Source organism: Carcharodon carcharias, chromosome 12, assembly GCF_017639515.1.
Source record: "Carcharodon carcharias isolate sCarCar2 chromosome 12, sCarCar2.pri, whole genome shotgun sequence".
NCBI lineage: Eukaryota > Metazoa > Chordata > Chondrichthyes > Lamniformes > Lamnidae > Carcharodon > Carcharodon carcharias.
In genome coordinates, this window is record NC_054478.1 from 98,618,851 (window position 1) to 99,195,566 (window position 576,716).

At 42.2% G+C, this 576,716-nt stretch overlaps 6 protein-coding genes and 1 long non-coding RNA gene across 16 annotated transcripts; 3 read left to right on the forward strand and 4 right to left on the reverse strand.

Annotated features, from left to right (window-relative positions):
* Window positions 1–40,349: 40,349 nt before the first annotated feature.
* On the reverse strand, window positions 40,350–48,873 carry mstnb (myostatin b). The gene is made up of 3 exons (XM_041200213.1): window positions 47,139–48,873; window positions 45,135–45,508; window positions 40,350–41,991 (listed from the first exon to the last, which is right to left on the reverse strand). The coding sequence occupies exons 1-3, from the start codon at window positions 47,542–47,544 to the stop codon at window positions 41,611–41,613; spliced, it is 1,161 nt and encodes a 386-aa protein (XP_041056147.1). The 5' UTR covers window positions 47,545–48,873; the 3' UTR covers window positions 40,350–41,610.
* A 17-nt stretch (window positions 48,874–48,890) lies between these two features.
* hibch (3-hydroxyisobutyryl-CoA hydrolase) lies at window positions 48,891–235,995 on the reverse strand. Of its 3 annotated transcripts, none has more exons than XM_041200215.1 (14): window positions 235,855–235,995; window positions 228,776–228,818; window positions 220,244–220,381; window positions 210,511–210,595; window positions 209,751–209,831; window positions 209,107–209,159; window positions 147,785–147,863; window positions 124,436–124,581; window positions 120,949–121,035; window positions 118,366–118,418; window positions 109,880–109,961; window positions 94,940–95,059; window positions 94,364–94,397; window positions 48,891–48,987 (listed from the first exon to the last, which is right to left on the reverse strand). In XM_041200215.1, exons 1-14 carry the CDS (start codon window positions 235,884–235,886, stop codon window positions 48,941–48,943), a joined length of 1,080 nt encoding a protein of 359 aa, XP_041056149.1. In that variant the 5' UTR covers window positions 235,887–235,995; the 3' UTR covers window positions 48,891–48,940. The 3 variants fall into 3 exon arrangements, with proteins under 3 accessions (XP_041056149.1, XP_041056148.1, XP_041056150.1); XM_041200214.1 differs by lacking the exon at window positions 48,891–48,987 and adding an exon at window positions 88,129–89,349; XM_041200216.1 differs by lacking the exons at window positions 48,891–48,987; window positions 220,244–220,381 and adding an exon at window positions 88,129–89,349.
* A 21,313-nt stretch (window positions 235,996–257,308) lies between these two features.
* On the forward strand, window positions 257,309–328,694 carry LOC121284587 (inositol polyphosphate 1-phosphatase-like). Of its 2 annotated transcripts, none has more exons than XM_041200073.1 (6): window positions 257,309–257,534; window positions 285,840–286,073; window positions 291,077–291,137; window positions 297,679–297,879; window positions 319,660–319,834; window positions 324,865–328,694. In XM_041200073.1, exons 2-6 carry the CDS (start codon window positions 285,870–285,872, stop codon window positions 325,412–325,414), a joined length of 1,191 nt encoding a protein of 396 aa, XP_041056007.1. In that variant the 5' UTR covers window positions 257,309–257,534; window positions 285,840–285,869; the 3' UTR covers window positions 325,415–328,694. The 2 variants fall into 2 exon arrangements, with proteins under 2 accessions (XP_041056007.1, XP_041056008.1); XM_041200074.1 differs by lacking the exon at window positions 257,309–257,534 and adding an exon at window positions 277,958–278,085.
* A 14,996-nt stretch (window positions 328,695–343,690) lies between these two features.
* Window positions 343,691–422,196, forward strand: LOC121284752 (major facilitator superfamily domain-containing protein 6-like). Of its 2 annotated transcripts, none has more exons than XM_041200312.1 (7): window positions 343,691–343,947; window positions 378,128–379,689; window positions 393,105–393,202; window positions 393,906–394,067; window positions 408,418–408,516; window positions 412,812–413,092; window positions 419,770–422,196. In XM_041200312.1, exons 2-7 carry the CDS (start codon window positions 378,164–378,166, stop codon window positions 420,058–420,060), a joined length of 2,457 nt encoding a protein of 818 aa, XP_041056246.1. In that variant the 5' UTR covers window positions 343,691–343,947; window positions 378,128–378,163; the 3' UTR covers window positions 420,061–422,196. The 2 variants fall into 2 exon arrangements, with proteins under 2 accessions (XP_041056246.1, XP_041056247.1); XM_041200313.1 differs by having other exon boundaries at window positions 343,707–343,840.
* LOC121284754 lies at window positions 407,959–417,284 on the reverse strand. The gene is made up of 3 exons (XR_005944534.1): window positions 417,120–417,284; window positions 409,940–410,156; window positions 407,959–408,501 (listed from the first exon to the last, which is right to left on the reverse strand). It is a non-coding gene; the product is annotated as an uncharacterized LOC121284754 (long non-coding RNA).
* LOC121284753 (nuclear envelope integral membrane protein 1a-like) lies at window positions 422,195–478,135 on the reverse strand. Of its 4 annotated transcripts, none has more exons than XM_041200314.1 (9): window positions 477,824–478,135; window positions 470,615–470,718; window positions 456,136–456,373; window positions 449,238–449,310; window positions 448,687–448,777; window positions 446,003–446,105; window positions 445,305–445,530; window positions 431,498–431,668; window positions 422,195–425,007 (listed from the first exon to the last, which is right to left on the reverse strand). In XM_041200314.1, the coding sequence occupies exons 1-9, from the start codon at window positions 477,918–477,920 to the stop codon at window positions 424,812–424,814; spliced, it is 1,299 nt and encodes a 432-aa protein (XP_041056248.1). In that variant the 5' UTR covers window positions 477,921–478,135; the 3' UTR covers window positions 422,195–424,811. The 4 variants fall into 4 exon arrangements, with proteins under 4 accessions (XP_041056248.1, XP_041056249.1, XP_041056250.1 ...); XM_041200315.1 differs by lacking the exon at window positions 477,824–478,135 and adding an exon at window positions 477,403–477,793; XM_041200316.1 differs by lacking the exon at window positions 477,824–478,135 and adding an exon at window positions 466,781–467,045 and having other exon boundaries at window positions 470,615–470,715.
* A 21,194-nt stretch (window positions 478,136–499,329) lies between these two features.
* Window positions 499,330–572,874, forward strand: LOC121285298 (NGFI-A-binding protein 1-like). Of its 3 annotated transcripts, none has more exons than XM_041201725.1 (8): window positions 499,330–499,552; window positions 546,362–547,195; window positions 550,071–550,204; window positions 550,321–550,372; window positions 555,321–555,440; window positions 565,859–566,024; window positions 568,963–569,115; window positions 570,691–572,874. In XM_041201725.1, exons 2-8 carry the CDS (start codon window positions 546,377–546,379, stop codon window positions 570,795–570,797), a joined length of 1,551 nt encoding a protein of 516 aa, XP_041057659.1. In that variant the 5' UTR covers window positions 499,330–499,552; window positions 546,362–546,376; the 3' UTR covers window positions 570,798–572,874. The 3 variants fall into 3 exon arrangements, with proteins under 3 accessions (XP_041057659.1, XP_041057658.1, XP_041057661.1); XM_041201724.1 differs by lacking the exon at window positions 499,330–499,552 and adding an exon at window positions 538,182–538,548; XM_041201727.1 differs by lacking the exon at window positions 499,330–499,552 and adding an exon at window positions 543,500–543,614.
* Window positions 572,875–576,716: the final 3,842 nt, after the last annotated feature.

Genomic DNA, 576,716 nt, shown 5'->3' on the forward strand with positions numbered 1-576,716 from the left:
AGTGAGGTCACCATTGTTCTTCCAACAGCCATGGCAGTGCTGAATGTTCAGTCATTGAAGTTTGCCACATGACTTGACCATTACTTATGGAAGGATGAGCGCCTAATGATCCAGGGGACAGGGATGCATATTGACATTGTCTTCATGTTAACTGATCCAATGTCCTTGTTCTTCCTTTCAGCATCAGTGGAGCAGGGCCGGGAGAAGCAGCAGCACAGGCACCCTCACCAGCATCACACCATCTCTGCCAGACAGGCACCAGCACAGATACTAGGGCCTCGATGGGAATTAAAACATTAGCTAGAATCCCAGGGCATAGCAGTGAGGGCACTTCACAGTCGCTGGAGGAGCCGGCAGGCACAGAGTGTGCCCATGGTGCCAGCAGTTGGAGGACTGCAGGGCACCAGGCACATGCTCAGTCGGTGCCTGATGATGTGCCTCCGGAGTCGTTTGTGACCCAGCAAGTGCAGGAAATGTGGCCAGGTGTGCAGGACCTTCTGGTGGAGTTACATGAGTCTATGCTTGGCCTGGTGTCCATGGTGGAGGAATCTACGCAGATTATTGCCAAAGCAATGAGCCTCATGGCCGAGCACCATGCATCATTCATGGAGAGAATGGCAACTGCTGTGCAGAGGCTCCTCCAGGAGACCAATCAGGGCTTCCTGGGGATGCGCTTGGTCCAGCAAGCCCTCACATCGGCATTGACCTCAGCTGGTCATTGCCAATGTGGGAGATGGTCTGGGCACCAAGTTTCCCAGCTTGGTGACCATCCATCCATGATGAGCAGGGAGGTCCGAAGGGACCTTATGTCAGCGCAGCAGCTGCCTGTCATCTCAGGACACTCGGGATGAGGGCGACAGCTCCACCACCCCTCTGCCAGTGACCGTTGCATCCGGTGAGGCTGCGACGACTGAGGAGGTGCTAACTGTGGAACTGGCAGCTTCCTCCCAGGCGGGGCCAGCACAGGCTCCACGGGCCAGAGGACGGCCGCCAAAGTTATCGAGGCCAACAGGACAGCACAGTGAGCAGGCTGTCTCAGACGCTACTCCCAGCAGCAAGACGTAGCACCCGAAAACATAAACATAAGGAATCTTAGGCACACCAGGGGTTTATCACTGGTGCTTTGTGTTGTCCCGCAATGAAGTCTTTATGAGTTGGTGTGATTTTTAACACTTTTGTCAATTTGTTTCCTTAAGTTTCTTTGGTTGTAATATTAAATTCAGACATGCCACCATGGCTGAGGGTGCTCTTTTCTTCTGCAGGTGAATGGTTTCCAAAAATGTTATGAGTGTTTTGTGGGACATTCAGCTTTGTTAACAAGGCCCTTAGTTAAAGTTCCTAACCAGGCAGATTTTTGCACTTAAGTATCAAGTATCGAGCCTACAGCCCAGGCATGTCCCGGAGGTCCATATGTGGTGCGCTAGTTGAAGGTTCATTGGATTAAAGCCTCCCGGGTGTCCCTGCCTCCCTGGAGTATTCCCGGGTCAGCACCTACCCCCCTCAGCATTTCCCTGTGCGTGCTCATCCTCGGACTCACTGCTGGACACATCGTGTGCAGCCGCAGCCACTGTGTCGACTTCTTCATCGTCCACTGCGTCCCCCCTTCCCAACGCAAGACTGTGGAGAGCACAGCATGCTACCACTATCAGTGACACATGATCTGGGGGGTACTGGAGTGCACCCCCTGAGCAGTGCAGGCATCGGAAGCGCATCTTGAGAAGACCAATGGCTCTCTCCACCACAGCCCTTGTGGAGATGTGGCTCCTATTGTACCGCTGCTCAGCTTCTGTTTTTGAATGGCAGAGAGGCGTCTTGAGCCACCTTCTGAGGGGATAGCCCTTGTCACCCAGCAGGCATCCATCCAGCTGGGCTGGAGCACTGAAGAGCCCTGGCACCTGGGAGTGTCTGAGGACGTAGGCATCGTGGGAGCTGCCTGGGTACCTTCCACAGGCTTGTAGAATCAGTATCCTGTGGTCACACACTATCTGCACATTCATGGAGTGGAACCCTTCCTGTTGACAAAGACACCGGGCTCACCTGCTGGCGCCTTGATGGCCACATGTGTGCAGTCTATTGCAGCCTGGACATGGGGGAAGACAGCAATCGCCGCGATGCATCTGGCTCACTGTGGCTCGCTTGCCTGGTCCCAACAGGAGTGGATGAAGGTCAATGCATGCCTGAACAAAGCATCTGTGACCTGCTTGACACAAGTGTGGACAGCTGATTGGGAGATGCCACAAAGATCACCCACCAACCCCAGAAGGAGCCAGAGGCATAGAAGTTGAGGGCAGCTGTGATCTTTAGAGCCACTGGCATGGGGTGTCCACCCACACAGTTCATGGAGATCTCAGGCCCAATCGTCTGACAGATATAGTTGACTGTCTCCCTTGAGAGACGGACCCTCCTTCGGCACTGCACCTCAGACATATTGAGGTAGCTGCTTTGCTGCCTGTATACCCTGGCAACAGGATAGTGGCATCTTCTGCAGCCCCTTCTACCTTGGACTACCTCTTGGCCCTGCACCCCTTGTGCCTGCGCCTGTCCTCCCAAAGGTGGCTCCCCTGGAGTCTGAATGTGCACTCCTGACCTCCTCCCCCTTCTAGCCCTCCCTCTGAGGAGGTGCCTCCAATGGAGAGTTCAGCTCCCATTCCCAGGCTAAGGAAAGGCTTCCTGAAACCTGCAGGCCCAAAAAGGATTCCTCACTGCAGAGTGCTGATCTGAAGGTTCTGAGTCCAGACCAAGCAGCTGGTATGCGTTTTGAAGTATTGCAGATCACACAAGCAAGTATCAGTAACTTTGAAAAATCAATATTTGACAGAGCACACTTGCGATCCCACTGAGCCCTCTTATCCCGCCCATGGATGAGGTTTATATAAATGTGTCCTACCTGCCCATTACACCCATGTGCCAACCAGAAGATTGCATGGGCACCAAAAAATTGCCATCAATTGGCACCTCAAGGGTCTTAAGAGGCCTGTTAATTAATGGTGGGCACGCTTCAGGACGCACATTGGAGATCAATGCAAAACCGTCCAACAAAATATCGCGATGGCGTGCGGTGACATCAGGACACTCGCCTGACATCACCACGTGTCATTTTATGTGGCCTGCCCCGCCCTCGCATGCCAATGGGAAAATTCTGGCCTAAGGCATTCTACAGCCCCAACAAACATTCTGAAATAGTCTAAATAGCCAAAACTGTCATGTTAAATAACCAAATTGTCTCCCAAAATTTTCCATCATTTTACTTGAAAGCAGCTAAGGATCTCTTTAAATATCTTCTGCAAATAGATGGTCCCTGAATTTTACCATCCATGGTTTGTGGATGGGATGAAGAACTGATGTTAGCAACATGGGCAAAAACAAAATTGTCATTAGGCATCCTGACTATGTTATTTGACCCTAATTTGCATTTATTCATTAGGGCCTACTTGACCTGGTTCTGGCAGAAACTCCAGCTTCCTAAATTGATGTTTTCAAAAATTAAAACCAGCAAACTATCAGCTGTAAGTGAAGAATTCTGTTCTCCACATGAGTTTTGTCTTGCTACAGTCTCCTTTCAAAATGGTAGGGAGACAATATATCACCACCTAATGCTTTCTTAAGGGATTTGAAGGGATTGCAGCTTGCAGGATTTTAAAAATGAATTAATTTCATATTTATAATGGTTATGGTGTGTCCATTTAATGTATTTTGCTGGTAATTTTGCTGCTTGCATGTCTTAAATTTCTCTGTGTTCTGTGTGCATGTCCATGACTACTAGGTGCTTCATCAGCCAAGATGAATATGTTTGCTGGGATACACATCCAATTGGTCACCTGTATGATCTAGAGAAGGCCTGCTATTTGTATCCGCAACTAACTTTGATGAAGCTGTATTAGTGCCAGAGGTTTGCAGTCACTGCTTTCAATGGCAATACCTACTGTAACTTGTGCAGAGCTATATGATGACACACAGCCGTTACTGACATAAAGCCAACTGTCTGCTTTTGTAAGTACCCTGTACATTATTGCTGTATTTTCTCACTGCATGCTGTTTGTGCTATGACAGAACAGTGGACATTTATGAAGTCTCAAAATCCCAACCTTGCAGTTGCTCTTAACTGTTGGCCAAGTAAGCTTAAGCTGCCATCATGTAGCCCTGCACAAACCAACATGATTCCATCTTGAAATTTGAACCACATAGCCTCATAACAGCAGTGGGAGATGCTCCAATAGGGACCAGGTCATAACAGAGGCATTTAATTTAGGTACCATTGGAGTGGTCACATCCTCAGTGGGAGACTATGGTGCAATCAATCATTCATCTAAAATTAACCAAACCACTTGCCAATATCTGGTGTTGGAGGCAAACCACTGCTCACCTGAAATATCATGCTGTGTCAGTAGCTTATATACATTGATACAAGGACACTGGTATAATATCCAAAAAAAGTGCATATAAAGCCTTGCCAGAGTAACCAACTGGCTGCCCCAGCAAAACTCCATATATGTCACTGCTGACAAGCATCTCCTTACTATGATGACAGATGGTGGACAACTCACTGCAGTCTTTATACCTCAGGCCCCTCTTTCTGAATAACAACTATTTTCCTCTGAGATGCAGCAAGTTGTTTCTGATCATCTGTTTCATAATGTGTACTGTTACTATGCGTTTATTTTGCCTTTGAACGTAAGAGTGGTGGGGATTGAAACAAGAGTTAAAGAGGTGATATGCTTGTTCACATTAGACTTTTGATGCATGAAGAATTACATGGATTGAGAATCCAGGACTTGCTGTAAGTTTCCACTATGTATTAATTCTGTGATCTGCTTTATTGTTGGGGATAATTTTACCTTTGAGTGATCCTATATATCCTCCCCCAAGAGGAGAAAATTAGGCATGGTGCATAATCATAGAAAGATACAGCACAGAGATAATTTGACCTATTATATAGCGAACTGCTAATTTCATTTCACTTACATTACACCATCACTTAAAGTTAACATTACCTCCCTTGTGCCTTTTTCTGGTCTTAGTCTCATTCATTAAACACCCAGATTTCATGCAAAAATATTTATATAAACATTGAGGACAATTCTGCAGGATTTGTTCTAGGTCTCCATATTTTACCTAGTGAGTCTATTTGGAATGCAAGCAAGGGATGTGACATAGGCAAAGCACTCTTAAAATGGCACAGGCATTCCATGTTTTTTTTTAATGTTTACTTTGCCTTTTAAGCTCATTATTTTTATCACATTTTTTGCATATTTGAATATTTAAAAATATTTTAACCCAATGTTTATTCCACTCTGTGAGGTAAGTTTTGAAAGTATCTTGAATACAGTATATTAAGGTCATAAAAGGACCATGAAAGTAGGCAAACCAGGGAGAAAACATCCAATCATATCTGCAAGCCATAAAATTCTCAATTGGCATGAATCAAGGTTTCAGCCTGCTAATGGTCAGCAGGAGCTAGTTGCAGCAAGGACATAGGAATGACAGCATCTGTGGTTGGTAAGATCACTGCTGCCCTGAACCATTCCGCCTGTAATTCATTTCTGACTATCGCTGCAATGCCAGCCAATATACTGCTCACTGATATCTAGTGGCTGATTCATCAATCAGCACTTTGCCATGCTATTCAGTGGAAAAATAGATTAAAGTGTTCAATGTCCCTATATGCTGTGTTATCCAAAAGGTGTTACTGATATCTCCCACATATCCAACCTGAAATTCTGAGTGCCAGTAACTGGTACAATTGCTTGGCATGCAAAGTTGTTGGAAAATGTGATTATTACCAGACCTTAAAAGTGGCAAGACATTCAATTGTAAATTGCAGCTTTAATATGTGCTGAAGGTGAATATGCATGAAAGTGCGGTGAAAAAGCTGTAAGCTTTGTGAGAGTTTAGTATTATTGAGCAATAAATGTGGAACAAATTGACAGGTTATATGTGGTGCCACAGCAACAGGCCCACAGATCAGCCTCAATGTGATTTGGAGGATGAAATTTCTATCTAAAATACATTCAGTTTTCATTTGCCTTGTATTTTACAATTCTTCCCATTTTCATTTTTACGCTAATAAAATAAAACACTTGCTACAACTTTACTAACAATTACCTATGTCAGTAGGCATTTTCTGTCTATTGACAAGAAACTTAACTCAGTCATATCAACCCTATGACTACAAAAGCAGAGCACTACTCGATGATGAGTGGCTCACGTTCTGACTACTCGATAGCTTACCCACCTTTGAAAAGGCTGAAGTTGTATAATGGAATATTTCGGCACTCACTTGATAATGTAAACTGTAATACTCAAGAAGTTTGACATCATCCAGGCCAGAAGAGTTCACTTGATTGGTATTCTGACACTGAACTCAGCATCCGTGTTCTCCGTAAATGACACAATGGCTGTGGTATGTACAATTCTACAAAGTAAAGATTCCAACCATCTCTCCTTGACATCCAATGCCATTATAATCACTGAAACCTTCACTATCAACATTCTGGAAGTTACCATTGACCAGAAACTGAACTGGACTAGCCATTTAAATACTGGGGCTACAAGAGCAGGTCAGAGGCTGGTAATTCTGAGGAGAGTAATTCACCTCCTGACTCCACAAAGCCTGTCCACCATCTACAGGACATAAATCAGGAGTATGATGGAATACTCTCCACTTGCCTGGATGAGTGTAGCTCTAACAACACTCAAGAAGCTCAACACCATCCAAGACAAAGCAACCTGCTTGATTAGCACTCTATCCACCACCTCCAACTTCCACTCCCTCCACCATACTGCAACACCAAGGGTCCTTCGACAGCACCTTCCAAACCAGCAACCTTGACCAGTAGAAGGACAAGGTCAGAATGTGCATGGGAACACCACCACCTGCAAGTTCCCCTCCAAGTCACACACCATCCTGACGTGGAACTATATTGCTATTCCTTCACTGTCGCTGAGTTAAAATCCTGGAACTCGCTTCCTAACAGCACTGTCGGTGTACCAGCACCACATGTAACAGTTCAAGAAGGCAGCTCACTACAACCTTCTCAAGGACAATTAGGAATGGACAATAAATGCTGGCCTCATCCCATGGAAGAACTTTTTTAAAAATCTACAGCTTACACTGCAATAAATCACCAAGGTTACTTCAATAGCACCTTCCCCCTGCCCCCACAACTTCTGTTCAAGAAGGGTAAAAGCAAAATGTTCTGGGAACATCATAACCTACAAACTTCCCTCCAATTTAGGTGCCACCCTGATTTGTATACATATTGCTGCATATTCATCAGTGCTGGATCAATATCTTGGAATTCTTTGCTTAACATCTTTTTGTGGGAGCATCAGTTGATCACAGCAGTTCAAAGAGAAGGACTCAGGATGAGTAGAGATGGGCAGCCTTGCCAGTTTTGCCTACATGCTAAGAGAAAATGGAACATAAAAGATTTCTTACTTTAAGTTGTGGAACCTCTTCAATACCTTCTGAGATTTGATATGGTATTCATTCTTTCAGTGACAAAGCGTGCTTGCTTGTTGCCTCATTAGGATATTCAAATTGTGTCCTGACCACCAGAAAAATCTGTTTGTCATGCTGCATTCTAGTGGCTACCAGTGCATCCATAACCTGGTCTGAAAATCTTCCTTTCTATCTATATTGCGCAATTCTCCACAAACAGTCAATGTGCAGCTGAATCAATTAACTATCAATGAATCAATCAAGTAGCTTGTAGCTACTTGAGAACTTTTCAAGAGCCATTAATGCAAGGACATAATGATGATTGGCTGTTTTTTTTTATCTTAATAAGATTGTATAAACAGGAATCATTTGTTCCAAGGCTGCATTCTACAAATTCATTAGCAGATAATAAGTTACCAGATAACTCAAGCTATTCACCTGTTTATTCAACAAAAAGAAGAAAATATGGTCCTAACTTCTTTTGTTTTTACTGTCTTAACTGAAATGAGCTTGCTGTCCATAGGAAAATGGTTGCTGTGCAATAGTAGATTAGCCCAAGGCTAAAATAGCCCTAAAGTAAAGAAAAATTGGCTAAGTGATTGTGGAGCAACCTTTATGAAACTGTCTTTGAAAGGACATTGTCAGATCTTTGCCATGCCAAAAGTTCATTAGGATCTGATTGGATAACCTTATGCACTCATTTATCATCCATTTGAAGGGTCATTAATTCAAACTGTAAGAGTTCCAACTTCCCTGTGGTAATACACTGGTTAACATCGTAATGTAAAAAAATGTCTTTTATATGCTATTTTATCATGATTGTTAACCCATTTATTTTAACCTGTGCACTACCAGCGACTAATTTAACTCACTGGAAAAGCAGGAACCTGTGAGTTAACATAAGGGAAAAAATTCTATTTCTTCTAGATCATGTATTTTTAAATTATTATCTTTTAACTTATTTTACAAATTCATTCACATAGGATTGTTCTAATAACTTAATGATTTGCAAATATTCATTTACAAAGTTAATACAGACAATTACAGAAACCCAAACTTCAGGAAGGAATAGCTTTTTAAAAAATGCAATTCTGTATGATATGCCTGGTAATTGCGCCATGCAGAATTTTGGCATTCTCTGCTACTGTAAAGGTAACTAGCTCATTTTGAAGATGAAACAATGACTTCGAAAAGCTGGTCAACCGCATCCAGAGAAGATTCAAATACTCATGAGAATTTTTTAACAAGTCATAAAGCATTTGTTGGAACAGTAGCAAACAGTTAATAAAGGCTAGTTTTGTTTTGAAAGGCTCATGAAATAACTACCCTATTCAGCTCCCCTAAAAACATTTGCACATAATCATCTAAATGCTTGCTCTGGCAGAACCTTTATGAAGCTTAATTGTAGTGTCCTGTTCAACCTTGAACCTACAGTGGTTTCAAACCCCCATACCCAGTCTATTACCAAGATCGACCTTACCCATCTCTGAACACTGCCCGTTCCTGTTCTCATTAACCACCATTATTACTGAGACTCTCATGCATTACTTTGCTGCCTGCATGTTCAACTTTTCCAATGCTCTTTTCATCAAACTCTCAAGTCTATCCTATACAATCTTGTAATTATCTAATGGCTTGCTCCTCACATCTATTCTATAATACTAATTCCAAATTACTTATCCTCCAAGCATTGATTATCACCAATGGCTCTCTGGCCTGCATTGACTTGATAACTCATCAACAGATCCATACATAGTCTTACTGCATTATCTTAGCAACTTCTTCTAGCCCTACATCCAACAGACACCCACCAACCTTCTAAATTTGGACCCCCTCTCATCCCTCTGCTCTGCCATTAATGACAAAGTATTGATCATGCCCTGCACTTGGATTTCTCTCCCTAAGACCCTCCACCTTGCTCACCTTCACGTCCCTACTCAAACCTTACTGTTGCAACCACGTTTTCAGTCACTTCCCCTAACTCTCCTCTCTACATTAGCCCAATCTCTGATATCCCCCACTATGTGGTGCTTGGCTGCATAAAGGTCACTAAGTGCAAATTATTGTGCAATAAGAGGATCCTACTCTTGTTGTAAAACCTTGATAGATGATTATTGTGAGATTATTGTTTTGGCTTTCCCTGTCTTGTTGGTACATTATCTTGTCAGGCAATCTAATGTCCATAAGAAACATTGGAACAAAAATAACTTAAATGGGGTTATGTTAATAATTTTATTATGACAGTTGCTTTTCGTATACAGCTAGCTCCTTATTTTTACTCATCTGAAAAAATTATCTTTGCATTCACTTTCAGATGCACCATTACTTAGAATATTCAACATATATAATGTATATGCACACACACAAATACACATATTCACTGACACTCTATTCACAGAATCCTTTAAACAGTTAGGAATAGGGAAGTATACCAGATGCCAATTTTCAGGTGACATGTTAGACTGTGCCCTTAGACTGTTCCGGTAAATGTAGAAGATTATAATGCACTATTTGAACAGCATAAAGCTTGACTGTCTTGACCAAAAATCCTCCTGTGCTCAAAACAAATTACCTAAATATTTATCTCACTTTTATTTGGAGGACTTTGCTATATGTTGCCACATTTGCCTACAAAACAACAATGACTACACTTCAGATGTCATTCATTGGCTATGGAGTACCTTGGAATGTCTTGAGAAGGTGAGAACCTATACATAAAAACAAATGATTAATTCACAATAAAATATATATTACCTCAATACTGTAGTGAATATTCTGCAAACATTGAATAAGTCACATGTCCTGATGCATTGCAGAAAGTCTGTTAGAAAGTTGTCTTTTGGATCTCCAATTTTTATAAACATAAGTCATAATATCCACTCATCATATGTTTATTTTAACTGAGTTAGTATCCCTTAGCTACTTTTAAAAGTGAGCATCTAAATAACATTGAGATGGCAGAACTCAATACTTAAATTTTCTTCATGATTTTAGAATACATGTTTACTCACCATACTCACCCGTCAAGGTGTTACAACAGTTGGATCCATCTCATCACAATATTTTCAATATCGTGTTTAAAATCAGATCTTCTTTCTGGCGATTTTCAATCTAGTTTTTAAAATGTAGTTTTTTTTTATTCGTTCACGGAATGTGGGCTTGGCTGGCTAGGCCAGCATTTATTGCACTGTGCTGTCCTTTAAATATCCGAAACATCTTATTTATTGTTTTACAAAACAATGGTACAATACAGAAGCAGAATTTAATGTGCAATTAATGCAAATACCTTCAAAGCTTTCAAACAATATATCATACAGTAACATGGCAATTAATAATTAAGAAAGCCTTATGGATTGGAATTGTGCAGTAATGCAATGGGACTAATCCTACTTTTAGTCCCCCTACGTAGCCTAGTTCGAATTCATCCGATCTGGAGAGGTTTTCCATCCAAATAGTCAGAAATCTTCTCCCGGAAATTAATTGTTGAGAAGGCGGGTCACACAACCAAAGTGCAAGAATAATCACCATTTTATTTTGCCGTACTGCCATTTAAAATCAGTGTACATCCACCCTTCGGACTGAATCATTGTCACATGAAGTACTGGATGTAACGAAATAGTCAAATATAAAGAAAACTTACAATGTAATCTAGTTATGTGCCGAGTCGATCTTGCAACCATTATCTAACCCCGCAGCCGAATAACAATAATATTATTATTTGTTCCTCTCTATTCTAAAAACGCTTAAATATCTGTGCAGAATAGAACTATCGTGGTTTATGCAATTTTTGCAGCAGCATTTATAAACAGCTTGTTTCTAATTAGAGCATTATTTTTAAGGTAAACTTTCAACCCACCTAATTAAATCCTATTGGTGGCAATTACCATATGTTAATCACTTTATCTGTGCTCTGGATATTTCAGTCCTATCCACGAGCTAGTTCCTTGTTTACTCTATTAAATCTATAATTATTACATCTTTTTTAATCGATATTTTCATGTCTCCATTATTTTGACTAAATAGCAAACATATCAGGTGAACAATTACAGTATGGCATTTTATCTTTGTATTCGTTTTAACCCATTATATTTTACAAAATGCTGATGCGTGATAAAACAAAAATGGTTAATAGGGAATATGGGCAACATAAACTACTGCATGATGAAATTTTGAGTGTTATATCCAATGCACTGTAGTAGAACTGGAAGGTATGCTGTGTCGATTTCAACAATTTGCCCAACAGTAGTTGGACAGAAATATGCAGTTTTGTAGGGAGTTTTATTTTATTGTGTACCATAATCCGTGGCATGATGTTGCTACGTTTGAATGAAACCAGAATCTGTGCTCTTTTTGATTGTATACCAAGAATTTCTCTATAACAAGGAAGCAGGATATTGGAATGGGCCACGACCGGTTGTCCAAACAGGACACAGAAAATCCTTTATCCTCCGAGGAACATCTATCTGCTTGCCATGTCAAACGTAACAGCCCCATAGGTGCACATATGGTTTACTGCCTTGGACAATATGAATGTTGTTTTTAAAGAAAATATCCATAAAAATAAATAGCCCAGATGCAATAACGAAAATGTCAAGAAGAACTAATGGAACCAGTTCAAGGTTAGAAAAACGAGGGAGGCTCTCTTGAGACATTGCCCCAGGAAATACAGTTAATATATTAGCTAAAATATATTAATATAATCCTAACCATCTACATAAGTGGTATCCGCTACATGTTCGCCAGCTTTTTTAAAAAAAAGCATGAAAACTGCTGCAAACTTTTCAATAAAATGTGGTATCGATAACTGAAGGTTTACCTGTAAACTAATATTTTGAACTAGGCTAGCATAAGATAGTAAACATTGTGACTGTAATAAACTGGCTGTGCTATAAGGGCATTCATGGTATAATGCTGTCTCACTCTAAATATTTTCCTTTCTTTAATTGGTAAATTATAAAATTAACATTGCAGCAGTTATCCATCATGTCACATTTCCGCTTTGGTTTCTGCTTCCATCCAGATATATTAAACTTTAATGAAGTCATCATATCTTTTTTTTTACTAATATTGACTCTACCTATCTTACACTGTGCTTACGTAAATAGAATAGGTAGAGTGCCCAATTTTTATAAATCTAAGTAAAATTCATTTCAAATCTCCCTTTTACACCACCTTTTTACATTTTCCTTAATTACAATGGTGACCATACTGAAAGAATTTCGCAGTAAAGTGCTCTGAACGTTCTGAGGCAGTGAAAGATGCTATATAAATGCAAACGTTTTCTTTATTCTTTGATATTCGGTGTACTTTCCGACCACAAATTTGTAAAGGTAGACAAATACTTTAGGCTAAAAGTGGCGATTAGCATTTATGTACAAAAACATTTTCGTTTCGCTTGTGAACGTAAGCAAACTACTTCCAAAAGGGCAGTTCTGAATAAATCAATATAACCCAGAGTTTGTACACAATAAGTTGCGATGCTATAGGTGCTGCCATCGTATCGATAACTCGCTTCAGGCGAGTGAATGCCAATGATACCTTGGTATCTGCACTTCTGTAAATCAATAGGAAGTTTAACGAACTTGAATCCGCCTATAGCTGGACCCTGCTTACATTGGTGCGGTGACTCGCACAGTAAAATATGAAGCAATGATTTCAGACATCTTTAGAAAAGGCCTGTCATTATTGGAAGTGATTAATACACCAGGAAAGAAATCGCTAAGTTATTTTCCAGGAACATTATAGAGGCCAAGAGACTGTTCTATTTCCACATGACAGCTCACAAGTGATGTTTACGGTACACAGTAAACTGATACATTCCTAAACTCAGGTCATAAAATTACACAAACTTTCACAACGCGGTTTCATGTTTTGATTTAGCTGCTTATTAATTCATTCTAACCAGAGATCTCCCGTGCGTTTGAATTAATTTTAATGGCTGAAAAATGAAATAAGTATACTTAAATTATTATAACCTGGCGGTCAAACCCCTCCCCCCACGCCCCCAACAAAAAAAATAAAACTTTGGAATACATTTTAAATGAAAGGAGTGTATCCTTCGTTGTTGACGTTTTCTCTTGTACTCCCTCCCGACTGGCGCACTTAATCTGCATTATATGCCGGATGTAATAAACTAAAATCGTGAGAGTTATGTGTAAAACTATTCAAGATATGTTATTTGGGAGGAATGTTACTGTAGATCTGAAAAAAAATTCTTGCAGTGTTTGCCTCAACAATGTCCACTACCAAACAATCCGTCTCAAATAATGGCACCTACATATAATTTACCTTTAGATTCTGTGTACATATTTTAGTTTTCAAAATACGCATGTTTTTTTTCGCTTGTTGGAGCTGGTTAACTCACTGGCTGGATGGGTGCTGTGTGGTTCAATATAATGTCAACAGCACCGGTTCGGTTCCAGTTCTGGCTGAGATGGGCCCTACCTTCTCGCCCTCCCCCTGGGAGTGGGAGGCAATGGCATACCACCAGTGACAAAAAAAAACCAAGAAAACGATTCATCAACAGGCAATGAGCCAAGGACCTGCCTTCAGGCGGACCACGAATGAATGAATGTATCTTGGAAGGAACCTACAAAATGGCTTCCTCGCAATAGTGAATGTCAAAGGCAGAAGGGGAAATATGTATGTTCCCTTTGGGTGTCTCAGAATACACAATACTGGAAAAAATTAAAAATAATCACTTTTTAATATATAGGCCAGATATGCGTATTACTATTCCGCTCCTTAATAAGCATGTACTTTGAAGTGAGAACTGATATTCCCTTTTTTAACAGTATGTTTGATCCATAATCAAAGGGGAAATATAATGAATCCTAAACTACTGAATTAATTGCAAAAGGTGAGGACACATTATTACTGCATGGTCCTTCATTATCCCTACGTATCTACTGTTGGCTGATGGCTGGCGTCATAGCGCACTTTGATGGCATTAGAACCGCTTAACAATAGTGAACAAATAATAGTCCCATTCGAATCGCAAGTAATTTTAACTGTTAAATTAAAACCGAAAATGTTTTACATACATTTGCATTAATTATTGCTCAATCTTGATGGAAACACGAATATTCAAAAATAGGGCTAACATGGCAACTGTCCAGCAATACTGGGTGACCATTTATTGCACTTGCTCGAAAAAAGTCTACCACAACATACATTTATTTAGTAAACATACAAGTCTGATTATAAATTGGCACTCGATCATTTCGTATACCAATCAATATACTGGAAGCTCGGACACTGATAAATGAAATGTGAATGAGAGTGAAAATATGAGAAGCATTAAACCAATCATTGGAATGAATACTGGCAAGTATTATTTTTAGTGGCCAACTACAGATGTATAATTCAATTAAATTAGTGACATTATTTCATCTTGCAGTACTACTGAAATTATTAACCCTTCAGTGTTGTCTTTGTTTATCGCCGCATAGAATGTTCTTCATCGGAAAAGCCCCTGGTAAAAATAAACTTTGGTCGAAAATCACAATTTATACTACAGGAGAAAAAGATACATGGATAATTCTTAACAAGTCTGCGCTAGTATATAATTTTGAAGAAAATAATATGTGATATATGCTTTGGTGGTACTTGCTGGCACAAATGGGTGACAATATTTTCTTTCTGAGGAGTCTTGAGATTGAATTCGGCTCACACGTGTGGTGCCTCTGCCAGTTAACTTGAGTTTGAAGTCTTAACTAAGTTCCTAATGGATGCAAGTCTATATTGCTTTTTTTAAAATTCATAATTCAACACGAAATACCAGCCATTCATGCAACTATCATAACGGCGTCTGGTGAGCAAAACAAAGGAAAAATATCACAATGATGCAGAAGAGGCTGCTCTTCTCAATTGAGATTAGGGAGCTTTCCTTTGCGTCTTGGTGCTGTTTTGCCTGGCATGCGAATGCTTGATCCTGACAATAATGGGAGAAGTGGAAAACGCCTATTCTCCAGTATTAATATTTCTCACATCCCTTTCCAAGAAAATAATTTAAAATGTTGAATTCGAATCACATTGGGATCCTCGTTGGTGATCTGAAAGTGATATCACCAAAATAGGGTGATCAGAAGATTTGCCTCTTCATCAACTACATTATTCTAACTCATACGTTTACACAATCTCTAAATAGCGCATAAATTTCCCCGAATGACAATAGTGAATGAGATATACCATAAAAACAGGGTAGCTCGCTATGTACCAACAGTCGAATGAAATGAGGCAGCCTTCTAAACCACAAATGAGAACATTCTAAATTTGTGCGTGTTGCACTTTTCATGTTTGCGTTTACTGCTGTCAATGGATATTTGATTCTTACAAGATTTTACAAAATGAAATACAGACGCATACATTTAAACATTAAGTAATTTATGGTTATCTGAACCACATCTATATAGCTGTCCTCAAGACGATGCCAATATTATACTTTACGTGTCACCATAATTATAAACATTGTACTCGTTAAACTGAAAGTGAATATTTAATAAGTTGATCAAGCATTAGTAATTTTGAATATTTATTTCAAACTAAAATAGGCAAGAATTAAATGAACGTAGCAGGGCAATTCTTAAGTGTAAATAAAGAAACATGCAGCCTGCCGTTTGCACACGAAACCGGTCGACATAATAAAACTGAGAGCACAAATTACTCACTGTCAGTAAAAAAAAGTAGCATTTTAAATGTATCCATTATAAACCATGAACTGCCGATTTAATTCACTCCCCTCTTGGTAATATCAGTTGTATGCATAAATATTAATTTGCTGATCCTGAACATTTGTAGATCGCCAAAAAAGGGCATTTTTCTTATTTCCGCCGCTAATAACAAAACCAATTTAAATTGGTAGGCCAGATATAATTTTTCATTATTCAAATCAAAGCATGCAGCTCCCCGAAGAAATGTGCCACCTTCTTCATAATTTGACCATTTAAGATGTTTATTCTTTATCACAGCTATTGCAGTAGTTCAGGTGATTTACTGTCCTGCAATTTAAGAGGTTAATTATGTCATTCCTGCGATCTAGCCCACACACTACATTAGAATATGGTTTCAATAGCTACCCGTTACGTTTACAGTCGTTTTCCATTTGGTAGATCTTAACAGTTTAGTATTGGCGGTTGATTAGTTAATTATGAACCATGATTCTCACGTACACATTATTGGGTGATCTAGGCAATAACATTTTGAAACTAGCCTCGTAACAAAGGCGAAATGGACAATTGGGACAAGGGATCACAATTAGAATATTGGGATAAAAGTCGTGCACGACTCAAAAAAAACTGGCCAATCCAGATCCCATTAAATCCAAATGAAATAAATGAGTAACTGGTGCTGTATAATAAATCATTTACTATCATTGAATAGGTGTAACTTTATATAAAAAAACATGAATCTATCTGTACTGTACCTAAATGGTTTGCCACGGTTTGTACAGAAAAGGCTTTGTTACTTAATAGTACAGTGTGACCGTGCGCATCCTTTTCCCGTACCACACTTCTAACGTTTTCTTTACCCTTAATACGAAAATATCGCTCCAAAATAGTTACTTTTAAGAATAGAGTCATTTTATTAAGTTGCATTTAAAAATATCTACTATAACTTTGCATCGCAGGAAAAAAACCTTTCAGATCAATTCGATGAGCTTTGACACTGGCTAGTCAAATGTTAAAAATGAAATGACCTCTTAACCCTAAAAAAAAATGCGTTTAACGTCATATAATGTTACTTCCAACATTTAAAGTTTGTTATACACTGATCGCATTACTCATTATGTTTAGACCTTTCTCCAAAGATAGATAAATTGATAGGATTGGGGCGATCGTCGGAAACAGATAAATAAAAACAGAAGCCGTCAGTGCATAAATGGCAGACCTCCCCGGACTAAATGTCGATAGCTTCCAGTCAAGCATCACATTGCTTGCAATTCTAAATGTGTATTAGCAATAGCGATAAGGCTCTGCAAATATTGAAATTCAGGTATACACACCTTCTCTTCAAAACTATTGGGAATAGAATGGTACTAGAATTCTGTACTGTCAAGCTTAATACTGAAACAACACTTTATCATAATTTATCTCCCATAAAAAAGAATACAGCAGAAGCCATCAATTTCTTGCCAGGTGACACAGTGCATGCTTGTATGTAAAGGATAGTGTTCTAGTCTCCAAATAATCCAGGGAATCACATCACATCAAGATGGAATTTCCTCCTGATTTATTTTAATCGCATGGTCAAGACAGAGAGCGGCAGCATTATTAGTTACTCTTTGCTTTGAACTTTTGCACTGGATACATCTAAAGAACACTCCGGTGGGCGTGAAAATGACAGCATACAAACCTTCAAACAAGTTCTTTTATATATATATATGAAATAATAGTGTTCTCAATAACCACGGCATTGCTGTCATTGCTATGTGTATAGCAAACATTTTGTATTCAGAAAAGATGCAGATTAGGCATGTACACGCTCTTCACTTCTTGTATTCGAAATACACAGCCAGAAAATTTCTGTGGTCTGTTTTGACATAAAACACAATAAAGACGGACAACAGCAGCGCTTGGATCGTGCCGCGACTGAGCAAGTGGCTTTACAGTAAAAATAAACTGCCATATTTTGCGAGCTACTTACCAATGTCCCCAGTGTGCCGCGATATCGCCCAATTTCAGCGGTATTATTAGAGTAGCAGCAACGTCATACACCACCGCCACTATGATACAGCAGAAAACAGAGTCAGTCCTGTAGCTGGATGACCCAATGTGAGAATTCTATTGTTCCTTTTTGCATCGACCTTCCCGAGAAGGTTTTACTGCAATACGGTGATTGAAATTTCCAGCATTGCTATTTCATGCAAATAACTCTCCAGCTGACACAGGGGTCGGCTGAAATATTAGTTCAATGTGAGGCAAACGAACACCGACATAATTGTACAAATCTCTGCCCACCGTGACTGATGTTGTAATGTGGGCTAGCAAACCATTTTGAGGAAACTTCTGAAGTCCGCGACTCAGGAGAAATATTTAGACCGGGAGAAAGAATTAGACCGTATATTGCAGTAGGATATAATTACAATGTTATCTGGATTGAAAGTAAGACTAAGTATGCCCTTTGTGACCAACTTTATGATTGACCTAACAAACATAATGGGCAAATTCCATAATACAAATTAATAACAAATTAATAGTTACATTTATATAGCACTTCGCTATAAATAAATACATGCACGCCCAGCCAGCTGCCAGTATTTGAAACCTGTCGGGATTGTCCGCTCTTTGAATGAAAGGAGCTTACCGCGTGATGTTCTCCAACTGCAAAATATTTCACTGAAATCAAGTGGGGCAGTTAGTAGATTTTGCGACAATGTTTGTTTCCCAATTGGGTTCATAGTTGGCAGTTGTTAGTATTTTAACAAATTTTCAGCGTGTAGATGGCTATTCGCTCAATCTATTATTTTAAAGCACTGAATTAAGTACCACATCGTTCTGAATCTAATACTGCAATCATCCTGTTAGAACCCACCTAAAGTTGTATATTCAGCTGGATGCCGGAAGCACTGCGTGCGAGGTATTAGTCAGATATTAGTTCTTTTCTGTGCAACTAGAATTAGTACAGACCCCCACCCCCACACACCTCCCCCCTCCACCCCCCCCCCCCCCGCCCTAACCCCTTTGTATCATTTACAATTACCCCATTTATCTTAAAAACAGAAGTTCTCAACGCCGAACTCTAGAAAAGTGGGAAAACTCTGCTTCATCAGTGAAAGCTCAAAGCTTTTTGGAAATAGCACGGTTTATCCGTGCGTTTATGCTATTAACCTACGATATTTTGAGGGGACTGTAAATGATGTTAAAGGTGCCTCCACACTACCTTGAAAGTAATCAACGGAATGATGCAGAGGTTTCTTTTCTGTGGAGCTCTTAATTTATTTGTTGACTCGTTATCAAAAATATAGAAAATACTGACTGCTCAGAGAACAGGAATATATGGATCTGGAGTCAAGTCAGAAAATAATAGAAATTTTCTTTAAAAAAGTTTCTCTCCAATAGAGTGAAATAAAAACAGAAAATGTTGGAAATACTCAGCAGGTCTGGCAGCATCTGTGGAGAGAGAAACACAACGTTTCAGGTCAAGGACCTTTCTTCAGCACCCTGCTTCTGTAATAACAGAGCCTTTCAGCCTAAATTGCTGAAAGAGCTGGCTCCAGTTATCTTCTCTATTCCACCTCAATGTTCGTTAAGGTTGTTAGTCAGCAACCGTTTTGAAAATCCGCTACAGGAGTGCAAATGATATTCGTGGGCCCTCGCGGTCCAGAAAGAAAATTAGCCGCCCACCCCACCCCAACACCATTCCCGAAAGTTTATAGGTTAACTCTGCGACTTAAAGATGTAAAATATGCTCAGATGAAAAGGTTTTACTATGGGGACAGAATTTAATCAAAATGATAATCTGTGTGAATAACAGAAATGTCGGAATAGTTCATTTTCAGATAACTGTTCTCTACTGGGTGTTAGTCAACTAATCATGGATATTTAGATATTTGCAAATAAGGAAAAGTAAAAACAAAAACGGTTTAGTAACAAGCGGCCTCCTGCCTGCAATTGTGGGTGGAATTTTCCCAGATTTGCACTAAGTGCAGTAGGGGGTGGGTAAAAACACACACACAGGCCAAGCATACTTGCCATCTGGCCTGGCAGGCGTCCTGCTTACATTCTCTCCATCTCTATCTATGCAGGACAAGCTGGCACACAAGAGAGAAAGGGTGCAGACTGGTGGCGGAATGCTCAAAATCAAGGTCCTCATGGACTTTGAAAACAGGGCCATCAGCTGGCTGGTGAGGATCGGGACCGGTCCTCTGCCGACGGTGAAGTGGGCGGTGCTCTATCAAGTGAGGATCCAGCAGTGCGACATCCATCAGATAACCATGCTGTGAGTGACGTGTCCTGTTTCACAGGCCACTGCCATGCACTAACTATCTCCCCTTGCTTTCGCAGGCACATCTGGGAAACAGCCAACAGAGTCCACGACCCAGGGCTACCAGTCAAGCCCCAAAGAAACCTCTGAAGAGGAATCTGGAGGCACCCTTCCTGAAGTCCCTTCACAGCGCTCACCCAAACGCCTCAGAGGCAGGGCTGCTCTTGCCCCATGATTCCGCTATCCACGTCACCCTCTACCTATCTGCCACTTCCCCTACCTAACCACATCCACACCCTCCATTCCCCCATGCATCCCTATATTTCCCCTGCTCCCGCATGTCCTCTTCATACCCTCAGACCCAATATCTTCCCATTTCCCATACCCTTTCCATAACCCTGCCCCTCTATACCCTTTGCCCCTTCATATATCCCCCTGCTTCCCCCATATGTCCACATGAGAAGTCTTTGGGATGCTCATGAAATTGTCAAAATACATAAACATCCATTCAAACTCCACTTGAAAGATATTTAAGCCTTTTTTAGGAGCTCATTAAAATGCCAGTCAAACGCATAAACATTCAAACTCTACTTGAAAAAAATCCCTTAATCCTATTAAGTGGTCATAAAACTGCCAAAATAAACAAACATCCATTCAAAATCACCTTTAGCTGGTCCGATTCCATGAAAATTGTGGGAAGTCTGAAATCACCACCCCACAATGGAGTCGCTGGCATCAGGATTGCTGAGTGCAGGCTCGTGATCTCCACACTTATCCTGCACCCTTAATAATATAATAGGAATGGAGTGGGAATCCCAACATTGAGTCACACCTGCATCTTTTTTCCCCAGCCAAACATGTGTCAGGTTAATAAAATCTAGCCCACAGAGTTATTATGGCACAGAAGGAGGTCATTCAGCCTATTGAGTCCATGCTGGCTTTCTGTAAAGCAATCCAATTGGTTCCATTCCTCTGCTCTATCGCATAGGCTTATAAATTAATTTTCCTAAAGAGCACATCCAATTTCCTGTTAAAATCATTCATTGCCTCTACATCCACCAAACTTGGAAGCTATGAGTTCCAGGTCATTATCACTTACTGTATAGAAAAGTTCTTCCTCACATTTCCTCCTGCATTTCTTGCCCAAACCCTTAAATCTGTGTTCTCTTGTCCTCATACTATCACTTCATAAGAACATAAGAACTAGGAGCAGGAGTAGGCAATTCAGCCCCTCGAGCCTGCCCTGCCATTCAATATGATCATGGATGATCTCATTTTGGCCTCAACTCCAATTTCCCACCCTCTCTCCATAACCTTTCAACGCATTACTAATTAAAAATCTGTCTATCTCCTCCTTAAATTTATTCAGCGTCCTGGCATCCACTGCACTCTGAGGTAGTGAATTCCATAGATTCACGATCCTTTGAGAAAAGTAATTCCTCCTCATCTCTGATTTAAATCTACCATCCCTTAGCCTAAAACTATGGCCTCTCATTCTAGAATTCCCCACAAGGGGAAACATCCACTCCACGTCTACTTTGTCTATCCCCTTTAGCATCGTATATACCTCAATTGGATCTCCTCTCATCCTTCTAGATTCTAGCGAGTATAGGCCTCAACTGCTCAATCACTCCTCATAAGGCAAGCCCCGCATCTCTAGAATCAATCTAGTGAACCTCCTCTGAACCGCCTTCAATGCAACTACATCCTTCCTCAAGTAAGGGGACCAAAAATTTGCACAGTACTCCAGGTGTAGTCTCACCAATGCCTTGTACAGTTGCAACAATACTTCCCTATTTTTATACTTTATTCCTTTAGCAATGAATGACAAAATTCCATTTGCCTTATTACCTGCTGTACCGCATGCTAGCTTTTAGTGATTCATCCACGAGGACACCCAGATCCCTCTGCACTGAAGCATTTTGAAGTTTCTTTCCATTTACATAATAAGTCACCTTTTTATTCGTGCGACTAAAATGGATAACCTCACACTTATCCACATTGAACCCCATCTACCTAATTTTGGCCCATTGACCTAACCTGTCCATATTCATGGGAAGTTTTTTTTTACCTACTCCATCTAAACCTGTCATAATGTTGTACATCTCTATCAAATCTCCTCATGAAATCATTTGCTCCAAAAAAAACAACTTCTCCAACCTAACCTCATAGCTGAAATCCTTTACGATTCCAGTAAATCTCCTCTACACCCTCCCAAGGACCCTCACATCCTTCCTAAAGTGTGGTGACCATAACTGGACATAAAATTCTAGTTGTGGTCTAACGAGAGCTTGACAAAGGTTCAGCATAACTTCCCTGTTTTTGTATTCATTGCCTCTATTTATGAGGCCAATGACTCCATATGCTTTCCTAACTACTCTCTCAATAAGTCTTGCCATCTTCAAACATCTATGCTCATGAACCTTGAGGTTGCCCTGTCCTGTACAGTCTTTAGAATTATGATACTAAGTTTATATTGCCTCTCCCTATACCTTCTGTCAAAATGTATCACCTCACATTTCTGTTTTAAATTCCATCTGCCACTTGTCTGCTCATTCTGCTAGCTTATTTATGTCCTATTGCAAATGACTGGTATCATCCTCACTGTCTGACATGTTTGGTATCATTAGGCAAATTTTGAAATTTTATCTAGCATTGAACTTAGGGAACATACACAACTGTCTTCCATCCTCTATGAAAAACACCCATTTACCCCAAATCACTGTTTGATGTCCCTAAACCAATTTTTTATCCAGTTGACACTGGCCCTCCTATTCCGTGAGCCTCAATTTTGTTCACCAATCTTTTATGTGGTACTTTGTCAAGATTTTCTTAAAATCCATATAGACAACATCCATTGCTTTTCCTTCAACCTTCTCTGTTATTTAAACAAAAAATTCAATCAGATTAGTCAAGCATGATCTGTCTTTTACAAATCTGTGCTGGCTCTCATTAATTAACTCAAACATCTCCAAGTTCCTGTTCATTTTTTCCCTGTTTATTGTTTCCAAGGGGCCGGTTAGCTCAGTCGGTTAGATAGCTATCATATGGTTCAGAATAATGTCATCAGTGCCGGTTCAATTCCTGTTCTGGCTGAGGTCAACTTGGAACCTGCCTCCTTACCCTGCCTCTGAGAGTAGAGAGCAATTGCAAGCCATGACTGACAAACACTGCTAAGAAAATGTTCAGGATGAAGCATCAGCAGGCAATGAGCCAAGGACTTGCGTTCAGGCAGAGCATGAATGAATGAATTGTTTCTAAAACCTTACTCACCACAGATGTTAAATGGCCCATAGTTACTAGGAATGTCCTTATACCCTTTGAATAAGGGTGTCACATTTGACATTCTCCAATTTTGCAGCCCCTCCCTGAATCTAGAGAAGACTGGAAGACAGTGGCAAACCCTTTCATTATCTAGTTTCTCAATTCCTTTAGCAACCTGTGATGCAAACCAACCTGGCCTGGCAACTTAACCACTCTAAGAACAGCCAGAATTTCCAATACATCCTTTCTATCAACTTATCACTTTTTCTATTACCTCCACCATCTCCACATCTACTAATATTTTTGCTAGCATTCTCTTCCTTAATAAACACTAATACAAAACACTCATTGGCCAGGATTTTTAGGATGGCGGGATTTCCCGTCCTGCCATCTGAAGAGTCGGCGAGGAACACATCCCCACCTCCTGCCGACATTGTCTGTCCCGCAGCCAGTTCACACTCCAACAAGTGTTAATTGGCTGTAGGTTGGACTTCCGCCCCTCACTCAGGAGGAAGTCACATCTTAGAAAGCTGCCGGCCAATATGATTGGCTGACAGCCTCTCCGGACCCTGCAGTGCCAGAAGCTGCAGTGGACAGAATTGGGACTGCAAGCAGTCCTCAGAATCTAGGTCCTGGGGTTCCGGGAAAGGTAAGTTTTGGGGGTCTCAAGGCGGGGAGGCTATGAGAGACGTGGGGGATTTGGCAAAGGGGGATTGAGGTGTTGGGGGAGAGGCCAGAGGGAGCTGGGGGGGTGTCCAGCAGTTACCGGACCTAAAGGGGAGGGGGGGCGCCTGAAGTTAAAAGGCAGCTTCTGATGGAGGCATCCTCTGCTTCCTCCCCAAGGCCTGAGCCCAATTATTTTCAGGCCTTCCCCATACCCTGGAACTCCTCCGGCCAGCCTAGGAATTGAGACTGAGTGGGAAACAGCCCTTAAGTGGTCAATAATTGGCCACTTGAGGAGTTCAATTAGGGCAAGGGAGGGCAGCCCATCTGAGGCCTCACCCGCCCCAGCGTAAAATTGCTGAGAGGTCAGGGCAAGCAGGAGCCCAGTGGGAAGCCCATTTGTGTCATTTCACACTCACCTCTTGCTGACAAACTCACCAGTGGGGGAGTGTAAAATTCAGGCCATTAAGTGTTTTAATGAGCCTTGCCCTATGCCTCCAAGCATATATCATCCTCTTTGTCCCTAATAAGCCCCACCTCACCTCATGTGAGTCAAAGATTTTTTGGTCCCCTTCTATGTTAACTGCCATTCTATTCTCATATTCTCTCTTTGCCAGTTTTAGATTCCTCTTCATTCCCTGTCTCAACTTATTGTATTTAGCCTGGCTCTCACTTCAAGAATTCATTTGACATGCAAAATACACCCTCTTATTTTGTTTCATCATATTCTATTTCTCTCATTATTGAAGCAGCCCTGGCTGGGGTTTCCTTATCTTTTACTCTTGATGGAAAGTACCTAGCCTGTACCTGAAAGTCCACTTCCTAAAGATCAGCCACTGCTCCATTACAGTTGTTCCTGTCAATTTTTGGTTCCACTTCTCATCCCATTGAAATTAGCCCTCTTCCAATTTAGAAGTTCTACTTTCAATTATTTCTTGCTCTTCACCATTGCAAAGCTAAACCTTATGACACAATAATCACTTTTACTGAAATGCTCCCCACAGACAATTAGTTCTCTTGGCTCACCTCATTTCCCAGTACCAGATCCAGCAATGTTGCTTTCTAGTTGGACCAAGAGCATACTGGTCAAGGAAGTTCTCCTGAACATATTTCTGAAATTCCTCCTCCTCCTTACCTTTTACTCTAACATTATCCCAATCGATATTTGGGTAATTAGGATTCTCCAATATCACCATTCTATAGTTCTTATTTATCACTGTGGTTTCCTAGAAAATTTGTTCCTCTATCTCTCTCTCACTATTTGGAGACCTGTAGAGTACCCCAGTAGCATAAGCATCCTCTTTTTGCTTCTCAACCCTAACTAAATAGATTCTGTCCTTTCCCCCTCAAGGGCATCCAAACTTTCTAACACCACAATGTCTTCCTGAATCATTACTTCTCCTCTACCTCCCTTTTTTCTTGCCCCATCTTTTCTGAATATTTTGTATCCTTGAGAGCTCATTATTTTTAAGCTACATTTCCAATGCCGTCACTACATTATATTCCGACAAAGCTATTTGTGCTTGTCGCTCACCAGCTTTATTCACCCACGGTGTGCATTTCAATACATGCATTGTAGACCTGTCTTTGTACTCCTCATAGTCTTCTTAATCTGCTGTTAATAGGGTACTGCTTCCTTCTCTAGCATTGTCCAACGCTCTCTCCTCGGTGCACCTTACTCCTTTTTTCTACTTCTATATGCTGATGCCTATCTCCCTGCCAACTTAGTCCCTGTCTAAGAGCCGAGTGCCTCTCCTGCCAGTGCAAAGCCTCTTCATCAGCAAGACCTACATGGTGCCTCCCCCTGGTAACATACATAAACTGGATGCCTCGTGGACACAGGCTAAACTGCAGGGGACTCAGAGAAGGCCTAGCCCCCGGTGTGTGGTTATGCACTGGTGCCCACGGATCAGACTCCCAGCTATGGATAAATAGCCCCACTGCTTTGTGAGTGTCTTAGGTACCAAACAGTACTGGTTTCATCCTTTCCTTTTGAAAATACTAGCGACGTTGAAGGGTGGGAGGCACTGCCTGATGTTTGGGCAACTGAGAGTTTTCATACTAGTTGTCTAGGCCTGTGCCCTTGAGAAGACACTCCAGCTTAGTGGTTCATGTTGGTGCAACACCGGAAGAAACAGTTACCAGTAATAAGATTTTGCTCGATTGGCATAGAGCATGTGTGCTACAGGTTACCTCTGACAGTAGGAGAGATCATCATGCCTCATTGGATAGCAACTGCCAACCTCAAGTTGGGCAGCCTCCAGTCAGTTAGATGCTGTCCTGTCACAGCCTGCTTTCATCAATGGGCACTTGGAGCTTAGTGAGTAATCTCTTATCAGGCAGGTCACTATTCTATGCAGCAGGCAAGACAAACTCAACGAAGAAAATACCAGTTTTTCGCATCACAAGCTGGAACAAAAGGACCATGCGTCCTGGCCTTCCTGATGATCTTCTGCAGGTTGCTGCCACACGCAAGACAGCTGTGATCAGCAAAGAACTTACATGGCTTAATGCGGACAGTGGTGCACTGCAAGAAACTAGGTTCGTTCAAAGTGGATCCTTTAAAGAGAAACACAACGGGCAGAATCTTTCTGTTCGGTGTGTGGGGGTGGGCCCCGCATGCCAGCGCGTAAAATGACACACGGTGACATCGGGCATGCATCCCGACATCACTGCGCGTTATTCTGACCTTCTGTTTGGTGGGTGCGCACCCGCCGAACTGTCAAAGGCCTGTTAAGGCCATTAATAAAACAATTAACCCAAATGAGGAAGCTGCCCATCCAACCTTAAGGCTGACAGTCAGGCAAAAAACCCAGGCGGCCTTCGCATTTTTCATGAAACCTCATCCACGGGCGGGATGAGGTTTCATGAAGGATTTATTAATGAAATAAAAATTATCAAAATTCATAAACATGTCCCAGCTCATGTGACACTGTCACATGAAGGGACATGTCTGAAAAATTTAATTTTTTCTTTTTTTACAACTTTACAACTGCACTTAATCTCCTTGAGGCAGCTCCGTGCCTCAGGGAGATTTCTGCACAAAAGGGTGCAGGCCCCAACTCTTCCTTCTCCCGTCGCCCACACAGGTAGCGCTGAGCACTACCAGGCGTATGTCATGCTGGGCAAGCCTTAATTGCCCACGCAAAATAGTGGCGCACAGCCGATCGCGGGCAGCAATCATCTCCGCACCTATCTGTGTCCACTCCCGACGGGGAGAAAATTCTCCCCTACATGTTCTTCTGGTAGGGGAAAACTCAAGAGGCAACATATGAGCATGGAGTGGGTTTTGCAGTAAAAATTACTCCACTCACAATGATTTAACCCTGCACAGAAGGATCAGAGTGACTTCTGACTCTTTGTTTGTCAATGAGTGCGGGCCCTGTTAACCTCATGTGCATCTATGTCCCGACACAACCACCACAGATGTCAAGGATCAATTCAATGAGGTATTTGATGTTTGTGCCTCAAGGCATGTGTGATGCAAAAATCCTTGTTCAAAAACAAGGGCACAGTGATTGCAACAATTACCGAGACATCTCCTTGTTAAGTATAGCGGAGGAAGATCTTTGCTAGCGTTGCTCTGACCAGATTGCAGATCCTGGAAACACGCATCTACCCTGAGTCTCAGTGTGGCTTCAGAGCTGGCAAATCAATAGGTGACGTGATTTTCCCACTTTAGCAGCTAAGGAGAAGTGCTGCGAACAGCGCAGACCACTCTATGTTGCCTTAATGGCTCTCGCTAAGGCCTTTGACATAGTCAGCAGAGACGGACTCTTTAAACTGCTGCGGTAAACAGGCTGCCCACCTGGACTCCTGGGTGTCATTTCTTCTTTCCATGAGAATGTGCACAATTTTTTAAGTTACAATGGAGCAACACTGGATGGTCCACTTGGCAGCGGAGTAAAGCAGGGCTGCATCCTGGCTCCAACTCTCTTTAGCATATTTTTCTCCATGCTGCTATTGTACGTTTTCAGTGACTCTCATGAAGGTGTCTACCTGCATGCCAGAGCTGATGGCAAGCTGTTCAACTTGGAATATTGTGCATCAAGACCAAAGTGTGTAACTGTCCTAGCGTTATGACCACAGCTGACGTGTTATGTGCTCAGCAAGCCAAGTCCCAGAGGGAAACATATCCTACTGATTATAACTTTTTCTGTGTTTTGAAAATGAGAGAACCTACTAATCCCAGAAGTGTAGAATCCCAGTAACACTTCTAGGATTTTAAAATTAAAAGATTTATTAACAAGAAGAAAAACAAACTTAAACACAAGAGATTAAAATTACAGTTAAACACTCTCACAAAATATTCCCTCAAAAAACCCACTTGATCAGAAAACATAAGTAAACTACTTTCCTGAATCTGTAAGCTCCCTTGCAGATTTTTAACCATAAAAATCCAGTAATATTACTCAAGGCAAAACTGCTGTAATTTTAGAAAAGGTACACCACACGACTTCTCACTCTCTTCCACTCTGCTATGGAATTTCAAAAGGAAAGGAACAAACTGCTTTCTGAAGATAAAGACTTTTCTGGCTTGAAACTAGATAACTGTTCAAATTCTCAACACAGAGCTGCTCTCAGGACATCTCCCTCACATAGCCAACCCAACTCAACTAAACATCTTTCCTTAACTATCCTTTTCCCCTTTGATCTTAGACTCCAATGTTCCCAGCACCTCTTTGAACTCAATTTTTCCAAAATATAAAGATCTTCTATGTTTTCAGATTTCTTCCACTTACGGGTAATAAAAAATTTAATAATCTTCCTTTGTTTACCTATGAAACCTTTGCCATTTATAAAATTCTTCTGTCACTTCGAAACTCCTTTTGAAATTTAACAGCTGAAAAGTCAAGTCCTTACCTATAATATAATGCAAATTTTAAAATCCAAACTATTTACTTCTACATTCAACTTCACCATAGCCTCTCATTACAAATGCATACATCTAGTGTTTTTACCTTTCATCTCTCTGCTCCCACAGACAAGCTGTCTTTACTAACCTTCCCCCCAGTTTAATTACACACACACACACACTTTCTCACTCACAGCCTTCTTTACAGAATTCAATCATATTCCCAAAAATATTTTTAAAAATAACATCTATTTTCACACTAATCTGTGAGTTGCTGTTTGCTGATGATGCCGAGCTGCCATCCCAAACTGAAGTTCACTTGCAACAGCTTGTAGATCAGTTCTCCCGGGCCTGCAAGGATTTTGGACTGATAATCAGCTTCAGGAAGACCAAAGTTATGGGTCAGGATGTAGAAGCTCTACCTTCCATCAACACTGACAACCTTACTCTGGCGGTCATTGACAGCTTCACACACCTTGGATCAGCAATCTGTCCCTTGAAGCCAAAATCAGCACCAGAATTGCCATGACAGCTGTCATGTCAAAGTTGAGAAATGAAGTGTGGACCAACAACAAATGAACGAAAAATACAAAGCTCCGTATGTACTATGCTTGTGTTCTCATCACGTTCCTTTACCAGGAGCAAGGCATGGGCAACCAATGCAAGCCAAGAGAGTGGCTCAGTGGCTTTCACCTTAGCTGCCTCAGACAAAATTGGGTATCTCCTGGCAAGGCAGAATGCTGAATATGGAAGTACATCAGCATGCAGGGATCCCCAGCATATTTGCCTTCTTGCATCAGTGGCAATTCAGTTGGCTGGGTCATGTGAGCAGAATGGATGACAGCTGGATCCTCAAAGACATGCTCTATGGTGAGCTTGCTATCAATACGAGACCAACAGATCGCCCACATCTGCAATGCAAGGATGTCTGCAAACTTCAAGTTGACTGGGATCGGAGGTCATGCATGGGAAGGCCTCGTTGCTGACCAGAGTGCCTGAAGACAAGTCAGGAAGGGCATGGAAAAAGCAGAGAGCAGAAGAAATGACCAGATGACAGAAAAGAGAGGCTGCCAGAGGGAAAAAACATCAGTACACCTCAGGCCAACGTTATTCATCTGTGCCAGCTGCGAAAGGGACTGCCACTCACGAATCAGCCTCTACAGCCACAACAGATGATGTTCAATATAGAAGTGACATACACCTATGCACAGTTCATCATCTCCCAAGATGGACGGATGCCATCACCATCAGTCCTCACATTTCTGATTTGCCTATCCAAACCCCTTTACTTCTTTGCTTCCCTTTTATTTTTTTCAAACCCTCATTAAAACCCACTTCTTTGTCCACCCCTTTAATCATCCTTCTTAATCTCATTTTTTGGATTGGTATCCCTTTTTGTCTGATTATATCCCTATGAAAAGTCTTGGGTGGAAGGTGAGGATAAGGGATACTCTATCATGGTTTTGGGTGGGACAGGAAAGGGTGAGAGCAGAAGCATATGAAATAGCATGGATATCTTCAAGGGCCCTCCATCACCACCACATCTATTCAGAGGATGCAATCTTCCATACTACCACTTCTGATATATCTTCCTTTTCCTCAACCAAGGACTCTCTCCTAGTGTGGTTGACAGGGTCCTTGGGATAATGTTGTATTTTAAAAGCATTATATAAATGCAAGGCAAAAATATTGCAGATTCTGGAAATCTGAAATATAAACAGAAAATACTGGAAACACTCAGCATCTGTGAAGACAGAAACAAAGCTGACATTTTAAGTCCAAGACCTGTCACCAAATGTTAGAAATATAACTGGCTTTCAGCAAGTGAAAGATGTTTGCAGGGGCGGGGTGGGGGGTGGTGTGTTGCAGTGTGTTAGGAAGAAGAACAAAGGGAAGGCCTGTGACAGGGTGGAGGACAGAGGAGATTAATGACAAAGTGTTTCATGTGCAAGGCCAATGGCACAAACAAAGAAACAAAAGATTTGTCTAGAGGAGGTATGGATGGCAGGATAACTACTATCCAATGCAAAATATAGGAAATGAAAAAGAAAAATGAAAGGAAAAAAAAACAGCAGACAAGCACAAAACCCTTCTCCCACCTTCACACAGTCCATCTCCAGCTCTTCCCTTCCCTAGTTTGACTTCTCTGACTCTATTTCTGGGGATAGGCTATCAACCAATATTTAATGTAAGCCTACTGACTCTCACAGCTACCACAACTACACTTCCTCGCACCCATTTTCCTATAAGGACACAATTCCATTCTCACAGTTCCTCTGTCACCCCCACATTTGTTCAGAGGGTGCAACCATCCATACTAGCACTTCCAAAAATGTCTTCCTTTTCCTCAACCAAGGATTCTCCCCTAGCATGGTTGACAGGGTCCTTGACCATGTCCATGCTTTTTCATGCCCTTCTGCTCTCACTCTTTCTCTCCCTCCCAGAACCACAATAGAGTTTTCCTTCATATTCCACCCCACCAGCCTCACTATTCAATGGATCATCCTTCTCCACCTCCAGCATGATGCCACTACTGAACAGACCGTCCCCTCCCCTTTCAGCATTTAGCATTCCCTCTGCGACACCCTTGTTCACCCCTCAGTTACTCCAACACACCCTCCCTTTCATAAGGCAAATTTCCATGCAAGCACAGGAGATGTAACACCTGTCCTTTCACCTCCTCCTCTCTTCTCACCATCCAAAGCCCCAAACACTCCTTCCAAATGAAACAATAATCTGATTGTACTTCTTTCAATTTGGTATACTGTATTCACTGGCCACAAAATGTGGTGTCCTCTACCTTAGGGAGACCTAATGTAGACTGGGTAACCTCTTTGTGGACCACCTCCCTGCAGTCTGCAAGCGTGATCTTAAACTACTTATCATTTTAAATCAGCACCTTGCTCCCAATCTGATTTTTTTTTGTCTGGTATAGCGTTCTAATTACACTCAAGCAAACTCAAGGAACAGCATCTTATCTTATGATCAGGCACTTGACAACATTCTGGATTTGACATTTAGATCATAACCTCTGCCCTCACTTTGTTGTGAACAAAGTTTACTTTAAGTGGACAAAGTCCACTCAGTTCATTCTTGTTTCCTTCATTTTACATTCAGATGGCAGATATCCTGACATTCACACCTCTTCTAAACACATCTTTTGTGTCTTTACTTGTTCCATTTGTCCCACTCTCCTTGGCTTTGTATCATGAAACCTTTTCTCATTTAATCTCTCCTGCCATCCACCCTATCACAGACCTTCCCTTTTGTTTTTCCCACCTTCTCCCCCTTTCACTTGCTCAATTTCTAAGTCTTCCCAGTTCTGATGAAAGGTCAGAGGCCTGAAACGTTAACTCTGTTTCTGTCTCCACAGATGCTGCCAGATCTGCCGAGTATTTCCAGCATTTTCTGTTTTATATAAATGATAGATGTTGGTTAAATTTTAGCTACATAATGTCCCTGTCAAACTTTCTGTTTTATTCCCTTCCCAACATTTTAAAATGCGTATTCTCCCAATTACTTGGCACTTCTTAAACCTGGTTTGACAATGCATTGGAATTATACTCCATGAGGTATTTTACTAAAGCAGTATGACATAGCTTCTTCAGGGGTTCTCAATCTACTGCATTCCAGAGGCAAATCAGAGTATCTTACTTTGCCCTTCACAGTGACTTAAGAGTGAGAGTAAATCATACCAAAGGCTGTACGAATTGGTACCCTATAGAATATGTAGTTGCTTCAAAGTGTCTGTAAACGAGCATATTACTTTTATTGTATGTTAATATTTTACCTGTTGTCTGGTTTCCAGTACAATTGTTTTTTAAAAAATAAAAACCAAACTTGTAGCCAATTATATGTGAAATTAAAGCTCAATACACAACTATATGGAATAGCTAATTAGTTTGAAATATATCAAAAAAATATTAACCCCTAGGATTAGTAATGAAGAGTATACTAGAACATCTGAAGGTAGATAATGTTATGGTGTGCTATAAGTCATTTCTGAAACCCAGGGGCATCTTAGCCCTGATGCACAGGTAACTGCAGGCAGTAAGTGTTTTATTGTAACCTCTAGCTATTATCAATTCCTGTGTAAAAAGGAAAACATTGTAGTCAACGTGCTTCTTGAATTGAGCTCTCTTACATTTTTGAGATAGATTTCACTTCTGATTGGGTTTCTCTAAGATTAAAAATGAATTGGTTACATTTCCATTACCAACATATTGTAATATATTATATTTAATTGTAAGTCCTGTTTCAGTTTAAGATTTAACTCTCTGATGACATTTTCTATGCTAACAATTTTAGAAATGTTTGAGAGTTATGTTTCTGTTCAGAAAAAAAAATTCACATTGATAGCTCATTAAATTCTATGTGCTTAGTATTTATTCAGATGATCATTTTTATTTAAAAATTATGAGTGCATTAGGTGAATAGTTTTCTCATGTTTACGTGCTGTAGCTATATTGAAAATACAGCTGTTAATAAAATTACTGATTTTTTTTGCTTCAACTTGACAACCATTTCAACTGTTAAGTCTATGAACAATGTCCTAAGTAAATTTCCATCTTATTTCACAAAATATGCTAAAAGACCACCGGAATCTTCAGTTCTCACTGAACTATTTGAGCATTACCTATTTTGGGGAGTGGGGGTGGAGGGGTGGGGGGTGGAATGAGTGGCTGTAGGGATTTTTTGTGGTTGGTTGCACTATCTTATCAGATCCAATGGGCTTAATTCCAGTTTGGCTGCATACGCTGTGGGAACCAAATTGACTGCTGAACTTGGTTAAAAAAATACTTCAGCAGGAGATCCAACACAGAAGTTTCTTATGGAGGAAGAAAAAAACTGAAGGATGTACATAAGGCAGGGCAGTAAATTAACAAATTGAAAGTAAACTGGTAGTCAGTTATTGCTTTCACAAAACTGATGCAGAATGTCTGGAACCATAATATTATGGCATGCTAAAAGTCATTCCTAAAACCTAAGGCTATCAGCTCTGATACGTAGGTCAATGCAGACAATAATTGTTTTATTATAACCTCCAGCTACTGTCAATTATTGAGCTGTGCCTGATCTAGAGAATTAGTGCTATATAGTATCAGTGCAAAATTCCACACAAAATTTGTTGTATTGCACTGCCAAACTGTAACATTATGATAACTCTAGGGCAGGCAGAGCTGCACATTTTCCTACAAATGATGTCTTTATTAGAGCACATTGAACCTCATTAGAACTTAAGCATGTAACCAAGTGATAGCATTTCTCTTGCAGCTGCTAGAGTGAGAAGATCATGTCAATTATGGATCTTCCAGTTCCAAAACCACACCGGGATTCGGGGTAGATGCGTTCAGTCAGGATCAGCAGTCTGACCAGAGCAACATGGGCAAATACTTTCCCAATGCTCCTAAGCAGGGAGATGCCTTGATAGTTGTTGCAATTGTTGTGGTCACCCTTGTTCTTGTACAGTCACTACCTTTGCATCATGCATATCCTGGGGCACTGCCCCCTCCCTACAGCAGAGGCAGAGAAATTCATGCGGTGCTGCATGAGTGCTGATTTCCCATGCGTGACAAGTTCGAGTGCTATTGCAATCACACCTGGAGCTTTGACCATGACAAAATGACGCAATAGTTTTGCTCAACTCCTCCACCCTGGTTTCAATATCCAACTCTGCCATGACAGGCAGGCTCGTCTCATTATCAAGAGCTTCTTTAGTGACAGTATTCTTCCTAGAGTTCGACTCAGGGTGGTGTTACATCTCTCCAACTATGTATTGCAGTCAGTGATGACCTCCCCTGCCTTTGTTTTGAATGTAGCTGATGGACTGTTGTCTTTTTGATCCCACATTCTCTGTGTTGAAGGACATCTGGAGAGTCTCGCAAAGTTGTAACCTGTAGTCATTGGTACAATTCCTAGCAGTCTATTGGACTTCAAACTCTTAGTACATTCAGAATCTTTTCACTTGGATCTCTCTTGTAATTAATGAGCGTGAACCACTTGGCTTCATTGACAGATGCAATAACAGTGATGCTAGCCTCAAACCAGAGGAGACCAAAATAAATTGCCTTCATCAATCTCACCAAGACATTTGACTATGTGAGCAGAGACAGCCTATTTAAGCTGCTGGAGAAATTTGGCTGCCTGCCAAAGCTGCTCAATGAGATCTCCTCTTTCCATGACAACATGATGGGTAAAGTCAGCAATGGTGGGGCAACATCGGGACTCTTTTGAGATCTGCAGTGGAATCACACAGGGTTGTGTTCTGGCACTGACCCTCTGTGACATAATGTTCTTTTTGCTGCTGTCATATGCCTTCAGGTCATTTACAGAGGATGTCCCCTTACATACCAAAACTGAAGAGAAGCTGTTCGGCCTTACTTAACTGAGATCGAAAACAAATGTGTGTCAAGTCTTCATCAGCAAATTGCTCTACGCTTATGATGCCTCACTAATCTTCCAAACTAAGAAACACCTGCAGCAGAAAATGGACAGACTCTTTCACAACTGTAAAGAGTTTGGTTTGACCATCAGCATCAGGAAGACAAACTTCATGCTCCAGGATGTTGCCATACTGCCATCTATCAGCATTGACAATGTGGCGCTGAAGGTTATTCAGAGTTTCACATAGATTGATCAATCGCCAGCAATCAGTCATTTGATGCTGAAATCAACACACACATCACAAAACCGGAAGCTGCTATGTCTAAGCTGAGTATGAGAGTGTGAAACAACAGCAACCTGATTGAGTACACCAAGCTCAAGTCTACCAAGGCTGTGTTCTCAGCACAATTCTCTACAGTGGTGAGACCTGGATAACATATGCTAGGCAGCAGAAAAGGTTGAACAGTTTCAACATTTGCTGTCTCAGTCGTATCCTCTTGGCAGGACAGGGCTTGTTGTTGCTGTAATGGACAGGTGCCACCTTATCATTCCATACGCTGTTCAATGTACTTTAATCACACCAGTACCAACAGGTGCTGAAGAGTATGCCATCAGGAATAATGGCCCAGTGGGTTAGCACATTGTCAATTTAATTCTGAGCGTTAGATTCGAATCCAGTTGAAATTGATGCATGAATGTCTCCTCTCCTTGCTGGCTGAAATGACTTATGTGATGAGCATTCGGCACTCCGAACCCAATTCTTAGTGCTGGGGGTCCACAGCACAAGATTATCTATAATTTAGCACAAGTTAGCAATCTCACTTAGAAAGTTGTGTAAGAATGATTAGTCTAAGAGACTGAATTATTCACATAGTTTCAATATTAAGTTTTTTTTCTGAGGTTGGAATAAAGATACAATCTGGAAATTAAGTAGTATGAGTTTTACTCAGCATCTAGGTCTGTGCTGCATCTGGTCTGGAATCATTTGATACTGCCATAAAGTTCCAAAGTTAGAAATGTGTTTCATTTTTTGACTTAATTAGCACATTCAGAAAATTAAAGAGTGAATAAAAAAGCAGTTGTAAAAGCATGAAACCTCCAGTGTACTGTGGCCTGGATAACTTTTCCTGCCTCATGAATGAAACACCAGAATGCTCTCTGTACTCTATCTACATGTGCATATTTTGTCAGTGCGTGCATAGACAGATGCATATACTTTTGAAAGGCTAATTATCTGCACAACCTTTTTTTAAATAAAATTAATTTTGTCTTTGTTCTGCAGAGTCCTCCAAAACTGAGAGACCAGGCGAATGGCTTGTTTCAAGGCAGTGCCAATGTTTTGCTGTAACCAGTCACCACACATCATATGAGGATGCTCTCCAAGTTTGTTTGGACATCTCCTCAAACTGTCCAGTTGAGGCCAGGAACTCAGTATCTAAGACAGAATTACCTGGAAAAACTCAGCAGGTCTGGCAGCATCGGCGGAGAAGAAAAGAGTTGACGTTTCGAGTCCTCATGACCCTTCGACAGAACTTGGAGTTCTGTCGAAGGGTCATGAGGACTCGAAACGTCAACTCTTTTCTTCTCCGCCGATGCTGCCAGACCTGCTGAGTTTTTCCAGGTAATTCTGTTTTTGTTTTGGATTTCCAGCATCCGCAGTTTTTTTGTTTTTAACTCAGTATCTAAGTATTGGAAGAGTAATCAAGCTGTTCTTAGAATCAATAACTAATTCACAATAGAGCTGATCTCTTATTAACTTTAATACAAGCTACAACAGTGACAAAAAAACATCTATTATTAAAATGTATCTACATGGCATTTTCTGATATGAATTCTAGCTCACGAATTTTGAGATTTAAAATGGTTCTCTTAATCTAAATTCTTTTAATCTAAAGCTTGAATTTTAAAAAGTAATGAGTATGGCAAACTTATAATAGGCCAGAACAGACTTGAACAAATCAATTAGTGATACATTTCATTTCTAAGAGTAAAAGCAATTGAATACTACCTAAGGAACTGACTCAATCATCCAAACAAACTGAAAAACTCATACCGTCTATGTGTTCCATTTTTTGAAACGTTTATTCTAAAATCAGACCTTTAATGAGGATTTTCCAAGTTTACTAACTTAGGAAGGCAGAAAAAGTGAATGCTATTGCTACACTACTGTAATGGCATAGTGTAAATTGTTTTTCTTGTGACCTTCTGGACAGCTTCAACGTGGTTCTCTTTTCATTGCTATCTTTAGTAAACGTTTCCAAAGCGCTCAAGAATACATTAACTGTATCAGAATGCACTTGGACTACTCTTTCTTAAACAAAAATCAAGGATTCAAGAGACATGTTTTCGTGTAAATGGTGTCCCCTTTAAGGCCGAAGAAAAAAACAAAACTGCATTAACTATCTCGCAAGGTCCTTCAACATATATCTAAACTTAGTAACCGTATTGCTTGCTCTCTTCACTAATGCTAGCAATGCACTAGGGAATGCTAAACACCAAACCTGATAACCCTTGGATGCCTTTCCTTTTGAGGGCAACACGTGAGGGCAGCCGATGGACAGAAAGGCGTGCAGAAGGGAGGAGGAAGGGCAGGTGCCAGATGGTGCCATTTAGGCCTGACATCACCCTTTGTGCACACGTGTCGCCAATTGCTCATCTGGGAGGCGCCACGTGCTGGTCCCACTTGTCAGTAAGCGGCAGCCGCGCGCTGCCGGAGGAAACCTTCCCTTGCTCGGTCAGGAACGAGCGCGAGCGGAAGCGCGCTTGGGTGTGCGAAGGCGCGAGTGAGCGACCAAGCGCCGTGGCGAGAGCGCGCGCACTGGGCTGTCACCTGCAGGTTGGCGGGGAAGCTGGCCAGAAGCGCCGGGGGGCGGGAGGAGGTGTTTGCCTCAGATTGGGGGAAGCAGTCGCATTGTGAAAGGAAAGGGTGTGTGATGTTTGCACGAAATTCCCTATGCCAAACTTCACTCACGCGAAGAGGATAGCGAGGGATTATTCTATTAGCTCTATGTGAGTATATTTCACGGATTTATTTTTAGTTACCAGATCATTTCGAGTTGTGGCTCGACTCGCGCAGTGTGACGATGGGTGAGGATAGACTTTAAAATGTCCTAACGGGCAGACACAGGACAAAAGATTGTGCACAAATCATTTTTAGAGAGATGTGATATTAGGCATGAAGTATTTTATGTAACATTGCTAATACAAACGGTACAGTCAGAAAGGTATTTGATGTATGTTTAAAGTATTAGAAACTATTAATGTTTATGAAAAGTGAGATGAACAATGTAACCTGAAACATGGATATTCTTGCAAAAGAGACAGAGGACACCACGATTATGTGGCTAGGACGTGTACAGGTAATACTGCCTTGTAAAGTTGAAGTGGCAGCAGTGTCTCCAAACCTGGATAACTCGTGATAGAACTACTAAAGAACTGGTACCCTGTTATTTACTTATTGTAGCGTACTCAACGCAATGTGCGGATATGTTTGAAATAGTATTTATTTCTTTAAAAGTGTAATGTTGAGAATATAGAAAATTGCTATTGACATTTTTTTATTTTAGCTAGGTTCAGCGAACATCTTCAAACCCTGCAATGTCTTTGTTTAATGGAAAATGTTGCGTTTTAGGTTAACCCACCAGAAGCAAATAATTGTCGAAAGCCTGTTGACCCACTGCCCCTGTCAATGAGCGGTTAGTTGCCAAACTTTTCTAAGTATGGGAGAAGGAGATGGGGTTAGGTATATTGATATTATTATTATGGAGCTGAATGAGTTACTGTTATGGATATTACGTATCTATGGGGATCACTCTTTGCATCCAGAGTATTAAATTACCTAGTTTCTGAATTAGCGTACCGATTTAACTATTTATTTAAAGTTGTATTAAATCTGAGTAGGGTTGCCAATTCTGGTCGGACATATTCCTGGGGGTTTCATCATACGTCCTAGCCTTTCCAACAATGGCCTTTTCCCCAATCACTAAAACTTTTAGAACTAAAGAAAGTGTTTAACGAAATTGAAAAAATAAGTTTTTATAATTTGTTTCCCCTGTTCTGCTGACAACAGTATCCAGGGCAGATTTAATCCCTGGAAACTCTAAAACAAATTTGGAGAGTTGGCAGACCTGTGAGTGCAAGGTACAAGCGATGTATGCAAGGATATGTTTGAATCAGTTTAGTTTTGTTGTCTGCTGGTTTACGTGACCAATTCTGAGGTGATCGCCTGTAATTTCCATTGAATGCGTTTCTGATTTTACTGCAAATATTAATTTACGATTTTACTGTTAATTTTGTCATAACTTATATAAAAGGGTTAAGTCAGTTGGCAAATCAATGATCGTTTGTTATGTATTTAACGCAATCGTTTTATAAACCTAGGATTGCAATTGCCAGTCTACGATATCGCTGCCTTAAGTAAATGGTTGGATTCATGCCCCTATTGTATAACGTAAACGATCTCTCTTTCTTTCTGCTCTATATATGCATGAAACCAGGAAGTATGCGAATTTTATGTTCCCGTTATTTAATTTAGCTGTGGATCTGATTTGTTTGTGCCAATGAGCCCGTGTTTTGTCTGAGTCGATGGAAAATGTATTAGCAGATTGAGGGGACCAGTTAATTTAAACAGGTGTTATGACCAAGAAAGAGTGAAAAGAAAGGGGTGGGAATGTTTTAGTGTCTATATATTTGACCAATTTGTTGAGCAACACCCTCATTATTGATACAATTGATTGTGCATGCAGTATATGGAAAGACCTTCAGAGGATCTTTTACAGCATATATTTCAAATTAAAATCAAAATGTCTTGCAAAATAGTAAGTTTTAAAATTGTATATTTAATAAAATAATTGCTTTTAACGTGAATGATATAATGACCCGAGCCGAAAAATGTACAAGAATGATTCTGTACAATATCTTATTCTACAAGAGACTCTATACTGTCATCAACCACTGTTACTTTTCTTGGACTTGAAGAAAAAGACCACCACGATAGTGCCCCCAGTGCAATACCACATATTGCTCACAACCGGACACAACTCATCAGTTCTTTTCCTTCATAGTGTTTTCTCTAGCGTGTTTCCTGTTGTGTATTTTACTTGAGATACAGCAAAAGCAAGCACCTTTATTCATTGAGCACATAATGTAAGTTGTATCAAATCTTGCTCTTGGTAGACCTGTTAAATCATACCAACCATGGAAAAAGATGAAAAGGAAAAAAAAGAAAAACATTTACAAAATGAATGCCATGTACACATTATTCAACGAACATACGCAGTCATATCAAATTCAGTTTTTACAACTTTGTAGCAACCAATTCAGTTCTCTCTATTGGCTTGCCGTAGTGCAAACTGTAATGTTGCCAAGGCAGAATTCAAACAGGGTCTTAACACTTATCAGACTTGTGGTTTTCCTGTGCATTTTGCCTTAAACATTGTCCACAGACATAGTGCTTCTGTTAGCTTCGAAAGACAGTCCTTCTGTCCCTTAATGCCAATGCATAAAATTCAAGTTTAGAGTAGTTCAGACCACTTGATAATGTAAATGCTCCTGTTTATCTGAACCAAGAGTTAAATATTGTAGTCAAACGTTAATATCTGTTGTAAATACACGAATACAGTTTATATATCTGGCTGATGACCGAGTAATTCTCTGATCTGAGAAATGAAGTGTCAAGTCTATGTCAGAAAGCTTCTGAGCTCATTTTAAACACATGCAATGGCATTTTTCTATTATCGAATTCGTCATATACTTTTAAGCAATTCGTCAAAATTGGGATTGGAATTGCTCGCACATACTTAGATTTGGATGAATTTGTATGGGATGCTCTGTCTTGCTAGAAATGTATACTGGCTCCTCTTGTTTGAAATGGAACAATGGGCTGGACCGTTGAATTGGTTTATGTGTTTTGGAATCTTGCTGTTCTCGTTCGGCCCGTGTTATTAGTTTTTTTGGGGAGCAATACAAATACAATCTCTTCTTTGCCTATTGCACAGTACTGGGTGATGCAGAAAATCGTTGACACGACCGTATTTCGCACGTCCAGTTGGCGGGACGTATCATGTCTTTTTGGTCGTTCTCAGGAGCAGCCACAACGATCCACTACCATTGCTGGGATTTTTCCATAGATGATTTGTTCTCTTCCGTTAAAATATAACATATTTATAGGGGACATCTTCGTGGGGGTGCAGCAGGGTCCAGCCGAACCCCTAGGATTGGCTTGCTGTACGAGGTGGGTATGTGGGAATTTTTGCAGGAACATGTACTCGCATTGCCCTGAGCAGTAATTGGCTTTGTATCTCTTGGGCGCTATTATCCAGTCCCAACCGAAAGCCTCAAAGTCTACAGTGAGGGGATAACGACAACAGCGAGATTCAGTTGAGTGTTCGTCACAGTCAAGACCAAGATTTCTTCTGGATCGCTTTGATGTTTCCGTCACCTTTACTTCGAGAAACGGTTGCTGTTGAGATAAATCGAAATGTTAAAGCAAACTCGTATTCTCCAACACTTGCATGCTACTTCCATCCTTTAAGAACTGTTTTCCCCTATAAATCAGAGGTGCTTTAGTATTCATTTACAGCATAAAATCCCGCACTAAAACTAATAGAAGTCTTCAGAAAGACTGAGGAATTCGGGAATGATGGGCAGAAATTTAACGCCCTCGCAGGAGATCCCATCAAAAGTTTCATCAATCGGGCAGTATGGGAACAAATGCCTGGCCCCTACGCACTCACACCAACGTAATTTGTGCTTTAATACTGGTTGAGATGCGATTTTATGTATCTGTGGTTAACGATTATCCAAGGCTTAATGCAAAGTACATTGACTTTTGATAATATCGTCACATTTGATATCCCAATTTGGGAAACACTTATGGTTTCTAAGGGTTCTGCTTAATCTGAATTTTGCAATCTGGGTGGCTAATTTTTAAATCTGTGGAACTGAATGATCTTTCCCTACTTCTAAGAAATGAATATAGTGAGCATTATTATACATTTCTTCATATATTCTACAAAAATGCATAAAGGCTAAGAACGAAGAATAGAGCAAAGACATCTCTCCATTTGGACTTGATCGCTGGTTAAAGGGAACTGGGGATTTGCAAAAATGTAATGTCATTTTCTAAAAATGTGAAATACGTAGAAAAGTATATTAGAATTAAACATGCTGGATATAATTTTCCAAATGAGAATAAGCGTTATTCGAAGTAGAATATTTACTTTCTTTAATTAATGGATGGGCATTAATAGCTTTTGGTTATAATTATGAGTTTCCATGTTCCTATATTTTCTAGAGTAACCTGTATTTATCAAGTTTAATTCTGAAATGGTCTTTTCATTTTCCTGTAAATATAGTGCAAGGAATTACCTTTATATGCCGTTATTTATTAATGATGGTAGAGTTCAAAAATACATTATCCACCATTCACATTACAGCATCATCATTAGTGTATCAAGAAGATTAATGGAAAACTGACAAAAAAAACTGATTTAAAAACTATTTTTAAAATGTGGTGGATACCATATTAGGAAAAGTCAATTCTATAAGAAAGATGTGATGTACGAAATTATGCCCTAACCTTCTCTCAAAATGTTTTTTTTTAACAAAAACAGTTTGCAACCACATGAATTTAGGTGAAGACCATTTCTGATTGAGACATGCTCTTGGTCACCATGCCTAATTCTTAGTATTTTCATTATTTTGCTCTTAAGAAATCTCAAATTATCTTACAAGACAGATCCTTTGGCTACGAGGCACTAGCTATTCAATAAAGCAGTAGTCATCTCAAAGTTCAATTTTGTGCCCTAAATTGGAGAATTTCCTACCCAGATGATCTTACTAAACATCCACATGTCCCAGAGAAGTCACAATTTGTAATGTCATCATAATCCCTTTTTCTGTGAAAGATTTATACAAGATTCCACCCATCTGGTAGAGCAGAAGACATAATGTAGGGGTATAAATGTGAATCTTTCAGATGTTTCCTCTAAATGTGTATTTTAATACTAATATCCTGTACGTTTTGCTGTCTGCTGTTGAAGAGGAGTAGGAGTGGGGTTGGGATGGGGAGGAGGAGACTAAATTCCCACCAATTAACGCTAAATTTTATAAATTATGCACACTTATTCTTTTAAAAACACCTATTGCCTTCAAGTTAACATTTTCCCCGAAGGTTCTCTTTTCGGCTCTGCTATGCTGTTTTGCCATTTATTTTAGTTATTTTCTTTCCTGTGTGTGTTTTGCTGGCAGACTGTTCTGCGGTCAGAGTAAATTATTGTGCCATTGCAGTGGAACAGTTAAAACCCAGCCCATAATTGTGTTTGCAAACTTCAGTAAGAAAAGGGGGAAGTGAAATAATACATCAATGCTATATAACTGTAGTTGTTGTAATAAATCAAAACTAAACAGAATAAAGTACAATAAATCAGAACTATACAGGTTAAAAGCATATTTACTACTCTTTTCAACTGTTAACCTCCAAACACCTAGTGTGAATGTTTAAAATAAGTACCAAATGGCACTAATAAAGTAATTTTTGTGGCGTAGATGGATTTAAATATGCTATATCGTTAAAATATTTAAGGTTTTGCTATGCCATTTATAAATTTTGAAAATAATGTTAATCAGATATATTTGGGCAGATTAAAATGTATTCGTGTTCAACCCTGCAAAATATGTACTCCAACTCCTGTGGTGTCCTGGTTTATGTTATTTTCAAAGTATGAAATATTCCATGTTTGCAACAATGTGTATCTTTTTGTTGGGTGGGAAAGTATCGTTTTCACAAACAGGAAATGGCGAAAAACTCATTTCGTTTTCATCACAATTCAGTTATTTCGAATTACTTCTTGGGGTATGCCCTGGATTTCATAAGATTTAAAATGTAGATCACCGTGGAAGGTTGAATATTATTCAATATGATGTTTATATCTTCTGTTGTCTATTACTATCTAAAGGATTGATGTGAAAGAAAGGATTGCTTTGCACATTAGCTTTCTTTAAAATATTTCTTTAGTTTACTTTCTTAGGAGTTCCTTAGATAAAGTCACATACATCGTCTTCTAATTGTCAAGTCGTTTTGGGCCATTAGGATCAGAAAGCTATTACACTGCGTGTTTTTCCATATCTGTCACTTTTTAAACGTTGCAATAAATCACGATGCCAAATATGATTGTTTAATAAATGATTGATGACAGTATTCTAAGACAATTGCTTTATCTGATTTTATTTAACTAAATTTAACATTAAATCCAAACGTTTTAGGTATGATAAAAAAAATCTGGAAAACAGATAACCTGGAATGAAGTTTGGGAATGTCTAATAGCTTGCGACTTTGTGGGCCAAAGAAAGCCCATTACTCTTCCAGTATGAACGTGTACGGAAACATTTAGCATCAGGGCGCTTTGTGACGGCCTAAATTCAGGAACTTTCAAAATACTTAAACAAAAATTAAGTTTTTATTTCTTATAAAATAGGCATTGTTTTCATAATTTTCATTATATCGGCGTGCTGTTAAATATTTTGTGGTCAAGTAATATGTGGCCTTTATTAATTGATATTGTAAAAGTTACTAACGTATTGTTGAGTTAGAGTGCCACTTACCAATCCTTCCTCCCCCACTCCCGGGGAGGTGACAGCCAGGTCGATGCCGTTGATATCAGACGCATTGATTTGGATTCCCCAGTTCGATTCAGGTTGCTTGAGCCAGTTCTGTAGTACGCGTTTGAAGTCTATACTTTGCCAATGGCCAGTGCCGGAGTTAATGTCGAATTTTAAAGAGCGAATCGGTGTATGATTCGTCCATTCTTGTCCCACAGGCTTTAGTCGCAGAATCTGCATGAAGACTGTTGTGGTTTGCTTCACTGGTCGCAGGTATATCCAGAGATGGGCTTTGACTACTTTATTGAACTGCATTTTGGGGCTGATCTTGAAGGAACAACATTTCGGTTTGTCATCGACTTGGACACTAGGTTCAGCTTGAACAAAGAGGTTTAAAAATATACGCACGTGAATGATGTTACTTCAATCCTTTCAAGCGTTAAAATAATATAAAATAAACTAAGCATTATTTCAAGCTCATATAGCAAATTGCACACACTTAAAATCAACATAGTATTTTGTGGTCATTTTGGAAGGAATTAAAGGAGTAAAGGCTAAATGCATATGCAGATTTAACAGGAAACCCTATTTAGAGGATGCGTCTGTTGGAAACAAGCAATTTTGACTTTAAAAAAACATGAATGATTGCATGAGCAGAAAATTATTGTCTGTTTATATTGTAAGATTTGTTCCTCATTTACACCCAGCCTGTGTTGAATAGCTAATTGGAATTACATTTTTCACTTGCAACATACTAGATATTAATTGTTGCTTAATGCAAGAGTACACAGCAAAATATAGACATTGATAATACATAGGTAATGTGTTAAACGTGCATTTGGCAATAGTTAATAAAACAAACACATATTAGAGAAGACCCGTTGACCCTTTTGCTCATCCTTCCTTTAATAGAAATAATTTGAGAGTGTTTCACTGTAAATTGGTCTCAATCTTATCTTTCTGACTGCATATTAATCCCCCATTTTTGCAGATGTAGCATTTAGTATCCAACGCGGGCTGACAGAGCACTTAGGCAGCTGCAGTTACCCGTCACATGCTTTGCAGTTAAAATGACCCTAATGACACACTAAGGTCATGACACCATTTGCTCGTAGCTATTAAGTTATTCCTCTACAATGAACACTAATATGCCTTTGGGACAATAGAATCTTTCTTCCCAACTATCTCAGCAAGAAGAAAACCAGTTAACTATATTGAAAAAAAGATAAAGTATTGTTTTGGAAACAGTGATGGAAAGCTGCAGAGTCTTAAGTTGGAACATAAACTGCTCAAACGCGTAATTAAAACTCTTTCTGAAGGGCTCACGTAATCCTCATTAGTTACATTCATTTGTTTCACTGCAGTAGCTTGAGGAACCGTTTGCAAGGGCCTAACTCGGTTAAGGTTCATAGGGTCACCTAGAGTGAATAATAATTTCTCCTCAGCTAAATGGCTATCTAAAATATAATTTGATAGGACAAATTAAGTTTTGCATTGTCAGCTCTTAAAAATGGTGCTTTTATAGTCCTAGGTTATAAACATGGTTTCCTAAGTTTCAGGTGTACAGGAAATATAAACGGTTGCTAGTTAAGATCTCCCTGCTTAACTCCAACAGAGCGTGTTTGTGAGTTCTTCTGAATAGCTATAACGTGGACAAATAAAGATTCTTTTTTCCTTAAAGTTTACACTTCTCGTTAAGTGAGTTACGACCTTAGTATGTTGGTGCGTATTGTAAAGGAAAGGGAAGCCTTTTGAAACAGAATAGATGAAAAGATCACAATGAGGTCGCGATTTCCATGGCTAATAAAATCTTTGTCGAGCCGTTTGCTTTAAGTGCAACGCACATAATAACCGACAACCAGCGATATTAGTCTATCAATTGAGAGCAAAGGTGTAAACATTATGGCATCACACAAGATGAAATGTTGTATTACCATCAGTCGTTATTTAGAGAGAAAAGTTAGTTTACTGCTGATATGTTACTTGTAGTTATACTGGCCTACTTACGCTCCGTGGCCATGGTGATGAGAGTTTCAGTTGTAGCATGATAATCGTCCTCTTCTAATAAGGCGTCATTATTGTCATCCCCTTGGATATCATATTGATCAAGTAGTTGTTGCAAAGGAGGAGCTTTCGGTAAAAGTTGGTTCACTGTATCCCGGCTAATATTGGGCGCTTCTTTGAGACGCAGTTTGCTCAGAATTTGCGATTTGATAGACTCCAGTCTCAAGGCTTTATTCTCCTTCCTCCACCTACAAGCTGAGCACTGGGACACGTTATAGTCACTATCTGGCCCTTTTTCTAGCGATTCCGCTTTAATATCTGTCAAATTCGCTTGAGCACCGTCTCTGCCACCTACTCGACCAAGTGCACCAAAGAGAGTCAGGTAAATGAGTACTTGTGATGTTTGCATGTTCCCAGGTCTTGAGGCGGATCCTCTTCTGCTTCCAGTTAAAAGTTTGTTAGAGGCTGGTGGGCTGGGATATGGCCAAGCACACTGGTAAATCTCATATATTCCAACACGGCTTTTTATACCACAACTTTGGCTTCACTATTGTGTCGTAAAAATCAACGATTGGCTGCTGTGCCAACAAAGAATCTAGCTGTCAGAAATGAGACCCTTCTCTGTCACTCACAGCCAACGCAGCGTCATTATTTTCAACTTCGCTCGTGTGTTTATATCGTCTGTTTATTCCAATGAACGTTAACCGAAACAATTCACACAAAGCGTACTGTGGCGATCCCCTGTTCTCGCATTCAGGAAGTTGTTTCGTTTCAGAAAGCCAAATCTCACGATTCCCCGCTGCTAGGCGTAATATGCAGTCTTTGTTTCCAATTTTCTACAGCTTTCACTGAACATCTTTTCCCAATTGTGACCGATTCTCTCTCATACGCACTCTCACTCTCTCTCTCTCCGAGTAATTATGAAATGGTTCAGTCTTCCGAAAGTTCGACCTCATTCACTCGGTAACAATTCCTCCACGCTTTCGACAAGCGGCCGGGCATTCTCCAAGCGCTCCCTCAATTTTTGCCGTCATCTTTTTTCTTCAATATGCTAAAATCGACTCAAAACACAATAATACAAACACAACAACTATTAGCCATTTCTAAGCGCATGATTTGTTAATCGTCACTGACCGGTCTGGTTTGGCGCGCTTTAACGCAGTCGCACTGGAGAGTAGCGCTAAACCTCCAGATACTTTTTTCTTAAAGAAAAGTAGCTATTAGTTATTCCACACTTACAGCTCGTTAAAAACATAGTTGGTCGCTTTTGCTTACAAAAATAATCACCGTATAATACATAAAATGCAACTAATGTTGTAATGGGCACTATGGCGAAACAACAAGCCCTGCAGAAGCCCAAGTGAAGTTCCTGTGATAAATTTGTGTTTAGGCAAATCTTGAAGTATCATGAAATCTTACTACCTGTTATCTTTTTATCTGAAATGTAGACGAATGACAGCTAGTGTTGACATGCATTATTCCCACATACATTCAGCATGGAAATTATAACATGAGGAGTAGAAGCAAATTCTCAGTAATGCTCCTTAATATTTATATATTAGTAAGAAAACCGTGCAAGAGTGGAGTCAACCATTTAGCGTTGTCAAATACTCATGCTGCTATAGTTTTAGTTGCGAACAAATAGGTAGGGACTATTAAGCGCCACAAAATGCTGCATCGGCCTCCTCATCTGGTAATATACTTACACCTCCATTAAAGTCTGAACACTACACGAAACGCCTCGATTATTATAAAATTTTCAATTAAACAGGCAGTAAAATAGCCTGAAAATCTGACGTCCTTCTCTATCGTTCACAGCAGTGTCCTTCTTTACTGTCAACTTCGAAGGTTACTGCAAAAGGAACAATAAAGAATACATACTATAAAAGGCAGAAGTTTTAAGAAATCAAATAAAAAGACATGCCATTAAAAAAAAACAAGATTGGTTAATACCATGTGTTTTTTTAAAAGGCTGTTTAATTGCAGGAATTGCGCACACTTTGTACACTTTCGTGGTTTCAAACGTTTTGTTCATTTCCGCACGTAAATGCAATTAGTCCAAACTAGAGTGTGTAACAAACAAAGTTATTAATTTAATCAGATTTGTTGGCACTGCAGCGCCGAGTTTGTTGAAGAAATCCGAAAAGGGTGGATGCAATAGGAATACAGACGTATATTACTTTCTCACACAGAATTAAAAGAAGGTAGCATGGTTCGAAGGAATTAGCACACAATAATTGATGGTTATTTCTCCACAGGCTTCTCTTTTCCGCTGAAAAAAATACCACGTGCTCCAATGTAAGAATGGACGGAAAGATTACGTCGGTATTTGTTCTACCTCATTGAACGTATCTACGCAGATTACCGAAAAATTATTTAGAGTATAACCCAATATGCATATTCAGGCGTTTCTATAATCTTCCCTTTTTAAATGTTTTCGGGTTAAGACAACATTTCAGGTGTTAGTAAATCCAGGCAATAAATGACGTCTGATTCAGGAAGTATAAATTATACGTGTATCTAGGTATGTAACTGAAGGCAAGGCGAAAATCCGAAACTTGATGTATTTCTTATAATTATTCATCGTTCAGTTTTTCTTTTGCCTCATAGAATATGCGATGTAATATGACTAATGTTTAAAATTAAGGCGGAATGCGGGTAGTACATTGTTATGGTCGCCCCCGGCTATTAGCGATGATTATTTTGCACATCATTTAATCTGAAAAACTACATTTTATTTCAGAAATCAAAGTTTATACATTGTGCGGAATTATAGAGCTATGTGTGAGATTGGACCGTGGATAACATGTCCATCTGCTGGCACTCGGGCGAACTACACATTTATGACAAAAGCAAAATACTGTGGATGCTGGAAATCTAGAATAAAAACAGAAAATGCTGGAAACACTCTACTGGTCTGGCAGCATCTGTGGAGAGAGAAAGCTGCAAGTTGATCTGAAACTCTGTGAACTCTGTTTCTCTGTCCACAGACGCTGCCGGACTAGCGGATCGTTTCCAGCATTTTCTGTTTTTACATCATTTATCTTCAAATCGCTATGAGAGTTTTGATTTCTGCACAAATCGTGAGCAAGATCTTTCAGAGCAGAACCAGCACAAAATTGAGACGCTAACATCAGTTGCCTGTAGAATCGTTTCAAACTTGAGAGGCACACTCAACTCCAATACAAAGCAAAGTAGCAAAACGAATACATTGGGATGCCATCATTGATGTCTGTCTGTGGTGATCAGGAGAATCCAACTTCATCGTGCTGCTAATGCTGGTTTAAAAAAAATACTGTAAATTTACAATAAATAGGCAAGGTGCTAGGATAAATCATTATTGAAATCCAGTCTAATTACGTTCCCGGTGTCAAAGGTGTAGCATCCTTTACATTAATTCAACAGAAAGCATTTATAGTGAGATATCGTGATCTTTTCTGGGTATAGTTAAGTGATGAATAGATTGAATTTCTCGAGACATCACTAAAATATCTATGTTGCTGTTACTGAACGGCCCCACTTGCGCATGAAAACTCCATTTCCAATCAGATATAATAGAATAGCATTTTTGGGAAATCCAATTTGATCGTAATATCAAAGGATTCATTAAACATTTGTTTTCTTTCATGGGATGCACTTGTCCATTCCTAATTGCCATTAAATGGCTTGGGAAGCCATTTCACAGAGCAGTAAACCACATTGCTTTGGGTCTGGAGTCACATATAAGCCAGGCCAGGCAAGGACAGCAGATTTCCTCCGGTAAAGGACATTAGTGAACCATATACATTTTTACCGCAATTGATGATAGTCTCATGGTCAACATTTCTAATACTAGATTGACTTGAACCCGCGTCCCCAGAGCATTAGTTTGGGCCTCTGGATTACTAGTCTACCATATGCTCTTATAATTTCATCATACAGTTGCTGCAGCACCATAGATCTTTCTGGCTTTGGTGTAAATGAGCGAGCCAATGCTTGGTGTATGTAATTTATGTCTGACGGACAGGAGAGTAATGATATACTCTCCAAAGGAGTTTAACTTTAGAAAAGACAGAATTAAACAATCACTTACAGAATGAACAAAAATGTTCTTTATGGTTTTTTTCAGTGGATGTGGTTTCCACTGGCAAAGCCAGCATTTGTTGCTCATCCCTAAATGTCTTTGAGCTGAACATTTCAGAGGGCAGTTAAGAATCAACCCCATTGCTTTGGGTCTGGAGTCACATGTAGGTCAGACCGGGTGAGGGTGGCAGATTTCCTTCTCTAAAGGACAGTAATGAACCAAATGGGCTTTAATGTGATGGCAGTGCCAAGCACAACTGCTGAAACGTACATTTCAGCGCCTTTCCGTGATACTGCTAACATTTTGACTGTTTAATGTTGGCATTGGAATCATGTTCACATGCAAGCAGTTCATCATAAATGCTGACTGTGCATAGTATCTCCTCTATATCATAGTCGTTTTTAAATACACCTATGTAGACAATCAGTTCACCTTGTTAAAACATTGCTATAGTTAAATTTACTTGGCATATCTATCTAATGTTAATAACAGTGAAATAATTATATAATAAACACGTGTTTTGCTGCAGCGATTTTATTCGAATCAATTGATATATGAAGCCATTTGAAAAGGTTCGGCCATTCTGTGTTCGAAAAAACCTGCAGTTCTACCGATACTCCCTCTTGACCCCACCGCCTTATCAGAGTGTTAACACAGCAATAGTATAAATAAACCAGGTCCTCCCCCGTTTGTGTAGCCTTATACTTATTAAGATCATTTGATTGGAATATGAAAAGGAAAACTACTTAATTAATTAATTAACATCTGCCGTGGGCAGGCTTTTAAATCCCTTATCTCTTCATTTCAACAAAGACTTCGAAGAGCCCTCTGTTCTTCCAAAACTGTGATGGGACCCCAACAATATCTTTCCTACCCTCTGCAAAAATATCACCAACCAGTATGACGGAAAGGAGCCGAAATGTATATGATCAGTATTTCCGCAGTTGTGAGGGATCGATATTTTCGACTTTGTTATTACATTTTTAAGATTTCTAACAGAAAACATGGTAAAGTATCTATGCTGTTTATTTCGACATCGATACCAACAACGTGCATGCTGTGCAATCTCCCAGGGGTGATCAGTAAACGATGATTATTACAAACAATATTTCAGTTATGTGTGGCGTTTGGACAACAGGAAACCTAAAAGATTATCCTGGATATCATTAATATACAAAAATTAATACACAAATACATTCCTATTCAGTGCGTGTAAGGGTGTTAATTGTTATCTTTTAACAATTATTTTAGTAGTACAACAAATTATGATAAATCAACCAATAGTTGTACTGTCTTTAGATAACTTAACAGGAACAATCTGCAGTATAAATAATATTGATGGTTAAAGAGTCCAAATGAAGCCAGTCTAGGACCTGTTACATTTATCAGTTACATTAAATTGATTCCATGGAAGTCTCAACAGAAATAAAATTTCAGAGACCTAGATTATCCAAAGCTTTATTCACATCAAGTAGAAGAAAACTCTATTTTATGATATAAGACTAATAAGTCATGATAGCAACCATCCTCCTGTTTGCGGCAGGCTCCAAAATGGCCCACTAGAACAAGGCTTATTTATTTTCTCCATTACTATTCCCCCACCTCAACATGGTTTCCCTCCCTTCACTCACTGTCTTTTCGTCACCACAAGCATTTTTCCAAAACTTCAAATGCCAACAATGTCCCTGCTCCTCTGAGTTGCATTCCCTTTCTCTTTCCCATTTACTTATCACCCCCATGTTGTTTCTCACCTTTCCTCTCTCTCCTCGCCTTATTTCCCAGGTCACAGCACTAAATAATAAAGTCAAGAGTTCATTCATCAGAGATAAGCTGCTAAATTGTGCTCATCTAGTATGGAAGAAGGGTGGGCATATCTGGCAGCTCAATTGTTTTCCACAGAGAACAAACCTACAACCCTAGAAACTTACAAAACTATTATGTTCACTTGAAGCATTTGAATACTATTTGTCTATTTAATAAAAATTGCATGTACATAGTACCTTTAAGGGGCGAAATCATCCTAAAGGAATTTAACAAGTGTTGAGATTCAATGCAATTAATTTTGTATGGATCAACTGTTTTGAGATTTTTGGAGAAACGTGATAAGGTGTTACATAAATGTAAGTCTTTCTTCCTTGTAAGGTCTTGTAAGTTTGCTAAACTTAAGAGTGTGTCCTAAGGTTTGGAAACTGCTTAACATAAATTTGAAAAAAATGGTTGAAGTATATACCGATACTACTAACCTAGAAATTTCACATCAATCTTAGGGAAAATAGAATTTAGTACATGAATGCTTGGAAAAGAATAACTTGCTAAATTGAACCAGCATAGACTCAGAAATGTGAGAACAACCTGAGCTGAGGGTTTTATAAAACATCACTGAAATAGTGCACAAAGGAAACACAATTGATAATATTTGTGGCTAAAATAAGGAAACAGAAGTGGCTGAAGTTTGATACTGCATCGATAATGGGCTTGAAAAGACAAACAAACGATAGCCATTGATAAAAGCTTTATAAACTGGAAAGAGGCTACAAAAGTTTTTATGGTGTCAATCTTAGGACTTTTGTTCTACAAAAGCATAATATTTATGGATTGGTTGTGGATATTGCAAGTAAACTAAATCTGAAAATTAAAGCTAAATAGGAAACTATGCAAATAATAAGAAACTGTGCAATGAGATTCAGAATGACTTGGATCTTTTCAATAACAGGGCATTACATGGTAAATGCAGCCCCATGTGGATACATATAATTTGTGTCAGCATTGTGGCTCAGTGTCATCTCTGAGTTAAGCAGATTTCAAGCAGGATTTGAATACATGATCTAGACTTAGAACTCGGCACAGTACTGAGGGCATGTTGGACTCTTAGAGGCGCTATATGTTTTGGATGAAATGTAAACCAAGGCCAGGGTTTTGCATTCGGTGTGCGGGAGCGGGCCCAACATACTGGAACATAAAACATTGGGCGTGCATCACTACGTCATCGCCCTGTCTCACAATATTTCATTCAGCAGGCACAGACCGATAATTGAAAGGCCTATTAAGGCCATTAACTAAGTAATTAATTTAAAGTTTACTCTGCCTGTCCAATCTTATGGATGGTGGGCAGGCGAAAAGGGCAAGTTTTAGCAGGATGAGGTTTCCTAAAGCTTTTACGAATTAAATAAAAACTTTTTCTGAAAAATAAAAATATGTCCCATCTCATGTGATACAGTCACATGAGGGGACATGTTTCATTAAATTTTTATTGCATTTATTTATCTTTTTAAAAAGCGCTTCAATCTCCCTGAAGCAGCGCCATGCCTCAGGGAGATTGAAGTGCTCTTTCGCATGTATGCAAAAAAGAGCACGGGACCTGACTCTCCCTCCTTGCGCGACCGCACAGGTAGCGCTCAGCTCTACCACTTGCGTATTACATTGGGCGGGCCTTACTTGGCCTGCCCACATAAAATGGTGGTGCAGAGCCGATCGTGGGTAGCAGTCAGCTCCATAACCACCCCCGCCGTTCCCACCGAGCAGGAAAAGTCCAGGCCCAAGTATGAGAACAAAGAGCCAAAATAATGTGTGTTAAATAGAACACTCATACAATATGCTGATTGGCAAACAGATTCGGGGAACATTGTGGATAGATCTATGAAGTCACCAACCTAATACTTGACTGCGGTACAAAGGCAAATAAGATACTGGGTTGTGTCAGCTGAAGGACATAGTATAAATCAGAAAAGTTTATGGTGTTACTGTTTTAAAGCACTGATTCCATTCTATCTGGTGCTCTCTTAAGTTCTGAAGTCCGTTAGGATACAAATGTAAGAAACAAAGTCCCTAAGCAGCAGCAATTTAAGTTGAAACAGGTTTGGCTCATGTACCCTTTGGAAGTGAGACGGAGAAATGTATAATTGCAGTTACAAAATTATGGAAAAGGTAAACAAAATTGATCAAAATGAATTGCTTAGAATTGCAATGGCTTCAAATAAATATCTGGGAAACAAGCTGAAAATAGAAATAATCAAAAAAATAGCAATTCATAACCAGGGAAGACTATTGGATGAAATACTAAAAAAGAGTTCAAGAGGCAACCGAATATATTTTTGAAGAAAGAATTAGAAGACATGATGACAAGATAGGAAACAGCTGAAATATATAAAAAATATATGGCTTAATGCCTACAGTGCATTAAAAATGACCTCAAGCTACTCATTTGTTTGCATTTCCAGTAAACTGAATATTTATTGCAAGTAGGAACATTGTCCTTTTTTCTCTTTTGCAATCTAGGGCCTATGATCCCAATTCCAATAAAAGCAGCAGGTGTGATAGCTAATTCAGCAAAGGCTGTACTTCAAATCTGGAATCTTCCTGATCTGTGTGGTTTTCTCCATGTTTACATTCTGTTTGGGATTAGACTGCTAAAAAACTGAAAACTATGGATTGGCACAGTAAAAAATAGGTATTGGCAATTGTAAAAAGTCATCTGTTTACATTTGATAGCACTGACGATTTGGAAAGGTCTGCTCTTGGTGCCACCTATTCATAGATAGATAAATCCTAAATTTGTAAGTTGCATAACACATTAACTCAGGATTTGTCCATCTGTTACAATGGTTCAGGTAGGGTAAGATACCACAGCACTATTTTGAGGAAGAATAGAGTGTCATTCATTTAATTTTGTTACTGTTTATATGACCTTGCAATGCACAACAACAGTGACTACGTCAAAGTAATTAATAGTATATGAAACACTTTGGGACAGTTCTCAGATAATTTTTTATATTATTTTTATATTATCCTTTTAAAAAAGTGCAGAGAATAGTCCCATCCAAACCACACTCAACCCATTAAATTTAATGAGCGAGCACAGCCAAATGTGAATTTTATTGAAATGATGTAGAATGTGGCTGCATTACACCCCCCAAAAAATGAATTCAGTTGCTCCTCTGCTTTTCTTAAATTGACAGCCATGGTGCCTGGTGTAGTACCAAGCCCAGGTTGGTGATGGGCCCAGGTTGTGAGCACAGGATTTTCAAATTGCTATGTATTAAGACCTATAGTAAGCAGCACAATCAAAGACATTGATGCCCCAACATTCTGTGGTTTTGACCAAAAGGATGACAATTCATACCCACAGTTCTTCACACTCTGAACTTCTGATCAAGGAGAACATTCTTGATGAGTATGTCCTCAGCCCAAATAGAGAGAAGGCATTACTGGATCTGGTGCTGGGAAATTGGGTAGGGCCAAGTGGACCATGTGGCTGGGGTAGAACACTTGGGAAGAGTAATCATCGTATCATAAGGTTTAGACTAGTAATGCTGAAGAGCAAGGAGTAATACAAAGTAAAACACCTTAATTGGAAGAGGGCTAATTTCAATGTGATGTAAAGGGATCTAGCCAGGGTAAAATGGAAAAATTGTAATAGAACAATGGGTGATCTTCAGCTACAGGTCAGGTACAGTCCAAAAGGGATGAAAGGTAGAGAAACCAAAAATGGGGCTCCTTGAATGCCAATGGACAGGAGATTATGATGAAATAAAAAAAAGAGGATGTATGATGAATGACAGGTGAATTCTTCAAGTGAGATACAAAAGGTTGAGAGAGGAAGTGAAGGAGAAAATAAGACTGGCAAAGACAGAATATGAGAATAGAATGGCTGTCAACATAAAAGGAAACCCAAAAATCTTCTACAGGCATGTAAATAGTAAGTAGGTACTAAGTAGTGGAGAAGATGCTATTAGAGGCAGAGACAGTGATTGATATATGTTTAGAGGCGGAGGTAAGACTAGAATGCTTAATGAGTACTTTGTACCCATAGTTACTAAGGAAGAGGAAACTGACAAAATATCAATAGAAGCGGAGATAGTAAAGGCAATGGATAGGTGAAAATTAAGAGGGAGGAGGTACTGGGAAAGCTGGAAATGCTTGGAATAGATAAATCACCTGGTCCAGATGGCTTCCATCCCATGGTGTTGAGATACAAGAAGGGTTTGCCATGATCTTCCAGTCCTCCTTACGTATGGTAGAGATGCCAGAGGATTGGAGACTATAAATGTGACACTCTTATTCAAGAAAGGTGTAAGGATAGTCCTATCAATTTCAGGCCAGTTGGTTTAACATCAGCAGTGGGTAAGGTTTTAGGAACAAATCAGGGAAAAAAAATCACCAGGCATTTGAAGAGGTTGAGTTACTTAAGGATACCCAACATGGATTTGTAAAAGACAGATCATGCTTGACCAGTCTAATTGAATTTTTTAATGAAGTAATAGAGAAGGTTGGAAAAACTCAGCAGGTCTGGCAACATCGGCGGAGAAGAAAAGAGTTGACGTTTCGAGTCCTCATGACCCTTCAACAGTTCTTCCAGGTAATTCTGTTTTTGTTTTGGATTTCCAGCATCCGTAGTTTTTTGTTTTTATCTATGTTTTTATAATAGAGAAGGTTGATGAAGGAAATGCAATGGATGTTGTCTACATGGATTTTAAGAAAGCATTTGTTAATTTAAACATAAAAGGCTGGTTAACAAAACTGAGGCTCATGGAATGGGAGGTTTAGTGTTCAGCGGATAAAAAAAAAAGGCTTAAAGACAGAAAACAGCCTCACGGTAAATGGTTTTTCAGACTGGAGGATGGTAGACAGTGATGTTTCCCAAGGGTCAGTACTAGGACCACTGTTCTTTTTGCTATCTATCAGTGACTTGGATCTTGGAATACAGAATAACATTTCAAAATTTGGCAATGACACCAAACAGTGAGGATGATACGAATCACCTGCAAAGGAAACAGAAAAGCTAGCAGAATGGGCAGACAACTGGCAGATGGAATTTAACACAGAGAAATGTGAGGTGATGCATTAGCAGAAGGAATAGGGAGAGGCAATACAGGCTTAATGGCCCAGTTCTGAAGAGTATTCAGGAACTGAGGGACCTGGAGGTGCATGTGCATCGATCTTTGAAGGTGGCAGGACATATTGAGAGAGTGGTTAGCACAACATATGGGACATTGGGCATATATATATAGAGATAGAGTACAAAAGCATAGATGTTATGCTGAACCTGTATAAAGCTCTGGTTAGGCCACAACTTGAGTATTGTGCCCAGTTCTGGTCACCACAATTTAGGAAGGATGTGCAGGCCCTTGAGAGGGTGCAGAGGAGCTTTACCAGAATAGTTTCAGGGATGAGAGATTACAGTTACAAGGTTAGGTTGGAAAAATTGGGGTTGCTCTCCTTGGAGCAAAGGAAATTGAGAGGAGATTTAATAAAGGTGTCCAAGATTATGACAAGCTTAGATAAGGTAGACAAGGAAAAACTGTTGATGATACAAGAACTAGGAGACATAGATTATGTGGGCTTGGCAAGAGAGGCAGGGGAAATATGAGGAATAACTTTTTTACACAGCAAGTGGTAATGACCCGGAACTAATTGCCCAAGGGTTCGTGGAAGCAGAAACAATCAATGATTTCAAAAGGAAATTGGGTGGGCACTTGGAGGGCTATGGGGATCAGGTGGCAGAATGGGACTGAGTGAGTTGCTCCATGGAGAGCCGGCATAGACTCTATGATCCATATAGTCTCCTTCTGGACTGTAAATAAATCTATGACTCTATAATATAGAAAGTCCCAAATGAAAACCGCACAACTATTTCATTTTGGTATTTACCTGGGGATAGAACATGACATTGAGTGATGGGATAAGCAATGAATAGTGCATTTAAAATAAAAGAAAGGGGATATATTGAACAAACTAAACAAACTCAAAGAGGATTAAGCCCTTGATCCTTGATCTGGATGGATTGCATCCATGTATTTTAATAGAATCTAGCGAAGAGATAGCAGAGGCATTACTACACACATTTAATAATTCATTAGAAAAAGATGTAGTGCTGGAGAATTAGAGGATAGCTAACGTAATTCATATATTTCAGAAGAGGGACAGAACATGTCCAGAGAATTATAGATCAGTCAGCTTAATAAAACTGGTAGGTAAAATAATGGAATCCCTTACTATAGATGAAAATAGAAGAACATCTAGAAATGAAAAATATAATAATGAATAGTCAGCATGGATTTCAAAATGGAAAATCTTGCTTTACCAAGCTTATTGATTTTTTTGAGGAGGTAACAATAAGAGCAGGCAATGGTAATGGAGTAGATTTATCTAAATTTTTGAAACGCCTTTGATAAGATGTCTCATGGTAAACAAATGAATAAAGTCAGAGAATGTGGAGACAAAGAACAAGTGGCAGAATGGATTGCTAGCTGGCTTCAGGACAGAACACGGAGATTGGGAGTAAGAGGGTGACAGAAGATGTTCCACAAGGATCAGTGCTGAAACCACTGTTGTTCACAATTTAAATTAACGATTTGAACATTGGAACCAAAAACACAATTTCTAAATCTGCAGATGACACCAAATTGGGGAGGCGGGTGGGAGGTGGGGGTTAGGGATAGTCAATACTGAGGAGGACTCAAACAAATTACAGGAGGACGTTTAATAAACTTGCTGAATGGGCAAATATTTGGCAAATGAAGTTCAACACAGATAAATGTGAGGTGGTACATCTTGATAGGAAGAATAAGGAGGCCATTTATCACTTGAAGGTGCATGTCTAGGTGGGGTAGAGGAACAAAAGGATCTCAGAATACAAATACATCAATCACTAAAAGTTGTGCCACAGGTTAATACGGCCATAATATAAGCAAGATAAGCACTTGGCTTTATTTTTAGAGGGACAAAAAAGGGATTGAAAAGTAGGGAACTTATGCCAAACCTCTATCGAACCTTGATTAGACCACACTTAGTGTTCCGGTTACCTTATTATAAAAAGACACTGGAGAGGGTGTAGAGAAGATTTACAAGGGTGATACCAGAAATGCGTGGGTATACATATCAGAAAAGGATTGACAGGCAGGGTCTCTTTTCTTTTGGTAAAAAAGAAGGCTGAGGGGTTACCTAATAGAAGTATTTAAAATTATGGAAGGTTCTGATAGAACAGATACGGAGAGACTGTTTCCTTCTGCGGCTAAGAGCATAAGTAGAGGCCATTAATATAAGATATTCACTAAGAAATCCAGTAGGGAATTCAGAAGAAACTTCTTTACCCAAAGAGTGGTGAGAATGTTAAACTTGCTATCTCAGGGAGTGGTTGAAGCAAATAGTATGGATGCAATGTATAGGAAATAATGGGTTATGATGACAGATTTAGATGAGGAAAAAATATGAGGAGGCTCAAGTGCAGCATAATCTGGTCTAATCAAGGTTCGATAGAGGTTTGGCATAAGTTCCCTACTTTTCAATCCCTTTTTTGTCCCTCTAAAAATAAAGCCAAGTGCTTATCTTGCTTATATTATGGCCGTATTAACCTGTGGCACAACTTTTAGTGATTGATGTATTTGTATTCTGAGATCCCTTTGTTCCTCTACCCCACCTAGACATGCACCTTCAAGTAATCAAGTAATAAATGGCCTCCTTATTCTTCCTCTCAAGATGTACCACCTCAACATGGATGGCTGGGTTGAATGGCCTGTTTCTGAGCCATACATACTGGCCAGGATTCTCCTGTCAGTGCTTTTGTGGGGGGGCCCACTCGCCGATGGGAAAATGCCATGGGATGACGTCAGGAGGAACCCCTGACATCATCCCGGTCCCTTTAAATTTTCAGGAAGGCAGGCAGACAGCGAAATCAGCTGTCCGCCCGCCGACCTGTCAATGGCCAATTAAGATTGTTAAAGACCCTGCCTGTCCAACCTTAAGGCTGTCAGGCAAGCCAGGAGCCCCAGCGGGCTTCTGATAATACATGAAACCTCATCCACTGGTGGGATGAGGTTTCATGTCCGTTTTTTAAAAGTTTCATAAAGTTTCTGTGTTTCTTATTAACATGTCCCATCTCATGTGGCATTGTCACATGAGGGGGACATGTTAATAATTTTAATACTTTTCTATCTTGGGAGTTTTTTCACCTGGCAGTAATTTCCCTGAGACAGCACTTGGTCTCAGGGAGCAGTGCGCTCTTTCATGCGCATGCGTGAAAGAGCACACTTTGACAGATGAGGATTCCCTCCATGCCCCCTCCCCACCGTCAGGCAGGCCGCTGGATGGGCCTTAATTGGCCTGCCCATTCAAAATGGTGGCGGGTCCCGTTTCGGTGGCAGAGGTTGGCTATCCGCCCGCCCCCGAGCCAGTGGGGCTCGCATGCCCACCAAGGGCAAAATTCTGCCCACTGTGTCAATTAAGGGAAATGTTATGATACGGTCGAAAGAAGCAGCTTTACATTTGCAGATTATTTTCTCTTCCTTTCCTACGCATCTTCAGATGCTCGCTTGGTGAATAATGTCGGCATTAATGAAAGCAGGTTATTTTTGCAACTTTGTGTTTGTTTAAAATCAAACAGGACACTGCAGAGAATGTGGGCTTGAACCTGTGGGGGAGACTTTATGGAGCCCACTAGGAATGTGGCATGCAGGGTGACTGAATTAGGTGGGATGCGAAATTTTGATTTCCTATCCATGGATTGAGATGTAGAGATAAAGTCAGCGATGTGTTTGTGGCATTCATGTCAGAATATGGCAGGCTTGTACTTGTTATATATTTACATGTCATAAATGCTCATTAGTGTAAAACTTTTTAATACGTTCCTCCTTAACAGCACTGTGGATGCACCTATACCACAGGGACTGCAACGGTTCAAGAAGGCGGCTCACCACCACCTTCTCAAGGGCAATTAGTGATGGGCAATAAAAGCTTCCCTAGCTAGTGACGCCCACATCCTGTCTATTAATAAAAAAAATTCAAGCTTCAGCTAACTATGCAAAAGAATCTTATCACACCCAGTTCACATTTTTAAAGGTGGCATGCATCAGTCAGCTTTGTGCAGTTGTGTCTGAGGTCAATAGTTTTCCTTGTTGAACTTTATGGCACAAGTGAGGGGAGCAGTAGAATGGCAGCTTGTATGGAGGCTCAGGGCTGGCAAGGGTAGTCACTTGTGGGATGGGGTTGTGGAGTGGGGCTGGGGGCATGAAGGAATGGAATAGGGATCCAGGGAAGGACAAAAGTGGGGTCAGGGGCATGGAGGAATGAAGTGGGAAGGGCCTGGCATCTTGGGTGTGTTTGGGGGTGGTGGGAATAGTCAGTCAAGGTAAGAAAAGGGGCCTAAATGGTGATGTTAGTGTTGTCCACATTAGGTCCATCTCAGGGCGTTGGTTGGCAGAATCGTTAGAGGGCTTTGAGTTCACCTACAACAGTTCAATTATCCCTGTTAAGAGTGATCTTGGACAATGTCCCTTACAATTCATAGAAAGGGAGGTGTCAGCTGAGCCTGCAAGTTCAGCCACGTCCCATAGAGTGGCAAGTACAATACTGGACACTAACAAGAACATTCAATGAAGAGTGAACAAAAAAAAATGACATTGTTTCTTCCACAATGAAAGAAAAGTCCCTAACTTCCCTGTAACATTCAATGCCTACCAACCATGAGGCATGCCAGTACATTTAGCTCTCTGACTAAGCTAATCTCAACAAATAATGATGATATGCACATGAATAAAGTGAAACCAATGTAATGTGAAACATTTACAAGTGAAATTTAATTTTGAAAAATACCCTCTGTGCTATGAAGCCTTATGTTAATGGTAATGGAGTTGGGCAAGAAAGTTTTTGCTGTGATGAATCCACTTTTATAGCCCATCCATAACTGCAGCATTGTCAGGTGATGGCGGGTTTCACCACTGAAAGGCTTCCCCGCCGCCTGATCATGTGTGTTTCTCTTGCACGCTGCCGGCACTTTAAATTTTAATTGTACTCACGTGGGGAGCCAGAAAAAGCAAGAGAGCAGGAGTAGCGCATACTTCCGATTCTTCCATCAGGATCAGTGTACCACTGACAAAATTCTACCCTTGGTTTACAGGATGGAATCTCTTTTCTCTGCCTTTTGTAAGTTCAATCCATTATACTCCATTATTATTGTATCACCAGGATGGTAGACAGCGAACAAGTTGGGCCTTTGTCATTTTTATAAATAAATCCCTATGGTCCTAAATGAATCTAGGAATAACAGAGTGTGTATACATTATAAATTTAGTGATGTTGCAACCAATTTCAGCTTTGCATCAACACTAAATTTTGGCCTGAGAGTCACCACAGGTGGTAGTCCCATATCACTCCAGTTTGACTCCATTAGGTGTGTGGTATTGTTAGGAAGTCTGTTGAACTTCTCTCCTAAGCACTTGAAGCACAAACCAGGCAGGGACCAGGCAACCTATCTGCCTCCCTGGAACTAGAACTGCAGCTATTGACCTGAGATTAGGAGCAGTAATGGAAAGCATACTGAATTAAGTTCTTATAGGACAAAACTCTCCTCAATGAAGCACAAGTTGGACTCATTAGGTAATTTCATCCAGATAAGTCATAATGATGTTTGGTGCCAGATTTTGTACTGCTGCAAATAAGTGCTTTTTCTGAGTTTTCCATTAAACTCATTGAGGCAGAGAATAGGGAGATTTTTGCTCTGGACATGTTGATATTATGTTTATTAACAGTGCTTGATATGGACATCCACATCATTGAAATCTGTCAAGTAGGGTGCATAAACTATTACAGAATGGTAAACACGAGACATGATATAATATATATGAAAGGTAGACCAGGGAATTGGGTTCAAAATCAAAACATTTTTGATGCAGGAAATCTGAAATAGCAGTATAACTTGATGTAAACTCTGTGAGTGCATTGCAAACATCCTCCTGACTACAGCCTGTATCTTATTCTATCAAACAGTGATTCAAACAGTTGGAGGCATGCATCTTCAGCAGCATTTTACTTTCCACTTTGCAAGCCAAACAATTTTTAAAAAAGCATGGTCAAATAGAATGTGAAACATAAGTTTGCTGAATACATAATGTACAAACTCTAGGGACAAAAAGAGCAGCTTATAAAATAGATAAGGAATCTTTCAGAAGGAAGATTGGAAGTAAAAAGACCATTGAGAAAAGGATTTTTAGAATATATTGCAATAATAATTGATTTTTTGGAATGTTTATGTAATTAAAAAAGGTACAAAATATATTGGTTCTTATAAACTTATAGCTGGAAGTGGAATCCAGGGCAATGAAATTAGGTTAGTTACCTTTCATCCATTTTCACATAGGGAGTGTGGGGTAAGTTGCTTGCTAGAAATCCAATTTTCAGGAAGTGCGAAGCGGTAAATGCAATTAATAATTAAAAGGTTATAAATAGCTTATGGAGAAATTAGATGGTCTTAGAATAGGCAAATTGGACCCATAAATTACTGAAGCTGAAGGTAGCATGACAATCCAGGCCTCCAAAATCCTGAGGTGTAATTGGTATAGATTTGATTTGACTTCCACAATTTATACAGAACTGGATTGGTATAGCCTGAAAATTAATGATTGAGAAAAACAAAATAATTTCTTCTTCTGTATTATACAGAATATATAGAACAAACTCACAGTAAATGCATTTGATCCTTCAGCACTTTCTAAAGACAGTTGAATAAAAACCGCATCAGACAACAAATTGCATTTTCAGTTTTAAATACTGAAATATACTTTCTATTACTATTGACTTTCTGCGCTGTGACTATAAGCCAATATTGCTGCTATAAATTTGACGTGTGCTGCATTAACATTCCAAGCTTAGTGTTAGTCTGAAGCAGTTTCAGTGTTGTCTAATATGGGCGTTATGGCCTGAATTAACTCAGAAGTGAAGTGGGGTCTCACTCTACTTTGCTTCACTTCAGTGTCAGGTCGGGCTTTGACTCCAGATTCAGGATGCATTTACATTATAACTGCAGTATTTGTGTAAAGTGAAACTGAGCAAATGTTACAGTTAGAGTGTGAATGCACTCGAAGCAACGCAACCATTCAGAGGTCAACGTTATAGTGAAAACTGTCTAAATTCTGGAATGATCAGAAATTACATGAATACAGAGAACTTTAAAAAGCATCATCAACATGGAATAGAATCAGCACCACATACAACTAAATCTATAACGGGATCCACGTAAACTCCGAGACACGCCTTGTTGTTCGGATGAATATAATCTTATAAACATTTCACAACATCGAAAGGCACTTCAGTGACTTCACACTGATAACATTCAAGGTTTCTGGGCAAAGTTCATCTCGAGTATTGGAGGCCCACACAGAGCTTTTGTGTGCGTTGATGAGTTCAGTTAAATCAAGCAGAGACATTGAAGAACGGCAGTTGTATTCAGTTTTGAAATGGCATGAAAGGTTTATCTTCACGAAACCTAGCAGGTATGCGAGGATTCAACGTAATTGTTTGTGATAGTGGTCACAGTAAAAGTTTTCTTTTTGACTTAGCTACTTGCCAGTACTAAAAACCACAACGATGGACTAAAGCGCTAATTAGAATGGCAATGCCGTTATGCATGGGTTGCACAATAGAATAGCAGTGCAGCTGACGTTACTTTTCTGTGCTCCAGTTTCTGCTTAGGGCTAATTTGTATGTTGTGAGCGTCATCTCGGCAGACGCGATTAGGCACAGTCATGAAGGTGCAGCAAAAAGGCCTATGGCTGCTTAAATGGGCTGGAGCATCTTGACGTTTTGGAAAGGCTGTGAAGGGAATAGAGAATCTTGGTACTGCGTTATTAGTGTGGAAGTCTACAAATACCTTGGAGTGCTTCTGAGAAATATTTTTCTGTCAGAAGATAATCTTTAAAGTGGGGAATGCAAAGGAGCCAGGTTTCACAGAAACTGGAGAACAATCAGCATGCCAATGAAGAGGGATGGTTGCATACGCGATTTAATGATAATGCCGTTGAATAGCTGTTTCAAGAAGTGGAACAGAAGAGGGTTGCCCCATTCCCTGCCATTGAAGGAAGGTCATGAAGGCCATGGCATATAAGGCTGCAGCCTAATTTCTAAAGGAGCACTTACTTCATCGAGCACTCAGTCACAATTCTGAAATGTGGCGTGCAGCTCATTTGTGGCACTATAGACAGAACGAGGGGGCACAGGAATGGAAGCATTGAGCACTGGAGAGCTGGAACCAGAAGTGTAGGAAAAGGAAGTATCAGAAGATGATGTGGATTACATTAAAAATGTATATCGCTTCCTTCATGGCCCAAAATGCTTCTTAACATTGAAGTGAAGTCACTGTTGTAATATAAGAAAATAATCCTGTCAATTTCTAATGTAATTAATGATCAGATAATCAGTTTTAGTTGCGCTGGTTGTTGGCTAGAGGTTGCCAGGGCACTTGCCATTGAATTTTAATGGTAGAGAGACTGGGAGAAGGGAATCAACAGGATTATACAGGATTTGTGGCACAGAAACAGGCCAGTCATCCCAACCAACCCATGCCAATGTTGGTGCTCCACTCAAGCCTCCTCCCATCTTTCCTCATCTAAATCTAACATCATAACTCTCTATTCCTTTCTCACTCATTTGTTTGACTAGCTTCTCCTTAGATGCTACTGTATTATTGCCTCATCCACTCCACCCCCACTCCACCCAACCCCCCACAAGTTCCATATTCTCACCACTCTTTGGATAAAGAAGTTTCTTTTGAATTTCCTTTTCGATATCTTGGTGACCATCTTAAATTGATGACCTCTAGTTATGCTCTTCTCTCTTTCTCTGTATCCACTCTATCAAAACCCTTCATAATTTTAAATACCTGTATTAGATCACCCCTCAGGTGTCTTTTTCCAGAGAAAAGAGATGCAGCCTGTGAATCCTTTCCTGCTAAGAACAGCCATGGTTTTCTGGTATCATTCTTGTAAATCTCTGCACCCTCTCCAGTGCCTCCATATCTCTTCTATAATATGCAGTATTCAAACTGTGGTCTAACCAAGATTTGAAGTGGGTTTGGTATAACTTCTCTGCTTTTCAATTCTGTCCCTCTAAAAATAAAGTCCAGTGTTTGGTTTGCCATTTTATGGCCTTGTTAACCTGTGGCACAATTAGAGATTTCTGTATTTGTATTCCAAGATCCCTTTGTTCCTCTACCCCATCATACCTACACCTTCCAAGCAATAAGTGGCCCCCCTATTCTTCCTCATTAAATGGACTACCACACATTTATCTGTGCTGAACTCTCTTTGCTAATTATTTGCCCATTCTGCAAGCTTATTAATGTTATTAATTCGATGCAATCCTCTCCAGTATTAACTACACCCCCCATCCTGGCTCAATTTGGTGTCATCTGAAAATTTCAAAATTGTGCTTTTGATTTCAAAGTCCAAATTGCTAATGTAAATTATGAACAGCAGTGGTCCCAGCACTGATCCTTATGGAACACAACTTCCCACTTCCTGCCACTCTGAATAACAACCCTTGCATCATTTGCATTCTATCCTGAAGCCAGCTAGCTATCCATTCTGCCATTTGTTCCCTGACTCCACAATCTGTGACCTTATTCATTAGTTTATTATGGGGCACTTTATTGAAGGCTTTTTGAAAATCCAGATTAATTACATCTACTGTGTTACAATTGTCTACACTCAGTTACCTACCCAAAAGGAAATTCAATAAGGTTTGTTATGCATGATTTTCCCTTTTGAAATCCATGCTGACTATTTGCTATTATATTTTTGATTTCTTGATGTTCTTCTATTCTCTCCATTCAGGATTCCATTATTTTCCCTACAACCAACGTTAATATGATTGATCTATAGTTCCCTGGACATGTTCTGTCCCCCTTCTTAAATACAGGAATTACATGAGCTAATGCCAATCTTCTGGCACTACAGCTTTTTCTAATGAATTATTAAAAATCTGCAGTAATGCCTCTGCTATCTCTTCCCTAGATTCTTTTAAAATACATGTTTGTAATCCATCGGGACTAGGGGCTATATCCTCCTTGAGTTTATTTAGTTTATTCAATAGATTCTCTTTTTAATGTTTTTAGAACTTAACTGCACTTATCTCATTGCTCATGTCATCATTTAATGTTATGTCGATCTGTTCTATCTCCCTAGTAAATACAAAGTGAAATAATGCCATCTCTCTACTGTTACCTTTGTTATTATCCTGTCTGTCTACTAATGGCCCTATTCCTATTTCACAGCCTTCCTTTTTTATTGATATGCCTATAAAATATTTTACTATTTTGCTTTATGTTCCTTGATAATTTTATAGTTCCTCTTTGCCTTCCTAATTGTTTTCTTGATTTCTCTCTTATTCTCTTCATATTCTCTCTTATTATGTACTCATCTGCTGTCTATGTACTTAATGTATGCCTCTCTCCAACCCTCAATTGTTCCTTTATGTCTTTATTCATCCATGGAGTCTGACTAGTAATTAGCTTATTCTTTGCTTTTAGCAGTCCTGTCCAATTAATATCAGGATAGTTGAAATCCCCCATGATTATTATTTTATGCTTTTTACAATTCCCTAATTTGTCTGTATATTTCTTTCTCTACCTTGTTCCACTATTAAGTGGTCTGTAGATTACACCTATTAGTGCAATTGATCTTTTATTACCTTTTATCTCTATCCAAATGGATTCTAGTTTTGTCTTTTTTTCTACTGCCATTAGGTTATCCCTAATAAGTACAGCTACTCCATCTCCCCTTTTTCCCTCTGCCATTTGTAAGTTTGTTATACCTTACAATGTTACATTCCCAGTCCTTATTTTTCTGTAGCCATGTCTCAGTAATCCCTATTTTGTCTGGTTCTTCCCTATGTATTATTTCCTCCAGGTCCCCTGTTTTAATACGGACAATGTGTTCATTGCTGTATGGATATTTTAACTTCTTTTAATAAGTTTTCTCCCATTTTATGTTTAACCACCTTTTTAGACTTCTGATCTATAACTCTATTTATTCCCTAGCCATCAATGTCCTCCCTTACTTTATTCTTTCCTATCTTCTCCTTTGCTGTTTTGTTTACATTTAGGCTGATTATGTTTCTTGTAGTTCCCTCTCACCTCCTTAATTAGTTTAAAGCCTGTGCCAATTCAGCACATGTAAGTACCTGATTTTAAATTACTGAAAATGAACTTTAAAATATACAAAATTATTTTCCAGTTAGATTGGTGTACAATAAGGAGTTCCTTAGTAAATGTTCAAAAAAATTCATAACCTTTCAAATCATACTTATTAGTGTCCTTACACTCAAAGGTCCAATTTAATTTTTAGAACTTCCTGAAATGCCTGCAAATGAGCACAATTAGCAGAAACTCCCAATGGTGATTAATTCACCCTGGCCAGTTTTGTTGGTGGGGCCTGCTGCTATCATGATGTTTATAAACTAGCACATAAGACTGCAGAAGCTCAATTTGTCTTGAGTGTAATTTGCACTTAAAATTCCACAATCTTCTGCTCCGGTTACCCCAATTGTGAGTGAATTTTGTTGAAACAGTGCAATCGAGCTGAAACTCCAGACCTGCATAATCTTGAGATGTTGATTACATACTGGGCAGGACTTAATGTCCTCTAGGAGATGAGTTCAGAGGTGGGGTTGGGGGGGTGGGGGGGGGGGGGGGGGGTGGGGTGGGGGGGGTGTGTGTTATTGTGTTAAGGGCAGGAGGTCATAGCATGGAGATGCTGCCACTTTCCCACCTCTCTCTGATTAAGTGCAGGGCAGGAAGCCTTGCAGGTGGCCTTGCTGCCTATAGGCCAACCAGCAGCAGGTGAGGGACTCACCATCTGGGGAGGACACTCAGCAAATTCTGTCAGGGGATGTCCCTTGTTCAAAGGTATTCTGTGCCTTATTAAGAGATCTGGCATCAACAAGATGGGGAGGAGAGTACGCAGGAAGCCTTTGCTGTTGACCTTCCTTGCCCACCTTGGTTGGCACTCTCCTCCCTGGGAACCCCATGCCGCCCACTTATCTGAATCCAGAGGACCCATCTCTGAATGGCTGGCAGATCTCCTGGGTGGGATTTCCACCTGACTCAGACCTTAATTCAGTGGGAGATCACATGCTGTCCAGATAAGTGCATGCTTACCTCGTAATTGTGTTGGACCTCCTGTGGAGAGGTGACATAGGGCTCCAACCAATGGGCAGGACCCATGTAACTACCACTAAATTCCACCCACTATCTACATATTTATTGTGTAGTACACCTTGTGATTCATTTAAGGGCTTTTCTATCTGTTAGAACTTGCAGACCCAAATAGGTACCATTAATTAGACCCTGAACCTTGAGCAAACCAGGGAGATGATTAAGAACTGGAGGCCGTGCTTGTTGCTTCTTGGCAGCCAGCAAAACAAATTATGTGTGCATTTCGTAGAATCACAGAATGGTTATTGGTGCAGGAGGAGGCCATTCAGTCAGTCATGTCCATGACAGCTCTCAGCAAGAGCAACTCACCTAGTCCCAGTCCCCTGCTGCTTTCCCAAAGCCCTGTCAATTTTTTCTCCTCAGATAATTATTCAATTCTCTTTTGAAGGCCTAGTGTAAATCTCCTTGACCACACTCTCAGGCAGTGCATTCAAGATCCGGACCACTTGATGCATTAGAAAGTTTTTTCTCATGTTGCCATTAATTATTTTGCCAATTGCCTTAAATTGGTATCCTCTAGTTCTGGATCCTTCTGTCAAAGATTCTCCTAATCTATTTGTCTTGGTGTCAGTGCCCTGGTGGATGCAACACCCTGAAAGCATCCAATGGGAAAAAGATTTGGTGCAATTGTTATTTTTAGAGGCACTGAAAGAGCTCTGGAGTCTCCAAACTGCAGCTTCAGGTCCTATTCTAGTGCTTGGTAAGGTTCCCATAAAACTACCTACTAAAACATAACCTCCAGAAGACTTCTGAAGGATCTGGCAATGCCAACCTGGCTCTGTAAACCCACTCAGCTGATAGCTTGGAGTCTGCATCCTCCTGCCCTGGTGTCATCACACTGCCATTGGATCCAGAGTTGTTCCCTCCTTCCACTTCCTCCACATAATAAATATCCCAAAGGGCAGCTCCATCTTGCACCCTGCACTGATGTCCTTCCAGCAGTCACAAATAGTGAAAACAATGTCAGGTAATTTACTTCACCTTGCACAATCTGTTGACTCAGAATTTAAAACACCCCAACAACTCCAGAAAATTTCACAGCAACTCCTTTTTAATGGGGGCAGTTTGGCACAACCTATAACATTACTGGTCTGGACAATTGCGTTATAGCATCTAATGTTGTCATGAATACAATGAAAACAATAAGTTTGTATGCCAATGCCTTTCTGAGCCACTGTGCTACTGAGGCCTTCATGTATCATGTCAGTAAAGTGATGGAAGGTGTTGAGGACAGTGCTATCAGCAGCACTTACTCAGCAATAACCTGCTTGCTCACTGATGCTCAGTTTGGGTTCTGCCAGTGCCACTCAGCTCTAGATTTCATTACAGCCTTAGTCCAAATATGAATGAAAGAGCTGATTTCAAGAGTTGAGATGAGAGTGACTGACTGATCTTGACATTAAGGCAACATTTGACCGATAGTGGCATCAAGGAGCCCTAGCAAAATTGAAGTCAATAAGAACCGGGAGAAAACACTACCCTGTTGGAGTTGTATCTGGCGTAAAGATGGTTATGTTTGTTGGAGCCCAATTATCTCAGGCCCAAGACATCGCTGCAGGAATTCCTCAGGTCTGCTGTCCTAGGCCCAATTATCTTCAGCTCACCTCCCGACTCCCCAAAGCTTGTCCAGCATCTACAAGGGAAAAGTCAGGAGTGTGATACTTCCCTAGATGAATGCAGCTCCAGCAACACTTAGGAATCTTGACACCATGCAGGACAAAGCAGTCTGCTTGATCAGCACCTCATCCACCACCTCAAACATTTACTCCCTCCACCGCCGGTGATGGTGGATGTAATATGTACCACCTACAAGATGACTCATCAAGTTTCCTTCGACAGATGCTTCCAAATCCATGATTTCTGCCACATCGAAGGACAAGGGCAGCAGATGCATGGGAACACCACTACCTATGAGTTCCCCTCCAAGTCACACACCATCCTGGCGTGGAACTGCATCACTCTTTCTCTGCCGTAGCTGGGCCCAACAATCTAGAACTCCTTTCCTAACAGCACTGTGGCTGTACCTGCACCACATTGCCTGCAGCAGTTCAAGAAGGCAGCTCACCACCACCTTCTCAAAGGCAATTAGGGATGGGCAATAAATGCTGGCCTTATCAGTGATGCCCAAACCCCATAAATTAATTTTTAAAAAGTTTGTGCATTTTGCTATTTTAGTGGCGACCTGACACAATGGGTCTGCCACCTATATTTTTACCTCACTGCACTTCTGCTAAAGGTATTCCTAGAGCTGGTTTCTCTAAAATTGTCCTAGGCATTTAGCAGTTTCACGCAGGGCATCTTCTGTGTACTTGGCATGAATTAACTGCCACAATTGAAAAAGGCTGTAATAACAGCATTGATTTATATAGCATCTTTATCGTATTAAGACTCCCCAAGGTGCCTCGCAGACGGGTAATCAAACAAAAAATGACACTGTGCCAAAGAAAGACACATTAGGATAAGTGACTGAAAACATGGCCAAAGAGATGGGTTTTAAGGGGCATCTTAAAGGAGGAGAGCGAGGTACAGAGGAGGACAAGGTAATGGAGGGAATTCCAGAGGTTAGGGTATAGACAACTAAAGGCACAGCCACCAAAGCTGGAGTGGAGGAGGGCAAGAATGGACAAGATGCCAGAGTTTGAGGGGCACAAAGAGTTTTAAAGTTGAGGCCTTGGTGGATCAGGAGCCACTATAAGTCAGTGAGCACAGGGTGATTGCATTGGGGTTAGAATACTGGCAGAGAGTTTTGGAAGAGTTCAAGTTTTGCGTTGGTGGAAGATGGCAGAACATTGGAATAGTTGACTTTGGAAATGATATATCAACGGATAAAGGTTTCAGGAGCTGATGCACTATTCCGCTTCCAAGTTCTTCATCCTGAACTTACCTGCTTTATGGGTTTACTACCTTTCACTCTCCCTCAGCTGATAAGAAGCAGAATTGAGAGCAGCTGGGGCACAGAATATAATTTGGGTGGAGGACTTTAATGCCCATCACCAAGAGTGAATTGGTAGCATCCCTGCTGACTGAGATGATCAAGTCCTGCAGGACACAACAGCCTTACTGGACATAGGAGAGAACCAACATGAGGAAAAAAGCTACTTGACCTCGTCTTCACCAATCCACCTGTTGCAGATGCACTATAGGAGAGACAACTGCACAGTCCATTTGGAGACTAAGCCCCAATTTAATAGAGAAGACACGCTCCATCATGTAAGGGAGTATCACTGTGCTAAATGGGATAGACTAAGAACAGATCAAAACTGGGTGCTGTGGGTATCAGCAGCAGCAGAATTGCAATCTGCCAAAATTTGTAACATGGTCCACTATATCCCTCATTCTACAATTACCATCAAGCCAACCAACCAACCCTTGTTCAATGAGGAGTGTAGAAGGACATCCCAGAAGTAACACCAGGCATAAGTGAAAATGAGCTGCCAACTTGGAGAAGCTACAGCAAAGGGCTACGTGCATGCCAAACAGTGGAAGCAGCCTGCCGTAGACAGGGCTAAGTAATCCCAGAACCATCAGGTCAGATCAAAACTCTGCAGTCCTGCCACATTCAATCATTAATGGTGGTGGATGATTAAACAGCTAACAGGAGAAGAAGGTTCCATGAACATCCCCATCCACAACAATAGTGGTTCCCAACAAATGAGGGCAAAAGACAAAGCTGAAATGTTCACAACTATAGTCAACCAGAACTGCTAAGTGGATGAGCCATCACAGCCTCCTCCTGAGGACCCCACCATCACAGATACAGTCTTTAGCCAATTTGATTCACACTATGTGATATCAAGAAACAGCTTGAGCGCACTGAATATAGCTAAGGCTAAGGGCTGACAACATCGCAGAATTAGCGTGCCTCTAGCCAAGCTGTTCAATATAGCTACAACATTGGCATCTATTTGGCAAAATGAAAACTTGCCTAGGTATGTCCTCTGGGTTCTTCTGTGTCCTAGGCTCAACCATCTTCTGCTGCGTCATCAATGACCTTCCATCATAAGGTCAGAAGTGAGGATGTTCGCTGATGATTGAAGAGTGTTCAGATTTTTAAACTTCATTTACAGGATTTGGGCATCACTGCCTAAGCCAGCATTTATTACCCGTCCATAATTGCTCTTGAGAAGGTGGTGGTGAGCAGCCTTCTTGAACTGCTGCAGTCCACGTGTGTAGGTACACCTACGGTGCTGTTAGGGAGGGAGTTCCAGGATTTTGACCCAGCAACAGTGAAGGAACAGAGATATACTTCCAGGTCAGGATGGTGAGTGGTTTGAAGAGGAACTTCCACGTGGTGGTGTTTCCATCTATCTGATGCCTTTGCCCTTTTAGATGGTAGTGATTGTGGATTTGGAAGGTGCTGCCTAAGGGGTCTTAGGGAGTTCCTGCAGTACATCTTGTAGATGGTACATGCTGCTGCCGCTGTGCGTCGGTGGTGGAGGGAGTGAATGTTTGTTGAAGAGGTATCAAACAAGCAGGCTGCTTTGCCCTGCATGATGTCAAGCTTCTTGAGTGTTGTTGGAGCTGCACTCATCCAAGCAAGTGGAGAGTATTCCGGCACACTCCTGACTTGTGCCTTGTAGATGGTGGACAGGGTTTAGGAAGTCAGGAGGTAAGTCACTCGATGCAGAATTCCTAACCTCTGACCTGCTGTTTAGCCACAGTATTTATATGGCTAGTCAAGTTCAGTTTCTGGTCAATGGTAACTCCCAAGATGTTGATACTGGGGGATTCAGCGATGGTAATGCCATTGAATGTCAAGGGGCGATGGTTAGATTCTCTCTTTTTGGGAGATGGTCATTGCCTAGTACTTGTGTGGTGCGAATAATACTTGCCACTTGTCAGCCCAAACCTGTATATTGTCCAGGTCTTGCTGCATTTGGACATGGACTGCTTCAGTATCTGAGGAGTCGTAAATGGTGCTGAACATTGTGCAATCATCAGCGAACATCCCCACTTCTGATCTGATGAAGCAACTGAAGGTGATTGGGCCAAGGGCACGACCCTGAGGAGCTGCAGTGATGTCCTGGAGCTGAGATGATTGGCCTCCAACAACCACAACCATATTCCTTTGTGCTAGGTATGACTTCAACCAGCAGAGAGTTTTCCTGCTGACTCCCATTGACTCCAGTTTTACTAGGGCTCCTTGATGCCACACTCAGTCAAAAACAGCCTTGATATTAAGGGCAGTCACCCTCACCTCACCTCAGGATTTTAGCTCTTTTGTCCATGTTTAAACCAAAGCTGTAATGAGGTTGGGAGCAGAGTGGCCCTGGCGGAACCCAAACTAAGTGTCAGTAAGCAGGTTATTGCTAAGCATGTGCCATTTGATAACGCTGTTGATGACCCCTTCCATCACTTTACTGATGATGGAGAGTAGACTAATGGGGCATAATTGGCCGGGTTGGATTTGTCCTGCTTTTTGTGTACAGGACATGCCTGGACAATTTTCCACATGGCCGGGTAGATGCCAGTGGTGTAGCTGTACTGGAACAATTTGGCTAGGGGCACGGTAAGTTTTGGAGCACATCTTCAGTACTATTGCCAGAATATCATCAGGTCCCATAGCCTTTGTAATATCCAGTGCCTTCCATATGTATCAAATTGGCTAAAGACTGGCATCTGTGATGCCGGGGACCTCCGGAGGAGGCCAAGATGGATAATCCGCTTGGCACATCTTGCTGAAGATTGTAACAAATGCTTCAGCCTTGTATTCTGCACTGATGTGCTGGGTTCCCCTATCATTGAGGATGGGGATATTTGTGGTGCCTCCTCCAGTGACTTGTTTAATTATCCACAACTGTTCATGACTGGATGTTCCATTTGCAACTCCTCGTGTAATGAGGTAAGCTGTTTCTCACATACATCAAGACCTGACAACCATCAGGCTTGGATGATTAAGTGATAAGTAACATCTTTGCCAAAAAAGTGTCAGGCAAAGACCATTTCCAACAAAAAAGCTTCTAGTCACCCCTCCTGATATTTAATGGAATTGCCATTGTCAAATACCTTAACCATCAACATCCTGGGAATCATCACTGACCAGAAATTTGAATGGACCAGCCACATTAATACTGTGGCTACAAGAACATGGAAAACGCTGAGTATTCTGAGATGAGTGACTCATTTCCTGACTCTCTAAAGCTTTCCTACCATCCATGAGGCACAGGTCAGAAGTGTGATGAAATACTCCCCACTTGCTTGGAAGAGTGCAGCTCCAGCAACATTTAATGACCTCAATGCCCCATTCAGGACAAAGTAATCCCTTTGATCAGCACCCCATCCACCCCTTTAACATTCACTCCCTCCACCAGTGGCACACCGCACCTGCATCTACAAAATACACTGCAACAGCTCATTGACAGCGCTTCCCAAACACACAACCTGTACTAACTAAAAAGACAAGGCAGCAGGGGAATGGGAACAACCCCACCTGCGTTTCCATCCCCATCATGACTTGGACAAGCATCGCAGATCCTTTATGATCACTGAGTCACAATCCTGGAGCTCCCTACCCAAAAGCTCTGTGGATGTGCTTAGACCACTCGGACTGTAGCAGTTGAAGAAGGCGGTGCAGCACACAAGGGCAACTAGGAATGGGCAATAAATGTTGGCCTTGCTGGTGATGCCAAAACACCGTGAATGAATATAAAGAAACGGATGGGTCATCTGCCCGTTCTAAGTTGCGGCCAAGAGGCGGCGCTCTCTAGCTACAAACCACTAACAGTCTTTTAAGAGCACCTACCTATACTTGTTTATCTTTAAAAAAATTGTAACATTTCTCGGGTAAACGGAGCAATGCAAATCTGAATTTAAACCAGTGCAGAAGCATTTCTTGACATTAGAGACTGCGGATGTGTTTTTTCCCCCCGAATAGGAAATGCCCCCAAACAACAACCGAAAACCAGTGGACAGAACAAACATTAGCAGTTTCATTTCTATCAGTAATCTTCAGAAATTCCCAACTCGGGGCTGCAAGTCGGCTCGCAGATAAGCTGGTGGGCAAATAATGAACAGCTTTGGGTAGTCTTTTCAAAGGCGGACGGTCGTGCGGCTTTAGGGTTTGTGAACTGCTCCCGAGACTGGGAGTTTGAAGATTTGTCTGAGCAAAATATCGATACGTCTGGCACTAGAAAGTACCGCCGCCTCTGACAGCGGGGTTGGGGCGGGTGGGTCGGAAACTACATTCGGCATACACAACATAAATCATGAGCAGTGTGAGGAAAATGGGACATTTAAAGCGCCCGTGAAGATGAATGTGAAGCAATAATCTTTGTGATTAGGGAAGACCGTCATAAACTGTTCTTTCCAGTTTGCAGGGTGAGTGATGACTGTTTACTTTGATATCAACCGTTTTTGTGAATTTTGTGGACGTTTGCCCCAGTTCGTTATTTTGAATCTACGTGTTTTGTTGCCATTAGTGCATCGCTGTTACAAAGTCATGCTATTGACACCGTGACAATATTAATTGAGTTGCCATCCTCGCCTTTAAATCACTGCGAAAATGTAGTAATTTTGCAGGGATGGGCTAAGCTGGTCTGTGAACGTGTCTGGATAGATTCTGGCCCCTGTACACGATGTAATAGTTACTGGATTGCTGTGTAAAATTACATTGCAATTCTGCTTCATATATATATATATATTTCTGCGGAATAATATATTTGTTCACGTGTTTTCTCCACAGATGAATTGGTCATCGTAACAATTAACTTGGGGAATTTCACAGGAGGGTAAAAGCATATGATAGATCAGAATTTTCAAATATCTGAGATGCTGCGCGAATGATCTGCATTGCTGTAAACAGGACAGGCAGCTTTCCCGCTGGACAAACAACGGAGAGTGAGTGCTGAGGACTAACTGAGGTACTGAAAAAAAGAGACAAATTGGGAATTTTTCAACATTCCGTTTTATGTTGATTGCACTATGGGCTGTTTTAAGTCAAAACACAAGTACGCGGTGCAGAATGTCAGCACGGCAGAGCAAACGAACGGTAAGCAGTGTGATGGGGCTGAGACTGTGATGGTCGAACCCAGTTCAGTGGAGATACGCGAGGACGCGCTGCTGGTGAACGCTGCGCTCCTGGATTACGCACAGCGCCTCTCCGAGGACATAGTCAACACAGCAGTGAAACAGTGGCTAGAAATCGAAAGTCGATACAGTGACATTCCTTACATTGAAAGTGATGCGCCCTGAATCTCCAGCGCTAGCAGCTCCTACCTGTGTGGGTGTGTGTGTGTGTGTGTGGGGGGGGGTGGGAAACAAGGAAATCCAGCATTCGACGCTGTGATTCTGATGGCGACCTGTGCAGGGACTTGTCTTCGCCTCCCTGTCTTTTGAACTGTTAAATCGTGGCCGGGGTACATATTTGAAAAGTAGTTGGGAACCTAACTCAAATAATAAACGAAAACATTTTTAGCGCAACATGTTTCTTTGGACCATTTGGATTGGCTTTTTGCCAAGTGTATTAGACCATTCTCCCTCCCGCTCCAAGACAGTCATTCTTTCAAACTTGGAGCAAACTCACTTCAAATACATAATTAACTTATTCAAGGACAAAATCTTCTGCCAAGTCTTCTAAACCGATTGCTTTTGACATTGGAGAGGACGGAAGATTGTAATTCTTTATAAAAGGCTAGCTGGAACAAATCAAATTATATGGCCAAAACCTCTGTGTAAAGCTTCAGAATGCAACCAGAGTCAAGTTTATCACAACCATATAATCCTTTCATTAACGCAGTGCATAAAGGTGGAAAAACACTCCAATCCAAACACAGTAACACGTTTTAATTACTTCTCAGAACATTATGCCCTTGAGCAGAAAACCACTCCTGCTCAGTTCTCAAACTTTGATGCAAATTTCCGTTGTGTTCAGTTCTCAAACTTTGATGTTTATCTTCTATACATCATGGGGAAAAATCATGCAACTGACCCACCTCAGACACAATGATCTCATTTTTTTAAATGTCAAAGCAAAAGTAACATCCGCCATTGTACTTCAGTGTTGTCTTATTGTCGGACCATTTTGGCTTTTGCAAAAAACGGACCTACAAAGTTGAACCTACTACTTATTTCCTGTATGCATTCCTTTCGGGGATGGCATTGACACGTCGTGCTTAACAAGAAAACACTTAAGAAAAGGGAAGAATTTTGATTTATATTGCGCCATTCACATTCTCAAGTGTATTATTTTTGAAAGTCATCATTGTTTTGTGGACAAAAGCAGCAGCAAAATCTCAGAAATGGCAATAGAATACATAGTTGAATCTACATTGAGAATGAATACAACTAAAATCAATTAGTTTTTCTTGAGTTATCTGACTTTATTTCAGTCAGTATTCGCGCTCTAAAATCCAGCTTAGAATTCATTAGAAGCAAAAGCAGTCTTGCCGAAGTGCATATTTCCTTAACTGATTAAACTATTTGGTGAAGGAATGAGATCCATTTTTAGTTAACCCTTTTTGATGTTCATGTTTAAACATTTGAAACTAGCTCATAATTGAGTTAAAGTGCTATTATTCTGCAAAATGTTATTAATCTCTTAAGGAATCCCCAGTGAACTTGTGGCTATTCACAAATCAAGCATCAGGAATCTGAACTGAATTCCTAACTGGTCATATTTAGTATTTAAATTCCAGTCCGCTGATGAATCAATTGAACTGATAACATGTAGGGAACTTTATTGCCTCGGTTGGCTAGATAGCTTACTTAAAGACAGACAAGACGACAGTAGTAGTAACTACCTACCATTTATCACAAAGAGGTTTCTGCAGAGGCAGAGTTTACTATTATTACATAATTTAAGGCAAAGTGTTTAGATGGCTATTGCACCAATAGATTGAAATATTAGAGTGTAATTAAAAAATGACCAGTGACAGAAGTTATCCTTGTTCTCAAGGAAAAGCTGTCTACTGAGTTAGAATTATTCCATACCCTTGGTGTCTGATTTGGATATCCTTAATTGCTTTAAGATATTCAGGAAATTATCTTTAAGCAGTAAGATGTCATTGTATAGAGTTTGCTTTGAATTTGGTAGAAAATCATGGCCACTAGTAGAGTCAGAACAAAGGACTGATTCTAGTGTGTGTATAACAAATAGCATTGAGACATTTGTAGAAGTACATTCTGTATCATTATTTCAGTAATATATTTTTTCAAAGAAGATCTGCTTAGCCTGAGGAAACTCTACAATTTCTGAGAATTTGGATTGCCAAGTCTCTCTCAAAAACGCTTCCTGGAAATGCTAACTTTGTTTACTTTAGCAATGCCCTTTCTGCAACCATAGGACATTGTGACCAGTAAACCATGCAAGGAACACTAATCAAAAGGCACAAAATGAATCTTTAACCTTTTCACCATACTGGTCAGGTTTATTGTCCATGTTTATTAGGCGCACCTAAAATTAAGGTGGCTTAAACAGTCTTAAATAAACCAGCACAAAATATGTTAACAGCTACATAGACCAACAGATTTTAGGTGCAGTACACTACAGAGTGAATGAGTTAACTCTCTTGCCAAAGTCAAAATCACAATTATGAATATTTATTTATGAACACACTTGATAACATGATTAACTAATAACTAAATATTAAAAAGTACATATTATAAAGGTGGGTATTCTTTAGCTTTTGTTACAACCCATCGAGGAGGTACTCCAAAAGTTAAAAAAAACTTTGAAAAGGGCAATGGGAAACTATATTAGCTACTCTTCTCTAATGCATGGCTCAAGGAACTTTAATGTGACACTTGAGTCAAGACGGGTATACAGGGTGGTATACAGCAGATACCTGAGCATATGATACTAATTAACAAAATTGCAAGTCCTATGAATCCAAAAGCATTTTAAGTGCATCACAATAATTCAGCATCTGCTGAGTTCTACTGGTGCAAAATAAAATATGTTGTAAGATTAACAAAGTAAGCCAGGCTCTTTAAGGTTGGACCCTTTGTACAGTTGTCAATTTAACATCTTTTAAAAACAATTCCAACCTATTGTAAGTTCATAGTTACAACAATTTTATTCTTTGATCTCAACCTCAGATTCCCAAATCCACAGGAATGGAACTGGCTGTCTTATCTCCCTCTGGATTGCTTGCAATACTTCCAAGGGTGTCAGGAATCTCCACCAAGAGATGTGGTATTCTTTCTCTCCTATATTTTCTGTCATTTAGGGAAAGCTGTGGCATAGTGGTATTGTCACTGGACTAGTAATCCAGAGACTCAGGTTAATGCTTTGGGGACCTGGGTTTGAATCCCACCACAACAGGCAGTGAAATTTGAATTCAAAAGAAATCTAGACCATGACCATGAAACCATTGTCGACTGTCATAAAAACCTATCTGGTGACATGTGACTCCAGATTCACAGTAATGTGGTTGGCTCTTAAATGCACTCTGAAATGGCCTAGCAGCCACTCACCACCACCTTCTCAAGAGCAATTATGGATGGTCAATAAATACTGGCCTAGCCAGTGACACCCACATCCATGAATGAATAAAAAAATCAATCCGTAAAGGAGAATCAACAAATGTGTGATTAGGGTTTGGGCTGTGAAGAATCTGATGCTTTGTTATAGTCTAATAAGATCTTGGATAAGCAGTCACAAACATTTAGTATATAGTGCCATAGTAAAAATTGTTACTCTTCTATAGCAGTATTTAAGTTTTCTGGAGGTTTCACAAATGACAAAAGGAACTTGAGAGGAAGAATATATCTGCACAAATCTGCAGATTCTTGGTTGAGTTCTCCCATTTTGGGGAGGGGGGGGGGGGTGCATTTTTGTTTTGCAACGTAATCCATTCCCTAACTAAGACAGCAAGTAGGCAAAAGTTAGATTTCTCACAATGATGCTCCCAAACCAGTGATCTATTCAAAATTGTTTAAGAGCACCATGAGTCAAACTCACCTTCCAATTGCACATGCCTTTCACTCGATTTCTCAGCCAACATTTGAATGTCCCCAAATGGAAATGTGAAGTATCAACTTGAAATTTAAAATCATAGTATTGACTATCTTACCTCCAAAAGTCTTATAAAAAAGTTAATTTCCTTCTATCTTTATTGTATCCTATTAAGTGAAGTGATTTAAAGACACAATGCAGAGGCAGTATTCATAGTTTTTTTTAACAGGAAAAACATTTCCTGAAATTCAAATTTTGAATGCAAGAGCTTGTATATTAAAACTATTCAATAAAATAAAACCAGAACTCAACAAAACCTAATTCTTGAACCCAGTGAGTAAAAATGGACGGAGAATTGCAATGGAAAATACTTTCTCTGGTGAAAGAGTAGGAGAAAAAGAATGGACAATATTGATATACGCATGTGGGTTAAGGAAGGTTCTACCCATAAACATGTAGTGTACTGGCAATTATTTATATCTTAACTAACATCACAAAAAAAACAAAAGCAGAAAACCGTAGATGCTGCAAATCTGAAATAAAAGCAGAAAATGCTGCAAAGACTCAGTTCAGGTAGCATGTTAATGTTTCAGGTCTATGTCCTTTCACCAGACCTGAAACATTAACATGCTACCTGAACTGAGTCTTTGCAGCATTTTCTGCTTTTATTTCAGATTTGCAGCATCTACGGTTTTCTGCTTTTGTTTTTTTTGTGATGTTAGTTTAGTTAAGATATAAATAATTGCCAGTACACTAAAACACATTGTCTGGTCATTATCAAATTGTTGTTTGTAAACTGGTTTCCTACAAGTGACTACACTTTAAAGGCATTTTATTTGTGATAAAGTGTTTTGGAACACCTTAAGGTCTTGATGGATGCTGTAAATAAGAAAGAAATCCTTGCTTTTATAAAGGAACAGTCACTCTGGTTTTGGTCAGAGAATCTCTTTAGGCATAGATATTATGACTTAGCAGCTACATGGATGATGTAATACAAAATATGGGTCTGTGGAAGATAAATATTTTTTACGTGCATGCCAGATCACTTTTTTTTTTTAAGAACCATGTCACTTTGTTCTAGACAAACGGTGCTATTTATCTAAAAATAAAACTATCATGCCTATTCTCTTGCTATTTGGGATATTATTGGACACTTATGAAAGGCAATTTTCATGTTTTAAATCCACACTGACTCGATAATTTCATGATCAGCAAATCTAATACTTTCAGATTATCCAAAAATAATTTTAGTCAAAGCAGAAGAGTTGACTTTACCCCAATTTTGACTTTTTTGGGCCTGTCCTCTTTACAATTTATACATTCATCTACACCTATTTTTGATAAAGTTGATGTCAATAAATTGTATATTAGAACTCAGTCAAATAAATTAAATAGTTTGTAGAAAGTTAAAACCAAAAATGATTGCATTACTTGAATTACTCTCCAAAGAATTCAGTTATTGCCAAAAATATGGCAAATTAGTTGGATAAGTAATGATCAATTTGAAACAGATGTGTACAATTATTTTTACTGTATTTTTTATAGTTGCTAATGTAGCATTTTTAACAGTAAGTGAATTTTTAATTAGCTTGTATAAAATTTAGAGATGTGTCAAAATTGAAATAATCAATTACAGTGAAAAGTTATTTGCACTCTTTCAAACGGGTTAAAAGTCTAAATTCTAAAAAAAAAATCAAACTCAATGTAATAAAATAATAAATAATTGCAGAAAGCAGTGGCTAAGTCTAGGTTAGAGATCCTGCTCTCAACAGGTGTTTAGCCTTAGGTATAAATCAAAGCCTAAAGAGGTGTTGTTTAAAGATGCATTCCAGTTTTAGTGACATCGATGATTAATGTAATAGTGATTAAACTGTTTTTGGATTAAAATATACAAATTGATAATCATTTCCGGCAGAAAAATTGTTTTATTTTCAATACATTCATGCATTAAATGTAAAGCTGGAAAGATAATTTAAAAACAAAAAAACTGCGGATGCTGGAAATCCAAAACAAAAACAGAATTACCTGGAAAAACTCAGCAGGTCTGGCAGCATCGGCGGAGAAGAAAAGAGTTGACGTTTCGAGTCCTCATGACCCTTTGACAGAACTAGTTCTGTCGAAGGGTCATGAGGACTCGAAACGTCAACTCTTTTCTTCTCCGCCGATGCTACCAGACCTGCTGAGTTTTTCCAGGTAATTCTGTTTTTGTTTAATATAATTTAAATGTTAGCTTTATTCCAGAAGCACAAATTAGACAATATTTCAAGTAGAAAGATAAATTAAAATGTGTTAATCAATTCATAGTTTAGGAATTGAAAACATTTTAGCTACATATCTTGTGCTGATCGCTAGATGTGTAGCAAAAATGTTTTACTTGCTAAGACAATTCTGTAGCTATGATAGATTACAAATTGAAGTATTGATTAAGTTTATCAAAAATTACATGTGAAAATATTCCATATCTCCAGATTCCTGTTTATTAATATTTCAACTCCTTTTACTCTCATCGATGGCTCTTAGAAGTCTGTGTTAGAATAGTTTATTAAAGTTTTATTGTTTGTGTTTTTTGTAACTGCATTCCATGCAATGATTCACATTTCTAATTTCATGTGTTTGTGTGGTGAAACAAATTGCTACACACAAAAAAAATGATTTTGTTTGAACATTCTATGGTTGGATTTTCTTTGCTTTTAAAATGAAGAAATGGTAACTGGCAAGATCTTGTTTTAATTTTTTAAAAAACATGAATTCTACTTAAGCATTATTGTTTCAAAAGTGCAAATTGCTTCATAGATTGAAGATTTTTTTTATTTTCGCCATGTAATTTATTCACTGTTTTGGTTTTGTACTATAGCAATTCTAGCCAAACAAGTCATTGCCAAAGTTATTAAAATATTTGGCATGTATTTTATGGTTTCGTTTACTCATCATTTAAGCAACTTATAAATTCCAATTTTTTCCACTAGAGCAAATACAGCACAAAGTTATTTCCAAAGTCTGACTAACTGTAACACCTATAGCTATCACTACTGAGTTTACTTTCATTTACTGTACAGATCACGGCCTTCTTATTAATGCCAACTATTACAAACACATTCCACTGAATAGCCAGAATAATAAATATAAGAAGTTAAAAATTGGGGAATTCAACACTTCTGAACAGGGACAGTCATTTATAATGCCCAAATTCTTACTTTTGAGATATGGGAAACTGGAATTTTCACCATTGCTTTTGGCACATGCATTTGACAGCATCATTCAAGTTTTAAAATAAAAGCTGTAAAACTTTGGTTTGATTTTTGATGCATGAAAGACCTCTTGTATTATCTGGACTTGGCCTCAGGATCTATTCTTATGGGGGGGGTGGGGGTGGTGGGGGACGGAGCAAGGTTTAAAAATAGCTTGACAAAAACTCACCTCAAATCTCTATTAGAATAAACTATCTGCTTAAGATGGATTTCCTGAGCAGATGCCAGTGTTAGTAAGTCTGCATGACATCATATCACACTAATTAATCACACTAGTCTAGTTGGACTTCTGCAAGGCTTTTGATAAGGCCCCGCATGGGAGACTGATAATGAAGGTAAGACCCCATGGGATTCAAGGCAATTTGGCAAATTGGATCCAGAATTGGCTGAGTGGCAGGAAGCAGACGGTGATGGTTGAGGGGTGCTTTTGTGACTGGATGCCTGTGTCCAGTGGGATTCCACAGGGATCGGTGTTGGGTCCCTTGCTGTTTGTGGTATATATAAATGATTTACACTTGAATATAGGCGGGTTGATCAGTAAGTTTGCGGATGACATGAAAATTGGTGGGGTGGTAAATAGTGAGGAGGATAGCCTCAGATTACAGGAGGATATAGATGGGCTGATCAGAGTCAAATGGAATTTAATCCGGATAAGTGTGAGGTGATGTACTTGGGCAGGACAAACAAGGCACGGGAATACACGATGAATGGTAGGACCCTGGGAAGTACAGGGAATCAGAGGGATCTTGGTGTACATGTCCACCGGTCCCTTAAGGTAGCAGGACAGTTAGATAAGGTGGTTAGGGCATATGGGATACTTGCCTTTATTAGCCAAAGCATTGGAATATAAGAGCAGGGAGGTTATGCTGGAACTGTATAAAACACTTGTTAGGCCACAGCTGGAGTATTGCGTGCAGCCCTGGAATCCGCATTATAGGAAGGATGTGCTTGCACTGGAGAGTGTGCAGAGGAGATTTACCAGTATGTTGCCTGGGCTGGAGAATTTTAGTTATGAGGAGATTGGATAGACTGGGGTTATTTTCACTCGAACAGAGGAGATTGAGGTGTATAAAATTATGAGGAGCACAGATAGGGTAGACAGTAAGGAACTTTTCCCCTTGGTGGAGGGATCAATAACCAAGGGGCATAGATTTAAGGTAAGGGGCAGGAGGTTTAGAGGGGGTGTGAGGAAGAATTTTTTCACTCAGAGGGTGGTGCGAATCTGGAACTCACTGCCTGAAAGAGTGGTAGAGGCAGAAACCCTCATAACATTTAAGAAGTATTTGGATATGCACTTGCGATGCCATGACATACAAGGCTATGGGCCTAGCAATAGAAAATGGGATTAAAATAGTTGGATACTTGTTTGACTGGTGTAGACTCGATGGGCCGAAGGACCTTTTTCTGTGCTGTAGACCTCTATGACTATTTTTGTTGCAAACCATCCTCAATTGAGAATTACAATAGTTGGCAAAATTTCCCATGTAAATATCTGTACATAAACATTTTCTTCCCAATGTATGTCAAATTTAAAGAGAATTGTTTTATGTATATGTATTTATACTATAAATGTTGCTTATTTAAACATTACTTATTTTAATCTTAAGTTTAAAGAATCATTACTGAAAATGATTCATTCACTTTACACCTGAGCGAGACAATCTTTGCCAACCTGAGATTCTGACTCTACCCTTCTCCCTGGAAACTTACTATTTTAGGGCTTCCCTTACAGATCAGGAAATGCTCAATTGAGGAAACCTAGAAATAGACATTATGATAGCTTGAAGGCTGATTAGATGGTATTCCAATCAGAAAAAGAGTTGCTACCAGCTGAGAACACAGCAGGAAAAATCAATGCTGTATGTTTGTATATTTCTTTTTGGTCGATGGTGTCTTAAATATACAATTTTCATCATATGGAGTCAACAACTACATTATCATTGTGTCATGTGACTAACAGGATGAGAGAAGGCAGACTAGATGGATCATGGCCCTTCAATCATCTAGCAATATTTTCCTACATACTGAAGATATTTTCCCCCTCCTCTCTGCCATCTTCAACAGCTGGAAATCAGAACCAACAGAAAACCACAGAAATAGTCAAATACACTATAAATTATAATTTGAGGTGAGTAAAGGGAAAAAAATCAAATTCAACACAAGATAAATGATAGAAAGAATAAAAAAGGGGTTGGGTACTTAAGAACTTAAATTCACACTCTTGCTCTCAATGCATTTTCTTATCATTGCTACTAAGGATACTTTCGCATAATGTTTGATCTGTATATGGTTTCTCCCTTTATAGTATAGTGATATGTTTGTTCTAGTTCTGGACAATTCTTAGCTAATGCTGTACTGACTGTATATTTGACTTCCCATGACAATTCCTTGTGTTTGTGAAGGTGCTATCAATGAATTTAAAAATCCCAGTGGTGTATCTACTTGATATCCTCTAAACAAGAACCTCATTTGCATGCTGTGACCCTGTCACATACTCACATTACCTCATATCCACACAAGATATTATAAACCATATCTTTTCGGAGTCAATTTGGCACAGGGTACCTGGCAAAGGGAACCACTTATAAAGTTTCTAATGTTCTAATACCAATTGAGAAGCCTGTTTCCATGATGACCTATTCAATCTACTTCATTAGCTCAAAAAGTATGGCAGAAGGCAGAAATTCTATATTTATAGGATCTCTGCTTTGGTATATGCATTGACTGGATGCCAGTACCATCAAGATATAGGTGAAAAGCTACTCATATGTTTTACTCTCTCTCTAGCCATGTTAAGCTTGACACTGGGCTTTTACTAGTGCATCAGTAAATTTTATTGATGATGACATGGTTTCACACCTCATAACAGATACAAATTCATCATTACAAATGTTACATAAATAACCCCATCTTCTTTGATAGCTTCTTCACTGAATCTCATTTTTAGCGAATATTTGCTTACCAGTTTTTTCCTATAAAAATCTGTATCAGTTTCTTTAAAACTCAAAATTATAAACAGGTTCAAGCAACATGAAATGCTTACACCTAAATCTGTCCACCCAAATAGTTTGAAGAAGACTTGACTATTACAATGCTCTCCAGGTTGGCCTTCCATTCTCTGTAAATTTCAGTCCATCCAGAGCACTGTCACCTGCATCCTATCCTGTCTCAATCCCCATTTACCCATTATCCACTCCCCATGCTAACATATGCTGCTTCCAGATCCCCAAAAGTGTTGTTTAAAAATGTCACGATCTTGTCCTCCCCATCTCTGCTACCAATTCCAGTCCTACAGAAACGACCCCTCCCAAACATTCCATTCCTCTGACTTCAACCTCTCTGAGCACTCTGCTGCACCACCACTGTGCACCCTCACCTTCCTCTCCCTAAGTTTTGTCTACGCACCATTGGCAGCTATACTTTCGGCCGCATGAAACTGCATGTTCTGAAATTCCCTCCCTAAATCCTTCTCATACTCCAACACCCTCATTAAAACTTCTCTCTCTCTGACCAAGCTTTTAGTCAATCCATCTAATATCTACGTTTTTGCAGTCATTTTCTTTTTAACTCTGTGAAGTGACTTGGTATGTTTTCTAAATTAATGGCACCACATAAATACAAGCTGTTGTTAAAAATTGGTAGCTGATACCTGTGCCCAACCAAAAGAACAATAGTGTTTTGGTATATTTATTATACTTGTAATACAAAAGTGTCATTTGTCAACGTCAAACGCCAATAAGTATGGTAATTTAATGAAGAGAAAGTAAACAGATTTGAAGCCCATTCATAATTTTCTTTTTCAATTCTTAATTCATTCATCCATTTCATCATGACGTTCTCAAGGGCAATTAGAGAAGGGCAACAAATGCTGGCCTTGCCAACGATGCCCACATCCCATGAAACAATTTTAAAAAATTACAATTTGAGTTCTTTGTTTCCAAGTGACTTAAAACAACTCTTCAGATACTCCTCCGTCACTTCTTCTAGGGTTGCTGGTTTCCACTTTGGGCTCTGATCCTTGTCAATCAGAACTGTTAGGACACAAACCAGATATTATACCCATAAAAGAGTAAAATGATAATCAGTGAACTACAAATACCTTTAAAACAATAGTATAGATGCAGTGTGAAAAATTAGGAGCAGGAATATAAAAGTGCACTTTTCATTACATTTTAATCTACTGACACTTCTAGTTAGTTGATGCCATACCACTCCTTCAGCCACCTTTAGTTATACTCAGTCAACTCATTAACCACAATACTGGTTACAAAGTGACCACTTGGTAGCTCTAACCAATAGTGGTGATCACCAATGGTTCAGTAGCTGTGAGAAAACTGTAGCCTCATTGACACTTTTCAAATATCTCAATGATTCTTGATCCTGTACCTCTGACATATTGTTATGAACACATTAGTGCTTTCCCTGATATACATCAATAGCACACTACTTACAATATAAAATATGCAGTAAACATCTGCTCTCACACAGAAATGTGCCATTTCAGTGGTTGAATAGGATGCAAACCAAAAATGACTTAATACTGAAAAAGGTTGCATTGATAAAAGTACCCTGTTCTCTGGAATATTCCTATCTCATATCTCTTCATCAGAGGTCTGATGCTGGCAATTTACATTGCTCATTTTCACTCATCTTTTCCTGTTTCAACTGAATCAGAATTAGTAAAACACAGTGATGGATTGACTGAATTTCTTTCCTTTACATTTACGGAGTTATGTATTAAACTTAACAGTATTGGTTTCTGTCTTTTAATTAAATTGATTTTAATGTGATCTCCCCAGGAATGTTAATTTATCACAAAGGTACAATTTCCTTTGCTTTAATGTAAAATAGCGATGTAATCTGTTGCACCTTCCAGAACTTATTTAGTATAAATTAAACCCATTTGCATTGGACACACATCTATGGACATTCTGCACTAAAACATGAGAACAGAACTGAGAATTGCTCAACAATACCACTGCTCTGTGTCCCTGATATATGGCCACAAGGGAGCTGTCTGAATCAGTCTCAAGACTTATCAATGCTTCTAGCTTTAAAATTGTTTGATTGAAAGCTCTTGGTTAAGACTTACAATTTTGGTGAAAAGTATGTAATACAATGTTCTTTCCTAGTAATACACTGTAGATTAGATTAGATTAGATACCATCATATTGAATTCTTCTGTGAGGAAGTCATCACTCAGGTTTGCATTTTTGCACAGTACAATATCCTGCAACCAATGCTGTGAACTTATACACTTTCAGTGTGCAGTGTGATTTACTTCAGCACTGAAACTTTGCACAAGAAGTCCAGGAAACAATGCAAATGCTGGCTTCTGAGCAGGCCTTGATGTTGACAAATCACATAACCAATAAAACACAGAAGCATAGAATATGGCCCTAAAGCCTGTTTCACCATTCAATTAGATCATAACTGATCTTTATCTTAACTCCATTTACCTGCCTTTGTTCCGTAATCCTTAACATGGTTGCCTAACAAAAATCTCTCAATCTGTTTTGAAATTTTCAATTGATCTAGCCTCAGAGCCCCAGATTTCCACTCCCTTTCTGACATCATCCTTGGGTAGCCTAGCTCTAGTTTTAAGGTTATGCCCCCATGCTCTGGACTTTTCCCATCAAAGGAAATAGTTTCTATCTACCCCATCATCTTCTCTAAGTATCCTAAACATCTCAAGGAAATAATCTCTTAATCTTTTACACCCATGGGAATACAAAACTAGTCCATGAAACCTGCCCTCATAATTCAACTCTTTTAGCTCTGATATCATTCTGCTGCATCTGAACTGTACCCACTATGAGGCAAACATATCCTTTGAATTGAAGTGCCCAGAACTGAATACCATGCTCCAGATATGCTCTATGGCTTTTTATGACTATAACACAACTTTCACCCTGTGTATTCCAGCCTCCTTGGAACAAAGGTCAACATCCATTAGCCTTTTAAAATAATTTTTATACTTGTCCATTGGTTTAAGGTGATTGCTGTATATTGTTCCTTGAATCTCTCTGTACCTAGACAGTTCCTAGCTTCTTGCTATTTAGAAAACTTTCGGAGTCTTTTTTTAGGTCTAAGATTGATGACCTCAGACTTTCTCACAGAGAACACCACCTGCTACAGTTTTGCCCATTCACTTCATCTATTAATGCCCTTTGAAACTTTCTGCTCCCTTCTACCCTATTTACTGTCACCCAACTTAGTGTTGTCAGCAAACTTAGATATATGGCTCTCCATTGCTTCAACAAAGTCACTTATAAATAAAGTAAAAGGCTGTGCCCCTAGTGGTCATATTTGGCCAATTTGAGGACAACCCATTATCCCCTATTTTAAACAATTCCCTATCCAAGCCAACAGGTTGCTCCAATTCCATGTGCTTTCACTTTTGTTAACAGTCTCTTATGTCGATAGTATCTTGGTTAAAGATGGCCACGATAATTCTGATGCTGCAGCAAAGGAAATGCCCACAAACAGCCTGTCAAATACTTATTCTTCAAAATAACAGCACAACCATGAAACACTAATGAGCCAAACCTTTCTGGAGCAGGCCATCTTGCTCAAACCCAGTTAGGCCTTTTTCTGCACTCTTCAGCTCAAAATGGTATATGTCATAAGGGTACCTGAAGCCTTAGTGAACATCAGGAGTAACAGTGCATCTATTTAACCAATGAGATTTAAGGATTGAGAAAGAAGCAAAGGAACAGAGGAGGAGGGTGAATTAGAGTCAAATCAAGAACAGAAAGAGGAGTAGAATGCATTAAGAGCAAGTGAAAAAAAAAAGAAAACATTTAAAAATTGACAATATAAATATCTCCAACAATTCGCTACATCAAGGAAAGAGACTCGACAGTTTAAATAGCTCAATTTCTGTGCCAGAGAGGTTGATTGGCACAACCTTAATAATTATTATGTTGTTAAGCTACTAACATTCTTAATTACCAGGCTTAACTTTCTGTGGTATGTTAACAGGGAGGCTAAGGGCACAATGAACTTTGTGCAAAACAAATAGCCTGGTGGCAGATATTGAACAGCAAGTTCTGGAGATTCACAACTCATGCAATACCTCTTAAACTCTTGAATTTGCTGGCTGATTTACATATTAATAATGATGTTCATCAATATCAGCCATTATTTTTCCAAAGAAATCTGGGTCTGGCACAATATGTTTATGATAGAACATAAGAATTGGGAGTTTACAGGAAAATAACTATTTCAGGCTTTAGAAAAAAATTACTTAGAAATTATTCACGTTAACTTGTTAGGTCATCCAAACTCTTTGATCAAATTTTCTTGTAATAATGCCTGCCCTTTCAGTTGAAATTCTCCACTGATTGATAGCCCCTGCATCTATTCTGTTTTGGACTGTAATGAAATACTAATAGAGTAGAATTTCATGCTTTCCTTATGCCACATCCAAATAGCAGCTGTTTTGTGAAGTAAACTTGTAATGTTGATAATCACAGCTGTACAAATATATGTCTATGAGAGAGTAAAGGTTAAAAGGGACAAGTGTAGCACAATGAAAAAATAACTCCAGGGAACACCAGTGAGATTATTTTTGGAACATGACTCATCAGATTTGAGTATTGTAAATTATCAATCGATGCTTGGTGTAATGCTCAGCAGAGTTTCGCTTTTGAAGTATTCAATTGTTCCAAATAATTAATTATTGAGTCTCAAGTGGGCCACAAATTCAAGGGACTCAAAGGATATGCTTGACATGATAATAGATAAGTGTTATTGTTAAGTATCAATAAATAATATAAATAACTAGATCATGAACACATTGGCAATATTTTTATCAATTGTGAACTTCAAGTTTCCAAAAATTTGTATTTAATAGTGCCACAATTTGAGCTGTCTGATCAATCACAGTGGCATTACGCAAACTCCAATGGACAACATCTTGGTAGAAATTAGATAGGGGGAAGTCGGGCAAAAACCATACCAGGATATGATCATTCACCAAGGAGGATGGAAATATTAATAATGAATCCAGGTAATATGCTGCACAGCTTTTCATTAAGGGCATCTAGCTATTGCTCTCATTAATGATTGCATATAGGAATTGTTTATTTTAAATAAAGTTAAGCTCCTTTTGAGTTCCAAACCCAGAAAGGTGTACGGTTTTCCCCTCCTCCAATATCTTTTAGATTCTACAAGTGTCAATGGCTCTGACATATTTGTCCTAAGTGAGAAGTCTTTCCATTTAAATATTACTAGGCTATTTCAGCATGGCTGTTGATTGGTGATCCTATCCTCACTTAGTATCTGCATCTCAAAAAGACTATTTGAATAGCAACCAGGACTGCAAATGCTGGTTAACCTTTTCCCCAAGCTCCCTGGTGTCAGCTGTAGCTTAGCTGGTTGCACTCTCACCTGAATCAGAAGATTGTGGGTTCCTACTTCAAGACTTGAACATAAAATTGAAAGCTGACACTCCAGTACATTACTAAGGGACTGCTGCACTGTCAGAAAGGTGTCTTTTAGATGAAACGTTAAAACCGAGTCCCATCTGCTCTCTCAGGTGGACGCAAGAGATCCCGTGGCATCATTTCGAAGAGCAGCAGGGAAGTTATCCTTGTTGTTGTGGTCAATATTTTAATCAACAGCACAAAATCAGATTATCTGATTATCACAATGTTACTTCTGGGAGATAGTGGTGTGCCGCATTTCTTACATTATACAGTGACTACATCTCAAATGTACTTCATTGGCAGTGAAGTGTTTTAGGATATCCTATGATAGAAACATAGAAAGTACGATCATGAAGAGTGCTATATGGGTGCAATTCTTTCTTTTTGCCTTTCTAAGCCAGAGAGGTAGAGGGCAATTGTGGTGTCCTAATGCTGTCAGCTGAGTCACTACAGAGCAGGGACTGAACCTGGGATCTTTCTGATTTGTTTAACCTAGTAAATACCAAGCAGCACATTTGGGTACTTAGCCAACAGAGATCTAGCTTAACCACAGATTTAACTTCTACTTTAAAAGTTAGAGTACTGTGAACAGGATTCACTGGCAATGGCTTACCTGCACGCACACCTTCATAGAAATCATGGCCTCTCTGGAAGGGATAAATTGCAAAGAATAAATGGCACAATAAACTTGCAAATAATATGGTATCTTAGTACAACATGAAAACTTTATCTTTCTTCAACTAATTTTATGCTTACACAGCAACATTTTAAAGCTTCTATACTAATAAATGTCTAAGGAAACAGCTACTGTCAATGTGACAAACATCCATGGCATCAAGGGCACCTATGTCTTATTCTAATATAGCATATTTTAACCCTCAAAACTACCCTTACTAGCTCAAGTACAGAATGAATTGCCTGCAAAGTAATATATATTGTACTTTATAAGGAACACAATCCTTAACTATGTTTCAATGTTAATAAGTTGGTACAGTTCCTACAAAGATGTCTTGTTTCCATTTATTATGAAAACTGAACATGAACTAAAAGCTTGTCAATTAAGCAGATTCTGACTCAAAAATTTAGTAATTGCAATTTATCAGCATGTGTCATGCAATAAAACAAACAAATTTGTTGCTTAATTGTCCTTTAAGAAGACAGCCTGTCTGCATCTCTGACATCATCTTACCATACAAGCTTGGCTAAGTCTGTATTCCATAACTAAAACTTCTGACAGGTTCTTTGTGGCCCCCTCTTCAAGCTGTTGAAAAGTAATCTTCATGGATGTGGGAGACATTTTCTTCAGTGTCTGTACAGTAAATCATAAATGCGTGAAGCTATTGGGTGTCTGCTGAAATATGAGCAAATCATTGAATATGCAGTTTTCTCTTTTGGAGAAAACTTTAGTAAATGGTAATGGTAAATATATTTTAGCACAAGTTACATTACATTATACGTTTCCTGCCACCTCCCCCCGCACCAACCCGGTCCTGAAGAAAGGCAAGATACTGGGCAGCGACAAGCACCTGTAGAACCAAACCCATCCTAACTAGCCATTATAATCCATGCACAAGCCTAGTAAGTGAGTACCAGCAGTGTTTTGGAGATTATCAGCAGCTGAGCCCCATCCTGTCCATTAGGGGAAAGCAGATAGCAACTGAAACAATCCTACCCAATTTGATCCTTTACTTGTCCTGGGATGCTGAGGTGAATTATAGCACCTACCTCCATCTTTCTGCTATCATTTGACCACTGACCAAGGATCAAGCCTGCGACCAGACCGAACTATAGCACAATTCCAACTAAGCTTTGTCAAAGCATGCAGAGGTTACTTATGCAGGTATAGGCAGCCTTAATTAGGAAACCACCTTTCTTGCTTTGGAGTGGAACACATTGGACTTTTTATTTCCAAGAAAAGTTTGCCCATTAGTATTTCAGTTAAAGTTCAAACCACTTCAAATAATTGCTTCAATGGCTTTTTACTATTTTTGTAATGTATGGGTTTTGATGACAGCATTAGAATCACTAGTTTAGAGAAATTGCTGTGTTTCTACATATGAGGAACCTGACTTATCATGATCAGTAAAGCCAGAGGTTAAATTCGTAAAGAGATTGAATTGCCAATCATATTTGTCAATTTTGGCTTCAATTTTCAGTGGTTTTGCCTGGTTTTCATATCCCTTCGTGACCCTTCCCTATGTCGAACCTCCTTCAGCCCACAACCTTTTGAGATATCTGCGCTCTTCCAATTGTGGTTTCTTGTGTATCCCCAATTTTAGTTGTTGCACCATTATCAGCCTTGCCTTAAATTGCCAAGCTCTGGAATTCCCTCCCTGAAATGCTCTACCTTTCTTTTCACCTTTGAGACACTCCATAAAACCTCTCTCTCTCTCTGACCAAACCTTGTCACCTGCTCTAATATTTCTTTATGTCAAATTGTCAAATTTTATTTGATAATGCTCCTGAGAAGATATTTTACTACATTAAAGGTGCAATATAAATGTAAGCTGTAGTTGTTGTTGTTCTCCTGTAGACTTTTTGTAGCAGTATGCTACAATGACTGGAGAAAATGCAGATGGCAGCTTGCCTTTTGAGTACACACAATTGCTGTCTGTAACTTTACATGTCTGAGCAATGACACAATGTCTAGTTCAGAAAAGCCATCACATCCAGCTCTAACAGAGACGTGGGAGCTGTTGGGAAGAAACTTAAAAACAAAAGTGGTTCTCAGAAACACTGACATTTGTTCTGGAAAACACTGACCAGATCACATTTATTGCCTATCCAAACCTCCCCCTGGGTGGTAGTGAGCCAAGCAATAGTCTGCACAATTGAGTTGCTTGAGTAGACTAAAATCAGAGGGCAGACTGATCACAGGTGGCAGATTGTCTTCCCTGAAGAACATAAATGAACTATTTTTTACAAAACTCCAACATCTTTTGTGGTTTTTTTTCTGGTGCTAGCCTGCAAATCATCAGATTTATTAAATTTAGTGTCATGACTTGACATGATAGCATATTAACTAATGAACTATTGAGTTGCTAGACCAGTACAACAATCACGATGCTGGCTAGAATCATTTGATTGTTGAGGAATACTGTTGATTCCAGGTCAACAGGTATTTCTCTCTCAAATATTTTTTTTAAAATTACATACCTTTATTTAGCCAGGGTCATGGGGAAGATGATTTTATAGAAGGTTGTGCTTGGTCACATACATACAGAATGATATGCTGTCATCACCATTATTGGCTGTACAAAGTTAGTAACGTCAGCAACTATGTAATGCTTTAAGTACACCATTAAGATGCTAACACCATTACAGTATCAATGTTTTGTTGAAAGTTGACAAACACACATCAGTTAAGAGTAGATCTTGTTAGTGAAGACATTGTGCATCACAGTGCTCGGTCATCCCATTGCTTCTGGCAATGCAATTGGATTCATCAAATAAGCATGTTATTTTGGCAGCAGATCAGGTAGTTTATATTACACTGCTTTGGAATAGGTCCAAAGACTATCTGCTTTGGAAAGAAGTTCCTTTACAGTGCACCGATCTAGAGCATAGATGTAAGGTGATATAGATATGTACTAAAGTCAGGCTAGCAGCAAATTCACATTTGCTCTTGCCTCTAATGGATAATGCAAACATACATTGTCATTAACCCAGGCGTTTCAGTGATATCACTTCAACCGTACTTTAAATCAGCCATCGCCCCGAGTCAGGTATATTTATTTCTCCAATGGCCTCATCAAATTTCCTGGCAAACTTCCTTAAAACTAACATATTGTAATACATTGGCTTACAGAACCAACATTAACCCTTGTTTCATGGGATGTGGGCATCACTGGCAAGGCCAGCATTTGTTGCCCATCCCTAATTACCCTTAAACTGAGTGGCTTGCTAGCCCATTTTGCTTTTTTTATTCGTTCACAGGGTGTGGGCTTCACTGGCTGGGCCAGTATTTATTGCCCATCCCTAGTTACTCTTGGGAAGGTGGTGGTGAGCTGCCTTCTTGAACTGCTGCAGTCCATGTGGTGTAGGTACACCCACAGCGCTGTTAGGAAGGGAGTTCCAGGATGTTGACCCAGCAACAGTGAAGGAACGACGATATATTTCCAAGGCAGAATGGTGAGTGGCTTGGAGAGGAACTTCCAGGTGGTGATGTTCCCATCTATCCGCTGCCCTTGTCTTTTTAGATGGTAATGATTGTGGGTTTGGAAGATGCTGTCTAAGGAGCCTTGGTGAGTTCCTGCAGTGCATCTTGTAGATGGGACACACTGCTGCTACTGTGCGACGGTGGAGGGAGTGAATGTTTGTGGACGTGGTGCCAATCAAGCAGACTGATCTGTCCTGGATGGTGTCAAGCTTCTTGAGTGTTGTGGGAGTTGCACTCATCTAGGCAAGTGAGGAGTATTCCATCACAATCCTGACTTGTGTCTTGTAGATGGTGGACAGGCTTTGGGTAGTCAGGTGGTGAGTTACTTGTCGCAGGATTCCTAGCCTCTGACCTGCTCTTGTAGCCACAGTATTTATATGGCTAGTCTAGTTCAGTTTCTGGGCAATGGTAAATCCCCCCCAGGATGTTGATAATGGGGGATTCAGTGATGGTAATGCCATTGAACATCAAGGTGGGATGTTAGATTCTCTCTTATTGGAGGTGGTCATTGCCTGGCACTTGTGTGGCACGAATGTCACTTGCCACTTGTCAGCCCAAGTCTGGATATTATCCAGGTCTAGCTGCATTTGGACATGGACTGCTTCAGTATCTGAGGAGTTGTGAATGGTGCTGAACATTGTGCAAGCATCAGCGAACATCCCCATTTCTGACCATATTATGGAAGGAAAGTCATTAATGAAGCAGCTGAAGATGGTTGGGCTGAGGACACTACCCTGAAGAACTCCTGCAGCGATGTCCTGGAGCTGAGATGACTGACCTCCAACAATCACAACTATTTTCCTTTGTGCTAGGTATGACTCCAACTAGTGGAGCATTTTCCCCCGATTCCCATTGACTCCAGTTTTGCTAGGCTCCTTGATGCCACACTCAGTAAAATGCAGCCTTGATATCAAGGGCAGTCATTCTCACTTCACCTCGGGAGTTCAGCTCTTTTGTCAATGTTTGAACCAAGATTGCAATGAGGTCAGGAACTTAGTGGCCCTGGCAGAACCCAAACTGGGTGTCAGTGAGCAGGTTATTGCTAAGCAAGTGCCACCTGATAGCACTGCTCATGACCCCTTCCATTACTTTACTGATGATTGAGAGTAGACTGATGGGGCGGTAACTGGCCGGGTTAGATTTGTCCTGCTTTTTATGTACAGGATGCACCTGGGCAATTTTCCACATAGCCGGGTAGGTGCCAGTGTTGTAGCTGTACTGGAACAGCTTGGCTAGGGGTGCAGCAAGTTCTGCAGCACGTCTTCAGTACATTGCCGGAATCTTGTCAGGGCCCATAGGCTTTGCAGTATCCAGTGCCTCCAGCCACTTCTTGATATCACATGGAGCAAATCGAATTGGCTGAAGACTGGCATCTGTGATGCTGGGGACCTCCAGAGGAGGCAGAGATGGATCATCCACTTGGCATTTCTGGCTGAAGATTGTAGCAATGCTTCAGCTTTATCTTTTGCGCTGACATGCTGGGCTCCCAATGAGTTGTTTAATTGTCCACCACAATTCATGACTGGATGTGGCAGGACTGCAGAGCTTGGATCTGATCCGTTGGTTGTGGGATCTCTTAGCTCTGTCTATCACTTGCTGCTTATGCTGTTTGGCATGCAAATAGCCCTGTGTTATAGCTTCACCAGGCTGACATCTCATTTTCAGGTGTGCCTAGTGCTGCTCCTGTCATGCCCTCCTGCACATTTCATTGAACCCGGGTTGATCCCCTGGCTTGATGGTAATGGTAGAGTTGGGGATGTGCCGGGCCATGAGGTTACAGATTGTGTTTGAATACAATTCTGCTGCTGCTGATGGCCCACAGCGCCTCATGGATGCCCAGTCTTGAGTTGCTAGATCTGCTCGAAATCTATCCCATTCAGCATGACGGTAGTGCCACACAACACGATGGAGGGTATCTTCAATGTGAAGGTGGGACTTTGTCTCCACAACGACTGTGCGGAGGAGAGATGTTCAACATGGAGGAGCATTGATTCATCAGCTGAGGGAAGGCGGTACGTGGTAATCAGCAGGAAATTTCCTTGCCCATGTTTGATCTGATACCATGAGGCTTCATGGGGTCTGGAGTTGATGTTGAGGACTCCCAGGGCAACTCCCTCCCAACTGTATGCCACTATACCACCACCTCTGTTGGGTACATCCAGCTGGCGGGAGAGGACATACCCAGGTGTCTGGGACATTATCTGTAAAGAGGGCTGTTAAAAGTCAACTGCGTTGTTGTGGGTCTGTAGTCACATGTAGGCCAGACCAAGTAAGGATGGCAGATTTCCTTCCCTAAAGGACATTAGTGAGTCAGATGGGTTTTTACAACAATGAAAGATAGTTGTCTTGGTCATCATTACTGAGACGAGCTTTTAATTCCAGATTTATTAATTGAATTTAAATTCCACTAGCTGCCATGGTGAGATTTGAACCCATATCCCCAGAGCATTAACCTAGGCCTTTGGATTACTAGTTGAGTGACATTATCATTACATCACCATCTTTCCTACTTTGCAGCGAGTAAGTTTATTTTTATATCCAAACATTGTGCTATACAAATTGTGCTACCAAATTTTATACTAAAAAAAGATTCAAAGAATAGGTTAACATTTCTACATTAACTACTAGTGTCAGGTTGGCTTTACATTGTATTGCTGTCACTTCTGAGTCAGAAGTTTCAAGCCCTACTGTGAATTTCAGTACGCAACCTATGCTTACACTTCAGTGTTGGATTGAGACTGCACTGTATGGTCACAAGTGCTGCCTTTTGGATGCAATATTAAACCAGAGCCTCATCATCTTACTCAGAGAGACATATAAGATCCTATGGCACTAGTCAAAGAACAGTAATGTGACCCACATTCTGCCTTTCATCAATATCATCAAAAAGAGATTCTCTGGTCTTTAATTTATTGTTATCTGTGAAACTTCACCATGTGTAGGGCAAATTGCCATGTTTGCCCATGTAACAACAGTGACTGCCCTTCAAAATTACTCAATTGGGTGAAATACACCTGGAAAATTTTTCTTTGTTAGCCACAACACTGCAAGTTGACTTCTTCCTCGTAACAGTAACTCGGTATAACTATTGTCTTTATGGTGACATATGCTGGACTTCACATAATATTTCCCAGTTTGTGTCCACAGGCCAGTATCTGTGTATAAAAATCAGCTCTGGATTAAGAAGTTGCATCAGGAAATATCTTCTGCACATCTGCAGCCACATGCCTGATTCATGCTTGGTGTTTGAGTTGGGAGAATTGACTAACAGTGGTGTACAGTCGAGAGGGCTTGGCCCTGGCAATCCTCAAACTGACTCTGAAGCCCATGAAATCTCTTACCACTTCCCCTCAAATTAATTGAGGTTATTTTATTGTATTAAAGGTGCTACATAAATGTAAATTGTTGAATCAGTACTTCTTGATGTTGGACATGACTGGAGGAATCTTGAAAGGGCATAGAAAGGTTCAGTAATCCCATCATAATTAAGGTAACTGAGTCTAAAAAGATATAGGGGTAGAGTTTTTGCTTTGGGTACAATCGGCGATTCCAGTATAAATTGCACCCATTTTGAAAAGTGCTTCCCATCCCATCCAAGATCCTGGGCAGGAATTTACCCACTGGGGTGGGAAATGGAAGTTGGGACAGATCCTGGGTCCTGAATCTGCCCGGCGGTAAACAGTCATCAGCTCCAACCTTCATGGGGGCACCCTTTTACTTGGCATAGAGAATGGTTTGGCAGCCAATTAGAGGTCACAGGGACGGGAATGGAGGCAGGTCTACTCAAGTGGAAGTCGGGTTTAAACAGACTACAGCAACCATTTGGGGCTGATGTTTGAGTACTGTAGCTTCAGTTTAGAAATGATTAAATTGAGAGTATGTTTCAGGAGAGCCAAAGGACTAGAACCCGGGGCAGGGCAGCCCCTTGATTCTCAGATGTGGGCCTGTAGGGAGAGGAGAGAGGTCTTCTTTCTGAAGGGCAGCAGAAGGAGGCCACCCATCCAGACTAAACAGGCCTGGACGGACACAGCTGACACAGTCAGTAGAAGAAGTGTCAGAAAGAGTTCGATGACTTGCAGCAAGGTGTATGCAACCCACAACCCTCAGGACAGGCCTCTGGTTATTCACCCTCCATCAGACAGACCTATTAAGCACCTTCAGGGCACAAACCGCTCCTGAACATGACAGGAGTGTATGCCAAGCACACCTATTGACCCCTCAGAATGGCTCAAAGTGATAGTCACTTTATAGTGATGCCGAGAGCTTGCCAGTACTGAAACATGCAACTTTTAATTAACAGAAGCATCTGGAATCGGCCATACAGGACAGCAATACTTTATCATGCTCTGTTTTGTCCTTACAGGAGAAATGGGCACTTAATGCCCTGAAGAGGACACAGACTGAGGAGGGCTTCCCTGTCTTTATGTGATTACAACTATGGAGAGGGCAATGAGCATCACCAAGGTGACGGGCCATCAGGAAGTATGGTGAAATGGGCATCCGCAGTGGAGATGGAGATTATAGAGGGCAAGGCATTCATTAAGGGATGTGCATTGTGCTTCAGCCCATCCGACAGCATGCCCTAGCACTGAGTTCCATTGGAAATCCTCAGCACTGCTGATGCTTCTGTTGTGCAAGACTAGTTCTCATAATCTCTTTTCGTATCTTCCACAGGTGCAGATCTCGAACCAAGGAGACCAACATCCTCACCGCCAGTGGGCCAACAGCAGCCACAACAGAGCTCTGAAGAAGCATCATCATACTTTATAAGTGTACCCTTCACTAGTGCAGATATGTTCATGTCAGTGGGTCCTTGCACACGGTTGAATAGGGTGAAACTGGATGTTGAGCATGAAACTAGTAAGCAAAAGGAGATGCCAGAGGTAGAGGCAGCTGTGGGCAGAGGCCCTCGGAGGATGGAGAACAGGCACAGCTTTGTTCACCTGGGTACAGATGCAGGGTCTCAGGAGTCACTGGAAAGGAGGCTATACTTAGACCAGCAGGAACAGATGAGCTCCAATGTTGGGAGTTCCCTGAGGAAGTGTAGGGTCATAGGCAGAGAATGGAGTCATCCATGTGGCCCATGTGCATTACTTTGGTTTTTGAGCATATCAGCTCTTCCATTGAGAAAGTGACCAGTCTCATGGAGAGTCATATGCAGAAGCACTTGGAGGGCATGCAAGGGGTGCATACTGACATGCCCTGGATGCATGTCATACAATGTAGCTTGGACTAGTCAGTGGCATTGATGGTGCAGAGATGTCTGGAGGGGATTCCAGTTGCACCCCAGCTGGTGCCCCCTCCAGTTACCTGGTGCGCAGCCAAGGCAGTCACCGAGGAGGATGCGGGTTCCACCCTACATGGGGTGTCATCATCTTTGGCCTCCTTAGCCCCTTTGACAAAAGGAGCATTTGTACAGCACGGTCCAGTGACAGAGGCTGCTCCTGCAGATGCAGCAGCCTCTGAAGATATCCTCACAGCTACCTCCACAACAAGGATGACTGCTACAAGTATTTCAGCTGCAGGCGGAGGCAAGCGAGCAGGCTGCATTCATTCACCTTCTCTGAGATCATAAGGACAGCATCGTATAAGCAGTCGAATTTGGAGGCCCAAAGTGTTGCACAGAGCACTGAATGGGTCACTGGTGTGTCTTTTTCCTGTAAACGTGCACTGTTTTCCTTTATGAGTGCCAGGTAAAAACTGACACTTCAAGTCCCACATGTGAGCCTTGCTGCTGGAAGCCGGTTCAGGAATACTCAAAAATCTGAATGGATCGACTTTCAGAGGATACTGGAAGACATGTGCTGGTGTGGCAGGGAACCTGCTGGAAAGCCGGTGGAGCATGGGACTTAATCATCAAGGCTACATATTTGCTGGGAATGGGGCGTAACCTACAAATGGGTCCGAAAGTATTTTGCTTGTTTCAGTTAGTGGGGAAGTACCATCTATGTAGTTTGGTGTATTGGTTGCCGATTAAGTAATGTTTAGTGTGTTTGATTTTAGTTTGTTTGTTACAGTAAAAGTCTTAAAATGTGAAATCCTGTCATGCGATTCTTTTTGGTTGGTTGCTGGGGAATTCATATAATTGTTTTGAAAATATTCAGGTGCCTATAGGGATCGTAACATACACACCTGGGAGAATCCAGTGAGGGGAGACGAAAACTACTGTCCTTTGTGCCTGCAGGGCCTCATCTGTCAGGGACAGAATGAACTGTCCAGGCTCTGACAAATAGGGCTTAAAATGACCTGCAAGATGCAGTGGTGTGTAGCCATTTGCGAGATGTCACCAAGGTCTGCAGTTGATCCTTGGAAGGAGCCTGGACCGAAGAAGTTTAGGGACATAGTGACTATGACATCTACTGGCCGGGCATGGTGAGCAGTGCTGCAAGGTGCGAGGTCTTTAGCGATAAGGACATGGATCTCTGTGGAGAGTCGCAGTCTTCTGTGGTACTGATTCTTTGTCATCTCAAGGTAGCACCTTCTTCTCTGCTAAGTATTTGGCCTCCATGTCCTTCTTGTCCTTATCTCTGCTGATGCCTGGGGCTCTGCCCTTCCTATAGAGGATGCTGCTCCACATTGCCACTGGACCCAAAATCTGACAGTCATGCCACCATTACCAGCTGCAGCCTTCTTGTGCTCAGGTGCCCCCACTAATTGTGTTTGGCAGCCTTGACCCTTCCTCATATGCTCCTGAAATGCCAGGAGGGCGACGACCCACTGCAATGCCTTATTGATACTGCCCACTGTCCCTACCAGCTGCGATGAGCTGATGGTACCTGTCTCCCAATGGCTGAGTTTCCCTCTGCTTTATTCACCCTTTCATGGGATCCAGCTAATTCCTTGGGCTAGCCATGATGGGCTTCCCAGTGTGTGTCTACCTCCATTTACCTGGTCTGCTCTGGACAACGCCTGAGGCGCCTGTGACCCCATGAAAATCAGAACATGCCCCTTAACAAGCTCGCAATGAGCTCTTTAACAATGTGAATTGGCCTTCTTAAATTGACTGGGAGGATCTCATGGCTGCCCTCTCCGCCCCTGCCCTGATGAAACAACTCAGCACTGGAACAGCATCAGGAAACTGGCACATTGACTGGTGCCAGAGTTTTCGTTCACCACCTCAGCCCCCGCCTCACTACCATCTCCTGGTCCCCAAAATTCAACCCCGAGCCTCCACTCACACTTATTTGTGTAAATGCCAAATACAAATGTGCCATGAACCAGTGCAATCAGATAGCGCTTTTAAAATTTTGTTTCAAAAATACTCCTTGATTATATTTAAGAGCGATAATTTGATGCAGTTTGATTAATACAGCAGAAAATGCATTTACCATAAAAACTAAGCATTTAATAGTGCCAATCTACCAGTTGTGAGTCACACAGTTTTAAATTACTGAAAGTGACTTTTAAAAAATATACAAAACTAGCTCCTAGCTAGATTAGGATAGAGTAGGGAGTTCCTTAGTAAATTGAAAACAGAATCAGGAAAAACATTTTAGATGTATTTATTAGTGTTTTTTGGTCCAAAAGATTCCAGCTTAATTTTTGGAGCCTCTTTGAAGGCCTTCAAAGGAGCATAATCAGTGGAAACTCCCAGTGGTGATCAATGAACTGGGGCCATGCCAAGTTTGTGGGCAGGGCCTGCTTCTAGCATGGAAGCTAAACACCATATCAACCTCGTTGCCCTCATCTAACTTCTGTTACTTCATCAAAAAAACTCAAGCATGTTAGTTAAACATGATTTGCCCTTAAGAGATCCATGCTGTCTTTCCATAATAAATCTGCGTTTGCCCAAGTGACTGTTAATTTTGATCTGAATTATCATTTCTAAAAGCTCCCCACCATTGAGGTTAAGCTGACTGGCAGTAGGTTGCAAGAATGGAGGGATCAAACATTGTTTTTTTTTGTGCAGTCTTCAATTTAACATTTAATTCAAATCTTTATATCATTCATCCCTGAAACAATGTTTAATCATGCTATACTAGCTTCAACAAAAAGAGTGGTAAGTATATGGAACTCGGAATAGCTGAGTAGCTCAGAATAGATGCATTTCAGGGAGGCAGTGAATGAGAGAGTTGGGGAGTGGGCGAGAGTCAGTGAGCGGGAGAGTGGTAGTAAGTGGGAGAGAGTTGGCAAGTGGGAGAGGTTGCAAACTGGAAGGTTGGTGAGAGGCAGAGGGGCCATTTTTAAGTGGGGCTTTTCCTTGGTGAGGTGGGGGGAGCCAGGACCTAGCATGATGTATGGCCTGTGTGGGGGGCTGGCTGGAAGCCACAGGAAGTGGGGGTTTGGATTGGCCTTAGGAGCTGATCTTTAGAGTCGGGGAGGGGACCCTTCCCTCCAGCCATTCAGGGAGCTGTTCTCCCGGCCTCGCAGGTCCAGCTGGGGTCGTGCAAGACCTTGTGCGTCTGGGGGAAGCTTCAGTGATTAACCAGCGGCTACATATTTTCTGGCCTGGTTTTAGTGCTGAGTGAAGGGCTAATTGGGGGTCTCTAAGGCTATTCATGTTGGCTGACTTCAATGCACGTGTTGGGGCAGACAGTGATTCATATCCAGTGTGCCTTGGTTCGACAATGGTTAATGCCTTCTTGAGCTTTGTGCCCTGAATGAACTCTGTGTCACAAACATACGAACATATGGAGTAGGAGAATTAGGTCATTCAGCTTCTCGGGCCTGCTCCGCCATTCATTAAGATCATGGCTGATCTGTTTATGTTTCGAATTCCACATTCCTATCTACCCCCGATAACCTTTGATTCCATTGTCTAACAAGGATCTATCGACCTCTGCCTTAAAAATGTTCAATGATCCTGCCTCCACCGCCTTCTGAGAGAAAAGAGAGCTCCAAAGTCACACAACTCTCTGAGAGAAAAAAATTCTCCTCATCTCTGTCCTAAATGGGCACTCCCTAATTTTAAAACAGTACCCCCTAGGTCTGGACTCACCCACAAGAGGAAACATTCTTTCTACTTTACCTTGTCAATGCTGTTCAGGATCTAATATACTTCAATCAAGTCACCCCTCACTCTTCTAAACTCCAGTAGAAGCATGCCCAGTCTGTCTAACCTTTCCTCATAAGACAATCCACTCATTCCAGGTATCAATCTAGTAAACCTCCTCTGAATCGCCTCCAACGCATTTACATCCTTCCTTAAATAAGGAGACCAAAACTGCGCAAAGTATTCAGGATGTGGTCTCACTAATGCCCTGTATAACTGAAAAATAACATCCCTACTTTTATGCTCAATTCCTCTTGTAATAGAATTCCATTAGCCTTCTTAATTACTTGCTATACATGCATTAACTTTTGTGACTCATGCACTGGAAAACCTAGATCTCTCTGCACCTTGGAATTCTGCAGCCGTTCTCCATTTAAGTAATACTCTGTTTTTTTATTCTTTCTGCCAAAGTGAACAACTTCACATTTTCCTACCAACATCTTCTTCTAGTGCAGACATCACTGAAAGGTATCATGGCATAACCAAAGGTCTGAACATTGGTACCAACTAGACCTGGTCATCACAAGAAAGTGCAATCTACCCAGCATTCTCCACAACCACACCTACAACACCACAGATTGCGACATCAACCACTCTCAGCAGCAGAGTGAAAGTGCATCTTTGAAAGTTCCACAGTTCCAAACATGATAGCCCTCCATGCATCAACATCCCTTGCACAGCAACAATGCTAGATACCAGCACATCACACTGTCACTATAATGACTGCTACTAAACAAAGGTTTACCAGGGAGTGCCAATGCTGACATTGATAAAGCCTGGAAGCCACTAAGCTCAATCAGCAGCAAAGCATCATTTGGTAAAGGCGGAGCCTGCAAGGAGGTCTGGTTAGAGATCTGTTCAACTGAGATGACATCGATTATTAATGCAAAAAACAAAGCCAACATGATGCACAGCATAAAACCAACAGCTAAAGCATTGCATAACCTGGAAATAACCAAGACAACTATGCAAATGAAGGGGAGGTAGAGGTATTACACAAGTAAACAATGAATCAACTTATGTCAAGAAAACCAAACTGCTTGTGAGAATGGAAACCTACAAGCTGAAGGGGTCAAGAGAAGGACTCTACTTGCATACTAGGTCAGATGGTAAGCTGTACAATCTATAAAGACTGAAAGCAAAGTCAAAAACACTGCCTCCTTATCTGAGAGTTTCCTCTATGCTGATAATGCTGCGCTAGTCGCCCACATGGCAACTTGGCTACAAAGATTCATGGATTAGCTCTCCCATGCCTGTAACTTATTCTCCTTGATTATTAAGTGTCAAGAAAATCGTGGTCAAGGGAGAAGGGACAAGGTGTCACGTCTCCATCCCTGATCACATTAAATAACACTACTGCTACTTTGGGTCCATGGTGGCAGATAATCCATCCCTTGGTTCAGAACTTTTTTATTCATTCATGGGATGTGGGCATGGCTGGCTAGGCCAGCATTTATTTCCCATCCCTAATTGCCCTTGTTCAGAGGGCATTTAAGAGCCAACCTCACTGCTGTGGATCTGGAGTCATATGTAGGCCAGGCCAGGTAAAGAAGGCAGGTTTCCTTCCCTAAAGGGCATTAGTGAACCAAGTGGGTTTTCACAACAATAGACAATGGTTTCATGGTCATCATTAAACTTTTAATTCCAGATTTTTACTGAATTCAAATTTTACCATCTGTGGCAGGATTCAAACCCAGGGTCTCTGGATTACTAGTCCAGTGACAATACCAGTATGCCATTGCATCCCACCTTTGGCCAAACCATGAAATGTGTATGGAATATCATCAAGCTGACTCTTAGGACCAAGCTGATGGTTTATAAGGCTTGTGTTCTCAGCATTTTGCTGTATGTTTGTGAAACATGGATAACTTACAGCTATTGAGAAAAGGAACTCAACAGTTTCCATCTTTGCTGTCTGTGGCGCATTATGGGTATATCTTGGCAGGACAAAAATCACAAATGCAGCAGTCCTCTCAAAGGCAGAGCTCCCAAGTTTGTTAGCACTCATCAAACTGAGGCAGCTTCATCTGCAGGTGGGAAGACAGTCACAAACCCAAGAACTCTCTGTCTGGTGAGGGAGGCAGAGCTGGACGACCAGTAGGTCGCCCAAAGCTCTGCATCAAGGATGCTTACAATCACTACATGAAGGACCTAACATCGATTATCGTACCTGAAGGTCAATTCTCAGTTTCTCCTATAATAATGATACAGGAGGAGGCCTTTCGCCCCATTGTATTTGTGCTGATTCTTTGAAAGAGCTATCCATTTGGTCCCATACACCTGCTCTTTCCCAATAGCACAGCAAACCTTTCCTTTCAAGAACTTATACAATTCCCCTTTGAAAGTTATCATTGAATCTGCTCCACCACACTTCCAGGCAATGTACTCCAGGTCACAATACACAATGTATTTTTTTCCCCTGCTGATTTCACCTCCTGAACTATTTAAGCAGCTGGTCAGCACAGATATGGGCATCACTGTTCCTAGGTAGGTGGGGAGGTTGGCACATAAGAGGGTTGCCACATGCAAGGTTCCCATTTTTGACAAGATCTGATTTAGCTATTATTCTGCCCGATAACTAGACTCGCAGTAACTGTCTGGGATCATGCATATAGGACTGGTTACTTGGAAAGTGCTGGAGAGTTGGATATATACTTCAGCATAATTTAGGTTAGTTTGATGGCAAGAGAAGAATTAATACTGAGCTCTCTATAAAGTCAGTAATTCTTAGATTTTAATTTCACGATACACAATGAAGCAATTATTGAATGCTATAGAGTTACATTTTTGTTGTGTACGGTTCCTATACACTATGACTATCTTCAGAAGTCTGTCCACTGTAACAGTAGGCCTTCCAATTGACTACATTATGGCTCAGCATTAGTGTTAAGTTACTGGAGGATCAGTATGCATCTCTGGCTTTAACTAATGGTGTAACATTGCTCCAAATCTTTCTGTTGTTATCTGAAGTGCCTTACCTCCAGGTGTTGAAGTGCAAATCGACTACCATCTTGCTTCAGGTTTTGTAGTATTTCTTCTACACTGTTGGTTTTAAATAGTCTGCAGAACAGAAGCAGATAAAAAATTGTTTTGTAATAGACTGATAGCTTGTAAAATAGAGCAATACACAGTGCAACACTGAGCTGTTATGATCCCCAAACTTTAGTTTAGGTTACTGCAGATTAATCTTTGGAAGCTATGAAGCCCTATTTCTATGTGATTAATTAAAATGTATTAGCTGTGAATCTGAATGAATGTGACAATATTTCTTTATTAAATCAGGGAATACTTCAGAAATAGTTTGCAGCAACAGTTAAAATAGAACAAAAAAGAATTGGAGCTCAAATAACATTTAGACGTAAATCATCCAATGAGCAGTTTAGGACAACAGTAGGAAAATAAAGCTTTCAAAATATGAATTCAATATTGTGCATCAAGTTGCTGCAAGCAATTTAAAAATGCTTTAGCAACAAAGGGTGAGACATAGAGTTTGAGCACCCGTTTTTAGATGTTGGGAGTGACCTTAGGGCTTGAAAACAATGTCTGCAATGAATGCACTACCAGTGCAGTGAATACTGCCAGATGCTATAGTGATGAGGGTGTAAGCATGCATGCAGTGAATGTCCACCGGAAGTATGCAGCACAAGCAGAACGTGATAGCAATCAGTGTACACGTTAATTTGATGCCAGTGGCACCAATTTGGAGCTCAGCACTCAGCAAATGCCTTCTCTTAACCTCACACAGCTAAACACTCGTTAAGCACCATGAAGAATCCCTCCACCAGTGCTTTTTAAAGTGATCATCATCAATACTTACAGGTTGCTGGATTATTTATTCTAAAGTTGCTACTAATCTGCAAGTGTTTGATGCTTTCTATATTTGTTTCAAACTGCAAAAGTCTACAGAGAGTGATGTGACAGGTGCTAAGGGATTTTTGCTGACTTCACAGCTTCTATGCAAACCAGTTGCTCTCAGATATGGATGCACTTGTAGACATTCCCCTTAGGCTACATATGATTTGAAGAACAAACAGGTCTGGACAAGGTACTGGAAGAGAGGGAGGAGATGGGGAAATGGGCTCTTACCAAGAAGCTATATCTGTCCAGCGTGTTCAAGGAATAAGTCGAACCTCAGATAGAAAAATATATGATGTGTCCGCACTGAAATTTGCCACCCGCTGCAGCCACATCTGCAACCTCAGAGTATGATGAGAACAGCATTGTCAGTGACTGTGGCTGTGAACTTTCAATGCACCTGGCTCCTTCCAACCTGCAATTGGAGATGTTTGCAACGCCTTTCGGTTTGCCATCCACTGTTGCTTAGAGGTCCCTAAGGTCCTCCCCTCTATGACAGTCAACTACATCTCATTCTCTCTGCCAGTGACAAGCAGGTATGTGAGCAGGCAATTTTACTAGGAATGCAGTCTCTCCATGGTGCAGGGTGTCATTAACTACGTGCATATTATTTTGTGGGCATTACCGGTCAACTCTGCCCTATACCAGAAATAAAAGGGTTTCCGCTCCCTCACTGTTCAACTCGTGTGTGGCTATATGCAGTGAATCATGCAGGTCAATGCCCAGTGTCCTGGTATCAGTCATGATGCCTTCATTCTGCAGTAGTCCACTGTGGCAACTACGTATACACCACAGAAAATAAATGGATGATCATTGGGTGACAAGGGCTATCTGCTGATGACATGGTTGATGACTCCAATGTGCACCCAACATACAGGTGTGCAGTATGCATACAATGAAAGCCATGCTGCTACATGAAATCTGATACAGCAGATCATTAACGTGACAAGACTATAGTGGAATGGGGAAATTGGTTAAAAGGTATGGTAGATAAGCAGTGGCAAACATTTAAAACAATAATTTATAACTCTCAGTAAAGTCATTGAGAAAGAAACACTGCAAAAAGGATAGGCTATCCATGGCTAATTAAGTTAAGGATATCAAATTGAAAGAAAAGGCATTCAATAATGTAAAGATTAATGGTAGGCCAGAAGATTGGGAAAAGTTTATAAACCAGCTAAGGATGACTAAATAAAAGAGGAAATTAGAATATGAAAGTAAACTAGCAAGAAATATAAAACTCAGACAGTAAAAGTTTCTACAAGTGTATAAAAAGGAAGAGAGCAGCTAAAGAGAATGTTGTCCCTTCGAGGATGAAACTGGGGAATTAATATTGGGAAACAAGGAATTGGCAGAGGCTTTGAACAGGTCTTTTGTATCTGCTTTCATGGTAGGAGACACAAAAAGCATCCCAATAATAGTAGAATGAAATCAATGGGCAAAAGGGACCAAGGAACTTAAAACAATCACTATCACTAAAGAAAATGTATTAGGGGAACTATTGGGACTAAATGCTAAAATGTCATGGTTTGCTTTTCAGGCTCCCTCTACTTGACTGCCCCAGTTGAAAAGTAGCAGTGACAAGATGAGCCTTACTGCCTGGGACTTAATTGGGTCAGAGGTGGGAAGTCCTCAGATCCCCTTCCACCAACCTCCCACCAGCCTCCTACCTGATTAAATGTCTCCTGCCTATAAATATGCCTCAGGAGAGGACATTAAATTCCACCCAAAGTCTGCACAAAGGAAATAGATAAAGTGAGCATACATAAGTTGGCAGATAGAATATAATGTGGGAACATGTGAGGTTGTCTACTTTTGTGGGAAAAATAGAAAAGCAGAATATTATTTAAATGGAGAGACACTGCAGAATGCTGCAGCACGGCGAGATCTGGGTGTCCTTGTACATGAATCACAAAAAGTTAGCAACAGGAAGTAATTAGGAAGACAAACGAAATGTTAGCCTTTATTGCAAAAAGGATGGAGTATAACAGTAAGGAAGTCTTACTACAGCTGTAAAGGGCTTTGGTGAGACTATTCCTAGAGTATTGTGTACAGCTTTGCTCTCTTTACTTAAGAAAGGATATACTTGCAATGGGGGCTGTTCAGAGAAGGTTCTCTAGGTTGATTTCTGGAATGAAGGGGTTGCTTTAAGAGGAAAGGTACTGCAGATTGAGCCTATTATCAATGGAGTTTATAAGAACGAGAGGTGATATTATTGAAACATAAGGTTGTGAGGGACTTAGAGTTGGTGTCGGACTCCTCCTTGTTCCATGACATTGGCTGTAAGTTTTCTGGAAAACTTCCCAATGTGCCAAGCATCATCTTGTGCATACCTATCAGCATTCTCTACCTCACCACCACCTTTCTCAATCTCTCCACTGACTCTAAATTATCGGACTGCTTGTCCAGAAACTTCCTTCAATTAAATATTAGGAAGACTGAAGCCATTGCCTTTGATCCCACCACAAATTCCATCCCTCTCCCTGGCAGCTGTCTAAGACTGAATCAGACCATCTGCAAACTTGGTCTCATATTTGACCCTGAAATGAGCTTCCAGCCACATATCCATATCATCGCTAAAACTGCCTATTCCCTGTAGCATTGCCCGACTCCACCTTTGCTTCAGCTCATCTGCTGCTCAAACCTCATCCATGTCTTCGATACCTCTAGATTTGACTATTCTAATGCACTCCAGCCTCACGCAATCTACCTCCATAAGACATCATGGAAAGCTCTGCTGCACATGTCCCAACTCGCATCAAGTTTTGCTGACTAAGACCTGTGTCCTCACTGACCTAAACTGGCTCAAAAACAAAAATAGCTGGAAAAACTCAGAAGGTCTAACAGCATCTGTGGAGAGGAAGACAGAGTTAATGTTTCGAGTCCATTTGGCTCTTCATCAGAACTAAAGAAAAATAGAGCTTTTTGCTTTGATCTAAAGTGGCTGCTGGTTAAGCAAGTTCATCATCTGTGTTTTTAAATTCCTCTAAGGCCTTGCACCCTCCCCATCTCTGTAATCTCCTCCAGATCCAAACCCTCCAGGATACCTGCACTCTTCTAATTCTGACCCCTTGAGTATCTCTGATTTTAATCACTTCATCAGCCCCAAACTCTGGAATTCCCCCTTAAAACTCTCTGTCCTATAATGCCCTGTGAAGCGCCTTGAGATGTTTCATTATGTTAAATGAGCTATACAAGTACAAGTAGTTGTTGTTCTGTAGGCTGCTCTATCAAAGTACTTATCTGAATTCTCTGTGGCAGAAACCTCAAAGAAGCTAGAACCTGTTCTATCCTTGTCTCCCACCCATACCCAGGGAATCTCACCACTTGAAGATCCTGCTTATAAACTGTCCTCTTAAGATACACAAAGTCTCAGTATCTGAACTGGTGGTTTTGAATGCGAGATCAAGTTAAGATGTTGTGTCTTCATTATCACCGTCTTCTTCGTGCTCCTCCATTGTCTAACCAGTTTGTACTTCTTGTGTATCTTGTGGGTAGGGTTGTGGGCAGGTGAATGTAACAGATACATGCTTATACCACCTGCAGCTTGCAACTCAAAAGAGAGTGAGAGATAAGAGTGAGGTGGGATGTAAGGAGGAGGATTAGGTATGAGATACCGTCATTCTTAATAGTTTCAGCCTGATTGCTGGCATGGCCTCTGCAATGGATGTCCCAATAATGGCCAGTACCATCCCCTCCATGGGGGTTAGGACATGCAGGTGTGCCTGTCCTCCTCCGGTTTGCTTCTGTTGCCACTAATTGTACATCACCATATCCTGGAAGAGAGAGGAAAGTATGCTAGTGGGTGTGATGCAATCAGTTTGGCTGATGTAGCTGTCATGGTTGAATAGCTGGCAATGTGTGAACCTGTGGGATGTGGACCTGAGACATGTAGCAGTGCTAAGTGTGATAGGGTGAGGTATAGAATGTGACTTGGGTACGAGTCCTGATTGACAGAGAATGTTGATAAATGAGTGATGAGTTTCATATGGTGTGGTGATGTGAGCAGTAGCTGAGGCTGTGCAGATTTTAGGATATATTTGAAGATGTATTCACGGACCTTGTCCACTCATGCTTTAACTTCGTCCAGTCCTACATCGAGGCTTGTCTCCTGGCATTGACCTCTACACCTATCTGTTTCCACTGCCTTCTGCGCATGCTCCTGGCATGCTGTAGACACAATGTATCTCTCCTGCTTTCCATCTCCTCCACCAAGGCTGCCAGTGCAGTGTCCGCAAGCCTTGGAGCATGATGCGCTTCTGCATCATGCCATTCTTCATCATTTCCCAGATCTTCCTGAACAATCGACAGCACATGCTCCAGCCAAAATGCACCTCCCTTTTAAGCAGTGTAAGCTGGCTTTAAGTCTTGCTAGCAAGTTACCATTTTAGGATCCTGCTGCTGCATGCAGCCATTGAAGAGTGTGGATAGGGGTGGTTGCAAGCAGCAATTATTCAAATAAGCAGTCAATACGGAGTTAGCATGTTATCTACATTATATTGAACAGGCATAATTTAATCAGGCATTGTGATCGCCATGCCTGTTTTTGGGGGCTATCCAAATTAGCACTCAAAATGTTTACTTACATTGTAGCCATCCACAAAGTGCTGTGCATAAATACTGTCTCTCCAAAGTTAAGAAAATGCCACCATCCATTTGGACTCTGACCCATATTTGCTAAAAGCTATTGTGTTAAACTAACATGCTGTGGTCATTGCAATAGTCTTTACTGATGGTTTTAACTGGGCAATTTATTTTAAAGAAAATCACTTAGTTCAGCATTGCATACATTCAGGAAAAGTTAACCGGATACTGTTAGCCGTCAATGGCTTTGTAAAAAACAAATTCGTCTTCCCCTTAAGGATCTTGATTGATTTTTCCCGCCCTAGCATCAAGGCCAAATGTAAAAACCTCCATGATTGCTCCAACCAAAATCTGCAAATTGGATTGAGGACTTTCTGAAACAAAAACAAAAATAGCTGGAAAAACTCAGCAGGTCTGACAGCATCTGTAGAGAGGAAAACAGAGTTAACGTTTCAAGTCCATATGACTCTTCATCAGAACTGAAGAGAAATAGAAATTGGTGAAATATAAGGTGTTTGAGAGGGTGGGACAGGTGAGGCTGGATAGAGGGCCAGTGATAGGTGGAGGCAAAGGAGAGATTGCCAAAGATGTCATAAACAAAAGGTCAAAGGGGTGTTGACAGTGGTGATATTAGCTAAAGGATGTGCTAATGGTGACATCAAGGGGCGAAAGCAGGATGAGCAAGTGACAGCTGGCCCTAGTGGGGGTGGGGTGGGGGGAAGGGATCGAAATAAGTTGAAGGGTGGAGATAAAACAATGGATGGAAATAAATTTTAAAAATAATAATAGAAATAGGTCGGAAAAGAAAAAATATATAAAAATATATAATAATTATTAGAAAAAAGGGGATCAAAAATGAGGTGATGATGGAGGAGAGAGTTCATGATCTGAAGTTGTTGAACTCAATGTTAAGTCCGAAGGCTGTAAAGTGCCTAATCGGAAGATGAGGTGCTGTTCCTCCAGTTTGCATTGAGCTTCACTGGAACATTGCAGCAGGCCAAGGACAGACATGTGGGCATGAGAGCAGGATGGTGTGTTGAAATGGCAAGCGACAGGAAGGTCTGGGTCATGCTTGGGGACAGACCAAAGGTTTTCCGCAAAGCGGTCACCCAGTCTGCGTTTGGTCTCTCCAATGTAGAGGAGACCGCATTGGGAGCAGCAAATGCAGTAGACTAAATTGAGGGAAGTGCAAGTGAAGCGCTGCTTCACCTGAAAGGGGTGTTTGGGCCCTTGGACCGTGAGGAGGGGGGAAGTAAAAGGGCAGGTGTTGCACCTTCTGCGATTGTATGGAAGGTGCTGTGAGAGGGGGTTGAGGTGTAGGGGGTGATGGAGGAGTGGACCAGGGCGTCCCCGAGGGAACGGTCCCTTCGGAATGCTGACAGGGGGGAGTGAAGGGAAGATGTGTTTGGTGGTGGCATCATGCTGGAGTTGGCAGAGGGTGATCCTTTGAATGCGGAGGCTGGTGGGGTGATAAGTGAGGACAAGGGGGACCCTATCATAGTTCTGGGAGGGAGAGCAAGGTGTGAGGGCAGATGCATGGGAGGTGGGCCGGACACGGCTGAGGGCCTTGTCAACCACCGTGGGTGGAAAACCTCAGTTAAGGAAGAAGGAAGACATGTTAGAATAACTTTTGGAAAGTAGCATCATTGGAATAGATGCGACGGAGGTGAAGGAACTGAGAGAATGGAATGGAGTCCTTACAGGAAGCGGGGCATGAGTAGCTGTAGTCGAGGTAGCTGTGGGAGTCCGTGGGCTTGTAATGATATCAGTGGATGCTCTATCACCAGAAAGTGAGACTGAGAGGTCAGGGAGGACTTTCTGGTTTGGACATCTTCCTGTAACAATTTGTAACGCCTTTATCATAACTTGGTTAGCAATACAGCTTTGTTACACTGAAGCTTTAAATCACTGCTCGTCCTAGCTCTGAAATCAGGCTACCGCAGGGAGCTCTGAGTTTACTGGAAAGCTTTATCCTTCCAGGGAAGGTAGAACATTTCCATGATCAGCCCAGCCATACAAAAGAACATTTATCATTAGCATTTTTTCATTTTGTTGAGATCACCCTAGATCAGATGATAATTACCTACATTAAGGCCCTTCATAAATCCCTGTATCGGACCACTATACCCAGACAGTCAGACAGATGAAGCTCTAATTACCCATTGCAAAAGACGACAAGAAAGCATCGTGTTAAGCAGGCAGCTTTCTGACTTCCTTTCCTGTACATTTAAAATTCACATACCGGCTGAAAATTAGTTATTTTTGGAACATTCTCAAACAATACTGATATTAAGTATGGAAAAGTCTACATTACACTATTAAGCAAACCCGTCAGAGATGCAAAAGTACTTCGTGGAGTAAAAAAAAGTCGACAAATGTGTGCAGTGGACCAAAAATGCTAGAAAAACTCAGCAGGACTTACAGCATCTGTGGAGAGAGAAACAGAGTTGACGTTTCAAGTCCACATGACCCTTCTTCAGACCCTTCTTCCAACCCTCATGTGCAGTGGACCAACTCGCTAAGCTCTATTGTGTGATACTCTACTTCCATATCATCAGGAAGAAAAGAACAGTTGGGTACTTTCATTCCAAGCTATACAATTCTTACATTCACCTGCACTTGAATGAAATAAATAAGCTGTGTGTTTCACTTCTCCCCTACTCCAGTAGAAGGCTGGAATGGGGCGCAAGAGGGAAACTATGGTGGTAATTTAATTTTTAAAAAACTACAACTACAACTCCTTGCATGTAGGTACACAAATCAATAACTAAATAATGCCCATTTGTCACTGAAAGTTAACATTTATCAGGAAAACACAGCACTTGTATAGAGCATTGGAATTACTTATATTACAATGTATATAGTATAGCTATTTGGCTACATTCGGCATAAAATGTTAAACATACCAAAATTAAATTTATATTTAACAAGGTCTTTGAAGAGTTAGAGTAATATATGTAATACACAGTAGCTGTGACACTCAGTTACATCCAAAGACAAGAATAGCATCCCCATTGTAATGTACCTATTAATCTTGTCCACATGCTCTGCCAGGACAAATTTATCATCAGCTTTGCACTGTTGGAAGAAAAAGACAAAATAAACAACTCTGCTTTTCTCAGTTTTCCAGTTCTTCAACAACTATGTTTGTAAAAATTCATTGTTAATTTTTTTATGGGAAAAAATCCTTGTGGCAAAAGGGTCCTTGAATCATTTCCTCAATGAGGTAGTACAATGAAAGATTGAATCAGGGGAGTAGAATGAGACACCATCCGCACAATTCGGATGCTAGCATTTCCCATTATTCTCTGGCATACAAGTTTTCAAATAGTTATTTTTTCCAAAGGTCATATTTTCAGGACTTTTATTTGCAACATCACACAATTCCCATTTTATGACTTACTTTGCCATCAGAACCAGGATCACAACATTGTTCATATCAGTGGGGGGAGGTTACTAACAGGCTGTCACAGTGATTTGATGAAACATCTTGACCTCAATAATTATTCCTTTAACCAGAGCAAATGTTTCTCCAGTTCCTCTGACACAAGGATACAATGCTTACTTTACAAACCCTGTGACTATCAGAGAACGCGTACACTTTCATCATGATCCACAGCAGACAGCAGGCATTTCAGAATGACAACAGAGACATTTGACTCAGAAATCTATGCACTTTGAAGCACCAGTCAATATTTGAACTGAGCTCTCATTCTATCGATTAACATACTAATATGCAGACAGCTGCGGTTCTCTGACAATCCACATTGCTTCTACTCTTCAAATTCTTTGGATAACTTGAATTTTTTTAGGCCAATTAACGAGCTTTGAATTATCAGGAATAAACTACTTTTTATTAAACTCTGGTAATCTTGCAGTGGTTACATCACAAAGAACAAATTGTGCAAAACCAGAACTATTTGGAATCTTTAGTTTTTATGAAAAATGACAACGAACTGTATTCCTGTAGTACTTAAGCATTATTCGCAATTTTTTATCCCATGTCCATAATTCCAATTAGTTTATTTTACAAACACTACATTAAATTGCTGTACAGTAAACATTAACCACAAATAATTACTGGCTTACAGTTTCACCATTGCCGTAATAATTGTTCTAACAGCTTCATGCTTTGAAGATTAACAGCTTTACTGCAGCATTTTTGTTATAAAATGCTACTACCTATTCATTTTTAGCACAATCATGCCAATTTATATGTTACAATCTTCATAACCCAATGCAGAAAATGAGCACAGTATGTGGGTGGCAAAACTCAGGCCTACAGTAAAGTTCCAGTTCAAAAGATTTATTTTGCAGTATATAAATAGATATTGCGTTTTGAATAAATGACCTTTAAGATATTTTTATGATGCCAACCACAGAAAATATTCTACTTCTGAGAAAAATGTAAATATGAATATATTAATAGTTAAACAAAAACTTGGAAAGCACCACCCAATTAAGTCAACATGATGTAAATGTCAGAAAATATTTGAAGTTCAGGTGTGGTACCAGTGCATTGTTATTCAGAGGTAAAAGGGGCACATTCATAATCTACAGGAACACTAAGTGTTTAATCAAAAAAGCAATTTATGTTATTCAGCCCCAACACTATCAATAGGTCTGCAGATCAGAACACATCAGTGCATAACACCATAGTTTCTAACTGCAATTAGAAGGGGTGATTTTGCCACTTCATTCCTGGGGCTAGATTTTCACCTCAAATAGCCCTGCTGGCTGATGTACTAATTGCCCAGCTCCATCACACCACAAGCCACTTTTGAAAGGTGGGATTGGGGCTGTTGGGGGGGTGGTTGGCAGGTCTATCTGCCCGCACAGGGTAGGTGACACTGCTCATTCAGAACTTATTGAAGCCAATTATAGTGGTTAGACTGGAGCTTTCCAATCAGCATCCAGGTTTCTACAAGTGGGCTGGGGCCAGTTTAGGTGCCTGGAGGTGGCCTCCTGGTGGCAGGTCAGGGGGCCAACATTCCAGGCAGGCCTAGATGCCCTCTCTGCCCACATGTCTACAGGCCATCCACCCCATCTCCCACCCCTCAGGCTGCAAGATCCATTTTAGTTTAACTTTAAAAACGCTGGATATAGGGTGCCTCCATTTTGAAACGCCCTCTCACTTAATTACCTCTACTGCAGCCTAATGCTCCTTTCAAGCTGGAAGGGCTCTGATTTGCCTTCCAGCTACAAGAGTTTGGCTGGATGTCAAGCCCATCTCCAGGCCAATTAAGGGTGCACCCCCATGAAAATCACAATGAGCGATTGCTTCCCCCCCAGGGCAGGTTTAGGACCAGGAAACAGACCTCAGTTTCCCACCCCTGGAGAGAAAAGCCTGACCTGGTGTTGAGGCACACACTTCAGACTTCCCAATTTTAGCCATGCAGGGCACTGTCATATGCTGCATGGCATTTGACTAAGAGTGGCAATTGTAGCAGCCAAGAGCAGGGTAGATACCCTGCCATCATGGCCACAGAAATGAGAGTCCCAAAATGACCCACTGGGAGAGAAAACAGGACATGAAAATAAGGGCAAAAGCAGAGTCAGGTATTACATATACATATATATATATATATATATATAAAAACTACTGTACCTTGAAGTGATATGAATTTAACAGATCTGCAACGTCTTCCTCAGAAGGAGATTTTAAAGACACCAAATCTCTCTCCAGATCTGGGATCTAAAAAAGAAATTGAATACCAATAAATTAAGAGAAATATGAAGAAATCTGATTCAGGTAATAGTTCAAGTTTCTGTAACTAATTTTCATTCAAACTTCAAAACACAATTCAAATTGTATTAAGCACACACACAGGATAGTCTTGTTTAATCAAAGCATCATTTAATGGTTCTGAAGCATGAAAGAAAAAGATTTAACAGCAAATTTGATCAGTTCCAACCACCTATTGATTTTTTCCCTTCTTAAAGGAAAGATTTAAAACTACAAAAATTCACAAGCTCTATACCAAATCCAACTAGTTGCTGAACATTAAGCTGTTGCTTAATACAATTTCTACTGTTCAGACATTGACATTTACCTGCCAGAATAATCAGGTTTTACCTATCCAGGGAAAAAATGTTCCTTTCTATAAATGAAGTATAAATCACTGCTGTGGTTGTGCAAAACGTATCTAAAATGTATCTAAAAGCTTTGTTTTCTCCATGCATCTCTGATATACAAAGTTCCATAAGATTGGTTTTGACAAATTTGATGATGAAGCATTGATTATGACTTGGCAAACGTTAGTATTCCTAATGCAGCATTATAAAGCATTTTGACAGGTTAATCATCACATCCGTCCATTCAGTAGCTCCTACAATGTATCCTAAAGTGAAAATATACTGTACGTTATCTCATGCAGTCAATAACAGCAATACAGGTTTCTGTAGGCCTCTCGACATGGATAAACTGTTAGAAAAATTATAGTTAATAAGAATTTGGAGAATTCCCTACCTTTTTCTTGAAAAACTATTTGAATTTTTATTCTCTATTTCTAGGCCATTCCCTAGTTAATAGAATGGATAAAAGCAGCTAGCTCTTGAATATTTACCAATGCTGTTCTGTAACTGGTTATTTAAAGATGAATGGGAATAGGTTGTATTGACTTGAGTTACAATCTCTGCTTGGCACTGCTTCTAACAAGTTTCCCCAAATAGAAACCAATTATTTAAGAAACTATATTGTTATCCTTAGGCTCAGGATGGAAGCAAATTAAAGCATAATTCTACTAGCAAGTTGTGTTAATTCTTTGTGTCTGTGAATTAGGAGTCAGCTATGGCCCAACTGTAGCACTCTTGTGTCTGAGTCACAGGGTTAAGAGTTCAAATCCCACTACGTTGACCTAGGCAGACAATTCTGTGCAGTACTGAGGAAGCGCTGCACTTTTGGAAGTGCTGTTTTTATAGATGAAACTTTATAATCTATAGTCTTATTTAATTGTAGCCAAGGCCCCATCTGTCTTCTCAGGAGGATGCAAAAGCTCCCAGGGTACTATTCAAAGAGCAAGGAAGTTTTCCTCAGTGCTCTGGCCTTTACTTATCCCTCACCCAACACCTAAAATCAAAGTTGTTACTAATTTGGAGAATTCCCTAAAATCAGATTATCTGGTCATTATCACCATTGTTTAAAAAAGGAGAAAAAGAGATAACTACAGGCCAGTCAGCTTAACCTCGGTAAATTATTAGACAAAATGCTGAGGGACAGTATAAATTCTCACTTGGAAAGGCACGGATAAACTAAGGAGAGTCAGCATGGATTTGTCAAAGGAATGTCATCTCAGACTAACAATTTAACTTTTTAAGGAGATAACAAGGAAAGTCAATGAGGGCAGTGTGTTTGAAATGTGTTTCACTTTAGTAAGGTGTTTGACAAGGTACCACATGGCAGATTGACCAGAAAAGTCAAAGCCTATAGGATCCAAAATCGGTTCAGTGGCAGGAAGCAAAGGGTAATAGTTGGGTGTTTTTGTTTCAAGTGGGGTTCTACAGGGCTCAGTATTAGGTTCCTTGCTTTTTGCAGTACATATTAATAATTTAGACTTAAATGCAAATGGTACAAAAATTGACTGTATGGTTAATAGTGAGGAAGAAGGATGTAGAATGCAGAAAGAAAACAATAGTCTAGCCAGGTGGGCAGAAAAGTGGTAAATGGAATTCAATCTAGAACATTGTAAGGAGGGCAAGGGGATACACAATAAATGGTAGTATATTGAGAAGTGTAGAGGAACAGAGGGACCTTGGTGTGCATGCCCACACATTCCCTGAAGGTAGTAGAACAGGTAGGTAAAGTGATCAAGATAATGTGCGGCATACTTGACTTTATTAACCAAAGCACAAAATAAGAGCAGGGAGGTTAATCTAAAACTGTAAAAAAAAATATTTGTTAGCTTGCAGCCAGGATACTGCATACAGTTCTGACCATCACATTGCAGGAAGGATATGCTAGTATTAGAGAGGGTACAGAGGAGATTTGTGAGGATGCTGCCAGATCTGGCGAATTTTTGCTATGAGGAAAGACCGGATAGGCTAGAGCTGCTTTCTTTGGAACAGACATGGCTGAGGAGAGATTGACTGGAGCTGTATAAAACTATGAAGGGCCTGGATAGAGTGGATAAGAATGACCTATTTTCCTTAGCAGAGAGGTCAATAACCAGGGACATTGATTTAAAGTAAATGCTGAAGGATTATAAGTGAGTTGAGGAGAAATCATTTCACCCAGGGGGCAGTGGGGTCTGGAACTCAATGCATGAAAGGATGGCAGAGGTAGAAATCCTCATCACTTTAAAAAGTACTTGAATGTCCAACTGATGTACTTTAACCTACAAGATTATGGACCAAAAATGGAACATGGGATGAGGTTGGACGGCTGCTTTTCCTGGCTGGCACATACAAAATGAGCCAAAGCCTCCTACTGTGCTCTAAATTTCTTTGATTCTATGCTTCTATATGATTAAAGGGATCTTGCTATGCACAAATTGGTAACTGCGTTTCCTAAATTACAACATTTCAAGTGTGTACTCCATTGGCACATTCTAAGGTCACATTCTTTCCTTCATTTCATTAATTTTGTAAGAATGACCCCAGGTTTTTAAAGTAAGGATTGCACATTTTATTTTCCTCCCAAAGTGTTTAAAAGCTGTTGTTCGGTTTGTATTAGTAAAAAAAATGTCAAAGTCATGTGTTGGATAAAAATATTACATTGACGTGCTCTGTTAACTGAATATACAACACAGTCAAGGACAAGTAAATCCAGGGAATTGCTTCAACGTTTACAAATTTAAAAAAAACCCAAAGATGACTAAACCATAGATTTTGAGACAAAAGCTGTGGGTGTTTTATTTTTGTAAAATTTAGTGTGTTGAGTGAACTCCTCTTCAACATAATGCTTACTGCAGAAGCCGAGTCAAATCTGCTTAGTTTTCCTTAAGCAATGTATGGATTGCCAAACTTGATGATTGAACAGCCATTACTAGCCTAATTTCCAAAAGAAAATAAGGCAGCTACATACGTTATAGTCTTATTTAATTGTGGCGAGTTATGATTGTGAGCATTAATCTGTGGATGCAAAGAAATAAGAGTACCTTTTCAGAGTTCACAAAATGAGTAGCAATTCCAGCTTGATGCACATTTCTTCCTTTAATTCTAAATCCTGTTAAGGCAAGGTACAAGCCAAGTTTCCCTTCCAGTCTTGGCAAGAAAAAACCACCTCCTACATCTGGAAACAGACCTGTGTACAAACACATTTTAGTTGAACTTGTGTTCAATCTGGCATTCATACAATTAAAGAAAATTCCAGAGTTACTTTGGAAGTTTTGATGTTTTATGCAACTGCAACACATCTAAACTTGTATGGCTCATTAATCTTAAAAAGATTCAGGGATTCAACTTCCAAATTCTGATCTTTGTCATCCAGTTTCGATCCTTTGTATATTGTTTTTTGATTGAGTCTATCCATTTAACTGCCTATGCTGCTTGCCCCCACCTTCCCTTCCTCACCATGCTATAACCTCTCCTCAGTCTCGCCCTTTCCCTTGCACTGAACTCAAGCGTCTCTCTAACTTCTCTCCCATTTACCCCATGCCAACTCGAAGCTCATCACATTCATCAGACCCACCTCCTGCTCCCTTAACCCTATTTCCATTAAATTGCTGATCGACCAGCTTGCATTCCTGGTCTTTTTAGTTACCTTCGAAAGTGATTCCCTCTCCTCAGGTACTATCCCAGTTTCTTTTAAAGCTGCCATCATTAACTCTCCCTCGACTGTTCCATTTTTACAAAATACCACTTCACCTCTAACATCCTCATCTTCTCTACAGTCCCTGAATGTGTTGTCAGCTCTTAAATCCATGCCTATCCTATCCATTGTTCTAATTAGATGCCCTAGCATCAAAATGGCTCTAAACAAAGTCACAAATGATGACTGTGACTGAGATGACGATGAATTATCCTTCTTAGTCTTCTATGCAGCCTTTGACACAACTGATCATACCATCCTCCTTCAATGCCACTCCTCCATTGTGAAGTTCAGTGAGAGTACCCTCACTTGGTTCCACTCAGAGCCAGAACATCCCTAGCAATAATATTGGATCCTGTTCCTGTGTCAGTACCTCCAGGGGCCACACAGATCCTTGGCCTCTTCCTTGTAATGATTTACAAGCTTGGTGATACATCACATAGATAGGGTTAATGTACTGTGGTATCACTCATTTTACTTCCACTTCTGCACCAGCTCTTTTGATCTCTTCCAATGCTTCTATGTGGTTAAATGCCCAACTGATGCCCAGCTTTGCATCAGCTGCAATTTCCTCCAGCTAAACACTGAAAAGAGTGAAACCAGCATCTTTGTCCTCCTGGTCTTACCATCTCCCTCCTCAGCCATCATCTCAGAATGGCCCCAACTGTTCTCAGCCTCGGAATCCTATTCAGCCCATTCTTGGCCACTGACATTAGATACTCGTCACAAATATTTCCTATTTCTAGCCCTTTAGCATCACTTGCCTCTGCCTATTTGTCACTGAACCCCTCATCCATGCATTCAGCATCTCCAAACCTGACTATTGCAATGCTTTTTTAATTAATCTGCCAACTTTCATCCTCTGAAAACTTCAGTTCCTCCCAAGCTCTGCTACCTGTATCATCCTATCCTGCAGCAAGTCCCACTCGCCCATCACTTGTCCTCACTGGCTCCCAGTTGCCCAATGCTTCAAACATAAAATGGTAATCCTCGTGTTTAAATGCCTTCATGGCTTCAACAGTCCCACTCCCACCCATCTCTGTTTGCTCCTCCAGCCTTACAATTCCCCACCCTCAACTCTGCGTTCATCTGAATGCGCTCTGTTGTACATCCCCACCTCCGCCTCTCCACCTACTCCCTTTATCCCACAATTGGTGGCTCTGCCTTCAGCTGCTTAATCTCCAGATCTGAAATTGCTTCTGCCTCTCCACCTCTCTCTCCTACTTTAAGACTCTGCTTAAAACCCATCTTCTTGACAAAGCTTTTGGTCACCTTCAATATTTTTTTCTTCGGCTTAACGTTTTTTTTTTAATTATGAAGTGCATTGGAATTTTTTTTTAGTTAAAATCACTATATAAATGCAAGTTTTAATTTGTATAACAGCCAAATCATTGTTGCAAATTGATGGGGTTTTTTTTTGAAGGAAAATGAACATTCTCTTACATTTACCAATTAAATTAGATAAAAAGTTGACAATCCTAACTACACGAATGCCATTTTGGTGAATCTTTTCCCACCACTTCCAGAGAAGACATGGCAGATCAACCACAAGGGAGATATTAAAGTAAGATAAACCTACCGGCAAAATATGTATTAAATGTTCTTTACAACGAGGACCCAAAGCAGGACATTGTTGCAAAGGGGAGTGAAATGATCAAGGGCCTCTTAAGTCAGGCCAGTTTATTGATGTGACTAAGTCCACTTAACCTTTTGCTGCCACAATTAAAAAAAAATGAAAAAATTAATTGCAGATAAGGGTAATGGAGAAAATTCCTAAACGAACAGGTTCAACCGGCCTGGTGACAAATTTAGGCAAGGACTTTTCATGTTCTTGGCTATTTTTGTGGTATATATAGGGTTAAATGCTCAGTGTGCTCGCAGAAAATGGCCTACCTTGCTGATGCACAATCAAATCAAGAACTACCAGAATATAGAGATTAATCATATAGATAAAAACAAAAAACTGCGCATGCTGGAAATCCAAAACAAAAACAAGATTACCTGGAAAAACTCAGCAGGTCTGGCAGCATCGGCGGAGAAGAAAAGAGTTGACGTTTCAAGTCCTCATGACCCTTCAGCAGAACTGGGTGAATCCAAGAAGAGGGGTGAAATATAAGCTGGTTTAAGGTGGTTTTGGGGGGGCGGGTGGGGGGGGTGTGGGGAGAAGTGGAGGGGGGTGGTGTGGTTGTAGGGACAAGCGAGCAGTGATAGGAGCAGATAATCAAAAGATGTCACAGACAAAAGAACACAGGGGTGTTGAAGTTGGTGATATTATCTAAACGAATGTGCTAATTAAGAATGAATGGTAGGACACTCAAGGTACAGCTCTAGTGGGGGTGGGGGGCATAAAAGATTTAAAAATAATGGAAATAGGTGGGAAAAGAAAAATCTATATAAATTATTGGAAAAAACAAAAGGAAGGGGGAAGAAACAGAAAGGGGGTGGGGAAGGAGGAGGGAGTTCAAGATCTGAAGTTGTTGAAATCAATATTCAGTCCGGAAGGCTGTAAAGTGCCTAGTCGGAAGATGAGGTGCTGTTCCTCCAGCTTGCGTTAGGCTTCACTGGAACAATGCAGCAAGCCAAGGACAGACATGTGGGCAAGAGAGCGGGGTGGAGTGTTAAAATTGCAAGCGACAGGGAAGTTTGGGTCATTCTTGCGGGCAGACCGCAGGTGTTCTGCAAAGCGGTCACCCAGTTTGCATTTGGTTTCTCCAATGTAGAGCAGACCGCATCGGGAGCAACGAATGCAGTAGACTAAGTTGGAGGAAATGCAAGTGAAATGCTGCTTCACTTGAAAGGAGTGTTTGGGCCCTTGGACGGTGAGGAGAGAGGAAGTGAAGGGGCAGGTGTTGCATCTTTTGCATGGGCATTGGGAGGTGCCATAGGTGGGGGTTGAGGAGTAGGGGGTGATGGAGGAGTGGACCAGGGTGTCTCAGAGGGAACGATCCCTACGGAATGCCGCCGGGGAGGGTGTGAAGGAAAGATGTGTTAGGTGGTGGCATCATGCTGGAGTTGGTGGAAATGGCGGAGGATGATCCTTTGAATGCGGAGGCTGGTGGGGTGATAAGTGAGGACAAGGGGGACCCTATCACGTTTCTGGGAGGGAGGAGAAAGCGTGAGGGCGGATGCGCGGGAGATATGCCGGACACGGTTGATGGCCCTGTCAACGACCGTGAGTGGAAAACCTCGGTTAAGGAAGGAGGACATGTCAGAGGAACTGTTTTTGAAGGTAGCATCATCAGAACAGATGCGACGGAGGCAAAGGAACTGAGAGAATGGGATGGAGTCCTTACAGGAAGCGGGGTGTGAGGAGCTGTAGTCGAGGTAGCTGTGGGAGTCGGTAGGCTTGTAATGGATATTGGTGGACAGTCTATCACCAGAGATTGAGACAGAGAGGTCAAGGAAGGGAAGGGAAGTGTCAGAGATGGACCACGTGAAAATGATGGCGGGATGGAGATTGGAAGCAAAATTAATAAATTTTTCCAAGTCCCGCCGAGAACATGAAGCAGCACCGAAGTAATCATCGAAGTACCGGAGAAAGAGTTGTGGAAGGGGGCCGGAGTAGGACTGGAACAAGGAATGTTCCACATACCCCATACCAGGCATAGCTGGGGCCCATGCGGGTACCCATAGCCACACCTTTTATTTGGAGGAAATGAGAGGAGTTGAAGGAGAAATTGTTCAGTGTGAGAACAAGTTCAGCCAGACAGAGGAGAGTAGCGGTGGATGGGGATTGTTCGGGCCTCTGTTTGAGGATGAAGCTAAGGGCCCTCAGACCATCCTGGGGTGGGATGGAGGTGTAGAGGGATTGGACGTCCATGGTGAAGAGGAAGCGGTTGGGGCCAGGGAACTGGAAATTGTTGATGTGACGTAAGGTGTCAGAGGAATCACGGATGTAGGTGGGAAGGGATTGGACAAGGGGAGAGAGAAGGGAGTCAAGATAGCGAGAAATGAGTTCCGTGGGGCAGGAACAGGCTGACACGATCGGTCTGCCAGGACAGTTCTGTTTGTGGAATTTGGGTAGGAGGTAGAAGCGGGCCGTCTGAGGTTGGGTGACTATCAGGTTGGAAGCTGTGGGAGGAAGATCTCCAGAGGAGATGAGGTCAGTGACAGTCCTGGAAATAATGGTTTGATGTTCAGTGGTGGGGTCATGGTCCAGGGAGAGTTAGGAGGAAGTGTCTGCGAGTTGACGCTCAGCCTCAGCGAGGTAGAGGTCAGTGTGCCAGACAACAACAGCACCACCCTTGTCAGCGGGTTTGATGACAATGTTGGGGCTGGACCCAAGAGAACGGAGTGCAGTAAGTTCAGAGAGAGACAGATTAGAATGGGTGAGAGGAGCAGAGAAATTGAGACGACTAATGTTTCCAGGACTGTCACTGACCTCATCTCCTCTGGAGATCTTCCTCCCACAGCTTCCAACCTGATAGTCGCCCAACCTCGGACGGCCTGCTTCTACCTCCTTTACAAAATCCACAAACAGAACTGTCCCGGCAGACCGACTGTGTCAGCTTGCTCCTGCCCCATGGAACTCATTTCTCGTTATCTTGACTCCCTTCTCCCTCCCCTTGTCCAGTCCCTTCCCACCTACATCCGTGATTCCTCTGACACCTTACGTCACATCAACAATTTCCAGTTCCCTGGCCCCAACCGCTTCCTCGTCACCATGGACGTTCAATACCTCTACACCTCCATCCCCCACCAGGATGGTCTGAGGGCCCTTAGCTTCTTCCTCGAACAGAGGCCCGAACAATCCCCATCCACCACTACTCTCCTCCGTCTGGCTGAACTTGTTCTCACACTGAACAATTTCTCCTTCAACTCCTCTCACTTCCTCCAAATAAAAGGTGTGGCTATGGGTACCCGCATGGGCCCCAGCTATGCCTGTCTCTTTATGGGGTATGTGGAACATTCCTTGTTCCAGTCCTACTCTGGCCCCCTTCCACAACTCTTTCTCCGGTACATCGATGATTACTTCGGTGCTGCTTCATGCTCTCATCGGGACTTGGAAAAATTTATTAATTTTGCTTCCAATCTCCACCCCTCCATCATTTTCACGTGGTCCATCTCTGACACTTCCCTTCCCTTCCTTGATCTCTCTGTCTCAATCTCTGGTGATAGACTGTCCACCAATATCCATTACAAGCCTACCGACTCCCACAGCTACCTCGACTACAGCTCCTCACACCCCGCTTCCTGTAAGGACTCCATCCCATTCTCTCAGTTCCTTTGCCTCCGTCGCATCTGTTCTGATGATGCTACCTTCAAAAACAGTTCCTCTGACATGTCCTCCTTCCTTAACCGAGGTTTTCCACTCACGGTCGTTGACAGGGCCATCAACCGTGTCAGGCCCATCTCCCGCGCATCCGCCCTCACGCCTTCTCCTCCCTCCCAGAAACATGATAGGGTCCCCCTTGTCCTCACTTATCACCTCACCAGCCTCCGCATTCAAAGGATCATCCTCCGCCATTTCCGTCAACTCCAGCATGATGCCACCACCAAACACATCTTCCCTTCACCCTCTCCGGCGGCATTCCATAGGGATCGTTCCCTCCGGGACACCCTGGTCCACTCCTCCATCACCCCCTACTCCTCAACCCCCACCTATGGCACTTCCCCATGCCCACGCAAAAGATGCAACACCTGCCCCTTCACTTCCTCTCTCCTCACCGTCCAAGGGCCCAAACACTCCTTTCAAGTAAAGCAGCATTTCACTTGCATTTCCCCCAACTTAGTCTACTGCATTCGTTGCTCCCAATGTGGTCTCCTCTACATTGGAGAGACCAAACGTAAACTGGGCGACCGCTTTGCAGAACACCTGCGGTCTGTCCGCAAGAATGACCCAAACCTCCCTGTCGCTTGCCATTTTAACGCTCCACCCTCCTCTCTTGCCCACATGTCTGTCCTTGGCTTGCTGCATTGTTCCAGTGAAGCCCAACGCAAACTGGAGGAACAGCACCTCATCTTCCGACTAGGCACTTTACAGCCTTCTGGACTGAATATTGAATTCAACAACTTTAGATCGTGAACTCCCTCCTCCTTCCCCACCCCGTTTCTGTTTCTTTCCCCTTCCTTTTGTTTTTTTCCAATAATTTACATAGATTTTTCTTTTCCCACCTATTTCCATTATTTTTAAATCTTTTATGCCCCCACACCCCCACTAGAGCTATACCTTGAGTGCCCTACCATCCATTCTTAATTAGCACATTCCTTTAGATAATATCACCAACTTCAACACCTCTGTGTTCTTTTGTCTGTGACATCTTTTGATGATCTGCTCCTACCACTGCTGGCTTGTCCCTACAACCCACCCCCCTCACCACACACACACACACACACACACACACACACACACACACACACACCTTAAACCAGCTTATATTTCACCCCTCTCCTTGGATTCACCCAGTTCTGAAGGGTCATGAGGACTCGAAACGTCAACTCTTTTCTTCTCCACCGATGCTGCCAGACCCGCTGAGTTTTTCCAGGTAATTCTGTTTTTGTAGAGGTTAATCATGTCTGGTCTGAGGATATGCCCAAACCATTCAATTTAAATCTTGTGGGTTACATTGTGTGCAAATAGGTTTCATTTGCAGTTCTTTTGATGTTTAAGAGAATCCTCTTTAAATAGCATTCATTCTGTACATTCTTTCGCCACCTGCTTGATTCAAAATGAAGTAATATATAGGCCAGCAAGATTCCATGGTTTGTCAACAACAAGCAATCAGGCAAAGGTTAATATTCAGTGATCAATTCAATTTGCAGTAGATGCAGATTTTCTGTTTTACAAAGAGAGATTATCAAGCCTGCACCTACTATAATTCCACTGTGTGTAATTAGTGCTTTTATATTTGCTGCTTAATTTAACAGTTCTTAGCTTGGATGAAGGGACCAAATGTATTGTAGCCAAATATGCTGACAATACAAAGAAAGATGGGACAGCAAATTGTGAGGAGGGTACAAAGGGTGATATTCAATCAAGGCAATGGGAGCTTTGCTCAACAGCTGGAGAGCTAGCAGGAACCTTCTGTGGGGAAGACCCACCAAATTAAGTTCTCCCCAAGATGGCTTTCCCAAGAATTAAGGGCTGAGTAGAAACGCTACCCTCACCTCCACAAGAGCTGCCAGCCAATCAGAGGTCAGCAGAAGTGGTGGCAGCTGCCAACAATGCACCCAGGGAGAGGCCTAGGGTTGCCAAGGGTCTCAGGCCAAAGATGAGTTATGGTGGGATGGGGGTCACGGGGTGGGGGTTAGCAATAAGGGAAGGGGGCTGGTTCTTATCAAGCCCCCAACTTTCTGATGCCGGGTGCCTCAATCAGACACTGATTACCCTGGGATCCTGCAAGCAGCGCCAACACAGTTTGCTTTTCAGTCTTGCTCAGAGACAACTGGCTCACCTGCTGCTGGTTACATACCAGAGGTAGCAGGATGAGGCCCTTAAGTAGACATTAATGGCTCACTTAAGGGCCTCAATTGATATCTGGGTGAGAAGGCTGTCCATGAGTATCCCCCACCACCAGACTTAATCAGGGAAGAGGCAGGAAGGCAGCTCCACCTGGCATCCTTCTGCTCAAATAAGTGCTCCCCCAACCTCCAAACTCATCCTGGGGGAGGGCATTAAGTTCTGCCCAAAGCAGTTGCAAAGGAATATAGATAGGTTAAGTGAGTGGACAAAAATTTGGCAGATGGGGTGCAGTGTGATAAAATTGAGGTTATTCCATTTGGTAGGGAAAATGGGAAAACAAAATATTATTTAAACAAGAGACTTCAGAATGCAATGGTACAGAGGGATTTGGGTGTCCTTGTACATGAAACACAAAAGGTTAACATACAAGTATAGCCTAGCCAAATGGTTATGGTACTGGGTTTGTAACCCCAAGATCAAGAGTTCAAATCTCTCAGTGGCGAAACAATGTAACTTCATCTGAAACAGATGGAAACGGGTTTGTACTCGAAAGAGTTACAAGTATAGCAAGTAATTAGGAAGGTGATTGGCAGGTAGGCCTTTATTGCAAGGGGGATGGAGTCCAGAATTACTACAACTGTACAGGATGTTGGTGAGACCACACCTAGAGTACTACATACAGTTTTATTTCTGGTATGAAGGGGTTGTCTTAAGAGGAAAGGTTGAGCAGGTTGGGTCTACACTCATTGGAGTTTAGAAGGATGAGAGGTAATCTTATTGAAACATATCAGATACTGATGGGGGTTGACAGGGTGGATGCAATGGGGATGTTGCCCTGCATGGGGGGAATCTAGATAGATTTAGGAGTGTTAGGAACTAGAGATAGTTTAAGTAAGTTATATTTGTAGTTTGTGAGTTTTAGGAATGAGTTTTAGCTTTAATGTTTAAATTTGATTTGTATTTCTGTATCTGTGTGTTAAGAAAAGGTCAAGTTGAGTTTTAGTTTCACTGAAAAAGGTGCCTACGTTTCTAATGAGAGTTTACAACTGTAAGAGAAGTTAAACAGACACGCTTATATTTCAACTCTTTCTTGGACTCGAACTCAAGTTCTGTCGAAGGGTCATGAGGACTCGAAACGTCAACTCTTTTCTTCTCCGCCGATGCTGCCAGACCTGCTGAGTTTTTCCAGGTAATTCTGTTTTTGACAAGAATAGAAAACCTGGGCTGTTGCCTAGCAACAGGGGTCGAGAGAGGCAGGTCCCTCCCACAGACAATCAGAACAAACCAGAAACAGCAGTTTGATTTGGAATTTGTTTGAGCTAAAGCTGGTTGAAAGTAGCTGGTTGAAAGTAGCTGCCAGAAGACTGGAGCAAAGGGACAGGTTCCAAGCTAAAGAAGGAAGTCCCCAGTCCAGGGGAGTGGAACAGGAGAAAGTCCCATGACCACCTTCCAGTCAAAGGAAGGACAGGAACCTGGAAAAGGTCTTGAAAGTGGGGTTAAGAGTGAGGAGCAGAGAAAGGCTCCAAACTTAAAGAGATAAAGGCTTTTGAGAAGCCAGAAGTTCCAAAGAGATGGCTAAAGTTCTGTAGCTTCACATGCCCATAGCAAAGAGTTGAGGTGTACTGTTAATGGCTGAGTCGGTGAGAGAGAGTGCGTGAAGAGAGCTTAAATACATGTAGTGACCCCAGCTAAGAGGAACATTAGAAGGAGAATTCAAAACCCTGGAGGTGGACCCTTGCAGATGGGGTCTGTGGGAAAGCGTCGTGTGGGAGAAGATTCCAAGGCAAGTCCTTCGAGGGTGGAGATTGGACGGCCTCGTGTGAAAGACGGAGTTCAGTGAGACTGGTTGGCTCACGGTGTGGCAAGCGTCTAAGGGAAGTTGAGGAGAGATCTGTTTGGGATGACATCTGTCATTTGGTTTCAGTATGTGGTGTGTCTGACCACAGGTTGCCTATTGGTACATGGACTGTGTACTTACTGTAAACATTAGAGTATAAGATAGCTTTTGTGACTTGTGTTATCTTTACAAATCTATGGGTATAGCTGTGAGTGATGGTGTATTGCAATTTAATTCATCTTTTCTTGTTTAATAAATGTTTTATTCTTTTGGTGAAAGTTCCTTAGCTGACTCCGGTGACTCTGTTCAGTAGCCACTCTCCACATATCTAAGCAAACAAATAAAAGTTAAGATCCATCAAGTCGGGTTCCACCCTGAGATCAGGCATGTCCAGTTGTAACATCAGCTGGGATCATAACAGGGGGCATAGTTTCAGAATAAGAGGTCTCTAATTTAAGATGGAGATGAGGAAGAATTTCTTCTCTCAGAGGATCATGAATCTTTGGAGTTGTCTATGCCGGAGAGCAGTGGATGCTGAGAAACACAGGTTTTTGAACAATAGGGGTGTCAAGAGTTATGGGTAACAGGCAGGAAAGTGGAGTTAAGGCTAAGGTCAGATCAGCCATAATCTTCTTGAATGGCTGAGCAGGCTTGAGGGGAGGTATGGCCTACTCCTGCTCCTATTTCTTATGTTCTTAGGAAATGAAGGTCTGGGATGCAGAACCAGTGAAAAATATAGACAAAGGTGATGACTAACAAAATTATTGCAGTTATATAATCGACTTTAACAAAGAAAAGCCTTCCAACAGATCTTACAGAAGCATAATAAAAAGATAAACACCATTTCAAAGAAGATATTAGGATAGATGATCAAAAGCTTAGACAGAGGTAGATTATAAGGAAGGTCTTGAAATGAATAGAAAGAGGTGAAGAGCCATAGGGGTTTAAGAAGTGAATTCTGGATCATGGCCATTCCCAGTGCCAATAGAGGTGCCAATGACACTGAAATGGACAGTTCCAGAATTTAACACTTCCTATGATCCACATCATTATTGGAACTGAAACAAAATATTATGGTGGCACTGGCTTTGTTTTGGAATAATTACATTAACTTGGAAATTAAAAGCACCAACTAAATTTGGAATGTAATAAATAGGTCAGCTCAACAAACATTCTCTATTTAATCATGAAAATAGTTCTGAAAATGTGCTTTCCAAGAAAAAGTGTAACAATATTTTGCTTTCGTTATATATTTGCTCAGTGCGGTAGTGAATCGGAAATATTACAAATTGAGCTACCTGTTCTCAGCATAGCACCATTAAAAATACAACATTTAATCTCACACAGCTTTTAGTTTGTTTTAAAAAATATTGTATTTTTTGTCTTATAAATTCTGTAACTGGCGAAACGTTAGAGAATGTACACTGAACTGGAAGATCAGACTTGCACAATATTCTACAAACCCTCATCACTATAATATGTTAATATTAAAAATATTTTAGATCTTCATTGTTATCACAGGAATACCATGTTTTAAGTCTGCAACAAAAAGTACTGGAGCTAGCCGTTCTGTGAAATTGTTGATATTCTATGTAAGCTTTTCCATTTCATAACACATCAATCTCTATGCTGGAGTTATTGCCAACAAACATGCCTCAATCTCAAATATCTATACCAGCTGATTTTGTAAGCTTACCTATCAAGACAAGGAAAGACTTAACAATTGACAATTAAAATGGTGGTGCCCAGCATGGCTATGTTATGTACAGAAAGTGTGAGACTGGATATTTTTTTAAAATTTTGGGAGAATATTTTATTGTGTAAAGAAGGCTGGATGTCTGTGTGTGTGTGTGTAATTTAAATAAGTTGGGCAGAGTTTGATAGGAGCCAGGTTGTCTGGGGGTTTGGAAACGTGAAAAGGATAGAGGTGTTCAGTTGAGGTACAAGTAAATAGGTTAGATCTAACCATTTGAATTTTTAGATAAGTTGAGAGTTTGTTTGAATATCAATAGAGAGTCAGAAGTGCCAAGGAAAGTGTTTGCATCTTGCAGGAGTTCATAGATAAACAAGTAATGGGGATATGATATTTTATTGACCCAAAAGCAAAGGCAAGATGGAAACATGAAATGTCTTATATTTGGAAGGATCTGAGTTTCAAAGAGGAGTGTGAGAACAATGGGACTGAGATGAAAGGGGAAAATGTATATTAGAGTTACTGTGGATAGCTGTTGAGCTGGAAAGAGAGCTAGAGATGGCTGGAGATAGCTGGAACTGTTTGAGCTGTTGAGATAGCTGGAGCACTGGGCTGGAGGAGGATGCAGTTTGAATCACCCATCCAATCAAGCCAGAAAAGTCTTGAGCTGCAGCAAGCAGTTTTATTCTGAAGTGAGTTATATCACCGAGTGGAAGAGGGAAAGGAAAGGTCATGTGGTACACCTGTATTGAAGCTACAGCAGTTCTCCTTGTGCAATATTACTGGATTTCATATTTAAACATCTATAAGTGAGTGTTGCCTAGGTGTTTACTTTTGGGTTTGACCAGGTAGGGTGTTTTTAGGGGAATGTTTTGTAAGATTAATTTTAATTGTATAATTGTAATCTTGTGTGCTTAAGTTCTCTTTTATTTTTGTTAATAAAACTTTTCCTTTTAATTTTTTAAACCCCAAAAATGTTACTGGACCTCTTAATGCCGAGATCAGTATATCTTTCTCTCAGTTTCAGGTTACAAAAAAAAGTTACGGCCCAAGAGTGAAGTTTCCCTCTTGGGTTTGGTTTGCGCAGCAATTAACACCAGCTGTGGCCACAACAAAGGTTAGGGGTAAGTGCCCATTCATTACCCTAACATGACCACTCCCCCAATGCTTTCTTTTTCGAATGCTAATAGTTTACATTCAACTACTATTACGTACAGGAGGATTACAGAATACATTCCACTGTTCTATATTCTTCCATGCCTTAAAAGGCAAGTTTGTATTAATGTTAATCCTAGTTTGATGCATTTAGTCCATCTCCAGGTGCATATCAGGACTTTGCTCCTGGGAAATGTGCTGCACATTTAAAGTGAGGAATGTTTTGGCTTCACTTTTCTTTGTTCTTCATTCCCTGGCAATTCTTTTCAAAATTCTTTCCCGGTGCTTTCAGATTCTTTTCTCAGTAACATCTGGAGTCCATTCTTTCAGATTTTAAAATGTATAGCTCTGACAAGATTTTGCTGTGTCCGCTATCATGGTTATCCACAGCAAAAGAAAAGGAAATCCAAATAAATACAATAACAAATAAAATGCTTCATAAAACAGAAATTAAGAAAGATATATCACTGCTAAAGCTTTTCCAAAACAAATAAAGACGATGATGAAGAAGTTGGAATTTAATTCAGAATTTTAGTAAATTCACTTTTTTCTTCACTTTATCCCCTCCTCCTCCCTGGATGGATTTGGAGCTCCTTCTAATTAATGCAGAGGGTGGCAATGAGGATTTAGAAATTATATTTTACTTGATAAATTATTAGGTATAGAGATCTGCATTGCATGTCATAATGAAAGGTTATTGACCTGAAATGTTAACTCCATTTCTCTCTCCACAGATACTGCCACACCTGAGTATTTCCAGCATTTTGTTTTTACTTTATGGGTGGAATTTTTCGCTTGGCGTGCGGGCCTGCACCTGACAGACTCGAGCGTGAAATAGCGTGTGGTGATGTCGGGCGAGCATCCCAATATCATCGCGCATTTGTGCGATATTTTGGTCGGCGGGCGTGCATGAGTGTCGGCAGCGCGCCCACCAACAATTAAGAGGCCTGTTAAATACTAATCAACAGTGATTTCCGCTGCTTGTCTAATATAACGGTTGGCGGGCAGGCGAATCGGCCAGGCAGCCTTTGCCTTTTTGAGGAAACCTCATCCAAGGGCAGGATGAGGTTCCCAATATTAATTTTTTAAAAATTTTAAAGTTTGCACAGAATTTTCATCTGACATATATTCCAGTGACTGATTCTGAATCATGGGCATTTTTTCCTGCTTTTCAAAATCTTTATTTTCGGCATTTAAATTCTTCAGCTCCCTGAGGCAGCTCTCTTGTCTTCAGGGAGCTTTCATTTTGCGCTCTCCCATGCCTGCGCTGACTTCAACGCTCGCCCTCCTCCTGACCCCACCCCAGCAGCGCTGTGCCTTTCACGCTGGCCATTAATTGGCCAGCTAGCATGAAATCATGGTCGGGGAACGATTGTGGTCAGGGGTCTGTTCCCTAGCCGTTTCCCGGCCCACCAATTGCGGGCACCCACCGAACTAAAAATCCTGCCCTATTTTACAAAACTTCACCATTGCATACTAATTCTAACAATTAAAAAAGATACCTAGAAAGGACATCTTCAAATATGTTTAGAAAACTAAAACCACACAGGAACTGTCATACTGTAACTGAGGGCAGTTGTTAAAATTATGAAATTCACGCTTTGGATTAACTCTCTAATTACTGAAAATTTGTTAGTTATTAAGAAATAGAATGTATTACAAATACATTAAACCCTGACTATAGTCAAACATAGGCTAATAATAGACATTATTAATCCTGCCATTTATAACATGTGCATATAGCATAGCTATCAGTGGGAATTTCAATAACTTCCATTTTGAAAAGACCAATCGCCTGCAGTGACATGGGGAGGATTGGAAACAAAAACAGAATTACCTGGAAAAACTCAGCAGGTCAGGCAGCATCGGCGGAGAAGAAAAAGAGTTGACGTTTCGAGTCCTCATGACCCTTGACCCAAGGGTCATGAGGACTTGAAACGTCAACTCTTTTCTTCTCCGCCGATGCTGCCAGACCTGCTGAGTTTTTCCAGGTAATTCTGTTTTTGTTTTGGATTTCCAGCATCCGCAGTTTTTTGTTTTTATATCTGGGGAGGATAAAGTGACTTTTGAGTTAAAGTGACTTTTTTGATAATTGCTAAAGCGCAAAAGTGTTCAGATGATCTAATGGTTTCACAATGTGTGCTCTATAACGCAGGTGCTCTAACGGATGCCTTTTAAACAGCACAATTTAAGAGTTCATTTCTGGGTTGAGTCTAAATACCGAAGCTGTACCTAAATATAGAATATAGATTTTTAACAGAAGCCTGCAGCCTGTGCTGTGATACAGACTGGCTCCCCATATCCTAGGGTGTCTTTTAATGGGGTGGAACAGCATCATTAAACATTTGGCATTATAGACTCCTCTGTTAACAACGGAAGAGAAGCTGAAGTATATTCATGTAGTTGAATTCAACAATCTTGTGGAGCAGTAAAACTATTTAACTAGGTAGAACTTTAGATTATGCTTCATTTTACACATTGGTATTAACTGGTTTAGCAAAGTCCTAGTTGGAACAGCAGCTTTGCCTACTAAAATACAGAAACCCTTCCTCTATGTTATTTGAGACTAAAATTCCAAAGAGCTGCAAGACCCCACACATTATTTCATAATCTTGACTTTTTGACCTTAACACAAGACTCCTCATTTAAAAATGCACATCACTTAAGACATCACATTTTAAATGGGCAGTCACTTATTTCATAAAATAAAAACAAAGTGCTAGAAGTACTCAGCAGGTCTGGCAGCATCGGTGGAGAAAGAAACAGGTAATGTTGAGTCAAACATGGCCTAATCAGAACTGAAGGAGGGTAGAAATGTAATGGGTTCTATGCTGTTGAAAGGAGGAAGGGGGAAGAAGAGCAAGAGGAAAGGTCTAGATTGGTGTGGAGAGGGGGGAAAAGATTAAATGGCAAGGATGTCATGGAACAAACGGCTAAGGGAGTGGTAGTGGTTTAGTAAAGAGACAAAACATTTGTCCAGAGCAAGTGTAAATGCCAGCATCATGAACAGTTGTGAGCGAAAGCAAAAACATGATTCAGACCAGCACATGGCAAAAAAAAATCAAAATGGGGGCAAGAGTTCATGGTCTGAAATTTTTGAGCTCAGTGTTGAGTCCAGAAGGCCGTAATCTGAAGAGAAGTTGCTGTTCCTCGAGCTTGAGTTGGGCTTCCCTGGAACTTTGCAGGAAGTCAAGGATAGAAATGTTAGCGTGAGAGCAAGGTGGTGAATTAAAATGGCAAGCCACTGGAAACTCAGGATCATGCTTGCAGACTAAGTGGAGATGTTCCTCAAAGAAATCAACCAAACTGCATTTGGTCTCCCCAATATAGAGGAGACTGCATTGTGAATATAGCATACTAATTTGAAAAAAGTACACGTAAATCGCTGCTTCACCTGGAAGGAGTGTTTGGGGCCTTGGACGTTGAGGAGCGAGGAGGTAAAAGGACAGGTGTTACTCTTCCTGCAATTGCATGAGAATATGCTGTGGGAAAGGGATGAAGTGTTGAGGCTGATTGAGGAGTGGACCAGGGTGTTGCAGAGGGAACAGTCCCTTCGGATTGCTGACAGGAGAATGGGGGAAGATGTGTTTGGCGGTGGCATCATGCTGGGAGCGATGGAAATGGCAGAGGATAATCCTTTAAATGGGAAGGCTGGTGGGATGGAAATTGAGGACAATGAGATTCCTAGCATGTTTCTGGAAGGGAGAGGAAGGAATGAGAGCAGAAGTGCAGGAAATAGATCAGACATGGCGGAGTGCCCTGTCAACCATGCTGGATGGGAATCCTCGGTTGAAGAAAAAGAAAGACACATCAGAAACACTGTTGTGGAAGGTAGCATTATCGGAAGAGATGCGACAGAGATGGAAAAAACTCCTTATAGGAGGCATGAGGAAGTGTAGACAAGGTAGCTGTGTGACGCGGTGGGATTGTAATGAATTATTTTTTCTTTTTTCTTTCATGGAATGTGAGCATCACTGGCAAGGGCAGAATTTATTGACAGCCCTATTTGTTCTTGAAATGAGTGGCTTGCTGGGCCAGAGGGAAGTTAAGAGTCACATTGTGTTGGGTCTGGAGTCACATGTAGGTCAGACCAGGTAAGGATGGCAGATTTCCTTCCGTAAAGGATATTAGTGAACCAGATGGTTTTTACAACAATCGATGATAGCATTATTGGGATTAGCTTTCAAGTCCTGATTTTTATTAACTGAATTCAAATTCCATCAGCTGCCATGGCAGGAGTTGAACCAGTGTCCCAGATCATTAACCTGGGTTTCTAGATTACTAGTCCAGTGACATTACCACAATGCCACCATCTCCACTGAAAACTGTCTATCCCCAGAAATGCAGACAGAGAAGTTGAGAAAGGGAAGGGAAGTGTCGGGAATGGACGATGTGAAGGTGAGAGATGAAGGTGAGAGAGGTGAAAATTGGAAGCAACGTTGATCACATTTTCCATTTCTGGGCAAGAGCAAGAAACGGCACTGATAAAGTCATCAATGTACCGGAAAAAGAGTTGGAGGAGAGGGCTTGAGTAGGACTGGAACAAGGAAAGTTCCATATATCCCACAGAAAGACTAGGACCCATGTAAGTGCCTATGTATAGAGCTCTTGCTGTTGTTGCAGATCAGCTGAATGTTGAGGGAGTGGAACCCCTTCCTGTTGATGAATCTCAGCGGGCACTCAGTTGGTGCTTTGATGGCTACATTGGTGCAAATTGATAATGTCACGCACCTGGGGAATCCATCCATGGAGGCGGAACCCAAAGCCCTTTTTGCTTGCAAGACACCATCTGTCTCAAATTGAATGTACTGCCCAGTTTTTGCAAAAAGGACATCAGTAGCCTGCAAGATGCAGTGTGCATCCATTTCAGTCACCACCAAGATCTCCAGCTGATCCTTGGAAGGAGCATGAGGCCAAGAAGTTCAAAGCCACAATGACTTTGAAGGCTACTAGCAGGGCAAGGTGAACAGGTCTGTGAGGTGCTAAGTCTTCCTCAATGAAGGTACAAATTTCTGTGATCATCTGGCTGGAGAGCCACAGTCTCTAGTTCTCAGTCATCTCAAGGTAGTTGTGTCTTCAGCACTAGAGCCTATGTTGAGGATGTAGCCTCCATGTCCTTCCTGCCATTTCCTCTGCCCTCCTGATGCCAGGGCTGTGCCCTTCCTGTGGAGGATGTTGCTTCTCATCGTCACTGGGCCAAAAATCTGAGAATCTCACTCCTATTCCCAGCTGCAGCCTTCCTTGAGTTCAGGTGACCTGCCAATTATTCTTGGAAGCCATGCCCCCTACCTCTTTTGCCACCACAATGCCAGCAGGGTGATGATCCCACGTGCTTCCTGAGTGTTTACTGACCACTTTGTCCACAACCCAGTGGCACCTTTGCATAATAATCCCCTCTGCACCGTTCTACCTTTCATGAGGCCTATCTATTTCCCTGGGCTGGTCATTGTTGCATCCCTGCAGTGTATACGCCTCCCATGTGCCTGTTCTACCACACACCCATGTGCAGGCCATGCGCTTCCATCAAAATCTGAACATGGTGGTTTTCTTTGAAATTGTGCCATGGATTCGTTTATGTCCACGTGAGGGGACAAGCGAGGCCTCAGTTTAACTTCTCATTGAAAAATGTTACCTTTGACAGGGCAGCATTCGCTCATTCAGCCTTGATTTTTGTAGTCAGGTCTTGGGGTGGGGCTTGAACCCACAGCTTTCTGACTCAGAGGCAAAAGTACTATCAACTGAGCCAGGGCTGACACAATAAGTATAACTGCAAACATATGATACCCGAGATGACGACATACAGAAGATTCACCTCCAATTTCTGGTTCTATACGTCAAACTTTATCTGCCTGGGTACAACACTGAAAAATAGAAAGATTACTAAAGATAGGTAGAGTTAAGAAAAACACACAAACCATCAGTGATGAGAAGTGAAGTACTAACATTTGTCTTGCCAGTGTCAATGTATTTGCTGAAATCACTGGAGAGACAATGACTAATGACTCAACATCTGAATCTCAGCCTGTGATGCAAAATGTTGACACCAGGCGCAAAACAGGATTTATATCAAAGAGGTGGAAATATGGAATAAAGTATATCAAAATAGGACATATTAGACTGGAGTCAGTGAGTATTCTCAGCCGCAGTGCATGTTATATGGTGAAGGCTGCCATTTAACAGCCTAAATTCATTTTTTCTGCACAGCACTTGGAAACAAAACATGAATAACACCAATTTTTTTCAAGTAGACACGTGTGCAGCTAACAGCGAGCAATACAGTTTGTGCTCTATTGCTGCTGATTGTAACACTGAGACCCTTGAACATCATACTTAGTGAGTTTTTTATTGTATCTGCAGTACATTTATGTAGGTGCAGTGGAGGAGGACATTTTGTTTCGTCATTCATTGCCTACCAGAATATCAAAGGAGATTTTTCAGTTGCTCAACAGTTTAATGATTCAGCATGACATGTCTGGTCATAATGTATTGCTATCTGCCCCGCTGGAGCAAAATCAATGACTGCAAGGCATGGTGGAACAGTGATGCACATTTGAATGCACTGCATTATAAGTAGATAAACAAACACTTTTGTCTACTGCATTCATTGCTCCCAATGCGATTTCCTCTACATTGGAGAGACCAAATGCAGACTGGGTGACCGCTTTGCAGAACACCTTTGGTCTGTCCGCAAGCATTACCCTGACCTCCCTGTCGCTTACCATTTCAACACTCCACCCTGCTCTCACGCCCACATGTCTGTCCTTGGCTTGCTGCATTGTTCCAGTGAAGCTCAACGCAAACTGGAGGAACAGCACCTCATCTTCCGACTAGGCACTTTACAGCCTTCCGGACTGAATATCGAGTTCAACAATTGTAGATCATGAACTCTCTCCTCCATCCCCACCCCCTTTCCGATTTCCCCCCACTTTTTTTCCAATAATTTATATAGATTTTTCTTTTCCCACCTACTTCCATTATTTTAAATGTATTTCCATCCATTGTTTTATCTCTACCTTTTAGCCTTTTTTGATTCCTTCACCCAACCCTCACTAGGGCTATCTGCACCTTGCTTGTCCTGCTTTCTACCCTTAATTAGCACATTCCTCAGATAATATCACCACCTTCAACACCTCTTTGTCCTTTGTCTGTGACATCTTTTGGTTATCTCCATCTATCACTGGCCCTCCATCCAGCTCTATTGTCCCACCCCCCCCTTAAACCAGCTTATATTTCACCTCTCTTCTATTTTTACTTTGTTCAGTTGAAGGGTCATTCAGACTCGAAACGTTAACCGTGCACCTCTCCATAGATGCTGCCAGACCTGCTGAGTTTTTCCAGGTATTTTTGTTTTTGTAAAACAAAAACAGAATTACCTGGAAAAACTCAGGTCTGGCAGCATCAGCGGAGAAGAAAAGAGTTGACGTTTCGAGTCCTCATGACTCTTCGACTTTGTTTTTGTTTTGGATTTCCAGCATCCGTAGTTTTTTGCTTTTAACTTCCAAAAGCATGTCCATCAACTTGAAGGAGAATTCCAGTTTTTTTTAATCATTGACTCAATTTTGTCTTGAACATTGAAGATGGTTGTTCTGAGCCCTTGAAGGCCAGTGAACATATCTGACAAGTAGCCCAGCCGTCAGAGCAAGGCCATACCATAGTCAGTGAGAGAGTGGGAATGGCAGACAAGACTATGAGGATAGTAAACTTTACAAAAGTCCAAAATTCTCCACTCTGCCTAGGAAATGGGGAGCAAGCACACTAATTAATTGCTCCACACGGAGGTTCAATGGCTGTCAATGGCTTTGAATTTCACTCCGAGATCAAGTTATACTTTACAGGCTAGCCATTCCCACTCTCTCACTGACTATGGCATGGCCTTGCTCTCACGGCTGGGCTACTTGTCAGATATATTCACTGGCCTTCAAGGGCTCAGAGCAACCATCTTCAATGTTCAAGACAAAATTGAGTCAATGATAAAAAAACTGGAATTCTGGGTATGCTTTGTGAAGGAAAACAACAATGAAATTTTCCCAAATGTGCATCAATTCCTGATAACGAATGAACTATGGTTGCAGGACAGTGTTAAAAGGAGACATCAAGCAACATCTCACTGAACTGATGAGGCAATTATGTGAGAACTTTCCCTCAATGGGAAATACTAAGAGCTGGGTCTGCTACCCTTTTGTAAATTTTTCTGCAGTACCTATACAGAAAGACTTGTCAATAAAAGAACAAAGGAACATTCTGGAAGTCTCAACAGATGGGGCCCTCAAGATTGAGTTCCAACAAAAGTAACTGGGAGTGTTTTTAGTCCAAATGCGAACAGAGTTCCCTGAATTGTCAGTCTGGCCCATCAAGGTTTCGATAAAGTTTGTTGGAAGTTACCTTTGTGAAAGTGTATTTTCACTCAGTGGAATGATACCAAAGTGTTGTCAGTGTCTTTGCGCAGAAAACATCTCAAACTATCACCAAACACTCCTAACATCATGCACCCATGCTCTAACAAGCAACCTCATCCATCAAATTAATGCTGAATAGCACTACTAGAGCATTGTTTAAGTTGTATATGTGTATTAGAATATGTAAAGTTTACACAATCTTTGGGCACCTAAAGGGTTAAAATATTAAACCTGTATGCTGAAATTGGATACACAATAAATTAAGTTGGGAAGCCCTGACCTATGAGGTTAATGGTATTATATAATATTTGGAATTCAAATGCCAAATGAAAGATTCCCAGTTACAAGTAGCTTTCTAGTTGAAGCACCAAAGACTGCCAAGCTTGTATTAGGAGAAACAACGTTGTAAAACAAAAGCATTAAGCTGTATATGCTAAAACTTTTGATTTCATATTTTGAGGAAAACTCTCCAGCAAGTTCAAACCAGGACAGCCAATGTTATAAAGTCAAAGAACCATTGAAAACTGTAGTTGAGGAAGGGTCAGAACCAAGAAGAAGCTGACAACTTGATTAAAATGAGTCATGCAGCAAAATCAAATGAGCTTTTGTTAATGCTCGAGTCCATAAATGCAGAGAAATCATACGTATAATGAACCAAAAGCTGCTCGATACCCATTTCCATTCACAACTGGAAAAATTGTCAGACATAAGCATTTATTTATGAGGCTTGTAGAATTCTTCTTTGTTGATAATGATTAAGAGATAGAATTAAATATATTGCATATTGCATTGCAGAAATTTTGGCTTATTTTAATGAGCATAGTTTTTATGAAAGAATGTGAAATAAAATGGGGTGTGCTCAGATTCTAATACTGGATGTTTTAAACTTTAGAGAAAAATATGAAACCACAAAACACAAGTCATCATTCACAGGTTTCTCGAGTGTACCTTACATATGTGATAGTGGTATGCTGTGTGGGTTGTGTGGCATGACTGTTTTGGAGAGGTGGAGCACTTCACTATCACATTTAAATTAGGTTCCCACAGTGCGGTTGGGAGCCTGATTAAATTTAACAGCTGACGGCCTGACTTCCCAGGGCTCAGGAAACTGGCCAGCAACACAGAGGCAAAAGTAACGAGCTCCAGAAAGTTAGCACTTCTAAAATCACTCGTGGGCCAGGAGGAGCAGGAATGCCATTGGCCTCCCTCTCCTGATCACAGCCTATGTTTGCTGTCGCAATTAGCCAACTCCCTTGCGCATCAATTTTCCTCTCAGCATTGCCAGGGTCTCTTCATCCTCACCATTAAATGGTTCTCCCCATCCCACACCAAGCCCCAATCCCTCCCTCCCTTCCTTACCATGGACAGGCTCTCCCAGCCTCCAGCTGCTGCTTTTCCCACTGGAAGATGGCCGGCTGCCAAATCTGGCTGGCTTCCAGACAGAAAAGGAAAGAAGAAAATTATGATATGCTCCTAGGTTAAAACTGACAAGGCCTCCACCTCACCAGATCTTTCCCCCTACCCCATTCTGCACTACCCCCCACCACCCCCTCCCACCCCCAATACCACGCTCACTCACACCTTCTCACTAAGTATCAGGGACATTTGTCTCTATAAGTCAAGGATTCCATATGCTCTTATAACAATCTTCTCAACTCATCCTGTGCCCTTCAAACATTTACATAGGTACAACCAAGACTGCAGCTGGTGTGTTATACAAAGGATCTATCCAGTGTCGATAGACCATGTATGGTGAGCCTATTTGATAATTTAGCTCAAAATTTTGTGACTGATTCACAAGGGTGCAGTCATGAGGAATCACAGGCAAATCACAATGTTGAGCAACTGACATCCAGAGGAAACGTTCCACCCTAGGTGAAGCTACCCTAAATGCCCATGTATTTAGAGGTTTATATAGCAATGTCCCTTCTACCAATTTCTCATAGTACTCCTCACTGTACCCATGAACAAAACACAAGAGTTCAACTAGCACTTTACAGAACAGGCTTATCCTGGATGAATAAATACAACACATTTACAAAAGAATACACCTGCATGAACTATAAGTGACAAATAAACACTTCTGAAGTTTTCAAATTTCATTCAATTTGGTAAAATGTACATAAAAAATTATATAAAAATATCAAAATACATGTATGAACATTCAGAAAGCTTTAACATATTAAACTTGGTGAACAGATTCCCAATTTTACCTATTCCTGTTTCTGGCATAGCAAATAGTGTTTTCTCTGTTGCAACCCGGAAATGCCCATGCACTGACAAGCCAACACCCTGGAAAGAAAGTGAAAATAGTAATTAATGGTGACCATAAGTACAATGCAATACCAAACTGCGGCCTTGAATGAAGAATGTTACTGTACTACATCAAACATTTATTTAATCTGCAGTCAACATATTAACTGTTTTTGCAACTTTAACCTTCCCCTCCTGAAGGCAGCAACTACAGCTTTGATACATTTCAAGGAAGGCAATCTAAGAGATCTCCAGCAGGTTGACCAAGTGATCAATTTTTCATTGGAACCTGAAAACTAGGACCACGAGAATCATTCCAGCCAAGCATGATTGCATCATCACTCAGTGTTCAGATCCACACTTCCACAAGCTCAAACAAGTGAGAGCAAAAGTTAGAATTGATGTAAGGAAATTCTTGCAGAGAGTGATCAACCCTTGTAATGGATTGTCATTTAGAGGTCAACTCCCTGCAATCACTTAGATGATGAAACAACTTAATGCGGCATAGAGTTTGGGAGGGGATGGCAGAAGCAGAGGGAGAATCTCTAGAGTCTTTCTGGAACAACAAAATAAGGGCAAGACTTTCCGGCCCCGCCTGCCGCCAGGATCGCCCAACTTTTGGCTAGCCTCCCGCATCCCCCCGGCAGGTCCCGCCACAGTGGGGCTGGAAAATCGCAGCCTAAGGTGAGCCCAAGTGTCCTCCTTATACACAAGTATCCTGTAGAGCTGTGAACCCTGTTTCATCCTTCTACTTCTTTGTGCAAGGACATGAAGACCAAAACCAATGCCCACAACTTCACACAGAGATAAAAGCAAAGAACTGCGGATGCTGGAAATAAATTTCACGACAGCTGAAAGCTAATGACTAAAGAAGTACCTTATATCAGAGATAAAAACAAAAAAACTGCGGATGCTGGAAATCCAAAACAAAAACAGAATTACCTGGAAAAACTCAGCAGGTCTGGCAGCATCGGCGGAGAAGAAAAGAGTTGACGTTTCGAGTCCTTTGTACCTTATATCCTCAGAACATATCAAAGAACTTTGCAAATGGTGATATACTTTTGAAGTGGAATCACATTTGTTGTCTGGACAAAGACAGCAGCCAATTTGCATACATCAAGGTTCCACAAACAACAAATGAATAAACGACCAGTTAATCTGATTGCAGTCATGTTAATTAAGGGATGAATATCAATGAAAACACAGGCAGAACACTGCTCTTCTTTGAATGATGCTGTGACACCTTTTACTTTGGTAACATCTCAACACCTCTAACAATGCAACACCCCCTCAGTAACACATATTTGCATCACAATTTGACTTGGCTCTGATGTAGATTCAGACGTTTACAGCACAGAAGGAGGCCATTTGACCTATCATGTCTGCGCCGGTCAGCAAAGATCTGACCACACTAATCCCATTTTCCAGCACTTGGCCCATAGCCCTGTAGGCTATGGCAACATAAGTGAATATCTAAATACTTATTAAATGTTAAGAGAGTTTCTGACTCAACCACCCTTTCAGGCAATGAGTTCCAGACTCCCATCACCCTCTGGGTGAAAGAATTTCTCCTCAACTCTCCTCTTAGCCTTCTACCTCTTACCTTAAATCTATGCCCCCTAGTTATTGACCCCTCTACTAATGGAAAAAGTGCCTTCCTATCCACCCTATCTACGCCCCTCATAATCTTATACACCTCTAACAGGTCCCCTCTCAACCTTAACAAAAACAGAATTACCTGGAAAAACTCAGCAGGTCTGGCAGCATCGGCGGAGAAGAAAAGAGTTGACGTTTCGAGTCCTCATGACCCTTCGACAGAACTCTCTCAACCTTTGCGGCTCCAAGGAAAACAACCCCAGCCTAACCAATCTTTCCTCATAGCACAGACCCTCCAGCTCAGGCAGCACCCTGGTAAATCTCCTCTGCACCCTCTCCAGTGCAATCACATCCTTCCTATAATGTGATGACCAGAACATCATGTAGTACTCCAGGTGTAGCCCAAGCAGCATTTTATACAGTTCCAGCAAAACCTCCAGGCTCTTGCATTCTACGCCTTGGCTAATAAAGGCAAGTATCCTCTTATTTCTTCTTAACCACCTTATATACCTGCCCTGTTACCTTCAGGGATCTGTTGATATGCACACCAGGGTCCCATGGATCTTCAGTACTTTCCAGGGTCCTACCATTCATAGTGTAATCCATTGTCTTATTAGCCCGCCCTAAGTGCATTACCTCACGCTTTTCCAGGTGGAATTCCATTTGCCACTGCTCTGCCCACCTCAACAATCCATTGATTTCTTCCTGCAGTTTACGGCTATCCTCCTCACTATTTACCACCCTGCCAATTTTCGTGTCATCTGTGAACTTCTTGATCATATCCCTACATTTAAGTCCCAATCATATATGCAAACAGCAAAGGCCCCAGCAATAAGCCCTGCAGAACCCCATTGGGAACAGACTTTCAATCACAGAAACATCCTTCTACCATCACCTCTGTTTCCTGCCTCTCTGCTAATTTTGGATCCAACATGCCACTTTGCCTTGGATCCCATGGACCCTTACTTCCTTGACCAGTCTGCCATGAGGGACCTTATCAAAAGTTTTGCTGAAGTCCATGTAGACCACATCAAATGCATTACCCTCATCGACACTCCTGGTTACCTCCTCAAAGATTCGATCAAATTTGTCAAACACAATATTCCCTTAACAAATCCATGCTGACTATCCCTGATTAATCCATGTCTCTCCAAGTACAGATATATTCTGTCCCTCAGAATTCTTTCTGGTAATTTCTCCTTAACCAAGGTTAGACTGACTAGCCTATAATTTCCTGGTCTATTCCTTCCGCCCGTTTTAATAATGGGGCAACATTAGCAGTCCTCCAGTCCTCTGGCACCTTACCAGTGGCCAGAGAAGATTTGAAAATTACTGCCAGGGCCCCTGATATCTCTTCCCTTGCCTCCCTCAACAGCCTGGGATACATCTCACCCGGGCCTGCGGATTTATCCACTTTTAAGGCCGCTAATCCTGCTAGTACCTCCTCTCCCTCTATGTTAATTTCCTCTAGTACTTCACAGTCCTCCACCCTGATGTCTATACCTGCATCGTCCTTTTCCATTGTAAAGACTGGCACAAAGTTGAGGACTGTACCTACGTCTTCCGGGTCCACACACAGATTGCTTCTATGGTCCCTAATTGGCCCTACTCTTTTCTTGGTTATTCTCTTACTCTTTATACATTTAAAAAAAAAACCTTTGTGTTTCCTTTATTCTACCCACCAATGCTTTCTCATGCACTGTCTTAGCTTTTCTAATTTCCCCCTGCACTTTTTATACCCCTCTAGGGACTCTGCCATATTGAACACTCGGTAACTGCCATAAGCTTCTCTTTTTTCTTAATCCTAAACTTTATGTCCCTTGACATCCAGGGTAATCCGGACTTGGTCTCCTCCTTTGCCCTGTACTCTCGCTTTCCTCCTTGAATACCTCCCACTGCTCTGGCACAGTTTTATCTACAAATAGCTGCTTCCAGTTCACTTGGGCCAAATTGTATCTCATCTTAGTAAAATTAGTCTATCCCCAGTTTAGGACTTTTATTCCTGGCCCAACCTTATCCTTTTCCATAACTATCCTAAATCTAATTCAATTATGGTTGCTATCTCCAAAATGCTCCTCTACTGATATGCCTTCCAGCTGCCTTGGCTCATTTCCGAATATTAGGTCCAGAACTGCCTCCTCCCTTGTTGGGCTTTTATGTACTGGCTAAAGTGTGCTCCTGGATGCAACTTAAGAATTTTGCTCCCTCCCTACCTTGCACACTAAAAGTATCCCAGTTAATATTTGGGTAGTTAAAATCTGCAACTATCACTGCCTTATTATTCTTACACTTCTGAAATTTGATTGCATATTTGATCCTCTATCTCTCCCTGACTGTTTCAGGGTGTTTAGTACACACCCAACAGCGTGTTTGCCCCTTTTGTGTTTCTTACTTCTACCCAAATTGCCTCATTTGATGGTCCTTCCAAGATATCATCCCCCCTCACTCCTATAATTGACTCCTTGATCAATATCGCGACCCCCCCCCCCCCCACTCTTCTATCCTCCTCTCTATCTCAGCTAAATACTCTATAACCTGGAATAGCCAGTAATCCTGCCCTTCTTTTAGCCACGTCTCGGTCATAGCTATGATATCATACTCTCACGTACCTATCTGTGCCCTCAGCTCATCTGTCTTATTCCGCAGGTTCCTTGCTTTAAAATAAATTCCATTTAGCCTTGCTAAACTCACTTCTTTCTTATCTAGTTTATGTTTCCTCTGCCTTCCAAACTCACCAGCATTTTAACTTCTAATTCCGTTTCAGCTTCTCGCCCCTCTGAACTATTTTGTGAGATCCCATCCCCCTGTCAATTTAGTTTAAATTAGCCCCCTTGTTTTCTCATGTTTTTAAGCCTGGGAGGAATTTTTTTTACACAGTATGGTCTCATCAAGTTTTATCAGATGCTTTATTTCTTCAATCTGGGGAGATTTATGGTGATTTTTAATGGCATCACTTCCAAATTCAGTGGCAGCTAAGTCAGGACACCTTGCTTAACCCGTCATCCTGACGAACTGAGGTGACATAGTTGACATATCCATAGTTTTTCCAACCCAGCAGCAATTCCAGCAGTGGTGAGACTCAGCTGTTGAGTGCTGGTAGAGCAGCCATGTCTCACAACTGACTGAATTTCTGGTCCACTGAGGAGATTGTTAAGCAGCAGAAGCATGAAACAAAATGTACAGCTGCAAAACTACAACACTCAGTTGCCCTATCGACATGCAAACAGAGCAAAATCGCACAGCTGATGGAAATGTCAGCCAATTGTATCAGTTTACCAGGTGGAAGGGATTCCATTATCCCAATAAATCAGCAGTCAGCTTACAGGAAATTGAGAGGGGAAGGACAAAACTAGTTCCCAGTGGGTGTTCCTGCTTGCTTTTATCCCATCAAATGTTTTCTGATGCAGACGGTTGGCAACCACATTTGATCTTGGAGAAACTGATGTGACTTAATAAAATAGGTGACATCACTACAAAAAATAGTGGACGATGGCAGTAGTTTGTGATCAGGCGAAGTGACGGCGCTTGTCAATTACCTTAAAGAAAACTGTGTTGAAAGATCTAGCCATCTCTGTAGTGAGAGCTTTACATCCGCCGACATGGAACTGATTGTAATGTTATTTAATGGAGATTCACAGCATCGAGTTGCCATGATGTCATAATGCCACCCAAACAACCAATCACATTAAAGAATTTCTACAGAAAGCCAACCAGAAAATGTAAAGCTATATTAACCGATCTTTTTTTAAAAAAGCTTTCAGAGTGCAAAATAAAGGACATTAAGGTAGAAAATGAAATATCAAAACTTATAAAAAATCTTTTTAATTATTTTAAATGATCTAGTTTAACAGACTAGTAATTAATCATAATGGAGAAATTTAACAACATTCCACTATTCTTTTAGGGAGCAATGATTATTCGGTGATAGTTTTTGCTCAGATTGGCATTAAAAAACAATTACACCTCACTGAGCAAGGCTCAACTATTATTGTGGTTTCTAAGGCTGATATAAGTTCTAATCAGATCAATTGATTTCACTGATTGCCAGCTCTGGACTTGACCATGGTTGACGATAAAAAGGCGGGGGGGGAGGATCCACAGAGCAATGAATAGCAGAAAGTAGCTTGATATTCACATTAATCTGCACTTGTGCTACATTCTGACATTGCAGAAAAATCCAGAGGGCTAATGATAGTGAAAGCTGACAGTTCATTGCAAAAAAAAAACCATTAATCTGGGCCATTATTTCTGCTGTTGATACAATCTGGTTATCAGCTACCTTTAAAAGTAGGGTTGACTTGGTTGGATTTTGTAGAGCTTCATTACATTGCTTTACCTGATAGGAATCCTGAACACAGTTGAGAAAATCAGAACTTACTGAGTGAGTGCTGCACTGTCAGAGATGTCATTAAAACATGGCCCCTTTTTCTCTTTCAGACAAGCACAAAAGATCCCATGGCACTATTGTGAAGAAGGGCAGGGGAGTTATCCCTGGTGTCCTGGCCAATATTAACCCTCAAGCTACATCAGTAAAACAGATTATCTGGTCATTATCAATTTGAGGATTATGGCCTTGCTTTGTGAAAATTGGTTTTCATGTTTTGTACAATGATAACTACACTTGAAAAGCACTTCATTGGTTGTAAAGTGCTTTGGAACTCCAGAGGTCATGAAAGGCACTATATAACAAACCATAACCATAAGACCATAAAACGTAGGAGCAGAAGTTGGCCATTCGGCCCATCAAGTCTGCTCTGCCATTCAATGAGATCATGGGTGATCTGATAATCCTCAACTCCACTTTGCTGCATTTTCCCCATAACCCTTGATTCCCTTATTGATTAAAAAACTGTCTATCTCCGCCTTGAATATACTTAACGACTCAGCTTCTATAGCCCTCTGTGGTGAAGAATTCCACAGATTGACTACCCTCTGAGAGAAGAAATTCCTCCTTATCTCTGTTTTAAATGGGCGACACCTTACTCTGAGATTATGCCCTCTGGTCCAAGACTCTCCCACAAGGGGAAACAACCTCTCAGCATCTACTCTGTCAAGCCCCCCTAAGAATCTTATATGTTCCAATAAGGTCACCTCTCATTCTTCTAAATTCCAATGAGTACAGGCCCAACCTACTCAACCTCTCCTCATAAGAAAATCCCTCTATCCCCTGGATCAACCGCGTGAACCTTCTCTGGACTGTCTCCAATACCAATACATCTCTCCTTAGATAAGGGGACCAAAACTGTTCACAGTATTCTCAGTGTAGTCTAACTAGTGCTTTGTATAGTTTTAGCAAGATTTCCCTTTTTTAATACTCCATTCCCTTTGAAATAAAGGCCAACATTCCATTTGCCTTCCCTATTCCCTGTTGAACTTGTATGTTAGCTTTTTGGAAATCACGCACTAGGACTCCCAAATCCATCTGTGCTGCAGCCTTCTGCAGTCTTTCTCCATTTAAATAATATTCAGGTCCTCTACTCTTCCTGCCAAAGTACATAACCTCACATTTTCCCACATTATATTCTATCTTTTTTGCCCATTCACTTATCTTGTCAATGTCCCTTTGTAGACTCCTTGTGTCATCCTCACCACTTGCCTTCCCACCTATTTTTGTATCATCTGCAAATTTGGCGATAGTACATTCACTTCCCTTACCTAAATCATTTATATTGTAAGTAATTGAGGCCCCAGCAATCATCCCTGGGGCACTCCATGAGTTACTGGTTGCCATCCTGAAAATGGCAACTCTATCTTCTATTAATTGGGCAAAATCCCAACTCTCTGTCTTCTATTAGTTAGCCAAACCTCCATTCATGCTGATATACTACCCCCGACACCATGGGTGCTTATCTGATTAAGTAGCCTTACTTGCAGTACTCTATTAAAGACCTTTTGGAAATCCAAATATATTACATCTATTGGTTGCCCTTTATCTATTCTGCTAGTTACCTCCTCAAAGAATTCTAATAAATTTGTGAGGCATGACTTCCCCTTCATGAAGCCATGCTGACTCTGCTTGATTAGATTATGTAATTCTGAATGCTCTGCTATTACATCCTTTATAATAGACTCTAACATTTTCCCAATGACAGATGTTAAGCTAACTGGCCTATAGTTACCTGTTTCTTGTCTCCCCCACTTTTTGATTAAGGGTGTTACATTGGCAGTTTTCCACTCCTCTTGGACTGTTCCAGAATCTAAGGATTCTTGGAAGATTACTACCAGTACATCCACTTTCTCTGTCGCTACTTCCTTTAATATCCTAGGATGCAACCCATCAGGCCCAGGGAACTTATCGGCCTTTGGCCTGATTACTTTCCCTAGCACTTTTTCTCTAGTTATAGTTATTGTATTTATTTCCTCCCCCTCTTTTGCGCCTTGATTATTTAGCATTGGAATGCCATTAGCATGTTTGTTCTTTCTTTAAATTACTAAAACTGGAACACCTTGCACCACCCCCACCCCAGTTTGCTCCTGTGAATATATGGGTCTGCTGGGTGGCAGTTCCACAAACATAGGAGATCTCCACTACCTCACCCAGGGGTTACTTTTCACTTGTAAGCCTAGGTCGTGATTACAAGTCATTCACTCAGTGGATTATGATGGAGGGAGGTGAATAGAGGTAGGAAAGAATGAAGGAGGCAAGAAAAAGGAAGGGAAGCAACATGAAAACTTAGCCTGATTCTGCAATATGGATCACAGGATAATAACCTCCCCAATTCTTCCAGAGTCCAGTTAAAGTTTTTTGCAACCCATTGAAGTACCTCCACTACCCTAACTGTGCAAATTAAGGATTAAATCTGGTCCATCAAATTCATTACCTCACCAGGCAATGTATTTGCCCACTGGTAACTGTAGCAAAAACACTTTGAAATGACCTTTCATTATTTTGAAAAATAAATATTCATAAATGGTCATGTGGGAATCTAAGAATGGAATAGGACAAAATGCCAACTGATCATAAATTCCACAGTTATAGTAATAATTCAGATGCAAAAGCCAAGGAAGCCTGATGTTGCTGGAAAAAAACAAGCTAAGAAATTGTGCAATTTTGTAGAACTCAACTCATAATCCTCAAATCAACTAAAATGTTGCATTCATAATATAAACACAGTCTATAGATGTGTTTAATCCAACAACAATAGCCAGAAGACAGCAAAGATAAATCACAAGGAAATGGCAGAAACATTTTTTCTGCTGCTCACTCCTAAATATCCTCCTCCTTTCCAAATAAGCACATTTAGCTTATGAGTTCACATGAATTTCAAGTTGGGCTACTAGTCATTACTTCTGAAAGTTTGACAGATTGCTTAAGAGCAATTATAACATGCTCAGGTCTGCATATCAAGAAGTGCAAATGAATTACTTTTAAGCATTTAGATTGTTAGAAGACAAATGTTGTGAAAACAAAACCATTTCTTTGTTTGATCACAGATTATGGTTTAATGGTATTCTGTAGACGGCAGATTATATTTGGTGTATATTTTGTATAGCTGGGGAAACAGTTATAGTTCAATGTCGAGGTTAACAATCCATTCAACGGCTTCAGTTGATGCAGTGTGAATGGGTGAGATGTCACCAGAAATGGATCTCTTAGGGTGGGAGTTCAGTATGTGGTCTGACTTGAATGGTCAGTCACAATTTGAGCTGTTCCTCATATTCCACTTGCGGAGCAAGTGGTCACTTCTTCCCTGTCCCGTCCTCAAGTGGTTGACATTAGAACTGTTTCTGACCAGCAAAGCAAAACATCAATCTATTGTGCCAAATGTGCACTGTTGGCTCTTCATGCAACATGATACATGCTTTGTGCACTTAGTTGCATTCAGGATTGGCCATTTGAGTCAATTACCAGATTGCAACTGGTGATGTTCGCAGTAAACCAGGAGGTGCACCTTCGAGAGTTGGGGCTGTTATCAGTTTGTATGGCGTAGAGCGTATTCCAAAAGGGGCTACGGAATAGCAACCTTCAGGTGGTCCTCCTGTTAAAGCAAGTTTTCTAAACTGGAACTAATGCTGTCAATAAGGTTACCAATTCCCAGCCACTGGGCTCCCAGTCCAAGCAGTAAAAGCCTAATGGAAAAATCAATTACATTTGGTACCATGCAGCAAGTGAGCATTACACTGGACAACTGCAAAGCAGGCATTGCAGAAATATTCCTGTAGAGCTTAAGCAGTAATATTGCTGGTAACAGAAGTAAAGCAAACCACCCATTCCAGTACAATGATTGATCACAGTGACTTTTACTGTAGGAAGGGAAAGGAAACCAGTGTGTAACAAGCAAACATCATGGTGGTTCAACTCAGAAAGATTAAAGCCAACAGCAGCTGACACTTTAATTTCAACAGCAAAGTCCAACATGAATAAGAGAGCAAACTGCAATTTTCCTGAAGCTGTTTTTAAAATCAATTGAAATGTAGTATGGACTCTAATTGTTTCTGCTGTCAAGTTTAATATATCCGCTGTCCAGATTGGCATAAAAAGAGAAGCTGCAGAAAAGTGCAAGGACGTAGGCAAATTAGAAATTGCTGGTCACTGAAAAGGTATAATTCTTTTTATAAGTATTTATAGAACACGTTATAGGATTCAACATAAAAGCGACTGTATAACATTAATTTTTGTTGCATTGTGAAGCCATAAAGCTTATTGCAAATCACGTCAAGTCTTTTTAAAGCTTCAAGACCATTTCATATCATTAATATTAATGAAGAGCGCTCGCTAACTATATCCTGCACAATCCTGAATGCAAATAAGTGCATGTATGCACAGATACATGCACAAAGCATGGCATGTATCACTTTGCCTGAAGAGCCAACAGTGCACATTTGGCAAAATCGATGTTTTGCTTTGCTGGTCAAAAACTGTTCTATTGTTAAATTGCTAACTTGGTATAAAAGGAGGCATAAGAAATCAGGGCAATAAAGATGGCCTATTAAAACTGGTCTTTAATTCGCTGTCGGCATGTATCCACATTAAGACCAAGGATTCTTATCCTTTTGAAGAAGAATGATCATTTGGATGATTAGTCAAACATGGATCTCCTGGTTAGGAGCCCGCTACAGTGTAGTTGTTACTAGGACAGTAACACCCACATTCAAGCTCTTTGATTGTTTACTAACTGGATTATCATGGCCAATGTGAGCTTCATTTCCAAAACAAAAACAAAAATACCTGGAAAAACTCAGCAGGTCTGACAGCATCTGCAGAGAGGAATACAGTTAACGTTTCGGGTAACACTTCCAGTTTATTTTCTCAGATGTATTCTTCACTTACAGGAATAACAGCAAAGAAAAATGTATGCTAACATATGGTCAATTATACAAATTAGAATGTGCCACATTGGATACATCCATGCTATGCAAAATTTCTGCTTAGCCATTAGACACCAAGCACCTGCCTCACTAAGCCATGCAGGGTCTAAACCAGGAATATAAATTAGAATGTTTAATTCAATGTAAAATCAGGTACCGAAAGCTAAAGAGAGGAAAAGAAACATGGGATTAAGAAAGAGATAAAAGATACAGAAAGAAAAACTAAAAAAAAATTTAATTTTAAAAACTCTCCAACAATAATTTAAACCTAAAGTAACAACACTCCACACTTCTAAAATTAAGTTTTCAGTGCCAAAGAGATTGTTTGACGGCAATAAAGAAAAAACACACCATAAAACTTCACTTAAACCTGAATATACCAGCCTTAACTTTTTCTGATGTGTTTAGTGGGTAAATATTTTTAAAAGTTATTCTTTCATGGGATGTGGGCATCACTGGCTAGACCAGCATTTATTGCCCATCCTTAATTGCCCCTGAGAAGATGATGGTGAGCCACCTTCTTGAACCATTGCAGTCCATGTGGTATAGGTACACCCACAGTGCTATTGGGAAGGGTGTTCCAGGATTTTGACCCAGCAACAGTGAAAGAATGGCGATATAGTTCCAAGTCAGGATGGTGTTTTGCTTGGAGGGGAACTTGTCGGTGGTGGTGTTCCCATGCGTTTGCTGCCCTTGTCCTTCTAGGTGGTAGAGGTTGGTGGTTTGGAAGGTGCTGTCAAAGAAGCCATGGGGAGTTGCTGCATTGTGTCTTATAGATAGAACACACTGCTGCTCCTGTGCTCCAGTGGTGGATGGAGTGCCAATTAAGCAGGCTGCTTTTCCTGGATGGTGTCAAGCTTCTTGAATGTTGTTAGAGCTGCACTCATCCAGGCAAGTTGGGAGTATTCCAACACACTCCTGACTTGTGCCTTGCAGATAGTGGACAGGCTTTGGCAGGGGGTCAGGAGGTGAGTTATTCACTGCAGAATTCCCAGCCTCTGACGTGCTCTTGTAGCACAGTATTTATATGGCTGGTCCAGTTCAGTTTCTGGTCAATGGTAAACCTCAGGATACTGATACTGATTATAATATCATGCTCTTCATATGTTTTATTGCAAAATCTCTCAATGAATTACTGGTGTAGTTCAACTTGTAGAAGGAGCAGAGCAAAAAGGGCACCAACCTCCTAAATTCCATTTTTAACTGTATGTATGTGGACAAGTGAGGTTGTTGTCTGATTTGCTCCTTAATAATAGTGAATGCTGATAGCCTCACTAAGGCAAAATTGGGCAATTTATAAGTCAGTTACTCTGTTTAAAGGCAAGAAATTTCATTCGCCGAGGAAAAGTGCTAAAAGTGGACACCATAGATATTTTGACAAATCTCATGTCACAAAGAATCATTCGCTACCAGCAGAAACTGTCAAGAAGTCACTTTGAGATTACTATTTTGGTTGAACTTTTAAATTTAGAGTTTGGAACCAAAGGCTGACAGCTGCACTATTACTTTTGTACCCTTGAGACAAAGAAATAGCTTTTTTTCTTTATTTTTTGTTCATAACAATTTAGCAATTGAGAAATGACATTTTTCTTGAAAAAAGTGTTTTTTGCTTCTGACATCAGTGGTAAAGGGCCTTGTTGCAATAACATGTCCAGTGATAGTTTTACCTGGACAAGGACTTTGTCGATTCTAAAACGTTCCAATAAAATGACCGTAACAATATCAGGGCCTTCGTGCTCTTTATGTATAACTATCACAAATGTTTCAGATCTAACTACATAACAACTAGTTCTGACTGTGCTCCTCCTATCACCAAATTAGTTCCACTGGTTCTTGCAACAGGCTGGTAAATAAATTTTTGTATACGTTGCTTCACACTGAAAAATACTGACCTTCCCAATGATATCTACACCCTTGGGATGTGGGCATCACTGGCAAGGCCAACATTTATTGCCCATCCTTAAGTGCCCTTGAGAATGTGGCAGTAAGTTGCTTCCTTGAACTGCTGCAGTCTATGCGATGAAGGATTTCCACAGTTTTTTTGGGGAGATGTTCCTGGATTTTGACTCAGCGACAACGCAGGGACAGTGATGCGTTTTTAAGAGAGAATGGGATGTGACTAAGGGCAACTTGTATCTGTTTACTGCCCTTGTCCTTCGAGGTGGAAGATGCTGTTGAACAAGGGTTGACAAGTTGCTGCAGTCCATCTTGTATACGGTACACCCCCACAGCCACCATGTGCCAGTGGAGGGAGTGAATTTTTTAAAGGTGGTGAATGGTGTGCCGATCAAGCACACTGCTTTTGTCTGGATGGTGTTGAGCTTCTTGTGTGTTATTGGAGCTGCACACATCCAGGCAAGTGGAGAGTATTCCAGTTCTCTCCTGACTTTACCTTGTAGATAACGGACAGGATTTGGGAAGTTAGGAGGTGAGTCACTCACTGCAGAATTCCTAACATCTGACCTGGTCTTGTAGCCACAGTATTTATATGGCTGGTTCAGTTAAGATTCTATCAATGGCAACCCGCAGGGTGTTAATGGTGAAGGATTTAGTGATTGTAAGGCCAATGAACATCAAAGGAGAGGTGGTTAGGCTCTCTCTTCTTGGATACAGTCATTGCCTGGCACTTATGGAACACGAACGTAACCTGTCACTCATCATCCCTAGCCAGAATGTTGTCCAGGTCTTGCTGCAAGTGAGCATGGACTGCTTCTTTATCAGCGGAGTTGCAAATGGAATTGAACCCTGTGCAATTGTCAGTGAACATCTCCAATTCTGACCTTATGATGAAGTGAAAACCATTGATGAAGCAGCTGATATGGTTGGGTCTAAGGTACTGACAAACTCATGCAGCTGAGATGTCCTGCGGCTGACCTCCAATAATTGCAAACAGCTTTTGTTGTGCTAGGTATGACCCTAGCCAGTGAAGAATTTTCCCTCAATTCCCATTGACTTCAATGTTACAAGAGCTCCTTGATCTCACACTTGTTCAAATGCCCTGTTGTCAAGGGTAGTCACTCTCACCTCACCTCTTGAATTCTGCTCTTTTGTTCATGTTTGGGCAAGGTTTCAATGAGGTCTGGAGTCAGATGTTCCTGGTTAAATCCAAACTAAGCATCGGTGTGGACATTAATGGTGAGTAGGTAACATTTCATAGCACTGTTGATAACGCCTTCTAATATTTTGCTGATGACTAAGAGTGGACTGATGGGGCGGTAATTGATCAGATCAGATTTACCCTGCTTTTTGAGCACAGGATATACCTGGGCAATTTTGCTGATATATTATATGCTAACATTATAAATGTTAGTTAGATGTAGAGGAAAGACTGTTTCAGCCTAATTCTAGGAAATTGTGTCAATTACCAAACACCAGGACTTACATCACAAAAAAGGAAACTTTATTTTGGAAAATGAGCTATGTAAAAGCAACAAATTATTTGCCTTCAGTGATGCCTATATGAGACACATCACTTTTTAAATTACACAGAACAGATATTGTACAGGCAAGTGGAAAATTAAATGTTCTTGCATTTAAAATAAAGTCAGAAGGTGAAAAAGAACTGAATAAAAAACAACTTGCATTTATATTTACTATAGCATAGTAAAATGTCCCAAGGTGCTTGATAAGAGTATTATCAGACAAAATTTGACTCCTCATAATGAGGCAGTGAGTCAGAATTTCCTGGTGCAACAATGAGTTTAATGTGCACACCATTAGTGTGCAAATAATCCAGCAATTTGAGGCAAGGAAGAGATCTCCTGAGTTGCGAGTCAGTGAGAGCTGCTGGATGGTTTGTGCCCCTCTGTGTTAGCCTCATGAAAGTGGCAACCCGCTGTCAACTTCCCCCCATAGGAGTCAGGAGCATTAATTATGAATTAAATTCACTGAAGAAATTTAGGATTGATACTTAACAGTCTAAGTACCCTTTTTAATGATTAGAAATGTGTCCCTGCAATGCCATTCAGCATCCCCATCCCAGAAAAGAAACAATTAAAAATGTGGAAATTCTTGGAAATTTAAAAAAAAAATGCTCTTACTTTTCCTTTGTCATCTTTCTTTCCCTCTATTTCTCTTTCCATACCAGATTGGACTCTATCTCTACTTCTCTATCTCTCATTCTTCTGTTTCTGTCTTGTCATGAACAGTTTAACCACAGAAAATGGTTCATCTTAAGCACTAAGGACATTCTGGAAGTATGTGTGTTTTAAAAGACACTGTCCCTAAAGGGTTTATGCAAGACTCCGATTGCTATTCCTGGAAAAAGCATCCTTTTACAAGAAAGGGCAATTAAGCAGTTGTAAAGACTGTCAACCTTTTGACCCTGGTGGATTGTGTACAAAGGGGGTCACATGGTTTTTATGGCTCTGGAAAAAACACATGCCTGGAAGACTGTTTTAAAATTGGTTTTGGTTTTGTTTTGGAAAGAGAAGGACCAACTGCTTGACAAGGAAGACAGCAGCCTTTTTGCAGTTCAGAGCTAGTCCACAGCCAGAAGTGAACATAAGCTGTTCCTAAGTTGTTACATGCTGGGATAGAGTACCTGGGGATGTTCCTCGAGCCCCCCTGAAAATCACTACCAGAGTCATTGATGGTTTCGTGGATCAGTGCTAAGAGATCAACCGTGTAACCTGGACGCCATTTCAAGGATTCCACCATCTATCCTTTGGCTTTGAACAATTGGCTTTTAACCTTTGGCAGAGTTCCTTCATTTCTATTTTTTATTTCATTGTTTTTGTGTGCGCGCGTGTGCACATGTGTACGGTAGATACTGAGGGTATCTCAAAAGAGTAATTAGTATAATTTCATATTCCATACTGTATGCTGATAAGCTTTGCCTTTCTATTTGACAAGGCTGGTTTTATAATAAACTAGTAAGTTTGTTATTTATTGAAAGAAGCCTGGTTAAAGTCTCTTATATTCTGAGTAACAGTAGTGAAGGCAAATAATTGGCCATTCTGGTGAGTGAATTGAACATTCAAACTAATGTTGCGACCTGTGGAGTAGTGGGGCTAGATTAATTGCGCACTCCTTTCAATCCAGTTGTAGCAATTTCAATCTTCAGCTTCATTGGTTAAGGAGCTGGATTGTTGGTCCTGTCATTCACCAAGTTCCCAGGTGCCCCACTGATCTTGATTTTCACCTCACACTTCCAGTAAATCGCAGTGCAAAACGCTGAATTGAAGGGCGAGGGAAAACGTGTAACCAATGGGATGCATTGTCAATTGCCTGCTCTGGCAAATTCTAGGTCATTAGGACTAGTGATCAAAAACTTGCTTAAAGAGGTAGGTTATAAGGAGGGTCTTAATGGAAGAAAGAGGCTAGAGCAGTTTAAGAAGGGAATTCCAGAGCTTAGAGTTCTAGGCTGCTGATGGTGGGGTGAAAGAAATTGGGATGTCAAAGAGGCAGAAATCTTAGATGGTTCGAAGTGTGAAAGAAATTACAGAGATAGTGAGTGGGGAAGGTCATGGAAGGGGCTTGAACAGAAGAATGAAAATTTTAAATTCAAGGCATTGCTTCAATGGAAACCAATGCAGGTAGCTAGCATGGGGTTGATGCTGATGACACTTCGTGAGTAAAAACAAAAAATGCTAGAAAAATTCAGCAGGTCTGACAGCATCTGTGGAGAGAGAAACAGAGTTAGCATTTCGAGTCTTTTCCAAGATGGACTCGAAGCATTAACTTTCTCTCTCCACAGATGCTGAGCTTTTCCAGCATTTTCTGTTTTTATTTCAGATTTCCAGCATCCACGGTATTTCGCTTTTGACTTTGAGAGTGTTAGGATACAAGCAGATGGATTTTAGATGAGTTCAAGTTTGTGAAGAGTAGGAGACGGGAGGCCAGCCTGCAGAGCATTAGAAAAATTGACATCTGGACTGATGCTCCACCACTCTCCGATTATCTTTTCGAAGTATTGTTTAGTCTGCTTAATGAAGCAATCTGAAACACTGCAGTCAAAAAATTGTAATGGATCAATAGTGAGGGCGCATCAGTCAGGAACAAAGGTACAGGTACAGTTCCATTGTTTGTAATGATGCCACATATCATCAGTAAAAGTCACTGGATCACCCAACCCACCAGAAAGAATATGCTACAATCTATCCTTTAATACAGCTGTCTTGTTACTATTGTTTCTGGATTTGTTAAGAACACATATGGTTATGGTATTGAACAAAAATAAGTGTAGCAATTTATATTTCATTCACACCCAGGTATATACAAAACTGTTGACTCTGAAGTTTCTCCTTCAATGATCGTTATGTAGGATGTCAGCCATTCTTGAAAACAGCAAGATCCCATTAATAGGAATGCGATGAATGGTCAGTTAATCTGTGTTTTTGTCAGTCCTGATTGAGTAAAGAAATTTTGCTACCACAACTGAACTCCACATCCTTATTCAAATTATGCCACAAGTTAGTTTTATATCCACCTATACTCCTGGTACAGTCAGTAGGTCTAAAATCTCTGATGCACAGCCCCACTAACTATGCAACGTTTCCTTAGTACCGCACTGGACTGTCAGCATAGATTATGTGGTTAAATCCTGGAGTGGAGCTTGAACTCAACACCATTAAAAGAATCAGATAACCCGGTTGAGAGTTTCTGCACTATACTCTCAATATTAGAAAGGCAAAATACAAATTTACTGATGTAATGTTGCAGGGCATATTTGAAAAGGCAAAGGTCAATTTTACATAAAGGCACAGACACCAAATATGGCTATATAAATCACATTCACATCTTACGAAAATTCTTGAAATGCCCATCAGGTTGACCAGCATTAGAAAGAGAGAAAATTAGCTTAACGTTTGTGGTGAAGAGGTGTTTTTGGTATTTGACTTGAATCTTGGTGAATGAGTGAAATGTCAGCCTATCTTTCCCTTTCAGACTGTAGCCTTATGCTGTGTGCACCGCAAACAACAGTTCAAAGAAATGATGCCGCTTAGATGTACTACAATCAATAGAATTTACATAGCTTATGATAAAGCAACTGAAGATGGTTAGGCCTAGGACACTGCCTTGAGGAACTCCCACAGCAATGTCCTGGGGCTGAGATGATTGGTCTCTACAACCGCAACATCTTGCGTTGTGCTAAGTACGACTCCAAACAGTGGAGACTTTTCCTCGATTCCCATTGACTTCAATTTTGCTAGGGTTCCACATTCATTCAAATGCTGCCTTTAAGTCAAGGGCAGTCACTCTCACCTCACCTCTTGTCCATGTTTGGACCAAGGCTGTAATAAGGTCAGGAGTCAAGTTACCCTGATAGAACCAAGCTAAGCAGCAGTGAAGCAGGTTATTGTTGTGTAAGTGTCACTTGATGACATCAGTGACATCTTCCATCACTTTGCTGATGATTGAGAGTAGACTAATGGGTGTTAAATGTTCAGATTGGATTTGTTCTGCTTTTTTGTAGACAGGACCCAGCGGCCAATTTTCCACATTGTTGGGTAAATGCAAATGCTGTGCTGGAACAACTTGGCTTTAGGTACAGATCATTCTGGAGCACAAGTCTTCAGTACAACAATGGAATGTGTCAGAGCCCATAGCCTTTGCTGCATCCAGTGCCTTCAGCCATTTCATAATATTATTTGGAGTGAATCTGATCGACTGCGGACTGGCATCTGTGATGTTGTGGTCCTCAGGAGGAGGTCAAGATGGATCATTTACCCAACACTTTTGGCTGAAAATGAATGCAATTACTTCAGCCTTGTCCTTTGCACTGATGTACTGACTCCCCATTATTGAGCATGGGGATATTTGCGGAGCCTCCTCCAGCTAATTGTTGAATTATCCGCCACCATTCACGACTATATGTGGCAGGGCTGTAGAGCTTTGATCTGATCCACTGATTGAGACACCACTTAACTTTGTCTATTGCATGCTGCTTCTGCTGTTTGCCATGCATGCAGTCCTGTGTTGTAGCTTTATCAGGTTGGCACCTCAGTTTTTAAGTATGCCATGTCCTCCTGCACTCTTCATTGAACCAGAATTGATCCCTTGCTTGATGGTAATGGTAGAGTGGGGGATATGCCAGGCCATGACATCACAAATTGTGGCTGAATACAGTTTACTGCTGCTGATGGCCCAAAATGCCTCATGGTTGCCCAGTTTTGAGCTGCTAGGTCTGTTCTGAATCAGTCCCATTTAGCACGGTGATAGTGCCACACATGACAGATTGTACCTGTGGTGTGGAAACTGATCTCGACAAGGACTGTGCAGGGATCATTCTCACCAATATTGCCATGGACAGATGGATTTGCAACAGGTAGATTGGTGAGGGCAAGGTACAATTTGGCACATATGTCTTTCAGGATTCAGCCAGCTCAGTCAGGGGTAATGCAATGAGTCACTCGATAATGGGCATTGAGTCTGCCACGCAGAGGGCCTTCTGCGCCTTTATTTCTTCCAAGTGATGTTCAACATGGAGGAGTACTAATTTATCAGCTGACAGAGGGTGGTCAGTGGTAATCAGCAGAATGTTTCCTCATCCACGTTTGACCTGATGCCATAAGACTTCATGGGGTCCAGAGGCAAGGTTGAGGCAACTGCCTCCCAACTTTACACCATTTTGCCACCACACCTGGTGGGTCTGCACTGTTGGTATGACAAGGCCTACCCAGGGACGGTGATGGAGTTTAGGACATTGTAGGGTATGGTTCGATGAATATGACTGTGTCAATTTGTTCCTTGACTAGTCTTTGGGACAGCACACCCAATTTTGGCACAAGCCCCAAGATGTTAGTAAGGAGAGCTTTACAGGGCCACTTGGACAGGGTATGCCGTTGTTGCTTCCAGTACCTGGATCAATACCAGGTGGTCCATCCAGTTTATTGTTTTTCAACTTTTCTGCAGAGATTCGGTACGACTTAGTGACAGCTAAGGACACCAAAGAATTATGAGCAGGAGTCGGAGTAGGCCATTCAGTCCCTCGAGTCTGCTCCGCCATTTGATAAGATCATGACTGATCTGATTGTGGCCTCAAATCCACTTTCCTGTCTGCACCCCATAGCCCTTGGCTCCCTTGTCGATCAAAATTCTATCTAACTCGGCCTTGAATATATTCAATGGTCCAGCCTCCACTGCTCCCTGGGGAAGAGAATTCCACAGACTAACAATCGTTCAAGAGAAAAAAAAATTCTCCTCATCTCAGTCTTAAATGGGAAACCCTGAGTTTTTAACAGTGTACCCTAATTCTAGAATCCCCCATAATGGGGAAAACCCCCTCAGCATCCACCTGTCAAGTCCTCTCAGGATCTTATATGTTTCAATAAGATTACCTCTCATTCTCCTAAACTCCAATGGGTATAGGCCCAACCTGTTCAATCTTTCTTCATAAGATAACTCCTTCACCCCAGGAATGAGTCAAGTGAACCTTGTCTGAACTATTTCTAAAGCAATTATATCCTTTCTTAGGTAAGGAGACTAAAACTGTACACAGTACTCCAGATGAATTCTCACCAAGGCCCTGTACAGCTGTAGCAACCCTTCCTTACTTTCATACTCGATTCCCCTTGGGATCATTCCATTTACCTTCCTAATTCCTTGCTATACCTGCATATTAACTTTTTGTGATTCATATACAGGACACCCAGATCCCTAGAGTCCTGTACCATAGGGTTCTGCAACCTCTCTCCATTTAAATGATATAATGCTTTTCTATTCTTCTTCTTGCCAAAGTGGACAAGTTCACATTTTCTCATATTATACTCCATCTGTTGAGTTTTTGCCCGCTCACTTAACCTATCTAAATTCCTTTGTAGACTCTTTAAGTCCAATTAACAACTTACTTTTCTACCTATTTTTGAATCATCAGCAAATTTAGATACCATATATTTGGTCTCCTCATCCAAGTCATTGATAAAGATTGTAAATAGTTGAGGATCCAGCACTGATGCCTGTGTCACTCCACTAGTTAGAGCTTGCCGGCCCGAAAATGACCCATTTATCCCTACTCCGCTTCCTGTTAGCTAACCAATTTCCTATCCACGTCTATATGTTACTCCCTACTCCATGAGCTCTTATTTTGTAAAGTAACTTTTGATGTGGCACCTTATTGAACGCCTTATGAAAATTCAAATACACCACATCTACAGGTAACCCATTATCCATCTTGTTTGTTACTTCTTCAAAAAACTTTAATAAATTAGACAAACACAATTTCCCTTTCACAAATGCATGATGACTCTGCCTTATTTTTATTATGATTTTCTAAATGTCATATTACTACTCCCTTAAAATGGATTCTAGCATTTTTTCATTGACCAATGTAAGGCTAACTGGCCTATAGATTCCTGCCTTCTGACTGCCTCCTTTCTTGAAATTAGGTGTCACTTTTACGATTTTCCAATGTGTTGGGACCTTTCCAGAACCCAGGAGATTTTGGAAGGTTACAACCAATGCATCTCCAATTTTGTAGCCACTTCTTTTAAGACTCTAGGGTGAAAGTCATCAGGTCTTTTTACCTAGCGACTGCTTTAAGGTCCTCCCTCTCTTTTTCAACTATTCTTGGGATTTTTATTTTGGTGTCATCTACAGTAAAGACAGACATGATATAACTGCTTGATGCTTCTGCCATTTTCTGGTTTCCCACTATTAACTCTCCAGTCTCACCCTCTAATGGACCAATGTTCACTTTAGTTACTCTTTTCCTTTTTAAATATTTGTAGAAATTATCATTTGTTGTTTTTTTTGCTAGCTTTCTCTCATACTCCAATTTCTCCCTCATTATTTGTTAGTAATTTTTTGCTGATTTCTAAAATCTGACCAATCTTCTGACTTACTATTAATTTTTGCAGTATTGTACACTTTTTCTTTCAATATAATACTATCCTTAACTTGCTCAGTTAGCCGTGGATGGTGCATCCTTCTCGTGGAGTCTTTCTTTCTTAATGGAGAATAATCTTATGAGAATCATGAAAAAATGCTTAAATACCCACCGCTGCTCCTCCACTGTCCTAGCTTTTAACCTATTTCCCCAGTTCACTTCAGCCACTGTCTTCATACCCTTGTAATTACCTTTATTTAATTTTAAGACACTAGTCTTAGACCCACACTTCTCACTCCCAAGCCGAATGTGAAATTCTATCATGCTACAATCATGGTTGCCAGAGGCTCCTTTATTACTTTATTAATTAATCCTGTTTCATTTCACATTACCAGGTCTAAAATAGCCTGCTCCCTGGTTGGCACTAAAACATACTGCTCTAAGAAATTGACCTAAATATACTCTATGAACTCATCATGGATAGCCTATCCATGCTAATCTGATTCATCCAATCTGTAGGAAGATTAAAATCACCTATGACCATTGCAATACCTTCCCTACAAGCCCTTCCTTACATTTTCTCTTCCCATGTACTCTCTTCTACAGCATAGGTAACCGTTAGGGTCTATGGACTACTTAAGTGGTTTCTTACATTTGCTATTTATTTTCTCTGCCCAAACTGATTCGACATCTTGATCTTCTGAACTAAAGTCATCTCTCATACTGTGCCAATGTCACCCTTAATTAATGGAGCTCCCTCACCACCTCTTGCTAGCTTTCTGTCCTACCAAAATGTGAAATACCATTGAATATTTAGGCCCTAGCCTTGGTCACCTTGCAAACACATCTCTCAAACGGCTATCAGATCATATGTATTTATTTCTATTTATGCGATCAATTTAGCAATTTTGTTCTGAATGTTGCATGTATTAAATTCTGTCTTTTTACCAATCTTGCAAACTCTGGCCTTATCTGCTGGTGCAATCTTAGATTTCTATGCTCTGTCCCTTCCTGGTTATCATTACCCCTATCGCTACCCTACATTATTGTTTTGTCCATTCTCTTCAATTTACCACAACTCCCCTCACACGCTCCCTTCCACCCCACTATTTACTTTAAAGGCCTCTCTACCACCCTAGTTATTTGAATCACCAGAACACTGGTTCCAGCACGGTCCAGGTGAAGATTGTCCCAACTGTACAGCTCCACTTTCCCCACTACTGGTGCCATCGCCTCATGGATCGAAACCCATTCCTTTCATACCAGTCTTTCACTCACACATTCAACTTTCCAATCTTACTTACCTTGCACCAATTTGCTCATGGCTCAGGTAGTTAGAGTCAACCACATTGGAGTCACATTTAGTCCAGACTGGTTAAGGACAGCAAAATTCCTTCCCTAAAGGTCATTAGTGAACCAGATGGGTTTTTACGACAATCCAGTAGCTTCTTGGTCACCAGTAATGAGGTTAGCTTTTAATTCCAAATATATTAATTAAATTGAATTTAAATTCCACAGGCTACTATGGTGGAATTTTAAGTCTGTTTCCTCAAGTTCTACAATGTTTCAGTCATTACTTACTAATACAGAAAGTCAAATGAAAAGAACTTTCACCTGCTCTCATTACAGCCATTCATTCTTCCATATTGTCATAATTACTAAAGCATTCACAATTTCAGAATTGCTACAAGGGAGCTGTTCTAACATGGCAAAACAAATTGAGGAGACACAATCATGCAAATAAAATTGCCTGAATGAGGTAACAATTTTCTCAATATCTGATCCGGTGAGATTTCAATGGTGATGATTCTTTCTCTCAGCTCTGTATCCTTAGAGAGAGAGAGAGATGCCAATGTCTATCACTCTAATCTACAGCCTCCTGTCTGTCACAATTATGAGGTTAATAAGATTGTCATGTTTTGGAACAGTGTCTTAAATTTAAGGTAAGATGGAGAGGATCATGTGACCTTCTGAAGTCTGCTTGATAAAGGTCAAAGAGGCCCACATTGCTCAGGGGTGATGATGTAAGGTGGTCATGGTTAGAGAGAATGGCAGCAGTCTCTGCATTCACAATGGGTAGTCTTCCTAAGTCCCAGAAAGGTGTTGAAAGTATCATGTGGTAAACAGTTGTGCAGTGAACCTTCTATTCACCTCTAAGATGAAAGAGAGTTGGGTTCAAGAATCAGCTTTTCTACCTGGAGGCAAGGCTAAGCTATTTCATATTGCTATGGGGAAGAGTGCAAAGGAAGCCCTTTTTGAGATCAGGTTGCAGGCTTCTCTACAAATTAATGAATATCACAGACAGACAGCAGTTTTGTGTGGTCAGCAGAGAGAAGAGGCTGCTTGGCTTTGTGAACGACCACAGATGGATGCGGGATTCTGGAAGATCTGTCCTGGTGTGGCCAGAGGGGAAGAATCATCGGAACAGTATGAGGTGGATTTTATGGAGTGGGGGGAAGGAGGCAGTTACCCGCACCACCAACCCCCACCCCCCTCAAACAAACAACCTAAAAGTCAGTCAGCACCTTGCCAACTGGTTATCGCTCTCTACACAGATCATAACATTTGGAATACTGCAAAGGCGTTTTCTCCTTTATGCCTGTCTTCTAAAATATTGACACCATTTTTTCAAAGAAAGGCGTCTTTTAAAGTGATACAAAGAAAGCTAAATTGTCAAATAGATTACTCAGTGTAAAACTGAGCCAGAGAGTACATGAAGGTCTCCATTAGGTCCCTGTCTGTTCCAAATTAGTGGAAAACAGACTTGCACAAGTTCAAGTGGAGGGTTAGGGGAGAATCATTTAGTGAGGGTTGCCATTCCTGACTGCGGCTGGTGACAAATGCTGGAAATTCCACTAGCATCAGGTAAGGACAGGACTGGTGCAAATGTGATTGGATTTGAGATCCAGTTTCAGAAATAAGGATGAAATGGCCACTTTAGTGAGGAAATAGCGCTGATCAGAAAACATAATCCACACCAGTGCCTTCAGGAGGAAGCAACTTGGAGTGAGCAACAGAAACATAGTAAACAAAGGTCTTTAATCCCCAAAGAGTTAATACAACTTAATATTGTTTAGTTTGACACCTTTTTAAGGAGTGATGAACCTCTCATCAGCAAAGTTTGAGGAATAACTGGATTATAGTACCAGTTTAGTTGTAGAATTATACTTGTATATTATGTTGAACTTAACGGTACATTTATTCCGAGGTCATAATTTTCAGGTAAGACACGTGTACGTACCTCCCTTATCGCTGTAGTTCATTGTTTCTTGAAATGTTCACAATAGAACTCACCCTTGATGTGCAAGACCACAAAAGTGCTTAAGTAACACTTAATATAAATGTTATGTTTGAAAAACTGCCTTCAGTCAATGATGAAACAGAAGTGCTGAAATAAAGAATTAGCTTCCCTGAACAGTGTTACTGCGGAAAACATGTTGAAAATGACCCAACCACGTTTCTCTTCATTTGAATTCTACATATTGGGTTGTAACTTCCAGTGGACTGGCAACTGAGTCGGATTGCCATTCCGCTCATAATTGCTTACCTTGAAATCCAGCTGCTCCTACTTCACCAGACCCCAGACCTTCCATCTCAGGCTGGATGAGGTCGGTGTAATACAGCGGGCTCCAGAGGCCTACAGTCAAGGCAGCTCAGCTGAAGGTAAGTAAGCATGCACCTTTCTTTACGGCACTAGCTGCTGTAAGTTTAAAGGTACTTTGATAAGCCAAGGAGTAGGTAAGCGTGTATGATTTAGAGGCAGGGCAGGGGGTGGGTCATCAGGCCTGGAGGCAGAGGGTGGAGAGCCGTGGGTGCGGGTAGATGGGGGGTGGAGTAGTTGGGGAGGAGGCAGGGGAGTGAATCCTGGGGGGGGGGGGGGGGGGGGGGGGGGGGGCGGCTCGGCAGGGTCGGGGGGGCCGGGTCAGGGGGGAGCCAGTGCTATAGTTACCCAGAAGCTAAAAGTGATTTTAATTCTCCTGACTTTTTCTGGGTAACTACTACTGTAAGACAGTTGGAAGAATCCAAGGGTTGTCATTTAAATTGCATTTTTGGATAGTAACTAGTGCAGGGCAATTGCCCAAAGCAAGTTTGAACTTCCCAGGCAATTGCCATGCAATCCTTACTTGGAAACTTCTGGGGGGTTCCCCAGCACAAGCACAATCTTTGGGAATCCTACTCCAGGATTCTCTTAAGGTTAACTTGCAGGTTGAGTTGGTAGTTAGGAAGGCAAATGCAATGTTGACATTTACTTCGAAAGGACTAGAATATAAAAGCAGGGATGTGCTGCTGAGACTTTATAAGGCTCTGGTCAGACCACATTTAGAATATTGTGAGCAATTTTGGGCCCCGTATCTCAGGAAGGATGTGCTGGCCCTGGAGAAGATCCAGAGGAGGTTCACGAGAACGATCCTAGGAATGAAAGATTTAACATATGAGGAACGTTCGAAGACTCTGGGTCTATAAGCGATGAGGGGGGGGATCTGATTGAAACTTACAGAATACTGAAAGGCCTGGATAGAGAGGACGTGGGGAAGATGTTTCCATTAGTAGGAGAGACTAGGACCTGAGAGCACAGCCTCAGAGTAAAGGGAAGACTTTTAGAACAGAGATGAGGAGAAACTTCTTTAGCCAGAGAGTGGTGAATCTGTGGAATTCATTGCCACAGAAGGCTGTGGAGGCCAGGTCACTGAGTGTATTTAAGACCGAGATAGATAAGTTCTTGATTGGTAAGGGGGTCAAAGGTTACGGGGAGAAGGCAGGAGAATGGGGTTGAGAAACTTATCAGCCATGAATGAATAGTGGAGCAGACTCGATGGGCCAAATGGCCTAATTTCTGCTCCTATGTCTTATGGTCTCATGGTACCCACCACCCCCAGATACACAGCCCTGGAGCTTGGAAGTTACAGCCCATTATCTTTTTGTTAAATTCACATGTTGGCTAGCAACAATTATAGGTACATTTCAAAATCAATTTAGTGATGTTCTGAGATTTTACTTTCCCTATTGTGATTATTGCATGGATAAGACGCAATATCCATGATATTGTTCATAATCAAATCTGCTGCATTTTAGAAAGTGCAGCAACATCCAATTTCTTTCATTTGAGCTTAGTTTCTTATTTTTATGCTGATTCCATGGTCTTCATTTAACCAACTCAGTTGTCTTCCTCCAAAGTTGTACCAATGAGCGATCTTGAAGCTGGTGCTATGTGTAATCCTTGCTCTCTACAATAGTTTCTGTCTTAGTATATCTTTGACATGTCAGAACGAGTGTTCACTGGAATGCACTATGTCCCTGTGTGTACAATTCCAGTTAATTACTGTGTTTCCTCAGGTTGAGCAAGTGTGGAAACAAAGTAATTATCAGGGATCTTCCAACCACCCCACCATAACACAGGAGTGTAATTATGTACAAAGATACTAGGGAATGCTCCAAATTTCAATTATTTTTCAAATAATGTCAATGGTGTTTCTATTCAAAATTATAAATAATTTGTAAAGCAGCCATCTATCAAATATAAATTATTCCCCAATATACACAAGCTTTATCATGTTGATCAGCACAACATAACTTAAGACATACATCTACAAATACCGTTCTAGCTAATGCCTTTAAGAAGTTTGAGCAGGTGGTAGCATAGTGGCAATGTCACAGGACTAGTAATCCATTGACCTAGGCTAGTGCTCTGGGTACATGGGTTCAAATCCCACCATGACATCTAGTGGAATTTGAATTCAATTGATAAGTCTGGAATTAAAAACCAGTTTCAGTAATGGTGGCCTTGAAACCATGTCAATTATTGTAAAAACCCATCTGGTTCACTAATGCCCTTTAGAGAAGGAAACCTACCATCTGTACCCAGTCTGGCCTACATGTGGCTCCAGACCCACAGCAATGTGGTTAAATGCCTCCTGAAATGGCCTAGCAAACAACTCAGCTGTATCAAGCGTCTACAGAAAAGTTAATAAGGAAATTAAATCAGGCACATCAACCAGCATTGACCTAAATACAGGAAACGACAATGACATGCCCAGCCCTATCAACCCTGCAAAGTCCTCCTTACTAACATCTGGGGACTTGTGCCAAAATTGGGAGAGCTGTCCCAAAGGCTTTTCAAGCAACAGCCTGACATTGTCTGCGAGGTACGATTCCGTGAGGATGACTATGTTTTGGAGAACACCATCACCATCCCAAGGTGTGTCCTGTCCCACTAGCAGGCCAGGTCCACCAGAAATGGCGGCACAGTGATATACAGTTGGAAGGGAGTTTCCCTGGGAGTCAACATTGACTTCGGACCCCATAAAATCTTATGGCATCAGGTCAAACACGGGCAATAATACATCCTGATTATCACCTACTGCCCCTACTCAGCTGATGAATCAGTACTTCTCCATGTTGAACATCACTTTGAAGAAGCACTGAGCGTGGCAATGGCACAGAATGTACTCTGGATGGAGAATTTCAATGTCCATCACCAAGAATAGCTTGGTAGCACTATTAATGACCGAGCTGGCCAAGTTCTAAAGGACAGAGCTGCAAGGCTGGGTCTGCATCAGGTGGTGAGGGAACTAATGAGAGGAAAAATCTACTTGACCTCATCCTCATCAATCTACCCTGTTGCAGATGCATCAGATGACAGTATTGGTAGGAGTGACCACCTCACAGTCCTTGTGGAGACAAAGTCCTGTCTTCAATTTGAAGGTACCCACCATCGTAGGATAAATGGGATAGATTTCAAACAGACCCAGCAATTCAAAATCTGGCATCCATAAGGCGCTGTGGGCCATCAGCAGCAACAATGTACTCAACCACAATCTGTAGCTCATGGCCCGGCATACTCCCACTCTACCATTGCCATCAAGCAGGGGGATCAACCCTGGTTCAATGAATCTAAGCTCTGCAATCCTGCCACATCCAGTCATGAATGGTGGTGGACAATTAAACAACTAACTAGAGAAGGAGGCTCCACAAATATCCCCATCCTCAATGATGGGGCAGCCTATTACATCAGTGTAAAAGATAAGGCTGAAACATTTGCAGCCATCTTCAGCCAAAAGTCCCAGGTAGATGATCCATCTTGGCCTCCTCCTAAGTTCCCCAACATCACAGGTGTCAGCTCTCGGCCAATTTGATTCACTCCATGCGAGACAAGAAACAGCTGAAGGCACTGGATACTGCAAAGTCATGGGCCCTGAAAACGGCTTAATAGAGGATAAATCTCCAGGCCCAAATGAAATATGTCCCAGGCTGCTATGTGAGGCAGGGGAGGAGATTGCAGGGGCTCTGACACTAATTTTCAAATCCTCTCTGGCCACACAGGAGGTGCCAGAGGACTGGAGGACAGCTAATGTACCATTATTCAAGAAGGATAGTAGGGATAAATCAGGTAATTACAGGCCAGTGAGTCTAACATCAGTGGTAGGGAAACTATTGGAAAAAATTCTGAGGGACAGGATTAACATCCACTTGGAGAGGCAGGGATTAATCAGGGATAGTCAGTATGGCTTTGTCAGGAGGAGATCACATCTAATAAATTTGACTGAATTTTTCGAGGTGGTGAATAGCTGTGTAGATGAGGGTAGTGTAGTCGATGTAGTCTACATGGACTTCAGTAAGGCTTTTGACAAGGTCTCGCATGGGAGAATGGTCAAGAAGATAAGCACCCATGGGATCCAGGGCAATTTGGCAAATTGGATCCAAAATTGGCAGGAGGCAGAGGGTGATGGTCGAAGGTTGTTTTTGCGATTGGAAGTCTGTGATGAGTGGTGTACTGCAGGGATCGATGCTGGGACCCTAGCTGTTTGTAGTGTACTTTAATGATTTAGACTTGAATATAGGAGGTATGATCAGTAATTTTGCAGATGACACAAAAATTACTGGTGTCTTAAATAGTGAAGAGGAAAGCCTTAGATTACAGGACAACATAGGTGGGCTGATAAGATGGGCAGAGCAGTGACAAATGGAATTTAATCCTGAGAAGTATGAGGCGATGCATGTTGGGAGGACTAACACGGCAAGGGAATACACAATGAATGGTAGGACCCTAGAAAATACAGAGAATCAGAGGGACCTTGGTGTACATGTCCATAGATCCCTGAAGGCAGCAGCACAGGTAGATAAGGTAGTTAAGAAGGAATATGGGATATTTGCCTTTATTAGCCGAGGCAAAGAATATAAGAGCAGGGAGCTCATGTTCGAGCTGTATAAAACGCTAGTTAGGCCACAAATGGAGTACTGTGTGCAGTTCTGGTTGCCACAATATAGGAAGGGTGTGATTGCACTGGAGGGTGCAGAGGAGATTCACCAGGATGTTGCCTGGACTGGAGCATTTTAGCTATGAAGAGAGACTGGATAGGCTAGGGTTGTTTTCCTTACAGCAGAGTAGGCTGAGGGGGGGGGGATCTGATAGAGGTATATAAAATTATGAGGAGCATAGATAGGGTAGATAGGAAGAAACTTTTCCCCTTAGCGCAGGTGTCATTAACCAGGGGGCATAGATTTAAGGTAAGGAGCAGGAGGTTTAGAGGGGATTGAGGAAAAATTTTTCACCCGGAGGGTAATTGGAATCTGGAACACACTGCCTGAGGGGGTGACCATAAGACATAGGAGTGGAAATTAGGCCATTTGGCCCATCAAGTCTGCTCCACCATTCAATAATGGCTGATAAGTTTCTCAACCCCATTCTCCTGCCTTCTCCCCATAACCTTTGATCCCCTTACCAATCAAGAACCTATCTATCTCAGTCTTAAATACACTCAATAACCTGGCCTCCACAGCCTTCTGTGGCAATGAATTCCATAGATTCACCACTCTCTGGCTAAAGAAGTTTCTCCTCATCTCTGTTCTAAAGGGTCTTCCCTTTACTCTGAGACTGTGCTCTCAGGTCCTAGTCTCTACTACTAATGGAAACATCTTCCCCACGTCCTCTCTATCCAGGTCTTTCAGTATTCTGTAATGGGTGGTAGAGACAGGAACACTCACAACATTTAAAAAGTATTTAGACGAGCACTTGAAACGCCATAGCATCCAGGGCTACGGGCCAAGTGCTGGAAACTGGGATTAGAATAGGTGCTTGATGGCCGGCATGGACACAATGGGCCAAAGGACCTCTTTCTGTGCTGTATAACTCTATTCTGGCACTAGTACTGAAGACTTGTGCTCCAGAACTAGCCACACCCCTAGCCAAGCTGTTTCAGTACAGCTACCCACTTTACTGCTCTATTAGTCTACCCTCAATCAGCAAAATGATGGAAGGTATTTTTGACCACGCTATCAAGCAGCACAGGCTCAGCAAAAACCTCTTCACTGACGCTCAGTTTGGGTTCCACCAGGGCCACTCAGGTACCTACTCTGCTCTAAGGAAAACAACCCTAGCCTATCCAGTCTCTCTTCATAGCTAAAATGCTCCAGTCCAGGCAACATCCTGGTGAATCTCCTCTGCACCCTCCAGTGCAATCACACCCTTCCTATATTGTGGCAACCAGAACTGCACACAGTACTCCATCTGTGGCATAACTAGCGTTTTATACAGCTCGAACATGAGCTCCCTGCTCTTATATTCTTTGCCTCGGCTAATAAAGGCAAATATCCCATATTACTTCTTAACTACCTTATCTACCTGTGCTGCTGCCTTCAGGGATCTATGGACATGTACATCAAGGTACCAAAGGCCAAAAGAACTAACCTCAAGAGATTGGAGTGACTGCCCTTGACATCAAGGCAGCATTTGTCCGAGTGTGGCATCAAGGAGTCATAGCAAAACTGGAGTCAATAGGAATCGGGGGGAAACTTTCTGCTGGTTGGAGTCATACCTAGCACAAAGGAAGAAGGTTGTGGCTGTTGGAGGTCAGTCATCTCAGTTCCAGGACATCACTGCAATAGATCCTCAGGGTAGTGTCCTAGGCCCAATCATCTTCAGCATCTTCATCAATGACCTTCCTTCCATCATAAGGTCAGAAATGGGAATATTTACTGAAGATTGCACAATGTTCAACACCATTTGCAACTGCCAACATTCAGGTTTGATCTGATAAGTGGCAGTAACGTTCGCATAACACAAGTGCCAGGCAATGACCATCTCAATCAAGTGAAAATCCAACCATCTCCCCTTGACCTTCATTGGCATTACTATCACTGAATCCCCCACTATCAACATCCTGAGGGGGTGACCATTGACTAGAAACTGAACTGGAACAGCCATATAAATGCCGTGGCTATAAGAGCAGGTCAGAGGCTGGGAATTCTGTGGCGAGTAACTCACCTCCTGACTCCCAAAGCCTGCCCACCATCTACAACGTACAAATGAGGATTGTGATGGAATAGTCTCCAATTGCCTAGACGACTGCAGCTCCAACAACACACAAGGCATTTGACACCATCCAGGACAAAGCAGACCACGTCACTGGCACCCTATCCACCACCTTCAACATTCACTGCCTCCACCACCGACACACAGTGGCAGCAGTGAGTACCATTTAAAAGGTGCACTGCAGCAACTCTCCAAGGCTCCTTTGACAGCACCTTCCAAATTCGTTACCTCCAGTACCTAGAAACATGAGGGCAGCAGGCACATACAACCACCACTTACTTGCAAGTTCCCCTCCAAGTCACAATTATCCTAACTATATCGTTGTTTCTTCAATGTTACTGGGTCAAAATCCTGGAGCTCCCTTCCTATCAGCACTGTGGTGGATCTACATTACATGGATTGCAGCAGTTCAAGCAGGCTCTTCACCACCACCTTCTCAAGGGCAATGTGGGATGAGAAATAAATGCTGGCCTAGTTCCCAACACTAACATCCCGTGAAAGAATAAATTCATAAAGCATTTTTGCCGTAAATGGAAAAAAAACTAAAATAGTTTTTGTCCCAATCAACAAACCCAAATGTGCAGTATGAATTAACAACAATATTCATTTATTAAATTTAAACTAACTTGATGTATTTACATTTACCTTTGTTTGCTTTATCATTAAATTACAAACCAATCAGTTTAACTTTGGTGGTGGGGAAAGCTTATACAAACAATTATTTGAGATAGAATTAATTCTGACATGGAAAAATGTGGGTTGATTAGAGCCAGCATGGGTTTCTTAAAGGAAAATGGTGTTCATCTAACCTGGAGTTTTTTTGAAGAGGTAACAGAGAAGGTTGGTGAGGGCAATGCTGTTGATGTGATATACATGGGCTTCCAAAAGGCATTCGATACAGTGTTGCACAACAGACATGAAAGAAAAGTTATAGCTCATGGAATAAAAGGGGAAGTAACAACACGGATACAAAATTGGCTGAGTAATAATAGGAAACCTCAAGTAATAGCTAATGGATATTTTTCAAGCTGGAGGAAGGTGGAGTTCCCAGGGGTTAATATTGGGGCCCTTGCTTTTCCTATTAATGATTTAGGTCTTGGTGTGCAGGGGACAATTTCAAAGTTTGCGGATCATACAAAACTTGAAAGCATTGTAAGCTGCGAGAAGGACAGTGTAGAACTTCAAAAGGACGTAGACAAGTTGGCAGAGTGGGCAGGTAGCTAGCAGATGAAGTTCAATGCAGAGAAATGTGAGGTGATTCATTTTGGTACGATAAACACGGATACAACATAATTGCTCACCTTCAGTGCTTTCCATTTCCCTCCTGGTGTTTGACAAGGTATTTACTAAAACCCGCTTTCACAGCCATATCTCCTTTCTCAGTGACTGTCTCCGTCTCCGACTTACCCCATGTGGATTTCAACTGAAATTCCACCCCTCATGTTTTGAACCCACCCAGGATTACAGGTATCTCCGGGACATAAAACATTTCTTGGACTGGTGTTCCCGTCACATTCTGAAATCCACACTCAGTGCCATGCGCCGCCATATGAACACACTCGACCTCTCCCTCCAGCAGCACCGCCATACCCTTTTTCAAAGCTGCACGTGCCCCCAGTTTCATTTTATTCTTCGGCTCATCCGACGCCTCAACAAGAAACTTTTTCTCTTTCTCTCAAGTGCTAAGGAACACAGGCTCCAACAACTCATCGACACCAACACCCATCTAGGACCCTCCACCCCGCCTGTCCCTCCGTCCCCACCCCATCTTCCAATCCCAACCCCAGCCGTGTATTCACTATACCCCCTGACCTTCCCCTCTCCGATGCTGAACGTTCAGTGCTCAGCAAAGGACTTAGTTTCATACCCTTACGCCCTCACCTCAATGAATTTCAGGCTCGGCATGATGCTGAACTCTTCTTCCGCCGTCTTCATCTCCGGGCTCACTTCTTTGGGCAGGAGTCCTCTCCCCATTCAACGGGTCCTTTCACCCACCTCCAATATTCTCCCTCCACCTGGACCCCTCCCTCTGGATTCTTACCTTCTCTTGATCTTTTCATTGAGAACTGTCGGCACGACATTAGTCGTCTCAATTTCTCTGCTCCTCTCACCCATTCTAATCTGTCTCTCTCTGAACTTACTGCACTCCATTCTCTCAGGTCCAACCCTGACATTGTCATCAAACCCGCTGACAAGGGTGGTGCAGTTGTTGTCTGGTGCACTGACCTCTACCTCGCGGAGGCTGAGCGTCAACTCGCAGACACTTCCTCCTACCTCTCCCTGGACCATGACCCCACCAATGAACATCAAGCCATTGTTTCCAGGACTGTCACTGACCTCATCTCCTCTGGGGATCTTCCTCCCACAGCTTCCAACCTGATGGTTGTCCAACCTCAGACGGCCCGCTTCTATCTCCTACCCAAAATCCACAAACAGAACTACCCCGGTAGACCGATCGTCTCAGCTTGCTCCTGCCCCACAGAACTCATTTCTCATTATCTTGACTCCCTTCTCTCTCCCCTTGTCCAGTCCCTTCCCACCTACATCCGTGATTCCTCTAACACCTTACGTCACATCAACAATTTCCAGTTCCTTGACCCCAACCGCTTCCTCTTCACCATGGACGTCCAATCCCTCTACACCTCCATCCCCCACCAGGATGGTCTGAGGGCCCTTAGCTTCTTCCTCGAACAGAGGCCCGAACAATCCCCATCCACCACTACTCTCCTCCATCTGGCTGAACTTGTTCTCACACTGAACAATTTCTCCTTCAATTCCACTCACTTCCTCCAAATAAAAGGTGTGGCTATGGGTACCCGCATGGGCCCCAGCTATGCCTGTCTCTTTATGGGGTATGTGGAACATTCCTTGTCCCAGTCCTACTCCGGCCCCCTTCCACAACTCTTTCTCCGGTACATCGATGATTACTTCGGTGCTGCTTCATGCTCTCGTCGGGACTTGGAAAAATTTATTAATTTTGCTTCCAATCTCCACCCCTCCATCATTTTCACGTGGTCCATCTCTGACACTTCCCTTCCCTTCCTTGACCTCTCTGTCTCAATCTCTGGTGATAGTCTGTCCACCAATATCCATTACAAACCCACCGACTCCCACAGCTACCTCGACTACAGCTCCTCACACCCCGCTTCCTGTAAGGACTCCATCCCATTCTCTCAGTTCCTTCGCCTCCGTCGCATCTGTTCTGATGATGCTACCTTCAAAAACAGTTCCTCTGACATGTCCTCCTTCCTTAACCGAGGTTTTCCACTCACGGTCGTTGACAGGGCCATCAACCATGTCCGGCATATCTCCCGCGCATCCGCCCTCATGCCTTCTCCTCCCTCCCAGAAACATGATAGGGTCCCCCTTGTCCTCACTTATCACCCCCAGCCTCCGCATTCAAAGGATCATCCTCCGCCATTTCCGCCAACTCCAGCATGATGCCACCACCAAACACATCTTCCCTTCACCCACCCTATCGGCATTCCGTAGGGATCGCTCCCTCCGGGACACCCTGGTCCACTCCTCCATCACCCCCTACTCCTCAACCCCCTCCTATGGCACCACCCCATGCCCACGCAAAAGATGCAACACCTGCCCCTTCACTTCCTCTCTCCTCACCGTCCAAGGGCCCAAACACTCCTTTCAAGTGAAGCAGCATTTCACTTGCATTTCCCCCAACTTAGTCTACTGCATTCGTTGCTCCCAATGTGGAGAGACCAAATGTAAACTGGGCGACCGCTTTGCAGAACATCTGCGGTCTGTCCGCAAGAATGACCCAAATCTCCCTGTCGCTTGCCATTTCAACACTCCACCCTGCTCTCTTGCCCACATGTCTGTCCTTGGCTTGCTGCATTGTTCCAGTGAAGCCCAACGCAAACTGGAGGAACAACACCTCATCTTCCGACTAGGCACTTTACAGCCTTCAAATTCAATTATTGAATTCAACAACTTTAGGTCTTGAGCTCCCTCCTCCATCCCCACCCCCTTTCTGTTTCCCCCTTCCTTTTGTTTTGTTCCAATAAATTATATAGATTTTTCTTTTCCCACCTATTTCCATTATTTTTAAATATTTTTAAATCTTTTATGCTCTCCCCACCCCCACTAGAGCTATACCTTGAGTGCCCTACCATCTATTCTTAATTAGCACATAATGTCACCAACTTTAACACCTATGTGTTCTTTTGTTGTTTGTGACATCTTTTGATGATCTGCTTCTATCACTGCTTGTTTGTCCCTACAATCACACCAACCCCTTCCACTTCTCTCCCCCCACACCCCCCCACCCACCCCCCACCCACCCACCCACCCACACCTTAAACCAGCTTATATTTCAACTCTTTCTTGGACTCGAACTCAAGTTCTGTTGAAGGGTAATGAGGACTCGAAACGTCAACTGTTTTCTTCTCCGCAGATGCTGCCAGACCTGAGTTTTTCCAGGTAATTCTGTTTTTGTTTTGGATTTCCAGCATCTGCAGTTTTTTTGTTTTTATTTATAAAATAAGGGGTACTAGGTTAAAGGGTGTGAAGGAGCACAAGGACTTGGGTGTATATGTGCATATGTCATTAGAGGTGACAGGACAGATGGAGAGAGCAGTTAATAAAGCGTACAGTATCTTAGGATTTATTACTAGAGGCACAGTGTACAAGAGCGGGAAGGTTACGCTGAATTTGTATGCAACACTAGTTACACTCAGTTGGAGTATAGTGTACAGTTCTGGGCACCACACTTTAGAAAGGATGTGAATGCATTGGAGAGAGTGCAGAGGAGGTTTAATAAAATGGTTCCAGGGATGAGAAACTTCAGTTATGAAGACAGATTGGAGAAGTTGGGACTCTTCTCCTTGGAGAGGAGAAGGTCAAGAGGAGATTTGATAGAGGTGTTCAGAGGGGGCTGGGCAGAGTAGATAGGGAGAAACTATTCCTGCTCGTAAAAGGATCGAGAACAAGAGGGCACAGATTTAAAGTGATTTGCAAAAGAAGCAAATGCGATGTGAGAAAAAACTTTCACACAGCAAGTGGCTCAAGTCTGGAAAGCACTGTCTGGATGTGTGGTGGAGGCAGGTTCAATCAAGACATTCAAGAGAGCGTTAGATTATCATTTAAATAGAAACAATATACAGGGTTACAGGGGAAAGGCACAAGAACAGCACTGAGTCATAATGCTCATTCTGAGAGCTGGTATAGACACGAGGGCTGAATGGCCTTCTGCACCATAACAATTCCGGTGATTTACTACCACATTAATCTTGCACCAACAGTGACGTGGGAGAGGGAAATTATAATCTATTCAACCCAATTCCAATTTCCCACTATTCAGCATGTATTTAATCATAAACCGCATGTTAGTGCAGTTATGAAGTACATACAAAGATCTTGAAAATGCCAGTAAGAAACAATGGGAAAGGTTATTTGAATAATTTAATAAAAATTATAGGGTGCCTTTTACTTGATAACATTATGAGCTTGGCAGGATTTCTTTTAAATATAAATTAGGAATAAAATGCACTATGAATGAAGCTAGGGTAATAATGCTTTGAAATGTTTACATCAGAAGCCAGAGTAACTAGATTAAGCGAGCTTCTAATAGACCCTTTGTGATAACTAAGTATCACTATACAGCATGCAGAATCGTCTGTGCCATTAACTTATTACAACACCATCTTCATAATGTTTTGGATGTTTGGGATACTGCCTACAAAAACAATGGATCCATTTGTTGCTCAAGCAGTGGAATATTAATGCATTTCCATATGATTGGAGATCTTAACTATTTTACCACAGTAGAAAGGCTTTTAACAACATTTTATTCATCATCTGGATTACCTTTAGACAATCAATATTAGACGTAGATTAATGGATGAAGGTACTTTTCATCATCATCATCACTAATTCTCCTGCATTCGTATACATGAGCACATATCTCATCTACCAACCAGCTGCTCACATTTAAAAAAAACACACCGGATTGTTGGGTGTTTGCAGAAAGATTACAGATAGAGGCACAATCATCACATCTGACTGCAAAGATCAGTTAGCTGGGGGAAATCTTTAAAACATAAAAATAAAACATGATGGGAGACACAAAAAGCAATTGTTCAATATGAGCAAGATGTACAATTTTATTCTATCCTATACCCTCCAAACAGCACAGGAATGTACCCTAGATTTTGGGGGATCCAGATGATCAAATCAGCACGCATAAGAAATTGTTATGACATTGCTGTTAGGAGATGCCACAAACAATTCCTGTATCAGCATCATTTAAAGCTCCAGGAGATGTGTAATTTCACCAGTTTGTTTACCCTTCCTGATCGCTTTTTGCTACTGATAAAGAATGCCTCATCGGTAAAATTGGGAAAACAATCTCCAGCCTCTACAATAGTAGGTGGAATCAGAGAGACATCAGGACATCATACATTGGGTTTATTGAAATCTCAGATTTTTATTTTTCATTTTCAGGTTTCCCTGGAGCTCAAAGTTTCCATGGCTACCACCATACTGGACCGTCCACTTTAGGACAAGCACTGGCTGCATAATTTAATGGTACCAGGAATGAAGGGCTTCAGTTATGTGGAGAGGCTGGAGAAGCTGTGGCTGTTCTCCACAGGGCAGAGAAGGTTAAGAAGAGATTTGATAGTGGTATTAAAAATCATGAGCAGCTTTGATACAGTAAATAAGGATTAACTGTTTCCAGTGGCAGAAGGATTGGTAACCAGATGGCACAGATTTAAGATGAAAGGCAAAAGAACCAGAGATAACATGAGGGGAAAATATTTAGGTAGCAAGTTGTTGTGATAGGGAATGCATGAAGGAATAGTGGAAGCAGACTTAAGAGTTATTTCCAAAAGGGAATTGGATAAATACTTGAAGGGAAAGAATCCACAGAGCACTGGGGAAAGAGCAGACAGTGGGAAAAATTCAACAGTGCTTTCAAAGAGCTGGCACAGGTACAAAGAGCCAAAAGGCCATCTTCTGTGCTATATCATTTTCTGATAACATTAGCAATCAATCCTTCATTCACTAGGTGACCCCAGTAGAAAGTAAAGCTAAACAATGGTATTGCAGAAGGGCTAAGAGGCAACTTAGAATTTTACATAGTATAGAACATTGTTACAATCCCTGTAAAGTCCGACAACTTTTAAAAAGAGATATGAATTCCCAGTAACCTACGCAAGGAATCACATGACAAGATGTCAAGTTTTAGGATGTTAACTGTAACAAACCAACTAAAATCAACTCGACTAAACATTCCTTAGTAGGCAACTAGCGCACTAAAATACAGAAAAGGTGTCCCTGTTGCAATATGCCTTTAAAGGATAGCAGGGTGGCATCACTAGAAGGGAAGTATGTCATGCGATCCGGTTTTAGTTTCACTTTTGCATGTGAGCAGAACACAGCACAGCTCTGATGCCTTCAAGCATTCCATCCACGTATATCTATTCTCATGTGCTTAGTCTCAATAAATGAACCCAAAATGGGTTAACCCAACCTTTACATATGATTGGTGCCTTTATATTATTATAACATGGTGTTCAAACCATCAGTTTGATTGCGATTGTCAAACATCATGGCAGCAAGATTAAGTACAGGTACAGCATGGTGAACAGCCTTAGTTTGTGCTACATGGCAGGAGATGATGCTCAACCTTTTGGTCAGACCACTACAAAGTCGAAGCATTGGAGAATGTTGAGAACACAGCGTGCCAACTGTGCAGAAAAGCTCTGTAAACACAGTGCTCAAATAAAGAGTTGGTGAGCCTGTCAGTTCACAGAGTGGGATAGCACAGAGAGGACCAGCACCGGTTAGCTTAGTCAGGCTGTGGACCAGATCAATAGCTAGTGAGGGGAAGTCAAAAAAACCAAACAAACCATCATAAAAATCAGGCCAGAGGAGGAAGGCAGAGCTTTGAAAAAGTGTGCAAAAGCAGCTACAGCAACACTCATCCCAGGTGCTATAGGAGAAGGAAGGTCAAAGGGATATAGTCAAAATGTCCACAAAATATTCCAGTTTGAATTGGGATGCAGCTGACCCACTGTACGAATTCAAAATGTTTAAACAGCATATAGAGCTATGATTTCTTGATTCAAGTGTATCTGAACCAGACAAGAAAGCCATTTAAATTTACCTAGCAATTGGGAATGAAGGTTGACACAGGCTGAACATATCAGGATTAATAGCAGGAGAGCTAAAGGACCCCCAAATGATACGGACTACATTAGAAGACTGGTTCAGAATCAGGTTAAACTTCCATATTCATCGACTATAGTTCATATCATTTCGACAACTGCCTACAGAATTCAGAGGCTGGTTCATTAGCAGATGCAGAAAAAAAAGTACAAGCTGTGATTTTTTGGATGCAGAGCTGGCAGACATAATTCTTGAATTGGTGACTGCATCCATTCCCATGGAAGCATTCCGGAAAGATCTGCTAGACAAACCCAAATCATATAGCATTGAGGAGCTACTCAAGGATGGACATAAATATGAATCGATCCTTGTAGGTCAACAAAGCTTACAGGTCCTAAGCACAGCCCCAATTGCTGATGCACTTACTAGAACACCTAAACCTAGCAAGACATGTGGAAGGTGTGGCCTTCTGCATGTACCAAGGACATGCCCAACTCTCTATCAACTCTGCAAGGCATGTGGCAGAAAAGGCCATTGGCAGTGGCGGTGTACTAGAGCAAAGGCTGATGCAGCTACAAAAAGCCATGCACCAAACCAAACAGGCCGTAAACAACGGGTACCTTTAGGCAAGAAGTATGACCATTCGGTATCCCCTCAGAAGCACATACATGAGGTGATCAACAAACCAGAAAATGAGGATGATGAGCACGACAAGGCAAAGAGCGATGAACACATTTCACACTGTCAATCTTGTGGAAAACATGGATGCCATTTCACCATCTGAAGTGTTTGCAAAGATTCGAATTGTTTGCCCCAAGAAAGTTGGTAACTATTCATTATTGGCCAAGATTGACATGGGGTAAGTGTCAACATACTACCTCAGCAAATTTAAAAGGCATGCATACACAGACATGGATGGCGATGGCGAAACCTACTGCTATGAAACTTTCAAAGTACAAAGGTTCACTATTTCCATGCGTGGGATCCATAGCCCAGGAGTGCAAGTACAATCAACCCTCTTAGGTGTTACAGATGTTTTACATCATAGAGACTAAAGGCCCAATGATTGTAGGTCTACCAGCATGCCGTGATCTCAGGCAAGTACAATCCATGTAATTCGTCAGACATCACAAGGCAGATCAACCTCAGAAATTACTCTGATTGCCTCAGTTCATGACCTAACATTGGAATATCCAGAATATTTCAACAAAATTAGAAGTTTCAAGGGAGCTGCAATGTTACGCTTGCAGGAGAATGCAGGTCCATCAACTGATCTGGCACATTTGCACAATGCAAACGCTAGCAGTTACACGAAGCAACAGCAAAAGATTCCACACTATAGAGGTGGTGGAAAACCATCACTGAAGGTTGGACTGATTCAATTCAGCACATCCACAAACATGTGAGACCATTTTGGCCTTACTGGGATGAGCTTGGCAAATCTAATTTCCTTACTCTTACCCATTATGCACTCTCAGAAATTAGAGGACAACTTTTAAAACTGCAAGATGACCAATGAGCACGATAAAAACGTGGGTACAGAATTGCCAAGTTCACAGTTGGAACAACAAGTTCGCATCCAGGATCCCACAGAAGGTATGTGGCAACCAGTCGAAGTGGTGAGGATTTGTTCGGAACCAAGATCCTTTGAAGTCATTACACACAAAGGCACAACGATGAGGCGTAGCCAAGGGTAAATTAGATTCAGTCCAGCTCCTCAACCACCATGCAATCCTATTGCAACTAGGACAAGAACTCGAATGAAAACAGGAACAACATCCAAGAATTACAACCCCACAGTTCACTGAACAATTAAAGAAACCTCCAGGCAAGGTTACTGTTACAAGATCTGGGCATACCAGCAGATTAGGTCTATGCTTTAGAAACTCAGATTGCCCAGTTCACTACACTTATGTAATAGTAACCAAACATGAACATGTATTGTAAATAGTTATACTTCTTTAGAAGGGGACAGGAAGTATCTTTAAAAAGAAAGGGGGATTTTGTAATATGTCTTTAAGAGATAGCAAGATGACATCACTGGAAGGAAAGTGTGTCATGAGATCCAGTTTTAGTTTCTATTTTGCCTGGGCGCAGAATAAAGCACAGCTAAATGCCTTCAAGCTTTCTATCCATGTATATCTGTTCTCATGTTCCTAGTCTCAATAAATGAACTCACATGTTTATCCAATCCCATATATGTAATTGGTGCCTTTCTATCATTAGAAAAGCACAACAGGATATCAGTGCCCTATCCTGTTGTGATGCATCTATTACCAATAGCAAGTACGAGTGATACTATTTAAGGCTCTATAATATATTGCCCTTTGGAATGGACGCAAGGAAAATCCTTAACTCTATTTGGCAGGCAAACCATATTGACATTGGCTGAGATAAAAAGCAAAATACGGCGGATGCTGGAAATCTGAAACAAAAACAGGAAATGCTGGAAAAACTCAGCAGGTCTGACAGCATCTGTGGAGAGAGAAACAGAGTTGACGTTTCAAGTCCATCACTTGCTCTGAAGAAAGGTCATACAGACTCGAAATGTCAACTCTGTTTCTCTCTCCACAGATCAGCTGAGCTTTTCCAGCATTTTCTGTTTTTGTTTAACATTGGCTGAGTAGCTTCCACTGACATGGTCTATGGAAAATCTAAATTAAGGCTTGCACTCAGAAGCAGTCCAGCTGAAGGATTTGGGAAAAAGAGAACCCACAGCACATCTATGCCAAGCAGAAGGAAATGACTGTTTTTCAGGTTAATCACCAAGTGAAGGGCTGGTGAGGACGGAACCCTTATTCAAGGAAGCAAGGACTGTGAAAAATTAGAGACCACAGAATCACCAGATGGAATCTAACCATGGGAAGTCCATTCAATTATGTTCAAAGGGTTAAGTGAACCCTTTTAAAAAGACACCGGAAGACTCACCTTTGCCAAACAAAGAGAAGGGATCCTGATAATACTGGGAGGAGTTGCACTTTAATATTAAAATTACATGATTATGGCAAGTCAGTGTAATGTATAAATGCAGCATGGGATTTTCAGTTGTGTTAAGAAGTTGAGGAGGCAGGGGAATGTTGTGTTGTTTTAATGATATAAAGGGACCAATTACATATGAGGGATTGAATAAACACATTGTGAGTTAATTTATTGAGACTAGGCACATGAGAACAGATATGCATGGATAGAAAGCTTGAAGACATTTGAGCTGTGGTTTATTCTACTCACAGGGAAAAGTGAAACTAAAACTGGATTACATGACACACTTCCCTTCTGGTGATGTCATCCTGCTATCCCTTAAAGACAAATTACAACATTCCCCCTTCTTTTTAAGATACTTTCCTAACCCTTCTAAAGTAGTATAACTATTTACAATACATGTTCATGTTTAGTTACCATTACATAGGCAAGTGGGCAATACAGCAGTCCCTTTTACGCTACTAGCTATCTATTATAAACAAGTTCATTACAGCTAGCTTTGGAATGCTCCCCTAGCATTGCATAGGCCAAATGAACATGGGGCCAGAGAACACCACAGTGGCTTGCATCATTAACAAGCAAGGAACTCACTCCAACTTATACTGACAAGATGCAATTTTATTAATTACTGCATTGCTGTCTGGATCACAAGATTACAGGTACACTCAATACTTAAATAGAAAGATCATATAGTCAGTCATCTTTCATATCACCCGAGGTAACTTGGTTGCCTTACTGAACCATCAGTTGCTGTATTCCTAATCAAGAACAGAGGCCATGTCAGTTTGGACATGGCTGTCCTCTCTTTACCTCTTACTCAAACATTTCTGGTTAACTGTTTGGCCTCAAATCAAGGAAAATTCTATTATAGTCATTGGAAGAGAAAATTGGGCAGAGTGTAAAATAAGCTTTACCCCATAACTTCCTTCATTCCATTTTTCCCACAGCCAAAAGGTCCATGGTATGAGGACATGAATGCTTAAAGAAGCCACACACATAGTGAATTGAGCTTTCTACTCTTTTCGACAAAAGGTTCCAGCATCTTAAAAATTGAGTGTTACGGCACAATGTCAAATCATTTACACGTAACACCCATGTTTAAAAATCATTGCTGGCAAATATTGACACAAAATGTTCCTGGGGCTGCTGAGCTCTTAAAGTCACAATTTCATTGCTCTTGTGGTTTTAGTTGCTTAACCTCTGTTGGCTTGTTTTGATCAGAACTGGCACATATTTTGTGAGCTAAAATGGCTCGCCAACAGCAGTGATTGTTATTCCTTAGGCTGGATATTGTGCAATCATTATCCTCCTTCATTAACTATTTTGCTAGAATGCAAATTCGCAGATTGCTCAGCCAACAATGTGCTAAAGCACAGTTTGTTATAGCTGATGTTTGAAAGAACTCTTGCATTGAAAATATTGATTCAAGTTAATTTTACTCTTTTGCCCCTAATAATTAGAAAAGGATCACTGACAGAAGCAAAAGAATATCACTTAGGCCAGAAGGATAAAATAAAATAACAGGTTAGGGTTTGAAACTGGAAAACCATATGCAATCGTTATCTGTGAAAATACATGAAGCATTTGCTGGTACCAGGTCTGCAAATGATCAAAGCAGTAGCTTGATTATAAATAATGATAAAATACTTTTGGGACATGCATCATTAATCAGAATTACAGTCATGATCAATTTAAACTAGAAACATAAGTAATTCCATCATCCTTTCTCTCTGCATTGTTTCCATGTATTCAGAGTCTCTATTTTCACTCAGTTTTAATTTATCCGTTTGTAGGGCTTTAAACACAGTGATTACTTCTGAATAATCAGTGTGACACCAAGAGTCACTTCCTCACATTAGCTAAAATTTGAGACAGTTAAGAGTCCTGCTCACTTACATCTCATTTTCCCCCCTCTTTTCCCCTTTGTATCAAGCTCCTAAGACACTATTTTTTTTTACAATAAATGTGCTATTTAAATGCATGCTTATTGTGATGCAGAATGGTAACAGCTGAGTCCAAACAGCAGCTCATCCATTCATCATCTTGGCTAGAACATTTATTTCTTAAACTATACTTGTACAAGAGCTACATATTTTATTGGTATGGGTATTTTTCCTCAAAGTTTAGGTGGGTAATCATCACACAATTGACAACCATAATTATAAAAAGGATACTAGATATGAAGTTCTTGAACACAACAAATGAACAAAAATCAAATAACTTATATATAGTATAGTCTGGTCAAAATGTAAATGACTAACAGTAACTGAAGGCCTTTATATTAAGAAACACAAAAAAAACCATGAATAGGGAATATGAAGAAAAATGTGATTTCTCTCCATACTCTAAGTCACAATTGTTTAAACTAATGTCTGGTAACAAACCAAGCAAGAACCACCCAAAGACAAAAATATTTATACTACTTTCTTCAGTGGATTTCTGACAAACTCCTTACTTACTTTCCCGAAGCTACATTATTTAGCTCTTGGTTCAAGTTATGATTTGCTCCTGTAATGCACATTTGAAAATTAATAGCAACCACTGTAATTACTCAAAACAATTTACTGAATCCCAGCAGTCTAAAATATAACATGAATCACAATTTGGTTTCTTCCAATTTCTGTAAATGATCTTGCATTGATTAAAGCAACAGCATCCCAAAGCCTATGTTATGAAAGCATCAACATCTAAAATGTATGAGTGCTGTTGAATACTTCAGCTGCCAAATATTTTTATCAAGTCTCCCACAATGAGCTACAAGTTAACATGACATTTGCAAATAATTCAAGAGTCCAATAAAAATTTGGAAACTAAGTTTCTTATCCTGAAGCATGTGACATGACTGCCCACACACACGCAGGTATGTTAGTATGGTTCTGTTGGTAGCACTTTCACTTGTGGATTCAAGTCCCACATTTAGGTTTAGGTACCTAACCTAGGATAGCACACAGTGCAAAGAACGGCGCGTTGTCAGAGGCAATGTCCTTTTGATGAGACACTGTGCTGGGTTTTTACGGTTGAAGTGGGAATTGGGAGTCAGGCCCTTTCCTGATGTTGCAATCCTACATCCTGAGAGGCCATGCCTGCCCACCGTATTTTTCATGCCCTGACTCAGCGACAAGCTGGAATTTGGGCCACAGCCTTCTGCGCTAGCATGGAGGCACAATCAGAGACAGAAATGGTGTTGGGCAAGGGAGAGGGTCCATTTGGTCTGGGGACCAATAAAAGGCCTGCCTCCGGTGTCATCTTGGTGTCGCAAGAAGCACAGGAAGCCACTGGAGAAGATCATATGTACATACGAATTAGGAGCAGGAGTACGCCACTTGACACTTCAAGCCTGCTTCATCATTCAATAAGATCATGGCTGATCTGATTGTAACCTCAACTCCATATGCCCACCTATCTCCAATAACCTTTCACCCCTTTGCTTATCAAAAATGCTGCAAGTTGACTGAACTTTGACCTGTGAATACTTACTGTCTTATCTGATATCATTGCTGACTAATAGATTGTTATCCCATAAAAGTTGGCCCACTATGAAAAGACCCTCTTGTGAGCTCCCAACCCATTACACAATCGATTGCTATCATGATTTGCTGCCTGTGAAGATCCAACATTGAGGGACCTGCTAGCCCAGCCTTTTGCTTTTCTCCTCTGCAAGTGGCTGCTCTCAGACATCTGAACATGTAGCAGGTCATAGCAATGCTTTCCAAATGTGCACTGCAGCCCAGCAGAGGTGCTACACTCACACTCAGATCTCAACCTGCAGCCCCTCATTGCTCCTCTCTGCCTGCAACGTCAAGCGAGGAGGCCAGGCACTGAGCACTTCCCTGGCTACTCCCAGCCTTACTTCAGACCAAGTTATGTGTGTCCAAGTTATCAAGCAGCTCCAGCACCTTACAAATTGCTGCAGTGTCAGCAATGCCATCTTGGCATTTGTACAGCAACACTGACGCCACTAGACCTCTATGTGTACACATTACTGATGTGTCAGGCCGCAAAACACCAACTCTTCACTATGTCATCCTGCCAAGCTAATGATGCACCAAGTATATGGACAAGACACATCCTGACCCATGTACCTTATCTACCCCAATGTCAAGATGGCTGAAAGTGGATATCCAGATGGGTGCAGTCCACAACGTAGTGGACCTAGGGGAAGCCGGCTATAGAACTAAAACCAGTAGCCCTCTACGTTTGAGAGGCCGCATCTGTTGAGAAGTTCACTAGGTCAACCACTTTTGCAAAGAGGGCATCTGTAACAACATGGAGGCTTCAGTGATCAGCTGGCTGGGATATCCCACAGAGGTTAGCAGCAGAACCCATGAGAAGAAACCATGGGTGAGAACTGAGGGCCACAATGATCTTCAGTTCTGATGGCACAGCTACTGCTGGGAGGTACTGGGGGCCAAAACTTCATTCAGGATGGCACAGAGGTCAGTCACTATCTCCCTGGACAGATGAAGTCTCCTCCAGTTCTGGCACTCCGATATCTCCAGAAGGTGAATCTGTTGTGGTACACACTGTGCTCAGGGTATTCTCTGCTTCTTCTCCTCCTCGGTGCTGGCTGCTGAGATTGTGTCTCTTGCTGCTTATGCAGCCTTGTCATAAACACTTTAGAAAATGGTTCATCTTTAAGGACTAAGAAGATTCTGGCAGAACATGTGCTTTTTTAAAAAGACATTGTCCCTTAAAGGGTTAATGCAAGGACTCTTTGCTTGCTGCTGTTCCTGGGGAAGGTAATTACAAGAAAAGATAATTAAGCAGTTGTAAAGAAGCTGGAAGCCTCTTGACCCCGGTGGACTGTTTACAAAAAAGTCACATGATCATTTATGACTTTGAAAATAAACCATGCCTTGAAAACAGTGTTTAAAAGCTGGTAACAAAAACAGAATTACCTGGAAAAACTCAGTAGGTCTGGCAGCATCAGTGGAGAATAAAAGAGTTGACATTTCGAGTCCTCATGACCCTTCAACAGAACTGAGTGAATATTAGGAGAGGGGTGAAATATAAGCTGGTTTAAGGTGGAGGGGCATGGGGGGAGAGAAGTGTGTGGGGGGGGGGTGGTGTGGTTGTAGGGACAAGCAAGCAGTGATAGGAGCAGATAATCAAAAGATGTCACAAAGGAACAAAGAGGTGTTGAAGGTGGTGATATTATCTAAATGAATATGCTAATTAAGAACGGATGGTAGGGCACTCAAGGTACAGCCCTACTGGGGGTGGGGTGGAAAGACTAGCAGGGTATAAAAGATTTAAAAATAATGGAAATAGGTGGGAAAAGAAAAATCTATATAAATTATTGGAAAAAACAAAAGGAAGGGGGAAGAAACGGAAAGGGGATGGGGATAGAGGAGGGAGTTCAAGATCTAAAGTTGTTGAATTCAATATTCAGTCCGGAAGGCTGTAAAGTGCCTTGTTGGAAGATGAGGTGCTGTTCCTCCAGTTTGCGTTGGGCTTCACTGGAACAATGCAGCAAGAACAGACATGTGGGCAAGAGAGCAGGGTGGAGTGTTAAAATGGCAAGGACAGGGAGGTTTTGGTCATTCTTACGGACAGATCGCAGATGTTCTGCAAAGCGGTCACCCAGTTTACGTTTGGTCTCTCCAATGTAGAGAAGACCGCATTGGGAGCAATGAATGCAGTAGACTAAGTTGGGGAAAATGCAAGTGAAATGCTGCTTCACTTGGGCCCTTGGATGGTGAGGAGAGACGAAGTGAAGGGGCAGGTATTGCATCTTTTGCGACTGCTTTGCAGTACACCTGCGGTCTGTCCGCAAGAAAGACCCAAACCTCTCTGTCGCTTGCTTTTGTTTGTCACGAGTGCACGTAATGAGTCGACCGGTGTTAGTCCTTTTGAGTTAGTTTATGGGCATGAGATGAGAGGTCCTCTGAAATTCATCAAGGAAAGGTTTTTAGAATGGAGGGTGAACATTCCATGGTAGATTATGTACATGAGCTCAAGTAGCAGCTTGCAAGCGCCTGCAATGTGGCTCAGGGACACCTTAACGCTTCCCAGTCAACCATGAAGAAATGGACAGACAAAGCATGCCAAGATCTGAACTTTTCAACCAGGGGACGATGTGTTAGTATTACGCCTTTACAGAGTGAACCACTAAAAGCACAATTCAGTGGTCCTTATGAAGCAGTGTAAAGGATTGGTACAGTTACTATTTGATTGACACCCAAGATCGCAGGAAAAAGAACCAGCTGTGTCACATCAATACATTGAAGCAATATCAGCGCCAGGAGGAGTATAAGCAAGTACAGGTATCTTAGGTGGCATGGACAGTGGAGGATAAAAGAGATAGTGAGTATGAGGCAGAAGGAGGCCTAATGAACCTCCTACTATCTGGTTAGTTAACACTGAAATATTAGGGAGATTGGACACCATGGGCAGAATTTTCTGCCTGTCAGGCGGTGAGCCCGACCTAATCTCCGGCGGGCGGGGAGCCGATCCCCACCGCCATTTTACGTGGGCGGGCCAATTGAGGCCTGCTCAGCATGACGTCCACCAGGAAGCGCTATGTGCTCCCTGTGCGGGGTGGGGTCCCTAAAAGCGAGTGTGCTCTTTCACGCATGCGCATAAAAGAACGCACATCTCCCTGCGGCTAAATGCTGCCTCAGGGAGATCGCTGACAGTTTTAAAAACGTTAAAAATAGAAAAGAAATCCTTAACATGTCCCCCTCATGTGACAATGAGATGGGACATGTTCATAAATAACACAAACTTTTTAAATCCCTACACGAAGCCTCATCCCGCCAGTGGGTGAGGTTTCATGTTTTTTCAGAAGCCCGCCGGGGGTCTTGGCCTGCCCGCCAGCCTTAAGATTGGACAGGACATTAATTGTTTCAATGATCCTGTTAATAGCCTCAATTGGCCATTCCCCCCGAAGTCATCCCATGTCATTTTATGCGTCGGCGAGCGGGCCCCGCCCCCAGCTCGCCGACGGCAAAATTCAGCCCCATGTTTTCATATTTAGATGCAGAACAGCAAGATCATCTAACAAGGCTTCTCACAGCAACTTTCCAGAGATGAATGAACCAAGTGGCAGCCAGTGTTCTTAATTGTGTGATTTAACTTGATGACGTACTGATATGTAGTGGAAGGACCACTTAAAACAATTAGAAGCTCTGTTTAGAAAACTACAGTCAACTGATTTGGTAATAAACCTTGACAAAAGTGAAAGCACGAGTAACATACCTAGGGCATATAGTAGGGCAAGGACAAGTGTTGCCAAGAACAGCAGAAGTACAGGCATCCGTGGAATTCCCTGCCTCTAAAACTAAGGAAAAGATCAGGAGGTATTTGGGGATTTGCGGGTTTTACCACAAATTTGTACCAAAATTCAGCACTTTAGCTGCTCCACTGACAGGTTTGCTACTAAAGAAAGCCAAGGTAGTGTGGTCAGGGGAGCGCCAAGCAGCATTTGAAAGGCTGAAAGCAATTTTGATCAATAAGCCTGTGTTGCCGGCTCCAAATTTCTCTAAACCCTTCAAAGCAACAATTGATGTTAGTAACCTGGGGATAGGTGCGGTCCTTTTACAAGACAATGAATCGGGCACAGAAAGGCCAATGGGATACTTTTCCAAAAAGTTAAATCGACACCAAAAAGATACTCCAAGGTGGAAAAGGAAACCCTGGGCTTGCCATTAACTCTTAAACATTTTGACTTGTATGTCCGCCATGGATACAGGAGACATTGGTATATACTGATCACAACCCCTTAGCCTTTATGGAAAAATTTAAAAACCAGAATGCCAGAGTATTTCAATGGAGTTCGTTATTACAATCTTCTCACTTAAAGGTTGTCCACAGTGGGGGGAAAAAACATTCAGTGCTTTGCTAGAATTTAACTTTGCTTCAAACTGTCTAAATGCCAAAATGATATAGAGAATAACTATTAGTTTTGCATGAAAAGTGAATGAGTGTGTGGAAGTGGTTTAATAATTATGTTTATTTTTTTACACTGTAATGAAACGCATATAAATATGATGTTTCATTTTTCCAAGGCATGGTCATGCACTTTAATCATGGAAAATGGTTCATCTTCAAGGGCTAATAACTTTCTGGAAGAATTTGTGTTTTTTAAAAATATGCTACCCTTTAAAGGGTTAATGCAAGGACTCTCTGGTTACTGTTGTTCCTGGAAAACACAGCATTTTACAAGAAAAGGTAATTAAGCAGTTGTAAAGAAGCTGGAAATCTCTTGATCCCAGAGGGCTATTTACAAAAGAGTCACATGATGGTTTATGACTTTGAAAATAAACAATGCCTTGAAAACTGTGTTTAAAAGCTGGCAGACTGTTTGCTTTGGAGAAGATAAGAAGGATCAACTGCTTGGGGAAAGAAGACAACAACTCTTGACACCAGTTCAAAGCAAAAAGTGAATGGAAGTTACTCTGAGTCATTCTACGTCCTGAAATAGACTGAGTGCAAGTTTCCTTGAAGTCCTCCTGAAAAGTAGTGCAAGAGTCAGATTGTTTCATGGACCAGTATTGAGAAACCAACCATATAACCCAAACACCATTTCAAGGACTCCATCTTTTATCCTTTTCCTTTGAACCTTTTGGCAGAATTCCTCTTTTTTGATGTTTGTATGTGCGCGTGAGAAAGAGTTCGAGGATTTATAAAGAGTAATTATTATGCTTTCATATTTCATACTGTATGTTAATAAGCTTTGCCTTTCTACTCAACAAGTCTGGTTTTATAATAAACTAATAATTTTGTTTTTATTGAAGAAACCTGGGCATTGAGTGGTTCTGAAATCAATTCTGAAATTGATAGCTCATGCTTGGCCGTATAGCGAGCTGGAAAAATCATTTAAAAATACATTGTGACCCATGGAGTAGTGGATCTAGAGACAGACAATGCATTCCTCCCATCTCGGTCCCAACGCCCTTCCCCATGGAATGAGGCTGCTGCTGAAACTGCTCTGCCTGAATGATCTGCAGGTGTGAGGGAACTGCACCTATATCCAGTGGCAGATTTCTGCTTGGAGGATAGGTTATTCATGCTTGCCTCAATGGGCTGATGCCCCATTGGTGGCAGATTTTTGGCCTGACTCTGTGTGTTCAGGGACCATCCCCTTCCTCCTCCAACTTCCCTTTAGCCTTTGCAGGATCTTCCGGGTCAAGGCAATGCAAAAGTGTTCTTACCTGCAAAGTCTTCTTACCTGCAAACTCTTCAAAGTTTACCCGCACTTCCAAGGGGCCTCCAGCCATGTTCCCGACTGCACTGAGCTGGCATGGTTCACACAAGCTTCCAAATCCCATGCGGCTCCATCAAAATACCAGATAACTGCTTCAGCAGTCCTTACAATGGAATTCCCGATGTCCACATTGTGTACATCAGGTGGCGACCCACCTTGTTTCCTCCACTGGTGAAAATGGCCAGCACCAAAAAGGGGAGTCGAATTTGTACACATGGGATCCCACCCATCTCTTTCTTTTGCCCGACTGACACAGTTCAGCCTCACATCTCAACAGGAAAATCCAGCTCATTAAGTCAAACACTTGCCTGTTTTGGTCTTTGGCTCTATTAATGCAGCGAGGTGTACTGCGTCCTTACCAATATTCCTCCCTCAGATATTGTTGCAGTTTATGGGATCTTGCTTTGTGCAGGTTTGGGAGGTGCTGCTGAAGAAACCCGGGACAGGATATTCCCCAAAGATGTAAGAACCTAACTGTCAGGGTCAAATGGGGGTCAGAAGCCCACACGATTGGGGGATCAGTCACCTGGCTGTGATTTTCCACGAATAAATCAATTGAAGGACAGAGGGTTATCTCTTAAGCCTGGAGATTCAATGGGAGGTTCTCCAGCTCGTAAGTAGTAAAAGCCTGCCTTTTCAGGCGAGAGAGAGAGGGCACCCAAAGATGGAGACACCCCCTCTCCAACTTCGTTAACATAAGGAATGTCTTATGAAGCCAGGGCTACCATCATGTAAGGGGGAGAATCCCTCCGCAGGGCGGTCTGTGGCTACAGCTGAAGCCAGGAATGTGGGGAGGGTCTCTAAGTATGCCTGGACCACTTTCCCTCTGGTCTGCTGCCAGAAGGCAGCCTCCAGGCAGCTTCAATATTCTCTGACATCTTCAGTGAACTGGGGGGCTGACTTGAAAATTTCAGTTAGCTTCTGACAATCAGAACTTTAATCGGCCTTTAACAGTGTGCAGCTCTGCTGCTACTCCCTCCCCGAAACTGACTCGGGAAATGGCCTAGGAATGTGACGCAGCTGGCATACCCACCCACTGCCATGGTGCCCCCCCAGATTGAGGCTTAAATGTTTAGACACCTGGCGAGTTGCTGTCGTGCATTCCTGTGGATAGCACACACTGAAGACATGGTGGAGGAAGTGGATTTCTAATATGGTGGATAGGTTGTCAATCAAGTGGGATGTTTTGTCCTGGATGGTGCTGAGCTTCTTAAGTCTTCTTGGAACTGCACCAATCCAGAAAAGTGCAGCATATTCCATCACATTCCTGTTTCATGCCTTGCAGATGGTGGGAAGGTTGTAGGGGCCAAAGGTGACTCTCACGCCACAGAATTCCTAGCCTTTGATCTAGACTTGTAACCACTGTATTGTGTGGCTGGTCCAGTTATGTTTCTGGTCAATGGCGTCCTCCCAAACGTTGATGATGGAAGATTAGGTGATGGCAATGCCACTGATTGGCAAGGAGAGGTGAGTTTTGTTGGAGTTGGTCATTGCCTGGCACTTGTTACTTGCCGCTAATCAGCCCAAGCCAGAATGTTGTCTGGATCATGCTGCATGTGGGCATGGAATGAGGAGTTGCAATTGGAACCAAATATTGTGCAATCTTTAGTGAATATCTCAACGGCTGACCTTTATGATGGATGCAAGTTCATCAATGAAACAGCTGGAGAAGGTTGCGCCTAGGACACTACCCAGAGGAACTCTTCCAGTGATGTCCTGGGGTTCAGATGGTTGTGGGGTGGTTGGAGGTCAATTATCTTCCTTATGCTAGGTCTGAGTCCAGTCAGTGAAGAGCTTTTCCCCGCCAATTCCCACTGACTTCAGTTTTACTAGAGGTCCTTGGTGCTTCACACAGTTAAACGCCACTTTGATGTCAAGGACAGTCATTCTCACCTCAGCCCTGGTATTCAGCTCATTTGTACATATTTGATTGAAGATCGTAATGAACTCTGGAACTGAGTGACCCTGATGGAACCCAAACTGAGCAGTGAGCAGTCCATTTGTGAGTAAATGCCATTTGATTGATGTTAGAATGCCTCACTTACCAGATTAATCAGACCTTTATACATTTTTAGAACTGAATGTAATGTGTATGAGTTTGTTGTTTTCTTTAATTTTCTTACAGACTGATGGTGAGAATTTAAAAGATTTATCCACATTGGCTATGCATTTTTTATATTTTTTAAATTGAGCTTAAGATTACTTCTTTAGATGCCACTATTTATTTATTCTATTTATCTGAGCATTTATGTTAATTTCTATAATTGGTTTTTGTCACTTTGATATTATGTGCATATATATATATATATATATATATTGAAGGGTAAATGATCAGCCACAGGTTTCTGTGAGACAATGCAAGGCAGAACTTGGTGTGGTTCCTGAATCTCAGCTGTTTCACCCAATTCTAATGGAAACGGCAATACATGGAGCAGAAAAACAGCAATTTAAAAATCAATCAAATGTTAGCTATGACATCTTGGGCCCAATTTTAATTCTGTGCAAGTGGGTAGGTTTTGAGTTCGCTAAAATCTCACTTCTTGTATCTAATGAAAAAGGATTATACTATTTAACTGGAGATGAATCTAACTTTCTATTCTAGTTACTAAAGCCACCCTACAGAAATCTTAATTTGAAAAAAGGTGCTCTTACTGGGAAAGCAATTGCCACTTGTTAACTAATCTAAAAATTACTAGTAATGAGTGCCCTTCTCTTTATAGTAGTTATATTCTGTAACCCACAGTTTTTGCAATATGGACACTCCCTACTGTTTAAACTGAATTATCTTCCTAACAGTGTTATACAAATTGAACCAACCAACAAGGTTAACAGGGGTTTAAGATATGCATTCGGAATGGAATTCTGCGTGGATAAGCCATGCACTTATGAGTGTTCTAATGCGACAAAATTCCTATGGCAGCTTAAGTGAGATATAAAGCAAAGTAGCACCTGTGCACTTAAGCAAAAATTGCTGAACCGCTGAAAACTACAAACAGCTAGTGATATCAAGGGTTACATTTATACACAACATTTTGTTTTACTCATAATCCATCATTCTGACAGTTCAGCTACATTAACTACCTAAACAGGTGTTACCATAAATATTCAGTGACCCCCACCCTTCTGGTCAACTTGATTAATAGATATTTGTCTTCAATACTTTTGTCCAAGCCTTGCAACTTCATTTACTGAAACTTGCACCTGGATTAAGCAATTTATGCTGAGATGGCCTGTTAAGTTTTTTTTTCTAGTTTTCATTTCTGCTCTTCTCATCAAAAGGCATTTACTGGACTCCAAAGGTACCAAGCACTCTCCAGTACCTTACTGACATGCCATTCTTTATCTGTGTTTTGACAGTGTGTCAGTCGACACTGCAACTGAGGTGAGGGGCGGGGAGGGGGGTTTGTGGTGGTGGTGTTAATAAGACAAAGGGAACAAACTAAAAAAAAAATAAACATCACAGCTGTTACCAATTTTGCCTCTAGCTATCATAGGCAGGGATCAAACCTGTGACCTTACTCGTATTCGTAGCTCAGCTATTCTGTGAATATCTATTGAACCACTAGGAAAGCCCTGTTGGTATTATCTAAACAAAATGGATTAACCCCTCCCTCCATGGCTCTGTATTATGAAACTGTGTCAAATTCAATGAAATAAATTGGGATAAGAGTTGTTGCCAGAAGTTTGTAATAATGTAATTTGATTGTTACACTTAGTGAAATCAGCATCCACTGGCCAATTTAAACATCTTAAATCTCAATAAAATTACTCAAAGATGATATTAATCTACATTTAATTTTCCACCACACTCTCTTGCTTTTAACAATCACAGAAGTCAATAAATAGCCTTGTAGAAATCAGTAAACTGAATAAAGTTGGTGTTATTCAATAAGAACGTTCTTGGAATTGAATCATAAACAATAATTAGAACCTACTTTCTTGGTCAACACAATGTGCAATTAAAAGAGAATAAATACAGTTATATTTAATAGAGCTGTTCTCATATTATTGAAGGCTCCTGGCTGTTCTCCCACATTCTACCCTCCGTAAACTTGACATCATCCAAAACTCTGCTGCCTGTGTCTTAACTCACAATCAGATCCTATTCACCTACCATCCCTGTGCTCACTGATCTACTCTGCCTCCCAGTCAAGCAACATCTTGATTTTAAAATTCTAATCCTTGTTTTCAAACCCTTCTATGGCCTCAACCCTCCCTATCTCCTCCAGCCCCACGATCCTGAGATATCTGTGCTTCTCAACTAGAGTCTATTGAGCATCCCCAATTTTAATCACCCACCATTGGTGGCCCTGCTTTCAGTTACCAAGGACCTAAGCTCTGGAGCTCCCTTCCTACACTTCTCCACCTCACCTTCCTCCTTTAAGGAACTCCACAATGCCCATTTCTCGGCCAAGCTGTGGATCATCTGACCTAATATCTCCTCACTTGGTTCTGTCATATTTTGTTGATAATGATCCTGCGAAACGCATTGGGGCATTTTATGTTAAAAGCATGGTATGAATGTAAATTGTTGCTGTTGTTTATAGGTTTCCTTTATTTAAGTCAGTAGATTTAAATCTTTTTGGCATGACTTCTGAGTCTCAGTTACTCAAAACAAAGAATGTTTTCATTGCAAAAAATGTTATTATGGCAACAGAAACAGTTTGTTAGTTCAATACAAATACAGAAAATGAGATAAATCTGATGACCTAATGGTAGAGCCACTTAGAAAACGTATGTCTTAAGTGAGATACGTTTACGTACTTGAAAGCTAGATACAATGGTGAGAAGAGATTTTTTTAAAATGTGAAAGGAGATGCTTCCTGATATTTCTTCTCCATGAAAACAATGCAAATTATCTGGGACATTTAAGGATATGGCTATGTAAAAGAATCTCTAATCTATAGTCAAGGATAACATTTTCGATCACATATTATAAATTCTTTCATAAGTTATTTAGTAAAGTGATGGTGCTTCCGCATTTCAGGTGATTTAGAAACCAACAATAGAGTCTAATTTTCGTTACCTACAAGCCTGTAGCACCCATTATAATTGAAAGTAATAACAAATGTAGTTATGAATGGAACTGCCAATATTTTACTACCAAGTTCCTGTTCTCTCAAACATATGTTATTGCACTGTCCTTTTCTGAAGCTTGTACTCAAAATAGGTTTCTTGGGGAAAAAAATCCCCTCTTTAGATCCTCAAGCACATCATGCACAATTAACCTAAGGAGGTATGCAGGCTATATCCCAGCATTAGACAATGTCACTCTCAGAGATTAGGCTGAGCCATTCACCTATTTCCTTTTCATCTTCCCTCAATTCTTCAACTCTATTAGCAAAATTGAGACTGAGAGATCACTATGTGAGGGATTATGGATACAGGTTGCATTCTGGAGCACAGAATGTAACACCATACATTTTTTTCACCACCATGCCTATTTCATTTTAGAGTCCAATTTCTCTTACAATTTTGACTCAAATCTGCTCATATCCTTCAAAAAAGATAAGAATTCATGATTTTTTTCCTGCCGTTGCAAATGATGTACCTAAACATAGGATTAAAATTTCAAAAAGGTCATATATGCTCAGAGGTTTTCTTTGGCGTGGAAATCCTCATTCGTACTCATCAGTAATTTTCTGAAACTTAGTATCCTTATAAAACCAAGTCTTAGCTCTCGCTCTGATATTTCTGGCTGGTGGATAAATTTGAGATAGTAATAGTCAAGTGTGTAAAGTGCTTTCTGGGCACTTAGTGATGCAAGGCGTTAGCACGCTGCCTTTCCAACTCTGGGAATTGGCTCAACCTCAAATCTAATGAGTTTGCAACCTACATGGGTTCCAACCCTGAATGACTAGATGCTACTCACGGACTAATAAAAGCAGGACCAAGAATTTTCCTGTAATTAAATGAAAATTGATAATCTCACTCAGACAGGTAATGAGTATAGCTGGTGTGGGAATGGAAACTGTCACACTGGTGAAGTGAAAATAGTTTATGGAGTTTAGGTTAATTCACATTGCTAGAGCAAAGTACAGAGAATATCACTGTGACATGGATACATCCAATACAGGCACTAGACATCAAAAATGGAACAGGAATTCCAAAATGGATATCAAATACTAATATCATCTTGAGGAAAATTATAAAAGTTTAAAAAATCCAGAAACTACTGGCTTGGTCCTGAGATCTGTTGCAGATTCTTAAGCTGCCACAAAATTAAAATGGTGTTTATTTTTTAAGACGCCATGTTGGGATGAGCAAATAAAGCTCAATGAAATAAAAGACAGTGCCACCTCCATTCCAAGAATTCAGGATGAATGGTGAGGAAATGGAATTCCACCCCCCCACCCCCCCACTCGAAATCCTGTGAAACCATTTCAGTATTGTAAAAAGCGGGAATTCAGAATTGCATGTATCGTCTGTTACTGCTTCCACGTGTCGTTGAGCATCACTATATAATTTTTCATCTTTTGAAACCTTTGACCCTTAGTTAACAATGTCTAACCTGCAATGTTATTGATTTGCATGGCACAGGAATACATGCAATAAAAGATAAAATAAAAAACCTTTCCCATTCAAACTAATTTAAAGCTTATTTTAACATCCTTGATAACTTATCCCTAGATGTTCTTCATTCCTGCACCAATACAGTAATTCCTCGTTGAATGTTATAGATGCATTCCTGAAAAGTGCAACTTGAAACGAAACTAATCAGATTTTCCCATTGCAGCCAATGCAAAACTTTAGCTAGATTCTGTAGGACCTTTCCAGTTAGAAAAAAAACAGTAAAAAATTATACCCTGCCTGTTTAAATACTGTACATTGCTGAATTGCTATATCTGTAAACAAGATAACTTGGAAAATAAAATAAATTTAAAAACAGAAAAGAAATATGGTAGCTCTTTCTACTTATCGCCCGCTCGCTGCTTCTTTGTTCCTCACCTCTCCTGCTCCCCAACACTCCCACTTGCCACTGATTGTACTCCCCAAGCTTCCCACTGGTCAACCCTCCCACTCCCCAAACTTCTCACTCACCGCCGATCACCCCCTTCCACCCTTCGGGAGGAGGGTTGGCTGGCTGGAGAAACCAGTCCAAAATAGATCACGCGGTCCAATGTCACACCCGGTTCTAAATGACATTAATGCAAATCTACACGCTAAACGTGAATACTGGCCCCATTAAAAGCACAAAATAAAATTGAAACAACTTAAAACGGGGCAATTTAAAGCAAAGACTTACTGTATTTCTAGATTTTTTTGATGATCAGTCAAACGTGTGAAATAATTTTGCGAGTAAACAATCTTCACCCTGATAGCCCCAAACTTAACAGTGTAGAATATGTTGACTAGTACTGGTGTGTATTATTGTATGCAATTTTGGTTCCACTTCTAAGATAATAACGCCCATGTTTATGGACAAACTAAATGATGCATATCCACCAGAATTGCTCAATGTCTCCATCTGTTAGCTATATAAGGCATATCACTGTAGCAGATTTACAATAACAGTAGCAACTTTTATTTATAATTCACCTTCAACATAGTAACACGTCCCAAGGTGTTGCACGTAAGTAGTATCAAACAATATTTGACATTGAACTATGTAAAGAAACGTCAGGGCTAATGACCAAAGGCTTGATAAAAGAGGTAAGTTTTAAAGAGCATTTAGAAAGATGAAAGAGAAGCGAGGTGAAGAGGTTTATGGAGTGAACTTCAGAGATTAGGGCCTGGGCAGCTGAAGGCAGTGATCTTACTGAATGGCACAGGAGGCTCCATGGGCCAAATGGCCTACTCTTGCTCTTATCTTCTATGATCTTATGAAAATCACAGATGCCCATGAGGCCAGAATTACATGAGCGCCAATATCTCGGAATGTTGTGGGGCTGTAGGAGATTCCTGAGATGGAAAGAATGAGACCATGGAGGGATTTGAAACTAAGGATGTGAATTTTAAAACCAAGGTGCTGCATGACAGTGCTCCAATGTGCATCAGCAAGCACAGGGGTGAGGGGTGAACGGAGCTTGGTGTGGTTTGGGACGTAGGAGGTCATCGTTTGGGTGACCTCAAGCTTATGAGGGTAGAATGAAAGAGACCAGCCAGGAGTACATTGGAACAGCCAAGTCTAGAGGTAACAAAGGAATGAATAACGAACGAGGGTTGCAACAGCAGAGGAGAAATTGGGCGATATTACCGACATGGAATTAGGTGGTTTTTGTGATGGCACGAATTTGTAATCAGAAGCTTACCTCAGGGCCAAATATGACACCGAAGTTGAGGATGGTATCGTTCAGCCTCAGACAGTTGCCAAGGAGGGGTAGAGTCGGTAGCTAGAGAATCAAATTTGGAGCAGGGACTGAAAACAATTTTTTCAATATTTAATTGAGGGAAATTTCCACTCATCCAGAATTTGGTGTCGGACAAACTACCTGATAATTTTGTAACGGTGGAGGAATCGAGAAAGGTGGTGGTGGTGAGCTAGAGCTGGATGTTGTCAGCGTAGATGTGAAAAGTAACATGGTGCTTTTGGATGATGTCACCAAGGGGCTGCCTGTAGATGAGAGCAAAAGGAGGGGGCCAAGGATAGATCCTTGGGGGACATCAGAGGCAACGGTGCGGGAGTAGGGAGAGAATTGTGAAAAACTCCTGAACACATTTTCTTTCTACAATGCCAAATTAACCAAACCTTAAGTTAGAGAAACAAAGACACTTAGATGTGGGGAAGAAGGTGAGTGATGCAAGGATGCTATATAATGTATTTATATATAGAAGGCATATGGAAACACATGGATAAATACGATTTAGGCTATTTGCTTACATGAAGGGTAAAGGCCAGCAGAGATTGGTTTTGGACAAATAGCTTGTTTCCGTGTTTCAACATCAATGTATTTAGATTCCTGTCCATATGACAAAGAGATGACATGCCTAAAGTGTAGAACTAAATTATTAACTCAACCAAGAGAGGAGAAAACATACTTACCCCACCCATTGTTATTCCATCAATAAGGGCTACGTATGGAATCTGGCAGTTTCCTAAAGGAAATATTGAGTTATTTTTTCAAATCTTTGATCAAGTCTTTTTTTTAGACTATTAACAGCAAGCTTCTCACATTATTTCATTTGGACTTAAAACATGAAACTAACCATAGATATGCATCAACCATTCCCATATTGCGCTCAAGAAGTTGTGATCAAGTACAATCTTCAAGTGAAACAGCGTAAGAGAGTAGGGGTGAGGGAGGATATTGCACCGGAACAAGCAGGCAGATTAGATAGTTTAAAGAAACAGACCTAATCTTTGTTCTTTGTGTTCATGCTACATAAAACTGTTGGGTTGAAGCTGTAATAAATCCACCTGAGAACATGAAGATACAGGCACCTTCCTACCTCTGGACAAAGGAGGAGAATAAAAAAAAAGATTTCTAGCAATTAGCTACCTCCCAGAGCTCAGCAGAAAAGAGATAGAAAGCCCAGAGAAAGGTTAATTTGTCTCAGCTCAGGAATAACATAAGAATGGTCAAAGTAGCAAAGAACCAGGAGAATAGTGATGGAGAAAATGCATAAATAATAGTCCTTTCAGACTATTTTAGCAGGAGACTAATTATCGTGTTCTGGTTTACATACCAATTGCATTATTTAGAATATACTCTTCCTTGAAGAAATCTTCTGCCAATCTGTCTCCAACTTTTCCTGCCTCCGTAACAGCTAAATAGGAAACAGTGAAAGAAGCCAGGAAGTCAAGGACTTAATAAATAGAGACACAAAATACACACTTAGCCTTCATTCAGTCAAGGAGTTCTGGTCCTGTCTTCTAGTACAAAATACAAATTATAGAGGAGATCTAATCCCCAACAATTGTAGCTGAATACAAAGCCATTGACTGTTGGATCAATTTACATTTTTATTAATCTCTGTAATGCCACTAATGTAGAAGCTGTACAGAAGCTATGCTTTATTGAACAAGAATATACACATAAAAAATTCTGCTGTTTCAGTGATATAACTGGAGATGAGTGGCTTGGGATAAGCGCTTTCTGGATGATGGGAACAAAAATGCTTCCAGCAGCAGCTACACAACATTGGAATCAAATACATTAGCGCAGTCTGCAATGCTTTTTTAAAATAGGACAGCCAGCTATGGCACCATAAGTGTGTGGCCACAGTTGGATCTCATAGGGAGTTGCTAATAGGGCTTGGTACAATAAAGTCAATAGAGAATTAGTCAGCTGTGATTTTGCAGTTATAACTGACTGATGATCATTAACATAGACCACTACTATAAATACATTGCACTCAACCTTGCTTGCACATTAAACATGGCACTGTACAAAAATTCTAACAATGCTATGTAAAAAATACAAAATAAGTTTAGGCCTACACTTACCTCTAATATCACCACCAGCACAGAAAGCCTTTTCTCCAGCTCCTTTAATGATCACTAATGAGGTTTCATTGTCTTGCTCCCATTTCTGCCACAAAAAAAATCAAGATGAATTCGGAAAGGTGGAATATTAATTTGACCCATTAAACAAACTGCTCGAAGACCAGTCTATAATTGGTTCAATACAGGTCACACTCATTATTACATCCCATCTCTTGAACACAAATCATTGATCCCCATCCCCAGGCTTTGCATGCAATCTGCAAGTGAACTGGCAGTAAATGACAAAATCAATCAAGTGCTGACACACATTCATTAACCATCTCTGCTGCTCTGATCAGTGGCTGTGGACCCCATCACCGTTACAGAGCCACCCACATTCAAAGATGAAACAACAGGTTTAGCACTACAGCACCGTGAAGCACAAATATACAACAATGCCCATGTACCCATACACAACACCTTTACGATTTTTGGAGATATCTTTGTAGTTAGACCCATAGCCCGTTTGGACCTCCACTGTTTGTAGATTTGCACCATTTAAAAAGTACCCTGTTCTATCTTTTTTAGGTCCAAAGTGAATGCTGTTACATTTACCTATGATTTTTGCCATGCCAGTAGGCGAAGGTGCGAAGGTGGAGTCCAGATACTTTCAGAGAATGGTTAGGAGTGAGGTGCAAATTATTCACGACACTTGTAGCATCTGACTCAAGAATTAGACCATTGAAGGCTATATGCAGATCACTTGCTTTATCCAATGATAAAGAAGTAGTACATGGAATTAAATATTGGGAAGATTGAAGCCATTGTTTTCGGTCACTGATCCAAAATCCGTTCCTTAACTACTGACTACATCTTTCTCACTGGTAACAGTCTGAGATTAAGCCAGTCTGGGAATTAAAGCAAGTAAGGGAGGTGGAAAAGTAGAGGAGTCATAGAGAAAATTCTGAGCCTTCAGATGAAAATGCACAGGAAACCAGAATCAGAGGGATAAAAAGAAAGGAGAGACCGGTTGTAGTACTGGAGAAAGTTAAGATGAAGGTGCTCAATGCTACAAAGGGGTTTAAACACAGAATGCAGATTTCACATTTCAACTTAGGAACAAATGTAGGTCATTTAGCCCCGCTGCTTGTTCCGCCATTCAATAAGATTATGTCTGATCTGCATCCTAATGCCATACCCTTTAAAAGCTTGAGATAACAAAAATCTTTCAATATCAGAAATAAACATTCGCTTGGTAGTATAGAACTTGAATATTATTGAAAAGAGAAACACATTGCAGAAGCTTTTCATTTTGCACGCATCAAGGCGAACGAAAAAATACCAAATTTCAAACAATCGCAACAATTTATACTACACAAGAAAAGGGTGCGGACTGGTTGGCAAATCGACTCGTGTTTGTCCTGATGCATGCAAAACACAAAACATTGTTAATACATCTCCCTTTTCAGCAGCATTCAATGTCAGATATAAAAATTACAATTGATCAAGCATGAAGAAGTGCTCCAAACTTCTACCACCCATTTTATGTTGAAGCATTTCCTAATTTCACTCCTGAAAGGGAGACTATGCCCTGCATTCTTACACTCCCCAACCTGCCAAAATAGGTTCTCTCCATCGAACCTTTTTGTTTCCCATAAAATCTTGAAAACTCAATCACTGCTTAACCTAAATTCTGGTGAAATCAACCCTAGTCAACTTGTAATTCAATCCCGCAGTCCAGGCATCATTCAGGTAAATCTATGCTATACTCCCTCCAAGGCCAATATATCCTTCCTAAGGTATGGTGTCCAGAACTGCTTTCAGTACTCCAGATATGGTCTAATTAGGGCTTTGTGTAGCTGCAGCATAAATTCTACCCCCTTGTATTCTCGTATGCAGATACAAAGGCCAGTACTCCATTAGCCTTGTTGATTATTTTCTGTACCTGTTCATGACATTTTAATGATCTTTGTAGTTAGACCCATAGCCCGTTTGGACCTCCACTGTTTGTAGATTCGCACCATTTAAAAAGTACCCTGTTCTGTATTTTTTAGGTCCAAAGTGAATGCTGTTACATTTACCTACCCTAAAATTCATTTGCTACAGTTTTGTCCATTCATTCAATCTATCAATATCACTTTGTAATTTTATGTTTCCCATATACACTGCTTACAATACCACCTACCTTGCTGTCATTAAATTTAGATATGGGGATTTCTATCCCATCGTCTAATAAAAACTGTGGAGTCGGGGCCGAGATGGTGACATAGTGGGACCTGTGCAGGACAGAATACTGGCAGCAGAGCTTTCGAACTAACTGAACTTTACAGACAGTTGGACTGAAGAGGTCAGGGACGTTATGCATGTGGAACTGATGGTCTGGTTCAGCCTGTGACAGGGAGCCGAAGGGGCATGAAATCGGTGGCGAGGGTACGAAGCTTGAAGACCAAGACTAGATGCTTCAATTTAAATTGTCATGAAATATGTAAACTTTATACATTGTCAAAAACAAGAGATTCAAACTGATAACAGATCAAAATGGCAGGTTTTCTGAAGTGATTTGTATTTGCTAACTTTGACATCCCCATATCTGTCAGGTAGATGTGTACTGTAACTGACTAACCAATCATATCATGTCACCACTAACTAAAGCTATTAGACAGAGCCAGGTAAATTTAGCATTACATTCCCATTATTTCTCAATTACTTCTGCCCAATTTAGAAATGAATTACAATATGTGGCTACTGTACAATTGATATCTACATCACCGTTAGACTGTCTTTTTAATACGAAATAATATACAACTGGGCAGTACGGTACTGCAGTGGTCAGCACTGCTGCCTCACAGCTCCAGCGACCCAGGTTTGATCCTGACCTTGGGTGCCCGTCTGCGTGCTGCTTGCACATTCTCCCCATGTCAGTGTGGGTTTCCGCCAGGTGCTCTGGTTTCCTCCCACCGTCCAAAGACATACTGGTTGGGTGGATTGGCTACGGTAAATTGTCCCTCAATGTGTGTGTCTGTGTGTGCCCTGTGATGGGCTGGTATCCTATCCTGGGTATAGCCCGCCTAGCGCCTGTTGCCTGCCCGGATAGGCTCCAACTCCCCGTGACTCTTGATTGGATGAAGCGGTTCTGCAAAAGTGAGTGAGTGATAGTACACAACTTCTCTTTCTTCCAATTTAATCCCTAACACTATGTGTCATCCAAAGGCTGAAGTTTTATGCTTGGGTCTACTAACAAAGTTACCTTCACATTTGAAAATGATATAAAATTAGAATTTTCCCATTTTGCTCAAATTTTGACACAGACTTTCTCAACATGAATATTATAGATCACAGTGTGAAGAAATCGCAACACTGCGTCTTAAACAAGCTTGTTTTTTTAAAAAAAATGTATTCTCTCATAGGGTGTTGATGCCACTGGCTAGGCCAGCATTTGTTGCCCATCCCTAATTGCCCTTGAGAAGGTGATGGTGAGCTGCCTTCTTGAACCACTGCAGTCCATGTGGTGTAAGTACACCCACAGTGCTGTTAGGGAGGGAATTCCAGGATTTTGATCAAGTGACAGTGAAGAAAACATGATATAGTTCCAAGGATGGTGTGTGGTGTGGAGAGGAACGTGGTGCTCCCATTCATCTGCTGCCCTTGTCCTTCTAGATGGTAGAGGCAGGGCACAGGAGAGACATCATGGGCCCTTGTGCTCTCTTGTTTCTCAGTCACTTATCCATGCCCCCCTTGAACTCCCCCTCAATCATGCATGTTACTTCATCCCCCCACTTTCAAGATTCACCAATCACAGAAAGGTCCGGGTAAAATAATAATGCCCATTGTTGGCATCCAGTTACAAATATCGTCTGATATATGCAGCATAGGTCATTAATATTAAGAGCAGCAACAATATAATAGTGTTAGTTTGTGTGCGCTCTATAGGTGACTGCACTGTGTCTATTAAAGAAAAGAGAGTACCAATTTTATCTTATAGCATCGTGCAATATTATTAACTTGACAGGAAGATATCCCATTTGCTATTTGCAACACTGTGCAGATGATAACATTGATTTTGATGACTGCCTCATTAAAATGTTCTGCACATTGCAAAATATCTATATGGTGAAAGTGAATTCATATTTGGGAAAAAGATTCAATATTTGCAACCCAGATTGCAAGAAAACCTTTCAGGTTTAGTTTATACATTTTGACTACCTGTCCTGCAGAGAAAAGACCAACCATCTCTGCGCTGCAGCTCAGATTATTTTACTGTAGAAGGGAAAGATGGAGGAGGGAAGAAGAGAGGGGACAGTCCCATTCATTTACTGCTGCCTGAGCTCCCTCGTCCCTGGACAGAAGTGGCCAATGAGGTGGCTCACCACTAAAGAACTTCCCATTATATTAAGCATTGGACTTGCCTGACAATTGAGAAAATTAGTTCAATTCCCAATTAGTTGTGAAGTTGTGTGTCACAAAAGTATACCATCAGTGACTTCCTTTACATGCCCAACAAAGAATAAGGCTGCATTACTGCTTTTTTAAAAAAGATTTCTACACATGCTGTGACTCTTGAGGCACACCATTAATATATTAAACGTCACCACTTACACCCCAAATTGTCCATACATTACACAGTGACAACATGCAAATTTGCTCTATCCATCTGCTCACAGCTTCCCCCTCCCACTGGGACCAGAAGACAAAGGGAGTGAGGGGAATCCGCAACCCTAGGATTGGCTCCCAAGGACCGGTCACTGCCTCAGGTTCAGGGTCCGGCCCAAACAGATTCTCCTGCGCTGCTTCAAGCCCACTCCAGCTTTTCCTCTCTTGTCTCTTTCTCTTACCTCCTCTCCTCCTCCACCAATGCCCCCTATACACCTGTCTCCCTACACCCTCCCCTCTGCTTTTGTTTGATTCTTTCCTGCTTCTCTCAGGCTCAGCTTTTCTTCTCTATCTCTCTCTCTCTCTCTCCCCCTCTCCTTACAATACTGATCTCACTATATGGAGTGGAAACCTGGCAGTAGCAGCAATAAAAACAACGGAGGAGGAGGAGCAGGCGGCTGTGCTGGATGTCCAAAATGTGTTGCAGATCGACCAGGATCAGCTCCTGCTGCTCAGTCTGGACAATAACGAGAACTCCATTTAGAAAAGTGAGCTAAGGAAGAAGAGTATCAACATGACCAAGTGCCCGTGCCGAGCTAAGATTATGTAGCAGAGATCATGGGTCTGGGAAACCTCCCCGCCACCACCACCTGCCCAACCCTAACAAGGGCATGGGTCCCGGTACACCTTATGCACCCCCTCTTCCCTAGACCCTGGGTAGAAGTCATGAGTTTGGAAGGTGCTTTGGTGATATCCTGCAGTGCATCTTATAAATGGTACGTGCAGCTACCACTGTTCGTCGGTGGTGGAGGGAGTGAATGCTTGTGGATGGGGTGCGAATAAAACAGGCTGCTTTGTCCTGGATGGTGTTGAGCTTCTTGAGTATTGTTGGAGCTGCACTTATCCTGGCCAGTGGAGACTTTCCATCGCACTCCTGACTTGTGCCTTATAGATGGTGGACAGGCTTTCATGTGATGAGTTATTCACCACATGATTCCTAACTTCTGACCTGCTCTTGTAGCCACAGTATTTATATGGCTCATCCAGTTAAATTTCTGGTCAGTGGTAAACCCCAAGATGTTGATAGTGGGGGATTCAGCAATGGTAATGCCATTGAATGTCAAGGGGAGCTGGTTAGATTCTCTCTTCTTGGAAATGGTCATTGCCTGGCACTTGTGTGGTCTGAATGTTGACCAGTTCTTGCTGCACATGGAAACAGATTGCTTCAACATCTGAAGAGTCACAAATGGTACTGCACATTGTGAAATGATCAGCAAACATTCCCACTTCTGACTTTCTGATTTAAGAAAGGTGATGGAGCAGATGACAATGGTTGGGCCTAGGATACCACCCTGAGGAACTCCTGCAGCAATGGCTGAAATGACTGACTTCCAACAACCACAGCCATCTTCCATTTGCTAGGTATGACTCCAATCAGTGGAGAGTTTTCCCCCTGATTCCCACTGACTTCAATTTTGCTAGGGCTCCTTGAGGCCACACTCAGTCAAATGCTGCCTTAGCAAAGGGCAGTCACTCGCACCTCACTTCTGGAGTTCAGCCCTTTTGCCCATTGTTATTGCATGCCAAACAGCGGAAGCAGCATGTGATAGACAGAGCTAGGCGATCCTACAACCAATGGATCAGATCTACAGTCCTGCCACATCAACTGGTGAATGGTTATGGACAATTAAACAACTAACTGAAGGAGTCAGCTCTACAAATACTGAATGATAGTGGAACCCAGCACATCAGTGCAAAAGACAAAGTTGAAACATTTGCAACAATCATCAGCCAGAAGTGCCAAGTGGATGATCCATCTCAGCCTCCTTCTGTAGTCCCCAGCATCACAAATGGCAGTTGGCAGCCAACTGGTTTCACTCCACGTTATATGAAGAATTAGCTGAAGGCACTGGATGTGGCAAAAGCTATGGGTCCTAACAACATTCTGGCAGTGGTACCAGAGACTTGAATGCTCCAGAACTAACCACATATGTAACCAAACTGTTCCAGTACAGCTTCATTACTGGCATTTACTCGGCAATGTGGAAAATTGCTCAACTATGTCCCATCCATTATCGACATCCTGGGGATTACCAATGACCAGAAACTGAATTAGACATGTAAATACTGTGGCTACAAGAGCAGATCAAAGGCTAGGAAGTATATGGTGAGTAACTCATCTCCTGTCTCCCCAGAGCCTGTCCACCATGTACAAGGCACAATAAGGAGTGTGATCAAACACTCTCCACTTGCCTGGATGAGTGCAACACTCAAGAAGCTCGACACCATCCAGGACAAAACAACTCGCTTGATTGGCATCCCATCCACCACCTTCACCATCCAATCTCTCCACCACCGACGTACAGTGGCAGCAGTGTGTACAAGATGCACTGCAGCAACTCACCAAGGCTGCAGATGGGACAGGTGGTGATGATGGTGCCTGGGACATTGGTATGATTCGGTGAGTATGACTATGCCAGGCTTTTGCTTGAATACCTTGCAGGGCAGCTCACCCCATTTTGGGGCAAGCCCCCGGATGTTCATAAGGAGGGCTTCGCAGTGTTGACAGGGCTGGGCTTGCCCTTGTCATCTCTGGGGCCTGGGTCAAAATTGTGTGTCCTGTCCAGTTTCATTCCTTTTTGACTTTTTAGCAGCTTGATATAACTGAGTAGCTTGCTAGGCCACTTCAGAGGGCATTTAAGAGCAAACCACATTGCTGTGAGCCAGGCCAGGTAAGGATGGCAGATTTCCTTTCCTATATTACACCAGTGAACCAGGTGGGTTTTTACAATAAACTACAATGGTTTCACGGTCACCATTACTGATTTTAATTCGAGATTTTTATGAATGAAATTTAAATTCAACCAGCTGCTGTGGTGTGATTTGAACCTGTGTCCCCAGAGCGTTAGCCTGGGCCTCTGGATTACTAGTCCACTGATATCACTGCTGCACCACCATCCCGCCTGCACCACCACGCCGCCTGCACCACCATCCCGCCTGCACCACCATCCCGCCTGCACCACCATCCCGCCTGCACCACCACGCCGCCTGCACCACCATCCCGCCTGCACCACCATCCCGCCTGCACCACCACGCCGCCTGCACCACCATCCCGCCTGCACCACCATCCCGCCTGCACCACCACGCCGCCTACACCACCACCCCGCCTGCACCACCATCCCGCCTGCACCACCACGCTGCCTACACCACCATCCCGCCTGCACCACCACGCCGCCTACACCACCACGCTGCCTACACCACCACGCTGCCTACACCACCATCCCGCCTGCACCACCATCCCGCCTGCACCACCACGCCGCCTGCACCACCATCCCGCCTGCACCACCATCCCGCCTGCACCACCATCCCGCCTGCACCACCATCCCGCCTGCACCACCATCCCGCCTGCACCACCATCCCGCCTGCACCACCATCCCGCCTGCACCACCATCCCGCCTGCACCACCATCCCGCCTGCACCACCATCCCGCCTGCACCACCATCCCGCCTGCACCACCACGCCGCCTGCACCACCACGCCGCCTACACCACCATCCCGCCTGCACCACCACGCCACCTGCACCACCACGCTGCCTACACCACCATCCCGCCTGCACCACCACGCTGCCTACACCACCATCCCGCCTGCACCACCACGCCGCCTGCACCACCACGCTGCCTACACCACCATCCCGCCTGCACCACCACGCTGCCTGCACCACCACGCCGCCTGCACCACCACGCTGCCTACACCACCATCCCGCCTGCACCACCACGCTGCCTACACCACCATCCCGCCTGCACCACTACGCCGCCTACACCACCACGCCGCCTACACCACCACGCCGCCTACACCACCACGCCGCCTACACCACCATGCTATCATGCTGTGGAAAATAATTGCATAGCTAAACATTTGTTTCACGAATGCAAATAACATAGTAGGACACTACAATTTTTCCTTATGCTCCCAAATTACTAAGGTAAAAGAAAATACAGCTGGGGATCTTGTTCCTGATCATATGCACAGACTGGATATAACCAAACGGGACTAAACAGTGATGCCCTCACCACTACTGAGCATCTTTTTTATTAATATTCTTTCATAGGATCTGGATGTCATTGGCTAAGCCAGCGTTTATAGCCCATGCCTAAATGCCCTTGAGAAGGTGGTGGTGAGCTACCTTCTTGAACCACTGCAGTCCCTGTGGTGTAGGTACACTCACAGTGCTGTTAGGGAAGGAGTTCCAGGTTTTGATCCAGCGACAGTGAAGGAACAGCAATATATTTCCAAGTCAGGATGGTGTAGGGCTTGGAGGGGAGCTTGCAGGCGGTGGTTTTCCCATGCATTTGCTGGTAGAGTTTGCAGGTTATCTTGCCAATATACATAGTTACTAAGCCCCCCACGTGGGTATTGTACCAGAGTGCTGTCAACAGTCATATCTCAATACAAGAGAAAATTGGGGGTGGCAAGGGAAGCACAAGATGTCTAGGGAGAGCAAAGAAAGTTGAAAAGGGGCCACAGAATCAGTCTGCAGTGATGCCATATTACAATGGTTCCAGCCAACACATTTCCTTGACACAACATCTCAGGGAATTGACTGTAAAAGATTGCCATAGGACATCTAGAGAGGAAGGTAGATTGAAGGAGAGTATCTTTATTCCTAAATCCTTCTTCATCTTATGCATGGAAAGAAGATAGAACTTGCAGTGATACAGCACCTCTCCATACTTGTGTTCCCCTTTAAGAGGGCTAGAAATTAAATCAAGTAACACTCAACCCAATTCCCTAAGAAACCAGAAACAGCCAACTTTACTTAAACAGTGTTGGCAAAGCCGTTTATATAATAATGTGAGACAGCTGTTTGAAGGCAGTATTGCTTGTACAAAATCAACAATTTTTTCTGTATGTTTCCACTGCCTATTTGGGCTTGGGGCAGAGGTTGATGTATTCAACACATTTATAAGAAGAAAAGGCTACTAAAGAAATGAATATATTGGTAAGCCACCTATTCCAAGACACAGTGACAAATACTGTACACCCTCCATTTTAAAACCAGATACTGTACACCCTCCATTTTAAAACCAGATACTGTACACCCTCCATTTTAAAACCAGATACTATACACCCCCAATTTTAAAATCAGACAAAACAATGGCACAAACCTTAAGCTGAGGATAGATCTGTCTAATCATAGAAAGATTCAGAGCATTAAGGGCCTTTGGCCGATTTAGTGTGATTATTCCAGCACATCCAGACTTTGTCAAGTGCACTTCCTTTTCCAGATTGGCATTTGTAGACATCTAAGACACACAGTACAAAACTTCAATGGCATTTGAATGGCAGACACTGAAAACAACTTTAGCAAAGGTATTTCTACATAATAGCTCACTGTTGTTCAGAACTTGGCAGAAGGATGTCAATTATCTTTTTCAGCCATCCTCCCATTTTCATTTGAATTCACCTCTACGTGTTCTAGAAAATGACTAGATGTACAGAAACTGGTACATCTATGCAGGGGAGAGAAAGAGAAGAACTTGTTTTTGATGTTCTGAGGAGATCCTCAGACCAATCGACCACTTTTAATGTGCAAACACTTACTATGTGGGGAAAACATAGCCAATTTGCACACAGCGAGGCCTTTTAAAAAGAAAATTAATGATGACCTGTTTCTAGGATTGTATAGGTTGAGGGACTAATATTGGCCAGGAGACTAGGAAAACTCCCTGCTCTTCTTTGCATTGTGTCATGGGATCTTTTACATATATATGAGCAGGTGGACAGCGCCATGCTGTATTTTCTTATACAAACATGGTCTCTTGGACAATGTAGCACCAGCTCAGTTCTCTAATGAAGATTTTGTGTTGGCATCTAAAGCAGGGCAGTTTGCAGTAATTCTCAAATTAATGGATCAACGCTGTATTGGCTGCATGAAGACCACACCTTTTATATTTGCAAGTGTTGTCAATGACACAAAAACCATATCACATCCATCGATAAGATCTATGTAAGGTTATGTATCAATAACATAGTAAGAATAAAAAAGGCCAGATGTGATAAAGTGGCCCACAGATAAAGTCACAGGGCAACAATTGCAATAACTACGATTCTGCCACATGGGGACAACTGCAGTAATATCATCTCAAATAAAACAGTAAATCAATTGTTCTGTGGTTCACTCACTGTGTAACTTTAAATGGCATAAAACTATGTTTGCATTTGTATCATATTTTCACTATGTAAATTAAATGTTAAGGCAAGCATTGTCTTTTGCTTTGAGATTGCAAGATAGTCAAGAGATGCCAGGTTATCAATGCAGTTTGTTCCTGATCCTCAGAATAGTTTGGTGTGGTCATCAAGTCAGAAGGAAAAAGTAAAATATTTTGAAATTGAAATGTGCTTTTGTTTTTCAAAATTGTTGTTCGTAACCCAATTTGGAGTCTGTAATTAACTCAAGTATAGTGTGTTACCATTTTCATGACTCCAAGTTTGAGTGCAAGGACTGCAGCAAGGCCGTTGAAAGTGTAAGTAGCTAATTAAAGATAGCCTTGATCCTGTCAAATTCAGAGCATCTGATGTACAGACAATATGGATAATAAAATAAAAGCAGAAAATGCTGGAAAAACTCAGCAAGTCTGGCAGCAGGAGAGAGAAACAGAGTTATTGTTTCAAGTCTATATGATTCTTCAGAGTTAAAGAGAAGTAAAAATGTAATGGATTGTATATTGTTTAAGAGGGGGTAGAGCAGATGGAGCAAAATAGAAGCTCAGGGATAGGTGGGAACTAAGGAGAAATTTGACAAAGATGTCATGGACACAGGACAAAGGGAGTGTTAATGGTAGTGTTAAAGACTAAAGAAGGTGCTGATAGTGGCAGAAAGTTAAGATAGCTGAATGTGTTAATAGCAGAACAAGGGTCAGCGCTTTGTGGTTGGGGGAAAAGGATGAAAAAAATTAAATTAATAAATAAATAAAAATAAATAAATTATTTGATTTAAAAAGGAGTAAAGATGGAGGAGAGTGTTCATGGTCTGAAGTTGTTGAACTTAATGTTAATCCAGAAGACTGTAAATCGGAAGATGTGGTGCTGTTCCTCCAGTTTGTGTTGGGCTTCACTGGAATGTTGCAGCAGGCCAAGGATGGACATATGGGCATGAGAGCAGGGTGGAGTGTTGAAATGGCGAGCGACAGGAAGGTCTGGGTCATGCTTGCTGGCTGAGCAAAGGTGTTCCACAAAGCGGTCACCTAGTCTGTGTTTAGTCTCTGCAATATAGATGAGACCGCATTGGGAGCAGCAAATACAGTAGACCAAATTGAAGGAGGTGCGAGTGAAGCGCTGCTTCACCTGAAAGGAGTGTTTGGGGCCTTAAACATTGAGGAGGGAGGAGGCAAAGGGGCAGGTGTTGCACCTTCTGTGACTGCATGGGAAGGTGCTGTGGGAAGGGGATGAGGAGTTGGGGGTGATGTAGGAGTGGGCCAGTATGTCACAGAGGAACAGTCCCTAAAGAATGCTGACAGGGGCAGGGGAATGAGGGGAAGATGTGTTTGGTGCTGCCATCATGCTGGAGTTGGCAAAGGATGACCCCCCTGAATGTGGAGGCTGGTGGGGTGAAAAGTGAGGACAAGGGGGACCCTATCATGGTTCTGGGAGGGAGAGGTGAGGCAGAGATCAGGGAGATGGGTTGGACATGGTTGAGGGCCCTGTCAACCACAGTGGTGGGAAGCCCTCGTTTAAACATTAGGAACTGGAGAAAATTTAAGCAAGTTTTATGTGTATTTGTGTGCATTAGGAATAAGATATCTTTAAGTTTTAATATGTATTTCTGTATTTGTGTTTTAAGAACGGGGGTGGGGGGGGTGAAATTGAGTTTTGGTTTCACTTTAAAATATGCCTGCATTCTATTCAGGTTTTATGACTCTTGAAGGGAAGTTAAAACAAACACAAGGTAGAAATACTGTGTTGTTGCCTAGCAACAGGGGTCCAGAGAGGGGGGCCCACAGAGACAGGGACAACAGAAAAGTAGTTTCAGTTCAGTTGAAAGGAGTTGCCAACAGAAGCAGCATATGTGAGAGACAGATAGCAAATCCCAAACTAAAGATGAAGCCAAATCAGGGAGTGGAACAGGAGAAAGATCCCAAGACAACCTTCTAGTCAAAGGAAGAACAGGAATCTAGAACAAGATCCTGTTCAGTGGAAGTGAAAATAAAAAGCAGAGAGGAAGGCTCCAAGCTTAAAGGGAGAAAGCTGCAAGATGCAGACTTAAAGCAAAATAGGCTTGCGAGAAGCCAGAAGATCCGAGGAGACAGTCAAGGTTGGTGACTCCTTACTATGGGCAAGGTGCAGCAGTGGTGTTCTGTTGGTATGGCTGAGTACCTGAGAGAGAACATGCATGGAAGGCAAAGCTTGAATGCACGTGGCGATCCAGGGGAGAGAAACATTGGAAGGAGGTCAAACCATGGAGGTGGACCTATGTGAAAGTCGTCTGAGAGAAAGCTTCGTTTGGGAGAAGATTTCAAAGCAAGTTTCTCGAGAGTGGAGATTGGAAAGCCTCGTGTGAAAGACAGAGTTCAGTGAGACCGGTTGGCTCATAGTGTGACAAGCATCTGGGGGGAGTTGATCAGAGATTCATAGCATCTTTTTGGGGTGGCATCTGTCACTTGGTTTCAGAGTCTGGTATGCCTGGCCACAGGTCACCTATTGGTTTACATGGACTGTGTATTTACTGTGAATATTAGAGTATAAGATAGGTTCTTTAACTTGTGTTATACTTTCAAATTTGTAAGGTATAGTTGTGAATGAAGGAGATTGAAATATAGTTCATCTTGTTTAATTAAAGTTCTATTCTTTTGTTAAAAGTTCATCAGCTGACTCCTGTGATTCTGTTCAGTAGCTACTCTCCATGTATCTAAACAAAAAATAAAAGTTAGGATCTAACAAGCTGGGTTTCACCTTGGGATCTGGCTCGAAGAATAGTAACATCAGCTGGGATCATAACATAAGGAAAAAGGAAGACGTCAGAAGCACGGTTTTGGAAGGTAGCATCATCGGAACAGATGCAATGGAGGCGGAGCAACAGGAGAATGGGATGGAGTCCTTACAGTAAGCAGGCTGTGAGGAGCTCTAGTCGAGGTAGCTGTGCGAGTCAGTGGGCTTGTAACGAATATTGGTAGACAGTCTATCACCAGAAATGGGGATAGAGAACTCAAGGAAGGGAAGTTTCAAAGATGGACCATGTGAAGGTGAGAGAGGGGTAGAAATTGGAAGCAAAATCGATAAATTTTTCCATGTCCAGATGAGAGCATGAGGCATCACCGATACAGTCATTGATGTACTGAGAAAGGAATTGTGGGAGGGGGCCTGAGTAGGGCAGGTACAAGGAATGTTCTATATACCTCACAAAAAGACAGGCATAACTGGGGCCCATGTGGGTACCCATAGTCACACCTTTTATTTGGAGGTAGTGAAACAAGTTAAAGGAGAAATTGGACAGCAAGGGAACAAATTCAGCCAGGTGGCAGAGGGTGGTGGTGGATGGGGATTGTTCAGGCCTCTGTTCAAGAAAGAAGCGGAGAACCCTCAGACTGTCTGGGTCGTGGGGATGGAGGTGTGGAGGGACTGGACGTCCATAGTGAAGAGGAGGTGGTTAGGGCCAAGAAACTGGAAATTGGTGATATGGTGTAGGACATCAGAGGAATCGCAAATGTAGGTGGGAAGAGACTGGACAAGGGGAGAGAGAATGGAATCAAGGTAAGAAGAAATAAGTTCCATGGGGTAGGAACAGGCTGACATGATGGGTCTACCAGGTCAGTCCTGTTTGTGGATTTTGGAAAGGAGGGAGAAGCAGGCTGTGTAGGGTTTGAGACTATGGGGTTAGAAGCTGTAGAGGGAAGATCTCCAGAGGAGATAAGGTCAGTGACGGTCCTGGTAACAATGGCTTGATGTTCAGTGGTGCGGGCATCGCCCTTGTCTGCAGGTTTGATAACAAAGTCAGGGTTGGACCTGAGAGAACGGAGTGCAGCAGGTGTGTGTGTGTGCGTGCGTGCGTGCGTGCGTGTGGTGTAAAGGGGAGGACTGCTCCCCAAAGCAGCGAGCATGGAGACGAAGGCGACGGAAGAAGAGTTCAGCATCCTGCCGAAGCCAAAATTCATTGAGGCGATGGTGTAAGGGGGTGAAACTGAGCCCTTTGCTGAGTACAGAACATTCAGCATCAGAGTGTGGAAGGTCAGAGGGTATAATGAATACACAGCAAGGGCTTATATTAGAAGAAGGGATGGGGTCAGAGGGACGAGAAGAGTTAGGGGGCCCCAGATGGGTATTGATATCAATAAATGGTTGGAGCTTGCCTTCCTTAACACCTGAAAGGAACAGAAAAGGTTTCTTGTTAAGGTATCAGATGAAATGAAGAATAAAGTGAAACTGGGTACAAGGTCAACTTTGAGATAGAGTGAGCTGGAGAGAGAGGCCGAATATGCACATGTGGCAGTGCATGGCACTAAGTGTGGGTCTCAGGTTGCAGCAAGAACAGCAGTCTGAGGAATGCCGTATATCCTGCAGGTACCTATAATCCTGGGTGGATTAGAAGCATGAGAGATGGAACTTCACTTGGAATCCAAAACAAAAACAGAAGTACCTGGAAAAACTCAGCAGGTCTGGCAGCATCGGCGGAGAAGAAAAGAGTTGACGTTTCGAGTCCTCATGACCCTTCAACAGAACTTGGAATCCATGTGGGGCAAGTCAGAGATGGAGATAGTCACTGAATGTTGGAAATAGGGCGGTGAAAGCGAGTTTTGGTAAGCACCTTGTCAAATACCGGGGGTGGGGGGGTCGAAATGGAAAGCAAAGAAGGTGAACAGAGTGAAAGAGACAAACTGAAATCCAATCAGAAGGGAGCAGAACTTCTGCAAGATAGGCATTCCTGGAAGAGAAGTGGCAGTGAATTACGCACGAAAATAAAAGTAAAATACTGCAGATGCTGGTAATCAGAGATAATTTTTTTAAAAAAAATTTAATATCCTTTTTTCCCAATCCCCACACACCTACAAGGCCTTCTGTCACCTGTTTTATTGTGCTTTCACAAAGCGCTGACCCTTGTTCCGCTATTAATGCATTCTGCAATCTTACCTTTATGCCACTGTCAGTGCCTTCCTGAATCTTTAACACTACCATTAACACTCCCTTTGTCCTATGTCCATGACATCTTTGTCAAATTTCTCCTTAGTTCCCGCCTTCTATTTTGCTCCACTTGCTCCACCCCCTCTTAAACAGTATAAAATCCATCACAGTTCTACTTCTCTTTAGCTCTGAAGAGTCATACGGACTCGAAACGTTAACTCTGTTTCTCTCTCCACAGATGCTGCCAGGCCTGCTGAGCTTTTCCAGCATTTTCTGTTTTTCTTTCCGATTTCCAGCATCTGTAGTATTTTGCTTTTACCTTAATGCATAATAAAATGACTGGGTATGATCACATAACCCAAGTTATATGATCACAATTGCATTCCCAGATTAGTCTGTTAACTCAAAATGTGATAAAAAGTTTAATAGTAGCATTAGCACAAGGTAAAATGCAAAATTAAATTGTAATATTTACCACATTTGCCGCTGGGCAAGAAATTGCAAAGCACTCTAATTAATTAAAATCAACATTTTATTTATGCAATGGTTTCCAGTCCTCAAATAATCATGGGAGGCAGGTATTTTGGACAACCAGTATCAGAATAATGTGAGGGGACTAAGACCTCAGTGTATATTTTTATAAAATATATTATATATATCCTCATGGCTATTTCTAAAATTTTTAAAACTGCACAAAGACTTATTAAAATGGCTGAAGTTATGCCTATCTGAGAACCTCAAACAAAAGCAGCTTTCTGGCAGTATCAGGGAAACTCTCACCTTGTTATCTCTGAAGAGACACTGACAACACCTCTGTAGACAGCACAAAACAAATTCAGACAGAACTTTACAAAGGCTATCTGCATTTCCTAACCCAGATCGGCCAAGCAGATTCTATTTGTTTGCTAGAACAAAGGACCCCGTAACCTTCCTTTCAATCCTTAATGGTTGAGACATTTAAACATCTGGGATCCTAGACAAGGGATACACATACCTTGTCAAAGACAATGTGGAGAGGTGAGAATCATGTGACCATAAACCTCTTGTTGGTGGAACCAGTTATATTGTCTTGCTGTACTGCAAACTCAGTCTGTAATTTTTCCATCTAATAGCAGCACCACAGAAAAGGGGTTCTGCCCAGATTAAAATCCTGGTCCCATCTACGCTGCTTTTACTGGAAAGCTTGTACCATCGCTTACAAGGCTGTATCATACCTGCATGCCTATCTCATCCTGTGAAGTCAACACCAACAGAAAAGTGAATTAACCAGTATCAGTTTTCAGCTCACAGACCTCCGCAAAGGAATACCTCAGTGGACTTTGATTCTGGACTCTGGAACCCACATGAAACACCATTGTCTTTCTCCATGGTCTCTGTCCTGTAAATCTCTCTTTTCTCTATATCGTTCTTGCTGTATGAATGCAAAGGGGGCAACATTGCGACACGCCTCCCATGTTTGAGTGCGTGCAAATTAAACTAACCCTTTGAGTTCACCCTATCTCAAGTTTGCTGTGGGGTTATTAATAGAAATTGGATCACACCAAAACTAAGGGGTTGAGAAACATAGAACTGCTTCTAAAGAGGGGAGTAAACCAAAACACCTTTCCGTATACGGATGGGTGGTGAAAGGAAGAATTAGCACTGTTTAAATTAAATCCCCACCTGTCCGTAACAATGACAACAGGTTTCTCCTCAGAGGTTCTTTGGAATTTGATCAGTAATATGCCAGTTGAATAAGGAGAATGAGAGACTAATATTGTTCTCATTGCTGGCAGAAACAATTTTCCAGCACTGGAAGAATGCTCATGGGCTACAACAGTGGTGTAATATGATACCAGAATCAGCAGGGCTTAAAATGGGAATGTACAGTTTACTTGGTAAACACTGCACTTACAAAAAGGTAGCGACGGTAACCCTACAAAGCAATGCATTGGCATGGGTGCAGGTAGATTGCATGAGCACAAAGCAAAAGATGATAGGTGACAAACTTCTGAAGCCTTAAACAACAGAAGCTCATTTAGTGTTTCAATATCTATACATGTAAAGCAGAATATTGTTCTTAATTTTTAACACCAGTAAAAATCTGAACCAAAATAAACTAGTTGGGTGGGAATATCATTTGTACAGGGCTCCCCCTGGTGTAACATCATGAAATACAATCAATTCTCAAACTTAACATGTATCATCACAGAATCTTGACTTCTATTTGAGGAAAACATCTGAATTATTAAAAAGAATGATTTTCTACTCTACATAATGGCTTACAACCACAATATAATTGCAGTGCAGAGAAGAAGCATAAAATGGTCACCTCCTGTGCTAACATGTCTATGTCTCTGTAACTAATAGAGTATTGTAATTTGTCCAGTGTAGTTTTAATCATTATATTTTTTGCAGATATGCTCATCAAGAATAAGGGATGGCGTTAAGTGTAGGCACCCAACATCATTGTCCAGTATTTCCCAGTTCATCTAAATTAACCTGGAGCCCCTGCTCAAATCTACCTTTTCAATTGATCAATTTAATTTCTCAAACACTATTACAAATCCAGGAGGATTAAATGACAAACATCAATGTGCACTTACCATATGTTTTTGTACAATCTGTGACCTAGAGAGTGCCCGCACCCTGAAATAAAGACAACAAATAATTACAGTTAATGACTGAACTTGAACCAGGTTTTCAGATTATAAACTATTACTAGTTGACAATTGAAGCTTTCAAGGCTGAGATGGATAGATTTTTGTTAGTCCAATGCATCAATGGATATGGAACAAAGGGGGTAAATAGAGTTGAAATACAAATCAGCTGTGGTCTAAATGAATGATGGAAAAAGCCCAAGAGGCTGAATGGCCTCCTGCTCCTCTCTCTGTTCCTAATCTTCCTTTGATCCCACAGTGCTCATGGATTAAAATAAATGTGTCCCTTTCTTCCTGTAACTGCACATCCCAAGGGGAGGCGATGGTGCAGTAATATTGTCGCTGCACTAGTAATCCAAAGACCCAGGGGAATGCTCTGAGGGGTTCGAATCCCACCACAGCAGACGATGGAATTTGAATTCAATAAAAATCTGTCAATTGTTGTAAAAGCCCATCTAGTTCACTAATGTCCTTTAGGGAAGGAAATCTGCTGTCCTTATCTGATCTGGCCTATATGTCACTCAGGACTCAGTTGTATCAAACTGCTACAAAGTCTCAAAAAAAGGAATGAAACCGGACGGACCGCCCGGCATCAACCTAGGCACCAGAAATGACAACAGCAATCTCAGCCCTGTCAATCCTGCAAAGTCCTCCTTACTAACATTTGGAGGCTAGTGCCCAAAATTGGGAGAGCTGTCTCACAAATTAGTCAAGCAACAACCTGAGATAGATATGATCCTGTGAGGATGACTTACAGATAATGTCCCAGACACCACCATCACCATCCCTGGGTACGTTCTGTCCCACTGGCAGGACAGACCCAGCAGAGGTGCAGGCATAGTATACAGTTGGGAGGGAGTTGCCCTGAGAGTCCTCAACATCAGCTCCATACCCCATGAAGTCTCATGGCATCAGGTCAAACATGGGCAAGGAAACCTCTTGATTACCAGGTACTGACCTCCCTCAGCTATAAATCAGTACTCCTCCATTTTGAAGACCACTTGGAGGAAGCAACGTGTGTGCAGAATGTACTCTAGGTGGGGGATTTCAATCTCTATCATCAAGAGTGGCTCAGTAGCACCACTACTGACCGAGCTGGCTAAGTCCAAAATTACATAGCTGCTAGATTGGGTCTGAGGCAGCTGGTGAAGGAACCAACAAAAGGGAAAAACATACTTGACCTCATCCTCACCAACCTACCTGCCGCAAATGCATCTGTCCACGACAGTATTGGTAGCACCAGCCACCACACAGTCATTGTGGAGACAAGGTCTTGGCTTCACATTGCGGATACCCTCCATCGTGTTGTGTGACACTACCACCGTGCTAAATGGGATAGATTTCGAACTGATCTAGCAACTCAAGACTGGGCATGCATGAGGCACTGTGGGCCATCAGCAACAGCAGAATTGTACTTCAACATAACCTCTCACTTCATGGCCTGACATATCCCCCAGTTTATCATTACCATCAAGCCAGGCGATCAACCCTGGTTCAATGAAGACTGCAGGAGGGCATGCCAGGAGCAGCACCAGGCATACCTAAAAATGAGGTGTTAACCTGGTGAAGCTATAACACAGGTCTACTTGCATGCCAAAAAACATAAGCAGCAATTGATAGTCAGAGCTAAGCGATCCCACAACCAACGGATCAGATCTAAGCTCTGCAGTCCTGCCACATCCAGTTATGAATGGTGGTGGACAATTAAACAATTCACTTGAGGAGGCTGCTCCAAAAATATCCCCATCCTCAATGACGGAGGAGCCCAGCACATCAGTGCAAAAGATACGGCTGAAGCATTTGCAATAAACTTCAGTCAGAAGTGCCGAGTTGATGATCCATCTTGGCCTCCGCTGGAGGACCCCAGCATCACGGATGCCAGTCTTCAGCCAATTCGATTCACTCCATGTGATATCAAGAAACAGCTGAAGGTACTGGATACTGCAAAGGCTATGGGCCTGACAATATTCCAGCAATAGTACTGAAGACTTGTGCTCCAGAACTTGCCATGCCCCTAGCTAAGCTGTTTCAGTACAGCTACAATACTGGCATCTACCCGGCTATGTGGAAAATTGCCCAGGTATGTCCTGTGCACAAAAAGTAGGACAAGTCCAACACGGCCAATTACCGCCCCATCAGTCTACTCTCCATCATCAGTAAAGTAATGGAAGAGGTCATCAACAGTGTTATCAAGCAGCACTTGCTTGGTAATAACCTGCTCACTGATGCCCAGTTTGGGTTCTGCCGGTGCCACTCAGCTCCTGACCTCATTGCAGCCTTGGTCTAAACATGGACAAAAGAGCTGAACACCCAAGATGAGGTGAGTGTGACTGCCTTTGACAACAAGGCAGCATTTGACTGAGTGTAGCATCAAGGACTCTTAGCAAAACTGGAGTCAATGGGAATCAGGGGGAAACTCTCCACTGATTGGAGTCATACTTAGCACAAAGGGAGGTGGTTGTGGTTGCTGGAGGTCAGTTATCTTAACTCCAGGGCATCACTGCAGGAGTTCCTCAGGGTAGTGTCCCTGACCCAATCATCCTCAGCTGCTTCTTCAATGACCTTCCTTCCATCGTAAGGTCATAAGTGAGCACGTTCACTAATGATTGCACAATGTTCAGCACCTTTCACAACTCCTCAAATACTGAAACAGTCCATGTCCAAATGCAGCAAGCTGGTCAATGTCCAGGCTTGGGCTGACAAGTGACAAGTAACATTCGTGCCATACAAATGCCAAGCAATGACCACCTCCAACAAGAGAGAATCTATCATTGCCCCTTAACATTTAATGACATTACCGTCACTGAATCCCCCACTATCAACATCCCAGGGGTTACCATTGACCAGAAACTGAACTGGACTAGCCATATAAATACTGTGGCTACAAGAGCAGGTCAGCAGTTAGGAATCCTGGGACGAGTAACTCGCCTCCTGATTCCCCAAAGCCTGTCCACCATCTACAAGGCACAAGTCAGGCATGCGATGGAATACTCCACACTCACCTGGATGAGTGCAGCTCCCACATTTCTCAAGAAGCTCGACACCATCCAGGACAAAGCAGCCCACTTGATTGGCACCCCATCCATAAACATTCACTCCCTCTACCACCAATGTACAATAGCAGCAATGCGTTCCAATCTACAAGATGCAATGCAGGAATTCACCAAGGATCCTGAGACAGCACCTTCCAAACCCATCTAGAAGGACAAGGGCTGCAGATAGATGGGAACACCACTGCCTGGAAGTTCCCCTCCAAGTCACTCACCATCCTGACTTGGAAATATTTCACCATTCCTTCACAGTCGTTGGGTCAAAATCCTGGAACTCCCTCCCTAATAGCACTGTGGGTGTACCTACAACACATGGACTGCAGTAGTTCAAGAAGGTAGCTCACCATCACCTTCTCAAGGGCAACAAATGCTGGCCCAGCCAACGAATGAATAAAAAAAATTCTCTCTCCATTTATGTGAGTAAAACACAGAAAGTAGGAGATACTTTCACATTGTGATTTCTGGCTCTCATTTATGCCCATGCTCTGAAAAACAGATGTTCTCTGTTGCTTAAAAAAAGGCTTGCATTTATACAGCACCTTTCACAGCCTCAGCACATCCCAAAGCACTTTACAGCCAACAAAATACTTGTGAACAGCAGTCACTGTAGTAATTTAGAAAATATGACAGCCAATTTGTGCACAGCAAGGCCCCACAAACAGCAATGTGATAACAACCGGATAATTTGTTTGGCTGATAGATAAATATCGGCCAATATTTTTTCAAAATAGCACCACAGAATTTTTTTATGCCCACCTCAGGGGGCAGGCAGAACTTTGGTTTAACATCTCATCTGGAAGATGCCAACTCCCACAATTGTAGTACCCCCTCTGTACAATAGACTGTCAGCCTAAATTTTGTGCTTAGGTCTCATGAGTGGGATATGAACCTCTAACCTTCTGACTCAGAGACAAGAGTGCTACCACTGAGCCACAGCTGACACCATGACCCAATGTATATGATCCCCCTGTAATTTGGTTGGAAAGCTATATGGTAATACTTGAAACTGCAATTTTCCCAGTAAATAGGTACAGATAATGGCAAATGTTATTTTATCTGATGTCCTTCTTGGATATTTTTCATACCAATCACAATAGACAATGAGCTAACAAGTGAGCTCTAGAAATGCTTGTTTTTTTTGCTTTATTGTGGCAAATAAATTTTCTGAGGCACGGGCTAAAGCTCTGAGGCATTCACAAACGTTCAGTGCCTCAAAGTTGGCCGGCAACAGCTTTCGAGTCAAATTTGCTTATACACTCTCCATTCCTTACAGTTATTAAAAGTGGTGGCACTTTAGAGCTCACCTTAAAGCCTGCGAAACCTTAAACTGTCCAAGTCATATAGTGGGCAAATCACATTGGAACAAACACACCCAGTATAAACAGTGCAGATTGTAATATAAAATGGTGGCAGGGCTGTCTAATATTATCCAAAAAAAGTCCTTGAAGTTGCTCACAAACTGGATAGAAAGCCACCAACTGGCCAGATTATGTAATTACAGTAGGTTGAGAAGAGCAACATCATGGAAACACCATCACCTTCAGGTTCTCTCCACCTCCCCCCCCACCCCCCCTCCAAGTCACACACCACCCTGATTTGGATATATAATCCCATTCCTTCTTCAACGCTAATCAAATCCCAGAACTTTTTTCTTAACACCAACATGGGAGTACCAACATTACAGGAGCTGCAGCTGATCAAGAAACCCCACCACCACCTTTTCAACATGACCAGAGATGGGAACAAATCAACGTTGCCAGTGTTGGTCACATGCCAAAAACAAATAAACAAATTTACTTAGCCAAAACGCATTATAAATACAGACATAGAAAACTGTAATGGGTTAAAGTTGACAAAAAAAATTGTCAAAAATATGGTAACAGTAAGTTACCTATTGCAGGTAGGAAGCATGCACAAATGCAAGATTAAAATATATATAACATAATGCTAACGGGGTCTAATGCTATGTTTGTTTCCTTAATTTGCACTACTTAAGTGACCATAAACTAAATTGTCCATTCTATTTCTATACTTTGTTTTCTCTTAAACAGAATAAAATCCATCACATTTCTACTTCTCTTTAGCTCTGACGAGTCATACAGATTCAAAACGTTAACTCTGTTTCTCTCTCCACAGATGCTGCTAGACCTATTTATTATAGTTTAAAGCATGCACCTGTCCAACCTCAAGGAATCAGAATTTCCTTCAACTCAACTGTAGAACACCAAAGCCAATTGATTTCTACTCCCTCACACCAATTTCATGCCCCAGCCCAGCTACTCGCATAGGCTGAAGCTGAATCCTGAGAATACCGTGTGACTTAAGAACTTTCACCTTCACAGCATTATCACCCTCCACTTCAATTGCCACTGAAACCATTATCAACATTTTTGGAGCCTTCAGACTAACTTTTTGCTATGTCCTCTTCCACCCTCCCACCCTTCATCTGCCAGAAAGATCTTATTTATCAAGTCACTATCATGCAACACGGCAAACCTTCAACCATCAGGTTCCTACTTCTCTAAAATCCTCAGTCTCTCACTCCCAAGTTAAATATTCTGAAAACCCCTTTTTCCAACCAAGCTTTCAGTACCTCTCACACCACAGCTCAACATCTGATCTCTTTCCTTCTCGTTCTGTTAAGTGCTTTGAGCCGTTTTCTATTTTAGCGGGGCTACACAAGTGTAACTTGCTTTTGCTATTAATCACAATGGTCTTTAGCCCTCAATCACACACAAAATTAGTTGTAAAATCATTTCCTTCAATGCTTTTATTACAGTCATACTGTTTTGTGCTATTGACATACTATACATAATGAACACCATTATTAGTTTTTAAAAATTCATTTATGGGATGTGGGCATCGCTGGCTAGGCCAGCATTTATTGCCCATCCCTAATTGCCCTTGAGAAGATGGTGGTGAGCTGCCTTCTTGAACCGCTGTAATCCATGTGGTGTGGGCACACCCACAGCGCTGCTAGGGAAGGAGTTCCAGGATTTTGACCCAGTGACAGTGAAGGTATAACGACATATTTCCAAGTCAGGATGGCGAGTGGCTTGGAAGGGGAATTCCAGGTGGTGGTGTTCCCATGTGTCCGCTGCCCTTGTCCTTCCAGTTGGTAGCAGTCGTGGGTTTGGAAGGTACTGTCTAAGGAGCCTTGGTGAATTCCTGCAGTGCATTTTGTAAATGGTACACACTGCTGCTACTGTGCTTCGGTGGTGGGGAGAAGTTTGTGGGTGGGGTTCCAATAAAGCGGACTGTTTTGTCCTGGATGATTCTAGATGCTTGTTGCAGCTGCACTCATCCAGGCAAGTGGAGAGTATTCCATCACGCTCCTGACTTGTGGACAGGCTTAGTGTTTGTAATTTCGTTTATTCACAGTATTATGAAAGTAGTAGCAGTGTTTTATATTTACCTATAAATTCAGTTTTTAAAATCTCTATACATCTGCAGAGGAAGATATTCTAATGCCAGTAGCTAGGAAGTATGTAGAAGAGAGTTAGAAGAATAATAGTCCAGAGATCCGGGGGCAGCAGCGTACTGCAAGATGCACGGAAGTGTAGAGATCTGGGAGTATTGGAATGGGAGCATTTGGATCCAGGTGCACTAAGGAGTAACAGGAATTACTGTGGGAGTGTGCTAATGGTGGACCAGTCTTGGACTATAGGACCACTGGAGGAGATGGGTTTTAAATACATAAAAGATTTGGACTAGATTATACGTAGTTGTTTTAAAAATACATTTTTGATCAAGGGAATGCGTTACCGCCAAAAAGACGTCTGTAGAGCAAAAGGTCACAATAACAATACTAACATTACCCAATGTGATAATGAAAAGTTGTCACTGCATTTGCGGTACAGCTTAAATGTTCACGCAAAGCAGCCTGAAATGTGACCTTGCATTTGGGACAAGTTGCAGTGGAGCACCGTGAGTCTGTAGTACCGACACGGGTCTTTCGAGAGACGAGTCACCCACCTGAGCTGAGCAGTGAAAACCCAGAGACTCATCCCGAAATTGTTACAATGAGTTCCAGATTCGGCCCAGAGATTCCAGTAACAGCTGTTCACCTCATCACACCGCAGCAACACCAACACTGCCAAGAGCTTCTTCCCCCTTTACCCTCACCCTTTCCCACTACAGCGCCTCCAAGAGCTCGGAGGAACTACAATCACAGCTGTGGCTTTAACATTGTCCAGCATTGTCTGGGTCAAATAACAGGAACATAAACAGAAATACCTGGAAAAACTTAGCAGGTCTGGCAGCATCGGCGGAGAAATAACTGGAAACCGGGAGATTGAGGTAAAGCAGTGACGTTACCTTCAAAACTGTAAAAAAAAATAAAGTATTTTAAACATCCTGAGACATAATGAAATAGGTTATTTTGCCACACATTACAGAGATTGGCGAGGGATATTTGAGACTTTGCAGGCTTATTGCATGCTAATGATTTTGGAAGTAACCAAAGCTAATTCTGTAAATTCAATCTTCAATGAATAGGGGCAACGATTTTCACCACCAGCCTTAGCATATACACAAATCAGCCTGAGACAGTCTTTTTGCTGATGGGGGAGATGAATACCGCCTACACATACTTCACACTCTTTTAAGGAGTAGATTATATAAAAAAGGATGCGCTACCTACCACGTCTTGTGCTTTGCCTGAAGAGGTGTAGTGAAAAAAGATACTAGAATAAATGCAGGTAATAATATATAAACTAATAGAAGATTTCATTATAAAGTTACAAATAACATGCCAGTGCTTAAATGCATCATAACTCTCATTTATATTTACCATGCAAGTCGTGATGCTGGTTTTTTGTTCTCAACCTTTTTATTTTACAGTTGCAGCTGTCATGGGGAAGATGTCAACATCCTTTGCACCGAATGTAAGTAAAGCATCAGTAAGTTCACTTTGATAGATTAAAGCCAGTTATAAATAATTTATTACTTGTAATCTGCACATGATTATTACAAAAAAGCACAGTAATTTAATGAAAACAACAATTTATATTTAGAATTTTACCATTATGAAACAACCCAAGGTGCTTCACAGGAGCAGTATAAAAGAAAATATGACGTCAAGTTAGATGAGATATTAGATCAGCTGATCAAAAGCTTGGGCAAAGAGCTGGTGGGCTTTAAGGTAGAGGTAGAGAGGCAGAGAGATGTAGGGAGGGTATTCCACAGCTTGGGACATAGGCGACTGGAGGACTGGCCAGCAAGAATAGAGCACGTAAACAAGGGGATACACACAAGTCCAGAATTAGAGGTATGCAGGTATCTTAGCGGATTGTGGATTTGGAGGGGATTACAGAGTTAGGGAGGAGTGAGGCCAGTAAAGAATTTGAAAACAAGAATGAGAATTTTAAATGCAAAACTTTTCTTGACCACAAGCCAATGTTGGTTAACAAGCACAGAGGTGATAGGAGAATGGGATTTAATACTATTGTTAGTTTCCTGGTATTCAGCTGCACATTAAAGATTAGTAATTTTTTCATGATTAAATATAATTTTAATTCTCTAATGAAGTTGGCCCCATGCATCAAGCTAACCATCAGGTAGACTGCAGTTCAAGTAGGCAGCCCATCATCACCTTCTGAAGAGCAATTAGAAGTGGACAACAAATACTAGCCTTGCCAGCAATGCTCACATCCTATGAACTCAGTATTCTGATCTATGATATCTTCTAAAATCCTCGGTAGAATTACAGCTTAATAATCATTCAAAAGACACTCATTGTTCAGCATTTAATCTATAATTTTGTTAACATTTTTTAATTCACCCACCAAAATTCCCCGTATATTGGTATTCTTGCTAAGTGTGCTGAGGAGTGCAAGACAAAAAGCTTCTACGTGTCTCTTTTTTCAGCAAAATGGGATTTATTTAGAAATTTATAAATGTTGACTTTCATTTGTAATTACATAAGCTAACAATATAGTGTAATGTGTCACTGATTTTTAATAAAACATTCTGGAATGTTTAATGGAAACTTCATGAAGATCTATGCAATATGACTTCATTCCTAAAAGGGAGATGATTGATAAGTTATGGGTGTTTTTCACGAATGTTAATTCAAGTCATATTACACATACCATTTAGTGTACTGTCTATGAATCAAGTGTTTTGCTGAAACATAATAATTTCCAATAATTTTACGTTCCCTTTGCTTTCTGAAGTTGGGAAATCAAAGTAAGTTAATTGATGATGCCCCTCATTTATTGCGATATTTTAAATATGGAAACATGACTCTTATTTCAGTACCAGTATTTTTGGCAAGTAATAAAATAGATTTACAAACGTCTCTAGGAATTTAGATATATATTGATCTCAATTTTGTCGATGTAATTGATGACATGGTGGATAGTTTACTATGATCAAAACATTTTTAAATCGCTGCATTACCAAATGATCATTGACTGCATATAATATGCTCCCTGCAATTTGTTGATCTACCAGAGGATTATTAAGATTCTTTGTGGCTAGCATTACGAAAAGCTGTTTCAGTTGTTTGTGAAGGAGGAAGACAAGGCTGTAGAATTTTTTAAAAAACCTTAATCATGAATTTGAGAAGTTTTTTTTCATATGTATCACAGCACTTATGTTTGGGAACCACATATGCACAACTCATAAACCAGAGGCTAAATTTGTTGATAAAGGTCCCCAAAAATCTGAATTACCAGATGGATTGGTGATGTTTAAAGCTTAAGTCTTTATGATGCTTTTTGGATTCATCTGAAAGTTCAACACCAGTTCTCAAGGACTAAATGAATAAAAGGAAACCCAGAAAAGATGTTTTAACAGCTAAACAATGAAAATTGACCCAGGACCAGTAAAACCGCATTTTTCATGCTGATCACAAAGAATCTTAAAAATCCTGATTAATAATGGCAGGCATCCAGTTCCAGCATAGGTACTGAGCTATGGAAATGGATATGCAGAATAGAGATTTTGTTTTATCCAATAAAAGCTAGAATTTGTCAGCACTTTCATTCTAGGGACAGTGTATTCTTGCATAGTATAATACTTAATCAACTCATATGAGTACTAGGTTTAACATACTTATGACTTTTTTTGTAAAGGGGTGAACCTTGTAAATGCTGATGTTCAGTGAGACTTGAGTGCACTCGTAGAAAGAACACAGAAAGTTAGTATGCAGGTACAACAAGCAATTAGGAAGGCACTTATTACAAGGGGGCTTGGGGTACAACGATAAAGAGGCCTTGCTGCAATGTACAGGACTTTGTTGAGAACACAACTGGAGTACTGAGCACAGTTTTGGTTTCCACATTTAAGGAAGGATGTGCTTGCATTGGAGATGGTACAGCAAATGTTCACTGAATGGGATGAGAGGGTCGTCCTATGATGAAAGGCAGTGTAAATTGGGCCTATACACTCTGGAATTTAGAAGAATGAGAGGTTATCTCTTTCCATGACAACATGATGGGTAAGGTCAGCAATGGCAGTGCAACATTGGAACACTTTGAGATCTGCAGTGGGGTCAAACACGGTTGCGTTCTAACACTGATGCTCTTTGGCATATTCCTCTCTTTACTGCTGTCATAGGTGTCTACTCACATACCAGAACAGCCTTACTTGCCTGAGGTCCAAGACAAATGTGCGCCAAGTCTTCACAAGAGAGTTGCTTTAGGCTCACAATGCCTCACTAATATTCCATACTGAGAAATACCTGCAGCAGCAAATGGGCAGACTTTCTTATGTCGGTAAAGAGTTTGGTTTGACCATCAGCATGAGGAAGACAAGTGTCATGGTCCATACTGCCATCTATCAGCATTGACAATGTGATGCTGGAGGTTGTTAACAGCTTCACATATCTGGACTCCACAATCATCAGTAATCGGTCATTTGATGTTGGAATCAATAAATGCATTGCAAAGCTGCAGCTGTTATGTCCAAGCTGATAAAGAAAATGTGGATCAACAGCAACTTGTCTGAGAAGACCAAACTACAAGTCTACCAAGCCTGCATCCTCAGTGCACTCTTCTACAATGGTGAGACCTGGACAACATATGCTAAGTAGAAGGAAAAGCTGAATAGTTTCCATCTTTGCTGTCTCAGGCATATTCTCAGCATCTCTTGGCAGGACAAGGTCACCAACTCAGAGATCCTGGACCAGACTAATTCCATCAGCATACATTCGTTGCTAAGCTAAAGACACTTGCGCTTGTTTGGCCACATTCATCAGATGGATGACAGCCAGAGACATTTTGTATGGTGAAGTGGCCACTGGGTCACAACCTTTTGTGACAAGGACACGTGCAAAGAGAGATGAAGATGACAGACATTGGCACTGACAACTGGGAGTCGGTCACTGATAGCTGTGACCTCAGGAGGCTGACTGTTTGGAAGGGCATTGGAAAAGGTGAGCAGAATCAAAAAGCTCAGCTGGCCAAGAAGAGGGCCCAGAGAAAACGGAGGCCAGCAAATAGTGAACCTTCTCAGCTCACTGCCTTCCTCTGCAGCAAATGCAGCAGATACTGCCATGCCAGAGTGGGGCTCATGAGCCACACTGTTTTTGGTCTTTCAACCATCTTCTCTCCAAGGGTTGGCCACACTATGAACAACCTTTCTCCTATTCTCTGCTGCCCTCACTGCCTGTCCCATAGAGATGCCAGTCCATGTTCTTATATTATCCACACATGCCATCTTGAGTCTACCTTGTGCATGTTTTCCAGGTGTTTTGCTTTGTGTTATCTCATATTCCAAACACTCCCCCCCGCTTGCATCACATGTCCAAAATATGTGAGCTTCCTTGATATCGCTGCCTCGAACGAGTTCCTCTTAACACCAGCTTTCTTGAGCACCCATTCATTTGTTCGCTTGGCCGTCCATGACACAGATAATATCCGTCTGAGTCCTTTAATTTCAAATGCTCTAATTTGAGCCTCGTCAGTCTTCTTGATGGTCCAGCTTTCACAGCCATACATTGTCACTGACCACACAAGGGCATTCAGAAGATGAATTTTCATTGTAATCAAGGTGCTGTGGCTCCTCCATACTCTATTAAGTGAGTTCACAATGCGATGATCCTTGTTAAGTCCAGCCTGAATTTCTTTGGTAGACTCTGCATCTTCCATGATGAGTGACCCAGGATAGCAGAAGATATCAAACTATTCAAACTGAACTCCGGTAACCAGAATCTTTGAGATCTTTCCGCCCATCCCCATCATCTTTGTCTTGTCCACATTGATCAGGAGATTGTATTTCCAGTTAACCTGATCAAGATGATCCACCAACTCCTGTAGCTCCTCCATTGAGATAGCGAGCAGAATAATGTCATCAGCATATTGAAGATTGAAAACTCACCACCCGCCAATTAGTATCCCACCTTTGTATCCATCAAGTGTCTTTCTCATAACCATTTCTGCCAGGATTTTGAATAAATATGGTGAGAGGACACACCCCTGCCTAACACCCTTTTTGACTTTGAACCATTCTGAGAAGGCGCCGGCAACTCTGATCCTAGTTTGTTGCTTACGATAAAGTTTGGCTAGCTAATCAATTAAATGTGGTGCGTATCCCATGTCTAACATTGTCAGCCAGAATTTCTCATGTGAGATCGAATCAAATACCTTCTCAAAATCAATGAAACACATGTATACTAGCTGCTGAAGTTCTTCGACTTTGCGCATTATCAATCTAAGATTAGTGACTTGATCTCTGGTTCCGCTTCCACATTGAAATCCAGCTTGTTCATCAGCAATCCATCTCACTGTCTTTTTATAGATCTGTTCCAGAATGATCCTGACCAAGATTTTACTAGCAATGGAAGGTCAGAACAATTGTTCCATAATTGTTCTGTTTCAGGTCACCTTAATTTGGAAGAGGGATAAAGGTAGAGTCAGTCCAGTCCTCCAGCCAAATGCTGGTCTCCCACAGTGCCACACATATTCTGTACATCCTGTCCACTACAGATTCTCCTCCTATTTTCTGCATTGCATTCAGTCAGCCTCTGACAAGAATGAATCGGAAGCAAAGAAAATTGCTGCACAATGACCGCAAATTTTGTGAGTACCTTTACGAGGACGACAGTGAATAGGAATCTAAAGGCCAAGTTGAATGTAAGCCTCCCCTACTTTGAGCTGAGGTCCACCAAGTCATTCATCAGACAGCCAGCTGTAAGGCCACAGGCCCAGATTATATACCTGAGCCACACTAGGCGATGCTAAACACAGATTTGACCACCACAGTACCAACGATGGTCTTTCGAGACGGAAGGCAATCACAATTGATCTCTTTGAAACATACAAGATTCTGAAGGACCTCGACAGGATAGAGCTTGTTTCTTCTGAATGGGGAATCTAGAACACGGGGGCACAGTATCAGGATAAGGGGCTGATCATTTAGGACTGCATTGAGAAATCTCTTCACTCAAAAGGTTGTGAATCTTTGGAATTCTCGACCCCAGAGGGGTATGGATGCTCCATCTTTGAATATAGTTAAGGCAAGAAAGATAAATTTTTGTTCTCTCAGGGAATTAAGGGTCATGGCAAGTGGTTGGGAAAGTGGATTTGAAGCCATAGATAAGCCATGATTGCATTGCATGGCAGAGCAGGCTCATTGGGTTGTATGGTCTACTCGTTCCCCTATTTCTTATGTTCTTATGACTTCATGCTCTATGGTTAATTTGACTTATCATATAAATATATAAATAGTCGTTTGATAGTACAGAACTTGAGTATTGCTGGAAAACTACATTTTGTCGAAGCTTTTCACCTTGCACTCATCAGGACATTCACAAGAATACCAATGACAGCAGAAGCATCAACTTTATACTTTATGAGAAGAGGAATCTTGATTGGTTGGCAAATGGACCTATTGGTAGAGGGGTTGCCATGGAGAATGCATCAGTTAATGGTGACTGACAGTTTACTGCCAAGAATTGTTTGAAATTTAAACCAGGCAACTTGACTCTGATTAGTCAAGGCATTGCCCTGAAGAATGAGCCAGCGAATGGCTATCACTTATTTTGTATAGCTGAAGCAGGTGCAATGTGTGGACACGTTCTTTCTGTCTGCAAAGAACAGGGCCCTGTTTATGAACATATATAGCTTCCAGTACATGCAAATGCGCCACACTGCAAGCCTGACTGACAATCTTAAATTGGTTGTCGACTTAATTTTTAGTGCATTGAAGATTATTTAGCAAATGTTGTTCAATGGCAGAATCACATCTAATGTTGGACACTATGTTTTGAATTTTGCAAACAGGAACTAGTGGTTGGGTACAGTCTGCACCTTGCACATTAGAAACAGTGGAAGGGATATGCTGTTTGATACGATCCACCAGTCTTTGGGACGTATGGACTGCATACCTAGCATCACACTGGCACTGAAATTCATATACCACATTACTTGTTTGTGTAATAGGCAGAATGTCTTTTTGACTTGATGGCAGCATCTTGTTAGTGGCAAATACCACTCATGTTGCTATTTCATAGTAGCAGAAGCAAAACAGCTAGCTTCACCTATTGCTCAAATTTTTCAGATACCTTGCCCTTCCAGGGCAAACTGAGGTCAACTGGGCACTTTTCAGGACTGAAAGTGACAGCCTTAGGCCCGTTCATGAGTTTGCATGATTTATAGCGTGAAATGATCTGATCAGGGTAGCCATTGTCCCGTAGAATGTCTTTGATGCACCCTATTTCAGCATCAAGCTTTCATAGTGAGCAAATGGCTTGTGCCCTCTTTACAAGGTTACCGATAAGGCCAATCTTACAGCACATGAAACTGTAAGAATCCTAACATGTATATTGACCAGTGAAGATAGGCTTGCAGTAGATTGTGGCAGAGAACCTCCTGGCAGATTTTTCAATTAGTACATCAAGGAAAGGGAGTTCATTTGGTTGCTCCATTTCAAAGGTGAAATTGAATGCAGGATGGAGCCCATTAAGACATGCAGGGAAATTATTAAATGCTGCTACAGATTTAAATATAGCAACTGTATCATCCACATATCGGAAATATGCAAGGGTTAGGAGGTTAGGTGTCATTCTATTGAAGACACATTTCTCATGGAAACCAACAAAGATGTTTGCAAGAGCTGGGCCTAGAGGGGATCCCCATGATCCCCAACACCATCTATTTGGCCATTCATTGTGTCATTAAAGCAGAACTCAACTGTGCGAATTGCCAAGTTCATAAGCTCACTGAATACTGATTCATGCAATGGTGTTGGGTCTAGATTGCCATGATATAGTGCTGCAGTGCAAATATCTATGATTACCTTAAGTGGTGAATAGGCTAGCAATGTCAAATGAGTGCAAGGACAAAGCATTGCTATCGACATGCAAGTCCTATATGGTATTCACAAATGTGAAGGAATCTTTCACCGTGTGTCTGGAAAACTTATTCAAAACTGGTTGTAACAATTTGCCCAACCATTTGGCTTATTCATGTTGTGCAGAACCGGTCCTAGATAAGATAGCGCATAAAGGGACATCACTTTTGTGTGTCATGGGCAGTCCATATTTATGCGGATGCAGCGAGCCGTGAGGATGAACCTGTCTTATATATCATGTGGCAGCTCATCACTCTTACACAAGTCCATCAAGAGTTTTTCTTAGCTTACTTTTGAGCAAGACTGTCCAGTCATGTTGAGTGACAGGTCCAATGGTTACAAATTTGAATCCATCATTAAGAATGGCATGCATTTTGTTGATGTAGTCATGCTTGTTAAGGATTCCTGTCCTTTTGTCAGATTTACTGATTTGTATGTCGGGGTTGGTCTTAAGGCCTCATAACATTCACGTTGCATGTGAAAATCTTTTGGAATCTTTTGGAATCCTGTAATGTGCGTGTGCTAGATCAGCACGGCGTGCTTTCAACAATTCAGCATCTTCAGTGGATGCTGGCTTGTGGTGGAATAGTTGGGAGCAGAGGAGTTCAAACTCAGCAAATACTTCTTCCCTTTTGATTTGGGATGAAGGCACATCACAATTGAAACCATGCACAAGAACAAACTCCACTTTCTGAGAGTAGATGGTCAGAGAGATTTGTGATCACACTGTATATCACGCAAATCCATGAATGGGCCTAACGTCATCACTTTCAGCACTGAAAAGTGCTCAGTCTACCTGAGATTATCCTGGAAGGGAAAGGTATCTCAAAAATTTGAGCAACAGGTGAACTTAGCTGTTTTACGCTAATACTATACAGTAGCACCACAAGTGGTGTTCGCCACTAACAGGATGCTGTCAAGCCAAAAAGATGTTTGCCTATCACACAAGTAAATAATGTGGTATATGGATTTCAGTGCCAGTGTGAGGCTAGGTATGTAGGCTAGATGTCCCAAAGACTGGCGGATCGTATCAAACAGCATGTCCATTCCACTGTTCGGAACAGGCAAGGTATAGACCGTAATCAACCAGCCCATGCTTGCAAAACTCAAAACATAGCATCCAACATTCTAAAATTGGGCAACATATGCTAAAAAATTCTCAGTGTGCTAAAAATTACACCGACAACCAAATTAAGATTATCAGTCAGGCTCGCAGTGTGGCACATTTGCGTGCAATGGAAGCTACATATACTAATGCACAGGGCCCTGTTCTTTGCAAACAGAAAGAACATATACACACATTGCACCTGTTTCAGCCAAACAAAATAAGTGATAGCCATTCACTGGTTCATTCCTCAGGACAATGTCTTGACCAGAGTCAAGCTGCCTGGTTTAAATTTCAAAAAATGCTTGGTAGTTAACTGCCAGTCACCATTAACTGGTGCATTCTTCATAGCAATGCCTCTACCAATCAGAGTCCACTCATCAACCAATCAGCACTCTCTTCTCATACAGTAGAAAGTTGATGCTTCTCCTGACATTGGTATTCTTGCGATTGTCCTGATGAGTGCAGGACAAAAAGCTTGAACAAGATATCTTTTTTCAGCAATATAAATATATCACATCCAGGAGATGTCCATTATCCCTCATCTATGAGAAAGACCTTTCAAACTCAAATGGGTCCTAGGGTTCTGCAGAACGATTAGTGCTGTATGCTGATGAAAAGTTCAGAGAATTTACTTTACTGTTCTTATGCTTTTGCAGTAACTGTGGAAGTACAGTGGATTGTATATCAGAACAATGACAATGCAGTGGATAGGTGATCTTCCAGATTTTTCATACACTTATCAGGAACCTATTTTGCAGTGAAAACATAATTGATTTTAGAAAACACTGTTGGATATGCAATGATAGCTTATGACAAATAGCTAACCAATATGCAAGGAATATTTTTGAAAACTCAAAATTTTATTCTTTTTGTAATTATCTTAAGTTTGTGCTATATAGTCTTTTTCCTATCTTGCTTATCGATGGGAAACAACCTGTTACTTAATGCTTTTTAGCTCTCCATAATTTTGAAAACCCCTGTTAAGTCACCCCTTCATCTTTTTTATCTAGTCAAAGAAATCTTAACTTCTCAAATCTCTTCCTAACTGTAACTCATTATCCCTGGTACGTGGTTCCATAATGTTATATCCTTCCCATGTACACAACAGTTTAACCAAAATGGAGGAGAAGGCAAAGCATACAAAGAGTAAGATCTAGATGTAACATCCTGCTAACTTAAGGCTCAACATAAATAAAAACAAGGAAGGCCATCCAAACCCATTTTAGGTCATTCATTCGGAAAAGCCCTATCCTTTATGGCATCCAATTGTTCTTTTCAGGCACTTATCACCTCTGAGCTCACTGACCTATATTGGATCTCAGTCAAGCAATGCCTTAATTTTAAATTTGCAAGGTTTTTACTTGCACTGTGCTACCCGAAAGTTATTTCGATATTTATATAATTCCTTATGTAATAATCTATCTGATATCAGTACTAAATTACCCTTTACATTGGAACATAGGAACAGGAGAAGACTATTCAACCCCTCACAGCTGATCTGCCATTCAATTATGTTACGGTTAACCTGCACCTCGACTCCAATTGCATAATAAAAATCAATTGACCTCACCTTGAAAATTTCAATTAATCCAGCATGCGCAGGCTTTTGGGGAAGAGAATTCCAGATTTCCATTACGATGTGTGAAAATGTGATTTTTAATTTTACTCCTGAATGGCCTCGCTCTAATTTTTGATTTGAGCTCCTTTGATCTGGGTTTCCCCACCTGAGGAAACAATTACTTTGTATCTACTTTATTGCACCTTAACACCTCAATTAGCTACCCCTTCAACCTTCTAAATGCAAAGGAATACAAACCAGGTTTGTGCCACCTGGCCTTATTTTTGAACCCTTTAAACAATGCTATGATTCTGGTGAACTAGCACTGTACCTCCCTCCACCTCCACTACTTGAAATTCCGTTCTATGTTTATATCATTCCGGAGGTGCGGTGCCCAAAACTGAACTGAACATAGGGTTTTTCCAAGGCTCTGTAAACCTGAAGCATCAATTCTTCCCCTTTATATTCTATCCTCCTTGAGATAAAGGCCAACATTCAGTTAGTGTTTATGATTACTTTTTGTACCTGTGCACTAGTTTTTAAGGAATCCTTTTGCTCCTCTATTCTATTACCACTAAGACAACAGTGAGAGATGAGTAACTGTTTCATTAGTTGCATTTCTCCTGTTCTTGATATTCAACTTGATATCATTTACCTGATTTAACATTTCCATAAGGGGAACTTGCTTTTGGGGCATAGTCATGGGCGAGCCTGTGTGGGCTACAACCCACCCGTGTCTGAGCCTTGGTCAAATTCTGGCAAAGCAAAGCAGTGGAATATGGATTTCTCCAAGATAGCAGTTGGACATGAAAATGAGCAGCTTTAGAACATACACCAGATGGGAGATTGGTTATCAGAAAAGGGATTAGTAAAATGGTAAAAGATGGGTAACATGAACAGATTTAGAAGCTCTAAATGTACCATTATGTGCACCATCTGCAAAATGTTCCAATATTGCATATAGTGGGATGATTCAAAGAGAGCAGTATTTAAAACAACTTAACAGCATGAAGAGGTAAGGAAAGAAAACAAGCCGGCAAAAAAAAGAGAACAAGATGGAGGCAGAGGTTATGACCTAAAGTTGTTGAACTCAATATTGAATGCAGAAGGTTGTAGGGTACCAAGGTGAAAGATGCGATGCTGTTCCTTGAACTCGTGTTGTGCTTCATTGGAACACTGTAAAGCCATGGAAAGAAAGGTTAGAGTGGGAGTAAGGTGGAGAATTAAAATGACAAGCAATCAGAAGCTTGGGGTCATGCTTGCAGACTGAATGGACGTGTTTTGCAATGCGGTCTCCCAGTCTATGTTTGGTCTCCCCAATGAGAAGGCCACATCATGAACAGCGAATACAGTATACTAAATTGAAAGAAGGACAAGTAAATTGCTGTTTCACTTGGAGGAGAGTTTGGGGCTTTGAATGGTGAGAAGAGAGGAGGTTAAAGGACAGGTATTGCATCTCCTGTGCTTGCACAGTTAAGTGTTGTTGGGAAAGGAGGCTAAGGGTGAGGGTCACCTGGTGTTGCCCCACATCTATAACCAGAATCATGTAGGTTGAGACAAATGTCCATCTGTTATTTTCTTTAACCCCAGAGCTTACATTCCATTGTGAACAAATGATACATTTTTAGAAGTAGAATGTAGCTAAACAACAATGTCACATCCTCTTACCTATAATTCAAACTGATGTAAACAATTCACGTAAAAATGCTAACCTATTCCCATTAATACTAAAGGAATTAAGAACAGATGTTAGTAGTAATTCCTAGCAGAAAATCAGGAAAGTATGTTTTTTTTAAGTATAGGTGTTTTGTCCTACAGATATGGTTAATAGGTCAAAAGAATTAGTAAGCTAAAACCTTATTTATATATGTGGGCCTGGATATTCATCCTCGAGGTGGGGCACGGGAGTTGGGAAAATTCCTGACTTGTCCTGTCTTTCTTAGGAGAAAGTGCCCACAAAGGCTGGATCTTCATTGCTGGCTGGTGAGTGTAGGCTGGAGTCTGGCCAGCTAACCCAATAGGGACTGCTAGGTGCAGGGGCAGGCTGTTTAAAGGTCTGCCTTTGTACAGTGGGCCTTCCATTAGGCTTGTTGTAACACCTGTGCCCCAGAGAAAACATTGTTTGATTGACAGCTCAGGCTCCCTGATCTCTGCTGTCAACTTCACAATGTTTATTTACACAATGTTAAGTAGTTTCAAGGGCTTATGGTTTTTGTTATTGATACCTTAAAGGGCCTGGATTATTGACACTTTTATTGCCTTTTAAGTGAAATGACTTTTTTTAACATAGTAGTAAGTTATGAATGAAGTACTTTTTAAATGCTTCTTTTGTTACATATCCTACTGTCACTATATGGTTAATTGGTTCTATACAGTGTATAGTGAGTCAATGGGCATTGAAATGCCATAGCTTGGTATGGAGGGCATGAGGGGCCCTGAAGGGGATACAGGGGCAGAACTTGTCATGGGGGTATGATAGACCATAGGGGGGTAAGTGGAAGGATGGAGCTTGGCATAGGAGGTATAAGGAGGACTTTTTGAACTTACCTTTTAAACGGTCCCCTCATGCAGACTCGGATTCACAATTACTTGAGGGGCCATGAACCACAACTCATTAAAAATCTAGCTCCATGAAAATTGCAGAGGAGTAGGAGATACCTATCTCCTCAATGGAGACAGCCAGGCCAGGGGTGCTGGATGTGGGCTTTCTTTAGGAACCAGCATGGGAATGGGGTCGGGAATCCCAGAATCAGGACCTCCCGCCATCTTTAAAGGGCTCCCAAGTCATCTCAACTTGATAAAAATCTAGGCCGTGATTCTTGTTTAAAGATAAGGGGCAGAATTTTACATCCTGCGGGCAGACGGGTGGGCGCCCGACCCAATCAGGCATAAAACTGTGCGCAGTAACGTCGGATGAGCGTCCCAATGTCATGGTGCACTCGCTCGATATTTCAATTGGCGGGCGTGCGCGGGTGCCGGAGCATTAAATAACAGGCCACACAAGGGCCTTAACAGTCCAATTGATGGCAGTATTTCATTGCCCGCATGATTTCGCGCTCATCGCATGGGCAAGACAGGCAGGCAGCCAGCCGATATTTTTAAAAACCTCATCCATGGGTGGGATAAAAATGGTCAACAGCATTGCCAGTGTGAGTCATGAGGAGTTTTGGAGATAGTTTGCTGCTGGTTGCTTATTGGTACTTGGCAGCTTCATCTCTGTTCGGGGCTTCATTCTTAGCATTTCCAGGCTTCATTTCAGGACTTATTGGTGTCTGCAATCCCAGAGGATTCAAACCATGTGGATCATTCCAGGCATCAGACAGCCATCCATTACCCTAGTAATGGGAATTGTGGTTTCCGCTGGAGGCACCTCCTCAGAGGAGAAAGAGAGGAGAAGAAGGGAGAAGAGGCCTGGTCACCCAATGCAGCTTCCAGGGAAGCCACCTGTGGGAGGAGAGGCTTATACAGAAGGGGCGCAGGGCCAGCAGGAAGTCCAAGGCGGAAGGGGCCGCAGAAGATGCCATTATCCTGCTGACAGGGTTCACAGGCGGCAATGCAGCTAACAATATGTCTGAGGTGTAATGCTGAAGGAGGCTCTGCCTCTCAAGGGAGACTGTGACCTCCATTTGTCAGATGATTGGGCCTGAGATCAGCTCCGACTGTGTGGATGGACACCCCATGCTAGTGGTTCTGAAGGTCACAGTAGCCGTCAACTTATATGCCTCTGGCTTTTCCAGGGGTCATTGGGGGATCTGTGTGGAGTCTCCCAATCGGCTGTCCACTGTTGTGTCAAGCTGGTGACAGAGGCTCTGTTCAGGCAGGTCTTGGCCTTTATTCTTTACCGTATGGACGAGGCCAGCCAGGCTGAGTGAGCCAGAGGCTTTGCAACTATTGCTGGGTGCTCCCGCATCCAGGGTGCAATAGGCTGCACACATGTGGCCATCAAGACGCCAGCGGGTCAGCCGGGTGCCATTGTCAACAGGAAGGGCTTCCACTTCATGAACGTGTAGATAGTGTGTGATCACAGGATGCTGATTTTACAAGTCTGTGCAAGGTAGCTTGGCAACTCCCATGATGCTTACATCCTCGGACACTCCCAGGTGTAGAGGCTCTTCACTGCTCCAGCCCAACTAGATGGATGGCTGCTGGGTGACAAGGACTATCTGTTGGAGAGGTGGCTCATGACACCTCTCCGCCACCCAAGAACAGAGACAGAGAAGTGTTACAATAAGAGTCATGCCTCCACAAGGGCAGTGGTAGAGAGGATCATAGGTCTTCTCAAGATGCGCTTCTGATGCCTGGACTGTTCAGGGGGAACACAACAATACCCTCCAGAGCGGGTGTCATTGATAGCATGCTGTGCTCTCCGCAATCTGGCACTGGCAGGGGGGGGGGGGGGGGGGGGGGGGGCGGGGGGGGGCGCACTGGAGGAAAAGGATCTTGGGACAGCTGCACAGGCCACAGATGATGAGTCCAGTAGACAGTCCAGAGATGAGAATGGTGAGGAGAATGCTGAAGGCATAGAGCCAGACCTCAGTAACCTGCAGGGAGGCTGGTACACCTTGATCCAATGCTCCTTCAGCCAGGCTACCAAAAATCAGCTTCAACCGCATGCTAAGGCTGCTGCCTCCATCCCGGATGTCTGAAATGATCCTTTCATTTGAACACAAAGAACACCAAGTGTTTATGCAATAACGCTCAGAACCACCTACATCCAGCATTAACTACTGGTGTTCCCCGCAGCAATGAAATAAAAAGGTGAAGCATACTGAGGACATGACAAAAAAACCACAACTTATCTCATTCTTACAGTTCAATAATATTTACATAAATGTTTCTGGTCTTCAACCCCAGACTAGTACACATAAAGTCAACATAAGTGAACATAAAATCACCCGTGACCTGTCCCTCTTGTATTCATGGTGCCTTTAACTTACATTTGTGGGTGCTACATCTTGGTGCTCCCCCTTGCTGGTACCGGCATAGGAGACAGCCTGCTGACTGTACAGTCTCATTGGCCTTGATGACCTTGGCGGGCGACCTCTAGCCAGTGGAGCCTGTGTTGGCCCTGCCTGGGAGGGAACAGCCAATGCCACGGCTGGCATCTCTCCAGTCACCGTAGCCTCATCAGATGCCACAGTCAGTGGCAGAGGAGCTGCTGCCGTCATCCAGAGCACCCTGAGAGGAGCCTGCAAAGAAGACAGGCAGCTCATGCGCCATCATGAGGTCACTCTAGATCTCCCTGCTCACCACTGATGGACGGACAGCTAGCTGGGATATTGGGTGCCTCATCTATCTCCCACACTGACACTGACCACTTGAAGTCAGTGCCTGTGTGAGGGCTTGCAGGTCCGACACAACCCCGATTCTGTTCCTGGAGTTGCCTCTCCATGAGAGTCGCCACCCTCTCAATGGAGGAAGCAGTGCACTCAGCCAAGACAGTCAATGCAATGCTGATGCTCTGCACGGACTCCTCCATCTCGTGGATGTCCAGCATCTGCCACCTAATGGACAACTGCAGAGGCTCATCATCAGCCTTCGACTGAGCATTGTCCTGGTCTCCAGCAGTCCTCTGACTGCCGGCACCCTGTCTCCGCCTGCACTTCAAGCGAGTGTGAAGTGCTGTCACCAATGTGCACCAAGATACTAGTCGCCGATCTAATGCCCACTGAGGTGCTGGTATCTGCGCTGGTGCCTGCTTTAGAAAGCGGGTGTGACGCAGATGCAACAGATGCTTGGTGGTCCTCCAGTGTCAGGCTTGGCCCTTCAGGGTCCCCAGAGCACACAGCTGCTGGCAAACCTAAAAGAGAGAAAAAGGACATATCATTAGGTAAAGTCATCACACTGTCACTGTGCATGCCAGGTACTCTGGTGAGACAATGGAGATCTGCATCACGGTGCCATCATCTTCCAATGATCAATGGGGTCTCCAGGTTTGAGGCTCACATCAATGAAGAGACTACATTAGAATGGTTGCACAATCTGTAAGTCTCACCTCTGTGCACTGCATTCTTACCTTCGTCTGGCACCCCACATCTCCATGCCCAGTTGCATGGGGCACGTGCCGGCTCTCAAGCTCCAGGGCAGCTTGCTGGTATCTGGACTGGATTAGGAGGCTAGCAAGGCCTCCACTGGTCCGCAACCTTTCAATATTGTTGTGAACCGTCTTCTCCTGAAACAACAGAGGAGCACTGATTAGTCCACTCTGTAACTGCAGCGCCATTGCAACCTGGCCAACCCCAACTGAGGAGCATCTAGCAGGGCACATCCAAGTCATGGGCCTTGAGCCGGAAGGGTCTCAGTCCAAGCAGCCAGGGCTCACTCCCTTGGCCAGCTTTAGCGTCATTGACTCTAGCACTCAGACTCTAGCACTCCTGAGGTCCATGGGGGTACAGCTACATCTTAACACTTCTACACACTGACCCATGCCAACATAGTACTCACCCTTTCTGAGCACAGCAGGTCATTGAAGCGCTTCCAGATGTGCTGCACCACATCCTGGTTGCTCACCATTGCTGCAACCTCCTCCCATGCCCTCTTTGTGAGGTTTGGTGGCCTCTTCCTCCTCCCATCCCTCTGGTCTCCCTCTCGGCAGCCACCTCCTCCAGGGGGATGGTGAGGCACAGCAGAAAAGTCGGGGGTTGAGTGCCCACCCAACCTGCCCTCTAGCCGCACTCGAATCCATAGCGACAGTACAGGAGATGTCCTTCCCTGGCAGCCTTCCAGGGGCTGCCTGGGCTGCTTTTAAGCTGTCCGCCGGATCGCCATTGGACCCGGCAGCTGACAGGTGCCTGCCCTCACTCGGCCCTTTACGACCCGCACGGAGCTGCATTTCATGCTGGGCGGGCCATAATTGGCCCATCAGCATGAAATCATTGTTGGGGTCCGATCCCGGGCTGCGGACCGTTTCCTGGCCGCTCCCTAGCCCGCCTGCCCAATGACCTCAAAATTCTGGCCAAGGTGTCATACTAAGTTCAAGATGCTGAGATTCAAACCTTTTGCTTATTTCTTTAAAGCTGACAAAGAAACCCTGAATTGCCCATGGTGTGATTAAGACAGATACAACTGCTCGAACCCAAAATTTCTTAGTACCTTTAAGGTCATTTAGTCCATCAAGAAGAGTTTTTTTGTAAGGAGCTGCCTTCCTGCTGTCAGGCTGCTTTAACTGTTAATTCCCATTGGCAGAAATTCAGACTGAAATATTTTTTAAAGTGGTTAAGATAAAATCCATAAATATGAGTACAAACCAATATAAACCCCTAAGAATATGATATTATTATTAAAATCTTACACTCTGGCCCCTTACCCTCTCTAGATCTTTTCATTGAGAATGACCAGACTGACATCAGTCATCTCAATTTCTCTGCTCCTCTTAAACACTCTAACCTATCTCCCTCTGAATTTGCTACACTCCATTCTCTCAGATCCAACCCTAACATCATCATCAAACCTCATGACAAAGGTGGCACTGTTGTTGCTGGCATACTGACCGTTACCAAGCAGAGGTCGAACACCAATTTTCTGACACTTTCTCCTATCTCCATGACCCCACGACTGAACATCAAGCTGTTGTATCCAGGACTATCACTGATCTCATCTTCTCTGGAGATCTTCCCTCCACAGCCTCCAAAATCATAGTCCATCAACACTGAACACCATGCTTCTATCTCCTCCTCAAAATCCATAACAAGACTGGCCAAGTCAACCCACTGTTTCAGTCTGTTCCTGCTCCACTGAACTTGTTTCTTCCTATCTAGATTCCATTTTTTCCCCCTTGTACAGTCCCTTCCTACTTACATCAGTGACTCTTCAGATGCCCTCTGTCACTTCAACAATTTCCAGTTTCTTGACACTGTCTCCTCTTCACTATGGATATCCAATTCCTCTACACTCCCATCGCCCACCAGGATGGTCTTAGAACTCTTCGCTTCTTCCTCAAATGAAGGCCCAACCAGTCCCCCACCACCATCTCCACCTGGCTGAACTTCTCACTCTGAACAAATTCTCCTTCAATTCCACATACTTCCTCCAAATAAAAGGTGTTGCAATGAGTACCTGCATGGGTCCTAGCTATGCCTGCCCTTTCATGGGATATGTGGAACATTCATTATCCAAGTCCTACTCAGGCCTCCTCCCTCATTTCTTTTTCCAGTACATGGGTATTGGTGCCACCTCCTGCTCTTGCCTGGAACTGGAGAATTTCATTGACTTGGTTTCCAATTTCCACCCTTCTGTCATCTTCACCTGCTCCATCCCTGACCCTTCCCTTCCTCAATTTTTTTATTCATTCATGGGGTGTGGGAATTGCTAGCTAGGCCAACATTTATTGCCTATCCCTAATTGCCCTTGAGAAGTTGGTGGCGAGCTGTCTTCTTGAACTGCTGCAGTCTATCACAGTGCTGTTAGGAACAGTGACAATGAAGGAATGGTGATATATTTCCAAGTCAGGATGGTGTGTGGCTTGGAGGGGAACTTCCAGATGATGGTGTTCTATGCATCTGCTGCCTGTGTCTTTCTAGATGATAGTGGTCGTGGGTTTGGAAGGTGCTGTGTAAGGAGCCTTGGTGAGTTTCTGCAGTGCATCTTACAGATGGTACACACTGTGCGTCGGTGGTGGACGGAGTGAATGTTTGTGGATGGGGTGCCAATCAAGCAGGCTGCTTTGTCCTGAATGGTCTCTGTCTTTATTTGTGGGCCAGGGCTATCAACCAATATTAACACATACAAACATACGAATTAGGAGCAGGAGTAGGCCACTCAGGGCCTCGAGCCTGCTCCACCATTTATTAAGATCATGGCTGATCTGATTCATTACAAGCCCACTGACTCTTAAAGCTACCTCGACTACACTTTGTCACACTCTACTTCCTGTAAGGTTTCTGTTCCATTCTCACAGTTTCTCCATCTCTGTTGCATCAATTCTGATGATACAACCTTCTGCACCAGTATTTCTGATATGTCTTCCTTTTTGCTCAACCGAGGATTCCCACCCAGCGTATTTGAGAGGGCCCTAAACCATGTCTGACCCATGTCGTGCCTTTCCTCTCCGACACAGGACCATGAAAGGATTCCTCTTGTTCTCACCTTCCAGTCCACCAGCCTCAACACATCATCCTCTGCCATTTTCAGTAGCTCCAGTGTGATGCCACCACCAAACACATCTTCCCCTGTCCTCCCCTTTCCAAGGGACTGTTCCCTCTGCGACACCTTGGTCCACAATTCAATCATCCCTAACACCTCTCCCTTCCAGATGGCACCTTTCGATGCAAGTGCAGGAGATGTAACACCTGTCCTTTCACCTCCTCCCTTCGCATCATTCAAGGCCCCAAACACTACTTCCAAGTGAAACAACGATTTACTTGTACTTCATTCAGTTTAGTATAATGTGTTTGCTGTTCCCAATGGCTGCCTCTACATTGGGGAGACCAAACGCAGACTGGGTGACCACTTTGCGGAACACCTCCATTCAGTCCGCAAGCGTGACCCTGAGCTTCCTGTCGCTTGTCATTTTAATTCTCCACCTTGCTCCCACTCTGACCTTTCTGTCCTTGGCCTTCCACAGTGTTTCAAAGAAGCTCAACACAAGCTCGAGGAACAGCACCTCGTCTTTTCTCTCAGTACTCTACAGCCTTCTGGGCTCAATATTGAGTTCAACAACTTTAGGTCACGACCTCTGCCTCCATTTTGCTTTTTTCTTTTGTTTTTCTTTTTGCTGGCTTGTTTTTTTCTTTACCACTTCATGTTGCATTCAGATAGCTGCTATCTAGCCATTTGTGCCTCATCTGGACACAACCTCTGAAGAAGAGTCATACAAGCTCAAAGTGTTGGCGCTGTTACTCTCACAGATGCTGTCTGACTTGCTGAGATATTCCAACATCTTCTGTTTTTTATTATTATTAGGCACAACCTTTGTTTCTTTACTGTATCCATCAACACTCTCTGGCTGTTGCATCATGAAATCCTTAGTTAATCTCTCCTGCCCTCCACCCTATCACAAACCTTCATTTTGTTTTCTTGCCCCGCCCTCTTCTACTAGCCTGAAAACACTGACATTTCTATCTTCCTTCTGTACTGATGAAAGGTCATCGATCTGAAAGTTAACTCTGTTTCTCTCCACAGATGCTGCGTGACCTGCTGAGTATTTCCAGCATTATTTTTTTGTTTGTTTTATGTTTCAGACTTGCAGCATCTTAAGTATTTTGCTTTTGTATTCGGATTTTATTTCATTTACGTTGCTGGGTAAAGTATGTAGTAAAACTGCACAGAGAGCCGAGTAGACTAAAATTAAAAGCTGCTATTTTTTATGGAGGTTACTGGTGGGATGATTTTGATGCAATTTACTAAGTGAGGGGATGATATTCCCACCCCACCCTCTGGGTGGCAGTTTTGCTGCGCTAGATTCTCGATACTTGCACTCGAGCAGCCTGTGGTTTCGCAAAGCGACAGTGCCCATCCATCATCACAAACTATTGACGTGAGTGTGACTGTGGTTGTCAGCGAGACCTATCACTCCTTCTGTCCCCCTCTCCCCACCCCTTACCGCAGATCAGGTCATTTCAACCGCTGGTCTTTTGCATGCCGCCGCTGACTGTGCAGCCACCACCCCGGATTCAGGGAATGGCCTCCTGAGCTGCTGTCCCACCGAGCGTCTGAGCACTGTCGTGTTGGGCGGACCAGCACCAACCAGTCAAGGTAATGTGATCCGGCAGCTTGCATGCGGGCACTGGTGTTATTCGCTCGGAGACCCGAGAATCTAGGAGGAAACGAGGGCTGATTGTGCTTGGCCTTTATATACTAGAATGGATATTTTGGAGATTCGGACCTGATAGCATGCAGAGAACTACCATTGCAAAAGGCGAGCTTTTGCTTTGCACCAGCTTTTTTCTCCCTGCCCAGGGTACATTTTTGGGTGATTCGTGTTGGGGATTGGCGAGGGTGGGGTCCGAACAAGGAGGCAGATAACCTCCGAAACCTCGCCCGCAAGGAAATAACCTGTAGGGCAGCTTTCGTCTTATCGGGGTTTTTAGCTCCATACAATAGACTCCCTTTACCCGCTCTCTCCCGGGCTACTTATTGATAAGTATAGCCCAGCACAGTTTGCACATCCTCCCTGCTGCAGTGCAGGGAAGCGAAGGAGGGTTTCGTCGCCGCCTTCACAGCAGATAGAAAGTCGCTGTGTCCTAACCACTCACACTGTGTGGTTACGGAATGCTTCACATGCCCTCAAATTATAATTTTATTCGATGCATATGTTAAACGTGCTTGTCTCCTTGGGTGGGGGAGAATAGGCAGGAGAGACATGTTTTGTTTTCGCAAGAACAACAGTTGACACACCAACATCCTTATCCCCGCCGTTAATTTCCTCTGCTGCCCTTCCCTGACTCCTTGGAGCACAGTGATACCCTTTGCCCAAGTGACAGTCATTTATGTGTGGCTTTGACAGTGAGTGTTAGCAAGATATTCAACTTAAAGGACAATCACAATTGGGCCCACTCCTGCCACCTGGCAAGTGTATCTCCGGTAGTGATTACTGGATAATGATAAAAAACATAAAATCCTGCCTGATTTCCCCTCCTTAACACCAATCGTAATGCCTGTACCACATCCAAGGTCAGCACAGGGCAGGAAAGTAACAGATTTATAAACAAAACCATTTCATAATCTACTTCATTCCTTCATGGTACTCTCCAGTGCCTCGGGGTGGACAATTAGCTGCCTGGCTGATTCTATGAAGTCAAGTGGAGGTCAACTAAATGAATAAGACCATAAGACATAGGAGCAGAAGTAGGCCATTCGGCCCATCAACTCTGCTCTGCCATTCAATAAGATCATGGCTGATCTTATAATCCTCAAATCCACTTTCCTGCCTTTTACTGTGCACTGTTCTGATCTCCATGTTACAAAAAGGACATAGAGATAATGGAGAAGGTCCAAAGGAAGGATTGTCAAGGATAATACCAGAACAGAGGGTTTTAATAATCAGGAAAATCTGAACAGGCTGGGAATCTTTTCTCTAGAGAAGAGAAGACTACAAGATGACCCGACAGAGCTTTTTAAAATTATGGAAGAGTCTGATTGGATAGACAACAACTTTTATTTGTATGACATCTTTAATGCAATGAAACATGCCAAAGGAGCATTGTAAGACAAATTATGACACCGAGCAACATAAGGAGACATTAGGTCAGATGACCAGAAGCTCAGTCAAAGGGGTGGTTTTAAGGAGGAAGACATCTAGGGGAGATATTCCAGAGCCTGGGGCCTGGGCAACTGGAGGGACAGCTACCAATGGTGGAGTGATTAAAACAGGGGACACACAGAAGGTCAGAATTAAAGGAATGCAGATATCTTGGAGGGTCGTGGGGCTGGAGGAGAGTACGTAGATGGGGAGGGGTGAGTCCAGGGAGGAATTTGAAAACAAGCATAAGAATTTTAAAATTATGATGCTGCTTGAATGGGAGCCAATGTGGGTCAGTGAGCACAGGGGTAATAGTGGAACTGCACTTGCTACAAGTTAAGACATGGGAACAATGTTTTGAATGACCTCAATTTTACTGAGGATAGAATGTGGCGGTGTATTGGAGTTGTCGAGTTTAAAGGTGTTGAAGGCATGAATGAGAGTTCAACAGCAGATAAGCTGGGACAGAGATGAATTTGGGCAATATTATGAAGTGGAAATAAGTAATTTTAGTGATGGCATGAATACGAGGATGGAGACTTATCTTGGGATCAAATGTAACACCAAGTTTGCAAACCAACTGGCTTAATCTCAGATTGTTGCTAAGGAGAGGGATGGAGTCTGTAGCTAAGGAATGGAATTTGGAGTGGGGACCAAAAGTGGCTTCAGTCTTCCCAATATTTAATTGGAGGAAATTCCTGCTCATCAAGAACTGGATGTTGGTAAGCAGCCTGATTATTTAGCAACAGTAGAGGAGTTGAGAGAAAATGTTTCCACTTGTGGAGGAGATCAGAATTGATGTGTGTTATAGTTCATTTGGAGTCCAAGTTGCTGTGGCATCATGCACTTAAATTACATGAATGTTGTAGTTCAAGTTATGAATATTCTTTCTATCTATACTTTTTAGGCTTTTGCCTCTAGTTGTATAGAACTTACAGCAAGGAGCAGGCCATTCAGCCAACTCTTCTCTTTTCTCCTTAATGTGCTTATAGGCTTTCCTTTCAACGCATCCACGCCACTTGCCTTAACTATTCCATATGGTAATAAGTTCCAGATTCTAACCACTCTATGGGTAAATTAGTTTCTACTGAATTCCCCATTGAACTTCTTGACAATTATCTTATATTTATTGCCCTTACTTTTGATCTAAAAGTTGTTGTCTACCTGATCAAACTCTTTCATAATTTTAAAAAGCTCTGTAGTCTTCTTGTAGTCTTTTCTTTTCTAGAGAAAAAAAGTCCCAGCCTGTTCAGATTTTCCTGATTATTAGAACCCCCTGTTCTGGTATTATCCTTGACAATCCTTCCTTTGGACCTTCTCCATTACCTCTATATCCTTTTTGTAACATGGAGATCAGAACAGTACACAGTAAAAGGCAGGAAAGTGGATTTGAGGATTATCAGATCAGCCATGATCTTATTGAATGGCAGAGCAGAGTTGATGGGCCGAATGGCCTACTTCTGCTCCTATGTCTTATGGTCTTATTCATTTAGTTGACCTCCACTTGACTTCATAGAATCAGCCAGGCAGCTAATTGTCCACCCCGAGGCACTGGAGAGTACAATGAAGGAATGAAGTAGATTATGAAATGGTTTTGTTTATAAATCTGTTACTTTCCTGCCCTGTGCTGACCTTGGATGTGGTACAGGCATTACGATTGGTGTTAAGGAGGGGAAATCAGGCAGGATTTTATGTTTTTTATCATTATCCAGTAATCACTACCGGAGATACACTTGCCAGGTGGCAGGAGTGGGCCCAATTGTGATTGCCCTTTAAGTTGAATATCTTGCTAACACTCACTGTCAAGGCCACACATAAATGACTGTCACTTGGGGAAATGGTATCACTGTGCTCCAAGGAGTCAGAACCTACAGGAGAGAAGGACAGTGGAGGAAATTAACACTGGGGTTAAGGATGTTAGTGTGTCAACTGCTGTTCTTGCGAAAATAAAATGTTTCTCCTGCCTATTCTCCCACACTCTCGGAGGTCTTGTTGAGCAGTGGGTAGCGTTGCTGCCTCTGAGCTAGAAGTTCTGGGTTTGAGCCCCACCCCAGGATGGCCAAGGAAGGTGCATTCATTACGCAGTCAAACAGGTTTTGTATCAATCTGCAGATCCTTCCAATGCATGTCAGTGGCAGGTGGTAAGAACGGGAGGTCAGCCATTTGATGGAAAGAATGGTGGCTGAGATGCCTTATCAATTAAGGGCTGCTGTTCAATGAGATTGAGCCAACGTGTCTCTGTGCCTGCAAAAGTTTTGTTTGAAATGTGGAGCAAGAGGCGAAAAAAAATTCCAATTCACACATGAGGTAGTGGTGGTAGTGTTTAGACACAGTGTGTAGAGGAGGACAACAAAAGGGTGAGTAGGGCACTATTATGACACAGCTGATGGTAAAGGCTGAGTTGTTCAAATCCCAGAGGGAAGCTTGAAACAACTGTCATAACTCATTTCTGCAATTTGTATGTTTTGAGATGCAGGCTTTGAGTTCAGTAGTAATCAGACCTCCGAGTCTCAAGAGGTCTTTTGTAAAACTAAATTTAAACATTTATTAATACAAGAAAGATTCTAAACACATACATATGTCTACAAAATTACTACTATAAAGCTACAAAAATCTCCTAATTAATCTGACTCTCAGTTAGACCCCCAGTAAGGCAACAGTAAAACACAGATTTAAACACAAAGCACATCCTTGACAGTCGCATTCAAAATGAATATCATTCAGCTGTGGGTCCATGCAGACAGGCTGGAGGCTTTAGTTCATAGAATCGCTCCTCCTTTTACCAACGACCTTCTTTTCCTTTATACATATTTTCCTCTTTGAATGCAAATTCTCATTGTCACCAGGTTTTTTTTAACTTAAAATCTTCAGACAATAAAACCCTTTCATAATACCCACTTTACTAGTAAGCTTTAAAAAAAAAACACAATGGTTGTGAGCTTCACCTGGTTAAGTATAATATTTCACTCGTTCTTTTAATGGTCTGTTAAAAAATGCAATTTTCCCCCTTTACACCTCACCTCTATATCCCTATGTTCATCTAATTACCATTTCAAACTTAGTTCTATTCTATACATCAAAGCCTCTAGACCAGCTGGCTTTAATCCAATTAAGTCATACACACATGTAGACACAGACACCATTAAACTCTATTTAAAAATAATTTCCAATAACATTATAGACATTATTGTATCTTCTTGACAGGCACTAAATAAATCTTGCCCTTGTTTGTAAAATAGTTATTTTTATTTTGTCCAAGGACAGCAGATTCATAGGAACACCATCACCTCCTAGTTCTTATCATCATCATAACTGAGTCAAATTGGACCAGGTTTTCATCTCCCAATGGAGGTGGGAATGGTGTTGGGAATGTAAAAAAAAAATAGGAATTTTGACTGCAAATTGCATTTTGAGGTGTTTTTCTGACCTTGTGCTATCTTTGTGTGGCCCTTTTGTGGTTCGAGCAGGCCTTGAGTGTAAACCCCACATGCATCTCTTATGATGATGGGGGCACCACTGTGAGGGCCATAGGAAATGTGAATTTCCTTCCCCATTCTATTTTCAAGTGCTGGTGTAGATTATGGAAGCTTTTAAAAAAAAAAACAGGCTTGAGAGTTTGTGACCACTGGGGGAAGCCTGCTGAAGAGTCTGGAATATTCTGACAGGTAGCTGTTAAATTTTTTGACACGTTCAAATGTCTTTATTAGATGCTGTGTTGTAATGTAGATGTGATTTTAATGCAATGATTGATCATGGGAAACAAAAACAGAATTACCTGGAAAAACTCAGCAGGTCTGGCAGCAGCGGCGGAGAAGAAAAGAGTTGACGTTTCGAGTCCTCATGACCCTTCGACAGAACTAGGTGAATAAGGAAGGGGTGAAATATAAGCTGGTTTAATGTGGGTGATGGGGTGGGGGGAGAGAAGTGGAGGGGGGTGGTGTGGTTGTAGGGACAAACAAGCAGTGATAGAAGCAGATCATCAAAAGATGTCACAGACAACAGAACAAAAGAACACATATGTGTCGAAGTTGGTGATATTATCCAAACGAATGTGCTAATTAAGAATGGATGGTAGGGCACTCAAGATATAGCTCTAGTGGGGGTGGGGGGAGCATAAAAGATTTAAAAATATTTTAAAATAATGGAAATAGATGGGAAAAAGAAAAATCTATATAATTTATTGGGAAAAAAAAACAAAAGGAAGGGGGAAGAAACAGAAAGGGGGTGAGGATGGAGGAGGGAGGTCAAGACCTAAAGTTGTTGAATTCAATATTCAGTCCGGAAGGCTGTAAAGTGGCTAGTCGGAAGATGAGGTGTTGTTCCTCCAGTTTGCGTTGGGCTTCACTGGAACAATGCAGCAAGCCAAGGACAGACATGTGGGCAAGAGAGCAGGGTGGAGTGTTGAAATGGCAAGCGACAGGGAGGTTTGGGTCATTCTTGCGGACAGACCGCAGGTGTTCTGCAAAGCGGTTGCCCAGTTTACGTTTGGTCTCTCCAATGTAGAGGAGACCGCATTGGGAGCAACGAATGCAGTAGACTAAGTTGGGGGAAATGCAAGTGAAATGCTGCTTCACTTGAAAGGAGTGTTTGGGCCCTTGAACGCTGAGGAGAGAGGAAGTGAAGGGGCAGGTGTTACATCTTTTGCGTGGGTATGGGGTGGTGCCATAGGTGGGGGTTGAGGAGTAGGGGGTGATGGAGGAGTGGACCAGGGTGTCCCAGGATCGTGGGACTCTGTCCTGCAAAGGTAAGTTCACCCATTACATTGACCATCTTTGTGTAGGTGTTGAAGTGCATTGTAGTACTTTTCCCAATGGAGAAATTGTCATAATACATTCAAAACTATAACATCTGCTGGGAAATGCTCCGCTCATGTTTTGCACTGAGAAATAAATGGCCAGTGATCTTTAGCTTTGAAAGAAATGGCCCTGCTGTTGAACTTTAAAAAAAATCTAAGCACCTGCTACACTCCATTAATTAACAGGCAATCTGCTTTGTAATGGAAAAGAAGCATCACCTGGAGCTTAAACAAAAAGGCCTTCTGGTGTTTTTTTCAATTATATTAGCGCATTAGAGAGAGATGACATACGTTCAGGAAATCCGGATGTAGAAGCAGTTTGGGTTGAGATAAGGAAGGCAAGAAGTCAGTTGTGGGAGTGGTATACAGGCCCCCTAATTGTAACTACACAGTAGGACAGAGTATAAAAGAAGAGAAAATGGGAGCTCGCCAGTAGGGTACAGTAATAATCATGGAGGAGTTTAATCTACAGACAAACTGGAAAAATCAGATGGGCAAAGGTAATGTAAATGATGAGTTCATAGAATGTTTTCAAGATAGTTTCTTAGAACAGCACATTCTGGAACCAACCAGAGAGCAGGCTATACCTGACCTGGTATTGAGCAATAAGATAGGATTAATTGATAACCTCCTAGTGAAGGCACCCCTAGGTAGCAGCGATCATAATATGATTAAGTTTTACATTCATTTTGAGGGAGAAACGAGTGCGTCCAAGACTTGTATTCTAAACTTAAATGAGGGCAATTATGAGGGCATGAAAGCAGAGCTAGCTAAAACAAATAAGGTTAAAGGATATGTCAATAGAAGTTCAATGGCAGACATTTAAAGGGATGTTTCAGAATATATAGATTCCAATGAGAGAAAAATCCCAAAAGGAGGGCCCACCATCGATGCTTAACTAAAATAGTTAAATATAGAATCAAACTTAAAGAAAAAGCATATAATTATGCAAAAAACAGATGGCAGGTCAGAAGATTGGAAAAAATATAAAGAACAGCAAAGAGTGACAAGAAAGATTAATGAGGAGGGAAAAATTAGAATATGAGAGAAAGCTAGCTAGTAGTATAAAGACGGATAGTAAGAGTTTCTATAGATATTTGAATAAGAAAAGAGTTATCAAAGTGAGCATTGGTCCTACAGAGAGTGCGCCTGGGGAATTGATAATGGAAAGTAGGCAGATGGCGGATGAATTAAACAGGTATTTTGCTTTGGTCTTCACTATAGAGAAATACAACTAACATCCTGGAAATAGCTGTAAATTGGGAAATGGAAGGGAGGGAGGAACTCAGAGAAAATTACAATCACCAGGGAACTGGTATTGAGCAAATTGTTAGGGCTGTGGGTTGACAAATCTCCATGTCCGGATGGACTTCACCCTAAGGGCTTGAAAGAAGTGGCTAGTGAGATAGTTGATGCACTAGTTTTAATTTTCCAAAATTCTCTAGGTTTGGGAAAGGTTTCATTAGATTGGAAAATAGCAAATATAACTCCTTTATTCAAAAAGGGAAGGAGACAGAAATCAGGAAACTATAGGCCAGTTAGCCTAACATCTGTCACAGGAAAAAATTTAGAAGCTATTATTAAAGAGGTTATAGCAGGGTACTTAGAAAAATCCAAAGCAATCAGGCAGAGTCAACATAGTTTTGTAAAAGGGAAATCATGTTTAACCAATTTATTGGAGTTCTTTGAAGGAGTCACCTGTGCTATGGATAAATGGGAACCAGTGGATGCACTGCATTTAGATTTCCAGAAAGCATTTGATGAAGTGCCACATCAAAGATTATTGCAGAAAATAAAAGCTTGTGGTGTGGGGGATAACATATTGGCATGAATAGAAGATTGACTAGCTAACAGGAAGCAGAGAGATGGCATAAATGGTTCTTTTTCTGGTTGGCAGAATGTGACAAGTGGTGCACCACAGGGATTAGTGCTGGGACCTCAAATTTTTACAACTTATGTAAATGACTTGGATGAAGGTACTGAAGGAATGGTTGCTAAATTTGCTGATGACAAAGATAGGTAGGAAAGTAAATTGTGAAGAGGATGTAAGGAGGCTACAAAGTTTCATATGTTAAGTGAGTGGGCAAAGATCTGGCAAATAGAGTATCATGTGGGCAAATGTGAAATCATTCACTTTGGCAGGAAGAATAAAAAAGCTTATCACCTAATTGTTGAGAAATTGAGGAGCTCTGAGATTCAGAGGGATCTGGGTGTCCTAGTGCATGAATCATAAAAGACTAATATGCAGTACAGCAGGTAATTAGGAAAGCTAATAGATTGTCATCATTTATTGTGAGGGGAATTGATTACAAAAGTAGGGAGGTTATGCTTCAGTTGTACAGGGCATTGGTGAGACCACAGCTGGAGTATTGTGTACAGTACTGGTCTCCTTATTTAAAGAAAGATGTAACTGCATTAGAAGCAGTTCAGTAAAAGCTTACTAGCCTAATACCAGGAATGGGCGGGTTGTCCTCTGAGGAAAGGCTGGACAGGTTAGGCTTGTATCCACTGGAACTTAGAAGAGGTAACTTAATTGAAACCTTTAAGATCACGAAGGGTCTTGACGAGGTGGATATGGAGAGAATGTTTCTTCTTGTGGGAGAAACTAGAACTAGGGGTCACTGTTTAAAAATCAGGGGTCACTTATTTAAGACAGAGATGAGGAGAAATTTTTTTAAGGGTAGTGAGCCTTTGGAACTCTCCCTCAAAAGGCAGTGGAAGCAGAGTCTTCGAATATTTTTAAGGCAGAGCTAGATAGATTCTTGATTAACAAAGGGTGAAAGGTTATCAGGGGTAGACAGGAATGTGGGGTCGAGGTTACATTTAGATCAGCCATGATCTTATTGAATGGTGGAGCAGGCTCGGAGGGCTGAGTGGCCCTCCTGCTCCTAATTTATATATTCCATATGATGCCATTGTTGACATTTCCCAGGACTTGTTTAATAGCTGTGGCTATTATGAATGCTTGGCTGAGTTTCAAAGGGTCCAGATGCTCTTATCTCAATAGGGGGAATCTGTCTTCACATTTTGATTGACAATTTTAAGAGGTTGTTAAAGGATTGACTCTCTTTGGTGTAGTAAGTGGATAAATGTTTGTTTTCTTTTTACAACAGATTAACCACTTGGATTTACACTTTTTGAATGGGTCTTATGAAAGAGGGTTTATTTTCAATTTGAAGTACCTTTGAATTTGACAGCTCTATGAGATCATTAGAAGTTTTTTAAATGTCCATTTCAAAGATATCCTATGGCCTGCCCATAGTAGATACTGATGAGTGGCTATGGAAGATACCTGGGAGGGTTATGAGAAGGCATTGTGATGGAGGGGCCAAGGGGAATATTAGGGGGCATGCAGGTGGCATAGAGTGTATGAGGTGGCATGAAAGGGGTTTGAAAGTATAAGAGGGCATGGAGGCGAATGGGGGTTGACTGCTTATAAGGCAAATCTGTTTTACATGCTGACCAATTACTCAGCAAGATTATTTCAATGTTTGTTTTTAATTCAGTCTTGGGAGATGGGGATCTCTGGCATGGCCAACAGATATTGCTCATCCCTTGTTGTCCTTGAGAAGGTGGTGATGGGGCTTCTTCATGAGCTGCTGCAGACGATAAGGTGAAGGTGCTTATACAATTCTGTTAGGAGGGGAGTATGATGAAGTATGGTGATTGTAGTCTGGGTGATCATGTTGGGTTTGTAAAATGCAATTCGGGCCATTTCCACGGTTAGGGGTTGTAGGAATTATGCTGGAGTGCTGGGCCAATGTCTCGATAAACCAAGGCAGGCCATCTAACCAGCCCACCTTGGTATCTGCACCCCTCCGACGCTGCCTCAGGATTTGGAAAACCCAAATGCTGCCTGCCCATGTCTCCAGGAGATGAAAAAATGGTAGGTATGGGCAGAGGAGATGAGCTCAGGTTCCTGAACTCAGGGAAATGGCCCGAATTGCATTTTCTAAACCCAACATGAACATCCAGCCTACAATCACCATACTTCATCATTGGTGGGTCAATATCATGGACTCTCCTACCTAACAGAATTGTATAAGCACCTTCACCTTATCGTCGGCAGCAGTTCATGAAGAAGACCCATCACCACCTTCTCAAGGGCAACAAAGGGATGAGCAATATCTGTTGGCCATGCTAGAGGCCCCCACATCCCCAGATTGAATTAAAAATAAACATTGAAATAATCTTGCAGAGTAATTGGCCAGCATGTAAAAAAGATTTGCCTGACAAGTTTGCATAAAGTGAAATGTCATGGGTTGACACATAGGTAGTTCATAGTGATGGGTGCTATTTTTAATTATTTAATATAAACAGTATGCGTAAATTGTACTAGACTAGTCAAGAGTCCTTATTGAGATGAATCACAGAAAACGCAAACTTGCAACAAATTAAATTACAATTGGTGGCATTTTTCCTGCATACTTTCTCAATGATTTCACATTCAAACTTGCCGAATATTTTTAAAAACAGGGACTTGCAAGAGTGAGTTTTATTTTAAACCACTGTCTGTAGTGAGAATTATACCCAAGTTACTGCAGCAAATTTGAGCTGATTGGCAATGGAGACTGCATTTTATTTTACAATGTAAGTTAACACAGACGATAAAACTGAAAAGGACATTTATTTTTTTCTGTGTTTCTGAAAGTTGGAGGTGATAGTTGTGAGGTGATTTCCCATCAGCATACACAGCATGGGCATTAAATGCTGCCACCAAGATGTCTACCCTAAGTCTTCCTGTTACTTTTGGAATACAATGATCTTACTACAGTGCCTCTGTGATAGACATGCAAATTTATGTGAAGGAAAATGCTTGGCATTTCCTCTTTGGGTGCAATTGGAGACCCAAGAGCAAACTGTGCCCAAAAATTGTGCTAGTTTGAGGTATGTTTTCTCTTTTGCAAGTTTGTGCTCAAATTCATTTCAGTATCATTAAATGTAGAGGCTGCAGTTAACCAACACAATCTGGCAGTGCTTTAGAATGTAATTTTAAAAATAGATTTGCTTTAAAATATATTCCTTGATATATTTAAAGAGTGGCTACTCAGTGAAGTTTGACTCATATAGCTGAAAATGGGTTTAATCACCAAATATTAGGTTTTTTAATCAGCACCTGATTAAACCTGATTTTAAATAACTGAAAATGATTTTTAAAAGACTGTACAGAATCATTTACTAGTCATACTGGTGTACAGTAGTCAGTATCATAGTAAACTTAAAAAAAATCAAAAGCTTGTAGAGCATACCAGATAGTATCCTTACACCTAAAAAGATAAGTTTAATTTTAAGAAGGCCTGCAATCGGGCGCAATTAGCAGAAACACATTTAGATCTGGTGGCGTGACTAGATTAGTGGGACTGGCTTCTAGCACGACGCTTTTTAGATTAGCACAGGAGATTGAGACAACTTGATTTGCATTGGATGTAGCATGCATTTGAAATTCGGTGATCTGCTGCACTCGTTTGGCAGATTTCGGACAAATTGTGGTTAAAAAAAAACAACACAACCTAAAGAAAGCTCCAGGTCAAAGTATTTAAAAACTCACACAAGGACAGATGCAGCCTGGCGCATGAGCTGTTCTTTAAAACAAAATCCCACAGATGATACCAGAATATTAAGAATGGGGGAGCACCTTGCTGTTTGCATTAGTGGTTCACAGCAGGGAGTATAAATCTGCCAGACCTCCTCAGAATATCAATTCTAGCATATAATGTACAGTTCAGTGATCAATCAGAATTATCTTTCACACTAAAAAATTACCTAGTTCATACTAACTTCTTCCTGTCTTGATCATCTATGGAGATTCATCAGTGTTTATTAGATTGCAGCATAGGATTGTTTTGAGGTTGACGACAAGGGTAACAAAATTAGTCTATTATCCTGGAAACATCAATCTGATTCTCAGTTGGACAAATGTTTGACTGCAGAAGTTTGAGAAGACCCACCTATCATCTTCTCAAAAGGGCAAATTGGGATGGACAGTAAATGATGATCTTGCTAGCGACGCCCACATCCCAAGAACACAAAAAAAATGGCATCTGCTGAAAGAATAATGAGCCAGCCTATCGAGGTACAATCAGAACTTTCCATAGACCTAGAAAATTTGAACATTGTCAAGAATTCCATCAGAGCATGCTAGCAAACTGCAAAACTTTTTAATAGAATTTGGCTTCCTTCTCCTCCCATCACCTGATTCAGCCTAAAAAATGATAATTCTTCAGTATTTTCTGCCTTTTTCCTTTTGCCTTTCATATAACTTGCCCATGATCAAGATCATTCTGCATGTTATTACTGCCTTGCTTTATAAGTTCTGTATCTTGATGTTTTCAGAATTGGCCTTTTTTAAACATTGCTATTTGATGTTATTGCTATTCATTGTGTTGTACATTAGTTTGTATTTTATTTTTCCATGTATTTTGTATTGCAGAAGTAACAGAAACTTTTGAGGCAAAATATAAAGCTGAGATAGATAAGATGTAATTATCCACCAAATAATTATTTCATTGAATAGTTTAACACACAATATGAATTAAGACACTAATATCAAAGAAATCAAAAGTTTCTTGTGAAAACCGCTGAGGAAAGTGGTTTCTGATGTGCACAAAATGCTTTGTTCTGGTTGATCCAAGATTGAGGATGCTCTTCAAAAAAAAAACCTAAACTGCTGACAACACCCTTGCAAAGGTTGTGCTTGTGTAAAGATGAAGCTACTTATCTCAAGCAGCTGAAAACTGTGTCAAATGTATTGGTGGCCACTTGCTGATTTGTGAGCTTCAATAATTCCACAACAAATCTCAATGGGTTACCGTTTAAGGTGCCTGTTTGTAGATTGTTAAAATACCTCCTGTTGGCTGAACTACTGGGTGACATTGTAGCCAAAAGGTCCAAAGGAGTGTATTCTCCATTTTTCTCATCGCCACAGCTGACAACTGAGAGAGGGATGGGGGAGAAAAAAAATCAAAAACCAAAAATGGTAACAGCAGTTTAAAAAATCATCCAAAATGGTCTAAAACGGATGAAAAATATGAGTAACAGATCTTGTGGGTGGCCTTAGTAATTATTAGTTTGACACTCTGACATTTTGAACATAACAGAGAATCAGATAAAATGCCTGTTTCTATTTGGTGCAGTTTTATGTTGACATTTAAAGACTGGCAGCATTTTTAAGAGGAGTCAGATTGATTTAAAGAAAACAACTAAGATCTAATACAAATCACTGAAGCTGGAATAGTTGAAAAGTGAGTCTAAGAATTGTGCCCTTTAAGAATGCCCTTAGATTCATTTTTACTTGGTGCACATGAGAATGTGGTTGGCTGAATGGAATTAAAACATTCAATATTTATTGACAGATTAAGAATCTGTAATTGATTGAGAACATGTCAAACATAGATAGTCAGAAGCTTTTTCCCAGGGTGGAAGAGTCAATTACTAGGGGACATAGATTTAAGGTGAGAGGAAAAAACTTTAGAGGAGATGTGCGGGGCAAGTTTTTATGCAGAGGGTAGTGAGTGTCTGGAATTCGCTGCCAGAGGAGGTGGTGGAAGAAGCTAAGATAGTGGTGTAGCTTGACAAATACATGAATAGGATGGGAATAAAGGGATATGGACCCCAGAAGTGCAAAATGTTTTAGTTTGACAGGCAATATGATCAGTGCAGGCTTGGAGGGCCGAAGGGCCTGTTCTTGTGCTGTACTTTTCTTTGTTCTTTGTACTTTGTACAAAGCACATTAAGAAACACCCTTTTATTAAATGTTGTTTAAAAGCTTTTGCTTGATTAGTAGTCACCTGCTGTAGTGCAAATCAGACAGCTGTTGGATAGATTGGTAGATATCAATGCTGAAATTCATTGTGCTGTCAACATTTTATTACTGAGGTTAATTAAAGATTAATTTGAAGCAATTATGCCATCATTGTTTTGCTTGGCTCTCACTGTGGTAAAGGAGAATTGTATTCATTTAAAAGGTTGTTATGAAGTCTTATTCCCGTTTCCACCAATACATGATTTACATCATACTAACATGTGTCAGATGTCATGTGACAACATGACGCAAATGATGCAGTTATTCTTGTTTTTTTCCGAAATGACGGAAGTGGCCAAAAACGTTTGTGCTGGCAGCAGTGCCTCTTTAATTATATCAAGATCAATATTTTGGCATTGCTACAAAATCCTGCAGTCTATTGGGTAAACTGCTTTTTCAGTAGAAGTTATTCATTGGAAGGTATTGCTGTTAAAAACAAAATGGATTTCGCCTGTATGTCAGCTTCTATGTTGCAAAATATCTTCAATTGTGTTACGTAATTGTTGAGCCCACCAATTGTTGAAAGAAAAGCGAAAGATTTTTTGGGTACTTTGAAAGTTAGGGAGTTACATATGTTGACTGGACTGTAAAGCCAGGACAAGTCATTCAGTTGCTGCAAAAGAAATGTGTAAGGTTGCAGTTTATTTGAAATGACTATTGAGGGGCATTCATCTTGTGATCTGGATGCTGGGTTTTCTTTTATTTATTGTATTCTTTGGCAGCTGATGAAGCATTTTGCTTTATCTGAAATGTTAATCTAAATTGTCAGTGGATGTAACTTTTCCCCTCAGGCATTAGGGAAGAAGTACAAATTCTGGGGAAGTATGTTCTTAGCGTGGACACGCCAAGCTGTACGTGTTTTAAATAATTCAACCTGGGCCGTAGTGTGCAATGTTGAAGTTTGTTTCCGAAGGAGCTCAAGATAAAAAGGAGCAGGTTTTATGAACATTGTAGCAATTGTAAAACTTTGTTCTGAATGACCATAATTACAACCAAAAAAATTCTTGCCCTTTAATTGTCTTCTGTATAATGTCTGCTGACTAATTCACGGAACATTTATATCATTTTGTGAGGCGGAACTCTCTGCAGTCTAGTTGCTTCCCCTAATTTCACCTAGGGTTATGGTTACTTACTCTAAGGAATTCCATTTCTGACAAACGCTTATCTTAAAAGGAAGCAAAGGGTGAGAATTAAAAGCACAGACCAGGTATTTTGTTGACACTGATGTATCAGTTGCTGGTGTAAAATGGGAGACTTGGCATTCAACATAGCAGGCAAGAGCTGCTGCACCCACCATTCTGGTGAAAAGCGTCCCGGCTTAAGGGCCCAGGGCTCGCGCCTGAAGCAAGCATTAGGCCTTTTGCATCTTCAACTAAGAAACCTGGGACAGAATCTCCTGCTTTCTCTGGTGGCGTGTTTGGAGGCAGGAAGGACATATAATTAGGCAGGATGGTGGCACACCTGAACCCTGCCACCTTCCTGCCTCAGCCAGAGTTAAGTTCTGGGTGGGAAGACCACAAATTGGGGCCCTTAAGTGGCCAGTTAATGGCCACTTAAGGGCCTCATCTCACCACCGCCGGTATCAACCCAGCTGCAGGCAGGCTTGTCGCCATGCGGTCTGCACAGCAGAAAAAACCATGCAGCCAGCTTGTCACTGCCTGGAGGGAGCAGAGTGCAGCTTGTCACTTGCTGGGTGGGCAGGAGGGAGTCGATAGGCCCCCAATCAAAGGCACTCAGTGCCTGATCAAGGGACTAGACATCTGGAAAGGGGGGGGGGGGGGGGCATGCTACAGGCACCCCTGCCCTTGTTCCCAAACCCCTGTGCACCCCTTCCCCTACAACTCCCCACCCCTCAACCTCTCGCTCCTCATATTACTTACCTATGGCCTGGGTCATTCCGTGATCCTGGGACTCTGGTGCCTGTGTTTCTGGCAGGGGCCTTGGCCTTTCCAGTGGTACCGCTGAGCACAAGCGCTGCCAGCCTCTGATTGGCCAGCAGCACTCAGTAAGTGAGACTTCCGCACCCAGGGTCATGATTCCAGGGGAAGGCCTGCACCTGGCTCACCACTGCCTGATTGGCTTGTGGTTTGGCAGGCCTTCCTGAAAAGTGACAGTGCGGGTCTCTCCCGGCTCTCCAGCCAGCAGACCAGACCCCCAATGCTTCATCAAGCTTGCACCCTCGATGTCTATTTCAAGCCCACTTTTATGAAATTTATGAATGAATGACTGCAGCGCACAGTTTGCACACTGCAGTCCTTATTCTCAGGTGTTTTGAAGCCAAACTCTAAAGGAACCAATGGAGACTGCCTCACGAAAGGTAGGTTTTTATTTCTTTACCTCATCATGGAACCAGCAGCAGCATGACTGCATCTCCCAAGTCCACATTCAATTCATGGGCTGCTGTTGGGCACCACTCTATCCCCTCCTAACTACCTTCTCCACCTTTACTCATTATCACTTCAGGCAGTGCCTAAAACATATTTATTTTACTTCATGCAAGATGATTTTCTTGTGATCAGTGAGTAGAGTGAGTACAAGTAGAGCTCCAGGCTGTCTGGACATTGTTACAATCCCAGCTGAGGTTACCACTGGACAAGCCAGATCCCAGGTTGGAATCCGGCTTGATAGATCCTAACCTTTATTTTTTTGTTTAGATATGTAGAGAGTGGCAACTGAACAGAGTCACAGGAGTCAGCTGATGCACTTTTAACAAAAGAACAAAACATTTATTTAACAAGAAAAGATGAACTATATTACAATACTCCTCGTACGATACCCACAATTATACCTTTATAGATATATACAGATTTGTAAGGATAACAAAAGTTACAAAAGCTAACTTCTACTCTAATGTTCATAGTAAATACACAGTCCATGTAAACCACTAAGCAGTCTGTGGTTAGATACACCACGCTCTGAAACCAAGTGACAGATGCCACCCCAAACAGATGCTATTGTTATGATCCCAGCTGAGGTTACCCCAGGACAAGCCTAATCCCAGAGTGGAACCCAGCTTGATAGACCCTAACTTTTATTTGTTTGTTTAGATATGTGGAGATTAGCTACTGAACAGAGTCACAGGGGTCAGCTGATGAACTTTTAGCAAAAGAATAAAATGTTTATTCAACAAGATAAGATTAACTATATTACAATACTCCTTCACCCACAACTATACCTTTACAGATATATACTGATTTGAAAGGATAACACAAGTTACAAAAGCTATCTTATACCTTAACATTCACAGTAAGTGCAAAGTTCATGTAAACCAATAAGCACCCTGCAGTCAGACACATCACACTCTGAAACCAAGTGTCAGATGCCACATCAACCAGATGCTATGGATCTCTCCTCAACTCCCCCCAGAAGCTTGTCACACTGTGAGCCAACCAGTCTCACTGCACCCTGTCTTTAGCATGAGGGTTTTCAATCTCGACTCTCCAAGACCTCGCCTTGGAATCTTCTCCCAAACCAACACTTTCTCTCAGATACCTTCCGCAAGGGTTCTCCTCCAGGGTTTCGAATTCTCCTTCTGATATTCTTCTTCCATGGGTCACCGCATGCATTCAAGCTTTCTTCCACACCCACTCTCTCACCAACTCAGCTATCAACAGTGCACAACTGCTTCACATGCCCATAGCAAACTGTTATAGACTTCAGCCATCTCTTTGGACCTTCTTGCCTCATGTAAACTGTTCTCACTTTAAATCTGCTTTCTGCAGCTTTTGTCTCTTTAAATCTGAACCTTGGAGCCTTTCTCTCTGTACCTCATACTTAACTTCACTTAACAGGACCATTTCCATGTTCCTGTCCTTCCTTTGACTAGAAGGTCTGCTTTGGACTTTCCCCTCTTGCACTCCGCTGAATTTTAGGGTTTTTCCTTAGCTTGGGACTGTCTATCTGTCCCTTTGCTCCAATCTCCCCCTGGCAGTGGCTTCAAAACCTGCTGAACTCCACAGCTTCCAAATCAAAAACTGTTGTTTCTTTTCTTCTATGTGGGTGTCTATGGGAGGGACCTGCCTCTCTGGCTCCGTGTTGCTGGGCAACAGTGCAATTCCTCCGTCCTTGTTTGTTTACCTGTTCTTTAGGAGTCATAAAACTCATTAGAAATGCAGGCACCTTTTTAAAGTGAAACTCAAAACTCAATTTGACTTTACCACCCAGATACAAAAATACAAATCAAACTTAAACTTGAAAGCTAAAACTCATTCCTAACCCCCACAAATACAATTAAACTTATGTAAACTATCTCTATTTCCTAACACTATGGACCTCTCCTCAACTCCCCTCGGATGCTTGTCACACCATGAGCCAACCGGTCTCACTGAACTCCATCTTTCACGCAAGGGTTTCCAATCTTCACTCTTGAAGAGCCTGCTTTGGAATCTTCTCCCAAACAACGTTTTCTCTCAGACACCTTCCACAAGGGTCCACCTCTAGGGTTTCAAACTCTCCTTTGATGTTCCTTTCTCCTGGGTCACCACATGCATTCAAGCTGTCTTCCACGCACTGTCTCTCACCAACTCAGTCGTCAACAGTGCACCACTGCTTCACATGCCCATAGCAAAGAGTTATAGACCTTCAACTGTCTCCTTGGACCTTCTGGCTCCTCACTCTTAACTTCACGTAACAGGACCTTTTCTGGGTTCCTGTCCTTCCTTTGACTAGAAGGTCTTCTTGGGACTTTCTTCTGTTTCTGTCTCACTCCTTGGTCTTGGGACTTTACAGTTCTTTTGGGAAATCTGCTCTTACTCTGCAGCTCCCTCTCCCAGTGTCCAGTATCTCTGGAGTGCTGTATTCAATTCAGTTTGGGACTAGCTATCTGCCCCTCTTCAGTCTTGCCTGTTCTGGCACCTTCTTCCAACTGAACTAAAACTACTTTTTCTAGTTTTTTTCTGTCTCTGTCTGTGTGTGTTTGTGTGTGTGGGTCGGTGTCCCTATCTGGACCTCTGGTGCTAGGCAACAGCACAGTTTTCATTCTTGTGTTTGCTTTAACTTCTCTTCAACAGTCGTAAAAATCTCATTCGAAATGCAGGTATACAAACAGAGCTTTAGACCTGCTGTCTCCACTCAAAAAATGAAACTAGATCCCAGGTCTCACCTTTTAATCCACAAATAGAAAAAATATAAATTAAACTTAAAGATATATCTTATTCCTAACACCCCCATATACACACACAACTTATATAAACTATCTCTATTTCCTAACAATATGAATAAGAAGACTGTAGAAACACTGGGCAGGATTTTCCCCTTATCGGGTGGGTGCAGCGGGTGGGTCTAGGAAGACCAACCGCCGCCCGTGACCCAGCTCAGATCGCGATTGCATGCTGGCTGGCTAATTAACGGCCAGCCAGTGTGAAATGTGCGCGAAGAGCCTCAGCACTGCTATGATGGAGGCAGGAGGAGCTGAAGTGTGCGCATGCGCCAGGGAGCACATACTGAAAGCCCCCTAAAGGCATAAAGCTCCCTTGGAGGGGCTGAAGATTCTCAAATACAAAAATAAACTTATTACAAATGATATAAACATGTCCCCACATGTGACCCAGTCACCTGAAGAGGGACATGTAAAAAAGGATGTTAAAACATTTTAATTTTTTTTTAGCAACCATAGGAAACCTCACCCTGCCTGTGGATGAGGTTTTGTGAAAAATACAAAGGCCACCTGGCCTATTCGCCTGCTCGCCAACTGAATGGTTGAGCAGGCAGTGAAAAATGCAATTTAATTAATTGCTTAAGGGCCTTAATAGGCCTCGTAATTGTTGGCGGGTGCACTGTCGCCTGTCACGCGTGCCCGCCAACTGAAAGATCACGCGAGTGCGCGATGACATTGGGATGCTTGGTTGATGTCATCGCGCACATTTTCACTCCTTTTTGGATTGGGCATGCGCCCGCCTGCAGGGCAAAAAGTTCTGCCCTCTGGCTCAGAACACTGGTACAAAAGAATTTGGAAAAAATGTACCAGTTTGAAGCTGGCCAGCTAATTAATTTAACAATGGAATTGCATATGCACAACTTCTGCTTCAGTTTCTATTTGTGAGAAATGATGTGCCTTTTACAAATCCATGCTATCTTTGATCCATATTTTACTAAACGAGTACTGTATTAATTTTAACATGTATTATGGCCTCTAGAAACTTTCCAATGTTTTGCTGACTGGACTATAATTGTGTTTTATTTTCATTTCTCCCTCCTTAAACAGAGATGTTACTTTGGCAACTTTCCGATCTCTGGCACAATTTCTGTATCTGAGGATGTTTGATAGATTGTGATCAGAGCATTTGCTATTCCCTCTGACTTCCCTCAGCATTCATCATCAGGACTTCAAAAGGTGCTTCCAAAAGCAAGAACATAAGCACAGCAGTGGTGATGTTGTGGTATCACCACTCCACTAAGTGTTTCCAGAGTTTCAGCTGCAACAGTCCTGCCTGACTTCGAGCCCCTCCCCTGGGGGAGCATGAACACTAGGGTAAGCAGTACCCACTGGTGTATAGAAGTATAGTTCATGGATGGCTAGGAAGACATGTTGAAGAAATTTTATGGTGGTTAAAGGCCACATGCATATAGACACCTCTATACATGGAGAAGATGACTTAAAAAAAAGTTCTATCATTACAAACTGCAATTTTGTTATTTTATTACAAAGAAAGAGGAGTCAACCTTGGCTAGTTCAAAAGGATGAAAACACAACGTCCTTAAGAAATAGAGTAAAATGGTGTTAACCTGATTGATGATGAAAGGGGTAAAAGTCCTTCCAGGCTTCCCTTAGAAACAAGTGGGTTACAATTGCCTCCTGTAACTCACTTCCAGCTTACTTTGCAATTTGCTATTTAACATCATCTTCCTTACCCTGTTAAAGAAAGAACGAACTTGCATTTATACAATGTTTTTCACAACTCTGTGATGTGCCAAAACGCTGTGGAGCCAATGAAGTATTTTTGCAGTATAGTCACTTGAACCTGCAGTCCCAGATCTCTGATATTCATAATATAAAGGCAAACTATCCAGCTTCACCTGTTCCACCCCCTTAAACAGTATATATTTCACCACATTTCCACTTCCCTTTAGCTCTGAAGAAGTCATACGGACTCGAAACGTTAACTCTGTCTTTCTCTCCACAGATGCTGTTAGACCTGCTGAGTTTTTCCAGCAATTTTTGTTTTTGTCTCTGATATCCATGTTGTGGACATGGGGAACATTGACAGTTTTTCCAACTTTCACAGGAAAATTTAGCAGTTGTCCAGTTCAAGGATCAGAAGTAACAATTGAGCACCCCAAAAGCTTGCTGAATAAGCTTCCAAATGTTGTTTGTGTATATTTATAAATTTGCAGATGTTGAGTTTATCAGAGGGGATTTGAGGTACAGTGCAGATCCCTTGCCTTTCCGGCGTCAGCCAAGCCCTCTGGATTACTTGTCCAGTAACATAGCTGCTATGGTACTGTTCACTTGTTCATTTGGGAAAGTGAAATAATGCCAGGCTTGCTTTGCTTTTGCTGTCTTGGTTCATGTGGTGAAATAAATTGATTTGGCTTTTAGTGAGAGCTGCTGTCACATCTTGAATGCAGAATTCACCACAAAGCAGTTAATTCCTATGAAGTATTCGGTGGTGTCTGGGTGAGTGTAGGGATCAGCTTAAAAATGACAGGGAGATGGTCATTCCTTGTAAACTAGGCATCTTGCTTCACACAGTTTGACCTGCTGTGTCTTGGGACATACTTTTCCCTGCATATGTTTGGATAAATAAAAACTGTTTCACCTGTCGTTGGTTTATCATGGCCTTTTTATTTAGCACACTTGGCAAAGTACCCCCTGTATAGCTTAACCTCTGTTTGTAAATTAACATCAGATCTGGCAGAAAGTAATATCACTTTTTTGATATGTTTCTAAATTGAGGAAAACACCATGTTTGCAAAAAGATTCTTTCTTAAAATAAATGCAAAACAAGATTTTCTTCTGTGCACTTTTACTATGCATATAAGCAGCACTTGGCCATCATGAAGACACACCTTCAGATAATACTGTAAGCATTTACGAAAAAAAATGCTTGAATTTACAATAAGTACCATTTTATATGATTTACACCATGGATAAAATAGATCCTAGTTTCTTTATTGTAAAATAGTAGTTCAAATCCATAAGGACTTCATCACTGATATATTTAGAAAATCTCCCTGCTCATTGAACTGTAAGGGTTTGTATAATTAGCGAAGGGGTAATGAGTTTATTCAGGTATTACATGATCATTACATGATCAATTATTTTTAGGGAACTCTTTAACATTCAATCAGAACTCAGAATATAATCAGCTTAAATAGTTTCAAATGAAAAATATAATTAATTTTTATGTTAGCAACCATCACTATCTCCTTATACACAGCAGGCAACGTCTGTGTTTAGCAACTTCTTTCTGAAGGCGCTTAATGATCCCCTACTTTATTTTTTATCTATCTCAGAGATTCGCGTAATAATGTGGCTGAAGTTCAAAGATTTCAATGAAGCTGCTAACTTTTGCACATTAGACAATGACAACACGTTGATACAACTTATAATTTATTTGCCTTGTGTAAACATCAGGCCAGTCAGTTTAACTTCAATGGTGGTGAAGCTTTTAGAAGAAAATAATCAGATAAAATTAATAGTCACTTGGACAAATGTGGGTTGATTAAGGAAAGCTAGCAGGGATTTGTGAAGGGAGAATTGTGTTGAACTAACTTGCTGGAGTTTTTTGATGAGGTAACAGAGAGGGTTGATGAGGATAATGCTATTGGTGTGTACATGGATTTACAAAAAGCATTAGAGAAAGTGTTGCACCACAGACTTGTGAGCAAAGTTATAGCTCATGAAATAATTGGGACAATAGCAACATGAATACAAGGTTGGCTGGGTGAAAGGAAACAGAGTAGTGGTTAATGGATATTTTCAGACTGGAAGAAGGTTTGTGGCTGAGTACCCCGGGACTGGTGTAGGGACCCTTGCTTTTCCTGATAGATATTAATGATCCAGCCCAGGTTTGTCCAGCCTTTTTGCATTTGGGAGGGTGGCATGTTTCAATTTTTCTGACATGTGAGGGGACTGATGAGCAAATTTCGGAAAGATAAGGTTTGGCACAATATTAAGCATGAATTTCAAAAAAAAAATTGACATATGAAAAGAACTTGCTGAGCACAAAAAAGTCAAAACAAGTTGATAATTTATATAATGAATAACAAATAAAGATGGCATTAGAGAGTGTGAAAGGGTGACAGTGTGTGTCCAGCTCACTCCCAGTCTCAGGGTGCTCACTTAATCACCCTCATTCACTGTGAGAGTGATCGTTTTTGTGCGGAGTGAGAGTGAATGACAACTCTGAGACTGGAGTGAGCCAGATACAGACTCCTACCCATCGCTCTCACACAAACACACACACTCGTCCTGTATCTGACATGTGCACACTCGCCCTGTATCTCACACACACGCTCACCTTCTCTCTTTCACACTGGCCCTCTCGCTCCCCTTGTCATGCCCACGCTCGCCCGCCCTCTCGCTCCCCCTGTCACGCTCGCCCACCCTCGACCTCGCGCCCGCGCTCACACATACACACACACACACGCATATTCACCCTCTCTCCCTCTTTCTCTCTCACCCTCTCTCGCACACACACACACACTCTCGTACACATATACACACGTTCACCCTCTCTCTCACACACATACACGTTCACCCACTCTCTCTCACACACATACACGTTCACCCTCTCACACACATACACGTTCACCCTCTCTCTCACACACATACATGTTCACCCTCTCTCTCACACACATACATGTTCACCCTCTCTCTCACACACATACACGTTCACCCTCTCTCTCACACACATACACGTTCACCCTCTCTCTCACACACATACATGTTCACCCTCTCTCTCTCACACATACACGTTCACCCTCTCTCTCTCACACATACACGTTCACCCTCTCTCCCTCTCACATACACGTTCACCCTCTCACACATACACGTTCACCCTCTCTCTCTCACACATACACGTTCACCCTCTCTCACACATACACGTTCACCCTCTCTCTCTCACACATACACGTTCACCCTCTCTCTCTCACACACATACACGTTCACCCTCTCTCTCTCTCACACATACACGTTCACCCTCTCTCTCTCTCACACATACACGTTCACCCTCTCTCTCTCTCACACATACACGTTCACCCTCTCTCTCTCTCATACATACACGTTCACCCTCTCTCTCACACATACACGTTCACCCTCTCTCTCTCTCACACATACACGTTCACCCTCTCTCTCACACATACACGTTCACCCTCTCTCTCACACATACATGTTCACCCTCTCTCTCTCACACATACAAGTTCAACCTCTCTCTCACACACATACACGTTCACCCTTTCTCACACACATACACGTCCACCCTCCCTCTCACACACATACATGTTCACCCTCTCACACACATACACGTTCACCCTCTCTCTCACACACATACACGTTCACCCTCTCTCTCACACACATACACGTCCACCTTCTCTCTCACACACATACACGTCCACCCTCTCTCTCACACACGTACACGTCCACCCTCTCTCTCACACACGTACACGTCCACCCTCTCTCTCACACACGTACACGTCCACCCTCTCTCTCACACACGTACACGTCCACCCTCTCTCTCACACACGTACACGTCCACCCTCTCTCTCACACACGTACACGTTCACCCTCTCTCTCACACACGTACACGTTCACCCTCTCTCTCACACACGTACACGTTCACCCTCTCTCTCACACACGTACACGTTCACCCTCTCTCTCACACACGTACACGTTCACCCTCTCTCTCACACACGTACACGTTCACCCTCTCTCTCACACACGTACACGTTCACCCTCTCTCTCACACACGTACACGTTCACCCTCTCTCTCCACACACGTACACGTTCACCTTCTCACACACGTACACATTCACCCTCTCTCTCACACACGTACATGTTCACCCTCTCTCTCACACACGTACACGTTCACCCTCTCTCTCACACACGTACACGTTCACCCTCTCTCTCACACATGTACACGTTCACCCTCTCTCTCACACGTACACGTTCACCCCCTCTCTCACACACGTACACGTTCACCCCCTCTTTCACACACGTACACGTTCACCCCCTCTCTTACACATATACATGTTCACCCTCTCTCTCACACACTCACCCTATCTTCCCCACACACACGCACACACACACAATCTCCCCCTCTCTCAGACACCCTCACATATGCGCACGCACACACACACACTCACCCTCTATCTCTCACACACACTGTCTCACTCTCACTTTCTCTCGCACACACACACTCACCCCCTCTCCCTCTGTTGTTCACACACGCACACACTCACCCTCTCTCTCACATGCACACACGTACCCTTTCTCACATGCGCACACGCACACACACACATCCTCTCTCTCTCACTCATACGCACACACACCCCCATCTCTCTCTCACAGGTGCACATGCACTCTCTCTCTCTCACACACACACACATACACACACTCTCTCTCTCTCCCGCACATTCACTCACTCACTGTCACACACACACACTTTTTCATTCTCCCACACACTCTCTTACTCACTCACTCACTCACTTGCCCTCTCTCTCTCTCTCACTCACACTGTTGTGGTATCTTTGACAAATGAGCCACAGGAGGTTACAATCGTTCATTTGAGCAATTGCAGGGAGAGAACGGCCTCAAAGCAGCTTGAGGTAGCATTCTGCTAAATTACAAGTGTTCAGAATATTTATACATTACTGGTCACGCACAAGGTCATTGTTCAAATTCCAATCATCAGCATATAGGTTTACATTAAACAGATATCTCTGGTACCAGAAACATACATCCCCTTTCACCCAGGCAGAGCCTTCTCCCACTATCTGACCTGGTACCAGCTGTCCTTTCCTTATCCGTTGAAGAGCACACTTAACCTATCATGTTTTTTTCTCTGTCTCCAGTCTGGCTCCCAGGGCCTTACTGGCGATTGCAGACCCTAAGGATGTACAAAGTTCATCTGGTAACCTTTAACTGTTAATGTACTTGATGGCACTGACTGGCTGGGTTTTTAAGAAATTCTCTCTCAATTAATCCTTCCTGCATTCCCATAAAACACGCGAGCACGCTCTCTCACTCACTCGCGCGTGCTCTCTCACTCACTCGCGCGCGCTCTCGCACGCACGCTTTCGCATTCACTCACTCACTCGCGTCCGCATTCTCACTCACTCACTCGCGCCCGCACTCTCTCTCACTCGCGCCCGCACTCTCTCTCTCTCCCCCTCCCTCATGCCAGCTCCCCCTCCTCCCCTCCCTCACGCCCGATCCCCCTCTTCCCCTCCCTCACACCCGATCCCCCTCTCTGCCCCTCTCTCGCACCTGCTTCCCCTCTCTGCCCCTCCCTCGCGCCCGCTCCACCTCTCTCCCCCTCCCTCGCGCCCGTTCCGCCTCTCTCCCCCTCCCTCACGCCCGCTCTGCCTCTCTCCCCCTCCTTCGCGCCCGCTCCCCCTCTCTCCCCCTCCCTCGCGCCCACTCACTCTCCCTCCCCCTCCCTCGCGCCCGCTCGCCCTCTCTCTCTCACACTGGTGAGCCTATCAGCAGCCATTGCATGGAGAAATCAACCTGTGATTGGATGAGCAGGCTCTCAGCATTTTTCACAATTCTGTCCATGAACTCTTACAAAGTTGAGTCCAACAACCTGGCAGGCCAGATGAAAATGCCTCGAGGGCCGCATCCGGCCTACAGGCCGTACCTTGGACAAGCCTGATCTAGACTTTGGTGTACAGGACATAATATCAAAATTTGTGGATGATAAAACTTGGATGCATGGTGAACTGAGGGGGATAGTGTAGAACTTCAAAAGGACATGGACAAGTTGGTGGAATGGGAGAACAAATGGCAGATGAAATTCAATGCAGAGGAGTGTGAAGTGATCCATTTTGGTAGGAAGAACACTGAGAGACAATATAAATAAAAGGTACAATTCTAAAGGGGATGCAAGAGCAGAGGGACCTGGATATATATATGTGCATATGTCATTGAAGATGGCTGGACAGGTTGAGAGAGCAGTTAATAAAGCCTACGGTATCTTAAGTTTTATGAATAGGGGCATGGAGTATAAGAGCAAGGGGGTTATCTTAAACTTGTATAAAACACTGGTTCAGCCTCAATTGGAGTATTGCATGCAGTCTGAGTGCCACACCTTAGGAAAGATGAGAAGGCATTAGAGAGAGTGTGGAAAAAGTTCATGAGAATGGTTCCAAGAATAAGGGATTTCAGTTATGTAGATAGATTGGAAAGCTTTTGACTGTTTTCCTTGGAAAAGAGAAGATTGAGAGGAGATTTAACAGATATCCAAAATCATGAGGAGTGTGGACAGAGTAGATAGGGAAAAACTGTTCCCATTGGTGGAAGCATCAAGAACAAGAGCACACAGATTTAGGGTACTTGGTAAAAGAAGCAATGGAGACATGAGGAGAAACTTGATCGCACAGTGAGTAGTTAGGATCTGGAATGCACTGCCTGAGAGTGGTGGAGGCAGATTCAATCAAAGCATCCAAGAGGGATTTGGATTATTAATTGAAAAAGGAAGGTACAGGGCTATGGGGAGAAGGAAGGGAAAATGGCACTTGGTGAATTGCTTGTTCAGAGAGCCAGAGAAGACACGATGGGCTGAATGGCCTCCTTCTGTGCTCTAATTATTCTGTAATTCCATGCTTATCATTTTAGCTTCTGTGAAAACCTCATTTTGGTATTTAAACAAGTCTTTTCCAACTGTGTTATTGATTTATGACAAATGTTTTCTACAGTAATGCCTTAGTCATAACCATAGTAATAGCACCCCCAGAGCAAGTAAATACAAACACCTTGGTTCAATTATTCCCATAATCATCTATAATGTACCATGCTAATGAAAGCATACATTATGTTGATGTTGCCATTGGATCTAAAGACATACGAGTTTTCATAGTTTACACCAAAGAATTCAGCTGCCTTCCAGGAATCAGTCTTAATATTGCAAACTTCTTCAAACAATTCAACCACATGTGACAGCTTCAAAATGAGTGAATTCTATATTTTCTGAGTAATGTGTACAGATGAGCATGCCTCTACACGTAGACAAGCTATGCTTTGTCTGTAAGTAATGGCAGTTTTTGCATTTCTTTTCATTCTAGGTGATCACTCATTGACATCCGGGTTTCAAAATGTCTGAGTTTTTGACTGCCCTCGTCTATGCCTCAGAAAAGTCTGCAAACATTGCTCGTGCCTGCAAGCAAGAGGAGGCACTCTTCCAGCTGTTGGTACAGGAAAAGAAAGGGAACGAAAAAAATAAGAAATTTGTTAGTGATTTCAAAACACTAGCAGATGTATTGGTTCAAGAAGTAATCAAACATGACATTGGAAAAAAAGTAAGTGCCATGAACTAAAAAAGCGAATAAGAGCATATTTGTTCACAATGCTGCCTTCCCTTTCTCAAAATAGTTAGTCTGAATCTGGACAGTTGTGATGTCGCCACTATTCTATTGCTCAGTTAGTTCACTGACTATTTGTATTTTTTCTTATGAAAACAGAACGAGTATAAGTTTGGGTAGGAAGCCTCATATACTGATTAATTGCTACAGAATATTAAAAACATCATAGCTTTGAAATAAATGCATCAGGTCTCCCTCAGCCATGGTGATTGGCACTGAAATTTTGGGATTTACTAGGATTAATCTTCTTCATACCATTTTACGCTAGAACAATGGACCACCTTCTGGATTTGGCTGTTTATAAAGGCAGTGCTCAATTTGAAGTGCTTCCATTCCCATTAAATCTGATGCCATTAGCAGGAATACTATTTGAGGAGATGGGCAGGCAGAAGGAATACCCGAACAATGTGGGGTGGCTTCATTTTTTTCTTTCCTTTTATTATAGAAATTATCTCTCCACCATGGCATGACATCTTGTGGGAATTTGTGATATGAACCCTATCATAGTGTGCACAGAGCATTAGCAGCTAATGCGCTGTGAATATGTGCCAGCAGCCACACACTGCACTATTAACTGAACAATGGCCTTCAGGCATTATCAGTATATTCCAGAAAATAAACTCAAGATTCTAGTGGACAAACTCTTGCCATTTCAACAGTTGTTTTTATACGCTGGAATAGGCAAGCATTGTAATATTGATAGACCCAATACGTTTATCGAGCACAATTTTCCTGTACGTTTTCAGAGTGCAGTGGTGGGATGAAGGTCTACATCCATAAACACAATGGCACTGGAAACCTGTGGCCCAGTAGCCCTGGTACCTGTATTGCAGTTGCACCTAACTGTGAACTCTGCTGCAGAGAAGGTTATTGGGGGATGAGGTTGGGAGGGAGGGCTGGGCGGGGTCACACAATTTCAGTTCCCTTCAGTGAAGGCCCAGCCAATAGGGCTACATCTAGGGCATCCACCATTAGAGAAGGCTGAATATTGCTTGTGTTGGGAGGGAAGCGGGTTTACAGCCTCCCTGCTCCCACTAAAATTGGCAGCTCCCTTGGAGAAGGGAAAGTTACATTTGTATTCTCTTCAGAAATTCAGGCCTCAGTCCTGGCCTAGACTCTCCCAGTTGACCCAAGAACCACCATTAGGCCAACCAGTTTCACCAAATGTATTTGTGCTCACCCTACTCCAGATCTCTCTGAAGTTCAAGGTTTTGGGAGCTCTAACTTAGGAGCCCCTGCCTCTCCAGATCCCGCTTTAAGTAAATGACAATGTTTGGGGTCAGTGGATTTGTTTTCCCTAACAAGCCTAAACTGGCTCTCAACTCCAGCAAATTTCCATTCTTGGCTGGCCTGGCTCAAACAAGACTGATTTTCAAGTTGCAGGCTAAATTATTAGTAAATAAAAATTAGCGCAGTCGTAAAGATGAAAAATGTACCCAATAGGGCAGAACATAACATTAACATGTACTTGTGTGTTTTGTTAGTGAGTTGAAAGGTGTGAATTCAGTTACTGAACCCTTTAAAACTGGACACCATTATTTGATTAATTCCTGAGTTCATGTAAGCAAGACTGTTCGCTTCGAGGAATGGAGGAATTTTCACTATAGGCAGTGTGCATCAGTGTCAATCATGGACAGGTCAAGGGTTGCAGCAATTGCCAAATGAGGCTCCCATTGTTTTATTTCAAAATTTACTTCAGCCCAACCTTGGGAAGCTTATATTTCCTACACCAAAAGGCACCTGGGACAGAATTTTTGATTCCTGTCGAAGGCGGGACCCGAGATGGAACATGGCCAGGGGAATGAAGTGATCTCTTGGTGACAGACTGGGAGTGGTGGGGGAGCAGTGTTCCATGCCACTAAGGAACCCCTTGTTCCCAGCATGGCTATTGGACCACAGATACGGCCACTGGCCATCCAATACAGGATGGTCTTTTTAATGTAAAGATTTTTAACTGCTTTTCAGAGAGAACCCCCATTGCACAGTGCCTTCTCTTACCTGCTTCCACTTTGGATGGTGGAGCTGCTGATGTATCATTGCTGGAGGGTCACTTATTGGCTCTTAATGATATATCAACTATATCAAAGTAAGGTGATCTCATTCCAAGTCAGGATGGTGTGTGGCTTGGAGGGCAACTTGCAAGTAGTGCTGTTCCCATGCACCTTCTGCCCATGTTTAATTACATGCTGGTGGGGGACATTAATTAGGGTTTCACCTAAGCACATATAAAGAGATACTTACTGAAACTGTGGTGTGGTTGATTCAGAAATACATATTGGTAATGCTCCACTCTACAACTAACTGTATGAATCAGTAAAGATTGGCTGCAGTATCATCCTTTACCAAATGGCTTTCTGGAATAGAACATTGGCCCTCCAGCATTGGGAGCCCAACCATTGATCCTAATTAGACAGCTAGCTCACCACTGGCCATTAATTGACCATTTCTACAGAAATCACATAGGATGTCTGACGCTGCTGCGATTCGGGGTAGGACATAGAAATTTCCGCAATGCCGGGGCCCTGATCCAGGAAACATCCAATGCGATTTTGGCCTCGGACTATTTTCAGGCTCTAGGGTGGCTACCTTAAACAGGTATTAGGCACCTGGGATATGCTGATGAGGGGCATAACGTGAGTTTAAAAACTCCTTCAGCAAAATCCATCAGCTGTGAGCTCTGTGCAGGTTTTGGTGTGATTCTTGCTGCCTAACTCTTGGCCACCACTGTACTATTTTTATTATCTGCATGTGAAATCTTTGTATTATTCTTTTCACGGTATGCGAGCATCGCTGGCTGGGCCAATATCCATTGCCTACCCTAATTGCCCTTGAAAAGGTGGTGGTGAGCCGCCTTCTTGAACCGCTACAGTCCATGTGGTGTAGGTACACCCACAGTGCGCGGAGTTCCAGGATTTTGACCAGTGACAGTGAAGGAACAGCAATATAGTTCCAAGTCAGGATAGTGAGTGGCTTGGAGGGAAACTTACAGGTGGTGGTGTTCCCATGCACCTGCTGCCCACGTCCTTCTCGGTGTTAGAGATCACAGGTTTGGAAGGAGCTGTCAAAGGAGCTTTGGTGAGTTGCTGCAGTGTATCTTGTAGATGGTACATACTGCTGCCACTGTGTGGCGGTGATGGAGGGAACGAATATTTAAGGTTACAAAAGGGCTACCAATCAAGCAGGCTGCTTAAATCTGGATGGTGTCAAGCTCCTTGAGTGTTATTGGAGTGGTACTCATCCAGGTAATTGGATAACTCCTTACTTGTGCCTTGTAGATGGTGAATAAGCTTTGAGAAGGGAAATCATGTTTAACCAACTTACTGGAGTTCTTTAAGGAAGTAACATGTGCTGTGGATAAAGGGGAACCAGTAGATGTGCTGTACTTAGATTTCCAGAAGACATTTGATAAAGGTTATTGTGGAAAATAAAAGTTCATGGTATAAGGGATAACATATTGGCACAGATATAAGATTGGCTGACTAACAGGAAGCAGAGAATAGGCATAAATGGTTCTTTTTCAGTTTGGCAAGATGTAACAAGTGGTGTGCCATGGAGATCAGTGCTGGGACCTCAACTATTTACATTTAATATAAATGACTAGGATGAAGGGGTAGATGAAGGGATGGTTGCCAAATTTGCTGCTGACACAAAGATAGGTAGGAAAGTAAGTTGTGAAGAGGACATAAGGAGGCTACAACAAGATATAGATAGGTTAAGTGACTGAAGAAAGATCTGGCAAATAATGTGGGAAGATATGAAATCCTCCATTTTGGCAGGAAGCATAAAAGAGAAGCATATTATCTAAATGGTGAGAGATTACAGAGCTCTGAGATGCAGAGGGATCTGGGTGTCTTAGTGCACGAATCACAAAAGCCTAGTATGCAGGTACAGCAAGTAATTAGGAAAGCTAATAGAATGTTATCATTTATTGTGAGGGGAATTGAATACAAAAGTAGGGAGGTTATGCTTCAGTTATACAGAGCACTAGTGAGACTATATCTGGAGTACTGTGTACAGTATTGGTCATCTTATTTAAGGAAGGATGTACACGTGTTGGGGGCAGCTCTGAGAAGGTTTCCCAGACTAATACCTGGAATGGATGAGGTGTCTTATGAGGAAAGGTTGGACAGACTAGGCTTGTAGCATTGAGTTTAGAAGAGTAAGAGGCGGCTTGATTGAAACATATAAGATCCTGAGGGGTCTTGACAGGGTGGAGGTAGAGACGACGTTTCCTCTTGTGGAAGAATCTAGAATTAGGGTCACTGTTTAAAAAAAGGGGTTACCCACTTAAAACTGAGATGAGGTGAAGCTTTTTCTCTCAAGAGGGTTGTGAGTCTTTGGAGCTCTCTTCCTGAAAAGGCAGTGGAAATAGAGTCTTTGACTATTATTAAGGCAGAAGTGGATAGATTCTTAGTAAGCAAGGGGGTGATAGATTATTGGGGGTAGGTGAGATGCAGATTTGAGGTTACTATCAGATCTGCCAAGGTCGTATTAAATGGTGGAGCAGACACAAAGGGCTGAATGGCCTACTCCTTTTCCTTGTTCGTATCTGATATGTAAGTCAGGAGGTGAGTTTCTTGCTGCAGAATTGTAATGCACAAGATATTATTTTGCTGGCAGGATCCCTTACCTGTCCCTTTAAAGCTACAAGCTCGAATTGCTGTAAATAGCATACACTGAGATTAGTTAAAAAATAATTCTGTTTAGTTAGATATTAATATTTGAATGCTTGCCAAGGTGAGAAAAACAATCTTCTCTTTTTATATATGTTCGACACTTTCAACAGTGGAATTGAAAATGTGATGAGCACACATCAGCATTCAAGACAATTTTGGATATATAGGGATGTCATTTTCTTTTATTCCCACCGAAGTTGTATGTTATTCGTATCTCTTTAACATGTTGCCAAAAAAAATTGCCTTTAACAATCAATTATTCAGTTTCCAGGGCTAGAAGATTATATCTTTGGTGAAGAATCAAATCAATTCACTAACAGTCTTGGTAAGTATAATTATAAGATCAAACACAAAAAATCAAAATCTTTAGTGACAGTATCAAACTAGGTAGGTTACTCCATCAGCTTGTGGAATTTGGCTGTGTGCAGTGTGACTAATAAGCATGTTGATGTATGCTTGTCAACAGTTTTACATGACCTTTCATTTAAAATTGCAAAATTAAATAGAGTGGAATTCACTGCAAGATTAACGATAAGTGAATGACAGAATCTCTTTTGATGTGTAAATCAGTCAGAAAACTGGTGAACAGGAGAGATCCCATTAATTGCAAATTACCACAAGTTGCTGGCTAGTTTGCACCTGTCTGAAGTTCACACCACAAAAACAGCTTTTCGCCCTTATGTTGTTGCATTTGCTCCTTAATTGTCCACTAAATTTGGCATAGAAAGTTAAGTTCATTAACTAATTGCTTAAGTACCCTATTAACAACCTCTCTTGTCCAGAAAGCAACAATTCAAAGTGTGGACTCTCATCCCTTCAGATAGTGAATTGTTGTTGAAAAGTTTAAAAATGTCAAATTTTCAAATGATTTTTTTTTCTTTTCTCCCTCTCTTAATCCAGTTTTTTCTTTTCCTCTCTTTAATTTTCTATCTATATCTGATTTGACATTAAATTCCCCCTCCTTCCCAGTATCCCCTCTGTTTTTTCTCAATCCTTAAACCACATTGTTTAAGGAAATACACTGTTTGTCCCATTGTTCACCAAGGGCTCAGTGCCCTTGTGAGGAGAATTCCTGTACCCCACCCTGGGTAACACATTCCAGACCTATGGCCAAATCCCCTGGATTACATGCCCCTGACATGTAGCTGTTCAAGTCCCCTCTTTTAGTTCTTAAACATTGGAATTACAAGATGACACACCAACACCAGAATTTAGCTGCAAACCTGTTCTCAATGTTCTTTATTGAGTAAAACCACAAGAGACAAAATTTACTTACAGTGCTCAGGTACGCTCACTATCACCCACCCAGTCAGTCTTCCATTGGTGAAGCAGATTCCGTGGAGACAGTGACCTGCCAAACTCCTCTTTCTGCGCCTGTCTGCAGATCAACTGTCTTCTTTCTTTTCCTTTCTTCTTCTGTTCTCTCTCTCTCCTGTCCTTCACCTTCCCTGGCTTTAAACTGACAGGTTTTTATGCTCTGCACCTGGGTTCCTTTCTTCATGTAGGCAGGGTTTCGAGTGGCCACAGTGATCTAATCAATTGGTGGGTGACCTTGTCCGTTGTGACCACAATTTACTGTGGTCTAATTAGTTCAGCAACTTATGCCCTTGGCTTTGTTGATTATTTATTATAATAGGGCACAATAATGAGGTGGAACAGTATAAATGTCTGTATTTGATTATGCTAAATGGTTTAGCAATGCCCCTTTGTTCTGGGGGTCAAAGATCCTTCTGCAGTTTGCTAAGGTCAGCTAAATTATCCCCAGGTCAATGACCTCTTACAATCCTCCCTTTAATATCTTTTCTCTCATAGAGAAGGAAATATTATCTTCGGTCTCTCCATCAGTCCTTCTGCCAATCGTTTGAGCAATTAGTGAGCATACCTTTCCACCTACAATTAAACAAAATTTACGTTTTCCCCTTTGCAAAGCTTTTACTTGTTTATGCAGTTTAGCTTTGGCAATCATATTTATGGCATCATTGTAGTATTAATAAATACATAACTATAAACAACTGACTGACAACCAATATATGCAAAATTATCCAATCCATGGTAGAACTTCAACATTTAAGCCAATATCCCTCCATGGAGGTACATAAATATAATCAATTCCATTTAGCAGATCCCGAGACTTCTGTTCCAATTCATAGTAATGTTGTTTTGATGATTTAAAACTGTCCATCAATTCAGTATAATGTTCACGTAATAGAGGTACTTTGTAACCAAACTGTGGTACATAACTCTGCCGTTCTGATTCTGAGATCGGATTATTTACAGTGATGTTAACAGTTCCATGGTAATGTAACAAAGTGATGACCATAGGCCCAATTTGAGCACTATATTGGGGATGCATACAGAAGGTTGGGTTGTTAATGGCACAAATGGTTTTTCCAATGTGCTTGAACGCCATTTCCTGAGTTGTTAAAACAATAGATGCCATTTCCAAGATAGGAGGCCTGTGGCCTCACATGGTTATCAGGGGTAACTTCCAATGAGCAATTAATAGGTACAGTCCCGTTAAACCCACATGATCCTGTGATGTTTGGATCAAGGTGGAATGGACACGTTATCATACTACTTTCTGCCTGATGACACCCCTCTATACTGATGGTCATAATTTCCACCTTTATCTCCTCTGCATAATTTACTGTGTGTAGGTATTTCATAAAATACCCATTGTTTTTAATCATCCCTATATTTTACAATCAGTACAAGTCCAGGTGTGCATGCTCTTTGGGTACCACAGGCATCCTTAACACGATTCCAAAAATCTTAGTTCGTGCCTTCCTACACTTTATGGGAAAGGGGTAAGCTTCCATGGTGGCTCACAACTGGCATGGGTTCAGCTCCTGATTATAGAAACTCAAGGCTCTCAAATGATTATCTATCCATTCTGCAACTTGCCCCATCCTTTAACAGCTGCAAGTTTTCCCATGCCTGCTCAACCAGCCATGATCCATACATCACACATACACCATTCTGTGCTGCCTCAGCAGACATATTTTTATCTTCGCTGTTTTCCCGATTAATTATTTGTGACATCGTTTTCAATTTTCTAACTACTTCCTGCATTTGGATAGTTATTATCTAATTCCCCCTTAACCCATCTGTTTCAGTTGGAACACATTGCTTTAATATTTCCTGGTCTGCATGAGTTCCAAGTTTGCCTCTTTCAACAGTACCTAGTGATTAAGAAGTTCTCATCAATCATATGGTTACTTGAACACAAGGTTCCACTGTACAGACAAAGGAGCCTTGTAAGCTTTGTGATCTGATTCCAGTGTCTATGACTAAGTGTTTTGAACAGTGTCTGTCAACACTGTCCACTATTTTTTGGAGTCTTAACAAGTTCTCTAACAAGGATCCCTGTTGGCAATAGCTGAGGTATTGAGTTTTGCTAGAGCTCAGGCACAGGTCAAGGGCAAGACTGGTGCAAGCTTAATATTCTAGCAGTTCTCATGACAACCCAATGACATAATGCTCCACAATAAGTATATCTACTGAGTGGCTGAGCCATGCTAACAATACTGAGTTAGCTGATTCATGGCCAGGAGGGCATAGGGACTCTGGAATTAGCCTTAACGGCCTTGGGTAGTGACCCCCAGGATCACTATGATGAATGCTTGGCTGAAACCCCTAGAGCTGTGTGTGCATGTGATTGTTGGGCAAACGCAAGACCAGAGTTAACTGGGATGCCCTCTGTAGTTGAATAGCACCTTAATGCTTACAGTAAAGGCTCACTCTTGACTCGTAGTCATTTGATTCAGGCACCAATTTAGAGCACAACCTCTGGCTTTTCACCTCCCCACTCAAAATGTACTGCAGCCTCTCAGTTGCATCTGGACCCTGGCACCAGAGGGGCAATATACCATCCTAGAATCATGTCTGCAGGCATAGGAACATCTTTATGCACCCCTGACTATGGAATCCCCTATTACTTATGCTTTTCCAATCTTCTTCTTCTCATCAACCACCACCGTCCTCCCAACCCCTGCCCACACAGCTAAGCCATCTATGATACCTTGGACTTAGCACTGGCTGCACTCCCCAGAGGAACTATCACCCTTATCAGTACTCAGAACTGATTACCAGTTAGAAAGTGAGATGCACTCAAGATTCCTGCAGTGCCCGCCTGGTCCTCCTTGACTGATTGTCACCAATTCCCTCTCTGCCTGTTCACTCTAAAGCTGCAGGGTGACCACCTCCAGAAATGTGCTATGCAAGCAGTTCTTAGCTTCCTGCATGCACCAGTGATACCAGCTGCTGTTCAAGCTCGAGCTCCGCTAGCTGAAGACTCTTCCTCTACGTGTGGTTGTCCAGGATACTAGAAATATGCTAGAGTTCCTACATGGAACAGGATGTGCATTTCACAGGACTAGATGCCTTGCCACACCTATATTTACTAAACTATTAAACAAAATTAAGAGAAATTAACTTAAGATTTCAATAAACACTCATCAACTACTTACCAGTCAGCTACTTCCCTTGTGCTGACACCACTTTATTTTGCTGGTAAGTTAACTTAAATGTTTTACTTAACTATTATTATCTATATATCTCATATTTATTTGATAAATTAGGAACTCTTTAATATTACTTCAACTTTAGTCTCCTAGATCTGATTAATAAGTTAAATGTATGACAAATTATACAATGTATAAAATATGATAAATGTATGTATTTTTTCAAATTGGCTTACTTTTACTGGCTTACATGGTCAGCCTCACTTTTTAAAGCCCCCCACTCCTAGACTGTGCGACCACTCTGCTCTTGGCTTCACACTTTCTACCTCTCTGCTTTTCACCCTTTATTGAAGTATAGTTTTAACAAACTACCCTTAGTACAACACACAGTATTTCAAAAGCAATATTCTGTGGGCGCTGTAAATCTGAAATAAAAGCAGAAAATGCTGAAAATGCTCCAAAGTGAATAAGTATCTCTGGAGATAAAAGTTGGTGTTCCAGGTTGATGACCTTTCATCAGAACTGGGAAAAGTTATAAATATAATAGGCTTTAAGCAAGGGAAAGGGGTGAGAGTGGGTTGGAAAAGAGCAAAAGGGAAGGTTTGCGGTAGAGTGGAAAACAGCAGATATTAAGTGACAAAAAGGTTTATGGTACTAGGTCAAAGGGTTGATAATGGGACAAATAAAGAAGCAAAAGACATGTATAGATGAAGTGTGAATGACAGAAAGATGAACAGCTGCTGCCCGAAAGCAAAGAAAGAGAAAAAAAACAAGATGGTAAAACCAAAACCTGCAAAGAAAAAGGAAACAAAATGAGAGCAGGGGTTACAGCCTGAAACTGTTGATTCAATATTGCGTCCAGAAGACTGTAAAATACCCAATCAAAAGTTGAGGCACTGTTCCTGGAGCTTACATTCAGTTTCAGTGGAACACTGCCGGAGGCTGAGGACAGAGAGGTCAGTATGAGAGCAAGTTGGAACATTAAAATGACAGGAAATCTATAGTACATCAACATTCCTTTGATGCATTTTGCTTTTACTCCCATTATGGAAATATTAATGGACAGTGTCAGCAGTGGTTTAGTTGGCAACATTCTTACCTCTTTGTTAGAAAGCTGTGGGTTCAAGTCCCTCCTTCCTTTGTTAATGCTTTTTAAATTATGGAACCTTTGCACTTGATTCACAAAATAAAGATAATCTGGTTTTAAAAAGGTATAACTTGATTTCCCCAGCATTTTTCATGGCCTGATAACACCCCAAAACACTTCATTATGAAATAGTTATGAAAATTGGTTCGTAGTTGCATGGCAGCCAGTTTTGCATAGCAAGTGCCCACAATGACAAATGAGATAAATGAGCTTTCAGTCTGTTTTGGTGGTGTTGGGGGATACATGTTGCTTTGGACAGCAGAGGAACACCCTGTTGTGCTGTAAAAATTGCGTGGGATCTTTAACAACTGTTTAGATAGGCAGAAGGGACCACCCCATTCAAAGAACTGTACCTTTTATTAGAATACATGTAAACACAGTGCTCCCTTTTTGCTCCACTGAAGAGTTGGCTTAGATTGGTGTACCCAAGTCATGAAATGGTGCTTGAGGCCAAAGCTTTATGACTCAGAGGCAAGAGCGCTACCATTGAGCCAAATGAATACATGGTACACTACATAAGTAAAAGATTGTCCTGTGATTTACACCATGATGTAAAAAACACTGCTGTTCTACCATTCCCCTACCAAGAATCAGCAATCTTTAAGCTGGTGAAAATATTGTTGTCGCACCACCTTGAAACAGTGGAAGTCAGCTTGATTCAATGTGAATCACAGGAACATCTACAGGGCTTGCATGTTCTAAAGATGCAAACTCAGGGAGCTGTTCAGGAAACCAGAATTTGGCAGTAGGATTTGTCATCAATATGGAAAAGAATAAGGTCTACCCGCCCTTTCCGATGCCCGGGAAGGACAGTTCATTCGCACATCACCACCATCGCGCCGCGACCCCCCCCCCAAACCAGTAACCTAATTAACTTCTGGTTCATATTCAGGGATTATTATTGCATTTGATTTGCTGCTAACATTGTCACTTCTGCACTGAGTGATTACCATTGCTCCCTGTGAGTTGGTAAGCTCTGATGTGCTGTTTCTTTGATGGAATGTCATTTAATTACCACTTCTTTTCCCAATTAAGGATGATTACAGAGGTATTTTTAATTTGTCATCTGTTTTATCATGATGAAGTTTCATTCACATGATGAAAGGACTTGTGCCCTGGTGCTGTTTCTTTCACTGCATCACGTGACTTCTGTGTTTAGCACATTTCAACCTAAATAGAATTCAAAATAGAATAAAAATAATTAGCTGAAGATTCCTGCTGTACTGAATACTAATTAGATTTTACTTCTATTAAAGGAGAGAAGATCAAAGTCAAAGTCTGTGCAACAGAGAGAGAAACCACAGAGCTGCTGAGCAAAGTGCTGGATGGTAATATGACAGCAGCCAAACAATTGGCCAGGATCGTTCATCATGATGTCTCCATTAAGGACCTTGCATTGGAGAAGGTGAAAGTAGATATTCCCCAGGATACCTTGGCAGTTTGGGTAGATCCAATAGGTACGTCTGCTAATGCAATAAAATATAGATAAACTGACGAGAAAAATAACATGCAAGACCCTTAAGTAAATGTATCGATTTAATATATTTGAACTCCGCTTTGGACTGAGAGTTATTTTAATTTAATATTAAGGAACAATGCGATGTTTCATTTTTATTAGAATACTTATGATAATAAATCAGGATTTCAATTGGCTAAGTGTTGTAGCATAGCCACGCTAATGAATTTAGTCTGAGAAACTTTCAGAACTACATACAAGTCACAGGCAGAGCTAACGTTAAGGCAGCTCAGCCACCTGTCTTGGTTTTATTTCTGTCCTGGGATTGGAAATGTTGGCCTGTAAATTTGCTAAAATAAGTATATGATATTGCAATTGCTATGATGCCTCTGGAGACCAATAACTTTTAAAAAGAAATTCGATCTTCCAGTTAATAACTGAAAAAAAAGTCAAGATTTCATGTTTTAAGACATTTATTGTAACAAAAAACTAAAAGCACAATTGGATAAACACTAGTTTTGGAGGCAACTTATACTTTAAATCACAGAATGGAATTCCCCACATCTTATCTTTCGCCCAACCAGAAAAATACCCTTCACAGGTTTAACTAACATTATCCTTTACGTAGACATTCAATTTTCTCAGAATCAATCCAAAGTGATTCCCAAGGCTTTACTCCTGTCTTTTCTCAACCTGGTAACTTGCCCAAGTGCAACTCCCACCCTCGTTCATGCACAACAAACCATAGGAAATTTTTTGTTTCTCGCTGCTCCCTCTCCTGGATCCAGGCGGACTTAAAAAAACTGCCTGTGATATTCAGAGATACTCTAAGAAAGCCTGTAACCTGATCTTTACAATGACTTCCTGTGCATCCTTCTCTATGCCAACATAAATCGCATGGGCCTTGTCTCTAGGTAGAAATAAAAATTAGCTATCCTAGAGAGCCTAACTCTCTATCATCTTTGAACTAAATGGACAGTTTAGAACACAACAGTTTGCAAACTGACATTCTAAACATTCTTATGGGACTTTAGAGGCTCAGGGTGGAATTTTCTGTGCCTGCTGGCATCGGGTGCCATGGCGAGTGTGAGCAGACAATATGGCTGGAAGGCCAAAAATTGGTTTCATGACACTGTAAAAGCAGTTTGCAATTGTCCTCTCATCCTGTCAGTGGCGGGCCACGGTTCCCGCACCACATGTCGGGTACTTCATTGTCATACATCTGCAAGTCATTATAAGCCCAGCTCACCGGAATCATCCTCCCACGTCAAAATTTACCACCCATATCAGCGGGAAGACGCGGCAGTGCAGAACACACCTTGACAAGTGTGACATGCCTAAGTCGGGACTTCCCATCAGGGTCTTTCCCATATCGCGGACATCCAAGGAGTAGAAGACACTGGAGCCTGAAAGCAATGGGACACTGGAGGAATGTGCATCGCATGCTGAATGGATTCTCATTGACTTGTCTCCACCGTAAAGAAGCCCATGGAAGGTGTCGGTCACTGGTGAGTGTTGGCTTCGGGACTTCACTGTCTTGGCCATGGTCTGCAACAGCTGATCGTCAAGGGGGTGGAAAGGAAGATGTAAGTTTGACTGGAAGAGGAAGGGTACCAATAAGGTGGTGGGAGAGTAAGGTCTAGATTTGACTAGGAGACGAAGTTGTTTCAGGGGATGAGGTTGGATGGGGCTGAATGAAGGGGTGACGAGGTTGGGAGGGGGGAGGGAGTATGAGGAGGGTGTAACAGAGAGAATATAGCAATGGGGGAGGTACATGTAAGGCGGGGAAAGGTGTAGGGGAAGGACTTCTGGGGGAGGAAGGAGTTCGGTGGGGGTGGAACTTTGGGGTGAGGAAGGAGACTGGAGGAAGGAGTCCAGCGAAAGGAGTAAGGGTGGAGGAAGGAGTCGGGGGTGGGGGATGGGGGGGAGTCCAGAGGGGCAATGAACAAGGGGGGAGGGATGTCCAGATGAACATGCAGGGTAGGGGGTCTGTGGAATCGATGACTGCCACCTGGGGAGCGAAATAAGGGTGGTGTGGTAGGAGGGAATGGTGAGAATGAGAGAGGGCGGAGTTAGCCGGTGGGGTGGGAGGGTGAGGATCAATGGTATCAGTAGAAGAGACATCGAGGGTGATTGGTGGGGACTCAGAGGCAGACACAGACCCTGGCGGTGGGAAGGAGGAAGTTGGGGAGGTCAATTTGGATAGTGGGTGAGGTTTTCGGGAAGGTTCTGTGGAAGGTGATGCCGGGGGTCAACAGTGATGGGGTTAAGGATGGGGGAGCTAAAGGCAAATGTTACATGCAGCCTGCTTCTAAAACTGAAAGTGAAAGGAGACTTGTGTGGGGTGGGAAGAGGTGCTGATGGGGGTGTGATCAGTAGGTGGTGGAGATGCAGGTCAGCTCAGATGGACAACTGAAAGTGAACCCCAGCAGGCGCCATTGAAAATGCTCAGGACATTGAGTTGAGTGTGATGAAGGAAGGATCAGCGTTCGTGAGACAGTGCTTGCATAAATCTCTGAAAGGTCCTGCCACACACACACGCTTCTAGAATCACTTGTGGGCCAGCTGCGTACAGCTGAACAGCTAGTGTGGGGGGATGCAGTGGGAGGACTCGTGAAGCCTGTCAACGAAGCTTGAAGACACATTGCACATTATTCAGTGAAAGAGAATATATTTTCAGATTATATAGTGACATAATGTGTTTACCCATGCAACTAATTGTGATCAGAATTTCTTAACTTTGCTAGGTGTAACAATTCTTGGGGCTGCCTAGACATCCGCAGCAGGGGTGGAGACAGCCTGTTCAGTAGTTGGCCCTGTTGTCTCTGATGACTTCAGCATGGGTCTTCTGGAGAGCCAAGGCCTGAGGGGCCCTGGCTTGCTTTGGCTGTCCTCCTGGGGGCCAGCTACCCCCTCTGCAGTGACAGAGGACGAGGTTGAGGGGGTCACAGGTAAAGGGGGCTTGGAGCGAGAGGACAGCCTCTGAGATTCCTGAGTGGATGACCCAGGGGTGTCCAGCAGCTGCTGCCCCTCCCTTCAGGTGCCCGAGGGCCCTGGCCTGACACCTTGAGGGGAAGGAGCACCTGGAGGGACATCGAGGTGCCTTGTTTCCCTCTCACGTTGCCACTGTAGGAAGCCATCTGTGGCTACCACGATGAAGTGTAGGTCTGTGTGCACCTCCACCTGCTGCTGGACCAGGGTCTCCATGGCGTCCACCATCCTTCCCATGGTTCACATGGAGACCTCTATGTGCACACATGTGGGCAGGGAGCAGGCAGACGCACTCCTCCGATTCACGTGTCATTCGGTTGGGGCTTCCAGCAGCCCTGCGTGATGTTCCCTCACCTGCTGACATCCACAATGATGGAGACTGCTACTACACTTAGTGCAAATCTAGAGGCTCGTCATCAGACTCAGATCTCACAGATACTTCTTCCCCAGCAGTCCTCCAAGTGCCAGGGAGTTCAGCTGAACCTGCCTCCTCCTGCTGTGGACACATGTGTATGCAGTGACTACCAGATTGTGAACCCGAGCCTGCTCTAGATCTAGGTCCCACCGAGGTGTGTGTCTCTGCGCTGGTGGAGGGTGTGGCTAAGTGCTATGATGGGCCTACCAGGCTGCTTATTTCTAGCTCTTCAATGGAGGAGGTGTCCTCTTCACTGGAGATGAGGACCTGGAGGGACTGGCTGGCTGAGGTTGCTTGACAGAGCTCCCTGTGAACCAAAGTAAAGATAATTAATGCATGGCAGCCGAATCAAAAACAGGAGAGAGAGCATTCGTTGAGAGGGGAATGATGTGGTGACCGCACCGTCACCGCAGGCGCAGCCCCACATCCTCATCAGCCAATGCGATGGCATACTTCTCAAAGTGAGTGAGGGGCCTGATGTGGACCACTCCACCCCCGGCCTAGGACCTTTCCCTGCTGTTGTCAGCCAGATCTTCCTGCATGAAAACAGATGGAGAGAGTGTGAGCAGGACACATGACACTGTGTGGAATGTTTGTGTGGTGAGTGGAGCTATGGATGGGATGAGGATGCGAGCTCCAGAGGATATGAGCCTGATGGAGATGTGAGGGTGTGTGTGAGAATTAGTCGTGTTGTCCCTTGAGGTGTGATATCCCTGTGGATGTGTGATGGGTTTGTGAGTGTGAGAGTTGAGAGCAATGAGAAGAGTGACTTGCCCTTGTGGAACGGAGGAGTTCATTCATCCTCTTTCAGCACTGGGTGGCTGTCCTATTTTACAGGGCATTGGCGCTGACCACCGCTGTCAATGCCCCCCATGCTGTATTTGTCACCTTGCTTACTGGCCTACTCCCAGAGCGGGGGTAGAGGACATCATGGCGGGCCTCCACAGCGTCCAGAAGGCATCCCAGGGACACGTCACTGAATCGGGGGGTTGCAGTCTTCTTGCCTTTCAGGGCCATGTTTTCTATGCAGCAGTCCTGGGCTGGAAGCACTGAGAGGTGTGCACATGGCTGCACTTTAAATATGGCACATGGCATGAGGTAGTGGCGAAGTGAATTGGAGGCTGCCCAACAGCGAAACGGCATGTTTCCCGGGAATGCATGATTAATGTGGCGGGATTGGGACAATACAGCATGAAAAGTCACCATTGCAGCTGGTGGGTAAAATGTTCTTTTTCCTGCCTGCGACCACACTTAGTGCAAATCTGAGACAATTCCTCCCTCAATCTCCACTGTTAACACACAGGCTGCTGCTATTGTATACAAGCATTATTATCTTGCACCCTCTTCCAGTAAAACAATTTAAGCCTTCTTTTGATCTCTCATAATCAATCCACCCTGACTTATTGTCAGGTAGACTTCAGAACTGGTCACATGACACCCTCTCAATTTATTTTAAATTTAACAGAACAATCCCAAAACGTAACCATTTTATAAACCTCGTAGTTGCAACATAGTGCAATAATGAAATGCCAAGAAGTGAGGGGCCTTAATTTTTGCACAGAGAGGCTTTCTGTCTTTGTGAAAATTACCCCAGAGGCCTGAATCCAAAAGTCCCGTCCCCTGACCCAGCCCCCACCATTTTTGCAAGGAGGGGTGGGTGCCAAGGGTGGTTTGAACTTTGGACATCCATGGTTCACGGCGGTAGTCTGATCTGATTTTCACAAGGAAGAAGTGGGCAATACAACTTGGGCAAATCAGACTTGGTAGGAAAAGGTCTAAACTTACCAAAGTTCTTTGGAGAAATAGACTACCCTTTTGGAGAGGTGAGATATCCTTTTGGGTATAATCCCGGAACACCTATGGGAGAGGTAAAGTGTCTTTTGGGAGAGGTCAGGTGCCCTTTAGGATTTTTAAAGGTAGATATGAATGTGTGTTTTTAACAAGTGGATAAACTCATGGAACTGTCAAGCTGTTGAGGAATTTAAATCTCCTGCCCTTTAAATATATGAAAAACTGTCTGCAGTATTTTTTTAAAGTGCTTGCTATTTCACTCTATCTGTTGACATAAGCCTGAGCGCTACCGTTGCAGGAATCATGATGCTTGACTGATTTCACAACCTATCATTTTCACAGTGGGGTGCCTGTAGTTCATAGTTTGATTGGCAGCTCCAAGTGCTTTCAAATTCTTTGAAGTGCTTTGAAATGGTTGTTCTTATAAGGGATTAAAAGAAGTTAAATGTAGTGAATTGGCTTTTATCAATGAGAGTCTTTTTTAAAATAGTAAATGCATCAATAGATACTTAAGATATTTATTTAATCTCAGTATGAGTCCATAAGGTCTGCCCATGGAGGATACTGGGTGTGTTAGCATGGAGGGTGTAAGAGCAAAGGGTGGTGGGTGGGGTCATGAGTTGGCACTAAGTTGGTATTAAGGGCTATAAAGGGCCAGGGGGGCTGGGCGGAGGGACGTAGGATGGTCTAGAGGGTGTAAGGGCAAAGGGTGGTGGGTGGGGGAATGGGCTGGCACGCATTGGTACAAAGTTAGTATAGGAGCTATAAAGGGCCATGGGTGTGGGTGAGAGTGCATAGCTTGGCATGGAGCGTATGAGGGGCCATGGGGGGCTGGGTGGGGTCAGGTTAGCATGGAGGGTATGAGAAGCCATGGGGAGTGGGAGGTATCAGGTGGCGTGGGTTGGCATAGATGAGGTATGGGGAGTGAATGAGGGTGTGAGAGAGAGAGGGCATTTTTGTTTCATCCTCTTTACAGCTGGGACAAAGCGCCGGATGACTGAGGCTCCCCTTACACCCAGCCCATCTCTGCACCCCACAGCCCCTGCGCTGCCTCCAAACTGTTTCTTGGGTTGGCGGGCATGAGTCTCATTGCACCTCGTCCGCAGAATGAAAATCGGAGCATCTGGGCAGTTTCTCCTGAGTTGGGTTTACAGAGCTGGGAATTCTCCTGGTTGGGAGTGAAAATTCAGGCCTAGGGTGATTGTGCTGTCTAGTGGCACATAGCCTCATTAATAAAGTGAGCTCAGCTTTAACCCTTCTAGTGAAGCCTTTCAAGTTAGCATCATGACATTGGTTGACATTATGTAAATGCAACCTCTTTCTTTATAATAGTGCCTTTGATGACCTCAAGGCATCCTGAAATGCTTAAAGCCAATGAAGTGACTTGAAGTGTAGTCACAGTTGTAATGTTATGTCAAATAAGTGTAATGCATGTATGTCCTTGAAAAGTTTATTTGATTTCCAAGTTGAAAAAGTTAAAGATGCAAAATACTTTAACCTTTGCAGATTTTTTTTGTATCATATACATTCAGCTGAAGCATGAAAAGACATGAGGAATGCATAATTACTTAAAGCACACAGTATACTGGCCGTAGAATAATTAACTGCGAATTATTTCTTGATAAATTTGCAGTGCATAACGGTTGATATAGTTCTACCCCTTTCACTGGTAGGCTTGGCGTTAATTTTAAAGTTTTCAAAAGGATCTTCGATAACAGCCCCCACGCCTCGCTAACCACTACAGGATCCTGTATGTACAAGTAAATGTCAAGCACAACCTGTTTGGTTTTGCTTATAGTTTACCATTGTGGTTGATTTTTTTTTTTGTTCTGCAGCATAAATTTTTGCAATTTAGAAATCAGCTTAACTTTGGAAAAAAAAAGATGTTCTTCCACATACTCCATTGACTCCACCTACCCTTCTCAATATCTTCAATTGGCTCAGCATCTATTTTTCTCTGATTGCACCTCTGTGAAGCACGTCTGGATATTTTTCAATAATGAAGGTGCTATATTAATGCAAGTTGTTCTACCAACAATACCTCCTTCCCAACTCCCATCCACCCCTGGAACATGTTGGTGCTACAGTGTGTGGACCTTTTGATCATATATATCATCCTAGTGTGGATTGTGAAATGCCCACTCCCCATTCAATATAGCTTCAAAGCAGATTCACTTCAAACAGATATCACGGATATAATTTTGACTTTGGGCAATAGTGTAAAACAGCTGTTTAATAGCTGTTCAACTGACTACGATACATCTCTTCCAATTTTCATTTCCATTGAAGTCTCTTCACAGCTCATCTGGTGAAACATGCTTGAAGATCGGCTGCTTGCATTGCAGTGGCAGGAAATTGGGGTTGGTGGAGGTGGGCTGGGGGTGGTGTGACAGTCAGCAGGTTGTGGTGGTCCCCATTCCTTTAATGTGCAGTCAACCTGATCATTGTTCGGCTGCCTGGTTTTCCTGAGTGCAGCAAGCATGTTTGCCTCGTGGCAGACCAATCTTGTTGTTGGGGCCTGAAACAGGCGTTAGAAACTTTGCACATAAAAACAGAGGAACTAATATCTGGAAAATGTCAATTTTCTAGGCCCACATTTCAAAGCCATATGGCTGTGATATCATCAACTGATTGTAACTTAGGGCTGGATTTTAAGGGGTGCTGTGGTCCCTGTCCCCCTCTATCTAAAAGCCTGTGTGGTGTCCTCTCAAGGGAAGAATGGCTGCCCTGCTGTCATTTAATAGTCAATTGGCTGTTAATAGGCTGGAGGGATTTCTGCCTCCTCAGGGGCAGGGGCTCTCCTCCGGCCCTAGAGAGATGCCAGCCGGTCGGTTGGCTGGCAGATTTGTGGTCCCAGCAGTGCCAGGCAGGATCGGGGGCCCCTGCTGGGATTACAGGCAGTCCCCAGTGGAAGTAATCATTGGAGCCAGAGACCAGGATTAGTTTGGCAGAGGAGGAGAGAGTGGGTGGCGAGGGGATTTCACTGGTTTCAGGCCAGTAGGCCCCAGTGAAGGGGTCGAGAGGAGTGGAAGGGCTGGGTTTGAGAGGCCAGTGGGGAGAGAGTAAAATGGGAAGTATGATTTGGAGGGTGGTGGGGTGGGGCATCCCTCCAATGGGCACATGAGACCAGCAAATGAGATCCCCTCACCTTGCCCAACAACAGCCTGTAGAGCTAAATCTGCTGGGCTTCCCTTGTAGGATGCACCTCCTCCTGCCATGGGTAAAATAGCGACAGGGTGGGAGTTGATGAGGCTATTAAGTGCCTATTAATTGCCCACTTAAAAGTCTTGATAGGTCCAAGGGTGGGCAGGCTGTCCAGTGGCTCCATCACCCCTGGGACATTTCATACCGGTCCAGAATGGGTGGATAGGAGGCAGGAAGGCCACCTCCTGGATCTTATGAGCCCCGGACCTTCAAAACCTTTGGTGGGGCCTTATGAAGAAAAATGTGCGTTTCTTTTGCTTTTCTTTATACACAGGATTATTTATTGTTCAAAAACTACAAACCATTTAAATGAATGACTGTTGTTATGGAGTTGATTTTCCAGGCAGCTTTTCTTGGTGGAAACATTGAACTTTATTTACAAGACAACAACATGTGTGCATCTATCTCTATAACTAAAGAAGAACTCCTTCCTAGAGATTCTTCATGCTGCTAACTCATTGGTTTACTCAGATCATGTGATCTTACAACACAGGTTTATTCTTAAAGCTACAGTCCTACGTTTATCAGAATTTAATTACTACATTCCTCTCTCTTGAACTTTTCTGTACATTTTGTATTTACAAGAATATTTATCTCATGACATAACAATATTTTTGCACAGGTCATGAATTTACGAGTTCAATCTTTCGGGTGGTTTCCTGCTCCGTGTGGAACGTCGTAACTCCACGACTTCCGATTCTTTTGCAGGAACCACATTCTCTGGAACCGCATTAACATCAGGTACCTCTTTAGACACAGGCAATTCAGTGTTGTCTACTCCGACAGAGACACCGGGCATGTCTATTCTTGGTTGAGCAACTTCAACGTGAACATAGATTCAGCAATCGTTACAGGTGGAACATCATTTCCTTAGGGTATCTCCCTTCTTCTTAAATGATCCATATGCTTACGGGTGACCCGGCCCTCCAATTCCATGTGGTATGACAATGGTCCGGTCACAGAGCTTACTTTACCAGGTAACCACTTCGATCCTCCACTGAAGTTCCTTATATATACTGCTTCTCCAACAGTAAATTGTCACTCATGACTATGCAAATCATGAGTCGCTTTTTGACTTTTCTCCACCTTCCCCTCCAAATTGGGAAGTATCAGGCTTGGTTGTTTGAAAACAGCACCTTATTAGTAATTCTGCATCTTCTATCTACGTGTCTTCTTTCTACCACAGAATTTAGTCTCGGCCTTCTTTTTGACTTCATTGTTGGCTAGACTTCTTTCAGGCGAAATCTCAAATTGTCTTAGTTCAGTAGTTGAGCTACCCATGATTTCATTAACTGCTCGCATCTCAGAAAGTTCTATGACACTTGCTTTCAAAGCCTCTTTGGCTTCATTTAGATGATTCTTCAGCTCTTCTGTCTCCTTGTATCTGTTGGCTTCCTCCTGGAACCTTGAACGTTGCTGTCTTTTCTGCCAACTGGTTCTTTAGTTTGTTCAAAGTGACGTTAAATTCTTCCTGCTCTCTTCGTAATTTTCCAGAGGCACAAATTTTGACCTGAGGGATCCTTGTGGTGTGTAAAGGTCTTTCAACAGGTTTTCCTTTTCTTTGCGAAGCTCACTCGCTTCATCTTGAATTCTGTCACTTAGCAGAGCTTCCTTGAGTTTCTTCTGTTCTTTCATGTCATTGCTTAAGACAGTCTTCATTTCTCCAGGGTGCTGAATGGCTATCACACTCCTTTTTCATCCTGTTGGAGTCCTTGGACTCTCCAGGCCCTTTCTGAAGTACCTTACCTTGTTCCTTTTTCAACTCAGGAACTTTTCCTGTTTCTTTTTGAAATCTCACTAGCCAATCAAGGTTAATTTCCATCAACCAATTTTGACCTAGAAACGTCTACCTTCTAATCCCCTCACTGGTAGCTCTGCTGTTTGGTGTCTATAGTAAACAGTTACTGTGGTGATACTTTTTACTTGGATTTCTTTGCCTGTGTACGTTTTCAACTTGGCAGAGGTTTGTTCCAAATTTAATTGTTGATCACCTTTATTTAAATATCTGAAAGTGTGTTCTCTTACTATAATGATAGAAATAGCTGTATCTGCTTCCATTTTTAAGGGTTTACCATTCACTTGCAATGTGACAGTAATTGGCTCTGTCGTCCCAACTTTCATGTTGATTAAGGAATAAATGCCAGAATTGGTTGTCTCTGGCTCTTCCACACTATATACTTCATTGGACTTCGTTTGTTGCCTGGAAGCCTATTTTAATCCTGCTTTGCGATGTTTCAATATGTGTCCTCTTTTGTGACAAAATAACACTCCACCTTTTTAAATTGCCAATCGTTAGAAGTATGATTGTTTCCACGTTGATGAAAATTAGTTTTCGAATTTGCTGTAAAGCTGTTTCCTCTAATTTTTCGATTAGCGGGGACTGTTTCCCACTTCTTGGTGGAGTTCCGGCTTTTTGCCCAACCTTCAGCTGACCATTCCTGTCCAACTAGGAAAACAGCGCCATTTTGCGCACTTTGAATCGCTTGCGAATCTCTTGCAGTGCTTTCCATTGCAAGTGCTATTTCTAATGCTTTCTTAAAATCAAGATCCACTTCAGCCAGCAATCTTCACTGAATAGCATCCTCTTGCATGCTACAGACCAAACGATCCCTGAACATACCATTCAGGGTTTTACCAAAATCGCAATATTCCGTTATTGTTTAAATTTCATCATGTAGGTTGCAATGGTCTCCCCTGGGTCTCTATTCCATGAATTGAACCTGAACCTCTGCATTGTGGCTGAGGGCTTGTGTTGAAAATGTCACTTAATGAGACCTACTAATTAACAGAAGGTCTTTGAATTGGGAGCACTGGGGGCCAACAAGCTTTGAATTAAACTGTGGGTTTTGCTCCCACAAATACTCAGAAGAATCACTCTCCTCTTTTCCTCCCCATGATTTTGTTGGCTTGAAAGTAGAACATACAACATTCTGTATATTGAGACCAGTTGTCTGTGGCTGGTTCAAAGGGATCGATCCTGCCAAACTGCGGCATCTCAGATGAGTATATCTTCCTTTCTTTGTAGTTATCTTAGATACTCACAATTGCTGGGAAAGGGACAGCACTGGATCTGATCCCATCCTTGCCACCCAGTTTGCTAGAGTTAATTTTCCAGGTAACTTTTCTTGGCAGAAACATTGAACTTTATTTACAAGACAACAGCAGCAGCTACATGTGTGCATCTAACTCTGTAACTAAAGAAGAACTCTCTCCTTGAGATTCTCTGTGCTGCTAACTGGTTGGTTTACACAGATCATATGACCTTACAACACTGGATTATTCTTAAAGCTACAGTCCTATGTTTATCAGAACTATAATTACTACAACTGTATTGTAATAAATATAAGCACTTGCATTCTAATTTTTCATGTGAGTTTTATCTCAACTTTATAATACACAAGCAATTTTATCCTGATACCCAAGAAATTACAATAAACAGAAAGTAAAATATATTTCACAGGCGATATTTGTTTCAATATTGGTCTTGGTGTCTGACTGCAGTGATGACCTCTATTGGAGACTTCCTGTCTTGCGCTGCTGGGACCACAGAGCTGCCAGCCGTCTGATTGGCTAGCAGCTCCCTGAGGCGAGACTTCCTGTCCCTGAGGGGTGGAAATCCCACCTCCAGGCTATTAATGGACAATTGACAGTTAAGTGACAGCACTGCAGCCTTTCTTCCCTTGGGCTGGTTCCCCTCTGACTTATTAACCGGTGGGGTGGTGGTGTCAGGGGGAGCCACAGTGCCCCTCAGAACCAAGCCCTAAGTTACAATCTGCTAATGATACACAGAACCACACAGCTTTGAAATATGGACCTAGAAATTTGACTGCATGCTGTCTGTTTTTTCAGCCACGAAACAGCCTTGTAATCTTCTGACATGATGGTAGAAATTGCAAGTTCTTTTTGAGTCAGTACTGCGGCACCTGCCTTATTGATAAAGGCCAAAAAAATCAGCCTAAACCAGACATATTAGAATCCTTCATGCAGATATCTTCGTCACAAGTGTCATCCTTCGAAAGCCTGGACTATATAATCTGGCAACGAGATCAAATCCCAGCACAGCAGCTAGGAAACTTAAATTTGGTTAATTAAATAAATCAGAAAGAAAAAGTAGTTCAGTAGCCGTGATGACGACCATAAAACTAGCAGATTGTGTAACAATCCATTTGGTTCATTAATGCCAGTTAAGGTAGGAAATTTGCCAATCTGGCCTAAATGTGACTCCAGACTCTCAGTTGCCCTCTGAAATGGAATGAGAAGTTATTCAGTTGTATCAAAGGACTGCAGCAGTTCAAGAAGCTGGCTCACCATCAGTTTCTCAAGGCTTTCAATAAAACTGAATGCCTTGGAATTCTGATCACACACATAATTAGCTAATTCTTACTCTTTTATTTTGTAATTTGGGTACTTGTATACAAGAACAAATATTAATGACATGTTATGATACCACAGTTTTACTGAATTTTCTCTAAATTTAACTTGGAGAAATTGTGTTAAAGGCAAAAATTTCATTTATTTTCTATGTATTTTCCAAACCTGAAGGAATTGTTAATTCTATACTTATTTTATTTTTTAAACACATGCCTATTATTACTGTGAAGAAGCAGCCCATACCTGCCCCTTATCATTATAGTTTGATCCATATTTCCTGGCATACTCAGCCGTGGAATGTCTTGAGTGATAAATATTATAATGGCTTTTGGCAGCCCACTGCAAATGTTCAAAGCGATTCTCTCTTCCTGCTCATTAGCTTTAAACTAAGATAACTTTGGTGCAGACAATATGACTGACTCGGTGATGGTTATCATGTGGTGCAGCTTCCATTGCCTTAAAACATTGTGTTGAAAATAGACTCTACTGGGTGCCGCAACTCAACACAATTCCAAATTTAGAATGAAATACTCTCCAAATGTAGGAAATAATGAATATCATCAGAGCAATTTTTACTATCTAGCCTCTGTGTATAAACATCATAATTCATGCCATCAGAATTCAAAACATTTAAAACCATTATCACAATATGGAAATTAGTTTAATGACTTAACTCCGGAATGTTTGTTATTTGTATTATAATGCTTTGTTTAAAAATTTACCAGGTAGCTTCGTAGAAAGATAGAACTGAATCTTAGGCTTTCCAGGAGTGGGTCAGCAGGGCGGGGGGGTGGGCTGTAAAATTGGGTATAATGCCAGCTGCTTTAGTCTCGCCCTAGGTGAATTAAACCCCTTTGAGCATTAACTGCCTGAGAGGCAATCCACCAGAGTGGGACAGGCTCTCCACTGACATTTTCGCTGGGTGGCGGGAACCTTCACGAAATGTAAAATCCTACCCATAGAAAATTTACAGCACTGAAGGAGGCCATTCAGCCCATCGTGTTTGTACCAGCTGAAAAAAATCGAGAGCGCCTAATTCCAGTTTGTGGCTCCTTGTCTGTGGTTCTGTAAATTATGGAACTTCCAAGTGCATAGTCAAGTATTTTTTAAATGTGATGAACGTTTTTGCCTCTAGCGCCCTTTCAGCCAATTAGTTCCAGATCCCCACCACTCTCTGGTTGAAAAAAATTCTCCTCAACTCCCCTCTAATCTTTCTGTCAATTGCTTTTCGCCTGTCCTCCCTAGTTATTGACCTATCTGCTGAGGCTAATAGTTCTTTCCTATCCACTCTATCTAGGCCCCTCATAATTTTATGCATTTCAATTACGCCTCCCCTCAGCCTCTGTTCCAAAGAAATCAACGCCATCCTATTCAAATAATCCTTGTAGCTAAATTTCTCCAGTCCTGGTAACATCCTTGTAAATCTCCTCTGTACTATCTCTAGTGCGATCACATCCTTCCTGTAACATGCTGACCAGAAATATATGCAGTGCTCTAATTTTGGCCTCACTGGTGTTTCATACAGCTCCATCATGTCCTGTGCTTTTATACTCTGCGCCTTGGCTAATGAAAGAAAGTATCCTACAAGCATTCTTAATTACATTATCTACCTGTTCTGAAACCTTCAAGGCTCTGTGGACATGAATGCCAAGGACCCTCTGTTCCCTTACACTTGTCAATATTGTACCTATGATTGTGTATTCCTTTGCTGTGTTTGCTTTCTCCAAATGCATTATCTCACACTTCTGATTGAATTCAATTTGCCACTTTTTCCACAGTAGCACTGATGCAATATTGTTCTCATATTTTTGTTCTTGTTGAGAATTGATAATATGTAAATATCAGCAGAGAATCATGCCTCCAGTCTCCATTCAAACAATGAGAATTGACATTGAATTTGCAGTTTTATTTTCATAGCGACTTCTATTAAATTAAAATCTGTAATTGCAACCTTGCATTAAGGTTAAATTTTCTGCTAATTTAAATCACCAACTTTCAAATAGCAACTTAATTTAAATATTATCATTAAATTTAAAACCACTAAACTGGAGCCATATGCAGTTTCCTGTGTTTCAAGCCAGGATGTAATGCAACTTCATCAAATGCATGTAAAATGGGCGTTACTTAAACTGGTAACATGGTCTCCAGTGGGAATCCCTCTTTAAGTATGTTTCTTGGCAGAAGAAGAATAAAGGAAGATTGCCAGCAGCTGAGACTACCAGAGCCAGAATTGCTGCATTCATTGTTACCCTCCAACTTTCACCTATTGACAGAGACATGTTTTCATGGATTTGTCTGAGGAACTGTGTCTTTATAGGCTGTGTTTCGCCAGGAGACTGCAATGATAATCTCATTATTGATCCTTCTGAGATAAAAGAGATAAAATCATTCAATAAAAGCATGCCAGAAATTGTAAGTACTTCACCTCTAATTAAACACAAAAGCAACAGCCCAACAGGAGGTTACTTTCCAAACATTTGCGGAAAGCAAAATCCCTGGAGATGAAAAGAAGAAAAACTCCTGGCCCTTGTTCCTCTAAGTGGTAGAGGTTGTGGGTTTGGAAGGTGCTGTCAAGGGAGTCTGAGCTCAATTTGGAGTCGATTAGTCTCATGCAACCTTATGGAGAGGCCAAGGAGGGCCCATGAAATTTATTTGGGGGCTGGAGATGATGGGCAGAATTTTCTGCTGTTACTAGCAGTGGGCATTGTAGTGGGTGGGGCACAAAATTTGGGATGATTGCAAAAGTCTGTTTCCTGCCATCAGGAAATCAGTTTGGAATTTTGCTCCCCTGACTTTGATGGCAGGTTAAAGGTGGCTTAACTTTCCCCATGATCTATGTTGTGATCCACATTCGCATTCGTTTCCACCATTAAAAGGCCACCTCACCGAAATCACGTTCCCCCACCAAATTAAATGCCCTGCCAGCAGATAATTAGAATGGCCTGTTTTGTGACTCTGCATGACTGGCATGCACCTGGCGAGCTTCTCTTCATCAACAATTTCGACACATGTAGATGCTGCTTTCACCTGCCTTCAAGAGGGTCACAATTTGGATGTGTGTTTCACAGGCAGCCCCAAGGCTGGACAGGAGAGGCAAGCTTATGGGGAGAGGTGAGGGAGTTATCCAGGGATGGCAGGCAGGGGATTGTCTGGGAAAGGGGGATAGTGTCTTAAAGGGTATGGTCGGTGGAGTTGATGATGGGGTCCTGGGGGGGTTGGGGGGGCAAACCTAGGGTACCAGTGGTAGGAGGGAACAGTCATAGTCAGAGGGGGAAGTGGGATGTGGTAGGGTGGCAGGTCTAGGGTGTGAGTTTGGCAGGTGAAGTTATCATGGAGTGGGTCACGGAGGGGCACAAGACAGGTAGCTCGGATAACAGGAAGGGTGGGGTCTGGATGGGCATGGGGATGGTAACAGGTGTCAGCTCTGATGGGAGGAATAGCATGTGGAGGGGGAAGCTCAAGGGTAACAGATGAGAGACAAAAGGTGATTTTGGGTGTGTCTGTGATGATGGATGAAAGTTGGTGGGTGACAGAGAGGGAAGAAAGCGTTGGAGTGTGTCTGGAAGGTTATACATACCATCTTTCCATTTGATGTAAAACTGCAATGCCTTAAAGTAGGAGGAGGGTTTTTCAGGTGGGTGGAGTTGAAGGTCAGAACAATTAACTGACTCTAATAATCATGAGGAAACTGGATGACAACAATGCTCAATTGTGATCTTTACGCTATGGTGAAGCCCACCTGGCAGCAGGTTTGTTCCTGAGTCATGGGTCTCATAACCTCGAGATCCCAACAAGGAGTGGAGCTACCATTCATTCTGTGCCATTTGCCATTGGCTGCAGCCAGAGGTAGGGATGAAGGAAGGGAGGGAGGTGGAATGCTTCCAAGGGGCATGGCTGGTAGAGGGCAGCCAACTCGTGACTCCAAACCCCCATCTTCCCAGGTGAATGGTTACACCTGACAAGGAATCATGTGGTTGGTCTCCTATGCTGCCAAGGCGATTGTCTCTCCATAAAGTTCCAAGGGTAGTGGAGTCAAGCGGGAAAGTGTCCATGTGAGGCTTCTTGCACATGCCTCTCATCATCCTAGTCAAAGAGCAATGTCTCCATATGCTTTAATGTAAGAATGGGAGGAACACCCATCTCTGGTCCTCCAGAACGTCCTTTACCTAGGAGGGGTGGGCATGGGGGTGCTTGTCTAGATGAGGTCAGGTGAAGGATTTAGCACTTGCCTGCTGGCTTTGAGATGAAGGGAAACCTGTAAAGGGCATGCTCACTAAATGCATCACTTCAATTCATTCACACGTACACTGAGGCATTGATGATGCAGTCTGCAGACAACCCTGCCTTGGTAATGGCTCTCATCCAGATGAGGAAATGAAGGGCCCATCACCAGTTGCCTCAGGACCATGACGAGCAAGGGCCTGAGCAGGAAGAGGCAGTGGGCCTCTATAAGGTCAGGAGGCTGGCAAATATGGGCCACTGCAATGGTGAGCACTGGCCCAACCATGGGTGTTTCACTGGCGGTGCTGTTGTCTAGGGATAAGCGAAAGACAATGCCTGGGGTGTGGTTGCTCACTTCTGCAAGCTTCTTCTGTACAAGCTTTCGTCGCAAGGACTCAAGGAGTAATGCAGAGCTCCTGGCCTACATTGAGTGAATGTGTGTCTGGGTGCCCTTTGAAGATAGCAGCAGGACCTTTGACCCCTATAAGGTAACGGTGGAGCAGGCGACTTCTTGCCCACCCCGCCACAAAATTTGATGAGCTCCTTGTTTATGCATGACTAATGAGCTGAAAAGCGGAAGGTCATGCATGTTTGCCTGCCACTACTTAGTCTCCAGAAAGAAAAATTCTGCCCAATGGCATTAGTCTTCGCAATGTTCAGCTGAAGGGAGTTATCCAGAACTGGACCTCTGACAAAAATTCTGACCATACATGGGCAACTGAAGGGTAGATAAACATGATAAAGAGGGAGAGCTGCGTGTTATCACCATATATGTGGAAACAGATGCTGTATCTTCAAATTATGTCACCAAGCAGTGAGATAGAACAGGGAGCCAAGGAAAAACTTTTGGGGGCTCCAGCTATTGCTGGAGATATTCTGGATACAATCAGATAGATAAGAGTGGAACCAAGTGAGGGCAATCCCACTGGACAACAGAGGACAAGTTTTAGATGAGTATAGAATGACCCAATAGCACTTGATGTGGCCCAGTTAGATATGGTGTGGGATGGCTGAGCCAGTTGTGCACCAGTTATGCTTTCAAGTCTACACATCTTAAATGAGGAAGTGGAAATGGGAGCCATACCAAAGGGAACAACCAGGGTGTGAGAGGGTAAGGGCTTTATTGGACATAAGAGCATGACGTGTGAAGTTGAAAGCTAACTAAGATAATTTTGTTTAATGGCACGAAGTTTGCAAATGAAGAGAGCCAGAAACATGCTTCCAGCATAACAATTTTCTGAGCTGGTAGCACTTACCTAAATCCTCTCAGTGGATCTTCAAAGTTCTAGTTAATCAATAACTTTACTGTAATTTTTTTAAAAATTATTGATATGAATGAGTTTTCCCACAATTACTGACATAGCTTCTTTGTATTTTGTTTATGGCATGTCTCACAGTTGTTAAATGTTCGAACTGAAAGTGACTATGAAAGCTGACAATAGCAAATTCAGCCTCGTATCTTATGGTGCATGTTGTTCAAACTTAAATTTGAGGATTTAACAAAATTCTGTTAGTTAGCTTTCCCTGCAGCACACTAGCTTCATATCTGACCCATATTCACAGCCTCCCCTTTAAAATGGCCATTTCACCAGTGAATGCTTGCATTGAGATACTGATTGCATTGATCATCACTGACTTTATGCTTCTAAGCATCATATTTATGTCTTTGTGACGCTAACTTTACAATAAAATTTTATTTTTTATGCTTTTGTGAAGCTAATTTTATGATAAAGTTTTCATATGTAAAATTGTTAGCCATGGACTGTGAGTGGTAAATAGCTAAATCCTGTCTCTGATAGATTGTTTGAACTTTGGCCTCAGCTGACATTTGAAGTCTGGAATCCCTAAAGGTCAGCTTTTCCTGTTCTGTTGAAGGGTCATTCGGACTCGAAACATTAACTGTGCTCCTCTCTGCAGATGCTGCCAGACCTGCTGAGTTTTTCCAGGTATTTTTGTTTTTGTTTTGGATTTCCAGCATGTGCAGTTTTTTGCTTTTAACTTTTCCTGTGTTTGCTCAGCTGAGCTGTCAGATCAAGTGGACAATAGCGTGAGAGGATTCCAGTCTGTGATGTGGAAAATTCAGTACAGGAAACTTGCTGTGCACACTTCAGTTTAGATTAAATGATGTGTGGACGACATTGATCATAGAAAAGTCCTTGGCTTAATAATAGCACTGATAGTATCCAAAGGAAGCTAGCTCTCATCCTAGAAGCAGCGGAATAAGGGACTGAATTTTTGCCAGTAGGAAACAGGAATCAGGCCTGTTTTGGGTCAGAAACCAGCCTCCGGTGGAAATGGATTAAAGTTCAGATTTTCGAGAGGCGAGCCTTTAATTGGGATGACGATGGGTTTCTTGTCCACTTAGAGCTGGTGGGGGCAGGAATGGAGGTGGGTCAGATGGAGTGTGGGACTCATTTTCGACCCCTCGCGGCTGCCGTCACTGAGGCTGCTCATTATCCTGAGGGGGAGATCTGCAGTTTGTGCCGAAGACATCCACAGCAGCAGAAGAAAGCGAGATGCCACTAGGGAGCCAGAGGCCTGGTTACGGGCAGGACTACCCTTTACTTCATTAATGCCAACCTCGAGGTACTGCTGAAGGCTGTGAGGGAGAGGAGGAGGTTCGCTTCCCTGAGGGCGGCAGGAAGAGGCAATCTTGTTGTGCAGCAGCGATACTTCTCTGTTCAGCGCCATTTCTCTCCAGTTGCTCTTGCCACTCCTCTCTTACTTCCTGCTTGTTCCCCAGTGAGTTGCCTCCCTCCAGGGTCTCATTGAACTCAAGGTCCACACCTCTCTGGAGGACCATGTTACAGAGAACACAGCAGAACACCACAATGAATAAGCCCCTTGCACTAGGGTGTTGGAGGATACCACTCGGCTGGTCCAGACACCATAACTGCATCTTCAGAAGCCCAATAGCCTACTCGGTGCTTGTTTTACTGAGCAAGTGGCATTGGGTGTATCAGCTCTGTGTGGGGCTCCAGTAGAGGGGTGAGTAACCATGACTTTAAGGGGTATCCTATTTTTCCCTAGGATGTGTCTATATACTTTGTGGGTTGGAATGAAGATCTGAGGCAGCCTGGGCTGGCAGAGGATGAAGCATTCATGGCAGTTGTCAGGAAATTGAGGGCACTCATAGAGGTAGCTCTTGTGGGCTCAGGGCAGTTGGATGTTGATGGAATGGAAGCCCTTCCTGTTGATGAATCTCAGTGGGTGGTCACTGGGTGCCTTGATGGCCACATGGGTACAATCGATGATGCCTTGCACCTAGAGGAATCCAGTGCAGGAGGTGAAACCAGTGCCCACTCCACCTGAGAAGCCTGTCCTTCATGAGATGAATGTGTTGTCCAGTTCTGGCAAAGAGAGCATCATTGTCTAATGAGTTGCAGTGGTGTACAACCATTTGTAAGATGCCACTAAGATTCACCGCTGATCCTTGGAAGGAACCAAAAATGAAGAACTTGAAGGCCACAGTGACTTTGGAAGCCATTGGCAGGACATGGCAAGCAGTGCTCCTCTCTCTCACAGCTCTTTAGTGATGAAGGCACGGATGTCAGTAACAATCTGCCTGGAGAGTCGCAGTCTCCAGTGGCACTGGGTGTCAGTCATTTCCAAGGGAGACTCTGTGTTGGGAGTATAGCCTCCCTTGCCTTTCAGCCCCTCTTTCACCTCCTGTGCCCTCCTGATGCTCGAGGTTCCACCCTTCCAGCGGAAGGTGTTGCTCGTCGTCATCTTTGGCCCCAAAATGTGACTGTAGTGCTCCCATTGCCAGCTGCAGCCTTCCTTTTAGACCAGTGGCCATCCTATTGTGATTGGGAGCCTTGTCATCTCCTCTTCTGCCCCCACAATGCCTGGTGAGTGATGACCCCGTTCGATGTCTTTGCACTGCGCCCATTATCTCTGCCACCTGCTCAGCGCTAAGGGTACCTACTTATCAAGTACCTAGCGCTGCCCTCCCTGCAAACATTGCCCTGCCAGGGGCGGCCATGACTGACACTACACTGCATGCGCACGTCCTCTCAGTTGATCAGAAACTGTCAGCTTCCGAAACCCGTGCAATTCTTTAAATAATCCACCCTCTCCCTCCAACAAACTCTTAAGGTCCCACTGTCCCCTTGCTGTGCTGATTATTGCCAGCACCAGGATCGATGCCTTGAAATTGACACCCTGTCCGGCACTGATATTTTCAGCTCCCACCCCCACCTTCGAGTTGCCCCAAAATTCAGCCCCAGTAATCGGAAAGCTAAATTACAAAAATCAAATAAAATGTGCATATTTTTAGCAATTTATTTTCAACTGTTTTTATATGTGTTTCTCTGCATCCCTTTTCAGTCTTCTTGTGAAATATTTTATTCTCTGGGTGATATAGTGGTACAAGGCTGCAATTAAGGGCCTGGAGTTAACCAACCTTCGACTTCCCTTACTTTTCAGTGTAGAAGTGTATCACTTCCATCTGTGGCCTCACCTTCCTGTCAATAAAGAATTTTCCAGATAGGAAATCATGATTATGAACCTGCCACTCCATGACAAAGAGTAAAAGGGCTTTCCAGTTCATATGAAAGCATGAAATGAGTGAAGGCCATTCTGGAGGTATTAACAACTCCTGTCATCCTGCCAAAGGAAATTTCTGTGTAAATACCACTCATTTTTTAAGAACAATATAATAGTTGTTAAATGCTGTATCCCATTTTTCCTTATGCAATAGACTATCTTTCATTGTCAGTTTTACTTCCAACGTGTGTGACAACAAAGTTTCTTGTTTCTTTTACACAAATGTTCTTATCTCTTCAGATTCAACATTTCAGTACATCCAAGGATATGCTGATGAAAAGCCTAAAGATGGAATTTACGCCAAAGGACTCCAGTGTGTAACCATTCTGATCGGAGTGTATAACAGAAGTTCTGGGCTCCCCATAATGGGTGTCATCAACCAGCCATTTGTAACCCGAGACCCAGATAGTCTCAGGTAAAAATATAACAGATGGAGTCTACCATTATATGTTAACTGTGTACTGGTACTGGCATACCAACCTCAAAGTCTGATATTGAGCATAGAAGCTTTTCAATGAGACACCTAAGTTAATAGTGAAGTTCTCATGTAGGAAAATGCTCCCAAAAAATCTGCTTACCAAATGATGACAGAAAGAATGAACAAATGTGTTTTTTTTAGGTTTCTAAGTAAGTTGCCAAGAGGCACAAGGGTAATTTTAACTTAACCAGCTCAGTGAAAAACTGACATCAGATTGGCCGCTTGTTTTACTTTCCATTAACTTCAAATTGGGATGGGGGTGATCTGATCATATCAGTTGCCTACTGAGGTCCCTTCAAACCTGAAGGTTGTAACACCAGATACTCAGCCAATCTTGTCCTTAAACATTAGATCTGGCTTGACCACATCAATCACCCTGCTATTTCCCACTCTACAGCCAAATTCATGATCGTTCTGGAGGGTAGGGAAAAATCCATTAATTTACACCCCCTCCAACCCCCTTGTTTCACCCCTCCACTCTCACTTACAACAGCAAGAGCGAGGAGATGAATCTCATCTCAAAGATTGAGACCATCAGTGCTCAGTCACAACCAGCTTCTGCCTTGCCCTGACAACCCTCCAGCCCCTCACTCACACTGGTCTGCTCCCCCTGCCATTCCAACTTTTGACCTTTCAATTAAAATAATGTTCAACAACACCCTTTGGCACTCTTTCAAAAACCACCATCGTCACCCCACTTCTCAAAAGTTCGACCTGATTACTCTTATGTTCTAATGCAGCCAGCGCATCACTAAAAATGGCTTTTCTTCCTAATCATGCATAGTCACCTCCAATGTTCTACAATGATCCAACCCTTCCCTCCTCTTCCCTATTTATGTACTGACCTCTACATGCCCAGCTTTCCTGTGTATCACTGACGGAACCCAGATTTACCTCCGTACCATTTATCCGATCTCCAGGACCACTCTGGACTGGCTGCCAGACACAAAGTCAAAATGGAGATCTGGAAAACTGATCAATTTCTCAGATGCTTCCCTCAACAGCATCCCAACATGTCCACAACTCCACCATCCACGTCTGTATGCACTAAGTTGCACTCTCCCATCATCTCTCGCCCATACCCCCAATTCCCACCACCAACCTATTAAATTTAAGATCCTTATCCTTATCTACAAATTCTTCCAAGACCTCGCCTCATTCTACCACCAATACTTCAGCCTTACAACCTCTTTTGCACCCTCCGGTACCCTGGTTCTGGTTTGTTTTTCATCTTCTCCTCCCTTCTCTCAACCATTCATTGGAGAATCTTTCAGTGCCTCAGACCAGAATGTCCTCTGTAAATCCTTTCCTCTATTTCCTACTCTGCCTTAAACAGTTCCTTACAGGTTAGATCCATGTGAAATCGAAAAAAAGTTAAGAAGTGGGTAAATGGAGACATGCAAAATTCAAAGGCAAGGTATAGTGGAGAGAATAAAATTACATTCTGAAAAGGGATGTTGAGCACCATATGAAATATGTACTGCTTAAGAGATGTAAGTGACAGAATAAATCCAAAGTCCGACACATGCTGGCAGCCTGTTCTGTGGACCTAAGGACTGTAGATGGTGCTCTTGTAAAATAATTAGGTATCATCTAGCGCATAACCCATCATTGTAGGTTAACTGAGCAGAGATAATAACTGACTCGGCAACAGCAGTAGCACCTGTATCAGGAGGTCATTACTAACTACAGCAGTTTGTATTTCCTTCATGTTATTTTTAGCAAGCTGGACATCTGACTCCATTGCCGTTCCTAAATTTTAAACTACTCAAGAAGTAGTGTTGGGCATAATCTTTAATATAGTTTGTCAATATATACACACGTGCACACACTCATGTATGCACTCCCACAGTTACACCCTCCCCTCATCCCCACACACATTCATGTTATTCATAACAGGCCCAAGTGTTTTTATGAAGCCAATACTAATATATAACAGTGGTGATTTTTGGGTAGGAAACATCACAATATATTTAAAGCTTTCTTGATTTCCACCCCCTTCCCCCTGACTGCTTCCAATGCATCTACCCACCCAAGATGATGGCTGGAGTACAGCTCTCTGAGCTCGGTCGATGCTACTGCATTATGACATATGAGCTATTGTAGGAGAGATTCACTGAGTGACTAAATTCTGACTCTCCCTTCCTTTACTTCCTCTTCTAAATCCAAGGAATTAATTAGTTAATTTATTAATTAAGTGGTAGTGGACAAAAGAAGCAGCATTGGATGTTTTTGCCAGAGCAAAGTGAGGCCTGATAGCACATGATGTGGTCCAGTCAGACCATTGTTAAACCCGGGAGAACATTAGAAGCAGCATTAGGCTATTTAGCCCTTCAAGCCTACTCTGCCATTCAACAAGATCATGGCTGATCTTCTACCTCAACTCCACCTTCCTGCACTATCCCCACAACCCTTAATTCTCTTGGTGCCCAAAAATCTGTGAACCTCTGACATAAACGCTGAAGATGCTGGAAATACTCAACAGGTCTGACAGCATCTGTGGGGACAGAATCAGAGTTAACTCTTCAGGTCTGTAACCTCAGTGGAATTGGCACTTAACTTAAAGGCTTAACAGGGTGGATGCTACGAAAGTGTTTCCCATGGATTGGGAATCCAGAACACTGTGCCACAGTCCTAGAATAAGGGGTCATCCATTTAGAGCTAAGGTGAGGAGAAACTTCTTCTCTCAAAAGCTTGTGAATCTTTGGAATTCCCTACACCAGAGACCTGTGGATACTCATGGAGGATGTTCAAGTCAGAGGTCAATAGACTCAAAAGCAAAAAGGTACAGATGTTGGAAATCTGAAATGAAAGCAGAAAATACCGGAAATATTCAGCAGGTTTGGCTGTATATGTAGAAAGAGAACTTGTTCTGCTTTTCTAATACTCCAGGATCATTCTGTAATGTAAAGTTAACTCTTGTATCTTCAACTACCAACTGTCTCCTTAACTCCTCTCTTCTGCCTTCTCTACCTTTGCCTTCAACAGCAGTTACAAGCAACTGTCAGATGATCCATTCATCTAACTCTGCTGCTTTCCCCCATTCCCCTTGCCATTCTAGCCTTGAACTCACATCTGTCTCTACTTTCAATGCTGTCTCCCATCATACTTTCTCGAAGCTCATCTCATGCATAAAATCCATCTCCCTTGACCCTATTCTCCCCAAACTGCTGACACAAAACTTCATGTCCTGACTCCCATGCCAGCTGGCATTGAAAATAGTCCCCTTTCCTCAGGTAAAGCCACTCTTATCAAAAATCACCATTATCATCCCACTCTCAAAAAGACACACTCCGTCTGTCCTTACAGATTACCCCATCATCTCCACTTTCTCTTTCTTCTTCAAGGCCCTTGGACATATTGTAGCCTCGCAATTTGATGACAATCTTTCCGTCATCTCTGTCTGTGAATCTCTCCAATCAAGTTTCCACTCTTACCACTGCACCAAATGGTGCTGAGCATTGACATAAATAAAATCCTCTCAAGCTGTGGTGCATTATCCCTCCTTGGCCTGATTGATGGCCCTGCAGCCTTTAACTCCACCTTCCTTGATCGTCCCCCCTCCACTGGTCCAGCTCATGAGCCTGCCTTTAATTGGTTCCATCTTACCTATCAGATCATAGCCACATCAACTCCAAAAGTAACTTACCTTCCTGCCCCTGTCCCATTACCTCTGGAGTTAAATGAGGGTCCACATTTCCTGCTTCCTCTTCCTCATCTACAGTTAAGCACTAGGAAGACCAAATCTTCAACCCAACCACAGATTTCATACACTCACCACCAGTCGTATCTCCAGCCATTGCCTCAGGCTGAACCAGACTGTTTGCAATGTTAGAATCATATTTGACCCTGAGCCATACTTGTGCCCCATAAATTCTTCATCACAAAGACTACTTAGTTCCATTTCTGTAATATCAGCTGTCTCTGCCCTGTCTCATCTGCAGCTGAACACCTCAAGCATGCTTTATCACACGCAGACTCGACTTTGTAATGTTTTACGTCCTCTCACAAAACTACCCCAACTCTCCACACACTGGCCAAATCTTATCCCATATCAAGTCATCAATCACGCCTCTCATTATTGGCTCCAAGTTCTCCAATGGCTCAAGCTTAAAATTTTCATTCTTGCATATTAACCTCATCACTGTTTTGCCACTCCCAAATTCTGTAACCTCCGCCAGCCCTACAAACTCACCAACCACCTTTCCCCTTCCCATCACCTCACCCACCCACCCCTTTGGCTTTGGTTGCCTAGGTTTCATGCTCTGACGTTTCCTATCAAAACCCTTTCACTTCTCTCCTTTTTCAAGACACTCTACCTACCTCTTTGACACGTTTTTGGGCACCTCTTCTGATTCTTTTTTGACTAAATGTATAACCTTCTTGATTGTGCTTCTGTGAAGCAACTTGGGATGTTAGCCCACATTCAAAGTTTTACATAAATGCAAGTTTTTATTGTAAGCTCAGTAAAAGGAGAACCTCCTGACTGCAAAGTGCTAATTATCTTTTATTATTTGCCAAATATTATAAGACATGATGCAATTTGTGTGAAATTACATTATTAGATAGTGTTGTGGAGTCAATAATGTATGTTATCAAATTGGAAATAATGGGTGTCTGGTCTCTCTCCACACAGAAAAGTTAATGCCATACAGACTGAAATACTTCTGCAAAGTTTATATAACATATCTAAGTAGTTGCAAAAGCTACTGTGAAAAACATTCAAAACAAATGCTTCATCTGGTAATTTTGGACACTTGGTACTACTATTTTTGTTAGGCAAGTGTGTTAAGGGATACAGAACCAAGGAGGATAAATAATGTTAAGATAGAGATCAGCCGTGATCTAATTAAATGGCAGAACAGGCTCAAGGGACTGAATGGTGCTCTCCTGTTCCTATGTACTTTTTCTATATAAATGGGTAAAAATGACAAATCTTCATTTAATATTATCACCTTTCTTCTCAGATGGAGAGGACAGTATTTCTGGGGGCTTTCTTATAAAGATATCAACATATGTTCACTGCAAAATCAGGATGTAAATGCTACTTCTGGACCAACTGATGAGGTGTGCAAAGATCCAAGGCAGGATGAAGACCTGCAACCTGGAGACGATAATTTGTCAGCTGTCATTAGTACAAGTGAAAATGAAAGTATCAAAGTGGCATTGTCCGTGCTGCGGTTATATTATGCAGCTGGTGCTGGCTATAAGAGCCTCTGTGCTGTGCAAGGCTTTGTCAGTGTCTATCTTTTATCTGAGGACACCACTTTCAAATGGGACTGCTGTGCACCTCATGCTATATTGAGGTCTTTGGGAGGAGGTATGGTAGACTTTAGAGAATGCCTGAAAAGAAGGAAAGATGGTAATTTAGATGAACTTCCTGAGCTGATCTATAATATACCAGTGAACGGGGCCACTGGGGTTGACAGATGGGCCAATAAAGGGGGCTTGGTAGCTTACAGGTGTCCCAAGCATTTGAATACCATTATGAGCATCATTTCTAAAGTAAACCTCTGATAACAGTTACATTTTTAAATTGCCTTTCCATTTAAAAGGTTAGTTAATGTGTTAAAATGCATTACAAATACAGTACAGTACATGCATCATGTTTGGACCTCATGCTTCAGTCAGCAATAGAATAAAACCAAAGGTAATCCTGCATTATAGAGTCTGGTTCACAGTATGAAATTTAAAGAGACATTATAAAGTGTTAAGCAAAAATCAAGAACACTGGCATGGAGACTAAACTTTAAGATCATAAGATGACATATTTAACTACTGTGCAGCCATGAACACTATAAATGTATTATATATATATTCCAGTGAAACTCAGACACTGAGTGGAATTCTAACCATGGCGCACTTCCCAATGGCGGAATGGGTGCCACTTCCAATCTCTCACTTTTTGCTGGTCTCTGTGCAATTACAATTAAAGTGTAGGCGGTGTGCACAGGAGAGATGTAATCATACAGTGAGGGAAGCTTTTCAATGGTGAAACCCGCTGTCAGTTGACAATGCTGCAGCTACGGGTGAGTTATAAAAGAGCCTCCTGGTCAAACAAGGAGACTCTGCATCATGGCCAAGACTTTACTGCCCAACTCCATTGCCATTAATATAAGGCTAATTGAGATAACAAAGATGTTTTTCAAATTTAAATTTCACTTGTAAATATTTCACGTTACATTGGTTTCATTTTATTCATGTTGACATAATTGTTATTTGTTGAGATTAGCTTAGTCAGAGAATTAAATACACTGGCATACCTCATTGTTGGAATACATTGATGGTTACAGGGGAGTTAGGGACATTTCTTTATAGTGGAAGAAACAATGATGTGTTTTTGCATTCACTCTTCATTGAATGTTCATGTTAGTGTGCAGTGTTGTACTCGCCACTCTGTGGGACATGGTTGAACTTGCAGGCTCAGATGACCCCCCCTTTCTATGAATTGTAAAGGACATTGCCTGAGATCACTCTCAGCGGAGACAATTGAAATATTGTAGGTGAACTCAAAGCCCTGTTAGGATTCTGCCAGTCAACGTCCTTTCACATGTGACAATACTGACATCGGCCTTTAGGCCCCTCATTTTCTTACCTTGACTGACCTTTCTCATACCTCCTAGGCACCAGGTCCTTCCCTCTTCTACTCTTCCATGCCGCACCCTATGTCCTCCCTTTGACCTCTCTTCCACTGCACCATGCCCTTGACACCACTCCACACCACTCCCCTCCTCATTACTGGCTCACCCTTGCCAGTACTGAGTTCCCATGCAAGCTGCCACTTTCCTGCTCCCCTCCCTTATGTTGCAGAGATCAACAAGAAAAACTGCTGACCTCCGACACAACTGCACAAAGCCGACAGCTGCACACCACCTTTAAATTAATGTGAATTGGGTCCCATGAGCCACTGACTTTATTTTGAAGGTAGGATGTAATTGTTAAAAGTTTTACCCTATTGAGTATTCATAGCATGTAAATATATTGCAATTGAGAAAGCGCCACGAGATGGCATGAGGCTCAACACACCACAAAGAAGCCATTGACTTGACCTCTGCGTCTCAGCCAGCCATCAGGAAATCAAAAATTCGGCTCCCACCTAATTCAATCACCCCGCATGGCACATTTCCCGCTCTTGCAGGCTCTATAAAATCACCCCACACTGGATGTAAATCAAAAACAGTCTAGAGGGCTAGACCACTTCATTATTTATGGTAAAAAAAAATACTGTCAATATTTTATTTTCAAATTCACACTCAGGTCAGTAAGCTCACAGGCTATATATAAACTATACCTGACGATTCAGATTAATTCCGAATTAAAAAGTGCCAATTAAATAGATCAAATTAAAGTATGCCAACGTCCATTCAACTTAAAAGCTGTCTGAATCAGACCTTTCCTCACTTCCAGCCTGGAACACCTTGACATATGGACTGAACTACTCCCCTTTAATACATATCTTGTCCTATGAATATATTGTGCTTCAGAATATTTTCATCAATTTATGCATTTTAATTTCACTTTAGTGTAAGCATAAAATAATAATGCTTGGATTTTATATAGAATCTTACCATGTTAAAATAATTGAAAGCAGTTCACATGAGGAATTGCCTTTTGAAATGAAATCACTGCTTTGTAGGCAAACAATCTCCACCTTGGGGGCAAGACTCATGCTGTGCAAATTGAAACATGTTTCCTACAGGTGGAGAACAATTGGGATCAGAGGCCTGGCTGATTTTTGGTTCACTCCTCCTTAGACATGAGACACTTCCCAATTGCAGCATCCCCATACCTACCCTGACTGAGACCAACTCACTCAGCACAGGCCAGGGATTGAACTTGGGATCTGCCTGGTCTGTGTAGCTCAGTGCTGCACCATTCAGTGCACTTTCCCACTGAACTAAAAGAGAATTATTTTAACTATTACCCTTTTAAGATATTACTTGCACTTGTAGCTAAAGGAATTGTATAAATACCTTGTTGAGATTATGCAGTATAACTGGGACAACCTGCAGATTCAGACTTTGATCCCACGTTAGGCTTCTAAGATAAAATGCAGTAGCTGCTGTGTTTGTTTCTTCACATTTTTTCTTTGGAGAATAGTGTGAAGCATTGGAAGGATTTGCAGGCTGATTAAGAGATAGGCCAAAGCGAAACCATGTTTATATCAGCCATAGGGTAGTCCTATATGGCGAGAAGCTTTTATAGACTCCTATAATTTATACAATGAATAGGGGCCACCGTCACACACCAGGCACAAATATTCCCTCCGGTTTTCAAACCAGAGTTCAGAGCCAGAGTTCCAATCTGCACTCATCAAGACTGTCTGGAACCTTCTATTTGGAACTCAGGAATACTAGCACTAAGCCAAAGGCTTGCTGACATAAGATGCAGTGTAAACAGCAAATAAGGAAGAATAAGTTCAATTAAAGCAAATCATAAGTATTAATTGGTGCTAATAATGAAGTGCAATAGATTTAAGGGACCAAATTTTTCCTCTACATTGTCAATCAACTAACTAGACTGTCCACTAACTCTCCAAAATGATTTTAATATGCACAAAACAATAGAAAAGGATCTGTTACCTCTTTTATGTTCTTCGATTCTTATGCATTTATGTTTTACAGTGAGCTCATACGGTGTATAGTTAAACTGCAACCTTTACTGAGAGCGAATGCTGTTTTACTGAACGTTGTGGGCCAAGTGGGTAAAGAAAAGCTTGTTAATTGTTTGTGGCAGCTTAAATGAGCTTTTTGCTAAAAATATACATACGTGTATAATGATATAATTAAATAGTGATGTTACCAATATTGATGTGCAATTTATGTGTAAGATACATCTAAATTATATCAGTACTTTTACTGAGTGTTCATGGTGTTGTTGGACAAATGCCACTCTTGAGCCCAGAGTTGGTTAAATTTAGGGAATCTTTATTACTAGCATGCAGGGGAATGCTTCAGTGAACCAAAGTATCACAAAGAGCAGTTATAATAACATACATTTATACACAAATAAAGCTTCAGCTGGCCACATGCCCGAGCATGTTTTGTCTGCTCATGGCTTTCATGTGTCCCTTGTAAACACATACCACCATATTCTCGCAGACAAGCAGGCTAGAGAAACAGAAAGCAGCTTGGGCTTATCAGCTACAGTAACTTCATCTGTGTACACATATAGAAAAACAACAGCAGATGTCTAGGCCAAGGGTTGTGGTGGAAAAATAGAGCAAGAGAGACAGCTTTCATGAATATAACTCACTTAATAACTTATGCTAATCGTATTAACTCTTTATTCCCCACATCAATGGGAAAAAGTGTATTGTGAAATACATATATAAATCAAGGATGCAGAGGGCAGTAAATTCTGCACACTGCCTCCTGTGTACTTACTCCTATGTGTTATAGGCACGTGATTATATAGAGACTTTCTCATGACTGAACGCTTATGCATTCTACTCTATAGCTATTCTATTCATTGTATATTCAATGCGATCAAGTTTCTACCCTCTAGTCCTCTAACAATTTATTCCTCTGACCCCTGCTTTCCTGATTTGAGGAAGTTACTTATGTTGCTTTGTTGCTTTATAGGTGCTCCCTCCCAAGCAGACATTCCCCATTTGCAATTCTAGATCTGATCTTGCTTCTGCTTCAACTGACATACTTAGATGTACTTTTCTTGAAAATTCCCCACATTATAGACAGGAACTAAAGGATTGGATGTGTTTATGACTGCCTACACACAGTGTACTGGGATCATATGCCACCATGTATAAAATCCATTAAAATCGCACGGATCAGGGGCTGAACTTGAGGCCTTTCTGTGATGACACTTTTAATGCATTTTACATATGGGACTGTATCTATCAATGAACAAGTTTATTTTTGTCAAATATAGCCTGAGATCGGACTCGTAGGTTATACTGTCATTGTGAAGGCTTCTGTTGACTCCTGGGGGGAATTTTCTCGTGGGTGAGGATGTGAGTTTGGCTTGGGTTTTGGGGCGGAGTGTGGGGGTTTGGGTTAACTCTTGGAGACATGTGAGCTTGTTGAGAAGCTGACTCAAACCAGCTGACTTCTGCATTTAACTCCAGAATGTTGGGCTGGGTGTGAGAAATCCCCTCAGTAGAAGCAAGTTGTCAATTTCAGTATGTTTATCACTCAATTACAGTGATATCAATATACCTTTTGCAATTTAACTGTGGGTCTGCGTGTTTCCAAGCTTCCTAAAACTTGCCACTGAAAACAAGGCAAGAACACAGCAGCAGTTATGGGGGTTGAATGCATGACGGGGAGATATGCCAAGAACTACTGAAACCTCACAGCTGCTTTCTTGCCTATTTGTGAAAAAAGCTTTGCTCACAGTAACTGCAGTGAGAGATTTTACAATTTTGTAAGTTACTTGTACAATTTTGAAGGTGTCACCTACGATTCGGAGGTTTGTGCGATTGATCTGCACTTTGGAGCACTGATTTATCAGATCAGGATGGGTGCCTCTTATGCTATGTTACTTTGGACCTCAGATGAGGGCCAAGATAATCAATATCAGCAACATTATCACCACCAGCAGCAACACCAGTGACAGCCTGCTGCTCACAGACCTGCAGACAGGGGGTCAGCAGAGAGGTGCAGCTCACAGGAGGCCGTGCCTGTACACAGGGGCTACAGGCAAAGGATAAAGTTCCTCGACATGTCTAAACACCAGTATCTAAGGAGGCTCAGGGTGTCAGTGGTGGCAGACATTTGCAGCCTTCTGGAAGGATTTCTGCAGCCAAGTGGACTTCGGTAGTCACATTTTACCAGCAACTGTCAAAATTACCACCACCCTCAACTTCTTTGTCTCTGGACCCTTCCAGGGCTCTGATGGAGACATTTGCAGGAACCCGCAGACGGTGGCTCACAAATACATGAAATAGTTGTTTGCCAGGTATGGGAAATTACATTCACTCAATTGCAATGTTTCCAGTCAGAATGAGTGGGCCCTCGTGTTTGCAGCTCTGTTCGGCTTCCCATAGGTGAAGGGCATCATCGACTGCACAGATGCAGCAATTAAAGCACTTGTAGATCACTCGGGAACATTCATCAACTTCAAGGGCTTCCACTCCAACAAGGTGCAGCTTGAGTGCAAGAACAAAAAAACTTTATGCACATGTGCACAAGATTTCTGAGCAGATATCATGAAGCTTTCACACTGTGGCAGTGCACCCTCCCTGATCTCTTCACAGCTTAAGAAACACAGGACATCCACTTGAAAAGTGGCTGATAAGACCTGTGAGGAACCTGACCAACGAGGCCCAGGAGTGATACAATGAAAGCCATGAGACATACAGATGTGTCAGGGAGTAAACAATGTTTATGCTCATGATGCACTCCCAGTGCCTGGATAGATCTGAAAATGCCTTTCAATACACACCAGTAGGAATCCCCAGAATAGTTGTAGTTTTTGCACAGCTGTGAGGTTTTGATCAGCAGGAGTAACAAAGTACAGAGCACAGAACCTCTTCAGTCAACTCCAGGGAGAAGGAGTGGGCTCAAAGTGATGTGGGCAATACACCAGCAGCGGTGCTCAATGCTGCTTGGGATACTGGGATCAATGTTCCCTTTAATTTTTTCCATCCATGTACGGAATGAATTTTGTTACGTGCGCCACTATCAAGGTAATGTGGGGATGTGCCACTAGCCTAAACAAAAAACCTATCTATATTTCCCAGTCTGACCTATATGTGATACCAGACCCAAAGCAATGTGGTTGACTCTTAACTGCCATCTGAAATAGTCTAGTAAGCCACTCGTCAAGAAGGTGGCTCACTACTATCGTTTCTAGGGCAAATAGGGATGGGCATTAAATGCTGGCTTTTTACGAGCAACACCTACACCCCATGAATAAAAAGTACTTCATTGTCTTTGGGAAGTGCTGAGGTCATGAAAATTCCTTCTGCATAAAAAAAATTCTGAAGTTGTCATTGGTTCTTTTGCCAAATCAAATCAGTGTCCTCTGGTTCCTGGCCCTTCCTCCAACGGGAATAGTTTCTCCCTATCTACTCCCTCCAGACCTCTCCTCGTTTTGAACAGTTCTATCAAAACACCTCTTAATCTTCTCTAAGGAGATCAGCTCCCAGCTTTTCCAGCCTGTCCATGGAAATGAAATCCCTCAACCCAGGAATGGTTCTTGTAAATTATTTCTGAACTCTCTCTAATGCCTACATACAGCCTAATCTGCAGTGGGACACCTGCTATTGACTTGCCAGGATTTTTGCAGGTCACCAAATTGTGCAAGAAATCACCTTGTTTCCCTGTTATACCTTTTGAGGATTAATTATTAAAGATTCTCGACTATCTGCGTTAGAGGAGAAGGATGCCCCATATTGCTGAACTGAAATAATGAAATACTGTTTATAGAACCACACCCCACCCCCACCACCACCAATGCCCCAGCCTCATAAAGGAAAACAAAGCAAAAGCACCATCAGAACAATCAGAAGAGAACATGAACAAAAACAGAATTACCTGGAAAAACTCAGCAGGTCTGGCAGCATCGGCGGAGAAGAAAAGAGTTGACGTTTCGAGTCCTCATGACCCTTCGACAGAACTTGAGTTCGAGTCCAAGAAAGAGTTGAAATATAAGCTGGTTTAAGGTGTGTGTGTGGGGGGCGGAGAGAGAGAGAGGTGGAGTGGGGGTGTGGTTGTAGGGACAAACAAGCAGTGATAGAAGCAGATCATCAAAAGATGTCAACAACAATAATACAAAAGAGCACATAGGTGTTAAAGTTAAAGTTGGTGATATTATCTAAATGAATGTGCTAATTAAGAATGGATGGTAGGGCACTCGAGAACATGTCTCACTCAATTTGACAACTCTTACTTGTGAAGCTTATTGTCTTCAGTTGTCAGGCATAAAAAGTAACAAGTAAATAAATGGACAGTGATTTCTGGCATCCATTTGGTTCTGTAGTCCAATGCTTGAGAGCTAACTGGAACAATGCATGGAGAAACATAAATTCATCTTCTGGATTTTATTGTTTCTGTTGGGTTCTTCACACAGAGCTTGAAGTTGTTCCTCTTTTTGGATAAAGCCATTTGTTTTTGCGAAGGGAACATTAAGCTGAACACCCCCCCCACCCCCCCCAAAACCACTCAACTGTTAAGAAGGTTGCACAACAAAAGTAGGCCAGCAAAGCTCCAACACTGTCACCAGTCTGGACTGAGTTATCTGGATCTCAGCCACTGCAGTTTGCTGGGCAATACAACTATACTGATAGGGTAGAAAGAAGGAAAATCAATCAAATTCCCCATTTGTGTTTGGTGTAGAAACAGAATTAGGCTGAGCTGAGTACTTCCAAATCACGGATCCAATCACTTTCATTCAGCTCCAGCCTGCCTCACCCTTTCCTCACAGGCTGACTGACTAGCAGCACACTCGAAACTCCTCCAATCACAGCTGTATTTTTTCCTGCTCCCTCTTTCCAGCTGCTTGAGCTTTTGAGGTTGGTGGTTTAACAACCAGCGTGGCCTATTTGTTGCAACGCACAGGACATTCCAAATAGCTGTGCACCTTAGAGTCAGCATAGACCGGGATACTCATTATTGTAAAGTTCACTTAGGTCCCACAAGTCCAGCCATCTGATAACCAACCACATGCACAAGCCTCTTCCCCACCTCTCCCCTCCGCCCCCCTGCCTCACTGATGTAGGGGCAGATTCATCATCAGGACAGGAGGCAGACTATGGGGTACTGACTTGGTTGGGGCGTGGAGGGGAGGGAGAAAGAAGTGTACTAAGTGGAGGAAGGCTTTGAAATAAGTCTCCTCTTCCATGTCCCCTTTCACCATTATCCCTCTCATGTCCCGCCTGAATTTCCCGTTGAGCTAGACAGCACTTTGCTGCAGAGCAGTAGGGTAATGATGGCCAAGGCTAAGGTATTATGAACCCTATTTAAGTTGAAATTCATAATGCGCAAGCCATTGGCGAAGGCCTGCGTCCATTCACATGATTGCTTGTTTTATGCTCCAAGCAGTTGGCCACTCTTTCTATGGTCAACGGTACCATCACAAAGTAGGAATCCTGCTTTGGATGCTATGAAGTAAGCTTCGTAGTCTTGAGTATTTTAACAGCAAACCTTTATTAACAACTTATAGCTATATACATATATACAGTAGAGGGTACAGGTACAGAGCTGACTCCATCCTAGGTCTTTATTCATCTCTAGACTGACCCTAGCTCTGGATCATGTGCCTTCTTACATCACTGTGTGGGCGATATACATCAGTCCCACATTAACCCTGTATGTATCAGACCCTACTACGACAGCAAAGGTGTGCCAATTCATGCTTGAGTCGGTTCCTCCAAATGCACAGATTGCAGCTGGAACACCTGCCAATATATTGCACAACCCTTGCTGCTGCTCCAAAAGTATCCTGTTTGTCCATGTCTTTTGAGATATAGCATCTACATCCAGCTGAGCAGAGCCTGCAGTGACCTGTAATTCCGACACAGACTCTCCCCTGCTGTCCCTGATTCCATCATCTGCTGAGGGTTTGTTTCCTCTGGCTGGGAATCTAGAACATGGTCTTAGGATAAGGGTGAACCATTTAGGACTGAGATGAGGAGAAACTTCTTCACTCAAAGGGTTGGGAATCTTTGGAATACTCTACCACAGAGGATTATGGATGCTCTTTCGTTATATTTAAGGCTGAGATAGACAGATTTCTTGGCTCTCAGAGAATCAAGGGATATGGGGAGCAGGCAGGAAGTTGGAGTTGATTCAGAAGTTTGGCCATGATGGTGTTGAATGGCGGAGCAGGTTCGACAGACTGTATGGGTTACTCCTGCTCCTATTTCTCATGCTTTTATGTTTTTATGCTCTTGTGCACTTTATGATGTGTGAGTCATCAGTTGAGAATATCTGAGTTGGTATAAGACCTGCATGAATTCTGTAATTGTGTACCCTCAGAGGAAGATGACTCTTGAAGGCCTTGTTGGAGATTAAAGGCATGAAGTAGAACTGTCAAGTTAAGAATGTTTTAAGTGATCATTTCAGAGATGATCTTCATTGGACAATGAAATGTTAGTCCTGAAATTATTTTGTGCATTACGAGCATATGAAATCTTAAATTCATTTATTTGAAATTCCCCTCTATTGCTTAATGGTGGTATTAACCTATTTATTGTAAATGGGATAGTGCCCCCATTAAAATAGTAGATGAAGAAACTTCAGGCAAATGTTTTAAGTGTTCTTATGGCGGTGTGCCATGCCATAATTTCAAGAAACTTTTTCAATTCTTGAAAAAACAATTTTTAGATATCTTTTAAAAATCTAACTGACAGCTACCACCTCATCTTTCATTGTTGCAATCATGCCATTTCTTCATCGTTTAATATTTTCTTTCTCACTAACCTTTCTGACATCAAGTTCCTTTATTTGCTCCATTTCTAAATTGTCCTCCCAGGAAGCTTGGTTTCCTCTTTCAAGCCAAACATTTATTTTCCATCAACTATTCTTGAACTTCAAATCTACCAAAGGCTTGAATACTGCTTCCACATCTTAGGGTTGCTTTTGCGGCACCTGCTGTTTTATAGGTGTTTTTATGCTTGCTTGTAGTTGTGCCTCCAGTTTCATTAGAGTGCCGTCTGTGCATTGCTCTCCTTTTCACATTTAGATTGGAAAACCAACCTCACTATAGGAGGATTGTGCTTTGCTTTTATATATGCAGTTCCACGGAGATTGAATGTCTGACCTTGGCTCCCATTGTTTACCTTCTCAAGGTCAGCTACCAAAAGCAGAACTTTAGATTATATATTCTCAATTCTATGGGTACCCATGGAATAAGAAGCCTGGCTTGTTTCACATGTTGAAATGCAGCTGATAGAGGCTGTGGCTCCCTCCTCCCAATTTGCTCAAGTGACCTGAAATTTCCTGGAAAGTTTCAGTATAACTAAGGTGTAAGAGCACAGTTAGATTGTTAATTTTTTTCCTAGGGAATTCATGTGGAACTGATTCACACTGCAACACTGCTAAACATGAATGTTGTTTGCATTCCTTTCGAAATACTCTCACACTTATTTACATATTTCTGCCCCCATGTAAGTTTTCTGGGTTTATGCAAATAAGGCACTGGTATAGATTGTAATGAAAAGCCAACTACTGCCACGAGTTATTAATGGGCATATTGAACTTATTAAGGAAGACTTGTGTTTTTTTAAAGAAACACAAACAGGACACTGAGCAAAAGATGGCTGATAATGAAAAGTGACCACTTTTTGGAAAATTCCTATGTGGATTATACTGACACCTTGCTCTGAGAGAATATAGAATGTCACACCTGAAAAGGTGTCATGGTCTTCTTCAAACAGAGACACTTGAAAGAGAGATGGGAAAGATGCAAAAGACTGAACTTTAATCACCTGTGGTTGCAGAGACAAAAGACTGATTTGCACATCTCAGCAGTCACCCGAAAATTCATCTCCTTTTGATTTATATCTCAGAATGTGTAAATAGTTCAGATATGAATGCAGGATGACTATTTCCTCTTCTGGAATACATAGGGAAAGAAAGGGTTAAAAAGCTAACTGCGGAGCAGTGCAGTGTGTGCTGGTGTGCTGTGAGAGTGAGAAGACCAGCTAGTCACCCCTGCAGTTGTAGGCGAAGTCTCTCTCTCTCTATTGCTGGAGGCAAGGCTCAGCAGAAGCCACAATCAAAAAGGAAATAAGACAGTCTCTTCAGCTACCCTGCAGAACCAAGTTTCTCCAGCGAAACTGCCAAAGTCAGCTCTACCAGAATCACCCAACTTAACAGCTGCAACGTACCGCCATCTATGCCACACAAACAAGCCAAGGACTAATTTGTGTATTTTGGGCCCCTAACTTCTCATTTCTGATCTGTGTATATGTGTGCTGCATTTTTATTATTTTTCTTGGGTTTTAGTAACTAATAAACTTACTCTTTCTTTGACTCAAGAAAGCCTGGTTGAATTGGCTCCCTCTAAAAAGTTTTTTTATTCATTGGATGTGGGTGTCACTGGCTAGGCAAACATTTATTGCCCATCCCAAATTGCCCTTCTTCAGAGGGTATTTAAGAGTCAACCACATTGCTGTGGGTGTGGAGTCACATGATGGCCAAACCAGGTAAGGACAGCAGATTTCCTTCCCTAAAGGACATTAGCGAACCAGATGGTGGGGTGGGGAGGGAGGGATCCCTTCCAAATTAACCTTGCTGTGACCAACTGAGGGGGTTAAATAAAGAATGGAGTCAGCTCATTCTTCCTCACCCGCAAGCATAACAAAATTGGGGTCCCGTTCAGGAAGTTAACAAATTGGGGGACCTCACCCAGGGACCGGTCTTAATAAATTGGGGGCTAGGTGCCGGAATAGTCCCCACAGACAACACAAAAGAATTAGAGTGGGGAAAGTAAATTTTCCCTTTGAAACCAATTTTTAAAAACCGCAAAAAGGTTTTCTTGAGCCTGCTCTGTTAAAGTGTAAAAATGTTCACATTTGATGCCAGTGATTTTAGAGATGGAAGGGACGTTGGTTATGAAAATTTAACAGTTCTGTCCCTCAAAGAGTCAAAAGAGCTAGTGAGACACTTAGGATTAGAAGTTTTCCCAAAGCCAGAAAACCCAAAATTTAAAACAGGTGGCCAACTGTGGACAGATGGAAATTGAGGATGATGAAATGGATAGAGTAGCGATAGATTAAAATTAGAGTGGTGACAATTAGAATTTCAGGAAAGAGAGAAAGGAAGGAAAAGAGGAAAGATAGGAAAGGGCCTGGAGAGAAGAGAGAGCATTTCAGGACAGAGAGAAGGAAAGGGAATTTAAACTAAAACAGCTTGAGCTGAGGGACAGGAATCCCACTGTGTCCCATGAAGACACCACTAGCTCAGACTTAAGGACTGAGGCAATCAATTTTGCTCATTTAGTCCCTAAGTTTGATGAAGCAGAGGTGGAAGCCTTCTTTATCTTTTTCGAGCGGTTATCACAGCCAGTCCAACATTACGTCCAACGTACTACTGCAAAGAAAACTTTCAGGAAGAGTTCACAAGCTTTACTTCCTCTTGCCTGTGGGAAGTACCACTGACTATGAGGCAGCAAAAAGGACTATTTTAAGTGCACACCAATTAGTGCTGTAGGCATGCCATCAGAAATTCCATATCCTCAGGAAACGGCCTGACCAGACGACCTGGAATTTGAAAGGCTTAAGCAACTTGCTTTTGACCAGTGGGTGTGGGCCCTTAAAACAGAAGCCACTTATGAAAACCTTTGTAAAATAAATCTTCCTGAGGTGTTTAAAAACTCCATACCCTTCCCAATAAGAACACATCATGAGGAACAGAGGATAAAGGGCCAGGCAGGCAGCCACGTTGGCTGATAATTATGAGCTGATCCACAAACCCCTATTCCAGAAAAGACCCTCTCCTTCTCACCCCCAACCAACTGGAAAGGATAGAGGTGGGGCGGGTGATAGAAAATTGAGCACCCATGGGAAAGAAAGAGGTGCTGGGGGTCCTCCTCAGGACAGGAAGGGTGGTGCTGAGATGAAAAGTGAGGCCAAGAAGCCTATGTGTTTTAACTGCCAAAAGGTAAGGCATGTCCGGGCCAACTGCTGGAGGTTACGGGAAAAAGCCGTGGCATCTATCAGGGCATATACGTCCCATGCAGAGAATGGGAGTCAGTCAGAGAGCATAGAGACCAGGGTATGGCCCTGACTGCGGCTGTTAATCCCTGCACTGGCACTTCTGAGAGTGCAGATGAGGTTAAACAAATCCCTGAGAGTTACAAGCATTTTGTATCTGAAGAAAGAATGGCCACACTTCTCCAGGGAGAGGTGAGTAAGCCTGTAGTAATAATGAGGGATACAGGGGGCAGCCAAACTCTACTGCTAGAAAAAGGCATGATCTTTCCACCAGAGAGTGCAGTATGTGCCAAGATATTGGTAAAGGGGATTGAAGGAGGATACATGCCCATCCCCTTATACCGGGTGCATCTGGAGTGCAACCTTGTGTCAGGACCAGTGACCATGGGAGTCAGTTTGCCTGTGGATGGGGTCAACCTGCTCCTCAGCAATGAACTCGTGGGCTCAAAGGTAATAGTATCCCCAGTGGTCTCAGAGGAGCCAACTGAAATCAGGGAGACAGAACAGCTGCAGGAGAAAGTGTCTGGCATTTCCCTGACTGTGTGGTAATGCGGTCTCTGGCCAGACAAGCTCTGTCAGTGGAGGCTAAAGTGGCATTGCAGACAGAAGATAATACAGTCTTGTATCTGAAACCTTTTTCAGAAGTCCCTAAGGAGGTAATAAATAGATCTTCCTTGAGTGGCCCAGTAAGCTGACCCACTGTTAAAAACATTGGCTCAGACTGCACCCACTGAAGCTGAGGCAGAAGCAGTCTCTGAATGCCATTACATAAAAAAATGAAGTGCTAATGAGGAAATGGAGACCCCCTCACTGACCTGCAAACAAAGAGTGGACAGTGACCCACCAGGTAGTGGTGCCGCCAAGGTAAAGCAGGGAAATATTATGGCTAGCTCACAAAATTCCGATGGCTGGGAATGTTGGTATGCACAAAACCCATGCCAGCATCAGCCAGCATTTTACTGGCCATACCAGCACAGGGATGTAAAAAGGTTTTGCAGAACCTGCCACACCTGCCAGGTCATGGGAAAACATCAGCCTGCAATAAGAGCTACACCCAAGATTCCCATGCTGGCTTTTGGGGAATCATCCAGCAAGGTGTTAGTGGACTGTGTAGGGCCCTTGCCCAAAACAAAAGGGGGCTACCAGTATGTCCTTATCATTATGGACATGGCTACTCATTTCCTGGAGCCTGTTCCCCTGAGAATCATATCTGCCAAAACAGTGGTGAGGGAATTGACCTAATTCTTTACCAGGTATAGTCTGCCCACTGAAACCCAGTTGGATCAGGTTCAAATTTCAAGTTTGAAATATTCCAGGAAGTCATGGGTAACCTGGGCGTGACCCACTCAAAGTCTCCAGCATATCACCCACAGTCACAGGGGGCACTAGAATGGTATCACCAGACCCTAAAAACAACGACCAGGGCATTCTGCCATGAGTACACCCATGTCTAGGATAAAGGACTAGGCTTTCTCTTATTTGCTACCAGGGACTCACCTAATGAATCCGCTGGTTCTACTGCATTTGAACTAATTTATGGGCACCATGTGCAAGGGCCTCTGAAACTAATCAAGGAGAGGTTTTTAGCTTGATGAGGCTGTTCATTACATTTAAAGGCTTATGCAGAGACAAGCCAGGCTGCATCACACTAGCTATACATGATGTGGACGTGGGAGATGCCCCTCCCATAAAGCAACATCCCTATCATCTAGGGCCAGGAAAGCTGGCCCAGGTTTGGGAGGAGATTAACAACATGCTGGAGCCCCAACTAATAGAGCCTAGCAGCAATACTGGAGCTCCCCAGTTGCACTCATGCCCAAGACAGATGGTTCCACAAGGTTCTGCGTTGACTACCAAAAAGTTAATGCAGTGACCAGAGCCGACCCCTAGCCAATATCCCACCTGGAAGGCTGCATAGAAAGCTGCCTACTTTACAGAGATAGATTTACTCAAGGGATACTGGCAGGTTCCCCTTACTGGCCATGTGAAGGAAATCTCCACCTTTGTAACTCCGGATGGGTTATATCAGTGTTGAGTCATGCTATTTGGACTCTGAAATGCCCCAGCCACTTTTCAAAGGCTGATGAACCAGTAGTGGCAGGCTTATCCAATTGTGTAGTGTACCTAAATGACCTGTTGTGCACAGTGACGCCTGAGAAACTCACTTAGAGCTAATGGAAGCCCCCTTTCAAAAGTACAATCAGCTGACATAGTGGTCAATCTCATAAAGAGCAAGTTCACTAAGGCTTAAATGACCTATCTCAGACACGTAGTGAGTCAAGGACAAGTACTTCCCAGGGCTGCAAAGGTACATGCAGTAGCACAGTTCCCCACTCCCACAACGAAACGGAAAATCATGAGGTTCTTGTGGATGGGTGGGTTCATTCCAAACTTCAGCACTGTAGTCACCCCGCTGACAGGCCTACTACAGAAAAAAGCAAAGATAGTATGGACTGAAAAATGCCAGACAGCTTTTGAAAAGCTGAAAGCAATTTTGATAGGTGAGCCTGTTCTTGCAGCTCTGAACTTTAACCAAGCATTTTAAAAAGCCATCAATGTGAGTGGCATTGGGGTAGGGACTGTCCTTCTCCAGGAAGACGAATCAGGGATAGAGAGACCAATTGGGTACTTCTCCAAAAAACTAAACAAGCATCAGAAATGGTCCTCCACAGTGGAGAAGGAAACACTTGGTTTATTACTCGGTCTCAAACACTTTGAGGCATATGTCTGAAATGGATACACAGAGACCACAGCCTATATTGCCCACAACATTTTAACATTTGTGGAAAAGTTTAAGGCACAGAGTGCCAAATGTGACACTTAAAAATCACCCACATTGCCTGGAAATCAAACGTGATTGCAGACACCCTGTCCAGAACTTAAAGAGACCCAGTTAGAAACTGAAGGGATAATATTGACCAAGGCTAGGAAAATGAGTGTATGTGTGTGCGTTTGTTGCTTTATATTTTTCCCCTTGCAATGAAATGAGGATGAATCGCATTTCATTCATGGTGTGGGGGAAGTGCCATGAAAAGCCAATTATCGCCACAGATTACTTATGGGCATATTGAACTTTTTAAGGAAGACTTGTTTGTTTTTAAAGAAATACAAGCAAGGACACTGAGCAAAAGATGGCTGATAATGTAAAGTGACCACTTTCTGGAAAATTCCTATATGGATTATACTGACAGACCTGCCCTGAGAGAGCATGGAATGTCACACCTGAAAAGGTGTCATGGCCTTCTTCAAGTAGAGACACTTGAAAGGAAGATAGGAAAGATGCAGAAGACTGAACTTTAATCTCCTGAGTTTGCAGAGACAAAATACTAATTTGCATGTCTCGGCGGTCATCCAAAAATCCACCTCCTGTTGATTTATAACTCAGAATGTATAAATAGCTCTGATATTAATACAAGATGACTATTTCCTGTCCTGGAATACACAGGGAAAAAAGAGCTAAATAACTAGCTGCAGAGCAGCGCAGTGTGTGCTAGTATACTGTGAGAGTGACATCACAAGAACAACTAATCACCCCTGCAGCTGCAGGCATAGTCTCTCATTCTCTCTTTGGTGGAGACAAGGCTCAGCAGAAGCCACAATCAAAAAGGAAATAAGACAGCCCCTTCAGCTACCCTGCAGAACCAAGTGTCTCTAAACCAACTGTGAAACTGCCAAAGTCAGTTCTACCAGAATCACCCAACTTAATGACCGCAACATACCAAGCCAAAGAATTATTCATATTTTAAATTTTTTTTATTTGGAGTCTCAATTTCTCAATTCTAATCTATGTGTATGTGTGGTGCAGTTTTATTATTTTTCCTGTGTTTTAGTAACTATTAAACTTACTCTTTCTTTGACTCAGGAAAACCCGGTTAAATTGGCTCCTTCTAAAAAATAAATACATTTGGACTGGGAAAAGGTATCCATGGGGTGGGAGGGATCCATTTTAAATTAACCTTGTTGCGACCAACCAAGGGGATTGGATTTAGAAGGGGAGCCAGCTGGTTCCTCCTCACCAGGGAGCATGTCAAAATTGGGGTCCTGTTTGGAAAGTTAATAAATTGGGGGACCTCACCTGGAAAGCAATCATAACAAGATTTACACCCAAAAAAGTAAGCACAAAACAGCTGGATATCGCCTGTTATTGGCATGACTGAAATAGCTGGAGCTTTAAAGTGATTTTCTTGTGATTTCAATTTTTTTCTTACTGAGACCTGAAATAGACTAAAGGGCTGTCAGCCTTGGTGCAATCATGATTTTTCAGCTCCCCTTCACTCAGCATTCAGAAGCACAACACTACAACTGTAAATACACCTCAAAAAATACATATCAGCCACAAAGCTCTTTGGGGCATCCCTAGGTTGTGATGGGCTCTATATTGCAATATCAACGAAAGTCTTTTTTTCACAGAGCAATGAGAACTTTCCAGTGGGAACAACCCTGTTTTCCATAATAATAGAACAGGATGAGGAGCATATTTTTTGCAAGCCGTTCTGAACATGAGGCACCATAGAAGACAGCAGCAAATGTACAACTCATCTCTTGTATCAATCTATCTGAGATTGTTTGATGCTACTTTATACATTGTGGCATAGATAACCAAGTTCAACAGGAAATTTGGGCATTACGTTCATCTTTAAAAATTAGTGCAAAAGCCCATGCAAATTTTTTTGCAATTTCTGCATACGCCTGATTCAGGACATTACAATCCATTTTTGTTAAACTACGTGAGAAAGGATGTGAGATTTATGCATAGGTTTCAGATATTTTATAGGGCAGAACATGTTTTGCAGTGTGTTATTGAAGGCAGTAGGTGTGTGATGTGGTACATAGCCAGTACATGGAGGTGGGGGGGGAGGGCAATGCTTTATGTTGGGCTTTGTGCACGAAAAGCACTGCATTATGCAGCACATCTGGCTTTCTCTCCTTACTGTTTTTTTGATACTTTGACGGCCGCTGGTTATCACTTTATTTTAAATTTGCAAATCTCTCATGGTGCATCGAGCTATGTGGGGAGCTGTAGGCGGCGTGTGTATCCTGTGCTCTGCTGGAGGGCATGGGTTGCATTGTGTTCTGGTGCACCGTGTTGTTGTGGCTTGCGATGCATTGTTTTGCAGTGAGTCTGCTTCGCTGGCACACAGTGCGCAAGGATGCAGTGCTCAGTTCCTGCCGCTACAGCTCACTGTTACAGGTGGGCCCTGACGCCGGTGCTGACGTCTTGGTGCTCAGGTCGCGCCCAAGGCACCCACCACCCAGCATTGATATCAGCAACGAAAAGCCACGATTCCCAGTCAAATGGGCTGACCCGCCGACATGGATAGGTTAAGTGCTGCGCCTTTCTGTCAGATCGTAAACGGGTAGCCTGAAAGTGACTGGTGGGCACAGTATCAGGTTTGAGGGACTCGGCTCTCTTTACCTTTCCCGTAAGGTGAGATCTGTCAGTCCTCTTGGTTTGTGCCGGGTGTTGTTTTGAGAATTAGAGCGATTAGCTAAATAACATAGGGTTATTTTTTTTTGGGGGGGGGGGTGTGCGGATGTTAATTGCGATTAAAGTAAATCCAATGTATACAGACCTTGTTCAGTTAAGAATGTTAATGGTGCATGTTAATGAAATATGACCTGTGAACAAACCTGCGTAGAAATTAGAAGCCATCACTTTTTGAAATAGCACTATTTAAAATAGACTTTTAATATTTTAGGAGGGTTTATTACATTCTTAAAATATTTTAAAAGCGTGGCTTCTGAGGTATATGGTTATAGAGCTTCAATCCTTATCTTTTTTTGTTGGAAAGCTTGCTTTTATTTCTTGTTAAGATTTGCTTTAATCAAGTGTAATGTTAAGAGGAATAGCTGGATCATGAAACCTTTGTGCAGTTCCGATGGTCCCAAAAATGGGACCGGGTTCCAAACTCCCAACGGGTCAACACAGCTGCAGGTTGAAAGTAGGTGTATCCGGTTAGAAATATAACATTTTAGACTATTTTCTTTCTAATGCTGCATATGGGCGCGTTAATGCAATTGCCATAACTCTCTGAAGGAAATTTGGGTGGGTTTAAAATAAAGACAATTTTTCTTTGTTTTGCTGGAGGGTGGTTTGTAATTAAGTAACACGCCTAGAATGTAAACCTCAATCCGGACTTCCGCAAACGTAAGAGCAGCAAGATGAAAGTAAGATAAACAGTAAGCGGTCTTTGCAATGTTTAAGGAAGAGAAACAAATGGAAGGAACCAATAATCTCGCTTGCTCTCCTTGCAAGCAGGGTCAAAGTGAAGTACCTGTACACTGGTGCCCGGATTCTTTCACATCGAATGTTGAACTCTAATTAATCGTGGGTAGCTCAAAGGATTTTTAATGCAGTTGGATAATGATTCCCTAGTAAGTTTATAGAAATTAGGTAGTGTTAAAGGTAAGTTTTTATATTTATTTTCAGGATATGGGCGTCGCTGGCAGGGCCAGCATTTGTTACCCTTCCAGGTTGCCCTTGAGAAGTTGGTGGTGAGCTTTCTTCTTGAGCCACTTCTGCCTTTGTGGTGAAAGATATGGTCCCAAAATGCTGTTCAGTGGAGAGTTCCAGGAATTTGAACCAGTGACAGTGAGGGAGTACAATAAATCCAGTCAGGCTGATGCGTGATTTGGAGGGGAACTTGCAGATAGTGGTGGTGTTCCCATAACACCCACTGCACTTGTCCTTCTAGGAGGTGAGGTCACAGATTTGCAAAGCGCTGTTGAAGGAGCCTCTCCCAAGGCCTGCCTGATCCAGAAGCTGGTATTGATACACACAAGTATTCTATAAATAGTGTAGAATCACATGGAATTAATAGCACAGAAACAGGCCATTCAGCCCAATTAGTCTGTGCCTCATTCATGCTCTACACAAACCTCCTATCCCTCTCCAGCTAACCCTATTAACAATCCTTTTAGTCATTCTCCTTCATGTGCTTATTTGACTTCCCTGGACATGTTGAGAAAGTTACAATAGCCTGTCAAGCTGTATTTTTTGAGGGGCTCGGGTAAATGTAGTAAACTTAAGCTCAGGGCCTGTAGTTTAGAGCAGCTCAAAATATAGATGATATTTCAAATCATCTCCACCAGCACAGCTCATTTGGACTGATTCCTGCTGGTCTCCCCACACTTTTGATTGCATTTTTTGATTGGTGATGCACAATATGGGGATATAAATTGTGTGCAACGGATCAGGAAGATGAGTGGAGAACACTTAAATTCAAATCTCCTCTATTTGATGCCCCTTAATTTCCAATCAAATCTTCAAAGGCGGCCAGAAGTACACATCAGTTTGCCAGTTGCAACCTTTAACTGCAGCTCGGATGATGTAATTCGGACATCTACATAATTTGGCAAAGTTTGGGCCTACGTAATGCTGAGTCATAAACCAATTTATACAAAATGGACATCCAGGGTTGCTAAGGCTTTATTAAACTGCCCTATAAAATGATTTATGGCTTTATTTCCAGCTGTTTTCCAGCTTTAGTGTTTTTTTTCTCTTTTTCCTCTGAGTACTTAGTTGCTAAGGAGAGTTTGTTTTAAATATTTTGGCCTTTTCATTTTTTTGAATGCCCAAACTATTGGCCCAATGGGCTGTCTCATGGGAATTTCCTTTATTTATATTATTTTGGAGGAAAAAGCAGAGTAGCAATAGGTAGATACCAGGCAGCTCAACTTGCACCAAAAGGCAGGCTATGTTCACTCAGCATTACCCCAACACCCACATTTATAAGCAGAGGGGCACACCTACCTTGATTTGTCAGAAGACTTATGCCTCTCAGAATGTATGAATCACCAGGGATCCAGTTAAAGAATAGTGCCATATGCTGCAAGGATACCTATGGCTAACATGCACACTACTGAGGATAGTAACAATTTATTGTGTTCTTGTGGCTTCCATGTCAGCATCTGCTCCGTCTAGGCATGTGGCAATGCTGTCATAAGGGGAAGTATGCTGTATTGTTAAACAGGACTACCGTCCTTTATCATGAGCACCACCTCCATCAGCCATCAAACAAGGGATTCAAGTGTTATGACATTACTTCCTGTGACCGAAGATTCAGTTTCCTGTCTTCATATTTCTTTGCATCAGTCACACGATTTCGATCCCTCCCCCATTTTTGTCATCAAAACATATCTTTTGCAATTGTGGAAATATACAACAAGAATACTAGAAGCCATTACAAAATCTATCAGCATTTTATGTGAGCGCTAAATATGCGCTGCTCAACTATACTATTAAAATCAATGTATAGACAATGATGGGCAAGTCACCCCTGCATTCCCCATGGCATTATTCGAGGAGAACAGGGCAGACCTTCTTGCTAGACCCCATCACTAAAACAGGTTATCTGGCTATTATCTCATTGCTGTTTGTGGCAAATTTGCTGCCTTATTTGTTTACTTTACAACAGTGACTACACCTTAAAAATATTTAATTGGCTATAAAGCACTCTGGGACATCCAGAGATCATGTAAAGCACTTTAAAATTCAAGATTCTTTATACATATCGTGATTGAACAGAGTTGAGTACTAGATATCATGGAACTTATATGAGCACGCCACTAAAATCATAAAGCACTTGGGCATATACCTCCTGAACTCAGTAGTAAGGTGTCAAACATACACAGCATATCTATGAAAGGTGAGGAGGTGAGATGCTGTCTCCACTGGGCAGCTGGTTTCACGTTAACATACCCCGAGGGCCATCTACTGTGGTGACAAAGAGGAAAAGAAAGCCCCAAATGAATGTGGCATTACAATTGCAGGAATTGAACTATCAGATTACCAATGATGTCTCCTGTGAAGTGCCACATTTCCATTCATACAAAGTTCTAAAATGTTTAAAAGAGTGATGCTGAAGATCCAAGCAGCCTTTATGCTAATCTGAGGATTTACAAGTTTGATATTTTCTGTGTCAAAGTAATGGTTGCTTGGTCTTCCAGTATTGTGTGCACATTCTTTTCTATTTGTACTTGACATTTAAACATTTGTCCACTGTCAGTGATGTGAAAGAATGCAGAAGAATGCTCCTAAATTTTAAATGCAACACAAAATGATGCTTGATGTCTGAATGACAGTTTTAAAAAAACTTATATGATGTTTTAAGTATATTTTTTGGTTTTGATTTGGCTCATTATTTCTTATTCTTCCAGGGTTCTAAAGATCCCAAATTTAAATCACTTTGTTTGATCCAGTGCTAATGTTTGCTGTCATTCTTAACAACTGTAATACTGAGCCCATGTCACAGTCATTTAGCATGATGTGTTCCTAGATGTGTTCCTAGTACAATAAATTAAATATGAAAGCAGCTGGTTGAATTGCAGAGCCTGTTAGATCAGTTTAAGTAACATGATGGTTCATTCACAAGTAAACGGACTATTTGTGGCATTTGTTGTCACTTCTTGAACTCCTGTGAAATGCATTGCACCAGTTCTAATGAATTGTGCAATGATCAATGTTGTGTGTATGTACCCAAGAATTTCAAATGATAGCTCAAATTGCTTTTGGGAAGAAATAATTCCAGGTTTGCAGTAAGGTGTCGAAAGCATATTATGTATATGTGCCTACAAGTTGAATATAATTTGGTTAGCAGAATGACAATTCTTGGTGCCAGGTGTCTTTTGCAGCTTTTGTTGCTGTTTTTATTAAGGTTGGAAGTGGCAACTAATTTGTAGTATCCAGAAAAATTAGTTTAGGCGTTCTTGGACCAGCTTTTGCGGTCATTAATGAAGCAAAAGCGCTTGCAGCTGACCGCGAAGAAAGCTTCTTACAAAGATCTAGCAGTCTCTGGCATGGATTTCTCCTTTCCTGACTTTAGTTTGAATCTGCCACCAAGGAATTAGGATCTCCAGGCATCTAGCAACAGTGATGTCATCAAGCAGGGTAACGAGTCAATGTCATTTAAGTATTCTCACAGACAGCAAACCACAAAGTAAGATGCACTGATTATCTTCCTTTTTTTCAAACCATTTTATTGAGAGCAAAATAAAAAAAATGGAGCATATATGTGGGATTAAGTTAGAAGCTGAAATATCATGAACAAACTTTTAAGAATCATTTATTATTTTAAAAATAAATGAATCATTATAGAAAACTTTGACATTCCACAAATACAAAATTAGTTTTTAGGCCAGTGAGGCTGTTTAACACTCCTTATTCAACAAGGTACAACTTTATCAAGGATTTTCAAGGATTTAGTCATGAGGCTGGTAGCATAAATGGGCAACTTCTCATTAGTTCAGTGCTTTACAATTGATTGCAGTTTGCAGGGACTTCAACAGCACAACCTATGGGATAACATAGAATTACTGATAGCAACTTATGAATTTCTACATTTAATTGTGCATGTGCAAACTCCAGAAGTTGCTGTCAGTTTCAGAGGAATAGTGACAACAAATGGTGCCAATGTTGTCATCATTACTACTGCAAAATGCAGGCCAAGGTGTCAATTGGTAACAGGATCAGGTTTATTTTAAAATGTTTCTAAAGTGAGAGGAACATTATGATCTAGTGTTAATGCTATACAGTAGTATGTCACAAGTTACTGTCCATCATTCACTGTATTGTGTTCCTAAATTCAACAAAGTATATTATTACCTTTACTCGTGGATGTGTTACCTCTCAATTAAATAACTTAGTGAAAATTGGAAGCATCTCAGAGTCCGTTTTTTAAGTTGTCTACTTAAACTTGCTTATATTGCAAGTTTGAGAATTATATCAAGGAGCACATTACTAATCTTTCTACTTTGGTATCTTCTGTTATCTGTAAATAAATATGAATGCTAGATTTAGCCTGTAGGTCAAAGTCCAGCGATGTGTGCTCTCTGCCTAATAAGATGACAAAACAAGTTGAATGGCATGGCACATGTTCATTAACAAGTGACTTTGGACAGTTGAGCTTTGCTGGTGTTGGGCTGTGCTAACACGTACAAAGAAGGGAATAACAATACAAACTTTGATTCATAAAAAACTTATAAATTGTTATCAAACCTAAAGATCCATATAGGTGACAGGAAAAAGATGAACTATATAAGTTCCATCCAAAGAAGCCATCTCCTTAGTGACATTTTTCCCAACATCTACATTTTGTCAATTTTACCACTACAAATATGAAATTGCTCCGTGATTATCATGTTAATCCAAAAACTCCCCATTTCAGTGACAGTGCACCTTCTGGTCGAAACAGTATTGGAGAGCAATTAATCTTTTGACACTTTAAAGTGGCTGATTTGTTAATGCCTCATCACAGAATTGCTCTGGGAGGTAACCTCAACTGAAAAGCATTCAGAAAATCAGAGCATTATATTTTCAAACACTATGAGCAAGTTTAACATTAGAAATATTATGCACATTCAACTTTGCAGCAGAAGTAAGTGGATAACAAGTAATTGCAGGAATATCTGTTTATTTTTCCCATCCTAGCTCATAGATGCTGAAGCCAATGTTTTATTTTTCTTTTTGGGACGTGGGCATTGCCAGCAAGGCCAGCATTTGTTACCATCCCTAATTGCCATTGAGAAGGTGGTGGTGAGCTGCCGCCTTGCATTTGGTGCAGGTACACTCAGAATGCTGTTGGGAAGGAAGTTTCAGGATTTTGATTCAGCAACAGTGAAGGAACGGAGATATAGTTCCAAGTCAGGATGGTGTGTGGCTTGGAGGGGTGCTTGCAGGAGTGGTGCTCCCATGCACCTGCTGCCCTTGTGTGGCTTGGAGGGGTGCTTGCAGGAGTGGTGCTCCCATGCACCTGCTACCCCTAGGGGGGTAGAGGTCATGGGTTTTGAAGGTGCAGTCGAAGGAGGTCTGGTGAGTTGCTGCAGTATATCTTGTAACTGGTGCACACTGCTGCCATTTGCATTGATGGAGGAGGGAGGAATGTTTAAATTGGAGGATGGGGTGCTGATTAAGCAAGCTGCTTTGTCCTGGATGGTGTTGAGCTTCTTGAGTGTTGTTGGAGCTGCACTCATCCAGGCAAGTAATCCATCAGGTTTTGGGAGTTAGGAAGTGAGTTACTTGATGCAGAATTCCCAGCCTCTGATCTGGTCTTGTTGCCACAGTATTTATATGGCTGGTTCAGTTCAGCTTCTGGTCAATGGTAACCCCGCAGGATGTTGATAATGGGGATTCAGCAAAGGTAATGCCATTGAATGTCAAGGAGAGATGATTGGCTTCTCTCTTGTTGACCTGGCAGTTGTGTGGCATGAATGTTACTTGCTATCTATCAGCCCTAGCCTGAATGTTGTCCAGACCTTGCTGCATTTGGACACGGACTGCTTCAGTTTTGAAGAGTTGTGAACGGTACTGAATATTATGAAATGATCAGCAAACATCCCCACTTCTGATCTTATGATGAAGGGAAGGTCATTGATGAACCAGCTGAAGGTGGTTGGTCCTAGGACATTACCCTGAGGAACTTCTGCAGCAATGTCCTAGGACTGACATGACTGTCCTCCAACAACCACAACAATCTTCCTTTGTTTTTTAATTCTTTCATGGGATGTGGGTGTCACTGGTAAGGCTAGAATTTGTTGCCCATCCCTAATTACTCTTGAACTGAGTGGCTTGTTCAGCCATATCAGTGGGCAGTTAAGAGTCAACCATATTGTTGTGGGTCTGGAGTCATATGTAGGCCAGACCAGGTAAGGATAGCAGATATCCTTCTGTAAAGGACATTAGTGAACAAGATGGGTTTTTACAACAATCAATGACAGTTGTCATGGCTATCATTGCCAAGACTAGCTTTATATTCCAGATTTATTAATTGAATTTAAATTCCACCAGCTGCCATGGTGGGATTTGAACCCATGTCTCCAGCACTTATAACCTGAGCCTCTGGATTACCAGTCTGGTGACATTACCACCATAACACCATCCTCCCCACCATCATACGCCTTTGTGCTAGGTATGACTTCAACCAATAGAGAGTTTCTCCGATTCCCAATGACTTCAAATTTGCCAGGGCTCCTTGATGCCACACTTGGTCAAATGCTGCCTTGATGTGAAAGGCAGTCACTCTCACCTCCCATCTTGCATGCAGCTTTTTTGTGCATGTTTGGACCAAGGCTGTAATGAAATTAGGAGCCGAGTGGCCCTAGTGTAGCCCAAACTGAGCGTAAGTGTGTAGGTGATTGCTGAATAAGCGCTGCTTGTTAGCACTGTCAACGACACTTTGCATCATTTTGCTGATGATCAAGAGCAAATTCACAGGTAATTTGCTGGATTGAATTTGTCTTGCTAATTGTAGACATGACATGCCCAGGCAATTTTCCACAAGTGTTGGGTAGATGCCAGTGTTGTAGATGTATTGGAACAGCTTGGCTAGGGGCTTGGCTAGTTTTGGAGCTGTCAGGGCCCAAAGCCTTTGCCCTATCCAGTGCCTTCAGCTGTTCCTTGATATCATGTGGAATGTATCAAATTGGCTGAAGACTGGCTTCTATGATGTTGGGGACCTCAGGAGGAGGCTGGGATGGATCATCCACTCGGCACTTCGGGCTGGAGATGTTTGCAAATGCTTCAGCCTTGTTATTAGCACTATTATAGAGTCATACAGCACAGAAAAAGGCCCTTCGGTCCATCTAGTCTGCATCAGTCAAACAAGTACCTAACTATTCTAATCCCATTTGCCAGCACTAGGCCCATAGCCTTGTATGCCAAGGCATCGCAAGTGCACAGCCAAATACGTCTTAAATATTATGAGGGTTTCTGCATGTACCACCCTTTCAGGCAGTGAGTTCCAGATTCCCGCCACCCTCTGGGTGAAAATAGTCTTCCTCACATCCCCTCTAAATCTCCTGCCCCTTACCTTAAATCTATGCCCCCTGGTTATTGATCCCTCCACCAAGGATCCTTCCTCTCTACCCTATCTATGCCCCTCATAATTTTATACACCTCAATCATGTTCCCCCCTCAATCTCCTCTGCTCCTTGGAAAATAACCCCAGTCTATCCAATCTCTCCTCATAAATAAAACTCTCCAGCCCAGGCAACATCCTGGTAAATCTCCTCTGCACTCTCTCTAGTGCAGTCACATCCTTCCTATAATGCTGGTTCCAGAGCTGCATGCAATACTCCAGCGTTTTATATCGTTCCAGCATCACCTCCCTGCTCTTATATTGTGTTGGGCTCCCCCATCATTGAAGATGGGAATATTTGTGGATCCTCCTCCTCCGGTCAGTTGTTTAATTACCCATCACTGTTCATGGCTGGATGCGGTAGGACTGCAGAGCTTTGATCTGATCCATTGGTTGTTGGATCAATTAGCTCTGTCTATTGCATGCTGCATCTGCTGTTTGGCGTGCAAGCGTTTTGGAGCTTCACCAGGTTGACACCTCAGCTTTTGGTATGCCAGGCGCTGCTCCTGGCATGCCCTGCTGCACTCTTCATTGAACCAGGGCTGATCCCGACTTGATGGTAATGGTAGAGTGGGGGATATGCCGGGCCATGAGGTTACAGTTTGTGGTTGAATACAATACTGCTACTGCTGAGGGCCCACAGCGCCTCACAGATGCCCAGTTTTGACTTACTAGATCTGTTTGAAATCTATCCCATTTAGCATGGTGGTAGTGCCACATAACACGATGGAGGGCATCCTCAGCTGAAAGCGGGATTCCTTCTTCACAAGGATTGTGTGGTGGGCACTCCTAACGAAACTGTCATGGACAGATGCATCTGCGACAAGTAGATTAGTGAGGACAAGGTTTAGAAGGTTTTTCCCTCTTGTTCATTCCCATACAACCCACCACAGGGGCAGTTTGGCAGATATGTCCTTCAGGACTTGGCCAGCTCGGTCAGTGGTAGTGCTCCTGAGCTACTCTTGGTGAAGGACATTGAAGACCCCACCCAGAGTACATTCTGTGCCCTTGCCACCCTCTGTGTTTCCTCCAAGTGATGTTCAACATGGTGGAGTACTGATTCAAGAGCTGAGGGAGGGTGGTAGGTGGCAACCAGCAGTAGATTTCCTTGCCCACGTTTGACCCAATGCCACGAGACTTCATGGGTTCAGGATCTGTGTTGAGGACTCCCAAGGCAACTCCATCCACTGTACTGCCACCTCAACTGGGTCAGATCTGCCAGTGGGTCAGGATGTACCCGGGGATGGTGATGGCATCTGGGACATTGTCCGTAAGGTATGATTCCATGAGGATGGCTATGTCAGGCTGTTGCTTGACTAGTCTGTGAGACAGCTGCCCCAATTTTGGCACAAGCCCCCAGAAATTAGTAAGGAGGAATTTGCAGGGTCGACAGGGCTGGGTTTGCCATTGTCGTTTCCAGTGCCTATGTCAATGCCAGATGGTCCATCTGGTTTTCTTCCTTTTTGACTTGTCTGTAATGGTTTTGTACACCTGAGTGGCTTGCTAGGCTATTTCAGAGGGTATTTAAGAGTATATCACAATTCTGTGGGTCTGCAGTCACATGTAGGTCAGACCAGGTAAGGACGACAGATTTCCTTCTCTAAAGTCATGAACCAGATATGTTAGTATCCCAACAACTGGGTTGGCTGAGATTATATAATTCAGCAAAGCCTGGGGATCACCACGACTGCTAGAAAATGTCCAAACACCAATCCAACCTCCAAGTCAGAGCCAAGAGCAAGCAACACCAGAGCCTACCACTCTCCCGACAGAATGACAAACAAGATGTGGAAGGCCGCCAGACTGCCTGAACCTCTAGCTTCAAGTACTTGAAGGGGGCAGGTGGGGTATTGAATACGTTGTAACAATAATGTTAATACACAAGACTTATAACAATGTAAGACATGAAGTAAACTGAAGTAACTCTATATCCATGGGATAAAGACTCGTGGGGAGGTGTAGTAGCATGTTCTGGTACATACAGGGTGAATGTGGGACTAAGTACAGTACCGCCCACACAGTGTTGTAAGAAAACACATGGCCCAGAGCCAGGGCCAGTTTAGAGATTGACAGAGATGGGTAAAGACCTAGACTGGAGTCAGCTCCATACCTGTAACCTCCACTGTAAATATGTACATAGTTATGAGTTAATAAAGACTTGCTGTTAATATACTCAAAACTGAGGCCTACTTCATAGTGTCCAAAGCTGGATTCTTCACCAGTAAGAAAGCAAAGACACAGGCATTTGCGTGGCTTTGAGCTGCTCTTCCCGTTTCAGCAATGAAGAATTCTTCCCCCAGTGATTTACCATCATTGTGCAGCATACATTATAACCATTGAACCATGAATCATAGCCAGCTTATTGAGAGTTGAGTGCTTATGTGCTATAAATGTCTATGAGTTAATCTCAGTGGTACCACAATACTACAATCACTTTGGATAATAGGGAACATTTTGACCCATAATTGTCAGTTGAAATAATGGCAAGGCTAATAGCGCTAACCGTTATTTATGTGAAAATGGTACAGCAACTTCTAGCGTAGGCAGATGTGTGATTCAATATGGAAATCCAGAAGTTGCTGCCTGTATCATGCTGTTCCACGGGAAATGACATCTTGCTGTATTTGTGCAGCAGATCTGAACTGAACTTGTTATAGAAAGTTAAGTCTCATCCATTTCAGTCTAAGTACCTTTTTAGTAATATGGTAAGTTTTACTTACTGTCGATAAACCTGCCTGGCACTGAAAATTATCCGTTACAAGTATAGAGTCTCATTCCTTCAGTTTTTAATCGTTGTTAGAGATACGAAAATGTATATTAAAAATTATTTTTTAAAAACTTTTTTCTTTCTCTCAATTTTTCCCCTCTCTCTCTCAATGAACTCTGTCATTTTCTTTAGTTCTGTTTCTGTAGCTAAATTGATACTGAATTCGCTCACTCTAATTTACATTTCCTCTCAGTCCTTGTGCTTTTAGTTTCACAGTCCGTCAAGATAATTGGGTAAGGTGATACACAGTCATTTGCCCTGTTCACTTGGGCTCCACTTGCCTTGTTTCTGTTGCTGTGATGCTATCAGCTCACGTTTTCAGCAGCATACCTCGCAAAAAATTTAAAACCTAAATGTGCAAGGGAAGAATTAATTAATAGAAGACACAACTAGATGCCTTACCACAGCAAATTAAGGGCCATTTCAGTACAGGATTTTCAGATTCACAAGTTATTCTCTTCCAAAGGCTTCCTTGCTTCTGTTTATACATTTGAAATCGATTTGCCTCTAAATTTGCGTAAAGTCCATTTCAGCTGCAGTTTCAACCTCCCGGGATGAACTGATTGACCTGGCATCATCAGAGGTTGCAACATTACTAACAATAGAATGTGTTTCCGCAGTTGGACAACACTTGCTAAATAATCCTCAATGCGCTAAGGATTACGCTGACAACAAATTTAAGATTGTCAATCAGGCTCGCAGTGTGGTGCATTTGCATACACTGGAAGCTAGATATATTAATACACAGGACCCTGTTCTTTGCAGACAGAAAGAACATGTACACACATTGCGCATGTTTCAGCTAAATATTATAAGTGACAGCCATTCACTGACTATTCCTCAGGACAATACCTTGACCAATCAGGGTCAAGCTGCCTGGTTTAAATTTCAGCAATGCTTGGCAGTTAACTGTCAGCCACCATCACTAGTGCATTCTCCATTGCAATGCCTCTACCAATCAGAGTCAACTTGGCAACCAAAATTGTTGTTTTTCCCTTATAGTGGTATCCTTGTGAAGTGTCCTGATGAGTATGAGACAAAAAGCTTCAACATGTCTTGTTTTTCAGCAATAAACATTAGAATTGTAACAGAAATTCAAACTCTTGTCCTGACCTTAAATGTCCAAGGTAGCTCACTTATTCTATTTCTTCTAAAATATGTGAACTATTTTTTATTAGAACCTAACTTTGTTTTCTAAATTTTAATTATGCTTTGTATAGTTTATTTATATTTAACATGCCACTTTGTCACCCTGTACTTATTTTCCGTAACATTTATGATTTAGTAGTAAAATTGTTTCAGTGTAATAGAAACATTATATATTCTGGTCTGGAAAGGTAAATAAAGTTAACAGGGTCATTAAGAAACAATGTAGTGAATTTTTGATGGAGACTACATTACACACGAGTCCTTTAGTTTGGACTAGGGGGACAGAGTTCTGTTTAATGCACTACATGTTTTTTTTAATTGCAGATAATTGGGTAAACTAGTCAGTGAGGATATCACATGATTTCCTTTTTACACTGCTGAGCCTTATTTTAAGCTTTCGGGTGGAAATAAACTGTACTTAGATATCCAGTTTAAGTGCAATGTATCAACTGCATTTGAATATCTGTTTATAGCTGAGCTCGAGTGTGATAAAAGTTGGTCACAAGCAAGCTGCTGTCCCCACACAGAAACCAGTAAAAGACTATTAAATATTAAAACATGATAAACAGAGGTCAAATATATTTTTGTTTTTTTTTGTCAAATTTACTTGGGAATGAATCTCTCTCCATTTCAGTCAAGGTTTCTTCTTTGCAGATCCACCCTTCAAGAGGAGTCAATGTTGACTGTAAGGCATGGTAGCATTATGGTTATGTTATTGGGCTAGTAATCCAGAGGCCTAGACTCATGATTGGGAGACATAAATTCATAATCCCACCACAGTAGCTGGAGAATTTAAGATCAGATAATTAATTGAATAAATCTAGAATTAAAAAGCTAATATCAGTAATAGTGAGCATGAAACTACTTCTTGGAGAGTGGACTGACCAAAGAAGAAACTTTGACTGAAATGGAGAGGGCTTCATTCTCCAGTGAATTTGACAAAAAAAAAACCCTGTCTGTGTTCATTTTGGGGGATTAACTAATACCAGGATGGCCATAAAGATTGATGATCTTATTTAAGTACTTCTATTTTTTTGTTAGTTAGACTATTGAATACTTGCCAATCACATTAATCATGTAGTTCCCCTGCTGAAGGCAGGGTAAACAGGATTTATCAAGTGAGGTCTCTGCTTGTTTATGAAGCAGTGGAAAACTATTGAGATGGTTATGAGTGATGTATTATCTTTATTGTGTTTCACATGCATTGGCTCTGTCTGTGTTGTTATCGAAACCCTAGGAGAAATTATTCTAATAGTGTATTGTCATTCTCTGCCTTGTACTGGTCATTAGATCCCTGAAAATTTTTCTGAAGTTGCCATTCAGGAATGTGACCATAAACAGCAGTAAAGTGTTAGTGACAAAAATTTTATCTAATGATCATGCATATCCAAACTATTTGTAAAATATAAAATGGCAAAATCCAGTGAATGATCTGCCATAAAAGTTCCAAAACCAATAAAATCATGCAAAATATTTTAAAAACATACATCTTGCTTCTGTTGTATTTAAATGTCTAATTAAAAATATGAATATGTTCTACATATTTTGCGTTTTATTTAGAGTGTAGTGTTGGTCAAAATGTATTTGGAGTCAACATATGCTATAGTTTGAACTGTTTGCTGTTTGAAATGTTTCCACAGTTAAAATTTTCACCCTTGTCCCTTTGCCATTAACAAAATAAATTTTCAAGGACTATTATTTTCCATGTTGCCATCATTTGCTTGGTTTCAAATGCCGCTGCTGCTTGTAATGTGAAGCAGACCCACTTGGTTGATTTAATGAAGGACAAAAGATTTTCAGTCATAATATAAAACCCCCACATCAACAAATCACACATAGCTGACATTTAAGTAAGAGTATTGCTCACCATAAAAAGGAGGCTATGATTAAAATGATTACATAATTATGAATTACTTTCAAGGATTTCAAAAATTGTTAGTCACAATTTTTACTTTTTGTCCACCAATTTTCATTTCTCCCATTCTAAGGGCATTCGCTACTTACTGGGATTCCATGAGCCTGAGGTTCCATCCTTGTTCAATTGACCAAAAGATTGGTAGTGAATGTTGAAATGCTATTCCAATGTAGGTACATTTACAGCAGTAGCTTCTGGATATTAATCAGGAGCAGGAACCCAGGCTGATTTTACATTCCATAATTACAAGGCTAATGGACCAATTGTGGCCCTTTTGCCATCCATCGGAGATGAGCTAGGAGACACATATACTAAATCAAAGACATTCCTGGTTTATATGATTTACATAATCATTGGATAAGTTCACATAGCCGACAGGAGAGCTCTCAAATGCCATTGGAAAAACATTGTAAAAGTAAGGACTTAATGTTTTTCATTATTATAAAATGGAGAATTTCTTTTTCTTTCGGACAATGATGGAACATCAAAAGTGAACGTATTAACCTCTTAGTCTGTTTCCGCCTGGAGTATATTCTGGGGCATTCTGAAGTTCCACTTCAGCGCCCTCCTTAAGGGGTGTGCTGATGTGGGAAAGCTCCACAAGTTAGGTTGATCTAGTCATGTATGGGATTTGATCGTCGCCGCAGTGGCAATAACTATATTTTACTGATGACGGTGATATCTGCTACTTATACCACGCACTTTTTCTCCAGAGGAATAAAACAATGTTAATCAGCACTTTTGAAATTTTAGTCCAGGAACTTAGATGAAGCTGCTCTATGATATTATTTTGCCAGTAATCCTGCCAATGCTTCTTTGTGGCACCTTTTATGACTTTTCCCTTAATTACAATTACTGTTATCACTTCCATGCAAGAATTTTACAAAAGCTGGGCTAATGGGCTGCACAGTCTATTCATGATGTCACTGGAGTAGAACTTCATGATGTCACTAAAGGGGGTGGAGCATTCTAAACCAAATATCTTTTTCTAGGATGTCTCTGAGCAACCAGTTTCACAACCTTTAAAGCACATAAACTGATAGTTTGTTTAGAAATACCAGTAAGTGTGGTTATTTTCATTTATTTTGTTTAGGATCATGAGGCAATTGAGAAGACAACGCTTCCCTTTAACTACTTTAGGTTTTAAGCTGTTCTAATCTATTTTGTAACACTTAAATCCCAATCTCATGACCTTATTCACCCGAATAGACGTTTTTTCTGAAAATAGTCATCCCAGGTTCTTTATAATTCATTGTAAACATAACGAGAAAGTAGCCTTTGTGCCAGACGTCCTTTTGTTTCAGTGGAGCATAATCACTTTGTCACCAAGGCAGTGCCAGTATCAGAAGGACCTGATTTGTGTGACACTGAATCAACTTTGATGTTTATCCAATGCTTAGCGAATATACTGATGCGGCAGATGTCATTTTTATTGCAAATGAAGAGCAACCGGATAACAGCTGGTATTAGTTGTCATGGCTGGTAATGCAGGCAGCGATAATGGACAAACAAGTTTGATATGAACTGACAGTGACAGCCACAGTGAGGTCATGATTTATGTAAATGTATTTGCACCCTGTTTCATGATTTGCCAAAACATTTTAAACTGTTAATAAGTACTGAACATCACAGCTATCACTTTGGAAAATAAGCAACTATCTGGTAGAAGACATTTTTTCTATTCTATTTGTTTTACAATCGGATTGTTTGATCTACTTAATTTCTCGCAATGTTTTATTGTTTATTTTCCAACTCCGTTCTCTTGGGCTTTGAAATTTGAAGCAGGATGACATGGCAAAAGCCTGTTCGATATGAAATGTCGCAATTATGTGAAATACTTGAAGAAAAGTTATTATTATTAGTTGGTACAGTCAAATGATGATTGGGTTCTATTGATCAAAGCAAATCCACCTGTTTGCATCCCTGGCAATTATCAGGCAATCTACTGTTAAAGGCAACTTATGGAGAGCTGGTCATGTTGCAGTACAAAATCCAAAGTGGTGCTGTCCAAGTGCAGCTCTAGGTTTGTATGCACTGATTGATCTTATTTACAGTAAGCCGGCAAACCCAGGATGTGAATTTGTTTTATATTCTAGTCAGTTTTTTTTAAGTTTGCTTAATTGTGTTTTCTCCATAAACCAGATTTAACCTTGAGTTGTAAAAGTTTCACGGCTTTTGCCAATCAAGGTAAGTGATGACATAAAGCAAAGCTATTCCAAATCCAGTTTGAATTTGACTCAAGATTTTGGTAATTTGAGACTAACTTTTAGCAGCAGTCGATGTTCCTCACTGCTGAGAAATGACTGCACAATTTATAAATAGTTATGAAAGTAATAAGATTCTGAGGAGCTACAAATACTGTTAAATGAAAAGGTGGCATAAATCAATAACAGCTGTGAGATTCAAACTTATGGGCATCTTGGTTAGCATAAGATTTGAAGTGTGCTTTGCCTTCTGCAGCCACCTAAGCCCAGCAATGACTGATTGGGGTTGGCCAAAGGCATATTGTATCTTTATTTTAAATATTTGACACACTGCAAAAGTGCATATCTTTATCGGTTTGCTGCTTACTTTAAAAAAATAAAATAGTTCTACCCTGTCACTACCTTAGGTAGAATTAAAAAAAATACTTCCCTCTAAGTTATACCATATCATGTTGAAATACCTCAAAATGTTAACACAATCAATTACTTTTAAACTGCAATAACTATTCTTATATAGGTAAGCAGAGCAACTACTGCACAAAGGGCCGTGAGATGAATGAGCATTGAAAGAGGGAAATGTTAGCCAAGACACTGGCAGAGTTTCCTGCTTCTGTGCTTTGAATATGGAAAATTAACATCCATAGTGTTACAAACCCCATAGAGACTATCAATGTTTAAAAAAGAGATGAATTTCCCAGCAACCGACAGAATGAATAGCAGAACAAGATTTCACACTTTAAGGATTTTACTGTAACCAACTGTTGGATCCCAGTCATTAGTTTGACTGGACTTACAGACCCAGGTTGCATGCTTGTTTTGTGATGGCCAAGTTGGTACCACAGACAGAGTAGGTCAGTAGACAGTTCTTAGGTAGAACACTATTTATTTACAAAGGAACTCAGCAACTACACTTGTGTGCTTTCAACTCAAACCTTGTCTCCACATTACAGGACTCTAACTATAGACTACTGACTACTGAGGTAGCCTGCGCTGCTCTGCTATTGGATACTAAGATCTTCCATTATAACATTCTTCTTAAAGATATATTACATATCAGATTACTGCACAGACTGAAGTCAATATAGATTAAACATCACTTAACAGGCAACTAATACCCCAAACTAAAGAAAATTAAAGTACTTTTGCATTAACTAACTAATGCAACCAAAGAATGCAGTATGAAACGTTTTTACTTGAAGCCACATTTCTGGCAGATATGCAACAATACAAGAAGTAAGTCCAAAGTTAACCCCAGTAGGCTCACCTGTCCCTACTGCAACAGGTTGAATCTTCTGGTGTCCTTTGAAAATCATTTCACTCAGACTGAGTATTCAGGAACAGGCTTCCACCAGCAAGACCCACCTTGGTGAATCATTGTGCCATAAATCTTAAAAAGTCCCATCAGACCCGTTCCCTTCCAATAAAAACAGAATTCAAACATTTACAATCATTTGGCTTAGTTGTTAACACAAAAACAGTTCACCCTGCTCTTCACAGCAGAAGTTACTGTTTCACCCCACAGCAGTAAAACTTTGTCTCTCTCTCTATCTTTCCGTGTATCTCTGCCTAAGAAACAGTTGTCTCTCGTTCTCTGTCAAGATGTGAAACCTGGCACTTGATTTTCAAAAGGTTTTGGTTTGGATCACATGGACCTGTCTCTGGGGCAGAGTTAGAATGATCACCATCCTACTATCCAGGACATTTTTTTTACCTTAAGTTAAAGAGACATTTTAAAACATAACCATCTTGTAAGGTCCCATATTTGTATAATAAGCAAATTTAATATCAAATCTTCAACATTTCATTGGACTGTTAGCCTAGATGATGAGCCCAAAGCTTATTATTATTCTCTATCTCACAAGTGTCTAGCCTAGAGGCAAAACTGTTACAAACTGAATAGTGTTTTGTCTGTCGTTATACTATAAGCTGTTTTGGAAATGAGGTCAGACTGGTGGATTTGTGCAGTCATAGTTAACCAAGCATGTTAAATTCAACCAATGACCTTAGCCAAGCATCAAACAATTTGTTCTTTTCATTCTATAGTTTTGGAAATGTTAACATTTTTTTTTTGTACTCGTTAAAGTAAGGTTTGTCTGTGCTGGGAATGAAATATCCACGCACACTGCGGACCAGTGTTGACATGAGGCTCAAATATAAAAACAAAAAACTGCGGATGCTGGAAATCCAAAACAAAAACAGAATTACCCGGAAAAACTCAGCAGGTCTGGCAGCATCAGCGGAGAAGAAAAGAGTTGACGTTTCGAGTCCTCATGACCCTTCAAGAGAACTGTGAACACACTCGACCTCACGCCATCTCCTCCATCCCTTGTCCTCACTTATCACCCCACCAGTCTCCACATTCAAAGGATCATCCTCCGCCATTTCCGCCAACTCCAGCATGATGCCACCACCAAACACATCTTCCCTTCACCCCCCCGTCGGCATTCCGTAGGGATCGTTCCCTCCGGGACACCCTGGTCCACTTCTCCATCACTCCCTACTCCTCAACCCCCACCTATGGCACCACCCCATGCCCACGCAAAAGATGTAACACCTGCCCCTTCACTTTCTCTCTCCTCACCGTCCAAGGGCCCAAACACTCCTTTCAAGTGAAGCAGCATTTCACTTGCATTTCCCCCAACTTAGTCTACTGTATTTGTTGCTCCCAATGTGGTCTCCTCTATATTGGAGAGACCAAACGTAAACTGGGCGACCGCTTTGCAGAACACCTGCGTTCTGTCCGCAAGAATGACCCAAACCACCCTGTCGCTTGCCATTTTAACACTCCACCCTGCTCTCTTGCCCACATGTCTGTCCTTGGCTTGCTGCATTGTTCCAGTGAAGCCCAACGCAAACTGGAGGAACAACACCTCATCTTCCGACTACGCACTTTACAGCCTTCTGGACTGAATATTGAATTCAACAACTTTAGGTCCTGAACTCCCTCCTGCATCCCCACCCCCTTTCTGTTTCTTCCCCCTTCCTTTTGTTTTTTTCCAATAAATTATATAGATTTTTCTTTTCCTGCCTATTTCCATTATTGTTAAATATTTTTAAATCTTTTATGCTCCCCCCACCCCCACTAGAGCTATACCTTAATTCCCCAATCATCCGTTCTTAATTAGCACATTCGTTTAGATATATATCACCAACTTCAACACCTATGTGTTCTTTTGTTCTGTTGTCTGTGACATCTTTTGATGATCTGCTTCTATTACTCTATTACTGCTTGCTTGTCCCTACAACCACATCCCCCCTCCATTTCTCTCCCCCCATCCCCCCTCCCCTCACACACCTTAAACCAGCTTATATTTCACCCCTTCCTTGGATTCACCTAGTTCTGTTGAAGGGTCATAAGGACTCGAAACGTCAACTCTTTTCTTCTCCGCCGATGCTGCCAGACCTGCTGAGTTTTTCCAGGTAATTCTGTTTTTGTTTTGGATTTCCAGCATCCGGAGTTTTTTTGTTTTTATCTGCTGAGTTTTTCCAGGTAATTCTGTTTTTGACATGAAGTTCTTCCAGGTTAGCTATATCATGGTTCAGAAGTAAAGCCATCTCTTTACTCTGCTCCAACAGCATGCCTTACCTTTAATTTCTTAAACAAATCTCCCTAGTACACTGATGGGAATTTAAAAAATTTTTAGGCCAGTAAGGCTTAGGACCTGAATAAGAATAGTAGTTTTGAACAACAACAATTTATATTTGTAAACTTGTTCCAGCATCCTTCCATGTAAAAAAGATGACAAACATGCAGCAAACAAATCCAGTTCAGATGGGTTGTCTTCATAAGGCGCACCTTTGCTAAGCGGTTTCAACATATTGAAACATCATAGGACCATTTGAAAGCAAAGTATGACACAAAATCACATAGGAGGTGTTAGATCAGATGGCCAAAAGACTGACCAAAGAAGAAGGTTTTAAGGAGTGCCTTAAAGGAGGAAAGTGAGGTAGAGAGGTGGAGAGGTGTAGGAAGTGAATTGCAGAGCTTGGAGCCTAGACAACTGAAGGCATGACCACCAATGTTGGAGCAATTATAATTGGGGATGCACACAAGGCCAGAATTAGAGAAGCTCAGATACTCGGAGGGTGGGGCTGGAGGAGATTATAGAAATAGGGAGGGGCAAGGTCATGGTGGGATTTGAAAACAAAGATGAGAATTTCAAAGTCAAGATGCTTGTTGACTGGGAGCCAATGTAGGTCAACGAGCAGAGAAGTGATAGGGGAAAGGGACTTGCTGCGAGATAAGACATGAGCAGCAGAATTTTGGGTGACCTTAATTTTATGGAGGTTGATTGTAGTAGATTGCCCAGGAATGCATTGGAATAATCGAGTCTAAGGTAACAAAGGCATGAATGAGGGTGGCAACAGCAGATGTGCTGAGACAGGGGAAAAGTTGGGCAATGTCACGGAGGTGGAAATGGGCAATTTTAGTGATGGTATGAATAAGAGGTCAGAAACTCATCTCGGGATCAAATGTGACGCCAGGGTTGTGAACAGATTGGCTTAATCTAAGACTGTTAGGGAGAGGATTGGAGTCAGTAGCTAGGGAGCAGAGTTTGGTGTGGGTACCAAAAACAGTGGCTTCAGTCTTCCCAACATTGAATTGGAGGAAATTTCTGCTCATCCAGGACGGGATGTCAGATAAACAGTCTGAGAATTTAGCAATAATGGAGGAGTTGAGAGGTGGTAGTGAGGTAGAGCTGGGTTGTCATCAACATACTTGTGAGAACTAAACAAAAACAAAAATACCTGGAAAAACTCAGCAGGTCTGACAGCATCTGCGGAGAGGAATACAGTTAATGTTTCGAGTCCGTATGACTCTTCACCAGAACTGTGAGACTAATGCTGTGCCTTTGGACAATGTCTCTAAGGGGCAGTGAGTAGATGGGAAATAGGAGGGGCTATGGATAGATCCTTGGGGTACATCAGAGGTAAGTGTGTGGGAGCAGGAAGAGAGGCATTGCAAGTGATTCTCTGGCTACAATTAGATAAGAATGGAACCACATGAGACTAGTCCCGCTCAGCTGGATGACAGTGAAGAGATGTTGGAAGAAGGTGGTGTGGCCAACAATGTTAATTGTTGGAGAAAGGTGAAGGAGCATGAGAAGGGAAAGCTTACCTTTGTCACAGTCACAAAGGATGTAATTTGTGACTTTGATAAGAGCTGTTTCATTACTGTGGTGGGGCAGAAACCTGATTGGAGAGTTCAAGCATAGAGTTCCAGGAAACATGGGGACGGATTTGGGAGGTGACAGTGCATTCAAGAACTTTTGGCAAGGAAAGGGAGGTCGGAAATGGGATGGTAGTTTGCAAAGATGGTGTGGACAAGGGTTTTTTATTTCAGGAGAGGGGTGATGACAGCAGATTTGAAGGAGAGATGGGACAGAACCTGAATAGAGAGCACCTTTACAATATTGGCTAACATGTGGGCTAGGAAAGGAATTTGGGCGATCAACAGTTTAGTGGGAGTAGGATCAAGAGAACAAGAAGTGGGTCTCATGACATGATGAACTCAGAGTGGACATAAGGGGAGATAAGAGACAAACTAGAGAAAAATGTGAGTTCAGGACTATGGCAGGAGGGATAATTAAAGAAAGTGTAGCCAGGCGAGCTAGTTGAATGCAGAGACATGGTTGAGGCCACTGATTGGATTGTCTCAATCTCAGTGACAAAGAAATCCATGGTTCTCGCACTTGTTGTTGGAGGTGTGGGTGGAGGGGAGAGGGGTTTAAGAAGACAGTTTTCAGTGGAGAAAAGAAGCCGGGGGTTATCTTTACATTCCAGGATGTTCCTGGAATAGTGAGCAGTTTTAGCAGGCGAGAATAGGAATTAACAGTGTTTTCAGTGGTCCAGACAGATCTGGCAGTGGATGGCTAAAGCAGTTGTCCACCATATCCTCTCTAGTCTCCCTCCCTTGGACTTAAGGAAGTGGAGATGAGGGCTATACCGGGGAAATGGCCAGGGTGAGAGAGAGTTAGGGTTTTATTGGGGACTAGAACATCAAAGGTGGAGGTGAGGGTGCAGCTGAGTAAATCATTAGCTGCAAAAATATTCTGGCAAATGGAGGGGCAAAGCATAGATAGTTGGGATTTAGAAATCGTAACTTAATGTGATTTGGGGGCTTTTTTTGCCAGGGATAGATACAGAAAGAAGTTGGGTTGGGGTATGGAAGGAGGATGTGGGTGGAGAATGATACAAGGAAGTGATCAGAGATGGCCTTTTTGTGTAACTAATACAGATAGGATTAACAAGACAATTTGAGATGGCAAAGTTAAGGGGGTGGATGTGAATTTGGCTTGGGGAGTTAACTTGGAGGAGGAGATTTAAGGAAGATAAGAGGGCAGTGAACTCAGAGGAGGGAGAGAATGTGATGAATTGAGATGGAGTTGTGATCACCGAGAATGAGAGACCATTGGGTGCAGAGCCTGAGTGAGCAAAGCAGTGAAGATATCACAGTGATAACGTTTTCATTGTACTTGGGAGGGCAGTATAGAATGATGGTTTTGAAATAGAGCTGTTGGCTTATTTATGAGGATTTTATAATCCGATAGTCCGCAGTTTTCCCTGGTTATCTCACCTCTGTTTAAGTTGACAACTTATATTGGACCATAGTTGCATGGGAGTCAGCAGCTCCCAGCTAAGTTGTCCAACTGGTAATGCTTCATACATGAAACCAAACACTGAGCATTGGTGTGTTGGTCAATATGAGAGCATCAAAGCTAAACCTAATCTTGTCCTCATTCATGTTCACTTTGCAACAAAAATTATTGTTTGTGGCCATGACCTGGCTTTAGTTTTGCCTGTTCAGTCCAGGGTTACTGACCCCAACTGTAAAACTCTACACCCACTTATTTCTGTTTGCTGCCACCCTTTTGCTGTAGCCCTGCCAATCTTTTCTCTTCAGGTGTTTATCCAATTCAGAACACAAAAAAGCATACAAGAAATAGGAACAGGAGGAAACTATTAGGCCCCTTGAGCCTGCTCCGCCACTTAATGCGATCTTAGCTGATCTTCTACCTCAAATCCGCTTTCCTGCCTGCACCCCATATTCTTTGATTTCCTGAGAGACTGAAGTCTATCCATCTCAGTCTTGAATCTACTCAACGATGGAGCATGCACAACCCTCTGGCATAGACAATTCCGAAGATTCACACCCCTCTGAGTGAAAAACCTCTCCGCTTTTGTATTCTATGCCTCTATTTATAAAGCCCAGGATCCTGTTTGCCTTTTTAACCATGTTTGCAACTTGCCCTTCAGCCTTCAATGATTTGTTCACATATGGTTTTTCCATTCTTGAACCCCCTTTAGAATTGTACCCTTTATTTTGTATTGCCTCTCCTCACTTTTCCTCCCAAAATGTATCATTTAACACTTCTTGGCATCAAATATCATCTGCAACATGTCCATCCAGTCCACCAGCCTGTCAATGACCTTTATATCTATCCTCCTCACAGTTCACAACACATCCAAGTTTTGAGCAATCTAAAAAATGTTGAAATTGTACCCTATAGCCCAAGGCCTAGGACATTAATGTATAGCAAGAAAAATAGTATTCCCAGTACCGATACCTGGGGAACACCATTGCATACGTTCCTCCAGTTCAAAAAATAAACGTTCACCATTATATTCCGTAAACTGTTTATCCATGCTGCTACTGTCTCTTTTATTCTCTGGGCTTACTCTTTCCTGGCAAGCCAATTATATGGCACTTTATCAAATGCCTTCTGGCAGCTATGTACACACATCAACCTCATCAGCCCCATCTGTTACCTTATCAAAAAACTCAAATCAAATTCCTTAAACACAATTTTCCTTTAACAAATCCATGCTGGCCTTCCTTAATTAATCCACACTTCTCTGTTAAGTGACTGTTAATTTTGTCCTGCATTATTGTTTTTAAAAGTTCTCCTCTACCAAGGTTAAGATGACTGGCTTATAGTTGCTGGGTTTATCCTTACACTTTTTTGAATAAGGGTCTAACGTTTGAAATTCTGTAAATCGCTGCACCTTCTATGTATCAACGGAGGATTGGAAGATGATGGTTCGTACCTTGCAATTTCTACCCTTTCTCTCCTCAGTCTCCCTTACTCTGCTCAAATGCATCCTTTCTGGTCCTGGTGATTTATCAGCTTTAAGGCTAGCCAACCTTTCTAATATCTCCTCTTTATCATCTTTCAGTCCATCCAGTATTTGAACTCCTCTTTCAGCATGACTTTGGCAAGATAGTTCGTTGGTAAAGACGGTACTTATTTAATCATCAGCCACGCCCTTTGCCCCTATGCCTGTATTTCTTTTTTGGTCCCTAACAGACCAAATTATCTCTCCCCTTACTACCCTTTCACTATTTGTATGCCTGTAGAAGACTTTGGATTCCCTTTTATATTAGCTGCCAGCCTCTTCTCATATTCTTTGTTTGTCTCTTATTTTCTTTTTCACTTCCCCTCTGAACTTTCTATATTCAGCCTTGGTCTCACTTGTATTATCAACCTGACAACTGTCATAGGTACCCTTTTCCTGCTTAATCTTACTCTCTAATCCTTTTGACATCCAGGGAGCTCTGGATTTGGTTGCCCCACCTTCCCTCCTTCTGGGAATGTACCTTAATAGTACCTGAATCATCTCCTCTTTAAAGGTAGCTCATTGTTCCTTTACAGTTTGCCTGTCAATCTTTGATTCCAGTTTACTTGTTGCAGCTCCGTTCTCAGCCCACTGAAATTGTCCTCCTCCAGTTAAGTACTTTTACTTTTAATTGATCCTTGTCCTTTTCTATAGATAACATAAACCTTATGATACTATGATCACTGTTTCCTAAATGTCGTTCTATTGACTCTTGATTCACTTGACTCACCTCATTGCCCAGAACCAGATCCAGCAATGCGTCCTTTCTCATTGGGCCAGAACAATACTGATCAGGAAAATTGTCCTTGAGAAGGTGGTGCAATTAGGAATGGACAAGACATGCTAGCCTAGCCAGCGACACCCACATCCCATGAATGAATAAACAAAAGTAAGTTCCCTCCAAGCCTCTCACCATCCTGAATATATCGCCGTTCCTTCACTGTCGCTGGGTCAAAATCCTGGAACTCCTTCCCTAACAGCACTATGGGTGTACCTACACCACAGGGACTGCAGCAGTTCAAGAAGGCAGCTCACCACTACTTTCTCAAGGGCAGTTAGGGATGGGCAATGAATGATGGCCTAGCAAGTGACACCTACACCCTGTAAATGAATTTTTTAAAGTTAGCAGTTTAATAAATAGAAACATGACAGAGCATTTCAGTCCTGTGGATTGCAAATCCTGCTCCTTGTGGGAATTTAAACAAATGCTTACCATCTGCTCACCAATCAGCTCTTCTTTTGCGCTGACGTCACTTTATTTTATAGTAAGGTTAACTTGAAAGTTTTACTTAACTCTTAGTATCCATCTATCTCAGCTTTTTAACTTGCTGACAAATTAGAAACGGTTTAGTGTTGCTATCTTTCTTTATTTAATTTTATCTTTATTCCTCTAGACCCAATTAATTAAACACTCTTTATAATTATGAAAAATTATACAATACACAAAATACGTTAATGGTTATGTATTTATCAAATTGGCTACTTTTAAATTTTACACCAACTAATTGCTCTAGCTAACTTTATAGGCTAATCAAATTAAATTTAATATTTATCTGTGGACTAATCCATGTTTCTCATTGTGCTAATGACACCACTATGATTTGTTTTCCTCCTGTTTATTTCTCAGACTCACAGAGTCAAACCTGTGCTCTGTGACCACTTTACTCACAAACTTGCCCTCTCGGATCACTCCTCTCACAACCTCACCTTGTCCAACCACTCTGCTTAAACTCACCCTCACTGACCATTCCACCCTCTCTGCCTGCTGTACTCATAGCCTAGCTTTTCCTGACTATTCTGATCACAGCCTTGTCCTTTATGATGATGGGTAGGCAGGTCGACACCTTAGATGGTCCATTTTTCAGTGGCATCATAGTTTTTACACCTTTTGGAAAATATTATGGAACTGGAACATTCTTTTTTTTATAGAGGGTCTCAAAGGAATTCCATAGATCCTAAGAACATAGGGAATACTTAGGAGCAGGAGTAGATCATTCAGTCCTCCGAGTCTGTTCCATCATACAATTATGGCTGATCTATACCTCAATTTCATTTATTCGTCTTAGCTCAATATCCATCAATACCAGTACCTAACAAAAATCTATCAATCTCAGTCTTAAAAGTTCCAATTGTTCTAGCTTTCACAGCCATTTGGCGGAGAGAATTCCAGTCTTCTACAACTTTTTGTGTGAAAAAATGCTTGCAAATTTTTTTCCTAAATTAACCTAGCTCTAATTTTAAGATTATTTCTCCTCACTCTTAATTCCCCATTAGAAGAAATAGTTTCTCTGTATCTACCCAATTGAAGTATTTTAGCATTTTTTAGATCATCCCTCAATCGTCAATATTTGAGGGAATGCAAGATAAATTTATGCAACCTAGCTTCAAACAGTAAGTTCAACCAGTTATTCCTTGAATGAAGTAGGAGACTTGTGTATCCTTATAGTGAATCAATGCAAACCCATGTTAATATTTTGTACAGATATGACTTATGCTTAGAAATGTGTTTTAATGAATGTGTTTTTATTGTTAATACATCAAAATTGCAGTATTTATCTGTAAGGTAATTCTGAATTTGTTAGAGGGGAAATTTTATTTTTGGAGTTGCAAAGCAGATTTCCCAGTCCATAGCTTGCTGTTTGAATAATGGTGAGGCTCAAAGTGCACCAATATTTATACAGAAATGTCACAGTAACTTTAGGTGAGGGCAGATGCACAGTTGAACATGGAATCCAATACTTGCTGTCCAAGATACGCTGCTCCACTGTTTGCTTTGCAAAAAAGACATCTTATCTGCCTCACGTTGAAGTGCAATGAATGGTGTGAAGTTCCTGTATTTGTGCATAGATACAAGCAATTCTTTGCTGGGATCTTTCCCATGGATGCTAGCTGTCCACTACTGTGTCCCGTAAGTTTACACGATTGTGTCTAAGTATCAGTGGCACGTTTAATTGGAGGCCATCACAGCAGAGCCTGATCCCATTCTCATTCATTTTCTACACATTCAAGCAGTTTACCCCAGGAATCACTGAATGTTGATCTGAGCAGGCACTTTGGTTGATTTTATTTCTAAAATGTACCTCACAGGTGCTCATGATAATGGCGCCATTTGTTTTACCAGCCCAGTTAAGATCAGCTAACTCGGCGTGAACTGGGAATGGAAGCTGGAATTATACCACCAGCAGGAAAAATGGAAAAGGCTGGAGCCCCTTTTCTAGAAAAGCGAGAGCTTGCATTTGCGGCGGGGTGGGGGTGGAGCGTGGTGGTGTCAGTGACCTGTTAAAGGTTTTTAAAATTGTGATAGAATAGATAAGGTAGAGATGTTTCCTCTTGAGGGTGGAGTCTAAAACTTGAGGCTATGAATATAAGACAGTTAATAATAAATCCAGTTAGGAATTCAGGAGAAACATCTTTACTCATAGGCCAGGATTTTTCCTTTGTTGGGTGGGCTCGGTGGGGACAGGCAGGAGCGATCAGGAAGCCGACTGCAGCCAGTAATTGGGGCTAGACCCAATTCTAATTAAGGCCCGCCCAGCGTGAAACGCACGCGGCAGCGCTCAGCGCTGACTGTGTGTGGGGGGAGGAGGGCGAGTGCACAACTTGCATGCACGGGGGTGTGTGCTGGAAAAGCTCCCTAAGGCACAGACCTGCCTTTTCTGTTTTTCCTGCTGGTGGTATAATTCCAGCTTCCATTCCCAGTTCACGCTGAGTTAGCTGATCTTAACTGGGCTGGTAAAACAGACGGCGCCATTATCATGAGCGCCTGTGAGGTACATTTTAGAAATAAAATCAACCAAAGTGTCTGCTCAGATCAATATTCAGTGATTCCTGGGGTAAACTGCACAGAGTTGCCTCAGGGAGATGAAGGGTTTAAGACTTAAAAATAAACCATTTTAAATTGTTAAAAAACATGACCCCTCATGTGACTCTGTCGCATGAGCAGGGACATGTTCTTAATGAAATGTTAAAATTTTTATTTTATTTTTAATAGCTGTTGGAAATCTCATCCCGCCCATGGATGAGGTTTCCTAAAAAGTGACCTTTTTGCCTGCCCGCCAACTGTAAGGTTGGACGACCAGCGAAAATTTTCATTTAATTACATTGTTAATGGCCTTAATAGGCCATTTAATTGTCAGTGGGCGCACTGCTGACCAAAATATTGCGTGAGTGCGTGATGATGCTGGGACGCTCGTCTGACGTTATTGCGCGTCATTTTACACTCAAGCGGGTTGGGCGCGCACCTGCTCACTCAGCGAAAAGCCCTGGAATAATTAAGTCTAATAGCATAGACATATTTAAGAAGAAATTAAATAACTGCATGACGGAAGCAGGAATAGGAGGATATGGTGATAGGATTAGATGAAGGGTGGGAGAAGTATAAACGTCATCATTTTCTGCTTAGCCTGTTTCTGTACTGTAGGCTCTAGGGGTGGAATTTTCCCTGAACTGCACTAAGTGCGCTGGCGGGTGTGAAAAAAGGCATTTTTCTTGCCAGCCGCAGTGGCGCGTTTTTGCACCATTTCGTCCGCTTCCCAGTGCGTCCCGCCTCATTAAAAATGCATGAACGGGAAACATGCTGGATCGCTGGCGGGTGGGCTCGGGTTTACCCGCCACGCTGTGACCTCAGCGCTTCCTTGCTCTGGGCACCATATTTAAAGTGCACCAGATGACAGATGGCCCCAGAAGCAAAGAAGAATGGCAGCCCCCAAATTCAGTCACGCTTCTCTGCTGGACTCAGCCACAAACTCCTCTACACTTGTTCTGGGCGAAGACCAGCCACCAAGCTCACCAGCCAGCTTGGGAGGTGCTGGCAATGATGATGAGCGCCAACGCCCTCCAAAATAGGGCAGCCACCCAGTGCTGCAAGAGGATGAATAATCTCCTCCATTCTGTCAGGGTATGTCATTCGTCTCAGCGCTTTCAACTCACACATTCACAAACCCATTACACTTCCATTGGGTTCACACTCACTGCCACCTCAAAGGACATCACCACTTATTCTCTCACAAACACCGTCATCTCCCCTGCCCATTGAGTCCTCATGCCACCCATGGCACCACTCACACTCCAGACATGCCAGGCATCCTTCTCATCTGGCCCGGCAGGCATCTTGCTTACACTCTCTCTATCTGTCTCCATGCAGGATAAACTAGCCCACAAAAACAGAGAGACGGCCCAGACTGGTGGAGGAATGCCCAACATCAAGATCCTCACAGCTATTGAAAATAGAGCCATCCAGCTGGCTGGCGAGGATGTGGCCCATTCCTGTCCTGACGGTGAGGTTGGCAGCGCTCAACCAGATGAGGATTCTGCACTACAACATCCATCAGACAACTATACTGTGAGAGGTGTCTCCTGTTTCACAATCCCCTGTCATGCACTAATTATCTTTATCTCTCTTTTCTCTCGCATGTACGTCTGAGGAGCAGCCAAAGGCGGCCACGAGCCAGGTCATCGACTCCAGCCCTGAGGACACCATGGAAGAGGAATCTACAGACACCGACATTAAAGTCCTGTCACAGCACTCACCCACACCCTCCGCCAGCGCAGAGACACAGACCTCAGTGGGACCTAGTTCTAGATTAGCCTCACGGTCACAATCTGGTGTGCACACTGCACTATCTGATCCATAGCAGGCAGAGGCAGGGAAATCCAAGGGTGCCTGCACTCGGAGGACAGCTGGATGCCAGGAATCTGCTGTGTCCAAGTCAGATGATGGGCCTCTGGACCTGGTTCTACCTCAGTTGCTGGAGCTGCAAAGACAAGTTCAGGAACACAGGGGAAGGATGTCTGCTGTATTCCTCAGATTGCAAGACCCAATGGAGGAGTGTGCCTGCCTTTGGTCTGAGGTGTTAGCACCACCATTCCAGTGCACCAAGGTCAAACTGGTAGGATGGGGGCTGCCATGGAGGCCTCAGTCCAGGAACTGGTCCGGCACTGCTGCAGGAGCTGCACTCCATCGCTGAGGCACCTGCTGGCATCCATCAGTATCAATGCGAGACGGGGAGCGGGGCATCTTGAACTCATTCCAGCTGTCCGTCCCTCTCAAGGAGTCAGCCAAGGGACCTCGGGCACCCATAGGGAGGAGGATCAGCAGTGCATACCCCAGAGCCAGCCACCCAGGTGACTCTGGGAGTCTCCGGCCGATCCGAATCCCTGCTTCCTGTGACTCCAGCAACTCCAGCTCCACAGGTCGGGCAGGGTATCACTACCACACCACAGTACCCAGAAAGAAGGCTGGAGCCTTCCAGGTCTCGGTCCTCCAGAGGATGCCCACCAAGGTCATCACAGACAGGGTGTAGCAGTCAGCAGGCTGCCTCCACCTCTGCTGTGGATGTGGGGAGAGCACCAAGATGTAGTGGTAGGGTTAGGAAGGTTAAGAAGATGGAACTCTTTCGAGTTAAAACCAATTAAACCAAATTAACAAAATTGAGATAAATCAGGCACAGCCCCTAATTCAGGTCAGCTGTAAAACCAAGAGCAAAGTTTAAAGGAAACTTACAAACTTGAAACCAAAATGTGATTAAGGGTGTCGATAAAGCACCCCAGTCCCCGCGGTGCCCACCGGGCACGGAGTTAAGAAGATGTAACTCTTTCAAGTTAAAACCAATTAAACCAAATTAACAAAATTGGGATAAATCAGGCACAGCCCTTAGTTCAGGTCAGCTGTAAAACCAAGAACAAAGTTTAAAGGAAACTTACAAACTTTAAACCAAAATGTGATTAAAGGGGTCGATAAAGCACCCCAGTCCCCACGGTGCCCACCGGGCACGGAGTTAAGAAGATGTAGTTGCACAGCCTGGGCATGGATTGTACACATTGTTCATGATTGTAAATAAACTCCCAAGAATGTCTCCTTCTCTGTGGCTCCTTGTTAAGTTGAGCGGTGTTCGTGTCATTCGGTTGTGAAACCTTGGTTCCTGCACAAGATAAAGGCGGGTATCTCAGTCCAGGGCCTCTTTGCTGTGCAGTATGTAAGTTCAGAGCAAAGCGATTTTCCGGCTTCACAGTTACTCGATGCTTCAGTGATGCCTGCACCTCCTTGTGGCTTGTCGTTGCTGCCAGGATGTTGCCAGCAGACGTCACAGAGTTCTGTGCTTTTTTCTGTGTGCTCTTCGTGCCTTTGAGGTGGAGCTGGCTGCCCCATCTCTTCAGCATCTGTGTCCGGTGAAAGTGTGCTCCTGAAGGGGACAGGTGCTGTTAAACTATCACCGCTCCACCTCTATGATTATGAACCTTTTCACGGAGTGCTGCCCTCAGCCGGACATGAGTCAGATGTTCACAAATGCAATGTGAAGATCTATGGAGCGTCCTCATTGCATGTCATCTTTATCCTCCACGATTCTTGCAATTAGGGTTTCACGGGCATACCTGCCACATCTGGCTGGTGTGATGACCACATCCTCATCTTCCAGGACTTCTTCACCCTCATGCCCTTCGACGTCCCCCTCATTGGGGGAGACGTGCAGCTCCTCCATCTCCTCCTCAGCCAGCTCAAGGTTGTGTGCACTGCACTCTGAGTTCCCCTCAAAGTCCAGCTCGCCAGGTGCATGCCTTTTAAAGGCAGTTGTAAATCACACCATTCTGAATTCATGCCGGCACGGGAATTAAATTTGATGTGCAGGGATGATTCCAGGGTGCAGGCATAATAATGAGATTCAAATGCATTAAAATTAAGTTCCCGATTTTGGGCGGCAGGAAATGCAGCTTGCCACTGATGATGGCAGTGAACAATCGCGTTGTGGATTTACGCTGCTGCAAATGCCACTAGGGACATCTCGTGATATTTTCCGCTCACACCACCAAACATGCCCATCGCAAAATGGGAGCAGAGAGCTTATATAATTCTACGTAAACTTTGTATAGGAAGTTAGGTTTTGGCCTTTTCAGTCCTACCTTTTTACAATGCATTAAGTGTTAAGGACTGCCAAACAACCTCTTTGACATTGAAAATTACTAGCGTGGAATCTCCTTTCTTCAGATTTTAATTGTTGTTGGAGAATTCAAAAATGTCAAATTTAATTTTTTTGTCTCTTCCTTTCAGACTCATTTTCTCTCTCTCTTAATTCATTCTTTCCCTCTGTTTATTTCTGTTTCTGTACCTGATCCGATATAAAATTCTCCCTCTCCAACTTATATGTCCTTCTCAGTCCATGCACAGTTAATTTCACAATCTTTCAAACTGATTGGAAAAGGAGAACAGTTGCTTGCCCTGTTCACTCAAGGCCCAGATGTGCCATTTCCTTGCTGCAATGTACATGTTATCAGCACCGGCTTGCAGCGCAAACAATCATTGTAAGTAAATGGGCAAGGTCAATTCTAACCAATCGTGGATGCTGCTTGTTGCCCTGATACAGCAAATTGAGGCTCCTCATTTAAGATTTTTCATTTAGAAAAAATCTTCCTCCACCATCTTCCCTCCTCTTATCCTCCTTTCTTTAAGTTAAATGGACATTGCATGTTCTTTGACCCTTACTGCAGCAGTTATTCTTCATCTGTGTTCAGATGGTGAATTTTAGCAGGCTGTTTGACCATGGAAGACATCATGTCCAGCCCTGATTCTGATCTCACATTCTGTACACATACACGTGCCTTCAACAGGAATTGCTGAACATTGTTCAAGAACAGAAATCTTGGTTAACTCCCTGCACTACCCCAGGGTGACCGAGGCCAATTGTAAGATTAATTCACTCAGGACAGACTGGGGATCCAGCCAAGGACCTTACTGGACTTGTAAGGCTTAGCCACTCACTGCATTTGCCAGCTAAACCTTAGGCACAAAACCATTTTCTTCCAAAACACGTTGCAAAGTTGTATTTCTGAAATTTAATTAGTGCATCGTTAATTATTGAGAAAGGCAGGCAGCCTCCTGTTTATTATGAAAAGAGGCATTTCATCTAGGCCTCCAACTCAAGATGAATTATTTGATTTTCCTGCTTCTGATGATCAGTTATAAGCAATGTTCCCTCTACGCTCCGGAACTGTGCAGCAACCCAGATATTTCTGCACATCAGGCTGAGCACAAGTAGGCCCCTTTAATTCACTAAGCATGTGCAGACTCCCAAAAAATTGAAAGGTTCTGTGCATGTCAATGAATGGGTGGTGCACAACAACAGTAATAGAGAGAACATTGGTTACAAGCATAGTCTTTGATTTCTAAAACTGATAGAAAAGGTAATGTGACTATATTTAAATTTTATGTTATAATTAAAGGAGGAATTCCAACTCTAATTGGGGCAATTTAAAGTATTAAATGAGTTTCCCCCTATGGCTCAGCTGACTAGGACAGTGAGAATCCGAGTAATGTTGCCTGCCAGACAGGTCCCATGTTACATTTGCAGCTTGCACTGAGTACATTTAAGACAAAGCATTTTTAATTTAAATAGCAATGAAACAAATAGCAGAATGACCTCTGTTTGAGAAATGGAATAAGTTACGCCATTTATTGAGCTACTCGACTAATTTAGTCCATCCTATTTGGTGCTGCAAATTGAAAATAAGGCAGTTTTCCTTGAAATATAGTGGTAGTACGAAGTGGAATTTAAGACTTTATTTTTATATTCACCTGAAGAATATTCTAAATGTTTCCTTCTCCTTTGTAGGCCAGTATAGGAATCTGAACACTACACCAATTAACTATGGCGAGTGATGACAAAGTTGCCATTCTTTCTGATGATGAAGAGGACCAGAAGAGAAAATATATTCTTGCCGAACCTTTCAACACTCTGTCAATGGAAGCAGGGGATGAACCACCTCCTAATCCTATCAATTCAGGAACAGAAGCAACAGAAACAGAGGAACAGGACTGGTTAGAGAGACGTTGTATAAAAATACGTAATGATCTTCTTATTTCCAAAGTGTTTTACTTCTTCTTTTACTCTGGGTATGGATCATTGTGCCCATTGCTACCTGTGTATTACAAGCAACTTGGCATGTTGGCCAGCCAAGGTGGACTTCTGGTGGGGATAAGATATTTTATAGAGTTCTGCAGTGCACCGTTCTGGGGTGTTATAGCAGATCGATTTAGAAAAGGGAAGATTGTCCTTCTCTTTTCAGTTATGTGTTGGATTGTCTTCAACCTGGGAATCGGTTTTGTGAAACCTGCCACCATGAGATGTGAATCAAGGAATCCAATACCTACCACTTTGGCTTCAAATTTCTCTACCCTTTCAGTGTTACCCACCACTCTAGCTACAAATCACTCTACCCCAAACAAATCCAATAAGAGTCGGATACAGAGAGACATTTTCAAAAGCCAGCCTTTTGGATATGTGGAAGATCTTGGCTTTTCTTTTCCCTTGGTCAGTGCAGAACGAGGCCATATTTTACAGGAAAGAGCTGTTCCAGGTGCTGACAATTCAACAGCAACCATACCTCCAAACAGGACATTACATTCCACCACTGCCAGCAGCACATCTGCCACAACCTTACAGCCTGACAAATCAATCACTTTTGACTTGGCAGAAGTTGAAAATATTTTCCTACTGATTTTGTTGGTTGTTATCATTGGAGAGTTCTTCAGTGCACCAGCAGTTACTATCGTAGACACCGTTACCCTACAATACCTTGGCAAACACAGAGACCGCTATGGATTGCAGCGAATGTGGGGCTCCTTAGGATGGGGCATTACCATGTTGGCAGTCGGCATCTCAATTGACCACACGCATATTGAAGTTTCTATTCAAGGTCAGGGCTGTCAAAAGCCTGACTACAAGAATTACAGGTTAACCTTTATTGTTTTTGGAGTTTTGATGTCAATAGCACTAATTGTGTCAACCCAATTCAGATTTGACTACAGTCATTTAAAAACTGAGGAAAATACAAGGGAAGAATTTATTGAAATTCAACAAGTGGCTCAGAATCCTTCAGTGGAAGAATCTGGAGTCACAAACAATGCTGAAGAATCCAAGAGCACGGGAACGAGAACATTTGAATTTATGCAGCTACTTAGGATAATCTGCAGTGTGCAATATGGTTCTGTGCTATTTGTGGCCTGGTTCATGGGCTTTGGCTATGGCTTTGTGTTTACATTCCTCTACTGGCATCTGGAAGACTTGAATGGGACAACCACGCTCTTCGGAATCTGCTCAGTCCTAAGTCACATATCGGAACTGACAGCTTACTTCTTTAGTCATAAGTTGATCGAACTGGTGGGCCATATCAGGTAAGCTGCAATACTGACTTCCCTTTGCCTGACACAGCACACACTTAAAAACAAGATTGGTGGATTTGGTAGACAAGTGGCAGATGAAGTTCAATGCAGAAAAGTGTGAGGTGATTTGTTTTGGCAGGAAAAATATGGTGAGACAGTATAAAATAAAGGGAGAGCCTCTAAAGGAGGTGCAGGAACAGAGGGACCTCAGTGTATACGTACATAGGTCATTGACAATGGCAGGGCATGTTGAGAGAGCAGTTAATAAAGCATATGATATTTTAGGCTTTATTAATAGGAGCATTGAGTACAAGAGCAAGGAGGTCATGTTGAACTTGTATATGACACTGGTTGGGCCTCATCTGGAGTACTGCGTCCAGTCCTGGGCACCATACTTGAGGAAGGATGTGAAGGCATTAGGGAGAGTACAGAGGAGATTCACAAGAATGATTCCTGGGATGAAGAACTGTAGCCATAAGGACAGAGTGGAGAGGTTGGAACTGTTTTCTTTGGAGAAAAGAAGGCTGAGAGGAGACTTGATAGAGGTATTCAAGATCCTGAGGGGAATTGACAGGGTAAATAGTGAGAAAATGCTCCCACTCAAGTGAACAACAAGAACTAGAGGGCACAGATTGAAAATAAATGGCAAAAGGAGTGAATGTGATGTGAGGAAAAAAATCTTTCACCCAGAGGGGTGGTGGGAGCCTGGAACAAACTTCCTGAAAGGGTGGTGGAGGCAAGCTTGATGAAGGCATTCTAAAGGGAATTGAATTACTACCTGAAAAGAGAGAAAGTGTAAGGTTATGTGGATAAAGTAAGGGAATGGGACTAAGTAGAATGCTCTTTCAGAGAGCCAGTGCAGACTCGTTGGGCCAAAGGACCTCCTGCACTATAAAGATACTGTGATACAAGGGAGGCTACAAGTTTCCACCTATTTTTAGGCAATCTTTTTGTACTGAGAGAAAGCTATGCTAAGGAAAGGTAAATTCTAGATTATTGAGAAATTTTTTTGCCTGAGGGCTCACTGAAGCATAGTTTTTCAAGCAAAATACAAGAAGTACATAAACTGAATATTAATGGAAATAGTATTTATGGCTGAAAACACCAGGACCTTTGTTAACAATTGAGTCACCCTCATATCAGGAAGAACATGTCTCTCAGAATTTACAGCACAGAGGAGGCCATTTGGCCCATCATTTGTTGTTCAACTGGAGTTGTCTGCTCTAATTGCATTTCTCTGTTCATTCCCTAGATCCTTTAACAGTCCTTTTAAAGCATTATAAGGGGTAATTTTAACTGCCGAAAATGGGTGGGTTTGGTTGGGATGGGAGGATAAAAAGTTTAAAATTGAAACCGTCCACTTTCCATTTTGATGAAATCAGGATGAGGGGTAGGTGAACAGTCTCCTATCAAGGGATAGTTGTTCATGTAAGTGTTTGTATGACGCTGTGTGCTTTAATTCTAAGAGTGCTTCTAATTTTAACCAGCTGGGTTTTCCTGGCCTCGGGAATTCCAGCTGTTAAAAAGAGGCAGGAAGAGCTGAATCCATTGGGTATGGGCCTTTATTGTGCTGCTTAGGATCCAGGAGGAGCAGGAGTGTTTCCGCCAGGTCAAACAAGTTACCTTGTAAATCGCCCCCAGCCCCCACCTTACCACTGTATTGCTCCCCACAGTCAGCATCAAACCCCACTGCGATCAAACCCGACTCCCTCAACCGTCATCTGCCCTCAGCCTGTGGTCGGATGTCGCTGAACTAGACCCCACACCTCACATTCGGGGCCACAGTGGACAATATTTATTTACCTGACTCGCAAGAAATGGCTCAGTCAGAGAGTCCTGAGGAACCTGATATCTGGGATTCCACCAGGTGCTGTGGAATTCTAACATCACCAATCACTTCCTCACCCAGGATCCAGCCTGATTGGCTCACTGGGCCTCTAGTCAGGTGGGGAGGCGGTAAGTCCATGCTGGAGAGTCAGGGTGAAGTTGATTGGGGATAGGGAGGAGGAAGGGATTTGGGGGGGGTGAAAGTGTGGAGGAGAGGGATAATTAGAGGAAGAAGGAGGATGAGGGTCAATTAGGGAGAGGGAGGGTTTCCATTGGAGGGAAGGGGAGGAGGGGAGGTCAGTTGGAGGAATTTCGATCGGGGGAAGACAGGGTGTCGGTCAAGGTGGGAGTTGGTCAGGTGGGTTGGAACGGGAGGAGTGGGGTTCGATCATTTGGGAAGGAGGGGGCTTGATCAGGTGGATTGTTGATCCTGTGTGGGGGGAGGTTAGGGGTGGGAAGGCCTAAGGCCTTGTGGCTGAGGGATTGAAGGTCTCAGGAAGGGGGATTGGAGACGTTGAGGGGTGGGAGAGGTTTGGTTCCTTTGAGGAGAAATCAGAGTTTGGAGACATGGGTGAGGGATCAGGTGCCTTGAGGTGAGGCATTCGAGGCCTTGGGAGAATCAGAAGACTGGGGGTGGGAGGCGGTGTTGGGAGAGAAATCTGGAAACCTAGGGCAGAATTTTCCAGTTTGGAGACTAACTGGAGGGAAGGTTGATGTGGTTCCTGCTGGGCAGCGGGCTGGATTTCCACACCTGATCTTCCACTTTCCAGCTCGTTAGTTATGCATCAGGGAGGAACTCGTCGAATTTTGTGGCTGGATGGGCAGGGATTCATCCGCCCAGTCGTTACCTCATGGGGTTGAAGACTCTGGTGCCATATTTCAATGGCACCCGCACAGACATTTACTCACTGCAGGCCAAGTGTTGTGGCAAAAAGGCCTAGAAGCGAACCAAACCTTCTGCTCCATGTTTCAGCGAGGCCTCCCTAGATATTCTCCTCCAGGCCATCCAGGAAAGGTTGGATGTCCCCCTTCCTCAGGATGGGAGCTGATGGTCCTCCCACCTGACCGCATTGGCCTGGGAGAAGGTCGCCAGGGAGGTAAGCGCCAGTGGAAAATGAAGAAGGGCCACCATGCAGTGCAGGAAAAGGATGAATGATCTGATGTGTTCTGCCAGTGTAAGTGAACCTTCTTCTCACTCTAAACTCACACTCTCATGGGGGCATCAGGCAGTTTAAGGGTTAGAGTCCACAGGGATGTCACACACTACCAGATGATGGGACATCAGCACTGGATCTCTACCAGCCACTTTAAGATCAAATCTCATGTAAAACCCTGCATAAACAAGCATCTTAATCCCTTGCTTGGGGAGGGCTCAGCACACACAGCAGGTACGCATGCTTCTGAAGTGCTCTTTCAACCGTAGTGCTCACAGTCAATCTAACTGTCTTTATATAGGGCAAGCTCGCCCATAATCAGCCGGTGAGATCACAGGCCTGAGGGGTTCTTCCCCCAGAGCTGAGGATACTCTCCTCGCACAAGGAGCAGGCAGTAGAGCTCACCAGACAGGACAGAGATCGTTCCTGCACGGAAGGTGAGATTGGAATTCCCCAACAAGCCTGTGAGGCTCCATGCAGTATACATTGACCGCATGTGGACAATGACTGTGAGTGACCTATAGTGTAGGAGCCTGCCTAGTCAATCACTAATTATCTGTTCTCTGTATTCCAGCTAACAGCATGAAAAGGCAAAGGCTATCCTCAAGCAAGCGGCCCAGCCCAAGACCCCAGACCACCTCCGATATGGAGGTAGAGGATCCATTGGATGAAGATCGTCACTGTGTTCAACTGCATCCTCCACCAGCATAGATACACGTATCTCGGTGGGTCCTAGTTCTAAAGTAGGCTCGGGTTCACAATGTGATCACTGCACGGGCACATGTCCAAAGCAGGCAGAAGTGGTGACAGCTGACGTTTCTGACACTCGGAGAACTGCTGGAGACCAGGCCCTTGCAGAGTGTGAGTCTGATTATGAGCTTCTGCAATTGGCCCTGAGAGAAATGTTGGAGATGCGGAGACTGGCAGGGGGACATCAGCCAGAGTTGTCAGAGGCTATCACCAGACTGGAACGAAGGATGGAGGAGTCCATCCAGTTCTGTCTGATGATGTGGCTCCACATGCAAGGTCATTGAAGTTTCCATGGGAAGGCTGGCGGCCACCTTGGAGTCCCAGGTCCAATAGAACACACAGTTTCTGCTGGATTTGCATTCGTACTCCATCGTTCTAGTCATGGGTGTGTTCCAGCAGTACTGAGATGTGGACGGGGCACCTTAACCTCCCTCCAGGAGTCAGAGAGGGTGCCTGACACCCCGGGGCATCCAACCAGGAGTCTCGAAGGGTGTCCTGTCACTCCAAATCTCCTCTGCCTGTGACCCCATCAACTTGAGCAGGTCAGGTGGAGGAGAATGCACAAGCCCCAGAACAGGAGACCTTTAGCAGACGGGGCTCCTCCAGGTCTCGGGCCTCCAGAGGACGCTGCCAAAGTCATCTCAGACAACAGGGCATAGCTGTCAACAGGATGCCTCCACCTCTGCTGTGATGTCAGGGCTGCACTAGATGTAGCGATAGAGTAAGGAAAATTAGGAAGTCTTGAATGCACAATGGTGGCACAGGTGTCCATTCACTGTATATAATGTGTACTGTTGTAAATACATTTTGCTTTTATCCCTCTCCAAGTCTCAAGTATTGAATGGCTAATTGATGTGAGGCAAGTGTACATTCATTCAAGTGTAGAAAATGCCGCCCACTGCCCCCTGTCCACCACTCAGTTCTCTTCTGTCTTGTCTCTCAGTTCCAAGAAGTCTCAGTCAGTCTCCTGACAATGAATCACCCTTAGTTCCACATGAACAAAAGCGCTTCGTACATGACAATGATGGCTGGACAATAGACACGTAACTGTTGCATCTGAGGCAGACATTATGTGACCTCATGAGAATTGTTCATTGAGGTTCGTGATTATCCTGATGCTGTTGCACTGAAGTCTGCAGTTTGTGGATGTTATAAGTATTTATCGTGACCAATGTTGGAGTCTTTTCACCCAAGTGCATTTTGCAATGGCCTTTATTTTATGACCGTGAGGTTTTGGTAAAAGTGTTATTCATTATAGAGCACCATAGCCTTTCATGCCTCCCTGTAGCGTTATTTCGTCTCAGGGTTTGAGGCTGAACATTATTCATTTATTCATTCCCACTCTCCCCATGTACGACACTGAGTGATGGAAGTTGATCCACTCTGTTACATTTGAAATGTCTGCTAGGCGGGAATGAGTGTGCGATGTCAGCGGTGTGTGCTCATCCTGATTAAGCTGTCCAATTACCTGTGAGGAAGTTACTTTGCTCTTGAGCGGCTGCCTAGCATTGCTTGATGGAATCCCACTGTGAGGTCATGCACAGAGCCCTAATCAACATGGGATTCATTACATGACTGTGCACACAGTGACTTAGGGTTCATATCAAGGATTGACCTTTGTGAGATGGACAATATCGAGGACTGTAATGGTATAAAAGTGATGCTCTGGCACACCTCCTGAGTGCTCACCAGTATTAATGAAGGGAATAAGTTAGCATTGACTGCTGTGTGAGAACTGACTGGGCCATGTTCCTTGCAGATGCCAATGCAATGCAGGACATAGACTTGACAGGTTTCTGACAAATGTAGGGTTATGTGTGTTTGTAAATAATCAAACGATGGTCCTGCTGAGCCACTCTCTGTGAGTACAATGCTAACATAACTCGCAGCTTTGTGTCCATGCTGTCATGTGACAGATCACTGTGTCCTGATGTCCAAAGGCATCCTGGGGCTCTGTATCAGTCTGAGGCCTCTGCATTAAACATGCATGAGAGCTGATGTTTGGAGAGATACTGTTGTCTGGATGTAGCTCCATTTTCAGACGGTCAAGCGCTAACCATTGACAAATTGGCCTTTATAATAACTATGCATACCTAGTCCGTGAACTTATGTTCTGACTGCAAACATGGCGCCTTGAATGCCATGTCCAAATCATTGCGAAACTGGAGGCTTGTAGGGTCCATGCTGTCTCTACGCAGCAGATGTGGCCATTGATTCTTGGAGCCTGCATCCATTCTGACATGCCTCTGTAACGATCAGATGTCACTTAAGACCATATGCACTGCAGCACCTAAACTTAATGGATTCTTGTCTGAATGCACACCAAGGAACCAAGTTCATTCATTGTGCATTAGACCCTCGAGTCCAGCACTCAGCTGAGATATGCTTCTCATGGTTTGAGCAGGACAGTTATAGGGTACCCCTTCAATCAGCCAAGATTTGCTGTGCTGAACTCCTCCCACACGCCCCAAGACCTCTCCCTGCCTGACTGTTTTCAAGCTTGACTTTCAAACTGCATCATTGTAAGGTGAACTCAAAAATGGTGCTGCTAACATTCGTCTGGGAGACCAGCTTCCAACCTCCCCCTATCATCCCCTCCAAGTCCTTCCCATCCTCTTCCATCCTCACCACCTCTTAATTCCCATTCCTCCTGTCACTATCCATTACCCTGGAACCCATCATTATCTGTGTTGATATTCCTGTCCTCTCCACTGAACCATTTAATGATGATATCCACATGTTCTTTGTCAACCTGACCCCTCCTTTTCTCAAGGCGACATGCACCCTGACTTTCCGGGAAACCCCCCCAACAATGAGACCATCTAATACCTTCCTCGCTCCATCACTTTTCAGCTCCCGACTTACGGGGTGCAGATACCTCGCCAAGCCATGATTTGCCATCTGCCTCACAGTACCATACATTTAACCCCCAAATTCTTTAGGATATTGACAATGCCCTGCACAGCATACAGTGCATGACCATCATTGTCCCGAGATGCCCTTCCCCACTCTAGACTGGCATCAAGACATGTGTGCCATGCATAGCCCTCTAACATGCCCTCACAACCCCAGAACAGTCTGTTCAATATGCCCCTGACAACATGGCCTCAGCCCCATGAGTCTCTGATTTATTCTTGGACGGGCTTATAACTCTTACCCCACTTCTATTACTCCACTCTGTTCCTTGGCCATCACTCCCTCCTCTGCCTCTGTCTTCACCCTTCCCTCCCATGCTCCATTGCAACCACCCCCCCCCCCCTCAAGTCCTACCTCTGTTTTCCACTTTCCCGCTGCCATTGCCCCCTGTACACAGCTTTGGTGCAGTTTCTGATATAAGCACGTGAAATCTTGCAGAAACGTTCTTAGAGTTAGGCAAAAGTAGGGTCTTTATACCTCGAAGTTGATGAAGTCAAGCTCGTCAGATGCAGGTCGCTTCTGTACAGTCGAGAAACAGACTTCTAATTATCTGCTGACGGGAAACTTAATTTGGAGGGAGAGCATAATTCTGGTGAGTTGGCCTTTTAATGAGCATTCATGAGATGCAAATGAATGCAAATATGGTTCCTGACATAGATCAATGGGAAACGTTTTTAACCCGCCATCAGAGTCTGGAGAACAAATTCCAATATGATTTCCTGTCAGTGGAAACTGGCTCCTTCCATCATACCAAATTTTGAGTCCCCACCCACCACACTTCCCAACCCTGGCGGAAGTGGAAAATTCTGCCCTTATGTGGGGAGATAAGATGCTGTGTGCTAGGTGGGGTGTCCCGATCATGGAGGCAACTCAGGCTGACATTGGATTCAAGAGGTAGGTGTAAAGGTACTTCCAGTTGAGGTACTGCTGTCTGGATCCACCAAGCCCTCACTTTCAGGAAGCTGCCTGGTTGTTGGAAAACACAGCCAATGACAGTTACAGTCAAAAACCTAAATAACAATGAGGTTAGCGGCATCATTATCGTACCTAAATTTCCAATTTGCCTCTTTGGAGTGGATCGGTCACCTGTCCACCTGCTGGGCCCTGTTAAAGTTGGAAAAATGGATGTGTTGGAGGTGTGTTTGGGTCTGGAAACAGATTTCCCAGACATTAACCCTCCCACCTGACTCAAAGCCGCTCATTTACTAGGTTAAAACTCCCCCCATAGTGTCTGGGTCAATACCATTACTACAGATATACACAGCACCTGATGTTCAGTTCCATCTCAGTCAATGAAATTAAATATCGGGTTCTGCATATAATGGGCAGCTGATCCAATACCATCTATTTTGTGCCATTGTCCCATTCTAACCTGTTGTTCTTATCCATCAAAGTGATGAAAGTTAGTGCTGGGACTGGAACGCTTCCTATTTCAGCTATTCATTATCAGCATCAAGCACTTCCAGTTGAGGTATAGCACAACTGGATGCAGAATAAAGCTTCCTCCACTATGCTGCAAAATCAGAAGCACATTTCTATTGAATCAGTGTGGTAACTTCTCCCCACACCAGCTATCCTGTATTCTCTGTTATTGACATTGTCAATTAGTGCCAAATTTAGGGGCAGTCTTGTGCCAAATCCACTAGGAGCTGAGTCACTTGGGACTAGCCAAAGTCATTTCACATTGCATCCTTGCAACCAGATGAATCTGGGCTTGAAATGAACCTAAAGGTCACTATTTACACCACTACTATACCCAGCAAACCCGGAGTCAGTGGGAATCAGGGGGAAACTCTCCGCTGACTAGAGTCATATCTAGCACAGAGGAAGATGGTTGTGGTTATTGGAGGTCAGTCATCTCAGCTTCAGGACATAACTGCAGAAGTTCCTCAGGGTAGTGTTCTCGGCCTTACCGTCTTCAGCTACTCTATTAATGAACTTCCTTCCATTATAAGGTCAGAAGTGGGGATGTTTACTGATGATTGTACAATGTTTAGCACCATTTGCAACTCCTTAGATACTGAAGCAGAATATGTCCAAATGCAGCAAGACCTGGACAATATCCAGGCTTGAGCTGACAAGTGGCAAGTAACATTCATTCCACACAATTGTCAGCCAATTATCATCTCCAACAAGAGGGAATCTAACCATCACCACTTGACGTTCAATGGCATTAGCATCACTGAATCCCCCACTATCAACACCTTGGGGATTACCATTAACCAGAAACTGAACTGGACTAGCCATATAAATACTGTGGCTACAGGAGCAGGTCAGAGGCTAGGAATCTTGCGGTGTGTAACTCATATCCTGACTCCCCAAAATCTGGCCACCATCTACAAGGCACAAGTCAGGAGTGTGATGGAATACTCTCCACTTGCCTGAATGAGTGCAGCTCCAACAGCACTCAAGAAGCTTGACACCATCCAGGACAAAGCAGCCCACTTGATTAACACCCCTTCCACAAACATTCACTCCCTCCACCACTGATGCAAAGTAGCAGCAGTGTGTACCAGCTACAAGATGCAGGAACTCACCAAGGCTCCTTAGACAGCACCTTCCAAACCCACAACCACTACCATCTAGAAGGACAAGGGCAGCAGATAGATAGGAACACCACCACCTGGAAGTTCCCCTCCAAGTCACTCACCGTCCTGACTTGGAACTATATCACTGTTCCTTCACTGCTTCTGGGTCAAAAGCCTGGAATTCCCTTCCTAACAGCACTGAGGGTGTACCTACACCACATGGACCGCAGTGGTTCAAGAAGGCGGCTCACCACCACCTTCTCAAGGGCAATTAGGGTTGGGCAATAAATGCTGGCCTAGCCAGTGATGCCCACATCCCATAAATGAATTAAAAGAATCCCTCTGTGTACACCACCTCTCACAGAACAATTTTTCCTTGCATTATCTATTATGCCTTTTATACCTGGACAAGCCAGATAAGAGATCAGCCCACCTGTGGCCAGATTTTGGGGAGTCAGGATGTTTGAGGGATGAAATCTATCTGCTAGTGGCTGCTGCTTAGATTTACCATCACCAGCTCTTGGAGGAAGGCACCAAGAAAATATGTCTCAAAGACACACTTACTCCCTCTGTTGGCATTAGCATTGTTAATATAGGGTTAGACATGGGCTTGCACTTGTCGACTGTCGATGTACCAGAACTGAGAGCTGTAGACTCAGCAGGAGTGAAACACTTGCAGGTTTACTAAGGGTTAAAGAAACATAAACACAGACAACACCCCATAACCCATAGCAGTTGCATTGCTGTGGACAACACCTTACAGCCATTGAGCTTAACTTTCTGCTTCCCTTCCTTCTGTTTCATCTTCTAATCTTTCATTACAATCTTTTTTTAATCTTACTAACTATATTACTGCATGCAGTTAGCACCAGTTTATACCAGTCAATATCAAGAAATTCCAGATTCTCTCAACTTTGGTCATCTGTAGTCCACAGACCTATCAGGAGCTGCTCGTATTTAGGTTATGCAATGCATGGAATGTACTGGTTGTGGCTACACTACAGATGACTTCTTCTCTAAGCATGCAGGAATCTTTAGAATATTCAGATCTAATTGAATTCTTCGCTTTCCTTTAATTGTTATGCCTTCATTCTATTTCAAGCAACCTTATGAATAGGATGCCAGTTGCACTTTTGAAAATGTTCATTCCATTTCAGCTGATGGAAACTTTGTGCTGCTTTTGATTTTAAAAATGTAGCTTCTACATGAGTTGAAATGAAATGTCTAGCACTTTCTTTACAACTCTTAAATCAGTGCCCACGATGCAAAAGGTTCAAGTCAGGTTGTTCAGCAAAGCTATGCTTGATTTTTTCTGCTTTCTGATTTCCTCAGACAGGATCACAGAATCTTTGCCATGCTGAAGGAGGCCATTCGGCCCATCGAGTCTGCACTGACTCTCTGAAAGTGCATTCCAGCTAGTCCCACTCTCCTGCCTCATCCCCGTAACCTTGCACATTATGTCTCAGACTAAGTAATGTTTAACCTGACATAGTAAGTTTGTTACGTTTTTGCACAAGGTTTGCTTTGCTGTAACATAAAGGACAGAATTTTACAGTTGGCGTGCGGGCTCGGCGGGAGCAGGCAGGTGCAGTCGGGAAGCCGACTGTCGCCCGTGATCGGCTCCGCACTGCCAGTGTCTCAGGGAGATTGAAGTGCTTTTTAAAAAAATTAACAGTAAAAATTGAATGAAACATGTTCCCTCGTGTGATAATGTCACATGAGATGGGGCATGTTTTTAATGTCTAAAGGTTTTATTTAATTGATATTAGCTTCAGGAAACCTCATCCCGCTCGTGGATGAGGTTTCCTAAAAAATGTAAAGGCCGCTTGGCTTTTTCGCCTACCCTCCAAACATTAGGTTGGACGGGCAGCATAAATTTCAAGTTAATTAGGTCCTTAATGACCTAAATAGGGCTTTCAATTATCGGCAGACGAGCAGCTGACTCCAGTGCATGCCCACAAAACGAAATATCGCGCGAGTGCGCTATGATGCCAGGATGCACGCCCGATGTCATCACCCGTCATATTACGTTCCGATATGTCAAACGTGCACCTGCCTGCCAAAGGTACAATTCTGGCAATAATGAAATGGGAAGTGCATGCACGGCCATTTAACTCTTAAGGCTAGGGTCACTAATTTTCAGTATCTGCCACATGTATGCTGTGTAGCTGCCTTAGTTAAAAGCTTTTCATTAAAACATGAAAACTAGCTGTTTTTTTTAGAAAATCAGTGGTTAAACATAACTCAAATAATCATATTGGTGCAAACGACATCAGTCCTGGGTATGATCCAGGATTATGATTTGTTGACCTAGGGTATAAAATATCTAAATTAATCTACATCAGGAGATAAGCTGAGTGTCATGATACTTGGAAGAAATCTACTATATTGTTTGAAGTTGCCTCTGTTTGAGCCTTGCACCTACTTCCTGTCAATATTTAGGCTTTAAAGTGACATTTCTGCTGCAGCTTGAACTGCTGTGCCTGTCTGCCGTTTTCTTCACTTTCATTGAAGTATTTTATCCTTCTGTAATTTGTTATTTTATATTTTCATTATTCACCATTCATATTATGCAAAACCTTGCTCTCATTTCAATTTTCTCCCCAATTACATTCTACTAAAAAAATTCAAACCGACCACCAAGATACAAACACTGTGACAATTTCTAACTCGCAAAAAAATTAGCCTGCATCACACATTAAAAAAATCTTACAGAAATATCGCAAAACTACCCATGAACTTGGCTCCAACAGCTTTTAACCCTTCTTGCAAAAGCATGTGACACATACCTCCAGGCCTCTATGTTCTGGACTCTATGTATATCCTCCTGCATATTTCATAACTTCCATTTGGCCCCATGTTCATAGGCCCAATGTAAAGGTAAAATATCATTGTTCTGTAGCCTCTCTCTAGAGCAGGTTCAATGACTCTTTGGGGTTGTTCTTTCAGGGTATGTTTGCTAAGGAGATTTTAAAACAATGATAAATTACGAGAATAATCTGAAATGGCTTCCCTTCCAGCTCTTCACCGTTCCCCCTTGCGCACCCATGAGTCTAAGCTTGGCCTCCTCTTATTTCTCTTCTCATTCTGCCCCTCGGCAACAACTACCGAAAACATAACATTGGTTTTCACATATACCCTGATGACATCCAGCTCTACCACACCTTCAACTCTCAACTTCTCCACCTTCTCTAGTATGTCAGATTGCTTGTCTTGACACCTGGTACTAGACGAGTAGAAATTTCCTCCAACTAAGTATTCAGAAGGCCTAATTTATTGCCTGTGGTCCTAGCCAGAATCCCCACCCTGCCCCCTGGCAACTGTCTGAGGCTGAACCAAACTGTTGGCAACCACAGTGTCATATATGACCCCAAGGTGAACTTCTGACCACATATTCTAGCCATCACAAAGACCATCTATTTCCACCTCTGTGGCATTGCCTGACCTCGTTCTTGTCTCAGCTCATCTGCCGATTAAAACCTCTAAACTTAACTATTCCAATGTACTCCTGGCTGGCTTCCCAGGCTCTTTCCTCCATGAACTTGAGGTCATTCAAACCCTCTGCTGCCAGTGACCTACGTTCCACCAAGTCCCATTCACCCATCGCACCTGTAATCGTTGACCTATACTGGATTCCAGTTAATGCCCTGATGTTAAAATTCTCATCCTTGGTTTGAGATCCTCCCCTCCTGTGTCTGTAATCAACTGCAGCCCTGCAGCCCTCCAAGATATCTGCGTTCCATTAATTCTCGTTTCTTGAGCATCCACGATTTTAATTGCTTCCCTGTTGGTGGCCAAGCCTTCAGCTGCCAAGGCTCTTAACTCTGGAATTCCCTCCCTAAACTTCTTTACCTCCCTACCTCTCTTTCCTTCTTTAATCTAGCAGTTAAACCTAACTCTTTAACCAAGTTATTGGTCATCCACCCTACTGCCTCCTTTTGTGGGTCTATGACATATATTGTTTCATAACACTCCTGTGAAATGCCTTTGTTAAAGGCACTAAAGATGTTGTTGTTGAAGAGAGTAAGTAAATGAGAATGAAAAAGGGACAAACAGGAAGGGAGGAAAAAATAATTAAAACAGAAGAGTAATAAAGGGAATGAGAAACTAAAGGGCTTAGTGGGCAATATGCCCTTTGACTTACTAGGATCAATGCTACGGGATATTGATTAGTCTTTTGGATTTTATAAAAATTGGGGTTAACAAGAGAAGCCCTGTCTTTGTACTTAACTGTGCTTTGTTTGTGTCCCAGGGTACTGTATATTGGCCTGGCCTGTAATACAGCTCGGTATTTATATATCTCTTATTTGGAAAATGCATGGTACGTACTCCCCATGGAGGTGTTGCAAGGTAAGGATAAAGTCAAGAATATTTTGAAATTTTAATATGGCAAAAGGAAATATTTATAATGTTCTTCCCTGAAATATCAGCACAAAAACTATTCAGTAAAATAGTTCCTCCACTTGCTATTTATAAGGTGAGCGGGAATCAGTAAATTGAGCCTTCATCCTCATTTGCTGGATAAAAAAGCATTCTCCTTACTCACCTCTTACTGACTGAGTATCTTTTGTTTACACAGTGTATTGTTGTGATCTGGAATTTCCTGCCTGAAAGGGTGGTGGAAGCAGATTCAGTAATAATGTGCAAAGAGGAATCAGATAAATACTTGAAAGGGAAAAAAAATTACAGGGCTGTAGGGAAAGGGCGGAGGATTGAGACTAATTGGATAGTTCTTTCAAAGAGCTGGCACAGGCACAACTGACTGAATGGCCTCCTGTGCTGTATCATTCTATGATTCTCTGCATGAAGTCGAGAAAAGATCTTGGACAAATTTTAAGCATCCCAAAGAAAGATGTAATTAATTCAATTGAAAAAGTCAAATCTGACTTCCTTTGTCTTGGTTTTCTTGATGCCTTAGGAAATTATGCATTTTCTTTTAACTGTGGAAGTAGTGCCTTTCTGATCAACTAAATAATGCATTTCATTATGTAAACATTGTATATTCCAAATATAAAATAAATCAAATGTTGAAAAGATTTTTACTTGTATGCAGGCGTTACCCATGCAGCTGTATGGGCTGCATGCATCTCCTATCTCAGTGCTGCCGTACCTCCTGCATTAAGGACTTCTACCCAGGGAATTCTACAAGGGCTCCATCTGGGTTTGGGCCGAGGCTGCGGTGCCATGATGGGAGGGGTAATGGTAAATGCCTTTGGTAAGTAGTGATATGATGGCTTTTTTCCATATTTCCTGCCTTGGCATATCAATAATTGGGAGAGAGCAGCTCTTTATTTATCTGGCAGCAGCAGCTTTTTACCCTCATTATCTCGCTTTCAAGCTGTGTTGAACACTAATGAATTTGATGTGATTCAGCTAATTTAGAGTTAGGCATATCATTTACAATAATAAAAATTTATAGCTACGCTCACAAATAGAGAGTTTAATAAATATAACGTTCAGAGCACTAACGATTATCAGGTTATCTTGGAAAAACCATTCCTCATTTACATTCTGTTTCACTGCAGCATATTAACATTGAGAGCTGAATTGTCTTTTCTGATCTTTAAAAATTCTCTTTCTATCTCTCCATGCAGTTCATTTGGCTTTTGGACACTCTAGATGTTAATGTTATAGAATAGAACTGTTGTTTTGCAGGATGATCGAATGGATCATTAATGTTTCAATGTTTAAAAGAATGAATCTTGTCATTTTCTTTCAATGACCATATCCAGTCAGCCATTACTCAGCTGATCGGAAAGAGGGTAGAGGGCAACACGAGGCTATTAAACCATGAATATTCCATGCCACCAGAACAGAATCTATTTTCAAAAAAGGAAGCAAAAATGACCAGGATCACTGGGTAAATGCACTGACTGGTGAAATACTGAGCCAGATGCACAGGGAAAATCCCAGGCTCCATAACCAGTTCATGCTCAGTTGGTTGCTCTCCGTCTGGGTAGATTTTAGGGTGTTATGATCAACCTCAGTGCCCACTGGGTTGGCAGTTATTGTTTCACAGAATCATTTGGCCCATCATGCCTATGGCAGCTCTTCGATAGATTTTTAAAGAATAGATCATTCCTTGGGTATTAATTTGAATAGGTGACTAAAGTAGCACAGAGGGTAATGTTAATAGATGGTTTTTTCCTATGGTCTTTCAGAAGATATTTTATAAAGCCCTGCATAAGTGACTGCTATCTACAATTGAAGCTCATGGAATTGAACCCAAGTTATTGACCTAGTTAGGAACTTGGTTGAACAGCAGGAGACAGAGAGTAAGGATAATGGGCTGGTACTCGAATTGGCAGGTTGTGACAAGTGGCATCCAGCAAAGGTCTGCTTTGGGTCCTCAACTTCTTTTTCTTCTTCAGTCCTCTGCCCGAAGGCAGGTCCAACCCACAGCATCATGACCTCCACCATAAGTAGGGCAAGGAGGCAGGTCCTGAATCCACCCCAGCCAGAACAGGGATTGAACCCCATGCTGTTGGCACCAATCTAATCCACACCAGCTGTCCAGTCAACTGGCCCTCAAGAAGTCCCACTTTTCTCTGCATGTTGTATTCTGGGACTGTGAATAGTAATGGTGGAGGCTCCAATTTTCTTCCCATTTGATGTCTGACCAGGATTCTCTCCCGCTGTTAAGCGATGGTCATTGGCGTATGTTAGAAGGATTTACAGGTTAATATTCAACCTGTTTGGCTGCGTTATGAATGTATCTTTCATCAAGTCCTTAAGTGAGGCTCAAACCTGGAGCTTCTGGCTTAGAGGCAGGGACACTACCACTGTGCCTCAAGATCTCCTGGGCCTCAACTACTCACTATTTATTAATGACTTACGTGATGGGATAGTGAGTCATATATCCATGTTGATGCTGTCACAAAGAAAGGATAATAAAAGTTTTGAATGCTATTCCCACAATGGAAATTCATGCTAGATAAATTGTTACTTTAGATCTTAGATTGATAGATTTATGTTAACCAAAGAGATTAAATGATAGGGGACAAAGGCAGGTTGGTAAAGTTAGTTTGCTGTTCAGCCATGATCTCATTGAATGGCAGAGCAGACTTGGTGAGTTAAATGGCCTGCTCCTGTTCCTATGTTCCTATCCATTTAGCTTTTCTATCTAATTCCATTGTAATATACAGTACAGCAGCAAGGTTCTGCCCCATTTTACAGTTTTTTCGTCATGAGATAATTAAATCATGAAGAGATATTAATGTGTATAATGTTACTGAAAATTATTTTCAAATTGGACTTGTAGTAGGGACTGTGTCTATGTGTGTCTGTGTGTGTGTCTGTGTGTGGCTTAATTGGATTAAAGCCAGCTAGTCTGGGTGCTTTGATGTAGTCTAGCTTGAGATGTTAACTAGATTAACGTAAGGATAGAAGGTAAAGAGAACATCTGCATTTGATGAATAAACCATTCAAAAGAATGGGTAAAATCTTGCACTTAGCTAGGAGACACCAAGCAATGTATATATATATTACTAATAAAATTGGTAGAATGAAAAGATTATTGTTAGGAGAGGTAGAATTAAAAAAACTAGTAATACAATGGAAAATTTACATTCAAAAGGAAAGCTAGGTATAAACCGAGAGGAGTTTGTGTGTGAGAGTCAGAGGTATGTAATATCTAACTAGCCAACAACTCTGCAAAGGAACCAAATTGAAAGGAACCTCATTTTGAATTTGTAAGGTCCAATGTGCTTTGTCTGGTATCTGTTTAAAGTCTATGGGTTACTGTTGCCTGAGTGGAGATTTACCTGGGGGTGATTAATTTGGGGATTTGTTATGTTATTATAGTAGTAATTTGTAGCCATGGCCAGAATTTTACATTCAGCGTGCAGGGGTGCGCCCAACACACCGGAATGTAAAATGATGCACAATGACATCGGTCATGTGCCCCGATGACACCGCGTGCCATCACGATATTTCACTAGGTGGGTGCGTGATGAAGATGTAGGCGCGCCCACCACTAATTAATGGGACAGTTAAAGTCCTTGAGGCACCAACTGTCTGTGATTTTACGCAGCTGGTACAATTTTCAGGGCGTCACAAGGGCACAATAGGCAGGCGGGTAGGCCACATTTTCAAAAACTTCATCCACGGGTGGGATAAGAGGGGCAAGTGGGTTTGCTAATGCGAGTTGTTTGTACTTTTGCTTATAAGTTGCTGCTGCTTGCTTGTGTGAACAGGACAACTTCATTTCACTTCAGAGCTGCTTTAACCACTTGGGGCCTTCCAGGTATCAGACAGCCTTCCCTTAGCCTGGGAATGGGGGTTGTGGTCTCTGCTGGAGGCACCTCCTCTGAGGAGGAAGAAAGGGCCAGAAGGCGGAGGAGGCCAGGTGTCCCTTTTCAGCCTCCAGGGGAGCAACCTGTCGGAGGACAGGCGCAGGCAAAAGGGGCACAGGGCCAGCAGGGAGTGCAAGGTGGAAGGGGCCGCAGAAGATGCCACTATCCTGCTGCCAGGGTTTACAGGCGGCGATGCAGCTACCCCAATATGTCTGAGGTGCAATGCCAAAGAAGGCTCCATCTCTCAAGGGAGAGCGTGACCTCCATCTGTCAGATGATCGGCCCTGAGATCAGCTCTGACTGTGTGGGTGGACACCCCATGCCAGTGGCGCTGAAGGTCACAGTGGCTCTTTCTAGAGGTCGATGGATGATCTTTGTGGAGTCCCCCAATCAGCTGTCCACAGTTGTGTCAAGCTGGTGACAGAAACTCTGTTCAGGCGTGCATTGGCTTTCATTCACTGCCATATGGACGAGGCCAACCAGACAGAGTGAGCCAGAGGCTTTGCAGTGATTTCTGGGTTTCCACGCATTCCACACATGTGGCGATCAAGGCGCCAACGGGCGAGCTGGGTGCCTTCATCAACAGGAAGGGCTTCCACTCCATCAACGGGCAGATAGTGTGTGATCACAGGATGCAGATTCTGCAAGTCTGTGCAAGGTACCCAGGCAGCTCCCATGACGCTTACATCTGAGACACTCCCAGGTGCCGAGGCTCTTCAGTGCTCCAACCTGGCTGGATGGATGGCTGCTGGGTGACAAGGGCTATCCCCTCAAAAGGAGGCTCATGACGCCTCTCCGCCATCCAAGAACAGAAGCTGAGCAGCAGTACAATAGGAGCCACACCTCCAAAAGGGCTGTGGTGGAGAGAGCCATCGGTCTCCTCGAGATGTGCTTCAGGGGGCACACTCCAATACCCCCCTGATCATGTGTCACTGATAGTGGTTGTATGCTGCTCTCTCCACAATCTGGCACTGGAAAGGGGGGGTCCCAGTGGAGGAAGAAGATGTTGACGCAGCTGCTCCGGCTGCAGACGATGAGTCAAGTAGTGAGTCCGAGGACAAGCACGCTCAGGAGAACACTGAGGGGATAGACATTGACCTCCAAGGAGGCAGGGACATCCGGGAGGCTTTGATCCAACGCTCCTTCAGCTAGCCCACCAAAGATAAATCATCACCACGTACCAGGGCTGCAGGCTCCATACTCGATACCTGAGAGCAACATTTGCTTGGTCAACATATGATCTATGTGCCATTTCAATAAAGCTCAAAGACAAACAAGTCACTCAAAACATCATGGGTTCCCCTGCACCTACAGAATGAAGTACCCAAAGGTTTGTTGAACACAAACACATTTAATGCTGTGGTGCCTGGCATACATAATACAAATTAAATTGAAAGATGTTATTTGTCACACCTAATAATATTTAACATAAAAATGGGGGAAAAAATATCACCACTGTTAAGCCCGTGTTATGCTTAAGGTGCTTTAAGTTTTTGCTTGAGGGTGCTACATCTAGGTTCTCCCCCCTCACTGGCACCAGCATTGGAGACAGTCTGCTCACTCTGCTGTCCTGTTGGCCCATGGAGCCAGTGCTGGCCCCGTCTGGGAGGGAGCGGTCAGTGCCACAGCTGGCATCTCCCCAGTCATTGCAGCCTCTTCGGATGCCATGGTCACTAGCAGAGGGGTGGCGGAGCTGCTGCCATCATCCAGAGTGCTCTGAGAGGAGACCGCAGAGACAACAAGCAGCTCGTACGCCAACATCAGGTTGCTTTGGACCTCCCTGCTCACCTTTGATGGACAGGCACCTAGCTGGGATACTGGGCGCTCAATCCATCTCCCAAACTGACAGTCACCACCTGAGGTCACTGCCGGTGTGAGGGCTTGCAGGTCTGAGCGCATCCCCAGGAACTTGAGATTCAATTCCTGGAGGAGCATCTCCATGAGAGTCGCCACTCTCTCCACGGAGGAGGCATTGCGCTCGGCCATGAGGGTCATTGCATTGCTCATGCTCTGTATGGACCCCTCCACAATGGAGACCATGGCACACATTCCCTCATGTATCGCCACCAGATCCTCTCGCACATCCTACTGGACTTCCAGCATCTGCTGCTTTAGGGATGACTCCAGTGACACATCATCAGCCACCGAATGAGCATGTTCCTGATTCCCAGCAGTCCTCCGACTGCCACGGCCCTGGGCACTCTCTGCCTCTACCTACACCTCAAGCAAGTGTGAAGTGCCCTCACCGCTGTTCACGGGGATGCTATCCGCTGATCCGATGCCCACCGAGGTGCTAGTATCTGCGCTGGTGACTTCCTGGCTGAGAGGGTGTGACGCTGGTTCGTTTCTATGGTCACTGTCCTCTGGTGTCAGCGGTGGGCCTTCAGGCTCCTCACCCTGATGGGAAGCTGGTGAGCCTGAAAGGAAGAATAAGGACATGTCATTAGTTGAAGTCATTACTGTGCATGCCTCGCACCCGGATCAGGGTGCCCTCGTCTTTCCATTATCAATGGGGATTCCATGTTCAAGGCTCACATCAATATGGAGATAACAGTGGAATGGTTGCTTTTACAGATATTCTGACCTCAGTGCACTCTTACCTCCCTCTGGCACCCCAACCTCACCATAGCCGGTTGACCCAGGCGCATGGCGCCTCTCCAGCTCCAGGGCCTCCTGCTCATAGCTACTCAGGATTAGAAGGTGGGGTGGTTCTCCACCAGTCCACAACATCTCTGCATTGTTATGGGATGTCTTTTCCTGAAAGGACAGAGGAGCATTGATTAGTCCCCCTTGTACCTGCATTGTCATTGCAGCCTGGCCAACCCCACCTTAGGAAAACCTCGTAGGGCTCAGCTGATTCGTAACCCTGGAGCCATAAGACACTCAGTTCAAGCAGCCAGGGCTCACCCCCTGCTCAGATGCTGCCTCATTGAGATTTGCCACTCACACTCTAAGAACTCTGAGGTCCGGGGGGGTGGGGGGGGTGCCGTTTCTAACTGCTGTGCTAAGTAACCCATGCCAACACGGTGCTCACCCTTCCTGATTGCAGGAAATCATTGAACTGCTTATGGCACTGCACCCATGTGCGCCTCACCTTATCATAGGAGCTCACCCTGGATGCTACCTCCACCCAGGCATTTTTGGTGAGATGGTGGGGCCTCCTCCCCCCCATCCATGGGGACAAGTGTATCACTGCATGCTGCCACCTCCTCCAGGAGGGCAGCGAGACACTCATCGGAAGAACGCGGGGCCCTCTGCCCTGCCGACCTGCACCCCGCTTGCCGTGTTCAGCATTTAACTGCTCCATGACAAGCTTCCTCCAAGTCAGTGGCAGCCTTTGCATGGCTGCTGCGGCTGCTGCATCACCGTTGGACCCGGCAGACATTGAGCTCCCGCCCCTGCCCACCCCTTCTCCCTTTTGCTGCTGATGTATCTCATGCTGGGTGGGCCTTAATTGGCCCGCCCGCATAAGATGGTGGTGTGGAGCCGATCGCAGGCAGTGGTTGGGTTCCCGACCGCCCCCGCCTGCTCCCGCCAAATGTAATATTCTGGCATGTGTATGTGTTTAATTTGTTGTTAAATTAATAAATGTTTAATTTAATTTTATATAAAAACCACGAGACTCGGTGGTCTTATTCCTACTGAAATCCAAAGTCTGCATCTCGAAATTACAAATTGCCAAAATAGGTCATGACAGTTGTTTCAAGTTTCCCCTCTGGGATTTGAACAACTCAGCCTTTACCATCGGCTGTGTCATAATGAAGCTCTGATGGATCACTGGATAAACTGCAGGGTCCCATGTGGAGCTTAATGTATTGAAACAAATTGAATTTGGCTGTCCCCTCTGAATCAAGCTGCTCCTTACATGTTTGCAGGCAACCTGCTTTTACATATCTATAAAGTGGCACAAAGCCAGTGTCAAGGAGGTTAGGCTTTGTATCAGGTTTGTATGTAAGCCAACCTACAAAGTTTAGAAAAGTTGACCATCAGCATCAAGAAATTAAACACCTCCCAAAAAGGCTGACAATTCACCTGAAATGAAACCCTAAGTTCTATGACCTGGGCTGAAGTGAGTGAATAAATGAATTCCTTTTCATTATGTTGGATTTTGAGTTTGTCATTAGTATTTTAGGAACACATTCTACAATTCAATGTGCCTTTCTATGGAAACTAAAACTCAGGAGCCTCTTGGTATTTCATGACTTCAAAATTCTTGTTATGAAGTTATTAAGTAACTAAAAATGCAATTTTTACATTAGTGGAATTAAAAAATATTTGAAAGGAGAAGACTGATGTGAAGCGCTCTCCCCATAAAATTTAGTATTTTCACTCACTTTTAGTACTTTTTCCAGCATTTTGAAATCTTCTGTGATTTCAGCATTTGAAGATATATATAGATAGATGTTTACCATATCGTAGATGTGTGTATGTTGTTATTGGTCACAATTGACTTTTGATTTTAGCACTATCAGATGGTAATATTTAGTCAGGCTGTAAATGCATGGTGGGGGCAGAGGATGGTACATCTACCCTAGAACCTACTGCTGACCCTACCAAAGATTGGTGTTGAGGGGTACGTCTGCAGTTTTAATGAAAATGGTGAGTGCCCAAACCATTCCAGATGCATCCAAGGTACCTGCCATAGGAGAGAGCCTAGGATCTCAATAAAACTTGCCAGTTCCAGAGGTGTGTTGCCCAGCTTCCTCACTCACTGCTCCTACCCACCCCCCCCAACCCCCCCAACCTTCCCCCCCACCCCCCCAAACCCGGAAAGAAGATTACATGTGTTGGAAAGCATACCACCATTAATCTTACAGCAGGTTCTGCTGACAGCCATGGAGACAGAAGCTGACAATGTTGGGAGTCCCTAACTTCCCTTATGTTGCTGCCCTTGTAAAAGGTGGGAAGAGGCTCCGTCCCTTACTGAACAGTATGAGATTCCCTTACTAGGCCAAATTTCAGCCTACTTTCCAGTTCTGCCAGCACATTATCACTAGAATTTAGGTGGAAGAGTATATGAGGTCAGTGGATTTTCCGTTCCACTGAGCATAACATGAGGCCTGTATGTATGCAGGTGCCATTGAACAAGACCAACAACTTGTATTTACATAGCACTTTTAATCTAGTAAAATGTCCCATGACACTTCACAGGAGCATTATCAAACAAAATCTGATACTAACCTGCATTAGGCGATATTAGCATAAGGGACCAAAAGCTTGGACGAAGAGGTAGGTTTTAAGGAGTCCCTAAAAGGAGGAGAGGCAGAGAGAAGGAGAGGTTTAGGGAGAGGATTCCAGAGCTTGGTGTTTAAGCAGCTGAAGGCATGTCTGCCAGTGGTGCAATGAAAATTACAGATGTGTAAGAGGCTAGAATTGGAGAACTGTGAATATCCCAGAGTGTTATAGGAAAGGAGGAGGGGTGAGGTCAGGAGGGATTTAAAAACAAGAATGAGAATTTTTAGATTTTTATGATCCACAGCTGAATGAAATAATAATATGAACAGTAATGGTCCTTAGGCTTACTTGTAATGTTTGTAAAATTACAAGACACCTCTTGATGCGAGATATTTGTATGCAAAGGTTGCGTTTCTGTTGTGTCCTCAGATACAGGCAGAAGTCTCATTTGATGTTAAATTAAGGAAGAAAATATGTCACAATTAATCAGTAAAAATGGCATGAGATCTGTCATGAAAATATAATTTTCATAATGTTATTGGGATTTAATATAATATAGGAATAGTGGGGTCTGGATAGTCTGTGTCTGTGTGTGTGTGTGTGGGACTTAATTAAATTAAAGACAGTTGGTCTGAAGGTTTTGATGTACTAGAAGAGAAACTAGGTTTGAAATGCTAAATGAATAAACATGGTTGAAGTTTAGAATGTGAGGTATAAAGGAAAATTTGCATTTTTAGATAAACCAGAGTAGTTTGAATTTCAAAAGAGGGGACCAAATGTTACACTTCGGCAGAAGAAGCCAAACAGTGTGTTTATTTTTCCCAAGGCTTGCTGATAAAATTGCCACTATGAAAGATTTTTATTATTAGAAAGGCAAAACCCAAAGACATATTGAAACAATGAAATTTGCATTCAAAGGGGAAAATATGTACAAAGGAGAGAAGGCTATGTGTAAGAGGAAGGAATTCTAAGATCTAACAAGCGTGAAAAGCCTCCAGCCTCTATGTACCAGGCTGCTGCCTGTAGGAACCAAAGCTAAGAGAATTCACTGTGAATATCCCTGTCCAGGGTATTGTGTGCTTTGCCTGGGTCTGTTAAAATACTTTTTTTTATTACTGTTGTCTTAACGGGAGTGTAACTGGGAGTCAGATTAATTAGAGGAGCTAGGAGTTATTATAGTAGTAAGCATAGATCTATGTATATGCTTAAAATTATTTATTTTATTAATAAATGTTTAATTCAGTTTTGTAAAGAAACCTCTAAGACTCGGATTTATTACGCCTGAATTCAAGGCACGCATCTGGAAATAAAAGTACAAATTGCAAAACAGTTGTGGCAGTTGTTTCAAGTTTCCCTCAGGGATTTGAGCAGCTCAGCATTTACCATCCACTGTACCATAACAAAATACCAAGCAAACTTTTGAACTTTTCCAAGTCACTCTCCATTAACCAAACCTTCACTATCCTCATTTACAAGGATACTTTATTCCCTCTCTTCAAAACTGCACCCCATCTAACTCCCCATCCTTTCACTATCTTTTCAAATCTTCCTGGTTCATAGTGAGACACTTTGCTTCTGTCAGCTGTGTTCATGCTCATGCCCTGTCATTCAGAGACGCATGCAGCAGCAATGATCAGTAATGGTCCAATTTGATGTTTCTAGTCTCATTTGCCTGATTTTCTGACCTCCTCCTTGACATGTGCACACACCTGATTAAATTTATAGATATGGTTTGTATCATTTGCTGCTTAGCTATTTTCAAGATTTCGACTCCGACTGTTATTATTGGAGATGAAAAACTAAACTAGAGACTGACTAACAGAAAATGGCAGGTTTAAAAATGTAAGTAACTCCATGTAACAAAAAGCCTTAAAGAAAGGGAGGAGTGCAATTAATCCTTTCTTGGATTTATCTCAAAACTTGAAAGTAAGGATGAACTGTCAGTGACAGCACATTGATCATGAAGAGATTGCAATTGTTTTGCCTCCAATTCCCCATTTATGAGATTTGCGATCTCATTTCTGCTACAGAAAAATGCCAAGCAGAATTGGGACTACTCTTTGCATGGAGGTGAATATTCTAGGACACAATTCTCTGAGCAATTCTTTGAAGCATTTACAGAGCCTTGTCAGCGGAGGCTGGGTGCCAGGTTTGGCTGCCTCATCTCATCAGGGAAATGATGGTTGACCAGAAGAAACATAGAAAATAGGAGCAGGAGTAGGTCATTCGGCCATTCAATGCGATCATGGCTGATCCTCTTTCTCAACGTTGTACTCCTGCACTCTCCCCATATCCCTTGACGCCTTTAGAGTCCAGAAATCTATCTATTTCCTTCTTAAATATATTCAGTGACTTGGCCTCTACAGTCCTTTGTGGTAAAGAATTCCCATCTCAGACCTAAATGGTCTACCCTGTATCCTGAGACTGTGACCCATTGTTCTAGACCCCCTAGCTAGAGGAAATATCATCCCTGCATCCAGTCTGTTCATCCCTGTCAGAATTTTATGGGCAGAATTTTCCATTCGGTGTGTGGCTGCGCAGATGACATGCTGGAACGTTAAATGACGTGCATCACATCGAGCGGCGTCCCGACGTCATTGCCAAGTTGCACAATGTTTCATTGGGCGGGCGCGTGCCGGAGTCAGCTGCGCGCCCGCCGATAATTGATAGGCCCATTGAGGCCATTAATCAGGTCATTAACCTTACGGTTGGCGGGCAGGCAAAAAGGTCAAGTGGTTTTTATGTTTTTTAGGAAGCCTCATACACAAGCGGGATGTCCTAAAGCTTTTACAAATTAATGAAAACTTTCTTTGAAAAGCAAAAACATGTCCCATCACATGTGACACAGTCACATGAGGGGACATGTTTCATTAAATTTTTAATGTATTTATTTTTTTAAAAAGCGCTTCAATCTCCCTGAGGCAGCTCCGTGCCTTGGGGAAATTGAAGCGCTCTTTAGTGCACATGAGCGCTGGATCCGACTCTCCTTCCTCCCCCTGCCCGCACTAGTAACACTTAGCGCTACCACTCACAATCCACTTTGGGTGGGCCTTAATTGGCCTGTCCGCATGAAACCGCAATGCGGAGCTGACCGCCCCCACCTGCTCCCACTGAGCCCACCCAACGAATGGAAAATCCTGGCCTATATGTTTCAATGAGATCTCCTCTCATTCTTCTAAACTCCAGTGAATAAAGACCTAGTCGGCCCAATCTCTCCTCATACAACCATCCTGCCACCCCAGGAATCAGTCTGGTGAACCTTCACTGCACATCCTCTAAGGTAAATATATCCTTCTTTAGGTAAGGAGACCAAAACTGCACACAATATTCCAGGTATGGTCTCATCAGGGCCCTGTACAGCTGCAATAAGACATCCTTGCTCCTGTACTCAAGTCCTCTTGCAATGAAGTCCAACATACCATTTGTCTTCTTAACTGCTTGCTGCACCTGCATGCTTGCTTTCAGTGATTGGTGTACAAGGACATCCAGGTCCCTTTGTGCATCAACATTTCCCAATCTATCACAATTTAACTTATACTCTGCCATTCTGTTTTTCCTACCGAAGTGGATAACTTCACACTTATCCACGTTATACTGCATCTGCCATGTATTTGCCCACTCACTCAACTTGTCTATCACCTTGAAGCCTCTTAATACCCTTCTCATCGCTCACATTCCCACAAAATTTCGTCGTTAGCTAATTTGGAAATATTACATTTGATTCCCTCATCCAAATCATTGATATATATTGTAAATAGCTGGGGCCCAAACACTGAACGCTGTGATACCCCACTAGTCATCACCTGCCACTTTGAAAAAGACCCATTTATTCCTACTCTCTGTTTCCTGTCTGCTAACCAATTCGCAATCCAGGCAATATATTACCCCCTATTCCATGTGCTTTGATTTTGCACACTAACCTCTTATGTACGGGACTTTATTAAAAGCTTTCTGGAAATCCAAAAGCACCACATCCACTCGTTCTCCCTTATCTATTCTGCTAGTCACGTCCTCAAAAAACTCCATGGGCAAAATTTTTCCCAGGCGGGGGTAGGAGTGCAAGCCGGGCGAGCAAGTGTACGTGCTACATAATCTTCCTGAGGCAGAGAGCTGCCTCAGGGGGATGAGATATAAGAAAAAATAATCTTAAAAATTAAAAAGTTAATGAAACATGTCCCCTCATGTAACTCGTCATATGAGCAGGAACATGTTAATAATAAAAAAAATAAAGTTTTTATTAGATTTTTATTTGCTTTTGGAAACCTCATTCCCCCCGTGAATGAGGTTTCCAAAAAAATGCAAAGGCCGCTTGGCCTCTTTGCCAGCCCGCCAGCCATAAGGTTGGATGGGCAGAGAAAACTTTCTTTTAATTAACTTGTTAATGGCCTTAATAGGCCTTTTAATTGTCGGCGGGTGCGTTGCTGACTCCAGCATGCGTCCACCGATCAAAGTATTGCACGAGTGTGGGCATGTCATCGCGCGTCATTTTACACTCGGTCCTGTCAGGCGTGCACCCATCTGCCGAGCTAAAAGGTTTACCCCATATTATGACACAGCCGATGGTAAAGGCTGAGTTGTTCAATTCCCAGAGGGAAACTTGAAACAACTGTCATTACCCATTTTTGCAATTTATATGTTTCCAGATGCAGGCTTTGAATTCAGTAGTAATAAGACCATCGAGTGTCAAGAGGGTTTTTATAAAACTAAACATTTATTAATATAAGAAAGATTGTAAACTCATACATACATCTATAAAATTACTATGAGAGTAACTACAAAAGTCCCCTAATTAATCTGACTCTCAGTTACACCCCCATTAAGGCAACAGTAAATCTCAGATTTAAACAGACACCTGGCAAAGCGCAACCTGGGCAGTCGCATTCGAAATGAGTTTCTTTCAGCTCCGGGTCCTTGCAGATAGCAGCTTGAAGCTTACAGGCTGGAGGCTTCTCACACTTGTTGGATCTTAAAATGCCTCTACCTTATACACAATCTCCTTTCTCCTTTATACATATCTTTCTCTTTGAATATAAATTTCCATTGTATCATTAGGCTTTTATTTTTACTCTTCTAAAAATAACATCCTTTGTTTCCACCAATTTTATTAGTAAGTGGAAAAAAAATAAGCACATTGCTTGGCATCTTCTAGCTAGATGCAAGATTTCACCCATTCTTTTGAATGGTTTATTTAAAAATGCAATTTTCCCCCTTGACATCTGTGTTTCTAAACTTCCCCATGTTTATCTAATTACCATTTCAAACTTACTTCTTTCTATACATCAAAGCCTTTAGACCAGCTGGCTTTAATCCAAATAAGACACACACACATAGACACAGACACCACTAAACACTATTTTAAAAAATAATTTTCAAAAACATTATGGACATTAATCTCTTCATGACACTCTAATAGGTTTGTCAAACATGATTTCCCTTTCATAAATCCATGTTGACTTTGTCTAATCCCATTTATATTGTCTAAGTGTCCTGTTATCACATCCTTTATAATAGATTCTAGCATTTTCCGTACGACTGATGTAAAGCTAACCGGTCTGTAATTCGCTCTTTTTTTCCTCCTTTTTTAAATGTAACAATGGGGTTACATTTGCCACCTGCCAATCTGCTGGGACTGCTCCAGAATCTACAGAACTTTGGAAGATGACAACCAATGCATCCACTATTTCCATGGCCACCTCCTTTAGTACCCTGGGATGTAGATTATCGGGCCCTGGGGATTTATTGGCTCTCGGAGGGGGAGAAGAATCAATGATCAAAATTGCGGAGAGCAATGGGTGATTTAGAATGCCCAGAGCTAGTTTCTTTTATTGCTGCCCGGCTCTTGGGTCTGTTAGTTGTGTTCTGTTTTGCAAATGGCGGGTGCTACAGTGAATAGTAATAGAAGGCAAGCTACCATGCTAACCATTGAATTAAAATGCTGTTATACTGTGTGGTTTGAATTGCAGTAAACCAGGTTTTATTGCATCATCTATTGTCACGCCTTTTATTGCAATTATCTCTTGTAGATATTAAATTGCTAGTGATTCATAAGTGAGCTGGGCATGACCGTAGAGTAATATTGTGTGATGTGGATTTCAGGTGCTCCAGAAACATTCCGTGGGATTGGTATGGCCTCTCTCGTGATTCTGCTCCTTTTTGCCTTGATCCAATGGTTGGCAGTGCCTGATGAAGACAAAGGTATTTCTCAACATCACATGTTCACAGGAATTGTGCGAATCTTGACTCGCAGTTCATTGAAACGTTATTACATAATATAATATACACTCAAGACACATTTGGACTTTAACTCCCTTCCAAAGTTAAACTGAAAAGCAGATAGCCTCCCTCCCGGCCTCTTCTAATTGTCTTCCTGTGAATAGGTATTGGGAGATAGTTTTACTTCCCTCTCCCTTCGTTCCCAATCCACTACCCTCTATGCAGATAAAAGCAAAGGCTTGCAAGTTCCTGAGACCTAAACTTCTGAGCCAGGATTTTACGGCCCCAGAGCGGTGTGTCTCCCCTCCTCCCCGGTGAGCCACTTAAATCTCCATTCAGTTCGGTGGGGGCATAGTATCCCACTGGGTGGGAGGACCGTAAAGTCCTGGCCCTGGTGTATGTGTGGCAGAGTGGAACCCATTTCCCAACCTCACGCAAAGCCAAAGACTCCATCCCAAATCCCAAGGGAGGGTTATTTTTAGAAGGTGCAAGACACCAGTGCTTGTCGGGGTGCATCAGTGGCATCTGCCCTAGCCTAAGCTGAACCACCCTTGTAAGGCAGACATCAAAATGGATTGAAGAAAAGTTTATTTGAATAAACCTTTAGGTTCCCACTGGAGCCACTCTGACCACCGGAGATATTTAATCTAAAGAAGGCTTGGGTCCATTAGAAGGTCTTAAAGGGATTCATGTTAGCTCTCTGCAAAGCTCCACTGAGGATTTTTTAGACAAGGGAAGGAATTTCTTAGGAGAGGTCACCCTGGCAAAGGGGAATGGGGGAAAAAAAAATCAACCATAACTTCCTAACCAGAACTTTAAATTCCAGTCCAAATGAGTATTAATTCCTGCAGAATTGGGATCCAACCCATTTTCCATCACCCACCACCAGCCCCCCCACCCCCAACTCCCACGCAGATATAAAGTTACATTCTCTCCATGGACTGAAATTTAGGACCCAATGTAACTGATAATAATGCAGTATACTGCATGATCAGAAAGACAGTCAAATAAAACAGAAAGTGCTGGAAAAACTCAGCAGGTCTGGCAGCCTATGTGGAGAAAGAAAGAGAGTTAATGGGCTGGATTTTCATGGGCCAGATTTTTTTCCCTCGTTGGGCCTAGGAGCAGTTGAGAAACGGGCCCCTGACCACGATCGGCCCTCGAGCGTAATTTCATGCTGGCTGGCCAATTAACGGTCAGCCAGTGTGAAACACGTGCTGAATAGCTCAGCACTGCTGGGGTGGGGGCGGGCGACTACGTCACCGCGGGCACAGGTGAGCGCTTCCACTGAGCTCCTGAAGGCGGACAGCTGCCTCAGGGAGCTGCAGACCTCCAAATAATAAAATAAAGCACAAAAACACTAAAAAAATGTTCATGCAGCACAATCAAGCACCTGAAAGCTTACCTCATAAAAAAACAATCCCCAGGTATCTCTTTTTATCTTATTGCCTAGTAGAGATTTCATCCTGCCCTTGGATGAGGTTTCATCAAAAATATAAAGGCCACCTGGACGACTGGCCAGTTCGGCAACCATAAGGTTGGACGAGCCACAAAAAATCGCTGACAATCGCGCTGTAATGAGCTTAATTGTCAGGGAATGCACTTCTGACTGCCGCATGCACCTGCCATGAGAAATATCGCGTGAGTGTTTAATGATGTCGGGACGCTTGCCATCTCGCGCAATTTTACACGTGTTCAGTTCGGGCGCGCACCCACTCATGGAACATAAAATTCTGCCCATTGAGTCTGGGAGAATTCGTGGAGGTGTAAAAATGGTGACCGGGAGCAAATCCTGAGATTCCCAATCCAGTTTTCATCAGTGTGGCTTAAGGGCGTGGGCTGCTGCACTCCTGACCTGGACAGCTCCATAGTGGGGATAGGCATCTCCTAGTCCTCTGCATTTTCATGGAGTTGGACCAGCTTTTAAAAGACTCATGGTTCACAGCCCCTCAGAGGTGGAGTGGAGGTAAATTTGAAATGCTCCCCATGCCAAGTTATGTCCCTCCACCCACTGCCCCATGCTCTTCATAGGCCCATGCAAAGCTATACCCCTCCACTGACCTCTCCATGTCCCCTCATGGGCCCATGCCAAGTTATGCTCCTCCACCCACACCTACATGTCCCCTCATACCCTCCATGTCAAGCTATGGCATTTTCAGGCCCATTTACTTATTATACACTCCGTAAAGAACCAATGAACCCTATAGTAATAATAGGATGTGTGAAAAAGTTTAAAAAAATCATTCATTAATAATTTGCTACTTTCTTAAAAAGCCTTATACAAGTGTCAATCATCCAGACCCTTTAAGGTATCAACAGGAGAAACTGAAACACTTGTACCTCTATCTTGTGTAAACAAACATTGTGCAATTGACAGAATATTTCAAAGCGCAAGAACTGTCAATCAAGCAATGTTTTCCCAGGGTGTAGCTTTTTTAACAGACTAATGAATGTCTGGGCTCTCAGCCAAGAATGCATAATGGGGCTGGGCTGAGAGAGCACACATCCATAAGGTGCTACCAGATCTGCTGAGTTTTTCCAGAACATTATTGCCCATAACTTCCCATCTTTGGGGTGTCATACCCAGGGGAAGGGGTGCTACCCCAAAGATGCACTGGCAATTGCCCTGCATTGGAAACCATCTGATACTCAGATCTAAATCACAGTCTTTGGATGGTTCTGATTGTCTCACAGGAATAGTTGCCCAGGAAAGATTAGAAGAATTAATACCACTTCTAACTCCTGGGTAACTATAATACTTACCCCTGACCACCACATGGGACCCCCCTGCCTACCTTCCCCACCCCCCCCCCCCCCCCCCCCCCCCCCCACCCCCAATGGGATCCCTAATGAGCCTCCCCACAGAAACCCCTGACTAACCCCCCAGCTGCCCTCACCAGCCACCCTACTGATCTTTCTAACGCCACCCCCACAAACCCCCCACTGACCACCCGACTCCCTAACCTGACACAACCCCAACACATTGCCCTCAACCCCCACACCTCCTACTCACTTACCTTACACATTTAACTTCTCCCCAGCTTCTCAAAGTGACTAGATCTTTAAACCTACCCTTTTTTAAAGGCAGCTAGCGCCATAAAAAAAGGGGAGCATGTCTTCCTTACCCTCGACTCTCTTGCACTCAATTCAAGGCATCGAGAACCTGCTGCACTGCATTGTTCTCACTGGCCTGAGTTGGAAGGTCGGGTGAGAAAGGTGGGGCTGCATTTCAGTGTAAGTAACTAACAGCAGAGTGGCAGTCCAACTGTTTGCCACTCCATGGAAGTTATGGCCCAAAGTTTTTAATTTTAGATTTCGAGCACCAGCAGTATTTTGTCTTTATTTTACTGTCAAGTAGTACCGAGGTCTATTCAAATTCAGAGGTATATTTACAACGCTTAAAAGTCTAATGTCGTGGGAAGCGGTAGAGTTATTGGGGTAAAAACAAAAGCAAAATACTGTGAATGCTGGAAATCTGAAATAAAAACAGAAAATGCTGCAACTACTCAGCAGATCTCTCAATATTTGTGGAGGGAGAAACAGAGTTAACTCATCAACCTGAAATATTAACTCTATTTCTCTCTCCACAGTTGCTGCCTTTTGCTATTTCTAGCATTTTCTCTTGTTATTAAGGTAAACAGTTGGCTGATGATATTTGCAGAAGTGTAACTGTGGTTAACCTGCTGCTGAAGCATGCACCATGTGTACAGACAGCAAACCTACTAATAGAATGTTTTTGCGCACTTCATCCAATGGGTACTTAACTTTAAAAATAATGCACTTAACCAGAGTAGTCAATCTGAATATGTGACAAAGGGTAAGAATTTTTGAGCAACGAGTTCAGCTACTGCAAATTACATCGAATCTACACTGCAGAAACAGGCCATTTGGTCCAACTGATCCATGCCAGTGTTTATGTTCAACCAAGTCCTCTTCCACTGGAATTATCTTTCCTCTTTGTCCCCATTTTCCTCCATTCCCTTCACCCTCACGTATACATCAAACCTCCCCTTAAATGCCTAATTTGGATCTGTTTCAAGCATTCCAGGTATAACAAAATTCCTCCTCGATTCTTAATTTGATCTGTTACTGTTATATTTATCTTATATTAAAAGAATTAAAGTAATGAAAATATTGTTTAATTATTTTATTCACAGTTGATGCACTTACTTCTATACCATGTTGCTCATAAAGTGAAAAGTTCACGTTTCTGCCCCCTCTTCTTGTATTTAATTATTGGTGGAGTCTTTTTATTTTGTCTCCTTTCGACTATTTAGAAAAGAAGATGCTGGCAGAACGGATTCCAGTTCCATCCAGCCCTGTTCCCATAGCAACCATTGATCTTGTGCAACATCACTCAGATAGTATGATGCCCCACCTTGAAACCAAACTTCCTCTTAAAAAAACCAAGTACCAAGAGGAACAGGAAGATGTTACAAAGCCAGCCTGGGCCATCAGTTCATCACCTTGGGTCACTATTGCATTTGCCTTTTATCAAGTTGTGGAGATGGTGAAGTTAGCGAAGACAAATGCAACTATTCAGCATCAAATACTACAGGTCAATTGACACTTTTATATTACAAATCTCACTCTGTTTAACAACATGATATACATAGGTCTTATGATTTTCTAGTTTATATTTTGATAAATCTGAGTCAAAACATTGAATGAACTTAGCTGTGAGAAAACATACTCTACAAAAATAAAAGTTTTAGTCAGGAAACATTGTGTTTAGTTGGTAGCAATTAATATTTTAATTGTGACTGTCTTCATAAACTATAATCCTAAAGAATGGCAGGCATCAGAAACTGCATCTTCAGTACCTCTTCCACACTTCATTCACCCATTTCCACATGATGAAGGTAACTGAAGATGGGCTTGATACTGATGCCGCCATTAATATGGAAAGAAAATAAATGGCTGCCTGCTTTCAAATGAGGCAAGTGGCCATTTTAACTACAGCGTGGAGACATTGATATTTCTACAATTTCAGGTTTAGCTTCAATATTAAGACCATAAGACATAGGAGCAGAAATTAGGCCATTCGGCCCATCGAGTCTGCTCCACCATTCAATCATGGCTGATAAGTTTCTCAACCCCATTCTCCCGCCTTCTCCCCATAAGCTTTGATCCCCTTACCAATCAAGAACCTATCTATCTCGGTCTTAAATACACTCAATGACCTGGCCTCCACAGCCTTCTGTGGCAATGAATTCCGTAGATTCACCACTCTCTGGCTAAAGAAGTTTCTCCTCATCTCTGTTCTAAAAGGTCTACCCTTTACTCTGAGGCTGTGCCCTCGGGTCCTAGTCTCTCCTACTAATGGAAACATCTTCCCCACGTCCACTCTATCCAGGCCTTTCAGTATTTTGTAAGTTTCAATCAGATCCCCCCACATCCTTCTAAACTCCATCGAGTATAGACCCAGAGTCCTCAAACGTTCCTCATATGTTAAGCCTTTCACTCCTGGGATCATTCTCGTGAACCTCCTCTGGACCCTCTCCAGGGCCAGCACATCCTTCCTGAGATACGGGGCCCAAAATTGCTCACAATATTCTAAATGTGGTCTGACCAGAGCCTTATAAAGCCTCAGCAGCACATCCCTGCTTTTATATTCTAGTCCTCTCGAAATAAATGCCAACATTGCATTTGCCTTCCTAATTACCGACTCAACCTGCAAGTTAACTTTAAGAGAATCCTGGACTAGGACTCCCAAGTCCCTTTGCACTCCAGACTTCTGAATTCTACCCCCATTTAGAAAATAGTCTATGCCTCTATTCTTCCCCACGTTGTATTCCATCTGCCACTTCTTTGCCCATTCTCCTAACCTATCCAAATCCTTCTGCAGCCTCCCCACCTCCTCAATACTACCTGTGCCTCCACCTATCTTTGTATCAACTGCAAACTTAGCCAGGATGCCTTCAGTTCCTTCATCTAGATCATCAATATATAAAGTGAAAAGTTGTGGTCCCAGCACTGACCCCAGCGGAACTCCACTAGTCACCAGCTGCCATTCTGGGAAGGACCCCCCTATCCCCACTTTTTGCCTCCTGCCAGACAGCCAATTTTCTATCCATGCTAGTACCTTGCCTCTAACACCATGGGCTCTTATCTTACTGGGCAGCCTCTTATGCGGCACCTTGTCAAAGGCCTTCTGGAAGTCCAAGTAGATAACATCCATTGGCTCTCCTTTGTCTAACCTACTCATTACCTTCTCAAAGAATTCTAACAGATTTGTCAGGCATGACCACCCCTTGATGAAACCATGCTGACTTTGCCCTATTTTAACATGAACTTCCACGTATTCTGAAATCTCATCCTTAATAATGGACTCTAAAATCTTACCAACAACCAAGGTCAGGCTAATCGGCCTGTAATTTCCCATCTTTTGCCTCACTTCCTTCTTAAACAGGGGGGTTACATTAGTGATTTTCCAGTCCTCTGGGACCCTCCCTGACTCCAGTGATTCCTGAAAGATCGCTACTAGCACCTCCACTATCTCTTCAACTATCTCCTTCAGAACCCTGGGGTGTAATCCATCTGGTCCAGGTGATTTATCCATCTTCAGACCTTTCAGTTTTCCTAGCACCTTCTCCTTGGTAATGGCCACCATACTCACCTCTGCCCCCCGACTCTCTTGCACTTGGGGGATGTCACTTGTGTCTTCCTCTGTGAAGACTGATGCAAAGTACCTCAGTTCCTCCGCCATTTCTTTGTTCCCCACTACTACTACTCCAGTGTCATTTTCCAGTGGCCCAATGTCCAATTTTGCCTCTCTTACCCTTTATATATCTAAAAAAAACTCTTGCAATCTTCTTTTATATTACTGGCTAGTTTACCCTCATATTTAATCTTCTCCCTCCTTATTTCTTTTTTAGTTGTCCTCTGTTGGTCTTTGTAGGCTTCCCAATCTCTTGGTTTCCCACTACTCTTCGCCACATTGTATGCTTTCTCTTTAGTTTTTATGCTGTCCCTGACTTACCTTGTCAGCCATGGTTGCCTTGTCCTCCCTTTAGTATGCTTCTTCTTCCTAGGGATGAATTTCTGCTGTGTCTCCCAGATTACTCCCAGAAACTCCTGCCATTGTTGTTCCACTATCTTTCCTGCTAGGCTCATCTCCCAGTCAATTCTGGCTAGCTCCTCCCTCATGCCTCTGTAGTTGCCTTTATTCAACTGTAATACCGTTACATCTGATTCCAGTTTTTCCCTCTCAAATTGCAGGGTAAATTCTATCATATTATGGTCACTTCCTCTTAAGGGTTCCTTCACCTTAAGCTCCCTTATCAAATCTGCCTCATTACACATCACTAAATCTAGAATTGCCTGTTCCCTAGTGGGCTCCACCACAAGCTGCTCCAAATAGCCATCTCGTAGACATTCCACAAATTCCTTTTCTTGGGATCCACTACCAACCTGATTTTCCCAGTCTACCTGCATATTGAAATCCCCCATGATCACTGTAACCGTACCTTTCTTACATGCCTTTTCTGGTGTATCTTGTGCCACACATCCTGACTACTGTTCGGAGGCCTGTACATAACTCCCATTATGTTTTTTTTTACCTTTGTGGTTCCTCAACTCTACCCACACAGATTTGAGATCATCTGACCCTACATCATTTCTTGCTATCGATTTAATTTAATTTCTTACTAACAAAGCAACCCCACCCCCTTTGCCAACCTGCCTTTCTCGATAGGATATATATCCTTGGATATTTAGCTTCCAGTCCTGATCCCCTTGCAGTCATGTCTCCGTAGTGCCCACCACATCATACCTGCCAATTTCAATCTGCGCCACAAGCTCATTTACCTTATTTTGTATACTGCGTGCATTCAGATACAACACCTTCAGTCCTGTATTTCCCATCCCCTTTCTCATTGTCGTCCCTTTATCTGATGTGCTTGAAGTTAGATTTCTAGCCCTTTCCAAACACACTGTCCTGTTTTGTGTTCTGGAGACTTTAATAGCCTCTCCTGGGCTCTCCTTTCTTTTCAGTTTTTTCATAATTTTCCATGAAGTTAAATCCACCCCCTACATGCTAACCTGTTGCTTTGTTTCCCATTAGTCATATTTCTTGCAGTTTTACCCTTATCTCCCTCCCCCTACTTTCTAGTTTAAAGTCCTGTTGACCACCCTGTTTACCCTTTTCACTAGAACATTGGTCCCAGATCGGTTCAGGTGGAGACTGTCCCAACAGTACAAATCCCTCCTGTTCCAATACTGATGCCAGTGCCCCACAAAATGGAACCCCTCTTTCCCACACCACTCCTTTAGCCACGTGTTTACTTCCCTTACTCTCGCGTCCTTATGCCAATTTGCACGTGGCTCAGGTAGTAATCTGGAGATTATAACTCTTGAGGACCTGTTCTTTAATTTAGTTCCTAGTTCCTGATAACCCCTGATATTAAAAAGCTTCACAATAATAAATATGTATCTCATGTTCTATGTGCTTTAGGTTTCACCATGAACTTTGTTTGGACAGGATGGTGGGGTGGGGGGAGTGTAAGGGGAAGTCACCGATTCTAGAGAGTGGGCATCATTCCAAATAAAAAAGGAGGATCCTGTCATAAATTCAGGCTACTTACTTGAAGTTGCATTCATCTCATTTTGGTAAAGTTAGACTCAACCATCGTAGGCATCGAAAGGAATCACGCCTCAAAACAGTTGGGACTTGATTTAACTTGACTTATGAGTCTCGCCTCCAGCTGCTTAATGAGTTGGGTGAATATGGAAAGCAGCCCAGCAACTCACTCCTGTGCATCCTCACCTCTTTGCCTTTCTCCATCAGTTAGTTTTGTTGGGAAACTGTGCCCTGCCATGTGTCAGCACGTTTATGGTACATAATGCAAATTAGGCTCTGGTGCAAACAGTCTGAGGCCAGTGGATGGTGTGCCAATTTGAAAAGAAGCTGTGTAAGCACTCCCAAAACCCTGTGAATGAAATGAAAAACTCTTAGACAATATATATATGTACATATGTTTTTTAAACTAGGTAGCTGGTTAGATACCTCATTCCCAATGTGGCAGGCCCTGGGGCCTTCTGCAGTGAATCTGTCCCCAAAATATTGCACCTCCCTGATACAAGCCAGGAATGCATCTCCTGCATGTAAGTGAACCATGTAATGATAACACATTCCATCAGTAATGTGACCAAACCAAGGGGGAGGTGGGAAGCCTAAGTTCTTAGTTCTCACATAAAAAGCAAGCTTCAGATGCTTATTCTATCACTGGAATGGATGCCCAAAGAATTTTTCATATTTGTGGGGATAGCAGCTTTAAATTGTTTAAACACCTGTTTGACCTCACAGTGTTAGATGTTACAGAGGCAAATAACTTGGTCTGGTGAAAAGGAAAAAGTAAGGAACAATCACAAGGTGACCATGCAGCAAATGCTGTAATATACATACATTCTTAATGACACAAGTTGTATGGAGGAATTATGTTTTGGTAAATTAAATAGTTAAGTGTTATAAGAAATCCAGAAGAAATTTTGCACTTTGTGCCAATGTAAAATTCCTTTTGTCCTTTTAGCAAATGTGACTGGGGAGTGCCTTAAAAACTCCCTTGGTGAAGTTGCATGGGAGTAGTCATAATAATTCATCATTTAATTACAGAGCCAACAGAAACATTTTCTCCATGACTCACCATAAAGCCAAAAATTATAACAATACTCACTCAGCTGCTATAATGCAATGTAGCCCTCATGCCACATCCAGTTCCATAGAGGATATAGCTGTAGCAGTACTGCCATATAATTTCTAAATCTTGTGGCCATTGTGAAAGGCTTTCCAAGAGAGAGATCTTCAATTGTCATGATGTAAGTTTCACATAGCAGTGGGGTGTACTAAATTTTCAGACAAATGAAGGATATCAAACACCAGCTTATAGAGTCATTTTGGCATAGAAGGAGGCCATTCAGCCCATTGAGCCTTTACCAGCTCCGTATAGAGCGACACAATCAGTCACATTTCCTGTTCTATCCTCAGCCTTGTAAGTTTATTTCCAGTCTATCCAGTTCCCTTTTGAAATCATTTAATGTCCCCGCTTCCACCACCCTTATAGACAGTGAGTTCCAGGGCATTACCATTTGATGCATAAAAAAAATGCTCTTCCTACATTGCCCCTGCAGCTCTTCCTCAAAACCTTAAATCTGTGCCCCCAGTCCTTAAACCATCAGCTACCGGGAACAGCTTTTGGCTGCATGATCTAAACCTGCCATAATATTGTACACCTGTATCAAATCTTCCCTCAACCTCCTTTGTTCCAAGGAGAACAATCCCAGCTTCTCCAACTTAATCTCCTGGCTAACATCCCCCATCCCTGGAACCATTCTGGTAAATTTCCTGTTCACCCTCTCAAGGGCCCTACATCCTTCCTAAAGAATGGCAACCAGAACTGGAGGCAATACTCCAGTTGGGATCTAACCAGAGCTTTATAAAGGTTCAGCATAACTTCCCTGCTTCTGTACCCCAGCTCTATTTATGAAACCCAACATCCCATATGCTTTGCTCTTGCTCACTCAATATATCCTACCATCTTCAAAGATTTATGCACATGAACTCCCAGGTCCCTCTGTCCCTGTATGCTTTTAAGAACTGTGCCATTTAAGTTTGGAAATGCCGAGCTCAAACTGAAGCAGCTAGAGATGCACATGGTCCCCCAAGACACGTGAAATGCTCTGAAGTTCCCATATGGTGCAGGAATTCAAGGAACAGGTATCAGCTGTCCATCCATGATATTCCTTCCCACTTTTAGAATCTGGTTAGTACCTGATTAAACTATTGTTTTCAATTAATACCTCCAGACCTGCTCTGTGCTGAAACTTATTAATGCAGTATTATACTTGAAAATGTTACATTTTCCATTTCCTGGTTTAAATGACTGCCCTAAGTTTAGAGAGAGAAGGGAAATATCAACAAATCATTTACCCACTTTCCCACACTTTTGATTTTTTTTCTCCCTTGCTGACTGCTTCCCTCTGTCTCTTCTAACTGTGGGTCTCCGGCACTGTTCTCTCTCTCAGCCTCGCTCGACTCCCGCTGCCTTCCCCCATCCTGCCACGTTTAACTGTGAGTCTCTGGCACTGTTCTCTCTCAGCGTCGCTCACTCTGGCTCCAGCATTTTAAATTTTATAATGACTACTCATTCATTTTGGAAGAAGTCCTTAGTCCTCATCTTTTATCTGGATTTAGCAATCATCAGCTATGCTTTAAATGTGTTTTTATGTTCACTTTAGGAGGAAAATGATTGCCCAGTATCTGCAGACACTTTGCCAATTAGGTGTCCTCCACACTTTAAACCATCACCCAGTCCCATCAAGCAAGCAAAGGCAGAAGACCCTGTCGCTACCTCTGAACCAGATGAGCAAATCAGCATAGGCTCCACACAATCCACTGAGAATGGATTCAGCCAGTCAAATTTGCCTAGGAACTTAATACCATTGCCAGGAAATGGAAACCGGAATGTCGATCCAGACTTGTCTCAGCAAACCAGCATTACTCAACCAAGTCAAAAAGACATCTCCTGATGATCAAATTTAAAGATTATGAAGCACGTGAATGTGTGGGAAACTGTATTCATGACTTTCCATGATGGATTTTTAAAAAACACAGGAATGTTTTTGAAGGATAGTTCTGCAATATGCCCAGGTCATCAATAAGACAGATGGCTAATAATGTAAATTTCAAAAATTATAAGGTTCTACAGCACATTTCAGTGTATTTAGAGCATCAATAGCAGAATTTAAGTGCCTGTTCATTTATGAAGGACGTATTCTAACATAAATGTCTGTCCATCCAAAACATTCATAATTTATATCAATTCTTAAAACCATGCATTGAAACTATTAAAAATAGCTAAACTGTTTAATTGTTAGGATTGTAGTATCAAACTGAAGTGACATTGCAATGCACCAAAATTCAACCAGGAGACAAGTCAGGTGACTAAAGTGAGTGTGGTTTTATTGCAGTGCAGTCAGCTCAGTATCAGAATTTCTGGGGTCTAGATTAATTACTTGTGATCTTGGATTTGGATTATCAAGCAGAATAATCACAGGTGTCTATTGTAGCTGGTGTGTTTGTCAAAATTAGCCTGTAGCATTTTTCGAGGAAGACATCACCAGAGGTGCTCCTGTAGAAAGCCATTTTCTTTCAACGAGTTGTTTTTCTAGGTAGAATACATGCTGTGACATGAATGATGAGGATTAGAACTAAATAAGAAAGCTAAATTTTGGGTTACTAGTTTTCTGATGTTCAACAAGTAACCACTATTTATACCAGGATTCCAGCACTGGCCCAGTTTTCATTTAAAACGTGTAACTTAATATTTCTATACTTCTGCAAAATTCTGGATGCACAAATCCCAATTTCCTGTATTTAAATAATGTGTGAGGCAATTTTTCTCCTAACTCCAGTGATGAACTTGGTTTTGGGATTTTCTCAGGCTATTAATGAACAGCTTGCTATGTATTTTAATAGAGATATCTGTATTTTTGAAGGTTATCAGTAGGGTATACGAAAGGCAGCATATTTGACATTTAAATGGTTGTAGCAAGCTGGCTGAAACTAAACCATGAAACCTAAACTGCTTCACTCATGTTAGAACACAAAATAGAGTAATTCACAAGTTAAGCAGTACATCAGATTCACTTATTTTTTCCCCCATTTCCTTCTCCAAAGACGTTATCTAGTTGTAAGCTGTCTACAGGTTATTTATTCACAAGCATACCACTGGATAATATGCTTCCAAATTTGCATATTATCTTTGCTTAAGTGCAAACTTAAATTTCTTGATGTGTACCTTTACAGTGAAAACTCAGCAATATTTTGTGTATTGCTGAAGGTCAGGTAGTTCTTTTAATCTACAAAAACATAAATATGGAATATCAATACATATAAAGCTCTTGAAGCATTTAAAAAGCTGAAGCGTTACATTGCTGATTCAGTCTGATTAAATAGAATACAGAATTTGAATTACATAAGTTCAAATGAAGGTTTCTACTTTGAAATAAATGAGGCTCCCAAAAATGAACTCTACAGTTAATCCTTGTCTTTAAAATGAATAATTAGAGACCTACTATGAAATGAGCAACAGGTCAGAGGCCAAAAAGCCTAGTTTTGGCAGGGGTTGTAGGGGGTGATGCCAGAATGGGGTCAGAACTGAAAGAGAGGGAATTGGACTACAAGGGAACTCAAGCAGTGCTCACTCATTTCTTGATAGCTGGCAGGCAAGCACCCCAAGAGACCTGGGCCATTAGTGGCAGTATGGGAAACCAAAAGTATAATTTAAAAAAATATATTTTCAAGATTTACAATTTTATCCTGGTTCCATCTGAATCTCTTAGTTATTAAAGGGTCTCAAAGTACAACAAATTGCACCTCTGTCATTATGAATTTGCAATAATGAGGATTTACCCATTTTGGTTCAGTTGTAAGGTACTTCATTGTGTTGTCTATACAATTAGTGCCTTCAATGTATTACAAATAACACTGTACAAAATATATAGATTTTGTAGTGGGCTCTTGGATGTTGAAATTGTTAGATTGTTTCAGTGGCGATGTAAACTATGTTACTAAATTATGCAATGTGATTTATGTTAGTGCTGAAAGAACTGCTTATGTTAAATTTATGACAATTTTATTAATAAAACTCTATACAAAATGGATTTTTATTGCATTTTACTAAGCAATTCAAATGAACTCGATTGTCATTTTTAAATAAAAATACATATTTTGCAAGAAATGAGAAAACACCAATCTTAAACCACTAAGACTGCATTGATAAATGGCTGTATTTTAAAACTCATTCAGTTGTCCAGTCCATTGAAATCGATGGGAAATGCTGTAATGGAAGTACCCATTTATAGTCCCTCCACATGAGGGGGCTGTTAGCTATAAAATGTTTTTTTGAAACAATGCCTGCTCATCTTGCTCACTCCAGAACTTGTGTTGTAACCCCTCTTAGCCAGTTGGAACAAACACAAACTATCATTTCATCTACCATGAGCTATGCCATGGAATGATATGCATATTTTGGTTATACGTGGAAATCACTTGATAGTACCTGAACAAGTTTTAATAAAATTGTTTTTTTTAAAAAAGCAAACCACATTCTCTAACAGCCTCACATAAATTAAACCCGTATAATGATTACTGCATATTCTTCAAAGTCAGATACTTATGAAGCGTGTAGTACAATTAAGAATCAATTCTTCTCACAAGCAATATCAATAATCTTTTCAGATCAGCTAACATTACTAGGTAGGCTAACTATAGTCTTAATTTGAAACAAGAGGAAAAGCAGTTCCATTTTTTGTAATAAACTGTATACCACTTGGGAGTGAAATTCTGACTTAGACTTCACTTATAAGAACAACTAAGGGAAGGAGGGAGACAGTGGACTGAAATCTAAACTTAAAATATGCTTGAAGGAACCGGACAATGATTAAAATATTATTTCTCCCATATGCATAAGCTCTACTCATGAAATGAATAATGGGATTTCACATCTTTATATTTACGTAGGAGTGCAAACTTGAGCTTTAATTTAACAGGATGAACACTGTGAGGTAAAAGCAGGTGAACTTCCCAAACAGGAAATAAAATGGGCAAATGGTCAGAGCATCTACTCTAAACCGATTGTAATTTGAATTTCAACTTCACATTTGAGTTTAAGTTGATATTTTGAGCAGCATTTGCTCAAGGAAGTTCCTGGTGAGATTCCAATTTTGCACATATATCTTCAATCTTTTGAATGAAGAATTCCTTATTGAAAAGTACAAGATTGATTTTTTTGTTAGTTTCCACCCCCACCACCAAAAAGTTCAACGTGCTTGAATGTGCACAATCACAAAACACTTATGCACATTTCTCCACTGCAGGCTTCCAGTCAACACAAGACAAGGTGCTTGTCCACAGGGAGAGAATCAAAAATCAAAAAGCAAGCTTCCCCTGCCTACAGGAAAGTACATTTAAATAATATTAATTTAAGACTACTGTAAAGCACTCTTTTAGTCCAATTTTACTCAGAGCACTGTGACCTAGAACAAGTCCCATCTCAGACTGGTTTTCCCTTAAATCTTCAAATAAAAACAAACCTTTTTTCAAACCTGATTTGGATGTAGAATTAACAAAATAACATTGTACTGCTTAATTAAAATTCATTTTGTTAAAATGTGCATATTGAAGTCAGTTACATGGTTAATGCTACATGTTTAAATACAATAATTATCTCACATATTAATCTAATCTTTGTTTTCACAATTTAAAAAATGTCTATCCTGAACAAGGAAACAATATTTATATTACTATGTTGTGTTCCCCTTAAATATCACAATTAACCTAACCTGCAGTTTCCACCTCAGTTCCATGCTACTTGCTTTCTATATCTGTCATGTGGAGCTGCTTGTTACACAAACTGAGGACAGGATGGTCTGAACTGCTGATTATAACTAACCCATCAATGCAGCCCTGCAATTAACCGGCTGGGTGTTGGTAGCAAGAACATCAGATGCCTAGTTTTCCTTGTTTCTTCATCTTCCATGCTTAAAGACTGAAACTCTCACTAAAGGGAAGAAATCCAACTAGGCACTATAAAAAGACTACAATCTTTGGGACTTTAGTCTGCAGCCATTTATGTCAAAGCTTGTCTTCTTTGTGCTTGTAGTGTAGATGGCCTCATTGTCTCAGCTTCAACTGAAAGTCTTTCAATAATGAATTGGAATGATGTGTAATCAAAGACTACCAAAACTGCCCCAAATTGGATTTTCCAAGATGTTAAAATTCATCTCTAAGCCCTTTTAGCAAACAATCTGAAAAACAAGCCACTACTCCTGAATGTGGCTGGAGAGGGGCCATCTAGGTTTTCCACTTCTGCAGCTACTTTATCATAGGTGCATGGGTCACAATGAACTATTTCATTAGGAATGGAACAAAGATTATAGGCACTAGTGCTTAGAAAAATTGCTAAGCCTGGCAGAGGGCTAGAATTGTTGCTCTAATTACCAGCCAAGTCACATAAAAAATTAGCTACTCACTAGGATTACTATACTCATTTAGCACAAACTTTCCTTTAAAAAAGTACAAACTCAATGAGTTCTAAGTATTCATTATGCAGCATAATTCACGGGTTCCTTGGTCTCCTTTTGTGCATCCACTTCTCAGAGATATCGAGGTCAGCAATGACAGTACTCAAACATTTCTCGCATTGTATTTTGCTGTATTAGTCTGTTCCCAATCATAGTAAAGCTCAGAATATGAAGTGAGATGTAAGTGAGGCAAATTAATTAATTATCTCATCAACTTCATGTTCTTCATCTGCAGCCATCACTACCCCATTCTCCAAGGCTGAATCATTAATCTCCTCTGTGGCAAAGAGTTGGGCCTCCAAAAAGGAACCTCCAATTCCATACTGTTCCTCATGGTTCTGCACTTCCTCTTGTGTAAGATGATGAGCTCCTAGGATGAAGTCTGCAAGTCTGCAAATTAGAATGAGAAGGTGAACAGAGATATGCTTTGACTTATCAGATGCAACAGCAGATTGCTACATTTTGGAGCCAGAGGGCTGTGAATTTAAACTCAGCTTTCACTCGATAGTGAAACATCTTAAAACTAGTTATGTGGGGAAAGGTAGCAAAGAAGCTAACAGTTATCCAGTTCTTCCAAATCCCCAGTGAACTATAGATTGATACTAGTAATTGTTGTGGTGAAATTTGTGACAGAAATGGGCTCTCCCTGCTGGTTGATTTTACAGGAGGTGGGAGGTTGGAGAAAGGAGGCCTGAAATTATGTAAACGAACAAAAATGACATGCAATATTTTGCATGGTTTATATCTAGTTTTTAGTGCCAATTTTGCAGAAGTAGTCATCCACATACATAACAATTTTGCTTTTGACAAATTACTTTAATCCTCTTCACAAGTTTCAAATAAATGGCTAAATATTGGAATGGAACTGAGTTGTATACAAATTCATGATGTACAGTGGAGCTAATGCCAGTATCTGGGGCAAGGAATTCTAAGTGTGCATACTTCTGCAAATGCCTGCCTGTTCTGAATATGCAAATATTACCAGAATTACTTCAGAGTTAACAACAGGTAATCTTAAAGTAAACTAAAGGATTACTGGACTACAAGTACCAGTTACAGAAAATTACATCTCCAGGTCTAAAATCTTTCAGAAACGATATTAAGAGAAAGAACCAGCATTTATTATGACAACTTTCCCTTTTGGCATCAGCATAACCCAAAGTGTTTCACAAATAAACAATTAGTTTTGAAGTGTTGCCACTGTTTCGCAGTTAAATGCAGCAGCCAACGTGTGCAGTTAGGTTCCTACAAACTGTAATTACATGAATAGCCAGCTACTTTGTTTCTTGTACTTTTGATTGAGGGATAAACATGGCCAGGAGAATGCAATGCTTCTCTTTGATAAAATGCCTTTTACAGCCACATGAACAGACAGACAGGACTTCAGTTTAGTAATCATCTAAAAGAACAAAGACAACACAGCACTTGCTCCATCTTAGCACATTACTTTTTATCTCACTTATTTTGTTCCTTCTTTTGCTAAAAGCATGGAGTTCATTTCAACTGTATCAAACACCCTTCAGTATCTCAGCCATGTGCCCATGCTTCATGTATGAGCCTCAATGAAAGTTGACAAACTATTCAGAAACATCGGGCATCACAATCAGGCCCAATCCTGTCCTCAGTAGATGCCTCAAAAGTAAGCATCTTTGGATTACTTCCAGTGTCACACGCTAGCTGAGTGCAGAAATAGAAAGACAGTGTAGCTGAATACATGGCTGGAGATGGTGCCATGTTTAATCCTGGGATCAAATTTTGGGGGAGCTGGGACCTGTACAAGCCAGATGGGTTGCACCTCAACAAGGCTGGTACCAATAGCTTGGTGGAGAGGTTTGCCAGTGATGTTGGGGATAGTTTAAACTAGTTTGGCAGGGGGATGGGAACCTGAGCATCTTTTCAAAAGAGAAACAAAACTGTATAATAGAAGGCAGAAAATTAAGTGAGTATGGCAAGTTGAGGAGACAACGGCTAGAAAATAGACAACAAAGGAGTTGCTTGGTGATAAGTGGTATATATTGCGATGCAAGGAGTCTAGTGAATAAAGGCAGATGAGCTGAGGGCACACAAAGACACTTGGAAGAACGATGTCATAGCCATTAGTAAAACGCGAGTTAAAGGGTGGGAAAGGCAGCTCATCACTCCAGGTTACAGGTTTTCAAGTGGAATGGAGAGAAATATAAAAGGTGGGGAGAGGTCTCATTATTGGTTGAAGAAACAATCACAGCTGCAAGGAGGAAAGATAGGCTAAAAGGAGCATCAGATGAAACTATATGGATTGAACTGAGAGACAACAAAAGGGGTAATCACACCTTGGGAGCACGCTATAGACCAGGCTTGTCCAACGTGTGGCCCGCACACTGGATGTGGCCGGTGAAGCCTCCCAATGTGGTCCCTGGGGGTGGTTTTGAAAATGCTGGTAACTGGAGTGGAAAATTCTGAAAAAAACTGCTCCTCCAATCACAAGCTGCTCTGCTCCCATGTTTGCTGCTGATAGGCTCACACTGGAGGAGCAGCAACACTGGCAGCACAAATGTGCTCCAGAAAAAGAGATGGAGGGGGAAGACAGAGGGAGACCGGGGGTGGGAGGGAGGGAGGGAGGGAGAGCGGGAGGGAGGGAGGGAGGGAGAGCGGGAGGGAGGGAAAGCGGGAGGGAGGAAGAGCGGGAGGGAGGGAGGGAGGGAAAGCGGGAGGGAGGGCGGAGGCGGGTGGGAGAGAGGGGGGGGGGGGGGGGGGGGGCGGGAGAGAGGGGGGGGGGGGGGGGGGGGGGCGGGAGAGAGGGGGGGGGCGGGAGAGAGGGGGGGGGGGGAGAGAGGGGGGGGGGGGCGGGAGAGAGGGGGGGGGGGGGGGGGGGGGGGGGGGGGGGCGGGAGAGAGGGGGGGGGGGGGGGAGAGAGGGGGGGGGGGCGGGAGAGGAGGGGGCGGAGCGGGGGGGCGGGAGCGGGGGGGGGGGCGGGAAGAGGGGGGGGCGGAGAGAGGGGGGGGGCGGGGAGAGGGGGGGGGGCGGGAGAGGGGGGGGGGGGGGGCAGGAGAGGGGGGGGGGCGGGAGAGGGGGGGGGGGGGCGGGAGAGGGGGGGGGGGGGGCGGGGAGGGGGGGGGCGGAGAGAGGGGGGGGCGGGAGAGAGGGGGGGGGGGGCGGGGGGGGGGGGGGGTGGGGGGGGGGGGGGGGGGGGGGGGGGGGGGGGGGGGGGAGGGGGGGGGGGGGGTGGGGGGGGGGGGGGGGGGGGCGGGGGGGTGGCGGGGGGGGGGGGCGGGGGGGGGGGGGGGGGGGGGGGGGGGGGGGGGGGGGGGTGGGGGGGGGGGGGGGGGGGCGGGAGAGAGGGGGGGGGGGGGGGGGGGGGGGGGGGGGGGCGGGGGGGGGGTGGGGGGGGGGGGGGGGGTGGGTGGGGGGGGGGGTGTCGGGGAGAGGGGGGGGGGGCGGGGGGGGGGGGGGGGGGGGTGGGGGGGGGGGGGGGGGGGCGGAGAGAGGGGGGGGCAGGAGAGAGGGGGGGGGCGGGGTGGGAGAGAGGGGGGGGCGGGAGAGGGGGGGGCGGGAGAGAGGGGGGGGGGGAGGGGGGGGGGGGGGGGGTGGGGGGGGGGGGGGGGGGGGGGTGGGGGGGGGGAGGGGGGGGGGGGGGGGGGGGGGGGGGGGGGGGGGGGGGGGGGGGGGGGGGGGGGGGGGGGGGGGGGGGGGGGGGGGGGGGGGGGGGGGGGGGGGGGGGGGGGGGGGGGGGAGGGGGGGGGGGGGGGGGGGGGAGGGGGGGGGGGGGGGGGGGGGGGGGGGGTGGGGGGGGGGGGGGGGGGGGGGGGGGGGGGGGGGGGGGGGGGGGGGGGGGGGGGGGGGGGGGGGGGGGGGGGGGGGGGGGGGGGGGGGGGGGGGGGGGGGGGGGGGGGGGGGGGGGGGGGGGGGGGGGGGGGGGGGGGGGGGGGGGGGGGGGGGGGGGGGGGGGGGGGGGGGGTGGGAGAGAGGGGGGGGGGGGGGAGGGGGCGGGAGAGAGGGGGGCGGGAGAGAGGGGGGCGGGAGAGAGAGGGGGGCGGGAGAGAGGGGGGCGGGAGAGAGGAGGGGCGGGGCGGGAGAGAGGGGGGCGGGAGAGAGGGGGGCGGGAGAGAGGGGGGGGGCAGGAGGGGGGGGGGGGCAGGAGGGGGGGGGGGGCGGGAGAGGGGGGGGGCGGTGAGAGAGGGGGGGTGGGAGAGAGGGGGGGTGGGAGAGAGGGGGGGTGGGAGAGAGGGGGGGTGGGAGAGAGGGGGCGGGAGAGAGGGGGCGGGAGAGAGGGGGCGGGAGAGAGGGTGGCGGGAGAGAGGGGGGCGGGAGAGAGGGGGGCGGGGAGAGAGGGGGGCGGGAGAGAGGGGGGCGGGAGAGAGGGGGGGCGGGAGAGAGGGGGGGCGGGAGAGAGGGGGGCGGGAGAGAGGGGGGCGGGAGAGAGGGGGGCGGGAGAGAGGGGGGCGGGAGAGAGGGGGGCGGGAGAGAGGGGGGCGGGAGAGAGGGGGGCGGGAGAGAGGGGGGGGCGGGAGAGAGAGGGACAGCGAGGGTGGGAGAGAGGATGAGGATGAGAGAGAGAGGATGGGAGAGAGGGAGCAGACGAGGGAGCGGGGGTGGGAGCGAGAGCGGACGAGAGAGCGGGGGTGGGAGTGAGAGAGCATGTCAGGGTAAAGGTGGGAGAGAGCGCGCACGAGGGAGAGCGCGCTCGAGGGAGAGCGTGCATGATTGAGTGTGGGAGAGAGAGCACGAGTGTGGAAGAGAATGAGTGAGTGAGTGAGTGAGTGTGGAGAGGGCAGCGAGTGAGTGAATGTGGGAGAGACAGTGAGTATGGAAGTATGAGTGTGTCTGGCTCATTCGCAGTGTCAGGATTCCCACTCACCCTCACCCCACGCACCAACACACAATCACACCCACATCACACAGTGGGTGAGGGTGAGTGAGTGAACATCAAGAGACTGGGAGTGAGCCAAACAGACTCGGTCCCTCTCACACTCTAAAAATGATCTTTATTAATTACTCTTTTTAAATTATCAATTTATGGCCTTGACATGTTTAATGTTATGCTAAACCTTATCTTTCTGAAATTTGCTCATCAGTCCCTTGAGTGAGGAAAAAATGGAAATGTGGTCCGCCGGGATTGGACAAGCCTGCTATAGTTCCGAAAACAATGAGATCGACTTGGAAGAACAAACATGTTAACAAATTGCTGAGAATTACAGAAATGAAATGGCAGTCATAGTGGGGGTGGGGAGTGGAGGAGGATTAAGTACCTAAACATTAACTGATAATTTCAGTGTAAAAGGTAGAGAGGGTACAGAATTCTTAAATGCATTCATCTGAACCTTTTGTTTTAAACCAGAATGGGTATCAGTGGCAGAGATTTTAATAGTGGTAATCAGAATTCAATTAGATTTAAAATAGTTATGGAAGGCTATAAAGATAGACCAAGAAAAAAGTTTTAAACTGGGGAAAGGCCAATTTTTCTGATCTGAGATTTGGTTTGGTAAAAGTGGATTAGAAACAGCTATTTGATGTAGTCTGCATGAGTTTTGGCAAAGCCCCACATGACAGACTGGGCTGAAAATTTAAAGCTCATGGGATTCAAGGCAAAGTGGCATGTTGGATCCAAACTTAACTTAGCGACAGGGAGAAAAGGTTGATAGTCAATGGATGTTTTTGTGACTGGAAGGCCGTTTTGCAGGGTTCAATACTGGGTCTCATGCTGTTCATGGTATATTTCAAAAAGAGGGTATGATTAAAAAGTTTGCAGATGATACAAAAATTGGCCATGTGGTTGACAGTGAGGAAAAAAGCTGTAGATTGCAAGAAGATATTGATCATTGGTCAGGCTGGAAAGCGGCAAATGGAATTCAATCCAGGAAAAGGAAGTCATACATTTGGGAAAAACTAGCAAGGGAATACACAATAAATAGTAGGAATCTGAGAAGTTTGGAGGAACAGAGGGACCTTGAGGTGTATGTCTACATATTCCTGAAGACAAGGTAATTAAGAAGGTATATGGGATTCTGTCTTCTATTGGCACAGGGCTAGAGTGTAAGAACAGCGGCTATGCTAGAGCTGTATTAAACACTATTAGACTGCAGCTAGGGTGCTGCCTAAAGGTCTGGACACTGCATTACAGGAAGCAGGTGATCACACCAGAGAGAGAACTGACAAGATTTATAATGTTATTGCCAGGAATGGACATTATTAGTTATGAGGAAAAATTCTGTAGATTTTCTTTGGAACAGGGGAGGCTAAGTGGAGATTTAATTGAGGTGTATAAAATTATGAGGTATATAGATAGAGTGGAAATTAAGAAAGGACATGTTTCTGTTAGCAGAGAGGTTACTAAACAGAAGGCATACCTTTAAAGTAATTGATAGAAGCATTAGAGGGTTGTTGAGGAGCACATTTTCAGAGGGTGCTGTGGGTGTGGAAACTTACTGCCTGAAAGGGTGGTAGAGGCACAAACCCTCATCATATATAAAAAAACACTTGGATATGCACTTGAGGTGCCAAAACGCATCAGCTGACACCCACCCACCCACCCACCCACCCACACACACACCCACCCACCCACCCACCCACACACACCCACCCACCCACCCACCCCACCCACCCACCCACCCACCCACCACTGGATAGTAACTGGGAATGAGAACCCTTTCCAATACCCCTTCACAACTGAAGCCTACTGTAGTTTGCCTGCAGGTTATTTAAGTAACAAATAGCTAAGACCAAACTTCAGGTTTATTAGTCTGCATTGATTAACTATTCATTAAACAAATTTATCAGCAGGGGAGCTCCCTTTCCAATCTTAACCACAATCTGTGCAAGTGAATGCCAGTCTGACCGTACATAAAAATAGATAACTAAGGAGACTGATCACTTTGTACAGGGCCAGTGATATGGTACTACCTACCTTTTCGGAGAACTGACTTTTGAGACTATTTCCCATGTAGGAAAACTCTGACCCTTGCAGTATCTACGCAGTTCCTCAAGAGCCTTTATAGTGGCCATTTCTGTTTGTTCCTTGTACTCATCTTCAGTGAGGAAGTAAACTCGTGGCTTTTTAATCACTTGTTTAATTTTTCTGTAATCAGAAAAAACATTTTAACAGTGAGAAGCAAAACCCTTCTACTTCGTAAACAATCAGTGATGTACAGGAGGAGTATGTGTTTTGTAATGATTAAATCAAACTGAACCAGTTTATAAAAATTCAGTCTGAGTAGTTTCTTCCAATGAACGATCATCTTATCCTCATTCAAGTTTGCTCTGAATAATCCCTCTGACATTCTGTTGCTTTACCCTTCCCTACAGTTCTGATGGCAGTGATATTGTGCAATTCTGGTGCTGGCTAATTTGTTGGTAAGTCAGTAAGTTGTAATTCCTTCACCCACTTTCTCCAACAGAATTTCTGCCCAGGATCCTGGCTAAAAATTCACATAAATAGTTTAGAGTTTCAGTTTTAGGATTCAGATCTAGTGGCACAGAGCTTCTAATATAGCTGCACTGTCGAGCAAATTAAATGTTTTGAATGAACAAGCATAGGTGTTTTGTCATTGCGATGCCATGAGACACTTTTCTTTATTTAATCACAAGGGATGCAGGTATGTATTTGTAAAGGGAACTTCAGTTTGGAGCTAAAGTTCTAAAACTTTAAATTACTTTCTAAAAACAGGAAATTTAGTTGTAGTATCAAAATATTCAACTGGGATGTTGAACAAATTAAAAACTCAATTTTTATGTTCAGTTTTCATTCAGCAGAACCTGCAAATGCAGCTCTTACAAACTGCTCGCGTGAACCAAATATTTTTTCCAGTCTTCAACTGTTCATTGGCAATGGGGCTATACTATAATCTTTCAGAGTCAGAAAGAAAGTTCTGTGGGCGGAATTTAGTCATCCGACATGGGTCCAACTGGGGGGCCAGGAAGTGGCCGCATTTCTGCTCGCAGCAGTAACGGCTGGCCGACTGCAATTACATGGCAACCAGCCAATAAACGCAGCAGACGTGCGGGGCCCAACCAATTATGCAGTAGGGCGGGCAGGAAGTTGCCAAGCCTGCCATCTTGACAGGGTTGGAGGTCTGGGTGCCATTTTAAACAGCACCCAGACATGCCTGCAATGCCTATAAGCCAGGAGCATCAGTGTTGCAGAGTTTAATAGGGACCCCAAGATCATTACACTGACCCCCCCCCCCCCCCCCCCCCCCCCCCCCCCCCCCCCCCCCCCCCCCCCCCCCCCCCCCCCCCCCCCCCCCCCCCCCCCCCCCCGTCACATGGCTCAGAGTAGACAACATGTGGCCCCATGGTTCAACGATGTCACCCGACAGGTTCTCTTCCCAGCTGCCCAGGCTCTTCCACACTAAGGACTTCAGGAGACACTTCTGCCTGACCAAGGAAGCCTGGATGGAGTTTGCAGCAGAAATTAGCAGCTATGGGGTCCACAGGCGCATCTAGGTGCAATGCAGGAAGAGGGTCAAAGACCTTCACATCGCCAGGGTGAATATGATACTGTCGTTAGAACAATGTTGCTCCCAAAAGAGCAACAAACAATGGGTTGCAGCATGGGGAAGGACTGGGCAGGTGGGCAAATAAAATGTAAGGCACAGGAGCAAATGATCATAAGATTTGGATGCATGTGGACCAAAATTAGCAGGCTCATTCTTCCATCGTAGTACAAATGCCATGAGAGTGGAAGTGTGGATGGGTTAGCTAAGAGGCCCCATTGTCTGTCAAGCAATTGCATTCTGATGAGACTCATTCTCCCTACTGTCTGCAGGGATAATGACACATAATGCCAAAGAATGTGCAAAGAATGGAGGAATGCTCATACCTGCAGAGGAAGGGACTGTGCAATTGACTGGAGAGCAGGACAGCCCGGCGATGGCAAAGCAGGAGTGCAGAGAAGACAGTGAGGAGGCTTGAAGTTGGTGTCTACCACTGAGCTGAAATGAGACATGCATCAGAGAGGGATGGGAAGAGAAATTGTGAATAATGTGAGCCCAATTTTGTGTTCTCCAATGTAGGTCCTCACATTCCAGAGGAATGGCCTGCTCCATCATCTGTGACCTGCAGGCGACCTCTGAGAAGGAGGGTGTCTAAGCCTCAGAGAGTGTACCGTCACATCTTAACCCCACACCCTCTACCTGTACAGGTACAGTCACCTCAGGGGAGGGTATGCGATCACGGTCAGAATTCAGGTGAGCACACAGACATGCCAGTGCAGCTGATGGAGGCAGTGACAAATGAGGGACCTGATAGTTGGAGGACTTTAGGAGACCAGGCCTGTGCTGAGCCCCAAGCTGATGGCACACCTCTGGTGACAACCACAGAACCTGCTGCAGATTCAGCCTCAAGCAAAGGAACATCTGGCAGAGCTACCAGAGGGATTGTATAGACATGCACGGGTGATGGTGGAGTCCATCCAGGTCATGAGTTCTGCCATATCTCAGGTGGGCGACTGCTTGATTTCCTCCATGGTTGGCAACTGTCATGCAGAGCCAGGTTCAGCAGACCACTCAGTAGCTGCCGGATAGGTGACCTACATGCCATCACTGTTGGCCATGGGCAGTGTGCAGCTGTGGCCAGACGAGAGGGGGAGCAAGATGCCCGCACCTCCCTCCAGATGCTCCTGCTCCCCAGTGGTCAAGGAAGTGCCAATGCTCAACAAGAGGGAGGAGAAACACCAGCCTGCCTCTTCTGGGGGCTCCTATTAGTGCCCTCCGAAAGTGAGCAGCCAGTGGCTCCAACAGCAGAGGCAAAAAAGATGTACCTGCGTGGGAGCCACTCAGCATGCCGGAGCATTGAGGTCTCAGGCAACCAGAGAATGGTCAACATGTTCATCTCAGGCAATGGTGGCATTGCAATCAGCTGGACATGAGGTTGAGACAGGCTGATGCCAGCATCACACCACATTGTAGTAACCGTAAGCGTAAAAGAAACTAGATGTAGGTGAACAAGGGTTACACTGGTTTCAAACTTTAGATTGCAGTCGATATTAGTGTGAGATTAAATAGCCTTGTTTACTTTATTCATTTGTAGTGGATGCTTTTGTTGTGAACTGGTTAGCAGTGAGATGCTTGCAGAATCAGTAGCAAGCCTGTATGGGTGAAGGCAGTGGATAGAGTGGCTTATTGGCAGACAACAAGGGGCAATGAGGCACAAGCTCCCTGTCGCCCAGAATTCATCCCTGCAGGCCTGTAGAGGGCTCAGATAGCTGTGGCATCTAGGAATAGCAAAGAACACCTGCATCATGAGAGCTCCCTGGGAACTGAGCACACACCTGGAGGAAAGTCTCCTGTGGTCACACACGAATTGCACATTAATGGAGTGGAACCCCTTTTCTGTTGACAAAAGTTGCAGGGGCCCAGGGAACTCCAATTGCCACATGTGTACAGTCAATTATCCCCTGCACCTTGTGGAAGCTCACAATGGCACCCAAGACCCACAGATCTATTGGCCTGGCTCTCTGGATCTGTTCTGAATCGTACAAACTCTCTGGCCCTGAAGAAGAGTCATACAGACTTGAAATGTTAACTCTGTTTCTCTCTCCACAGATGCTGCCAGGCTAGCTGAGTTTTTCCAGCATTTTCTGTTCTTATATCAGATTTCCAGAATCTGCAGTATTTTGCTTTTATCTATGGTAGACTCTGGGATGTGCCATAGCTCTGGGTCAGACTGGCCCACAGTTGGCCCCTCCTGACTTCCCTTAGTGTCTGGTCTGGCTGCAGGTTGCACCCCCTGTTGCCCTTCTGGCTACTATTTAACTATACCCAGTTCCATCCTTCCTCTGTGCCATTCCTTCTTTACACTGGGCTCCAGGAACACGGGGTCTCATCCAGTCACCAAGCTCCAGGACCCCCAAGGCCATCCTTGTCCACTCCTAGCGACCGTGGTCTTGCCCAAGCTCACCCTCAATCTCCCGTCAGTGGCACCCATCATCTTCTCAGTGATCCTTGGCCCTCACTCAGCAACCCTCGACCTCTCCCATGATGCTCCTCAGCCTCCTCTCCCCTCTTCCAATAAGAATACAGTGGTGGCAGGCAGCTCCAGCTGGCTCACCTTCCACCTTGAGGGCCGAGTTACCTGTTCACTGCCAACTTTAACCGGTCGGGAAACTGAAGGCCCATGATTCCCGTGTGCCTCATACTTAATTGCAAAGGTAGAACTGATTCACTAAAAGTTGTAGTTTAATTAATATTACGCACAAAGCCATTAAAATTACCTTCCTGCCACATGCCACTGGTATTCCCTCCTGCTTTGTCCCAGCCAGCGGAATAATTAGGCGCTTCCCTCCCAGTGTCGACATGGCATTTCCTGGGAATTCAACACCCCCACCCCCAGCCTTGTTCCCCGCTCCCTTGACCTGCATTAAATTCTGCCCTGTCCTGTAATGACCACAATTGGATTCATTGCCCTCCCCCATGCTGAGTTTGGTGGTGGGAGTAGCATTTAATAGAATAGAAGGATAGTGGGTGGGGACTGGCCACCTTCCCGCCTCCACCCCAATTAAGTCTATGGCGGGAAGGCCTGTGGACAGCCTTTCCACCCAGCCACCAATTGAGGCTTTTAAGTGGGTAATTAGTGTACACCTTAGGGCCTCATCCCACCACTTCTGGCATCAACTCAGTGGCGGGCAGGGTGCTCGCCATACAGGGAACATAACAAGCAAACTCTGTCAAGGATACTTATGGGCTCCCAGGGGGCAGAGTCCTCTTTCAAAGGCACAATGCCTGATGAGAGACCCAGCTTTGGGAAGCAGGGTAGACCAACGAGAGCCACATCCATGCCCTTGCTGCCAACACTTCCCCACGACCCCCATCCCGTGGCCCCAACCCCGCCATCATTCATCTGTGATTTGGGATACGGCAACGATCCTAGGCCTGGGGTGTGTGCCATATCAGCAGCAGTCACTGCTTTGGCATTCAATAGAGCTGCCATCCTCTGATAGGCTGGCAGCTTTTGGCAGGTGGGACTTCTGTCCCCTGGGGCCTTCATCCACCAATGACCTATCAAGATGTGGTGGGCCTTCCCTAAAAGAGCTGATGCAGAGCTCTTGCCAGCTCTCCAGCTGGCAGCCGAGACCCCCGTCACTTCTACAAGATGCCACCTCACTACTGCATTAGTCAAGATTGTTTTGTCTGCACATTTTTATATCAGATGTGGAGAATACAGAAGCAAAATATTGCTGATACGAACATACGGACAAGGAGTAGGCCATTCAGACCCATGAGTCTGCTCCGCCATTTAATAAGATCATGGCTGATCTGATAGTAACCTGAAATCTGCATCCCGTTTACCCCCAATAATCCATCACCCCCTTGCTTACCAAGAATCTATCTGCCTTAAAAATATTAAAAGACTCTGCTTCCACCACCTTTTCAGGAAGAGTTCCAAAGACTCATGACCCACTGAATGAAAATATTTCGTCTCATCTCTGTTTTAAAAGGGCGACCTCTTATTTTTAAACAGTGACCCCGAATTCTAGATTCTCCCACAAGAGAAAACATCCTCTCCACATTCACCCTGTCAAGAACCCTCAGGATCTTTCAATCAAGTCGTCTCTTATTCTTCTACACTCAGCGGACACAAACCTAGTTTGACCAACCTTTCCTCATAAGACAACCCACCCATTCCAGGTATTAGACTGGTAAACCTTCCAATGCATTTACATCCTTAAGTAAGGTGACCAATACTGTATACAGTACTCCAAATGTGTCTCACTAGTGCCCTGTACAACTGAAGCATAACATCTCTACTTTTTTATTCAATTCCCCTCACATTACATGATAACATTCTATTAGCTTTCCTAATTACTTGCTGTACTTGCATACTAGCCTTTTGTGATTCATGCACTAGGGCACCCAGGTCTCTGTGCACCTCAGAGCTCTGCAATCTCTCACCATTTAGTTAATATCCTTCTCTTTTATTCTTCCTGCCAAAATGGACAATTTCACATTTTCCCATATTATACTCCATTTGCCAGATCTTTGCCTATTCACTTAACCTATCTATATCTTTTTGTAGCCTTTTTATGTCCTCTTCACAACTCACTCTCCTAGCTATCTTTGTGTCATCAACAAATTTGGCAACTATCCCATCAAACCCTTCATCCAAGTCATTTATATAAATTGTAAACAGTTGTGGTCCCAGCACTGATCCCTATGGAAATCTAAACTAAAAACAGAAAATGCCAGAAATACTCGGTGGGTCAGGCTGCATATCTGGATAGAGAAACAAAGCTAACTTTTCAGGTCAATTACCTTTTGTCAGAATTGAGGAACACACCGGCCTGCCCATTTGAGGTACACATGTTGAGTACAATCAGCTGGAGACTGTGCCAGCTAATAAACTTTCTTAATGCAGCAGAACAATGGCCTGGAGATGCAATTCAAGTGGGTGGGTTTGAAACAGCAACGGATTCAAATAATGAAGATAAATATGGTTAATCTGATTCATTCTAAACAGCATACAGTGTGCCAGTCTGCAGTATATAACAGTCTGCTGCATGAGTCATAGTTACACTCAGCTTCTTCAATATGCCAATCTTTTGACATGATTATCAGTTTAAATCTCTGGAAGCAGTTTGAGCTTGAAGATTAAAAATTTTCTCAGGATGCCCCAGAGCTGTTTACTTGCCATGAAGCATTGTACATGTTAAATTTGTTTTACTGGTAATCCTTTCTTCACTCCAGTCTTGACTGCATCACAGCACCATCTACAGGAAATCCTCGAGTTTATCACTCCAATTGTGTGCTTCCATTGGAAGTCTCAAGAAATTCATTTTACTGCCTAAAACATTCAAAATAATTTGGGACAGCACAAAAATTGAACTAAATTTAGACGGTTTGGTGCTGCAACACAAACACATTTGTGCAGAGGAGAGCCAGAGGAGAGCTAGATATCAGCTTGCGCCTTATGACCACCACATATCAGCCCAGATCCCTTGGTCAGCAGTGACGGTGGGGCAATCGCCAATGACTGTGAAGATCTCTTCTTGTTGGTCTTACCATTTTGCAGTCTTCTAGCTGGAACTTCAGATCCCTGCTGCATTAGCAACACTTCAATGCCGCCATCCACAGGGACCACCAGCAAGATGAGCTGCAAAGAGGGCATGCCCTCTTTCTACAACATCAGCTGTTGTATTCAGGTAAATTTTTAAAAGTCTTAAAGGTTTTCCAGTGGGTGAGTGAATAGGTGAGTGGGTGAAGTGCGAGTGGGCGAGTGAGTGGGCGAGGTGTGAGTCGGTGAGGTGAGCAGGTGAGTGAGTGGGTTGGGGGTGATTAGTTGGGTGTGAGGGCGGGGAGGTGATGAGCTGAGTTTCACTATTAATCACCGAGTTACACCAGAGATTACACAGTGTAACATTTATAGGGTAAGTATCTGAGAAAGTAGCTTGCATCTAGCCCAACTCTTCAATCTTGGGATCACAGCAATAGCAACTTAGTTTCATTGCATCACAGGGCGTAGTGGTAATGTTACTGGACTTGTAATCCAAGATGGAGGGTTTTGGGCAGCACAAATCAGCATATTGGAACTTTAAATTTCCAGGACAATTACAGCACCTGCGCAAGTACCAGGGCTATCTCAGGAACCAGACACGCAATAGCAACTTAGTTTCATTGCATCATGGGGCATAGTGGTAATGTTACTGGACTTGTAATCCAGAGGCCCAGGCTAATGTTCTGGGGGCATGGGTCCGAATCCTGACATGGCAGCTGGAATTTAAATTCAATTCATAAAAAAAAGATCTGGAATTAAAAAAAAGCTGGTCTTGGTAATAGTGACCATGAAACTATTGTCAATTGTCATAAGAAGCCAATTGGTTCACCTTTAGGAAGGAAATCTGCCTCTGGCCTACATGTGACTCCAGACCCACAGCAAATGCGTTGACTCCTAAATGCTCCTGAAAAGGCCCTGCAAATCACTCAGTTGTATTGAACCACTACAAAGCCTACAAAAAGGAATGAAACCAGACGGATTGCCTAGCATCGAACAAGGCATCGGAAAAAAACAAAGGCTCTGTCAATCCTGCTAAGTGGGAGCTTATGCTGCCTCACAAACTAGTCAAGCCTGACATTGTAAGTATGATTCCATGAATGACTACGTCCCAGACAACACCATCACCATCCAACAGGACAGTCCCACCAGAGGTGATCACACAGTGATATACAGTCAGGAGGGAGTTGCCATGGGAGTCCTCAACATCAACTTTGGACCCTGTGAGGTCTCATAGCATCAGGTCAAACATGGGCTGGTTACCACCTACCGGCCCCCAACCCCACCCCTTCAGCTGATGAATCAGTGTCCTCCACGTTAAACACCACTTGGAGGGAGCGCTGAGGGCAAGGGCACAAAATGTACCCTGGGTAGGGGACTTCAATTTCCATCAATGAGAGTGGTTCAGTAGCACCACTATTAACCGAGCTGACCAAGGCCTAAAGTGCATGGATGCTAGACTGGGTCTGCAGAGGGTGATGAGGGAACCAACAAGGAGAAGTCAACCACACCTTGTCCTCGCAATCTATCTGCCCATGACAGTGCAGGTAGAAGTGACCACCTCACAGTCTTTGTGGAGATGAAGTCCTGCCCTCATACTGAGGGTACCGTCCATGTTGTGTGGCACTACCACAGTGCTAAATGGGATAGATTTGGAATAGATCTAGCAACTCAAAACTGAACACCCATGAAGCAGGGCATGCCAAGAGCAGCACCAGGTATACCTAAAAATGAGTTGTCAACCTGATGGAGCTACAATACAGGACTACTTGCATGTGTCACGAAAGTACAATTCTCATAATGTTATTGCGATTTATTGTAAAAGTAGGTTAATTGTGTGTGTGTGTGTGTGTGTGTGTGTGTGTGTGTGTGTGTGTGGGGAAGAGATTTAATTGATTTGGCAACAGCTAGTCTGGAGGCTTTGATTCATCAAAAGGAAGCTAGGTTTGAAATGCTAAATACGTAAATATGGCTGACGTTTTAGAATATGAGGTGAAGAGAATTTGCATTTTTAGATAAATCAGGGTAGTTTGAATTTCAAAGAGATGGTAGGATGTTACATCTGGCCAGAGAAACTAGGCCAAGCAGTGTGTTTATTTTTCCCAAAGGTTACTGATGGTGTTAGCACCATGAAAAGATTTATATTATGAGAAAGGTAGAATTCGGAAGACATGGGGGAACAATAGAATTTGCAGTAAAAGGGAGAAATATGTATAAAGGAGGACAGGCTGTGTGTCAGAGGGGGAGGCATTGTAAGTTCTAACACAAAGCCTCCAGTAGTTGTGCATTAAGCTGCTGTATACAGAAACCGAAGCTGGGAAAAGCAATTTTAAATTCTACTGTCCAGGGTATTGTTTTTGACTGGATCTGTTTAAATTTATTTTTTACCATTGCCTTAATGGGGGTGTAACTGGAAGCCAGATTAATTAAGGATTTTAGGAGTTATTATAATAGTAATTTATAGACCTATGCATGTGTTTGAAATCTTTTGTTTTGTTAATAAATGTTTAATTTAGTTTTGTAAAAAATCTCTAGAGTCTTGGTGGACTTATTCATGGCACACATCTCGAAATAAAATACAAATTGCAAACTCGTTGTGACCTTGTGATCATGTTTCCCTCGTGGATTTGATCCACCTGGCACGCATCATAACACATGCCAAACAGTGAAAGCAGCATGCAATAGACAGACCTAAGCAATGCTACAACCAATTAATCAGATCTAAGCTCTGCAGTCTGGCCACATCCAGTCGTTACAATTAAACAACTCACTGGACGAGGAGTATCTCCATCCTCAATGATGGAAGAGCCCAGCACATCAGTGCAAAAGACAAGGCTGAAGCATTTGCAACAGTCTTCAGCCAGAAGTGCCAAATGAATGAAAAATCTCAGGCTCCTTCGCAGGTCCCCAGGGTCACAGATGCCAGTCTTCAGCTAATTCAAATCACTCCACATGATATCAAGAAACTGCTGAACGCACTGGATAGTGCAAAGGCTATGGGCCCTGACAACATTTCAGCAATAATACTGAAGACTTGTGCTCCAGAACTAGCTGCACCTCTAGCCAAGTTGTTGCAGTACAGTTACAACACTGACATCTACCCTATGTGGAAAATTGCCCAGGCATGTCCTATCCGTAAAAAGCAGGGAAAATCCAACCCGGACAATTACCGCCCCCCCCACCCCTCTCCCCAAAACGATCTGCTCTCGATCATCAGCAAAGTGATGGAAGGGGTTGATGACCCCCCATGTTGTCAAATGGTACTTAATCAGCATACCATGCTCAATGACACTCAGTATGAGTTTTGCCAGGACCATTCATCTCCTTGGCCTCATTGCACCCTTGGTCCAAACATGGACAAAAAGAGCTGAACTCAAAGGTGAGGTGAAAGAGTGACTGCTCTTGACATCAAGGCCGCATTTGACTGAGTATGGCATCAAGGAGCCCTAGCAAAACTGGAGTCAATGGGAATCAGGGGTAAAACTCCCCACTGGTTGGAGTCATACCTAGCACAAAGGAAGATGGCTGTGGTTGTTGGAGCTCAGTCATCTCAGCTCCAGGACATCACTGAAGGAGTTCCTCAGGGTAGTGTCCGTGGCCCAGCAGGGTCCTTCATCAAATGACCTTCCTTCCATCATAAGATCAGAAGTGGGGATGTTTGTTGATGGTTGCACAATGTTCAGTGCCATTCGCAACTCCTCAGATACTTAAGCAATCCATGTCCAAATGCAGCAAAACCTGGACAATATCCAGGCTTGGGATGACAAGTGGCAAGTAACATTTGCGGCACACAAATGCCAGGAAATGACTAACTCCATCAAGAGAGATCTAACCATTGCCCCTTGATGTTCAATGGCATTACCATCACTGAATCCCCCACTGTCAACATCCTGGGGGTTACCATTGATCAAAAACTGAACTAGACTAGTCATATCAATACTGTGACTACAAGAACAGGCCAGAATCTAGGAATCCTGTGGCGAGTAACTCACCTCCTAACTCCCCAAAGCTTGTCTATCATCTACAAGGCACAAGTAAGGAGTGTGATGGAATACTCCTCACTTGCTGGGATGAGTGCAGCTCCCATAACACTCAATAAGCTTGACACCATCCAGGACAAAGCAGCCCACTTGATTGGCACCACATCCACAAATATTCACTCCCTTCACCACCAGCACATATTAGGAAGAGTGTGTACCATTTACAAGATGCATTGCAGGAATTCACCAAGGTTCTTCAGACAACATCTTCCAAACCCACGATCACTACCATCTAGAAGGACAAGGGCAGCACACAACTGAGAACATAGCCACCTGGAAGTTCCTCTCAAAGTCACTGACCATCCTGACTTGGAAATATATCACCATTCCTTCACTGTCACTGGGTGAAAAGCCTGGAACTCCCTTCTTAACAGCACTGTGGGTGTACCTACACCACATGGACTGCAGAGGTTCAAGATGGCAGCTCACCACTACCTTCTCAAGGGCAACGAGGGATGGGCAATAAATGTTGGACCAGCCAGTGAAGCCCACATCCCATGAATGAATAATAAAAAAGATGTGATGACTGGTGTTCCACAGAGGTCTATGCTGCTCTTATTTAGCATAGAGGTGAATCATCTGGACTTAGATACTGAGGAAAAAATAACATTTACTGATAAAACCAAATTAGAGTATATGGCAATTTGTGACAAGAATTGTGACGACTGCAGGGCAGGTTAGGCTAGCAGCATGGGCAGATAGGGAGCCAATGTAGTTAAATGTGATTCAAGCCATACATTTTGGAATTAAGAGAAGAAGAAAGAAATATACCCTAAAGGGAGTAAAAGAGCAAAAAAACTTGATGTGCAGACACTAGGTCACTTAAGAAGCAGACAGCTAGGTAAATCCATATAAAAACAACTAAACCCTTCATTTTGAATCCAAAAGCACCAAATACCAAAACAGAGATAATTTAAAACTATCAGACATTGGGTGGCAGTTTTTGGCATCTGATTATAGAAAGGACATAAAAGCAATGGAAACAATTCACCAAGGATTCACCATGATGGTAATGGTGGATGACAGGTCACAGTAATAAAAGGACACTCAAGAAGTTGGGACTTTATTCACTAAGGAAATAGAGGTGGTCCAACAGAGTTCTTTATTGTTGTGAAGGGTTATTATAGTGAAAATAGTGACAGGTTTTTCCATTGAACAGGGAGACAGTAACTAGGGAGCACAAATTTAAGATAACCTTGAGGAGAGTCGAAAGGGAGGTTAGAAAATGGTTAGACTACGGAATTCTAAGCCACAAATTACTGTTAAAGAATCTATAAATTGTTCAGGCTTTTCCTTGAAAATCAGAAATATTAGAGGGCAACAACTAGATTAGACCAGGTGCTTCACCTGCCAAAAACACCAGTGTAGACATGTTAGTTCTTAGGGCTTTCAAAGGAGGTTTAATTTTTTTAAAGGCACACTGGGAAATCAATGCTTTGGAAACAGCAATTGGTGCAAAGAAAATACCTACAAGGAAAATTCAAAGCCTCGTTAACATTTGTTAAAGAAAATGATCAGCAGTAACTAGCAGGATTAATCTCCGATATAGTTTAGAGCATTTCCATTGATTAAAAATTAAAACTTAGTGTGTACATTTGGGGTATAAATCTATGCATATTTTGGGGGGTATTTAATGGACACAATGGGGCTTTTGCCTGTCAGCTGGAGAGCCGGTGACAGCCTCCCATTGCCTCTTTTCGGGAAGGCCTGCCAAATTAAGTGCCATTCCCGCCCAACGAAAGCTGATGACCAGAGGCCAGCAGCTCTTCATTGCTCAGCAGCACCACTAGGGTGGCAGTGGCTACTGCTGGTAATACACCCACCCAAAAGCCTAGGCTCAACAATAGACCCAGGCATAGTGGCTCTCCATGAACTCCCCCTTCCTGATGTCAGGTCCCTCAATCAGGTACCGAGTGCCTTTGAAGGAGGGAACCATCCACACACCACCACCTCCCACCCCACCCCCACCACGGGAGCCCACCCCCAACAGGATTTGATTGTTGGTCTCTCCACTTGATAAGCCCCCTGCCTATGCTGGGTGAATATGGGCAGTAGCAGGATGAGACCCTTAAATGAACATTAATTACCCACTTAAGGGCCTCAATTGGCAGCGGGCAGGAAGGCTGTTCATGGGCCTTGCCACATGGACTTAGTAAGGAAAGTGGTGGAAATGCAACAGGGCTCCCACCTGCCACCCACCAGGTTAAATGTCCCCCCTGCCACCAAACTCATCATGGGGAAGGGTATCAAATTCCACCCTTTTATGAAGTTTGTGGAGACACACGAAGATAGAATATTTCAACAAAAGTAATTCATGCAGAACCTTTGAGGATAGCATTAGGCTTGGTCAAATCGCATGCTAGCACTCACTGAAAAGGTTCACACGTGAATAATAGTTGCAAGGTACTAGGCAGAACCCCCGTTGTGCAATCATTTTTCAGTGTGTCAAAGCCTTCAAGGAGGAGAGAGGGAGGTGAATTGTAAGAGGAGAAAAAAAATATTTTTTAAGTGCATCATATGAAAGCACCATTTACTGCGCAACTAAAACATAAAATTAATAAACAAAATTATTCTAGCATATTTTACTGTGTTCAAACTATAATACTAAGTAGAAATCTGTGGACGGTTCTTTTCACTTGTGCAATAAATGCAAGCCACTGAACAAAAGTCACCAAAATAAATACTAACCTGTAAATGTAGTGGATCAAATTAACTGGGTGATGAACATTGCTTACACATAACAGAATGACAATGACAGTATAAGCACACTGACTGCATGTAACACCACGGTATATCAACAGTGATGCTACCAACTGTAGGGTCCAGGTGAGCAGGTTTATACTGCGTTTATCTGACAATGGTCCATGCCTATAGCAAACAGCATAACTAAGGCAACCAACCACAAAAAGGTAACCTGTAGGGTCAGAGGGGAAAAAGAGAGAAAAATATTAGAAGCTAGAAAGCTGTCTAAATTTCATATCTGTATCAGACATTTTAAAAAGTTCGCACAACAAAAGAATTAATAGAATATTTTGCTGAAAAAGAGACATGCTGTCAAAGCTTTTCATCTTGCACTCATCAGGGCAGAGGCAAGAATGTCAAATTTCAAAGGGAGCAACAATTTATGCTGCATGGGAAAAGGTGCTGATTGGTTGGCAAGTTGAATCTGATTGGCAAGGTATTGTGATGGAGAATGCACCAGAGAACTATTATGCCACATGCTTCTGTTTAATTCCAAAAAGGAGCAATGCCTGGACATGTTCTTTGTCTCTGCAGCGGGCAGGACCCTATGTCTCTTTTTTGCAGTAATACTCAATTTCTGTACTACCAAGCAACTATTTAATAGAAGATATGTGACAATAAAAAAAAATCACAATTCTGCTTACCAAATAAATATTTCCGATATTGGGATAGGTTTACAATACTGAAATAAATCAGGAAGGCTGAGGCTGACCAACTTGGAATAATTAACAACAAGAATGTTCTTTTCTACAAAAAAGCAACATTATATTTTATTTTCATATATATATATGACTTTAAATGGAAAAAAAATCCGATGTGTCATTATGCCCATTTCTTTATCTTCCCCTCTTATACATTCTCCTCTATCTCGACCCTATACACAACACACAGCAGAGAACAAATCAATTTCAAGATTAGAAATAAACAATGCATTTGTGGCATATTGCCATATTTTACAGTTAATATTTTCTTTGTAGAAATGTGAAAAATTAGCCACTCAGAAGGAATTCCTAACCAGTTTTCTCAATATAGGAATGCTGTACATTCAATAGAAGTCAATTGTCATCCTGTATTGCCATCCCTCAGATTCTCTCTCCTCCTTGCTATCTTAAAGATCCTCCTGATTGCACTGCAGCTCTGGGATTCCACCCTTCATGCTCTGAAATTTGTCTCCTTATACCTTTTTAAAAAGATCTGTTTCTTCCCCATGTCTCTCAAAGCTCTCAAACACTTTAACCAGCAGTTCCCTGCAAAGACTAAACTTGTCAAAGAACTTTAATTTAAAGCAGACACAGTGTACAAATAGAAAACCATTGCAAGAACTAATAATGTACATATATTAAACTACATATGTCTGGGTTAGTCCCTTCTAGTTCCTAACTGCAGATTACTCTGAATAATCTGCCTGCCATGAGACCAGAAATTCTCGCTCAAAGTTAACAGACCTTTGGCTGGTCCATCAAATTTTCCTCCCGCCCACGACAATCCCTGCCACAGGCAGGGCTGGAAAATCCCGGTCTTAGTCTCTGTTTTGTATCAAGTAAATTCTGCTTGAATAAACCATTACTTTTCTAAAATTGTGACGTTTCGAGATTATCAGCTTCTATTTGCAAAAAACAAGGAAGTTCGGGTGATCTCTTTCAGCCAGCTGTGTAAGCACTTTTCCCCCAAACTGAAGAAATTTTAATTTCATGCAGACGGCAGATTGATCAAAACAGAAAACGTTAAAAGAAAATAGCAGCACTGGTACTGTGATTGACAGGAAAATATTTGCATACTAAACATTCCAAGCACAAGTCAAAACCCCAAAATTAAAATGCTTTCTGGTTGAGCAATGAAGCTCTGTACAAGGTGTTGTTTATAATAAAGTTGGTTTTAATTTATTAGAGCTTGTGATTTTTGTTTTTCTTGGTTTCAGATGAAGTGGCCAGTATAAAATTAGTGATTGTAGAGAGACATACTGGAGATATCGAAAGCAAGGGAAAAATCTGAGTAAAAGTTAATTTAAAACCTCAAGAGGAAATTTCCGAACTAAAGATCTTCAGCTAAGTAGAGGACCAACAGAATGGGGCTGTTTAGGGAAGATGCATTAATCCACTACTGATAGTTTTTAATTAAAGAAATAATTCATGGAGAACATTAACTCATCACAAAACTGTCTATGAAATATCCTTTGTTTCCACCTCCTGCACGATTTGGGAATTTCATATATATACATAAAAATGTAAATTTATTTGTGCAGCCATGAGTTAGGACATATTTTTGTTCCTATGCTATCCAGTTAGCATCACATGAGAGGACAAGCATCATAACTCATGCTACCCACAATATAACCACATTTCAATGTACCAACAAACAACTGTACTTCCTCACATTCAACTTAAACACGTAGCATGGGGGCTCATTTTGGGCGCATCCAGAATAAGGGGGTAATCTTAAATTAAAGATACATAATTCAGGAGTGAGATCAGAAAGCATGTCTTCATAGAATCTTAGAATGTTTATGGCACAAAAGGCGGCCACTCGGCCTTTTGCATCTGTGCTGGCTCTGCAAGAGAGAAGGTTAGTGTAAACCTGACATTCTCTTCCACCAGAAATCTGTTGATGCTGGGACAATTGAGAAGTACAAAACTGTGATTGACAGATTTTTGGTAGTCAGGGTATTAAAGCTTATGGAACAAAGGCAGATAGGGTTAAGATACAGTTCACCTGTGATCTCACTGAATGACAAAACAGGCTTGAGGGACTGAATGGTTAATATTTTTTCCTGAGTTGCCATGTCCTTCAGTCAATGAGAGGGTGGCATGACCACAGCATGCAGCATGGTACAGGACCAGGTCACATGTGCTGTTGCTAAAATTGGGTGTGTGAACAAGGTCAACAGATGGGAGAGATGCTATGATTTTGAGCTAACCAGCAATGGCCTGACACAATGTTACATGGAAATTTGGGGGGAGGGGGGTTGATCACAAGACAAGCACAGCAGAAGATGCTTGTGTCTAAGTTAAAGACTGAGGGATACAGAATAGGAAAAGAAGAAAAAAATTAAAAAGGGGAGAGACTGGAAAAAAATGGAATGGGAGATAATGAATCATTAATCAATAGATGTTTGGGTATTAAGGCAATTGATGGATATTAGGACAGGGCAGGAAAGTGGAGTTGATGCAGAGGATCAGCCATGATCTTATTGAATGTTGGAGAAGGATTGAGGTCTAGTCTTACTACTTTTTCTTATATTATTCTGGTGAGAAAATAAGAGGACAAAATTGAAGGAAATCAATAAATGTGGTTTAAATATGTGGTATTTAAAAATAAAAGCATTTCTTACTTGCAGCAGCCTTCTACATGCTAAGAGGATAAGGACTAATGTTGCAAAGATTCCCAGCGTAACTCCTGCACAATAATAAAATTGTTCACTTCTGCAAGAGGAGGGAGATCACTTGTGATCATTATGGAAAGATGTACAGAGATATACAGCTGTGTTAATTTGTTAAAAAAAAACTTATATCACAAGAAAGCGTTTTATTCAGCCACCTGACTACATAATTTATTTTAATATTTCAGCACTCAAAGTAACTAAATATTTTTAGATACAGACAAGCACAACATTTGACGTGGGAGATGACGGTGAGCAATGTGGCAAACTAAATCCCTAATTTTAAAAAAAATGACAGCGTTTCTTTTGAGTTATTTTTATGACTTCCAAAACGAGTAAGAACATTGGAAATCACTCAATCATTTTTGATTAACATCCTTAGCTGGAAGTTAATAAGTATAACATTTGGATTAAAATAATTTAAAGCTAATGAATCCATTAAACTGTGTAGGCCTTAGTGTTGCATGAAAATTGCACACGTTAAAGCAATTTGTGTACAGTACCTGCTAATGTGTCTTGCACAAAGGAACAGGATAATTCCAGCCCCAAACAGAAAAATCAACTTTGGTTCAAATGCTGCAAGAAATACATATTTTATTAGGTTTCAATTGATTAGGCTGACACAGTTGAATATCTCCCTCTAAACATCAATGCATCCAACTACAGCACTTAATTTTTGTGGAGCTAGCAGAATAATTTTTTCTGTAAAGTTGCACTGCTCTTTTTTCCTTGAAGAAGAATGCCTGAGTACTTTACAAGAGGGAGTGAGAAAGAACTGAGAGGACTGAGTGGGAATTGAAGAAGTAGACAAATGGACAAACACAGGTACACACCTAGTAACCTCAGCAGCATTATTCAAATATTGTTACCCAGACAGGCATCAGTCTTATTTGTTCAAATCACACTAAATTATAAATGGAAATAAAACTGAAAAGAATCCAAAGAAAACAAAGTGCTTGTTGTAAAACCATTCCACACTGTATACTAAAACAAAATATTGTGGAAATTGGAAATCTGAAACTATACCAGAAAATGCTGGAATCAACAGATCTGGCAACACCTGAGAAGAGAGAAACAGAGCTAAAGTTTCAGGTCAATGACCTTTTACTAGCTATGTTTCTCTCTCCCACAGATTTAGTCCCACCTGTTGAGTGTTATTTCCTCATCCTCAAGTACTGGTCCAGTTTGCTTTTAAAATTGTTTATGAAATCGGCTTCTACCATCTTTTCACACAGAGTGTTCCAGATACTGCCATCTTAGTAAAAAAAAAATCCTAATCTATGTAGCTCTGTTTCTCTCTCAATAGATTTGGCCTAACTTTCTGGCTGTTTCTGGCATTTTCTATTTTTATTCCACCTTGTGTACTAGCAGATTGTGTGGTTATAATTTTAATCCAGCATTGGTGCTATCAGTAAATTCACCCATTTAGAAATATATTTCCCTCACTTTAATTTCCTAATTCACACAGATGTGTTTATTAATTCTCTGGACATTCTCAGTGTGAATTTGCAGTTGTGAATAAATCACACTGTACATAGAATCATATAAACAAAGCGCAGAAGGAATCCATTCCACTTGCGCCTGTGCTGAATTGATAAGGTGGTTTAAAATGCATACAGGTTACTTGGGTTTATAAATAGAAGAACAGAAAACAAAAGCAAAGAGATCCCACTAGAGCTTTATAAATCATTGTTTTGGCCTCAGCTAGAGTATTGTGAGCATTTCACACTTCGGGAAAGATGTAAAGGTCTTAGAAAAGGTTTAGAGGAAGTTTACCAGGATTATACCAAGGATGAGAAGTTGGAAAGAGCAGACATGCTTAGCCCTATATCCCCATTTTTCATCCACAATCCTGTAATATCTTCATCAAGGTATAAATATCAGAGGCAGTGGCCACAATCTTTCAATTATCATTGGATACAGGAGTAGTACCAGAGGACTGAAGAGTTTATAATGTTATACCACTATTATAGAAAGAGAGCACAAAAATCAGGAAGCAACAGGCTGGTCAGCCTAATATTAATGATGAGGATGTTATTGGAAAAAATTATCAGGATCAAAATTAACTTCCATTTCAAAAAGCATGGTTAAATCAAGGAGTGCCAGCATGGATTTATTAAAGTTAAACTTGCTTTCAAAATTATTTATGAAATCAGCTTCTATCACCTTTTCATGTAATGCTCCAGATTCCAATAACTCAGTGCAAAAATAAAATCTCTTCATCTCTCCTCTAGATCCTTCCCAATTATTTTGAAACATGACTTCTAATTATTCACCCACTCAGAGGGAATTTTTTTCCCCTATATACTGTATCAAAACCTCTCATCTTCTCGACAACTTTGAATAGGTCACCTCTTAACCAACTTTTCCAACTTCTCATTATTGCACCTTATCAACTCACCCTGCCACCTTTAAAGATTTGTGGATGTCAAAATCTCTCTGCTCATCCACACTTTTCAAAATCACGCCATTCATCTATCTTTCCCAAAGTGCATCACTTCACACTTCTCAGTGACCTCATTTGCTATCCTGTCTATGTAATTCTGAAGCCTATAATGATATTCATCATGATCTACTACTTTGCCAAGTTTTGTATCATCAGCAAACTTTGTAACACAGCTCCTTGCACCCAGATCTAGGTTGTTTATACAAATTGGAAAGGTAATGTAACCAAAACCGTCCCTTAGGGAATACCATTGCAAACCGACTCCCAGACCGAAAAGCACTTATCCACCACCGCCCTTTGCTTCCTGTCACTGGGCCAATTCTGTTTTCGTACCACCACTTTCCCTTAATCCAAGGGTTTCCATTCTTCTTAATAAGCGTCCTGTAAGGCACTTTGTCAAATGCCTTCCAAAATTCCACACATACGACATCCACTACACTACTTTAATCAACCTTCTCTGTTAGCTCAAGGAATGTAAAAAATTCAATCAAGTTTGTCAGACACAATTTACCTTGAATGAATCCAAGCTGGCTCTCCCTCATTAAGCCATGCTTTTTCCAATGGAAGTTAACTTTGTTCCCAATAATTTTTTCCAATAACTTCCTGACCAACAATATTAGGTTGACTGGCCTGTTGTTACTGGATATTTACTCTCTCCCCTTTCTGTAATAGTGGAATAAAATTAGCAACCCTTCAGTCCTCTGGCACTACTCCTATATCCTATGAGAATTGAAAGATTGTGGCCAATGTTTCTGCTCTATCTCCCTTTGCTTCTTTCATCAATCTAATTTGCATTCCATCTGGACCAGGTGAGTTACCAACTTTCAGTAATGATAATCTCTTTATTACTGTACAACTTCTCTATTACTATCATGTCCGTAACTTTTAGTGGAACCTTTACATAACTTGTCTTTACCAAGGAGGTAGATGCTACCCAGGCCATGGTGACAGATGAGGAAAACCTGTCACTAGAAGGGTTCAAAATTGACAAGGAGCAAGTGTTGAATAGACTGTCGGTACTTAAAGTTGACAAGACACCGGGACCGGATGAGGTGCATCGGAGGATATTGAAGGAAGTGAGGGTAGAAATTGCAGAGGCATTGGCCATAATCTTTCAGTCTTCCCTAGACTCAGGGGTGGTGCCAAAGGACTGGAGAATTGCAAACATTATGCCCCTGTTCGAAAAAGGTAGTAAGCATAAGCCCAGCAATTACAGAGATAAAAACAAAAAAACTGCGGATGCTGGAAATCCAAAACAAAAACAGAATTACCTGGAAAAACTCAGCAGGTCTGGCAGCATCGGCGGAGAAGAAAAGAGTTGACGTTTCGAGTCCTCATGACCCTTCGACAGAACTTGCGTTCGAGCCCAAGAAAGAGTTGAAATACCAGCTTATATTTCAACTCTTTCTTGGACTCGAACGCAAGTTCTGTCGAAGGGTCATGAGGACTCGAAACGTCAACTCTTTTCTTCTCCGCCGATGCTGCCAGACCTGCTGAGTTTTTCCAGGTAATTCTGTTTTTGCCCAGCAATTACAGACCAGTCAGTTTAACTTCAGTGGTGGGCAAGACTCTAGAAACAATTATACAGGATAGAATTAGTAGTCACAGGGAAAAATATGGGTTGTTAAGGAAGAACCAGCATGGGTTTCTAAAGGGGAAATATTGGAATTTTTTGAAGAGGTAACAGAAAAGGTCGTGAGGGTAATGCTGTTGATGTGGTGTATATGGACTTTGAAATGGTATTTGACAGAGTACCACACAACTGACTTGAGAAAAGTTATTGCTTATGGAATAAAAGGGGCAGTAGCAATGTGGATACAAAATTGGCTGAAAAAATAGGAAGCAGAGAGTAATGGTCAATGGATATTTTTCAGGCTGCAGGAAGGTTTGTAGTGGAGTTCCCCAGGGGTCAGTATGGGGACCCTTGCTTTTTTTGATATATATTAATGATCCAGATCTTGGTGTGCAGAGGACAATTCAAAGTTTGCGGATGATACGAAGCTTGGGAGTGTTGTGAACTGCAAGGAGGATGGTGTGGAACTTCATGGGGACATAAACAAGTTGATGGGATGGGCAGATAGGTGGCAGGTGAAGTTCAATGCCGAGAGGTGTGAGGTAATGCATTTTGGTAGGAAGAACATGGACAGACAATATAAAACAAGGGGTGATTTTGAAGGAGGTGCAGGAGCAGAAAGACTTGGATGTATATGTGCATAGATCATTGAAAGTGGCAAGACAGGTGGAGAGAGCAGTTAGTAAAGCATATGGTATCCTGGGCTTTATTAATAGGGGCATAGAGTATAAGAGCAGGGAGCTTATGCTGAATTTATAAAAGATACTCGTTAGACTGCAGCTGGAGTATAGTTTACAGTTCAGGGCACCATATTACAGGAAGGATGTGAACACATTGGAGAGGGTGCAGAAGAGGTTTACAAGAATGGTTCCATGAGTGAGAAACTTCAGCTATGAGGATTGGACAGGTTGGGACTGTTCTTCTTGGAGAGAAGGTGACTGAGAGGAGATTTGATAGAAATGTTCAAAATCATGAGGGGGCTGGACAGAGTAGATAGGGAGAAGCTGTTCCCACTTGTAAAATGATCAAGAACAAGAGGGTACAGATTTAAAGTGATTTGCAAAAGAAGCAAGTGTGATGTGAGAAAAAACTTTTTCACACAAGTGGTTCGGGTCTAGAGTGCACTGTCTGGAAGTGTGGTGGAGGCAGCTTCAATCAAGGCATTCAAGAGGACATTAGATGGTTATTTGAATAGAAACAACGTGCAAGAGTACGGGGAAAAGGCAGAGCAACAGCACTGGGTTATAATGCTCATTTGGAGAGCCGGTGCAGACATGGTGGGCTGAATGGCCTCCTTTTGTGCCATTAAGATTCTGTGATTTACTTCCAGAAAAAGCACTTGCTTAATATTTTTGCCATGTCTTCTGCCTCCACATGAAGATTTTCCTTTGGGTGCTTAAAAGGCACCACCTTTTCACCTAGCAATCCAATTACACTTTATATTGTTTATAAGGTGTTTTGCATTTGATCTGACAGAATTTTCTTTATCATTGTTCTCAAATCTAATTGATACAAAATTTCTTACTAGCACATTGTTAATAACATATAAATACAGTAAAATAAACATTCCACTTTACTCTGAACATTTCTATGTAAGTTTTATTTTGTGTACAGTACAATTGTATCAATACAGTTACATACAGTAACCGTCTTCTAGCTCGACACTACATTCCTAAAGGAAAATATGACTGCCTCCCTAGGTATTGCAGCTAATGTGCAACCTGTGTACAAAGTGCTAATTTTGTAGATGTCTAAAGTTGGGGCAAATATTATTTTTGCTAACAGCTTGGTGTTTGAATCAAAGAATAAGCTAATAAAAAATTAATAACCCTTTCTGGAGAACTTAAGGAAAATTCAATGGCATTAAAAGCCATTCTAAGTAACCTGGCTATATTGTTATACATTATATATAAAATTGGATTTCAGAGCCATAGTAATCTTTCCCATCAAACAGATTAGCACAGAACTTTCCTATGCTAACTGAAACTTCACAGACAGAATTCTGTACGGCATCAAATATAATCTTCCAATCTTCTATTCTTACTTTTTCTATCTCCTACTTCTCATCTACATGCTGTCCCCTCAGTGACATCATCAGAAAGCACAGCATTAGTTTTCACATGTTTGCTGATGACACCCAGCTCTACCTCACCATCATCTCTCCCAACTCCTCCACTGTTGCTATATTATCAGACTGTTTATCTGACATCTTGTACAAGGCAAGAAGAAATTTCCACCAATTAAATATTGAGAAGACTGAAGCCACCATCTTTGGTCCTCGTTCGAAACTCAGTTTCCACTTACTGACTTCATCCCTCTCCCTGGCCACCTCCTGAGATTAAACCAAATAGGTCGCAACATTGATGTCATATCTGACCCAGAGATGAGCTTCTGAGCACACATTTGTGTCATCATTAAGAATGCCTATTTCCACCTCCATAGCATCGTCCAGCTTCACCCCTGCCTCAGATCATCTGCTGTTGAAACCCTCAATCATGACTTTGTTACCTTGGACTTAACCATTCCAATGCACTTCTGGCTGGTCTCCTACATTCTACCCTCTGTAAAGTTTATGTGATCCAAACCTCTGCCTATGTCTCAACTTGCATTAATTCACATTCACCTGTCACCCGTGCTTGTTCACCTACATTGGCTCACAATCAAGCAACAACTTAATTTTAAAATTCTCATCCTTGTTTTCATATCCTTTAATGGTTGCCTCCTCCTCCTCCCTATTTCTGTAATCTCCCCCAGCCCCAAGCAACGAGTTGATTTTAAAATTCTCATCCTTGATTTCATATCCCTTAATGGCTGCCTCCTCCTCACTATCTCAGTAATCTCCTCCAGTCACATAATCATCCAGAATATTTGCACTTATATGGAGCTAAGCGTATATATGTATATACATAAATATATATATGTAAATATTATATATATATTATATATAATATATAAAAATATATTATATATATAATATATAAATATATTTGTATATATACGCTTAGTTCCATATTTTGGCACGTTTTATTACAAAGATTGTGAGCGCTACATGAAGAGGCTCTACGAATAACGGAAAGTGGGTGTGGGTGTGGGTCTTGTGTGAGGGGGAAAAAGTGCCAGCTTCCAATTCACTTGATTTAACGATTGACATAAGGAGCACGGAGAGCAGAGGCTCTCACTAGGGGTAGGGATAAAGATGAAGATTTAACAGTGAAAAAAAATTCAGAGCTATAATTACTAGCAAATTCAATGCAACAGCAAAAAATGAGGAACCCAGAAATTTTAAATCATGGATACAGCTTTAACCAAAATAGCATCATGGATGTCACATGAGCAACATTAAAAATAAACTGGCTAAGGAGCAAGTAATCTTCAAACTTACACTGTCGTGTTACAGTAACAATGTACTTCGTAGAAGGCGTCGTTGGTTTTACTTTGAAACAAATTTTACGATCATAACATTCAATACTTATGTTGAATTCAGATGCTGATGATTTTGAAGATGATATAACTTGATAGTACAAGTGTTTAATAAAGTCTATCACAGTTTCTGGTTCATTGAAACTGTCTTCTTCTGAAGGATAAGTAAGCTCCAATAACTCAGAACTGTTTATCTTCACCTAGAAAACAAAATATTAGCGATAAAATCATATCTTGATTTTTAAAAAACTCCTCCATAGGCTGAACAACCTCATAACTCTAGCACATTACAGAATGGAAATAATCAAATATAACCAACACCATATTGTGTTCCAAGATAAACAAAAAACTGTAGTGTTTAGCCATTTCCAGCGTTGACATTCAGAATTTAATTGCAGTTTTCACTAAGTTTTCACTCACTTTCAAAAGTGAGTTTTGCTTTTTATTCATTTCTATGTTTGAAACAAACTTAGCAAACGGAAAGAATGATACAACTTGCACTTGTATAGCACCTCTCACATCCTTAGAATGTCCCAAAGTGCTTTACACCTAATGACATACTTTTGAAGTGCAGTTATTGCTGTTTTATAGGAAAATGGCACATGCACAGCAATGATACATAACTAGCTAAACTGTTTTGATGGAGCTGGCTAAAGACAAATGTTAGTCATGAGAATTTCTTTGCTCTTCAAATATTACTCTGGGAAGTTGCCTATGCTAAAATTTAACAACTTCATGCAAAATGCAACAAATATATGGGGCAGAATCTTACCTTTGTCGGGCGGAAGCAGGCACAGGCGGGTGTGGAGCTGATCGCCGCCCGCAATCAGCTGCGCGCCACCATTTTACGTGGGCAGGCCAATTAAGGCCCACCCAGCATGAAGCACAACCAGTAGCGCTACTTGTGCAGGCGGAGGGAGGAGGGAGAGTTGGGATCTGTGCTCTTTCGTGCATGTGTGCGAAAGAGCGCAGAAATCTCCCTGAGGCACTGAGCTGCCTCAGGGAGATTAAGTACACAATGATTTTTTTTATAAATAAAGTGAAAAATTATTTAGACAGTGTCACATAAGCTGGGACATGTTTGTCAATTAAGCAAAATTTATTTATTTTATTAAACCTTCAGGAAACCTCATCCTGCCCGTGGATGAGGTTTCCTGAAAAATGCCAAGGCCACTTGGGTCTTCGCCTGCCCGCCAACCCTAAGGTTGGACGGGCAGCGTTGTGAACAACTTTAATTACTTTTTTAATGGCCTTAATAGGCCATTGACAGTTCAGTGGTTGTACAGCTGCCTCCGGTGCATGCCCGCCGAATACAATATCGGAATGACGCACGATGGCATCGGGATGCACGCCCGACATCATCGCGTGTCGTTTTATGCTCGACATGTCGGGCCCACCCCTGCACGTCAACGGCAATATTCTGCCCATGGAATATGCTGGCTAAGGGAAGGAAGAGTGACAGGTGGTGCAGTAGTGAAAACCAGTTGAATAAGTTAAGTAGTAGTTGAGGAAGCGGTATTAGATTTTGTAAATGCCCAGATAATCTTTTATATGCCCAAATCGCAAATTCACTCAGTTTGTTTTCCCACCAATGTACATGAACTCTATGCCTTTCAATTTGAGAATCTTAAATTCAAGGAAGAGATTTTAATAAGCTCCACTCTCAGAAACCTTCATTACAAGCTCAAGAGTCCATGCTTTCCAACCATACATCATAAATTAGTCCTCAGAAATGAAGGTCAGGATTTAATGCCACCAAAACAGGCAGCAATGGAGGCAGCAGGGGCTGTTAAATTAAGTGGGGTGGCGTTGGGTCATGCTCTCCAACATCCTCACTCTGGACCCAAATTTTACGGGTGGCGGATGGCAAGTCGCTTGGGGGATGCTGCTTGGGTTTTTCAAATGAACAATTGAAAGGTATTTAAGCTCAATGATGAGGCAGCAGACCACAGTTTTCTGGGCCGCTCTGGATTTAACAGTGTGCTCATGGGGAATGCAGGGCATCAGAGCTGCAGCAACTTTTAAAGCGCAGCAATGGGCCAACAGCTGTTGCTATCGCTGCACTCAGCAGCCATCCCATGAGGCTTTTTTCTTTATTTTGTTGAAGGAAGTTGGGCAGCCATTTATTTGGAATCGAGGCTACCGCAACCTCCCCCCCCGCCCCAGTGGAGACCACAGGCACTTTGTCATACTTCTTGCATTACCACTGCTCTCGAGCTTCTGGACAACGCATGCAGCTCTGCTTGTACCTCTGGCGTCCATTGACTGGTCTGCTGGATCTGGCTTTCCAGTAGTCACCAATCTCTCAATGGAAGAGGCCACGCATGCAGACAAGAGGCAGATCACAACACTCTTGACCTGGATAGACTCCTCCACTGTCTGGGCCAGTGCGCAGATACCCTCTGGAATCTCTGCCCAGATTTTCACGCATCTCATGCTGGACTTCTAGCATCTGTTGCCTCATGGACAACTCCAGAGACATGGCTTGAGCCTGGGGCTCAGCATGGGCCTGGCCTCCCACACTCCTCCAAGTGTCAATGGCCTCAGCTGTTACAGCCGACAGCTGGTCAGGTGCGTGCGCGTTCCAATTTGTGACATCAATTCTAATCGTGAGCACATGCCCACAGAGATGAGAAAGCATCTATGCTAGTGGAGGATGCAGGAAAATGTCACGACACTGCACCCTCCAAGGTCCTCTCCTCCTCCTCTCAGGTGGATGAGTGTCCCCAGAGGTGAAACCACTCTGTTCCTGTGGTTGACTTGTGAGAGAACAGAATGATCAGCACTTTCAGCACTTCTTGCCCCTCCAGACACGAAGCATAGAGTTGGCGACACCTCACATCGATGTCTACACATTGGAGGATACAGCAACACCATCCCTCATGCTCACCTAAGGCTTCCCTCACGCCCGGTGATGAGGCTCCTTGCTCTCTTGCAACTGCACTCTGGTCTCACCATCTGCCAATGGTGAGGCCGCCATGATGCCCTGCCAGCTGCAGAGCTTCCTCCTCATGAGAGTCAGGATGGCAATGATTGGGGCTCCACCACTGGTCTGGGGCTTCACTTTGGAGTTCTGGGCCCTCTGCTCCTGTGGGAATATGGAGCAATAATGTTAGTGGCCACACTACAGCAAACACAATGCCCAACTGCCTTGCACACTTGCTGCAGCGTCTGCCACCAATTCCACAGTGCCAGGCTCATGCCACACGAGAGCTGCTATTTCTTTCTCGGCAAATGCTGCAGCCTCCACCCATTGCCACTGACATGGTGGCTTCTCTCTCCCCCGCATCTGTATCCTCATACATCCATTGCTGCTCCTCTAAAGGGACCTGGGGGGTGAAGTACTCACCCTTGGGGAGCAGAAAAGGTCGTTGGCATGCTTGTGGCACTGCAGCCAGGTGACCCCACAGCTGCTGATCTCCTCCACGGCCTCCACTCAGGCTTGGTTAGGCTGGGAAATCTTCCCCTTCTGTCCCTGGGGAAGTGAATCTTCTGTCTTGCTAAAGTAGCCTGGAGGAGAATATGCTAGGAGTTGTCGCTGAACTGTGGGGCACCCAGAATCTTGCTTTTGACGTGACAACAATACTTTCCACTGCCGTTTTCTTGTAAGGATGCTGGAGCAGTCGATGGTTCCCAGATGCTTGAGGGGTGGGGGCGGTGGTGTTCAACAGTTGTTGGAATCTTGCAGGCCGTAGTCCTCTCAGGATAACTGCAGGGAAGATGGTTCAAGCAAAGATTGTTCACATCAGGACTTGGGTAGTGGCAGCCCTTTAAACATGGCGTCAGCATTTTCTTCCACATCGGCTAAGGACACAGCTGAAGCCTCTCAGCCTGCCTCTAGCCAGTGAGTGGCTGGCCACCCAGCCTGCTGGCCATTAGCTGGCCAGCTAACAGAAGATCACAACTGTCTGCACTGGAATGCTGCTTTGGGCTGCAGTAGAGTGCTTAAGTTGGAGTTTGGTGACTGAAGGAGTTCAATGATGAGGGAACGAGTACCGGGAGTATGGTCGGGTAATAATTTGCCACTTTTATCGCTTATAGTTTTTAAGGCCTTATTTTGTGGTTCATTGTTTGTAAGAGCTATATTCTGTAACAACGGGGAGCAGGGAAGAAGGGCCCTAAAGTAATTGATGTTATTTGATATTAAGTATCTTCCAAAAGGTTTAATTTAATTTAAAGGGGTAAGTCATGGCAGGAGTGCTCAAAGCCATGTTGTGCTCCTCCTGCTCTACCTGGGGAGATGGGAACATTTCTAGTGCCCAGGAAGTGTCTCCAGCTGCAGCTCCTGGAAACCCGAGTTTTGGAGCTGGAGCGGCAGCTGGGGACACTGTGTAGCATCCGCGAGGCAGAGAGTATCGTGGATAGCACGTATAGAGAGGTGGTCACACCGCAGGCTAAGAGTCCACAGGCAGGAAGGGAATGGATGACCACCAGGCAGAGCAAGAGGACTAGGCAGGCAATGCAGAAATCCCCTGTGGCTATTCCCCTGCAAAACAGATAAACCGCTTTGGATACTGTTGAGGGGAATGGCCTCTCAGAGGAAAGCAGCAACAGCCAAATTCGTTGCACCATGGGTGGCTCTGCTGCACAGGGAAGGAGTAAAAAGTGTGGGAGTGCAATAGTTATAGAGGGTTCAATTGCAAGGGGAATAGATAGGCGTTTCTGTGGCTGCAAACGAGACTCCAGGATGGTATGTTGCCTCCCTGGTGCTAGGGTCAAGGGTGTCTCAAAGTGGTTACAGGACATTCTGAAGAGAGTGAGTGAACAGCCAGTGGTCGTGGTATACATTGGTACAAACGACATCGGTAAAAAAAGGGATGAGGTCCTTAAAGTAGAATATAGGGAGTTAGGAAATAAGTTGAAAAGTAGGACCTCAAAGGTAGTGATCTCAGGATTACTACCATTGCCACATGTTAGACAGAGTAGAAATAGCAGGATATATCGGATGAATATGTGGCTGAAAAGATGATGTGAGGAGGAGGGTTTCAGATTCCTGGGGCATTGGAACCAGTTCTGGGGGAGGTGGGACCAGCACAAACTGGACGGGTTACACCTGGGCAGGACCAGGACTGATGTCCTTGGGGGACTATTTGCTAGAGTGGTTGGGGAAGGCTTAAACTAAAATGGCAGGGGGATGGGAACCTATGCAAGGAGTCAGAGGAAGGGGAATCAAGGACAAGGACAAAAAACAGAAAGAGAAATAAAAAAATTAATAGGCAGAGAAATCAATGGCAAGAATCAAACAGGACCTCAGTGAAAAATAGTGGGAATGGGACAAGTAATGTTAAAAAGACGAGCCTTAAGGCTATGTGCCTTAACGCGAGGAGCAATCACAATAAAGTGGATGAATTAACCACGCAAATAGATGTAAACAGGTATAATATAGACAGGATTACGGAGACATGGCTGCAGGGTGACCAGGATTGGGAACTGAACATCCAGGGGTATTCAGTACTTAGGAAGGCAGACAAAAAGGAAAAGGTGGTGGAGTTGCATCGCTGATTAAAGAGGAAATTAACGCAATAGTGAGGAAAGATATTAGCTCCGACGACATGGAATCTGTATGGGTAGAGCTGAGAAACACTAAGCAGCAAAAAACGTTTGTGGGGGTTGTATATAGACCCCCAAACTGTAGCAGTGATGTTGGGAATGGCATGAAACAGGAAATTAGGGATGCATGCAATAAAGGAACATCTGTAATTATGGGTGACTTTAATCTGCATATAGATTGGGCAAATCAAAATAGTAACAATACCGTAGAAGAGGAATTCCTGGAGTGTATACAGGATGGTTTTCTGGAATAATACTTTGAGGAACCAACTAGAAAACAGGCCATCCTAGATTGAGTATTGTGTAATGGGAAAGGAATAATTGGCAATCAAGTTGTGTGAGGCCCCTTGGGGATGAATGACCATGATATGATAGAATTCTTCATCAAGGTGGAGAGTGATGTAGTTGATTCTGAAACTAGAGTCCTGAATCTTAATAAAGGAAACTACGATGGTATGAGGTGTGAGTTGGCTATGATGAATTGGGAAATGTTACTTAAAGGGATGACGGTGGATAGGCAATGGCAAACATTCAAAGAGCGGATGGGTGAACTGCAACAATTGTTTATTCCTGTCTGGTGAAAAATTAAAACAGGAAAGGTGGCTAAACTATGGCTTACAAGGGAAATTAGAGATAGTATTAGATCCAAGAGACATACAAATTGGCCAGAAAAAACAACAGACCTGAGGATTGGGAGCAGTTTAGAATTCAGCAAAGGAGGACCAAGGGATTGATTAAAAAGGGGAAAATAGAGTACGAGAGTAAGCTTGCAGGGAACATAAAAACTAACTGTAAAAGTTTCTATAGGTATGTGAAGAGAAAAAGATTGGTGAAGACTAATGAGTACTTAAGGAGGTGGCCCTAGAAACAGTGGACGCATTGGTGGTCATCTTCCGAGATTCTATAGACTCTGGAACAGTTCCTACAGATTGGAGGGTAGCTAATATTTAAAAAGGGAGGTAGAGAGAAAACAGGGAACTATAGACCAGTCAACCTGACATTGGTAGTGGGGAAAATTCTAGAGTTCATTATAAAAGATTTAATAGCTGAGCACTTGGAAAACAGTTGCAGAATCGGGCAGAGTCAGCATGGATTTACGAAATGGAAATCATGCTTAATAAGTCTACCGGAATTTTTCAAGGATGTAACTAGTAGAGTTGATGAGTGGCAGCCAGTGGATGTGGTTTATTTAGACTTTCAGGAGGCTTTTGATAAAGTACCACAAAAGAGATTAGCATGTAAAATTAAAGCGCATGGGATTTGGGGTAGTGTATTGAGATGGATAGAAAACTGGTTGGCAGACAGGAAACAAAGAATAGGAATAAATGGGTCTTTTTCCGAATGGCAGTCAGTGACTAGTGGGGTACCGCAGGGATCGATGCCAAGACCCCAGCTATTCACAATATATGTTAAAGATTTAGATGAGGGAACTAAATGTAATATCTCCAAATTTGCAGATGACACAAATCTGGGTGGGAGGGTGATCTGTGAGGAGAATGCAAACTTGCTTCAGTATGATTTGGACAAGCTGAGTAAGTGGGCAATGCATGGCAGATGCAGTATAATGTGGATAAATGTGAGGTTATCCACTTTGGTCGCAAAAACAGGAAGGCAGACTATTATCCGAATGGCTATAAATTGAGAGAGGGGAATGTGCAACAAGACCTGGGTGTCCTTGTACACCAGTCGCTGAAGGTAAGCATGCAGGTGCAGCAGGCAGTAAAGAAGGCAAATGGCATGTTGGCCTTCATAGTGAGAGGATTCGAGTACAGGAGCAGAGATGCTTTGCTGCAATTATACAGGGCCTTGGTGAGACCACACCTGGAATATTGTGTGCAATTTTGGTCTGGTTAACTGAGGAAGGATGTTCTTGCTACAGAGGGAGTGCAGCGAAGATTTACCCGACTGATTCCTGGGATGGCGGGACTGACATATGAGGAGAGATTGAATCAGTTAGGATTATATTTGCTGGAGTTCAGAAGAATGAGGGGGGGTGGTGGTGATCTCATAGTAACCTATAAAATTCTAACAGGACTAGACAGGGTAGATGTAGGAAGGATGTTCCCGATGGTGGGGGAGGCCAGAACCAGGGGTCGCAGTCTGAGGATACGGGGTCGACCATTTAGGACTGAGATGAGGAGAAAGTAGTTGAGGCCAAAACATTGTATCTTTTCAAGAAGAATTTAGATACAGCTCTTGGGGCAAGAAGGGTCAAAGGATATGGGGAGAAAGCGGGAGCAAGCTATTGAGTTGGATGATTAGCCATGATCATAATGAATGGTGGAGCAGGCTCGAAGGGCTGAATGGCTACTCCTGCTCCTATTTTCTATGTTGTATGTTCTATTAACAAGAGTCAGAGAAGGAGGGTTCATATCACCCATTTCCAGGTCCACCCCATTCTACCAGTTCCTGAGCCCAAGGGCTGGTTTTGTGATGTTTATCCAAATCATTTCAGTGTTTGAGTACGTCGATTGAGAATTCAGAACCAGAAATGCACACACTATTGACAGAATGGTCCTGCAACAGCAGTTTACCTCAAACAAAATCTCTTCAACTTTATACTCTTATTACTTTGGCTGTATCAAAAAATGGATCAAATGGAGGCAGTCAGCCCATTTAACCTCACCCTTCCACAACTCTCACCCTACAGTTTTCATCAGATCACCTAATTTATTTCGTAAGTTTAATATTCTGGACTCACAATTCTAATTGCTTTGTAAATTGCTATTCTACTCCAATGTGATATGACATATTAAATAGAGTATACTAACACCCCAGATTGCTTACAAATTTACCCTTACAATACGGTGCAAGTCACAGCACACTACCCAGTATTGGAAAAAGGAAATAAAGAAGGAAGTGGGCAAGCCGAAACAATAAAAATCGATGTCTGCTGGTTGTGTCTGATTACTGTCATGACCATGTAAAAGCAGTTTCCTTAAAGTGATCCGTGAGCTAAGAATGAGTGTGTGCACGCATGTGTGTAGCCCGCTTTTAATTTGTGAGTGGTTAAATTTAAAAATAATCCAGCAGTCAAAAACTTTATTCTTAAACAAGATAAAGGTTGATTTAACTACTGCTGAAGGCTACTTTATCACTGTTGTTTAAGTTATAACTAAAATACAGATAAGGATTAGAACCCAGATAAAGATTAAAGATACTTAAAAAGCTGAGATTTCGAATCTGTCTCTGTGGGGTATCACTGCAGGCCCACTGCTTGCAGTTGAAGAATGAAGGATTGAGTTCAGCACCTGCGATGGTTTCTGTAGTTCATTAATCAGTCTTTGCTTTTTCAGGCGGACTCAGCAAGTCCAGCTGCTTTGGGAAGCAAGTGAAGGGCATTTTATTTTAAACTGGTCCTGCCACTTGAAGGCTGTCTTCCAGCAGAACAGATAATTGCTGGACAATTCCCTCTGTGACTCCTGTGGCAGAGAGAAACTCAGTTCTAATTTGCTGTTCACAGTGAGTTCAGCCGAGAGCTGTGGGGCTGGAACTGACTTCCTGAGGTGTTCTGGGTTCTCTGCACAGTGCCATACAAAATGGCTCCTTACAGCCTCCTTTATACAGCTCAATAACACAAAAATGGCTGATATGTTAATTTAGATGAGTTATTGTTCCATAAAGCAAATAAGTCAATTAAATTGCAGTTTTTTGAAGTAGTCCTTCCTGCTGAAATAAAAGGAATCCTGAGTTTTCACACCTTTGTAAGATTCAATTGTGTTGTCCAAGGGGCCTCCTTGAGTTATTGATGGCTCTCTTGGTGACTGACTCCAATACAGTTCAACCATGTTTAAGCAATCACCTGTGGAGACAGTTGTCTGCTGCGATTTCCATTGAATGGACTTTTAAAACTTAAAAGATTTTTTAAAGCAGTAATGTACTTTTAACAATTTTCCTTAAAAATCCAAATTATCATAACTGCATGGTTATGACATTACATCTGCCACTAAAAGGTGGGAGTGGAGGTAATGTTTTCACGCTGATTTCTTTGCTTGTCAGTAAACAATATATCTCAAAAGCTAACTAATGGATTTCAACAAAACTTGGCACACTGATAGGGTATGGTCCAAGGAAGAACTGATTAGTTTTTGGCAAAGATGTGCATTCGTATCCTAAAACTTTTTAAATGATCCGCTAACATTGGAAGATAGGGTGAATTGACAGTATTTTTAAGAATGTTGGTGTTGTTTCAGAATGTTGTGGATTTTCTCAGCTGCTGTAGTGTAATTTGCCACAGCTGTCAAAAAGTCAGCTGAGTCTTCTAAGCAGGTCATTGGATGTGGATTGGCCATAGTCCACAGACATCCAGATCACTGCCATTACACAAAATTTGTAATATATCTGGAATAGTGAAGAACATGTAATTGTAAATTCTATTGGCACGATTTATGGGGCAAAAGATCAGCTAGAAATGCGTACATGTCGTAATGCGGTTTAACATTGAGTTAACACAATGTGACAGAGGTATGTGTTCTACTAAGTGCCGTCTTCACTTGTCAAACATGTAATTACCAGAATTAGGCTCACAAATACAGTACTGCTTAATCACTTTGCTGTATTCATAGGAATGCACTTACATCTCTAAAAAAGGAATGTTCATAGTATGTGCTAAGTACTACAGCATGATATTTTAACAAAGGAATAAAAGTTTGAACTGCAGCAAACTGACAACAAATAACAAATCTTGTTGCAATATGTTGCTCTTTTATCTAATAAGAAAATTAAATTGTTATAGGCTTTTCCCACCACTGCTGCACCTGCAGTCTGCTACTAACTGAACATATTTCTTTCTTGCTTTATGCATAAGTGGCACAGCTCGTTATATCATGTGGCATGATTAAAACTTCAAAAAAATGTGCTGATAATGGACTTGGTACTATTTCACCAATGTTTGTGGTTAATGGATGCAAAACAATTAGACAACTAGTAAAAGGCGAAAAAGAAAAGTTGCTATGGTTTGACAAGCATTAGTTTAAAACGTATAATGACTTAGCAGTTATAGCAACTATCAGGCTAAGTAATTTTTCCAGGAAGAGATTATTGTATACTAAACATACCATTTACAGAATCACAGAATGGTGACAGAGGGAGGCTATTCAGCCCATCATGTCAGTGTCAGCTCTCTGAAGAACAATTCACCTGGTGCCATTCCCCCGATTTCTCCCCACAGCCCTGCGCATTCTTCCTTTTCAGATAATAATCCAATTCCTTCTTGAATGCCTTGATTGAACTTGCCTCCACCACCATTTCCAGCCGTGCATTCCAGATCATAGCCACCCACTGCGTGAAAATCTTTTATGGAAACCTGTTCTCAAAGCATTCCTGTAGAGGTCAACAAATACGCCAATTCATGGAAGACCCTGGCACATGACCGATCAAAATTGAAGAGAAGATTCAATTGGGAAGGTAGTGAACACATCGACAGGCTTTGACAGAGGTGAAGTCAAGGCATTGGAGGGGCGCAGAAACTCCAAACAACCTATCTGCCAGACCCTTCCAGCACCACCTGCCCCGCATGTGGCAGAGTCTGAAGATCTCGCACTGGACTTATCAGCCATTACAGAACCCATCAAACAAGAGTGGAAGTAAGTTATCCTTGATCCCAAGGGACTGCCCAAGAAGAATCTTTTCTACACACAAATGCATGTATCATAGAAATCGGTACCATATTGTCAGTCAACCTATGGATTGTCGCTAATTTTTCAAATAAAATCCTGCCATAAATTTCACATTGCAAAAGAGAACACTTTATTCATAGTTATTCAACTGAATAAACATTTTCAAATGCACTTTTCAAATATTACAACTGATCTTTTTGACTGTATATGCTATAGCTATTCACACTATAGTTCTAAACCCCTTGTAAATTGTTAACGGTAAAAAAGAGCTGACTCAAAGTCAATCGGTTTGTTGAGACATCTTAAAGGATTTTGAAGCATTCATGTTTTGTTACATGGCTAACTGTTAGTCAATCAGGTCAGGGGTGGCCAGGAATGCTATTCGGACTGATGTACCTGCCAAGAGTAGGTTTACAGTATAACTTAAATATCTGTACCATTGAAAATAGCAAAATGCTGTTAAATTTTATCACAGTTGGAGAGCATGAGCCATTCAGGGTCTTTCAGTATAGATTGTAAAGGGCAAGCCCTATATGACTAATTTATAAATTCCACAAAATTATCAAAGATCTTTTAGAGAGTAAACTGTGAAAGACTCTTCCTACTGATTGCTGAACTGGTAACAAGAGGGCAACAACTAAGGATTCTCACTGGAAGATAAAGGAAGTTGGAGTTTTTACACAGGTTACTTAAATTTGGAATATTTTACCAATAATTACTGAGAAACAGTCAGGGAGGGAGAAAACACCAAATTACAGACCAGCTAGCCTAACCTCAGTAGCAGGGAAAATGCTACAGTCTATTATAAAGGATGTGATAACAAGACACTTAGAAAATATCAATGGGATTAGACAAAGTCAACATAGATTTATGAGGGGGAAATCATGTTTGATAAACCTACTGGAGGACGTAGATATCAGAATAGATATGGGAGAACCAGTGGATGCGGTGCATTTGGACTTTCAGAAATTTGACAAAGTCCCATATAAGAGGTTAGTGTGTAAAATTAAAGTACATGGGATTGGGGGTTACAAATTGGCATGGATTGAGAGTTGGCTAGCAGGCAGAAAACAGAGAATAGGAATAAATGGGTCTTTTTTGGAGCAGCAGGCAGTGACTACTGGGATACCAGAGGGATCAGTGCTTGGGCCCCAGCTATTCACAATATATATCAATGATTTGGATGCGGGAACAAAATGTAACATTTGTGATGATACAAAACTTGGTGGGAATGTGAGCAATGAGAAGGATGTTAAGAGGCTTCAAAGTGCTTTAGATAAGTTGAGTGAGTGGGCAAATACATGGCAGATGCAGTGTAATGTGGATAAGTGTGAAGTTATCCACTTTGGTAGGAAAAACAGAATGGCAGAGTATTATTTAAATGGTGATAGATTGGGAAATGTTGATGCACAAAGGGAATTAGGTGTCCTTTACACCAATCACTGAAAGCAAGCATGCAGGTGCAGCAAGCAGTTACAAAGGCAAAAGGCATGTTGGCCTTCATTGCAAGAGGACTTGAGTACAGGAGCAATGATGTCTTACTGCGGCTGTACAGGGCCTTGGTGAGACCACATTTGGAGTAGTGTGTGCAGTTTTGGTCTCCTTACCTAAGAAAGGATATACTTGCTATAGAGCAAGTGCAGTGAAGGTTCACCAGACTGATTCCTGGGATGGCAGGATTGTCGTAGGAGAGATTGGGCCGACTAGGCCTGGATTCACCGGAGTTTAGAAGAATGAGAGGGGATATCATCGAAACATAGAATTCTGACAGAGATGGACAGACTGGATGCAGGGAGGATATTTCCTCTGGCTGGGGGTCCTAGAACAAGGGGTCATAGTCTCAGGATATGGGGTAGACCATTTAGGACTGAGATGAGAAGAAACTTCTTCACTCAGAGGGTGTTGAACATGTGGAATTATCTACCACAGAATGTTGTGGAGGCCAAGTAACTGAATATATTTAAGAAGGAAATAGATTTCTGGACTCGAAAGGTGTCAAGGGGTATGGAGAGAGAGCGGGAGTATGGCGTGGAGATAGAGGATCAGCCATGGTCATACTGAATGGCAAAGCAGGCTCGAATGATCTATTCCTGCTCTATTTTCTATGTAGTTAGATGGGTATTTGCAAAGAATATAAAAGGCTGACATATAGGCCGCAAACATAAGTTCTCAGCAAGAATTCTGAACTGCTATATCATCATTCATTTTGGGAGTGCGGTGGCATTGTGGTTATGTTAGTGGACTAGTAACTCAAAGGCCGAGACTCATGACCCAGAAATATATGAGTTCAAATCTCACCATGGCAGTTGGAAAATTTAAACAGAAATAATGGAATAAAAATAATCTGAAATAAAAAGTTAGTGTCAGCACCTGGATTGTTGTAAAAACACATCAGGATCCCGGCAATAGTACTGAAGATTTGTGCTCCAGAACAAAGCAGCAGACTTGGTCAGCACCCAACCTATTATCTGAAGCATTCACTCTTTCCACCACCGATGCAGTGGCAGCAGTGTGTACCATTCACAAGATGCCCTGCAGCAACTCACTAAGGTTCCTTCAAAATCACCTGCAACCTCTACCACCTAGAAGCACAAGGGCAGCAGAGGCATGGGAACAGCGTCATCTGCAAGTTCTCTTTCAAGCCATGTACCATCCTGAGTTGGAACTATATCATCATCCCTTCACTGCCGAGGGATCAACATCCAAAACTCCCTTCTCAGCAGTAATGTGGGTGTACCTGCAGTAAATGGTCTGCAGCGGTTCACGAAGGCGCTCACCACCATCTTCTCAAGCGCAATTAGAGATGGGCAATAAATGCTGGCCTTGCATCACATCCCATGAAAGAATAAAAAAGTCATTTGGGGAAGGAAATTGTTTGATCCTTATTAATGGTTCTGGCCTATTTGTGGCTCCAGACCCACAGTAATGGATTTGACTCTTAACTGTCCTCTGAAACAGCCCAGCAAACCACTCAGTTGTTATCAAAAAAGACGCTGCCTACCACCTTCTCAAGGGCATTTAGGGATGGGCAATTACAGCTGGTCTTACCTTGAAGGGAAGGAAAAATTTACTAGGAACTTCTGAGTGTCACTTTAGAAGTGCAGTCATTGTCTCCAAATTGTCTTGTCTGTTTTTCTGCTGAATCCATTAATTCTAAAACTCATGACCAGAAGATGCCAAAATTGGAGATGCCTTTTTCCTTACCTCAGGATGAGACAACCACTCAGTTTTTTCATAATGTAAGACTTATGTGAATTGTATACCATGTGTTACCTTGACTGCCGACCAATAATCCACGAATTTAGGTTTTTGAGAGAATTCATAAAAAAAGAGTTTCGTTGTCGTTTCATGGTATACTTCTCCTTCATGTAACATTTCTGCAATAAAAATTACATATGTTTTAATGATAACTTAAAGCTTCACATAAATTTTCAAAGAGCAAAAATAAAGACTGAAATGCTGTGACAGACTTTTCTTTCTAAAATGCCTATAAAATCTAATATTAAAGGATAAGATCACCGAAGATGATTTCCCTGATTAAATTTATGACAGTGCTGATCCTTCATTCTATATCTAATACACTTACTAGTATTTCCCAATTATTGCATTATTGTATTGTACTTTATACTCTGCTGGACCACTTACATTACTTCCCAGTTGTGGGACACATTCACAAACTGATCAATTAGAACACTCCCCTGAATTTATAAAACATTACCTCCCCTTTCCATAAGGTCGATAAAGGCCAATTGGAAAATGAAAACCCTGCCTTCTGCACATGCTTAAAAATGAGAACAATTTGATTCTTCAGCCATGGTTCAGTTGGAAGCTCTTTCACCTAGGACTGACAAGGTTGAGGGTTCAAGCCCCACTTCAAGACTTGAGCCCAACCTAGGCTGACAATTTACGGCAGTACTGAGGGACTGCTGCACTGTCAGATGTGCCTCTTTCGGTTGGAAAGTTAAGCCGGGTCCAGGTTTGCAATATCAGATGGAAATAAAAGCTTCTTGGCACTATTTTGAAGAGAAGGGGAGTTATTCCCAGTGTCCTGGTCAATACGTATCCCTCAATAAACATCACAAAAAACAGATTATCTGGTGTTTATCACATTGCGGCTTGTAGGAGCTTGCTGTGCACAAATTGGCTGCCTACATTGCAGAGTGATTACACTTCAAAAAAGTAGTTAAATGGCTGTAAAACACTTTGCCATATCAGCTGGTAATGAAAACCATTATATAAATGGAAGTCTTTCTTTATTATATAAATACATGTTTTTAATTTTAATGTAGATCACATGTGTCCTTAAGCCCATCACATCTAACTTCTAGAACTTACTACTGTCATGTTGGCAAATGTATTTGCCATTTGCCCACAGCACGCTTCCACAAATAGCAACAAGATGAATGCTCAGTTGACTTGGTTTTAGTGATGATGAAGGGCAAATGTTGGCCTGGGCAACAGGGACACTCTCTGCTCTTATTCAAAAGGCACTATGGACCTTTTACATCCACCTGAACCACTAACATAGGCAAATAGGAACACAGTTTTAACATCTCATCTAAAGGATGACACCTCCAACATGCAGTATTCCCTCAATGTCAAGCTGATGTGTAGGTGATATACTCAAATCCTGGAGCAAGGCCCGAACCCAAATCCGCAACCTTCTAACTCATTAGGAAGAGTGCTAGTTGACACCTACTTCACATTAATTCTTCCAATCAATTTTTAATCAGGATTACCTTGGCAGGCAAGAGAAATCTAAACCTTTTCACCAAACTATAACTACAAACCACCTCATTCAAGATCCCTGTACCCAACAATCCTTAAAGTTCTAGCCTGGCTTCATCATCTACTCCATTGCTCCCTTAAGCTGAAACCAACAAATATTAGCCAAACAGATTGGTATTATCTTGACTATCGAAGAGACTAAATATTTAAATGAGTATTTTTGCAAGGCTTTACCCAGGCATGTATCTCTGCTAGATGGGACCACAGGTTAGAGACAGAGCTATAACATAGAATCAGTCCTAGTAAGGGCTGGCCTCCAGTCTAGTAAGGCTCCACACTGGGAGTTTCACTTCATAAACTTATCCCTTTTAAGTGACATTGAATTCATATAAAATTAAATTTTAATTCACAGGACATGAGACATTGGCAAGACCAGGATTTATTACCAATCGCTAATTGACCTCCAGAAGGTGGTCTTAGCTACCTTCTTGAACTGCTGCAGTCCATGTGGTGAAGGTAAAACCACAGTGCTGTTAGGTAGGGAGTACAGGACTTTGAACCAATGGAGAAGAAGGAATAGCAATATTTTTGAGTCAGCATGGTGTGTGACTTGGAGGGGAAATTGCAGTTTGTGGCATTGCCATGCACCTGCTGCTCTTGTCCTTCTTGGTGGTTGAGGGAATGAGCTTGGGCGGTACTATTGAAGAAGCTTTGAGGAGCTACTGCAGTGCATTTTGTAGATGGGGCACAATAAAGGAGATTTGCAGGTGGTGGAGGGAGTGAGTGCTTAATGTTGGGAATGGGGCCCTAATTAAGCTAACTAACTGCTTGGCCCTGAATGGTGTTGAGCTCCTTGAGTAGTTTTGGAGCTGTACTCATTCAGACAAGTGGAAAGCATTCCATAACATTCCTAACTTGTGCCTTGTAAATGATGGAAAAAACTTTGAGGAGTCAAGACATGAGTCACTGTCACAGTCACCGAACTGCTCTTTTAGCCACAGTAGTTATGTGACTGACTAGGTAAGCTTCTGGTCAGTGGTGCCCTCCCCCCACACCCCCAAATCCAACCAGGGGAGATATTTCCCCAGATTCCCTTTGTCTTATTTTACTAGGGTTTCTTGATCTCAAACTCTTGACAAATGCTGCCTCACTGTGAAGGGCAGTCACTCTCATCTCTGGAATTCAGCCAAATAGCACTGGTAGAACTCAAAATAAGCATTGGTGAGCAGGTTATTTGTGAGTGAATAAGTGCCACTTGATAGCAAGGCACTTTCCACCATAAAATCACCATCACTTTGCAGATGATTGGGAATAGACTAATGGTGCCACAATTAGACCAACTGGACTCTTCTTTCTTGTGGGCAGGACACACCAGGGCAATTTTCCACTTTATGATGTAGATCCCAGTATTGTACCTGTACTGGAACAGCTTGGCTAGTGGCACAACTATTTCTGGAGCACAAGTCTTCAGCACTACAGCAGCCTGTTCCACATGGAGTGAAATTAAATTGGCTGAAGAGTGTTTGTGATGATGAGTACCTCAGGAAGAGGACAAGGTCGGCGCTGCTGACTGAGGGTGGTTACAAATACTTCAACCTTGTCTTTTGCAGTCACAAGCTAGGCTCTGCCATCACTGAAGATGGGGATGTTCATGGAGTTTTCTTCTCCTATTCATCGTTTAATCATCCATTATCATAAATGATTGGATGTGGCAGGACAGCAGAGCTCTGATCTGATGCGTTGGTTGTGGGTTTTTTTTTAATTCATTCACAGGACGTGAGCTTCGCTGGTTGGGCCAGCATTTATTGTCCATCCCTAGTTGTCCTTGAAGTGGTGGTAGTGAGCAGCCTTCTTGAACCACTGCAGCCCATGTGGTGTAGGTACACCCATAATGCTGTTAGGGAGTTCCAGGATTTTGACCCAGCGACGGAACGGCAATATATTTCCAAGTCAGGATGGTGAGTGACTTTTGGGGGGGTGGGGGGGGTTGGAATTCCAGGTGGTGGCGTTTCAATCTCTGCTTTCCTTGTCCTTCTAGATGCTAGTGGTTGTGGGTTTGGAAGACGCTGTCTAAGGAGCCTTGACGAATTCCTGCAATGCACCTTGTAGATGGTACACACTGCTGCTACTGTGCGTCAGTGGTGGAGAGAGTGAATGTTTTTGGATGTGGTGCCAATCAAGTAGGCTGCTTTGTCCTAGACAGTGTCAAGCTTCTTGAGTGTTGTGGGAGCTGCACTCATCCAGGCTAGGAGGAGTAATCCATCACACTCCTGACTTGTGCCTTGTAGATGGTGGACAGGCTTTGTTTAGCTCTCGCTAAAGTTTTCTGCTTCCACTCTTTCACATGCATGAAGTCCAGTGTTGTATCTTCACTAGATTGGTAACTCATTTTTCAGCTGTGCCTTGTGTTGCTCCTGACATGCTCTTCCACACACCTCATTGAATCTATTGCTTCTACTCTACATTATATTCTAGAAATATCCCATACTTTTCTGCTAAATACAAACCTTTGGCTAATGATCCCTCTAACTTACCTTTATTTTGCACAGCTTGTTTATTGTACTGTGTGGTCCATTCCAGATTGTTGTGCAGCCAAGTACCCATGCAGCTAAGAAGGAACATTACTGCTGAAAGTCCTAAAGGTACCTTCAGCTTTGTGCTATATTTTCATTCAAGCAAAATGATTATTTTGTACACTTGTTTTAACAAGTATATTTCAATTTGGTAAAATTATTCATTTTACACTTTCATGAATTTTATGCTCAATGTGTCAGGGATGTTATTGCTGCAGAATGAACATTTTGGTCAGCATCATGCGTCCTCAGGTCAAATATGGCACAGTTAAAGAGACAATAATCCTTCCACTACTCAATGAGCCTCAGTTCCAACTTCAGAAGTGCAACTTCACGGTATCAACATGATATTTGTTTCCCCAATTTTTCCATTCTAACTACCTTTGAGCAAGAATGTCAACGGAGCGCTGAATTAGAGCAGTTCACACTGTTAGACCACGCTCACTAGATAGGCCACTAATTAGGACCCTTAAAGCCAACAGAGAGGTGGTGTTGTGGCAGAGTGGCAGTCTCCCTGCCTCTAAGACAGAAGCTCCAGATTCAAAACCCATTCAGAACTCAACAGCCAAGGAATGTGTGTTCATAACACGGCCAAATAGGTTGAGTATCATCCTGCAAATCCTTCAAAACACATGCAAATGGCAGGCGGCAAGAGCGGCAGAGATTCCTGGTCAGCCATGTGATGGAAAGAACGTTGGAGTCTCTATCTCACTATCCATAGCTCCAGACTACAACATGCACGTAAAAATGCATGTTACCACAGCAACTCAGACCTCAGCTATTGAGAGACCAAATCCACTCGGATTCTGGAGTTAGTTAAACTTAGGAAATCTTTATTTTACATATGTAAGGGAAAGAGTCAAAGCTGCAGAATCTCTCAAAATAGCAGTTACAATAACATACATTTATACACAGTACAGGCTCAGTCGGCTGTTTGCACATGGCCTTCATGTTCCCCTCATAAACACACACTATCATATTCTCGCAGACAAGCAGGATAGACAAACAGAAAACAGCTGAGGCTTATCAGCTACAGTAACTTCATCTCTGTTCACATACAGGAAAACAACAGATGTGTAAGCCAAGTGGAAACATACAGCGAGGGATCAGCTTTCATGAACATAACTCTCATTAATCGTATTAACCCTTTATTCCCCACATCACCAAGCACCACCCCCCCACCCCAACCCCTCAATGGGAGAGAGCTTTCTGCCTATTTGCCTTTAAACTATGAGTCCAAAAAGAGTACATTTAGCCATAGAATCATACAGTCATAGCATCATTACAGCATAGAAGGACGCCATTCAACCCGAGTCCATGCTGGCCCTCTGCAGAACAATCCAATCAGTTCCATTCCCCTGCTCTATCCCTGTAGCCCTGTAAGTTTATTTTCCTCAAGCAATCATCCAATTTTCTTTTGAAATAATTCACCATCTCCACTTCACTACCCGCACTGACAGTATGTACCACGTCATTACCACTTGTTGAGTAAAACAGATCTTTCTCACACACCACATAACTCTTTCCCAAAAACTTAAATCTGTGTCTCCTAATCCTTGAAATATCAGAACGGGGACAGCTTTTTCTACCTTTTTTAAACTTGGAATAATCTTGTACACCTCTGTCAGATCCACACTCAATTTCCTTTGCTCCAAGGAGAACAATCCCAAACTTCTCCAACCTACCCTTGTACCTAAAATGCCTCATCCCTGGAACCATTCTGATAAATCTCTTCTGCACCCTTGCGAAAGTCATCATATCTGTCATGAAATGTGGTGACCAGGGGTACACATCTGCTAGCCTAGTCAGCGACACTCACGTCCTGTGAAAGAATAACAACTCAATACCTACCTCTCTTTATGCAGCACATAATCCCATATGCTTTGTTAACTTCCCCCTTAAATAAGTCCAGCACCTTTAAAGCACTATGCACATGAACCCCACCAATCCAGAGGCCCTTCTGTCCCCACACATTCTTTAGAATTGTGCCATTAAGTCTTTCTTGCCTCTCCCTATCTCTTCAGCCGAAATGCATTACCTCACACTTTTCTATAAATTCCATCTGCCTTTTGTCTGCCCATTCTACTGCTTATGTCCTGTTGCAGACTAGGCCTGTATTCACTGGAGTTTAGAAGAACAAGAGGTGATCTAATTGAAACGTATAAAATTCTTCCAGGGTTGGACAGGCTGGATGCAGAGAGGATGCTTCCCCTGGCTGGGGGGTCAAGAACAAGGGGTCACAGTCTGAGGATTTGGGGTAGGCCATTCAGGTCTGAGATGAGGAGAAATTTCTTCACTCAGAGGGTGGTGAACCTGTGGGATTCTCTACCGCAGAAGGTTGTGGAGGCCAAGTCACTGAATATATTTAAGAAGGAAATAGGTAGATTTCTAGATACTAAAGGTGTCAAAGGGTATGGGGAGGGGGTGGCATTGAGATAGAGGATCAGCCATGACCATATTGAATGGTGGAGCAGGCTCGAGGAGCTGAATGTCCTACTCCTGCTCCTATTTCTATTGGTATCACATTCACTGTTTGCCACACCTCCAAGGTATCATCAACCACTTTGAAATAATACTCTGCATTTCACTACCCGTCATTTATATATAGCTCATAAAAGCGTTACAGATAGGCAGGTAAGCACAGTACAGAGTCAGAGGAGGCTGCCAGAATGAGAGGGAAGGGCAAAATCCCATAGTCGTCAAATTCCCCTTCCCTGCACCTATTTGTTACTGATTTCAAATGGACCTATTAATAATTACCTGAAGATCAAGCCTCATCGCGGCCACATATAGATGATAAAATACTTCAGGGTTACTTTCGTAAAGCATTAACACTGTTAAAGATCTTATGATCTTAAAAGACGCTTCAGTTTCACCAACAGGCCAAGCCAACTTATATGGCTAAGAACCATCACTTATATGAACTGGGGATTGTATTTGGTGAGCAAATTGCTGCTCTCCTTAGACCCATGATTCTGAAAACACAGAGTCCACGATCAGTGTGTTAGTGACTGTCCTCTATCCTCAACTCTCCCCGAGTTTGTGGCTCCTCCTGGTTTAAGGGCTGCAGCTGGAGCAGGATCACCTCCTCTCATTCTTGTAGCTTTAAAAGATATGGGTTATGACCAAGAGTGCGGCTTTTAATTCGCTGCTTTACAGTGAAGGAGTTCGGATGAAATACCTGAGGGCATTGCCGCTGCTCGTTTCACAAGAGCCTGCAGCTGAGCGACTGAAGCACAGAGTAAAACAGCCAGGGCGCTGCCGTGTCGCCGCCACATTTCGCCTCACTTCTCCTGTCAAAGCGCCACTCCGAGTGAGACCGGGTCGAGCAGCAAAACCGCTGCCTTCTCTCCCGCTTCTTTGCAGTCAGTCTCTCACTTCCCGGTCACTGCTCACATCCTTCATTCACTTTCGTTTTCTCTCCGCCGCTTAGAAGCCGCATGCGCCTGTGTATGCATTGCCAAAACCTGACGGCGTCCAATTCCCCAGAAAGCGCCTAGCGGCGACCCCGCCAACTGGTCAACAACAGGAATATTGTGATCACATTACTGCTTCACTAGCGATACTACTTCTGGGTTGTCCTGGAGTCTTTTAGAATTCAAGATTAATCTCCAGGATAATGAGTGCACAACCTAGAAGATAAATCACTGAAGCAACATGTTTTTTTTACCATTTTCTCTGAACGCCTAACTATGAATTGTTAAAAACATTGAAGGTTGGGTGGGGGCAGGGGATTGACCGCTAGGCTCGAGGTCATGTGATCAAACTCCAGGAATAGAATAAGAGAAAGTTGGCAACTTTAATGTTCTCTCATCAGGCAGTTGGGCTTCAACCCATCCCCTCTGGTCTGTGCAAACCAGGCATAACTCTCAAGGGTGTAGTTAATTTCTTATTATTTTGGCTGGCAAACTGTAACTAGTGGAGTGCCACTGGGATCAGTGCTGAGGCCTCAACTATTCATGATCTATATTCATGAAGTAGATGAAGGGACTGACTGAATTGTGGTCAAATTTGCTGACAGTAAGAAGATAAGTAGGAAAGCAAGTTGTGAGGAGCATACGAAGTGTCCGCAAATAGATATAGTGAGAGGGCAAAAATTTTGCAGATGGAGAATAATGTGGGAAAATGTGAAGTTATCCACTTCGGCAGGAAGAATAGAAAACCAGAATATTATTTAAAACTGAGAGATTACACAAAGGGCAGCAGGGTTGATGTAGGGCTCTTCCTACAGGGAACATCATCCTAAACTCAGCTCACCACCAACATTTCTAAACCTTTCCTTGACCTTGGGTTCAATAAAGGAGAGATTTCATAGTTTAGATCTGACCTCTGGTGCCAGTGTTGGCAATCTCTCTTGTGACACCATTTTTCCAAAATGCTTTTATGTTCCTCCTTTTCAAATACTTAGCCCATTCCTTTTTAAATGTTGTTCTAGTCTCTATTTCAATAGTCACTTGTGGGGGAGAAGCTGGTCTAACAGTTCTCAGTTTTAGAACCTTCCTTCTCCCTTCACATTTTGTTTCTTCAACTGAAATTCTTTCGTCTCTATCCCCTTGTTCTTCAATTACCCACCAGTAAAAACAACATTTCTCTATTTATCTATAGTACAGCACTCATAGCCCAATCACCCCTCTCACAGATTCACTCACTCACTACATAGCTGCTGTGCCCAGCCCTACAGAAAATGCTGGTTCCGAGGTCTAGCCCATTTCCTTGAACGTCTCTCCACTTGCTTAATCTCCAATCCCCACAATGCCCTGCTTCCATCTCCCTCCCCAATTTCCATTCCCAGTCTCACTCTCTCCCCAAATTAAGTAACCTTTTCTCTCTGATCCTCCATTCTTCTTAACCACCCATTCTCCTTCTGCCAGATTTCCATTATCCCAGTCCTTCATTCCCCAGTCTCCATCTCTCCCTGATCCTTATTCCCCATTCCCCCTCTCTCCTATTCCCAAAATCCTCCAAGAAACCATGAGGCCCCCATAATTCCCCATTTCCTGGCAAGCAAGCCAATCCCGGCTTTCTGCAGTGTGGGTTTGAGTGAGAGCACATGGTAAAGGAGGGGAGGTGTTGAACCCATGGAGTGTGGAGTTGGGAGTGGTGTGGTGGTCTAGTGGCAAAAGTGCTGCTGTGGCAGGTCATTTAAAGTGTAAAAACCTCCCATGCTGTGAGCTACATGGTGCATCTGTATCCCAGTCCAGAGACTCCAGGGAATCCAGAAGGGTTAACAACCCTTACTGTTATTGGAAATTATTTGAAAATGCTAACATTAATAACTAATAAGATATTACTGTAATTAGAGAAACAAACTGTTTACAAAGCAGATTTTTGGTACTAATCCTAGTTTAAAAATTCCTGCAAAGTCTGATCAAAAACAAACTTTTGCCCAAAGCCAAATATTTTCAATTAAATGATACCCAAAGGCTCTTTTATTTATTTTTTGTTAATCCTGTATTAATTTGGACATATCCCTCTGCTCCTGTTGGTATTTGTGTCTAATGTATTTCCTCAAAGGGGAAGCATTTGTTCATTGACCCTATGTTTCAACTTTCTTACACATGTACCTTTGTGCCAAAATAGACATGTTTCACATGTTGTCCATTTAATGGAAGACTTCACATACCCATGTGAAATTTGTTTCATCGCTTTGTTAGTAATGAACATTGTCTGCTCCACAACAGCTAGTTCAGCCCACCTGATTCCTGTTCATCTACACATAATGGACATGCTGGTGTCTGTATAACACACAAGACAATTGTCAGTTGCTGTCTCCCAGTGTTAACTACTCTGACTCAGAACCTTATGGGAATGCCTGCTGATAAGAGCATTAAAAAGCCTAAGTTAAATAGGCTTTCATAAAGCTATAATTATAGTAAAAAGCTCACGGGGGTAAGTCTGTGCCACTTGACTTTTTATTGTTGTTTTGTCACATTGTTTGTGTCATCTTTTTCTCATTATTCATTCCTATGTCCCCGCATACATTGATCTGGATTTTCCATTAAGAATAACACTAAGGCTCATTATTATTAAGGTGTAAGTCCAATAGCACCTTTGTTAAATGTGGAATGTTGCTGCCTGAGCTTCTCTCCTCTACAAGCTTTGCTAAACTGGTATCTACCAAGAGACTTGGCATTCATACCCATACAAAGGCATGAAGGTAGGGGACTCACTAAACAAGGCAGAAAAAGTTAGGGCTTGTCCATTCAATTTTAAGGAATTTTTTAATTTACTTTTTTAACTTATTCATGGGATTTGAGAGACACTAGTAAGGTTAGCATTTGTTGCTCATCCTTAATTGCTTTGAGAAGGTGGTGGTGAGGTGCCTTCTTGAACCACTAAAATCCATTTTCAAAAAATTCTTTCATGGGATGTGTCGTTTAATGCCCATCCCTAACTGCCCTTCAGAAGTAGTGGTAAGCCATCTTCTTGAATCGCTGCAGTCCATGTAGTGGAGGTACACCAATGTGGCTGGGGAGAGAATTCCAGGATTTTGACCCAACAACAGTAAGGGAACAGCATTATAGTTAGGATGGTGTGTAGCTTGGAGGGGAACTTGCAGTTAGTGGCATTTCCATGTGTCTGCTGTGCTTGTCATTCTAGAATGTAGAGGTCATGGGTTTGGAAAGTGTTGTCGAAGGAGCCTTGGTGAGTTGCTGCACTGCAACTTGTAGACGGTACACACTGGTACCACTGTGCATCATTATGGAGGGAGTGAATGTTTAAGGTAGTAGATGGGGCCAATCAAGAGGCTGCTTTGCTCTGGATGGTGTCAAGTTTCTTGAGTATTGTTGGAACTTCACTTTCATTACATTCCTGACTTGTGCCTTTCAGATGGTGGACAGGCTTTGGGGAGTTACTTACTGCAGAACTGCCAGCATCTGTAGCCACAGTATTTATATGGCTGGTACAGTTTAGTTTCTGGTCAATGTTAATCCCACAATATTGATAGAGGCAAGATATTGAGAGTGGGGGATCAAGCAATGGCAATGCCATTGAATGTTAAGAAGAGATGGTTAGGTTCTCTCTTGTTGAAGATAATCATTGCTGTAGGTATGGCAACAGTGCAGTTTGGGAGGGATTTCCAAATGTGATAGGTCTTAATTACTATTGACCAACCTCTCTGGCTTGGAAGATTTACTTTTACAAGTGTGAAATCTCATTATTTCAGATTTTAAATATTATTGGAATTTTTTTTTACTTTTTCTTTCTGTCTCTTTAATCTCTCTCTTAATTGCATCATTCTTTCCCTCTTTTAATTTTGCTTTCTGCATATGGTTTTACATTGAATTAAATATTCTGACTTACAATTCCTGGTTTAGAATCTGTGCGCAGAATTTAATGCCATCCCCATGGCAAGTTTTGTGGTGAGAAGGGCATTTATCAGATGGGAGGATGATGAATAAGGGCCCTGCCTCCACCCTGATCACATCTGTGATGGGAAGGCCTGTGGACAGCCTTCCTGTCCCATTGCCAATTAATGCCCACTTAAAGGCCTCATCCCACCACCACTGGTATTAACCCAGTGGTGGGCTGGGGTTTCGCCATGCAGCAAGTACAACAAGCAAACCTGAATGGATTTCTTGTCAACTCGTTCAAAGGCCCTCAGAGTCTATTCGAGGGATGGGGCATTGGGAAAGGGGGGAGAGCTGACAGCCACTCCTCTGCCCTTGCTGCTGACCCCACCCCCCAACCCCATCCTCCCCCATGATCTCCACCATACAAACTCCATCCCCCCATCAGTCACCTGTGTGCCTAGGTCCATCCATGATCATTGGCCTCAGGTGGGTGTCATACCAGCAGCAAGCACTGACTTCCCAGTGGCACTGCAGTTCAATAGAGCTGCTGGCCTCTGATCGGCTGGAAGCTCATGGTGGGCAGGACATCCACCTCCCAGAGTCCTTGGGCTGAATCTTACCTATGTTGGGCGAGCTGGGTGGGAGAGGGTGGGCGTGGAGCCAATCGCTGCCCGCGATCAGCTGCGTGCTGCCATTTTAAGTGGGTGGGCCAATTAAGGCCCGCCCAGTGTAATACACGTTCCGTAGTGCTCAGTGCTACCTGTGCAGGTGGGGAGAGGAGGGAGAGTCAGGGCCTGCGCTCTTTAGCACATGCGCACAAAAGAGCACAGGATGGAGCTGCCTCAAGGAGATTGAATAGACAATAATACTTTTTTAAAATTCAAGTAAAAAATTATTTAAGCATGTCCCCACATGTGACAGTGTCACATGAGCAGGGACATCTTTGTCAAGTTTACCAAGCTTATTTATTAATTTTATTAAACCTTCAGGAAAACTCATCCTGCCTGTGGACGAGATTTCCTGGAAAAAGCAAAGGCCACTTGGGCTCTTTGCCTGCCCACCAACCTTAAGGTTGGACAGGCAACGTTGTTAATGAGGTCAATTATTTTCTTAATGGCCTTAATAGGCCTTTGACAGTTCTGCGGGCGCACAGCCACCGAACGCAATATCGAAATGACACGCGATGACATCGGGACGTACGCCTGATGTTGTCTCGCGTCATATTATGCACTGGCATGTCGAGCCCACCCCTGCACACCGACAGCAATATTCTGGCCCTTGATCCTGGGGAAGGCCTGCCGCTGGCCTGTCAAGTGCCTGAGTAGCACTTAATTTGGCGGGCCTTCCATAAAAGTGGTGATGTCTGGCTTTCGCCGGTTCTCCAGCCAGCAGCTGAGACCCCCATTGCCTCCATTAAATACTGTCCTGTGTATCTTAGTAAAGATTCTTCATTCTATTTGGTTGAGGAGACACACCAGTTCTTGTCATTTTCATGAATATTCCCCATGTTGTTTTCACTCTTTAATAACTTCAAATCATGGTGTAAATGGCTACAGAAAATCTGTGGGTGCAAAAGTGTAATGACAATGAGCATAATTAATTTCTTCTGAACAAATAATCTGGACCATATACTTATGTAAACTTGCCACATAGATAGTGCAACATAACCACCCAGGTCCCACAATTTTCTCCAAATGGTCTCTGGAAAATCATTGTTTATCCCCCTCTGTAACAACATTTTAAGGTGTAAAATATGAGTTTTAACAAAATGCTAAAAATCAAAAATTAGATATTTCACAATGGGATTGAAGCATCTTTAGTGTCTTCGAATGTCCACATTAAAGATTTTACTTGAAAGCCTCAGCCACTCTCTTGGGCTTGGGTGGATATTTTTGCCTATAGCTGTGAGTATGAGCTGAATTTGAATTGTACGATCTGAGCATGTGCAGTGTATCTAGTTTTCCAGGACGTATCAAGTACTGTTCCAAGGAAAGCTGTAATAAAGAATATTTTTCTTCAACTCTAGCAATTATTTTGAATGAGCTAGAGAATGAATTTTAAAAACTACAGGTAAAATTTGTTGAGTCTTTAAAAAAAAGAGAGCTCTGTATGTGTAGGTGAACTTGTGTGTGGGAGAATGAGAAAAAATTACACACATGTTGTCACTTCTGTTTTGCATTCTATAACACCATCAAATATTTAAAACTGAGAAAGAGGAGGCACATAGTGATGTTGAGAAGAGAGTATGAAAGAGTGAGACACTAGGGTCTGACAGTGAGTTGAGATAGTGATGTTAAAAAAATCACTTAAGTTTTGAAGCCAACTAATTATCTAACCTACTAAGGACCTATGAGATAGAAAGACAGGCAGTTAGTTTCTTTCCTCAGTCTTATTTCACAACCCCATTGACAAGTTAAATTTTGAAAATAGACAGTCTTTTTGAGAGACAGATAGGAATGGAATGTAAGAGGAGAAAACAGTGGGGAGGAAACAGGGTGAGTGGACCTCTGGTCTCTCATCAAATGCCATTTGGGCAGCAAGTGAATGTCGAAGAGTGTATGGAGGGCTAACAGTGAGGTGAGTGACAGTGCAGCAATGGGCAGCGTGCAGTAGTTCAGCAAGCAGTTAAAAAGGAAAGAAATGGGCTTTGTGAAGGTAAAAAAATGGCATGTAGGAGAGGGCAGTGAGAAGAGATAAAGGATATAATGTAAGCAATGTGGTGGGAGGAAGAATGAGTGACTGGGGGGGCAAATGGGAAGGAAGGCATTAAGGGGGATATTTTCCTTGTAGCCCCAACTCTAAATGTAGCCTAAAGCTTTTGATGGTTCCTTTATTTGCCACAGGATGCCATACACAACCAAAAAGACAGAATGAAAATCAGCAGAAAATGGAGGAAGAGGCAAAAACAGAAAGAGAGAGAAGATTGCACAGACAGATTCAAGATACCACATCCTAACTTACCATAATGCCATGGGACTTTGTCTTAATATATCAGAAAACTTAGCCTTACGCACAACTTTCTGTCAACATTTTCCCATTAAAAGTCCCTATGTCAACATTTATAAAGCAAACTGCCCATACACAGTTGCCACCCTGCAATTAGATTGTTTCTGCAATGGAGGCATTCTATAGCTACTGGGGGCTGGTAAATTATTTTTCCTTACCTCATTTATGTGCTGGACCTTAGCTTCTGAATATGAAGTTTTGACACACATCAATCAATGTACTGTTCTGAAAATAAAATAACAGGCAGTGCATTGTTGTACTTTGAGGTGATATGTCTTTCTTTGACACTGACAATGACCTGAATAGTGAATTCTCAATTTTAGGTGCTGCACAGACAAAAGCCGTTTCTCATTTCTTTCCAGAGGGAAACAAACTTGGGTTCAGATAAATGGTAGTGGGCCAAATTGCTGAAAGGCTACTCATAAAGTTTGGACACAGAACTCATAGAATGATGCAGCACAGAAGGAGGCCATTTGTCTATTGTGCCTATGCCAGTTCTGTCAAAGAGTTATCCAATGAGTCTCACCTCCCTGTTCTTTGCCATAGCCCTGCATTTTTCCCCTTCAAGTGTTTATTCAATTCCAATTTATCCACAGGCAAGGAGGTGAGTCACCATGAAAGGCCACTGATTATTACGCTATTACGTGGAAAGTGCAACACAGGAAAACGATGGTGTGTAATACAAGAAAATGTTGGCGAGTGTATTAAGGATTAAATTAAGGTCAAACAACTTAGTTTTCTAAAAAAGCACACTTTACATCTGATATGAAGGATTGGTATAGTTTAGTTCATCCATGACTCAAGCACTGATCTGATATTTAAAATCATGTGGCCTTGTTATTGACTTTCAGTGCAGGCTAGTGTGGGTGTTTTAACTTAAAGGGGAAAGCAAATCCAGTGGGAGTAATTTTTAATGAATGTACTCCCCTGTACAAGATAAATCTATTTTCAGCTTATTTGATTATTAAAAAGCCAAATTTTTGGCTGGTTTAGAAATTCGAGATTTTCATGATTTATGAACCTGCAGGATGAGGAGCCATATTTAGGAATATTAGAAATGCTGGATGAAGAAAGATCAAGATTCATCCACCTGCCTTCGACTGTCCTGGTAACGTGATAGAAGAATAATTAAGTTGTTGACTGATTATGGCAATCAATTTCTTTCAGTTAGCTTACAGCAGACCTAGACATGACGAATGGGGAAATCGCAGTGGTGGAAAGCCTTGGAAACACTGTGGGAGCCTAATTTAAATATTATAACATAGCGTTATGCTTCTTTGAGATGGGTCAAATTCATGGCATGTAACCCACGGTCATAACATCGGTGACAGATGCATATGCAGCAGGTAGGCAACATATAATCCAATTGTTAATTTTTTAATCTCCCACAGCAACCACCACCCCTACCCCAACCAATGTAGGGGGGGGAGGTTAATATCAAGGCCAGTGGTTCCACAGATTAGCTTTGAATTTATTCCCTTCCATGCACAACGAGTCTACTATTCTAAAAAATAATGGGCAACATTATCTAGTTCCTTTAGAATCCTAAAAGCATCAATCACATGACCACTCAACCTTCTCTTTTCCAGTGACAACATGCCCATTTTACAGAATCGTTCCTCATAATCCAATTCCTCCACCCCCTCAATCATTCTGGTTGCTCTCCCCTGTTCTCATTCAATGGCTGCAATACTCTTTCTATAGTAAGGCAACCAGAACTGTACAGAGTAATCAAAGTGTGGTCATACCAATGATTTATAAAGTGACAGAATTATTATTCTATCTTGTCTCAATATTGATCTTTTAAGTTGATCTCCTAAAATCTGATTTACTTACTACCGCTGAGCATTTTTATGATAGCTTCAATTTATTGTCAATCAGAGTCCCCAGATCTGTTTTATTTTCCATGCACATTATTTTCTTTCTGCTTAAGTAACAGTTCCTTCCTGGATTTTTTTTTTGACTCTATGTGAAGCATTTTGCAATTCCCAAGGATATTTTAAATTTTCCTGTATATCTTTAGAGTCCACCATCTTCACTAGCTTTGTACCATTTACATAAAATTAGGGGAATGGGGTTGTTAGCATGGACTGAGGATTGGCTAATGGACATAAAACAGAGAGTGGGAATAAACATATCATTTTCAGGTAACTAGTGGAATATCAGAACCATCAGTGCTTGGACCTCAGCTACTTACAGTCTACAGCCCGTAACTTCTGAGCTACCCAGTGCCAGATTTGGGGGGTTACCCAAAGATGCACTAGGGAATCTCTCTGGGGAGCTCCCAGGTAAGGGTTTGCATGGCAACTGCTCAGAAGTTCACACTTCCTGTGGACAATTGCGCTGCGCTGTGAACCATCCAAAAATGCTGCTTAAATCACAAACTTTGGATGGTTCTGCCAGGGTTGTACCAATAGTTACTCAGAAAAAGAAGAATTAAAACCTTTTCTAACTTCTGAGTAACGATTGTAAAGGCCCAGGCCAATCCCATGGGACTCCTCCAACACCCCTGAGCCCCAACCATGGACTACCCACAACCCCCCCAACCCCTGACCTCTGATATCCCCCATCCTTGACCTCTGACACCCTCCATCCCCCGACCTACAACACCCCCAACCTCAGAACCCCCATCGCCCTGATCCCCCACACCGCCGACCACCGATCCCCCACTCCCCCAACCTCCCCCACAACCCTGACTTCCGATAGCCATGACCCCCCCGACCTCTGACACTTCCCACGACCTCTGACACCCCCCACAACCTCGATCTGCGATACCCCCAATGCCCCCAGACCTTGGAACCCCCCAGACTCCCCAGGGACTTCCGACCTCATCCCACCCGACCTCAGACCACCCCCGCACCACCCCCCCTCCCCCACCCCCCACCATGAACTGCCAGGACCTCCAAACACCCCAGACCTTCGAACGACCTTTGCCCCTAACCTCGCACTCCCCCTGACTCCCCATGGACTTCCAACCTTACACCCCACCCCAGCCTCGGATCGCCCCCACGAACCCCCCTGGATGTCTAACACTCTGCAGGTCCTCCGCATTGCACCCAGCCCCGTCAGACATTGGACCTCCCCCTCTCCCCATGGACTTCCACATCCCCATCATCTCCACCCTCCCACCAGCCTCCAGACCATCGACAGGCCTATGCCCCTGACCTCAGACACTCCCCTCTCCAAGACCCTGCCAGACTTCTGATCCCTAGTCACCCCCACTCCTCTGGACCTTGGAGACCTCCACTCCCTACAGACTTCTGACCACCCCCCCCCACCACCCCCACCCTCATGGACCTTTGACTGGCCTCCGCCCCTGAACTCAGACAACCCCCCATTCCTCATGGACTTCCGACCTCGCCGCCTCCGACCTCAAACCATCCCCCCCACAAACCTCCCCGAACCTCTGACTCCCACCCACATCGCCCCACCCCCCCCGGACCTCGAACCTCATCCACAAGCCCCGCTGGACGGACCCCCCCACGACACCCATCGACTTCGGACATCCCCCTGGATCTTAGACTCCATTCCCTCAGACCTTCAAACCATCCCCCCACCAACAATCTCCCACCACATTCCCCCTGCACCTCCGATCACCCTCCATACCCGACCTGATGTCCGCCCCCACCCCCCCACGGATTTCCAATCTCCCCCTCCCCCACAGGACCTCTAAACAACACCCCCCCCACCCCCCAACCCCGCTGGACTCCCGACTGACCGCAAGACCTCCGACCCATCCCCCCGGACCGCCCTCGGCCACCCCCACCCCACAAACCCTATCCACTTATCTTCGACACTTATCTTCTCCCTGGCCTGTCAATTTCCCTGGCCTTTTAAATTTACCTGCTTTATGGCAGCAAGTGCTGTAAAAAAAAGGGGGCGTGGCCTCCTTGAATCCACGGGAGCTACACTTCGCTGGTCTTTCGATGCAGGCCCCAAGCAGCTCCGGCGAAAGGAAGCGTCAACATAATTTTCAAGACCAGGTAAATAAGTATTTATTTCTTCTAATTCCTGCAGGCCAGCACTTTCCGATGCTGGTCAGAAGTTACGGCCCATATCAATGACATAGATGAGGGAGCAAGTGTAATGTAACCAGGCTTGCTGATGATACAAAGTTAGGTGGAAAGGTAAGTGAGGAGGATGCAAAAAGTTTGCAAAAGGATTTAGACAGGTTAAATCAGTGGCCAAGCATGATGGAATGAAATGTGGGAAAATATGAAGATATTCAAATGGAGCGAAGCTGAGAAAGATTGGTTTTCAGAGGGATTTGAGTGCCCTTGCATACTAATCACAGAAAATTAACATGCAGATACAGCAAACAATTAGGAAAGCAAAAAGTATGTTTGCCATTGTAATAAAAGAATTTGAGTATAAGAGTAAAGAAGTCTTACTGTAATTGTGTAGGGCTTTGTGAAAGCACACCTGGAGTACTGAGTACAGTTTTGGTCTCTTTACCTAAGGAAGGGTATGCTTGCCTTAGAAGGAGTGAATAAAACAATTAATTAGACTGATTCCTGGGTTGAGGGAATTATCCTACGATGATTCGGCCTATATTCCCTAGAGTTAGAAGAATGAGAGGTGATCTTATTGAAACATGTGAATTCTTAAGGGGCTTGACAATGTAAATGCCAGGAGAATATTTCCCCCCGCTGGGTCACAGTCTCAATATTTCTTCACTCAGTGGGTTCTGAAAGTTTGAAATTATTTGCCGCAGAGCTGTGGATACTCAGATACTCAGCCATTGAATATATTCGAGTTAGAGGTCAACAGATTTTGGGGTACTAAGAGAATCAAGGGATATGGGAATAAGTGCAGTGAGGTATAGCTGAGATAGAAGGTCAGCCATGATCTTATTAAATGGCAGAGCAGGCACAAAGGGCTGAATGACCTATTCCTGCTCTAATTTCTTACGTCCTTTTCTTAACTGAAAATGTAGTCAAAGTGCTTGTGATTCCCAACTCCATATAACTTATGAAGATATTGAACAAAGGAAGTTACAAAACAGACTGCTATAAGACCCTATTGGTAAGTGCCCAAGGGTGATGACAATCACTGTATCACTGCCCTCTGGGTTCTATTGTTCAACCAATTACATATCCATTCTAAAATATTTCCATTCCCTTTAGCATGGTTTTCTAGCATTGAACATCTGCGGGGTGACCTGCTGGCTGGTTTGAAGTTCCTTCCCCTCCCCCACACCCCCCATCATGCTCAGCCCCACAATGGTGCCACTCTGGGACACAAGTATTGTTCCTTTTAATTAATGTCACTAAAGTAGCTTAGTAGAAAGGAGACTGCTCTAGGGCTTCCAATACTGGTAGGAAAATTGACATTAAAAAAAATTACATTAAGCTTAAGGTTAATTTAAAAATTTCATCTGAACAAAAGAGCTTTCCCTTAAGCAGGGATATTAAGCTAATTCTTTACAAAGCTCTGGTTATGCCACAAATAGAGTACTGCATCTAGTTCTAGCCAACACACTTTAGAAATTATGTGCGCGTCTTCGAGATAGTGCATAGGACATTTATCTGAATGGTTCTGGAAATGACAAATTTTAGCTACAAGGAGAAGCTGGGGTTCTCTTTGGAGTAAAGGAGATTGAGGAAATTTGTTCGGGCATACAAGATTATGGCAGGGTTTGATAGGCTAAACAGAGAGCTGATGTACAAGGATAAGGGGGACACAGATTTAAGGTTTTCGGCAAGGGATACAGGGGAAATATGAGGAAGAACTTTTTTGCTCAGCGAACTGAAATGACCTGGAACTCGCTGCCTACAAGGGTAGTGGAAGCAGAGACGATCAATGATTTCAAAGGAAATTGGGTGGACACTTGAGTGAATAAACCTGCAGGGCTATAGGGATAGAGTGGGGAAATGGGACTGACACGATTGCTCTACAGCAAGCTAGCATGAACTCAATTGGCTGAATGGCCTCCTTCTGTATGTTATTCTTTATGACTTTTTGACTCCATTAACTTTCCTCCTCCTTGGGCTAATTCCACATGAAAGTTGAAAAAATGAAGCAACATTGTTAGAAATCTGGATATAGGTTTGCTGCCTTGCCTTATTAGCCATGCATTTCTCAGTGTCATTGAGGGACTGTGAAAGAAGAAAATGTAATGTCAGTTTGAAAAAAAAAATATTGACCATTGCTAACCCTTTGCTTTTAGGGAATTGTGTGAGGCATTTGTAGGAAATCAATTTGTGACTAAAGTGCATAGCAATTTTCATACGGATATAGTATTTGAAGCATTCCCTCAATGAAAAGCTCACCAGCATTGCTTCAAACACAATTTTATACTCTTTCATTTTGTCTAATGCTTGATGTCCTATCTATATTTCTTAGGGTGAATAAAATACTTTGTTAAGAAGCACGGTGGTATTCATTCAACCGTGCATTTTATCTGAGGTGGGTGCAATATTCTGGGAAGACATGTTAAGAGCAGCTAGTTTGAATTTATGCGGGTGGGAACAGCAGGACTGCTTGTTAGCTGGTGAGTCAACACAGAGCAAAAGAAATGCTGATGATGCAGCTTAGAAGGTGCCAATCCTTTCTTTGTAAAGGTGAGAAAAGAAAGCGGTGGTATTGTTACAGAGATAGGATGATAGCTAAGGAGCCTTAGACAAGTCAGGGACTAAGAATATGTGGGAACGAAAAGGACAAAGCTGAGAGCTGGGAAATAGGAACATGAGATGGTGGGATGCAGACAGAAAAATGAATCTGAATGACTCAGAGTTGGGATTGGTGATGGACAGTGTTGGGGAAAATCACAGACAATATCAGAGTTGATCTAGAAGGTCAGCTCAGGTCTTGGGAGAACATGGGGGCGGAGGGTGAGTGTGATGAGCTGAGTTGCTCTTGCAGACAGCTGGCACAGACATGATAGGCTGAATGGCCTGCTTTTGTGCTGTATCCAATCTATGATTCTATGAAAGTTTAGAGCTATGTGAAACAGAAATTTAGGGCTACAATGCTTTTTATCATGAGATAAAGTAAAGACTTAACAGAACAATGGCAGAATTAAGTTAGCCACCACTGGGGAACAAATCAGAAGAATATTAAATAATTTGATTTTATGTTGATTCTGTCCTCCCCACCCCGCACCCCCCCCCCCCGCCCCACCTCCCCCCCTCAACTCCCAGCATAAAAATAAGCTTTTCTAGCTATCATTCCTGTTATGAAATAGAGATAGTTTAAGTAAGTTGTATTTGTATCTATGGGTGTTAGGAATAAACTATAGCTTTGAGTTAAGTTTTAGCTATAAGTTTATTGTATATATTTCTATTTGTGGGTTAAAAAGGTGAAACCTGGGATCTAGTTTCATTTAAAATGGAGACAGCAGGTCTAAGGCTCTGTTTCTGTGCCTGCATTGTAATGAGATTTTATGACTCTTGAAAGGAAGTTAAAACAAACACAAGCCAGAAAAAAAACAGTGCTGTTGCCTAGCAACAGTGGTCCAAAGTGAGGGACCCAAAGAGACACAGAAAACCAGAAAAGCAATTTTAGTTCAGTTGAAGCCAGGATTCCAGAGAGGCTGGACATGAGAGAGAACTGAAGGAGCAGGTTCCAAAAACCAAAGAAGTCCCCAAAACTAAGGAATGGATCAGGAAAGGCCCCAAGAGCACAGTTAAGTCAAAGGACAAGGAAAGGCTGGAAAAGGTCCTGTTAAGTGAAGTTAAGAGTGAAGAGCAGAGAAAGTCTCAAGTTTGAAGGGAGAAAGCTGCAGGAAACAGACTTAAAGCACTATAGGCTTGTGAGAAACCAGACGATCCAAGGGGACAGCTGAAGGTCTATAACTCTTTACTATGGGCATGCAAAGCAGTGGTGTTCTGTTGGCATGACTGAGTCAGTGAGAGAGAGTGCTTGGAAGAAAGCTTGAATGCACATGGTGATCCAGGGAGGAGAAACTTCAGAAGGGGAGTTCAAAACCTTGGAGGTGGACCCTTGCAGAAGATGTCTGAGAGAAAGTGTCGGTTTGGGAGAAGATTCCAAAGCAAGTTCTTGGAGAGATTGGAAACACTCATGTGAAAGACAGAGTTCAGTGAGACCAGTTGGCTCATGGTGTGACAAGCATCTGCGGGAAGGAGTTGATGAGAGATCCATAGCATTTGTTTGGGGTGGCATCTGTCACTTGATTTCAGAGTGTGGTGTGCCTAACCACAGGTCGCCTATTGGTTTACATGGACTGTGTACTTACTGTGAACATTCGAATATAAGATAGCTTTTGTAACTTGTGTTATCCTTTCAAATCTGTAAGGTATAGTTGTGGGTGAAGGAGTATTGAAATATAGTTTATCTTGTTTAATAAAAGTTTGATTCTTTTGTTAAAAGTTCATCAGCTAACTCCTGTGACTCTGTTCAGTAGCCACTCACCATGTATCTAAACAAAAAATAAAAGTTAGGGTCTATCAAGCCAGGTTCCACCCTGAGATCTGGCTTGTCCAGCTGGGATCATAACATTCTGTAAATGTAAGAGATATGAGTTCATAACATTGAAATTCTGGGAGGTATGACAAATTGTGGCAAAGATTGTCCAAACATTTCTCCATTCAGCTGACCAAATTCCTCATAACCCCCATGTGGTTTTACCTTTGCCATAAGTTTCTTATGTGGCACATTATAAAATGTTTTCTATACTGGTGAGGTCTAGGTGCTCAGTAACTAATTTAAAGTGGACACCATGCTGATTAATTATAAATATTTAAACATAAAGGCCTAGGAATTTGAGCGCATCAAAAAGTAGAGCTGTCCCTGCAGCTGAATGGATGGGCCTGTGGCACGTGCAAAGCTGGGCCTTGGGCCTCATTATCATTGAACCAGGAGCTACAGACATCTATTGAATGCCCCAGGCAGTTCATAGCAGAGAATTTGACGAAGAGAACATTGTGTCTGCTGCTGAAGTCATTAAAGGGGGCTCTGGGAGGTGGAGGTGGAGGTGAGGGGAGGGGGGGAGGGTGGCAACCAGAAAGGGATATCAGTGGAGAAATATCTCTGGACTTTCGGAGAGGGGATTCAATGGCTGGCATCAGGAGGAAAAGTAACAGCAGTCTGGATTGGTGTGAGAGTGAGCAGTGATTGGGGAGCAGGCAGTACCAATGGGGAGGTGGGGTTGAGTTTGTGATTGGAAGGAAGTGGAGATGGCAGTGGCTCACATGATTTTAATGTAGAAGGAGATAAATAATTAGACCCAATGTTCGGGAGAGTCCAGCTGCCTCATTGACCTCAATAATAATTTGTATTTCCAATAATTGTGCCATAAAAATATTACAACCTGCAGGTAAAGAAAAAATCCAAATCACTGTGCTTGTTGCAAGATGCCAATATATATAAAACATCTGTACCATGTTGGTTCTATATAGCAGCCATTGCATGTTGTTTATATATAACAGCCGTACCATGTTATTTATATATTATGGCCGTACCATTTGGTTTTACATAACAGCTGTACTATGTTGGTTATATATAACAATCATACCATGTTGTCTATATATAACTGCCGTACCACTTGGTTATATATGACAGCAATACCATATTAGTTATACATAACAGCCATACCATGTTGGTTAAATATAATAGCCGTACTATTCGGTTATATGTGACAGCCATACCATATTGGTTACATATTACAGTCATACCATGTTGGTCATACATAACAACTATACCATGTCAGTTATATTTTACAGCCATACCATGTTGGTTATATAATACAGCTGTACCATTTTGGTTATATATGACAGCCATACCCCCATATTGGTTATATATAACAGCCATACTATGTTGGATATATATGACAGCTGTACCATGTTGGGTATATATAACAACCATAGCATGTTGGTTATATATGGCAGCCATAACATGTTAGTTATATATTACAGCCATATATGTCAGTTATATATTACAGCCATACCATGTTGGTTATATAATACAGCTGTACCATTTTGGTTATATATGACAGCCATACCCCCATATTGGTTATATATAACAGCCATACTATGTTGGATATATATGACAGCTGTACCATGTTGGGTATATATAACAACCATAGCATGTTGGTTATATATGACAGCCATAACATGTTAGTTATATATAACAGCCGTAACATGTTGGTTATATAGAACAGCCATATGTTCTATGCCCAACCATCTTCAGCTGCTTCATCAATGACCTTCCTTCCATCATAAGATCAGAAGTGGGGATGTTGCATAATGTTCAGCACCATTCATGACTCCTCAGATGCTGAAGCAGTCCATGTCCAAATGCAGCAAGAACTGGACAATATCCAGGCTTGGGCTGACAAGTGGCAAGTAACATTTGTGCCTTGCAAGTGTCAGGCAATGACCATCTCCAACAAGGGAGAATCCAACCATCGCCTCTTGATGTTCAATGGCATTACCATCACTGAATCTCCACTATCAACATCCTGGGGGTTACCATTGACCAGAAGCTGAACTGGTCTAGCCATATAAATACTGTGGCTACAAGATTAGGTCAGGAGCTAGGAATCGTGTGATGAATAACTCACCTCCTGACTCCCCAAAGCCTATCGACCATCTATGAGGCACAAGTCAGGAGTGCGATCGAATACTCCCCACTTGCTTGGATGAGTGCAGATCCTACAACACCAAAGAAGCTGGACACTGTCCAGGACAAAGCAGTTCGCTTGATTGGTACCATATCCTCAAACATTCACTTCCTCCACCACCGATGCACAGTAGCAGCAGTGTGTACCATCTACAAGATGCACTGCAGGAATTCACCAAGGCTCCTTAGACAGCACCTTCCAAACCCATGACCACTCCCACCTAGAAGGACAAGGGCAGCAGATAGATGGGAACACCACCACCTGGAAGTTCCCCTCCAAGTCACTCACTATCCTGACTTGGAAATATATCACCATTCCTTCACTATTGCTGGGTCAAAATCCTGGAACTCCCTTCCTAACAGCACTGTGGATGTACCTACAACACATGGACTGCAGCAGTTCAAGAAGGCAGCTCACCACCACCTTCTCAAGGGCAACTAGAGATGGGCATTAAATGCTGGCCCAGCCAGCAAAGCCCTCATCCCGTGAATGAATAAAAAAAATCTAACAGCTGTAATTTGTTGGTTATATATGACAGCTATATCCTGTTAGTTCTAAAAAATAACTATACCATGTTGGTTATATATAACAACTGTATCATGCTGGATATATATAACAACTATACTCATGTTGGTCTTTACATTTTTATATATATATATAATGTGAATCTATACCATGTACGTTATATATAACAATCAAGCCATGTTGGTAATATATAACAACTTTACCATGTTGGTTAAAAACAACTGCACTGAGTTGATTAAAATAACTATGCCTAGTTGCTATACATAATAGCATGTTAGATATAGAAATGTGTCCATGTGGTTATGATTACTGTACAATATCAATGAGCATATTACACAGCTTTAAATGAGGCATTTACAGGATTGACCTCTCAGCATCTTGGATCTTGCTAAGTACTTACAAATTCATACATGCAAAGCTCCCACTTTCTTCATGAGTCCCACGGATTTGAAGCATCGATGCATTTTGCGAATGTAAATATTTTAATGTTTTGAGCATACGCGAAGGGTCCCCCACCTAGCTACAAAGTTGAATGGCTGCAGGGAATACAACTGAATTTCAAAATATTAGCAAAGAGATACAATGAATAACATTCATTTGCATTTCAACATCTGCACGTCGCGCGGATAAACAGCCCACTGCGACCCACAGTGAAGGAGGAGAATGTTTGGATGAACATTCAGATCATTAAGCGATCTCTTTTTCATTATATTGTTCTTGTTAAAAACAACCAGACATTTTTCCTACGTGGGCAGCGGTATGTAGGTGTCTGTGTGGGAAATGCCCCATGATAAACGCTCACCTCCACATTCATGATTGAGATTCCAGTTCCCGTTGAATTGCTGCTAACTTGCACAAAGCGAGAAGAAAACAAACGTCTGGCTAGTTGGCCGGAACACAATCCGGATTCTCTGAATTCGCTAGCTGAAAGTACTTATTGGATTGGGGTAGGGGAGTCTGGGTGCACAGCAATCCGCGGTCTATCGGTTTAATGAGGTTGAGCTGGTTGTTACCTCTCTGGCTGTGTCCCCCTGTACCACACAGCTTACTCAAACGAGCAAGCGTTGGCGTTGGATTCCGAGGCATTTGTAGGTTGGCGTATAACGTCAAAGGAAGCGGGACTGTCCAAGAGATTGTTTTCTTTTGAAAGTCATGTTTCAAACACTTGGCCCTCAAATTAGCACTTAAAGCAGAAACTGGTGGGAAACATACCCGGCATCGAACAGCTTGGCTGGTGTTTTCGCTGTTTGAAATTCGGAAGAAAATCCGATCTTTAAAAATCCCGAAAGACGGAAGGATGCGGCAAAGATCCATTTGGACGATTGTATAATTATTCAGATTCATGTGATCATTAATGTTTATAGCGTTAAGTATATAACATGCACAGGCCGAACTGTGGGACAGGAACAACTGAGATTTGCTACCATGCTTCGTTTATCCCAGTGCCGCGTCACGATTGTGAACATTGGTCACTAATACAATGCCGTGTACTGTCGAGAGCTGATATTCTGCATCTCCAGGTTACAGGGAGAAAAAAAAAGTGCTTTGCTCTTCAAACGTTTGGTTAACGTTTCAGTCTTACTGAAACACAGGGTATTAATGAACCGCACAATCCAAATAAATACGTTCAGAGTATTATTGCGTATTTATTTTTCAATCGACTTTATAGCCGGTGTATTTTTTTAACCCGCTTCCCGAACATGCCAAGACCTTTACGGTTCTGTGCATTATTCTCAGGCGCAAAGTAAAATTCGAGTAATAATCCTTTAATTTTGGTGGGTGATTAAAACAGTCTGGGTGCGGCAGCAGAGAAGTTCCATCTTCCTTACGTACACATACATGCCAGTTCAATTGAAATAACATATGTACTTTTCAAGATATGAATCCCTACATACATTTGTGTATTTTTTAAAATGTCAAAGCTACTGAAGGTTCCAAGAGCAACAAGTGCCCCTATCTCTTGTTATATTGTTTTTAACAGTTAAATACTGGCAAATTCTAACATTATAGTGATGATCATTATCGTACTCTATATTATATATAAAATAACATCACACTGATGGTAGATCAACCAGAAATGGACATTCTTTAAAAAAAAGACTTCATTTTTAACAGGCAGAGATCCTTCGAAGGTTTCTGATGTCTGCCCACAACAGAGTATTAACCGGGATTTGTTTTTGAATTCTAATTTAACATGAGTTCCCAGGATTCCACGTCAGCGGGTTGGAGGGCTGAAAGCGATGGTTATGTAATGTACCACAGCGTACTGAGTACAGAAGGGGCAGCACATGCGAAATAATAGCAATGACAGAAGTTTTTCATCTGGTAGCTCGTTTCCAATTTCCCTCATCCTACTCTGTGTCGGTGAAAATTAAAAAATCCGAAACGCAAATATTTTATAAACAAAATATTATTAAAATGGTGGAGACCTAAACTCTGGAGTTCCCTCCCTATACCTCTCCGCCTCTCTACTCCTTTCCCTCCCTTAAGACACTCCTTAAAATCGACCTCTTTGACCAAACTTTATGTCATCTGTTCTAATATCTCCTTATGTGACTCAGTGTCATGTTATATTATGCCTCTGTGAGCTGCCTTAGCTTAGGACTTCTTATATAATGTTAAAGGCGCTATATAATAAATACAAGTGGTTGTTGTTTGAACTTGACAGATCGGTCATTAAAACTGATTTAAAACTGCTGGAGGGTAATTGCATTCAGAGAGTGGGGTGTGTTGTAGACAAGGTGGAGCGCTCTCCACGCCTAGTTTAATCTGTAGAAATCATCGATCATCTCACCAGTTCAGCACTGCCACCCTTGGACTCTCTCTCCATTCATTGGACCTATTTACTACATGTCAATCTGAGTGGCGAAGGAACTCCTGTAAGGAAAGTATGCACTTCTTCAGCTAAATTAATTTTAATTAGCTAAGCATGAATTACTACTAACTAAATACTTATTTGAACAAGAAATTATCACGAAATCCATGCTAAATGTTGACCTCGATCTAAAATCCCTTTGACATTGTAATATTTCTTTATAGCTGGTCCTTTTGTTGTGGGAAATGATTGGATTAAAACACCTGTAACCTTGAAAACTTCAGGCGCAGAGTTGTGAAACCATCAAATTGTGGAGGTGGCTCTTTTTCCTCATCAAACGCACGCAAGAAAATTCAGAGGCGGATCATGCCCTCTCAGTACACCCTCCCACCCCCGCAGCTTCCTGCACCTGTCTAGGGGAACTGGTTTTGAACAGATTACGAATGCAGTATTGCACCACATGTGTTTAGCAACGCTTACTGTGACCCAGCAACACAGATGCGACAGGGGCATTGCTGCTGTCTATTCGGCAGATACACAGTAACACGTGTATGATCTTTTACATGGTATGTGCAGCAATCCGGACACAAACCACGGGTTTCTGTGATGATGTGAGGTGTTCAACGACCCTTCTACTTCGGCCACGGCTGAACTGATTGAACGGCTGAGCGTCGCTTTTGAAAAGGGGTAAGGTATTGGGTAACCGATTCTTTAGTAAACTTACGAGCTTCTGACCTTTTACTTTCGGGAAGGGAGAAAAGCTTTTTTACACAATATTATCCCAATGATGAGTACATCTGAAACTGAATAGTTCTGGTAGTAAGATCGGGGTGAGGTCGTCAATCAGCGGCTTTACAGTTTTCCGAGAAATAATCCTATACAATGCACATAATCTGAAATCCAACGTTATATTCTAGAAACAATTAAAAATTACTCTTCTTTAATCACTAAAATTGTTATTTTTTCCCCGGATCTGAGCAATAGATTTGAAATCCTGATTGACGTGTTAACAGCAAGCGTGTACATTGAGTAGCCCAGATGTGGCTTTTTAAAAATTCTTTCATTGGATATGGGCGTCAATGTCAAGGCTAATATTTGTTGTCCCCTACTAGTCTTTGGACGGGGTGGCTTGCTAGACAGCGAAGTTTCAATCACATTGCCCTGGGACTGGAGTCACATGTAGGTCAGATTTCCTTCCCTAAAGGGACATGAGTGAACCAGATGGGTTTTAACTGTAATTGATGGTAGTCCTAGAGCTAGATTTATATTTCACTTGCCTTGTTGGGATTTGAACCCATATCGCCAGAGCATTAGCCTAGGTTTCTGGATTAATAAGGGAGTGATACTACCCGCTGCACCACTGTCTCAGGGTTATGTAACTGAGCAAACTCTGCAATGGAGGACCCCAGATCAATATAGTTTAAATTCTAAGGACAATACTGTAGCAAGGCATCAACATAGGTGGAGTTCTGACGTCCCATGTTGCTCAGTCCCTGATATCAGGGACCTTGATACTAAGTGCAGCAATACTGTGAACCACGTCCTATGGAGGAAAATGGAACTTCCATGCTGCTTAATGCTGATTAACAGAGTCCTGAGAGAATGGCACCCATTTGCGTGCTCAGCTGCAATTGGGAAGATCAGGTGGGACCAAAAAGATACTGTTCCTTTCTGTAACCAACCAACAACTTTTTCACAATGAAGGCTAATAAAGCTCCACAGAAGTCTATCTTTGGTGAAATAAGCAAGGCTTTTTTGCATTCACTGAGGACTTCACTGTAAAACAATTGGGGCATGTCTTTCCCTACAGCCAACATAATAGATCACATGCCATCTTCTAACATTCACTGTCATACTATACTTACTAAAAGTCCAGGCTCCACCATTTATATCTATTTTGGTTTTTTTCTCTCTGGATAGCTTGCAATTGAGATTGTTCTTGGAATGACAATTTTTGTCTCTTAGCAGTGAATCTTCTACAGTGTTGTTCGTGGTAAGTCAGATGATAACTTGCTTTACAAAATATATAAATGCAAGTTCTTTTCCTTTTACAAAGACACACTTTTATGCATGATGTATTTATTCTGCTGAGAAGATATTACAGCTGTAAATCGGAAATCAGTAAGATGCTAATTACTGTTGGAAAGAGAGTGTTTAGAGTGCAAATGTTTACAAATTTCAATGGAGTTGCATACAATCTACAGCACAGAAACAGATCATTTGGCCCAATTGGTATATGCCAGAATTTATACTCTACATGAGCTTCCTTCCACTCTAACTACCTCTTCCTACACTGTCCCATATGCCTCCATTTCCTTGTTCCTCATGTATGCATCACATCAATAGCTTTTGCTTCAGCCACTCCAGGTTGCTGTGAGTTCCAAATTCTCACCACTCTTTGTGTAAAGAAATTCCTTTTAAATTCTTTGTTTGAACTGTTGGCAACTGTCCTATATTTATGTTCCCGTTATGAACTCAATCACAAGTAGAGGATGAAGGGTTGCTCAACTCCCATGAAATATTTTTGAAAAATGTTTGTTCTATGTCTCTGAGAGAACTCTTACAAATTTTTTTTATTGGGACTATAAAAAAAATAACCCCTCACTCATCGCTGGTAAGTAGCTGCAAAAATAATCCAGTTACTTGAGTAGATTCCTGAATGTAATCTAGGAAATCAATTCTTTAGCTTGTGGATTTTTATGATGAACATCAAAGAATATTACAGTTTAATGTTTATATTCTTGCATCTTTCTTTACAAATATATCAGCAACACAACTTAGTGCATTAAAATAGAACATATTAAATAAAAGTTTTGCATTTAAAATATTTTAAAGTTCCATCCAAATATGAATAATGGTATAAGAACAAAATACTGTGGATGCTGGAAATCTGAAATAAAAACAAAATGCTGGAAAAATTCAGAAGATCTGGGATAATGGTATAATTCTTACACTAGTTGATAGCCGTTTTGTTCCACTTTTGTTATTCATAGGAAAAATCATAATTTTCAAATTCTCAGTATAAAGTAAAGAATGCTAGTTCAGGAACTGGGTGGTGTATTGGATTTGTCATGGGCTTTCTCTGCTGGAACCTAGATTCAAATGACCCCAGACTGATGGGATAAAAATCTCCTCTGATTGGAAACATCCTATTTAGAATCTGCTCAGTTTACTTTCAAAAGGCCACAGGACTATGTTATAAAATTGGGTAATCCTCTAGATTGTGCTTGTTGCTGTAATTTGTTTGAGGTTTACATCTGATGTGTCAGTTCTTTCATTAATTAATCTTTTCAGACTTATTAATATATCTAAAGTCAGCCATGGTGCAATACCTGGTCTCTAATCATTCGACTTCATAATTATTTACCAGAATTATATTGGGGCAACATATGGCATCATCTCATTGCCAAGCCCATGAACATTTCCACCTGACGTAAACCAACTTCATAACCCAAGCCTTATTGATTGCTTTTACAAGCAAGATCAATATTTGCGGATATATGGGAGGCAGTGGGATAGCAAGTGTTATGAACATCTTAGAGACTGGTAACTTTTAAAAAAGAGATTTGAATTCCCAGTGACTGACTCAAAAGGACCACATGACATGATTTCATGTTTTAACACTGTATTGGAACAAAAAAACCTAATAACATCAACTAAACATTACTTAGGCCACTAAGAAGCCCTTCTGTTTTCAGTAGCTGTTGTTTTCTTCTCACTCCCATTCCTGAATCTGACTGCCTGAGAGTCTGTTCTCCCACAACACACATGTCCAGGTGTGAGAGCTGGCATTTGGTTTTCAATCGGACTTGACCTGGGGCACATGTAACCAGGACACACAGGCTTATCAGTCAGAACTAGTGGGAGATCATATACCTTGAATTTAATGAGATGTTAAAACATAATCATCTTATAAAACCTTGCATTTGTAACACAAGTTTAAATCAAACTTTAAGAATATAGCTGTATACATCCTTTTGTTCTAACAAGTTCAGACATTAATTGTCTTCACAAATTTTATAGTGAATACTCCCATTAATATTCAACATTTCCCTCCTCATTTCATAGCCATGTTTGATTCATCTTTTGTCTTTCATATGTCTGGCTGAAATGAAATGTATAGCTATTTACAATGTCTCAGCTTTTTAAATATTTGAGTAAGCTATTAAACCCATATGCAGTCACCTTGTGAAAATAGTCAGCAGACGTGATGTCTTGAACTTTACTTCCCCATCTTTTCCTTCAGAATAGATTATCCCTATGAAAAATAGCTCCCCCAGCCACAGGGTTCTTGTGTATCCTGGTATTAATGGCTCCACCATTGGCAGTTAGTTGTCAAAGTCCTAACTCCTACAACTCCCTCGCTCAACCTCTCAGCCTCTCTATCTCTTGTTCTTTTAAGACGCTCTGGAAAACCTACCTCTTTGACTGAGCATTTCATCATCAGCCCCAACGTTTCCTTATGTGGTTCAGTATCCAATTTTGTTTGATAATGCTCCTGTGAAGTACTTTGGGACATTTTACTATGTTAAAAGTATTACATAAATGCAAGTTCTTGTTCTTACTGTGCACTTCCAGCTGTTTAAAAACAAAATAGCATGCATTAGTGGTACAGTGCATGTTAAGAATGTGTTGTTGTGCTTTTATATTGCTGTGACACTTTATATATACCGTCTGGTTTATTTGTATCAATGTAATTTGAAACAAATGTGCTTTTCTTTGTGAGTTAACTAATGGGCACTCTATTTAATTAAACAGCAGGGTATAGTGTAGTCCTTATGTTACAGGACTAGTAATCCAGAGAACCTGACTGATAATGCAGTGAATAAATAAGTTCAAATCCCACCATGGCAATTTGAGAATTTAAATTCCATTTTAAAATTACCTGGACTAAAAGTTGACTTCAAAAATAATAATTATGAAGCAATCAGTCACCAAAAACACAACTAGTTCACAAACATCCCCAATGGAAAGAAACTTTCCACTCTTCTTTGTTCTGACCTATATTGGCTCCTCTGTTTGAATTTTAACTGTCCTATGAAGCAAGACACTTGGTTTTATGAAACCACTATAGCATTTCAAGAAGGTGGCCCACCACCAACACCACCACCTCTGTAAGTAAATGTTGACTTTATTGGTACTGCCCACATCCTGAGAATAAATTTAAAAAATTGATTACAGTCATATTGACTTTAAATTAAATTGAACATTTTTCCTGTACATTGTTGTTGCAAGATCTTAAATGAATTAATAAAGAGCCAGCACACATTTTCATTATAGTAGCACCCAAAAGATATCTTCACCATTGTTGTCACTAAGAAACAACCTCCTGGTTCATTGCACCAAAAGGATGACAGAAAAATGAGGTGATTCACATTTTGGATGGGGAGCTGAGGAATTAAAACTCATCTGGTGACCTTGAAGAAGCTGCTTCTTAAGATATTCAATTAATCTATGGTGTAAATTATTAGTCACCGGTGCCATGTGTTTCTAATCAAATGCCGATTTTATGACAGATAATATTTTTCTGTCGGCTGACTTCCTTTAATTACTGTTTTATATCACAATAAACTGGCGAAGCAGTTGACATAGTCTCTCACTTTAATCAGTCTGCCTGTCACACATGAGCTTAATTTTGATTCTAATTTTTTTCTGGAAAGAGTCAGTCTTCATTTTTGAACCAGTATAATAATCTTCACTTAGCAATTAAGCAATTTAATCACTGGTGTTCAATAGAAATGGTGTTCAAATGAAATAAGGCAGTTCACAATGTTCTTTTTCATAAATGTAACTAATAAATAATACAGCAAATTGAATTACAAAAATGCTAACCTTTTAATGGGGTGTTGTCGCATTTCTTCCTTTGAACTACAAGTTCAGATACAAAGTCAGGTACCAGCTAGAGAGAGTGGGTGGGGTTGGGTGGAGTTGAATTACTATTTCCTATTGAAGCCAGGGGTACTAGAGGAGCAATTTTCAGGTACTGACTAAAATACTTATGAATAATTTCTTTGGCATTCGTTGACAGCGATCACTATCATAATTGTAACTTAATAGTATAATTCAGGTTTCTGCCTAGACAAAACATACTAGAGTATTCTCCGAGGTAAGTAGGATCATCAATATTGCTTTTCATGAAAACAACCTCTAGTAATCTAATAGGTCTTTGTTATTCCCATAGGTTTAAAGCAATTGAATGCAAATCAGTTCAACTTATCTTGTAATATATTTGATTTGTTGGTTTGGTACAACTGTACTTATTTCAGTCAGATGATGGACAGAAATTAAATAGTTCACATAATATACTGTGTCTAGTTTGTTGAACATGAGACTTTTATTTATTGAATTAATATGTGGCTTTCCACTTGAACCATGCCTCTATACATTATAAATTAGTCTTTATTAAAATTACTATTGTAGATGATTAGATTGAGAATTATATGTCAAGTCTGCCACTGGATCTACTCTTCAGTATGTCACTTCTAGTCTCAGTGTGATGTGTAAGTTGAGGTAAACCTGCTTAGGGGTCTATATTTCGGAAGGGAGGCTGGGTTCAATTTGACAATGCTGTTTGAAATGTTGCATTTTTAGGGTCCGATGCAAGTTTTTTTATATCACGCCAGCACTTGAGTTGCAAATTAAAGTATGAGAATATAGGAAGTAAATTTAAAGCTGCATCCTATTGATGTATTAACATTTTTTTTATAAATTGGAGTAAATGATCTGGTACAGCAGTTCTGAGGTTGATAAATGAAAGCACTATTAGTTCAAGCATTTGTTCAAAATGTTTCCTGAAGTGAATTAAGAGGAATTTTAGACAGAGGCCTATTACCTTCATACAAAGTTGAACACAAATGCAAAAGCAAAATATTGCGGATGCTGGAAATCTGAAATAAGAACAAAAAATGCTGCAAAAACTCAGCAAGTGGGGCAACATATGTGGAGAGAAACATGTCAGGCCAATGACTTTTCATCAGAACATTAAATACAAGTGCATTGAGCTAAGCTAAGGCACACGCATCCATCAATTTAGTGGTAGGCATCAGTGTGTCTCGGGAGACGATGGACTGCATTACTTCTGGATTGAATATTGTCTGTTGTAGCTATAGTGGCCGACTCATGAGTGTCAGTGCCTTCTACAGTTGGCACAGGTGAATAGTGTTGACCCGAGGTCGACTGATGCTTTTTCTTCCATCTCGTCATTTTTGTCCCTTGCTTTTCCACAACCTTCCTAACTATTCATCTCCAGGCATTCAAGTCAGCAGTAAGGACTTCCAATACATTGATTCTGATCCTGGTTAACTTGAGATCTCGTTTGCAGATTCTTTGTATCGCAGATGTTGGTCTCGTATCAATAGCAAGTTCATTATGGAGCATGTCTTTGGGAATGCAGTCTTCATCCATTCGTTATCCAGCCAACCGAGTTGCTGCTGACTCAAGAGGGCAAACATGCTGAGGATCCCTGCATGCTGGTGTGCTCCCACATGTGGCATTCTGTCCTGCCAGGAGATGCCCAATATTTGACTGAGGTAGCTGAGGTGGAAGCTGTTCAGCCGCTTTCCTTGGCTTTCATAAGTTGTCCATGTCGTGCACCTGTAAACGTGGATGCTGAGGACACAAGTCTGGTACACATGGGGCTTTCTATTTTCAGTTAGTTTGCTGTTGGTTCACACTCACTTTCTCAACTTTGACATAACAGCTGCAACCTTGGCAATCCTGGTGCTGATTTTGACTTCAAGGGACAGGTTGCTGGTGATTGTTGATCCAAGGTATGTGAAGCTGTTGACGGCCACCAGAGTGAGGTTGTTGTTGTTGATGGAAGGTGGTGTCTCTACCTCCTGGGCCATAACTTTAATCTTCCTGACATTGTCGGGATTGTTAGTCCAAACTCCTTGCAGGCCCGGGTGTACTGATCTACCAATTGCTGCAAGTGAACTTCAGTGTGGGATGTCATCAGCAGACAGCAACTCATGGACTAGGACTTTACGCACTTTGGTCTTGGCATACAGTCTTGCCAAGTTGGACAGCTTGTTATCAGCTCATGGTATGCAGGTGGAGAAGCAGCATGGAGAAGAATATGCCCAGGATAGTTGGCGCCAGGATGCAGCCTTGCTTTACCTTGCTGCTAATCTTAAAAGCCTCTGACAATGCTCCATTGTAACTGATGGAAGCATGTCCTTGTGGAAAAAAGAAAGGACACCCAGGAGTCTAGGAGGGCAGCCAATATTCTAGCAGTTTAAAAAAATGCATCTCTGCTGACAAGGTCGAAGGCCTTGATGAGGCCTATGAAGGTAATGTAGAGTGGAGTGGTCTGTGCTGTTCGCAGCACTCCTCTTGTAACTGCCAAAGTGAGAAAATCATGTCAACAGTTGATCTGCCAGCTCTGCAGCCACACCAAGGCTCAGGATAAGTGAGTGATTCCAGGGTCAGCAATCTGGTGAGAGCATGTAAAGGCATTCCCCATAATAATTAACAAGGAGATGCCTCGGTAATTGTTGCAGTTACTGTGATCCCCCTTGTTTTTGTACAAGGTGATCATGTTAGTATCACGCATGTCTTGAGACACAGAGCTTTCCTTCCAGCAGACAGACAGAGATTCATGAAGATGCTGCAGCAGTGCCAGTTTCCCACTTTGATTTCAGGTGGAATGCCATCATTTCCTGGGGCTTTACCACTGATCTTTTTGAGGTCTGCTATGTGGGATCACAGTTTAGCTCCTACATGACAGGAAAATTTTGAATGAGGTCAAGAGCTTCTTCAGTGACAACGTCCTCTATTGTGTAGAGTTCGATGTAAAGCTCTACTCACCATTCCATCTGCTTGCTAGTTTCAGTGATGATTGTCCCTGTCTTTGTCTTCAGGGGGTTTATTTGGTTGCTGATGGGCACATCACTTTTTTAATTCCTTCATAAATCCCTCTAGTCAGCACTGTGATTAGTTGCGAGTGATGACGATACAGTTGAGGGCAGTGTGGCCGGTGATAAGGTCTATCTGGTGCCAGTGTTGTGATCTCAGATGTCTCCAGGATTCCTTGTGGTGTGGCTTGATTTGGAAATAGTTGTTCATCAGAGTATAGCAACCTCCATTTATTTTTGTTCATTTTACCAATCCCTTGATGCCCTATGAAGCTTGGCCAAATAGTGTAGTCAGTACCAATGTAGCAGTAACAGTGTAGTCAGTACCAGCTCTGAAGAAGTCATATGGACTCGAAAATTTAACTCTGTTTTTCTCTCCACAGATGCTGTTAGACCTGCTGAGCTTTTCCAGCATCTTTTGTTTTTGTTTCAGATTTTCAGCATTCCCAGTATTTTGCCTTTAGTCAGTACCAATGCTTACGTTGAAATCCCTTAGAAGATAAAGTCCCTCGGTGCTGGGTGTTCTGCTGATTGCAGCGTCAAATGTCTCATAAAATTGATCTTTGACATTTGGGGTGGAGGTGATTGTACATGTCAGGGCACAGATGCACATGAGGTTAACTGGGCCCACATTTCTTTACAAGCAAAGAATAAGAAGTTTCTCTGAAACTGCTGTGGTGAGGGTTCAATCATCGCGAGTAGAGTGCAAAACCCACCCCATGCTCACATGTTGCTACTTGGGCTGTGTGGTGTTTCTCTTTAGGGGATACACTCTGAGCGGGCCTAGTTTCCTATGGTGCAGCGATGTCCACATTGAGCCTTAAGGTTTTTGTCAATCACAGCTGTATTGCATGTGTCAGCAATCTGCAGAGGGTCATTGGTAATGCCAGGGTACATGGTCCTTATATTCCAGCTTGCAATGCAAAAAACTGGTGTCTTCATTGTTGAGTTTGTCTTGCATGGTGCATAGATTATCGACCCACCTATTGAAAGATGACTCTCTAAGCTCCAAGCATCCGTTGAAGTAAGGAGATCATGGCAGCATGGCAGCACTTAATTGATTGGGCTCTGCCCAACAGTTATCCAATGAAACACAATGATCTCACCATCAGAAGTAACCCCTGATGCTCATACTCTACACCATTTGAACGAGAGCTTATAACCGGTGGCTGTTTGTTTGTTTCTTCCTGTGTTGTGCCAAAGTTAAAGCACAAAGCTAGAGTGTCCTCTCCAGGGCACAGGCCTGGTCAAATAGTCTGGAGATCCTGAGTTACCCAAGTATCGGGACCCCTTCTCAGCATTGCTAGTATTGTTCAAAGGAAAAGATAAAACCCCCAGTACTGTTTGGTACCAGCTCTGCTGCAGGAGCTGTCAGAAAGGTGCTTGATAAGTGGCAAGTACAGGATTCCACTTTGGATTTTCTGATGGGGTTTATTCCCTTAGCTGCCTTCTCTCCCAAGTCACCCACAAAGCAGTGGGGCTATTTACCCATAGATGGGGGTGTGGCTCGTGGACACTAGAGCATAACCTCACGCTGGTGGGCCTGCATGCCAAGCCTCCTTTGAGTCCCCTATAGCTTAGCTCGGTACTGGGGATACCCATATTACGTATGTCACCATGGGGAGGCACTTCATAGGGCTTACTGATGAAGAGGCTATGTACTAGTAGGACAGGCTCTCTTACACACCCTGCTCTCTTTTTCACAATACTTGTCCTGCTAGACAACAGTGAGAACTGAAAGCGAGAGGTGATGAGCAGACTAACTGCTTGGCACCACCCAATATGTTAACAAACTTAATGCATCACATCAACTAAAGACACACCCATTGATTAATGATAAAACTTATTAACTCTATAACACAAGCAGATTTCTTTGTAGATATCCCACCCCTTACCATATCTTCGTAGTTCAAAGGCTTTTCCACAGCCCTATTTATGCTTTCCACTAGGACATGAGTCCCACTCCAGTTTAAATGGAGTTCCATTGGTGCAGCTCCTTCCTGTCCCAGTTTTGATGCCTGTTCCCCATGAAAATGAATCCATCAGTCCCACACCAATCCCTTAGCATGTGTTAACTCACTTGATCTTTCCGTCTCTATGTCAATTTGCACATGGCTTGCGTAATGATTATTACCCTTGAGGTCCTACTTTTTAAATTTGGTTCCTAACCAGTACTGCCTCAACAGAACCTCATCACTGTTCCTACCCACATCATTTGTTCCAGCATAGACCATGACAACTTAATTTACCCCCTCCTTTTCCAAATTCTTCTTCAGATGTACTGAGAGATTCTTTATCCTGGCACTACCCAACTTAACCTTTGGGTGAGGCTGCAGAGGATGCCATCTATCTCCTTTACATGGAATTCACTATCATTATCACATTTCTAGGCTCACCTTTTCCCCCCATCCTTTGGACAGCCCTCTAAGCAAAGTGCCTTAGTCTGCATTGAGGCTGTTACCGCACAGTCTTTCTCCTTGCTGTCACAGGCAGTGAGTATATCACACCTACAAAAGCAAAATACTGTGGATGCTGGAAATCTGAAATAAAAGCAAAAAATGTGATAGGGTGGAGGGTAGGGGAGATTAAATGGCAAATGATTTCATGATGCCACAGCCAAAGAGAGTGGTAATGGGTGTAGTAAAGAAACCATAGTTGTGTCCAAATGAAGCGTGATTGGTTACATACCACCCCATCTCTCTGACCTTCACCCTATCACTGACTTTCTTCTCTTGTGTTCTTCCTGCTCTCTTCCCCACCTGCCACCTCCCACCTTCCACTGGCCTAAAACCTCTTCCATTTCTATCTTTTTTCAGTTCTGGTGAAAGGTCATCTTGAACAGAAATATTAACGTTGTTTCTCTCCACAGATGCTGCCTGACCTACTGAACATTTCCAGAATTTTTTGTTTTTGTTTCAGTTTATCATACCTGTTGGACAGGACCAGTATGAATGGTAAACGCAAAATACTGTGGATGCTGGAAATCTGAAACGAAAACAAAAAATGCTGGAAAACTCAATGGCTGTGACACCATCGGTGGAGAGAAAGACTGAGTGAATGTTTTGAGTCCATATGACTCTTCTTCAGAGCCAAAGGGAAGGAGAAATGTGGTGAAATATATACTGTTTAAGGGGCTGGAACAGGTGAAGCTGGATAGAAGGCCAGCAATGGGTGGAGGCAAAGGAGAGATTGCAAAAGATGTCATAAACATAAGGTCAAAGGGGCGTTAATGTTGGTGATACTGGCTAAAGGTGGTGCTAATGGTAACATTAAGAGTAGAAAGCAGAATGTGTAAATGGCCGGACCAGGGTAAGCACTCTGGAAAGAACAACATGAGCAAGTAACAGATGGCCCTAGTGGGGGTGGGGTGGAGGGAGGGGATGGTGGTGGGAAAAAAGATTGAAAATAGGCTTAAAGCTGGGGATAAAACAATGAATAAAAATGGAAATACATTTAGAAAATAATAATAATTCTAAAAAGTGGAAAAAATAAACAAATAAATTTTTAAAAAAAATGAATATTGAAAAAAGGGGATCATAAAGGGGTGAGGATGGAAGAGAGAGTTCGTGGTCTGAAGTTGTTGAACTCAATGTTAAGTCCAGAAGGCTGTAAAGTACCTAATTGGAAGATGAGGTGCTGTTCCTCCAGTTCGCGTTGAGCTTCACTGGAACATTGCAGCAGGCCAAGTGGGCGTGAGAGCAGGATGGTGTGTTGAAATGGCAAGTGACAGGAAGATCTGGCTCATCCTTGCGGGCAGACCGAAAGTGTTCCGCAAAGTGGTCACCCAGACTGCGTTTAGTCTCTCCAATGTAAAGGAAACCGCATTGGGAGCAGTGAATGCAGTAGACTAAATTGAATGAAGTGCAAGTGAAGTGCTGCTTCACTTGAAAGAGGTGTTTGGACCCTTGGACGGTGAGGAGGGGGGAAGTAAAGGGGCAGGTGTTGCACCTTCTGTGACTGCATGGGAAGGTGCTGAGGGAGAAAGTTGAGGTGTTGGGGATGATGGAGGACTGGACCAGGGTGTCCCAGAGGCAATGGTCCCTATGGAATGCTGACAGTGGGGAATGAAGGGAAAATGTATTTGGTGGTGGCATCATGCTGGAGTTGATGGAAATGGCAGGGGATGATCCTTTGAATGCGGGGGCTGGTGGGATGAAAAGTGAGGACAAGGGGGACCTTATCATGGTTCTGGGAGGGAAAGGAAGGTGTGAGGGCAGAGGCACGGGAGATGGGTCGAACACGGTTGAGGGCACTGTTAACCACCATGGGTGGCAAACCTTGGTCAAGGAAGAAGGAAGATATGTCAGAAGCACTGTTTTGGAAAGTGGCATTTTGGTACAGATGCAACGGAGGCAAAGGAACTGAGAGAATGGGATGGAGTCCTTACAGGAAGCAGGTTGTGAGGAGCTGTAGTCGAAGTAGCTGTGGGAGTCGGTGGGCTTGTAATGAATATTGGTGGACAGTCTATCACCAGAAATTGAGACACAGAGGTCAAGAAAGGGAAGGGAAGTGTTAGAGATGGACCATGTGAAAGTGATGGTGGGGTGGAAATTGGAAGTAAAATTGATAAAACTTTTCCAGGTCCAGACAAGAGCATGAAGCGGCACCAATACAGTCATTGATGTACCAGCAAAAGAGTTGTGGGAGGGGGCCTGAGTAGGACTGGAACAAGGAATGTTCCACATTCCCCATAAAGAGACAGGCATAACTGGGGCCCATGCGGGTACCCACAGCCACACCTTTTATTTGGAGGAAGTGAGACAAGTTGAAGGAGAAATTGTTCAGTGAGAGAACAAGTTCAGCCAGACAGAGGAAAGTGGTGGTGGATGGAAATTGTTTGGGCCTCTGTTCAAGGAAGAAGCGGAGAGCCCTAAGACCATCCTGGTGGAGGATGGAGGTGTAGAGGGATTGGATGTCCATGGTGAAGAGGAGGCAAGTGGGGCCAGGGAACTGGAAATTGTTGATATGATGTAGGGCATCAGAGGAATCGCGGATGTAGGTGGGAAGAGACTGGACAAGGGGAAAGAGAACGGAGTCAAGGTAGGAAGAAATGAATTCCATGGGGCAGGATCAAGCTGACATGATCAGTCTACCGGGACAGTCCTGTTTGTGGATTTTGAGGAGGAGGTAGAAGTGGGCAGTCCGAGGTTGGGAGACTATGAGGTTGGAAATTGTGGACGGCAGACCTCCAGAGGAGATAAGGTCAGTGATAGTCCTGGAAACAATGGCTTGATGTTCGGTGGCGGGGTCATGGTCCGGGGGGAGGTAGGAGGAAGTGTCTGCAAGTTGGCGTTCAGCCTCTGCAAGGTAGAGGTCAGCACACCAGATAACAATGGCACCACCCTTGTTGGCAGGTTTGATTACAAAGTCAAGATTGGACCTGAGAGAATGGAGTGCGGCAAGTTCAGAAGGAGACAGGTTAGAGTGAGAGGAGCAGAGAAATTGAGACGGCTGATGTCATGCCGACAGTTCTCAATGAAAAGATCAAGAGCAGGTAAGAGGCCAGAGGGAGAGGTCCAGGTGGAGGGAGAATACTGGAGATGGGTGAAAGGGTCCATGGAACAGGGGTAGGACTCCTGCCCGAACAAGTGAGCACGGAGACGGAGGTGGCGGAAGAAGAGTTCAGCATCATGCCGAGCCCGGAATTCATTGAGGTGAGGGCGTAAGGGTATGAAACTGAGTCCTTTGCTGAGTACTGAATGTTCAGCATTGGAGAAGGGAAGGTCAGGGGGTATGGTGAATACAAGGGCTGGGATTAGAAGACAGTTTGGGGTCAGAGGGACGGGAAGGGGTAGAGGGTCCTGGATGGGCGTTGGTATCAATGAGTTGTTGGAGCTTGCACTCCTTAGCACCTAAAAGAAAGAGACAAAATTTCTTGTTAAGGCACCAGTATGAACGGTGCCTCCTTCTTAATCTCTCCTGAGCCCCCTCTGCCCAGCTCTCTATCGGCCAAACCTTCCTGAAACTGTGCTTTCCCCTGTGGTGTGACCATGTTCTGAACAAAACTATCCAAACACTTCTTATGTTCCAGATTCACTCAAGTTAGAGTCATTTCCTACCGATGTGGGAATCCAGGACAGTCTCGCTGCCCACAACTCTTGCAGTCAGAAGGCACAGCCTGTCCTACCACCTCTAGTCTTTTGCGTTTATTGATAGCCTGAATTAAAATTAAGTAGACAGCTTATGTTTAAAAAAACAAATTACTTACTTATTGTTTCCTCACCCTAACAGCACCTCTGCTCTGCTCACTGTAATATAACATTTCCAGATTTACTTCTGCTCTGCCACTTTCAATTTCTGATTCTAGTCCCACTCTCACCTCTTTATCTCAGGCCCTGCATTTACACAGGATATTTGGCACAAAAACAGGACATTTGCCTAGCCCTTGTCCTTGCTGGTGTTTATGCTCCACTCCTCCCATCTTTCCTCATCTAAATCCACCATTATAATCCTCTATTCCCTTCTCCATCATGTGCATGTCTAGCTTCCCCTTAAATGTCTCTACACTACTCGCTCCAACCACTCCCTGTGGTAGCGAGTTCCAAATTCATACCACTCTTTGGATGAAGAGATTTATCCTGAATTCCCTGTTGGATTTCTTGGTGGCCATCTTATATCAATGGTCTCTAGCTGTGGGGATTCCCCACATAAGGGAAACATTTGTTCTGTATCAATTCTATCGAGACATTTCATAACTTTAAAGACTCCTATTAGGTCACACCCTCAGCCTTTTTTTTCCTCCCCCCAAGCCTACCACCCCAACACCCCACCAAGAGAAAAGAGACCCAGCCTGTCGATCGTTTTCTGATATGTATACCCGTACATTTCTGGTATCACCCTTGTAAATCACCTGTGCACCCTCTCCAGTGTGTCCAAATTCTTTTTCATAATGTGGTGACCAGAACTAAACTCATTACTCTTAAGTGTGGTGGTCTAACCAAGGTTGACTACAGGTTGCTGCAGCAAAGAAGAACTTCCCTTTAGGTTTCAGAGAGCCGTACATCCCTGTTGGAGCCCTGAGTGTGAAGCCCTCTTTCAACGATACCAACAAACTAGAAATCCAGCAGCAGCCGTAGCATTACTTGAATTTTTGGATAACAAGATGACAAAACTGGCTGGACTGCTTGGAATCAATGGACTTAATGCTCTCAAGCTGTCTAGGCTGGAACCTCCTGAGGAAAATTGGAGCATCAAACCCAGCAGAGGCTGCTAACCCACAAGTAAATGCAAATACTGATGCTGCAAAATTATTGGCCAACTCAAAGGGAACCCTCAATAAACAACACAAACAGGAGATCAAGAAAAAATTCAGAAGCAATGGCGAGTTGTCCAGAGTCTCCCCCACTGTCAGATGTCCTTGTGGAACTGAATGCTGCCTAGAACCAGAAAAACAGGCAAAGCTGCCAGGAAGGATGGTATCCCAAAGGACTTCTGCATCATCTTGGCCCACTGGCAAAACAATGGTTATTTGAACTTTTCTCAACTGTGGTGGAGAATGGCCACAGTCCCCAAATCTGGTGTGAGACGATGGTTATGGCCCTGCCAAAACCAAGGAAGCCAGCAGATGACTTTGGGAGCCACAGGTCATTTCACTGTGCTGTACAACCTATAAGCTTCTGGACTGGCTCATTCGTTTAAGGATTAGTGCTTTTAGCAACTCATACCTCCCCGCAAGAGTAGGCTGGCTTTATGTCCCAACACAGTTGCTGTACACAAGTCCTTGCTACCACTACAAACATTGAGGCTAGTTTTAATCACAAGCTCAAGACTGGAGCCACTTTCATAGATCTTTCCTCAGCCCATGATAGTGTGTGGAAACATGGATTGATGCTGAAACTGTTCCCATGTGTTAAACTACTCCAGCGATTGTGAATATTTTTGAGCAACAGAAGGATGAAGGTCTACCTACGAGACAAGGTCAGCACTCCAAAAGTACTAAACGGTCTCCCACAGGGAAGGGTCCTGGCACTGACACTTTTTAACATCTGCATAAGTGACACGCCCATCACATCATCACAAATTTATTTATGCTGACGATATTGCCTTGGCAACTCAGGAAAAATCTTTCCAGTATATGAAAGCCACGCTAAACTCCGACCTGTCAAAAATGGTTGAATATTTCTATAAATGGAGACTCCAACCATACCCAGCCAATCTCCATTGTCCCTGCATTCTACCTTGAAAATCGCAAGGCACACAACAACCTAAATGTCAGCATCTTTGGAGAAAAAGTGAGGCATGACCTGACTCCCACCTATCTTAGAGTGACCCTTGACTGCTCCTGTATTTAGCATCACCATCTCTGAAAGGTTGCTGGAAAGACCATGAGGTGCTTGAACATCATCCACAAGCTCACTGGCACAACCTGGGTGCAAGATCCACCATCCTCCGCACTTCTGCCAAAGCTCTGGTCTTCTTGACATCTGGGTTTTGAGCACAGTATGGGCCTCGTTGTTGCACTAAATTCATTGACAAACAATTTCACTCAGTAATGAGGATAATCTATGGAACTTTGAGATCAACTTGAGTTCAATAGTTACCAGTCCTGTCAAATATCACCCCTCCCTTCATTTGACGACATGCAGCAACACGCAGAGAAGTTACTCCCATGAGCAGCAACTTGGACTTCCCCATCCACAGAGGTCTTCAAAATCCCCTTCCACCCCCTTCTCACCACACGGCTCTACGTAACCCCTTTTCGGTATGAATTGGCCATCTCTAACTCCATCACACTGATGAAACCTGGAGAAAAGCCTATGTGGAAACACCCTCCCAAATAATCACGCTGGCCTGAATTTTCCACTCCCGTTGGCAGCAGGCATGTTTGGTGGCGTGAGCAGACAATGGTGAGAAGGTCAAAATTCGGTTTTATGCCATTGTGAAACAAATTTGGGATCTACCGTTCCACCTGTCAATGGCGGGCCACATTTCCCGCCACCGCACATTATAATCCCTGCCTGCTGGAATCATCCCACCCCCTCGTTGGACGTTGGATTATCCGTGCACGTTGGCATGATTGAAGTCAATTTATTTCACAACTGTACATAAGTGATGTGCACCTGGTAAGTTGCACTTTGCTCAGGACTTTGCAAATCTGGACGATTCTGCCCATAGCCTTCAATCCACCATTTCAACAACCAGGCTTCAATCTTGGGTGGCTTCAATCTTGCCTGCAGCATGTGGACAACTTTCAATAGAATACAGACTGGACATGGCTGATGTGGCCATCTGATGTAGAAATGGCACTTCAAAACCTCGTCTGGCTGTGACTGCAGAAACCTTGACCAAACCGTGGAGCACATAATAATAATCTCTTGTCCCCAATTCAAGTTTGAGGGCAACATTCTGGAGTTATATTTGCTCTCCAGGAGGGCATTGAACTGGTTTGGGAATCTGACATTAAAACTGTGATGACAACATCTACTCCTAAAGTCATATGAAAGGAGACTATAAGTTTAGCATAACTTCCCTAATTTTCACTTCCATTAGTGCTTGTTTTTTTTTATGGCTTTGCTAACCTTTCGCTCAACTTTCAGTGATTAATATATTTGTACTCTGATATCCCTTTGTTCCTCTTAACTACCTTGTCTTGCACCTTCCAAGTAATAAGTAACTTCCCTATTCTTCCTAATAAGTTTACTACATCATATTTAGAAAATAAGAACATAAGAAATAGGAACAGGAGTGGACCGTTTGGCCCCCAAGCCCACTCCGCTATTCAATAAGATCGTGGCTGATCATCTTGTGTTTTGATTTCCACATTCCCATCTAACCCTGATATCTTTGATTCCCTTGCCTAACAGGAATTTATCTACCTCTGCCTTAAAAATATTCAATGACCCCGCCTCCGCCGCCTTCTGAGGCTGAGAGTTCCAAAGTCGCACAACCCTCTGAGAGAAAAAAATTCTCCTTATCTCTGTTCTAAAAGGGCGCCCCCTAATTTTAAAATACGGCCCCCTAGTTCTGGACTCACTCAAAAGAGGAAATATCCTTTCGATGTCCACCTTGTCAAGGCCGTTCAGGATCTTGTATACTTCAATCAAATCACTCCTCACTCTTCTAAACTCCAGTGGAAACAGGCCCAGTCTGTCCAACCTTTCCTCATAAGACAACTCATTCATTCCAGGTATCAATCTAGTAAACCTCCTTTGAACAGCCTCCAATGCATTTACATCCTTCCTTAAATAAGGAGACCAAAACTGCACAAAGTATTCAAGGTGCAGTCTTACCAGTGTCCTGTATAACTGAAGCATAACATCCTTACTTTTATGTCCAATTCCTCTCATAATAAAGGATAGCATCCATTAGCCATCTTAATTACTTGCTGCATCTGCATACTAACTTTTTGTGATTCATTTATCTGTCTTGAACTTCATTTATCAATTATTTGCCCATTCTTTAAGTCCTTTAATGTCCTCCTACAATTTTTGCAGTCCTCCATTTTGACCATCCCTAATCCACTGCCACAGTTTTCCCCCCTTGCTTAAACTATTGCTGTCTCTATTTTTATGCTTTCATCTACATTACTTTTCTTCACATCATTGGCAAACTTGGATATTTGGCTGCAAGTTGTGTTATTTAATTCATTAATAAACATAGTAAATAGTTGAGGGCACAGCAGAGATCCTTGTGGGACACCACTTGTCACTTCCTCTCAATTCAAGCACACACCCATTATCCCTACACTCTGGAAGGAATTTAATTCCCCCCTGGAAGAGTTTGGAGGTGGTGGGGCATTTTATGGGGTTAGCGGGTATGGTTGGGGACACCACCGCCTTCCTGCCTCCACCTGATTATGTCAGGACAGGAAGGCTCAAGGATGGCCTTCCCGCCAGGATGCAATTAAAACCTTTAAATGGGCAATTAATGCCCACTAAAGTGCCTCTTATCAGTGCTGGGTGGGGAGGTTGCTACACAGGAAGCCTGCAAGGCAAAAGCTTTTGAGTTTGCTTGCGGGCTCCCGGTTGAGGAGGGGTTGGGTGGGGGGGGGGGGGGGATACTTCCTTCAAATATACACAGTACTTGATTTACCACAGCATCTGAATATCCTACACTATTTTCTTTCTGTATTCCTTTTTGTAGAGTTATCTTTTTAGTCCTCCTTTGCATTTGTCCCATTCCTCTGAATTTGCACTATTCTTTGCACTTTTGTATGATCTTTTCTTAATTTTTATGTCATCTCTCACCTCTTTAGTCAACCTTGGCTGCTTTATTTGCTAAGTAGCACAATTGTCCCTTAGGGGGATATACTGGTCCTGCATTAAAAACTGAATTTTCTTTGAACATCTCCCAATATTCATCTGTAGTTTTATTCAGTAATAGATTTCACCAGTTTGGTGCTGTCAGTCTCTATATCCTGTTAATGTTGCTGCACCAAAATCTGGAATCTTCAGGCAGAATTTTACTGGCCGTTGGGGTGGCAGGCTTGGGGGCAGGGGAGCTGATAAAATAACAGGGAGCCAGGCCAACTCCCCATCACATTCCTGCCATCATGGAAGTGTGAGCAGTGATGGTCTGGGAGCCTGTTCAGCTGCCCACCACATGGAGACACCAATTTCATTAATTGTCTCTTATTAAGGGTGATGGCAGTGGCAGGGTAGCCTCCCTGCTGCACGGGGAAACTACCATCTTAATGGAGGTGGCCTCCCAGTGCCACCCTCCCTGCGCCAGTCCTGAAGGCCATTGGAGCCAGAGGCTCCTTTCCCAAAAGGGGGAGCGGCGGAGAGGAAAGGCATCCACCGTGGCCCTTATGCTCCATCTGGAGGGTTTCCCCTCCTTCCCGTGGGGCCTTCCCCTCCTTCCCATGGGGCCTTCCCCTCCTTACTGTGGGGCCTTCCCCCTTGACCATTCAGAATATTAAAATAAAACTTTTCCAAGGGTGCCTCCATTTTGAGCCGGCAGTACCTACATCCCACCCATTCTTCTTAATTGGACAGCGAGCCCAGGAATATTGCTGAACTGGTCCTGCTGCCAGCAAGTGAGGATCCCGTTTGGTTCTGACATCGGGTTCCTGAGCCTCATGGTAAAATTCAGACTTTGGTAACTGTCTTGCATTCCTCCTTTTCAAAACTAGCCTTGGGTTCAATCATATAATGATCACCATTAGATAATTGCACCTTGCTAATGGTTTATTAATGATTTACTAATGAACCATACTTAGTTAACCTTCTATGATGGCCTGTCCTGAGTTAACTATGGCGATGGCACTTTGTTTGATAGTTTCTATTATCTTTGATAGTTTAATTTTCTGAGTGTTCTGTACAATAGTTTGCATGGTAGTTGACAAGGAAAGGTGCTTATGGGAACCAGAAGTAAATAGCAAGAAGATTATATCTTCATGAAATGTGTCATCTCGACTAATCTCACATGGAAAATTTGTTAAATTTTGTAAGGTTTGTTCCAGATTCTAAGTTATACTGTAATTGTTATTTAATGGTGACAGAAGGGGAAAAAAGCACATCAGCAGCAAATTGTTCCTGGTCAGTTATAATCAGGACAGTGAAAAGAACTGTTCAACAGAAATTGCTACTGATGAGAAATATTAAAGTCTGGTTTGATACATGGTGAGATTTAACTTCAACATGTTTTGCAAATATTAATTAAACTCCAAGGTTTAGCATTAATGATAATCCTAAGCATTTAGGAGTGATGAAATATATTATGTTGCCCATCTCAAAAGTAAAAAGGATTATTGTGCACACATGTCCTGTAACTGTCATTCATAGCATACAACTTCAGTTCAGAACTAGCAACATTTCCATAATATTACATATTATTTATATGTGCATATTAGAACAACGGGTAGCTAGGATGGAGTTAAAATTTGTGATTGCATTGGGTGAGTCATGTTCCATCATGACCAAGCAGTTGCTAATTAAAACACTATCTACCTGTTAATTATTTTGCTATGCTCCACATGCATTTGTTTTTTGAAGAATATTTAAATAGGATACATACTTGCATTACATACATATCCTGAAATATAGTTCTACATGCAGCATAGGTTTCAAGTTCAAATCAAAGGTAAATTATAACTGAAATACCTTAATTCAAGAACAATATGTATTTCATTCAATCAAAAACATTTTATGGGAGTGATTATTTGGTTAACTCTTGCACAAAGATCATTCAAAACATAATGCAAGCACATGATTATATTTATATTATTGTATATTTAATTTGATTAACTGAGGGCATACTCCAATGCCTGTGTGTAAAGTCATGAGATCAGTACAATTAAGTTTACTTTACTGCTTACAACATACCATGATAGTCAAATCAAAAGGAGCAACAAGGTAGAGGGAGGACAATCAGCCCATCATGTCTGTGCCAGCTCTTCAAAGCAATTACTCAATTAGGCCCACACACCTGCTCTTTTCCCATAATCCTGCAAATTTTTCAACTTCAAGTATTTATCCAACTCAATTTTCAAAATTATTTTTGAATCCGATGTAATTCCAGATGATATCAACTCATTGTGTAAATTTTCCTTCCCATATCTGTCTCACCTTTGGTTCTTTTGCCAATTAAATTTGTCCTCGTGGTACTGACTCTGTTGGAAACAGTTTCTCCATATGTATTCCATAAAATCTCTCCATGATTTTGAACACCTCTAACCAATCTCCCCTTAACCTTTTTTGCTCCAAGGAGTATATCCCTTATCTCTCCACATAACTGAGGCCTTTCATCCCTGGTACCATTGTAGCAAACCTGGCTTTTATCTGAAAATAACGTTGTCCTTTACCTCGGGTGATTGGAGTCTAAATTCTACATCTATGTAGCTCACTGAAAGTTTATTATAGCGGTTAGAAACAGACCAAATTAGGTCACTAAAATAAGTATTTCTGTCAATGTTTCACTATTCCTACAGCTTCTGTAGTGTGGGACAAAAGGCATTGCAATTATTGGGATGCATTGAAATTAGCAACATGCAATTTCTCTTTCCACCCTGAAGAATCTATCCTTTGAACCCTCCTATTTCTTATTGACATGCTGCACTTCACCAATATCATCTGAAAGCATGACATCAATTACTACATAAACGCTGAAATGAACATTCAACCTGAGCTCCTCTGCATTACAAAGACCTGTCACCTTCATGGTTCATAGTGGTATAGTAGTTTGGCGTTGACCAGCAATACAGAAGTTTTGAGTTCAAATCCCACCATAGCAACTTGCAAAATTGGATTTACTAAATCTGACAATTTGTGAGACTGCTGACGTGTTATTGCAATAGTAATCCTGCTCGGTATGAGAGGAACTGCCGCTTTGAGTAAAGAAAATGTCAGAAAACAAGGGAAAAAAATGGGAAGAGAAGCAACTGGAACAAAAATAGCTGACGGGAATGATGCTGCATACTGTGACACTAGTTAAAATAGGAAAGGACAACAGATTTGTTAGTTTCCTTTCAGAAATGGAACTCCCACTTGTAACTCATGCTGGTCTTCATGTGGCTAACTCTTCGGCCACAAAATTCGTTTGTGTAATGCTCGTTTATTTTGCCTGTTCCACCTTCAAAATGCGTCTTTAGCCTGCACAGTGCCCCACGTATAGTCCTGGCTGCACTGGATGCCACTTTAGTAAGTTTAGCCTGTGTGCAGGAAGTATCCACTAGAAGTGTTCAGATTGTGATAATCAAAGTGAAAAGCTGATTTGATGCCAGCCCTGCAACTTTGGAGCTCAACTCTAGCTATTGTCCTCCCTTAAACATGCACAGCTTAAGATGAGTTTAGGAATAATTTCCACCAGCAATATTTGAAGAGCTTATTAACTACTTTCAAGTTACTTCCTGATTGATTTATGCTGGCTCTTGCTGCCATTGTAGAAAAGTTTGGTTTCCAGAGTTGTTTGAAGTTGCTGAAATCTACAGATAGTGGAGTGACACATGCTGAATGACTAAGTCCTGCCTTCAAGGATTCTGTGCAAACCACTTGCTCCTAGCATAGATGCAGTAGTTTTCACATTCATGTGACAGGGAGAAAAAGTGGAGGCAACATAGGCAAGCTGTTGGAAGAGAGAAGGGCTCTTAGCAGAAGGTCATATCTGATCAGGGTGCCCAGGGAGCAATTGTCCTACCTGAACCTTGGTGAACAACAGCATGTCAGAAGTATTGACTTCCCTGAATAGGCCCTCACTGAAATCTGCCATCTGCTGCTGCCATAACTGTAACCTCAGAACAGGTCAAGGATGGCATTGTCAGTACTTGTGAAGGTGACTTTTGTCATGAACCTTTTGCTCCAACTCCACCCAGGCTGCAGCAGGCAACATTTGCAACATCTCCCAGTTTACAGTGTACTGTTGCACAAGGGAGTTCATGGAGACTCTATATTCCAAGAAACCTGACTACATTTCAGTCTCGCTTGCCAGAAAATTGTAAGCAGAGTGATCATGTGGCTTTGCAGGAATTGCAGGCTTCCCTATTGACTGTGCACATCTCTCTTTGCAGGCACTGTATTTCAATTCTGAAATGAACCAGAACCAGAAGAGATTCCACTCACTCAATGCCCCATTGGTGTGACCATATGCAGTGTATAATGGAGGTCAATGCCCTATACCCAGACATTTATTATGCCTTCATTCAACAATAGTCCACTGCACTATATTTGAGTGTATAACAAAACAGAGGGTGGCTACTAAGCGACAAGGACTATGTGCTGACTCCAATGCACAACTGATGCACATGTGGAAAACATGCATATAACAAATGTCATGCTGCCACATAGAATATGATCAAGCAGATAATTGCAGTGCTTAAACAATGCTTCTTGTTTAAGACCAGACCACTCTGGAAGAGCTCTGCAGTACTTGTCAGAGTGTGTGTCAAGATTCATTGTGGTCTGTTGCATGCTGCATAACCTAGCTATCTTAAGGACATAGCTCTTGCCATCAGCTGTATAACCACCAGCTGAGGAGGAGGAAAAGGAAGAGGAAAAGTAGGGGGAGGTGGAGGAAGGGAGGAAGCAACCAACACATTCCCTTTCCATCCGGACTGTCCATAGTCAACTCATCCTACTGCAATACTGGTGAACGCAGCCCGAATTCTCCAATCACCAAAAGTTGCACAACTCATCTTTCCTCTGTCACTGACCAAAAGCATCTGCCTGGCCACAATGCAAATACAAACAAAGAACATCCCAACCCAAATTTATAAATAAAAACATTGCCATATTGCATTGAAAAGTCAACTAATCACCCTTTTGTATTCCCTTAGTGCCTGTCTCCCATGTGCGCTTTGCCTGTCCTAGTCCTTGAATGCAATGCTACTGTATTGGCTGCAGCATGGCAAGTGAAAGGCTGATTTTCAGTGGGGGAAACTGAAGATGTCATTTACAGGGTATGTTCAATCAGCTCTGGCTCCAGAAGGTCCAGCTTTGGTCTGCATCACCTCAGCATGTTGACAGCAATCTAGGCTGGCTGGCTGAAAAGCAACAGCAAGGGCACTATGGAGTGACAGGTGCCATGCCACTCTTCTTGGGCAATGCTGAAGCAATCCTAGTACTGTGTGCGAGGGCGCATTGCTGAACTGCTGGCACACTCTGCAAACCTCTTTGAACTATGGTACTTGCATCTATAGATGTAGATTGAGCCTCCATGTCCTCCACCTGAGTTTGCATGACTTCAGTCTGAACTGCAGCAACCTGATGTTGGGTGGTTTCTGCTTGTGCTGCAATGGAAGCTGAAAAGTTGCCTGTCAGACTTCCAGATTCCCCAACTCCTCCTCAGCCAGCTCATCTCCCTGTTGCAGTGTCTTTCCTCTTTCAGGTACCCAAGAACTGCAGCTTTACGGTTGCGTCTGTTGGTGCTCTCATCGAGTTGGCCTCCGCTTCTATGCTGGAGCAGATGACCTCTGCTCAAAACCCTGTGCCAGGTTGGTGCTGTCTCTTTCATGTTCCTTGACGTTGACTGCAGGCTTTCTGGCAGTCCTGCTAATGCACCAGGCATTTCATTGCACATATCCATTAGTTTTTACCATAGGCCACACTTTTGGAGTTATCATCTGAGTCCTCTGCAAAATTTGTGTGCGACCTCATCCTTCAGCGAACTGGCACTTGTGCTACCCTTGCCCCTCCCCCTGGCTGGTGTCTCACACTTGCAGATCCTGCCTCTAAACTATCTTGTACAGTACACACGTTGTCAGTGTCTGAATTGGTATCTGACAGTTTGAAGGCAAGTGACGTTGTGTTTATTCATCATCACAGTCTTGTTCTCCCTTCACTGCCTGGCTAGGCTGCAATTCTTGGGTAGCTGAAAGGGAAAAGGCAACAGGGAGATGAGCTGGCTGAGGAGGAGTTGGAGGATCTGGAGGTCTCCTCTGATGAGGAGGATGCCAAGGGGGTGAGGGTGAGGAGGTCTTCGAAGGTAACGATGCCGGGGATGAGGCCCTTGTACTGGCTAGATGAGGAAGGCTTGCTCAGGAGGCACTCATAGCTGCTAGATTTGTGGAGGAAGATGATGACATGCAGTGAGGACACTCCATGGAGACACCATAGAACCTCCCATTGCACCTGTGAACTTTTGACTCCAGTCTGGCTTATGGCAGTGCGAATACCCTCTGTGAGAATGCTCCTGTCATTGAGATGCAGCAAAGGTCCTAATAGTTTTTCAATTGCAGGAGGATGATGATGAGATGCAGTGAGGACATTCCATAGATCTTCACATAGCCTCTGAGAATGTCTGATTCCTGCCTGACTGTGGGCAGCTCGCTTATGCTCTGTGATCAGGGTCATATCATAGAAACGCAGCCATGAAGCTTTAGAAGCATCTAGTCCTTCATCTGCCTTCAGTACCTGAGCCCATCAGGAGCACAGCATCACTGGTCACAGATGATGAAGGGATGGGAGCCAGCCCCACCTTAAAGGTGCTGAGATCACATAGAGAGAATGATGGAACTCTGTGGCGCCTGCCAACTACATTCTGGCAGCAATGACCAGCATCGTCGAGGTGCAGGCATCACTGATATGTCCAGGGAGTGTGAGGCCGGACCATCACTTTGGTCTGAAGGCTGCATAAAGCACAGGGAAAAGTCCCTGAATTGAGACACCTGCCTGTATCGTGTGCAAAAATCTGAGTGATGATTCTCATCAGAACAAGGAACCATATGCCGGGAGACATTCTTGGGAGTTTATTGACAATAGCGAATAATATGTACAAGTGATTAACACTCGTGCCAAGACTATGCAACTAATTTTCCTTAACTTTCCTAATCCTGCTGCTACGTCTCGGTGTTCCCGGACATCCACAGGGGAGGTGGAGGCAGCCTGCTGACTGCAATGCACTGTGATGACACTGGCAGGTGTCTTCTGGAGGGCTCCGGCCTGCTTTCGGGGTCCCGCAGTGGCACCCTCCTCAGGCTGTGGAGCTGGAGCTGCTGAGATCACAGGAAGAGGGGATTCGGATGGGCCGGATACTCCTGGAGTCACTTGGATTGATGGCCCCAGGATGTGCACCTGCTGATCCTCCTCCCTATGGGTGCCTGAGGACTCCTAGCTGACTCGAGGAGAAGGGGTAGCTGGAGTGAGGCTGAACTGCCCAGCATCCCTCTTGCGTATACACTGCTGGAGGCAAACCTTGGCATCAGCGATGGAGCTGAGCCCGCACAGTCCTGGACCAAGGTTTCCATGGCCAAGGTCTCCAACCTACCAGTGTTGACCCTGGTGCTTTGGCACGCTGGTGCTATCACCTCAGCCTGAAGGTGGATGGACTCTTCCATCGTGCCTTGCAATCTGAGGAGTGCAGTGGACGTCCCTTCCTGGTGTTCCCAAGCCTGTCTTTGCAGCTCCAGCAACTGTGACATGACCAAGTCCAATGGTTGTCATCTGACTCAGACTCAGCAAATTTCTAGACTCCAGCAATTCTCTGAGTGCCAGCCGCCTGGGAAGTCCCTGCCTTCACCTGCTGTGGATCAGGCAGTGTGATGTGCTCACCAGATTGTGATCTGAGGCTATTCTAAAGCTCGGTCCGACCGAGGTGTGTGTCTCTGCCTTGGTGGAGGGTGTGGGTGAGTGCTGTGATGGGACTTCAGGGAGGTTTCCTCCAGGTTCCTCTTCAGAGGTTTCTTTGGTGCTTGATTGGAAGCCCTGGGTCATGCACTCTGTCGGCTGTTTCCCAGATGTGCCTGTGAAAGCAAGGAAAGATAATTATTGCATGGCAGTGACCTGTGAAACAGGACACATCACTCACAGCATGGTTGTCTGATAGATGTTGCACTGCTGGGCCCTCACTTGGTAGAGCACTGCCGACCTCACCATCAGCACAGGGACGGTCCAGATCCTCACTGGCCAGCTGGATGGGTCTGTTTTCAAAGTCTGTGAGGACCTTCATTTCGGGCATTCCACCACCAGTCAGTGACCTCTCCCTCTTGTGTGCCAGCTTGTCCTTCATGAATATAGATAGAGTGTAAGCAGGACATCTGCCAGGCCAGATGATAAGTATGCCTGGCATGTGTGGGTGGTGAGTGGTCCCATGGATGGGATGAGGACAATGACAGTAGGTATGAGAAAGTGAATGGTGATGTCTCTTGAACAGCCCTGTGGATGTGGAATGGGTTTGTGAGTGTGTGAGTTGAGAGTGATGAGAAGAGTGACTTACTCTGGTGAAACAGAGGAGATCATTCATCCTTTTGCAACACTGCAAGAGCTATCCTCTTTTGAAGGGCATTGGCTCTGATCACCGTTGTCACCACCTCCCAAGCCTGGTTGGTGACACCGCTGCCCATCCTGCAGCCATTGCGGGGGTAGAGGATATCATGGTGGACCTCCACAGTGTCCAAAAGGCACTCTAGTGACGCATCAATAAACCTGGGGGCTGCATCTTCTTGCCTTTCATTGACATCTTCCCTTTAGTAGAAGCACTGAGATGTGTGCACGCAGCTGGACTTTGAATATAGTACCTTGCGTGATGAAGTGGAGAGGTGATGGCAGGCAGGCAAATGAGATCCCACCTGCCATGGAAACGGCTTGTTTCCCGGGAATGCATAAATAATGTGGCAGGTTTGGGACAGCTTGAAAACCCGCCATCACAGCCGGCAGGTAAAACATCATTTTACCCTTGTACCTTGTACCGTACCTAGTGCAAATCTGGGGTGATTCCGCCCAACCTTTCAGGCAATAATTCAAAATGGCAATCATATTAACAGCCTATTCCAGAAATTTTCAGCTGAAAGAGCCAAGAGGTGAGCTTTCCACAGGTTGACAGCTATCAGTGTTTGAAACAATTCACTTTTGTTGGAGATGGAATCTGGTGGAATCTTGAAAAATACAATACTGATCCTCATCCAACATGAGTTACTGATAAAAACAAAAAAACTGCGGATGCTGGAAATCCAAAACAAAAACAGAATTACCTGGAAAAACTCAGCAGGTCTGGCAGCATCGGCGGAGAAGAAAAGAGTTGACGTTTCGAGTCCTCATGACCCTTCGACAGAACTTGAGTTCGAGTCCAAGAAAGAGTTGAAAGAGTTGAATATATATGACTCGAAACGTCAACTCTTTTCTTCTCCGCTGATGCTGCCAGACCTGCTGAGTTTTTCCAGGTAATTCTGTTTTTGTTATGAGTTATTGATGGTTAATCTGATATTACCTAATGTGAGGCCTTTTTAACCTCCTTGGCCTGAATTTTTCGCTCATTGGGCATGAGCGATTGGCAGGCCCAGGAGCAGATGGGAAATGGGCCGGCCAATTAACAGCCAGGCAGTGTGAAATGCACGCTGAGAAAGGCTCAGCACTGCTGGTGGGGGCAGGAAGAGGGCGGGCACTGATGTCACAGTGGGTGCTGGTGAACACTTCCAGTGAGTTTCCTGAAGGCAGTCAGCTGCCTGAAGGGAGCTGCAGACCTCCAAATAATACAAGAAAGCACAAAAGCGCTTCAAAAAATGTCCATGCAGCACAATCAAGCACCTGAAAGCATGTCTCATAAAAAAACAATCCCCAAATATTTCTTTTTATTTTATTTCCCCATGAAGATTTCATTCCACCCTGGATCGAGGTTTGAGTAAAAAGATAAAGGCCACCTGGCCAATCGGCCCATCCACCAACCGTAAAAGTGAATGGGCCACAAAAAAAATCACTTTCGATCGCCTCCTTAATGGGCTTAATTGCCCACTTAATTGTCGACGGACGCGTGCGGCAGCTGGAAGCACGCCGGCCAAGCAAGATATTGCGTGAGTGCATGATGACGTTGGGACTCTCACCCAACGTCAGCTCACGCTGTTTCACGACCGGATAGGTCAGGCGCACCCCTACCCATGGGATGTAAAATTCTGGCCCTTATTTCTTTTTCTGTCAGTAGCTGGCTGAAAGGTTATTGCCAACCCAGGACTTTATGGCCAAGGAAGGTGCTGTCGTAATGTGGCCAAACAGAGCTCTGAAGAAGAGTCATTTAGACTCAAAACATTAACTCTGTTTCTCTCTCCATGGATGCTGCCAGACCTGCTGAGTTTTTCCAGCATTTTCTGTTTTTATTCCAGTTTTCAAGCATCTGCAATTTTTTTGCCTTTATCAGGAGAGATTCCTGTTCAGCCATATGATGGAAAGAACTTCGGAACTTTTCACATCATTATTTATAGCTCCAGACTACAACATGCCACAGCATCTCTAAATCCCAAGTCATTGGAACATGCCACCACCACATATATGTCTTTTCAGATAATCACAGATTCACTTTTTTGAATCCAGTAACTTTCAGGACGTATCTGGGAATCTCATTTACAGTAAGGCAATTATAATTAGGTGAAGCAAAGTTAGTACATAATTACATAGGAACAGGAGTAGGCCATTGGGCTTGGTCTGCTCAGCATTTAGTGAGATCATGGCTGATCTGCAACCTAAATCCATATATGTGCCTTTGCCTCATATCCCTTATTAACTTTGGTTAAAAAATCACCAGAATTAAAATTAACAATAATCAAGCATTAAGTGTCATTTGTGGAAGAGAGCTCCAAACTTCTTCTACCCTTTGCTTGTAGAAAATGTTTCCTAATTTCACTCCAGAAAGGTCTGGTCCTAATTAGTAGACTACAGCCCCTAGTCCTAGACCCCCCCAACTAGCAGAAAACTATCTACCTTACCTGTTTCCTTTAATATCTTGAAAACTTTGATCAAATCACCTCTTAATCTTCTAGATTCCATGACTACAATCCTCTCCTTATAATTTAATCATGGGAATCCAAGTTTTATGCTGGTAGCTCTAACTGCACTCCCTCCCAGAACTGCTCAGAGTATTCCAAGGTCTGAATTTTTTTGGATGGCTATGTTTCCCTTCCTGCCATCTGAAGAGTCTCCGACTGCCCAGCAGCCATTTCACACTCCAATGATCGTCGATTGGCTGCAGGCAGACTTCCACCATTCATTCCAGAGGAAGTCGTGCCTTAGAGAGCTGCCAGCCAATCTGATGGCTTCTGATGGAGACGACGCTCCCCTCCCTTCCTGCCCAAGAGCTAAGCCTGTTCATTTCTGGGCTTCCCCCATGCCAGGTAAATCCTCCCGCCAGCCTAAAAATTGAGGCTCTGCAGCCAATAATAGGCCATTTAAATACCTCAATTGGGGCAAGGGTGGACATCCCATCCGAGGCCTTGCCTGCCCTTGCGTGAAATTGCTGTGAAGTCAGGGTAGACGGGAATCCAGAAGGAATCTCATTCCTTCATTTCATTTTTCCCACCTGCCTGAAAACCTGCCAGTGGGGGAGTGTGAAATTCAGGCCAGAAGTGGTTGAACCATGGTTTTGTACATCTGAAGCATGACACCTACCTCATTTTATTCCAGTCCTCTAGATCTAGCTTTCATATTATTTTCGGTACTTATGCATGATATTTTAATGATCTATGTACTTGGACCCACTAAGTCTCTTTGGACCTCTACTATTTTTTGCTTTTCGCCATTTAGCAAGTACCTTATTTTATTCTTTTTAGGTACAAAGTGTATGACCTCACATTTGCCTAAATTGAAGTTCATTTTTCAGTTGTGTCCATTTATTAATCTATCAATATCTCTTTGTAACATTATGCTTCCAACTAGTCTACTATCTTCGTGTCTACCACATATGGGACATTCTATTCCATCGTCCAGGTTTTTAATAAATACAGTGAATATTTGAGGTCCCTTGGAGATCCTCAAAGGACACCCCTAGTCACATTCTGCCAATTGGAATACCTGCCCATTATCCCAATTCTCTCTCCTGCTGCTCAGTCAATTTCTTAACTAGGTCAATAATTTGCCTTCAGTCTATGAACTTCAACTTTAGCTAAATCTCTTATGAGGGACATTATCAAATACCTTCTGGAACTCCATAACTAACATCCATAGACATTCCCTGGTCCACTACTTCAAAAATGAATCTCTTCAAGAAATTCAATCAAGTTCATCAGGCATGACCTGCTCTTTACAAATCCATTTTGAATTGTAACTTGCACTTAGAATTCAAATATATGCCGTAAATATTTTACAAAACTGGAGTTCCCAGTGATTCAATGGCTGAAGTTTTTAACCAGCTTGGTTTTTAACTGAAAACTGCAAGCTCTTGTGTACCTGTAACCCAAACCTCTTTATTTCAGTTGGTAGAATGTCTGCTAGGTGAAGCACCTAATGAAAATAAGTATCTTTTCTGTTCTGACAGCAACGATTTTACTTCAACTCAAAATGAAATTTCCCAGAAATCTATAAGAAACCTGTTTTACTGCATTCGAGTGAAAAAGGTTAATCAATTCCAAATTCAGCCTTAGGTTTGTCTATAAGTGTAAGCATTCTGTAGCATAACTTCAGCCCTAAGTCACAAGTTCAGGTTACTCATTTTTATATACTCCCAATCTTATAGTAGACACTAGTCGATCATTATTTAGTGTGGTTAGTGCTTATGGTGGGTATTTAAAAAACAAGTAGTTCCTTACTGCAAGGGGTCAGATAAAAGAAAATTGATTCATTTCTGGTATAACACTTTTTATTTTAACTCTTGAACTGCCAGAAATGCCAGAAAAATCTAGCCTTTCTGGATGGGCCCTGGGCCCTTTTCAAAAAAAACTGTTCCAGCTTGCATGCCATAATGTTAGATCGATACATAACGTTGCAGTAAAGCAGCCAACCAACATTACAAAATAAACACAAAAAATGTTTTAACTTTAAAAAAGAAATTATGTTAGCCCCTCGGGGCTGTCAAGAGTGGCAGAGTGGAGGCAAAGGGGTTGGCTGCTTGGTACTTCTCAGACATCCTACAGAATTTAACTCTAGGACATTTTTTTAAAAAAATTCAACAGATTTCATGCCTGCCTGTCAAGGGGAAAAGCAGCTGGGGAGCAAATGACAAGTAAGCCTCACATTGTGGTTCGGGGGAGAGGCTGGGGTACACATTGTGGGGATGGGGTGTAGCCAGTCCTGAGGGTCTGGTCATATGCAGGTAACCTTGCTGGGTCTGAATGAAGCACTCCTCCTCTTGGCCCATAAGTAGTGCTATAAAATCACTTAACTGATGGATCTAGCCTTTCTTGCCTCCCTTTATGTGCTGGCATTAATGAGGTCAGTCAATTCTGGTTTCCATGAGTTAAAACTAAAAATACTGCTAAAATAAAGGTACACAAACTTCTTAAAAGGTTTCAGTGGCTTACCCAACCAACTCCTGAGAGGAGGTTCGGTGTCCACCTCTCAAATAGTTTCTGTTAAAACCGTAAGTGGATTTGAATTTGAGATTTTACTTTTTTTACCTTCCCACTTGACACAACCAACTTGTCCTTGGGGGTTAAAATTTCCCTGCTTATCCCTGCCCACCCTTCATGCTCTTTGTTCCCCTAACCTGTTTCTTCACCATTCCTTCTCTCGCATTTTTATTTTAATTTAATTTTCCTCTTACATTTTGGAAATAGAACCTACCAGATAATTATTGCTTTGGAGAAGATAAAACCGTACTCCAATAGTTATTTTTCAGCCAACTGAAAGTAAAATGTCCAACATGGTCACATTGCATGCTTGACTTGAGTTAACATTTGACATGATTTTTCACTACCAAAGAGGATGCTCTGCAGTTTGATGAGTTGCCCTATTACACCTTGATTGTAATAATTGATGATGTTGCTGAAGTATGCACTAATTAAAACAAACATTGAGGCATGGAATATATTACCACCAGGTCTCTGCATCAAACATCCCCTGCTCTGATATAGCATAGATTAGATGAATAGTAGCAATCTGTCATGACCCTTATATCAGTTGATCATTCACTATTTTACCAGCTAAACATTTTAGATTCCCACACAAGTCTGCTTTCTGGACTCTCGATGTGTCTGTAGATGTAGCACTTTATTATGAAAAGTTTGTGGTGTGTATTCATCCTAATACAAATTAGATACAAACTATCCACATTTATTTCAATAACTCCCTTTCAGCAACGAAAGTCAAGGATAACTAACATTTTCTATCAGTTTAGCCTGGATTTGATGCTCAGTAGTGGTACTAATCTCCCATATTAGCAGGTTAAATCATTTAATTTGGTATATTTGTATTTAAAATGTATTTTTATGCTTTATAATAGTCTAGATTCATTTACTAGTATTTTCTTCAGCCGAGCACAACAAAGTTCAAATAGGTACAGGAGTAAACTATTCAGCTTCTTCAGTTATATCTTGACTAATCTGTATCTTAACTTCACCTATCATTTTTGGTTCCATAACTCTAAGCCTCTTGCCTGACAAAAATCTATCGAGCTGTGTTGACATTTTTAATTCATCTATCCTCAAGAGCCTTTTGGGAGAAAAATCTTATGTGAAGTATCACTCCTGGACAGCCTAGCTTTAAGTTACTACCCCTCTGTTCCTATACACCCCACCAAACAAAAAATAGTTTCTATCTACCTTATCAATGCCTTTAAACATCATGGACTGCAGTGGTTCAAGAAGGCAGCTCCCAAGAGTCATAGGGATCTACAGCACAGAAAAAGGCCATTGAGTCTTCACGGTCAAACACGTACCTAACTATTCTAATCTCATTTTCCAGCACTAGGCCCATAGCCTTGTATGCCATGGCATCGCAAGTGCACAACCAAATACTTCTTAAATGTTATGAGGGTTTCTGCCTCTACCAACCTTTCAGGCAGTGAGTTCCATATTCCCACCACGCTCTGGGTGAAAAAATTCTTCCTCACATCCCCTCTAAACTTCCTGCCCCTTATCTTAAATCCATGCCCCCTGGTTATTGATCCCTCCACCAAGGGGAAAAGTTCCTTCCTGTCTACCCTATCTATGCCTCTCATAATTTAATACACCTCAATCATTATCCTCCTCAATCTCCTCTGCTCCAGGGAAAATAACCCGTCTATCTAACCTCTCCTCATAAATAAAACTCTCCAGCCCAGGCAACATCCTGGTAAATCTCCTCTGCACTCTCTCTTGTGCAATATCATTCCTATAATGCGGATTCCATGCCTCAGCTAATAAAAGCAAGTATCCCATATGCCTTCTTAACCACCTTATCTACCTGTCCCACTACCTTAATGGACCGTTGGACATGCACACCAAGGTTCCTCTGATCCTCGGTACTTCCCAGACTCCTACCATTCATCGTGTATTCCCGTGCCTTGTTTGTCCTGCCCAAGTGCATCCTTCTTGAGGGCAATTAGGGATGGGCAATAAATGCTGGCCTGGTCAGTGGGGCCCATATCCCATGAAAGAATTAATTTAAAGAAACACACCATTAGGTCACCTCTTAATCTTCTATATTCAAGACAGCACAGAACTAGTCAATGCAACCAGCCCTTGTCATTTAATCCGTTTGGCCCACATATCATTCTAGCGATCGTGAGATGCACTGCCTTCAAGATTCAACATATTCTTCTGGAAATGAGGTGCCCAGACCTGAATATCATACTCTGAACAGGATGTAACCAGGGCTTTATATAGTAATAATATAACTTCCATTCCTTTGTATTCCAGCCTCCTTGAGCCATTCCATTAACCTTTTAAATTATTTTTGTAAGTGCCCACCAGCTTCTAATCTCAATTGGACCCCTAAATATCTCCACTCCTCTACAGTTCTTAACTTTTCTCATTTTAGAGAATATGTTGATCGATCTTTCATGGGTCCGAAGGTTTTGCTCACTGCCGTAATTCCTCAATGTCCCATTGCAAATTTCTGTTCCTGTGTCCACTAACTAGGATATCTGGTCTCTACTCCTTCAGCTATGCTGTCTATAATAATAGTTTTTGTCTGACTCGACTACTTTAGTTGGTCAGTTTAAGGGGCGAGTCTTGGTGGGTTTATTTGGCGGACAGTGGTGCACGTAGGCATGTGGAGCATGCAAAGGACTGGAGCACATGACACATGTGCAGCTGAGCTGTCAACAGTTGATGGTGGCAGTAGAGAGGTTGGGGGTGGGGTGATGGAGAATAAAAACAGTGGAAGGTAAAGGAGGCCCAACAACAAAGTTACCTGGGCTGGAGAGATTGTTCCTGTGAAGGTTGGGATTGTTGGGGATGGCAAGAGTGGGTTGGAAGGAAAGGGGTAGGTTTGGCAGAGGAAGGGTTGAATGGCATGGGGGAGGTGGCATTAAGAGTGGTTGAGATGATGGAATTGGTTAAGTGTGGTAAAATGGCAGGGACAATCAGTTGATACAACTTTTTATTTTAAAACTATGCTTTGTGCTAAAAATGATTTTCACTAGATTTGAATTAAAAAGTTTTAGAAAAGCTGTCAGGTGGATTAAAATAATACATTACCATGGATTCTATAGATGAAGATGAAGATAACAATCTACCCTATTCAGAGTTTCTACATAGTCTAACTCCAGTGGGCATGATACTGCACAAGTTTAGACTCAAAGAAGGAGCAGTTATAATGTTATTTTGAAACTTGAACCCTAAACAAGGATTTTGTCGTGTAACCAGATTGGTAGTTAGATACCTGTTTTCTTGGATGGATACTGATGGATTCTGAAATTATAACAGGCAGATTTCAAGGAAATAGTGTTTATTCCTTGAATAATAATGAGCAGTATGTTTCTACTAGTCCTTTTCATGTTACTAACAATGGACATTGCCTCTTGCTTTGCTGCTGTGTCTCTGGTTTTCGTGCCACACTCGGCAGTAGGTTCCATTCCACACAAAGAGCAGCACCATGTTGTACATGTTGCAAAGCCTGCGAGTCTCTCGCAGCACTCTCCATGGCTAGTGCTATTTCCATGGAGCGCTTCAAATCCATGTTGACTTCTGTGAGTAAACGGCGCTGAATGGTGTTGTGAACTCCACAAACTAATCGGTCCTGCAGCATATCATTTAGTGTGTCTCCAAAGTTGCAGTGTTCAGTCAACTGCTTCAACTTCACCACATAGGTTGTGATGGACTCTCCTGAGGCTCTCACACTGGAATTAAGCTTAAACCGCTGCATTATTACGAATTGCTTTGGCTGAAAATGCGTTTTCAAGAGGGCTACTGATTCATGACTTAGAACTGGACAGGCTTGGGGCCATCAGACTGTGGATAAGATTGTGTCTTGCTACCACATACACTCAAAGGTGCCTCTCCTCCGTGCTAATTTTGTTTGCTACGAAATAAAAACCAAGGCGCTCTACGTAATGGCTCCAGTATTCCATAGTTGCACCACAAGGATTGATTCTGCCGAAGAGTGGCATGATTAGTGAGTATTTTTTGCTTTTTTTCTTGATGCACTCGCGTTCACAAGGCAAGGTATGAAACAGATTAACTTTATTACAGAGAGCTTTTCAGATGCTATATACTTGAACCTGGTCCTTGACGAGAAAGCCCCGCCCTCCCAGGTTACCCACACTTAGAGCTCATTGGTCAGAGCTTCTAGGAACAATCAAATGAGTCCTGAAAGACAGTAGGAGAGGCTATACCCTCAGTTACTACATTTATGTTTTCTACCCTTTTTAAACAATGGTAATTGGTAATTTTTCAATCCAAAGGGACGATTCCTGAATCAAGGGAGTTTTGGAAATTCATGACTAATGTATTTACAATTTCCTTCCTTGCTTATTTTAATACCCTGGGGTGGAAACCACCAGATTCTGGTGATTTGTCTATTTTAAATCTCATTATTTTCCCCATTTTCAACTTTTAAATATATATTAAATCTAGTATGTTCCCCCCCTTGAGTTGGAGAAGCTACAGTAATTGCTAACCAGACAATTACAATAATAGAGAAACAGCTTTGTGATGCATAGTTACATTGGGAGAGGGACCACCATTTCATAACCTCATCAAGAGCCAAAATAAGATAAATGTGACATTTAAAATCAGGGACCATCTCCAACTCAATTCAAATCCACTGCACAAATAGATCTAAAACAGTGCTGACTATTTACTTTTACCAAGATATCCAATAAATGCTATTGCTGGCACTAATTTATGGCTCACAGTTTTCAACTACAGAGAGCTTGCCAAGTTAGCTTCAACTTTCTATGTTTAAAAAAAGCTTTAAAAAGTCTGTGCAGTCATGTACTAAGAGGAGGTGGTTTTCCCCAATGCTATGAAACTGAACAAGGTTGGTCATATTTATTTGTAGCACCATTTTCTGTGATGTGTTCTTCGCCCGTTATATGACAAATGGCAAAAAGAGAGGTAATGCAATATAGAAAGAGCTAGATCTTGATAATCACTTGCATGAGGTTGACAAGGCTTAAGTCACACTGTGCTGGTTAATGCAGAAGCTAGAGTAACAGAAATGCGCTCAATGGCTTCTGAACTGTGAGACAATATTCGGCTGAACATTGCCAATTTTTTCTTTTACGCTACCAAGTTCGGAGCAGAATAAATTAGAGATGGATTCATTGCAGAATTCCCAGGATATCTATTAAACCACGTATAAAAACTTGTTCCAAACTTCGGATTATGGTATTGTCAAGTTAAGGCGACTCTAACTCCGAATACATTGCATTTTAAGGGTCCCAAGGCCCGCAGCTGTGTCCTTTGGGTGTTTACCAACACAACCGTGGCATAAGACACCAACATCTGTTTCAAAGTTGCCCCTGTGGAAGGAACTGTAGAAATAGTTAATGAGCACACAACTGCACATTTTATGTCAGTCGATCACTAGGGGACCTCCCCTCCCCTCCCCAAATCTTTTGAGAGCAGACCTTCCTCTCAGCGCGCGAGGTGTTACCACATGTGCACCATTACTAGGCTGACCTCCTCGACCGTGCGAGAAAAACACCGCACAGCAAAGAGCGTCTATATATTTTTCTTACTTTCACGGAGAGGGAGACTTTTAAATAGAAGTGACATGCAGTCCCTGCAGCTCATGCTCAGCTGGTAACAAGCTGACTTCATTGCATTTTGTCGCTACACTAGTTATGTTTGGTATTCCTTCCACCAGCCTCCCACGGCCCGCGTCCTCCCACGCTAGGATCTGCGTCACGCTGGCCGTGTGGGAGTGAGTATGAGCAAGACCGGAATATCCCATACAAGCCGGAGGGGGAGGAGGCTGACAGAGAGATACACACACACACTCACAAGGGGAAAGTTGAGAGCGAAAAGAGAGAGGAGAGAAAAAAAAAACATCCAAATCACAGCCCCCGAGACCCGGGCGCAAGTTAGGCATCTGGACTGCTGCGGGCAAAGCGAGAGCGCCCGCCTGCTATTCAAATGCAACAGTAGAGTCCGGACCAGGAGTTGTCTCCTCCGCCTCCCTCACACCGACTCCCTCCGCCCCCCCCCCCCCCACTGTCCGGAGTATTGGCTCTGCCAGAGTGAAGCAGCCCATCTCTTGTCTGTCCTGTCCTGACTGGAACATAGAAAGAGAGAGAAAGTTCTTACTTTGCTCCGGATAACACACAAGACAGAGAAAAGAAGAGAGAGACGGAAGACAAGCTCAGGGAGGCCGGCAGCGCGCACTGCACCAGGTAGGTACGGCCGTCATTCTGCAGCTAACTCACTGCACATGGGGCTCTTTCTGTCATTTGTACTTAATGCACAAGATAATGTTAATTATACACCGACAGAGATGGGGTGATGTATTTTTTTGCTGGAAGGGAGGAAGTTTACTTTTTATTTCAAATCCCGGCTTGTGCGGTCCTTTATGCCGGAAGGAGAGGGTGGATTTCGTATTTGTGTGGGTGATTCCCAAAGAGCTCCAATACTATGGACTCAAGTAGGCGTGAAAGCTGCAGTAGTGCGAGGGAGAGAGAGAAAAAGGAATTTGATGGCAGAATCGACTGGATCATCTTTAATTCAAACATTTTATTTACTAACTACAGTGTGCGTGAGATTTAACATTTGTCATGTGGGTGTGTGTTCAATCTACGCACTACTTGTTTAAAAGTAGTTACATTACTACTGCAAAACCAAATAATGTCACATACATTTCTCTGTCTTCAGTTAATTTTCTTAAATAACTCTTCCCAAAACCACAGAAGTTAGTCGGTGCTTTAAACCCCGCTTCTTTAGCATTTCCCACTCCATGGGACAAAGCTAGGATGGGGATAAATAAATCTGCGTAGAACGTTTCTTCCAATTGAGCCTTGATTTGTTTGAAATTGGTCAGAAAAATATTTGGACTTCAGAAAAACAGTGTGGGAGAGGCAGATGATCGGAGCGGCGGCTGAAGGCTGTGCCTCGCTTTTTAGAGAGGTCCGGCTCAGGACGGAAGATGCACATTGGCCACTGCTTGTGTGTGGGCAGGTGCTCAGTGTCATTTTGCAGAAGAAGCTTAATTCCCTGCCCTCTTCAGTTGCAATAACTTGAAATCATACGTTGGTTAACCTGTATTTAAATCACCAATTAATTCCCAGCACCCCTTAACTGTGTTGCAAATATTATTATAACATCATAATGGGGTTGGTGCTCCAATTAAAGTGGCGAGAGAGAAGACTGCTTGCACAATTTGGGTCTGAATATATATGCCTGCTTATTGCAGTGAATGCCAACCATACTTGTTTGAAAATCTCTGAGAGAACTGGGACTGGAGTGGATAGTTTCAGTTGAACAGGTGGCATTGGTACTGCATAGTCAGAATGGCCCACTGTACCATCATTTTGATATGCACCAAAAATTGCCTTGCATATGATGACATATAAAAGTGAGTTGTGCAGTCCAAAAGGACCTTGATTTAATAGTGCTGAAATTGCTGATCTCAGCTGGGGACTGGAGGTAGTAGGAGTATTTGAATCAGCCTGTAGTGTCCCTGGGCAAGGGAGGGGAAATCAGCAGATTTGCATTCCTCTTCGCTATCCAGTTATCCCTGCTGAAATGTGTGCTAGTGAATTTTGGGTGAGGGCAGACTTAGACTGAGCTGTCATGTATTCAGGAGAGGGAGGGGATGCAAATTGTTTTACCAAAATAACTAGATGACCAGGTTTCTTGACCTTCACACTTATTCGGAGCATGGTACAGAGATAGCAGTTAGTCATTGAAGCTGTCATTGTTCACTGGACACGTAGTAGTGGGCATCCGTGTAATTTGAAGAAAATGAGCTTGAACCAGGGATCATCAGGGGGAGATGGTGGCAGGGGCAGACGGTGGCATAGTTGTAATGTGTTCTAGTAATCCAGATACAGACTAATGCTTTGTGGATGTGGGTTCATATCCCACCATAGCAGTTTGTGGAATTTGAATTAATTAATAAATATAGAATATAAAGCTAGTCTCAGTAATGATGACTATGAAACTATCGTCGATTATCGTAAAAACCCATCACTAATGTCCTTTGTGGAAGGTAATCTGCCATCCTTACCTGGTCTGGCCTACTTGTGACTCTGATCCACAGCAATGTGGTTGGCTTTTAACTGCCCTCTGAAATGGCCCAGCAAGCCACTCAGTTCAAAGGAAATTGGGGATGGGTAAAAAATACTGGCCTTGCCAGTGACACCCACATCCCATGAAAGAATGAAGAAAAAAAATCAGCATTGTTTTATTATGTTGCAAATCAAAGGTGATGCTGTTGCAAAAAAGTACAGAAAAGTGTAAAATACTAACATTAATAAATTAATATGTATTTTTGATGCCTTTACTCCTCGTCTATCATATTTTTTGGCTCATAAGCTGGAAATAAAGGAAAATGAGTGTTCTTGAGGTGCAGTTTAATATTGAGCACTGGACATTTTTCAGTACTGGCATAAATACCCCAAACTGGTGAGAGGAGAATTTATCCGCTACCTCTTGCTAGTTGTTTTATCATTATAGTACTTACAACAAAGTCAGTATAAGTCCTGCTTTTTGACACTAGATGTCACATGCTCACTCAAATTCCTTAATGCTTATTTCAACAAAGAATGCAGGTGACATCTAATGCCAACCAAAAAGGTGGTTTTCTAAAGGTGTGTAATATCTTCAGATTTTAAAAATCAAAACTCATCTGCATTTGCTTACTGTCCACAAAACCCACTTGACACTTTTTTTTTACACATTTATGCTTATGTGGATATAACTTTTTCCATTAAATATGCTCTTTCTTCAATGGTTTGCTGGAACACCTCAACCTTGTGCCTCCCAGTGCCTTGACCTCTGCCCAGAAGTAATTTCTGTGCTGGAATTAACGCTGCTCCCCAAATGCTTTGTTTTGATGTTGAACAATGAGCAATTAGGGCTGTCCAACAATTAGAAAGATAATTGTGATTTAATGCTCTGATTAAAATGTTTAATCTATTAATCTTTGTTTGAATCACATTTAATTGATGCATTTACTGTGCCCATCTGATTCAAGCTTTTATTACTGATGCTAATATTATATGGAATTATAAAGAAAAATTCATCTAGTGAATTGTTTAACATGAAAGATACTGGAACTCTGACTGTGTACAAGTAACTGTCTTTCTCTCTAATGAATTGTCAAGAAGTTTTTAAAGGATAAACCAAATGTTTCACTTTTAGTGCTTCATTCCATAATACTTTAGTTTATTTCCGTTTTGTGTGCTTTCTGCTAAATATTGTTAGCATATTAACCATGATTACATTTTTTATTGTTTGATAGCCCTACTTTCTACTTTTGTTTTTAACTTTTTTCCAAGGATGTCTCCATGTCTTTATTTGCCACATTTGGCCTCTTTACCCTACCATATCCAATTCAACCTGCACCTTTATCTGTTCACCCAACCTGGAATAACACCACCCCACCTCCTGGCCTTTCCTGCCACCCACAGCGCAGCAAGTATGATTGACTTTTAACTGACCTCTGAAATGACCTAGCAAGCCATTCAGTTGTCAGTAAGGTGGCTCACCACCACCTTTCCAAGGACAATTAGGAATGGATTTTTAAAAAATCAAATGGCAAATTCTAGTGCTCCCTGACAGACTCCTTTATTTTCATTTTCTTATCATCTATTCCTACATCCCACCACTAAGAGTTGAACAGCTGTGAAACAGTCATAGCAAAGTCGTGCACCAAAGGATTCTTCTGCTAAACCAAAGTCATTTTAAATTTGAAAATGTAAGAGGAAGGTTAAGTGGTGTTTAAAGCAAAGTTTTGGAAATTAGACCTTTTTTTGAAACCTAGTAATATTTCCATAACTTTCACATTTACTGAGATAGAAATGTCAATCGCCAATGTATTATTCACCAGAAATTAACTGCAATGAATTGACAACCCTATAAATAATATAACATCAAAGTATATAAAAATAAGGGCACAAAACATTACTTCAATATGGGGGACTGAATATATTTTAAAATTCCAGACCAGATTTTATTGTAAAAATAATGATGAGGCTAATGGTATTTGCTATTATTTATGCAGAAATGGTACTGCAGCTTCAGGTAAGGGGAAAATGCACAAGGGAAATGCCAATATCCAAAAAACATGATGTCCAAATTGTGCTGCTTTGCTGTTAACTTTGTGGAGACATTAGGTTGGATCTTACACAGGGGGGCGGTGTTCCTGCCCCCGCCCCACCCACCCGACCCCCACTCAGCATAAATGTCAGGGTTGAGCCTTCACCACACATCCCCCTCTCCGCTTGGCTGGATTCAGTGCCTATGGCATGGTCCCCAATTTTACACTCCCCACCCCCCGAACTTGCAAAACTGTCTCCAGGAGATGTAAAATTCAACCCAATATTTTGCATTGTTGTGAAATTGCTGTATTTGCATTAGCAACTCCACACAGTGTAAGTCTGGTGCAGATATTTAAAGCTAGCAATTTACAACTGCAAGTACTCTTTTGCTTCAAACAATGTGGTCAGCATTGATGACTACCAATGGACCATTGAAACCATTAGAAATGTGGAATCCCATTCCTTTTTAAAAATTGCCTAATAACAATCCACAAATGTAAAATGTTATTTTTTTCCTTTCTCTCAATTGAATTTTCCCCTTAGTTTATTGTTTTTTCTGTACATGTTTTAACATTGAATTCATCGGCTTTAATTCACCCTCTCTCACTTCCCCCTTGTGTTTATTTCCCAATCCTTTTACCAATATGTTTAAGGAAGATACTCTGTTGACTGTCCTGTTTATTCGGGTCCCAGAAGCCCTCTTTCCTTTGCTGCACCATTATCAACTCATGCTTTCAGTAACTTAATGAGCAAAGTGTTTTTAAGCTGAAGGGTGCAGGGGTAAGTTTAACTAACAGCAGACACCATGAGATCCCTGCTGCAGCAAAATCTGTCCGAATATATCTACAACCCTGGTTCCATTATCCCCAACCTTTAACCCCACGCCTACTGAAGTCTGCACTTTGTCGAGTCCCTGTGTACAACACCACAGGAGACTGATTGATTAGTATAACTTTTTTGATGAACTGTTCTCACTTCTGTAAAAATAATATGTTTTCCAAATAAACTCTCCTCTGATCTCATTTTTTTTTAATGAAAACAGATAGAAGAACCTGCACAGAAAAATGTGCTCAATAAAAATTGACTTTGGTTGGAAACAAGCATCTGACCTCCAGTGTTTCAACTCAAAAGAATAACAGAAATTGGTAGCATTTATCAAAACTGGAGAAGAGAGCTCTTTGGATAAGTAAATTGTAGCAAAAGTAACTTGCTTTTTTTTACAGTATTTTTCATGTGGCTGAGATACTTTATGGATAACAAACTGAAGTTGGGATGTGGAATTAGCTAAAAGCATGGTCAAAAGAAAGAGGCTTTTAGAGGTGGGGACAGAAGTAGGAGGAGGAGTTTTCTGGATGGAGTATTACAGAATTCAGGGCATGGTAAATTAAAGGTTTTTTATGAGCAGTGGAAAGGAGAGGACATCAGTCAAAAGAATATAAAATGGAGGTTGCAGATTAGGGTAGATTAAGGTGATAGGAGGATGAAAATGTTTAAGGTAATATGCTGGCGCATGTTTAGTTTTAGAGAGGAGTGTGGAACTTGGTATTTATATTGGAGTTTAAAACAGGTGGAAATCAGTTGCATTTTATTAATTTTAACAAGGCAGTGAATTTACTGTATGATATAGTTATACATGCAGGACAAGCCGGAAGCTGCACTCAATTTGGATGGCTAGTCACTGCTGTTGGGGAGCTGTTCAGACAGATGCTTTCATGCTGTACATTATAAAGTGGCTGGGAGCATATTTGAGCTTACAACATGATCAAGGATTTGAATAATTTTAAAAGTTGTTGAAACTTTGTTTTATTGGTTTGATACCTGAAGTCTTTGGGTGGTGAAATCCCTCCTGTTGATTTTTTTAGCCGAAGAAACACAGTATCCTTATAAGATAGGAAATTCTATTCAGCATGTATGCTGATGTGGCAGTGATGTGTTAAAGTTAACTCAGTGAGTCCAGGTTGCTGTGGCAACATGCACTTTTACATGCATGTGGTAGTCTGGAGCAATGGATAGTGATGATAGAGGCTCCAACATTCTTTCCATCGCATGGCTGACCAGGAATCTCTTCTGCTCTTACCACCTGCCATTACTCACTACTCATTACTCATCCACCATTGGCGTGTGTTGGAAGGATTTGCTGGTTGATACTCAATCTGTTTGGCTGCATTACGAATGCATGTACCTTGGCCATCAAGTCCTGGAGCGGGGCTCTAACGTAGAGCTTCTAACTATTGACAACAGGAACCATACCACTTTAGTGTCTTATAGTCTTGCAATGCACTCCTGTTGTTAACTGTATTTTACATGATTCTTTGAAAGAGAAGTTTATACTTTGTCTGCCACTGTTTTCCAGTCTACAGATCAGTTATTTAAGGGGGGTACTCCTTAAGTAATTGGAATTATTTTTTGTTTTGGCCCAAGCTCCAACTAGAATATGTATATATTCACATAATGCTTTAAGTGTATCTCTTCAGCTGAAATTTTTTATTGGACACAACATTGTTCATATGAACTCCTGTAATCTGGCAAATCATAGAGTATATGTCTAGTGCATACCTCTGATGTGGCTTTATATGGGTACTGAGGTGAGCATGTCCACTTTAGCTTTTGGTAAGATGAGAGTGTAGGATAGCAAGGGATTTGTAGATCTGGTAGAAGAAGACAGAAACGACTTGCTGATGCAAATTGCCTAGGAGGTTGGAGAGAAGGAAGAAAATAGCAGACCAGTGTTGTGAGCCTAGTTGTTTCTTACCTTAGAGAAGGAATATTAAAGAAATGAGTACAATGCAGATAATATATCTTATGTCTATAGTTCTGTAAGTAAAACTCCAATTATATCTCTTCCCACAGTTTATAAATAAAATAACATATACGTTTTGCTACTTATTTCCACTGCTGACTGGTGTTTAAATATGAAAGGTGATGATGAGTACAGGCTCGAGGATGAATAATCTGCTTATGTTCCTATATAATGTGCTTGGGGAAGTTGCCTGTTCATTTTTCCTTTTTTGACACACAAGAAAAACAATGAAAAATATTAAAGTTCAATTGCTGATATTTACTGAGTAGCAGAGAAATGTGACTGATCCTTTAATACCTCAGTAACTTATCACTGGGCCTCTTGGATGTAAAAATGGAAATTTGATGATAACTACATGTTTCCACTTGGTGGGAGCTCATATCTTTTTTGCACTGTTTAACACTCCCTGCAGTATCCCTGCTACAACCTGTTCAGACACTCGCTCAGATTCTGGAGTTATCAGCATCATTTATTTGCTTTTGTTACCACACCTGCATACAGATCATGTTGAAATACTGGGAGTTGCTTAATTTGTGACAGGATTTTAAATTGCCACACAGAGTTGAAATGGCCTGAGTGCAGAAGCACTCTGATTTGTTGACTTTGCTATGATAAATGCAATTCCCTCACAGTGTCTGGCTCAATACTGCAGCCAATATTGTTGTCATCGACACACTGTTTTAATAAAAATAAAGCAAAAAACAGTAAAGTTTTTTTTCCCAAGGAGTACTCAGTTTCCCTTTGAAGGGAATCTTACCATTTCTTCTTTGCTATTTTTCATTGCAACATATTAGAAATACTTTTGTAGAATTTTTTATACTGAAAATATCATGTGCATATCAATTTAATGGGCATATTACTATTATAGCTTTAAATTAAGAACAATATTAAATTAAAAGCCATTTAGTTAAGACTTGGGTAATCCCATGATACATTCATAGCATAATACTGTGTGCGAGTTATCAGGCTGTAATCGTTGGAGAATGTCTGTGTTCCAAACAAGAGGAGCCTGTATCGTGCCACCCACAGACAGCAGAGGTGGAGTGTGGTATGAATGTACTCAGAATTCACTATGTAAACAGCCAAAGTCCGACATTTATTCTACAAATGGTTTTTAACTTCAATTGATTTATTTTTTTTTAAATACAGGTGTTGCATTTGGTCATGGCAACTACTTTACCAAGGACCCTTGGTGAACTACAACTCTATCGCATTCTGCAGCGAGCCAATCTCTTGTCTTATTATGATGCTTTCATTCAGCAAGGGGGAGATGATGTACAGCAGCTCTGTGAAGCAGGGGAGGAGGAATTCTTGGAGATCATGGCCCTGGTTGGCATGGCTAGCAAACCTCTGCATGTCAGGAGGTTGCAAAAAGCTTTGAGAGACTGGGTGACAAATCCCTCTGTCTTTAATCAACCCCTGAACTCTCTTCCAGTCAGCAGCATCCCACTGTACAAAATATCTGAGAGCTCAGCTGCTTTTCCTGGGTCAAATTCTAACAGTAATGAAAGAAATAGTAACCTTCGGGATCCTCCTGTGAAGTTTCCAAAATGTTTAGCTGCAATATGCGGTCAGGGAGTGGGACCTAACAAGTCTGGCATGGCAGGGAATTCACCACTGCAAATATGCAGTGAACTACGGTTCTGGCAAGGACATTCCACTACTGAGAGTGAACAGAGTCTTTCCCCTGCTGACCCTGCATCTCCATCTTCGCCAAAAGAAAATGGTGAAATTCTTGATGCTGCTGCAGTCATTGCAATTACAGAATCTGTTGACCGTTTGATTCAAGGCATTCCAAAAACGGACAGAAATGAAGTAAAAGAATTTTTAAAAACCAATAAGAAGTTAGCAAAAATGATTAGCCATATCTTTGACATGACTGATGGTGATCCCCACAAAGAAGAAGAGATCCGAAAATATAGTGCAATATATGGTCGGTTTGATTCCAAAAGGAAGGACGGAAAGCATCTTACACTTCACGAGGTACAGAAATTTCTCTATCTCATGCTCCACTCTTTTATGTGTTCCCTTTGCAGAACTTTGCATTCTGCAGTCCTTCAGTAAAACAGGTAGAGCCCACGACTTCTTTAATGTTGGTGTTTCGCCACAATAATCAGACCAGGCATGTACTTCTGTATTGGAAAGTGGGCAGAATTTCAGCTCCTGTTCTAGTTTAGAAATGACAGATCTTCATGCATATGTTCATAGTGGGTGGGTGTGTTGTCTGCCTTGGGTACTCAGACCTGTTACAAGAATGTGCAAAGCAAGTAGTTTAGTCATTAGTGTTCTATGCTTACTTTCCAATAAAAATTGGGCTGAGTAATTAACAATAAAAATAATCTGAATGCGATGTAAATGGTAAATTACATAGAATTCCCTGCTAACTTTGGCCTATAAAAACTTTAGTACTGGCCTAACAAGTGCTCAGGTATGAGGAAGCCATAGTTTTTTCAAAACCACACCAGTCCCACTAATTGCCTATTTTATTGGATATCGGTATATTGTAAACAAAAGTACTTTCGAGGTCAGGGTTGCATTATTTTTGATGTTGGCTTCATATTTGTTAACCAATCACATTTTACAAAAAAATCTGCAGAAATTACAATAGGTCAAGAAACGTTTTCCACTTTTTGAAGAATTATCAATATAATATTAATGAATCGATAAGAAAACATTTAAGAAATGTCTAAGAATTTTTGTTATCTAGATTAAACCTAGCTTTCTTTGAACACAGCTTATAAGCAAGTTGTTTTTCATCATTGGTCCAGATTTTGCCGGAGGAGGGGGGCATTTTCCCTCACCCTTCAGCTCAAAAAATGTTTGCCCTGTAAGTTGCTGGAAGTGTGAACTGCTACAGCAGGAAGAACATAATGGAAATCTGGAACATTGAACAACAGGGCCAATAGTCTATCTCCTTAACCAATGAAATGAATAACAAAAAAGGAAATAGGATACATTCTAGTGACATCTAATACAGAAAGAGGAAAATAAAGATTGGATTAAGAAAGGAAAAGTAATAAAAATAAAAATCTCTTAATAGTTTACCATCTGTAGGAATGAGACTCCACAGTTTACTTTGTTCCCTTTCTGGGGTAAAGAGATTGAACGCTGTTCCTGGAATATAAGTTTCCTTTAGTCTTAAAGAAAGATACTTGCTCTGTTAAATAGCAGCTTTAACTTTTTGTGGCGAATTTAATTATCAATTAATGCGCAAATGCAGCAATTTCATGAAACTCACTGGGAGGTTGAGGGCAAGTTGCTGTTTTTGCATCAAGCCCTCACTATAGCTTTGCAAATTGTCCATTAACTTGCGATGATTTGAAAATCATGTATCGTTTCCTCGCCACAAGTAGCTGAACGATTCACTCCTTTACCGCAGGCACCATTAAACTGGCTGTCATTTAGGCACCAAAATCTGGGCTATGGACTTTGTGTAAAATTATAAAAAAATTTTATTGACTTTAACAAACACCTATTGCACATTTTAATTTCATTTATGTAAAATTTACCATTCATTTACTTGAGCCTAATAAGGTATTCAGTCTATTTCAACTGCAGTACACTTTGAAGAACTCATTGTCTTGATCCTCTCTTCCCATTATTAAAAGCAACATTTTAATTGAAGAACTGCTTATAATGTAAAAAGAATCCTAACAAATGTAGAGGTGCAACCAGCATGTTTGTTACCCAATAACATACATCAGTTCCAACCTTGGAAGACTATTTTCCCCTGCACAATGACTTACACATGAATGCTAGCAGAAAATACTGTGTTGTTAACCATTGTGCCATCTTTCCTTGAAAATATAATTGAAGTTACATGATTTGAGTAATAATGCAAAATGCTGGAAATACTCAGCAGGTCTGGCAGCATCTGTGGAGAGAGAAACAGAGTTAACACTTCAGGCCAGTGGCCTTGCATCTGAAATGTTAACTTGTTTCTCTTTTTCCACAGACGCTGTAAGACTTGTTGAGAATTTCTAGCAACTGCAATATTTTGCTTTTACATTATGGGAGTATATGGTCGTAATTTTAGTTTTATGCTGTTTGTTTTTATTCGAATTCATGGTGAAAAGGTGAGGTTTTTTGAACACTGTCGAAAAGCTTTTTCTTAATGCTTTTCTTTTGCTAGCAGTTTTCTTGCCACCTCGCCCTCATTATCTTAAATGGAATTGAAATCTTGCTTGACCATGCCATCTATGAGATGTTATTTCATCTAAGTGGATGTATGTAAGCCTAGAAATTGAGTGTTGGCTGGTGATTTGCCCAAAAGGGGCATTGCAGCTCAGCCGTATCCTTTTCTCAACCAGTCTAAGCGCCCAATGGAGAACAATCCAGAAAGGGACCTTTGGTGATTATTTTTTCCTGCCCCATTTGCTAACTTAGATTGCATTTTTATAATGCTTCATGTTTTTCAGAAACGTTTCAAAGTGCTTAACACTCCATGAGTTATTTAGAGTAGCCATTGATAATCTTTTAAATGAAAACAATTAAACCAAATCAACAAAATTGGGATAAATCAGGCACAGCCCCTAATTCAGGTCAGCTGTAAAACCAAGGACAAAAATTTAAAGGAACCTTACAAACTTTAAATCAAAATGTGATTAAAGGGGTCAACAAAACACCCCAGTCCCCGCGGTGCCCACCGAGCACGGAAGGCCTCGAGCGTGTCAGCAGACACCGCGTAGAGTAGCCATTGATGTTGCAGGAGCCCTTTACCACAGCCCCAGCTGAGACCAACTGACTCATTATGGACTGGGGATTTAGTCTTTCTGCTCAGTATGGGCTCACTACTCACTCTTCAACCAGCTGATCCATTAAAGTGGCCCCGAACACATCATTTGTTATTTGTTTACAGCTAACTGTTAATGAAGCAGCTGCTCAACTCTGTACAAAGGATAACGCATTGCTCACTCGGAGAGATGAACTATTTACGTTAGCTCGACAGGTCTCCCGAGAAGTAACCTACAAATACACCTATAAAACCTCCAGGTGAGGACTTTCACTTTTAAACTCTAGAAATTTGTATTTTGTTTTCTTCTTTACCTGACATTTAACATTTCACATCGTTAGATTATTTAAAGCTGCTTGTATGTATTTAATTGCAGGTCTAGGTGTGCTGAGCAAGATGAATCGTCTCCCAAACGAATAAAAATGGAGGTAATGAATGGTTTAGTATTTTGTGTGCAGGTTTCTCATACATTAAATTCATGGAAGGGGCACTTAGGAATGAATGATTTGTGAAGATTCTGACCATAATTTGATGGCACATTAAAATAATGTCAGGAGGTGTCAAACATTCATGTGATATGAGCACTAGCTTCTGAGTAGCACAGTGGAGCAAATGCACTGAAGCATATAGCTTGTGAAGGAAAGAAACTTTCTGAAAAGGCAACAGCTATGTTGCCAGTGTGCAAAATGGGCCAAGCACGAAGTGAAATTTGCTCTTTGAGTGGAAAATTCCATTCTTCAAAATCATGGTCCTTTTACCAATGTAATTAACTGTGATTATATTTTCACAGTGCAAATGTTTTGAGTGTGGACTCTGTTTGCATTAGTTCATACTGTTGGGGCTCACACAAAGAACATGGGTGGGGTACAAATTGATAAAATCAAAAATCCTATAGAGTACAATAACTGGGGCAAAGGTTGCACATGCAGTTAAAATTGCACAGTCGACAACGTATAAAAAAACTTTTTTTAAGTAGCTTCATGTGTAATTGCCATAGGCTGTGGTTAATTAAGAGAAAAAAATACGAAGGTGCGTTAGTGTTTGAAAAGACAGTTGTCAATGTCGAATGCTATCCAAGAGCTTACACACATTGATAAGTGTTATTTTCTGACAACTAAATGTTGAACTGTGCAGTGATCATACCACAGCAATGTGAACATCTTCATGTGTCAATTCATTGCCTTTCACCATGATGAAGTTTACCAAAGCAATAGAATAAAGCTTTCCTTTCTTCAACATATCTCAAAATATCCTGGAGCATTAGAGGTAAAATCTCATTAAGATTCATATGACTTCTTACTACTTTTTAACTGCCACATATTACAAACATGGGTTATTTAATGTTAAAATGTCCCAATTATTTCATAGATGGAGGGAGCTAAGGGAATTGATGGCAAGCCATGAAGGCAGAAATTAGGAGGGTTTCACAAATGAGAGGTGGAGACACAGAGGAGTTTACAGAGAGATTGACAGCTAGTAGGGTCAAGCTAGCTGAAGGATGTGCCACTAAAAGTGGACGAAAGGAGTGGCAGGAAGCATACTAGATAAGAATATAAAGGTTAGAGGGTGTGGATGGGAGAGGATATAAGACTCAGTCAGGCTGCAGAAATAGGGTGGCACAAGGCCATCGAGTGCTTTCTAGAAAAGGATTTTAAGTTTAATGCATTGGAGGATAGGCAACCAATGTGTAGTCATGGAGCAATGGGTGATGAGTGTGTGGGGCAGGGCATCTTTTATTATTTCTCTTAAGTATATAACTGTACATTTCATACCATGATATGAGAGTGTGATCTTCTAGTTTATTCAATATAAAGCTATTGAATTGCATGTTTTTGGTTTTTGATTGTAGAAAAACTGAACAAAATCGCAGAAAAGCTTTAATGTTACACTGTTTCTATAATGCCTCTATTTAATAGTTTAACTGGACTTCCTTCTGATGTACATTGAATAACAAACTTGAATAATCTGAGAATTCAAGCAGTGAAATAAAGGTTTAGAAGTGATCAGAAACCAATGGAAGAAGCAGTACATTAGATAGCAGAGTGACAGCCTTCTAATTTCACAAGCTCTTGAGATTCTCAGGATTCGTTGGCTCAGTAGTGGAATGTTAGGAAGTTTTCTTCATAACACAAAGGTCACAGGTCCGTGTATCTGGATTGACTCTTGTTTTTAACTTGTTGTGTTCCTGGCAGTTCATGGCTGGGTTGCTAAAAGGGATGCTTTCCAGAACCATGCACTCACTGGGCAGAATTCCATTTCTACTATGAATATCAGTGTCATGCTAATAGTAAATTTTAGCAGCCAAGCTTTAAATTCCTATTCTGTTTGATACACTGTGGTAATCCACGTCTATGTTTACATATGTTAATACTGTTTAGAATTGGAACTGTTTGGAATATGCAGAGCAGGCCCATTTTACTTTGCTGTTCTTATGCAGCCTGTTTTGCCAGGCTATGGCTGCAGAATGTCAAGTCATTCACCTTTGCCATATTCCTATTGGTGATCTAGCCATTTGTTCATGCAAAAGTCTTCTGTGCCTGCAAATGCTGTTTTCTTCATTGGGAACAAAAATTTTTGTCCTGTTACTGGTGTTCATTCTGTTAGTTTGCAGACAATGCGGGGCAATTGTCAGCAAAGTTAATTAAATACTAGGATCTCTGTTTTGGCTTTATTGAAGCTCCTTGAAGAAAGTTATGTCAACTTAGCTTAGATTGTTGTCTTGTTTGCATTTTGGGTACCTTATCAAAAGGGCAGCGATGGTTTCAGAGAAGCCTGGCAGGATTCTTACAAGAATTGGTGCTCTACATTATAAAGTGAGAACCACAGGGGGCCAGAACTTCCGATCACCAGGTGGTCATACCCCAAAGGTAACCCCAAGATGCGCTGGGGAACCTCTCAGAAGCCTCTGTGCACTGACTATGTGGGAATTGTCTGGGAAGTTTGGACCCTCTCTCTGGAGCCCTACGAAACTTTGGGTTATAGTTGGAGATTTCAGATGGTTCTGACTCACTTATCTGAATAGTTACCCAGGAAAGGTTAAAACAGGTTTGTCCAACCTTTTCGCTCAGAGGACCGACCACATTTTAGAATTCGTCTCACTTAGGGGTCTGAAGCAACTCGGAGCATCCAAGCACCACGCAAACCCCCACCCAGCCTGCCAGTTCCAAGCCCCAACCCCACTCCCGACCTGCCAGCTCCAAGCCCCAACCCCACTCCCGACCTGCCAGCTCCAAGCCCCAACCCCACTCCGAGCACCTGCTCCCTGGTCAACTTACCTGTTGCTCTGAGTTCCCTGGCCAGAAATGGAGATATTAAAAACTTACCTAGCAACAGATAACATGAAGCCCATCCAATCACAAGGTGGTTTTACCCTACATTGGCTGCTGATAGGCAGCCACTGGTGAGCCTATGTAGGGTGGTACCAGCCTGTGATTAGATGAGCAGGCTCTCAGCATTTTTAAAACTCTCTCTGGGAAGTCTTGGACGATTGACTCCAACAACCTGGCGGGCTGGATGAAAATTCCTTGGGTGCCGCATCCGACTTGTGGGCTGGGCCTTGGACAAGCCTGGGTTAAAGGATAAAACCAATTCTAACACCTGGGTAACTATGCTATGACACCTGGACTCCCTGCTGACTCCCCCGACTGCCCTCACCTGACCACCCCACCGCCTTGACCACCCGAATTTCTCCCCAACCTCCTCACCCACTTACCTTACACACTTAACTTCTCTCCATAGCTTTTCAACGTGGCTTTGGGACCTTAAAACTTACTGGAATGCGGCAGTTAATGCCGTATAAAGGGGGCATGTCTTGGCTTCCCCCAGTGATCCTGCACTGCAAGTAAGGGCTCACAAAACAGGACTTTCTGAGGAGGCCCTGTTCAGAATTCTGGGTGAAAAATGCGAAGCTCCGGTGCAAGGTAAGGAAATAGGAGCAGTGTGGCAATCTGAAGGTGATTGCCGCTCCTCAGAAGATTCGACCCATAAATTTTGCTGCACAAAAGGGCTGGGGTGCAAGTGAGGGGCAGAGGTGATATGATCTTGACTCTCCTCTAAATGTGTACCCCTATTGCACAGCTTATTTGTATAAGAGCATGAAATATAAGAAGACTTTAAGATGAGTGGCTAATTAGAGAGCCAGAATCGGGGATTAACAATGCAGAAATTGCCCTTGAGAGATTAATAAGGTAGATAGGAGATCTACACTAGGCTAGGTTGTATATGGACTGCAGGAGGAGTGATTTTTATTGGCTCACTGGTTTTTCCTGGTTCTTGGTAGGAGTTATTTTTCTATAACTTTTGTTGGTAACCTGTCACAAAATTTGCTTTCCACCAAGGCAGTTATGTCCACTGCTTTGTGTCCTCTCCAGAATCCTGAGATGAACATGAAGTACTTAAGGCAACTATTTTGGACATGTTCACAGTTTGAATGACCTGCATTAAGGGAGAGGAATGTGACCTCTTACAGTGCAAGGGAAAGAAATCTAGTTTTTGTGTAAAGTGGTTGCAAAATGTCTCTATGCTGAATTTATAACCAAAATGTACCTCTTTAACATGTTTAAAATCCCATTTGGACTTTTTCTTGTGCTTTGTGGAACTGATTATTTATAGCTCTCCGGAGCTAATATGGGCCTTTGAGCTGCAGTTTGTGATTACTAGAGATCCTTTACATCATGGAAATGTGTGGTGTAAGCAGGGAACACAACATATTATCTCTTCAACCACTCAGATTGAAGATTCCTCACTGAGACACACAGGATCTATACCAGGAAGTATGAATTAGAATATTTAATTCAATACAAAATCACTTAGAGAAAGTGAAAGAAAAATCTGATTGAGAGATAAAAGACAAAGGGAAAAGTAAAAGCAAATTTCTAATTTTTAAATTCTGAAGGAATTATTAAGAAAGGAAAATTATTCTGAAGGAAAGTGACTCTGCATTTGCAAAATTACATTTTCTGCTCCAGAGAAGTGTTTGACAGTAAATAAGACTCATCGCACTATTTAAAAGTTCACTTACCCTGAATAGTTAAGCACCATGCTTAACTATTTTCTGGCATGTTCAATGTTAAATATTACTTCTTCACATCCTTCATATATTTTAATGCCAAATCTTTCAGTGAGATACCAGTCTAGCAAAGCTTGTGGAGGAACAAGGCAAATCGGACAGCAACTTCCTGATTTCCAGGTATAACTAAGCATTTGTTGATGTTGAAAATTGCTGTCTGATTTACTCTTTAAAAAGGTGAGCCCTGGTAGTCTCTCCGGTTTATTTCTTTCACAAAATCTGAGATATTACCTTTACTGTTGATGTAATTGGTGCATGTGAAAACCCTTTGTAATGGTAAAGTGCTTAACCAATGTTGCATTTTACAGGATGGTTCTGTACATGTTCAAGAATCGCTACAGATTTTGCAACAGAGGCAAGAGACATTAAAAGAGCAAATGGCTCTAGCCAAGATGAAAGGTGATGAGGCCATGATTCGTAATATTCAGGTACTGAATTGGAAAGTTTTAAGATCATATAATTTGTAAATATTTGGCAAATCTTTGTTCACTGAAGATGTTTTCAACAATGAAACGCCTCGGTGGATCGATTAATCAATGTTGAAGGCTCTACACTGACTTCCATATAAAACATTAGTGACTAAGAGCTTTCTCTTATATTCCTAAATGTCATGAACACCGTCATTTGGAGCATGAAAGTGATTACAAAGCCTTCAAGTTTGATTTTCTTGTGAAGCCCTGATACAATTTGACACCTCTGCACTGCCTCTGCAGGGCAGTGGGTGAGGGTGACCTTAATGGTATAGACCACAAGTTTTGATTTCAGTTATTTGTCCTTTTTTATTTGAAAATCTATGCCACTTGTTTACCTCATCATGATGACATGTCTTTCTTCAAACATTGTACATCCTACAAAGGGACTGAGCAATCAGCAAATAGAACTGTTCCCATGATACAGTTTGTGATGGCTGTGCCAGGCATCATCTTGCTGCTGAAAGCCACAGACAGTAACATTTGAGAATCTATAAAAAATGAGCCCATAATTAACATGCACCATACAAACCTTATGTAGTGCAAACAGTTGTGTTGCCTTGTGACACGATGTGAATGTATACCATTTATAATATCTTTTTTTAAAAAACGAATGGCTCCGCTATCATTTAATGACGGATTTCATTATAAATCAGGCTGTGTTCCAACACTTCAACATTATGTGCATGGCAAAACAAGATAGCTTTTCTTAGCAGCTCCTTGGCTGTTATGAATTGGAATGTCCGACTTTTATGCATGACATGAACAGGATATCATTCCACAGGGTTAACTGTCACTCCCCAACCTGGTTTCCTTTTCAAACTGCAGATATATTAAAAATTGGCCTTTTTTCCCCTCACTAATGAATCATATGGCAACAATACAAAAATTCTTACTTTGTTCATTCCCCAGTCACACTTTGGTCAAGATTAAATCTTTCACCCTCAAAATAACATGAATGTTGGTTGAGTCATAGAAGTACTTTAAGGCAAAACAAGCTTTATGGTTTAGTATAATATTACCATTGTTCAAAAGTAGAAATGTTGAGGCTTTACTTTAAAGCTAGGGCCCTAACTGCATCTCGAAGTCCTTTGCAAAAGAAAAGGTGAACCAAGATACTGTAATTTGGAGTAAGAATGATAAGTGTGAAAAAAATGAAGGAAAAGAATTAGTCAGAGAACAGTTAGTGACACTAACTAGTGACTGGGACGTATAGGCTGATGCTCTAAAATAATTTGAGCAGCAGTGCTCAAGGTCTGTTAATGACTATCTGTAGTAAACCCTCATATATGTGACAGCAGATTTTCAATGTCTCCCTCTGGATATGAATTTCATTATCACAGATGGCACCAGTTGTGGAATTTGAGCAGTGAAGTCAAGAATTAATCAGCCTTCTATATGGGAAAAGGAAAAAATTACAGGAAAAAAAATGTGCTGCCCTTTGTTTCACACTTGCTATCTGAAAATTTCTAGAAATGTCCTATGTTGTGAAAATTTATAACGAGAAAGTGGAAAATGCTGTTTGTCAGATGCACTGCTGTTGCTTAGTGAGGTTATGTCGCCGCATATGGATGTGATAAAATACCAAGGGAAACCTGTTTCCGTGGGGAATGAATGCGTTTTCAAAAAGATTTGAGCTCCAACTGAATTTTGTTTCATTGACTTCAATCTAAATAACTAAATCTTAAGATAGATGTATGTTTGTTCTTTTTGATGTGCCCATACCAAGCCTGATGCCTAATCTAGGCCTGGTTTATGATCTTGGTGACTGAGCGAGTGGTGCTAGTCCATTTATTTTTCTAAGCTACTATCCACAAGTATTGTCTGCATGTTTATGTGATAACATAAAATGTGGCTTCACACCACTATTTTTGCAATGTACATGCCCTCCAAGTGCACATGATGCTGAATTTTGTTAAACACAGTGAATAACATATCAAGTAACAATCAATTCTTGATCAGACTTCATTGGTTTCTTCCAGCACAATGGAACATAAGTGTAAATCTGTTGCCCATATACACACACAAGTGGGTAATTATATTAAGAAAGTGTGAGATTGAGGCAGCAACAATCTAAGGCAATTCATGCCATAATGCTTCCAAATTTAGTTCCAATATAAAGTCTATCTGCAAAATGGGGATGTGCACTAGACAAGAAGGGGTTGTTGCTACACTGGGCTTAATTTGACAAGCCTGTACAGACACTATAATGATATATAACACTTCTCTGACCACAAGAATGAGATGCATCCAATAACACAACTTCATTCAAACATATTTGCCTTGAAGCTGCAAAGTTTCTGGAGACGATGGGATACTAACCTCCCATGAGCTTACTATCTCAATGGGTCAACATTTATTGAGAAATGAATGTAATTTATGGAGGTTTCAGTACACACTCCATTCCAGGATACTCGTTTCTGCTTACAACCTCACACTGGTGCTCCTTTAGTTCAGGTTATTATAAAGCAGTGACTGTCAGCTCCTGTGTTTACAGTGCTGAATCAGACTCTGTTAACATCATAGACCTGCTTCAATTCATTGCTAGCTTAAGTGAGCTGGGTTACAAAGTGTAAATGTGGGAAGTTGATCCATTCTCCCATAATCTGGACTGAATGATGTGGCAATGTTGAAGTACCTGTATTGAAGCCCCTTCATTGTTACTCCACCTTTATTATTGAAAGGCAGACAAACCCAGTCAGAGAGGTTTGGCGCTGCATGGTCTGATCTCAAACAAACTAATGTTCTGAAACAATGGCATAAATCTGAATTATGCAGAGAGTGGATTTGGAGTAACTTGCAATGGAATATGCTGTCAATGCACTCAAATATTTTGTTTCCATATCCATGTTTTTCTTTCTTTTTGATATGCAATCCTGAAATATGATTCCCAATGTACTAGTAAAATTCTGGAATCCTATGTATTTTTTTTCTAAAAAGAACTTCCTACAGTTACCTTAACCAGTGGCCCAGCTGATGAGCTTTTGTGACCATTCCCTGGGACAGACTTCGTTATTTCTTGGCTCGATCAATTATGACATCACCCCATGCAAAAAAAAATGCCCTGCCCAGGTTTCCTCTTCCAAATATGGATGAGTTTGGCAAACCATGCTCTCCAGGGAAGCTTTAACTGCTTCCACATTTTGCATTCTGTAGCTTTTAAATAGCTGCATTTTGTGAACGTATGATGTTTAGGTCTAACAATTTAAGATCGATTAACTGCTAAGACTTGACTAGGGAAAGTCAATTTTTTAAAAAGTTTTCTAAAGAAAAATAAAATTACAAAGTGTTTCTGCTAAATACAGTTACTTTGTTTATACTTCTTCGGCATTTCTACTTCTCTAATGATACCATCAACTATTTCACCAAGATATGTTGCTCCTGTTTTAAAGAAAGTAAAAAGATTTTTTAAAAGCTATTCTGTAAAATTAATTTAGAAAAGATTGCTCATCTCTCATTGTAATACAATTATTTTTGACCTACCCCTGCATCCATAATGACTGACTTACTTCAAGGCCATCTTTTGAAACACATTTGCCTAGATCTTCGCAGAGTATTAGGACTTTGGGGACCTTCCAAAATGAGGATGAGAGTTCCCTATTTTCACTGGGGGTGGCAATGAGGTGAATGGCATTGGAATATGACACCTACATGGGGGAAAACCAAACTTAGCAGGGCTATTTGAACTCTGTGATGAGTTCAGCAGATACCATTTTCGTTGAAATAAGGGCCTTATCCCATAGTGTAGGAGCTATGAATCTTTAGAGAAGTCATAACGCTCTTGAAGAGTGGATAAGGTCTATAGAACTATCAAGTTATTTAAATGCCAGCATTTTAAAAATTGAAAACAAATTGTCTGCCTGTGTCTGAGAAAGTTGAAAAAAATCTGTTCCAGCAGTTTTAATAGCTTTTTGTTGACATAACCATAAGTGGTATCATAATAGCATTGGTAGTACTTGGCTGCTTTCCACAACATATCATTATCACAGCGGATGTCGTAAGTTCAGAGTTTGACAGCTAAAAGAGGTTAGAAAAGGATTATCTGCCTTTGATGTGGGATAATGAACACATGTCTATTTGTTTTGATAAGGGATTAAGTCCTTGAGAGAATTTAAAAGTTTTAAATGGGCTTTCATGAATGACACTTCAAAAATAAAGTGAACTTTGTAATAGATATTTGAAACTTTCTTTCATCTCAGCTTGACACCTGAGGCCTGCCCTTGGTGGGTACTGGGTGAGTTGGCATAGGTTGGTGCTAGGTTGGCATGGGGCTCTAACAGGCATGGGAATGGATAGAGTGATGAGTTGGCATTAAGTTGGCATAATGGTTATAAGGAGCCATGGGGATGTATGGGGAGCTAGGGGTTGGCATTGGGTGTGGGTGGGGAGGCATGAGTTGGCATGAGAGTATGAGGGCCATTGTGGGTGGGTGGAGGCTTGGGTTGGCATGAAGGGTATGAAGGGCTTCTGTCTGTATTTTACCCCAGTAACATGGCCGAGGTTGATAACGTGCTGTATCTAATTGCCGGACAAGCATGCACCATGTCTGGCCCTTGCTACAGTATTTAGGTTGGTCGCTGGCTAATTGGGTAACACAAATATGAGTTGTAGATTTACTGTGGTGTATTGCTGTTGGGCTGGCAGAAGCTGCAAGGTTTTGTCCATCCCTATTCAATTGCCTAGTTTTATTGTGGAACCTACCTAAGTGTTATGAAAATTAAATGTTGTTGTAGAAGGTGTTTACCAAACAGCTCTGACGTTCAAATTCTAGCACTTCTGGCACTTGGTGACACCTGACCACTCCACTTAGTTTACTATAAGAGGAATTGGTTCATGTTGCATTTAATAGGAAAAGCATGAAAATCTGCTAGGCTGATATTTAAAATGTCAGACTCTTTTAATGATTCACATGAGTCATATCTTTAGGTTGCTGAGGGCGATGACATGCCTAATATGTGATGCGTTGCAAACTGCTGCTTCCATTGTCACACAAAAATGTTGCAACTAAAAAAAAAATCAAATTGCAAGTTACATACCTCTGTGGAACGGTTTCAACCTTTTGATGTGTTTTGTCTCTGATTACTTTCTTGAACTTATTGTCTTGTCCATTAGCATATTTTGCACTTCTATTTCTTGTGATCAGCTGCCTAAGAGAAGATCTTCACATCCATGCTCTTTCTTTCACTCACAACTGCCTCTGTAAGTGTTCCTTTAGGTGGGACTATCTCACCAGCCCATGTTTTGTGCAACTTTCATGTCCTCTAATCAAAGAATAGATAGAGCAGCTTCGCGAAGTAGGTATGCAGGAATCACACAGCCCTTAGTAACAGTCAAAATACCAGTTTGTGATGGACAGGGAATTGAGGAAGAAATAAAGTTAGAGAGAGGTTTTTTTCAGAAGATTTATGATCTTTTATTTCCTCACCCTCCCCTATTCACTCTCTCCTACTCTCTCCCTAAATTCAGCTTTCCTGGGACCATGTAAAGTTCAGTTGAGGGCTGGGGCCTACTTGCAGGCTTTCACAAGATGTGGTCAATGTTAAAGCCAATAGCATAGGTAAGAAAATGTCCTACAGAGTTTCAGGAATTAAGGAGTAGGTTCTGTTCTTTGTCCTAACGACTAGTATTTTAAAAAACTCACTAATGGGATGTGGACATTGCTGGCAAGACCAGCTTTTCTTGCATGTCGCTGATTGCCTTTGACATACAATTGAGCAGCTTCCTGGGCCATTAATATTCCTTACTGCAGTTGTATTCAGGAAAGATGCAAAATATTGGTGGGGGAGACGTGGGTGGGAGCATTAATCAAGCGTGAGAAAGCGATGATGTACTTGAGAGTTCAAAGACCAAGTCTATTTGGTTAGTAGAGCTATCATGCTGCTGGGTGTATACTAAAAGCCACCAAATAGTGGAAAGGAGATATAGGAGCAAATTTACAGGCAAATTATAGAACAATGCAAGAATTGCAGAGTAATGATGATGGACTTCAATTATCCTAATAAAAACTGGGAAAAAGGAAAATGAGGGTGTGGAATCTCTGAAATCGCCACAAGAAAACTCTTGGTATGTTTTCAGGCTAATAAGAAAGAAAGCACTATCGGATCTAATTTTGAGGAATGCAATGAGGCAAGTGAAGCATGCATCAGTGGGAGAGCATTTGGGAAACAGTGATCATGATCAGTAGGTTTTGTATAGTTATGGAAAAGAAGGAAAAATCAAATGTGAAAATTCTGAACTGAAAGAGGGCAAGTTTCTGAGAATTGAATAGGCAGCTGGGCCAGGTGGATGAGAACCACAGATTGGCAAGTAAAATAGTAAATAAGCAATGGGAGGCCTTCAAAGAGGACATACATGAGGTTCAAGCTAGAAGCATTCCCATCAAGAGGAAAGCAAAGGCATTGAAAGTTAGTACGCCTGGATGACAAAAGATTAAGGGGTAGAAATTCATCCCAGGCAATATCAGGCACTGTGTATTACGGGAGGCAGATCAGAAATTGTCTGTTATGTGCCACCGCCCATTACAAATTTATACCTCATGGAAATTTAAATGAAACAGGAAAAGGAATGTTTATGATAAATGTTCATAATTCAGGAGAGAACCAAGCTGAATACAAAAATGTGCAGGACAGAATTGAAAAGGGAGATAAAAGGGACAAAGTGAGTGGATGAAAATAGTTTTGTGGGTAACCATAAAAGCGAATCCAGAAGTATTTTATAACACACACATCTGGGACAAATTTAATTGCCACTTGGAAAGATACGTGTTAATAAATGAAAGCAGCACATACTTATGAAAAGAAATTGTGTATGAAAAACTTGATCGAATTCTTAGAAGTAATGGAAATGGTTGATTAAGGTATTCCAGTCAATGTGTATATGGACTTCCAAAAGATGTCTGCTGAAGTGCAATTTAATAGACTTTTTGGCAAAATAGAAGCCAGTGACATTAAAGGGAGAGTAGTTGTGTGGATACGTAATTACCTAAAAACAAAGCAGAATGTACCAGTGAAGCTTTTTCAGACTGGAGAGAAGTGTGCAGTTGTGTTCCTCAAGGGTTGTTGTTGAAACCACAGCTCTTTTTGATATAAACGACTGAAACCTGGCAAGGATGAGGAATTTGGGCATAATTACAATGTGACACGAAAACTCTGAGGAGGATAGTAACAGACTTCTGGAGGACATAGACTGATAAAATGGGCAGATACATAAAAGATTAAATTTAATGCAGATGAATTTGAAGCCCTAGCAAAACTGAAGGTGAAGGGCATCAGGGGAAAACTCCACTGGTTGAAGTCATAACTAACGCAATTGACGATGGTGGTGGTTGTTGGATGTCAATCTTAGCCCCAGGACTTCGCTGCAGGAGTTCCTCAGGGTAGTGTCCTAGGCCTAACCATCTTCATCTGCTTCATCAATGACCTTCCCTCCATCATAAGGTCAGAAGTGGGAATATGCACACACTGTTTACAACTCCTCAGATACTGAAGCAGTCAGTGTCCATATGCAACAGAACCTGGACACCATTCAGGCTTGGGCTGATAAGTGGCAAGTAACATTTGTGCCACACATGTGCCAGGCAATGACCATCTTCAACAAGACAGAATTTAACCATCTCCCTTGACATTCAGTGGTGTTACCATTGCTAAATCCCCCACGGTCAACATCCTGGGGATTACCATTGACCAGAAACTGATCTGGACTAGCCCTATAAATACTGTGGCTACAAGAGTAGATCAGAGGCTAGGAGTCCTGCGGCGAGTAACTCACCTTCGGACTCCCCAAACAATCTACAAGGCACAAATCAAGAGTGTGATGGAATACTCTCTACTTGCCTGGTTGGGTGCACCTCCAACAACACTGAAGAAACTTGACACCACCAAGGACAAAGAAGCCGACTTGATTGGCACCCCTTCCACAAACATTCACTCCCTCCACCATCGACGAACACTGGCACCACTGTGTACCATGTACAGGTTGCACTGCAGAAACTCACCAAGGCTCCTTAGGCAGCACCTTCCAAACCCATGACTGCTACCATGTAGAAGAACAAGGGCAGCAGATACATGGGAACACCGCCTTCTGGAAGTTACCCTCCAAGCCACTCACCATCCTGACTTAGGAATATATTGCCATTCCTTCATTGCCGCTGGGTCAAAATCCTGGAGCTCCCTTCCTAACAGCACTCTGGGTGTACCTACATCACAGGAACTGCAGGGGTTCAAGAAGGAAGCTCACCACCACCTTCTAGAGGGCAATTAAGGATATGTAATAAATGCTGGCCAAGCCAGCAACGCTCACATCTCATAATTGAATAAAAATATTCACTACCCGAAAGGAGGTGGGAGCAGATTCAATTGTAAATTTCAAAAGGGAATTACATAAGTACTCCATTATGGGACAGAGCCAGGTGGTAGGATTAATTGAAAGCTCTTTCAAAGAGCCAGCACAGATGCAAAAGGCTGAATGGCCTTCTGCTGTGCTATATCTATGTGCAGTTACATGATTCTGCCAATGTAGCTGTTAATTGGTTGTAAAGAGGCATGCAAGAGAAGGTAGGAATGCCCCATCTCATGTGATGAAATGTTTGGTCTTTACTTGGCGCCTCCTAACATCTTTGTGATTTGAGTTTGATCTCACAATAGACTGGGTGGTTGAACCTGTATAAACATAACATGAAATACATTGGGGCTCAATGTACAGAATTGCCCTCCAGGATCATAGTCTGAAAATAGGAACAATACATTAAAAAAAAACTTTGAGGAAAAGGCAGGTACCAGTGGTGAGCCAGAATATTTGTTTCTTGTATTGTTTGAGAGTTTGTAATGATATTTATTGCTCAGTTCCTCTGATGAGCAAACAGAATTGAGTAATTAACATTTAAATATTTTGTTTAATCAACAATACATGTAAATGGAAGAAATCAGTGGACAATTCTGAATTAACATTTATTATCTGTTGACCTATAACGGAAGTCTATCAAAGAAACAGCATCTATTTATATCATTATAATTGTTTTCTTTTCAAATTTAAGTGTTAAATAGATCAGTTGAAAATTGTGGTGTATTGCATCATTAAGCAAAAAAAAAGTTTATGAATACTTTCCATCTAATGTTATAGTGGGAGTGGTCCAAAAATATATCTGGTTGTACTGGCAGTAAAAATAAATTCCTTTTCTGCACCTGATTTGAAGGGCTTTAATTTAGTTGTGCAGTTTATATTTTGAAAATTAGACTAATTGGATGGATTTTTAACCAAACCAGAAAGTACTGGAAACAGCAGGTCAGGCAAATGAGAAAAACAGAGCTTCAAATTTCAGCTTGATGGCCATCGTGAGGACTAAAATCACCGACTTGAAACATTGACTTGAATTTTTGCTCTTGACGTGGCTAGCATGAGTCAGGAAATTTCCTGACTCGCCGCACCTGTTTTGGAAGAAACTTCTCCAAATGGCAGGCTCGTCACTGTTTGGTGGGGGTTGTGGTGAAATGGTGTTGGGTCTGCAGCACCCTGGATGCAGGTCAGAGGCAGTCACAGGGGCTGCTAAGTGTTGAGGTGGGCCTTTTTGAATAGGCCACATCGGTTCTTTGAGACTTTGTTCCAGTTGTTTCATTAAATTTTAGGGCCTCTAACAATAATGCCTTGCCTCCCCCACCCACTCCCCATGCCCCATCGATGCCAACTCATCCAGTATCCACCATGGGCAAACCTCAGGAGCCATGTTGAGATTAAATAAAATTAAGTTCTAACTATCTATTACAGCCTTTACAATAGTTATAAAAAAACACTCTCATTCATGAAAAACAATTCAAAACATTTAAATTCCCTCAGTACTTAATCCCTTGTTTTAAAAAAAAGTTGGAGTCATACCCCACATCAAAGATAGCTAATCCTTTAATAACCTCTTTGAATTGTGAACTTACAACCCCCTACTGAGGTAATGATAGGTTGTGGAAAGCAGCCAATGACATAATGATAGCCCTTGGGGCAATGCCAACAAAAAGCTATTGCAACTGCTAGACCAGATTTTTTCAATTCTCACTGACACAGGCAGCTGCACTCGGGAATACCAGATCTGCAGGCCATAAAATGGAAAGACAAGGTAAGTTTTTAAAAATATACCTGCCTGAACGTGAGCCAGAAGGCTCAAGGTAAATAATAAATCTGATCATGTTATTGTTGGTTGTGTAATTTTAAAATGTTTAATATTACATATTTTGGGCATTAGAAATTTCTCCACTTCAGGGCTAAAATGGTGGATATAAAAATTTCAAATAGTGTTTTCAACAAATTGTGGAAGTTGGTTAAGACGGATTACTTTTTAAAGCAATGCTGTTCAAATCAAAGGGAATATATTAAAATATCATTGCACTTTTCAGGTCCAACTTGAAGCAATAGCAGCTAAATACATAATGCTTGTGCGTGAACAAACAGGTCAGGACATGTTACAAATGTCTGAGAGGCATCAATCTGCCACAGCTTGCAGGCCATATTCTGAAGAGCAGAATTCCAGAAGCCCTCCTGCAGAAACTATGGATGGACAAGGTACAAAATCTAATTGGCATATTAGATTATCAGGGCATCAGCTCTATTATAATGGTTTGCAGAAAAAGAAATATGGAGGAGAGAGATACGTACATACATTCATTCATGTCTATATTAACTAATGTGTGGACATATCCTGTACCATCAACCTGTCTAATAGGAATCCTGTGGCCTCACAACAGGCTTCTCTTTCTATTCATACTAAGCCTAATAATAAACTGTTAGGTACACTTTAAATAAAATAGAATAATTTCTCAGTACAGTGTAGCCAAATCATTTGCCGTGCTGGGAGCAATCTTGATGATGAACAAAATTAGATCAAGTTCAACAGGCTGTGCAATTACACAAAGCACTGGAATTACTTTATGCAGAAGAGAAGGGAAAGAAAATAACAGGCCATTTTGCATATGTTTCCTAGCTGGCATTTTTTAACTGGGGAAAAGAAGAAGAAAATGAAAGTTTATGAACTGATCATATAGACACTCAGCCTTGTGTATGAGATCATATTCGAAGGAGGGGACAAATTAGAGAAAATAGTTGAATGTGTTTTGGAGAGTCGGAATAATGTCTACCACTGTATTATTCAGGATTTAAACTAGAAACCACTTTTAAGTGGCCAGCCCGCAAATTGATTGTTTCAGCACATTTTATGGAAGCTTTTCACAGCTTCAACCTGGAAACTACAGTTCAGATCTCAGACAAACATAATATTTTAGCACCCAAGACATGTCAGAAAGTGGGTTAGTCTTGTGGATGACCAGCTCATTTGCATGTTCTGCTCCAAAACTTACCTGCTGCTACATGAGTCCTTCCTCCGTGTTCCCATTGTGCCCTTCTGCTCCATCTTGGATATTCTGTGCTGCGTTCACTGACAACAATTATTTTCCCTTCCAGAACATTAATTCTAGCTGTTTCATCTCCTTTTCCTGGCAATCACCTTGTACAGTTTGTTTTTTTAGGTTGATTAAATTCCTTCTTGCCTCACTTTCTTCTTCAGCTCTTCAGTGAGTCTGCTCTGTGTCCAGAAAACTCATTCCAAATGAACAAAGCCATCCACATCCATGTTCTCACCTTGACTACATCTCTTGATGTTCTAGTTTTGCTGAAACTAGACTTGTGGATGGTGATCCTTTCCTCACAGCGCCAAAGTTGCACCCCTGAATATCATTCTATCATAACCTTTGAGACTTGGCAACTGCTAAGAGTTGCACAATGTTGCTTTTTGTCCTATTTCTTCAAGATCTTTTTCTTCTTCAAGCACTAGCTAGGCTATCTGTGATCACCTTCCATATTCCCCTGCCCATTTCCAACACACCCATCCTTCAATCTCAGTTCCCTTTAACACCCTCTCAACTCCTTGTCCTTTGGCTGTCTTTGGCCTGCCATTACATTGTAAATCTAAAGCTTAATTGGTTCTGACTTCGATGTCCTTGTACCCCACCAAGTCACTTGTGGTTAGCTGACGTATATGGTTTCCCCAGCACAGTTGTCCTCTTTACATCTTTAAGACTGAGGGTTGCAGCTCCATGTGCATGGCTGGCCTGTTTTATCCACAACTAAATTTGCCATGACCATTACATATCTTACCACAACCATCCTCTCCACAGTTAAATCCCCCTTATTGCTCTACCATTCTGCAGAGTAGTGACAGTTATCTAGCCAATGAACCACTTTCTCTAACTCTAGCCCTTTCCCTTCTCAGTTCCCAATGTTTTTGGGTGTTGTTCTAAAGGTGCTTCATAAATGAAATTTGTTGCTGTAGATATATTGCCCAGTGGCCAATCAAACTGTGTATCTTGATTTTTTTTCCACCCCATACGTACTTTGCAAGGACCTTTGCCTTTTCACTTGGAGGAAAGTATTTATCTTCAATGCCTCCACTCACAAAAGCAACAGCAATTGAGTTGCAGCTGGAGACTCTGAAGTGTGACCTACATCTCACTACTTTGTTGCGCTGCATGTATTTTGTTGCAATGTGCTGTCCCATATTACTTTATAACCTCTAGTGTCATCAAAGAAAATGGCTGCAGGCATAACATTTTAGGAAGGCACACCAAAAATTGTGAAAGTCTGCTTTCAGACCTTCCTATTCTCACTGTAATGTACAGTAATGGATAACTAATGGAGTTAGAGTACTGAGCTCCTTGGTTACTTTGGCATCAATACGTGTGCCATCAGTGCACATAGAAACTTAAAATTAAAACAGGGCCTTGCACACATCATAAGTGAATATCCTAATTTATTTAGCTTTGTGTTCCACCCTCTGCTCCCATTATTTCAGTTAGGGACAGCTGGGTGACCTGACTGCATAGGTGAGGCAACATCTGTGGAGAAACAGAGTCAATGCTTCAGGTTGGTGACCCTTGATCAGAACGTCCTAATGTCAACTCTGGGAAGAAAAAGATTAGGCCATTCAGCCCCTTGAGCTGCTTTATTATTCTGTTAGATTATGGCTGATCTGCACCTCAACTTCATTTATCTGCTTTTGCCCCCTTTCTGCCTTCACCTAACAAAAATCTATCACTTGATGTTGAAAGCTCCAATTGCCCACAGTCTTTTGGGAGAAGATCTTACACATTTCTACTAACTTTTGTATAAAACCAGTGCTTCCTGAATGGTCTAGCTCTAATTTTAAGATTATGTCTCTTTGTCTTTGATTTCCACACTATAGGAAATAGGCTATATATGGAGGAATTATCAAATCTTTTAACATTTTAAGCCCCTCAATCAAATCACCCTTGATCTAATTCAAGCTCAAATAAATAATGTTTTACTCTCTCCACAGAAGCTGTCTGATCTGCTGAGCATTTTTAGCATTTTCTTTTTATTTTTGATCTCTGGGATCCACAGTATTTTGTTTTTGTTATGTTTATGATGTTTACATTCAAATAACGGCAAGTATTTATTTGCACTATTTTTACCTATTTTTTGCCCTCAGCTGAAAAACCACTGAATCTCAGGATCTCTGACCATCAGAGTAGACAAATAATGCAGCAAATGGTATCAAGAGAAGATCTACAGCTTGCGAAACAAGTGTCAAATGAATTAAGCAGACTCTATTCAAGCAATCCAAGAGAGCCTCAGTGTTCAGGTAATGTGAATAAGATGATGAGGCCTGTTAATTAAATCCCTTTTAATGAACATAACATAAGAAATAGGAGCAGGAGTAGAGCATGTGCCTTTTGAGCCTGCTCTGCCATTCAATACAATCATGGCTGATCTTTGGCCTCAACTCCACTTTCCCATCTATTCCCCATCCCTTGATTCCCTAAGAGACTAAAAATCTGTCTATTACAACCTGGAATATATTCAATGATGTAGCATCCATAACGCTCTGGGATAGAGAACCCCAAAGATTCACAGCCCTCTGAGTGAAGAAATTTCTCCTCATCTCAGTTCTTTTATCCTAAGACTGTGTCCCTGTGTTATAGATTTCTCCAGCCAGGGGGAACAATGTCTCTGTCTACCCTGTCAAGCCCCTTCAGAATGAAAGAGTGGGATTTTGTTGTTTGTTCATTTTCTTACTTGACAGAGGTAGCACTATGGCTCACAGTTTTTCATGGCCAGCTACCAAAATGCCTAATGCATTTTAAGTGTTGCTCATAGTGTATAAAATTCTCTGACTTGTGCACAAGCATGCAGCCTACTCCCAGACTTTCAATGCCACTCACGCTGTAATTGATTGCTACTGTTTGGAAACATAATAAATGCAAAACAACTTGACTTTGTGGACCTGCAGATATACACACCTCACCCGCCCTTGCATCAAATGAGCTGACTGAGATCAAAACTTTTTTTTTCTAAGGCACCAGTGGGACTACCAGTAGCATTCTGCATCCTACACCCTTTATGTCCCATAGTCAAAAGATAACCTTGTATTACAAGTGAGCTAATGCTATTGTCAGAACCCTTTTGCGTGAGGGTTTTGCCGTAATTCCTCATTTTGGTGGCATCTTAGGTCTAACTATGGATTGGCCAATTCTTCAGCTGCCTGTTCAGATTAATAATGAGCTCTTCGCACTGCTGGGTTGTACAGGCCTTAGTTCTCCCAGCCACACCAGCAAATTTGTGAATGAAGCTTTGAATGAACTCCAATTGCTGTATTTGCCTAATGGTATTAACAGGTCAGGAAATCAATGCAAGTAATATTTTCAGTAATATAAAAGTAATATTTCCTCAGTACATTGAAGAAAAGGAACAACAAATAATGTATCTTTCCACTAACACACAGGATTACTGGGATATAGTAAAGAGAATTTTGATGTATATAAAATACTGTAGCAATAACCAGCATATTTAATTCTGTCAAAACTGAATCAATTTCGATAGTATCAAGACCATGGCCACCTGATGCAAATTTAAATTTGAGCATGAGATGCTGCTCATTTTATTGGCATTTCTAAAAATAATGGCATAAACAATTTATGTTAATGTAACATTTTATGCACCTTCTATAACTTGTGGTGTGAGGGGGGAGAAAAGGGAGTTTTTAAATGTGGTTAAGCCACAAACATTTAAATGTCAGCTTATGGGTAAAAGCTACAATCAGGATATCTGCAGAGATAATGGTAGTGGTAGCAGACTCCATCTCTTGTATGAAATGCATACTATAATCAATGCTAAACTATCTCCAGACTGCTTAATTTTTTTTATATATATATAACAGAAAACATAGGCACCTTGAAGGAGTTTTGTCAGACGGTCCTGAATCACACAGAAAAGAAGAATGAAGCATTGAAACCTATCAAAATAGAGCCTGAGGATGTTAGATAGCCTTTTCCAAATTTGCCTATTTCACAAAATGGCATCAGGAAGCATCGTAACAAGAGCCTTAATGACCAATGTTGCCTCATAACTGTTCCATTATTGTGGTTTCTGTTTTGTCAAAGTTACTGTGGACAATGGTTTGTTAGTTCAGCAGAAAACTGAATAATTTCTAACCTGATGGTTTATTGTTGGTTATGTTCAGTAAGTACTATAAGTGCAGCTGGTCCTAGCAGTGAGAAAACTGCTTAATGACTAATCTATTTACATTATTTAAGAATTGGTCACAAAGAAAAGAAAACTCTATTGAAAATGGTACCCAGTATTGAAAATAATTAATAACAATACATTACATGAAACTTTTTTTAATAGGCATCAGCTTAAGATAGTTAATGTATTGCTTTTCTCTAGAAACTAGTCTAGCATCTAGCTTAATAAACCCTTCTTGATGGTTGTATACTTTCATTTAGATCTGAAGTGGGGTGCAGTATACATGTAATATCAAAGATTATGTAAGTTTAACATGCTCATTTATCATTAATAAGGGATGTGGGATGGAATTGGATCAAGGAATTAAGCTGCGATTAATTAGTCTAGTTGAGGTGATCCAATATAGGCCACAAGATAAATGCAGCTGTTCAACCTGAATGTAATGAAAGGAAAAGGTATGAAGTGCATAAAAGGTCACTCCAAATGTTGTGTATTTGAGCACAATTGCTAAAGTTTCCACATATATCAGAAGTGGTGCACATGTTTGACTAGGTTTCTGAGGAATGTCTATCCACTTACTCAAATACAATAAATGTCTAAAGGCTTCATTTCTATTTAATTCATTGAGAGACTAGATATCAGAAAATTCCCACATCCCTATTTAGACTAGTGGGAAAAATCAGAACTTAAATTTTTTCTAGTTAAAACACACTTGCTTATTAGCTATTTCTGTTTATATACATTGTTCTTTGATGTTTTTATTTAGTTTTAATTTTGTTACTGTATAGTTTATCCTATTAATCCATTTTTTTAACATTGCTGCATCTCAATATTCTTTGGATCTCATTGGGGGACAACTGAAATAGTGAACAAAGACTTTAGTCAAAAGATTTGCATTTGCCCCCTTTCTGTTAAAAACAGCAGAAATAACGTTGAGATTCAAATCTGCATTAAACATTAAACTGTTTATTTTTGCCTTGTTTTTCTGCATTTTTCTTTTGTTCAGTATGTCTTCTGTTTGAAGTCAAATTGCATTTTGGTTATGGAGTATTTAACTGATCAAAGCCCAGATATTTTAATCTGGTCATGCAGGCAGCCAAAGCCCTGTAGAACTTTTGCTACAGATGGACCAAGAATCGTTATAAATGCAGCATTAAAAAGAAAACTCCAGATAAAACTGCAATAATTACACAAATAATGCTGATTATTACAGAAGATTCAACAGCTGATTGTGCACTCCTGTTCAAAGCGTGTAATAAATGACTTTGTTAACTGCATATTACATTTTAGTCAAAGTCGAGTATCATTTTATATTACCTGTAGTTAACTGGAGAATAGCTGTAGAGTATTATTCTGTTGTTGTGGCAGATTAGCTCATAAAGGGAATTGAGAGCAATTCCCTATGGTACAATTCAACTAATTTGAAAACTGTGTTGTATATTGTTGCCATGAAATGTTCTCTTGAACTTCGACCTGTAATGTACTGATGTTGCTATAATAATGTCTTTAATATGTCTTGACCGTTAATCAAAAGTATGTTAGAACATAGTTTAAACTGTGCCTCCGTCATAACCCTTTTAAAATGTTAGAAATTGTAAAGTGGTGATTGACAGTACACATACTCTAATGTAACTAATATGTTAATATTAATGTTTCCTTTTGGAAGTCAATTTAAAGAACATTACAAGGGTCAGAGGATATCTGGGAGAATGGTTGATTGTCCTATTGGTCTGTACTGTTTGAAATTGCTACTTAAATGGCAAATGGGCCAGTATTAATTATTCTGAATGGTCTGAAAATACAGTATAGGATGTTTTGAATAAACACTAATGTATTTAATTTGTTATATAAACATTAAAATATATTTTTGGAGTTCTGATTTGGTGTTCCATGGCTTACTGTTCTTCAGAAATCTCTGAGGGCCTGCCTGAACTGCCGTACAGTACTTTTGTAATACCTCACATCACTTCTGGCAGTGCATTTATGTTTGAAATGATTCAGATAATATTCCTTTGATGGGACAATGAAAATATACAATTTTGGTAGAACTTTATCAATTCCCAACTGAACTACTGTAAAGATTGAATGTAATGTCATACAAAGTTCTTTCCACTCAGTGCCAACAATATATCTTAATTTGAACCTCAGATAGGAAGCATGCCTACACCGTTGTGATGTTTCTGTCAGTCATAGAAAGTATTATGTGGGGTCTCAGAATAAGATTGGCACTTCATTACCAAATTTAAGACTAATTATGTTTTGCTGTAGAGTTGTATCTACTAGGATCCAAGGCCATCTTAAAAAAAATGCAAGAAAAAGCTGACCACTTTTAAGAGAGAGAAAAAAAAATCCAGCAACTCAACAATTCTAAATTTAGGTCTATGATCAAGACCACTGAATAAGTTGAGTTAATGCATGTAATTCGAAAGTTTACAAGTTCTGTAATTCGATTCCTTTACCAGTTTAAAAACCTACAGTGGAACTTTCCCATCCTGCCTGTGGTGGGTTTTTTGTGGGCGGGGGCCAAAAAATCGGAAACCCAGTTATGTAAAAATAGCTTGCGATTCTCCCGATAGTGGGTTAATGGCGGGCCGGGTATCCCACTGAGTAGTGGTGTGAATGCCATTTGCATTCATTACCATTTCATAAATGGTCATTCAGTTAGCTTCTCACCAGAATCACATGCTGCCAATGGGAAATCACGTTGGTATGAATCTCTTTTGAAAAAGAGTGGCATGCACAGGTCGGACCTCACTTTGCTCGTGACTTTGAGGTGAGCAACATGCATAGCCTACTTGCCTCTACGCTGGTCTCATTGCGATGCCAGTGGAGCCATACTGCTGGGGCTGGAGGGTTAGTCTGCTCTGTAATCACAAGGAACACCCACTGTACAGTGGTAGTTAGGCAGTGCTCAACAGTGAGATAGAGACCAGTATTGCGACAGAGCGGGTTGTAGGGTTGGTCAGCCCCGGGTGGGTGCCACCATTGTAAAGGATGCCACTGTGTAGCACTACTCTTACAGGACTGAGCATTCAGAGGCCAGCATTTCGATGGGGTTGTGGGGGCAAAAGGGGAAATGAGGCCTGCAGAGGGTGTGGGGGGAGGGGATATGATGGAAGGCAGAGGGACAGGAAGGCTTTGCAAGTGGTTGGGGGAAGAGGAGGAATGATGGCAGGCAGGGGGAAGATTGAGGGATGGGAAGCTGGAGCCCAACATGGGAAACTGCAATGCTGACAAACAAGGTGGTGAATGGAATACCACATGTATGAATGGGAGGGGAAGCATGCAGACTCTGGAATAGAAAAATGCAGCACAAGGGGGTTGCATGGAGACTCAAAAGGTGCTGGGGGCATTGGGAAGGAAGACAGGGTAGTCTTCAGTCCTTTGTCTGGGGCTTGCACAGTTAGGAGTGAGAGAATAGAGACATCCTGGGGCTCTGTGGAAAGAAATCAGAGATTGGAGACACTCCTAGGGCTCTGGAGAGCAGTCCTGGGACCCTGTGGACCTCTCAGTCAAGAGTCAGAGAGTTGAGACAGTAATGGGGTGCAATGGGCGTGCTGCAGGAGTAGTCAGGGTGAGCACGATGTACTCCCACTCAAGGGAGGGGCAAGGGCTGTGGGCTCAATAGGATTAATGCTCAACTTGGTGCACAGGGCTGTTACACAGTTGTTGTCTATGGGTTTGTCTGTCTCTGTACTGTGTTGCAGATGGTATGGCGATGGTTGTGGGAGGCATCTGCTGGCTGCATTTGCGGAATACATAATAAAGGAGGGGCAGGTATGTGAAGTTGTCCTAGGGGGTATTCTCCTTGGTAAATGACCATACACACAGCCTCCAGATGGGGAGGGTAGAGGTCCACATGGGGCACAGGCACGTCAATAGTAATAGATGGGGATGGGGGGTGGGGGTATGAATGTCAACCACAACAACAATGGGATCCAGTATTACTGGGGGAGGTTGGAAATAACAGGAGGAGCTCTACTTTCACACCATGAGGTTCCAGGTAGATTTCTGGGATGTGGATTGTGAGAGAGAGAGAGAGAGAGTGTCGAGGCTGGCCTCATAATAGTAGTGCAGAACAACCATCTTGCTCTACTGGAGTTATGGCACAGTTATAAATCAAAAATAGAAGCAATTCTGAATGGGAGGGGTCTGAGGCTGTGTGGAGGAGCACACTGCTGGAGTAAGGTGCCTTTTCTGGGAGCACCATCTAACTTGGTGTCACAAGAGCGAACTGGAGTTTGAGCTGAGAGGAAGGAGGAAGACCTCCTTGAGAAGATAGCCATTGGAACCTATGCCTTTTTCAGCATTGTAACAGGGATATTTGGGAGTCTACAGCTTTACTTCACAGTCGCTGCATCTCAACATTAACACATAGGAATGTGAAATTTGGGAATGCAGGCAACTGTTAAGGAGGCACAGGTGTAGCAAATGTGGCATCCCATCAATGGAGAACTGCCATGTGCTCTCCAGAATTGACATTCATAATGGGCCAAAGGGCATCCAGGTATTAATGATGAGCAACTCAGTGTTCCAATCTCTGATCTGGCATACTGAGCTTGGTTAGGTAGCGCATGTCATTCAAACCTTCTCATACCATTCAGGGATTCAGATGTCAACTCTCAGGGACGGCATCTTGGTCACCTCAATGTGTGTGTTAGCGCCTCAGATACAAGGCTTATTCAGCGACAATGCAAGTAGGGCAGAAGTCACTCTGGACCATTGCAATTGCTATTGGAGACAGATTGTGACCTGAACTATGTTGATGCAATAATCATCAATGTGTTCAGTCTTTCTTTTCAGAGAGAATGATAAAGCAAATTTGGATCCAGGGCCCAAAGCTGCCTTTTTGAGGGTCCTAATGCAATGGAGGAGGAGAAGGACAGAGATATGATGCTCAAGCACAGATCCAGGAAGAGGCCCCATCTGTGGTCCAGGGTCAAGGGGAGCCAGAGCAAGAGCAAGAGGGTCGGGAGGAGAGACCCTGATAATGGAGGCAACTCACCAGACCTAAGATATACCAAAGAAGACTCTCCAATTTACAAATGTGAGAGAGACAATGCTGTACATATCTGTGCTTGTCGTGAGCTCTGGTAGATCACATTCTTCGTGAAAACCTAACGGCCCATGGAGTGGAAAGCTATCCTCTGCCAGTGGCCTTATAGGTGACTGTTGCACCCAATTTCTTTGTCTGCGGGTCGTTACAGGGATCAAAAGGGGACCTGTGTGGCATCTCACTCTCCAACATATCACAACACGTTGATGCATAGAAGAGGTCACGGATGCCCTGTACATCAAGGCACATTATTATGGGAGGTTTGCACTCACTGAAGGTAGCCAGGCTGTGAGATTCAATGACTTTGCAGCCATCTCATTCTTCCCAAGAGTGCAGGGTGCAATCGACTGTACCCATGTGGCTTTAAGGGCTCCATGGCAGTGGTCACTAATGTTTATCAACTGCAAAGGCTACCATTTGCTCAATATTCAACTGGTGTGTGATCATCGGAAGCATACAATGCATGTTTGTGCCAGGTACCCTGGGAGTTGCCTTGACTCATACATCCTGAGTCACTCCCAGGTGCCTCAGATTTTTGAACATCTGTAGGGATGGCTGCTTGGGAATAAGGGCTACCCACTGAAACATGGGCTGGTGACACCGGTGCGTCACCCTCAAATTTATTCAGAGGCTGACAACTCCACATGGAACCTCATAAAGCA

What these genes read in the sequence shown, in the direction of transcription:
- mstnb (XM_041200213.1), bottom strand. Translation starts at nt 47,544, where the DNA reads ATGCAAACATCACAAGTACTCATTTACCTGACTCTCTTTGGTGCACTT. An exon ending in CATCACCATGGCCACGGAGC is followed by an intron (nt 45,509 to 47,138) that starts GTAAGTAGGCCA and finishes TCTTTGTTCAAG; the next exon opens with CTGAACCTAGTGTCCAAGTC. An exon ending in GAGTGGGGGAGGAAGGATTG is followed by an intron (nt 41,992 to 45,134) that starts GTAAGTGGCACT and finishes TTATCTCAACAG; the next exon opens with CAACCGTTTCTCGAAGTAAA.
- hibch (XM_041200214.1), bottom strand. Translation starts at nt 235,886, where the DNA reads ATGAGTCTCTGGGTTTTCACTGCTCAGCTCAG. An exon ending in AGATTGTACAAAAACATATG is followed by an intron (nt 220,382 to 228,775) that starts GTAAGTGCACAT and finishes TGTGTGTCTTAG; the next exon opens with ATGTCTACAAATGCCAATCT. An exon ending in TATGCCAGAAACAGGAATAG is followed by an intron (nt 124,582 to 147,784) that starts GTAAAATTGGGA and finishes GTTTGTACACAG; the next exon opens with GTCTGTTTCCAGATGTAGGA.
- LOC121284587 (XM_041200073.1), top strand. Translation starts at nt 285,870, where the DNA reads ATGTCTGAGTTTTTGACTGCCCTCGTCTATGCCTCAGAAAAGTCTGCA. An exon ending in AGTTTGGGTAGATCCAATAG is followed by an intron (nt 297,880 to 319,659) that starts GTACGTCTGCTA and finishes TTATCTCTTCAG; the next exon opens with ATTCAACATTTCAGTACATC. An exon ending in CGAGACCCAGATAGTCTCAG is followed by an intron (nt 319,835 to 324,864) that starts GTAAAAATATAA and finishes CTTTCTTCTCAG; the next exon opens with ATGGAGAGGACAGTATTTCT.
- LOC121284752 (XM_041200312.1), top strand. Translation starts at nt 378,164, where the DNA reads ATGGCGAGTGATGACAAAGTTGCCATTCTTTCTGATGATGAAGAGGAC. An exon ending in AGTGCCTGATGAAGACAAAG is followed by an intron (nt 408,517 to 412,811) that starts GTATTTCTCAAC and finishes TCGACTATTTAG; the next exon opens with AAAAGAAGATGCTGGCAGAA. An exon ending in TTCAGCATCAAATACTACAG is followed by an intron (nt 413,093 to 419,769) that starts GTCAATTGACAC and finishes TGTTCACTTTAG; the next exon opens with GAGGAAAATGATTGCCCAGT.
- LOC121284753 (XM_041200314.1), bottom strand. Translation starts at nt 477,920, where the DNA reads ATGTGGCGGCGACACGGCAGCGCCCTGGCTGTTTTACTCTGTGCTTCA. An exon ending in TGTTACTGTAACACGACAGT is followed by an intron (nt 449,311 to 456,135) that starts GTAAGTTTGAAG and finishes TATTTCTTGCAG; the next exon opens with CATTTGAACCAAAGTTGATT. An exon ending in TTGATCCACTACATTTACAG is followed by an intron (nt 431,669 to 445,304) that starts GTTAGTATTTAT and finishes TTCTGATTACAG; the next exon opens with AAAAATTAAACAAGTGATTA.
- LOC121285298 (XM_041201725.1), top strand. Translation starts at nt 546,377, where the DNA reads ATGGCAACTACTTTACCAAGGACCCTTGGTGAACTACAACTCTATCGC. An exon ending in TACACCTATAAAACCTCCAG is followed by an intron (nt 550,205 to 550,320) that starts GTGAGGACTTTC and finishes ATTTAATTGCAG; the next exon opens with GTCTAGGTGTGCTGAGCAAG. An exon ending in AGAAACTATGGATGGACAAG is followed by an intron (nt 566,025 to 568,962) that starts GTACAAAATCTA and finishes TTTTGCCCTCAG; the next exon opens with CTGAAAAACCACTGAATCTC.